The sequence below is a fragment of the Paramisgurnus dabryanus genome, chromosome 7 (assembly GCF_030506205.2).
Source record: "Paramisgurnus dabryanus chromosome 7, PD_genome_1.1, whole genome shotgun sequence".
NCBI lineage: Eukaryota > Metazoa > Chordata > Actinopteri > Cypriniformes > Cobitidae > Paramisgurnus > Paramisgurnus dabryanus.
Genome location: NC_133343.1, coordinates 27,744,692 through 28,260,952, shown reverse-complemented (window position 1 = coordinate 28,260,952; position 516,261 = coordinate 27,744,692). Strand labels below are relative to the sequence as shown.

The 516,261-nt window shown below is 37.5% G+C and overlaps 28 protein-coding genes and 1 long non-coding RNA gene across 59 annotated transcripts; 9 read left to right on the top strand and 20 right to left on the bottom strand.

Annotated features, from left to right (window-relative positions):
• The first annotated feature begins 12,288 nt into the window (after positions 1 to 12,288).
• LOC135757938 (uncharacterized) lies at positions 12,289 to 21,799 on the top strand. 6 transcript variants are annotated; one of them, XM_065272721.2, is made up of 12 exons: positions 12,289 to 12,589; positions 13,582 to 13,793; positions 15,947 to 16,112; positions 17,713 to 18,210; positions 18,465 to 18,494; positions 18,604 to 18,639; positions 19,481 to 19,548; positions 19,781 to 19,824; positions 20,230 to 20,301; positions 20,669 to 20,749; positions 20,864 to 20,944; positions 21,164 to 21,799. In XM_065272721.2, coding segments are annotated over exons 2-9 (1,050 nt in total). In that variant the 5' UTR covers positions 12,289 to 12,589; positions 13,582 to 13,586; the 3' UTR covers positions 20,231 to 20,301; positions 20,669 to 20,749; positions 20,864 to 20,944; positions 21,164 to 21,799. The 6 variants fall into 6 exon arrangements, with proteins under 6 accessions (XP_065128793.1, XP_065128790.1, XP_065128792.1 ...); XM_065272718.2 differs by having other exon boundaries at positions 20,018 to 20,301; XM_065272720.2 differs by having other exon boundaries at positions 20,230 to 20,749.
• Positions 21,800 to 24,520: 2,721 nt separating this feature from the next.
• Positions 24,521 to 35,835, bottom strand: LOC135757861 (uncharacterized). Of its 2 annotated transcripts, XM_065272606.2 has the most exons (20): positions 34,473 to 35,835; positions 33,486 to 33,811; positions 32,574 to 32,688; positions 32,167 to 32,244; positions 31,279 to 31,477; positions 30,949 to 31,118; positions 30,760 to 30,861; positions 30,271 to 30,503; positions 30,012 to 30,190; positions 29,830 to 29,920; positions 28,473 to 28,617; positions 28,072 to 28,271; positions 27,812 to 27,929; positions 27,642 to 27,733; positions 27,457 to 27,568; positions 27,184 to 27,270; positions 26,928 to 27,110; positions 26,684 to 26,836; positions 26,285 to 26,471; positions 24,521 to 25,475 (listed from the first exon to the last, which is right to left on the bottom strand). In XM_065272606.2, the coding sequence occupies exons 2-20, from the start codon at positions 33,585 to 33,587 to the stop codon at positions 25,448 to 25,450; spliced, it is 2,574 nt and encodes an 857-aa protein (XP_065128678.1). In that variant the 5' UTR covers positions 33,588 to 33,811; positions 34,473 to 35,835; the 3' UTR covers positions 24,521 to 25,447. The 2 variants fall into 2 exon arrangements, with proteins under 2 accessions (XP_065128678.1, XP_065128677.1); XM_065272605.2 differs by lacking the exon at positions 34,473 to 35,835 and having other exon boundaries at positions 33,486 to 33,953.
• Positions 35,836 to 40,265: 4,430 nt separating this feature from the next.
• On the bottom strand, positions 40,266 to 46,860 carry LOC135757846 (keratin, type II cytoskeletal 8). The gene is made up of 9 exons (XM_065272577.2): positions 46,344 to 46,860; positions 45,455 to 45,663; positions 45,290 to 45,350; positions 45,080 to 45,175; positions 43,944 to 44,108; positions 43,654 to 43,779; positions 42,526 to 42,746; positions 42,404 to 42,444; positions 40,266 to 42,310 (listed from the first exon to the last, which is right to left on the bottom strand). Exons 1-9 carry the CDS (start codon positions 46,719 to 46,721, stop codon positions 42,012 to 42,014), a joined length of 1,596 nt encoding a protein of 531 aa, XP_065128649.1. The 5' UTR covers positions 46,722 to 46,860; the 3' UTR covers positions 40,266 to 42,011.
• A 10,969-nt stretch (positions 46,861 to 57,829) lies between these two features.
• On the top strand, positions 57,830 to 62,797 carry krt18b (keratin 18b). Its single transcript, XM_065272572.2, has 7 exons — positions 57,830 to 58,355; positions 59,632 to 59,714; positions 61,061 to 61,217; positions 61,502 to 61,666; positions 61,759 to 61,884; positions 62,022 to 62,242; positions 62,321 to 62,797. Exons 1-7 carry the CDS (start codon positions 57,915 to 57,917, stop codon positions 62,352 to 62,354), a joined length of 1,227 nt encoding a protein of 408 aa, XP_065128644.1. The 5' UTR covers positions 57,830 to 57,914; the 3' UTR covers positions 62,355 to 62,797.
• Positions 62,798 to 67,698: 4,901 nt separating this feature from the next.
• Positions 67,699 to 73,128, top strand: LOC135757914 (fidgetin-like protein 2). Its single transcript, XM_065272684.1, has 3 exons — positions 67,699 to 67,810; positions 68,024 to 68,130; positions 69,645 to 73,128. The coding sequence occupies exon 3, from the start codon at positions 69,653 to 69,655 to the stop codon at positions 70,460 to 70,462; it is 810 nt and encodes a 269-aa protein (XP_065128756.1). The 5' UTR covers positions 67,699 to 67,810; positions 68,024 to 68,130; positions 69,645 to 69,652; the 3' UTR covers positions 70,463 to 73,128.
• A 4,252-nt stretch (positions 73,129 to 77,380) lies between these two features.
• scn8ab (sodium channel, voltage gated, type VIII, alpha subunit b) lies at positions 77,381 to 139,073 on the bottom strand. 4 transcript variants are annotated; one of them, XM_065272727.2, is made up of 27 exons: positions 138,939 to 139,073; positions 134,537 to 134,874; positions 128,336 to 128,453; positions 127,940 to 128,030; positions 126,582 to 126,710; positions 124,225 to 124,316; positions 119,107 to 119,328; positions 118,878 to 118,941; positions 118,443 to 118,584; positions 116,392 to 116,598; positions 115,890 to 116,165; positions 109,241 to 109,567; positions 107,532 to 107,664; positions 106,844 to 107,082; positions 103,761 to 103,934; positions 103,289 to 103,645; positions 102,688 to 103,164; positions 96,663 to 96,780; positions 96,368 to 96,522; positions 95,124 to 95,297; positions 90,253 to 90,375; positions 85,526 to 85,810; positions 85,342 to 85,395; positions 85,088 to 85,225; positions 83,236 to 83,340; positions 82,855 to 83,125; positions 77,381 to 82,700 (listed from the first exon to the last, which is right to left on the bottom strand). In XM_065272727.2, the coding sequence occupies exons 2-27, from the start codon at positions 134,816 to 134,818 to the stop codon at positions 81,544 to 81,546; spliced, it is 5,910 nt and encodes a 1,969-aa protein (XP_065128799.1). In that variant the 5' UTR covers positions 134,819 to 134,874; positions 138,939 to 139,073; the 3' UTR covers positions 77,381 to 81,543. The 4 variants fall into 4 exon arrangements, with proteins under 4 accessions (XP_065128799.1, XP_065128801.1, XP_065128798.1 ...); XM_065272729.2 differs by having other exon boundaries at positions 109,274 to 109,567; XM_065272726.2 differs by lacking the exon at positions 124,225 to 124,316 and adding an exon at positions 123,890 to 123,981.
• Positions 139,074 to 140,766: 1,693 nt separating this feature from the next.
• Positions 140,767 to 143,355, top strand: LOC135746264 (thiol S-methyltransferase TMT1A-like). Its single transcript, XM_065264883.2, has 3 exons — positions 140,767 to 141,326; positions 141,743 to 141,828; positions 143,073 to 143,355. Exons 1-3 carry the CDS (start codon positions 140,832 to 140,834, stop codon positions 143,218 to 143,220), a joined length of 729 nt encoding a protein of 242 aa, XP_065120955.2. The 5' UTR covers positions 140,767 to 140,831; the 3' UTR covers positions 143,221 to 143,355.
• A 3,716-nt stretch (positions 143,356 to 147,071) lies between these two features.
• On the top strand, positions 147,072 to 149,396 carry LOC135757872 (thiol S-methyltransferase TMT1A-like). Of its 2 annotated transcripts, none has more exons than XM_065272623.2 (3): positions 147,072 to 147,544; positions 148,000 to 148,085; positions 148,613 to 149,396. In XM_065272623.2, the coding sequence occupies exons 1-3, from the start codon at positions 147,125 to 147,127 to the stop codon at positions 148,758 to 148,760; spliced, it is 654 nt and encodes a 217-aa protein (XP_065128695.1). In that variant the 5' UTR covers positions 147,072 to 147,124; the 3' UTR covers positions 148,761 to 149,396. The 2 variants fall into 2 exon arrangements, with proteins under 2 accessions (XP_065128695.1, XP_065128694.1); XM_065272622.2 differs by having other exon boundaries at positions 147,072 to 147,619; positions 148,613 to 149,391.
• Positions 149,397 to 150,148: 752 nt separating this feature from the next.
• Positions 150,149 to 160,349, bottom strand: atf1 (activating transcription factor 1). Its single transcript, XM_065272757.2, has 8 exons — positions 156,567 to 160,349; positions 155,290 to 155,393; positions 154,752 to 154,871; positions 154,564 to 154,661; positions 152,061 to 152,194; positions 151,563 to 151,739; positions 151,331 to 151,475; positions 150,149 to 151,239 (listed from the first exon to the last, which is right to left on the bottom strand). Exons 2-8 carry the CDS (start codon positions 155,386 to 155,388, stop codon positions 151,095 to 151,097), a joined length of 918 nt encoding a protein of 305 aa, XP_065128829.1. The 5' UTR covers positions 155,389 to 155,393; positions 156,567 to 160,349; the 3' UTR covers positions 150,149 to 151,094.
• An 81-nt stretch (positions 160,350 to 160,430) lies between these two features.
• Positions 160,431 to 206,851, bottom strand: dip2bb (disco-interacting protein 2 homolog Bb). Of its 4 annotated transcripts, XM_065272753.1 has the most exons (40): positions 206,620 to 206,851; positions 191,427 to 191,498; positions 190,986 to 191,156; positions 189,858 to 189,983; positions 189,523 to 189,783; positions 187,972 to 188,112; positions 186,815 to 186,832; positions 185,637 to 185,756; positions 183,502 to 183,699; positions 183,320 to 183,411; positions 182,806 to 182,916; positions 182,603 to 182,726; positions 181,300 to 181,409; positions 181,053 to 181,155; positions 180,865 to 180,929; positions 179,898 to 179,991; positions 179,708 to 179,827; positions 179,481 to 179,595; positions 179,132 to 179,271; positions 177,370 to 177,506; positions 177,211 to 177,291; positions 176,231 to 176,358; positions 175,522 to 175,636; positions 172,888 to 173,089; positions 172,692 to 172,804; positions 172,119 to 172,142; positions 171,874 to 171,954; positions 171,603 to 171,726; positions 168,832 to 168,953; positions 168,621 to 168,732; positions 168,433 to 168,542; positions 168,146 to 168,276; positions 167,849 to 168,017; positions 167,287 to 167,457; positions 167,092 to 167,153; positions 164,166 to 164,223; positions 163,998 to 164,072; positions 163,709 to 163,883; positions 163,487 to 163,610; positions 160,431 to 161,972 (listed from the first exon to the last, which is right to left on the bottom strand). In XM_065272753.1, exons 1-40 carry the CDS (start codon positions 206,702 to 206,704, stop codon positions 161,720 to 161,722), a joined length of 4,833 nt encoding a protein of 1,610 aa, XP_065128825.1. In that variant the 5' UTR covers positions 206,705 to 206,851; the 3' UTR covers positions 160,431 to 161,719. The 4 variants fall into 4 exon arrangements, with proteins under 4 accessions (XP_065128825.1, XP_065128827.1, XP_065128826.1 ...); XM_065272755.1 differs by lacking the exon at positions 172,119 to 172,142; XM_065272754.1 differs by lacking the exon at positions 186,815 to 186,832.
• A 1,192-nt stretch (positions 206,852 to 208,043) lies between these two features.
• On the bottom strand, positions 208,044 to 220,554 carry atf7b (activating transcription factor 7b). 6 transcript variants are annotated; one of them, XM_065272613.2, is made up of 13 exons: positions 219,896 to 220,346; positions 219,668 to 219,756; positions 219,506 to 219,581; positions 217,815 to 217,911; positions 216,683 to 216,813; positions 216,358 to 216,516; positions 215,605 to 215,759; positions 214,674 to 214,767; positions 212,209 to 212,325; positions 211,962 to 212,054; positions 211,508 to 211,735; positions 209,772 to 209,874; positions 208,044 to 209,687 (listed from the first exon to the last, which is right to left on the bottom strand). In XM_065272613.2, exons 3-13 carry the CDS (start codon positions 219,551 to 219,553, stop codon positions 209,500 to 209,502), a joined length of 1,413 nt encoding a protein of 470 aa, XP_065128685.1. In that variant the 5' UTR covers positions 219,554 to 219,581; positions 219,668 to 219,756; positions 219,896 to 220,346; the 3' UTR covers positions 208,044 to 209,499. The 6 variants fall into 6 exon arrangements, with proteins under 6 accessions (XP_065128685.1, XP_065128683.1, XP_065128686.1 ...); XM_065272611.2 differs by lacking the exons at positions 219,668 to 219,756; positions 219,896 to 220,346 and adding an exon at positions 220,393 to 220,554; XM_065272614.2 differs by lacking the exons at positions 219,668 to 219,756; positions 219,896 to 220,346 and adding an exon at positions 220,354 to 220,402.
• A 1,011-nt stretch (positions 220,555 to 221,565) lies between these two features.
• On the bottom strand, positions 221,566 to 240,739 carry larp4ab (La ribonucleoprotein 4Ab). 3 transcript variants are annotated; one of them, XM_065272573.2, is made up of 17 exons: positions 240,300 to 240,739; positions 237,163 to 237,301; positions 236,306 to 236,419; positions 236,131 to 236,218; positions 235,545 to 235,681; positions 234,789 to 234,892; positions 233,823 to 233,933; positions 232,780 to 232,833; positions 230,308 to 230,511; positions 229,517 to 229,620; positions 228,220 to 228,261; positions 226,510 to 226,683; positions 226,022 to 226,070; positions 225,765 to 225,941; positions 225,482 to 225,618; positions 225,189 to 225,369; positions 221,566 to 225,103 (listed from the first exon to the last, which is right to left on the bottom strand). In XM_065272573.2, the coding sequence occupies exons 1-17, from the start codon at positions 240,399 to 240,401 to the stop codon at positions 224,732 to 224,734; spliced, it is 2,289 nt and encodes a 762-aa protein (XP_065128645.1). In that variant the 5' UTR covers positions 240,402 to 240,739; the 3' UTR covers positions 221,566 to 224,731. The 3 variants fall into 3 exon arrangements, with proteins under 3 accessions (XP_065128645.1, XP_065128647.1, XP_065128646.1); XM_065272575.2 differs by lacking the exon at positions 240,300 to 240,739 and adding an exon at positions 238,503 to 238,740; XM_065272574.2 differs by lacking the exon at positions 228,220 to 228,261 and having other exon boundaries at positions 240,300 to 240,738.
• A 5,663-nt stretch (positions 240,740 to 246,402) lies between these two features.
• On the bottom strand, positions 246,403 to 248,261 carry pfdn5 (prefoldin 5). Its single transcript, XM_065272692.2, has 6 exons — positions 248,142 to 248,261; positions 247,744 to 247,846; positions 247,590 to 247,621; positions 247,360 to 247,434; positions 247,175 to 247,280; positions 246,403 to 247,005 (listed from the first exon to the last, which is right to left on the bottom strand). Exons 1-6 carry the CDS (start codon positions 248,205 to 248,207, stop codon positions 246,926 to 246,928), a joined length of 462 nt encoding a protein of 153 aa, XP_065128764.1. The 5' UTR covers positions 248,208 to 248,261; the 3' UTR covers positions 246,403 to 246,925.
• Positions 248,262 to 249,439: 1,178 nt separating this feature from the next.
• espl1 (extra spindle pole bodies like 1, separase) lies at positions 249,440 to 267,892 on the bottom strand. 2 transcript variants are annotated; one of them, XM_065272693.2, is made up of 32 exons: positions 267,734 to 267,892; positions 265,934 to 266,036; positions 265,517 to 265,822; positions 264,718 to 265,425; positions 264,456 to 264,545; positions 262,411 to 262,522; positions 262,063 to 262,190; positions 260,945 to 261,138; positions 260,624 to 260,866; positions 260,387 to 260,531; positions 260,137 to 260,296; positions 259,762 to 259,898; positions 259,540 to 259,674; positions 259,038 to 259,148; positions 257,613 to 257,781; positions 257,364 to 257,492; positions 257,127 to 257,283; positions 256,819 to 256,928; positions 255,613 to 256,733; positions 255,134 to 255,518; positions 254,900 to 255,040; positions 253,539 to 253,749; positions 253,255 to 253,448; positions 252,998 to 253,125; positions 251,952 to 252,074; positions 251,718 to 251,861; positions 251,395 to 251,559; positions 250,696 to 250,800; positions 250,477 to 250,592; positions 250,314 to 250,397; positions 250,063 to 250,227; positions 249,440 to 249,978 (listed from the first exon to the last, which is right to left on the bottom strand). In XM_065272693.2, exons 2-32 carry the CDS (start codon positions 266,012 to 266,014, stop codon positions 249,777 to 249,779), a joined length of 6,399 nt encoding a protein of 2,132 aa, XP_065128765.1. In that variant the 5' UTR covers positions 266,015 to 266,036; positions 267,734 to 267,892; the 3' UTR covers positions 249,440 to 249,776. The 2 variants fall into 2 exon arrangements, with proteins under 2 accessions (XP_065128765.1, XP_065128766.1); XM_065272694.2 differs by having other exon boundaries at positions 265,934 to 266,033.
• A 239-nt stretch (positions 267,893 to 268,131) lies between these two features.
• On the bottom strand, positions 268,132 to 284,341 carry itgb7 (integrin, beta 7). Its single transcript, XM_065272633.2, has 16 exons — positions 283,632 to 284,341; positions 278,993 to 279,056; positions 278,805 to 278,884; positions 277,551 to 277,740; positions 277,131 to 277,301; positions 274,898 to 275,139; positions 273,965 to 274,120; positions 273,725 to 273,820; positions 272,454 to 272,543; positions 271,645 to 271,785; positions 271,360 to 271,550; positions 271,005 to 271,231; positions 269,862 to 270,069; positions 269,395 to 269,573; positions 269,084 to 269,244; positions 268,132 to 268,545 (listed from the first exon to the last, which is right to left on the bottom strand). The coding sequence occupies exons 1-16, from the start codon at positions 283,638 to 283,640 to the stop codon at positions 268,477 to 268,479; spliced, it is 2,274 nt and encodes a 757-aa protein (XP_065128705.1). The 5' UTR covers positions 283,641 to 284,341; the 3' UTR covers positions 268,132 to 268,476.
• Positions 284,342 to 284,479: 138 nt separating this feature from the next.
• pfkmb (phosphofructokinase, muscle b) lies at positions 284,480 to 302,115 on the bottom strand. Its single transcript, XM_065272632.2, has 22 exons — positions 301,903 to 302,115; positions 296,090 to 296,163; positions 295,677 to 295,754; positions 294,834 to 295,023; positions 294,435 to 294,600; positions 294,206 to 294,250; positions 293,884 to 293,992; positions 293,568 to 293,663; positions 293,375 to 293,467; positions 292,531 to 292,656; positions 292,261 to 292,325; positions 292,111 to 292,174; positions 290,621 to 290,767; positions 290,441 to 290,511; positions 290,102 to 290,189; positions 289,861 to 290,013; positions 288,028 to 288,192; positions 287,857 to 287,918; positions 287,600 to 287,711; positions 287,394 to 287,493; positions 287,139 to 287,244; positions 284,480 to 284,842 (listed from the first exon to the last, which is right to left on the bottom strand). The coding sequence occupies exons 1-22, from the start codon at positions 301,985 to 301,987 to the stop codon at positions 284,707 to 284,709; spliced, it is 2,331 nt and encodes a 776-aa protein (XP_065128704.1). The 5' UTR covers positions 301,988 to 302,115; the 3' UTR covers positions 284,480 to 284,706.
• A 6,532-nt stretch (positions 302,116 to 308,647) lies between these two features.
• Positions 308,648 to 324,713, bottom strand: LOC135757882 (uncharacterized). The gene is made up of 3 exons (XR_010536364.2): positions 324,636 to 324,713; positions 321,311 to 321,364; positions 308,648 to 309,024 (listed from the first exon to the last, which is right to left on the bottom strand). It is a non-coding gene; the product is annotated as an uncharacterized lncRNA (long non-coding RNA).
• Positions 324,417 to 338,001, top strand: c1ql4b (complement component 1, q subcomponent-like 4b). The gene is made up of 3 exons (XM_065272634.2): positions 324,417 to 324,887; positions 325,602 to 327,100; positions 335,469 to 338,001. Exons 2-3 carry the CDS (start codon positions 326,567 to 326,569, stop codon positions 335,646 to 335,648), a joined length of 714 nt encoding a protein of 237 aa, XP_065128706.1. The 5' UTR covers positions 324,417 to 324,887; positions 325,602 to 326,566; the 3' UTR covers positions 335,649 to 338,001.
• Positions 338,002 to 342,803: 4,802 nt separating this feature from the next.
• Positions 342,804 to 361,701, top strand: smarcc2 (SWI/SNF related BAF chromatin remodeling complex subunit C2). Of its 2 annotated transcripts, none has more exons than XM_065272631.2 (26): positions 342,804 to 342,936; positions 344,577 to 344,696; positions 344,815 to 344,900; positions 345,430 to 345,511; positions 345,619 to 345,711; positions 346,510 to 346,579; positions 346,713 to 346,782; positions 346,863 to 346,938; positions 347,141 to 347,385; positions 347,760 to 347,884; positions 347,970 to 348,026; positions 350,308 to 350,345; positions 350,563 to 350,693; positions 350,929 to 351,000; positions 351,086 to 351,199; positions 351,282 to 351,435; positions 351,743 to 351,859; positions 351,976 to 352,038; positions 353,658 to 353,916; positions 354,229 to 354,390; positions 354,490 to 354,557; positions 354,667 to 354,787; positions 354,863 to 355,023; positions 355,114 to 355,248; positions 357,236 to 357,539; positions 359,628 to 361,701. In XM_065272631.2, the coding sequence occupies exons 1-26, from the start codon at positions 342,826 to 342,828 to the stop codon at positions 359,690 to 359,692; spliced, it is 3,099 nt and encodes a 1,032-aa protein (XP_065128703.1). In that variant the 5' UTR covers positions 342,804 to 342,825; the 3' UTR covers positions 359,693 to 361,701. The 2 variants fall into 2 exon arrangements, with proteins under 2 accessions (XP_065128703.1, XP_065128702.1); XM_065272630.2 differs by having other exon boundaries at positions 354,860 to 355,023.
• Positions 361,702 to 364,064: 2,363 nt separating this feature from the next.
• myl6 (myosin, light chain 6, alkali, smooth muscle and non-muscle) lies at positions 364,065 to 369,376 on the bottom strand. Of its 2 annotated transcripts, XM_065272635.1 has the most exons (7): positions 369,249 to 369,376; positions 369,057 to 369,084; positions 368,198 to 368,341; positions 367,400 to 367,573; positions 365,284 to 365,361; positions 365,162 to 365,197; positions 364,065 to 364,475 (listed from the first exon to the last, which is right to left on the bottom strand). In XM_065272635.1, exons 1-6 carry the CDS (start codon positions 369,249 to 369,251, stop codon positions 365,169 to 365,171), a joined length of 456 nt encoding a protein of 151 aa, XP_065128707.1. In that variant the 5' UTR covers positions 369,252 to 369,376; the 3' UTR covers positions 364,065 to 364,475; positions 365,162 to 365,168. The 2 variants fall into 2 exon arrangements, with proteins under 2 accessions (XP_065128707.1, XP_065128708.1); XM_065272636.1 differs by lacking the exon at positions 365,162 to 365,197.
• A 1,693-nt stretch (positions 369,377 to 371,069) lies between these two features.
• On the bottom strand, positions 371,070 to 373,288 carry tsfm (Ts translation elongation factor, mitochondrial). The gene is made up of 6 exons (XM_065264648.2): positions 373,153 to 373,288; positions 372,823 to 372,972; positions 372,420 to 372,548; positions 372,223 to 372,339; positions 372,059 to 372,140; positions 371,070 to 371,707 (listed from the first exon to the last, which is right to left on the bottom strand). The coding sequence occupies exons 1-6, from the start codon at positions 373,198 to 373,200 to the stop codon at positions 371,316 to 371,318; spliced, it is 918 nt and encodes a 305-aa protein (XP_065120720.2). The 5' UTR covers positions 373,201 to 373,288; the 3' UTR covers positions 371,070 to 371,315.
• Positions 373,289 to 374,053: 765 nt separating this feature from the next.
• Positions 374,054 to 378,465, top strand: endou (endonuclease, polyU-specific). The gene is made up of 7 exons (XM_065272604.2): positions 374,054 to 374,541; positions 376,776 to 376,932; positions 377,017 to 377,222; positions 377,450 to 377,563; positions 377,672 to 377,778; positions 377,868 to 378,010; positions 378,234 to 378,465. Exons 1-7 carry the CDS (start codon positions 374,487 to 374,489, stop codon positions 378,346 to 378,348), a joined length of 897 nt encoding a protein of 298 aa, XP_065128676.1. The 5' UTR covers positions 374,054 to 374,486; the 3' UTR covers positions 378,349 to 378,465.
• A 129-nt stretch (positions 378,466 to 378,594) lies between these two features.
• Positions 378,595 to 382,494, bottom strand: sumf1 (sulfatase modifying factor 1). Of its 2 annotated transcripts, none has more exons than XM_065272602.2 (9): positions 382,217 to 382,494; positions 381,954 to 382,127; positions 381,795 to 381,869; positions 381,066 to 381,148; positions 380,588 to 380,710; positions 380,386 to 380,500; positions 379,830 to 379,943; positions 379,464 to 379,523; positions 378,595 to 378,913 (listed from the first exon to the last, which is right to left on the bottom strand). In XM_065272602.2, exons 1-9 carry the CDS (start codon positions 382,451 to 382,453, stop codon positions 378,812 to 378,814), a joined length of 1,083 nt encoding a protein of 360 aa, XP_065128674.1. In that variant the 5' UTR covers positions 382,454 to 382,494; the 3' UTR covers positions 378,595 to 378,811. The 2 variants fall into 2 exon arrangements, with proteins under 2 accessions (XP_065128674.1, XP_065128675.1); XM_065272603.2 differs by having other exon boundaries at positions 382,222 to 382,419.
• A 1,022-nt stretch (positions 382,495 to 383,516) lies between these two features.
• On the top strand, positions 383,517 to 437,525 carry itpr1a (inositol 1,4,5-trisphosphate receptor, type 1a). Of its 3 annotated transcripts, XM_065272745.2 has the most exons (60): positions 383,517 to 383,683; positions 385,095 to 385,203; positions 385,977 to 386,047; positions 400,304 to 400,419; positions 400,985 to 401,071; positions 401,207 to 401,365; positions 401,580 to 401,678; positions 402,174 to 402,257; positions 403,588 to 403,734; positions 403,877 to 403,972; positions 404,231 to 404,385; positions 404,472 to 404,571; positions 404,651 to 404,811; positions 407,486 to 407,627; positions 407,716 to 407,874; positions 408,034 to 408,206; positions 408,344 to 408,463; positions 408,674 to 408,868; positions 410,147 to 410,398; positions 410,477 to 410,618; positions 411,733 to 411,880; positions 411,964 to 412,154; positions 412,252 to 412,378; positions 412,450 to 412,504; positions 412,588 to 412,753; positions 413,636 to 413,803; positions 413,900 to 413,977; positions 414,066 to 414,203; positions 414,300 to 414,425; positions 414,505 to 414,705; positions 414,814 to 414,929; positions 416,164 to 416,299; positions 416,401 to 416,526; positions 417,160 to 417,288; positions 417,383 to 417,503; positions 418,382 to 418,566; positions 418,827 to 418,975; positions 419,551 to 419,662; positions 419,994 to 420,029; positions 422,095 to 422,142; positions 422,477 to 422,606; positions 422,682 to 422,854; positions 423,375 to 423,558; positions 423,806 to 424,059; positions 425,613 to 425,813; positions 425,952 to 426,062; positions 426,306 to 426,401; positions 427,629 to 427,757; positions 427,931 to 428,026; positions 428,260 to 428,452; positions 430,624 to 430,746; positions 430,840 to 431,015; positions 431,351 to 431,515; positions 431,618 to 431,807; positions 431,902 to 431,988; positions 433,104 to 433,216; positions 433,917 to 434,082; positions 434,332 to 434,492; positions 434,614 to 434,775; positions 436,298 to 437,525. In XM_065272745.2, the coding sequence occupies exons 2-60, from the start codon at positions 385,112 to 385,114 to the stop codon at positions 436,382 to 436,384; spliced, it is 8,103 nt and encodes a 2,700-aa protein (XP_065128817.1). In that variant the 5' UTR covers positions 383,517 to 383,683; positions 385,095 to 385,111; the 3' UTR covers positions 436,385 to 437,525. The 3 variants fall into 3 exon arrangements, with proteins under 3 accessions (XP_065128817.1, XP_065128818.1, XP_073671314.1); XM_065272746.2 differs by lacking the exon at positions 422,095 to 422,142 and having other exon boundaries at positions 436,298 to 437,524; XM_073815213.1 differs by lacking the exons at positions 419,994 to 420,029; positions 422,095 to 422,142 and having other exon boundaries at positions 436,298 to 437,524.
• A 6,310-nt stretch (positions 437,526 to 443,835) lies between these two features.
• pfkfb4b (6-phosphofructo-2-kinase/fructose-2,6-biphosphatase 4b) lies at positions 443,836 to 457,019 on the bottom strand. 2 transcript variants are annotated; one of them, XM_065272750.2, is made up of 14 exons: positions 456,846 to 457,019; positions 448,820 to 448,936; positions 448,648 to 448,744; positions 448,484 to 448,550; positions 447,500 to 447,574; positions 447,348 to 447,404; positions 447,038 to 447,159; positions 446,169 to 446,376; positions 445,914 to 446,060; positions 445,731 to 445,835; positions 445,521 to 445,650; positions 445,384 to 445,446; positions 445,057 to 445,121; positions 443,836 to 444,981 (listed from the first exon to the last, which is right to left on the bottom strand). In XM_065272750.2, exons 1-14 carry the CDS (start codon positions 456,895 to 456,897, stop codon positions 444,922 to 444,924), a joined length of 1,365 nt encoding a protein of 454 aa, XP_065128822.1. In that variant the 5' UTR covers positions 456,898 to 457,019; the 3' UTR covers positions 443,836 to 444,921. The 2 variants fall into 2 exon arrangements, with proteins under 2 accessions (XP_065128822.1, XP_065128821.1); XM_065272749.2 differs by lacking the exon at positions 456,846 to 457,019 and adding an exon at positions 451,693 to 451,867.
• Positions 457,020 to 461,055: 4,036 nt separating this feature from the next.
• Positions 461,056 to 490,900, bottom strand: LOC135757959 (multifunctional protein CAD-like). 3 transcript variants are annotated; one of them, XM_065272747.2, is made up of 39 exons: positions 490,166 to 490,900; positions 488,933 to 489,072; positions 488,676 to 488,805; positions 488,444 to 488,586; positions 488,186 to 488,327; positions 487,049 to 487,220; positions 483,395 to 483,580; positions 483,158 to 483,267; positions 482,931 to 483,052; positions 482,684 to 482,815; positions 482,202 to 482,435; positions 481,868 to 482,089; positions 480,756 to 480,944; positions 480,543 to 480,667; positions 480,341 to 480,456; positions 480,099 to 480,208; positions 479,703 to 479,953; positions 478,418 to 478,658; positions 478,228 to 478,326; positions 477,920 to 478,147; positions 477,547 to 477,729; positions 477,160 to 477,378; positions 475,641 to 475,808; positions 475,405 to 475,563; positions 475,225 to 475,329; positions 474,881 to 475,123; positions 474,629 to 474,710; positions 474,307 to 474,473; positions 474,038 to 474,202; positions 473,826 to 473,957; positions 473,425 to 473,626; positions 472,690 to 472,880; positions 471,799 to 471,939; positions 471,208 to 471,276; positions 469,561 to 470,922; positions 469,071 to 469,251; positions 463,474 to 463,632; positions 461,737 to 461,877; positions 461,056 to 461,514 (listed from the first exon to the last, which is right to left on the bottom strand). In XM_065272747.2, the coding sequence occupies exons 1-37, from the start codon at positions 490,245 to 490,247 to the stop codon at positions 463,514 to 463,516; spliced, it is 7,062 nt and encodes a 2,353-aa protein (XP_065128819.1). In that variant the 5' UTR covers positions 490,248 to 490,900; the 3' UTR covers positions 461,056 to 461,514; positions 461,737 to 461,877; positions 463,474 to 463,513. The 3 variants fall into 3 exon arrangements, with proteins under 3 accessions (XP_065128819.1, XP_073671315.1, XP_073671316.1); XM_073815214.1 differs by having other exon boundaries at positions 480,099 to 480,205; XM_073815215.1 differs by lacking the exons at positions 461,056 to 461,514; positions 461,737 to 461,877; positions 463,474 to 463,632 and having other exon boundaries at positions 467,849 to 469,251; positions 490,166 to 490,899.
• A 271-nt stretch (positions 490,901 to 491,171) lies between these two features.
• On the bottom strand, positions 491,172 to 494,701 carry efcab12 (EF-hand calcium binding domain 12). 2 transcript variants are annotated; one of them, XM_065272688.2, is made up of 7 exons: positions 493,543 to 494,701; positions 492,614 to 492,760; positions 492,351 to 492,504; positions 492,196 to 492,260; positions 491,915 to 492,116; positions 491,616 to 491,775; positions 491,174 to 491,492 (listed from the first exon to the last, which is right to left on the bottom strand). In XM_065272688.2, the coding sequence occupies exons 1-7, from the start codon at positions 494,002 to 494,004 to the stop codon at positions 491,273 to 491,275; spliced, it is 1,410 nt and encodes a 469-aa protein (XP_065128760.1). In that variant the 5' UTR covers positions 494,005 to 494,701; the 3' UTR covers positions 491,174 to 491,272. The 2 variants fall into 2 exon arrangements, with proteins under 2 accessions (XP_073671389.1, XP_065128760.1); XM_073815288.1 differs by lacking the exon at positions 492,614 to 492,760 and having other exon boundaries at positions 491,172 to 491,492.
• Positions 494,702 to 494,838: 137 nt separating this feature from the next.
• Positions 494,839 to 503,094, bottom strand: uroc1 (urocanate hydratase 1). The gene is made up of 20 exons (XM_065272662.2): positions 502,955 to 503,094; positions 502,747 to 502,886; positions 502,089 to 502,219; positions 501,909 to 502,002; positions 500,770 to 500,829; positions 500,016 to 500,144; positions 499,863 to 499,924; positions 499,596 to 499,662; positions 498,847 to 498,990; positions 498,672 to 498,760; positions 498,526 to 498,588; positions 498,266 to 498,445; positions 498,077 to 498,174; positions 497,745 to 497,817; positions 497,485 to 497,674; positions 496,517 to 496,615; positions 496,335 to 496,434; positions 496,157 to 496,238; positions 495,963 to 496,062; positions 494,839 to 495,881 (listed from the first exon to the last, which is right to left on the bottom strand). The coding sequence occupies exons 2-20, from the start codon at positions 502,870 to 502,872 to the stop codon at positions 495,741 to 495,743; spliced, it is 2,028 nt and encodes a 675-aa protein (XP_065128734.1). The 5' UTR covers positions 502,873 to 502,886; positions 502,955 to 503,094; the 3' UTR covers positions 494,839 to 495,740.
• Positions 503,095 to 505,003: 1,909 nt separating this feature from the next.
• Positions 505,004 to 509,479, bottom strand: sec61a1a (SEC61 translocon subunit alpha 1a). The gene is made up of 12 exons (XM_065272767.2): positions 509,318 to 509,479; positions 508,329 to 508,396; positions 508,165 to 508,230; positions 507,992 to 508,070; positions 507,784 to 507,915; positions 507,583 to 507,692; positions 507,329 to 507,482; positions 507,087 to 507,247; positions 506,766 to 506,963; positions 506,471 to 506,662; positions 506,289 to 506,365; positions 505,004 to 506,211 (listed from the first exon to the last, which is right to left on the bottom strand). Exons 1-12 carry the CDS (start codon positions 509,322 to 509,324, stop codon positions 506,025 to 506,027), a joined length of 1,431 nt encoding a protein of 476 aa, XP_065128839.1. The 5' UTR covers positions 509,325 to 509,479; the 3' UTR covers positions 505,004 to 506,024.
• Between the last annotated feature and the right edge of the window lie 6,782 nt (positions 509,480 to 516,261).

Below are 516,261 nucleotides of genomic sequence, written 5' to 3'. Positions count from 1 at the left end.
AGATGGGACACACCCATGAATTGTTGACTTAAAGTATTGCACAATACCTACATACTGTAGCCCCTAAAAATAATGCTTTGGAAGACTCACGCAACTACAGTATAGATTAACATAAACATGCATTTGATTAAACCCAGAATTGTAAAGTGTTTACAGTGCTATTTTATTTGAGCATGAACAGCGCAGATGTGCAGTTATCACAACAACAAAAAAACCGTAAGGCATGTGGCTCGGCCACCTGTCAATCATGAAAAGGGTGGAATCATTGGCAGATGAGCACCATATATGGAAATCACAAATATCTTAATACTATCACATGCTTTTAAGAACGTAATATCTTCAGATATTTTTTTAATGGCACACCCAATGTCTAGACCTGATAAAATGATCTACCTATCTTATCTTGTCAAGAGCATTTGGTTAATATGATTTTATCATTTTTGATGAAGGTAACGTGTTTAAAGGCTTTTGGATCTGAGCTCCTCCTTAAATAATTTTGAAGTCAAAAAGTTTTGTAATGGCAACCACATCAATCAATAACTATAAAAGTCATAAAGTATCATTCAATTGAATATTAGGATCAGAATATTAAGATCTTCTATATAGTGCAATGTTGCACAGCATGCGTTACGTGTCATCTACATCTAAGTACATTTGCCTGGGGGACATTACTATGGTATGTGTTTTTGCCTATCAGCAGGAATGCTTTAAAGTTTTTTTGTTTTTTTAAAGAAATAAAAGGGTCACAGGTAATATATGCATATATCAAAGAACATCTGATTTTAGTGAAAGTTTATGCAGGTCGTCTGCATTTTTGATACACACTGAGATATTTGAGATGTGAATTAGGTTCATGTAGCATGGCTTCAGTAACAGTACCTGCAAAGGCATGTCCAGGACTTGTAAATTGCCTAAAAAGAAAAAACTCAGGCTGCACTATAGATTTGCCCACTTTTTTATTAAAACACATTGAAATGGTGTAAAAATTCATTTGGTAATTAAAAATTGTACTACAAAAGTATTTCTTAGGTCTCAATAAGTACAACCAGCCTCAATAATTTCAGGATAAAACACATGAAGAAAATTTGCACTGGTCAGGGCAATGAAACCCGTCAGGTTTGTATTTCTCGAAATGCAAAATGGACTGCAGCCCACCCCCATGATGTGAAACTACACCATTCCAAGCCAAACAAGTTTGGCCTTTCTTGAATGGTCAGAATGCATCAAATGAAACTCCTTATCAATGTGTCTGCATATAAATGCTTTGTAATAAAAGATTTGTTATTTCAAAACAAAAAAAGTTCATGCTGTGTTAAAATTTTTAGTTAATTCAACTTAAAAATATTAGTTGCCAACATATTTTTTGAGTTAACTAATATTTTTAAGTTGAAATAACAAAATTAAAATAAGATTTCTTAGTTTGTGAAAGTCTAAGATTGTTTCCCAGGCATTTATGCAGCTCAGATTCATCAGGCCTACTTTAAATGATTAATGATCAAGCATTAGAGATGATATGTAGAACTTTATACTATATATTGCATGTGTGCACCATTATGGCAAAATGCATTGACAGCTACCCAATATTTCGTGTTTTTTTTGCCGTTTAAATAGAATTTTTATTGCAAAATATTAGTAATAGAAAAATGAAGGTGTTTCTGTCTGTACATGCCCCCTCTCCTACTTCATGACATGAGTATGTCTTTTGGCTTAGTGGATGGGTGTTGGCTTAAAGAACTGAGAGAACGTACTCTCTTGCATTACTCACTGTCAGAAAAAGCTGCCAACTAGTAGAAACTTTGTGAACCAACAGAGAATACCTTCAAAGAAAAAAAGTTACCGATATACTGTAAAGTAAACAACTAAAATCATATCTTTGTTAGCTTGCCAATTTACAGGAATGGTGTTGTGTGTGTCAGGGCACACCCGTATCTGCTTTTTGTAAAGTAATAAAAAACATGCATACATGTAGGATAGACCAGGTTCAACCGTTTTAATAAGGTAGATTAAAGCGTGCTGTATTTTCAAATATAATAATTTCATCTTATGCTTCTTTAATACTAAATAAAAAGCATTGTTTCTATTGTGACAACATGCCCCAGTATAGCATGAAATTACTTTTAACAATGAACCTAAAGCCTAATGTAGTGGCTTGGTTTATGAGCATTTATGACTTTTGAACATAATTTCATCAGACCGTTAAATTTAAAAAGTCTGGAATGATTAGGCAATGAGATTTGACCAAAGACTTTACATGACAAGGTTCACACTATTTTCACAATACGTGACTCCGTCTATAAAAATTTATGAGAAAGATGATAAAAAAGAGCATTTAAAAAGTGCAAGATTTGAGATTTTTGGTTGATTTCATATTATCACAGCTTCGGGGTAGAATGTAAAGTTAAAAATAAAAGAATGTCACAGAAGACCGTTTATTTATACAGAAATTCGCTGCTAGCAGCTCATCAGAAATTTCCACTTCACTGGAATACTATTACCATAGAAAGCATTTAAATACTTGTTCAACACGATATTGAACCGTTAATCATGTACTCTATAAAAAAAAAAGTTCCCCTTCAAGAACTATTTCCACAAAGCTATGTAAACCACCAAATTCACTGTAAATAAATAAAAACTAAAATGCATGACCATTTTTGGACAAAATCTAATGAACTGTAAAAGTTTATTAGCAGATGTGATTGACTGATAAGAGACACACAATGCTCCTGGTTTGGCAAACAGACAACAAGTGTTGAGTAAGGATAGGAGTTCCTAGGAGTTCCCAACATATTTTGTCTTATATGAACTACATCATTTCACAAGTGCCAGATGAAATAATTAATGCTAACCTTTGAAAACACATTATACATTTGCAAATCACAAACTAAATAGGATATTATGTTTCATTTGTGAATAATGATTTAATTATGCAATTCCTTTTTTTAAAGAAATGTATGCATTTTTATGCATGCATGTTTTAATTTTATATAAGGATGCCAAGCTCGGGAATTTTGAAAATATTACAAGTTGGAAGCTTTACTGTGCATTCACACCTGCTTGAACATTTTGAGTTTACTCGCTTCATTCGTGCATGAAATTCTAGTAATTCGAGAGATTCACCCGTAAATTTGCATCATGGGAGGGGCTTTAATAGCTCAAATTGAGTAAACATACCAGATTGTTCGTCCACCTCGCTTACTTTTTCCAAAAAATATCCTTTTAATTCCTGTAAAATTACAAAGATGTCTCGTGTAGCAAAAACGATTGTCCTCCATTATTGCTTTGTTTTTCTGCCTCCGTTCGCTTCCTGTAATCAAGTCTCTGCTAGAGCAAGCTCCTGATTGGTTGATGCTGTGTGAAAATCCGCAAAAGTTCAGATTTTTCAACTCGCGCCAATCCCGCAGCAACGCGCCATCCGCGCCGCAGGATGCCTATTCACGTCTTTGCATTGACTTAACATGTTAACCACTCGCGCTTGCTGCCTCTTCCGCGTCTGGTGTGAACGCACCACGAGAGATTAAAGAAAATTATTTGTGCATTTTGTATCAAAAATTTTATAAAAAATTACTTTTCTCAACATCTGACTTATTTTCATCCATCTGCCACAATTCCCACATACATTCCCATGTAATTTCCATGGAAGTTTCCAAAATACACAGATTTTTGTAACTCTACACTGTAAAAAATGCATGTCAAATTAACATATACTTATGTTACTTTAACTTAACAATTTAAATTAAACAATTGCAGCTTGTTTTATAAGTTATGTCAACTTATCACACGTCAAAACTTAAAATAGCAGATTGTTTTGGCTTGCAAACCATGTTGTTTTTACTTCATGCTGCATTTCTTTACAGTATAATTGTACACATTTATATTTGCATATTGAGATTTCTATCTGTAAACTTGCTGCAGTTCTATCACTGCTTCAAAAACCCACACTCAAAAAAATGCAGACCCAGAAACCCAGAAAGTGTTTATATTTGACCCAACAATGGGTTAAAACAACCCAGCATTTTGGGTTGAAACAACCCAGCATGGGTTAAAATACAACTCAGCGGGTTGGGCTCGTCCCCTTTTGACCTAATGCTGGGTTGAAAATAACCCAGCATTTTTTAGAGTGCATGACCCCAGGTTTGGAAACTCTGTTTTACACAGTACAGGAAACTTGCCAAACCCAAGAGTATGCAGGGATGAAGTCAAGAAAGTGCGGTTAGGTGGGTGGTCTTTATACAGTGATGAAGGTGGTGCTTTCTGTAACAGTAGCAGAGTCATATTTTCCCACATACAGTGCGCTACTTTCCTTTAGTCCGGTGGTTTACATAAGATTAACATCAGATGTTTCTTTTCCCCACGGAATTGTTTTTCTCCTTCAAAAGAAATTTTCCAAGGGGATAAGAATAGAAACAAGTGTTGGCAAAAAACAGACAGATCAAGCTTGTGTGCAAAGGATAAAATGTCTGAAGACATTCAGGTCTCAACAGTCAGTTTTCCTGTAACGCCATTGTTGATGTTTTTACAGTTTTGCTGTGCTTAGCAACCACTGAGTATATGACGTAGCCCCCTTGTCCGCAGTAACAGGGTGAGCTTTAATCCATTCCTGCTCCCACTTTAAGTACTAACGTCATACACTTCATTCACAATCAGTACAGAAAGACTGAAATCTGCATTGGATATGCTTCCGCTATGTCTCACTACATAAACATTTCTTTGTTTACTTTTGCACAAAAACACTTTTTAAACCAGGTACTATAGGCCTAAAGGTTCATATTTGGTTCTCCAAAAAACCTTTTAAGTCAAGGGTACTTTAAAGAGCAATTTAAATTCCGACTATTTTAAAGTAGCTTGGGTCTAGTTATGCAACCCCAGCTTGCGATTTCTTCAAGCCCCACCTTTTCTGTTAAGGGGGTCGGATTCATCTCACAACTATGCAAGACAAAAAAATCAGCATGTTGCTCACGTAAAGGCTTTTTCCGTGCCTTTTGCATTAGTGTGAAAAAGAAATACCTGGCAAGGATTTACAACCGAGTATTGCGGAACCACATAAAATTTCCATGGCAACATACAGTCACAATTCAAACAGAGACACACTCTCTCCCGTGGCAACACGTGCCAACCCTAACCGAGCGCTTTTACCATGGCAACCTGACAGCAGAACATACAGTAAAACCCTTTGCTTAACGCTTAATGCCTTTTAAACATCTGCAGTTTGTTATTTGCTTCCCTTGCACTTATATTTGTCCAAACAGTACACATGTTTCTTATAAGTTTGTAAAGTACTCCATTGTTCATGTCAAGGTATCTGGGTGTCAATTGCTATGTTAAAGGTTAAAACTTGACGGGTGATACAATGAGTCTTTCACTCAACACACAAACGCAAGAATTCTAAATATGGGTGCACGTAATCCTGTGCAGACTTCATGTGTCAAACATCAGATGCACTTTTACAGATGTTACTACTTCAAAACCTTTAAGCCTCAGAGTTTATCTTGCTTTCTTTCTTCCACCCCCTCCAATTTTAAGCTGTTACCTCTAATTTGTAATCTTTTAACAGGCACACTGCACTCTCAGAAAAAGTTGTCACTGGGAGGGTACCTTTAAAAAAGGTCCTCATACAGTACCATTTTGGTATACAGATATACCATTGAGGTATCAGTACTATATGTAGGCCTACCTCTAAGGCACCTTTAAGGTGCACCTTTTAGGTACAAAAGTGTGTTCCACCCTAGTTTTGTACCTTCTTGTACCTTTTTTCTTAGAGTTTGTTATTTGCTCCCAGTGAGTTTTTCCATCATTATAATTGAACGATTTCTATTAAAAAGTTCCATTAAAGGAACACTGCACTTTTTTGAAAATATAATTTTCCAGCTTCCCTAGAGTTAAACATTTAATTTTTACCGTTTTGGAATCCATTCAGCCGATCTCCGGGTCTGGCGGTACCACTTTTATAAATTTTTATAAATAAAATAAATAAAAATAAATAAATAAAGTTGTTGTAGCATAGCTTAGCATAATCCATTGAATCGGATTAGACCATTAGCATTGCGCAACGAAAGAGTTTCGATATTTTTCCTATTTAAAACTTGACTCTTCTGTAGTTACATTGTGTCCTAAGAATGATGCAATATTATTACGCAGTTGCAGCAGCCAAAAATAGTCCCCTTGGTTAATTACAATAGAAGGGGACCATTTTCAGGTGCTGCGTAATATCATTGTGCCTCCTGCAGCCATGTTACGACACCAAAGTCCTTGATTATTACGCCAGAATGAGAGTATAGTTCCTAACCATATCTGGCTAAAAAAATCTCAACTTTTAATTTTCCATCGTTCTTAGTACACGATGTAACTACAGAAGAGTCAAGCTTTAGGGCGCACTCACACTAACCAAACCAAACCGCGCTCAGGCGCGTTTTACCCCCAAAGCCTGGTTTGTTTGACTAGTGTGATCGCTCTGTTCCGCAGATTGGTTAATCACGCCGCGGCCGGGTTGCAGAGGTGGGCCGGAGCGCGGTTCACTTGGGCTCAGGCGCGGAAGGCTGTGGTGTGAGCGTGATTCAAAAGGTGAAGGTGAAGGCGCGACCACTCACCTTCATCTGCCGCCGTAAAAACCTTTTGATGCACGCAGCGGGGTTACATAAATGTCCGAGCTGCGCACGTGACAGATCAACTAAGCAATATGATGACATGTGAGATGGCTGTCTGTAATCGCGCACCAAACGACTCCGAATAAAAAACACAGACTTATCATTACGGTGGGTTCCAGTGTTAAGAGAGAGCTTTACTTCCTCCTTTTTTCAAAACAATCGCATCTTAATGACGAAAGCGCGCCCGGACTCGGATCGATTACAAGTACAGTGTGAGTGCGTGCACCTGGGGGAGTAGGGAGGGGTGACAATCGCGCTGAGGAATGATTTGGTTTGGATAATGTGAGTGCGCCCTTAAATAGGAAAAATATCAAACTCTTTGGTTACTTTTGAGCGCAATGCTAATGGTCTAATCAGATTTAATGAATTATGCTAAGCTATGCTAGAAGTGGTACCGCCAGACCCAGAGATCAACTGAATGGATTCCAAAACAATAAAAAACACATGTGTAACTCTAGGGGAGCTGTTTTCAAAAAAAAGTGGAGTGTTCCTTTAAGTTTGTTCACGTGTGTGCATACATGTACTATACTTGTGATATGCAAGTTTCCTCAATCTTCTTGACACATTGACACACAGTCTTTTACCTGCAGTAGAGACATAGGTTAGTTAATGCTTAATCCACAAGGGCCGTGAGGGTGTGGATCATGCCAAACTTAGGCGTTATCACTGTCTCTTTGTGAGTGTTGTACTTCACTCACACATATAGCGGGGCAGGGTGGAGTGTCGACCGGTTTTGCTGTTATAGTTTGCAGTTTTCAAATTTTCTGAATCTTTTGCTAAATCCTAAATCATGTTTATTTGTTCACAGAAAAACTTTGTCAAAAAAAATTGTAAATGCAAAGTCATTGGGGGGTTTAAACAAATTAACATGCTTCTGATAAAAAAAAAATATTATCTAATTATTAAAGTTATCAGCAATAATATGACACAAAAGAGTTAACATTCAGCTTGTTTCATTTAGCTGCAGTCGCAGATATTAAATCCTAAAGCATTTTCGTGCTTTCCAGGATATTTAAGTATAAGATTTATATAAGATTCAGTGTGGTCGCAACCCTCGAAACTATCGTTCTCATGTTGAAGAAATGTGTTTGGAAGGCTGGACACTCCCTCCACACACATCTCATACTGGTTACACACACCTTCATGAGATAGTGGAAGTTACATTGGCCAAAAGGCGTTGAACAAAGCCCACACTGTCTGAAAATAGAACAGATATTTACCACTTTACACATGCAGGCTAAGGGAACTGTCATTGAAAAATCGCCTTCAATGTTCAGCATGAGAACTTATGCCAACCGAGAGAACTCAAAAAAGTACAAGTCCGTGCATGAATCATTTCTTAAAGTGGGTGAAACAGTAGTCATGAAGTGCTCAGCGTTATCTGAAGTGTGTATGTGGAGAGTGAATTGATGTTATAGACGCAATTAAACTGAAAGATTTTGGCATGATTGTGTAACTCAACTGAAGATCAAAGCAATGATTGCAAAGCTGTAGAAACAAAAAAACTCCACAAGACACAGATTGTGTGCACAGATTATTCACTCTCATTCATAAAAAGACTTCAGTATGATAGTGGTAATGCAGACGGTATTCTGTGCGTGCTATGAAATATCTTGCATGGAGGTGCCTATACATTTATGCACACACAACCGCACACATTTTTGACAGCAGTGCGGCTGCAGTTTGTGTTGCAAACATACTGACCTCATAAACACCAGTATGTTCACAGAAACATCCCCTATACCCTTCACAAAAGAGTAAACACACATCAGCCATATTCCTGTTGAACCCATTTTAAATTGAAAGAGACGTTTTGTGTAACTGCACTCAAAATGCTCATTTCAATCTGAAAGCAATAACACTGATGCAATATGAGGTGAAGAAGTTTGCATGCTTTTAACCAAGACATTTTATCAAAGTGCCCCGCCCGGAATTTGGTTTTTGCAATGCAACATACAATTCTGGAAGTCAGCATCTGGAAATAAGTTTAAGCAATTAAAAAAGTAAACAAAGAAACTTGTATGTATTTTCTATAAGAAAAATAAGAAAATAAAAAAAAATGTTGAAGAAAAACACCACCGTTTTTCAATATTTTACTATGTTCTTACCTCAACCTAGCTTATTTCAATGCGTGCACTTAATCTTTGTACAGTGCGTCGTGAATGTGTTAGCATTTAGCCTAGCCCCATTCAATCCTTAGGATCCAAACAGGGATGAATTTAGAAGTCACCAAACACTTTTTCCCTATTTGAAGACTGTTACATGAGGAGTTACACGAGTAAGTATGGTGGCACAAAATAAAACTTTTTTTGGAGCCATAGGAATGAATGGGGCTAGGCTAAATGCTAACATATTCAAGAAGCGCTGTACAAAGATTAAAAGTGCACTCATTAAAAAATATATGGATGTATTAATTCATCTAAGTTGAGGTAAGAACATGGTAAAATATTGAAAACGGTGGTGTTTTCCTTTAAATCCAATAAAAAAAATGGGAAGATTTCCTTACTCTTTAAAACACACAAGACACTTTTTTGGGAAATTTTCTAATCATATACTGAAAAACGTCAATCATCATGTTTTGCAAAAACAGTTTTTGTTCTCAAAAAGGGGACATTTCAAAAATTAAAATCTGAAATGTGTGTTAATTTTGAATGCATATTTTAACTCAAATAGTTCAACTATTATCATAATATAATGAAATAAAGCAACATTTAAAAAAGAAGTGCCTGAGAACTTAATATTTCAAATGCGTGATGCATTTCTATAGCCATGCATATTTGTGGCTATAAGATATTTATAAAAACTAATTGCATCCACATTCACGAAATTTGCATGTGCATTTGAAAACTTCAGCTAAAACAGCGCTGAACCGGTGTTTTCAGCTGTTGTGTATTGTTGTTTTCTCTAGTTTCATTCCAGTATCGAGGAAAGTTTTTTTTATGAGCGATTGACTGTGAGAATTGGAGCGGAATAGCTGAAATAGCTACTTGTATTGTTAACCACAGCTTACGAATGAGACACACCTGTAAAAAATATCCATCAGCTTAGGCAAATAGAGAGAGAGAGAGAGAAAAAGAGAGGGGCATCGGGGGGGTAAAGTTTTAGTGGCACTGTTAAGGAATGCATGAAAACCAAACATTGCAAACCAGTTTCTCAAGACCCTCTAAACATGACAAACCTGGTGTGCGAGAGTAAAAAGCAGATATGTTTATATACATCGAGTTTCTCTGCTGGTTAAACTGGTCAAATGGTGGCTCTTTAGTCATTAATTCTTAAAGGTGGAAAGTCATTAAAAATATGCATTTCCACTGTGGCAAGGTTTTGATAGGACATTTGTGAAGCTGAAATTATGCTAAATCCAAAACTATTTTACAATTTGCTAATAGTTAAAATTATAGCTGTTTTCACAATAAATATTTGCGGTTAAAAAAATTGTCAATTTTAAAGGCAAAATAGTTTAAAATGAATCCAAATGGTTAACCCTGATGATCAGTAACATGATTAAAATAGACCCATACTATGCATTAACTACTCAAATGCATACATACATATACATACATACATATATATACATTTATATATATATACATATACATATACATATACATATATACACCAACCCAGTCTCACGGCAGTTCGTGATTTGGTCACGTAATTTAATCTATTTATTCGTGGGAGTGGCACGTTTATTTCGTTATTTTCGTAATTGCAGCACGTTTTTTAAACTAATGCATTTCAATTGGATGCATCTTTCGTGCAATAGCACGATTCTTTCTGCCAGTCGGGCTGCAGCGGAGAAACTGTTTAATCAACATTTATTCACGAGATCTTATCACGGTTAATATGTGTGCAATGCTGCTAGCCATTTTGGTGGCCTAACCATAATTTCTTTATGATTTTAAACAGTTTGCCAGTCTTTTATATACTGTCAAAGTTCGTCAGGGGCAGCGCAAATTGCGCAATCCAACGGACCACTGGGCTTGATGGGATATCGAGTTATGCATGTTTTAATAGAATAATAACGGCATTATAATGATTATTGATTTTTCAAAAGGCTATTTTTGGTCCCCCTTCAGCCAGTCGGTGTCTTCCATTGTCTTTCCGAAAATTAACCATGGTTTTTTTACTACAGTAAAACTATGGTTTTGCTTATAGTTAATTTTTCGTAAGGGTTACGCACAGCGCGTGGTGGGCTAGAGCCCCGCTTGGCCCGTGTTCTGGCTTACTGTAATATTTCACCGGTAATAAAACCGAAAAAAATATTATTAAAATAAAAAAATGAATGGATGGATGATTAACATCTAAATAAATGTTGATGGATAAAGCGTTATTAAAAATATCAATAAAGAGCAAAGCAACACAGCTTCGAAATAACCGATACAGACCGAAATAATAATTAATATTCAGTGCCGCCACTCCCACCAATGCACCACTCGCTGTGCGTAACCCTTACGAAAAATTAACTGTAAGCAAAACCATGGTTTTACTACACTAACCATTTTTTTTAACTGTAGTAGCAACCCGGGTAGCGTAAAACCATGGTTAATTTTCGGGAAGACACCGACTGGCTGAAGGGGGACCAAAAATAGCCTTTTGAAAAATCAATAATCATTATAATGCCGTTATTATTCTAGTATTATTAAAACATGCATAACTCGATATCCCATCAAGCCCAATGGTCCGTTGGATTGCGCAATTTGCGCAGCCCCTGACGAACTTTGACAGTATATAAAAGACTGGCAAACTGTCTGTATGTTTAAAATCATAAAGAAATTATGGTTAGGCCACCAAAATGGCTAGCAGCATTGCACATATATAAACCGTGATAAGATCTCGTGAATAAATGATTAAACCGTTTCTCTGCTGCAGCCCGACTGGCAGATCCAGTGGTGTATTGCAGGTACGCAGGTATACGGAGTATACCCACCTCTTGATGGCATGGGGTATACCCACTTCTACTGGGGGCATAAATTAAGAGTATACCCACTTCTACTGGGGGCATAAATTAAGAGTATACCCACTTATTCAGACAACAATACACCACTGAGATCGTGCTATTGCACGAAAGATGCATCCAATTGAAATGCATTAGTTTAAAAAACGTGCTGCAATTACGAAAATAACGAAATAAACGTGCCCCTGCCACGAATAAATAGTTCATATCACATAATCTGACAGCGATCAGCGGGTCATTAACGACAGTATATGTTATCATGTTTAAAATCATAAAGGAATTATGGTTAGGCCACCAAAATGGCTAGCAGCATTGCACATATATAAACCGTGATAAGATCTCGTGAATAAATGTTGATTAAACCGTTTCTCTGCTGCAGCCCGACTGGCAGAAAGAATCGTGCTATTGCACGAAAGATGCATCCAATTGAAATGCATTAGTTTAAAAAACGTGCTGCAATTACGAAAATAACGAAATAAACGTGCCCTTGCCACGAATAAATAGTTCATTTCACATAATCTGACAGCGATCAGCGGGTCATTAACGACAGTATATGTTATCACACTTTTAAGCAGTCTTACAATATTAGAGTCTAAAGTTATTATTTAGAGTCTAAATATATTTTTTTTATTTAAACTATTGTTACTGTATGTGAAAATGTAAAAGTAATATGTCAAGGACTTGATATTGATTTAATTTCAATTTAAAAAATCAATAAAAAAAAGTAAAAAAGAACCATACTTCGCATCTTATAGCAAAAAAGGTACATTTGATTTGTGTTTTTGTCACAGCAATACAGTACGTTTTGTTACAGTAAGTTAAGCTCCGAAATATATATATTTTTAAATTCTAGGGAGTTTCATCTGATGTCTTGCCCTGTTGAAATAATAAACATAATTTTGATTCATTTAATTAAAATTTTTACAATATCCGGATGACGTGTTGGATGACGAAGCTAGCGCCAATTACTTCCTCTCTGGAGTCGTTGATTAAGGTAGGCTAAAATTGTTACCTCATGAACAAGTACCCTATTCTATTTAATTCGATAAATTATATGCATGCAAAAGTGTAGTCAAGTATGTCATATTTTAACTCTTTGACATTGCTTTGGTGTTTCCATTTGTCTGATATACAACCCTTGTGCTAATCACTGCATGTCCTAGCATGTCACATGTTAGTGTACTAGTTCACAAACATTTTTTCAACTCTTCCTTTACGCTTTTCGTGTAATTTAATAATGTGATATTAACATCTGGCATGCAGTAGACACGAAATTGTCACACTATTCATTTATCAATATGACTATGTTCTATCTCTTATCTGGGCAACACACGCACGCACGCACGCACGCACGCACGCACGCACGCACACACACACACACACACACACACACACACACACACACACACACACACACACACACACACACACACACTGTTGTTGGCGTATGTGGTTAACGGGGACAATTCCATAGACCCAATGCATTTTATACTGTACAAACTGTATATTCTATTCCCCTTATCTACCCCTGTTCCTAAACCCAAGGATCACAAAAACCTGTTGCCAGTCTTTAATCTATTAAAAAGAACCATTACGTTTTAGCTGTTCAGTTTATGGGGACACTGTGTCCCCATAAACCATGTTTATAGCATAGTAAACATGTCATTATACACTATTCATGTCCCCATAAACCACATTTGCACACACACACACACACACACACACACACACACACACACACACACACACACACACACATAGTATTATTGTGTAAATGGCAGTTAAAAATCAGAGAAATGTTTACCCTGATCACAGTGTCATCACAAGCAAAGTTCAAAACAATTTGACCATTGAAATTAGGAAAGCACATAGCATCCCTTGCATAATGTGATTTTAAATCATATTGTGTGATATTAATTCAGAATGTTTCTATGGGTAGGCTATATTACACATAAATAACTTTCTCTTTTTCTTCCTTTTTCTTAGACAACATGGTTTCTAATACAAAGAAATGCCCCAACTGCCCCCAGGTCATGCCCTGTGCCACTAAGGTTTGTAAGGCCTGTGGGGCAGAGCAGCCCAAGAAGGCTCGCCTGATGAAGAGGCTGCAGGCCCTTGATAAGAAGAAGGGGGAGTGGGTTAGCAATCTTAAAAAAAACCACAATGAGGCAGCCATGCGGGATGAAGCCATCATTTTGGTATGTACAATTAACATTACCTTTTTTAATAGGGTCACCACATTTACCAGTCCTGATAGATCATAATATATTTTTCAAATGTTTTTATTTTTTAAAAGAGTGATTAAAACCAGATTTCTTGAAGGTTCTCTTTCACACAGTTAAAGCCTAGTGCAGGCGTGTTAAACTCAAACACATGGTGGTCCAAATTTAAAAACTGGGTCCAAGTTGCATGCAAGGTAAATCTTTATTGAAAAACTGACTTAAATTGAGCATGTGATTTCCCCTTTTAGTAGTATGTGATGAATTTAATGTAGTCATGGCATTCATGTAATATTAATAAGAAATTAAGGTCCTACTGTTAAAAGTGGAGTTTAATTTTAAACACAAATTCTTCAGAATAGAATAGAATACCTTTTGTTGTTATTATAGACCGTTTCAGCAGTAACAACATAAACAAACGGCTTTCGTGGAACACACGTAACTGCTTGTAAACTCTGCTTAGGATCAATAACAACAAAGTTATTTTATAGTAGTTTATTTCTGATAACAAGCAAAATAAACAAGTCGATTTCTTAGTTCATATTTCATAGCTAGAGCATTTGAAAAACAACACAGAGCTAACGTTGCTGTGTAAAATGTGAACTATTATGTAAACAATGTTAACTACAAACCGGCTGTCAAACCTCCCTTCCCATAGTGGTGATTCATGATCGCCATCTTCCCCTCATCTTTAGGAAACCGAAGCATTTGTTATTTTTGACGAGGTATTTGTTCCAGAGTTCAGTTTAGCCACTAATCAGACCATTAAACAAACAGAGACCGGAAGTAATGTTCCTACCAGAAGCGTAACTGCACGGGCATCCGATGAAACTATACACATGTACAACAAAATTGAAGCAACTCCTTTTCCAGTGTCAACATGTACATAAGAGAACTGTAACAACAAGGAATAAAATAAGTATTGCAAATTGGGGGGGGGGGGGGTAAGGTGCAGTTCTGAAAAGCTATATAATTTTAAAATTAAATAGAAAGATAAATATGGTTTGTATACTATTTGATTTTGATTGTATCAAAAGTATAAAGTATTAAATATTAAGTCCAAAATATTGAACAGTAATGAAATTGCACAGAATATCAGTGTTATCAAAAGTATTAAATGTTAAATATTGCACAGTAGGTGAGTAGAAGAAAGTCAGTGCCTGTGTGAGTTCAAATTGGTTATGGGTTTTGGGAACAGGCCAGCACATTTAACCATTAAGGTCACTGACTGTTAAAGGGACATTTTCCAGCTCCCCTAGAGTTAAACATTTCATTCTTACCGTTTTGGAATCCATTCAGCTGATCTCTGGGTCTGGCGCTACCACTTTTAGCATAGCTTAGCACAATCCATTGAATCTGATTAGACCATTAGCCTCAGGCAAAAAAATAACCAAAGAGTTTCAATATTTTTCCTATTTAAAACTAGACTCTTCTTTAGTTACATCGTGTACTAAGACCGAACCGAACACCCGAAAATATTCCCCTACCATTGAAAGTAACCAAGGGGACTATTTTTGGGGAGTGCGTAATATCACTACACCTCCTGCAGCCATGTTACATCAGCAAAGTTCTTGATTATTACGTCAGAAGGAGATTATAGTTCCTAGCCACATCTGCCTTGAAAATCACAACTTTTAATTTTCTGTCGGTCTTAATACAAGATGTAACTTCAGAAGAGTAAAGTTTTAAATAGGAAAAATATCCAAACTCTTTGGTTATTTTTTTGCCCGATGCTAATGGTCTAATCAGATTCAATGGATTATGCTAAGCTATGCTAAAAGTGGTAGCACCAGACCCGAAGATCAGCTGAATGGATTACAAAATGGGGAGCTGGAAAATGAGCATATTTTCAAAAAAAAGTGGAATGTCCCTTTAACTTTAAAGGCATATTAATGAACTAAGTACCCTTTGCCAAAAATCACTCTCCAGAACATTCTCATTCACGGTTCGATGCTGGTGAAATTCTGTCAATCTGATCAGAGGAACTTAGTATAATATGACATGTAATAATGGGCAGTTTTTTATTAATGTTTGGCCTTACAACAAATTTCAAGTCTTGCCTCAAACTGAATTTACACTCAGGTTTTTTGATAACATACTTTTTTATCCTTTACAAACAAATGTCTTTGCAGCTTGAGAAGCTTCATGCAATGGGCTACAAGCCACTACTCCTCCTTCAGAAGAAAGGCAATGGAAAGAAGCCTAAAATAGCTTCCCTCACCCCAAGATGCGAGCTGGACCCGCTGGCAACACAACACCTCAGCAAAATGGCAGCTTTTTATGAGTTGGTTTGTGCAGGTGAGATGTACAATATACAATTGATTGTTTTTTTTCAGCGCTTATCAAATATTTATAGTTTATACAACAAATTACAACCTTAGTACATTTCAACGTTGTGGAATGTTGGTTACATAGACGAGACAATTGTAAATTGTTATTGTATCAAGACAGTGTAGGGGTCTTCTCGGGTCCAAAGAAATGTACCCGACTTGAAATGACCCGAATCACTTTATACCCGAACCCGACGTGCATAAATAATTTTTTTTTAAAGAAAGACCCGCCCCGAGACAAACCCGAGAAAATAAGACCAGAGTGCGACCCGAACTAGTGGCAATTTTTTTAACCCGACTGGACCCGAATGTAAACGGCACTGACGTGTGTGCATTCTGCAGACCCACACGCAGCAGTCAGACAGAAAGAAACTCCGGTGGCTGCTCCATTTGTCTTACTTTGTTATCTGACGATGACACCAAGGTAACCGCTAAAATGTACATTTAAAATTGATTGACATGTCTGTCTTAATGAAAATTAACCTACCGCCAGCCACACAATTTCGCAAGCGCTCTTGGCAAACAGATGAGAGGTTTGAAAAGGACATTGACGCACACACGCAAGAGAGTTCGGGTCTTCTCAGGTCCGTTAAGCAAAAACAAATTCATTTTAAATTACCAGAGACCAGATGCTGCTATTATTGTACCCGAACCGTGTCCGAGGCACATGTGAAACTTTTAGACCCGAACCCGATTGGGTCTCGGGTCGGACCTCGGGTTTTCGGATCTAAGTGTACTTGGAAAACCTCTAATTCATACCTTTACCATAATCATGTAAACTTGCATCCTGTGTGAAAAATAGCCTGTAGCCCATTTTTTGCCTGTGTTTCAGAAATATGTAAATGCATACAAGCTAAGGCCTGGTTCACACGTCAATTAAGAGAAAACGCTTCCCTACCAATGACGAGAATTTCCGGCTTTCCGCAATACCGCTATTATCCACCAACTTCCAGAACTTATACAACCCGGAAGTAGCGCCTCACATGAAAGAGAAAGAACTCCGTGTATGTTTTAAGATCGCTCTGCATCTGATCTCTATCAAAAGTCCTTCACAAAAATGGAATTATCTCAGCTTTTTGCTCAAAATTGGAGACAACGCTGCAACCGGCGTTTCTGAAAATCCTCACCCTGGCAGGGGTTTTCAAAAATGTTCGGTTTCAGTGACATGATACTGCATTTCCGTGTAGACGAACGGCCGAGCCTCGTAAAAAAGTCACAGTTACAAAAATACCTGTGTCCGTGTGGACTAGGCATAAGAAATATAGTCTTAAAATTCTGAATGAATTCGGAATGTCAAATTGTCACGGTCATGTTCTATGTATTCCTAGAAGTTCTTGAGTAGTTCTATTGTTTCATTGGTCCTTGTGCTGATTGTTCCCCAGGTGTGTCTTGTTATCCCTGATAACACACTACAGATATGGCTGACACAGACAGAACTTCAAAATAAGAGTATGATACAGGGATACGTAGAGCATAACTGTGACACAAATAATCTGCCTTTTTGAATTTTTTAAATACATTATAGTTCAGCATCATTCCTACTTGTTGTTCTTATCAAATTTCAACAGGTTGGAAGGCGTGTGAGGACACTGTCCTCACCCTGACCCTCACCCCCTGTGACGAGCAGGGGACCTCAGGAGAGGCGAGGCCAGAAATTCTTGTGGAAGAGGCAGAGCCGGAAGGCCTCATGGAGGAGGCGGAGCTGGAAGGCCCCGCTGTGGAGTTGACAGGCCTTGTGGCGAAGGCGGAGCTGGAAGGTCCTGGTGTACAGGCAGAAGGCCTCGTGGAGAAGGCGGGGCTGGAAGGCCACGTGGAGAAGGCGGGGCTGAAAGGCCTCATGAAGGAGGTGGAGGTGAAAAGCCCCGGAATAGAGGATGAAGGCCTTATGGAGGAGGTGGGGCTGGAAGGGTCCACTATGAAGAATAAAGACCTTGTGGAGGAGGCGGAGCTGGAAGGCCCCGCTGTGGAGACGGCATGCCTTTTGGAGAAGGTGGCGCTAAAAATCCCTGCTGTGGAGGCTGAAGCCCTTGTGGAGGAGGCGGGTGAAGAAGATCTACCTAAAAAAGGTAACTCTTACAGTTAATGTTTAAAGCTCTGAAAGCAACACTCCATTCTGATTGGGTATTCATTTTTGTAGTATGACATAGGTTACACATGAGGGTTTGTGTGTGTGTGTGTGTGTGTGTGTGTGCGCGCGCGCGCGTGTGCGCGCGTGTGTGTGACTGTTTTAATGAGCATGTATAAAAAGATATACCTAAATAGTCCTGTATTGTTTGCCACTCCATACTTAGTTTGACATCTGACTTCTTCAAAACCACAGGGTCAACAGGGAAGAGAAAGCAGAAGTCAGGCATGTTTTGCTTTTGTCAGTTTTTTTTTAATAATATTGATATTTGTAATAAATGCTATGATGAGCAAGACCATTTTTGAATTATATGTCTGTTTTGTCTATCCCACAGAGGCAGAAATGGATAAAAGCAAAAAAAAAAAAAAAAGTAAGTTTAAATGACTTAAAGGCAGGGTATCTGATTTTGAAAAATGCTAACCGTAGCCTACTAGCACTGAAACCACAATCCCACCCTCCATTCAAATTGCCATCCAAAGCCATGCCTCCTCCAAAACACATAAACATGCACAGATCAGACATCCACATCTCATGTCTTATTCACCAGTGAGAAAACATTGCAGTATAAAGTGAATAACATTATAACCAACATAAACAACTGTTTTAAATCAGAATTAGTTAAAGCACATTTTTGGTTGTGTAGACGTAACTGTTAGTAGTATATCGTTACGCTAATTCTTAAAGCAACACAAACTACATAGGCAACACAAAGTTTCTGAATCCATGTAAATTCAATCATATCGCATATCTACCTTACCAAATAAACATTGCAAAGACCCTTTCAGACCCTTTGCCTCCCGTAGCTGTTTACAGACGGGAGGTGAGCGCATGTGAACACGCTGATGATATATGGTGTCTGCATGTACAGGGTGTGCAGTGGAATGCAAAACATGTTCATAGAATAGGGGCAAAAATTGCATGCATCCAATTATTGCGTTCGATCCGACTTCAATGATTTGTTTTAAATGTTTTGGTCCTATGCCTTTCACAGATGACATATATTTATAAAAATACATTTAAACAACTTACATAGTGATTGCTATCAGGATGTGAGGAGATGTTTAACCAGTATAAATAAAAATGTTTCTGGATCAAATCAGATATCCTGCCTTTGCATTCAGACATAATATTTGACCACTTTGATGTAAATGCTTGACCTGGATATGTTTATGATGTAGTTGTGTTCCTAATGTGAGTTTTAATGCCTTTAGATTGCGCCTACCACACAGGCCTAGATGTTTTCCCAATTAGGAGTGCTCTAAAAGAAAGAGTGAGAAAGGTAAGACATCCATAACAGAACACTATAATACTCTTTATTTGTTCTATTTATGTCAAACTAAAGTCAATATGTTAAGTTAAAATACCTGTCAATCACAGAAGTAAAGCTGGGAAATAGTCAAATAATGTAAATATTGAATACAGTATATAAAACAGCCCTCTAAAATACTAAAATACTTTTTCCAAAGCCTGATAAAAAAATATGTAAGCATGTATTGTTGTTCCTGTCATAGGGACAAAGAGAATTGCTGATCGACTGGGAGCCTTGTGCAGCATGGTATGTGTTCTACTATATAACAAATACAGAAATAAGATTGCTCTGACTCTCTATTTCACTCACACATGTTTTTAAGTCAATCGCTTTTACCTATACCTGTTTTGAAGAATGTGCAAATGTGTTTAAAGTTAACATTCCCAATCGAATAATTAAAATATCACATGTAACGTAATTGTCTCCCTTCTGTTTTCAGTGGGAAACAATGGACTCCTACTTGGGAGCCCAAGGAGTCATTTGTTTAAAATAATACATTTTGTAATATGTTGTTTTATTTTTTGTATTGTATATTGCATATTCAATAAATTTTTTTTATAGTAATTTTGTGATATTTCTATACAACGTAAAGTGTTGTTTACAAGCCCCGTGTTGAAGATGGTAGATGTTCAACATTTCTTGCCATTTCAGAACTGGATAATTCAAGAATGCCTAACTCAGTACAAAAACATGTTCTTCTTTTGATATGTGGTTTATCAAGAGGTTAGTAAATTATTCAACCAAACACAATGCGTGCACAAATGGAAGCAGGACTCTGTACATGCTGTAAGTCAGATGCAATTTATTGTACATTTAAAAAAACAATTCCTCACGAATGACAGTGTTAATAATTTAAAATGAATGTGCAGTATCCATAATGGTCATCACAAACACATGTTTCCATATGTAATATGCATGGCAGTTTACAACCTGCCAGTTTCCAATATTCATACAATAGAAGGTGATTATTTACAATATTTGTTATTTTTGGGAGATTGTGTGTGTGGGGGGGGGTTGATTTAGCAGAAACCTTATATTCTTAGTAGTTTAAATGACCTTACATTTGTCCCCTTTACTGATGTTTTACCAGTCACTGCTCCTGACAGGCTGATGTGGTCCCAGTCCTTTATTTGGCTGCAGTTCCATGAGTGGTCCCTGGTAAGGTAGATAAGTAAGTGTTATACTTTTTTGGACATCCTCATTTTTTTTACTTTACCAATTTCTGTACACCCACTAGAAAATGTCAGCTGAGCATAACATTTTTGTCCCCCCCCCCCCCCACCAGAAGGAAGCTGAAGAAGCCGGTGTTTGTCTTGCCCCACTTCCCTGTAGTATTCCCACTCCACTGTTTGGTCATTGATCCTTGGTAAGTACATCTTTCAATTTCATTTCACAAACACACAATATGCTTGTAAATGACTGTAGTAATTTAATTAGTAAGGGATAATGTGCAGACACTAGTCATTATATTGAAAATAACTCCCTACAAGGCGAACAGGTCTTGCTTCATCCTGAAAGGACTTATTTTCCAATAATGACCAGCATTTTGGGCATAAAACTCTGTTTTTGCAATTTTATTTTTTAGGCTCTCCTGTTATATTGTGGTGGTGAGAGTGTAGAACGACCCAAAAAGAAGACCCAAGACGATTAGAATGTTCCAGTGGACACTGGTGGTGGTGCTGCTACTGCTTTGACCTCATGTCGCTTTTACCACATGGCTGTCCAATCAAACAGCCTGTTAAGCCTTAACACAACCCCATTCCACAGACACACACACACACACACACACACACTCATTTTTTCAACCTCTCATCTGCTTGTCTCATCCCTGTAGTTTCCATTAAATTTATATTAAATCAATTTTTTTTTCAATAATTGTGATACTTTTGTCATTTTCATATAGATGACCACATTCAACAATTTACAAATTAATTAAAAGAAGCAAACAATGTCTGTAAATGAAATAAGTATGCATTATATTAATAAACATGGAATAGTTTTTACATTTAGTACATTGACAAAGTGTTTTATTGTTCAAGGTAGTTGTGCAGTTTGTGATCTGAGTTGATTTAATAGGTGTTGTTTTTTACAGTCAAATAGAGTATGTCCAGTACTCCGGGTGTGCTTCCAATGTGTGTGAAGTGGACACGTTTACTCTAACTGAATGTTTATGTATTGATAATCCATTGCATAAGTAACAATAAAAATGATTTCCTTCTTACAGTGACTCAATGCGTAATTTGTTAAAAACAATTTCATGATTCTTATACATTGTTATTTAACGCATATTAAATTATAAGGTTTTGGTAGTATCTAGTTTCATGCAGCATATTCATTGTTCTTTAGCCAAGCTGTACAGGGTCTTGCCTAGCAACAGGGGTCAGAACTACACATTTTTTATATAGTTTGTATAATTACACTGTTTTTATTGTTTGTCATTGTATGCTGTGGTTCATATAACATGTTTGCAGATGAGATGGACCAATAACAGATATAATCATTATAAACCATACCTTAAGTAATTGCCATAAAACATTTCAGAAAGATCAGATTCATTCTTTATTGTCCTCGTTAGAGGACATTTTTTTCAGAGACTGTACCAATCACATCAACACACAATACACTCTTATTACACCCAATAGATTATATGTTTAATGAATTCAGGGCTCCTATAGCTACAAGTTAAAAACTTTTTGCTGCTAGGCATGTTTTTTTATATGGTAGCAGTCGTACAGACTAAAGGCCTGAAGGAAAGAGATCTGACCAAGGATTCAAGCCCTTTTGAATGTGCCATTTTTTACACCTTTGGTGGGCTGAGATAACCTGGGATTCCTTCTATTTGGTTAAATAACATGTAATTTTATTGCCACACACACCAGGCATATCATATGCAGAGATACAGTACAATTTCATGAGCATGTCATGAACAATAATCACAACCATAAAACATAAAGATGTGCAATTTTGCCAAAATATATTCAGATGTATATGTTTTGCTAAAATATATCCAGTTTCATAGCTGACCTGCTTTGACAAGTCGAGGGCCCAGACATCCTCGGATCATAAGACAGCATGTGGTTAGTAATTTTCAGACAGACCAGTTCCTAAATAATTCTCCAACCATTGACAGAACATTTACAGGCTATAGGCTTTTAGAAATATGGTTTTGGTGGTTGAATAATCTGTCTCTTGTTGGTAAATAGGCCAAAATATACCACCTGTAATGTTGTTTCCTCAATCTACAATATGGGGTAAACTGTAACCCAGGGTTCCCCAAATCTTACCATGGAGGGCCAGAGCACTACAGAGTTTAGCTCCAACCCTGATCAAACACACCTGAGCAAGCTAACCAAAGTCTTCATGATCACTAGATAGCCTAATCACAGGTGGGGAAGTTTGATCAGGGTTGGAGCTAAACTCTGTGCTCCGGCGCTCCAGGGTAAGATTTGGGGAACCCTGCTGTAACCCGTATGCTAAAAGACAGTACATGTCAATTCATATGAATTAAGAATCTTCTATCTTCCTGCTTACTTCAGTGCATCATACTGCATACATAGCCCCATATTCTATATTCATGAACTAATTGTTCAATGCATCAATCTCATGCATGCCCTCATCACCTCTGGACTACTGCAACAGTAATCTCTATTGCAGTGTTTCCCAACCCTGCTCCTGAAGGACTCGTAACACTGCATATTTTCTTTGTCTCCCTAATCAAAAACATCTGATTCAACTTATCAGATTATTATTACAATGGTTATGAGCCGATGAGTCGAATCAGATGTGTTTGATTAGGGAGAAAAGAAAATATGTAGCTTTAGGGGTCCTTTAGGAGCAGGGTTGGGAAACACTGCTCTATGTCAGGGTTCCCCAAATCTTACCCTGGAGGGCCGGAGCACTAGAGTTTGGATTCAACCCTAATCAAACTAACCCACCTGTGATTTTCTAGTGATCATGAATAGGTCTGTTTGATCAGGGTTGGAGCTAAACTCTGTGGTGCTCCGGCCCTCCAGGGTAAGATTTGGGGAACCCTGCCATAGAGCAGTGTTTCCCATCCCTGCTCCTGAAGGACCCCTAACATTACATATTTCCTTTGTCTCCCTAATCAAACACATTTGATTCGACTCATCGGCTCATAACTATTGTAATAATAATTAAGATTTGGGGCACCCTGCTCTATGGTCTTAAAAAGCACTACAAATTAAATGTATTATTATTATTATTTTATGCCTGTAGTGCTGCTCTGTATTAGCATATACATTTGAAAACTACCATTCAGAGAGCATATTTTTACATGTTGGTCAACAAAAGTTCGGCAATCATACACAAATCATTAAAATGTTTATTTTTGATTGATTGTGATACCAAGAGGTGTGCTGTGGTGAAATAAACTTAATTATGCTTAATTGATGCACAAGAAATCTTCAAAAACTATCATTCAGAGAGTTGACATTTGTTGATTAAGAGAAGTTCTGAAATCATACAAACACCATTGAAACATCCATATTTTGATTGGGTTTATCTCAAACACCTCTTTTATCATAATAAATTTCACTGACCTTACCTGCTGTGGCAAGCTTAATTCACTGGATATACTTATAAACTATAATTCAGACACCCTTATTGGCCAGACAGGCAAAGGTAAGTGTTACAACCATTTTTTCATGAAATGTCAGCAAGTGGCATACAGGGAATAATGAACTTGTTAGTTAAAATTTAGACTTCCATCTGCTTGTGTGTTGCCACGAGGCGTAGTATAAGATTTAAAAGATTATTTAGAAATCTAGTTTTCCAAAGGTCTTATAGAGTCAGTGAATGTGTAAGGTGTGATTTTACCTAGCTCATATATAAACCTTACAAGTCCAGAAAAGTGGAACAACAGTGTAACCCTGACCAGGCTCATTTTTGCCCAGGCAACATGAAATGGGAGACCACACGTGGATAAAGATACAAAAAAGTGATTTGTTTATTTTATAGTAATTTATTACAGTAAATATGCAAGACGAAAAATGAGAAATAAGCAATAATCAGTATAAATGATATGGTATGAAATAAAAGTGTGGCGTAATCAGTCATATGACAAAAAGGCAAACAAAAAACAAAACAATGTGATACAGGAGAGAAGCCGTGTGTCTCAATTCGTTCCCTAGCTCCCGAGGTTGTGAATCAGTATATCATGTACACAGGTTCGGGCACTGGTAAGGACCCTAGCTCACTTCACATTGGGACACTGTTCAGTTATTTTTCTGTCACGTGGCTGCTTAAGCGCGTTGTAATCACTCACAGCTGATACTCATCAACAACCAGCAAAACCAACATCTCTCTGACTTAATTTTAAAAACAGTACATTGTGAAAAATGCTGTCATTATTCTCTTACATATATGTGCATAAAATTGGAGGCATATAATTACATTTTAAATGTAATAAATATATTTACAATTTTAAATAAATATTATTATTTTAAATATTGAGTAGATTGTGGTCCCTTACTGTGTAGCAATGTGTGTTTATATTTACAACTAAAACAAACGTTTGTCTTTATAAAAGTTCTGTAACATTTCATAAAACTTATTGAGTTGGATCACATGATGTTCGGTTGGCGAGCTTCAGAAAAGGTTACGTGATTTCCGGTTAGGGAACATAGGGACCATGGATGCTCACTGGTTGTTGCGTTGCATTGTGGGAATTTTTAAGGAAAGAATGTTCCAGTGCACTGAACGGATTTTGCAATTGAGACAGCCCTTAAAATGGCCGACTCCCTGATCAGTGCCCTGACTACTGAACAAGGGAGCTGATTGAGCCACACGGAAGAATCCCGGAATGACATCCATGAAGTCCTTTTACACTCCCCAGGCCGCAATCAAGCAATTACATACACCTGCCCGGTAGCTCCTCCCTGAGAGACAGAGACACAAACAGACCAAGGAGTATACATTAAGGCCTAATCCCATATCTCTGTCTTATCCCTTGCCCCTACCACGTGAACGTGCAAAACCAAGGGGTAGGGGTAAGACAGAGAAATGGGATTGGGCTAAAAATGTCCCTATTCAAAATCTGAAAAAACAAATGGAGTCTTAATGTTACATATTTTACAGACTATAAGCCGCGTTTTTGTCATAACTTGGCTGGTGCTGCGTCTTATAGTCATGTGCGCCTTGTAAGTCAGTATGAATTAATTTTGATGAATTAATTTATGAGGCAAGAGACATTATTACAGTCTACAGCCGTGAGAGTCCGCTACATGCTGATCCTGTATTTATCTAATCCAATAGATTCAGTAATGTGGAATGACGAGTATGCGAACTTCACGCTAGTTGGCTTGTTCGATTAATTTAGACTATTTAACCTTCCAGGTAAGTTCTGTATGCTATGGTTTATCATTTAAATAACTGATAATATTACTTTAACGTACAGACATCTATTCAGCCTGCTGTTTTGTCTGCTATTGTTTAATTGAATAACTTGCCTTTCCAGATTAAATGTCTGTTCTTCGGCTTGGATTTTGTGAAATAATTTTCTAAATAAAAGCGATATATAGTCCACTGTGACTTATATATGTTATTTCGTCTTAATGACGCATTTTTGAATGATGCAGCTTATACTCCAGTGGCTTATAGTCCGGAAAATATGATTATCTTTTCTCAATTTTACAGGTTACATAAATCAAGAGTATTCAAGAAAATGACACTTTCACATATTCATTACCTGCACTCCTCCTCTTCATTTTCACTGGTGTCTGGACTGCTGAAATCACTTTCATTCTCTTCCAGTTCTATAGCAGAGCCCTGAGGGCCTAAAACAGCCTTGTATTGTAAGAGCACCTCTTTCAACAGATCCGAAACTTCAGACAGTCGTCTTCTGCAGAGACAGGAAAGGCCCTTGTTTCGCTTGTCTGTAAGTGAAAAGTAAAAAACAAATCCAAAATACCATGACATATCCACTTGCTTTGTAATATTTGTTATAACTCAACAAAAATTAGATGGTCAGTATAATGTTTTTAAATAGCTTTCTAGTAAGAGATACGTCTCTTGTTAGATAAAGTATGGTGTCCTTATCACCATCACTTCGTTGTTTGATTGGTATGGTTACAAAGGTGAAACTTGCCTTCCTCTGAAGTTTTTCTTGTAAGAGTTGCCTGCAACCTCTGCAACCATGAGCAGTGCTGGGCCATCTCCTGAACAAGTATTGTCCTTTCCTCCTCCAGTCTCATTTTCAGCATGGCTTTGTTAAAAACTTTTAACTTGTCTTCGATTTGTGCTAAAAACAGAGGTAAAGAAAATGTATAAATAACAATTTTGACTTGAGTCTTTACAAAATAAATTTAGAGGCCTCAGGAAACTCCGCTTACCACTGCCATGAACCTCCCATGGCCATGTTGGGGATGGGTTGTCTCCTGATAGCGACTGCTCCACTTCATTTAAATCAATTGGCATGGCAGGCTCATGACTATTATAGGTCTCAATGTCTTTCACTAGCAGTCTCTTGCTCTCAGCAATTTTCCTCCGCAGCCGGTGACGGAACTTGCCACTATCTGTAAAGACATGATGCAGAAGGTAAAAATAGTGACCAAAAATACAGTGAGCAATTATCTATAGACAACCTACCATTTTGGCGGTACAGAGCCTGCTTCCGCTGCCTGAGGTTAAGGTAACGTCCCTCAATGGACTGCTCAAGGGAAGTACCTGTTGTGTCTGGAAACACAACACAAAAAAAATGTGTAAAGAAGAACGAGCTGGGAGGGGGTGGGTCCCAAAAAAAGGCTTACAGAGATAGTGGCATGCAGTATAGTAAGCAGTAGACAGCTAAAATATCATGATCTAAATGATCGCAGCCAAAGAGGAAGCACAAAGTGAAAGATGTTATTGGTTCAAACTTACCACCAGCTGCCCATTCCCTCACATCAGAAACCCACACTGCTTCATCGGTGCAAGCCAAGCTTTCTTTAAGCTCCGCTAGACTTGCAGTCTCCTCCTGAAGCCTCTGGCAAGTCTAATGTGACAGTTAAACAATACAGTTAACCAACCTACACAATAACCACAAAAACCATTTAGAGAGAACACACCTTCACATATCTTGCCGACAATGCCCGATGTAGTGTAGTGTTTTTTTTGTCGTTCCAGGCCATAGCATGGATGGTAAGCATATCCACACGTGCTGTTGAGAGTAAATGTTGAGTGAATGTCATGCAATAAGCAATAAAAAATTACATTAGAAGAGAAATACTACAATCACCTCCTTTCGACATGTATTTGGTTGTTAATGCACAGCGGGAGAGGTAGCTGTTCACCTGTTCAACTTCCTCCCCCGCAGTTGACCCTGCTCCTTCTTGGTTTTTGCCACTCCATGTAATCTAGAAGTAAAAAAAAAAAGGGATAATGTAATGTCTGCCGGTCATTATCGGATAAAGTGACGATGACGAACAGGCCCCTGAACCGCAGCAGAGGGACTTATTTTACGATGCTACAGTTAAACATAATAAACACTGAACATACCTCACACTTGGTGGAATGTGCTGTAGCATGCATGACACTTAAAAAAGGTCTGATTGATGTTAGCCCCTGGAGATCAGGAAGGATGTTTGCTGATTTGTGTAAATATGGCCAGTATTTACACATTACATCCATGGCGATAAACCTTGGCTTTGAACTCATCAACTCCTTGTGCAGATACATGGGGTAGGCAAAGATTTCACCTAGGGATATACAAATTGTATTAGAAATGCAAATATGCAAAAATGCATAGTAATGGGAAACTCAATCAAGCAGTGATATAAACTGACCTAAAAGTGATAATTGATATATATGATTATGGTATTTGCTTTTGTCCAAAGCGACATACAAATAACAACAATACAAAGTTACATTTAACAGCAAATGATTTATTTAAATCTCACCTCTAAACATGTTAAGTGCTTTAAGGAGGAAACCATGCCGACACACCGCAACCTCCATGCCCTCTTCGTCCAACTTGAAGGTCCTCCTAGAAGTCTCCTTCGCTGCTGTCCACGAAGAGCTCCCACATCTGCCTTGTCCAGGTAGCTGTGATGTAAATGAAACACACTATAAACATACTGTATATACTGGTGCTGGTCATATAATTAGTGAAATAAATAAATTTAATTCTAATTTCATTCAAAAAGCGAAACTTGTATATTCTATTTATTCACTACACACAAATAGATACATTTCAAATGTTTTTCTTTTAATTTTGATGATTATAACTGACAACTAAGTAAAATCCCAAAGTATATCAGAAAATGTTAATAGTACTTAAGACCAATACAAAGAAAGGATTTTTAGACATCTTGACCAACTGAAAAGTATGAACATAAAAAGTATGAGCATGTACAGCTCTTAATACTTAGTTGTGGCTCCTTTTGCCTGAATTACTGCAGCAATGCGGTGTGACATGGAGTCGATCAGTCTGTGGCACTGCTCAGGTGTTATGAAAGCCCAGGTTGCTCTGATTGTGGCCTTCAGCTTTTCGGCAATGTTGGGTCTGGCATATCACATATTCCTCTTCACAATATCTCATAGAATTCTATGGGTTTAAGGTCATTCAATTTTGGTCCTTAAACCAGGTACTGGTAGCCTTGGCACTGTGTGCAGGTGCCAAGTCCTGTTGGAAAATGAAATCTGCATCTCCATAAAGTTGGTCAGCAGCAGGAAGCATGAACTGCTCTAAAACTTCCTGGTATACGGCTGTGTTGACCTTGGACCTCAGAAAACACAGTGGACCAACATCAGCAGCCCAGTCGTTTTTGTCTTTAGCCCAGGTGAGACGATTCTGACGCTGTCTGTTGTTCAAGAGTGGCTTGACACAAAGACCAACTTTATGGAGATGCAGATTTCATTTCCCAACAGGACTTGGCACCTGCAAAAGCTACCAGTACCTGGTTTCAGGACGATGGTACCAGCAAACTCGCCTGACCTTTTGTGAAGAGGAATATGCAATATGCCACACCCAACAATGCAGAAGGCCACTATCAGAGCAACCAGGGCTCTCATTACACCTGAGCAGTGCCACAGACTGATCCACTCCATGCCACACCGCATTGCTGCAGTAATTCAAATACAAATTTCAGTTTTGAATGGAATTAGTAAAAGCAACTTTTTGATGAAATTCTAATTATATATGCCCAGCACCTGTACACCTTGTATTTTGAAGTTGAGGGCAGTTTTTCACCAATTCAAAGCAAAGCTGGGCTGTAAAAGCATATTAATTTAAATAACAAATAATTTGAAACCTGCCTGTTTCACAGCTTTATGCAAGGCATCAACAAATGCAGACACAGATTTGTCTTCTGCAATAAATGCCCCTTCAAAAAATGAAGAGTCAGAGCTAGGGAAGAAACGAAACAGAACATTTATCCATGCTGAATATTGAATATAAATAAATCCAGATCAATCTATACTGGAAGAAAAAATATCACCTTCCGTTTCGAAGAAACCGGTATAGCTTCCTGTTGCCATCCACAGAAATTGCCAGCATGTCTGGGGTGCAAGCGGGGCAGGTGAAAGGTGCACCGCAGGACAAGTTGTCTTCCTCAAAAGCACAATAGGAAAACTCCAGAAAGCTGCGCTGCAGCGTGTCCCCACATACTGGTCCTGACTGAAATACACGTTATAATAAATGTTACTTTGGACATGTCTACATATGGTAAACAATTCTATAATTTGGTGAACACTTACCCGCCCACCACACTTTGTACGATGTTCCAACAGCTTTGCAAAGGCTTGTCTGGACAGTGCCGGCGCAATGATTTTCAGTTCTCTTACACTGCTGAAAAGATTGAGGGTATACAGAGTAGAAGAGCTGGTGGAAGCTGGCCAGTATCCACTGTTCACGAGGTCCATGAACTCTGGAGCCCACTGCTGCTGGCATGTTTGGCATGCAAACAATGGCTGGTGCATGTCATAACGCCCTTGGGTTATAAAAAAAACATGGATACCTGAGCTTTTAGAAACAATCAGCTGGTACAATTTAAGACACTTGGGCTACATCTTGAGTAGAATCAAGATGAACACCAGCATAGTTCAAATAAGTATATTTTTGTTGGTTTATCATAATGACAAGATGTATTTTGCAATTTTAGAGTACTGTTATTTTCATTGCAAAGAAAAGCCATAAAAAGGGGGAAAACTGAATATTGAAAAAAGATCAGAGTTTAGAAATCTTACCATTGATGGAAATTAAAATGACTGCTTTGCCAGGTGACACAGTTATACTAGGGACTTCACAGGGACATTTCTGAGTCACTCTCACCGTTGGCAAAATACAAGCTAGCAAAGGAAAGATAAACACAAAATAAGCCTACTAGATTTATTAGAGATCTATCTTTATAAAGAAGAGTTTTTGCAATTACCTACCTTGGTCATGTGAGGTGTAACCTCCCTCCCCTCCTACAAAATATGTGGATGGGGGAATAGCTTTAAAAAAGCCCTCAAGGACTGACTCCCTATCGTGGAGTGGCCATCTCCTGTGATTACTGGTATCGCAGGTTTCACAGAACCACTGGTCTGGTAGGCACTCTCTGCATCTAGGAACGAAATCAATGAACCAATTTAGTCATTGAATCAACTCTTTGAAACAGCCCTGATTCCACCATAAACATGCAGTTTATTCAAAACATGAAGACATCAATTAGTGATGCACTCTAAAAACCTACAAAGTACAAAAGAACATTAATGAGATCTCACCTTACAACAGCAGGCTTGCTGCAATGGCTACAAAATGGTTGGCCAACATCCTGAGTTTGGATGAGGCATTTAAGGTGAAATGGCCTTGCCTCCTTCCATCTCTGTGCGGCTTGTTGCTGCCTGAAAGTCCATGATGATGCTGCCCTCTGGATTTCAGGGGATTCAGACATCATAGCAGAGAGGCTCTCCATGTTTTTTTCTGCAAATAAAAATATTAATTTAATTGACAAAGAACCATTTCTATGCAATTCTTTCAGTAACATAAATTTATGAACTTTTCCAAATTCAGCATACTTTGAAACATGGATAAGGGTAAATTTTATCAACGTGAAAATTGAAATGGAATTCCATTGGGACAAAAGTTAAACTACTATAAAAAAGTGGTTCAATAATAGGACTCAGCCACATTGTGTAAACAAGTCATGGCTTTGCTACTTTATGGGGTGGTTTCCCAGACAGGGATTAGACTAGTCCTAGACTAAAACAAATGTAAGAGCTGTCCAAACTCAAAACAACTTGCATTGACATATCTTAAAAATACATCAGTGCCCTTTGTTTTGCCTCAAAATGCACATAAGTAATGTTTTTAGTAAGACATGTTTGTTAAAACTAGTTATATTTCCCAATTAAACTCAGGTCTAGTCCTGGCTTAAGCTAATCCCTGTCCGAAAAACCGCCCCTATAAGCAGTTGATGTGGGTACAAATGAGCCTTCGCAAAGCCAGGCCTGAAAACCGCCACAGACCAATTGCGGCTTAGCAGCCCGGCACGAGAGGTCTTGCAAGCTTTCGACTTTTTACATTTTTTGCCAGGATTGTAAATGAATGGCAATCTAGTCTCCAATGATACAGGTGTTCCAGGATTTGTGTGAACCCTGCTTTTTTATTACCAAATTCCACTTGAGGATCAAGACTGGCTGCAGGAAGCTCTTCATTGACCAAGTAGTCCCTGATCTGGTTGTGTGGAACTACAAAAGCACACAAAGGAATAAAACCAAGTTAGACCACCAATGCATACTTTTTTGTTTAATATACATTTCTATAAATTTCAATTACGGGGAAATTACACTTAAAAAATACATAAGAACAAAACTTGGAAATAATACATGGAAATAATAGTTCAATGTGGATACAATACAATTATCAAATCAAATACTGCATAAACATATTTCAGATGGTTCAACCTCATTACAATGGGCTCATTATCTGTATACTAGTACATGTTACTTAAGTCTACCAGCAACACAACTTGATTTGTTAACAATGATGTGTAACCAAGTACTATTATTATTATTACCGGTAGCTGAGGCTTTGGGGCGCCCTCCACGCCTCCCCCTTGGCTTGCCAAGCCCTAAACACACCCTTTTTGGGATTGGCGGACGGGAAACTTGCCTCTGCTCCTTGGATTCTTTCTGGGGGTTGAAGTGAAAATCATGATTAGAGTGTTAATTTATTTTTAAAGGGATAGTTCACCCAAAAATGAAAATTCTGTCATCATTTACTCACTCTCATGTTGTTACAAACCTATATAAATTTCATTGTTCTGATGAACACAAAGGAAGATATTATGAGAAATGTTTGTAACCAAACCATTTGTGGACCCCATTCACTTCTATACTAGGAAAAAATAATACTATGGAAGTAAATGGGGTCCACAAAATGTTTGGTTATAGGCATTTCTCAAATTTATCTTCCTTTGTGTTCATCAGAACAACGGATTTTATACAGCTTTGTAACAACATATGAGTGAGTAAATGATGACAGAATTTTCATTTTTGGGCGAACTATCCCTTTAACAAAAGATACAATGGATATGAAAAAAAAACTCTTATTATACCTTTTACACATATATATTTTGAGGGGGAAATTTTTTAAAGAAAGAATCCTTGATCAATGCATTTAGTCTGCCTGGTCCAAGCAGTTTAAAAGTAAAAAACAACTCTTCACCCCTTTCATGAAAATGTTTGACTATTGAGAGCAGCTAGATACAATCACAGACTGAATGAGTCTGAGGTACCTGGGCTTATATAAAAGCCTTATATAATACTGCTTTCTGATAATCTACAGTACAGAGTGATTATTATAACCTAAATATTTCATCAACCATTAAGATACAATGAATAGTTGTTGTTTTTTGTACGTGGCGATACATAGAATAGGACCTGATGTAGGCACTCTACTTCACTGCATCCAAAAATTCAACACGTACCCTGGCTTCCGTCAGAACATGTTCTAAGCTCATTTCAAGAGCCATCCGTCTCCCCTCCATGTAACTGCCATCTTGACAGTCGGTGACACGTGTAGTGTTCATCACAAAAACGGAGAGAGGGGCAGACAGAAAAAAGACAGACACTAAGATGGACAGAGGGGCAGACAGAAAAAAGACGACAGACACTAAGATGGACAAAGGGGCAGACAGAGATAAGAGACAGGCCGAAAGACAAACAGTGCACAAATTCAGATAGGTTGGCGCTTAAAAGGGCCTTTGGGTGTGGTGATCTACTAGTGATAGCAGGTAAGTTAGGTTGGTAGAATCTAAAAAACAAAAACACAACACTTGATAAAATATTTTGACTTTCAACTTTTTCAACACAGTTACCAGAACCGTGTCCCATAGTGGAGTGGATAGAAGACGTTAGCAGATGGCCAAATATAAAGTATTCAGATACATATATAAGTATATTAGTATATTATATTGGTGTAACCAAACGTAACAACCAGACATTTTGATGCTGGGAAACAGTTTTAATAAACTTTCTGAGTTGCTAACACGTTGGAACCAATGGGGAATAACACCACTTCTGTTGCCTAAATGCGCGCGATGGCTATTTGATCAAGTGATGAATCCGCTGAAACCGAACGGACTATTTTCTTTAGCGGAAGCAATAAAATCGTATTTAAATCAATAAACTAAACTCCTTGTTTTAAATCAATATTTTGTGTCAAATTATTGATTTATGTGGTAAGTAGCCATGTAATAGGATAATGGAGAGAGATGCGGTTGTTACAGTGAATACAACCCAGATAGGATGATTTCAGACAACACCAAAACAATGTCACAAAAAGTTCAAATTGGCAAAAGGCAGTCATGACAATACCACAGCAACGTACTTGACTAATTTTTGCACTTTTTCATACATTTTCCTAGAATTATATAGGCTACTTGTTCATGAGATTGCCAATAACTTTAGCCTACCTTACTCAACGACTCCAGAGAGGAAGTAAGTAATTGGCGCGAGACGAGAGCTCCGTCATCCAACCCCTCATCCGGATATTGTAAAAAAAAAAAAAATTAAAAACGAAAATTAAATTAAATTAATCACAATATTTTTTTTATTATTTCAACAGGGCATCCGAAGAAACTCACTAAACGTACTGTATTGCTGGTGACAAAAACACAAATTAAAAGTTTTTTTTGCTATAAGGTGCGCACTGGTTCTTTTTTAATTTTTGTTGAAGTTTTAAAATGACAGAATTCAATATCAATTCCTTGACATATTACTTTACACTTCACATTTATAAACAATATACTTTAAATAAAAATAACAAAAAAGGGAAACTTAAAATAAAGAGCATCATAAACGTTTTTAAATTGTATTTAGCAGAGATAGGCCTACGTCACAGATCTGGGCTTTTCGTTTTTTAAAAACTTTGGACTAAGACTCTAAAATAAATTGTAAAGGCTGCTTAAAAATGTGATAACATATACTGTCGTTAATGACCTCGCTGATCGCTGTCAGATTCTGTGAAATAATGTCCGCATTACATTGTGGCTAATGGGCTTAGAATGAGCCCCGCTCGGCCCGTGTTCTGGCTTACTGTAATATTTCACCGGTAATAAAACCGAAAAAATATTATTAAAATAAAGAAATGAATGAATACAATGATTAACATCTAAGTAAATGTTGATAGATGAAGCGTTATAGTTTTAAAAATATCAAAAAACAGCAAAGCAACCCAGCTTCGAAATAATAACCGATACAGACAGAAATAATAATACATAATTAATATTCAGTGCCGCCACTGCCACCAATGCCCACGACGCGCTGTGCGTAACACCGACTGGCTGAAGGGTCACCAAAAATATCCTAATGAAAAATCAATAAACATTATAATGCCGATATTATTTCAGTATTATTAGGCACCTTTCAGGCATAACAAAACATGCATAACAAGAGAATTTAATTGCTCTAGATGTGCCCCCAACAACTCCGTCGGATTGCGCAATTTGCGCAGCCCCTGACGAACTTTGACAGTATATAAAACACTGGCAAACTGTCTGTATGTTTAAAATCATAAAGGAATTATGGTTAGCCCACCAAAATGGCTAGCAGCCAGCAGCACCGTGATAAGATCTCGTGAATAAATGTTGATTAAACAGTTTCTCCGCTGCAGCCCGACTGGCAGAAAGAATCGTGCTATTGCACGAAAGATGCATCCAATTGAAATGCATTAGTTTAAAAAACGTGCTGCAATTACGAAAATAACGAAATAAACGTGCCCCTGCCACGAATAAATAGATTAAATTACGTGACCAAATCACGAACTGCCGTGAGACTGGGTTGATATACACATACACATACATATACATATATACACATACACATACATATACATATATATATATATATATATATATATATATATATATATATATATATATATATATATATATATATATATATATATATATATAGGTCCATTGTGCTTACTGTGCAAGGAACTACTATACTTTCAGCATGAGCCAAAAGAAATCAAATACCTTCATGTCATTACAATAAAATATTACTCTACCTAATTTCTTTTGGAAAAAAGGTATGTGTTTTCGTTTAAGAGGAGGGCAAAGACCAAGATTTATGATTGTGTTTGCTATAAACTGAGCAACAGGTTCTGTCAAAATGTTGATGATTGCCCCCTGACACTGAATACCACACCTTCTTGCTTTCTCGCTCTCTATCTCTCTCTTTCACAAACACACATTCATACAAATACGGTTTCTATACTATTCTATGCACTATTATGTAACAATAGACAAATCTAATGTAAACATACAGTAAAGCAAATAAGTGGGTTTTACCCCAGTTTATTTTATTTTAACACTGTTCTGTTGTACCCGTGTTTGTTCTGGCCTGTGTTTTGTGTTTGTGTTTCACAGGTCCACAGAAGGGTGACATGAAAGAGTGAAACAGGTTTGGCTTGCTGTCCGCAGTGAAAAGTACCAAAATTCCTTCCAACATAATCTTTCCATACCTTTCCAGAAAATCTCTCAAAATGTTAATGTGGAATTCATGCATGATCATTTTTAGATTTCTGTCACCTACATGAATAACTCAATAACACAATGGTGCTAATAACTGTAGAACTACATTGACATCAATATAATAGGGAGATCTTTGCATTTAGACATTAAGCAGATGTGTTCTTTGCAATTTTATTTCCGCAATAAAATATTTTCCAACCAGACGATACAACGTTTTTTTAACCAATCAAGTATTGTTCCTTAACTATTAAATGTGACCCAGTACAGTATGTGAAACCCCATCTAAAGTTTTGTGTGTGTGGTTTATTGTTTTCTACATAAAATCATCCTATAAAATGTAAAGAACATTCTGTGAAAAAATTTGACTTGATATCTTTAAAACTGACCGATACTGACTTTAATACTGAGTATAAGGCCATGCAAAGACTAAAATGCAACCAGACCTGCACAGATTTAAAAAGATAAAAACCAAACCTCTGACCTATAAATAGTTTTACAAGTGACTAAAGTCACAAACAGAAAGAGTAGTAGCAAATTAACCCAATAAAGAGTAAAATTACACAAACACATAATTCACTGATGTTGCTACTGTATCACAGTAATTCGATGATGTCACAGTTATCATTTGTAATAAAAAATATATGTGAAGTACTTTGAATGCACAGACACTAATAGACAGGAGTAGACTAATGAAGGACAAATATTAACAAAATATTTTTTTAAATGCACTGCAAAACCGACTTTCTTACTTGGTATTTTTGTCTTTTTTTCAGTAAAAATATCAAAATATTCTTAAATTAAAGTGCATTCTTGATAAGCAAAATTATCTAAGACAAATGCTAGTTTATAGACCAAAAAATATCAAATTTAAGTGAATTTTTGCTTAAAACTTTTTCAAAACTTATTTGAAGATTTTTGTCTTACCCCATTGGCAGATTATTATTATTATTTTAGTTGTTTTAAGCACAAATTCACTTAAATGTGATATTTTTTGTCTAGAAATGAGACTTTTCAGTGGTTCTCAAACTTTTCAGCATGCAGTCCCCCTTGTGTATGGTGCATCCCTTCATGCCCCCACCCCCAAGAAGACATAACACATTCCATAACTTAAAATTTAAATTAAACCAAACATTTTAAATGATAAAATGTATTGCCGTTGGTCAGTATCCTTATTTTCTGAGATTTCATTACACAGAATGTATGATAAATTAATGTATTTTATAAAATGTCATAAAACTGGGGCCCCCTGGCACCATCTCAGGGCCTCCAGTTTGACTGATCTAGAAAATGCATCTTTATTTAAAAACAAAAAAACAAAAGTATTAAAAGAAGACAAAAACAATAAGCAAGAAAGTCATTTTTTTGCATTGTGAGGGAAGCTTCTCAAATATGTATTCTGTATTGTGATTGGTTAAGATTAAGTAAACATGTAACAAGAAAACAATGTGCATACACACATTATTCATGTTTCATGTTTGTACATTCAAATTGTGACAGTGTTTGTGCATTACTTTTCAAAATGTGCATTCCTTTTTTACATGTTTGTAGCATGCAGCTAAAGTGTAACTACTATGTTGCAATAATATATATTTGTGCATGCATAAGTGCAATCAATGCATGCATATACATAAAAAAATATCAAAGCATACAGTTTTTTTCCCCTATTGCTGTTTGCAAAATATCTGTTTATATAAAGTCATGGAAAACGGCCTGTGCAAAACTGAGGAAATCCTGTGACCAGCAAAAGTGCTTAAGGGAAAATTTTGGAGAATATCCAAATTTGAAACCCTCAAGTTTCTGCTGGTATCTGTAATTAAGTAGCAGCGTGTTTGGGCCTGCATAGAAGGAGAGATTCATTAAAAGAGAGAGTGAGAAAAAGGAGGTTTTTTAAACTAATGGCAAGCAACGATTTAAAAATTACATGGAAAAATCAATAACAGGGAGGAGTATAGGGTCAAACAAGGAAAAGCTGCATTATGTTAACAAGTTAAAATTGCACAAAGTCAAAGAAAATAATAGTGTATCGCTAGCTTGGTTTAGGGAGGGAGGTGATGAATCGTAAGGGACGAGTTATTTAGGTGTGTTTAAGGTGTGGTCACTGACTAAGCACCTGAGGCAAACAAGTGTCGACGCTTGTCATTAAAACCCTACATCAACCCAGCAATGTGAAGAATTTTTTACTGCGGTATTTCACTTTATCTTACGATACCTACCTGCAAACTCTCTTTTGTAAGCTACAACATTATTTTTACCTTAACTGTTGTAAAGCTTCACTTTCTTTGCGAATTACTACGCAATTACACAACAGCTGGAGTCAATGGGAGGAGGACACAGAAAGCTGAACATAATAGCTCTGTGCATGTTGTGGCAGGATCTTCTACAGGTGAAATTCCAGGGCACTTACCTATTGTAACTTGCCTACACCACTGTTTATCTCCACAATGACAGTTTTATAACAAGCTGCAGTTAGATATGGTTAACATACATGACATTGTCACATATATTGTAGTATAGGGTTATGAAACATAAAAATGATCAGTTAATAATTATGAAAAAATTGCAGAGCGAATTAGCAATAGATTAGCTTAATCCGCTCTGAGCAGGTAGATATGAAGTGTAGATAACTTTAGGACTGTAACCTTGTCAGGACATTGGACAATGTTTGCTATTGGGGGCGGAGACATTGTCATTAATGTAGTTATTACTATTACTATTTGGCATTATGTTACATCTGTTTACTTGGCAGGATATGTATCTTTGGCTTATTTATTTAGGAGATACTTGCAGACATGACACTCTTTTTAAGCCTATTGTCAATATTAATATATGCTTATAGAATATATATGTGTGTGTTTGCACGTGTGCAACAGCACATAATTTTCTTTGGTTTGGGTTAGGTTAGGTGAAGAAAGTTTTTTTTACCCAAAACTCCACAAAAATATTACATTATAATAAAAATCACATTTGATGGTACACTCTCAAAAAAAATTCAAAAGCTGTCACTTTCAAAAAGTACACTTTTGTAAATAACAGGTTCATTTTAGTACCTCATCTTTGTACAAATACAGTGACAGCTTTTGCAAAAAAAAAAAACAATTCTGTCATTTTAAAGTTTCCAAATGCCCTGAAAAGCTACAATAATAGCATTTTTATGTAAATTTGATATAAAAATGTTTTTTATATGTGGTTATGCAACAAGTTACGTTTCACCTGTGCTTGTTTTGTCTCCCTCTGCTGTTTTAAAATGACTGCGTTTAACAGTGAAAGGTCACATTAAAGCAAACAACTTATGGTTAAAAGAAAAGCAGGGCTTAAAAGGGAATGTTGGTTTTCTTATGTAATCAGGTGTAATTTGTAGATGGATGTAACCTCATTCATCAAGGAATGTCACTTCATTTATTTTCTAAACCATCTGCCAAAAGGAACATGTAAGGTGTGAAGTGACATTATATCCTGATAATGATAAATGGTGCATTCTAGATCAGTGTTTCACAAAAAATTGAACTGAAGATATTTGCACATTCGTATAGGTAAATTTAAGCCTAGCAGATATGAAATATCCGAAATGATTTGAATAAGACTTGGAGGTGCAAAGATGAACAGGTTTAACAAGGCAAATCTTTCCATGTACCCCTGGGGTTCACATACTTATTGGGAATCCCTGTTTGAGAGCACAGCTCATGAAGCTTCAAGGCTTAAAATTGGAAAAAATTCAAATGAAAGGAAATCCAGGGTTTTTAATTTGACTTTATTTGAATAACCGTGCAGTGAAGCAGTAATCTGAAAACAGCAAGAAAGAATGTCCTTAAATGTTATTATTGTGATCATGATATACAATAGCTGTCACTGGCATGGTACCCTTCAAAATTGAGGTCCTATATGTACCATTTAAAGGGATCGTTCCCCCAAAAATGAAAAGTCGGTCATCATTTACTCACTCTCACAAACCTGTATAAATGTTTTTGTTCTGATCAACACAAAGGAAGATATATTGAGAAATGTTTGTAACCAAACTGTTTGTAGACCGCATTTACTTCTTATTACCTACTATGAAAGTCAATGGGGTCCACGAATGGTTTGGTTACAAACATTCCTCAAAATATCTCCTTTCGTGTCCATCAGAACAAAGACATTTATATGTGTTTGTAACAATATGAGAGTGAGTAAATGATGACAGAATTTTCATTTTTGGGTGAACTCTCCTTTTAAGTACACATATGTACATTGTATGTATGTAAAATTCCTTGTTGCACTTATATTTTTTGGTTTAATCAACTTGGATTTATAATTCATTTGAAATTTCTTGCCTAGTGAGGAGTTGCTATAAATTATAAAAAATAAAGTTAAATTAGCTATAAGGGCACCTATTAAGCAAAATGTGTTGGCAGTGCACTCTTAGAAAGGATGTGTTAATTTTTTACACATCTTTTTATGTTAAGCTTTTAACACATTGTGTAATTTTAACCCATTATGTTTCATTTCGTGTTGATTTTGTGTTAAAATAAAACACAAGTTGTGTAAGAAGTAACACAAAATGTGTTGTTTCAATAATAACACAAAGATGGGTGGATTCTGGGACAACACATTTAGTGTGTTGTCCTAGAATCAACACTAATGTGTTGTTTTTAACACATCCGTTCTAAGAGTGTGTGTGTGAAAAAAATCCACCCACTCCTTGTTTTTTAATCCTCATTAAACCAAATCAGTGTCATTAGACATACCATTTTGACTCTCTTATCAATGTGAGGTCACATTGAAGAAGCCCCGCCCACTTACAGTCCTGCATTACCATAGTTTCCATCCTCAGCAAATTGTACTATGTCCACTAGATAATATTGTCTCAGACTGTATTAATCAGATCTATTTTAACTGAAAGCTATCACTGTCTGTTTGTAAGGAAGTGAGGAGATAGAGCTCATTTGCATTTAAAGGTACAGACATTAAAAAAGCTCGCTTTTGCTCCAAAGCAAATAGAGGCATTTTGTACATGCTATAATAAATGATCTGTGGGTATTTTGAGCTGAAACCTCACAGACACATTCTGGGAACACTTGAAACTTATATATTGTAAAAAGGCAATAATAGGTGCCCTTTAAGTTATTTCAATTATTTTTATAATTTATATAAATTCTGCAATAGTCAAGAAAGTTGATTAAAACTAAAAAAAATAAGTGCAATATGGATTTTTACAGTGTGGCTGTGGGGTACTAATATGCATTCTTTATGTACAAACGTGTACTTTTTGAAAGGCTACAGTGACAGCGTTTGAGAGCATAGACACTCTCCATCTATTTTTACATTATTATAAAGCATTTAATATAATTGTATGTTAGTGATAGGGCCAAGTAGGGCACAGGAAAATTTGTCCTGCACTCCTATCCGGCTTAAATGATAGATGGGTGCAACCCCACCCAAAAGGTGTTCTTCTGTTCGAATTTAAGCAAACCCCTGCACATTAATTCACCAGTTCATTAGTTATTCAGAAACCTTCTTGTCTTGTATGCTAGCAGACGTATTTGTTACTTCCACGTGTCCCTCAGAAGCTATGAGTTTCTTCTCACTGGTAACGATGGTGGTCTTTGTGCTTTTGGTAATGGTGGCACTGCTGCTGGTTAAACTGCTGGCAGCTTTAAAACTCTCACTTGTCAAAATGCCACCGTCACCCTTAGCAACTACGAGTTCCTGTTTAATCAGACCCACGTCCAGAACATCTTGCCCGGCACTTTGAGATGAGACTCTTGTAAGGCGTCTGCTATCAAGGTCATAGTTCAAAGCTAAGAAAAATCAGATCATTGTCACCATAACAGATTATCAGCAAAGATGCGTATAGAGAAAGAAAACTAGTAATGTGCTCTTAAAGTGCTTACAGTTCTGTTTAGAGATGGAGAAATTGTGGGACCTATACAATCTGTGAAGGAATAACGGTACATATCAGATTACTTTCACCAGTGCACAAATTTGCAAAAGTACACTGCTTAGCTTTACCAACCTGCTCTCTTCTCCTTCCAGGAGCTTCCTATAGGTGGCGATCTCAATGTCCAGGGCCAGTTTAATGTTCATTAATGACTGGTACTCGCGCACTTGACGGGCCATATCATGTTTGGCTCTCAGTAAAGCCGCCTCAAGCTCCTGGAGACGAAGCTTTGCATCTCTGACAGCTTTTTCGCCCCGCTCCTCTGCCTCGGTGACCTGAGTCTGATGTTTTAAATGCTTAACCAATGAAAGGATACCAAAGATTACACCATTGCCACACTGAACTATTTCTTGCAAGCTAAATTGAGATCAGTTTATATCTGGCAAATGCTATTTTTCAAAGCACCTTAAAGGGACACTCCGCGTTTTTTGCTGCCCAAGAGTTAAACATTTGATTTTTACCGTTTTGGAATCCATTCACCTGATCTCCGGATCTGGCGCTACCACTTTTAGCATAGCTTAGCATAATTCATTGAATCTGATTAGACCATTAGCATCACGCTTAAAAATGACGTAAGAGTTTTGATATTTTTCCTATCTTTTCCTAAAACTTGACTCTTCTGTAGTTACATCGTGTACTAAGACCAACTGAAAATTAAAAGTTGCGATTTTCTAGGCAGATATGGCAAGGAACTATACTCTCATTCTGGTGTAATAATCAAGGACTTTGCTGCTGTAACATGGCTGCTGGAGGCGCAATGATATAACGCAGTGCCCGAAAATAGTCCCCTGCTATTGAAAGTTACTAAGGGGACTATTTTCGGCTGACACGTTATATCATTGAGCTTGCTAAAAATGGTACAGTCAGACCCGGGGATTGGCTGAATGGATTCCAAAAAGGTAAAAATCAAATCTGTAAGTGTCCCTTTAAGAGTGCACTAAACATATGCATTTTCATTAGTATGTGTGTTCATTGGGTTTGAACCCTTGACCTTTGCGTAGCTAGTGCATGAACACCCATATATTCATTATTTACTTCATTCTTGTAAAATAAAAATACAGATAATTGTGCAAAAATCTCTAGCAGTGCTGTTTGCTGAGCATTTGATGCCAATTCATTTATTTGACATTTTCTATATACAGTTATACCTTAAACATTAAGCATAATTTAATATATCAGGGCCCCTATGAACAAAGTTCTTACCTGCCCTTTAATAGCTTCCAACTCGGATTGTATGCGTGCAATATTGCGCTTGTACTCTGCAATTTCAGCTTTTGAGCTTTTTAAGTCATCTCCATGTTTGGTGGCAGACATCTGCATTTCTTCATACTAAAATCATACAAGAAAGCATACGTAATTCATTTGAGCATCTTTAGAAAACCAAACTTATATGCAAAACTTTTACGATACACATGTATTGGACAAGCACAAACACGTCTTGTCACACGCATGTCAAGGCAAGAAAAAGAAAATAAAAACTTGAGTTTAAACACCTTGAGTTTGTACCAGCTCTCAGCCTCGGCTCGGTTACGGTTGGCAATCTCCTCATACTGAGCACGAACTTCAGCCACTATTGCATCCATGTCCAAATTTCTACTGTTGTCCATCTCCACAATAACTGATGTGTCCTTGATCTGATGCTGGAGCTCATGAATTTCCTACAGATACAACAAGGAAAGCACTTAGGTCCAAGTTTGTATATGCTTACCGCTTAAAATAATTATGTGACCTAAAACCAGTCAAAAGGGTCAATTTTTGGAAATACGTCATCTGAAAGTAAAAAAAAAAATCAAGCTTTCAATTGATTTTTTTGTCCATTATACAACTATATGAAAATCTGTAATCTTATCTGAGGGTGCAAAAAAATCTAAATGTTGAGAAAATCACCTTTAAAGTTGTCCAAATGAAGCCGTAACAACACATATTACTAATAATAAATAGATTTTTTACAGTGCTGGGCAAAGATTAATCGCAATTAATCGTGATTAATCGCATTCAAAATAAAAGTGATTTTTTTTTGCATAACAATGTGTGTGTGTACGGTTTTTTATTATTATGTATATTTAACCACACACACATACATATATTTATTTCATATTTATATATATATATATATAGCCTATATATATATATATATATATATATATATATATATATATATATATATATATATATATATATAATTACACACAGCAATATATATTTATATATATAAATATATATAATTGCACACAGCAAACACTCATATATTATGCAAAAACTTTTATTTTGTATGCGATTAATCACGATTAATCTTTGCCCAGCACTAATTTTTTAAAATATATTTATGATAGGAAATGTACAAATTTTCTCCATGGAACATGACCTTAAATGATTTTTGGCCTAACAAATTATGTTGACCCATACAATGTATATTTGGATATTGTTACAAATATACCCGTGTGACTTATGACTGGTTTTGTGGTCCATGCTCATATATTTTAAATGCTTAGTGAAAGATTTATTATTTTATTCTTAACGTATAAGCTTTCAAATGCTATGATGTATTACTATCAATAAATGCAACAAGGCCACAAAAGGAACTACAGTATGTACAAAAAATAAAAAGATTGAAGGGAGTAACCAGTACCTCGTCATAAATCTGTCTTAGAAAGTTGAGCTCATCTGTTAAGTTGTCCCATTTACATTCCAGCTCCACTTTATTCAGATATGCCTTATCAGCATCCTACGCACACACATACACGTACACACAATTACTATTATTATTATTATTATAGTCATAAAAAGATGTAATTAATAAAATTAGTTAAAAGTGTTTAAGAGCACTTTAAGTGTTAACCTTTTTAAGGAACACAAAGTCATTTTCACTGTCATTTCGTTTGTTGATTTCCTCTTCGTACCTAAGGAATACATCGATTTTATTTGTTTGGAAGTGCATGTGGAATGTACTCCACTCATGAAAATATGTACTAAAACGGTAGCCAGACACTCCTAGTTTTCTCACTTGCTCTTGAAGTTTTCAACCAGGCCGTTTACGTCACGTAAGCCAGACTCAAGGCGGCTCTTCTCGTGGCCCAGACCATCTAGGTGTCTGCGCAGACTTGCAATGTAGTTCTCATACATAGTGTCAACGTTGGACCGACTGCTGGTCTGTTCCTGCAGAAGGGACCATTTGGTCTCCAGCATTTTGTTCTGCTGTTCTAGGTAGCGCACCTGGGATCGGAATACAACAAATAAATTTGGGTACACATAATCTCTCAGGTAATAAAATGAATGCACTCATAAAATGCTGCCTAAAAATGCTGTTCGTGCCATGACACGTTGTGTCATTCTGGACTATGCAAAGGCCATAAATTGGTTTCCCACTTTGACGGTTTGTGGGAAAGTGGGAAGAAAATGTTCTTCTTTCATTGTGCTGTACTGAAAGGGTGGGTTCGTTTGTGTCGGCGTATGTGTTTCTACAGTATAAAGAAATGTTAGGGAGTTGTCCCTGATTTTAATAGCTCCCTATTGCCTACAAACAGTCCAAGGTGTGTTTGTGAACATTGCCCTTTCAGGAGAGTCAGTAAAGCAGGGGTCTTCGACATACAAAGGTAATCCAAGAAGTGCCATATCATTATATTCACATTGCATTATGTTCACTTATATTATATAAAATATACATTCAAGTCATTTATTTTATAAGAGTGTGTTCCCTAGGATCGAACCCATAACTTTTTTCACTGCTACCAGTTGAGCTAAAAAATTATCTAAAAAAAATATATAGTTATAATAAAACGAACACCAAATACTGGAGCCTAATAAATTGGACACATTGCTGGATAAACCAAGACCAAGCTCAAGGTCATCCAAAATGTAAAAGCTGACCAAGCAAAATAATAAAAGTCACTTACTTTGTCAATAAACGAAGCAAAGCGGTTGTTGAGGGTCTTGATCTGATCTTTCTCCTGCGTCCTGATGGCTTGGATGCTGGGATCAATCTCGAGGTTCAAAGGCGCAAGGAGACTTTTATTGACCGTTACGGCCGTGATCGGAGGATAGAGAGCCGGAGCAGAACCCCAGCCTTCTCTTGACCCCATCCCTACCGCATATCCAAACTCCAGACTGCCCCCACGTATTCCAGAAGCAGTTTTGTACCCAACAACCTTGTACCCCCCGACTACACCTGCCGCTCCACTGGAAATGGCACTACGAGAGGAGAAACTCTTGTTGCTTACACCTACTGAGGACTGGCTACTGTACGACCTCACGGTTTTCTTCATGCTGAGCATCTTTTTGCTTTTATATAAAGAGAACTTAGAGTCGAGGTGGGAAGCTGAAATACGAAGGGATGAAAAACGGTCTGTCGATCTCTTATATGAAGGACGGGGAGGGGTTCAACTTCAAGGTAGGTTTATTGATGGAGAAACTATGTTGAAGATACATTTAAGTGGTCAAAGGGTTACACACAGGGGCGAAAATCGAGATGTTATACATTAACTGATCCTCTGAGTACACATGTTTAGATGACCCCTGATATGAACTTCATTGATTCACATTCCCCCACTATCTACAAACCAAAAACAATTACCCTTTAAACCCATTAAAATACCCGATTTCTTCATCAAGCTTCCACGCTCTGCATTCATTGGTTAGTGTACAACAAGGTAAAAGTATGTTGTATTTTTTTGAAGGCAACCTTTTTACGGGCTAATTCCAACTCCCACAATGTTGTAAAGATAACAGCCTGAAACTTTTAACTGCTTAGTGCTGCACTTTGAAAAAAATAATGCCATAGAAGAACCATTTTTGGCTGTATTGTTCTATAAAGAACCTTAACTCGTTCCCCGCCATTGACAAGATATCTCGTCAATTAAGAAAAAACATTTGCACAAAAAAAATGTTCCTGATTAATTTTTATGTTAATCTGCAATACCGCACTTACACAATTTATTAAGCAAACCGTTATTTACTAATTTTAAACTCTGTGTATGTTTTGATAATCGTTTTTGAGAATCTGGGGGCTCATTTATAAAGCGTGCGTATGCACAGAACAGGGCTGGAAACGTGCGTACACCAGTTCCCACGCAAAGGTTGTGATCTATAAAAAACAAACTTGTTGGGAGACTCGGCTTACAGGGTGGGATCTGAGGATGATTCATGTACGCACACTTGCAGGTGATCTGTGTTTATTAAGGGACCATTGCTTTGTTTTATAAGACTTAATATTTTTTGGCGTATGCAATTTTTTGGCTTTTGTGCGTACGTAGACTTTTAGTAAGGATCCTACGCACAGCTTTATAAATGAGACCCCTGATCTCTAACAGAATTCCTTCACAAAAATGCAATTTTACTAAATTAACTTTTTGCAAAAAAAAATTTTTTTTAAAGAAAAATAATGCATTTTTAAACACATTTTAATACCAGGTAAACAGCCCCTGTCATCCAAAGTGACTTGAAAATGCATTCACACTTTCAAGTCACTTTCAAGTGTGTTCCCTGGAATTTGACCCCATGACCTTTGCAATACTCCACCAATTGAACTACAAGAACACTAATGTAATAATTTGAGTAATTAGGGAATTAGAAAAAACAACTACTTTGTTAATTATACAAGCAACCCAAGCCCTTAAAAGTGTACAGGTTTAAAGAGATCACAAGCACTGTGTGGTGTTTACATTCATCACGTACTGTAGGTGGGGCATGTTTATTTGGGCTGATTTATGGGATGGATGACAGTGTACTTAGACCGTAAAAAGTCATGCCATCTTTTCTTCCCTTTTTCATGAACATCTACTGGCACATTAAAGTTAACTTTTAGCTAACCAAGGTGATTACAGGCCGGTGTTGTTAAAAGACAATTGATTTAACAAGGAGTTTCGGTAGTTCAAGTGACACAACATGGTGCTAGCAAGGCCACAGTTTCGATTCCCATGAGAAACGGATTAAAAAAAATCGTTGAAGTTGCTTAAAATAATGCATTGTTGAAAGGCTAGATTAGACTAGGTAAAATGCCAGATTCCTGCAAAACCTTATAGGTTAACCCTAACCTAAAACAAACCTGTAGTAAAGATAAACAGAAATAAGATCTCCTTAAGATCACAGTTGTTATTATAATTCTTCAAAATCAAAATTTTCTTAACTGCAATTAAATGTAATAGAGGCTATTGCTAAAGTTAGCGATCCCTGGAAGTACACTAACACTAAACATTTTGCACGACTCCTTTTATCTGACACACCCATTGCAGATCTAGGTTTTTTCTGCTAATAAGCCAATGAGTTCAATCAGGTGTGTTTGATCAGGAGGACATCCAAAAGTTGTAGTGTTCCTCTGGTGTGCCTTTATGAACAGGGTTGGAAATCACATTGGTTAGGAAATAACTTTAAAATTAAAATTTAGTAAAAGATTTTTCATCAAATTCTTCCAAAACTAAATTGTCTGTATTATCCATGTTAATTTCATGTATTTGTCTTAACTCTGCATGTCAACGAATACCTTTGAGAACGTGATAGTTAAAGGGACACTTCACTCTTTTTTTTGAAAATATGCTAATTTTTCAGCTCCCCTAGAGTTAAACATTTGATTTTTACTGTTTTGGAATCCATTCAGCTGATCTCCGGGTCTGCATAGCTTAGCATAATCCATTGAATCTAATTAGACCATTAGCATTGCGCAAAAAAACACCAAAGAGTTAAGATATTTTTCTTATTTAAAACTTGACTCTTCTGTAGTTACATCTTGTACTAAGACCGACAGAAAATTGAAAGTTGTAATTTTCTAGGCAAATATAGGCGTAACAATAAAGGACTTTGCAGCCTTAACATGGCTGCAGAAGGCGCAATGATATTACGCAGTGCCTGAAAATAGTGCCCTGCTATTGAAAGTTACCATGGGGAATATTTTCGCAACTTTTAACTCTTTCCCCGCCATTGACGAGTTATCTCGTCAATCTGCAATACTGGATAGTAGGTGGATATTAGGTGGATAGTAGCGGTAACTTATTAAACCCAGAAGTATTGCCCTTGGGAAGTATTGTCCGTGTATGTTTTAAAGATCGCTCTGCATCTGATCTCTATCAAAAGTCCTTCACAAAAATGGAATTATCTCAGCTTTTTGCTCAAATTTGGTGTTTTTGATGAACCTACACATATTTGAGAGGTGATAAAAATAGAACACATGAAGGTAGGATGAAACAGATTTTTTAGTTTGAAAGCAGAGGGTTTGTTCTTTTATTTCATATATTGTATGTTTATATATTTAAAAAGAAGCATTTTCTGGAAGGCATTAAACTTTTGTGAAAATTATGAAAAATGCTAGCGGCGAACTACCTGTCGGTCTTAGAATACGAAGTAACTACAGAAGAGTCAAGTTTTAGTAAAAATATCGAAACTCTTTGGTATTTTTAGCGTGATGCTAATGGTCTAATCAGATTCAATGGATTGTGCTAAGCTATGCTAAAAGTGGTATCGCCAGATTCGAGAACAGCTGAATGGATTAAAAAAAAAAAAAAAAAAAAAAAAAAAAAAAAAAAAAAAGTAAAACTCTAGGGGAGTTGGAAAATTAGCATATTTTTTCCCTTTAAAGGAAAACAGTTTACCTAAAAAAAATATAGGTCTCAAAATGATGAAGCTCTAAAAAGCACATCCAGGATCCATCTTAAAAGTTATCCAAATTACTCAATAGCATTTAAATGTCTTTTTAAGCAAAGCGGTAATCGTGCATTGTAAAACAAATTACTTAAAAAGACAACTGAGAACTTATAAAATATTTATATATAAAATATATATGCATAGCTTAAGATCCTTAATAGGAGTGGGATTTTTTTCTATTACTATTTCCTTTGAATTCGTAATATGTATTTTAAACTTTTCAAAAAAATGGTCAAAGGGGCAGTACCCTTTAAAAATGTCCTAATACGTACAGATTTAGGTATACATTTGTAAACATGGTATTAATGTCCCTTTGAGGTAATAATATGCACTTTCTGGTACCAATATACCTGTGAGGTACAAATATGAACTTTTCGGTGCAGGCAGAGGTGTACATTTTAAAAGGGTATCGCCCCGTGACAGCTAGGGACCATTTATTTACTCTTTTTTTACAGTGTACATTTTAAACTAATCAATATTAGGCCTACCTAAAACAATTTTTCCTTTTTTTTTTGGCCAGAAAAAGGTCTTGTACTGATATGGTCATGTTTAGCCTGCAAATTAATTCAAATCATTACAGATTTAATGTAAACTAATAATAAAAGACACTGGAACAAATCTCGCAACTTCTAAGTGTTATTTTTAAGAAGCGACCCAGCATAGCGTCAAGGGGTGCAGAAGTCCTTCAGAAGCTGCATGCCTTAATATATGAAACTACACGACAAATCACCTCAGGGCGTTTCTATATCATGTCTATACTAATTAAAAAATCTTGAACTACATGTCACACACTTTCATTTTAGTCGGCATGTCACGCAAACAAGTCCAAACCAGCAGTGAACCGATGGTGACCTATTTTCGTTGGCTTGGGAATTCATTTTAAAGGTGAATCCTGCTTATTGTTGGCCAAGTGAGAGATAATCTTCAAACTGTGCTTGCTATGCACTCTTCATTCACATTGCCTGAAATAAGAGTATGGGTGTGTCACCCTGCAGGTATGCTCAGTACAGGTGATCAACGTTAAAACAGGTCTTTAAAAAGGAGATATGCACCGCATGCATGAAACTGGTTTCCCTCGAGGGGCTCCAGTGGGCATATTCATGACAACAAAGATTAAATTCAACTGGCTATGAGTGACAGCTTATGCAAGCACGCATAGCATATCTGTTTGCCTTTGGATAAACTAGTTCAAGGAAGGTGTAAGTATAGACAATGCAGAGTTGTGTGGTTTTTGAATAAGCTGAAAGCAGAAACAAATCGTAATACATGCCAGTTCATGCATGAAAAGAAATGTTTTTCTTACAAAACTGGGAAATCTAAAGAGACTGATACTAAAGGTTGGGTACATAAGGTTTGCTTCAAGTATCCAAAATAGTTCATCTAAGCATCTGAGATTATTGCTCTGTAAACATGTGCCCCATTTAAGCTAGCTTTTGGAAAATGTCTGCATCCTGTTGAAATTCCTTTTTTTTATCGCAGGATAAGATTTGGTATAACAACCCAAACGCTGTAGCCAAGAGTGAAAACTAAGGAAGAAAGCTGAGTAAACAAAATGTGGTGCCATAAACTTATCAAACCCTGGTGTGTTTTGTTCTGATTTTGTAATGTTGTTAGCGCCCTCTTGAGGTCGAGTCTGGAATTGCACCATATGTCTTCTATCAAAGCATGCCACAGACAAAATTACTTTTATTTGGTAAAAATGTCTAACTGAACATTATAATGCAGTATATTTTAATGCCGCATAACAATTATAATAATTATACAATAACATTGTAAATTAAACCAAAATATTTACACACTGTCCTGTTCTTCATTAAGACTGCCGTGTAAAGTTTTTTATGAGAACATCTGCATCTTTACTTTCTCATTTCTCACACGCTAGCTTACAAACAATGCTTGTTGGAAAAAGGAAAATAAAAGGAGAAATATGATTCCAGTTTTTGATTGTTGAAGGATTCAAATTTTCCTTCCTTGTTCTCTGCATTATTCTTTTATTCTCCTTTTCCCAAAGATTTTTTTTTTTAGATAATGGGCAGGCAGTGCAGAAAAGCACTGGGTGGAAATACGAGTCAAAACAGGCGAACACAAAAGAGTCGTAAAATGTTCAGCTGGATGTGGCTGCCAAGAACATTGAGCTTCACTAAAGGCCACAGAGCCAATTTTGACTGGAAAGGAGTGCAGTTAAAATGTGCTCTCACCCTCTCTTAAAAATGCTATCAAACTTTTGCTTTTCATTTAAAATGCATACAGGCTGCATTTGAAGCTATCGATTTAAATAAGCACAATTTTTCAAAATATAGCATTGCATTCATCTTAAAAAAGAAAGGAGAGAGAGAGGGATTTTGGAAATGCTGGATGGGGCTTCATGGGTAATGGGGTGGGGAGGGTGCAAATTCCTTCATTCTGGTGTGTGATTCACTATCCCATCACTTTCCTGTTCTTTGACACGGTTATCCTCCCTAACTCTGTTTTCTGTCTGCCAACTGTATGTGCTCATTTGCATTAGACTCTGTGACTTAGCTGTTCGACTACAATTGATTATTTGTTATGCCGATCTTATCACACAGAACCGATCTGCATCTAAACATGTGACCTCCACTATGATAAAAATTATTTCATTATGAAGTGAGAAGAGACTGTAAACAATATTGTTTTTAGGGTTTTGCATTAAGATATATCAACGACTATCAGCCCTAATTCATAAGCATTTAGATTGCATTGTCCTTTAACATTGTTGAAACATTGTAACTTTGTATAGCACTTCTCATATTATGGCTTCCCTAAGATTAATCGCTTCATTGTTTCGTAACTGTTGTAAGTCACTTAAGGAATAATTGACCACGAGCTGTTCAATTATTTGAAAATAATGAACACCCAAGGTGGTAATGCTGTATGACACAAGGGGAGTGAGTCAAATATTCCGCTTATACCATGGTTACTTACCATAGACATTTGCTCGGGTGGTTATTTTAAAGGGGACATTGAATTATATGTCAAATAATTATTTGGTGTCCACAGAGTATGTATGTGTAGTTTTTAGTTTAAAATAACCCATGTAATTTATTATAACATGTCAAAATTGCCACTTTGTAGGTGGTGTGAGCAAAAATGTGTCGTTTTTGGGTGTATCCTTTAATATGTGAATAAGCGGATCGCTGCATTAAATGGCAGTGCTGTGGTTGGATAGTGCAGATTAATGCTGCGTTCACACCAGCCGTGGTAGAAGTGATTTCAATGTTAAGTCAATGTGAAGACGCGCATCTGGAGGTTTTGCGGCGCGAATGAGGGATTTAGGAAAATGCGAGAAATGCGCAAGTTGAAAAATTTGAACTTGGGCGGAAAAACATGTGTTAACCAATTAGGAGCTTGCCCTAGAAGTGACGTGATTACAGGAAGTGAACGGAGTCGCAGAAGCCCCTCCCATGATGCGAATTTGCATGACTAGAATTTCACGCGCGAATAAAGCGAGTAAACTTAAAATGTTAAAGCGGCAAACTAGACGCTGTAGACGCGAATTTGACACCTCAAACGCGGCTGGTGTGAACCCACAGTAAGAGGCGGTATTATCTCCTTCTGACATCACAAGGGGAGCTAAATTTTAATGACCTATTTTTTCACATGCTTGCAGAGAACTACTCTGGGTTACTGGGTTGATCTTTTTCACATTTTCTAGGTTGATACAAGCACTGGGGACCCATTAACAGCACTTAACTCTTTCACCACCAGCGTTTTTAAAAAAAGTTGCCAGCCAGCGCCAGCGTTTTTCATGATTTTCACCAAAGTTTAATGCCTTCCAGAAAATGTTCTTCTTTAAATATATAAACATACAATATACCAAATGAAAGAACAGACCCTCTGCTTTCAAACAAAAAAAAACGTTTTATCCTACCTTTAGTGGTTCTTTTGCAATCAGCTTTTGAATATGGGTAGGTTTTTGCAAAAACACCATATTTTGAGCAAAAAGCAGAGATAATTCCATTTTTGTGACGGACTTTTCATAGAGATCCGATTCAGAGCGATCTTTAAAACAGACACGGACATGCAGCAGCTTGCCATAGGGCAATACTTCCGGTTTTAAAAAGTTGCGGAAGGGCGGTAATAATAGCGGTATTGCGGAAAGACGGAAAATCTCGTCATTGGCGGGGAAGCGTTTTCTCTTAATTGACGAGATATCTCGTCAATGGCGGGGAAAGAGTTAAACATGGAAAAAGATTTTCATTATATGTCCCCTTTAAGACATTTGACAGGTCAGGTGTGCGTTTATAGAAAAATAATGCATGATCATGGAACTGTGGATTTCTAAACAAATCAGAAAAGCATTCAATAGCCCCGTGTTATAATATGGATTAAAATGTCTGCAACATGCCTAAATGTAAATGTGTGTAGGTTACGTAACAGAGGTGCAGCTATGACATAAAATGCTATGATATCAACAACTCCCTATGCATTTTAAAAATTTTCAACAATTATAAAAGTATCTGTCAGGTGTGGGCCAATACAAACTTGAAATACAATTATTAAACCTGCTTGTTTAAATCACGTGGTTTTATAAATGTAATCAATATTACACTTTAACTATAATACCACCATGGTAATCGTGGTTAAGTGTATAAAGGGGACCATATTTATATCCAAATTGTTACTAACTTACATGAAAGGTAACTCAAAACCTAAATCCTATCGTCTGGATCTAGTTAAATGTAATGTATAGGAAATGGTGTCTGTGTGTCGCACTACCTGGATTAGGGCTGAAAGTTTAGACAACACCTTAAAAAGTTGTCACAGAAATAAATACAGGCTTAATTTGTGTGATATAAGGCGTGCAAGTGCTTTTTTTTTTTGACTAGCCACAAGACAGGAAATGAAAACGTTGCTTGGTAACCAACTGTCGAAATACATGACACACATTTAGTTGCCATGTGTATGATAGAAACAAACACTCAGAAGTGTTTCTTGAAGAGAGTCTTGAAATACTACAGCTTCAAGAATAAAGCTCCAGTTAGATAAAATGCAGGCGAGTTTCTCGAGCATAAAGCAGAGAGGTTTGATAAAGCCATACTTTCAGCCGCAGGGCTGTTTGTGATTTAAAAAAAACGCCATTCGTATTCAGAGCTCCCGGAAATCATGGGCTGATGACTCATCTGGTAACCAAAGCTCTCTGAAATCTATGGACAACACAAAGACCAAACAAAGACAACCTGCAGATCACACCCCGTCATTTTATGTCTGCCAGCTGGAATAGATTTTGATCCACTGAGGCCAAAAAATAAGAAAGTAGTCATGAAACTAAATAGAGATGTGTTGTTAAATACTGAAAAGTTTGGTTGAATATGTGACCGGTTTAAGTTTCATAATTTAATTATAAGATTATGAGCATCAAAGTTACATTAATTTCACATTCATTTCAATCTTATGCAGTTAATATATTAAAGATATCAAGGTTATATTGTAACAGAATCTCTTCTATGTATGATGATTATATGTAGAAAACTGTAAATAACAATCTGGTTTTCACATCCTGTAAGAACTGCTGAGAACAGTAGGAATTATATAAAAAAACATGCAAAATAAATCAGACGGTAAAAAAGAAAGAGGAAAAAAGAAGGATCAGCTTTCACAAAACGCTTTGTGCAAACTCCTCAGGTTTCCTTTAAAGTTGTGGGTGTATACAGCCTCTAGGTGTCCTGTTGTATAGATCAATGGTGTTTCACAACAACAACAACAACATTATCAGTTATGTATAATCTGCTGTGGTCAGATTACAAAAGATGCAGCATTAAGTAAAAGTTCACACTGTTCTCTATTCATTCAAGTCCAAATATTAGCGATGATATGGAGACTTCATTGCCAAAAAAAATGATGTAATAAGGTCGACGTGATACAGAGCCGTTTTCATAGGCCTGCATCTTTTAATCAACTTTTATCTGTTTTGTGTCCTAACGTTAACCTAGCAAATTGCATATTTGGACAGTTATGTAATTTTGAGCAGTATACCCTTACAAGGTCAAAAGCAAGTGAGACTATTTGTGGAATTGCGGTTTACAGAAAAAACATCTCAACATGAAACAAGAATGTGAAGATGTTAATATTGAATACACTCTCACAAAGAATAGCCAAAAATGGCCCGCAGCTGTCACTGGGCCGGTACCCTTTTAGAAAGTACACCTTTGCGCCTAAAGAGTTCATATTAGTATCTCAGAGGAACATGTCTTCACGTTTGTACCTAAATAGTACATGTTAGGGTGTTAGATGCTTTTTAATAATGAAAGTTGAAATCTCACCCATACTGTACACAGTCAGGAATAAATGTATAAAACTGGACATTTTCTGTAGCTGGGGTGGTACCCTAATGTTTAGTTTGGTAGCTTTACTGGTTTACTAAACATAATGAGGTTGTACCCTTTTGAGTACATTACTGTACCTAAAGGGTCTATTGTGTTTTGTGTATTGTGTTATAATTGATTCTTAAAGGGACACTCCACTTTTTTTGAAAATATGCTCATTTTCCAGCTCCCCTAGAGTTAAACATTTGATTTTTTACCGTTTTGGAATCTATTCACCCAATCTCCGGGTCTGGCGGTACCACTTTTAGCATAGCTTAGCATAATCCATTGAATCTGATTAGACCATTAGCATCACGCTAAAAAATAACCAAAGAGTTTCGATATTTTTCCTATTTAAACACTGCTCTTCTGTAGTTACATCATGTACTAAGACCAACAGAAATTAAAATTTGCGATTTTCTAGGCAGATATTGCTAGGAACTATACTTTCATTCTGGCGTAATAATCAAAGACTTTGCTGCCGTAACATGGCCGCAGCAGGCACAGTGATATTACGCAGCAGCCGAAAATAGTCCCCTGCTATTGAAAGTTACCAAGGGGACTATTTTCGGGCAGTGTGTAATATCATTGCACCTCCTGCAGCCATGTTACACCAGCATAGTCTTATTACGCTAGAATGAGAGCATAGTTCCAAGACATATCGGCCTAGATATGTCCATCGGTCTTAGTACACAATGAAACTACAGAAGAGTCAAGTTTTAAATAGGAAAAATATCGAAACGTGTTGGTTATTTTTAGCGCAATGCTAATGGTCTAATCAGATTCAATGGATTGTGCTAAGATATGCTAAAAGTGTTATCGCCAGACCCACAGATCAGCTGAATGGATTCCAAAACGGAAAAAAACAATGTTTAACTCTAGGGGAGCTGGAAAATGAGCATATTTTCAAAAAGGTGGAGTGTCCTTTTAAGGTACACAATAGGTCCTTAGGGTATAATATTGTCCCTAAAAGGTACAAAAGAATGTCTGGTACAGAAGTATGTCTAAAAGAATAAAAGTCACTTTCTTTTGGAAAAATTTACTCATAGATGTAACATATCCCTAGTGGGCTTGATCAAAGTCAAAAACTATTGTTTTCTATTGTTAACTTGTTTTCTCGTCAGCTGAGACTGTAATTCAATCTTTTTCTAAAACATTACGGGACTAAAAAGTATAAAACAAACCCGATCTCACTGCTATATCTTATTGCAGTATGTGGCCCTGGCCAGATGAACTCAGACGTTGGAAGCATGCGGAGGGTTGAGATCGGGCAGAGAGGGAGAAAGAGGATGTGGGAAGGGCGTTAAAAAACAGGGGGGAACAGATCATGTGGGCAGGGTCTTAGTTGGTCAGTGCGCGTGTTTGTGACTCAGATAGAGAAAAAGGAGGAACGGCAGGAGTTTGGTGGGGGTATAAAAGCCTCACAGTTCTCTTCCTGTGGCTCTTTAGTGTTGACGTCCCCTAGCGTGTGCTAAGTTTCTCGTTCAGTTAACACTTCCTTCCTCCATCATCATGAGCTACTACGCACCTCAGGCATCTCACATCTCCTTCACACGGTCAATGCCAGCATACCGTGCTGCCAGCACATATGGCGGGGCAGGGGGTCAAGGCACGAGGATCTCCTCTGCATCTTCCATGTCCCTCCGTTCTGCCCCTAGAAGTGGGGGCATTACTTCTTCCAGCGCCTACAAAGTGAGCTCTGCAGGCATGGGCGCCGGCTCCGGAGGGTCCCTGAGAGGGAGCGTAGGGTCCACGGGGCCAATGATGGGCGATGAGAAAGGCCAGATGCAGAATCTGAACGACCGTCTGGCCTCCTATCTGGATACGGTGCACAGGCTGGAAAAGGAGAACGCCAAACTGGAGCAGCAGATCAGGGAGGTCCTGGAGAAAGGAGGTCCAGAAGCCCGAGACTATAGCAAGTACAATGCCATCCTGGATGATTTGAGGAAGAAGGTGAGAGATACTGTCGGGTCATACATACTTTTCATGTGTTTTCTTTTGTGGGGGTTGAAGCTTGAGAAAGTTGAGAGACCAAAAAGTAAGTCACATTGATGCCAGATGTTTTGAATTATAGCCGTCTCGCAGAAATTGGAGATACACACAATTTTTGTAGAGAAGCAAAGAAAGAGTATATAAAGTATAGTCTGTATGTATTAACATATAGAGAGTTTATAATGTATTTTATACATCAAAGAAGTGTATAGTTTTTTGTCATTGAAGGCTTTAACTAAAGCATTATCAAGATGAATCTACTTAAAAAATAATATATTTATATTTTAACATTTAGTAGTGTCCATAAGAAATCTTCAGCATAAACCAAATGGGTTATCATATGTCTAAGTCTCAATGGAGGGTGTGGCACATGCCCTTTTCTTCTTCTCTTTTCTTTGTGCACGTTCCGTTTCTCTGTACCCATTCTTTACTATCAGGGAATTCCTCCAAGGCTGTAAAATCAATGTAACCATAGAGACGGATAACACAAATAAACCACTTGTAGTCATTTCTAAACTGTTAGAAGAGTTTGACGAACTACGGGCAGCTGAAACTTCCTACAAGGTCACAAACTACACAGACTACACAGTCAAAATGCAAAACAGATGTGGGATGAGGAACACATACGCACCCACACAATCACCCAGGCACTCACGAACGCACAAGAATGCAACTGCTGCAGAATTTAAACAACAGATGTGGTTGGGTCATTTTACCACATTTAGGGGCGGTTTCACAGACAGGGTTTAGATTAATCCAAGTTCTTCATGTAGGATGATTTTATGTAGGAAAAAAATTACTTTGTTGGGTTTCACAAGCAGGGTCACATGAAGAATATTAAGATAACATTAAGATATTATGACAGTTCTGGAAGGCAGATGAGCAGAAGCTCGTGATAATGCATCATAGCAGTTTCCTCCTGCAGGATGTGTCACATGACAAATTTGTAGGCGTGTTTTATCATTCCCTCTATTCAAAACTCTGCACAAATATATGATACAGAGACATGCACAAGCTCTTTCACATGCAAATGATCTTTCTTTGCTTTAAACTTTAATAATGAAATGTTACTTTATTAAATGCATGATTAAATATTACAAGACCAATGTGAACCCTATTCTAATAATGCTCTTCTTATCTTGCTGCTTCACACTATAAAGTTTTGATATGGATGTCAAAACCAGATTTTCCTCTATAGACACATTGTGGTGAAATATGTTTGCTGTTTTGCCTGTAGGTTTTTGATGCCACCGTGGACAATGCTAGTCTTGTTCTTCAGATTGACAACGCTCGACTGGCCGCAGATGACTTCAGAGTGAAGTCAGTATACATTCCATTGGTTACAACAAGAATCTTAAAAATGTCTCTAAACATACTGACCTCATTTTTGTATCCTAATTTTCTTTGAACAGAACTTACAAACGTATCTTATTGCATAGTATCTTTACAATCGGTAAAGCATAGTTAAAGATATATACACACTGGGATGGTACCCTTTAAATAAATGTCCTAATATGTATCATTTTGGTACAGAAATGTACCTTTGAGGAACCAGTATGTACCTCTAAGGCAGTAGTTGCCAAACTTTTTTATTTCGCAATTTACTAATCTCCGGGTCTGGCGCTACCACTTTTAGCATAGCTTAGCATACTCCATTGAATCGGATTAGACCATTAGCATTGTGCTAAAAAATAACCAAAGAGTTTCGATATTTTTCCTATTTAAAACTTGACTCTTCTGTAGTTACATTGTGAACTAAGACCGACAAAAAATTAAAAGTTGCGATTTTCTAGGCAGATATGGCTAAGACTATACTCTCATTCTGGCGTAATAACTAGAGGACTTTACTTCTGTAAAGGAGGCGCGATGATATTACGGGGCAGACGAAAATAGTCCCCTTAGTATCTTTTAACGGCAGGGGACTATTTTCAGGCAGTGCGTAATATCACAGCCTTAAAGTTATGCATAATAAAGGGCCTGGCCACTTGAGTGACGGGTGAAGTGCCACTACTGTCACTACCGTCGAGCTAGGCGTGCTTGGTTTCAGCAACCAGCCACTTCCGGTTCACCCACATGCCGCCTCTTTACCAATTTCCTGTTATCTGTGAGTTATCCACGGTGACGCAATACCAAGATGGCAACGGCAGGCCCCGCCAATTATTGGCTCAGAAAAGCCCTTTACAAACCTATGGGTAACGTCAAGGACACAGTTGCGACCACAGACTGTAAAAAAAGATGGACAACGCAATGTCACTTCCTTCCGTTGTAATGAACTGAAAAATGTCCGACCATGGGCGCTGGCATGTTACGTAAAAACGTCAGTTTGGAGCCAGGGCATGCACAGCAGGAATCGTCTGTGGAGCCAGAGCCACGGTATCATACTTCTGCCAAAATGCTTGCGCGCCCAATTTAACCATGCCGATCATACCGACATAAAGAAGCCAGTGGCTTCACTTTTCAAGATGTATGAGGCACACTCGGTTCCGACCCACAGTTTGAAAAACCCTACTCTAAGGTACTAATATGTACTTTTTAGGTACAAAAGTGTACTTTTGGAAAAGGTACCTTCCCAGTGACAACTTTTTTACAAGTGTAGTTGTGTTTTTTAGGTACAGTGTTGAGGATAGACAAAGGCGCATTATTGAAAAGCCATATGTGTGTTTCAGGTTTGACAATGAGATGTCCATCAGGTTGTCTGTTGAAGCAGATATTGCAGGTCTGAAAAAGGTCATTGATGACACAAATATGGGTCGTCTGAACGTGGAGAGTGAAATCGAGTCCTTGAAAGAAGAGCTTCTTTTCCTCAAGAAGAACCATGAGAATGTAAATAGCCCATTAGCTCTTTTGCACCCTTGCACAAAGTTTATTTATAACAGAATGTGTAAAAACAAATCACATTTTATATCTTATCTTTTATAAAAATGCAGCTGGATATAAGCCATCAGCATAGGCATGCACATAAGCCCAACACAACAACATTGGGTTCGTGGCAAGACTGTTTGTCTGACCAATGTCTTTTATCATGGACCAGCACTTAAGTTACCGAACAGTCTCAATGTCCAACCATCAATGCGTGTCTACATCTCATATTTCCTCTGTGTTTGCAGGAAGTTGGAGAGCTACGAAACCAGATCACCCAGTCAGGTGTTCAGGTTGATGTTGACGCACCTAAGGGCCAGGACATGGCTCAAGTGATGGAAGAAATGAGGGCCAACTACGAAAAACTTGCTCTTAAAAATGCAGAAGACCTTAAAATGTGGCATGAAAACCAGGTACAGAGATGACTTATAGGATAAAACCCAATTTCCACAAACCTCTGGCCACTAATCTTGCTTCATGGTCTCAAACTCATCTCTCTCCTCAGATCTCAGACGTTCAGGTGCAGGTAGCTCAGAACACAGAGGCGTTACAAAATGCCCAAATGGAGACGAACGATCTTCGCAGACAGATTCAGACTCTAGAGATAGAGCTCGCTTCCCAACAAAGCCTGGTACATGCACAGATACATAACTTTATGGGTTTAAATGTACAGTGCATCATTGCTTTAGTGTTAATAAGACTCATTTACATGTAAGTCATCTTTTGACGTGTACTTCTCACTCATTTTGTGTTCAATACTCTCTCTAGAAAGCATCACTTGAGGATACATTAAGGAACACTGAGCTACGCTCAAATATAGAGGTGGAAAAGTCCAATAACATCCTATTACAGCTTGAATCTGAGCTTACAAACCTGAGATCAAACATCACAGAGCAAGGGCAGGAATATGAAGCCCTGCTCAATATTAAGACAAGACTGGAAGCAGAGATCAACACATACAAGAGACTTCTTGATGGAGGAGACTTCGAGTAAGGTTATATAGTATATGTATCATAGTATAGATAATGTCGAGAAGTTTATGATTCTACTTTGTCTTTATTGTTCAGGCTCCAGGATGCACTAGAAGAAGACAGAGATTGAAATCACAAATGCCGACTTTGAAGAGAACAACATGCTGAACGTGGATCAAAACATAACACTTTGGCACTTGAGATTCAAATAGAAAGCATTCAAATGAAACCTGTGGCAAATCGCTTTAATCTTTTTCCATTTGAAAATCCACTTTGAATTGTCCTGACAATCTATTCAGCACAGATTTCTGGACACGTTTCATCTCTTTTAAAGTTTCTCTCATCAAAGACTGTTACACCCAACACACACCAAGCAATGTGCGAGTTACATAACAGCAACATTACGGCAGGTTTTTAAACATTATTGGTGTATTATAAAACTTAAGAATACGTATTATAATGCCACATCATTGTTCAATGATACAGTCTTGTTTAAAAGCACAAACATGAAAATGTCAAGAGAAATGTGAAAAATTTTGTGAGAAAAAGTAATAAAATGATTTCTACAGTGAATTTGAGGAGTGTTTTACAAAGGCGAGTTCTTTAAAGACATTTGCAAATCACTATAAAGAACATTACTGGTTATGGAAACTAGGGATGGGCATTCGATTAAATTTTTTTAGTCGATTGTCGGGTGAATTAACGATCGACTATCGATTAATCATTAATTTTTTATAATAAATAACAATTATTTAACTTATTATTCAAAAATGTTGAATACAAAAATACAGCTTGTTTTCCTCCATGAGACCTTTATTACAAGATCAACTTGTGGCAAACAGTTAAACTACATTTAGTTAGACAAACGGACCATATTATGCGCTTGAATATGCGGCGCTCTAAAGCAGCGGAACCTGCAGCTGCGAGCCACATTCTTAAACAGAGACCTCATTTGTTCAAAAAAATCATGACCTCTTCATGATTATTTTTTTGAAATCAAAACGGAAGGTCACAGAAAACAGAGTATGGTGTCAAATATTGCACCCTGGTGGTAAAATGTTGAATTGCTGCCACAAAGTGAAATTCATTTAATTGCTTCAAGACACACGCTACGCTAGGCAACGCAACCTGCATTAGATAAAAAAAAAGTATTCGATTAATCAATAACAAATTAACGTCATCGACTAAATTCTTAACGATCAATTATCGATCGTCGATTAATCATGCCCATCCCTACTGGAAACTATGCATTTAACAGACCTACACCCTGACTATTTTGCAGTCAAGCAAACATGTACACTTCACCAGACATTTAACACCACTTAACTAAAATATGACTTCTGTTTAAAATTACGCATTTCTATTATAAGCAATGTCCATATAGGGCCCTACACTGCATTAACATATATTTTTGTGTTACTTTAACTTAAAAAATGAAGTAAAAATTTCATGATTTTATCTTACTTGAAAATTACTTTTATAAGTTATGTCAACTTTTCGCAAGCCAAAACTTAAAATGGTAGGTTGAATTGACTTGAAAGAGATGTATGAGATGTGTTTCTCCATTACAAAATAATTGATTTTACTGCCCTACATCTAGTGCTCTTTAGGGGGCATGTACATCAAGGTGTTTACACCTGCGTCCGGCACATGTTTTCAATGGTTTCCAATGGAAGCGCAGCAGTTTCCGATAACGCCAGCAGCTGAAAAACTTTGGCAAGATCAGCTCGTCAATGTCACTTTTCACTCAACGTCCAATCACAGTGGAGGAGGGGTAGGAAAATACCACAACAGCTGCGTTTTAAGCACAGACTGTAAAAAATATAAACGTAGTGTCCATGACATCACCCATAGGTTTGTGAGGAGCTTTTTTGAAGGCCAATAGTAGGCGGTGCCTGCCATTGCCATCTTGGCGTCACCAGGCATCACTCGCAGATAACTGAAAATGGGTAAAGAGGCGGGACGTAAGTGAAGCTGAGGTGTCTGGTTGTTGAAACCACACCCGCCTAACTTGACTCTAGTGACATTAAGTGGCCACGCCCTTAATTATGCAGAAGTTTAAGGCTTAATATAATTTAAACGGATGAGTTACCATGGATAGCAATATTTTTGCTTTTTATTTCTTATTTCAAAGTATTATGACGTGAAATACTAGAAGTGCAGAGCGTACTGTACAAACTGCAATTCTGTTGTCATTGTTACCCAATTTAAATTAATCGTATGAGTTGCATTTTTTCCGCCACTTTTGATTGCCAGGATATAATCTGCCTAAGTGCAAAACGTATTAATACCCAGGGCTCTGATAACCTCAGTGAAGTATAAACAGATAACACAGAACTCTGTTTACCCAGGGTTCAGAATTACCCAGGGGCGAACCATTTCAGGTGTGAAAAGTCCCTAAAGGTTTTCGAACAGGTCATTGCATTATCCCATTTCTCTGTCTTACCCCTTCCCCTTACCCCTACCCCTTAGTTTTGCACGTTCACGTGAGAGTAAGGCCCAATTGGGATAGCCATTTCTCTCTTGTGAAAGTGCAAAACTAAAGGGGTAGGGGTAAGGGGAAGGGGTAAGACAGAGAAATGGGATTGGGCCTTAGTCTATATATAAACACACTAAATTCATAACGAATGGCTTTTAACTAGGTACAGTTTCAAAGAGACGGGATGAGGACATTTGTCAATGCCTTAAAGCCCCTCTAACCAAAAAAATGCACTTTTAAATGTGTGTGCAGAAACACCCTGTTATTATACAAATCCATCTTTTCATCTTTGTGTAATCTTCAAACCGCAACAGTCACACACAACTTGTTGGGTATCCCCTATCAATGAGATGTCACATTGATTCCGTCCCACCCATGACGGCTCACAGACTCTGCCTTAGTAACGCGTATTTAAATCTTCTGCCAGAGACACATGTTTTGATGTAGTCCAAAGCACATGGGTAAGCGCTCTGCCTTCTACTTTGCATACGGGGAGGGAAACAGAAGCTTTCTTTGCATTTAAAGAAACACACACAAAAAAATGCACGTTTTTCATTGCAGCCACAAATGGCCATGTTCAACATCATATAATAAAAGATCTGTGGTTTATTTTGAGCTAAAACTTTACAGACACATTCTGGGCATACCAGAGGCTATTTTTGTATTGCTGAAAAAACCTACGTTAGGGGACCTTTAATGTTAGCTGTCACAAAATGAACCTTCAGACAGCAAGGGTTAAGATCCAAGTGCTGTTTAATATAAAAAGAACCTAAGACTTACCCAGTTACCAAAATACAAAAATGGGTATGTATGTATGAATAGGATAACTAATTTAGCTAATGAGGCTAAAACATGCAAGTGAGAACATAAAAGTCTACATAAGGGACAAGCAGACGCATATTATACTAAAGGTATTTTACTAAAATAATCAATAAACACAACATACCTGAGCAAATCACAGCATCTTGTCGTATCAATCTTTGCAATCGCATACAGATGTTGCTTCTGTCAGCTTCTGTTGAACAGAAACTCTATTACTAGAAATTAAGGAAAAGAAACGGCAACACGGTCACAGACCTTGCATTTGTATTATTAGATAAAAAAAACCATTTATACAGTGGTTTTACTTTGGGCACATCCTTAATTTCTCCAAAGTAAAAATTATCATATTAAACTCACTTCTAAAGCCAAATGTGTTCCAAAAGAATTGTTAAGGAGCTACACACACTGCACTGAATCTGATTTAGCCAAGGGAGACGTCCAGGGTCAACAAACAAACAAACCCTAACTATAAATTATGCCTAAAATCTTACCCCTAACCATAACCCTGATTGTATGTCTAAAACCTTACCTTATCCCTTAAATCTGATTGGTTGGTTGACATGTTGTGCCAAGGTCAACAATGATGTCGGCCATATGCGTGTAAATGCATGTCCAAAAACATCAATATTGTAACATTGTTTTGGTGTGACTTTTTAAAACGATTTAAAACGCCAATTGATTACTTATTGATTATATGTTAGGCATTTTAGAGATGAGGAACAGATGGGTAGTGATGTTACGTTTGACACCGAAGCTTCGATGCTTGCTTCAGACTCGAAAAATCCTTGCAATGAACCACTGTTTCGGAGCTTGTATCGTTACGTCACTAGTCACGTGAAATACGACGTCTGAAGCAAACACACTGGTTCATTTCAACAGACTGCTTTGATAGCCCAATCCGGCGTTGACAGGTTTGAAACTTGGCGGCTTTATTTTTCACGCAAGTGAACCCAAACCATAGAAAAGCTTTCTAAACAATTTTTGTGTACTCCAGCATCATGTTTCATGCGAGAGAATATTCTCCAAAGCTTCTGAATTTGTTGAAAAAATAATGAAATCGCCCACAACACCAAATGTATAGCCTATTAGGCTATATTATAAAATTATAAAAAAATATATAAAAATATATTTTAATTAATATAAAATTACATTTCTGAATAAAAACCACAACATTTAATGAATACCCTCCTCCGCATTGTCCAAGCCCTGTCCAGTTGCCCTCTGCCACATTATAATTAAATACATTTTTAAATACATAAATGTCCAGTTAGTAAGTTGTAGAGTGCTGTATTCTACAGCTAAATATTCACACAAAAACACATCTCAGGCTCAATGTTTTATTTAGGGTTTGAAATATGAACACAGTGTCAAAGCTCTGACAGCCAAAATGGGGCGGGTACATTAGCCTACTCGCATTGTCAGCTTTGTTGCATTACATTTACTTCACCAGCAGATGGTGGTGTGCATTTTCTGTTTGAATGAAGCTTCGAGTAATGAACCATTTTCGACACAATTGTATCGGAAAGCAATAATGCTTCGAAACGCTTCATTTGGCCATCACTACAGATGGGACTTCTTTAGCATTGCTCAAGATCATTTATGAGGGAAAAAATCCTCCAAATTCCAGACCGCTTAATCGCTTCAGCAGCAGTGAGTGTATTATAGCCAACAGCACCCTCAGCTGTTGGCTTCACAGTAGCAGTAGGCGTTTTTGGCGCTGCGCAGACCAACTCGCGTATAACATCAAAGTATCGCGAGAGCTTTTGAATAGTCCCTTTCTCTCGCGGTGCCGTGATGTCATACCCTGATAAGTTGCGCAGCGTTAAGTTGAACAAGCCTTTAATCATTTTTTTATTTTTTATTATTATGTTGATTCTTTCAGAGACGTATTTAACAAAAATGCCACAAAAAAACGAAAAACAATAAATGTCCGATTCGGTTTTGCACTACACTCATTAATGTAAAACAAATGCGACCTCCATTTGCGTGGATGATTTACAGATCACTGGCCATTTGTTGACCTTTAGATAAACAGTGACAGAAAACCCTGTTATTTAACTGTAAAAACATACTAAAACATTCCCTCTCTCTCCTTAAATGTTTCAACAGAGTGGAAGGGGGAGGGTAGGACTCCGATGGGGGTGGGGCTGTTGTCACGGGGACAGAGGGAGGTAACGTGGAGTTGAAGCCGAGAAAAAAGACAAAAAGAGTGAGTGTGAAGGCATGGCAGTGTAAGCTTGGGATATACTTATAACTGTTATACGCAAATGACGATACTTAGAGAGGTAAAGCTATGTTTCTTATTGCATGCACATTTGAAAACACTGTGACGTATGTCTAAATTATATCTATTCACGACTGCCTTTCTGATCTGACTGGTGGTATGCACGTGCATGTGAAGAGACTTATTATTATATTGCATTATGTGTGTGCTCGTATGCATATGAGAAAGAAGTGTGACTCTATGCAAGGAGCAGTAATAACTTTTTGTATTTTAGGCATGAATGATGAACAATGGTAAAACAAATACTGCATACCAATAGCCCATATGCAGTCAACTCACAAAATCGACCCACTGAATCGGAATTGAAGTAAAAACAGCATGGTGAGTAAATGCATGTTAATGCAATAAGGTTTACATTCTGCATCAGGAAAAGTGTGTGCAACAGTAATCTGTCTTCTCATCACAGCATGTTCAACTATTATGATGAAAAGTATTTGTTTTATTTATAACAGATCTATAGATTTGCTTACAAAGTTTATTTGCAGTCCACAAACTTCTGCATGTCATGACTGATTGATTTTTAACTGTGCAGATCTCATACTAAAGCCTTTTTTTTGAGGTCTGGCCGTCCCGTATGTGTTTATGTGTGTGTGGAAAGGATGTGCTCTTTGTAAATAGATCCCAAGCTAAATTCTTGGCATTCCGGGTGCAGCCAAATTTATGGATGGGATCCTGGCTCTTCAATGGGAATTCTAGGATCAGTGTGAATTAGAAGGAAGCAAAGTAAAAAGATCAGCGGCACAAAACATAAACGCTAGAGAGATTAATGTATAAAACAGGCATGTGAATGTGTTCCTTGGATAAATATATATTTTTTAATGAACAAGAGCATGTTTAGAAGGGATTTGTTGGGATTATTGAGGAATATCATCTGTGGGAAAGGAAATTGACAAATTTGTCAGTGTTCTTCTTCTGGCCGCTTGAACTTCAATCTGTCAATTCTAATCTGACTTCATCTTCCAGAAAACACACACACATTTGTGCTGGTTTTAATCTCGCATTTAATTTGTTTCACACTTCTTAAAATGTGTGAGATTATGAAGCATTCTGAGAGTACATTCCCAGATTAGGATGCAAAGAATAGATCACATCTTGTCCAGAATACTAAACACTTCCATATGGTTCGGTTTTGGAACTTAATAGTTTTTGTGATGACATTAAAATGATGTATTCAAGCTACAATATATATTTAAAGGTGCATTTAGTAATTAAAAGTTTATCCAAAAAATTGTAAATTCAGCTTGAGCTTGTATTAACCACAATGCATATATGCAAAAAAGTGCAAAATCACGTACAGTCATACAAGATATATAAAGTACACAACATTAATGCTTATGTAAATGTACACGCAGATGCATTCATTTTACGGTGCATTACAACTATACTGTACATTTCATCTGTTAAAGGTGCAGTGTGTGACTTTTAGAAGGATGTCTTGACAGAAATGCAATGTAATATACATAACTATATTATCAGTGGTGTATAAAGACCTTACACAATGAACTGAATTGTTTTTATTACCTTAGAATGAGGCATTTTATATACATACGCCGCGGGTCTCCTTGCCACCACCATGTTTTTGGAGTAGACCTAAATGGACATTGTAGCTTCTCTTTGCATTTTGAAAATGAGGTTGGTTGCATTTTGCAATCTCACCACTAGATGCCACTAAAACCCACATTACACCTTTAACTGCATTCCTGACATCCAACAAGTATCCAACTGCCACATCAGCCAACATTACCCAAAATGAATGAGTGCACCTTTAACACAAATGGCTTACCATGTATAGTTTATGAAATGTGTGCGGTATATTTACCTTTTTACTTTCTCAGGTGTGGTAATGATGCAGTGGTCACCCGAGTGGGCGGAGCAGCACTACGATGTCTCCTCAACCACATCACCACCAGTTCACCCCAAGCCCCTCCCATTTCCACAGCCTAGTCGTCCCGGGTTCTCGGGCTACACCGACGATATCAGCGCCCTGAGTGCTTCTAGCTTGCTGAAGCGATACGCTGAGAGGTATTCCTTCAGTTCGGCCCTACCAGAGCATGGAAGTTTCCTGAGAAGTGAGCAGCATCAGGAGGCGTGGCCTGTGGGATACGGTGCAGAGGGTCCACCTGGTTTAGATGCATTAAAGGGGAATGGAAGTGATCTTACAGAACAACAGTACAGCGGTGGCCCATCACCTCAGGATTACCCTTCATCTTACAGTAGCCAACACCTGCTCCCCAAACCATCCTATCTCCCATCACCAGCGTTTGCCTTACCATCTGCCTACCTGCCACCTGCACCGGCCTATGCTTATCCACAGCAGTGCAGCCTTACGGCCGGTTATTCACACGGTACGCCGCCTTTGCTGCCCTCCGGCCTGCACACACCTACGCCTCTGAACGCCACCCTCCACAGTCCTTCGGATCCTCTGCGCAACCGGAAGTTCGGATTCGACCAATCCAAAACCGCCAGAGTGTCTCCTTACACGATCAGGGACAAGAGTGATCGGCAGAGCGCTGACGGAAACGAAAGCTGCGGGACGGACGCACCGAGCTTCCGCCCGGAAAGACTGTCGGCAGATATTGAGGGGAAGACTAGTAATGTACAGCCTTTAGAGACAAGGTCTTATGGAGGCCCAGGACAGTACACATATCCTTAAATCTACTTAAAGGAAAACACCACCGTTTTTCAATATTTAATTATGTTCTTACCTGAACTTACCTGATGAATTAATACATACCTGTATTTTTTCAATGCGTGCACTTTTATTCTTTGTACAGCATTTCTTGAATGTGTTAGCATTTAGCCTAGCCCCATTCATTCCTTTGGCTCCAAATAAAAGTTTTATTTTGTGCCACCATACTTACTCGTGCAACTACTTATGTAACAGTCTTTAAATAGGGAAAACATGGAAGTGTTTGGTGGCTTCTAAATTCAGTCCTGTTTGGATCCTAAGGAATGAATGGGGCTAGGCTAAAAGCTAACACATTTACGATGCGCTGTATGTATTAATTTGTCTAAGTTGAGGTAAAAACATAGTAAAATATTGAAAAACGGTGATGTTTCCCTTTAAAGCGATGTTCCAGGCAAGTATCAAAATTACCCCATGATGTACTCACCCTCAAGCAATCTGAAATACATATGTTTATCATCTTTCAGACACATTTTGAGTTATTTAAGTAAATGTCCTTGCTTTTCCAAGTTTATAGTTGGAGATAATTGGGATTAGGAACAACTTTTGACATTGAAGGCCAAAAAAGAGCATTCATCCTTTACAGAAGTAATCCACACGGCTCTAAGGGGTTAATATAAGTCTTTTGCAGTTAATCTATGCGATATTGTAAGAAAAATAAAAATTTTTTAACTTTATAAACTATAATGACTAGCTTCCGGTACCGATGCCAACTTGGACTTGGATTCACGAGAGGCGCTGCACAACAAACCCATGGCAAGCAACGCTCATCCCGCTAAAACTCTTGCATAAATCGTGTGACGCCAAGATGGTGCCGTTACCGGAAGCTAGTTATTATAGTTAATAAAGTTTGAAATCTGAATCTTCCTTACATTGATTACCTCAAAAAGACCTTTTTATTAACCCATCGTAGCCATTTGGGTTACCTAGGTGAAGGATTTTTGGGGGTTTGCAATCAGTTGTTGTTCCCTGATCCCTGTTTTCTACCATTAAAAAGCTTTAAAGAGCAAGGATAATTACTCAAATCACTCCAAATGTGCTTGTCTGACAGATGATGGACGTATGTATCCTGGATTGCTGGAGTATCCCTTTAAGTCAATTAATTATCCCCGTGTTTGAGCTGTCTCAAGTGAAAATAACTTGCACTGACATATCTTTAAATATGCCAATGCCATTGATTTGTCTTAAGATGCACACCTTTAATGTCTTTTCTATAGCATGTTTGTAAAAGCTGCTTAAACATCTTAATTTAACTAAGGCCTAGTCCTGGCTTTAGCTAAGCTTTGTCTGTGAAACCACACCTAGGTGTTTTAGTGTCACAATTAACAATATTTCAACATAGGGCTGGGCAGTATATCCAGTTTTGGTAATATATCTGTATTATTTCCCGGCGGGATACGAGATGAGACAATACCATCGGTATACTCTAATATGCACATGATAATATTTTCTGTGATTAGTAACCTGATTTAAATTTGAATCAGATTGTTAACACAGACACAGACTCTTTTGTATCATATTTTGACACTGTTGCATTCCTTATGACCTGAAATCAGGCTTTCTTTTTTATTTCATCCTTTTCCTCATACTCTATAATTATGCCGTGCAGTGAAGCACATTATGGTGACAAGCGCTAATCCACCGCTTCAATCAATGAAATCCAAACCAAAGACTGAAAGGGTGGAATGGAAAACGAAGATGAAAGAGAAATAAGGATTTATACTCAGTATCAAGAAAATATTTAGGTTGTTTTTTTTTTGGTGGGGTTCTCTTAAAAAAAAGATAACATTACTGAATGATCAGTATTTTAATACTACACATGAATGTTTTACGTATGAGTGTGATATAAGGTTTTACATGTATTATTAGTAAGTGTGTCGGTTGTGATTGTCAGTGTTTTTCAAAATGATTATTGATTATAAAGACTCGTTTTAGGAATAAGAGCTAAGATTAATCTGTACCCATTGAATGTAAATCTGATTTTCCTCAGGAATTGTGAATGAAGCCATACTTTTATATTATACAGATATTTGAGTTTGACAGAAGTTTGTGTATTTAGCTTAGATTCTTTATGTTCTCTAAATGTGACATTGGGTACGTTCTTATAAAGTCCTTAATGTCATATTCGTAAAACTCAGCCAGTAAACATTAATAACAAATAAAATGCATTTTTACAGAAGGCGTATATCCAACAGCTTTCACAGCACTGTTTAAACGAATATATGTGCTTTACTGTTCCCCTATTGTGACTTTTACTATGGAAACCCTCTGAGCTGTCCCAGCCCCCTAAAGCTGATCACTGGATGTGCTTTCCTCTAACCCTTTGACCTCCACCCATTCTGTTTTAAAGGAGGTATGTGAAAGAATAAAGATCTTTTGTTTTGGTGAGGTAAGCAGGGCATACACTGAAATGTACAAACGTAACCTAAAATGACAGTACGGTTAATATTAAAATGTAAACTGGTTTGTTTTTAACACTTGCAAATGCAATATATTGTAGTAGGGGGCAATGTAAAAAAAGTATTAAAATGATCTACCTCACTTTTACGATACTGTACGTTCAGAATATGCAATTGTGTGTTACATGCCTAAATGTCTACCTCAAGAAAAATACATGCAATAAAAATGTTATACCAATGCAAATTTTTTTGTGTTTGCGTGTTGACCAAAGCTTAGTATTCAATTTGGGACCCTGGGTATGAAATCCAGGCTACAGTCTTAAAGGAACACGAATTTCCCAGCTCCCCTTGCGTTAAACATTTGATTTTTACCTTTTTGGAATCCATTCAGCTGATCTCCGGGTCTAGCGGTACCACTTTTAGCATAGCTTAGCATAATCCATTGAATCTGATTAGACCATTAGCGTCATGCTAAAAAATGACCAAAGAGTTTGGATATTTTCCTATTTAAAATTTGACTCCTCTGTAGTTACATCGTGTACCAAGGCCGACAGAAAATTTAAAGTTGTGATTTTCTAGGCCGATATGGTTAGGAACTATACTCTCATTCCGGCGTAATAATCAAGAACTTTGCTGCCGTAACATGGCTGCAGGAGGCGCAATGATATTACGCACTGCCTGAAAATAGTCCCCTGCCATTGAAAGTTACTGAGGGGACTATTTTAGGCTGCTGCGTAATATCATTCTGCCTCCTGCAGCCATGTTACGGCAGCAAAGTCCTTGATTATTACGCCAGAATAAGAGTGTAGTTCCTAGCCATATCAGTCTAAAAAAAAATCGAAACTTTAAATTTTCTATCGGTCTTAGTACACAATGCAACTACAGAAGTTTTAAAGAAAAAATATCGAAACTGGTTATTTTTTTGTGCGATGCTAATGGTCTATCAGATACAATGGATTATGCTAAGCTATGCTAAAAGTGGTACCGCCAGACCCGGAGATCAGCTAAATGGATTCCAAAAAGGTAAAAATCAAATGTTTAAAGCAACACTATGTAGTTTCCATGTAAAAAAGCGCAACAGTGCCTGGTATCAGACACTCTTCTGCAGGCAGGGGGAGGGGCGGGGCTGTGTTTCCTACCCTCCACCGCCACTTTCAGAGTGTGCTTGTAGCAGGTAGGAGGCTGCTCAGGTTGCAGCAACAGTACAATTTGTCCAGTTAAAAGTTGTTCTATCACTGAAATAATTTTAGAGACATTATTTTAAGGTAAAAAAACTACATAGTGTTGCTTTAACTCAAGGGGAGCTGGAAAATAAGCATATTTTCAAAAAAAAAAGTGGAGTGTCCCCTTAATCTAATGTGAGGCTAGGAGTATCAAAAATTAATTTCACTTCAATTTCAGTTTGACTTGACCTTAGTATTAATGATAATCAAGTAAATCACCAAAAAATGTGTTTTCACAACCATTGTGAAACGTTTTCAGATGCAAGGGGAAAAGATTATTCCTAAAATGTTTGTAGTCCATTCCAAAACACATAGATTTAATTATTCTGCAGTCTAGTAGGACTGTATTAAATCCTTTAACAGGATTTCCTTGCATATGCTTTATTATTGTAGCTCCCTAAAGACCAGATAAACAGCTGGTCCTGCTAGGTCACCTTGTACCCTGTCCAGTTTGACATTCAAATATCACGTGCCTGAATTCCCAACAGCGATCACAACCTTATGGCTGTGCAGATGTGTCTTTGTTTAAGCTCTCTGATCTTCTTTTTCATGAAGAAATCAACTTTTACTGCTTTACATGTTTACACTATTTACAGTTATTATCCTTCAGATGCGACTATTTGTGCGTTTTCCTTCGGTGGCTAATATATATATATATATATATATTCCACTTGGGAAAAATCACAGAACTGTCTCTATGTTTGCCCATAACAGCTATTAAACTGTCCTTTTGAATCCCCTGAACCCTAACACTAACTAAACGCAAAACAGATGCTGACTTTTGACTCGCTTCTTTATTGTAACGCTCCCCCTTCCCAAGCTCCCTGCAGTCAAAGTGCAGCCGAGTGTGATAGATGTTCCCCCTCCACCCCTATTATGATGTCATAATAGCAGCATTTAGCCATAGTGTGTAGGACTGATTCATATTAATAGTATAGTATATAGTTTTGTACATTATTTATAATACTTATACAGCACCATGCTTTCAGCTACAGCACATTGTTCTCTTCTGTAATGTTTTATTTTTATGTCTTTGTTTATGTTTAATTATATGTAATCATGGCCGACTGTACAGGAACAGTTGCTTTACTTAATCTGCATCTTCACCACTAGGTGTCAGCATAATGACTACCATATTGTAATAAGCAAAATTGTGGCACTGTGAAAACCCAGCTAAAGTCATTTTTTGTGATTTACTGTTTTTTTACATTATGTAAAGAACGTTCTGTGAAAATTTGACCTTGATATCTTGACTGAGTATGGTCATGATCAAAAAACGAAGAAAAATGGTACAAAAGTTGTCACTCGTGTGGTACTTTTTCAAAAAGGTGCATATTAGAGGTACATATCCGTACCAAAGTGATACATATGAGGACCGTTTTAAAAGGTAGCTTCCTATTGACAACATTTGTAAAAAAAAAAAAAAAACTCCTAATCTGATAATTTGATTAATATTTTAACCTGGATTTTACTGCCAGGATCAAAAATGTGATCTATCTCAAGATGTCTGTGTTTAATAATGTTTTTCTTTTTATAACTGTGCTTCCCTTAGTCCACGAATCTTTATTTCACCACGAATCATATGCAAGGACATCTATACTTTTGTTTTTACTTTTATTCATTTATCTTAAAGGGGACATCATTAAAATCTGACTTTTTCCATGTTTAAGTGCTATAATTGGGTCCCCAGTGCTGTGAAAAGGATCAACCTAGTAACTTGGTTTTGGTAAAACATTCTCTGAAAGCATGTGAAAAATGGGTCATTAAAATTTGGCTCCCCTTGTGATGTCAGAAGGGGATAATACCACCCCTTAATCTGCACTATCCAACCACGGGACTGCCATTTAGTGCAGAGATCAGCTCATTTGCATTTAAAATGACACATCCAAAATGGCCCTTTTTTGCCCACACCTACAAAGTGGCAATTTTAACATGTTATAATGAATTATCTATATGGAATTTTGAGCTAAAACTTCACATACATACTCTGGGGACACCAAAGATTTATTTGACATCTTAAAAAATTCTTCTGAAATGTCCCCTTTAAATTGAACCCATGTCTAATGTTGCGTTATTAAGTTCTGTAAGACACTGTCATAAAAAAAATGGTCAAAAAAAGGACCCCAGACTGTCATGTGGGCATGCAGTACCCTTTAAAAAGGTCCTAATATGTACCATTTGGGTACACATTTGGTACCACTATGTACCTTTGAGATTCCTATTCCTGCACTTTTTAAAAGGGTATAGCCCCAGTGACAGCTAGATACCTTTTTTGTGACAGTGTACACCTGCAAATAAGTGGTGTAGTTAAAAGGTAGCAAATTGTTCCCTTAAAATGACATACAATTCAGATCACTAATGCATAGCAATAGCAAAACACAAATCACTTATTCAGTCTCTACATGATTTAATGGTGCAGTGTGTAAATTTTAGCGGCATCTAGTGGTGAGGTTGCGAATTGCAACCAACGGCTCAGTCCACTGCTCACCTCTCGCTTTTGAAACATATAGAGAAGCTACGGTAGCCGCCACCAAACAAACATGTCATCGGAGACAACTTAGTAAAGATAGTTTGTCCGTTAAGGGCTTCTGTAGAAACATGGTGGCACAAAATGCCGACTTCCATGTAAGGGGACCCTCTGTGTATGTAGATTAAAAAGTCTCATTCTACGGTAATAAACACATAAAAATTCATTATGAAAGGTCTTTATACACCCCTGATAATATAGTTTTGTATATTATCTTGCATTTCGGAAGTAAATATAAAGAGATCCTTCTAAAAATTACACACTGCACCTTTAAGGCATTGCTTTCCAATCTTGGTCCTCGAGTACCAGTCCCAGAAAGTTTTATTGTCTCCTTATTTAAAACACCGGATTTAACTCATCAACACAAAAAGGAAGATATTTTGAGGAATGTTCGTGATCAAACAGTTCCTGAGCCCCATTCACTTCCATAGTATTCTTTTCTCCTACTATGGAAGTGAATGAGGCTCACAAATGATTTGGTTACAACATTCCTCAAAATATCTTCCTTTGTGTTCTTCAGAACAAAGAAATTTATACAGGTTTGTAACAATATGAGAGTGAATAAATGATGACAGAATTTTCATTTTTGGGTGAACCATCCCTTTAAAATATTAATTAATCCGTATATTGTTCTATACACAAACCTTATATGCACATGCTCTTGCATCCACAAATGAAAGACATTCTGTTTGATATACTCAACAGAAGCAAGAAAAACAACACAAGCACTCAAGCATAACTGGAAGGCTGCTTTATTGTTTGGAAAAAGGTTTCGTGCTCAAATGAAGACAATCTTTCACTGATTCTCGCCAAGTCAAGTGGTTGTGCAACATACCCTCTCCTCTCCAACAACAGTGGCAGGAGATAAAGAACAACATTGTGAACCAAAAACCACTTGTAATATTGTCAGCAAATGAAGTAAATAGCATCTCAGTCATGCTACAAAAGAATAGACAGAAAAATCAGTATTTATAGAAAAATAAAAGAAGTGGCTGAAAATGAACAGAAGCTGAGCACAGAAGTCAAACTGTTTCTCTTACTACAACGCTCAACCTTTGAGAGATTCATCGAGTGACCGCTGCACTCCATTTTTTCGCCCCATGCTTTCGGACAATCTCAGATGATGAAGTCAGGCTGATGCCAGTTAAGTTTTTTTTTTCTTTTCAGTTTTTTGTCATTTTTTTTGTACGTTTTGTATTTTTTGTTTCTTTTTTGCTTTTTAATAGATGTCACAGACATTCTTTAGTTCAGTTCTTCTCCCAGTGCTCATTTGAAACAAGCTCCACTTGTTTAGGAGAATTTTATGCAACATCATCTACATTGTCAACAAACGAAATCCGTCAGCGAAAGGCACCTTAAACAAACATACAAAGACAAGAAAAGCATAAAATCGAAAGCCTAACCAAACCTAAGATCGCAAATTGCATTGCTGTGTATCTAAGAGATGAAGAACAAGCTAAGCTTACTGTAAGTCAAGCCGCATCACGCACGTTTAAAGTGACAAACAGTCACGCGTGTTCCCCCAACCCCGTCCCACACGTTTGCTCTTTTAGGCTCCGAAAAATCATGGCGTTTGCCGATAAGGCCGAAAGATGAAAACGGGGAAGTGCATGTGCCATCTGGTGCATATGTACGCAAGTTTGTGTTGGATGGATAGGGGTCCAGATGAAAAGACCTATTCACACAGAGGGGTAAATGAATTGCTGGTAGTGCATTCCCCTCCCGAAAACGGGCTATGTAAGCCATAGCGAGCAGCCATTACATCACCGTGCATTAAGAGCTGGACCTGGACGCGCACACACATTACCAAGCACTCATTCTCAAACCCAAACTACACACACACACGCAAGCACACATTGTGTGGGCCAGGCCAGAGTTTTGGTCGTTCACCGAACGTATTGCACAAAAGAAATAAAAATGACAGCCAGCAGTGCTACCCCTCCACACCAAGCAGAGGTCAACACGGACAACATATCATATATACATACATATATGTACATGTGCGCATACACATATGCACATATTTATGTATACATAGATACATATGTAGTATAGCTCTATATATGCATTGATTTCTGTATAGATATATATATATATACTTTTTGCTTTTAACATATTGGATTCCCCTCTTTAAAGTGAAAAGTGTCTCAAAAAAATCTACACCCTCTAACAAATATGTCAGTCTACAAGTGAGACCAGGGCAATGACTGAAGCCATTCTATTAAGGTTATTATAATTACTTTTCAGTATTCGATTATAATAAGTATTTCTGTATTTACAAAACTATGCATGCCGTTAAAATAAAATTATATATTACATTATTTATAGTCTCTTAAAAAGTTCATTCTTAACATTTCAGCATTTTGTGTCGCTTACAACATAGCCTATACTGTACAGTATATTTTTTTAAGTCATTTTTGTTTTTAAATGAATGTACAATCTGTTAATTTGTTTTGTTTTTTTGCGTTTATACAGTCAAGCCTGCATGGCTGCATAAATGAGAATGGTTTGAGCTTTGCCGAGCTTTCGTTTTGGTTCAAGTCAACGCCCTCGCATGCAGCAAACTGGATGAAGGGTTAAGGGTAAAGCGCTGACATCACTGAAAAACTGAAAATGTAAGAAGTTTGATGTAGGGGTTGCCCTGCTCACAGTAAAGTACGCTGCGGGACCAGTGCCTAATGGTGATTTGGCATCAGCGCGCTGGTCTACTAATGAAAAACAAATGCCGACCAGGGGTTAAATAACTGCACGTTTAAATCAAACGCCCTGTGCTTCTTACAAAAGTGGTGTTGTTGCTTCCAACTGGATTGCTCTTACCTATCATTTTTATTCCCGTGTTCAGCTCCGCACAGGTGGAAGCTGCTCCTGCCTTAGCACCGCCCCATTTTACAAACATTCTCCGGACCCGACGTGAAGGCCCTTATTGATGACATCACAGTCACAATGATACATCTGTGTTGCATCCTGAGAATAATGGGGAAACTCAACAAGCATCAGTCTGTCTGAAAGGGTTAAAGAGGAGGGGATCAGCTCACCCCCTTGAGACACTGCAGAAACGACCAGACACACACACACACACACACACACACACCAAATAATTAAAACAAACATCTTTGGCTTCTCTTTTAACAGCTGTGACTGCCCACCTGGCTCGCTGTCTATCTCAAGTCCTGTCTCCTGTGTCCTCGCTCTGGCTACAATCAGACCATTGCTGAAGATGTGATGGCTTTATAAACAGTAAAAAAAGTAACAAGCATAAGACACATTACAGCAAATATTGTGTAAAAATGAAATGAATACAAAATTATAACTCTATTTTTTTTCTAAAATAAAAACTGCCACTTTCTCATCTAACCCCTGATGAGGATCAAAAATGCCAACCAACTTGCTACACCCCTAATAATGCCAGAGCCATCCCAACACCACCCTCTTGCCCCTCCCTATAGAACCACCTACCATATAACCCGCGGAGCGGGCAGTGCTGTAGGTTAGGTAAGCGATATTGCTGCATACAAATAAAATAAGAAGCTTTAGGAATTACAGTGTTAATTTTCGTATCATTTCCTTCCGTCTCCATACACACATACACACGTTCCAACATTTCATTTTTCCCATTCATCATCTCCTGAGCAGCAAAAAAATGGGATGTCTTCTTTATCCGTTCTCTCCAATAATGTGCCACAATGCTAGTATTTGTTTCAATGTAAGCCACTGATTAGTTACAGGCATTTTGCACCATCCCAAATTCCGTCTTTTTCATAGTCTACTTGATAATAAGGATAGGTAGAGGAGAAGATCAATTAGGCCAATTCGGTCAGTATCAAATGATGCGATATCAAATTTCTGGTAGTAAATTTAGCCAGTGGACAGCCTAGAACATTATCAAGCCACTGTGGTGGTCTGTATTAGTGTTTCGTGGACTATGATTATTCATGCAAAATTTCTGATCAAAACATGCCATCATGCAAGTCATTTCTATGCATTGAACAAGCACAATAATTTATTATTCGTTTGGAGATGTGTATTGGGGGCCCCTGGTTATTGCCCCCGGTCCTATTGGTGTGAAAGCCCATGTAGAAAAAGCCTTTTGATGCAGGTATAACAAAGTTATCATTACACAGTTACTGAGGGTGGCATGGGCAAAATGTGACATTTTTTTCTCGTCTCCTGATTCTCCTTTTTTTGCCGCTCAAATAATGTAAAGACCATGTAAAAGATATTCAACGCTAACAAACGCAAAGAGGCCGTTGGAATTAGCCAGACTCTTGGATTTGTTCACACTCCGGCTCACTCTCACAACACTTTTTGAGTTCTTACACATGTTTATGAAATGAAAGGGTGCAGACTCCTTCACCATCATCCGCTTTAGGAAGCTGATTCTGTCATGGATAGCATTGTGTTCGTTTTCTGCATGGAAAATTCGCCGACGCTGTTCGTAAGCATGGGATCCGTAAGGGAGCGCCACCCCGTCCATCCTTGCTTGTCTCCCTTGGATGATCGCATTATCGCTCGGTGAGGAGTTCCATACTGAAGCGCGATATAGCCCTCTAAAATACACTTGATCAAGTATCTGTCTTTTTAAATTCGTATTTGATTTTGTTTAAATCAAGTCTTGATGCAACAGTGTCACACAGGAAGCTGATTATGTTTGGTTTAACTTTTAAGAGTCTTCAAGCTTTGAGGAACCCCACCGCATTTTTTTTCCGCATCGATACACCTGTGACGCTTGTAAACAATTTTTTGTCGAGTAACCTAAACATTGTTTTTTCCCTTTAATGAAATTAATCTGTACATCTGTATAGTTTGATTCAGGGTTTCCGTTCGCTTGAAATGACAGTTTTCGTTATTATATCGTCATGATCATTAATACCGTCCTCGAGTTCGAGTCCGCAGCAGTCTTTAACATTTGGATTCCCTGACGTCTTTTTGGTTTCTGCCTTTCTCTTTGCGTCCTTTTCCTTCGTTGTTGTCGTCCTGCTTTTCCTTCTCTGGCTTGGTGACGCTGTCGTACGACGGCAGGGATGCGGTGGAGGGCGTGCCTTCTTTCTTCTCCTGATTGGTTCCCCCATTCTCGAGTTTGTTGTTGGCAGACCTCCGTTTGCAGATGAAGCCTCGGTGCGCCAGGTGCGAGCGGTACGCTCTCTGGATGACAAGGGCCGACACCTCCTCCTGCTTGCGCCGCAGCGTGGTGGTGATGGGCTCGTACGACACTTTGGAGGGGTTGGCCGCCACGAAGCGCTCCTCCATTTGCTGCCGCATCATATCAAGATCGCCGCTGTCACCCAGCACGCGCTTGGTAAAGGCGAACAGAATGTCCAAGCAGTGAATGCGGTCGCCGCTCACCATGGGCAGGTCCATGGCAATCAACTCGATGATGTTTGGCTTTGGCACGCGGAGAGGATGTTCTAACGTATCCGCAAAATCTGGCAGCTTGGCAAAGGTGATGAACTGAGAAGCGTCCGGGTCGAACTTCTCCCAGATCTCGTAGAAGGACTCAAAGTCATCTTCGCACAGCGGATCAGCGCTCTCCTCCGTGGCGACGCTAAAGTTCTCCAAAATGATGGCGATGTACATGTTCACCACGATCAAGAAGGAAACAATGATGTACATTACAAAGAAGAAGATTCCCACCGAAGGATTTCCACAGTCACCTTTAACCGTAGTTCCCGGGTTCTCCTTGTTAGGGTCGCAGTCGGGGGGATAGTTCAAGATTGGAGCTAAGAGTCCATCCCATCCAGCTGATGTGGTGATCATGAATAGACAGATCATGCTGTTGCCAAAGGTTTCAAAGTTATACAAGTCGTCAATTCCCACTTCTCGCTTCACGTAAGCAAAGTTAGACATGCCAAAGATGGAGAAGATGAACATGACGAGGAAAAGCAACAGGCCAATGTTGAACAGTGCGGGGAGTGACATCATCAAAGCAAACAGTAATGTCCGGATGCCCTTGGCTCCTTTGATAAGACGCAGAATTCGGCCAATTCGAGCCAGTCGGATTACTCTGAACAACGTCGGAGACACAAAGTACTTCTCAATCAGGTCTGCCAGGAACATACCTGAAAAACAAAGCAAAGACAAACTACCAAATTGTCCCAGGACAATAAAATCTCAAAACAATGACTCCTTCTATCTCAGTTAAGTTAAAAGATTCGAGTTAACAACTTTAACTTAAAAATTCTGTAATTAAACCATTTTGGACGCAATACTCACCCACAATAGACAGAATGACGACAACGCAGTCAAAGATGTTCCAACCATTGGTGAAATAGTAATGTCGCAGCGCAAAGAGTTTCAGGACAAACTCCCCGGTAAAGGCCACTATGAATATGAAGTTTACCCAGTACAGGATGTTCTCTGTCTCAGTCGACTGATCGTCTGTTTCCACCATCATAGTTACCATGTTCAGACAGATGAGAATCATAATGGAAATGTCAAAGGCCTGCTGGGTGACAAAGTCAAATACCATCCCCTGGACTGGGTTCTGTAAGGAAAAAAAGTTAGACAGGGTGAGGATTAGAAGAACAGATTGACTTTGACTTTAGATGTCTTTAGAGGTGATGGCATGGCCAAGAGGCTCGTGTGTTAGCATACCATAGGTCTGGGAATGGGCTTCTGAGGTTTCTTGGAGCCTAGTTTCTTCATAGCATTGTAGTACTTTTTCTGCTCTTCTGTCATGAAGATATCCTGACCTCCAAAGTATAGGGACATAAAATATTGGTTACAACCTATTGATCTTCATGTAAGCTCTTAAAAAAAACACAACAAGTTTGTATTTGTTAACATTAGTAAATGCATTAGCTACATGAACTAACGATAATGGTAATTTCATGTAAATTTTAACATTTGCTTATATATATATATATATATATATATATTCAAATGTTGTAACTATTAACATGAATCAATAGACAATGGACTAACATGAACAAGTGTATTGGTATTAAAAGGACAATAAGTAGGATTTTCCCCCATCTAGTGGTGAAATTTTATTTTGCATTTAAACGAATAGTGCTCTCTAGCGCCTCGCTTTCCAAATGCTTCTTGTAACTACGGTAGGCGTTATATAATCTTCTTGTCCGTTTCAGCTGGTTCACGTGTTCTGAACGAAAACATGGTCCGGTAGGCTAATGCTTTTTCTCCCACTCTGCTATTGTAGTTTTTCAATATGGCGAAACAACATGGAAGCCTACTTGGACTTACCCATTCAATGTAAATTAAGAGAATAAATTCTAAGCTTACAAAGAAAAGTCGAATCATTGGCAGAGGTCATTTGGCAAGATGGGTATACTTTAAAGTCCCCATGAACCGGATGTTGCAATCGACTTCATTTCTGTGTTGTGACTTATTTCCCAGTGAAACAGAATATCACATGAGGGCTTGTGTTTTCCACTGTGGTTTGATTGGATATAGAAATATAGACGTTTCATGAAAAAATGGAACTGGCATCAGAATAAAAGTTTGAGGGGGCGGAGTTAATGGATGCTCCCGTCCAAGCCATCTAGCTGACATAAGATTGAAGTATAAGGGTACATGAATAAAAAATTATTGACTTGCACAGAAAAAAATGTATAATAAACACTGCAATATTACATGAAAAAATAAGAAGGTCAGTTTTGATTTCATCTGGACTTTTAACCAAAAAATTTAAAAACTGAACCCAAGCCCAAAAATCAATCTTTTAAATCACTAGCTTAAAAATGAGATCCCAAAGTAAAACGGTTGTCGTGTTTGAACTCTCTGGCCTATAAACATCATCTTGGACCTTGTTGGTTAAAATAAATCAGAGATACAGAAAATGAGTTTAGCAGCTTTAAAGGGGACATATCATGAAAATCTGACTTTTTTCCATGTTTAAGTGCTATAATTGGGTCCCCAACGGTTCTATCAACCTAGAAAATGTGAAAAAGATTTACTTAGTTTTGGTAAACCATTCTCTACACGCATGTAAAAAAATAGCTAATTAAAATGTGTCTCCCCTTGTGATTTCAGAAGGTGATAATACCGCCCCTTAATCTGCACTATCCAACCACGTCACTGCCATTTAGTGCAGAGATCAGCTCATTTGCATGTTAAAGGGCACACCCAAAACAGCACATTTTTGCACACACCTACAAAGTGGCAATTTTAACATGCTATAATAAATTATCTGTATGGTATTTTGAGCTAAAACTTCACATACGTGACCTGCAATTAATAAATATTATGATATAAAAAGACCTTTAAAGACACCAAAGTGACACTCCAAAATGCATAAATTTCAAATATATATTTTATAGAGAAACCATTACGGTGCATGTAAATAAACACACTGTAAATAAAAACCTGTCACCCACCTGTCTTATAAAGTCTTTAATTCTTTAATACAAAAATTTGTGGTAAAAGGTGAGAATGTGAAAGAGATACAGGACAAAGAGGAGAATGTCTGTGTCATATTGAAACTTATCTTTTTCTTCTGTTGATTAAAGTTGTCGATGATGACACCAATGAAGAGATTCAGAGTGAAGAAGGAGCCAAAGATAATGAAGATGACAAAATATATATACATATAGATGTTGTCCTCATAGATAGGCTGGTCCTCGACCTGTAAATAGCAATAAACAACAAGTGATTGAATATTTTTTACTTCTGCACATTGGCATTACATAAACTATATGAACATGTCGAAAAGGAACTGTTAAACTATAAAAACATTCATACCCTTCTAGAATCCACTGCAGCGTACATGATGTCCATCCACCCTTTGAATGTAGCCTAGGTCACACAGAGAAAATCAGAATTGCCTAAAGCTACAAATCCTCTTTACATGCTTGAGTACAATACTTTTATACGTTCAAACAACTCACAAATGGTGAAAGACGACACAAAAAAAAAAATCACGCACCACTTGCAGAAGCGCCAGGTAACCTGCACCCACGTTGTCGAAATTAATCTTCACGTTTTTCCAACGAACTTCGGAGTAATTTGCATTGATTAACGCAAAGCATTGTGTCTTGTTGTCGACGACGTCGACTTGAAAGTTCTCCCCTGAAGTCTCATTGAAGCAGTAGTAGTACTTCCCAGCGAACAGGTTGACTCCCATAATGCTGAAGATCAGCCAGAAGATCAAACACACCAATAGCACGTTCATAATGGAGGGAATGGCACCTACCAGAGCATTCACGACAACCTACAGATTGGGGAAACAGGCATTGATTGATGGTGTGTAATACTAGGCGACTTCTAACAGGAAAACTATTTTGTTGTTTAGATGTTAACATTTAATGTGCATATCTCCAAGCTCTTTTACAATCAGTTCAGTTCTAGACTTCAGAAGGTATCTGATCATTTTGTCACGACGGTGAACTTTTTTGTACTTTTAATCTCTGTACTTTTTGTATGTTCGTCATATGGCTATTGTTTGGTGATCATTTCTATGCAAGTTAAATTAGTATTATAATATGTATAGTATATGTAATATATTAAAGGGATAATTCACACAAAAATATAAATTCACTCATCATTTACTTATCTCATGTTGGTACAAACCTGTATAAGGGTCAGTGACAAAAACAAGATGTCAAGTTTGGCAAGATGAGAAATTCAAAAATCTTAAAAAAAAAAACTTGTTTTAAAAGCATGCATTGGGTTCATTTCAATGCACAGTGTATTTATGTTAATTTTATGCAATAAAAAAATTACATTTGCACCATTTTTATGAAAATAAAGACTGAAAATTTCAAATGGTGTAACCGCCACTGCGCCAAAGAATGAGAAATATTAAATACTTTATCCACCTTGATGGCATCATGTAAGCGTAATCATCAAAAAAAATTAATTATAATTAAAAAAAAATATTTTATTAGTTATTTCTAAATGTAAATTTTAATGCGTTTTTGTAATATTTGTCCTGACATGGTGAAAACAGCTCTGTTTTCTAAATAATCTTTGACAAATGATGTAAAAATGTATGTAAAAAAAATCATACTACACTAAACTAGATGATTATATTTTATTCCACATTTTTATTGAATATATTTATATTTTTATGAAAAAAAAATACACCAATTGACACAGACCAGTTACACCACATTGACATTTTTGCAATTATCCCCTAATTATACTGTCAAAATGAAATAAAACCAGGTATTTTATGGCTGGTTCACACGGCAGGATAATTAGGCAGATTTTAGCCCCGATTCACCCCTTCCGACAATCTTAAGGATGCTCCGATAATTGTAAAAAAAATAAGTCAGATATTCTTGCCGTGTGTGGTGTGTTTAGACTGCTCTCGTCTACTCGGAAGCACCTCGGGACCGCTCCAATCTCAAATCGGGGATATCCAACATGTTGGATTTTTTTTTGGCCCGATTTCTTCTCGTGTGTGGTGTCTCCCGGGGACTGTGACGTGTAGCCAATCAGAAAGCGAGGTGACGAGGAAGCGAGGATGTACCGTTGTCATGTCAACAAAATCACGGGTCACAACAACTCACCTCCATAACATGATGTAGCAAGTATAGTCCATGCTCGCGTTGTCTTGTCTCCACTTCTTTGACCATCGCCTTTTCTTTTGAGAACGTTTTTTTTGTCGGTTAAAAGCAAACTATCGCCACTGCATCCTCTTCGTCCGCCATGATTGTTTACTCTGAAATCACGTTTGATCTCGAGAGATTTTGCGAGATTTCCTGTCTGACCTGGGACTGCTCGGGAGTCAAATCGGTTCGTGTGTGATGTGTTGATTTTGCCATGTGGTGGCGCACCACTTACTGTACGACCAAAACTGTTAGACCCGCAATGTTTTATCGCCGTGTGTGGGGTCTCTCAGGGTTGGAAAATCGGCCGACGATTTTAAATTCGTCCCGTCTGAACCAGCCTTAAGACTTGGTCCTCAAAAAAGAGAACGTATGCAAGTAATCTGCAAATGTATTTTGAAATTTTAACCCTTTCACGTTTAATTGAAAGATACGGACACAAAATAATTAATGTCACTTCATTGACCCATAAATGTCTGTGTTCTGATGAACACAAAGGAATCTATTTTGAGGAATGTTTGTAACCAAACAGATCAGAGGCCCCATTGACTTCCATATTAGGAAAAAATTATACTATGGAAGTCAATGGGGCCTCTGATCGGTCTAATTACAAACATTCCTCAAAATATCTTCCTTTGTGTTCATCAGAACAAAGACATTTTTAAGTTTGTAACAACAAAAAAATTAGTAAATGATGACCTAATTTTCATTTTTGGGTGAACTATCCCTTTAAAGTGTGCAAAATAGAGGAAATTACTAGATTAAGAAAAGAGCATGGAGATAAATATATAAATACATATTATAAAGATGACAACACTAAGATGCTGTAGACTGGTATGGATTTATGCAAACTATTAAGGCAAAATTTTAGGTTTTGTATATTAATATACAAAATTTAAAAGTATCAATTAATAAATAAATACAACATCTAAGTGGCAATGATTATACAGACCAAATAAAATAATAAAGCACATTTACTATTAAATTTTGAACTGGAAGGGAACATAATGTAAAATGGTAACACATAAAATACCAATTGACAGATTTTGTAGATAATTGCTTTTTTGTTTGTAAGTTTAACACTGGATACCTCATGCACTGCTTTTCACGACTTTCTCAATGCCTTATTTCCTTATTGTTCCCCATTCACACCTCTTGTTAAAAATTTAAAGAATCAAAAATATTTTCATTTCTTTTTTTAGTCTACATACTGTAGATGAATGGACAGCAATTTCACAGTGGTCTATAAAGCTATGAGAAACAAGCAAAAGCAGAACAATGGCAGCTTCCAGAGAAAATCTATATCAGATTTGTAGACCATTCCCACTTTTGATGTGTCAGTAAACACTGTGTTTTTAAAAAATCTGACCAAAAACTGTCAACTACATAGGTACAAAAATCCATATCAGTACAATCCCACTAACTGTGGTTAAAATATAACATGAGACAGGGAGACAGTCTCATGCCCTCCCAATCCCCTCTCACTCAAAGTACACACAAAAGCGGTGATGTCAGCACACTGTCTGATTGATTGAGGTTCAGATATGGTAAGCAAGTTAGAGCGCATGCAGGGTTTGAGCAGAAGCCATGGCCATTAACCATGTAAACAATTTTACTAACTCATTAGTGGATTGGGTAACTCATTATTATTCCTTAATTTACAATCTAAGCAATTTTGCACAAATCATTGTCCTCAGTGAGGCAATTACAAATCTGAAAAATACTATTTATGCAATTGATGTAGTTTATTTAATTTTCAAAATAAAAATAACTTTACTTAGTTAGGTGAGCATGGCTTCTTGCTTACATTGTAAAGAACATGCATTCGACATGATGAGCACTGTTAAAGAGCAGGTGAAACAGATGAACACAAAGATTAAACTATGAGTTGCTTTTCATAGTTGTAAGAAATGTTGATGCAAATTTAATTGTGTTCTCATATAAAGTGATCAGCGTATTACACTATAAAAAAGGACAAACTCAGCCATTGAATTAAATTAACCAAGAAAATGTTAATATTTCAACCAAAAGTGGGTTAAAACAACCCAGCATAGGTTAAATTACAACCCAATGCATTAAGTTCGTCCCTTTTTGAACAAACCCAGACAGCAGACAACTTTGGGTCGGATCCGCACCAAGTCAGCAGCTCCGGTGCAGATCTGGCACGGAGTCGTCTGCTGTCTGGAAATGCTGGGTTGAAAATAACCCAGCATTTTTTTGGAGCGTATGGTCTACGGATGTATCAGTCACTAATTTTTGCTTGACAAAAACATCTGAAAAAGACACACAAAGCTCCAGACAAAAACAAATGCTGTCTCAAAGCCTGCCCAAGACTTCTTGTTATTTCATTAAAATCTTCAAACTTAAAGTAAAGCAAATGTTTTGCTCTATGAGCTCACATACTATTGGCTATAACAGAACTCAAGAAAATAAGTAATGCTCAAATGAACCAAAAAAGGCTATTGTAAATTATTCACATTATTTGGTACTATTGTGGAGTAGGTCAGTACGTAAGAATAAGTGGATAAATGTTGAGGTGCAGAAAAGATGCATGGTGAAAACAGATAATGGAAAGTGAGGTTTTGGCTAGAGAAAGAATACTTTAAAAATACTTTAAGAGAACCAGTGAAGGCATTAGACCCTTGAAAGATCACAAACAGGCCTTCAATTAATGTTGTTGCATGAATGGCACTGATCTCGGCCCATTTAACAACAAAAAAACATAAAACAAATTAATGGCTGTGATGAGGCAGCTTTACATAATAACCCCTCTCATCTTTTTCTAAAACCATAAGTTTCCCCATAAGTTGCTATAAGATTATTTGCCGTGTTAATATTTAGAAATCTAAACTGAAGAGAAATCGTAATAATTCAGCTGCATCATGACGCAATGTTGAAGTTTTCCATGCGTATATTTCTGTAACACATGCACTGGAAAAGTAAGCTTGGCCAATACAAAGTGATCTGTATTTCAAGAATCCTGACAGATTTGCTAATTCCTCTGTAGCTGTGGTTTTGCTTTCTGCACAATGGTGGTTTACAGCATGCAGTCGTGTTCTCACAGAGTGACTGGCATGCATGGGGCAGCCCTGGATCTTACCCTCATGCCCTCAAACCGGGACAAAGCTCTCAGAGGCCTGAGAGCCCTCAAAGTTCTCAGGGACTTTATGGGGCCCAAGTCTGAGTAGCCCAGCGCATTAGCTATAAGGCTGACTATAGACACCTATACAAAGAGAGAAAGAGCAAGGGAGGAAAAGAGAGATGGGCCAAAGTGTTAGAGTCAAAGAGGACGTCAGGGAGAGAGAGAGAAAGCCTATGTTGACACTGAGCTGGAGAGGCAGTAAACACATATATACATACATATACAAACGTACGCTTATGTATGTATGCACATATGTGTATTCAAAAACAGTGAGAGAGAAAGAAGGAAAGAGATTAAGGTTAAACATGGGGTTATCCAGTCAGATGTATAGGTATTTTTGGGCGACCCCCTTTTTTTTAATCTATATTTGTGATTCGATTTTGATATGGCAGGCAGAAGAGACTTGGAAAGCAGCTTACAGCAAACCTGGAAGGAAACTTGTGGTTGAGATAGTTGCAAAAAGAGAAATCCAAAAACAGAGGTGAAGGGACACATTTAGAGAAGAGGTGTGCACAGATGTACAAGCACATTCACTGTACTTTGTATACACAAAATACGCACAATATATACTGTACAAACACCAACCGCAAACTGTACGGTACACACAAGACCATTTGAAAGTCATTGGGGTAACAGGGCGGTTTGGGAGAGTAAGGAGGCAGAAAGAGAGAGGAACTCCTGTAAAAAAACAAGAGAGTCCTGACAGAGACCTTACCCTGGCCCCTTATTTCTTGGCCCTCTTATGGCACTCTGTGTCCACCAGCACTAAAGAGAGACAAGGTTACAGTGCCTGTCAGGGACAATAAACTATCGATCTGAAAAACGTTTCTTTAGGAATTTCAACCAAATGCATCAGTAAACATAGCTTTTGAATGAATCAGTATTTGAAGTATATAGATTAAATCATTTAAATTGTTTTAAAGAATTAAAAGGCAATTTTGTAACTTGTAGCATTTTTTTTTATTTTTCTTAAGTTTATTTATAATATTTATTTAGTTACTGAATTTATTTAACCAGGACAGTCACATTGATAATAATCCAATAAATTAAATCCTAATCAGCTATTGAAGCATGTTCAATAAAAATACATTTTATAATGTTTTTGAATGAAGCAAGAAATGGTAAATATAAATACAGTGTGGAGCATAATTAAAAAATTCAGATCGCCCTTTCTCTGTATCTGTTGATCTAGTATTATTTGTACAATATGTCACTAGATATAAAGTGTGGTAAATTACCTAGCAACATTTTAAAATTAAAAATGAATGGTAACACTTTATAATAAGGTTTTATTAGTAAACATTAGCAAATGCATTAACTAACATGAATAAAGTATAAAATAATATGTTTGTTAGCATTTATTAATTCTTGTTAATGTTACTTAATGTCAAAATAGTTACAATAGAGTGCATGGTTTAAACGTTTGATTTTAATAATATACTAGTAAATGCTTTAATTAACATGAACTAAGATCAAGTTCCTGTTAGCTAATGCATTAACTAATTGTTAACAAATAGACCAAATTAACATTTAACGTTTTTCCTTAATATCAGTCAATTAATATTTACTATTAGTTAAAGTTTCTTCCACCATGTTTTTTCATGACTACCTTCACCATCTTTGACCTTTCCAATAATCAGGCTGGTTTTGATTTTGTATCTATCCATATTTTTCAAAAACCTCTGTTTTGAATTGGCTAAACTCCTGGGATGTAAAGAATGAACAGCTACTGGTTATGAAATCAATAAAATTTCATAAAAAGCTTAAAATTTCACTATTACTAAACACCTTATATTACGGTTACTATTACTAGTCGATCAACTAGGAGATAAACAATAAAAAGAGCACTTTATCTACATATGTGACCTGATCCAGCAAAATGAGTCACAGTGACCCAAATTTCAAAATTGAGATTTTGGTATCAGTGGAAAGAGGAGATAATAAGCTTTCAAATGATATCCTAGTGAAAGTCATACCTTGAATGGTTTTAAAGATATAGACATTTGAATTAAGGTTGTCTGTCTTCTTTTTCCAACTGAAAACCTGAGAAAAACGCCTTTAAAGTTTTTTGCCCCTTTTTTGTAGATATCTTTCAAAATCCATTGCATTTTTAAAGGGATAAACAATTTATTTTACAGCTTAATTTGACCAAAGACATTAATATAAATGCTATTACAGTAAACCAAGAAACAAGCTTATAAATCAAACAGAATGATGTTTATTGAAAATGTGAAGTAAAGGTTTCTGTGATGGTTGGGGTTTGAGTTAGGGGAAGGGAATAGAACATGGAAACCAGAGTGTGTGTGTGTGTGTGTGTGTGTGTGTGTGTGTGTGTGTGTGTGTGTGTGTGTGTGTGTGTGTGTGTGTGTGTGTGTGTGTGTGTGTGTGTGTGTGTTCGCGTGTGTGCGCGTGCGTGTTCGCGCGTGCGTGTTCGCGCGTGCGTGTTCGCGTGTGTGCGCGCGTGTGAGAGAAAATGAGAGAGACAGAGAGACAAGCAAAAAGAAAACAAATAATGCTTGCCTATGCAATCATATCTTTGTGTAGGCTAGTTAACAATAACAGTGTAAACAATTCAAAAAGGAGTTAAATAGGAGAGTAGTGTGCTGCGAGACTGACAAGAGGATGGCTGGACCAATCAGGTGCCCCGGGGTTTCCCATTGACAAACGATCAGCGTTTATGAAGATTTCTGATTGGCTCTAAAACAACGTGTAACACCATATTTGGAGAGATAGTGACGTTTCAGGGGATCCCCGGAATGCTCGGAGGTGACGAGAGTATTTGAGAAAAGCAATTTCCAGCGGATTAAGTAAAACTGTTTCAACTTTAATAGTCATTTAAACACCTTTACTCAATTATTTGGACTACGAAACTTTGGGAGATTATGTTTTAATGTCTGTTCTTTGAAATTAGCTAAAAATATTTTTTTTGATAATTTCATTGTTTTTCCACATTATCGGCTCATATCTTAAAATAGAACGTTGCGACTTCCGACTCATTTCGCCAGATCGGGTCACATATGTGAAAGTTTGAATTTGCTAATATAAATAAAAAGAGGGGTAAAGTAAGTAATTTGACTACAAAAAGTAGAAATGTTGTCTCTCAATGTAATCATTGGATGTTTATCTTGGATTTTAATTCTGGTTTCTTATTAAATTTAGTTAATCAGAAAGGTAAAAAAAATCTAATTTAAATTAGGGGAGAGCAGAGACGAAAGTACAATTTTCAGAAAAATGTAATTTTATGAGATAATGTTTTAGACAGAGATATATTTTTATTGTGGTCAATAACTCACAAGTGTGGTCTATGAATATCAGGTAAAATTTTGAACAAATGTAAAACGACTTCATTATAATTTCACTTTGAACATAAGTAGCGCATTGTTACTTTTGACCCTGGGACGAAAGTAACACACAGGTACATGGGTCAAAAGTAACACAACAAAACAAGATAGATTTTTGTGTTACACTTGTTTTTAGTAAATATGTGTGACTGTGATTTTGTTTATATGTAACTGCTAACATATTTTGTCATTTATCTTTGCAAAAAATAATGAAATTACATTTTCACTTTAAATTTCAATTTTATCAAATGTTTTAAAAGCAACCTGACAGTACAAACTTGAATTGTTGAGAATAATTTTTTTTAACAGTTTAAACACTTTAAAATCAAATCAAATTAGAATAATATACATTTAAAAGACCAATTACGATATCTTTGTCTATTTCTGTTCTTCTGTAATGTCTGTTTTTCCAGTCAATTTCTATAAAATATATACAGATAGTTAAAACTACTTTGGCATTGCCTCACTCACTAAAACACGTTACACATGTGAGCAGAATAGGCCAACAATAAAGCTATCTACGAATTAAGATATTTTCTGGTTTTGTGACTAACATGAGAACAGACCATGAGGAATAAAAGAACATGTTTTACTTTGTAATAACAGATAACATCATTGATCAGCTAAAAATTAATGATTAACCAGTCCCTCCAGTTTTTATCGCAGAACATGGCGCAATATCAACAAAATGTTACGCAATTTTGTGATCCTGTATAACTTTATCACAAAAAAAAAAATCGCAAAATTAAAAAGGTCTCATGAATGTTTTTAAAAAAATGATCTAATATTCTGTCATGATACAGAGTAGACAACTTTTCTGAACATTTCTGGCTTATTATTTTACTAACACAGTTTAGAAAAAAAGCAGTTTTGGACTTGTGGCTATTATGCATTATTGTAGTTCAGTCATTTTTAAACTTTTAAAAAGCGGCCCTAAAAATAAAAAAACAAGATTACGCAACGACTCACATCTCTCAGTGTTGGCTATAGGATTTAATCATATTTCATATTAATCAAACATTTATAAAGTGGTTAATTATTTTAATAACATTTTCCTCCATCATCCAGGTGACCCAGTTTTTAAAACCACTGTGTGACAGCTGTCTATGTAACTCAAAAACAAACAGTGAATCTGTATCTTGAAGTTATGTGCATATTTTCATTTTGTTTCTCTGTTCTTATTATATCACGGACTGTACTTATTAATAAGTTTTTAAGTAATTAAATAATGATTTAATATTAGACAAGCATTGGTATCCTAATGGGGGGGGTCGCAATTTATTGTGCAATTAAAAAAAGTCCAAATAAATCGCGAAATCCTGGAGGGAATGATTAACAAAATGTTCACATATATCTACAGAGCAATCAGTCTATACTGTGTTAAAATTAAAATCATAGAGCAAATATCTTTCCAAAAGTGCATCATGTTACAAGATACTGCAAGGGATAATAACTGTAAAATTACAGATATGAATGCAAGTTACTTACGTCCACAATGAAGAAGTCCAGCCAACACCATGCATTGGTGAAGTATTTGACAAACCCATAGGCCACCCATTTCAGTAACATTTCCAGAATAAAGATGTATGTGAAGACCCTGTCTGCATATTCAAGAACAACCTGGATTGTTTTCCTTTGTTCAATGTACACGTCCTCAAATGCCTTTGTGACAAAAGAAAGGGATTTTTTTGGTTAATATCTGCATTTTATTGGGTACACAGCTCTTCCAAAGCTTTTACATCAATTCCAATGCATATTTAGTCATATTAACCATTATAATGCTTTGGGATTCTGGCATCTCTTGTCCTCATTCAAATGAATTATATATTAAACAGTAGGCAAGAAAATCTTCAAAACGTAATAAATAAATAAATAATTACTTTGAATGAGTTAATAATTTTAACAATTTGTCTTTGAACTAACATGTCTTTGTCTGCTACGTCACTTTCAATCTTTGACATCAAAGTGTGCCACTCTAACCCCACTTGTATTGGCTCACATTTCCACAACAGTGGGAATTTGATGACGCTCCCTAAAAGTAACTGAGTGAGGTGGCAACATCTTCTGCATGTGGGGCCTTTTTTAAAGCATTTGGCTATGGTCCCTAAAACCAGACAAGATATACTGCAGGCCCAAGACAGACTGCTGAAATGCTGGGCACAGTATAGTGCAACATTGTGATAGCCATTAGCTCCCTACATAGATCATATACCACACAGCAAGCAATGCTGCCTCAATCACATTAAAATTCACCTGCACCAAGTGTTCTAGTGTAAAAGTAATGCATTAAAACGTTGTATAACAAGAAAAAACTGTTCATTGTGAATATCTAAACTTGTTCTTAAATATTCTGGCTGTATTCGTTTTCTTTGTGTCTGCATACAGTATTTATATTAACTAGTATTTAGAAATGAGGCAAGATAGTTTTCCTGGGAAAAATTAAGGAAATATTTCTATTGCGGTTTGCTACATTGGTCAATTTTGCAATGCATATAGTGTTTATTCTCCTAATTTCAGTTTAGCAAGATTATAACAATTAAAAGTTTTAATGTTTTATTAATAGCAAGGCCTCCAGACAGTCTTTCTCTGTAATGTGCATTATGTGTATCTATATCTTTTAATTTACACACTTTGAAAATGTAGTATGAAATAATATCACATTTGACTTTTCTGGATTGTAGAGTACAGGCATGTATATTTGTGCGTGCGTGTGTACATGTGTGTAATCTCACCAGAGCTCCAGAGCTGAGCAGAATCATAAATATGATGAGTGTCTCAAACCAGTTGTGTTCAACAATGAGGTAGCAGGTTTTCCTTAAAAACCACCAGTACTTCCCCCAGCCCTCAGTGATGGGCACATCACAACACTTGTAACGTGCCACACAGGCTGAAAAACATTACGCATGATAAAAACATTACCACACTTGAATCTTAATTTGCAGTCCACTGGATCCTCATACAAAAATGTATGTATTGGATATAAAAAGTGTACATTTACATGCCAACAAACACCAATGGATTTCTCACCATCTGTCCAGCAAGCCTCTGGGTCCAAATATTCCTCCACTACTTCAACCACGGCCATTTCCTCTTCATCTGGCTTTATATCTATAGTACTTCCCTCTGAAGAGCTGGTGTCATCAAGCTGTATGGAAAAACATGGATGTATGAATATACATTTAGTTTGTATTCACACTTCTGTTGTATTCGGAAGGTCACAGTCACTGCTTAATAGTCTCTACGATCCCTAAAAAAAAAACTTCTGCCCACCAAAGAGAACAAATTTCTGTTGTAAGTCCACAGAAATTATTGACGCAAGATACATTGTAAATTAATATCATGAATAAGAGTCTTACTAGTACATTACATTATCTAGATGGCCGAATTTGTCCTAGCATTGACCTTCATCACTATTCTTCTGGGTGTCTAGCTTAATTAGCATTCACTCCATCCAAGCCACAAGTAACCTTGACTCTACATTCACTAAGTTAACAAGGTTGAAAACTATCATCTATATATGCAAATCAGACAGTGATGAATGAGTTATTGCTGGTCTTTATGCAAATAAGGCATTGTTTATTGATTTACTTTTTGTTGTAATATTATGGCGTCACACATGTGATCATGCCAGTATTTATTCCTGAAATTAGCTATAATTAAAAAAAAATTATGCAGGGAGAAAGATAACAAAACATATTACTGTAGGTAAAAAAATAATACGCATTACATTATGTATGTAGATAAAAACGCCTTTTTCTAAGATAACAAAAACATCTGTTTATTATGCAAGATCTTTACACACCCCTGAAAACATAGTAATGCATATTATATTCAGTTTCTGTCAATAGATCCTCCTTAATTTTACATATTGCACCTTTAACTACACTAGTTGACATGAACTACTATAACAATTAAAAATACTCCTAAAGCATAAATTAATCTTAGTTAATTTCACCATTTACTTATAAGTTTTTTTAAAATCAAAAGTTCTTACTGTTAGTAGTTAAATAGTTAATGCATTGAATAAACATGACCAAAAAATGAACCATTACATTGGTATTAAAGGCGCTCTAAGCGAATTGACGCATTTTAGACCATAACATTTTTTGTTACATACCGGAAACATCTCCTCACTATCTGCTTGCTGCCTGTCCGCTGATCAAATTGTAAAAAAACGCGATCTATGTAGACAGCCCAGGCTTCACAAACGGCAATATCAACATAGTGGCCAAACCTAGCACCACAAAACAAAACAAGGTATTCCAGCTAATAACCGACAAAAAGGATTTGGGGGTGGGGGTTGGGCGCGTTCATGAAAGCACGGAAGGGAGGGGGAGGAGTTATGCTGCGTTCCAGGCAACCTGTAACCCGTAACTCACGACTTCAAAACCACGACTCACGACTCTGAACTGGGAGTACATCGATCTAGTATGAGTTCACGGGTGGGAAGTCACGGGTTTGACTGCCGTTCCAGTGCACTTTCACCGGTAGAAGGTTGTAAAAACACGAGTTACAGGCTGCCTGGAACGCATAGGGTCGTGAGTCGTGGTTTTGAAGTCGTAACTCCCGGGTTTAAAAACCTGCCTGTAACGCAGCATTAGCTACGCTCCGTCTGTTTGAAAACAGTTCAAACGTCAACAAAAACTAACGTCTCGCAGATTCGCTTAGAACGCCTTTAACTACAGCATTTATTAAAGCCACATGATGTAGATTTTCACCACTAGAGGTTGCTGTTACAGAAAAACAATAACAAAGGCAAAGCTTAATGACATTATGAAGGTGAATGGAATGATGGAAGATGTTGTTTTCACCATCCAGAGACCAGTATGGAATTCGCTAATCATGTTCATGGACGAGGTAATGAATTCATGTTTTTATTACCTATACATTTAATCACATTATTTTATACCATCGTAATGAATTAGCTGCAAGGCACAACACAACAGCTACGTGTTAGACGCTGTATAACCGCCACTTCCGCATTTGTCCACTCGTGTTGCCATAGTTTCTACAACCGGAAACTGAGGATAGCACGGATATTAAAGGGGACATTTCACAAGACTATATTCTAGCTTAAAATAATATATAGATATTATTATAGCATGTTAAAATTGCCACTTTGTAGGTGTGAGCAAAAATGAGCCAGTTTTGGGTGTGTCCTTTAAAATGCAAATGGGCTGATCTCTGTACTAAATGGCAGTGCCGTGGTTGGATAGTGCAGATTAAGAGGACGGTAATATCCCCTTCTGACATCACAAGGGAATCCAAATTTCAACGAGCTATTTTTTCACATGCTTGCAGGGAATGGTTTACCATAACTAAGTTATTGGGTTGTTCTTTTTCACATTTTCCAGGTTGATACAAGCATTGGGGACCCAATTATAGCACTTGAACATGGAAAAAGGCAGATTTTTATAATATTTCCCCTTTAAATCACTAAACGGACAAGGTGAGACAACATTCGAGTTACAAATCCTTGAGAATTTTTGGGATAATGTTAAGTATACAACTGTGTTAAATATATCACACTGTGCAAGTGGTTTTTGGATATTTTATTACAAAAATCTAACATGTTGTTAGCCTTTAATACATACTGTATACTGCTTATTGTTAGTGAATGTTAGCTAGTGCATTAACACCTATGTTAATGAATGGAAGGGCTGTGATAAACAATAAGTATGTTTGAAATGAAATAAAAATATATTCCTAGAATAATTTAATTAAACTTTCATCATTCATATTAATGTTGACTGTTGATAAATAAAGTAAATAATTTGACAAGGAAACAACTTTAATCTAAGGTATTATCGCTGGTGCAAACTCCATCATTTGAATCTGACTACCATCAAACTACAATCATTTGAACCCGATTTCATTCACAAACACATACACAAATCTAGTCTATACTGGTTGGCCTGATCACAGCAGACTAGGATGACACAGCAGTTTTAAAAAACTTTATTTTCGTCAATACACACACAGTAGTCAAAAGCATCAAAGAACCCTCACTACCTCTGCAGTACTCACTGATTCACCCTGTCCAATCAAAGGGCCAGCATTGCTCTGATTGGCTAACAAGCACTGTAATGTCACTTACTGAATGTTCAGAACATAGTTCAGCAGTGCTGGATCTGATACGTCTAAACTGGGTCAAGGTGACCCAGTCTTTGCACAGAGACCAGGACATTGACAAGAAAGTCTGTATAAATCGATGTACTCAGGCGTATATATATAAATATCCAACTTTCAGATTCCTGTTAATTCACACTGTGGAATTCATTTAGTTTATTTCTATATTTAGTTTATTCTACATATGTCAGTTGAATTAAGCAGAAATACTGAAGATATATTTTACAGCCAACACAATCTCATGGGAATTCACACGTATTTTACAAGGTGATTAATTCGTAATAATTCGTACCTTAACATTCATATGTTTTTATACAATTTGTTTTCGCCCCTGTGAAATATATTTTATTTCTTTTATCAGTTTCTTATCACAAGACACAGAATAACTCTAATATAACTCTAGTGCACAAATTTTGGAGAGATGCCGTATCAAGTGTTTTTAGTTTAATTGCGTAATCTGTCCCTGAAACCTATCTTCAATATTTCAGTTTTCATAAATTCTTTACACATACACATGTGTGCAAACACACACACACACACACACATATACAAAAGAAAACATTACATCATCTAGTGAACTGCATCTATTCTTTGGCTGAGTGGCTCAGCACTCAGCAGTAACAGTAAGGCAATAAATCACAGGAATAGCACAACTCAACATTTTTATACTGCCTGCGAAGCCTTAATCCACCCATGCTGCTGTAATCTGCAGTCTGTAATCAACTTCTGACACTGTCTTTATCTACTCACACTATATAGACAAATACTGCCATAATCTGATCATACAATATTAGTTTAGTCAGCCACTAAAAGAAAAATGACACGGATGTACAGTCAATGCAATCTTGATATCTGCTAATCCTACTTGTGCATAATCAGCCTTCTTTTATTAATGAAACCCTTATCCTTAATCAAGAAACTCTAATAAACCCGCATGAAACACACATAATGTGGTATTCGTTCTTTTCACCATGCCAGGAAGAAAAACTCTGCCAGTATCCACACACACAAGCCAATTCCTTCCAAAGTAAATGATACTAAAAGCATTGTGGCCTCGAAATGATGACGATCCTTGTGAATTCTGTACAGTAAGCCGCAGTAAGCCATTTTCAATTCCTTAAAGAATACTGCATGTGTTACATACACTTTTTCATTGGCTTTACTTCAGCATGATATAAAGAATATAATTTTTTGTTTTCCTCATTTTGTTTTTGAAATGAGGATATGGGTAGAAAAATAAAGCAGTATTATTCAAGATAATAGTAATACAGTATCAACGTTCTTTTCAAACGGTATACTCTAACTTGAAGGGGTAGTTCACCCAAAATGAAAATTCTGTCATCATTTACTAACCCTCACATTGTTCCAAACATTTTATAAGTTCTTTGTTCTGCTGAACCCAGAGGTTTGTAATCAAGCAGAGAAGCAAACGCACCATTGACTTCCATAGTAGGATAATATACTATGGAAGTCAATGGTGCTCCAAAACAGTTTGGTCCAAATATCTTATTTTTTGTTCAGCAGAACAAAGACATGTATACAGGTGTCAACTTTTTTTGAAAATATATTACGCACTGCCCGAAAATAGTCCGAAAATAGTCCCCTTGGTTACTTTCAATAGCAGGGGACTATTTTCAGGCAGTGCGTAATATCACTACCGGGTGTGCCTCATAAGCTTTGAAAAGTGAAGCCTCTGGCTCTTTGATCTCCCCCTGGTGGCTGGCTGCAGTACAAGTCATAAACCGCGCCCTCTCCATTCAAACGAATGGGATTCTGCTCTAAATAAAAAATTATTTACACTTCCAATAAAAGTTTCCGATAGATGGTTTTGGTCCTTTCAAGTAGTTTTTATCACGCTGGTATATGTTCAAGTCTTCATTATTGTGGTAAGTTTCATTTTAGCTTGTAATTTGATGCAATAGAAACGGGGCGTGACGTTATGATTGGCGTGGTTAAATTGGTCGCGCGGGCGGAAGTTTGATACCGCGGCTCCGCCTCTGGCTCCACGGACGATTCCTTCTGCACATGCCTTGGCTCCAAACTGAAGTTTTTACGTAACATGGCGGCGACCGTGGTCGGACATTTTTGGCTTCAATTCATTACAATGGTGGGAGGCGGCTTCGCGTCGTCCATCTTTTTTTACAGTCTATGATCACTACGCCTGCTGCAGCCATGTTACAGCAGCAAAGTCCTTGACTATTATGCCAGTTTTAGAGTATAGTTCCTAGCCATATCAGCCTAAAAAATTGCAACTTTAAATTTTTCATCGGTCTTAGTACACGATGACGATGTAATTACACGATGACGATGTAACTACAGAAGAGTCCATTTTTAAATAGGAAAAATATCGAAACTCTTTGGTTATTTTTTAGCACAATGCTAATGGTCTAATCCGATTCAATGGATTGTGCTAAGCTATGCTAAAAGTGCTAGCGCCAGACCCGGAGATCAGCTGAATGGATTCCAAAATGGTAAGAATCCAATGTTTAACTCTAGGGAAGCTGGAAAATGAGCATATTTAAAAAAAAAAATGGAATGTCCCTTTAAAACAACTTGTGGGTAAATGATGACAGAATTTTTATTTTAGGTGAACTACCCCTTTAAATATAAAGATGTACATATTGCAATTTCACTTACTAGTCAAAAGGCATCTTTACACCACTGTCCTGCTGCCAAAGTTTCTTTATTTGATGCATTGCCTCATAAAACCTGTACTGAAATATGCTGACTATAATGCACCTAATATCCCCTAATATCAAAGAAAACACTGTTGCTGCTTTTTATCACAGTTTGCTTATTTTTATCAGTAATTAGCAATATTGTTCTCATACATCTATAGAAACCACTCGTACCTACGACTTTTCTTCTCCTCCGCACATTCGGTAGCCCCATAAACCTTGTAACTCATTCACCCCGTGCTTACCTCTTTGCTATTTTCCACATCCGACTCGCTGCTGAAGTCCTCCGTGTTAAGGTTCTCAAAGTCCGATTCTCCCACTGCGATGGGAACCCGCACCGTTAGGTTGGGGTTGTGTATGAAGGACATGGGTTCCTCGTCGATCATGTATTTTCCGACACTGCTGCCGATGCCACTTGTGGTGCCGTTACCGTTTTTGGGGTAGTTGAGATCACCACATTTGATTTCCACACCAGTGTGGTTACCCATGAGGTTGAGTTTCTTGTCATACATGTCATCGAGAGGTTTGTCTTCGTCCTCAAGAGGTTTCTTTTTCAGGATGTGGGCAACCAGAAGCCGTACGTGAATTTTGGCCCAAGCAATGCCTTTCTTAATGCGAATCACCGAGATCTGCAGGTTGTTCATCTCGCCGTCGTCATCTGTGGCTGCCAGATTATCAGCACTGAAGGAGCTGAGCAGCAAGGCCAAGAACAGGTTCAGCACCTGATCAAAAGAAAAATCGGTTATAGATCTTGGGCGCTCATTTCATATGGACTTGCAGTGAGTAGCATTTGGGTCAGTGAGTGGAAATAATAAACAGCAATATGAGAAAACAAGAAGAACTCACCACCAAATTTCCAATGACCATCACCATCATAAAGACTGTGAGACACATTGTTTGCCCTGCAACCTCCATGCAGTCCCACATGGTCTCAATCCACTCTCCGCACAGTACCCGGAACACGATGAGAAAAGAATGAAAGAAGTCATTCATGTGCCACCGGGGCAGCTCGCAGGATTCGGCGATCTTACACACGCAGTCTTTATAGCTTTTCCCAAATAGCTGCATGCCCACCACAGCGAAGATGAAGACGATGATGGCCAGCACCAGGGTCAGGTTTCCCAAAGCTCCCACTGAGTTACCAATGATCTTTATCAGCATGTTCAGAGTGGGCCATGATTTAGCCAACTTAAACACTCTCAGCTGTATAGGGAAAATTTGAAAATCAAAAACAGGATGTTATATAAAATTGTGTATATTCAAACTTACAAAAGGATGCAAGTGGAAATACCATAAAAAAAATGAATATATAACGCACCAATCTGAAAGATCTAAGCACAGACAGCCCCTCGACATCAGCCAGCCCCAGCTCCACCAAACTCAAGCTTACGATGAAGCTATCAAAGATATTCCAGCCCTCCTGGAAGTAGTAGTATGGATCCATGGCTATCAGCTTTGCAAACATCTCAGCTGTGAAAATACCCGTGAACACCTGAGGTAAAAAAAGACAAAAATTGCGAGGTTTAAAGTAAGGACTGTCCTTCATGTAATTTGTCCTTTATGCAAATATGCTAGAATAGCAGCTTTTCCATAGCTGTATTAAATTCTTTAACATAAAAATAATAAATTAAACACTTATATCTTAAACTTAATAAATATAATTCAAAATGTAAATAGTTAATTTACAACACCCTTACAATGTTAAGCATTTCCTCTTTGAATATATATATATATATATATATATATATATATATATATATATATGAATATATATATATATACACACACACAAACACATTTCGGCATTAGCAGATGCTTTTATCCAAAGATTAGGAAACAAAAGCTATGTGTCATAGGCAGTGCTTAATTTGTAAAACAATAGGTGCCGGAACGCAAAACGCATATTAACAGAGGGGTGCCGAGGCAGGTGCTGGTCCCGGAATGTGCAAAAAAACGGTGCTGAAAACAACATGCTACAGTATTTGCTCAAATACTCCCTGTACTGTACTACACTAATCTTCAAAACACACAAAGCCCACACTCAGCAATTAATTTCGCAACACGTATATAGGCTACTGAATATAGTTCACAACTACACACAAAGCTTTCTATAATATTAATAGATAAATCCTTGCTTACCTTAGTTGTCTAAAACTATACCCACTGCTTTACATGTTGTGCAGCCCAATCTACATTTGTCCATTACAAGCCAGCCAGCCAGGGATAACAGGACTGTTTAATATTAAGCTGAGCTTCGGTCCAATTAGCGCACTACCTGTCGCCAGATGTCCCAACTTCTCTGCTGCAAGCACTGTCCTCCTCTCCCTCCGAATCTGAACAGTGCCGGTAGCATGCTGCACCTGCTCGGTACCGCCGCCGTCCTCGTGTGTAGTTTTAATCCTGGTTCGCTTACTATCATCTTCTTCTTTTCTTTTAAAAAATGATAACAAATTTAACTGTCTTTTAGACATTTTCACGGCGCATGATTCCTTGACGTTTTAGCGGTTATACTAATTTTGTCAGCAGAGTTGCGTTGATGACGTAATTACGCAGTTTCACGTCCGCATCCCACTTAAGAAAAATATAAACGAATACGCGAAATGTCCTTAAAAATGTTAATGATATATCTATATAAATATATATATTATATTATATAATTTAATAATATTAATATAATATATTGTGTTTTGTTGTTTTTATACCACGTGATGTGGCGGAGCCATGCAAATAGGTACCGGAACACAGAGAGTCAAACCCAGAGAGGTCCCGGATCCTGTTCCGGCAGGATCCGGCACAAATTAAGCCCTGGTCATAGGGAGGCAATTGTAAAAAAATCTCTATTAATGTTATAAAAAATTTCCATGTTTTTAGATTTACCTTAACCTGTTTCTTAAAAATAGACTTTCTTCCACTGTTTATTACTATTACAATTATTATACAGATTTTAGTGTACTAATCCTTAAGAGTTATCTTAAAATATTAATGTAATGCCGCATGCACAAGCGCACACATGCACAGACATCTATCTCTCAATTGCTCTGTATTATAATCCTGAGTACTGCGGGGCCACTGAATCAGATATGAGAAGAAAGGGATGAAGTGAGGTGGAAGAAACTAGAGACTCCAAAGATGATGGAAAATTGTTTTAATGCAGGCTGCATTTTCAATGTAGGCCCATCAAATACTGTGCAGCAGACATCAGTACCGCACTGCCAGAGACATAACTGAAAATGGAAATTTGGGATGGAGTCCAGTGTTGTTACTCATTACAGAAATGAGGAGAAGGGATGAACTGAAATACCAAACCACTGAACATGAAACAAACAAGAAGTCAGATACACATATAGAGGGTTTTTTACTAAACTTATGTTAATGGTTCACTTAATTTATATGGATACGGGTGATTCTCATGAAATCCAGACTTAGAAGGTGTCCAGCATCAGAATTTTTTAACAGCCCTTGAAGCCAATTTTTTTGTGCACATATAAGATTAAAGTCTGAACTTACTATAACCATTATTTTTAGAGGATCTTAAAAATATTTGCTATAGAATTATTTACATTTTTTAGATTATAATTATCAAAAATTATCATTAACGCAACATGATATTAAATTAAATATATGCATTTACAAACTCATGTTTTGGTAATGAGAACTAAAAAGTTGTCTAGGTACTATGACAAACAAAATTTCAACTTTTATCTGGAGAGAAAAAATAAGAACTGCTTGCCTGGTAGCCATCTTGAGTGTCACAGTCAATTATGTCCCTTTTTTTAAATGTTTGTTCCTTGAGGGCTTAAACAATGATCTTGGACACATTTATATTCCTTTTTATTGTCTCTACATTTACCAATGATCACCAAATACCACATGTTTCTTTACTGTAAATGTTTATAGTATAACATGCACTGAAGCTTTATATTTTTTATATTTTTTAATTATAAATATTTCCTTGTCAAAGAACCCAAATCCAGTCATGGACACTTTGCGGTAATGAAAATTTTCCCCTTAAATGTGGAAAAAAAAAAATTTGGTTTGTATGATGTCATTTGAAATCATGTGCAAAATAGTATGTGAAGAGATGTTTGTAACTGTATGCTTTTTATTTTGATACTCTTTCTTTGCATTTACTTTTTTTATCAAAATGTTTCATGACACCTCAAAAAATCATAAAAGCCCTAAAATGATAAAGCATCTTGCATAGCAATATAAATAGCTTTCTAAATGCCATGGCTGTTTTTATAAAAAAAAAATTATGAGAATGTGTGACTGGTGTAAAATAAAATTAATAAGTAAATACCATTAGCTTTTATAGGAAAGTAACCTATAGGTGTCACTATAGTATCCAAATCTTATTCAGCAGCAACCTTCTATTATGTAATACATTATGGAAATTCTTACCAGGTTTCCCACTGTAAGCACAGCCTCAAACTCCTCTGACATGGGGTAATGCTCCATGGCCATGAAGACGGTGTTCAGCACAATACATATTGTGATGGCCAGATCCACGAATGGGTCCATCACTACCAAGTTTACTATCTCCTTAAATTTAACCCAGAATGGACAACACTCCCATATCAGGAACGTGTTGGCAAACTTATACCAACAAGGCGGACATTTTCTCTGAGACTCTTCAAGTTCTGTGGAGATTAAGGGAATAAAGACTTATGTTTTGAGCACAAACATATATAATAATAATAAGAATAATAATTATAACTCATTAGCAAGCATAAGAAATGTTAGATTTATAACGAATCACAGTGATTCTATTTTGATAGATAGCAGCACATCAATATCTCTATATTATCCTAACAATATACTACACTTACATGCATTGGGAATGGTTTTATCCAAAGCAACTGTTTTTTTATGATTTATTAAAAAGTAAGCCATAGATCTACACTGGTTTGTTTGTTGTTGAGCAATGTAATTATAAAATGTGCATTTATCTGTCTTTGGAAACAATGGATGCAGTTATTTTATGAAAATAAAAAAACTGTACTGTATAATAGCCAGTTCAATATTTAACCCCATGCCTAAACAATGAATAAGGGACATATAAAAAAAGTTGACTGATACTGGACCGTACCTTCCACCAGCGTGTTGGTAACAACAGTCATGGCGCTGTTGGCTCGCTCTTTCCGGCTAAAAGAAGTATTGAGCTGATCCACTGACACCATTAGAGAACCTGAGTGTTTTCTCTTCACCTCCACTTCTGTGGTCTAAAAGTGGACAAAGATGTCAGAAATTAGATTGTTCAAGAAACATATTAATCCATGCCAACAAACATGCACATGCACACAAAGACAAAAGCACCTGCCACACGCTGTCACCCGCAACACTTAGCCCTAAAGCTAGTTGACCTAACCATAATGCCTATGCAATATGCTTTGTAATTTCAACAAAGTGCTGTCCTGCAAGCACAGAAAGTCTAAGCAAGCTTAGCTATTAAAGTTAACTCTTTCCCCGCCATTGATGAGTTTTTCCGGCAATCCGTATTTGCGGTATTATCCACCAGGTGGTGCTCTTACCCAACTTATAAAACCTGAAAGTATCCCCTTAGGGCAAACAGTTCAAACTCTGTGTATGTTTTGATCATCGCTCTGAATCTGATCTCTATCAAAAGTCCTTTACAAAAACGCAATTATTATCTCAGCTTTTTGCTCAAAATTTTGTATTTTTGAAGAAACCTACCCATATTTGAGAAGTGATAAAAAGAGAACAAATAAAGGTGGGATAAAACAGTTTTTTGTTTAAAAGCAGAGGGTCTGTCACATGTATGTCTATATATTTAAAGAAGAACATTTTCTGGAAAATAGTGCGCAACTTTTTTTTAAATGCTGGCGGGGAAAGAGTTAATGTATTTACTGTATACTAATAACTGCAAGTCTAATTTCCTAGTTGTCCTTTACAATATCATGCAAGGACAGTCACACTACACAAGGCCCAGTTTTCACTGCCAAATGCTTTAGATATCAGTTTACTTGGTATTGTGGGCATCACTCTTTTATGCTTGTATAATATTAAGTCATTTGTCTGTTTCACGGTAACTAGAACAACTTAGATTTTTACAACGCTGTTAGATTTTACAGTGCAATTACTTGATGACAGGTGCATGTATAGTTAAAGGTCGGAAACTGCATGCAGGAAAGCTGGGTGGAAACTGGGCCAGAATTCATGCTTCCCACACAGGAGGTGAAGGCAAAGAGAGTATAAGGATGTCAATCCACCATGCTAACTAAAATGAGACAAAATGCTGTTATTGGAAAGGTTAGGATAGGTTTGCCTTGCATCACAGATTTTGGGGGAGCAGAGTGGTCCTAAAACTCTTAAATTATTAAGTAAATCAAAGTGGAAATTATTATGTGTGAATAAAAAAATATATTTTGATGTTGGTAAGTATGGTATTTGGTTAAGGTATGGGGTTAAGTGTGAGTATTACCTTATGTAATACAAAATATATCTTAAAGTTAGATTTAATAACCAATATGTGCATAAAGGGACCCATTGAAAGCTCTCCCAATTTATTATTATTATTATTAATTATTTTGATTGGCCATTCACAAAGGAGACTGCTGATCAAGACTTGCTTAAAATAATTAAATAAAGAATAAAAGTAGAGGAAAACAAATCATTAAGGGGTGGAGAAAGAACACACAGTCCAGAAATTTAGAACCAGGAAAGGAAAAATTCAAGATGGGATAATAAACTGGGGAGAAATAAAATCTAAACTGGAATCGTAATGGGCCACTCTTGTCATGCCTATACTCTGAACCTGCCCCCTGTGGACGTCCTTACACTGTCATCAGAAGCTGCCTTATCTATTTTCACCTCAGGCAGAAGGCGGCCAGGGCCTGGACCGATCAAAGACACCACTCCGTTGCAATCCACCGTGCTGTTTCTCTTGCAACCAGGGTGGGGTGCCAGCGGGTTGATGCGTGAGGAACCCTGGCTGTAGCCGCTGTAGCTGCTGCGCCTGTAGGGGACAAAAAGGGAACCGCGGCGATCTTCACTCTCCTCGACTGTGCTGTGCTCATCGTCCGCGAACTCGTTCTCTGAGCCCTTGAAGCTGAATATACTGCTCCGACGGGACATGAATGGCGAGCCAGGGATACTCAACAAGGACTGCAAAAGAAAAAGAAACACCCATGTATGTTTATGTGTTTATGTCTCTGCTCTTTTATTATCAATGGTGCGGGGGTGTGGCAATCTCAGCTCATTACAGATAATGAGGTAACAGGAGAAAGACAGTACCTCTCCAGTTAACTTCTAAAACAGTTAACACCAAATGAGAATATTTTTTGGTTTCAAAGCATTATGTAGACATTTATCTTTTGTTTGTCTAAAAGGTATTCGTTAAATTACGGTTAATTAGTTTCTGAAAGGACTTCACTGAGGTAGAGAGAACAGAACGTGCATCATGTTTATTTTCTTAACCCTTGTGGGTAGTTCAAATGTACTACCCTTTTGAGTTGTTTGTGTACAAAAAAGCCACTAAATTAAACAGCTGTAAAAATGTATCAGATTAATTAACTCAATGTACAAGCCAGAAATTAAAGGATTAGTCAATTTTCTTAAAAAAAAATTCCAGATTATTTTCTCACCACCATGTAATTGCGTAATGACGTCATGTGTTACATATATGAAACGCACTTTTGCGAACCATTTTAAACAATTAACTGACACAAAGACATTAATTTGTATCATTCGACATACAACAATGTCAGAATGGTCCTCTTTCTCCACACTTGAAAACACTGGGGCGTAGTTTCGATACGTCATCCATGACCTCTTGACTTGCTGACGTATTACATGAGGTCGTGCTGGCACGTCACAGGACCGGAGGAAGACGAGAAGTTGTGGTTTAAAAGTGCATATTTTAAATTTTTCTTGCCAATTGTTTCGCTAGATAAGACCCTTATGCCTCGTTTAAGTTTTAGAATCCTTTGAAACTGCAATTTTAAACTGCATTAAAACTGTTAAGTGTTGGGGTCCATTAAAGTCCATTAAAATGAGAAAAATCCTGGAATGTTTTCCTCAAAAAACTAGGGCCGGGACTAGATTAAAAAAATTAATCGAATTAATTAGAGGCTTTGTAATTAATTAATCGAAATTAATCACATATAAATATTTGACCTGAGAACATTGAGAAGTTACTTTTTCACATGGATTTTTAGTATACCATGAATAATGACTGAATACATAAGCTTAACCCTTGTATTGTGTTCGATTTTTGTGACGATTTTGATGGACCGGGTCAAATTGACCCGCATTGGATTCAATGCAATTCCTTAAATATCACATTATGAAAAACAAGAAGGAATTAGGTATGAACAAAACCATTTTAGTATCAGTCTTTGTCACACATTACAAACATTTAAAATTAAAAAGTATGATTTTAAAAAAATGCATTTAACCACAATTTTTAACATGTTTGTTTTAACAAATGTTGCACAAAAACTGTTGCAACATTTAACATTTTAAATTTTAATTCAACATGTTTTTTTTAACATACCTATGTTTAAGACATCCTAAATGAACTATTTAATATTGCTTTGAAATGAAATGAAGCTTTTCTTTTTCTAAATAGGCTCATATTTTGTTCTTGAGGCTCATTGTACAAATTCAAGAAATCACTGTTTACATGATCTGCATACATGAAGCATGTGCTTTCTGACTTCTTGCATTTTACACAAATGGTGCTTATTTTGGTGTCATGTTTTATGGGGCACAGCTAGCATCACCTGTATTCACCTCTGGATTTTCTGTGGGTCTGAATTCATCAGCTATACATAGTATTTCATTTACATTGAAAATAGAAATGATAGTTTACATTTACTTTTCTGTGTCTGAGGAAGTCTTTATCAGTACAAAAAAAGTGGGAAAAGCTCACTTTTCCCTTTCCAGGGTAGTAAAACACCAAAATATATGCAATAAATGTATTTAATTTGTGTCTGTACAGTTGCCTTGGAACAAACAAATATGGGTCAAATTGACCCGCGAACATCAAAATCGTACCAAAAATCATTATTTGTGCTAAAAAAAAACACTTCAAAACACATCAGTGTATCCTAACTTTGCATCCATGTTCATGGCCCTAAATGAGAAAAAGTGACAAAATTTCTGGAAGAAAACTTTAACTTAAGTAGTATTTCATATAAATTGTAAATAGAAATTATAGCTCACTTTTACCATCTGTGTCTGTAAAAGTATTTTCAGTACTCAAAATAGTGAGGAGAAGCATTTTTACCCCCATTTTAGGGTAGGTAAACACCAATATAACAACAAACACTAAAAATATATATTTAATTTAGGTCTATACAGTTGCTTTGGCGCCAAACAAAATGCGGGTCAAATTGACCCGCGAACCTCAAAATCGTTACAAAATTGTTTTGGTACACTTCAAAACATATCAGCATGTCTAAACTTTGCATGCATGTTCATGGCCATAAATGAGAAAAAGTCACAAAATTTCAAGAATAGAATCACAGGTTAACTGGTTTATCCGACAGCTTAAAAATCAAAACGGGTCAAATTGACCCGGAACATAATATGAGGGTTAAGCAACAAAATATTGTTTATTTTTGTTCAACCAAGTCGTTGTACCCGGAGTCGGGCTAACGTCCACGCTAGCTGCTATATGTTTTGCATTGAGATGATACTTGAGGCTCGATGTGCTGCGGGTGATATGTGAATTCCTTGTTGCATAGCTTACACACAACCATGCTCTTATCAACGCTTCCATCCGTTCGTTTTTTATAAAAGAATTTCCCATCCACGGGGCCAACCAGTGCGATCTCATCAGCTTCTTCGTTCATGTTCACTGTGGTTTGTTGTTGTCTGAAGTCATGAACGCTAGTTGGTGCTACAGTATATTCGGTCCGCCGAAACTCATCCAATGAGAAATGTTCCGCGGTGCAAAAATAAGTGCGATTAAAATGCGTAAAAAATGTTTAACGCGTTATTTTTTGTTTAATTAATTAATCTTAATTAACGTGTTAAAGTCCCGGCCCTACAAAAAACATAAATTCTTCTCGACTGAACAAAGAAAGACATCAACATTTTGGATGACATGGTGGTGAGTAAATTATCTGGATTTGTTTTAAGAAAATGGACCAATCCTTTAAGCTCTGTTTTTGCACAGGGCTACTAAAGTGTTAATAGTGCCACATGGTGATCAACAGTAAAATTGACAAATTTTACCTCTTAGCAAAAGTAAGAACCGCCAACAATCAAGAATGCATGATTATATGATGTCATGGCTTTGCACTCAAAAACTTTCATTATAATGGAAGTCAATGGGGCAAAAAAAGCCACAAACAACTAATTAGGGAGAAAAAAAATTTAATATGATGCTGCACAAAAAAACAAAAATGCATCAAAGCCAATGTTTTTACTAATCTTTGACATGCCCAAGACTCTGAAAAAGGATTTTAAAAAAATCCAGTCCTTAATCACTTTTTATATTGAAAATCTTTCATTTTGTGTATTTTTCCCCCAAATCAGTGACATCACTTATGAACTTGACAATTAAAGAGTTAAAATCATGGAATTTTTGTAATCATTTGGAAGTTTGATCAGTCCCGAGGGTGATTAACAGATGTATGCAAATACATTTGAAAAAAAAATCATTTGATGAATTTTTACAGCTGTTTAATTTAGTGGCTTTTTTGTACACGAACAACCCGGAAGGGTAGTAAATTTGCCCATGGAATATTGTTGAATTTTTGAAAAATATCAAAGCATTTTCTCAAAATATGTGTCAATATACGATTTGTCACCAAAAATCATTCAATTTGCTAAAACACAGAGAAAGTTGTGGCCAAATTAAGATAAAAAAGGCCAAAAATGGCCTTGACAACCCATAAGGGTTAATTTTACGAAAAGCACAACATTCTGTTTTTATTGGAAGTGAACACAATAGACACTTTAATGTTTTAAATGATGTATAATAAATCATATATGTATGTCAAAAATCAGCAAAGTAATCTAAGTCTCTTTGCGCAGTGATTGAAATAAAGAGTTTACAGAGTGTTCACCGCCGTCGACCCCAGAGAGTTAAATGCAGTACAATATATTTATAATATACTACACTAAAAGAAGCAGCACAGTCTTAATGCAGAATGACTGCTCATGGCAAAAATTCACTTTTCATCTAAAATACACAGTTGATCCAAGACGCAAGTTGAAACAACTAATATTGCAGAGTTGAGTCTGATTGCTGAAATCCACTGATAATGCAGAATGCTAGTTGCTAGCTCAGGCATTTTCTCTACGATGCCCTGCGAGACTTCTCAGTAATGTAGCGGTTCACTACTGCAGTTTATGTACAGCAGAGTGAAACCCAAATGCGTTCTCAGCAGGGACTGTTTTACTCACATCACTTAGTGAGGAGTACAGGGTTAATCTGGTAAACGGGTGGGACCACATTGCTGAATTGACTAAGGAGAATATTTTATATTATTATTTAAATACAAGTGACATTGGCTTTCTATGCAAACTAAAGGAAGCCAGTGGACAAATCCTGAGATTAATGCTGCATTTAATCCAGACAGATTAGAGGCAGTGTTTGCTTAATAAGGTGCTTGTATCCATTATCACAGTGGGGCTGTTATGAGCAGAATTTGCAGGGTGGGGTCTAAGACCAATGAGTATAAGTTCCTGTCTAAGCATACTATATTACTGCTCTCATCAGATGAAAGATTTATAGTGTGTGGTTAAATAATTCACGGGGCAGTAAAAGTATGGCCATTCCCTGCTATACGCCATGTCTCTCTACAACAACAACAACATACAGATGGCAGCATTTATCCGAAACAGGCATTTACTGCTTCCTTAGAATTACTACCTGTTAAAGGGATCGTTCACCCAAAAATGAAAATTCTTGAGATATTCCTGATGAAGATATTTTGAGGAATGTTTGTAACCAAACCGATCAGAGGCCCCATTCCGTAGGACTATTTTTTCCTGTTATGGGTCGTCAATAGGGCCTCTGATCGGTTTGGTTCCAAACATTCCTCAAAATATCTTCCTTCGTGTTTATCAGAACAAATACATTTATAAAGGTTTGTAACAACATAAGAGTGAGTAAATGATGACACCCATTTTTTGGTGAACTTATGGTACACACCAAATTCAAATTCAACGACTGGCATGAGTAAATTACACACAAAGTCAATGCAAAGTTGCAAACAGACGCAAACTTGCACAGGGCGATGTGAATGACGTGAATCGGGCGGTGCGGTTCCCGCAAAAATGCGCTATTCGCCTCAAACGTGTTTTCGCACAAGCTGAAAAGATTTGAATGACACAAAGTTAAATCCCGCGAGTAATCTAGAGCGAGCATAAATCTTTAAACCCTGATGTTGCATCAAAGAAAGGTGACAAGTGATCCAAATCGGTTACTTAAAGGCAGGGTGCATGATCTCTCCAGTGTTGATATTTGAAATAACCTAAACAAACACACCCCTACCCCAATAGAATCTGGACCTTCTTTTGATAGACCCGCCCCACACATATGCAACCCAGGCAACGATGTCGGTTAGTAGACACGCCCCGTACTGCTGAAGTGTGTTTTTGTACTCAGCCTGACTACCTTTTTCAAAAATCATGCACCCCGCCTTTAATATCTACTGCCCACATAGACAGCTGCCTTTAAAGGAAGCATTCTAAACCTCATGGAATTTAATAAGTCAGCTCACTAGGTTTTGGAACAGAGCTATAGTAATGAACGAGATGGAAAGAATTACAGCAATAGATAGATGGGCAACAGCACTTCCTCTTCTTCTGATCTTTGAGTGTAAGGCTAAAGCACTTTGTCTAATCACCCTGGTGAGATGGACGATGACTCAGCGGAAAGTGGTAGCGACTGCAAAGAGGGGAGAACAGTCATCTCGAGGAGGGCTGGGATGGGCTAAACTGGGCCATAAAGGAAGCACGAGAGGTTATTTGCTATTCTCACGTAACAGTGACTGCAGTTAAAGGAATAGTCTACTCATTTTCAATATTAAAATATGTTATTACCTTAACTAAGAAGAGTTGATACATCCCTCTATCATCTTAGTGCGTGCACGTAAGCGCTGGGGCGCGCTGGTACACTTCGATAGCATTTAGCTTAGCCCCATTCATTCAATGGTACCACTCAGAGATAAAGTTAGAAGTGACCAAACACATCAACGTTTTTCCTATTTAAGACGAGTAGTTATACGAGCAAGTTTGGTGGTACAAAATAAAACGTAGCGCTTTTCTAAGCGGATTTAAAAGAGGAACTATATTGTATGGCGGAACAGCACTTTTGTGAGTACTTCGACTCGGCACAGTAACACCCTCCCTCTCCCATTATGAGAGGGAGAAGGGGAGCGGATTTTTCAGGCGAGTTGAAGTACTCCCAAAAGTGCTGTTCCGCCATACAATATAGTTCCTCTTTTAAATCTAGCAATGCTCTCACCTGGTTAATGATAGAGGCCTTCCTCCCAAGCCTGTTGTCTCGGAAGCGAAAGCGGCTCCTCTTGCTTCCGTCATCAGATTCTGACTTTACTACTTTTTCACTGTCACCCTTCTCTTCCTGTTCTTTCCGCCACTTTTTCTTCCTATTCCTTCGCTCCTTGGCACTTTTGGAGCTCAGCTTGGACACCTCAGATGAACTGCGGGATAGATGCCCTCCCCCATCATCCTCTACCGCATCCTCGGATACAGTACCTGCTGAGGTTGCCATAGCCGCTGCCTTGCAATTCGAAAGAGGAGAGAAAGAGACAATTTAAGAAGGGTGAGAATATAAACCACTTAGAAAAATGCATGTGGGGACACAAAAACCAAACCTACATATACCTGTGTAAAAAACTCACAACAATGGGACCATTTGGCTACGTAGTGTATAAAAAAGCATGGAAACACAGCAAAAAAACTTCGCTATTACAACTCTGTTTTCATGTGTGTGCATGTGTGTGTACTTGTGCATCCTCCTGTTGTCTCTTCAGCTGCTCCAGCATGGCTTTAAACTCCGCCTCTTTCTGTTCGGCCTCCTCCATGGTGGCCTGGTTCTGCTCCTCATAAGCCATGGCTACCACAGCCAGGATCAGATTCACCAGGTAGAATGAACCCACAAAGATGACCAGCACAAAAAAGATCATGTATGTTTTCCCAGCAGCTCGCAGTGTCTAAGAAAAATGAAAGTTTTGGGAAACTTAAAGAAATTGTAAAATAATGGCATTTTGATACAACAAATATTTGGGATGCTAGTATGAGAAAAAAATTTTTTTTCGGGTGACCAAATCCTTTAAGATGTAAAAGCTATATTAAGCTCTATTCATTAAATTATCTGTTTCTTTTATTATTTCATTGGACCAGATTTGCTAAACAGCAAATTAGCGTGAGAGTGCAATAAAAAAAGTGGAGTGGAAATTTTTGCGGGTGTTTTACTGACAATGCACATGTTAACTATTCCCTGCCATTGACAAGTAATATCGTCAATTAAAAGAAAACGCTTCCCTGCCAATGACAAGTTTTTACGGAAATCGATATTTCCACTATTATCCACCAGGTGGCGCTCTTACCCAACTTATAAAACACTGAAGCACCCAATGATGCAAAACAACTGTGTATGTTTTGATCATCGCTCTGAATCTGATCACCAACAAAAGTCCTTAACGAAAATGTAATTATTTTAAATTTTTACTCAAAATTTTGTATTTTTGAAGAACCCTACCCATATTTGAGAGGTGATAAAAAGAGAACAATTAAAAATAGGATGAAACTGTTTTTTTGTTTTTGTTTAAAAGCAAAAGGTCTGTTCTTTTTTATTTTATATATTGTATTTTTATATATTTAAAGAAGAAAACTCTTGAACCCTGAAAATTTTCTGAAAATCATAAAAAAATTCCGAGCTGGGGTCTGAAAGAGTTTAAAAAAACACAGGTGCTAAAATGTCATTTTTTAAGGCAATCTAGAAGAGAAGTGCAAATTATCGTAGGGTTTAAGGCATGCTTAAATAATGGCGTTAAATAATGGTACTGGTACAAATAACAGTAAACTGACACAAACCCTACACTGTAAAAAACTAAAATTCATCAAGAAGTTAAAACAACTTGGTTTTGGAAGTCAATTCAACCTACTATTTTGAGTTTGACTTGTGATAAGTTAACATAACTTATAAAAACTAATTGTTTGACTTACTTTGTTAAGATAAAGGTGCAGTGTGTAAATTGTAGTGGCATCTAGTGGTGAGGTTGCGAATTGCAACCAAAGGATCAGTCCACTGCTCACCCCTCGCTTTTGAAACACATAGAGAAGCTACGGTAGCTGGCACTGGACAAACATGTCATCGCCAAGAACAACTTACTGTAGTAAAAAAGTTTGTCCGTTAAGAGCTTCTGTAAAAACATGGCGGCACAAAATGGCGACTTCCATGTAAGGGGACCTTCGGTGTATGTAGATAAAAACATCTCATTCTAAGGTAATAAATACATAATGGTTCATTATGAAAGATCTTTATACCCCCCTGATAATAAAGTTTTGTATATTATATTGCATTTCTGTCAAGAGATCCTTCTAAAAATTACACACTGCACCTTTAAAGTTACAAAAATATATCTTGATTTTACATAATTTTTTCAGTGTAGTAAATTGCATTGCGTGATTTATCTAGGGACAAAAAGGGAAACTCCTACAAATGCATAGGTATGCAATAAGGTCAGTAGCAAAAATCCACGCCTTTCAGCCCTAACTTTTCACTGTGTGTCTTCAGTAAATCCTGACAGTTGCTTTTTAATGTCAAAAGATGGTTTGCGCTGGTGCAAGCTGTTAGTAAATCTGGCCTTACGGAAACAAATTTACACATTTAATGTACAAACTTTTATGTAAAAATGTAAAAAAAACAGATTTGCTGCATAAGATAAAATCAAGGATGAAGAACGCTCCAGTTGAAATGTCAATACTTAAATTGAGATTGCATTAAACAGTACAACAATTTTGTTGCAGAAAATACAAATAAATAAGTGCGCACCAGTTGGTACAAATTTTCCCAGAAGTCTTGTGTCATGAGTCGGAAGAGAGCAAGGAAAGCCCAGCCGAAGGAGTCAAAGCTAGTGTAGCCATAGTTTGGGTTACGTCCGGCCTTCATGCAAGTGTAGCCCTCTGGACAGCGCCTACACACACACACACACACACATTTTTTTATAAAAACTTTTTTCTTCATCAGTTACAACATAAACAAATCTATGGTCATTGACTAAGTGTATAAAGTGTGGCATTATTTAGATTTTAGGGTTAAGAGTACATATGAAACCATTAATTCATGTTTCTTGATTATTATGGTAGCAAGTGATCAAAGTGGGCCTGTACAGTATGGACTGTCAGTGATGAACAATGAATTTACATATTTATATGTATGTGCAAACAAACACTTTGAGCACTGTTAGTGTGTACGTGTGCCCTTCACCCTGAGTCTGAGCTGTTTCCACATAGCAGAGCATCCAGCTGGCCTGGCAGGAAGTAGAAGTTTGCTGTAAAAAGAAGAGAGAAAATAATAGCTTTTCTTTTTTTCCTTATGCAAAGGATGGATTTCAGCTTGGGTTAACTGTACTTGGATTACTGGCGGTAACTAAATAGGGTCTTATTATATATAAAAGTGGTGTTACTATTGAATTTGCACAGCTTTGCTCACTTACTATCATTCATGATATATTCGTTGAAGTCAAAGCCCCTGCTGCCATTGGCCAGGTAGGCTTCGGTTTGGTTGATCGGCCAGATGACGCACTTATGCCGAAGATTACCCATGAACAGCTGCAGGCCGATGAGGGCGAATACACTCAGACAGAACACCGTCAGAATCATCACATCGGACAACTTCTTCACTGACTGGATCAGAGCGCCCACAATGGTTTTCAGCCCTGTGGGTGGGAAGTTTAGGAAATAAACACATCAAGGAATGTACAGTCTGCTACAAATGCTTTTATGTGACAATGCTCATACATGTACATGAATAGATGCAGTAAATACCCATCCCTTTCATTTTTCACATTATACATGTGTTGTAAATTTCTCCCAATTTCCTGATGATCTCATTTTAACTAACTAACTTTGACTAATAGATGTATTATGTATATGTAGAATATTTTTTGCATTAATTAACTTATCGAACATATAGGGCAACAGCATACACATGTGAATTTCTGCACACTTTCAGATCCCAAAGCAATCACACTGTCACATATTTGTTTTTCTTAGCTTTTCTCATACATACACATGTATCATAAGAAATACTCAGGGGGTTTCTTAGATAAAAACATGATATTACACCGAACAGACAGTTTAAAGAGTTTCCACCTCCTCATAGCAACTGCTCACAAACTGCCCCGTCTTAATAAGTGAAATTACAGTCAGTATGATTCATGTACAACATACTGATCAACATAATGTGAACATTAATGCAATTACATTCTATATTATGTCAGTTCATTATGCTATTTGAATGAAATAGAAATTTTGTTCATGTGTACGTTTAACAGCAAATGCATGAGTAATAAAATAAATGTTGTGCTAAATATGAAATGCTGGCTAAAAATAATGCTGATTTCTTGTCAGTAGGGACACAAATGTGCTGTTCTTACATATAGACATATAATACGCTGACATTATGATGTTAAAATAACCAGATTTTTTTTTTTCAGAATAAAAAGTGAGTGTGCTTATGTGCAAACTTGCTGTCATAAAGTAGGAATCTGGGTTCATTTGTGCTCCTGTATAGCAGTGCAAAAAGTAATGGGTTTGAACCAGGGCTGGTTCTAGGCATGGAGGGTTCTATCTTTCGGTCTTCAAAGACGTCATTCATATTTTATTTTACAACAATTTATACATTGACTAAAAGCAATCTAAGGCGGGCTATGTTTTTCAATGGCTCTGGTTTGAGGAAGGGCTGTAGACTGTCCTAACCAATCAACACCAGAAAATGTCAATATTTTTCTGTTTTTAGTGGCTGTAAGCAAAGTCACTCTAGATTCAAAGACTGCCTCTGACTGAAGCGACACAAGATTTTAAAGCAGATTTACTTGTGTGCAATGTGTAGCTTTTAGCCTGTTGTCCGATGAACCGGAAAAAAATCCACTTTCCACAGCTTCCGTTTTAGAAATAAATCTGTCTCTCTGCACTCAAATTCCCCAAAATCACGTCCTAGTCATTTAAATCCATTTAGCAGTTATTTAATGCTGGATTGTCAGTTCGCATCTTGTGGTCGGAAATACTGAGGGCTTTGGGGGAAAATGCAACCAGGATAAATAAATAAGCCCCCTAAATTCAAGACCCTTACAATTAAACAAAAATATTTTATGATTGTTAAAATTAAATATTATGATCAAAATTAAATGTAAAATGAATGAAGCATTACATTACATTTAGATCTGTTCACGTTGCATCAGGTTACTTTCTATGCATTATTTTTGCAGCATTGAGCATTACAACCAATCACAGTTGTGCATGGTGCAATTAAAGAATTTGGTTAAAGCGTGCCACGCCTTCAATGAGTTTATAAGCGTGCAGATCCATATAGATATTCATTGTACTGTAAAGTTAGATTTATTTGTATATAGCAGCAGAAGTGAGTCATTGACTGCTTCAGTGTTGTTTGGTCGCTTTCTTTATATTTATTTGCAGTTTTATTAATCGTTCTTTCAATGCATGAAACAGCAATATTATAATTCATAAACTTTCTTAGCTTGTTAGTATGCCATGCAAAAACATTGTTTTTAAATGTATTCTTTTCTAAGTTTGTGCAATTACACATATGTATTATATATATATAATATTGCCCACCCATCTGGATATCTGCCAGCCCACCCATCTATAGCTTGCAAGAACCGGCCCTGGTTTGAACCTGGGAAACACACATATTTATAAAATGTATAGCCTGTAATGCACTGTAAGTTGCATTGGATAAAAATGCATAAATGTAGAATTATATGTATAATAAATATGGATAATTAAAAATGGATAATAAATGGACAATTTTATCACTTAAAACTCATCTTGGAGCTAGGGCTGGCCAATATGGCCAAATTTTTTATCGCCGGTATACTTCTAAATTTTGGACGATATGGTATAAATCCGATAGTGTTATGAATGTTAAAAAAAAAGTTTGGATAAACTGCAAAGAAGGTCTACAACGAATGTCTGTACAAACTTCTGAACAAATGAATTTGCCAAGACTATGAATTCTCCTCCTATAAAACAATATAATTTTTTTAAATTGTATAAATAAATTTATGTTCCTCTTTTATTTCTATTTAGCCTTCAAACTAAATTAAATGTAAACTCACTGTCAGATGACTTTGCAATGGTTTGTCTTAAAAACACCACATATAAAAACTTGGGACTTGATATTAAATGTACTTGTTTCATCGTACGCCAGAAAATGGAAAAGTAAAAACGTCATTAGAAGTAGTTTATTACTTATGGTTATGGTTTGTTTAACAAAAGTGAAACGCAACACTAAAATATCAAAAAGCATTTTCATTTATTTTTGTGACTATTTTGATGTTTGTTTTATTGATCATGATTTACCTAAGACTCTTATTTTATCCCCCATTTAGATGTTCTGCAAAATGAACCCTTATTACTATTCCCTTTTATATAAGCAATAGATAGATCCACAATGTGTGAACTTTAGAAACATAATTAAAATGTTATCTAACCAACAGTAAAAATTTTGAAAGATTTCTAAAATTTAAAAGAAACAGTTCAGTTTTCCGTAAGCACTTTACTAGGGACGGGTTGTGACATTGAAGAGATAAGAGGAGAACTCTTTAAAATATAAACACCAGACACACATAATATTGAACACATATCAGCAAAATAGACATTGCTTTTAGAGAGCGGCGCCATACACGAACAGTATGCAGAGAGCCAACACAGAGAGAAGAAGAGAAAAGGACAGGCAGGGGGAGGAAGGTCATGCAGGTCATTTAAACGCCAAGGCTGAAGGCAGCAACATCATCATTGCTTTATCATTATGGTGTCAATGTCTATTTAACAAATCGTTAAGAGAATGTGTAACCCCATCTTTATTTCCCAGCTAATGTCTTTTGAGCTGAGAGAAACCAGATAACTGATAAAGTCTTTCTCTTATCTAAATACTCAAATGTTACACAGCAGAGTCTGAATGAATGATAAACTGAACAATACTAAATTAGCTTATTCTGTGTGTTTGCATGTTTTACAATGGTGGGTAAGTACTTAATCCTGATGTTTGGTATCTCTAACCGTAACACACATACTCACAAAGACCTCATCTTCTCGTCTCGTTCTGACGTGCCTAATATACTTTCCACTCCGAGTTCTTCAAAATAGCGTTTTTTTACAAAAACTGAAAAATATACCTATGTGTGTGTAAAGGATGCAGATTTTCGAAGAAAGCCACTTGTTTAAAAAAGGAAATATATATAAAAGGAATAAAAGAAAGACAAACTGAAAAAGCAGGAGTCCCCGAAAGCATCATGCAGCAGAAATGTATCAAACTAGGCTTGGCAGTCTCAGTGAATGCGCTATTCACAAACTCTTGCTCTGTGATACTTCACAACACTTCTTTTAAAGAAAACCTGATGAGATGGTCATCATCAAACAGATTGTGATACATGACAGCTTGAACTGTATGAAATGCACATATATGTTGCTACTGTACGCCTTGAGCAATGTTACTAAACTAAAACCCAACACAACAAAGACATCACATCTGTCCAATGCTGTGTTAAACTGATCTGTGAATAAAGAACAGCTGGAGAGAAGCAAACTTGAATTTTCATGTTTAACATAATTTTTGTTTTTAATGTAAGTTGGATATCATAAGATCTGCATTCTCTGTTTATCGTGTGCTGTACCAGAACACTGTACTGTAAATCTGCTTAGCATGAGAATGGAAAAGGAGGTAATTACTTTGGTAAACTGGTTTATATGGATGACTAGCTGGTGGAGCCCTGTTATGCCATCTCAGACCAGCAATAATCCAGCTGTTGTTTCAAACACTTGACCAATTTACCCTAAAATTATGTTTTTTTTGTCCATTAGGGCCTATGACTAGGGTGGTACCATCTCAGCCATTCCCTCAAGCACCATCTGAAAATCCAGGTCTCACACAGATCTCAATGCTTCCATCAAGTATTATAAATAAACCTTTCCTTCATATTCTACTAAGAGAGGCATTTGATTTGACATCAGTGTTTGACTGCAGACTGCAAAGCCTATCAAAAATGTATCGCTACCATTTTTGATTGTTTGGATATTTGAAAATAAATAGTACATAACATAAAAGTATTCTTCCCGCAGCATCCTCTTGAAAAAATACAGCAAGCCAAGAATTTTTTAAAAACTAAGAAAAACAAAAACAGTAGTAGTAATACTGGTCATAATAGTTTGCATCGGCATGGGAAGCAGCTCAGCCTTCGTGTTTAAACGCGTTCTCACCTGGTATGACAGAAATAGTTTTGAGAGCTCGTAGAACCCTGAAGGTTCTCAGGGCTGATACATTCCCGAGGTCCACAAACTCTGTAACATATCTGCAACAAGGGAGGATCACACACAGAACAAACACCGTGACACAACACACACGCACAGCACCACAGCACGTACAACACAACACTGCCAACAGCACCACCACTGAACTGGGAGGAAGACGTCACGCAAAAGCCCGTCTAACGGGAGAAGAAAGAAACGAACTGAGGAGGAAGGAAAAGACAGGAGCATGAATAGAGAGACAACGAACGGCGCCCTCTGTTGGCCCTGATGGATGCTGGACTTACCTGGGATCACGGCAACAGTTTTCAAAGCCCTCAGCACCCTGAATGTGCGCAGAGCTGACACATTGCCTAGGTTTACAAACTCTGTAATATACCTGTAGAATGGATCGCAACAAAATTACCAGAAAAAGAGAGAGAGAGACAGAGAGATGAGATGAAAAGATGAGAAACAGATAAGAAGAGACGGAGGATGGAAGAGCAGGGACGGAAGAAGGGGCTTATCCCTTAGAAATAAGAAAATATTATCTCTAAATAAATTGCAAGTATGGAAGGTTGTTGGTTCAAAACAGGTTATGCTCGATAAACGGGCTCTGTTATAAAACACACAGACTCTTATGCAGGTACACATTTGTACCTAAAAAGTGCATATTAGTATCTCAAAGGTACACATTGGTACCTCACAAGTACATATACCTAAATGATACATATAAGGACTTTTTAAAGGGTACCGTCATAGGGTTGATAGTTGATAGTGTTGATAGTTATTTCTGAGAGGGCTTATAATTGAAGCCTATGGGACAAGGCAGTCCTAAGGGTTGATTTGTGACAGGTGAACGGTCCCCTTCTGGTATTCTTGAACATATTACGCGAAAGATATGAGGTTTACGTAGTTATAATATACATTAGAAGATTGATAACTTTACACAAAGAATATTTGATCATACTTATCTCATTGCCCATTACCTTGACCCATATTAAAAAAAACATATCGGCCTAGAAAATCAAAACTTTTAATTTTCCGTCGGTCTTAGTACACAATGTAACTACAGAAGAGTCATGTTTTAAATAGTTTGAAAAATATCAAAACTCTTTGATCCTTTTTAAGTGCGATGCTAATGGTCTAATCAGATTCAATGGATTGCGCTAAGCTATGCTAAATGTGGTACCGCCAGACCCGGAGATCGGCTGAATGGATTCCAAAACAGTAAAAGTCAAATGTTTAACTCTAGGGGAGCTTGAAAATTAGTCTATTTTCAAAAAAAGTGGAGTGTCCCTTTAAATTGTAAACTGAAACATATATTTATTATTAAAAGTAATGATATATGAACAATATTACTGCAAAAAGACCCTTAACACATTTGCAATATGTTCAACTCACATAGATTTCCTAGTTTTGGAAAATAAACAAAACACACCCTCCAGATTTGCCATTTTCAAGGACAATGATGGTTTAGGTCCATTAATTGTCTATAACTTATGCAGGCCATTTCCTAGATATTTCTCACATAGATTGTTCATATAATAGTTTAACTTTTTAGAGAAAGGTTGCTTTTAAAATATGAAAGGGGAACTTTGGATCAAATAGAGATGCAAAAATAATGACTTCATACAGTTTCTCCTAACACTTCATCTTGGATTTTTACACAAGTGTCAGAGAGCAGCGTTTTGATTTGTTGGGTCTGCATACAGTCAAAAAAAAAAAAACTGGCACTGGGGTAGTACCCTCAAAGGTTGCAAAATAGCACTAAAAGTGGTTCTTGGCTCGTAATCATAGAGAAACCATTTTAAGTACCATATAGCACCGATGAAGTACCTGTGTAGCACCGGTGTAGAACCATATTGTGCTATGTAGAACCATACGTGGTGCTATATGACCCCTGTATGGTTCTTCATGGGTGCTATATAGCTCTAAAAATGGTTCCTCTATGAATACGAGCCAAGAACCACTTTTAGTGCTATTTAGCACAGTTTGTTTTTAGAGTGTAAGGACCGATTTTAAATGTAAGGGGTACAATGTAACTTTAAAAGGTACACAGCAGGTCCTTAAAATACAGTTATGTACCCAAAAAGGTACAACAGTGTATTATGTATTTTGTATACCTCCTGTAAATGTACAAAACGGAATCTGGGGTAAAATAGTTATTACTTCACCTTAAAAAAAAAAAGTATAAATACAGTATGTATAGGTAATGTAAAAATTGATTTGCAGATGAATTAAAGGTAAAGAAAGAGAGGAAAACAGTTATAGTAAAAAGGAACAAGAACAGATATCGTTGAGATATCTCAACTCCCAATCACGACCTGTAAAGACATCATGCAGAAAAAGCCTCACACACATTTCTCTGTGCAGGCTTGATATTAGGGTTCAAAGTCTATCCTATGTAGATGGTGCTGATTAATCTTTGAATTTTGAGGTTCACAGACCTCTACTAAGATATTGTGCAAATGTGTCCCTTAAGAATGCCAAACTCAAACAGATTAACTACTAAGACATATTTTGCTTTAATTGTAAACACTGCCCTTGAAGCTGATCTAAACTCCCCTGTACGTTCATGCTACACATCTTTAATTAATGTATGCAAAGACAGTATCATTTGAAAGGTCCTTTAACACTTAAAAGACAGTAGGTTTATACTTACGCCATAGAGATGACCATGAAATCCAGCCAGTTCCACGGGTCTCTGAGGAAGGTGAAGTCGTCTATACAGAAACCTCGAGCCACAATCTTTGTGAGTGACTCGAATGTGTAGATCCCAGTGAAGGTGTATCTGATAGAATGAGAGAAAATGAGTGCAAGTCAAGTGTGCAATTAAAAAATTTACTTTCAGAGCCCATCTTCCCCTGAACAGTTTGACTTTTATCTTTGCTACATGTACTCTCGACTTTTCTGTTTATGGATCTCCTTTTATCTACAACCAATTTCTAGCAAACTCATACTCTCATCTTGACAACATTGGCTGCGTTTACACCAATTAACATGCGATCACTGTGATCTGATTGGGAAGATTGGATCATAAACCATTCGGACACTGCAGATTTACACTTATCAACATCAAGTGGCTTCTGTATCTGGATATCTGATCTAAAATCTCTGTTTAACACACAATATTTTAATAAGTCTGCAGTGGAAAATGGCCTGGGATGCAAAGCCAACCAGAAGTGGTGGATTTTCAATCACAGAAGATTTTACAAATCTCGTAAAATGAGGAGACTGCAATCAAAATGGTATATAATATAAACGAGAGATGCAACTATATATAAAAAAATCACTGATACCAATTATTCAGAGCCGAGCTCCAATTCATTGCATTTTTTCTTTTCTCTTTTGATTGACAGGATATATATCGGCCATGACTATCGGCCGTTTCTAAACTATTGCTTTTATCGACTGATACGGATTTTTTTTGGCCGTTATATCAGTGCATCTCTAAAGTAAACATATGCGTCCAAAATTGCTGTCAGATGTGGTGAGAACATTTTGTATCCTTTACAAAGAATAAATGGATGTGCAAGTTTTAGGTGTATAATAAAAATAAACTTTCCACTAACAGTATATGCAATCTCGTTTTCTAGACAGCCTTTGGAGAAAGCAAGAGAATAATGATAGCGGGCAAGGTTTTGTTTGATGCTGACCTGTGAATGCAGATACGATGGCTGGATTGAGTACAAAATCAAATCACAATGAAATCCAATTACAATGCGTCCTCAACCACCTCTGCACAAGAACACACAGATCGGATAACATTCCGATCACAAGCGCATTTACGATTGCATGTGGATAATATCCAGACATGGGTCACATGTACAGTAAATGCTAAGTGTAAACGCAGCCATTGTGTCCTGATACTTGCCTAAATTAAACTTGGATTTATTTTGACCTTTTCTGACTTTCTGCTTGTATTTGCCTGATTATTATATAATCTCTGTACTTTTATATCATACATAACATAAATAGAATGGAATAAAATAATTGTAAAGAATAGAATAGAAAACTTACTCTACTTGTTTGGACCATTCTGGAGGATTGCTTAATGTCATGAACACGCAATTTGTCAAAATTGTACACATGATGATCATGCTGAAAACTGTAAGAAGTTGTTAAGGAAATTCTGAAAATGTTCACCCTGCAAGGTAATCTCTTGCATAATAGCATGTTATAAACAATTAGATATAAAAATAATGCAACATCATGATCTAGCTGAAAATGAAGAACAATAATATAATTTAATATCTTAAAAAGTGAAACAGAATAGCTGGTATCTATTTCATACTACTCTTTACATACTATTGCTTATCATGAACTGAAATGTCATGGACAGATAAACAAAGCACAAATCAGAAAGAAGTTTTAACAAAAACATCTAGCAATGTCTAAAGCATTGAAAAGGATATGAGTGTATCAAAATTTTAATTGCTATTCGCCTGAATAGGTTAAAAGGGCTAATGATATATAATGAGGGCGTGGCACTGAAACGGAAGATTGTTTTCCCTTTGTTAAGCACTATAAAGGTCTGAGGAAAAAAAGAAAGAGAGAAAGAGACTTTAGCCAAACATATCAGTCTTCAGTTGAGTCTTTCATTAATAAGAAAAAGAAAAATATTATATAACCATATGTGACCCCGGCTGTTAAATCCAGGATTAAGTCTCATAATCGAATGATTAGATTAGAAGCATCAAAGTTTGATTTCACCTACTGATTTAACTTGAATTTCAATATTTGGCATGCCCTTTCTCAGTTAATATTAAATATATATCAAAAATTATATTTTCACAAAATGTTCTTGATGATTTTAAGTAGAAAACACTCAAATGACTTTAGCTGGGTTTTCAGACGGGTTCACATTTGAGAAATAGCAATAATAAATGTACTTTACTTGAGCTTTGCACCCACATTAAACAAAACCTTGCAAAATAAAAAAAACACATTTTTAAATATACACACATACATACTTCGTGCTTAACACATGTGTAAAATAAAGGGGTACACGATTCACAACACGTACAGTATGTTACACTGAGGTCAAGGGGCCGTTTTCTTAATCAAGCCTTATGATTCAAACCCAGCGAGGAAATTATTTATGTGAACCAAGCTAAGACAACCGCAGTAAGCTCTGGCAAAGAGATAGAGCTCTTACAGGAACTCAGACGCTAATGCTAACCGCTAACACTGCGATCCGTCAGATGCAGAAGTGCTGACTCCAGATTGTGTGTGTGTGGGGGGGGGTGTGATAAAGGTGGGTCAAAAGCCCTGCACAGCTCCAATGATGGCATGCAATGTAAGAGACAAACAAAATTTCAGTCCTCATCATTAAACAAACACATACACAGCAGAGTCTATGTGTGTGTGTGTGTTTTAAGCAGCGAATTCACCCACTCAAGGAAACACCAGCGAGACACGCAGATGAACATCTTCCTGAAATCTAATTAGATTAAAAATAGACAGCTGTCTGAAGGAGGACATAATAAGCACCCTAACCTCAAAATACATCTACATCTATCTGTTTTCCACCTCCTCGTCTGTCTGTGCATCCGCTGTTATCATTTCAAGTCAAGTACTGTAACGTGCTTAACAAAATCATAAATGAAAAGCAGCGTATGTCAGTCAGAAAACACTGTGTCCTCTGATCTGAAGACAGCTGTCGTTTCGGGGCACAGACAGCAAAAGGCTGTCACACTAACAAAAGCTGTGAACAGCCCAGAAGACTCCATGTGTTACCGAATACCGAGCACTGGTTTCCCCTGAGTCTCTCTCTCGCTCACACACACATGCACACACACACTGCGACAGACTGTGGGCTTCCTCCACTGGCGGGAGCTCCCACACTGCACTGCTTGCTAAGGACGTAGCTGCGGCTCTTTCTCTTCTGCTCACTGTCCTAAATATCCAGCAGATCTTTCTGTTCTTCGCCAAGTCTTAATATTCTATGTATGCATTCGGCAGACACTTCAATCCAAAGCAACTATGACAATCATGAGATTACCTGTGACAAGAGCATGATGTCTAACAAGCATCTTACAATCCAGGAACACATTACAAAATAAAGAAGTGCATGTTCGTAGCATATCATATAGTTTCAAAAATGACCTTGACCCTTCATCCTTGTGGCTCCAGACCTCAATTCAGACAAATGTCTAATGGGTTAACTTCAGAAAGTCATGACTATATGAAAAATCTCACTTTCACAGGAGGTCATGTGGATGCACGGTAGTGAAATGAGGTTGTACAAAACATGTTACAGATACATCCAGAACTAATATCACACTTGCACATGCATACATTCCAGTCTGAAAGCGTAAGTGATATGCCGCAAAGCTACTGAAAATTTCATCATCTACAGAGAGGAGAGCCAGAGAGACATGAAGATGTGGACAAGAGCTGCGGGGGAGGAGGAGGGGGGGTTCAGTAGTGGTAAAATTGGATATAGCATCACTGTTGCACTTAACTCCGAGTACATCCGATCTACTCTACGTCATTCAATGCACTTACTGTAAGGCCTCAAATGAACACCCATTCTAAATGCTATCTGACACTTCTCCACATTTATTCACATCTATCTATCTATCTGTCTGTACATATACTGTACATTTACTGTGTCTATCCAGTCATATCAATATGTAAATACACAACAAACAAAAAGCTCGTTCATTATAAAAAGTACTCAAGTATGCAAAAGACAATACAGAAAATAACTAAAGGTAAGGTACATACAGGCAGTGTTGGGGGTAACGCATTACAAGTAACGTGCATTACGTAATAATATTACTTTTCTGAAGTAATGAGTAAAGTAATGCATAACTTTTTACATTTGCAAGTTACTTTTAGTTTAATTAATTGGATAAAAAATATGTACTGAATTAAACTAAACATAGTCACATTATGCATTCTATGCATACACACCTTTGAGGGAACATTTTGAGTCAAAAACTGATATGGCAGGCCAGAGCTCAACATTTTTGTGACGAAATATGCATTTTCTGAATGCAGAACTTTTCAGTAATAAAAAACACCTGCAAGGCCTAATGGTGCATTCCCACCAGCCGCGGTAGATGCAGCAAAAACGCGCTATTCACGCATAGTTGGACGCTAGAACATTTCAGTTCACTCGCTTCATTCGCACGTGAAAGCTGCACGTGAAATTATAGTCATTTAAGACATTTCCGCGGAAATTCGCATCATGAGAAGGGCTTCTGCGACTCCCCTGAGACTCCGCCACTCCGCTCGCTTACTGTAATCACGTCATTACTACAGCAAGGTCCTGATTGGTTAATGTGGCGCGAGAATCCGCCGAAGTTCATGTTTTTTCAACTCACACGTTCACCAGTGGCAACGCTCAATTCGCGCCACACTTACCGCGTGAACCACCCTGCAGGATGCCTAATCGCCTCTTTGCATTGACTTAACATGTAAATCACTCGCGCTTGCCGCGTCTGGTGTAAACGCAGCATAAAAGAGATCAAGCCTCAGCCAAGAAAAAGTAACGCAAAGTATCTAAAAAGTAACGTAAGGATTACTTTTCATGAAAAGTAACTAAGTAACACAATAAGTTACTTTTTTGGGAGTAACTTAATATTGTAATGCATTACTTTTAAAAGTAACTTGCCCCAACACTGCATATAGGAATATGTGACTCTCCCTGTGAAACCCAGACTAAAGTCCCATCGTCTTATTTTAAGATGGGAGCATCAAAGTTTAATTTCACTCACTGATTTCACATTGATTTCAATCTTTGACAGTCTTACACGGTCAATATTAAAGATATCAAGGTTATATTTTCACAGAATGTTCTTTACATTATGTGAGAGGATTTTATGTAGAAAACACAAAAAGCTGGGTTTCATAGGCAGTGTCACATATAAGAAATGACGGGAAGGATCAAAAAAACTGATAACAGATATAGACAAAAGCAACTTCACAGTAAAAAATGACTTTCTTACTTAGTATTGTTGTCTTGTTTTCAGTAGAAGTATCAAAACATTCTTAAATCAAGATGTATTTTCTTGATGAGCATGACATAAGAAAATAAGTCTCGTTTTTAGGCAAAACGTATCAAATTTAAGCGAATTTGTGCTTAAAACAAGCAAAACAATCTGCCAATGGAATAAGATTTTTTTTCTTGAATTTACTTAATACAAGAAAAATTCAGCAAAAATGTCTTATTCCATTGGCAGATTTTTTTTACTTGTTTTAAGCACAAATTTCACTTAAATTTGATATGTTTTGTCTAAAAAAAAATTCTAAGGTCATTTGCTCATCAAGAAAATACATCTTGATTTAAGAATTTTTTTATATTTCTACTGAAAACAAGACAAAAATACTAAGTAAGAAAGCAATTTTTTGCAGTGTTCACTGCAAAAAATGATTTTCAAGAAAAGAATTCTTGTATTTTTGTCTTGTTTTCAGTAAAAATATCTAAAAATTCTTAAATAAAAATGCTTTTTCTTGATGAAAAACAACCAAAGAAAATAAGTCTAGTTTTTAGACCATAAATATAAAAATTTAAGTGATTTTGTGAATAAAACAAGCAAAAAAAATCTATTTTTACTTGAATTTTTCTAGAATTAAGTGTTTAAGAAGAATTTCAAGATTTCTTTGCTTACCCCATTGGCAGATTTTTTTGCTTGTTTTATGCACAAAATTACTTAAATTTGATATTTTTGGTCTAAAAACTAGACTTTTTTTCTTAGGTCATTCTGCTCATCAATAAAATACGTCTTGATTTAAGAATTTTTAGATATTTGTCCTGAAAATAAGACATTTTTTTTCTTGAAAATCATTTTTTGCAGTGTTCAACTTCAACTGCATTCTCTAGACGTCACACACCCACCTGGGGCAAACAGAAAGCTGCATTTAAATTTTACATTTATGCATTTGGCAGACGCTTTTATCCAAAGCGACTTACATTGCATTACAACACACACATTTTTATTACTATGTGTGTTCTCTGGGTTCGAACCCATAACCTTTTGGGTAAAGCAATGCTCCACCACTGAGCTATACATATTTCACATAATAACTGAATGGGCATCTCGGACACATCCCATATCTCACAAACATACACATGCAAAGTCAAGTGGCATAAGGGCTTTCTGCAGGTTTATACGCCCATGACATTCTGAATGGCTCTTTCACCCCACTACTCAAGGGACCAGCAGAACTGCAACTATGCACTTCTTCACTTCCTCCTCCCTTTCATCTCTTTTATTCACTTTAACTCCTTTCCACGATGCAAGAGCACTACTGTAAGCTTATGCAGTTATTGCCCCCTCGCACAGTAGAGAGACAACACAAAAAGATGATGTGAAATATATGGAAACGGTCATTCCAGGGATGAGGGATGACAAAGGCAAGGTACGAAAAACATGTTTCCTCTGCTTTTCTCATTTCCCCTTATCATATGAAACATGCTACACTCTGTCCAGTTATGTAACACACACCACTAGTGAGTACCAAGGACATGCTGATGCGGCTCCTTTACTCATGCACACACACACACACACACACACTACATTGAGGTTGAAGGTCATTTCAGAAGCAAGTACAGAAACAGAAAAGATAGAGATACAGAGAGTGACAGGGTACGTTTTTGCTGTTACAGTACCATTAAAAAAGCACAAGCGTATACACACTAGAACAAAGCTCCAAAGCACATCATCTAAACTTTCGCTGTCACTTGATAATAATTAAGAATGATTTAAACATTCAAGTACACACAAAGAAGCATAACCGCAATGAATAGGAAAATATTGTGAATTATTTGGTCACGCAGGCACGCACGCACGTACAAAAATACATTTTTTTTTGTAATTTCACATTAAAAACTATAGCATTAGCTGTTAACTATCAAACTTTGCAGCGCAAACTCAATTTTGACGACTTCCAACACATAAAACATCTAATGCTGAAGATGTTATAATAGGAAAAACTCAGCAAATAAAAGCCCATAGGTGGAAAAAACTCTGTTACTAACCAAATCTATGACTTCTGAATGACTTCTGAATTACCGAATAACTATTCCACCTATCTAGAATTCCCACCAGCCAATCCGCTTGTTAAGTCTGACGTCACGCAGCACTTCCGGGTCCAACCGATCTCAAATATCATAGGGAAATAACAAGAAAATCACGCTAATATAAAATCGCATCATAATGCAAAACTGCCAAAAACACCAGATCCTAATTATTATCTCCATAACAAAATCTGAGATGACCAGACATGGACTCATGGACGTGGATTTTTACGGATTATTAATATATTCCTGTCAGTATTTCTGTGAGCCTGGAGACTGCTGTGTATACTGAAAGTTTATAAAATTTTCTTAAATGTGTAATATGAATAAATAGTGCGCATATAGGCTGTTTAAACAATATCCTCTATTGAAATGAATGGAGGCTTGGACCCGGAAACAGTATTCCTTACGTCAACATGACTTAACAAGCAGATATAACTCTCTCTGCACATCCCCAAACCTTTCCACCACTCCCTGTTCTCTGGTTCTCCCAGAAGCTGGAGAGCGAAGCGTTTGGAACACCCTAGAGACCATATTCCACCCATCCAATGGAGGATGAGTTTTACCAGGGATGATACGGGACTCACTTTCTTGTTCATATAGTAGGGGTCAATGTCCTCCAGGGGCACGGCCAACATTTTCGAAGGGACATCCCCATAAATGAAGGGAACGCCCTTCCCCGCTTCCAAGTCGGTGTTGGGCTTAGGTTTGTTGTCGTCATCGTCGTCACGGTGACTGCTGTCAGATCTTGGCTTAACAGGCTTCTTCTTTTTCTCCTCAGCAATTCGCTTTTCGATGTTGGCCAACGACTCCGGGGTGAATTTTTTGAAGCTATCGGGGCCTGGAGGTGCGAGCAGCTGCGCGGCCATATTGTCATCCTGCAGCAGAGTCCTCTTTATTTAGAAGCCATTCAGGACAGCCAGCTCTAGTAAGAGGAGGGGAGAGGCAGGCACCCAGACAGATGTACATAGGGAACAATGACAAAAGAAAAAGAACAGATGTTATAATTTTGTAAAGTTCACAAATTACTAAAAAAAAGACTTACGAACACAACAAACATAAAATTGTTCTTGATTTTTTATGTTAGCGTGTGTTGTTAGTTGATATTTTAGTGGGCCCTGTTATTCGTCATCCTCTTTTGCAGTTCTCTCTCTTGTTGTTTTCTTACTCTTACACACACACACATTCATTACATCCATTAAGAAGTAGATGACCAAGCAGAATAATACCAAATGCGCTGCAGCACTAAAGGCTCAACCTGTACGTGTGTGCCTGAGTAAGAGGGAGAAAGAGAGAGCGTACATTAGTGGGAAAGGTCATAAATGTATTACTGCCCTATCAACCCTCGAAGATGACCTGGATTATCTAACTAACATTCTAGCAACTAGCAGTCCACAATGTGGTCAAGCATATTCAATGAAGTCATTTTACAGATAAACAGATATATGTAATTGCACTAAACATACTAAAATCTCCATAGTTGATCCAGTTTGTGGATCATTTATTACAGAAATGTCCCATTTAAAGCCAGACTTATTTTTTCATTAGCTGGTTTAGACCATAAACATTATAAACCATTTTAAAAACACCAACTTTGGTGCCAAGTTATACATGTAGTTTCACTTGATTTCATATCTTATATGAGCACATTCACATGTAAAAGCCATGATGTGCATTTGTGTACCTGATAATTATCACGTTGTGGGGACCAATTGTCCACACAAAGGTAGGAATACCAGTATTTTTGTGACCTTGTGAAGAAACAAGCTTATAAATCAAACAGAATGATGTTTCTTGAAAATGTGAAGTAGCAGAAGGGTTTCTGTGATGGTTGGGGTTAGGGAATGGGGCAGGTAAGGGGAATAGAATATACAGTTTGTATGGTATAAAATGCATTACATCTATGAAATGTCCCCACAAAACATGGAAACCAGAATGTGTGTGTTCGTGCGTGTGAAATCCTGTTTCCTTCTGAATAATATGGAAGAAAACTACACACTCTTTGGTACAAACTGCAAAGATATAACGTGTTATGCCATCTCATTAAAAACAACTTTGGGCAGTGAATACAGAAAACAAACAATATACTGTGCCCTTATGTCAATTATGTTTGGAAAAGAAAAAGAACACAGAAAGTCTAAACTTGGGCCCACATACAGCTGCCATGAAAACATCATCAAACAAACTCTTTACTTCAAAAAAATCAGAAGTTTTTACACCGGCACTCTTTTCTTAGCATATCATTAAGATGATATTTTTTCACTAAGCTTTCAGCAACTTTGGCTTTGTCCATGAAGTACAATCTGATTTAAAATGATTTATGACGTGGTGCATAAAAACCCTGAATGACATCAGTACTGCTTGCTCAAACTCTTCAGTCTTTCAGGTGTGTGTCGCAGACTTAGTTCCAACCCTATAGGCTTATCGAAACTGGGCTATTACTTTTCCAGAATGTCATCCTGCAAGCCTGTCCCACATTTACACTCTTTAGTGACCAAACTTGATACACAATTGATCCTTTTCAGGGAAGCATTTTTTTTTAAAGCATATGGGCATAATGTCCAAAGACATTTCGAAAAAGCACACAATCTTTCCCTCATGTTCTTTTCTGATAAGTGCATCATCCCAATCACATGTCAACTAAGTGTTATATGACAAATCTGTTGTCTTCTTAAGCATAAGCAAATTCTGGATTTTTTTATGATGTCCAACGCTGAATCCCTGTTCTCTATATCCTTAATGACAACGTGTGTTAATTATTTATAACCAAAAAACTGATTCAGTTAAGTCAGCACGGGCCAGATCAATAGTAAAGTGCTCACGACCACGTGACATAATATGTAAGGCGACTGCTTGGCCGTTTAAATACAGAGGCATCAGCTAAAACGAAAATGAAATTTCCTTATCAAAGATGAACTGTTTGTGGGAATGAAACAGAAAATAAACAGTATGACGTGCCTTTTTTAGTTACACGAGGGTTTTGACCATCCCAAAAGCCTCCTTTCAGAGCTACAGTGGAAACGCCTCACCTCAAGGTGATACATAAACGACACGCTGTGTCAGAGAGACAGGCCCTGATAATCATATCCACAATGACCTTAAAACGCTTATGGTTTCCTATCAAATATTATGGAAATGACTTTTAAATGTACATTTTTGTTATTTTCAACTGCCTCGATGAAAGGTTGAGCATTAGCAAAGTAAAACAAAAATCTATCGGATAACATTCTGTGGTAAATGATCGATGCCAGTAGACAGGTATGCTACTTACATGCCTGAAAAGCAAAGTCATTGCTCACTCTCATGCCCGTTCAAATGTAAATCCCAGTTCCGTCGTGAAGATTCATACATATTCCCGTTTTTGCCAGGAAAAATATGTCGTTTGTTTTAGGAAGTGTCTAATAACCGGTAAAAGTCCACTGGCGTTGAGACACTGCCGTCCGTTACTTGACTCCTCAGTAGCGCTGTTCTTTTCAGTACCGCTTGGCGCGAGCAGACGCGTGTCCTCTAGTCTAGGTGATAAAAAATCCAGAAGCTGCCTCAACAAACCATCAAATATCCTGACTGTTATATCTTTCTCGTATTTGATTCTGTGTCTTTAAATGATAGTGAATGTATGCCTACTGGTAGGCTACTAATGTTCGGTCGCTGTACATTGGGGGGGGGGGGGGGGTTGAACTGTCACGAGGACCCTCCCCTCAGCCTGTCCCGTGTGCAGTAGAAAGGCCATAAAATTGCTTTAATAACCATCTCTTTTAAACCAAAACAAATAAAAGCAGAGCAGGCTTTCACGTTTAACTGCAAATTTGTCATTTATTTGCAATTTCCAATGTATGTTCTGTCCAGTAACAGACAGACAGGTAATAAACGTATTTATAAATGCAATTTAAAAATATTTTGTGATTCTATAATCACACTTATCTGGTTTGCTTTCTATTGATTCCCTATATGAATCCAATTCTTACGTATTTTTAACACTTTAGTTTCTTACAAGCTTGTGCATCTAATGCACTAAAAACTCTGGATACCGATCAGTATCCAAGTTTGTTTGTGATAATTATGACATCTGTATGTTCACGCGTGGGCCCCACGCTCTCTACTGAAATACTGCAGTGGAGCTGAGCTCGTGTGAAGGCACGAGCCAGCGAATCAACCTGTGAAATATAAGTCATTACTCCAAAATCTCAACCTCACCGACGACTCAGATAGCCGTGCCTGTAATGCTTTTCAATAGAGAGCTTCTATTCTGCAAGGTTTAATATGATTTTTATTTGAACACTTGGTAACATTTGGGACTCCTGTCCGCTTCAGCACCACACCCGTACAGGCTTACCGTCCTCCCTCTGGTTTAACCCGCAACACCGCACACGGTGAGACACATCATTTACGAGCAAAGGAGAACGGCAAATCCCGTTATAACGACGAAAACGTAAACGCACCCATTCTAGGGAGTCCAGCCCAAATAAGTATGGCGAGGGTGACTCGAAGGGAGGGGGAATGCAGGCGCAAGGGGACATAAAACTGCCACATTAGTGATTTTGACATGTTACGTTGCAACGCACTGTCACAAATTTCATCTGAATGCTTACTATACCGTCATGCGTCAGTCTGTGTTTTCGCGAGGTAAAGAAATCAATACAATAAAGTTTGCGGAGGTCCACTTGCCTGTCCCATCCTATGCGTATATTCTACATTTCGATACAGACACTCTCATGTTATGTTTTCGGCGCCAGGCCAACACCCTCATTTACCTCAGTCAGACTTTGCATACGATTCATTTGGCCAGCATTGTAACTGTTAGGCGTATAAATTGGTCTTTTCGTGCATTTTCTGCAGCAAGTCTATCCACATCTGCGAGCAGAAAAGATGCTGAGCGAGAGAGACCGCTCTGCGGCAGATGAGTCCAGGTACGAGGCACGCTCAGAATGGGTTATAAACACCTGACAAAAATAAAACGCTGGCGCTGTAGACAAGATAAAGTCTACTTACTTTTTCCGCATTAAGGGCGATCCATGTAGATACTGCGTGACTAAGGATGCTTAAAAGACCCAGGAGAAACTGCGGATGTCGCCATATTGTTGCCGCTATCTTCCTTCCCAGTGCGTACGGCTAGCCTGCATAATTGATGACTCTCAGCAAATTGTTAGGGAGCGTCTGCAAGTACCCTACTTCCGACTTCCGTACTGACCGAGGGAACGCTGCAACGTAAGCAAAACGGCGCTGAAAGGGAATATCAATCACAATGTTAGCTTAATTGACCACACAAAAATACCTAATCTTTAAACTTTTAGAAATAAATTGTCTTCAAATTGTCTCAGATTTAAATCTAACAATTAAATTTGGACTGTTAATTAATGACCAATTAATTGATTAATTCTACTATAGGTGGAATAAAAAAATATTTAATTTAATCAGTTCCAAAATTAGCTGACCATGTAACAATGAATAGCTGTAGTTATGCAAATTTTAATATGTAAAAAGTTCTTCAGATGCTAATATTTTATTTGTAGTTTTTTCATTCTACATAATCCTATAGGCTACACTTAAACAAAATATTGTCAGGTTGTTTTAACCCATGTTTGGGTAAAATATAGACAAACCTATCCATAATGCTGGGTTGTGCCATCCCATAGTTTTGTAAAATATGGACATTTTCAAGGTAAATTAATTTACCCAACTTTTGGTTGAACATATCCAGCAGGTTTTAGAGTAAAATGCTAGATTGTTTCAACCCATAAAAAGGGTAAAATATTGACAAACCCAATAACTACCAACTGAGAATTCGTCCATATTTTAACTAGTCATCATGGGTTGAAAAACCCAGCTTTATTCCAAGGTGTAACACACTGTGAAATTTCAATATTTCTACTTCAGCACACATTCATTTCATTTCAAATGACCTCTGATCAACTGTAATCGTTTCAACATACAAACATGTTACACGTAAACTTTCTTGGGGTTTTGCCTTATTTGAAATGTTTTCAACAAAAAATTTTTTAAACATTTTAAATTTTGAGGTCAAACACAGAATTACCAGTGATATTGAAAGCATATTGAGGAACTGGGGCCAAAAATAATAAAATAAAATGGTTAGAAAATTAGTTCAAGTTTCAATGAAATATTTGTTGTTTTGAGTAAAGTGGTCAGAATGGCTTGGTCATTGTATGTACTTGTCGGGTTGATTCACGTGGGGTGGCTGGTTGAGATGAAACAAATGGTAGGTGATCTAATCCTGTTAGACAGTGCAATAAGCCTTAGACTTTTACCCTACTGCCAACTCCTCCTTCTGGGCCACCTGAGCATCTTTTGTAGTCTTCACTGATGAGCATCAAGTGGATGAAGCTTTGCTGTGCAATGTGCCACAAGCCGCTGTGTTTGGGCACTGTCCTTGGTGCTGAAGTTCCACTTTGAATTTGATCCAAATGGGGCAGTGACGTCTTAACATGATCTTGCATGCCGGGCCCGATATAATTGAAATTACCAGAGCGCAATATTATTATTTTGCTCAAGGTGTAAAGATTTGTAGGTTCTAGATAGGTTTGCAAGTAATACAGGAGCTCAGAGCTTCTTAAGATATTACTGTAAACCTTATCCTATTAAGTAAGCTTTAGTGACCATGGAGGACTTTAGGAATTAGTGCCTTTTTTAAGACAGGCTGATAGTTAGACAGACAGAAGCATTCGCTTAAAGTCACCACATAGGATAAACTGTAATGGGGAAATTGGACCGGGCAATGATTCTTTATACACGGACGCCACCTGTAGGCATATTGTCCAAATTGTATGCACTCAGATGTAGGCATGGTAGTCACATGGTATTCGTAGCAACTCCCCTTTCGTTTATGAGAAGAAGCTGTCAGTGCTGCAGGTTTGTTGTTAAAAAATGACGTTTTTCATGCACGCCTGCGCTTTCTTCGTTAAAATTATTACCTTACCGCTTCACGTAGCAGAAACGGTCGGACTTTTGTCTTTCTACAAACGCGTGTTTCCTTTTATCGTGTCTAAATGTGCGGCTTCGTACAATGACAAAATGAACGACAAGAAAAGGGAATTATTTCGAAACTTGTCAAAATTTTACCCAACGAACGGGCCTCTGCGGATCTTGGAGGTGGGCTGTGGATCCGGGGCGAACTTTGAGTACTACCCGACTGGCTGCAAACTTACATGCATCGACCCGAACCCACATTTCCGAAGCTATCTGGAGAAAAGTATGGCGAAGAACGACCACCTCGTGTATGACAGCTTCGTTGTCGCTTCAGGCGAGAATCTACAAGGAGTGGAGGACAACTCGGTGGATGTTGTGGTGAGCACACTGGTTCTGTGCTCAGTTAAGGATGTTCACAAGGTTCTGGATGAGACGAAAAGAGTTCTCAGGCCCGTAAGTTGATCACAGACAGTAAATCAACATGTGTCCAGGGCCAGTAATCTGGTGTATTTCTATTAATAACATCAAAACATGAAAACACAGTTGTGTTACAACTCCCTGCCCTTATTAAAAACTGACATTCACTGACATTTCATTTTTTGACAGTCAGTCCAACGCATATTATTATATAACTGTCAATGCTCTTAAGCACAGATAGATAACGCAACAGATATAGCTGACATCTTACAAAGTACATATTTGATTTGATACATGTAATCCCATTAGAAACACATGTCATTATGCAAAGTATTACTGGTTTAAAGTGCTTTAAATACTGAAACACTAAGGAAAACCTATACTTAAACCACATACAATTGAGTCAAAGATGTATACGTTCTTCACAGAGTGTTATTTTTTATCTTCTTCAGGGTGGAGCATTTTTCTTTATGGAGCATGTGGTATCTGACCCCTCAAGCTGGATTTACTTTTTTCAGCATGTTCTACAGCCTTTATGGTAATATGGAAATACCTATAATAAACCTATTTATAAGATCACCCTTACATTAACCCTTACATAAAAATAAGGTGCTTTCTGTAGGGGATTTTCCAGTAGATTGGGACACTGTTCCAATTTTCCTGAATCAACCCTACTGTGGATATCAGAAATGTACCGTGTCAAGTTTTGGTAAATTTAGAGCCTGATGTTAGACTTTATAACATTGGTTGGTGAAAAGCTATATCTGCACTGTAAAAAGTGAAAGTTGGATCTTCTTAAACAAATTACTTCAATTTGTAAGACCCTTAGCAGTCCTAAAAGGGCTAAAAGGACACAAATTGTACCCACTGTACTGATTGTATCTTAAAACAGTTTGCATTATTCGAATCACAAGAATTTCAGCTTTCCAAAGATATGTGACATGTTTAGCTTTTTGTTTTTGGGTTGTTGTATTTGATGAAGTTTTCTATCAAATAATGCAGTGTCCATCTCACGGTAAAAAAAATGGTGCTATATAGCACCAAAAGTGGTTCTTTGCTCGTAATGATAGAAGAACCGTTTTTAGTGCCATATAGAACCGGTGAAACACCTGTGAAGCACCTGTGTAGAACCACATAGTGCCATGTAGAACCATATTTGGTGCTATAGTGGTGCTATATGGCCCCCATATGGTTATACACAGGTGCTTTACTGTTGCTAAATGTCACTAAAAACGGTTCTTCTATGATTACGAGCAAATAACCACTTTTGGTGCTATATAGCACTGTTTGTTTTTAGAGTGTACATTGGAATTTAAAAGAATTAAATAAGTTTTGTCCAGTGAAATTTTACACTTAAAGTGAGAAAAATTAAGGTGAAAAACTTTTAAAATTACTTAAATTGGTAACACCTAAAAAAATTAAGCTATTTTACTTCAAGTGAAAAAAAATCACTTTTTAGTTTACAATTTAAGTCATTTTAATTTAATCCATCTTTCACTTTTACAGTGTGTACAAATTATTCAAAAATACAGGACCAAGCTGGAAAAAGAGTGTTCGTTCTATATTTCATAAGCTATTTTTGATGCTTATCACTTATACAGTATTGAAGTTTGAGATGCATGCTGATAAGAAAGGAATAACTAACTAATAAAGGAATAAGAAATACTTAACAGAGAGAATGCAGAACTATCTTTTAGAGATAACACATGTTAATAATAATGCAGAGTGTGTGTACTGAAATTAAAAGCGCTATATCTTTATATTTAAATCTATGTTTGTTAGGTACTATTTTGGGGATGGTTGTGAGACAACTCGTGCCACTTGGAAGGATCTTGAGGCAGCTGGCTTTTCAGACCTGCAGCTACGCCACATTCATCCTCCTCTGTTTTTCTTGGTCAGACCTCACATTGTTGGTTATGCCATAAAATAATGAATGTGGATTTTGACAAAAGGGAAACTTCTCAAGTGTATATTCATTATCTAGGATTGTTTAATTAATCCAATGTTTTATTGTTTTGTTTTAGAAATATAATTTTGTATCAAAGAGTAAAACAGTTAATACCAAGACTGTGTTATGTGTTTTGTTATACCTGTATACTGTTTACACATTTAGATAGGTGCAAAGTTTCTTTCAAGGAGTCACGTGACTCAGCAGCGTATTTGCAATGACTCCAGGATTTAAAAAAAAAAATGCCATAAGCAACTTTCATAAATTGTAAGAACAAGTACAGAACAACAACAGTAAAACAATAATTAATGAATAATTAACATTAAAACAAAAGCCATAGGAAGATTTAAATGTTTTTTTCTTTTTTGTGCCTTTAGTAGACATATTCTAAAATAGACACTTTTCCAAAATTCATACACTAGAGACGGTTGAGTGGATGCAAAGTTTAAGTGCATATTGCATAGTATGTTATTTGGGACACAGCTTACCATTTGCCTACTTACACTATGCCCTAATAATATATACTGTTTTTGTGTTGGCAAAAGTACTTACTTTTGAGTGCAGAGCGAAAGAGTATGCTGACATGCAAACGCTAAACGGAAGTGACGACTGTGTCCTGGAAGACGCTGTGATCCTTAAGAGATACAAACAACAGAATACAACTCATCTTTGAGTATTTTAAGCATTTCGTCATTCATTATTTGTTGGAAAGCCTGTCCACGCCCTCTGCAGGTGGACGGCGATACTGCAGTTTGATATCGGTTAAGTGAGTGTTACTGTGTTTTGATGTCTGTTTAGAAAGGCAGCAGAATTTTAAGTTGTTCTCTTACATCATTTTGTATGGATTGTGAGGAAAAAGTGAGTATATGCTGATTTCACGCAACAGCTATCGTGAAATCGAAACGAGGCTCTTGTGGAAAGAAACCCAGAAGTAGCACATGAGAGTTGTGTATGCGGTGTAGGCGCTGTCCCAAATGGCCACTTCATGTGGACTTTTGGTCTCTTGGCCGTAAATTGTGCGTGCTTGCTTAGTCTAGGGGTCCGTAGGGTCTCCCATCTGTAATTTTTACGCTTCGAAGTGTGCTCATCAGCGCCCCCTTGATGCGGTCTTCTTCGAAGCCCGCACTGCAGCAGGCTTCGTGCTCTCTACCCAACCCGGAAGTCCTTGCAAAAGAGTAATCAGACCAATCAGACGATGGCAGGGAGGAGTTCACACTGACCGGTATCTTCTCTTCGTATTTTTGGTGTGAAGGTCGAGTCTGTCCCAAAATACGACTCTGGTTCACCCACGTGGACTTGCATCAAGGGTCCCTATAGTGGGCACTACATGATGTCATCAAAGTGTGGACTCTGAGGAGGACCACAAGTCCGGAGTGTGCCATTTGGGACAGGGCATTTGTCTTTACCATAGATATGTATAAAGGCTAGATGTGTAACAGCAGAGTCTTTAATGTCATCACCTGGCGGCCATCTTACCACAGGCAGCTTGCTCACTCGTAGCATTGAGTTTCAATGGTGCAGGTACTTTTAAATGAACATAACTTGCTCAATTTTCAAACGGTTTGGTCAGTGGTGTAGTCTACGTGATACGCAGGTATACGCCGTATACCCACTAGAAATGGTCAAGGATTTCCGTATACCCACTAAAAATAGCGCGAGGATGCGTAACAGCATGGTTTTGTGACATATTTTTAAACTTTTAGTCATAATATAGATGTGAAGCACTGATCATTAGCATGCTACACTTGCCACTTTAGCGGGTTGAAATACATATTAGGCTATATACTTCCTGCCGAACTGCGCGATCCGATCGGCGTATGAATTTCTATGAAATCAAATTACTATAGTGACGCGAAAGTAACTGGGGAGCAGACTGGTGTGGCGCCACAGGCGAGTGACAGCAAAGCACCGCGAGAGCGACTCCAGTTATCACATGGAGAAATCTGCTTTGAATCGCTCTCGCGGTACTTTGACATCACCAAGAGGTCTGCTTAGCGCCAAATGAAGTCGAACCTGCAGTGTAGCTGCTCACGCGACACTGAGAAGTGAACGAGTGAAGCAGTGCTGCAACATAAAATCCATAGAGCTTACAACGCACATGTGAGTACAACATTTAAATCTTCAGTCCAGTTTATTACTTTATCTGGAGGTAAGGCTCCAAATGCAATAAAATAAGCCCGTGATAATATCCTGATGGTTTTTAGCTGCCTTCAGTTCCTCTGCATGTTTGCTTGTGCTTCACAGTGTTAAACTTTCCTTCTCTGTGTTCATTTATATATCTACGTTCAAGATCATCTTGACAAGATGTATATGATCTTAAACTTCTGTGAGGAAATTCATGTCTGCGTTGATGTTCAGTTTAGACTTGCAAATTTTAGGCTACAGGATGGTCTTGTAATAATAATTAAGTATAAGCCTATTTTAATTTTTAGACAATGCTTATATTATATGCAAAAAATAAGCTTTAATATCAATGACTATGCAAATTATAGTTAATTCATGGTCATCTTAAATGTGTATTAATTAAAAACATATAGTTGTCAGATAATATCTATTGAAACAGTGAATATTTTTTTCTCCTTCAATGCATGTGTTTGCCACGGATTGAAGATTGTAAACAGTTTATTTAATTTTAATTAACAGTTAAGTAACTTTTGTTCCTGAGTTAGATGTTGATTAACACTAAACCAGTCTAAAAATCAGTCCAGTTTCCCAAGCTGTAAACCCATTGGCTCTAAAGTCTTTTTTTCTTATAATAAACTGACATGTTGAGAACACATTCAGTTTATGTGTTTATGAGTACACTTTCAGAATGCTCTAAGTTACATGAATATCTTTACTGTATGCATCTGTGAGTGTGGTGGTGCTTATGAGGTGTCGCGCTAGGACGAGTGAGCATAAGGGTGAGAGGGAAAAATCACAGTATACTCACTACAAAAATCTAGACTACACCACTGGGTTTGGTTTCTTACAAACGTCATTAACGTGGCCGTTAAGCTATGCTAAAAGTGCTAGCACCAGACCCGGAGATCAGTTTTCCAAAACGGATAAGAATACATTTTTAAGTCTAGGGGGCTGGAAAATTAGCTTATTTCCACAAAAGTGGAATGTCCCTTTAAACCCAGGAGGACACTTAAGAGGAATCACAGGAATGACATGGTGTGACTTTTTTGTCAAAACCAGAACTGACTTCCACCTGGAAATCATTCACTTTGATGGAGAGAAATAGGAGTCAGTAAAAACTAAGTTGGACTAGCTGCCCAACCTGTGCTTGTAAACCCAGGAATACCACACACACTTACTTCTAACAAACATGCAATCCACACATTAGATAAGTATTAAGTAAATAATTGTACAGTTTTAGAACAACTCATTTTTACATTAAAGAAACTTAAATTTTACTAATTGTTCAAAATATAGTTTCATTTAAAAATGAACTTAAATGTATATTGTCTCAAGTATGAAAAAAACTGTTTTAGAACCAGTCATATTTACATTGAATAATAATAAAAATACATTAAAAAATTAATAATAATAATATACCAACAATTAGCTTACTTTATTTGTTGATACAACCTGAAAATGCTGCCAGGCTTCTGAACGGCCTCTTTTCTTGGCTCTCAAAAGAGCTCACCCTCTATAGTTCACTCAAAATCTACCGAAGTGCATGACACTCAAAAACTGCGGGGTACGCGGCGCGCTACTTTTGAACCAGATTACGAAGCGAAAACTTGAGAGCGAAAACTAAGCTTCGGACGTCACTGATCACGTGGTTATGGCAAAACGATCAAGCTCCGGTCACTGTGAGATGTTTCGTTTTTTTATACAAGCTTCGGCAGTCACATCACTAGCAACTGTCAGTGTTGCAGCTGTTTGTTGTTAAAAAATGACGTTTTTCATGCACGCCTGCGCTTTCTTCATTAAAATGATTACCTTACCGCTTCACGTAGCAGAGACGGTCGGACTTTTGTCTTTCTACAAACGCGTGTTTCCTTATGTCATGTCTAAATGTGCGGATGCGTACAATGATAAAATGAACGACAAGAAAAGGGAATTATTTCGAAGCTTGTCCAAATTTTACCCAACGAACGGTCCTCTGCGGATCTTGGAGGTGGGCTGTGGATCCGGGGCGAACTTTGGGTACTACCCGACTGGCTGCAAACTTACATGCACCGACCCGAACCCACATTTCCGAAGCTATCTGGAGAAAAGTATGGCGAAGAACGACCACCTCGTGTATGACAGCTTCGTTGTCGCTTCAGGCGAGAATCTACAAGGGGTGGAGGACAACTCGGTGGATGTTGTGGTAAGCACACTGGTTCTGTGCTCAGTTAAGGATGTTCACAAGGTTCTGGAGGAGACGAAAAGAGTTCTCAGGCCCGTAAGTTGATCACAGACAGTAAATCAACATGTGTCCAGTCCAGTAATCTGGTGTATTTCTATTAATAACACCAAAACATGAAAACACAGTTGTGTGACAGCTCCCTCCCCTTATCAAAAACTGACATTCATTGACTTTTCATTGACTCCCCTTTTCAAAGACTTGTCAGTTATTACATAACTGTAGCTGACCGCAATTACATCTTTGTATTTGATTTGATAAATGTAATCCCATTAAAAACACATGTCATTATGCAAAGTATTACTGGTTTAAAGTGCTTTAAATACTGAAACATTAAGGAAAACCTATACTTAAACCACATACAATTGAGTCAAAGATGTATACGTGCTTCACAGAGTGTTATTTTTTATCTTCTTCAGGGTGGAGCATTTTTCTTTATGGAGCATGTGGTATCTGACCCCTCAAGCTGGATTTACTTTTTACAACATGTTCTACAGCCTTTATGGTAATATGGAAATACATATAATAACCCTATTTACAAGATCACCCTTACATTAACCCTTACATAAAATTAAGGTGCTTTCTGTAGAATTCAGGTAGATTGGGACACTGTTCCGATTTTCCTGAATCAAGCTCACTGTGGATTTTAGAAATGTACAGTGTCAAGTTTTGGTCAATTTAGAGCCTGACAAGATATTAGACATGAAGTTGGATCTACATATATACATACATACATATACATATACATACATACATACATACATACATACATACATATATATATTCAAATATACAGGACCAAGCTGGAAAAAGGGTTTCGTCCTAAATTTCATAAGATATTTTTGATGCTAATCACGTACACAATATTGAAGTTTGAGATGGATGCTGATAAATGAATAACTAATAACTAAACAAAGGCAGAGAGAGAATGCAGAACTATCTTTTAGAGATAACACATGTTAATAATAATGCAGAGTCTGTGTACTGAAATTAAAAGCGCTATATCTTTATAATTAAATTTATGTTTGTTAGGTACTATATGGGGTATTTTTGTGAGACAACTCGTGCCATTTGGAAGGATCTTGAGGAAGCTGGCTTTTCAGACCTGCAGCTACGCCACATTCATCCTCCTCTGTTTTTCATGATCAGACCTCACATTGTTGGTTATGCTGTAAAATAATGAAAATGAATCTCAAGTGTATATTCATTAACTAGGATTGTTAAAATAATCCAATGTTTTCTTGTTTTGTTTTAGAAATATAATTTTGTATCAAAGAGTTACACAGTTAATACCAAGACTGTGTTATGTGTCTTTTTATACCTTTATCTTGTTTAAACATTTAGATAGGTGCAAAGTCCCTTTCAAGGAGTGACTCAGCAACGTATTTGCAATGCCTCCGGGAAAAAAAAAATGCCATAAGCAACTTACATAAATTGTAAGAACCACAACAGTAAAACAATAAAATTAATTAACGTTAAAACAAAAGCCATGGGAATATTTATGTTTTTTTCTTGTTTGTGCCCTTTGTAGACATCACATTTGATGGATCCTCACGTGCAGAATGTTTTTATCATTGTGTTTTTTAGTTTATTTTTAATAATTTATTCACATAATCATTAGTTATCCATATGATTGTTTATTTGATTATTCAATATATATTTTTATTATTATCAATTTCATTATTTGATCATTTTTAACAATATAATATCGATATATTTATTTATTCATTCAATATATTTCTATATGTTATGTGTCTTATTAATTCCAAATTTTCTGCTAAGACGAAGTTTGAACATTGAGACATACTGTATGCAACTGAGATTGATTTAATAAACTCCCATTTACCATCATTAAACTTCGTCTCATGCTCTGTTTGTGCTCTTCTCTGGCGTAATCGATCAACCTCTTGACTGAGAGTAGACTGTTAAACGCTAATTTTAGTAACAGCTCCGCTGAGTAATTTTTATTTTCTGGCGGGATCTGGTGTCCGGGGTTGGTTCCTAAATATTTTGTCTGCCCTAGAGTCTTGATCTAACACAGTTGTCTATAAAGTACTCCAAGGCAATTTACATTAAATATTAGCCTGTGTAGGATGGATAGTATGCAAATTGGGACGCAGTGTGAGGTCATAGGTGAGGCTCGAGACGAATGAATTCCCGCGTCTCTGCACAAGATGGCGCACTCTGTCCGGATTTACATGTTTTCGTTCATTCTTTCAAGTGCACTTTAACAGTATTTGTCATGTAGACAGTCATAAATTAAGAACATATATATGGGTCGTTTGCTGACGTTAACAAATAATTATTTATGCCTAAATGTGTAGATAAGCCTAAGACGAGGTGCCATCTTGTGAGCAATTAACTAAGCATAGGTGTTTGGTAATAGTTTACTTTACTATTTAGTGCAGGAAGACGTTTTATCATCATAGCTGAGCTAACCGCTCCCATTAGGTCACATGACATCATCTTTTGAAGCACTTTCAATCTGTGTGTACATACTTTAGCTGCTTTTTGAAATCAGTCAAGTTGCGCATCGTTGAGACTGAAAGACATGAAAAAGAAACACGCTCAAAGGCTGAAAAAATATTTATTTAGTTTCACCTTACCAAAAACAAATGACATCTTTATTTAGTTCATTGTTTATTGATTTCCCCCTGCTTTGTGAGGTGCAGGTGTATTCTCCCTGATTGTCTTGTAACAGCTTTACTTATAAACAGCGGTAATACATGAACCTATTAACTAAAACCATCAAAACGTATCAACTGAAGCGTGTATATGGCTTACAGACCAGTTAGACGTATATTACAAAAGCTTTGACTAAAAATGACAAGTTAAATTCTGTTTTCTTAATTCAGAATAAAGCTTATTAAGTATTCCACTGTTAGCCATAGATTTAGTAATAAAGCAATCACCTTCAATTCTGTTCAGTCTCTGTATATGAAATTTTGCACTAAAATTCCATAAAATAAAACACGGAATGGGGACAGCAATACCAGAGCTACATAAATGGGGGCAATCATAGTGAATAATGCAAAGAACACAACTGCACAACAATCGCGTCACAATTTCATACACACAAGCGCATCAGATATAAGGTAAAAATACAAGTCCGTCAATTCTGCATTCCTACTACAAGCAAAAAAAAAAAAACTTTTCAATAAAATTAACATTCAAGATTCCCTGGAAACCAAATGGGACAAAGCAAGAACTCCCAGTGTAGACGTGCCAATCTTGCACAAGATACATACAGAAATATAAACATCTGCTGACTGCTAATAAAAAGATGTCATGGAAAAGTACATCCTTAGTTTGAAAAGCGTATTTGTCGTCGTCGTTTCTGGTCAATCGTTCTTAGGCTGTTAGTTAAAAATGAGTTATAAAAACAAACATTTGACAGGAAGTGGATTAAATGTATTCCCTGTGCCAAAAAGTCACTGTTTCTGTGTTTGTATAAGCATGTGGGCAGACAGGTCTGCTAGTAAAGTTCCTTTAGCGTGCTTGGGGCGGTGTCCCATTAGCCACTTTTAACACAGTACAGGTCCTTTAATGTCTTGAGCTCCTCGATAAGAGTCTTGTTCTGATTCTCCAGCACAGCCACGCGGTTCTCCAAACACTTCACATACTCCTTTTTCTTTCGGCGACACTCTCGGGCGGCCTCCCTGCACGATAGATTTGAATTAGTTAAAAAAGCGTGGTTACAAATACCAGTTTAATTATCTCGCTAACTCTCTTTCAAACCAATACATGCACCTGTTTTTTGCCAGGCGTATCTCTCTCTTCATTTGTGGGTCGTCACTCTTGCCCTGAGAGCTGATAACGGGTGATGTCATGACAACAGTCTGAGGCAGCGATGAGGAAGAGGAACGGATCTGATAAGCTATTTCTCCTCCCGCACCTGCAACGCAACATCACAGTAGGTGTCTGAACCCACACTTGTGCAATAACCCAAAAATAAGCTTTAGATACATAATTTTTTTTTTACCTTGCAGCACAACCTGGTTGCTGGGCAGTAAAATCTGTTGCCCGTCGGCAGTCTGGGCGTACTGTAGTATAGTTGGCTGGCTTGGGTTCGAGTTGGACATGGTGAGGGTCTGCAGGCCTTGCATCCCGTCCGATCCAGTACTAGCCAGCTGCAGAGAGCCATTGGAGGAAATCGCAACTGCGAAAAAAAGCAAAGTGTGAGTAATATCTAATGGTACAGCTGTATAAAGATATTATTACAATTATGCTGTAGTTCACGCTGTAAATTATGCATTATTGCAAAATAACCTTGAAATAAAAATAAGACAACATTTTAGAAGCATTCAATTAATCTTGCGAAATAAAGACTGTGTGGCTTTTTTGCCCTCAGTTGTGTTGTTAATCTTTTAACTTATGCAACCATTTGCTTCATTTCTGTTGCAAAATGTTAAGTTAGCACATTACTGCCTACAGAAGATGTTTTTATTCATTATGTGTATATTTATTTAGCACGTCTTACTATATTGGCCAGTGCTTGTTTGGTAGATCGGAGTTGAGAGTGAGACATTTGTTATGGTAGAGGAGGTGGCGTTTTCCTCATTTTCCTCATTCTGAGTTGCCACTTCCTCAGCTGATAGATCATTCAGAATCTTCCTGAAACATTAAAAGGAACAGAAAGTTTAATGCAATTGTCACTTACTAAAAGATGTTTTGTATTTTATCTATGTAAGCATATGTGTTTAAAATGAAGCACAACATTAAAGGGATAGGTCACTTTAAAATGAAAATTCTGTCATCATTTACTCATCCTCGTGTTGTTCTAAACCTGTATGAATTTCTTTTTTTTTCTGCTGAACACAAAAGAAGATATTTTGAGAAATGATGGTAAACACACAGCAGATGGTGACCATTGACTTCCATAGTAGGAATAAAAAAAATATGACGGAATTTAATGGGTACCGTCAACTGTGAGCTTACCATCATTTATCAAAATTATCAATCACAATACTTCCAAAATATTTTTTTCCTACTATGGAAGTCAATGGTCACTATCTGCTGTGTGTTAACCATCATTTCTCAAAATATCTTCTTTTGTGTTCAACAGAAAAAAAAATTCATACCGGTTTAACACAACATGAGGATGAGTAAATGATGACAGAATTTTTATTTTAAAGTGAACTATCCCTTTAAGGTTCTAGAGGTAAACATTGCATTCAATATCTTCATGATGCAATACTACACTACCCACAATCCTACAATGGGATCCACCAATCCACTTGTTAAAGGGATACTCCAGTCAAATATCAAAATTACCCCATGTAGTACTCACCCTCAAGCAATCCCAGATACACATGTCCATCATCTTTCAGACAAACACATCTGGAGTTATTTTAGTAAATGTCCTTGCTCTTCCAAGCTTTATGTAAGGGATAATGTAGAGGCAGACGGTAGTTATCGGGAAATAAGCCCCGACAGTGTGATCAGGACCCGACGCGAAGCGGAGGGTCTTGTATCACACTGAAGGGGCTTATTTCCCGATAACTACCGGCTGCCTCTACATTATCCCGCTTATTACACGACTACTTGCCACATAAGAAAAAAAACTGGACATGAATATGAATTTGAAACATTTTATTGGCATATTTGTTTTAAATTAACATTTTTATCCTTCCGCGAAACTTTGCACAGATGCATAAAATGATCGTAATACCTTATTAATATCCTCTGCTTCATACTTGTCTGTCTCCGGTTTTTTCTGTTTTAGCCAGTCTTTGAGAAGTTTTAATGTCTATCCAATGTTTAAATGTTTTGTTTTTTCCATACATGTTAAAATTAATGTTAAAATGTTGTGGTTGTCCAGTGTTTGTCACAAGATGGCACCAAACAGTAATCTTTATTGGCGCGGAGCAATTTAAATCGTACAAGTAGTACCGGCTATGCGTTATTACTTTGGAGCGGTTATTATTTGAAAAGAACGAACCTGCAAATGTCTCAACTGACCAATCAGAATTAAGCATTCCAAAGAGCCGTGTAATAAATTGGTAGAAAACATGGATCAGGAAATAACTTATGATTTTAAACCCTCCATCCTTCACAGAAGTAATCCAGACGGCTTTAATAAGGGATTAATAAAGGTCTTTTGCAGGTAATCGATGTGATTGTGTAAAAAAAATCCATACTTCAAACATTATAAACTATAATAACTAAGTAACAGAGCCACCTTGGACTCACGCAACTTACTTGAGAGTTTGAGCGTTCTTCGCCATAGGTTGCACAATGCCTCTCCTGAATCCGGTAAGTTCAAGATGGCGTTGTTACCAGAAAGTTATAGTTTATAAAATTTTAAAATATGGATTTTTCTTTCAATATTGCACCAATTACCCGCAGAAGACGATTATTAACCCTTTGAAGCCGCGTGGATTACTTCTGTCAAGAATGGATGCACTTTTTTGGGCTTCAGGGTCAGAAGTTGTTCCCTGATCCCCGTTTTCTCCCATTATAAGCTTGAAAAATTAAGGACATTTATTAAATAACTCCAAATGTGTTCGTCTGAAAGATGATGGACATGTGTATCTCAGATTGCTTGAGAGTGAGTAAATCATGGGCTAATTTTGATATTTGATTTTAAAGGGATAGTTCACCCAAAAATGAAAATTCTTTCATTGTTTGCTCACTCTCATGTTATTATAAACCCGCATAAATGTATTTGTTCTGATGAACACGAAGGAAGATATTTTGAGAAATGTTCATAACCAAACCATTCGTGGACCCCATTTACTTCCAACATATTATTTTTTCCTACTATGGAAGTGAATGGGGTCCACGAATGGTTTGGTTACAAACATTTCTCAAAATATCTTCCTTCGTGTTCATCAGAACAAAATTTTTTATATGGGTTTATAATAACATGAGAGTGAGTAAATGATGACAGAATTTTCATTTTTGGGTGAACTATCCCTTTAACAAGCGGATTGGAGCAATCAAGCATTTTCCCAATATAAAAATGCGTACTGCGGCTATACCTGTAGGATGGGCGGCGAACCAAAATATCTCTTGACTTCTGGTTAGAGGACCCACTGTCAGATGACTCTTGAGAATCATCACTGTCAGATCCCTGACCCTAATAGAAAACATTGTTAACACAGAGGAAAACAATGCTGTGGAATCTTGTGGTTCTAGGATGAAATGAAGAATGTAAAGTATGTGTTACCTGTGCTTGTGCTGGAGGAGACTGGATAACTGACGACTGAGCTGACTGAATCACACCTTGCACCTGGTATTGACCACTGGGCAGCTGGACCACAGCCACTTGCGAGCCACCCAGAGACATCTACGATGTTGAAGCAATGCACACAAAGCAATGTGAAATCAACTGCAAAATGTACAATTGTATACAATGCAACCATTTTCATGACTTGATTCCTTTTGCAAACACTTATTTGTGGCACATAATATTTGCATACAAGGTTATACGAAATGCACATAGCTTAAATTCTTTCATCATTTTCTCACTCTCATGCTATTACAAACCTGTATACATTTCTTTGTTTGGATCATGAGCACCATTAACTTCCATAGTAGAAAAAACAAAACTATGGAAGTGAATGGGTTTGATTACAAACATTCTCCAAAATATCTTCCTTCGTGTTCATCAGAACAAAGAAAAGAATACAGGTTTGTAACAACATGAGAGTGAGCGAACGATGACAGACTTTTCATTTTTGGGCAAACTATCCCTTTAACAGTACCTGTGCGATCTGTGATATTTGAGAGGCAGTAATAGTTGTTGGGATGGCAATAGGTTGGGACTCAGAGCCATTGGTGTTATTCTGCTGAACCTCCTCCATTGCCACTGCAAACACACAGATGAGCATTTAGATAAATAAACGTAATGCTTCCTATGACATGTAATCTCTAACAGTTAACTCTTAAATGTACTAGTTACTATCATAAAAAGAACACTATGGCTTTCATTTGTTCTTATACGTGAATAGGAAGATGTGTGGTAGGGTCAAGTCAGCCTACCAAGAAGATTTAGTCAATGTTTCCATATTCCTCAGTACTGAGTCAATCTGTTTCAAAACCTCAGCTCTACCACACACACACACACACACACACACATATGCGCGCGCGCACACACACACCATGTCGTCTTGAGAGCTGTTTTTTTTACAACTGTTGTGTAATTTTCTGTCTTTATTTACTATGCAGATCCCAGTTAAAGCATGTAAATAGTGCAATAAGCGGAAAAATTTCAATAGTGTAGAGGTAACTACAATGTAATAAAAATACATAAGCTTCATAAAAGTAGTGGAGTAAATCATAATCGGTGTGTTGTGGATGAAGGTGAATCGTGTTGTTAATAATGCCTCCAAACTAAAACCGGATGCTAAAAACCGCCCACCAGCCACTTCCATAAAAAAAATCATTATTAAGCCAATCTCCTTTTAAAAAAAATAAACCATAGTGAAAATGCAGGCTGGATTCACCTGTTGATTGGTCTTTGTATGTAATATTAGCCGTAAACATTACAGATGATAGCATAACAACATACGGCTATAGCAGCTAACTGGCTAATAAAACAAACTGTTCGGGAATTTATTTATGTAGTAACGTTATGTATAAAACATTTACAATGTGTTTACAACCGTCATTGTTTGCACTACGCATAAACCATATCAGAATAGGGGTGGATCGTGTTTTAGGGATGTTGTAAATATTTTGCGAAAACCCGAATGTTAAAGTCTCCATCCCCCGAGAGATCCTGGTCAAAAGCGCATCTGTGAATAAAGCAAACCGCTGCATTACTATCGACTGCTACTATTTGTTATGAAGCCCGTGGGCGACTTCATGTCGCGCTCTGCAGAACTTTCAAGCTAGTCACTGGCACGCAAGTGCCCGCGTCAATAGACGTCAGCGATACGGGGAGCCATTAAAACACCTTCCCGTAAGAACCGAGCGGACAGGCGCCATGACACCAGCGACGGCTCGACTGACGAGGATGAGTACAAAAGCAAAGCGTTACCTTTAATCCGTTCGTACTGCTCCTGGAAACAACGATGCGATGTTTATAGACGCCAGTATTCAACTTGTACGATGAAAAGTAAGTTAATTAATAATGCATGAAATAAACCTGGGCGGTTTCCATTCAAAAATGGCTTGAGGGTTTTTTTCTAAAGGCCGCGATAAGCGCCGCCCATTAGAAGGACGTGTTACGTAATCGTGTAATGAGCGCTGCGATTGGCCAATGAGATTTGAACGCAGAAGTCTGGGGAGATGAATGAAACCGAGGGATGTTTACAAGTGTCCTACGTGAAATGCAGTTGTAAAAACAGTTGAAAACGTTTTTTAGAGTTGCAAAATAAAAGCCTTTTATTGTTTTTTTTTTTCGTGTTTTAAAACAGTATAAAACAGTAACAGTAAACAATGTACAAAAACGAAACAGATGTGAACCAATAGGGAAATGTTTGCTTGCATATTCATTCAGTTTGAAACTTAAAATATTTTTTTTTTTTAAGTATGTAACTGCCATATCGCTATTATTAATAATATTATGAGCCAAAAACTACATTTTTTATCAACAAAATAATAATATGCATTGTCTAAACAATAAAGTCATGTTATGTACCTTATTTAAATTAAGTCCATAGCAAGTACATTTCCCTTCATACTGTATGTTGGTGTGCATGTCTCCCAAATACTTCAAAATGTGTCTGCAGCAGTTTGCATAGTAACATTTTGGGTCCAGCCCTAAGCTGGCATCTCATAATTTTATTACAGAATTGATGTTTTATTTTCTGTTTTCCACAATTAAGATGTTAATGACAATTAAAATGTTTTCTTTGATAAACAAAAATCATTACAAACATTAAAGTGAACATTTTATGAATTTCCTTTCTGTCCCGGAAAGCAATATTTCCCTGAATGTCCCGTGTAAAAGCTCATTCACTCACTCACTTGTGCTTTCACATTAACTCAGCCTTGCATGAGTAAAAAATACATTTCATGACAGTGTATCAGATTTGAGAGAAACTATTGTGGAAATGATCATGACCCATGCAACCTGTGTTCTCACAGTTATAAACTGTCTATCAGTATTTAACCTTGAATTACAAACACGCAAGCTTGCCACTATGCACTCTTAACTTATGCACGCATACCCCATTTTATACAATATTGAGGTTAGGCTAACATAATGAAATTATCAATTGTGTGAGTCTCTTCCAAGTCCCACCTTATCATATCATGCTTGTATCATAAGGACTGTACATACCATAGAGTTCTGCATGATCTCTGAAACTGAAGTTTAAATAGAAATGCATGATAGATGGAGCCGTACACAGACATCTACCAATCACATTTCTTATCAAGAGTAAAAGAACAAACAAAAATGGAGCAAGCTATTTACAAATTTAAATGTCAGAACCCAGAGATGTCAGCGACAGTAGTTTATATTCATGTTAATCCAAAAAATCTTGACAGAATACAACAACTAACATACAGTACAGTAGAATTGATCATCTGTACACAAGCAATTATTTACATTTATTTATGGTTTACAAGAAGTTAAGCGTCATTCCTGGTAAAAATGTTTATAGTACATGAGACAGCATCAGCACCTGTCTTTAAAGATCCTCTTGCCAAACATGTAAAATCTACCTTTGTACAGTCAGATGTTTACGAGGGGCTTGCTTGTACAGAGTCTTGCTATTTTACAGTTATTTTGCTTTATTGTACAGATGCCTGAATTTCATTTCTTTTTTTGCCATTCGAGGTTTCAATGGCTTGTCCTGATGTGTAGAAGCACCTTTATATGAGAGCAAAAATAGAGCTATACCTCAGTTTCTGTTTGGTTTGTGATGAGGTTTAAAGTTAAATCTAGAAGTTATTAAATTAAAATAACCCTATATATGAAGGGGTAAACTTGCTGAGGTTAGATTGGGTTATAGACCATTGTGTTTTTATGTGCCTGCACTTTTTTGTGTTAGTCATCAATGCTACTCAAAAATGAAAGTAAACATTACATACTGTAACAATGGCTACACATGCCCTTCTCCTTGACAGATATTAATGAATATCCACATTTATCTAATAAAGTGCATAAAGGATAAAGAAAACAACTAAGAATGTGTGTCCTCATACAGAACTTTCATGGGGATGTTGCAAAGTTTTTCCTCACTTTGAAGTCCTTCACTTGTACATTTTGGCCTTTTGTAGTATCGTTGCACATACAGTACTGTGCAAAAGTCTTAGGCCACCATGCTACCATTAGATTTGTTGTTTTTGCAATTGTGTATAGTGATCATATATAATTATTCTTTATTAGAATACAACCAAAAAACAGGAAATGTGTATGAAGTATTAAAGCGTAACTAAACCCCTGGTCAGAGCTGACTCCACCCACTGGCAATATTTGAAAAATGCAAGAAAAGTGGGCAGATCCCTACGAAGATAGAGGGGACGAACTAAGCTTGTACCAAGTGTGTGGTGAGATCGTAACAAGGGCGTGGTGATCTTGAACCTGCTTACGTCACGAGTCATTTTTTGGACCCAACATCCAATGGGAAAATTCAACTGCAGTAGCCACCGTTCAACCTGAAGAGGGCAGCACTCAGACGTTTTTACACCATATATTGCAGTATTGAAACACTTTATATCCAAATGTCAAAAAAATTACTAAAATCAATAAACAGCACTAATAAAACATAATCCTTACAGATCATTAACTAAAAAAAGTTGGTTTGGGGTTTAGTTACTCTTTAAAAACAGAAGTGTCAAGTATTTAGGGTAAACTCCCCTTCCACTTGAGCAATAGCAGGCAGCTGCAGGATCTCCTCCTTAACCTAAGTGAAATAAAGTCCTAATTTCTCATTCTATTCAAATGACTTTAGTCTCCTCAAAAAAGCTCAAGATGTGTTTCGTGCCAAGAGAGGTCACACAAAGGAGACATTTAGTTCTGAAAATTCTTTTGTGTACATATTTCCTGTATTATCTGTTTGTATCTTAATAAAAAGAGTGAAAAATAAATATGGATGGACATTAAAACTTTGCTACAACAATAAAGTTGGCGATGGTGGCCTAAGACTTTTGCACAGTACTGTATATACATGTAGCAATGCAGTTTTATTTAAAAAAAAAAAACCTTAAAACAATTAAATATGTAAGAGTGTAAAATTAAAGGGCCCATATCAAATACATTTTTATAGGCCTTTAAATAGGTCATGGTTTACATGTCTCCTATTAATAATACTTTTCTGGGTACAATAAAACAAGTTCAATTCACAAAACAAATAAACTAACAAACCATGAAACACCTGCCTGTGTACATTTCTGAAATAAAAAAAAGATAACAATTCAGTGTTGGGCACTATATTGCATGTGTTTTTAGTTTAAGGAAAACTGTACATCTTCAAAAAAATAAATAAATAAACAAAGTTCCAGTAGTAAGATTTAACACTTAAAGGTGCAATGTGTACATTTTAAAAGGATCTATTGACAGAAATGCAATATAATATACAAAACTATGTTTTCAGTGGTGTATAAAGACATAATGAACCATAATGAAGTCGCCATTTTGAACCGCCCTGTTTTGTCAATATGTTGTCTCAGACGACAGTGTTTTTGTCCTGTGGCGACTTCCGTAGCTTCTCTATGTGCTTGAAAAGGAACGGTGAGTGGTGGACTGAGTCATTGGTTGCAATTCACAACCTCGCCACTAGATGCGCTAAAATCAACACAGTGCACCTTTTTAGGGACACTCCACTTAAAAAAATATGCTCATTTTCCAGCTCCCCTAGAGTTAAACATTTGATTTTTGCAGTTTTTGGAATCCATTCAGCTGATCTCCGGGTCTGGCAGTACCACTTTTAGCATAGCTTAGCATAATCCATTGGATCTGATTAGACCATTAGCATTGCGCTAAAAAAATAACCAAAATATTCCCATGCTATTAAAAGTAACCAAGGGAACTATTTTCGGGCAGTGCGTAATATCACTACGCCTACTGCAGCCATGTTACAGCAACAAAGTCCTTGATTATTACGCCGGAATGAGAGTATAGTTCCTAGCCATATCTGCCTAGAAAATCTCAACTTTTAATCTCCCGTCGGTCTTAGTACACGATGTAACTACAGAAGAGTCAAGTTTTAAATAGGAAAAATATCCAAACTCTTTGGTTATTTTTTAGCGCGATGCTAATGGTCTAATCAGATTCAATGAATTGTGCTAAGCTATGCTAAAAGTGGTGCCGCCAGACCCGGAGATCAGCTGAATGGATTCCAAAACGGTAAAAAGTGAAGTGTCCCTTTAAAGCATTAGTGTTCCTGAATAATTTGAGTGTTATGAATAAATCTTTTTACAGTAACGTTTACATTTGAGCTAATCAGATCTGCATCCATATATCAGGTCCAGCTGCAGTCCACATTGCAAAATTGGTTAGCAATTTCCCCCGAAATAAAGTGTGGTTTGAGCCCAGTGGTCTTTCTGAAGGGTTGGATGTTGGTAGTAGTGTAATCTTGAATGCTTTGGGTATGCAGCTAAACTGTGTGTTTTAACCTGGGTATAGGCATTCTATTAACTAAATTATTACAGAGATGTCCTATTACCATACTGCTCTTGAGCAAGGCACTTAACCCCAGGTTTTTGTTTCTCCTTTTAATGGAGGACTTTCTCTGCAGCATGAATACCGTAAGCTGCTTTGGATAGAAGCGTCTGCTAAATGACCACGGTGGAGTTTTGATAACCCTATTATTTTTTAAACCCCACCTCTTACAATTTACAGCCCTGTAACACACAGCACCATAGTTAAGCTGGTGAGTTGCTCAGTTGCAGATCAGCTCTATGGATATTTAAAAAAAATTGAGGGTATAATCTTTTCTAAGCACCAGTCAAACAGAGCTAAAATAGGCCTGTTTAAAATAATAATAAAACTGCGGTGACGTAAACGATTCAAGTACATTTAAATTGTGATTGGCCGGACTGTGTTTATGGCATTTTGGGGAGTGTCCGGAGAAGGCCGGGGAGGTGTTCTGAGGGAAACTCGATAGTATCCCTCCTTTGAAGAACTCACATATTTGTATTTGGGTAAATTAACACCTTACCCCTGAACAAACAGGGCCAAGTATTTTCGAACTATATAACCATCCTTTCTTGTACCCCTCTGGTTTGCCATAGCCCAGCTCACATGTTGTATGCTACGTATATGGGGTCCAACTGATCAGCCAGGAAGGAGTCTCTCAAGTGCATTCTCTGTTTTTCTCCTCTGGAGTTTATAGGTATAACCCCTGGGTCAACAATTACCACCACCCCTACAATTAGATGGTGCTCCTCTAATACAACGTTGGTTACAAGTGGAACCAGGTCTAATGCATCCTGCTCTGAACCACAGAGTTCAGCAACCACCACCAGCAGGTTTGTCCAGGTGAAAACGGCACTAAAGAGGAAGAAAGAGGGGGAAATTGGGTGTGAATGCAAAATTAAGATAAACAAATGTCACATAACAGAAACTTGGGCAGGGTTTAGATTAAGCCAGGACTAGGCCTTAGTTATATCAAGACATTAAACATTAGATTTTTACTGTTTTGGAATCTATTCAGCCAATCTCCGGGACTGGTGGTACAGTTTTAGCATAGCTTAGCATAATCCATTGAATCTGATTACACCATTAGCATCGTGCTAAAAAAATAACCAAAGAGTTTCTTATTTTTCCTAATATTTTTCCTATTTTAAATGTGACTCTTCTGTAGTTACATCGTGTACTAAGACCGACAGAAAATTAAAAGTTGTGATTTTCTAGGCAGATATGGCTAGGAACTATACTCTCATTCCGGCGTAAAATAGTCCTCTCGGTAACTTTCAATAGCAGGGGACCTTTTTTCATCTTAGTACACAGTGTAACTACAGAAAAGTAAAAAAAAAAACTCTTATTTTTGAGTGTGATGCTAATGGTCTAATCAGATTCAATGGATTATGCTGAGCTATGCTAAAAGTGATACCACCAGACCCGGAGATCAGCTAAATGGATTCCAAAATGGTAAAAATCAAAGGTTTAACTCTAGGGGAGCTGGAAAATATTTTCACTAAAAGTGGAGTGTCCCTTTAAAATGCATCAAACATGCCTTTTAGCCTGGACTAGGGTTAAAGGGGTAGTTCACCCAAAAATCTAAATTACCCCTTGATTTACTCATGCCTCAAAATTTCCTTGATGTATATGATATTGTCTTTTTCAGACAAACACAATCAGAGTTATATTAGAAAATGTCCTGACTGTTTCAAGCTTTACAATGATAGTAAATAGTGCTACTGATTTGAAGCCCAAAAAAGTCTGTCCATCCCTTCATTCTGAGGGCAATCAATGTGATTTTGTAAGAAAAATGTAAATATTATGTAATGTAAATATATAAGTTTGTCACTCCCCCACTACATCTCACGTTGGAAACGCACTCTCTCATAAATGTGCATCGATCGTTACCGGAAGCCAGTTATTTTAGTCTGTAAAGTTTAAAATATTTACATTTTTCTTACAAAATCACATAAATTGCCCTCAGAAGGCCTTTATTAACCCCTTAAAGCCATGTGGATTATTTCTGTGAAGGATGGATGGACTGACTTTTTTTTGGGCTTCAAATCAGAAGCACCATTTACTACCATTATAAAGTTTGGAACTTCCAAGATATTTTCTAATATAACTCTGATTGTGTTTGTCTGACAAAAGATAATCATATACATTGAGGATGACTTGAGGGTGAGAAAATCATGGGGTAATTTTCATTTTTGGGTGAACTGTCCCTTTAAGCCCTGTCTAGAAACCACCCCATAGTGTTTTTATAAAAAAAATGTTTACAGACTGAAAGAAAACATCTTGCATTCTTATCATTTAGTATTTGTTTTATTAATAAATCTAATTACCAAATGCATCCAAAGGGAAACTTAAAGCACAGATTTTACCTCTCGCCGATGCTGCGGTGGGCACGTGACACACTGGTCTCAATGTCAATTGGATGATACCGCAAACCTCTCAATTCCAAAGTCTCGTCCAGGGAGCCCACAACAAACAGGGCATCATGGCGATCTAAACAAGAGTGTTAACACGCAATATTATTAAGCACAACCTAGAAGAACATGCAATCTAATAAGAATCTAAATCCTCATGAACTAGTTTATCATTACCTCCACTGGAATCTGTGAGTTCAGTTCTCTTGACAAAGCCCAGGTATCCAGTTTTGGCCCACAGCGTTTGTGGATCTCCGAAGCTCAGCTTAGTGTTAAAGTGATCGGCCTGAAGATTTTCCTCTCCGTATATAGTGTAGTACCCTGTTGCATTGTGGGGACTGTTCACCCAAATCTGTAAATGAAAGGAAAAGTGCATTACGATGACGAAAAACCTTTTTCAAAGCCAAATCGGTACCTGTAATCACGTAATTCTGAAGAAACATTATGATTATGTACACAAACGCACCTCTCCCAGGTGAGAATCCCCCAGTGGTCCTCTAGTTTCTGGATTGACTATGATCACCCGCACACCAGGAAGAATCTAAAAGAACAGACATCAAAGATATTTCTATTGATCAAATCACAATGATTAAAAATTATATGGTCAAGCCATTAAGCCATTACGGTTACTTACTGTTCCAGACTCCATAAGAGAAAGCGACTGCGGGGCTCCACGCTCCACTAACCTCACCCTACAACACACAAACAGAATCATTGATATTACATTATGAAAAGAGTCTTAAATAATGTTTTACTTCCTTTCACTCAAAATTGGAACGCTGATAATATTTTTATTATATGGATTTTGATAAAGACACCTAATATAAAGTGCAACCAAAATTTTTTAAAGGAACCGGTCACTCAGAAATGAAAATAACATGCAGAGGATTGAGTACACGAAAAAGGGCTCCACCCGGCTCCATGCCATTTAGTATGAGGATCATTGTCTCCCAAGTGTCTAGTGAGTAATTGGCATATGCGTCATGATGAAATGCAGTCAAGGGACATGCAAGAACCAGTGATCATCTTACCTAACGTCATGGAGCTGGCATGCGACCATTTCATGTGTCTACAATTCTCTACATGTGTTTACATACAAATGTGATGTATCAATCACTAAATACAATCACTAAAACTCACTCCAGAAAACATCCATTTTGCTGCTTTTCTGTGTTTTTTCTGCATCTATTAACGTTAAGCTGCTTTAAAACAATTAAACAAAATATTGAAATATATTAACCCAGTTGAGGAGTTATAGATTCCTTTTTGAAAATGGATGGGCTACAGAAATCCAGACTCAATTCAATATCCTACAAAGCTAGAAAGAGCCAGAATATTTTTATAAAATGTACAATAAGTCTCAGGTGTGCCTAGAACATGTCTGTGAAGTTTCAGCTCAAAATACCCCACAGATAATTTTTTATAGCCTGTTCTCATGTGTGTATCTTTAAATGCAAATGAGCCACTGCCCTCACTCCCTTACCAACAGACAGGGAGCGCGCCTGGTTATAAATAGATCTGATTCCTGTGAATACAGTCTGGGACAATAGTATCTTTAGCCGCATTACCGCAACAATGTGCTAACAAACACATTTAGAAAAGCTTTTGGGTAAAATTAACCAGTCAATGGCCATGGGCAGGGCTTTGTTTGTGTGAAGTAACATTAACAAAAGAATCAAAACAGCATGTCTAATGAGACTGCTTTGGTTTAATTGGGATTAAAAAAGAAGGAGAGGGTGTTTTTTCATTGTAGAGTTGTTGTGTAAACACAATGCCAACAAACATTTATGTCCAAACACCTTGTAAAAGTGGATTTTGCATAATATGTGCCACTTAAGGTATGGCATATAAGAAATGGTTCATCCAAAAATGAAAGTTGGCACATACTGTACTCACACTTAAAGGCGTTCTAAGCGAATCTGCGTGACGTTAGTTTATGTTGACGTTTTCAAACAGACGGAGCGTAGCTAACTCCTCCCCCTCCCTTCCGTGCTTTCATGAACGCGCCCAGCCCCCACCCCAAAATCCTTTTTGTCGTTTATTGGCTGGAACACTTTGTTTTGTTTTGTGATGCTAGGTTTGGCCACTATGTTGATATTGCCGTTTGTGAAGCCTGGGCTGTCTACAGAGATCGCGTTTATTTTACAGTTTGATCAGCGGACAGGCAACAAGCAGATAGTGAGGAGATGTTTGCTGTATGTAACAAAAAATTGTTTATGGTCTAAAACGCGTCAATTCGCTTAGAGCACTGTTAAGCCAACACAGGTGTACATGACTTTCTTCTTTCAGCCAAACACACTCAGATTTTTATTAAATAATATCTTGGCTATTTTTAGCTTTATAATAGCATTGGATAGTTCTCATTGTTGAAGGTCCAAAAAGCACATCCATTCATAAAAAACAACCCATACAGAAATTAAATGTCTTCTGAGAAAAAGCAATGAACTATCCCTTTAAAGGAAAACACCACAGTGTTACAATATTTTACTATCTCAACTTAGACAAATTAATACATACGTATCTTTATTCAATCTGTGCACTTAATCTTTGTACAGCACGTCGTGAATGTGTTGGCATTTAGCCTAGCACCATTCATTCCTTAGGATCCAAACAGGGATGAATTTAGAAGCCACCGAACCTTCCATGTTTTCCCTATTTAGTTACATGAGTAAGTATGGTGGCACAAATTAAAACGTTAGCGCGCCGTGACATAATCACTCCTGACTACTCCCCCTCTCGCTCACACTTCTGTCAATATTACTACACCCTAGGTCGAAACTAAGTGCTCTTATTTTGTGCCACTATACTTACTCGTCTCTGCATGCATGTAACAGTCTTTAAAAAGGAAAACATGGAGGTGTTTGGTGGCTTCTTTATTCATCCCTGTTTGGATCATAAGGAATGAATGGGGCTAGGCTAAATGCTAACACATTTATGACGTGGTTTACAAAGATTAAGTGCATGCATTGAAAAAAGATAGGTATGTATTAATTAGTCTAAGTTGAGGTAAGAACATGGTAAAATATTGAAAAACGGTGGTGTTTTCCTTTAAGGCAGGGTTTCTCAAACTGTGTTTTGCAAATCCCTAGTGGTTCGTGGGAGAACTGCAGAGGGTTCGTGAGTTGATAAAAATGTATTATAATTAAATCATAAAATGTAAATAAATAATTTTAAAATAAAAAAATCTAAATAAAACACTAAGAAAAATATATGATATTTTTATCTGCAAGTCATGTGACCACTTCAATCAGAAAACTAAGAACTTGTGCAAAATGGACCAATTGGTTTTATGTACCAATAAAAGAAAATTACCAGATAGACGTCTAATAACAGGTAATAATAACAATAACTATGTGAAATACTACTCATAGAAACTTGAAAAAAAAATGTTTTTTAAGTTAAACATGAAAATATGCTATTCAATTATTCATTTACTCCTGCTTTAAGGTAAGTAAATTATGAGCTCATTTTCCTTTAATTTAATGTAAACAAGACACATCCTAACTACTGCCATCAGACTATTGTACCTGTGCTTTATATATTTTAAATCTTTTTCTTACCTGTCATGTCGAAGGGACTTCATGTCTACATATACAGTTGAGGGGTCAGGTCCAGTGGTACCCTGTAAACCATACAGATAGATCAGGTGCACAGCTAGTAACTAAACATCACACGTGCACGCCCATACATATGGTCTTTTAACACCGTTCACAGATTGCTATTCACATACAAACGGTATCATTCAGATAATCTACCTGCAAGCAGATGGCTAGATTGACTCTCGACCCAAAAGCGGTGCTGACAGCCCGTGTAGAGAGTCCGATGTCTTTAAACAGTTTGGAGAATGAATGCGTGAGCGCCAACCGTGGCCGCTCCTCGGCGATCACAACACAGCTCCTCACACAAGACAGATTCACACCGCGTGCCTGCGGTCAGATACGTTCAAGAAAGCATGTAAGGAATACTGAATGGTTAAGCACATGAGTAAATCAGTCTGGTTACAGCACCCCTTGTGGTCAATTTTAAGAACACAGGCTATGAAAACATTAACCATGTATTAGCTTTATAACCTTTGACCAGTATGTGGCGTTGTAACCAAATTTATTTGGTCATTTTTATACAAAAAAATCTCTCAAAATTGTATATGCATGAATGTGAAATCCAGGCTAAAGTCTCATAATGTAATTATGAGATTAGCAGCATCATTCATTTTACTTTAATTTCAGTCACTATTAAAGATATCAAAGTTAAATATTTCACAGAATTTATTGCTGTTGTAAGAATCCAAATATATATATGCTATATGCATGTGAGTACCCTTAGCATCTCCGTCTGTCCACCCAAACCCTTGGTGCACAGCTCCATGACAGAATAAGAGCAGAAGGTGTCTCTGATACGGTACTGACTCAGTGTGCTCAGCCACAGGGTCAGTGAGCTCTCCAGCTCCATAGGAGGAATCAGGATGGACTGGTGACCCGAGTACACACTGCACAACACAGGCAAACACTAGCTTTAACACATACATATCCACTCAAATCACGTGACATGGCACAAAGCTGTGAGTCACTTTATGAGTCATTCTTATGTGACTGCTTGCGTGTATCCATCTGTTACCTCGCGAGGCACCAGAGCACAAATCCGAGTCCGCAGTACGGATCGAGGCAGATGGCGATCTGGCGTGAGGAGTAGAGCTCGCATTGCAGCTTTATAGAGCGACACAAAGCGCTCACCGCTGCGTGAGAGATCTGATAAACAACCAATCAGAGAGCAGAGTCTTACTGACAGCTCATTTCAGAGTGAAATTGAATTGAAAAACAAAGTAAAACATCCTGATTGGTCAGTTATGCGGTGACCAAGGTCTGTTTGTAACAAAAATAACTGAAATGCATCCAAAATCTCACCTTCACCCCTGTCAGCATTCCTGTGGTTGAGACACTGAAGTCCAGGTAGGCGATCACCTCTGCATTAGGGGGTTTGTAGATTGTTGGGGGTCGTTTGCGAGGCAGATCATCTGAAAACACAGTATGTACAGTATATTTTTATATACTACACCCAGATAACTGAGCATGTGTGAAGGAGCGTGTCGTACCTGTGTCTATTATGATGGGCCATGTTTTTATGTTGACACTGGCAGCTGCTTCTTTAGATCTGAGAATCCTTGTTAAAACCTGAGTAGTGAGAATGCAGGCAGCCTTACTGACCTGAAAATTGAATAAAGAAACTGCAAAGTTAGACTGAAAGCCATAAATGTACACGAATAAGGAACACCGTTTGACAAATAGACAAAAATGAAGACGTACGTCGATGATCATGCGGACGGTGGGCAGGGTGGCAGAGAGGTTCTGCGGGTGTGGAGGCCTCACGGTGACGGGAATACAGCCAGCGTACAAACAGCCGTAAAACGCTGCGATCAGGTCTATACCTGCACAAAGAGAATTGATATACAATGCATTCATCTGTTATTGTAGCTCAAATGGTAGAGCATTATTTTTGCAGTGCAAATGTTGTAGGTTTGACTACCAGGAACACACGTACTGAAAACAAGCTATGGCTTGAATGGACTGTAAGTTGCTTTGGATAAAAGTGTCTGCCAAATGAATTTAGGATTAATCACCTTTCATATCATACATGCCTTTATTCTTTAGTTTTCATAAAAAGAGGAATTATTTAGTACAGTACTGTTCAGTACAATTAAGTTCCTTTAGGGAAGTGGCACAACAAGGTGGCTATGTTTGAGCAGTTATTTCAGTCATGCAAGACTAAAGCTAAAAGTATAGTCACGTTTTTTAAGTATACGTGATGGTCTGTGAACAATGCGCGTGATGCAAATTTTGTCATGAAATTAGTATGCGCACACTGTACGCACAGCCAGAGTTTTGTAACCGCGCATACTTTTCACATGTAGGTCACACATGCGCGTATAGTACAATGTAGTATGTAACCCAGAAGATGCATTGCATTGTGTCGCAATGCGTATGCATCAAACGTCTTTATACACGTACGATTCAAATAAATGCAAATTTCGTCATTAAAATAGAATGCGTTAACTGTACACGCACAGCCGGATTTTTCGAACTGTCGTACTTTGTACTTGTAGGTTGCACATGCGCGTACAGGAGAATGTACTGTGTAGTTCAGGATATGCATTGCATGACATTGTGCATGCATCGAATTTCTTTGTACACGTACAAGTCAAATAAACTATGCTTTGCAAGGCTGTGCGTTCGACTGTGCACATATGTTCGCGTAAACATAAAAAATAGACAATACTCTAGGCTTAAAGTTAGAAGTATAGTGCCGTTTTTAAAGGATTACTCCACTTTCATAAAAATAAAATCCTGATAATTTACTCACCCCCATTTCATCCAAGTTGTTCATGTCTTTATTTGTTTAGTCGTGAAGAAATTACGTATTTTGAGGAAAAAAGTCCAGGATTTACCGTTTACAGTTTCAATGCAGTTTAAAATTGCAGTTTCAAAGGACTCTAAACAATCCCAAATGAAGCATAATGGTCTTATCTAGCAAAACGCTAGTCATTTTTGACAATAAAAATAAAAATAAGCACTTTTAAACCACAACTTCTCATCATGCACTAGCCGTGTGAAGCGCCAGCGCAACCTTACATAATTGTGTAATCACGTTCATTGCTTAAAAGGCTATTAAATTGAGAAAAATCCTGGAATGTTTTCCTCAAAAAAAAAGAAAAGAAATTCTTGTTGACTGAACAAAGAAAGACGTCAACATTTTGAATGACATGGGGTTCAGTGATGTGCGGGTTGATCTGAAATGAGCAGGTGCCTGCGGTCACACGCAGTTACGAGTCATACAAAAATAATATTCGTTTAAAATAAGGAAGCAAATTAACTATTTTAAACAATTACTACTTTTAAAAAATACGGGCCATGGAGCGGGTCGGTGCAATATTTATTTAAAGGGGGGGTTAAATGGTATTTCAAGCATTCTGACTTATTAACACAATTATAGAGTTGTTTCCTCATGCTAAACGTAGGAAAAGTGTCAAAAAAGCAGTTGGACGTGTTACAGAGTATTTCTGCACTGAATGCACTTTGCCATGGTTCATCCAAGTTTCGGAAAGTTTTTTCGATTACAGGTCCAACTGACGTTTCAGGGGTTTTTCTATACGTATCACTTCATTTCCCCCGGAAAACCCAGCCCACCCGTCAATCAGCGGGAGACGCTAGAACTTGCAAACATCTAATCACGCGAGACAGCTTTGTTTAATTTAAAAACTCAACAATGGCACGAAAGATGAAGTGTGTTTTTGGATGTAAGGAGAAGAAATCCAGCCTTATGAAACCAATGGATATAGTTTATTATCCGGGGTAGCAGCGGAGTTTTGCGTGTGTGTTTGATGCGCTGGATTTTCCAAACCGGGTCACAAGTTGCATGCGGTAAGTAAGACTTCTGTCTTATGTTGAAAATAGGCGCGTGCATATTATATAAATGACATGAACATGTAGTGAATCATAAGTTAAACAGTGTTGTATAGTGTTGCATGACTCGTACTCGCTCCACCCGCGGTAGTAACTCCTCCTTCTTCATTTTTTCGTATGTTATCGGAAAGATTTGGTAAAGCTAATTTTTCTTTTATAAATCTGATTAAACTAAAGACTCTACGCGTACTTTGTACGTATAGGTTGCGCATGCGAGTACAGGAGAATGTAGAATTTAGCCCAGAAGATGCTTTGCATTTTGAGGCATAACTTTTGTTTCTTAATCTCCAATTGTGCTAAAAACACCTTTTCTTAAAGTCGTTTTAGCTGCTGCCCATGCGCACAGATCTGCAAGCAGTCTTTATCGATTGATGATTGGTTCTTTTAACTAAAAGGCGAGACTTCAGTATCCAAAGCGACAATATTGAGCACTGCATTGTCCCCTATTCATAGTAATAGCAGTCCGCAATCTTATTATATGCAATATCTTTGGTGCAGTACAGTATAGTATAGTCTGAACTAGTCTAGCATAGTGTAGAAAATTGTAACATAGCACACAGAGGTCTGCCTTAAACCTTGTGTATGTTTCTACACAGGGCATTTTCTATGTGATTTACCTGGAGGATACAAAAGCACCACATTCTCTCCGATATTGATACCACTTCTCTCCATAAGAGCAGCAGCAATTTTCTCTGCTCTTTTATGAAGCTGAACGCATGTAGCTGTGCACACAGCCACTCCCTATAGGGAGAGAGAGAGAGAGAGAGAGAGAGAGCGAGAGAGAGAGAGAGAGAGAGAGAGATGACATGTATTAGTAGATTCAGAATCAGAAATGGTCACTGTAGGTCTGTAAATAAGTCTTTCCGAGCATTTTGGCGAGCATTATACCTTTGCATTTAACAGCACATAAAGTGTGTGGTCAGGGTCTGTTTGCGCTCTCCACTGTAAAGCCTCTGTAAGGTACTGATGCTAGGAAATAGAGATTCATCATAAGATCACGAGATCAATAACAAAACATCACAGCAGGAAAAGGTTTTGCTAACAAAGCAAAACATTACATCACCAACTGTGTCATGATAAAATGCAAGAGAATACACTAATGTGTGGCGATGACCTCATCAATGTGTGCTTACCATCATCGTAGGCCACATGCACAGCTGCATCCACACGCAAGCAATAAAACACCACAAAATGCATTTCAAACAAACAGCTTTATGATAGACTCATTGCTTTATTTAAAGGTGCAATGTGTAGATTTTAGCTGCATCTAGTGGTGAGGTTGTGAATTGCAACCAACGACTCAGCTCACTGCTCACCCCTCCCTTTCGTAGCAAATAGAGAAGCCACTACAAGACAAACATTGTCGTCGTCTGAGACAACATAGTGACAAGAAATGCCTTTTAGAGCAGTTTGTCCGTTTAGGGCAGGGGTGTCCAATACGTCGATCGCAAAGGCAATGCCGGTAGATCGCACATAAGTTAACTGCTACTCCACTCACGAAATTGGCATTATGGTCTTAAAATACTTGCATGTTTCACAATTACTCTGAGTTGCTGCTGTCTGGACACCCCTGGTTTAGAGCTACTGTAGAAACATATTATATTGCACGTATATTATATTGCAATTCTGTCAATAGATCCTCCTAAAAATTACACATTGCACCTTTAATGCATGTCTCTGTGACTCATTGCAAAGTCTAATCTTACCTTCCTGACCAGGTCTTGGTCCTCGATCAGCCCCAAGTCCCGGCCCGCAGCCTGTGCAATTCTTTTCCCGGCAACCAAATTGCCCACCATGATGGACGCAGGTCCAACACCGACTATAAACACATTTCAGTTTGAGAAGAAAAAAATCACATTCACTTGTACAGTTGGATAATGTGTGGGATTCGGTCATACACACCTGGTTGTTTTTGGCGTGGTTTGGGCATGTTAGTGACACATGTGTGAGGGCACATGAGGATGTTGCACGGGTGCAGCGCCCCCTCTAGGAAAAGCTGCTTAGTGTCGGAGATGTGAATGCCACCCAGGGGAGTTTTGGGTAGAGTGTTAGCAGGAACCAGAGCAAGGCAATACAGTCCCACCTGATGAATACTGTCAATTGCCTAAAGTCGAGAAACAATATACATTGATTTTACTTTATTTTTACAATATTACTCTCAGTTTACTCACTATATATGGTCTTACTCAATATTAAAGATATTATGATTATTTTTCACAAAATGTTCTTTACATTTTGAAGGATAATCTAAAACAGCAAATAACTAAAAAGGACTTAACATATTTTCCAGATGATAAGTCACACTTTTTTTATGGTACAACTTAAGGTGTTTTCACATATGTTTGTGCGCACCGTGGTGCGGCCTCGGACCGTGTTCACATATGTTGTTTTTACCGTACTCGTTTTAACGGTCAGCGCTGTCATTGGTCTCTGACAGCTCTTACCATCTCATGACCACCACCCATGTTTCCACGACAACCATCCTGACAGGAAGAGCGGCGCTAGCAAGATATGGAGATAAACGATGCACGATGCGACGTTTCTTTGCTTTAACTCGAAATTGCACAACTGTTCTATTAAAAGCCCTTCTCACGGAGCCAGCACTATTTTTGTGTGTGGAGGAAAGCTGTGCATTTATAAAATCATCAGCTCAAACGTCCAGGAGACAGTGAATCTCTGCAATGGACCAAGATTGCCTTGTTTGTTGTTAAACCACAATATAACACCCGGCTCACGTCACGACAGAAGCCCAGTGGATCAAACATGTGGAGAACTTCCTGTATTTCGTTTGGCCCGAGGTCGAGCAGCGTTCACACCACAGATGGGTCGCACCAGAGTTCGACGGCAGCCGCTCCGAGACCACCTGTTTAGAGCGGTACTCGGACCGACACGTCATTTGGGCCGACCTAAACAGTGTATGTGTGAAAACACCTTTATACGTCAAAATTATTTTACATGAACCAAGAGAAACCATTACCGTCTACAGCCGCGAGGGTCCGCTATATGCTGCTCCTGTATTTATGTAATTCAATAGATTCAGTGATGTGGAATGACTTCAGGACCTTTTTGAACTTGATTTGGCTTGTCGTGTTAATTTAGCCTATTCAGTCTCCTAGGTATGTTCAGTATGCAATTGTATATCGTGTAAATAAATGTTACTTTTATCATGTACAGACAACTATTCAGTAGGGGTGTGACGAGATCTCGTGCGATTACATGTGCTGGCCGTTTCTCAAATAAAAGACTGCATCCTTCGGAGGTCGCATTTTCAAACTGCATTTACTTCATCACTGTCTTATTAGAGACTATTAACAATTATAAAGTTTACTAATTATTTAGTTATTCGCAACTTGTTGTAATTATGCTCACGACTTGCGAATGTAATGCTCAGTTAATGATCTGAAATAAACCTTGATGACGTATGCAGCCTGCAAATGCGAGCTCCGGAGGATGCAGCTTTCTGTTTGACCCTTTTACAGTGCATGCATTATATTTGTCTTTTACTGCGTTTGCTTTTTTGTTTAGGTTTCCAATAATGTTCGTTTGTGAAGTCTGAGACGCGTTGTGTTTGTCTGTTGATCAGTGTCAGATGTGTCTCAGCAGATAAAGGCCCTCACTCAGAGTTTACATGATTTAATGTCTGCATGTTCTTGCTCAAAAAATGACAGTAGCTGTATCATTTCTAGTGTAAAAAAAAATGGACATATATTAAATATTAATATGGATTTAAACATTGTTTGACTAAAAATAAGCGTTTCTCTCCGTCTAAAGTGAAAGTGAAAGTGAAGACAGCATCCGCGAGACGAGTCCTCTATCGCCCCCAGCAGGCATTAGTTATAATGCATACATAATGCTTTTTATTTATAGGCCACAAAATGTTGTTTAATGTAACTTGGTTTTAATACTTTATTTGAACCAATTATTATTGCATCTTCGTTATTATGTAATTTTAAATGCTAATGCTCACTTGGGTCTATTTTTATTACCCCAAAATAACAAATTATTTCATTATCAGTTAGCAAAATAATTGTTAGGGCCAGTGCTTGATTAGTTTAAACATTTAAAAATAATGTGATTTCAGTTTCTTATTCATTTATTTTATCATTGAGGGTTTCTTAAAAAGTGTAAAAATATCGTCTCGTCTCGTGAACCCAATCTCATGTTTCGTCTCGTCTCGTGGATTAAGTGTCTCGTCACACCCCTACTATTCAGCCTGCTGTTCTGTGCTATTGTTTAGTTGAATAACTTGCCTTTCCAGATAAAATGTCAATTTTTGGGCTTGAATTTTGTAAAATAATTTTCTAAATAAACATGACTTATAGTCAATTTTTTTCTTCTTCAAAACGAATTTTTGACCGATGCGAATTATACTCCGGAGCGACGTATAGTCCGGAAAAAACGGTATCTGGAATTTTTCCATGTTAATTTTTTGCGTCACAAAAATTCTAATTCTCATTGCTCATAGTTAAAACAAGCGGCATAATCTTAAAAAAAAAATAATGCAAATACAAACATTCATAGTTGCAAAAGTTGTACCTGCAGGACTCGACTCATCCACTGAAAGCTATCTTCCTCGCTGGCATCAGGTCTCTGCTCTGCTACGATTACTATCCTCTCATCGAAAAACACAGTCACTGAGAAGACAGCGATCCTAGAAAATGCACACATTTCGGATTAAAGTACACAATAACACCAAATTATATATCAGAAAACGTAAAAGTCCCTGTAAAGTCAGATATTAAATGTTTTGAGTTTGTAACACCACAGAAAAATGTGATATTAACTACCCAGCCAAATTAAAAAATGCTAAATAAATAAAGTAAGTTATCAAAATCTTGGAAAAAATGAAGGATTCTCTGCTCTCAAACGCTGGGGGTGTGTCCATTGTCGGCACTGAAACCACTCCCACTCACGTGAAAGCTGCCAGTCTTTCTCAAATTTCAAATACCGCTACAACCTGAATGGGTGCTTGCAGTTATGTTAGGGGAAGGGTCATGCGTGGTGGCTCAAGCCACTGTTTTATGCCCTAAAAAATCCTCGACTAAGAAATTGTTACAAACTGTTTAACAAATCAACTCTGCGATTCAGTACTACATAGTTGACAGTCTTTGTGGTTTGTTTCAGCAATATATTTCTATCATTTATATGATCAAAGCAAATGTGTTCCTGTGATGCTCCACATTTCAGTGTAGTTTGGTACAGTATGATTTGAACTTCAGCCCTGAAATATTTGGGATACCCTCACCTGCCTCTGTACACAGTCTTGACCGGTTCCACCGCGAGCGCCGTTGCCACTAGATCATCAGCGTTGTGGCGACGACCACTAACCATTAGCAAGCCCTCATTCTTACCCACCACAAATATCAGACTTCCCTAAACAAGGAAGATGGAGGAACAATGACAAGGAATTGCAAACTACTAAAAATTATGCAAAATACCAGCACTGTCCCATTCTTAAAGGGTTATGGTATATGAATTTTTTTATGATCAAATTTTGATTTGGGAGTGAACTATCCCTTTAAGCACACTGTACGTTCTGGCCCTGATTTTTTGCATCCTAAGCAAATTTCGAGAGTTGTTAAAGCAGGTGACTTCTTTTTCAAGGGCGCTCGATGCGAAGTTCGTCACAACATGTATGTAGCATGTCATTTGTTTGGTTCGTCATTTCAAAATGTGTGTTCTGCGCATCAAGTGAACCTATGTGCATTACGTGTCTTGTCAAAATAAGTGCCTGCTGCAGACGCGTCTAAAGAGTTTATGATAAAAGTGACACTCGCTTTTTCCAGATACATAATCTCATTCATAATCAGAGTTTACTGTTAAGGGAGTGTCTTGCATGTATTTTGTGAACGTGGTTTTGACGCGTTACGCGTTACTGCAGCAGATACTTATTTTGACAAGACACGTGACGCACATGGTTCACACGATGCAACAAACACATATTTTGAAAACACAAGCAACACACATGACACTCCGAACACATATTTTGAATTTGTGCCCCTCGGAAGAGCAGTCACAAGCCGCCAATGGTAAAAAGATTTTTCGTAGCGGGACATGTTTACCAACTGCTGTTTATTTGCCTTTCCGATGAATCTTTGCCTCAGACAAAGTTCTGCCAGTGTCGAAAAATCTCACATTGATTATATCACGCAATCCGACAAGCAAAAATCAACCAAAAATCGGCCAAAAACATACAGTGTGCATCAGGTTTAATGTTACACTTACCGGTCCGACAAACCCCAGTAAACCGGATCGCACAAATGGGATTTCACCAATTGGAGCACCGCTAGCGTTGACTGGAATCACCTGTAACGTTTAAAACAATGCAACAATTACATGCGATTATTGTTTGTGCAATTCATAACATTGCTGTTATTCCCATACCTCAAAGGTGTTTTTGGTAACACCAGATAAGCCGTAGTACATGGTTCCGCCGGCACGAGAGTTCACAACGATCTCTCCAATCTCATCCGTCTTACACAACATGGGCGGCCCATCCGGTTTCACAATGCACATCAATGCTAACACACACGACACACATAGACGTTATGCATGAGCACATAATTTGTCAAAAATGAATTCATACAATTATAAAGTGGACTACAGCTGACTTTTTTTTATAGTGATACAGTACTTAAAAAAGCCAAACACATCAATGGTTTTACATGATAAAGGAATTGTTTACCCCCAAATTATAAAAGTCACATAACACACAGGGCTCTATCTTGCACCCAGCGCAATTGACTTTGTAAGTGACGCATGTATCATTTCGTATTTTGCAACAGCGCACAGCGGGTTTTTCCCTCCACAGACGCACGTCGACAAACTAGGGAATGAACTTGCGCTCCCTGGGCGTTTCAGCGCAAAAAAAGAGGCGTGTTCCGGTGCAAACCATCCCTGATGCTATTTTGCAGTTTCAAAAAACAATTGCGCCACTGACCAGAAAAAAAAAGTTTAAAGTCAGTGGCGCGTTGTTCATTATGCTATTTTAAGGGCGCATGCTTGACCATAATGTATAGCGTGCACAACGCGCACACACTTTGCTTATCTAATCTACACAGATGCAACAGTTATTTTTGCAAATCATAAATTTGTACACTAAAAAATATTAATACACGAGATAAGGGGAATCATAGTGATGAGCATTGTGGTGATAGTTTTTATTTATTGTGTGGCTGCGTTAAAAAATTCTCATGCAAATAACGATTAAAATATTTTCATAAGTTTGTTGTGTGGCTGTATTACGTTTATTTTATGTAAATAATAATTAAAATGTTTTCATAAGAAACCTTAATGTATGAACTTGATTTGTAAGAGTACTTTGGGGTTGGACCTTGCTTGCGTTTCTTGGGTCCGATTTCAAAGCCCCCAAACCCTTTCAGCTGTGAGGGTGGACGCAGCGATGTCCTCTGCTGGCATCTGTGTAGAGGCAGATCCACCTCCCGTTACACGGCGTGCCCGATTTATGCTGGCGCAACGATGGGGATGCCAGCTGATGAGATTGTGGCTATTTCCTCTCACGCCTGTTTAATCTACGCTGATTTGGGCGGGTTTCTCCTATCCCCATACAAAACAACTTCTCTGTCTTTGACGTGGGTCTCCTCGGCTGTGAATCGCTCCTGGCGTGCGCCTGGTAAATCCGTCATAATAATAGCAACCCGCCATGGAACTTGCGCCGTTGCGTTTAAAGGGAATGTTGGATAGCGTTCTGATTGGTTTATTTGACGTTACGCCCAAACCACACCTATGAATAATGAACCTACTTCAGACCAACCCCTTATTGATTTGCACCTGGCGCAAGAGTTATTTCTCACGCCGGGAAAATAGCAACAGCGCCCAAGATCCGCCCACAAACTCACTTGCGCGTTGCGCTTCGCACTTGCGTTTCAGATCGTTAAAATAGGGCCCACAGTGTTTCTGGCAATCTAAGTCATATACACCTAGCATCACATTAAGGTGAATACATTATGCGGTAACTTTAAATTTTTTTACTAGTTTCACATATGGCATGGCACTAAATGGTTACCTTGTTTATAGACTGCGATATTAACAAGGTACTTTAATGGTACATGTCCAAAAAACATGCTAATACAAGTTATCCTTTTTTGGTAGCATTGATGAACTTTATGAACCCATACACGCATACCTCCAGGCATGACATGTCCCACGTCCTGTACAGTAAGAGCAGAGTTCTTATCTTCAGTGTTGACTCTAATAACCCCATGACTCAGACCTGTCATTGATAAAACGGCTCTTGCTGGTAGAGGAGCACCAGGGACCCCAGGCCTGTAGAAAAGTCAATTAAATAATGTGTTAAGAATGAGCAGAGCAGTGCAAAAGATGTGGGTTTGACTCCCAGTGAACACACAGACTGATAAATGTATACCTTGAATGCACTGTAAGTCTCTTTGGATAAAGCGTCTGCATTAAATGTAAACGTGTCACTAACACGCTCCAGTAACCAAAACTTTACACAAAAACTTAAAATTCTTTACCTGCGTATGGCAACCGTCATGGCTTCAGGTGATGTAGCACACGGACAGATGACCTCCGGCTTTAGGCCATGAGCCTGGAATACGTTCAAAAATGCATCACATGATGAGACTGACCCTATATCAGAAAGAGATGGAGTAAAATCAGTGTACGAACAGCAGCATAAATGACTTTTAAATGAACAGCATTTCCCACAATGCACTGCAGGAAACCCGTAACCATGACTCACAGGGATTGGCTCCATCAGCGACGATCAGCATGCGCAGGGAGGCCAGACTGGTTTCTCGCTGATCTTTGTGAGCCATCATCGCCCAGTGCAAGTCACGGCACTTCACCAGAGCAACTCGCGCTACACCAACACAAACGTTTGTCAGGCTACTGTGTAATTGTGTAACGTGTGCATCTGTTTTGTGCCTTACCTTTGTGTATGTGAACTCGCTGAACCCAGGAGAGCGGACAGGCCTTCATTACTGCATATGGGACACTAATGGTGTGGATTCGGTTCATCACACTCTAAAAGACAAACACAGATGGGTGATTCTCATGAAACATTTTGATAAAAAATTAAATGCTATTAAAATAAGAATTATGCAGTTATAAACATCTCTTCATGTACTATTTTGTACATGATTTCAAATGACATCATACAAACCAATTTTGTTTTTTTTTCCACATTTAAAAGAAAAAAAAATCATTACAGCAACGTGTCCATGACTAGATTTGGGTTCTTTGACATGGAAATATTTATAATTAAAAAATCTTCAGTGCATGTTATACTATAAACATTTACAGTAAAGAAACATGTGGTATTTGGTGATCATTGGTAAATGTAGAAACAATAATAAGGAATATAAATGTGTCCAAGACCAATTTTCTCATCCTCCGCAACAATTTTCAATCATTGTTTAAGCCCTCAAGGAACTAAAGTTTTTAAAAAAAAATTGTTGGAAGGGACATAATTGACTGTGACACTCAAGATGGCTACCAGGTAAGCAGTTCTTATTTTTTCTCTCCAGATAAAAGTTGAAATGCTGACAACTTTTTAGTAAATGCATATATTTAATGTAATATCATGTTGCGGTAATGATAATTTTATGATAATCTAAAAAAATTTAACTAATTCTATAGGAAATATTTATTAAATTATCTAAAAATAATGGTTATAGTAAGTTCAGACCTTAATCTTATATGTGCTTTAAGGGCTTTTTAAAATTCTGATGCTGGACACCTTCTAAACCTGGATTTCTTAAGAATCACCCAGATGCTATTGGATAATAAAAATAAAGCTACCTGTGTAGCCTATATCTACTTTACCCTTTAAGTGTATTATAAACAGTTATCATGTCTGAAGTTTGACAGAATCTACATGCTTTCATCATCACTCACCGTGAGAACTCCATGCCACAAACCCATGTCTTTCTTAAAGTCCAAAACATTCACCAGTGTCTCGCCTGCGTGCAAATGCATGTTGTTACATCTCTAACTGTACTGTTAATAAAGCTGCATTGCTGGTTATTTGATTGACTGTAGCTTCAATAAATGGATGGTGTTTCCATAGCAACAGATTTACTCACCCTCACAGTAGTTACAGGCCTGAGTGAGTGCCTGGCAATGTGTTAACAAGGCAACCTTTGAAACCGCAACACCCATCACCGTGCCTTCCTTACTGGCCTTATACTGCACAAGAGAAACACAGATGCATTCAACAGTTACCGGTAAAAGACTGATCATAATCTATAGATGTCACTGTGTGCAATATAAAGATTGATACATGCTGGTTTACTGTAAAAGTACAGTAAAACATATCAATACATCATTTACCTCTATGTATGCTGTGTCCGTGTTGGCTGTCGGTATATGCGGCTGCCAGTCTTTTGACGGCTTGGTGAGGTATTTGGAGTCCGTCACCACCCACTTTAACCTGGGCCAGCCTATCAGAAAGTATTAGATACATCAAATAGTCAGTCCTTCCAGAAAAAGTTTTTTTGTGATTGTTGCGGGCAAAAATCCTTGATCTTGCGGCACGTTTTCTTAAAAAATGCGATGAAATATGCGGGATCTTTATGCAATGAAATTGCGGGAACTTGCAAAAACTGTTTGCAGCTTTTCAATGATGTTCACAGTACTTCATAACGTTCCCATGGCAACAGGGGACATGGCTGCACTTGTGTGAAGTAAATGCAACATTTTTCAACTTTCTGTTAAGATATATGCGATTTTTGCTACGAAAATGTGGGGATTATGAAATCATGCAATCCCTGCATATTTTGTGCACGGAAATCTGCAATTTATAATGCGAAAGTGCGATGTATTTGAAAAAATGCGGCCCCCGCATAAATAAGCTGACTTTGGCTGATTATGCGTTAAATCATGCGATCGCATAATCACGTTTTCTGGAGGGACTGTATAGTCACTAGGGATGCCACAATTCTCAATACATTATTGAACCATTCGGTTCGACCCCCACGGTCCAATACGCGCATGTGAATTGCGGTTTTTCGGTTTATCCATCCAAATCTGTCAGTTTTATATTCCCTGCACTTTTGTTAATGTGCGCGTCCGCGTGATCTGCATGCTTATAAACGCCACAGCGAGTTGATATCCAGTCCCTGTGCGCTAGCTGCGTTAACTCTGCTTGAACTCTGCTTGCAATGCTGGTGTCAGATTTCATTCTCGTGCACACACACACAACAGAAGTACGAAAATAAAAAGAAGCAACACGACTGTCTTTTAAATCTGAGGTGTGGATTAATTATTTGTGCGTGTAGATTACATACAACAACAATGTAAAGATGCAAATTCGCGTGGGGCAATGCAAATTACGCAAATTGGGCTTGTTATTGATGCAAACGCGCGTTATTTGCCTCAACCACGTCTTCCGCGCAAGTTGAAAAAGTTCAACTCAAGAAGAGAATGCACATGATGCTAAAATAAATCCCACCAGTAGTCTTGAGGAAATCATTTTTGGTTTCTACACAGACAGCATGATGTTGGATTTAACAGTAGTGCAGTAAGGTATAGCCTTCATTTACAATGTAAAGTTAGTGTACTAAGTGTATTGTTGCATCACTAATAGTCACATAACAAAGTGCCTGCATGCTTCTGTGATGGTTAAGAGTCTGACCTTTAAATTGCAATATTTCTCCAGTGGGTGTTTTCGGTAAACCCTTCAGACAGATCTCACTGGTCAGGGCGAGTCCCACACCACAGCTACCTAACAAAAAACCAACCTGACTGCTCCCGGCATCCTGTAATGGCACACAAAAATAAGTTTAAACACTAAATTCACTGATGTCACATTAAGGTTTGAGTCTCTGTAGTCTTTACCTTTCGTGATAGTGGAACTTCGATGGGTACGGGAATGACTTCAGCCAATAAACAGCCATAAAACGCAACCCAGAACATAGCAGGGTCACTATTAGGATACACCAGCGCCACCTAAGTGCAAATCACAACATTGTTTGCTTATAATTTCTAGCAATGAATATTCCTTCATTACAAAGAGAGGTTAATGTTACGACAGCAATGTCACACAGCAGTGGCGCCTTGTGACTGCTCTTCCAAGGGGCGCAAATTCAAAATATGTGTTCGGAGTGTCATGTGTGTGCTCGTGTTTTCAAAATATGTGTTTGGTGCATCACATGTTTTGTCAAAATAAGTGCCTGCTGCACATGCGTCAAAACCGTTTATGATAAAAGAGACGCTCGCGTTCACAAAATACACGCAAGACACTCCCTTAACAGTAAACTCTGATTACGCATGAAATATCCAGAAATTCTTATAGAAGTTCCTAAAAAAATGTTTTTCCAAAGTGGATCATCTGAGTTTCTGTTTTTCTTACCCGATCCCCTGGTTTGAGTATCTGCTCATTTTTGGTTCCCAGTTTGTTGAGGAGAGTGTAAGCCAACTTCACACTACGACTCCACAGTTTACCTGCCAATCAAACACCAATCAACCTCACAGTCAGTCAATCAATCACAAGACTCAGTCAAGTATCTTATATGTGATCTTGCTCAATCTTACCATATGTAAGAGTATAGAGCGGTTTCCCTGTGATATCCAGAGCAGTGAGGGCGGGGCTTTTGCCCTGTGTGGCGCCCCATCGAGCTAATGCCGCCTGAAGTGCAGGAGGCCAGTTACTGACTACACCCAATGGCTCCCCCTTCACAGGGATAATCTGTCGACCTTCTGGTTTAGGGGTGTTAGGATCTGCCCGAGGAACTGAGAGATAGTGAAAGACAAATTTGATTTAAAGGGACAAGTCAATCACCCAAAAATGAAACAAAACAAAAAATAAACATGTATGCTGTTATTTTTTATAAAATATTTTTCTATAAAGCTTTTGCTGTATGACAGTTCAGTTTTATATCAAAGAAAGTCAAAATATATGAGGAGTTTAGATGCAAAACCCTCTAACTGTAGGTTCACACCAGCCGCGGAAGAGGCGGCAAAAACGCGTGAACCGCGTCCAGTTTGCCGCTTGAACATTTTGAGTTTACTCGCTTAATCCGCGCTTGAACGCCGCGCGTGAAATTCTAGTCATTCGAGAAATTCACGCGGAAATCCGCGTCATGGGAGGGGCTTCTGTGACTCCGCGGAGACTACACCACTCCGCTTGCTTCCTGTAATCACGTCACTACTACAGCAAGCTCCTGATTGGTTAACGCGGCGCGGAATTCCGCCAAAGTTCAGATTTTTGAACTCGCGCGTTTCCCGCGGCAACGCTCAATTCCGCGCCGTGTTTGCATTGACTTAACATGTAAATCATCCGCGCTTGCCGCCTCTTCCGCGGCTGGTGTGAATCCACAGTAAGTGCGTTTAGCTTCGGTTATTTCACTTTAATAACAATGAAAATGTTATTAGTCAGTTATTAAAATGCCCTATTTTCACAAATCTCACTGTCATTCACCAAATTCATCTTCCATGCACTTAGATCAGTGGTTCTCAAACTGGGGGCCGGGGCCCCCAGGGGGGCTGCGAGATGGTGCCAGGGATGCCCCAGTTTTATGACATTTTATAAAATACATTCATTTATCATGAATTCTGTTTAATTTAACCTAAAAAAATAAGGCTACTAACCAACAGCACTACTTTGTATAATTGTATGTTTTGTTTAATTAAATGTTACATTTTAGAACAGTTTTTTGTCATAAATTTTCTTTGGGGGGCCGCGAAGGAATGCACTGTACACAAGGGGGGGCTGCACACGGAAAAAGTTTGAGAACCACTGACTTAGATGACATCATTGTGCCGTTTAACGGCGCATTCACATGGGGCATAAGCGTTGACGCTTCCCATTCACTTTTAATGGGTGACGTCAAGCGTTGGCGAACTGAATTGTGGATCCGTCGGCGCCGCGTCAGTGCCGTTGCTCGCAGCAGAAGTTGAACATTTCTCAACTTTTCAAGCGGCAACGCGTGCGTCAGCCAATCATATCGCCTTATGCAAATAACCTAGGCAGAGCCAGCCAATTACGTTTATGGAAGACCGGAGCTTGTGTTGCGGCCACAGTGATTGGCTGTTGGCCACGCTTCAGACAAGCCTTCCGTTAAGCGTTAACGCTTACGCCCCGTGTGAATATATCGTAATGGACTCTGCCAACAACGCAATATTTCTGAATGACATTACGCTGGATATTTGATAAACATATTATACGTGCCGAGAGCATTCAATCAATATCATTATCTCATTTTTGACGGTGGTGGCACATTTAGTAGCTTTTCATCTAAACTCCTCATATTTTCATTTTGGTCGAACGAAACCTTAAAGAAAAAAACAAGCTGATAGACATTAAAGGTCCTATGTCACAAGACTTTTTTAAGATGCAAAATAAAACTTTGGTGTCCCCAGAGTACATATGTGAAGTTTATTTTTTCTCTCTCTTTCTCTCTGCACTAAATGAAACTCCCGTGGTTGGATAGTGCAGATCAAGGGGTGGTATTATTATAATAAGATCCCCTTATGACATCATAAGGAAAGACAGATTTTAATGACCTAATTTTGGATGTGCTTGTAGAGAATGTTTTACCAAAATTAAGTTACTGGGTTGATCTTTTTTATGTTTTCTAGGTTGATAGATGCAATTAAACAAGTCAGATTTTCATGCTATGGGACCTTTGATGTTTTTAAAAATTGGAGAATGATTTTATCACTTGTACCTTCTACAATCTCCTCCTGGTCATCCATGAAGAACTCACTGAGTTCTGGCCGCTTTGGTCGTTTCAGTGTGTTAAGCAGCTGTTGGATCTTTGTGGAGACGCGACTGGACACAGGAACACCTACACCAGGATTAGGGTCCAGCAGGGTGGGTTGAGACACACGAGCAAACACATACACACACTCTCAACTCACCTGGGTATTTGCAAATCTTGACTAAAGCTCCGAAAAGTATTTTGACACTTAAGCCATATTTTTCATACTAAATCTAAATTTCATAGAGATAACAAACTATCAAATAAAGAGGCATCTGCAAAAAACAAGTTTCCATACAGTTTCCAGATCTCTTGACAGAAATGCAATATAATATACATGACTATATTATCAGTGGTGTATACATAATGAACTGTATTGTTTTATTACCTAAGAATGTGCCGTTTTTTCTGCATATACCGCAGGTCCCCTTACATGGAAGTCACCTCCATGTTTCTACAGTAGCCCTTAATAGACACACCATTCTACAGAGTGCGTTTCATCACTGCGTTTGATGAAAACGTCATGTTTGTCCTGTGGCAGCTACCGTAGCTTCTCTTTGCGATTCAAAATTGAGGTTGGTTGCAAATCGCAATCTCACAGCTAGAGGCTGCTAAAAACCAACATTACACCTTGTGGTGTGATTATGTATTTTTACAACAAACTTCATTTCGGGACATTTCTTGCTATACAAAAGTATGCCATGTTTTTAATATTAACCCAGTTTGTTTGATATTTTGTTATGTAGATTTTAGGTTAAGCTCTTTTACACACTTCAAGCTTAAGTGTCCAAATGCCTTTTGAGGCCAGTGTGTATATTTATCCTCACAGTGGTATTTTTCAGTCCTGTCCAAAGATATCACATGAAATGTTTTAGATTTCAAACTAAACCAAAAGAAATGTGTATAATAAGCTTTTGCACCACATATGATATTATCCTATAAATGAAATGTAGGGAGAACTATTAAAATTTTATGTTAAAAAAGTCTCAGGAATGAAAAAACCCACATGTGAGCAAAGATGTAAAGTGATTTATCATTAATATTTTTATCTTATTTTGTGTTAGTTTTACTATGGTTTGTGCTGTCTCTATATAACACACACAGTATACAATCACAAACACAGACTCAAAGTTAAGTCTTATCACCTCTGCCTACTCTTCTCACTGACAGAGAAAAGCAACATGACACAAGTGGATAAAAGGCAGAAAAGAAAAAAGAAACGGGATGCAGTTAATGAGATAGTCAAACATTTCCTAAAGACTCATTTTAAAGTCCTTAATAACCCTTTCCCCGCCACTGACGAGTTATCTCGTCATTTAAGAGAAAACGTTTCCCTGCCAGCATCAACTAATTCAAAAACAGTTAAAACTCTGTGCATGTTTTTATCATTGTTCTTAATCTGATCTATAACAAAAGTTATTACCAAAAATGCAATTATTTACAGATTTTTTTGGTTAAAATTTTTTATTTTTGAAGAAACTTTCCCATATTTGAGAGGTGATAAAAAAGAACAAATGAAGATAGGGTAAAACTTTTTTCCCATTTTTTTCATTAATTTAGCAAAAAAATGACTTTCTTACTCAGTATTTTTGTCTTGTTTTTAGTAGAAATATCTAAAAATTCTTAAATGAAGCTGCTTTTTCTTGATGAGCAAAATGACCAAAAAATTAGTCTAGTTTTTAGACAAAAAATATACAATTTAAGTGAATTTGTGCTTAAAACAAGTAAAAATATCTGCCAATGGGGTGAGAAAAAAAATCTTGAAATAAGATTAACACTTAATTCAAGCAAAATTTTCTCACCCCATTGGCAGAATAATTTTGCTTGTTTTAAGCACAAATTCACTTAAATTGTATATTTTTTATATAAAAACTAGACATATTTTTTTAGGTAATTTTGTTCATCAATAAAATACATCTTTATTTAAGGAATTTTTGATATTTCTACTAAAAACAAGACAAAAATTCTGAGTTAGAAAGTCATTTTTTGCAGTGTTTATTTATAGACGATAACTTTATGGAAGGCATTTTGTGAAAGTTCTGTGAAAATCAAAAAAAAAAATGCTGGCAGGCAACCTTTTTTCAAAACGCTGGCGGGGAAAGGGTTAAGATGTAAACACAAAATTCTGAGAGACGAGAAGTTATGAAGAGCACTTACAGTACAACTGACATACATTTGACAATGTATGTACATTTACTGTAACACACAAATATATTTTTGTCCCTCTTTTAATTTCTCAAAAATATTCTTGCTCTGAAAATCTGTATGTTTTTGGTTTGTACAACACACACACACTCAGTACCGTCTGCTGTCTCCATCATGCTGGACCGGCTCTGTCCTCGACTCATTCCTCGCACCACAGCGTTGGTAGGGAGATCCACACGAGAGCCTCTGGCCTGAGCTTGGGATGGCACGTCAGGGGGCCCGACTCCTCCTCCTGGGTCTGACGCAAATCAACAAACATTACTCTCTCACATTGATTTAACTTTAAAACATTACATTTAAAATGTTCATGTTAAACACTGTGCATTTGTGAAAAATCTATGCCTACCCAGCATATGCTAATATATATGCTAAAACCAAGAATATTTTAAAGAAAACATGAAAAAATTGCTTGTTTTGTAATTATTATACAGAACAGGTGGTGGTGGTTAAACCAAATAGTGTGTTTGTGACAACTGAACGCCTTATCTCATCTTAAATCCAAAGGTAAACAGATTTTCCTCGCGGAAGGTCTGCATTAGATAAAAATGAGCAAATAAAATATTTCAAATCAATATTTAATGTTCCTTACCTTACTTGATTACTATGAGGTAAATTGCTGTGTAATAAGCGGGATAATGTACAGGCAGCCGGTTGTTATCACAAAATAAGCCACTTCAGTGTGATGATCGCACATAATACATTATCCCTTACTTAAAATAGTTTATTTTGTAAATATAACCAATTGGCTGTATATTAGGTAACTGGTTATAACAGGTCTTGTTTTATACTAAAGTGAAGAAATGCCCAATATCTTTTAAAGATCTGAATAACTTCTACCTCTGAAACTACTTTCTTTTTTGCTGATATCAACAATACTATGTGGGCAAAGAAAAAATATATTACCAGAAATGCTACCCTTGTTTTCACAGCCTAATCCAATCCCAATAGATAAAATCAAACCCCACCCAACATTATTTTCTGATGTATACTCTATAAAAAAAAAACACTTTATTGTTGCCTTTACAAAATGCAATGTGTCTGCAAATGGCATTTCGTTTAAACAAAATCAATTAAAGGAAACCCTGCTATGTTAATGGCAGTCTACATATTGTCTAAAACTACTGTTAACATCTCCTGACTTTTTACACACACTCAAGATAAATCGTATGCAGGAAAAGCACACTCCCTTAATAAATACAGACTAGAATCAAGTGTATATTAAAGTATAATGGATGATCAGTCCAGCATAGTAAACATAACCACCACACAAACTGTCTTTATTTTATTTCAATCACCTGCTATGGACCAATCATTCATAAGCTTTAAATACACAATGACATGAGAGAGTGAGGGAGGGGCTAGTGGGTGTGGCCTGTGGAGGGGGTGGAGGAAATCTTCACAGTAATTCTTACACACAAAGGGTAAAGTGAAAGTTGTTAACACTTAATTTTTACCTTTTCCTATTCTTCTCACTGATGGTCAAAAGGCACAAATGAACAAAAAAGAAAAATTTGACATAAAGAACCAACTGTTTATAAAGTAAAAAGTAGAAAATAGTGCTAAAAATTAAACTTAATACCAAAATATAAAAGAACACGAATTTACTTGCAATACAAAAAGCGTGTGTGGTAATATGTGACACACTCACCAATACGTGTTGCAGCAAAGGCTTCAGCAAGAGCGGAGGGCTGTGAATGCGAGTGGGGCGGATGAGCGAATGCAGGTGGGGGCGGAGCCTGCTGAGACTGGGCGGCCTGGGCAGGGCGAGACTCTCCATGAGAGAGAGTTGAGGATGCAGAGGAGGAAGTGGAGGAGGCGTGAAGAGAACTATTAATCCAGGTGTCTGGAGAATGCTGTGGCCCGGCACTTTCACTGGACACCGCCTCATCATCGGAAGAAGAGGAGGAGTCTGAAAGTATGACAGTATGTAATTGTCCACTAGTACACAGTTTACATAGTGTTTATATATGTGTGGAGTGTTACCTGGCGGTGTGCAGTTGTCAATCGGTGACTGTACGTAAGCAGAACGACGTTTGGTTGGCATGGGCAGTGCCATCTTTTCCTCTTTATGCTTTGCCAGTGCTGCCTGAACCGCCTCTGTATGAATATCTGACAGAAGAGGATAAAACTGAATTTGTAAAACAAACTGTACATCATGGCTATATTGCTTCGAGGACCATATCTAAAAGACCTTTTCTGCATCTCTTTACTTAAATCAAGATGTAAGCAGATGCCTTAACAGCTGTTTTGTATCCAACGTGACAGGGGTATATTTAAAGATAAACATCCTGAGGTTAAACACTTTGCTCAAAAGCACAACAGTGATTGGAATCTTATTCTTTTTCCGGTTCATGGGATGCTACTGACTGATTCAAATCAGCGACCTTTGTATTATCAGCACAGCTCCTTAGCCACAAAACAGAGAATTTTGATTATATAACAAGGACATAAACATAAAAATGCAACGAACTCAACAAATCACTGAAGTAGTAAGTAGCTTAATGCAAAACTAATGACTGATTTCCGAACATACCCCTCATTCCCCATTGGTTCGTTAAACAAGTTGCCTTGTCCCATTGAATAAGCCAATGTTGCAATTTCTGGCTTGTTGGGAGAAAGAAGTCCCACAAAGATTATATTTAAATAAACCTAAAATGGCTTGATTGCACATGAAGATGAAATCGCAGAATGTATCATGTCATTGAAAAACCTGCATCGGGCCAAACAGCCTACAAAGGACCATCAATCCCCAAATGACTCAATTCACTCAGGCAACCATTTGGTCGACTATCACAGCAGATGACTAAATGGTTTATACAATGATGTGGTGAAAGAAAAAATATTGCCATGTGGTGAAAATCTCTAGGAACATTGTCGTCTGTAAAGCTCTACGTTCAAACCAAATGTGAATGAAGCGTTAAAGGATTAGTCCATTTTCAAAAAAAAAAATCCAGATAATTTACTCACCACCATGTCATCCAAAGTTTCTACCAGTTTGTTATCCCCGTACAATTTATCGCCCACCCCTTTTGATGTCTTACACAGTGGTAGACCAAGATGAGATAAATAAATAAAAAATTATCGTGTTTCATGTCATCATGCCATTTTTACCAGATCTGTAGCGTTCATCTCTAGTTCCACTGCTCCTGTGCCGTCGCCGTGTGCGTCGTTGGCGAGAGGAGGAGGAGGAAGAGGAGTTTGAAGGACCAGGGCCCGGTTCAGGCACAGGGGCAGAGCTTGGACCAGGAGACTGTTCATCGTATGCTGGAGGCGGAGCCAAATCTGCAGCCATAGCAAAAACAAAAACATTACCTCAAAATTTTCTATTTTTTCTTGCAACCATTAGATAAAGTGGGAGCGTTTGACACTCTACACATGACCAGTAGAGGGCATTGCAAATGGATTTTTGGACTAAAACCCTCAACCTCAAGGGAAAGAGCCTGAGAAGATGTTTCATAACCACATTAACATATGAGTCAACTGAGAAAACAAGCAGAGAATAACATGCAGAAAAGGAGTATAAATAAGCAGGACAACTTGTGTCGTTCTTACTTTGTGTTTGTGCCAAGTAGGGTGCTAAAAGTTTGGCCCTCTTCTTCTCGTAACCTTTTTGTGTGATGTCACCTTAAAAAAAGAAAGATAAAAGCATTAATAGCCATTTACGAACATGTATACACCCAGTTTATACCTTTAATCTACTTATTTTGGGGTAAGCATCCAAATGCTTTGGGACTACATTTATCATTTCTTTTTGTAAGCAGTTCTTTGTAAAATTATCACAGACTGTGGCACTAGAACAACACAAATACAAACATATCATCACATTTTACATTTCTCGACAAAGTCTAATGGAGTGACTAGTAAATGCTGCATCTGCTGGCTTGTGAGTGTGAAAGAGAGTATAATGTGTAATCTAGTGGGATTATATGAGATCCAAAGAGCTTTGGTGATGATACATGTGGAGGGTATGCATCACAAAGCTCATTTCAACACATCCCCGAAGGGTAAAGATTTTATGAGAGATAACACAGATATCTTTATACTAATCCCATTAAAATAAAATTGGCCTTTACACTTAAGCTTCATACTCACTGCAAAACGTACCGTGTTGACAGTAAACAGCACAAATGAAAGCGTAAGACAAAGCGTTCTGTCATTCCCAGCATTTAAAAAGAAAAAACACAGAAAGGAGAGAAGAGTCGACGGCCATAAGTAATGCATGAGGACCCAGCTGCACTATGGGATATTTTTAGCTTTAGTGGACTGCTCTATGATGTGTAAGTATATAGGAGTGTGTGTGTATGTGTAGATGTGCTCAAGTTCATTTTCTTTACGAGTCTTTAAGTGTCTGGAGAAAAGCAATAAGTGAGATAATAGGTCAGCTTTTAAGGGATGTGTAAATGCATTACTAACTCAATTGCAATCTAGAAGGTTGTGGCCCGAGGTGGTCCAGTTTACACTTAGGATTAGATGGATTTTGATTGGTTGTTGGGAGAATGATGATAATGTGATGTGAGCTACAAAAGACTGTGGATTGGACTGGACTCACATGACAACATCACATTATAGACACATCATTTGACTGAAATGCAGATTGAGAATTCAGTCAACTTTTTTATCTTGACTAGTGATGAGTTGCTGTGACATAAAAAAAAGTTGAAATAGCTAAAGCTATTATTAAGTTACAGAAACTCATCAATAGTCAAAAAAATAATAATTTTACAGTGTGTTTATTGAATCAATGCTTTAAAAAAATATTTTTAGCTGTTCCAGCTGTTCCTGCGGCCTAGTTGGTAAAGCACTGCATTAGGAACACAAAAGGTGGTGGGTGGGAGTCAGTTGAATGCATTGAATGCACTGTATGTCAGCTAAATGCAATGAAAAGGGTAATAACAACCAGCTATTTTTTTCTTTTGAATACAGCATATGTCCCTTGTACTTTTGTATACTTGTATACCATTAAGCACACACTGTAATTATGCACATATAGAAGTAAAACGACATGTGCACGCACAAAAACACAGTAGGGATGTTCTTGGCCATTAAGTGGACAGTTAAAAAAGGGGGGGGCACTCCTCCTTTAGATAAAAGATAAAACTGCATGGGTATTAGTGTTTTACAGTAATTATCAGGATGGTGAGCACTTTTGATAAAACAGTGCCTTTTAAGTCACCAGTCGAATTGAATTACTGATTATTTAGCAACTACATATTTGATTAGTAAGTAACGCTGCATGCATTATTGTGAGTAGTCTTACATGCTATATTTTTATAAAAATATTTAAATTATTAAATTATTCAAATATCCTAATTATTATATATGACCCCTATAGTAATTTCTGTTGTCATAAAAAATGCTGTCGCTGACTGGCAACTTTCATTTGTCACACTATGATTATTAACTACAAATGCTGAAAGATGATAAATAATAAAAGAATTGGCGAGCAACCAGTTAAACCACAGAAATATATGTGACCCTGGACCACAAACCATAAGTCATAAGTCGCATAGGTATATTTGTAGCAAAAGCCAAAAATGCATTGTATGGGTCAAAATGATAGATTTTTCTTTTATGCCAAAAATCATTAGTATATTATGTAAAGATCATGTTTCATGAAGCTATTTTGTAAATTTCCTACCGTAAATACAGTCACCTAAAGGATTATTAGGAACACCATACTAATACTGTGTTGGACCCCCTTGCGCCTTCAAAACTGCCTTAACCTCCTAAGACCCTGGTTTTGGTTGGTCTTTTTTTCAAATTCCACCACATCTCAAAGATGCTCTATTGGGTTGAGATCTGGTGACTGTTAAGGCCATTTTAGTACAGTGAACTCATTGTCATGTTCAAGAAACTAATTTGAAATGATTCAAGCTTTGTGACATGGTGCATTATCTTGCTGGAAGTAGCCATCAGAGGATGGGTACATGGTGGTCATAAAGGTATGGTCGTGGTCAGAAACAATGCTCAGGTAGGCCGTGGCATTTAAATGATGCCCAATTGGCACCAAGGGGCCTAAAATTTCTCAACAAAACATCCCCCAAGCCATTACACCTCCACCACCACCAGCCTGCACAGTGGTAACAAGGCATGATGGATCCATGTTCTCATTCTGATTACGCTAAATTCTGACTCTACCATCTGAATGTCTCAACAGAAATCGAGACTCATCAGACCAGGCAACATTTTTCCAGTCGTCAGCTGTCCAATTTTGGTGAGCTTGTGCAAATTCTAGCCTCTTTTTCCTATTTGTAGTGGAGATGAGTGGTTCCCTGCTGCTGTTGTAGCCCATCCACGTCAAGGTTGTGCGTGTTGTGGCTTCACAAATGCTTTGCTGCATACCTCAGTTGTAACGAGTGGTTATTTCAGTCAAATTTGCTCTTCTATCAGCTTTAATCAGTCAGCTAATTCTCTTCTGACCTCTAGCATCAACAAGGCATTTTCGCCCACAAGACTGCCGCATACTGGATGTTTTTTTCTTTTCACACCATTCTTAAACCCTATAAATGGTTGTGCGTGAAAATCTCAGTAACTGAGCAGATTGTTAAATACTCCAACAAGGATGCCACGGTCAAAATTGCTTAAATTACCCTTCTTCCCATTCTGACATTCAGTTTGGAGTGCACGAGATTGTCTTGACCAGGACCACACCCCTAAATGCATTGAAGCAACTGCCATGTGATTGGTTGATTAGATAATTGCATTAATGAGAAATTGAACAGGTGTTCCTAATAATCCTTTAGGTGAGTGTATATCAAAACTTAATTTTTTTTTTTTAGTGGATGCAGTTGCTAATGACTTCTTTTGGACAACGTTAGAGGCGATTTTCTCAATATTTAGATTTTTTTCACCCCCTAACTGTGGGTTCACACCAGCCGTGTTTGAGGCGTCAAATTCGCGTCTACCGTGTCTAGTTTGCCGCTTGAACACTTTGAGTTTACTAGTTTCATTGGCGCGTGAAAGTTGCGCATGAAATGATAGTCATCGAGACATTCATGCGGAAATTTGCGTCATGGGAGGGGCTTCTGCAACTCCGCTCACTTTCTGTAATCATGTCACTACTAGCAAGCTCCTGATTGGTTTAACACGGCGCTTTTTTCCGCACCATGCTAAATGCCTTATTCACACCGTGAGACGCGCGTCAATGCGTCTTTACTTTGACTTAACATTGAAATCACTCACGCTTGACGCCTCTACCACGGCTGGTCTGAACCCTGCATTGGAGTCCAGATTTTCAAATAGTTGTATCTCGGCCAAATATTGTCCTATCCTAACAAACCATACATCAGCTTATTTATTTAGCTTTTGGATTATGTATAAATCTCAATTTTTTTTAAATTTAGTGGTCCAGAGTCACATATATGATTCATAAAACAATAAATATTAACCTTAATTGTTTAATAAAGTGCTGTTATAGATTTCTATGGTTTTACAGTATGAAGCATTAACGCTAACACAACAGAGACTAAACCATGCAGTCCCCCAGTGTATTTCTGTATTAAACACCAGACACTCTGACTGTGGGAAATTCGACTTGAAGCGGGAATGTGTGTGTGTTCCTGTGCAAGTGGGTGAGTCTGGTACATATGTGTGTGTAATATACAGAAAGAAAAAAGGAAAGCCAAAGACAAAAATATCTAGCCGTTTTCTATATTTATTGTTTCCTTTTAAAAGCGTACTTCTGTCTGACCACACTATTTTCAAATACTCATATACACCCCCACCCCTAACTGGATCACTAACTATGAAACACTACAAAACACAAGAGCTCTCACAATAACTTTCACTCAAGACACAATACAGCGTTATCTCTCCATTGTGTGCTTTTTCTCACACACACACACACACACACACACACACACACACACACACACACACACACACACACACACACACACACACACACACACACGCACACGCACACGCACACGCACACACACCACACACGCACACACACACGCACGCACACATGCACACAGTCTTGGTTACCCACCACCAGATGGTGACTCAACATTAGGCAACACTGTATCGCACTGTACTGAAGTTTAATTTCATCCACCCCCCTTTACTGTTCTTTTGTACACATCCCAACTTCTGTCTTTCTTTGCGCACACACATTTCCTTTTTTCCCTCTGGATGATGTCATGTTCTCCAGTGTAAATCTTCGACACTATGACACGGTTTCCTGTTCTGCCGAGAGGATAAAAACAGGCCCGTGTGAGACACGAAACAGACAGAAAGTGTCAGTGAACATGACACAACAGTGAGTTCAATTAATTTTCATCTGTTCTTGTGTTTTTAGATCAGTGTTTCTCAACCGGGAGCCCGAGGAGCTTTGGTAAACCTCAACGGGGTCCTAAAGATGACTTAAAATCATTTAAAATAAGTTAAGCATCAATATTTGCTAAAACATCTAAAAATCAAGATATTTGTTAGCATTTGGTTATTTTATAACAAATATACGTCTTTCTAGTTTTATTAAGCTCTAAAATATTTAGTAAAAAATTGTGAGTAGGGGTTCAAATAGTCCTTTGCACTCTCATATTAAAGCTACAAAAGCTGTCACTTTGAGTGGTACCCTTTCAGAAAGTACACCTTTTTACCTAAAGGGTGCATATTAGTACCTCAGAGATGTATATTGGTATCTTATGGCGCTTTTCCATTGCATAGTACCCCACGGTTTAGTTTAGTTTAGTTTAGTTTGGGTCAAATCAGCTCACCTCACTTTGGCGTGGTTAGCTTTTCCATCGAGTTTAGTATCACTTCGTAGTGGGAGGGATTATAGGCGTGTCGTTATATTTGCGCTGCCTACTGCTGTGACATCATACAAGTGGGGGGGGGTCTTTGTACATTCCCATACATTTATTTATTTCTCACAAAATTAAAATTGGCCACCACAAATAGATATTTGTACATCGTGTTTATCACTACCTCTGTCTCACAAATGTGCTGCCACAAACTGCATGTCTGGAAAAAACTGTTATGGTGTCCCTGATTCTCAACCTGTGGATGTTTTTCATCGCTAAAAGGGAGTTTGGGAAACTTATAGCAGAGCACAGATGACAATAGGTTTGCTAGAGACAGCGCAAGCTAGCACTGAGATAAAGCTAATCTTTTACATTATAGCGATAACGCTGGTAGTGACGATTCTCTTAGACCAATCAGTGATCTATGGGGTTTTCAGTCACGTTTAGTATCAGCTCTGGTTGCTTGGAACCCCAATCGAGGTGGTACTAAAAAAAAGTATCGGGTACCACATACTGCACCTAATGGAAAAGCTTCTAAAAGTAAGCTGACCCGACCCAAACTAAACCAAACCGTGGGGTACTATGCAATGGAAAAGCGCTATTAGAGGTAGATAAATGGTACCTTTTTAAAGGGTACCGACCCAGTGACAGGTTTTGTCCCTTTTTTCTAAAAATGTACAATAAGGAGGCTTGATGTCAAAAAGGTTGAGCTCCACTGTTCTTGACTACACAACCTGTTTTGCAAACCTGCTTGTAGAAACAGTAATGTCAGAGTTACGAGGGTGTGTGCATGCAGGTGACAACAAGACTCAAATTACCGCCTCATACACCTGAGAACAAGCCTAGTCAGGTGTAGTCACTATGTAGTACAGTACATGGAAATGTATATACGGTGTGTTGTCGTGTTTAATTTATGACTAATCATGCATTACAGTATTTTTAGTTGTTGTTATAATATGTGACCCGTCACGGAAACCAGGGACTCAAGTCGGCAGCACAAGTTTCGAGAAAATGAGAAACAAAGTTTTTTTTTCGAAATTTGTGATTTTCGTTTTATTGCAGAATCTGTTAGTTGAGATCACGAAGAAGCCTCTCCATGTTTGAGATAGCAGTTTTTGTATATTTAAAAGCGTACATTTTGCGGTTAAAATAGGCTTGTTTTTCCGGAGATTCTAGCGTGCAGCGGGGGGCGTCATTGTCTGTGTGTATATTTACATACTGTATAAGCTTGTGTTTTCACCTCCGCCCCCAAAGGGAACAGCGTGACTACTAAATAAGGATAGTTCGCCCAAAAATGAAAATAATGTAATTAATGACTCACCCTTATGTCGTTCTAAACTCGGAAGACCTCCGTTCATCTTCGGAACACAGTTTAAGATGTTTTATCGTTAGATTTAGTCCGAGAGCTTTCCCCTTCATTGAAAATCTATGTATGGTTTCCATGTCCAGAAAGTTAATAAAAACATCATCAAAGTAGTCCATGTGACATCAGTGGGTCAGTAAGATTGTGTTGATGCATCGAAAATACAGTTTGGTCCAAAAATAGCAGAATTACGACTTTATTCAGCATTGTCTTCTCTTCCGGCTCGAGCGTGAAGTCACGTGACTGTAGTGACGCGCTGCCCTGTTCCTCAGACATGTTTGCTAAGTTTTTTTTTTTTTTTTCAAACTTATAGCCTGCGTCTCCCCAGACTGTAAAGCTCGGGCGCACAAAACAAAAGAAAAATAAAAGAAGCTGGGGCGGAACAAATAACAGTCAGCCACAGATATAGTTGTATTCTTCATATAATTGGCTACATGTTTTGTCTATCAATATTTTCCATGAAGTCATTGGCTGATGGAGGAACGAGCGAGCCATTGGTAACCTCTCTAAAGGATGTCACGTTTTCGACGGCGCTGTTTGGATGATCTATTATACTACTTCCCTATTTTAAATACAAACTTTGAAGGCGGGTTCATGTGTTTAACGGAGTGTAAGCTCATATACCCTTACATGTTACGATTTAAATAGTCTTCAGATTATATATTATATTGTATTACCAGACATTCATGCGAAATCTGATGTAAACAATCTATATTTCACGGATTATACGCATTTGTGGACAAATATGGTCATTGGATAATCTGAAACAGACTGGATTCGACTTGTGATCCCCACAAAGGTAAAAGAGTCATGTTTATTTTTGCGGGTTGTCATTTGGTCATAAAATACTACATATGATGCTAGAACATCTCAAAAAGGGTTTTACAGGGGGCATGGCTTAGCTAAATGAGATGTAAATGAGCCCTATTGTCTCCCCCAGCTGAAAAGAAGAGTCCCTTTCGTCTCCATTTTCTCGGTTGAGTATTTCTGAGTTCCTATATTCAAATGGCCACAACTTCTCCAAATCTTATCAGATTTCCATGTGTTACACATCGTTGGAAAGCTTAGAAACTGCACTTTCAGAATCTGTGAATAACTCAAAATGCCCAGATCCGACTTGTGTCCCTACTTTCCGTGACTGGTCACATATACTCTACTATTCATGTTTCAAGTTAAAACAACCTCAGTTAACCTACTCCCTGGAAACCACCTGTAACAACACCTTAGCAACCACTTAGCAATGCACTAACCACTCTCTGCACTAAAACGGGCAACCACCCACAACACCTAGCATCTTTCTAAGAGCAAACTCTCACAGAGGCCTAAGTTTTGTCATGCAGTGATTTAAAGGAAAACACCACAGTTTTTCAATATTTTACTATGTTCTTACCTCAACTTAGACAAATGAATACAAACCTATCTTTATTCAATTCGTGATATTAATCTTTGTACAGTGCGTCATGAATGTGTTAGCATTTAGCCTAGCCCCATTCATCCCTTAGGATCCAAACAGGCAAACATGTAGAAGCCACCAAACACTATGTTTTCACTATTTAAAGACTGTTACATGTTCAGTTACACGAGTAAGTATGGTGGCACAAAATAAAACGTGGCGATTTTTTAAGCAGATAAAAATGAGAACTATATTGTATGGCGGGAGAGCACTTGGTTTGCGGCACTTTGACCTTGGGCGCATTAATATTGAAGGAAGATTGAGCGAGATGTGGAGTAGTCAGGAGTGATTATGTTACCATGCACAGAGGTCGAAGTGCTGCAAACTAAGTTCTCGTCCGCCATATAATATAATTCTCAATATAATTCTTTTGTGCCACCATACTTACTTGTGTAACTACTCATGTAACAGTCTTTAAATCGGGAAAACATGGAAGTGTTTTTGTGGCTTCTAAATTCATCCCTGTTTGGATCCTAAGGGATGAATGGGGCTAGGCTAAATGCTAACACATTCACGACACGCTTTACAAAGATTAAGTAAACGCATTGAAAAAAAGATACGTATGTATTAATTTGTCTAAGTTGAGGTAAGAACACAGTAAAATATTGAAAAACGGTGGTGTTTTTCTTTAACAACTCCTGTTAATAAAGGTCATGTGTGATTTTATGTCATGTTGCTGGCTTGTAGTTGTTTTGGTGGCATATGGGCTTCTTAATGCTTTTAGCTATTTGTTATGAATGAGATCAGCCTAAGGGAATCTCTTCTGTTGTCATAGCAACAGTGACCCTAAATACAACCCACTTAAATCCATACCCACACATACCAGAACAACATGAAAACACACTATAATCAGATGTAAAAGATCTATGGGTATCTATATCACATAGTAATGCTGCTATTGTTTTCTTATACCTGTTGTCTAAGCCAGTTTTTTATCTTTATGATGCCAAGGAACCCCAAATATGATAAACTATATAATCGATAAAATATGATAAAATATATAGTTGGCTTTACTTAATTTAGGGATGCACCGATACCACTTTTTTGGAATACGAGTACGAGTACGAGTACTTGCATTTCAGTACTTGCCGATACCGAGTACTTAATAAAAAACATGATTTAAATTTACAGGTAACAGCTTTATTCATATAATTTAACAAAAAAACAAGGGACTAGTTTTCCAGTTTGTTATAACTCTGCCTCTTTGGACAACGCAAGAGGCATTAACCCCTTACACGCTGCTCAAACATAGACATTTCTCAGACCGTGGTATCGATCCCTGGTATCGGAGGACTTTTAACGAGTACGAGTACTTTAGAAAATGTGGTATCGAGGCCGATACCCGATACCAGTATCGGTATCGGTGCATCCCTATTAAACAATATTAACAGAACAACCAGCCTGATCTCATTAGAAATCATACATATTGTACAAGTTGGCTAATTTGTATCAATTCATACAAAGTGAATCGTGCAAAATCGTACAATTCTCATAAAAAAAAAAAAAACGAACCACTAACCCCCCACCTGACCCCAATGTTACAGGGGTCAAGGCAAATCGTACCAAAACGTACAAATGTGGTCGTATGAATTGATACGAATAAGCCAACTCGTAAACGAATTCTCGTGAGTTAGCGTTGGAAAAACATATATACCATGAAATATACTGTTACCATGAAATAAAATGACTCATTCCTTAAAATTGATTTTTAGTCATATCGCCCACCCCTACAGCCACCTATGTTGTTTTTTTCCCAAAAAAACTTTCGCGATGTATGATTTTTCATGATGTAAGCAAAGTCAACAGTGATTACAAGATGTTTGCTTTTATTTATTTAATGTCATTTATTTTTGAGCTATGACTTAAATAAATACACATCTATTAAATTTTCAATGAAAGCCAAAAATTGCCTTGTTTTAGCCTAGAAGTCTGGCCTGTGACTGGACGGCTATAAGACGTCTTTTAAACACAAAATTGCTTTCTGGGATTCCTTGATTTTCCCATTATTCTCCAAAAGATTAAAGGCGGGGTGTACAGTATGATCTCTGAAAGGCAATGTTGACATTTAAAATTACCTAAACAAACACGCCCCTAACCCAACAGTATCTGGACCTTCTTTTGATAGACCCACCCCACACATACGCAACCCAGGCAACGATGTTGGTTAGTAGACACGCCCCTTACTGCTGATTGGCTACAAGTGTGTTTTGGTACTCTGCCGGACTCCCTTTTCCAAAGTGTTTTTCAAAAATCATGCACCCCATCTTTAATGTATCTTGCACCCTACAGTAAGTCAGTATGTAGACTAACAACAATTTGGGACAAATAAAATGAAATCATATATCTTATATCATACAAATAAAAAATTAATTCCCTCAATGGAAAATGTTATTAGAGTAAGATATTCACAAGTCAAAGTGATAGCAGTTTATAAAAGCTGAGTTTGTGCATGTGGTTTGTCCGCTGTGAATAGGATGTGCGTTTCCACATGTCCATCACACAACAGTGAATAATTCAGTTAGTGAACCACACAGCAAGTAATATTAACTCTTTATACCTCCCTTATTTCTTTCTCTCCCTCTTCTAGGCTGTATTTCTTTAAAGCGTTTGTTTGGAACTATATTTTAGGAAATTATTTGTTGCACTCGCTTGCAGATAAAACACCTGTTAAAGGGACAATCATCATTTACTTCCCTTCAAGTTGTTCCAAACCTGTATAAATTACTTTGTTTTGCTTAACACAAACAGAAGCACCATGGACTTCCATAGTAGAAAAAATACTATGGAAGTCAATGTTGCTCAAAAACAAACATTGGTTTGGTTACAAACATTGCTTAAAATTACTTTAGAAAAGAAAATGTAAACAAGTTGTTGAGGATGAGTAAATGATGACAGAATTTTCATTTTTGGGTGAACTATCCCTTTAAATGAACCTACTTACATTACGCTAACATTAATGCATTTGGCATCTAAAGCAACTTACAGTATGTTCAATCTATACATTGCTTTTATCAATAAAAGAGACAGAGAGTACATGTTTAAAAACCCTGCTGTGAATCGTGGGTAAAATATTGCATTGCTTCTTGCCGCTCTGTGACCTAGATTGAAGTAATCTCTCTTTCTCTGTTTTGACTCTGTAACTCCTTTTCTTTACAACTTAAAAAACCAGCTTGTCCTCCTACACTACAGCCACACTGGGAGCATAAGCTACTGAGGTTACCTGAACACACACACACATACATACATACACAACCAAGCGAACATTACACACCAGGTCCAAGCCTATTTGATTCAAGTGTACGCCGACAATCTAAGGAAGTGGATTTCCACACACACCGCTCATTTGATCAGCTTAAGTGCATAAAAGCGTCTGAGTATGTGCTAGGAATTTCAGCAGGGATCACTACGGCTCGGCCCTGATGCCTTCAATGGTGTCCATTGTGTGTGAATCTGTCAGAACCTCCCATCTCCACCCCTAATGCTCTGTCATGGAGACACACACACACACACACACACACACACACATAAATACAGACAAACTCTTTCATTCATAACACACATACAAACAACAAATATGTGCTGAAAGTGCACTATCTGCAGGGCCTTTCCTCTTCGGGACAGGATGACTTTTAACATAGATAAAGAGAGGATGAAACAATAGGAGGACATTGATAACTGTAGTACATACCATGTGTGTGACATTTTAAGATAAAAAAGTGAATTTAAACTCTTCAACTTTTTTTACATTCTTCTAAGATAATTTTTAAAGAACGTCCAGGTCAAAGTTGATGACTTTTTTAAGGTGTCCTTATACTTATGCATCAAACCTATGCCATTGGCCGCTGCTTGTTTATGGCAATTACAGTGTAGGTCTTCGCCATAGCCCAATATTCCAAACCTGTAACTTGCATTTACAAAGACCACAACAGCTGTCATTGTTCCACTTTTTATCCAGAAACCCTCCCACAGAGCAGAGGTGAAGAGATTGAAACCGAACCCAGAGTTCCTATTGCTTTCATATTGCAACATCCAATACTCTGCTATTGTAAAGCACACTGCCAGTGACTAGCAACAGCAGAGAGGAATGATCTCATTCATTCCAATGGAAGCTTGGCATATTCCGCCGGCATGCACGACAGTGACCTTTGGTGACACAGAGTAGGCATGTCCAGTGACTTGATAAAGTTATGGAAAGATAAAGGTGCCAAAGAATGCACTTGTTGCACAATATGTGAAATTGTTCACTGTTATCTACATAGAAGATATGTGACCTTATTAAGTGCAAAAATTATCCATGTTTTACATGTCTATTTTCAACCCTAGGATTTTTCCTTAGAATGAAATGGGCTGTTATTACCTTATTTGGAAGGGTCATAAATAATAATGTGGAGCTCTGCTCTGATTGGCTGTTTCACAGCGAGGCTCATGTCAGTAGCTCACATTAGTAAACAGACCTTATATGTTCGAGCCTGTATCAGACGAAGGTACAGATTTTGAGGAACAACCAACTGTTAGGAGATTAGAAATGGATGTTTCTGAGTGGTTCGTTTATTTTTGTTTTTAGTATGGACCTCCAAAACCTTAAGGGCACGTTACAGTTGTGCGTAGGTCCTACAGCGTAGGTTCCACGTCGGTTTTCATTTATACTTTTGCGTTGACATGCAAACACTTGCGCAGACCGCTGGTGGGCAGTATCCACGCGTGTAACCACAGTAGCAGCGCGACTGTCAAAGAAGAAGAAGCTTGGCAAGTTAACCCACAAATGAAGAAGAAACAGCAACTTGTTGTGTATGATTTGAGAAGACCAGCAGTGATGGAAGTAGATAAACAGCGACTTTTGTTGCAGTTTGAGTTAATTCACTCCTCCCCATCTTTGTTTTCACCGTCGCAAACGGAAATACATGACGCAGTTTTTTAACCTGACGGGAGGGGTTCTGGTGGACCAATCACAACGCTTGCGGTCCGCTTAGAACTGACGCGCTGTTAAAAATTTTGCAAGGGGCACGTCAGGCTACGCAGAGCTACGCAAAGGCTACGGATAACCTACAGCGTAGCTACGGCGTAGAGCTTACGCAAGACTATAAAACAGGCTTAACTGTACCGTCAATAGTAGAACTTCAGCCTAAATGCTAGCATATAGCATTAACTAGCATTTAACACTAAGACAGCAGTCAAAATTTGTTTTAGCATTGTAACAACATTGTAATTAATTTAACATGTAATGGGGCGTACTGTAATGTCACAGTCAATGCTATGTTGAGATTGGCCTGTTTTGCAGTGGTCTTTTGAATGCACAAGATTTTTTTAAGAAAAAGGAAAAATAGTGTTTGAGGCTCACCATATGTTATTACCATGCACAGGTGCATTCTATGGCACCTTTAAATTCTTTGCAAATGATGAACGACTTTTGGGAGTGACTACCAAACATAGTTGCTGGTGTTGTGCATGTAGCCTAAAACATATATGCCAGTATGAAAGAAATCCAGATGCTCTATACAATAGACAAGTTTGAAATAACTTTAAAGAAATTCTAAGAAGCTTTAAAAAAATTGGCTAAATCTATGGACAGCTGTCCAACCCCGCCACCTACCCGCTTTGTGTGACATTTTCTTTGTGTACAGTCACCTATACTGAATGAGAAATAGGATATGGGTGCCATCTTAACAATTACACAAGCCCTATACATTACAAACGGTTTTTTAAATAAGTATATTTGAGCTGTATACTAAGGGGTGCATGAGGCATCTTCTGTCTAGGAGCCAAAATGTGAGGACCGTAGGTGGGGATTGTGAATTGTGCCAGAACTGCAATATGGGCACTGACAAACAGTCCTAGCTGATACGTAGCACATACATAATATGTACAGTATGAGCAGAACAGTGTGCAAGAGATACAAAGCATTTATGTGTTTGACTGCCTTAAAATCCAATAAATCATGTATGGCTTTTCCAGACACTCAACTTACAGTTCACTCAAGCTATACATTTTATCAGTATATATGTTTCATTGGGATCGAACTGGCAACCTTTGCACCGCTAATGCAATGCTCTATCAACTGAGCTTCAGGAAATCTAACACCAAACATCAAACAGCAATTGAAGGCAAACGCAAACCAGTCCAATATGTGAAATTTGCCTCTAGCTGCTATCTGATTAGTTGTGTGGGAGACCTACTGAGACCAGACTGCACTGATCTCAGATCAGATGTTGTGATTCAGAGCAGAGATGAATGAGGATCTCTCTTTACAATTAAATTCTGCTTAAGGTTTTGTTTAGCTCCTCTGAATCTTTCAAACACCTGCTGAAAGGCTTATGTAACACATAAAGATAACTAAAAAAAGTACACACACCAACATCTTAATAATGATACGCTATGTGTAAACTTTATATATATGTTATAATTTTTTTGTTTAGACTCATTGCACATATATAATTCATGGCAATGACATGAAAAAAATCATTTTCTTGTGCAGCCTTTCTGAGACCATTTTTTGGAAATTCTAAAACAAGACCATTTTTTTTTAGGGTGGTATACATCCCATAAAAGTTTGAGAAGGGCACTGACTGCTCCAGTTTTTTATACTGTAGATTGAGTAAGCAATTTTTGTGACCTTTAAATGTATGTGATCTCCCATAAGGTGTTTATGGAGAGCTATCTTGTCTATGTATAGCTTAATAAACAATAAACATGAACTATACTCATAATAATAACAGCAGTGTACTTCATAATAATATGACTAAAGCTATATCCCAACAACCACTAATTTCCTATTTTGCTTATCTTTTCTAGGAACAGATCTCATGAAAATCTAACGTTACCACTAATTTAGTCTGTGCAGTCTGACTGCAAGTATGCAGAGGATACATGTAAAATAAACATCGGCCTGTATAATAATGACAGGAATAAACCAAAGCCCACGTCCTGATTGCTTTTGCACAATGTAAGAATAAATAAGGATACAAATAAAAGCGCTGTCAGAGCCATTAAAGGCCAACGTGTGGATAAACGCGTCGCTAAACCGATGTGATGCAGAAAAGGAGGTCAGTGTGTTTCCGACATTGAAGCATCATCGCGATCACGACCTGACATCTTGATGCTTTTATTGAGCAGCGTTCAAAATCAGCATGTATTCAAACCATCTTATATCGGTAAGGATTATTGTGTTGTTGTCCAAAGGCTTACCCTCCGACAGCTCCAGGTCCAGCTCTGCGAGCTGCTCCCGGACTTCTTGTGGGAGAGCAGACACTTCCACGCCGCGTTCCGCCATTACGGCCCGATAAAGAAGGTTGCGGAATGGTTTACCGACAGCAAAAGCCCGCCACCTCCTCACAGTGAAAAACAAATGTTATTTGACATTAGACTGAGCTCCATCATCTCCGCCATGCCGAGAAAGAAATCCCGACCGATGGGTAGAGTCACGTGACAATGGGATGAGGAGTCTGAGCCGACGGTCTAAAACCGTGGCGATTTTGCACCCTCTGGCGTGGTGTGGGAGAATCTTTCTTTTAATGTAATCTACCAAAATATTATTTACAAGCATTATTAACTAAAGTTCCAGAATTATTCACATTTAAATGTATTATACGCAATTACGTGTATTATATTTGAAATATATATTAATACAAAACTATTTTAAAAAAATCTAATTGTAGTCAAATACTTTTTATACAAATGGGAAATGCAGTCAAATTATAGGTGATATTCCAGACAAGAGCACCCTTTGGTCTTGGCGATATTTACAGAAAATATCATAATTACTCGGTTCTCTGAAATACTTAATTCTGATTGGTCACTCACAAAACGTAGTCCGTTATTCCCCCAAACCGACATCAGCCGCTAGAACCGACAACATACCACTCATCCGGGCACCGCGAGTCATCATGACCGGTACTACTTTACTGGTTTAATGTATCCCTCCGCTATTTGTTCTCATTCCATGTTTAAATTTGTTACAAAGGAGCTAAAAAAATATTTAAAGGGCACATATTATGCACATTTTACAAGATCTATGTCTCATGTGTGCCTAGAATGTGTTTGTGACGTTTCAGCTCAAAATACCACACAATCATTTTTTATAACATGTCCAAAATGCCCTTACTTGTGTGGGAGGCAATGCTTTCATGTGTGTGTACCTTTAAATGCAAATGAGCTACTGCCCTCACTCCCTTACCAACAGACAGGGATCGCTTTCGGGTAAAAATAAATCCGATTCCTGTGAATACAGTATGAAACAATAGTATATTTAACCCCTTAAGTGCTAAATCTGCTAACAAACATATTAAGAAACGCTTTTGAGTAAAATGAACCAGTCAGTGGCAGTGGGCAGGGCTTTATCAGTGTGACATCACAATAACAAGAGAATCAAAACAGCATGTCTAATTAGACTGATTTGGTTTAAAAGGGATTAAAAAATAAGGAGGGGGTGGATTTTTTTTCATTGTAGGATTGTTGTGTTTAGACTCCTAACATACATTTATGTCCAAACACCTTGTGGATTTTGCATAGTTTGTTTACCTACCAACTTAAACTACTATACAATCTTCATTAAGAATATCACCTCTATGACATGGTAATATTTGCACAAACCAGCACAATCCATCTGAGACTAGAGTTCCATCAATGTTTAATTATATCTTAAGGACCATTTCAGTAAATCATACAATAAGCAATTGTTGTATGCTGACACTCATTTTATATTTACAGCTTTAGTTTAAGGGCTTGACTGACAGTACAGGATCAGTGAGTTATACACACACTCTATAAAGCAGTACGTCTACATCCAAATATGATAAATCCAGAAGCAGGGCAGGTTAATGACAGATACTGATATGATAGGCTGTATAAACAAATCAAATCAAACAGACCATTTCATCAAAACACATAAGAGGAATAAAATGCGTTCAAAATCAAATATAAAAGTTAAGATGAAAAACAGTCAATTTGATGAGTTCAGTATAAAATAGGTAGGGTTTACTATTTGATCAGGTGTTCCAGCAACAAAACAGGACCGCTGTTTTAATAACATACAATTTAATAAATATTGTGTCAGGTATGTGCATGAGATGAAATTCACTCAGGGATACCAAACCTGATGTTTTCAGACCTGACAAAAGAAAGATATTTTATTTGTACAACGCTTCACATTCATAGCCGGGTTAGTTAACTACTGTACATTCACAAAATGCAAGCACGAGAGTAATTACGCGTGAGGGTGTTTGTGTGCGCGTTCCCTGCTACGAGACCAGATACAATTAAACTTTGGGGTCTAACCTCTAATGTAAAAGGATTTCTGTATTTTGGTTCGATACAACTAGAACTCAGCAAAGCATATCATAATCATACTGACCTATAACACATCCACGTGGTTACGCTACCCGATACATCCATATTATATAGACTGCAAAATGCAGACAAACCGATAACGATATTTAAATATAAAAATATATTGCTCTTATTTTCTCTCCATTCATAAGCGTTCGCAAGTCCATTTTGTGGTGCCAGCCAGGTTACGCTAAAGTGAGAAAAAATTCACTGGAACAGCCACAGAAGCACGGACCTGAGAGAAATTACTTTACAACAATAAAATATACAAAGACAGATAGGGACCGGAGAGAGCGAGTATGTGTGAGATCACGATAGCCAGAGAGTGTGAAAAATAAAACGTATCTGCATAGTGTAGAAATTTTTCTTATGAGGCCAGAATCATGCAATGAATCCTTGTTTTAGAAAAACAATCGAGTAAGATGCAAAATGAAAAATATTTGCAAAATATCAACTGAATGCATTAGTGAGAGGATCTATACAAGTATATCTAAATGTGTATTTAAAGAGACTTCATTTCCTCCTAGTGTTGTGCCGTCGGAGATCTAAAGGGTCCAGGGAGAGTCTATGATAGGCTGTGGGTGAGCAGGGGGGTGTAGTAAGAGCGTGGCAACGTTGGTTCCCATTTGTCACATGAGAGGCATTCACAAATTCACTGCAAGTTTTGAGGGGGAAATTCACTCATTTGAAGGACTCATTGACACAGTATATTAAGTTCCTTTTGGCTGAATGACGTGCTCATCATCTGGATGTCGGCTGTGATTGGGAGGAAGCGTCTCCGCCGGCGTTGCTCCATTGGCCAGAACCCATTCCCGCTAAAACTGCAACGGCCTCGGCTGCACGCATGCTCAGACCGTTAACGGACACCGGAGCCGGTACCGAAACAGGCATCACGAGCGCCGATGCTGCATTTTCATCCACTCCTGCAGCTGAAGAGAGAAAAAAACATGGATCGTAGGTTTACAGCAAGTATTATTTGGGGCGTATACTAGGTTAATGGATGGACGGCTTACCAAGATAAGCTTTCTTCTGCATAGCAGTGACAGGACAGTCCTTATGGGCCAACAGCAGTTCTTTTAGACGTGTAACCTCGTTCCTCAACAAGGACACTTCATTCTGCCAAACACATACACACACAGTGTGTCATTTAAAGTCCTAAAGCATTTTTTTCAAAGAACCAGATGATTATACAGTACATACACTCACCTAAAGGATTATTAGGAACACCTGTTCAATTTTTTCATTAATGCAATTATGTAATCAACCAAATAACATGGCAATTGCTTCAATGCATTAAGGGGTGTGGTCCTGGTCAAGACAATCTCCTGAACTCCAAACTGAATGTCAGAATGGAAAAGAAAGGTCATTTTAGCAATTTTGAGCGTGGCATGGTTCTTGGTGCCGGACTGAGTATTTCACAATCTGCTCAGTTACTGGAATTTTCACACGCAACCATTTCTAGGGTTTACAAAGAATGGTGTGAACAGGGAAAAACATCCAGTATGCAGCAGTCCTGTGAGAGAAAATGCCTTGTTGATGCTAGAGGTCAGAGGAGAATGGGCCGACTGATTCAAGCTGATAGAAGAGCAACTTTGACTGAAATAACCACTCGTTACAACCAAGGTATGCAGCAAAGCATTTGTAAAGCCACAACACGTACAACCTTGAGGCGGATGGGCTGCAACAGCAGAAGACCCCACCGGGTACCACTCATCTCCGCTACAAATAGGAAAAAGAGGGTACAATTCGCACAAGCTCACCAAAATTGGACAGTTGAAGACTGGAAAAATGTTGCCTGGTCTAATGAGTCTCGATTTCTGTTGAGACATTCAGATGGTAGAGTCAGAATTTGGCATAAACAGAATAAGAACATGGATCCATCATGGATTGTTACCACTATGCAGGCTGGTGGTGGTGATGTAATGGTGTGGGGGATGTTTTCTTGGCACACTTTAGGCCCCTTAGTGCCAATTGGGCATCGTTTAAATGCCACGGCCTATCTGAGCATTGTTTCTGACCATGTCTATCCCTTAATGACCACCATATACCCATCCTCTGATGGCCACTTCTGGCTGGATAATGCACCATGTCACAAAGCTTTAATCATTTCAAATTGGTTTCTTTAACATGACAATGAGTTCACTGTACTATTCACAGTCCACAGTCACCAGATCTCAACCCAATAGAGCATCTTTGGGATGTGGTGGAACGGGAGCTTCGTGCCCTGGATGTGCATCCCACAAATCTGAATCAACTGCAAGATGCTATCCTATCAATATGGGCCAACATTTCTAAAGAATGCTTTCAACGCCTTGTTGAATCAATGGCAGGTAGAATTAAGGCAGTTCTGAAGGCGAAAGGGGGTCAAACACAGTATTAGTATGGTGTTCCTAATAATCCTTTAGGTGAGTGTATATTATACCACAGGGCTGTTGATTGCTTTATTCTGATTGGTTGAGAAATGTTCCATGGGTATGCATTATTTTTTGATAAACGCACACCTGACCTGTCAAATGTCTTAATATAACCACCAGAGCAATGTTTTAGCAATGTTTGTGGTATAAGCAAAATAATTGACTCTGGTCCTTTGAATTTTTTGAAAATAACGCACACGCGCAGTGTAACAGAATTATTTCCAAATTCTTTTAACAGCCCGTCGTCAATTATTCCTTATGTATATATCAAAGGGTATACTACAGTAAGATTGATCATAAAGAAAAGATGATTGTGGTCAAACAGTTGTGCTTACGGTAAGCGTGCTGTTAGACGTTGCCAACTCCTCAGCGCGTTTCTCTAGCGCACTGACCCACACTTTTCGTTTCTGTCGACAACGAGAGGCAGCAGCTCGATTCCGTTCAAGAAAACGCCGTCTGCGTTCATCCGGCTCTATATCTGCCCCCCGACGTCTGCGTCCACCTTTTGGTGGAGCAGGGGATACCTGCAGGTCATGGCACGGACTGTCAGATCCACTGAAGAACTACCAAGGAAAGTCAATATGTTGATGATCCATTAAACAGTACTTAATATGTTGTAGTACACATAAAAGGACCAATTTAAATTCTTTAATTTATTGGTTAATAAAGTGATGATGTCATTTAACCATCATGAATATCACATATGCATGAACCACAATGTAAAATGATTTAATTACTTAAAACAACATTTTGTGGATGTTATTTCTCATTACATATATTACTGAGCACCTGTTGAGCGGGTGATGGCGCCTCATTGTGTTCTGTTTTTTGTATTGGTCCTAATCCACTAGGACTCTGTTGAGATAATGCTGCCTTTAGCCTCTAGATGGAGACACACAAAACACCAAATTGTGGAAATGAATGCCCAAAATGTTTTAGTTTGTTTGTTGTTTTCTTACTCTCATTGCAAGGCATATACACTTTAAACACTGCATGTGCAAGTGTGGGTGTAAGTGTGAGCACTGAGCAGTCTCACCGTCTTGGCATCAGAATGTGTACTGTATCCAGACGGAGAGGAGGAGCCACTGCTGCTTCCACCAATAGGAGGCCCTGGAATCCCTGGGATATTGGGCACTGCGTTTGATCTGGCATGCTAGATATACACACAAATAACAACAAGCTTAGAATATTATACGAAGAAAGCATACACACATAAAACAGATGTTTAATTGTTTCAAAATATGTGCAAGGGTCGTATTGCTAGCAATACAAACACCATAAAACCAAATATTGAGAATGTATACAAGGTCCAAAACTGGGACCAATCATTTTCTAATTAAAATCTAAAAATGCCAGTGTCTGTAAAGCCTGCAACAGAGATTTCTGCCATCTCCTAAGATCATGAGAGATCACACCGTTTGACATAAATCTAATAAACTTGGATAGGATGTATTTGTAGACCAGGGTTGCCAGATCCACGTTACAAAACCAGCCCAATGACCATTCAAATTTAATCTAAAAGCATCCCAATGACTATTCACAGCTCAAATACCAACAACTTATGAACCAAAACCTTCCATCTCTAATACACAGAAAAATAATAACCTGCAAAAAGTAGCCCAATTCAGAACTCCACTGAAAGGCAGAGGACCTGCCAACACTGAGGTAGACTGTTCAAAGTTGGCATCTATTGTTCGCAGGCCATGACGCACTAGTAACAGTCATATATATCCACTTGTGTAAAGGGAGCTTGCATATAGGTTAGAAAAAGTAAGCCTGGCCTGTATTTACAGTGATACTGATCAAGACTATTGCAATGTAAAGCTTAACAATGTCTTTACAGAGTTTATGCAGTAAAACGTATTTAAATTGGTCACGATGAATCCTTTCAGGTTGCATTTTCGATGGCTACCCAGCAGTGTAGGTCATAGGATCATGGCAATTTCTTACACTAACAGAAAATAATTGCAAGACCGGAATAATGACCGTCTTTGAATCTCTCTTACTTTACAACAAACGACCACCATTTGGGAGCTACAATGAGATCATAGAAATCACCACAAATGTTTCCCAATGGCCATCTTTAAAAATCATGCGGTGTGAACCCGGCTTAAGCGGAAGGGAACAGTTACTATAAGTCATTAACTTTTTCCCCGCCAGCGTTTAAAAAAAAGTTGCCAGCCAGCGCCAGCATTTTTCATGATTTTCACAAAAGTTTTATGCCTTCCAGAAAATGTTCTTCTTTAAATATATAAACAAACAATGTGTCAAATGAAAGAACAAACCCTCTGCTTTCAAACAAAAAAAACTGTTTCATCCTACCTTTATAAGTTCTCTTTTTATCACCTCTCAAATATGGGTAAGTTTCTTCAAAAACACCTAATTTTGAGCAAAAAGCTGAGATTTTTTGATAGAGATCAGATGCAGAGCGATCTTTAAAAACATACACAGAGTTCTTTCTCTTTGAGCCACTACTTTTATAAGTTGCGAAAGTGTGCCACCTGGTGGATAATAGTGGTTTGCGGAAAGCCGAAAATTCTCGTTATTGGCATGGAAGCGTTTTCTCTTAATTGACGATTTATCTCGTCAATGGCGGGGAAAGAGTTAAGAGCCATACAGGTCTATGGGAGGTGCTAATATGTTTATGCAAGGGCCAAAATTAAAGGGGACACTTCACAAGACTTTTTAAAGATGTCAAATAAATCGTTGGTGTCTCCAGAGTATGTTTGTAAAGTTTTAGCTCAAAATATCATATGGATAAATTATTATAGCATGTTAAAATTGTCACTTTGTAGGTGTGTGCAAAAATGTGCTGATCTCTGCACTAAATGGCTGTGCCGTGATTGGATAGTGCAGGTTAAGGGGCGGTATTATCCCCTTCTGACAAGGGGAGACAAATTTCAATGACCTATTTTTTCACATGCTTGCAGAGAATGGTTTACCAAAACTAAGTTACTGGGTTGATCTAATTCACATTTCTAGGTTGATAAAAGCACTGGGGACCCAATTGTAGCACTTAAAACATGGAAAAAGTCACATTTTCATGATATGTCCCCTTTAACATTAAACAAATGCAGAAATTCTCGCTTGTTGGCTGTTTATTAGGTATTGCAACATAATTTTTATAACAATTGAAAATAAATAATGAATTCTTTGACCCAACTCAAGTAAATGTGTGATTTAAAGCAAAGACATACTAAATGACGTTTCACACGGGACGCGTCAAGAGGTGGAATCAACACGCGGCTGCCGCTTTTCTTGTATAATGGTGTTGCAGTGGTAGGGCAGACGTCACGCGTTTCGCTGCTTTCCGCATGTCTCCTATTGAAAGTGAACTAGACACTCATAACACCGCTACTTCCCGTGTGAAAGGCCCATAAGGGACATGCTATGACCTATATTTGTTCCAAAACGTATTTGAAGGTCAGTTAAAATATTTTTTGCCAGTAAATTTTCATTTGCAGGCTTTACAAAGGGTTAATCTGTGTGAGAAATGATTACCGATATGACTGAAGTCTGCCCTGGACTAGGCAGGAGGGGAACAGTCTGACCATTTGGAAGCTGCATCAGCATGGGAAAAGAGCCAGACGGGGAGCTGGAAAAAAAAGAATGATCGAGGTGCTATTTTAGGAAAATGTCGTACAGGATGAGAAAGGAGAGGTGTGAACAACACCAAAATGACTCATGCAATTAAAATGGTATAAACTCAGGAGTGTATCTGCTCCAAAACCGAGAATCAACACATCTCACCCAAAATTTTTACTTTTGTCATTATTTATGCACCCTTATGTTATTTCTTTCCTTCTTTTTTTCTTGAATCATTATGTCATTCCAGCATCTATGGCTATATTCATGGCAAGAACTGATTAATCCATACACAAGTTGATCCACACATGTTAATCCATACAGATTTTGAGAAAGGGGCAATTTGGTATCTCCAATTCACCTAACCTGCATGTTTTTGGCCTGTGGGAGATAACCGGAGTACATACTGACACGGGGAGAACATGCAAACTCCACACCTGACCTAGCCGGGGCTCGAACCGGGAACCTTCTTGCTTTGAGTCAACAGTGCTTCTCACTGACTTCCTTCATGTCGTTTCAAACCTATATGACTTCTGGGAAATGTATATGGGATCGTCTCTATTGACTTCCAGTGTATGGATTAAAAACAATCTTCAAAATACTGAATTTTGTCTTCTGCAGAAGGAAAAGTTATAATAGGATGACTTTTGGGGTTGTCATCAACATCCAGTGAGATGCTAAACATTTTATCCAGATAATTGAAAGCTAAATCCAAGTCTGTTTGTAAACATGCTTAGGAATTGATGAATAATTATTCCACAAAGAAACAAGAAGGTCAAACAAGTTTGGAACAACATAAGAATGGCAAAAAAATCTTGCAAATCATGCCCCTCTTGTATGTTCATACCCAAGTCTGTTTGATGGAGGGGTCCTAGTAATAACCGAGGTGGGGGAGGGTTGGGTTGGATTCATGGAATCGAATCCCTGGTGAAGTGGAAGCGAGCCTGGGCGCACTATGGTTGGTGTAGGGGTGGAACTAGCTGCAGTCCTTGGAGGAACATCCTGCAAAAATAGAAGTGGTTAAATAACATCATTATATGATGGTGTTTCTGGAGCTCAACTGGTAGAGCATTGCATTAGCAGTGCTAAAGCTCATGGGTTCAATTCCTAGGGAACCACACATATTGATGAAATGTATAGCTGCATAGGAAGTCGCTTCGGATTTAGAGCCAAACGCATAATTGGAAACGTATATATGTGAACCTGGATCACAAAACCAGTCACAAGGCGCACAGGTATATGTGTAACAATAGGCAACAATGCATAATATGGGTCAAAATAATCTATTTGTTTTTTATGCCAACAATCATTAGGATATTATGTACAGATCATGTTCCACAAAGATTTATGTAGTAAATTTTGTACCGTAAATATATCAAAAGTTTATTATGGACAAACTTTAAAGGTGATTTATTGCACCCTCAGATCCCACATTTTAAAATTGTAGTATCTCAGCCAAATACTATCCTATCCTTACAAATCATACATCTCAGTTTAAAAAAAGACCCTTATGTGGTTCAAGGTCACATAGAGCTAGTCTAGGAATTTAACCAGTGCTGTAACTGCTATTTAACCTAAAGTACAAGATGCTAAATCTCACCACGCCCTTCCTCATAGCAACAGGTTCCTTGGCCATGGCAACAGCATCTTTGCTGTTTGTCATGCTAGAGGCGGAGTCAGGACTGTCAGGGGGAGAGGAGTCGATCTCAAGAGGTGCTCCTCTGTCCTTATTCTCTGTAGGCGTCTGAAGAGTTGGATGCTTACGGGACAATGACATTGATCAACTCACAAAGAAATCACAATTTAATGAATAAACTACAGATTTTGTCAAACACAATATATGAATTAAAAAAAAATTCAAAAACACATCTGCTAAATTAAGATCCATCTTTCATAAAACATGCTTTCCTCAAATGAAATCTTACCGTGGTTTTAATCCTCCTCTCCTCATCATCGTGCGTTTTGCAAAGATCTTGTTGAAAGGAACCAGCCAGTTCACTAAATAAACCCACTTCCTCACAATTCTTAAGAAACCGGGTTGGAGTGGGTGTCTGATCTGCACACACACACACGCAAACACGTCAGCACCAAATAGAAATACTAAGTATACATTATTTTTAATAGAAATCTACTAATGTCAGTGAGCAGTCGCCTAAAGCAGTGGTTCTCAACCCCTTTCATCCATCTTTCCTTTTAGTTCAATTTTAAAGATCCGTTGACAAGCACCTTGAAATGGAATGAGCAAAACTGAAATAATTACTTTACATAAGAGGATATTTTAAATAGATTTTCTTAGCATTTTAAGCATACACTTTCAGAAATAAGGGTACAAAACTGTACCTTTTCTGTCACTGGGGCTATACACCCTTTCAAAAAGTACAGCTTTGCACCTAGGGATTTCATTTTAGTAACTCAGAGGTACATACTGGGACCAAAGAGAGCTTATAGTACCTCAAAAATACATATTAGTATCTCAAAGGTAAATATTGGCACTACATGTTTACATATCTGTACCTAATGATCCATATTACATACAATAAACTTTATAAAGGGTGCTGCCCCACTGACAGCTAAGGTACATATTTTGACTTTTTTCTAACAATGTTGGTCCTTAAGGTATGTTAATCTACCCAAAATTGTATTCTGTTTTGTATTCCTGTAAAGGAACCAAACAGAAACTTAGGGTACAGCCCCAGTGACAGAAAAAGTACAGTTTTGTACATTTATTTCTGACAGTGTATGATTTTTAAAAACACTTTTTTTTGTTTACACACAATTATTAGTGGAAAATTTATGCATTTTTATTTGACCTCGAAGCATATCAGATGCATCCCCCATAAACCCCAGGTTGACAACCACTGGCCTAAAGTATAAACACGGTATTACATGATATAATGTCAACATTTATTATTCAAAACTAAACAGAATCTGACTAATGCTTTACAATAGATAGCAAATAACAATGAGATGTTTTCAAGAAAATCATATGCAGCACAGCAATTTAAGCAAACAGAAACACATATATTATTCTATAAGTGGATATATCAGAAAACAAACCTGCTATGATAACCGTATCTGTTCTGGTTTGTCCAAACTTCAGTGTCATCTCATGCTTATGTTTATGCACTGCCAAATGATCCTCATTGGTGAACCTCTGATGTAAGAGAAACATTCACAGAGTCACATTAACCCGCTGATAGGTTTTCAGGCAATATGCGTCTCATTTTTGCTTCCCGATCTTAATTCAAATCGGACAGAGATGCAGTGGGTGATATCAAGCCATCTGTTGTTTTGATGATGGCTTATGTTATCCAGTTATGCAGTGCTATGGGAGCCTCTTACAGTTGCTCAGTGAAAGCAGGGATTAAACAGCTGGTATGTTTTCAGAATAAAACCCTTGGTCAAATGATCGACTTCGTTTACAAGAATACATTGTGCATGAGGGCTACAACCAATATAACCAAAATAGTCAATCAGCATACAGTTCTGATTATTGGTCAATACATAGATTTTTAAAGGGACACTCCACTTTTTTTTGAAAATATGCTTTTTCCAGCTCCCCTAGTGTTAAACGTTTGATTTGTACCGGTTTGGAATTTATTCAGCTGATCTCCGAGTCTGGCGCTAGCACTTTTAGCATAGCTTAGCACAATCCATAGAATCTGATTAGTCCATTAGCATCGCGCCTAAAAAAACCTGATATAGTTTCGATATTTTTCCTATTTGAAACTCAACTCTTCTGTAGTTAAATCATGTACCAAGACCGATGGAAAATTAAAAGTTGCCATTTTCTTGGCAGATATGGCTAGCAACTATACTATACATGGCTGCGGGAGGCGCAATGATATTACGCAGAAACCGAAAAAAAGTCTCCTTAGTATCTTTCAATAGCAGGGGACTCTTTTTGGGCACTATGTAATTTCATTGCGCCTCCTGCAGCCATGTTACGACAGCAAAGTCCTTGATTATTACGCCAGAATAAGAGTATAGTTCCTAGCCATATCGGCCTGAAAAATCGCAACTTTTAATTTTCCGTTGGTCGTAGTACACGATGTAACTACAGAAGTGTCAAGTTTTAAATAGGAAAAATATGAAACTCTTTGGTTATTTTTATGCGCGATGCTAATGGTCTAATAAGATTCAAAAGGTTGTGCTAAGCTATGCTAAATGTGGAGATCGGCTGAATGGATTCCAAAAAGGTAAGAATCAAATGTTTAACATTACGGGAGTTGGAAAAAGAGCATATTTTAAAAAAAAAAGTGGAGTGTCCCTTTAAATGTTTATATATGATCCATATAACCCATACCATATTTTGGACCAAAAGGTCAGAACGGCACAGGGTTTAGGGTTTATGAGTTTTATAGTGAATAAACTTAATGTTCATAAAACAGGGTGTCCGATGGCTGGCCAAAATATCTAATAAAATGTAACCATACAATATAAGATTAAATATATGTAATACACACTCATCTAACATAATATTTACTCAAAACTCCTAAAAATATGTGAAAATAGAAAACGTGCCCTATTCATTGACTGTCAGTAGATTTTTGAACTGGCACGAGACAGAAATATCCCTTAGAGGGGCAGCCAATGGCACTAATTTAAAAAAAAATGAACTATGTCAGCATATTTTTTGGCCTTGCAGTATCTGTTTAGCTTAAATAGATAAAAGATAGACTTTCTAAGTATAGTGCAGAAGAATGAAGAAACAGCAGAAAGTGACAGAATAGACTCGTGCCTCTTACCTGTCCGCAGCCCGGGGCAGTGCAGACAAAAGGTCGATCGTCTCCCATTTTAGATCAACTACTTCCTGTGTGACTTCTAAAGACCATTCAGAGAAAACAGTTATGATATATGAGGCCCAGACTTTTTAAGAGTTTGGTTTCTATTCGTTTCAAGTGACATACGTTCAATTCATCATCTGATCATTACACCTCAATGTGTCAAACGTCAACGCTTTCAGTCTTGACATTTGAATTGTTGTAGAGTGGCATTCCTATCACATTTGACAATACAATACTTTACTGCAGGAAAGATACACCGAACCACTGCATGATGGTTACATGATAAAACGCTTTCATTTGACTATTGTCTGTGATCTGCTCTATTTAAAGAACGTTTCCGCCAATACTTACACCTAACAGCTTTATTAACAGCTAGCTAGCATGCGTTTCCTCTTTAAACCATTCCAAAAACAACATAATCAATCCCAATGGATCACACGAAAGCAATAACAGTTTAAAACAGACGATCACACATCGCGGGGTGTATTGTAACTCCAAGAGTTATCGTTAAAACGCTTCTGGTGTGAGCTAACAGGCTAATGCTAACCACACATGAGCCAACGAGCTGTAACGCCCCATTTACAAGGAAAGCGATCCGCTCGAAGCGACAATACGACAACGTTCCCAATATAATAAGCGAACGGCGTACAAACGCGCGACGATGTCGTGGATTATAATGGGAGTGTTCTGATTGTTGCGTCGCGTGCCATGCGTTGTCACAACGCCTCTGCCACTCGCGCGACCTGTAAAGTTGGATTTGATATGGCTAATTGTAATGCATCAGATAATCCGAATATGTTGCGTGTCACCTGTTCGTCAGCCAAGGGTTTCAGTGTTTACAAACTCACCCCCGCTCCTCCCTCTCGCGCTCGTTCCCTCTCGTTCAGCGTTCCCACCTTTGGAACTCCTTCATCCAGTTTTCGCTCACGCAACGCTAATCTCGCGATGTGTTGAGGTAATACTCGAACTGGATTAAAGGCGTTGCGTAAGAGATTTGAAACCATGATGTAAAATCCGGTGCTCTACGTAGCGCTTCAGATGTATTCGACTTCGTGCGTCGCTGCGCAGACGGATGTGCGTATGATTTTAGAGTACCGCGAGAGTTGTGTTTACGAATCGCTCTCGCGGTACTGTGCGGTCACACGCCAATCTTTCTGCGCAACCCTTTTGGCTTACACCCGAAACGTCACATGACGCAAATACATAAGTATAGAACAGGAAAGGCAGTTTTAAGATTTTAAAGTGACGAAATTCTCCTATTTATCTATCCTCACGGTGTTACAAACCTGTATACATTTATTTGTTCTGATGAACATAGTTGAGGAATGTTTGGAACCAAACCGTTCTTGAGCCCCATTCACTTCAATAGTATTTTTTTCCTACTGTGAAAGTGAATGAGGCTCATAAATAGTTTGGTTACAAACATTCCTCAAAATAAATTTCTTCGTGTTCATCAGAACAATGAAATTAATACAAGTTTGGAACAACATGAGAGCGAATAAATTACAAAACTTTCACTGCAAAAAAATCTATAAACATGTTGTGAATTGTGGTCTTTCATCTGAGGAGCACAAACAATAGATTTTACACAGGTTTAACTTGAATGAGTAAAGAAAATGCATTCCAAGGAGAAAAGCACGTTGAATTTGGGTTGAACCATTACTATAAATTGTAGGAAAATAATTGTAGTCTTTTCTTGTATTTTAAATAAAATGTTATGCCAGTAGAATAGTTATTAAAAGCATAAAATGTGTTCATAATTCTCAAGATCAACCTTAAATTCATTTTTACAAGATTTTTAAATATTAAAATTAGAACCACCATCCAGTGAAACAGAATATCACAAAGGGAGCTTAGTTTTTTAAACCTGAAAGATTTAAAACATTATCCTATTAGTTACTTTATTGAATCTGTGTGTTCTTTACAGATTTTACTCCGTGTAAGCAGTTTTATTAGATCCAAAATTCAAATAGGAATCCTCTAGAATACTCATTTAAAAATTAAAAAACAAAACAAACATGTAGATTTAAAACATTTTTATATTTTCCTCCATTTCCTTTAGAATTTTTTCATTAAACATCTACTATGCTACAAACACTTCACTCAGCAGATGCTATATACTTATTCTCCTGGGACAGAGCCTACCATCCCTATAGGATTAAACAAACTGAATACTTTATTTTTTTTGGGCTAAAGTCCTGCTACTTATAACCGCACCATTTCAAGTTTTAAAAAGCTTACAGCCTACAAGTGATATAGGATTAGCAACAAAACAGAATACATTTCAACAGCCAGTAATGAATCAAATCCATTAATTCAGATAAAATACAAAAAATAAAACCAGGTCCACTGATTTCTCTAATTTTAGTGGCACAGTCTCTACACAATTTGCGCCCCAAGACAATATTGCCAAATATAGAAAATAGAAATCTGAAATAACATCCCAAACTATTAACAGACTTATGTTAGGACAAGGAAGCCACACTAATGAAAGATTAACAGAGAAACGGACAGCATTAAAACAAAATAAATAATGTTGCATTAATAATTCCCTTAAAATTATATCTTCAAACTGTCAAAAAAAAAAAAAAAGTAGGGAACCAAGAAATTAATCATTAGGACATTACCTTTTGAAGGTCTAAACAAATGAAGTTGTTTCATAAAACTAAAACACACATGCATACGCACACATTGAATTCACTAGTCATCAAAACCATGATATAACCACTCATGCATTAAACAGCGGCTCTGCAGAATAAAGAGAGGAGTGAGGAAGGAGTTACTGTACTTTTACAGCACTTCCTGAGATTGTCTCTCTGCTGATTTGACTTTGGTCTGGATCTGTGGACAACCTATCCATACATGTGAATGACAAGAGAGAGAACACTGAACGAAAAGGTGTCAATGATTCAATAAACATTTGAATATACATTTCATTATGTAAAACTTCAGGCTTCTAAACAGAATAGTTACTACTGAATTTAAAAATAAAGTCAATCAAGCTTTGGACAAAATTAACAGTGCCACAAATCACAGATTTCCTCCAAGGTTCCCACAACTATAAAAAAATAATAGAATAAAAGTTAAAATTATGAGCAATGTATGCAAACAGGTAATCAATCCTGAAATGTACAGGCTTAAACAAAACAAAATAATTTGAGACAAAAGAAACGGCACACTAACTCAGAACATAAAAAAAAATCAACATGATTGTTAGCATCTAAACAAAAAAAAAAAAAAAGAGAACTCAGGTCAAAAGCACCTAAACACAAACACCTGACTTAAACACATACGTCACTTAAGACTTTCACATCAAAAGGAAAGGAAGACAAACTGTGGCGCTTTAAAAATGTCACTCTTTTCACAAAAACACAGCTTGATCATCTTCCTCTGTTAAAGGTGGGGTGCATGACCTCTGAAATCACCTAGATCACAATAGAACCTGGACCTTCTTTTGATAGACCCACCCCACATATACGCAACGATCAGTTAAGTGGACATGCCCCTTACTACTGATTTACTACAAGTGTGTTTTGGTACTCAGCCCGACTCCCGTGTTTTTTAAAAATCATGCACCCTGCCTTTAATGATCCGGCCATCATAAACAGGACCGTCACAGATGACACCTTACGACACTTACACACAACACTACACACAACTCAAAACACCTCAAATACATTACCGATTTTTGTCCATTTCTTTGACCTGCTGTATATGGAGGTCTAGTACTATTAAATCCATTCATCATGTTTTCTGTTCTGATCACCAATTCATACACACAACAACGTGTCTTACAGTTTTGGACTGGGGTTAAAATTAAAGACAAATGATAATTTGATCATTTAAATCGAGTCATAATACAAATCGGATAGAGACCTTGTTTGGGTCTGAAATAGCCCCCCATCCTCATTCACTATTCCCTACATTAGTTCATTAATGTAGTCCACACTTGAATGAGTGAATGAAAACGATTGGGTTAATTCGAACCGTAAGTGCCGAAAGCGCTGCGGGAGCCATCGTGTCGAGACGTGGGAATTCATTTGGCACGTGCCTCACAGTAAAGGGGTAGCGGCTAGCTGTGTGATTGATTAAGTGCACTCGATAGTGTCCACTATCACTTCGGACACCACTACAAAACGGCCGTCTACTCAAATAGTGCACTATTATAAGGGTATAAGGAGCCATTTCTGACACGATTTGCAATGGGTAACAAATTACAAGGACTAAGCCCAGTTAAGAGAGATTTTCAGAAACAAATTTGTTCAAAGTGACAAATAAGCAGTCATTGATCATACTGTAACACACTGTCATTGATGAATCCATCAAAAAAACCTTAAAACCAATTCTGAGGAATAAGTGGCCCACAAATTCACCCGACTTTTTCACAAGTTCAAAAAAATTTGGACTGTAGCGGAAGTGCTTGCTTGGGTTTGTGCTTTATGTCAATTTGTGAGCATGATTGGACACAATATTCCTTTGATATCCTTTTAAATAGATAACCACTGAGCAAGGGTCAGTCATTGTCCCACCAGTTTTTTTAAAGTCACATCACCACTATACTATAAATGTACTTCTTGACAGATATGAGTACGGGTTCCCCACATGTATTACCTCCCACAAATCAAATCAGTAGCAATTTGTAAAATATAAATATGCACATCAAAAGCATGGCAAAGGATCTCCATACAAGATTTCCCCAAGCCCTATCTTAGGCATAAATGCAGGACATAATACGAACGTACACACACATATATTAACGCACAGGTGCGACGTATAGACTGGTGAAGAGCAGTGCCATGCTGTCTTTGTGTGAGTTGTTTCATATGGATGACACATTTTCATTTCTAGACAAAAATGTACAGGACTGTAGACTAGTGCCAGGACCTTAAACACAAAGTAAAATTAAAACTCATTCACAAGCCGATCAATCGGACAACGCAGGAAGCATGGCCTCAGTTTCTTCTTTCAAGTAAGAGGTCTGTCATCTTCCTTAATTTCATAGTTTTCTCGTATTTTAAAGGATCGAGTTCCCAGACGTCATGGTCATTTGGGGGGGAAGAGGGTTCTTCAACACCACAGTGAGACAGTCTAGTACTTAAATGTAGATTTATATATAGATTTATATACTCTTGCTATGTATTTATGCGTGTATACGAATATACACAATTGTGCATGTGTTGTGAGGCATTACTTTGGCGATCTGGGTGGGATGTTTTGTTCTTTTCCGCTGCGTCGGTTGTATCCCGACTGAGGAGAAGTGCGCCGACCTTGAGGGGGTCGCCTTTGTTGCTCTCTGAGCTTAAAACCTGACCCTCTGGGTCCGTTACCACGCTGATAGCCGTTCTGCTCTCTGGATGTCCGACCTTCGCTTCCTTTCTCTAACCTCTCGCTGGGGTTGGAGCGGGACGAGGCCGGACCTTCTGCTTTGTTGACACGGAGCTCACGTAGAGGTTGATTAGCGGTTGGAGAAGGGGTGGGGCTGGGTGGGGCTACAGGCACAGGGGGAGGATCTTTGGGTGGCCTCTGACAAACCTCCGCATAGCTCAGCTTCCGAGGCTCCTGGGAAAGACACAAACCTTATTAATCGAAAATAGTGTGGGAGTTGGCAACAACAGTGTTAAATTTGGAAGATAAAGGCGCTTACCTGTGCAGTTGTGCTTATGGGTACGACTGGGGCAGATACTGTGTTTGAAGTTGCTTGACTGTGTGAAGGTTTGGGGGTGGGAACAGGATGGATGGGGCTTGTGGCGTTAGATGCAGTGTTAGGAGGCGTATCAGACTTCTTCTGAACCTCTTTCTCTTGTATCTTCACTTGATGTGACACACTAGAGTGAAATACAGCATACAAGATTTTATTTATCTTGCATCTAATACATCATCTTAGCCTTGTAAACACTCAAGATCCATATTATTAACAAAAACAAAACACGCTTGTACCTTGTGGCAGGTGTGTCCGGTTTTGTGACGGGGAGTTTTGGTGCTCGAGAAGGTGGTGTAGGCGGCTGCGCAGTTAACTGCGTATCCACTTGACATGTCACAGAGTCTTGACTAACATCTGGCTTATTTGCATCCGACTAAAAACAAACAGACGGGCAGACATATGAAACTTGTACTTGAGAGTGAATCTCTAAATTCATGCATGAGCTTTACTTTTACTCATCAAAGTGCACTAACTAAGACCAGTTGTTTCATTCAGTACTAAGTAAGTATTAATTCATACCTTGTCCCGATTGATGCCCTTAACTACATCTGCCATGCAATTTTCCAACACGGATTCTGCTTGCAAGGCAACACCTGGTAAATGGTTTGGCACACCCCCTGGCAATGGTGGGAAGTTAGTGGCTGCAAGGTCAAACTTTGGGGGCGGAGCTTTCACCTCCATTTCAGAAGGTTGCCTCTGCAGGTGAAAAGATGATGAAATGAGAGGAAAGGTATAATCAAGCTCACAAATAAAAACAAACATGGTTCTGGACTTACCACTCGCTCATCTTCTCTTCTCCTCCTCATGCCACGATAGCTTCCTCTCCTGCACAGATCAGAAGCTGTTAAACACTACTATCATCGAAAGCACCATCACAAAATGTGCACGCTACGCGTGACCCTCAGATCTCATAATCTTAACGCTCATTGGGACAGGAGTGAAAGACTTTAAGGAGACAGAAATAAAGGGAGAGATTGAGAAAAAGGAGATGAGTAAAGAAGAGACAGAATCAAAGAGAGGAATTTCCTCAAGTCTTCCAATCACTCCTTGCTTCCCTCTATGCGCTCAAGTTTCTCATCACAGGGTCAATACAAACAAATGTGGTGATTTGACCTAACAAACATAAGGTCATTTAGAAAAATCAGTCCAGTGCAGTCCACTAATAAAATAAAAGGTATCTATCCATTATAATCAAAAGCTATAGCAAATACATATACTGCTACTTTGGTGACGCATGTCTGTGCTGTCTTTTGTACTGACAGACCTTGCACGGCCGCTGAGGTCTGAGTGGTGGTTCTCCCTTGGGGAAGTCGGAGGTTCGGAGAAGGGTGTGAGTGTGGAAGCAGTGGTGTCAGAGTTGGGTGTGCATGGGGGCTGAGGGCTGCCGGCACCGGATAAGGACTCTGTGTCAGCACGAGACTGTGGCTTCACGTAGTTCCTGCAGAGAATAAAAAAAAATTAAAATACAGATTGAGACCCATAGTCAGAGAAAAGCAGTTTAAACACGTGTGTTTTACACAAATACAAAGGATCTCTGGCTTGGAAATGTGTCGCTGACTAAATTTCAGCTGATAAATTGATTAGGCTTTGATATGAATCAACATGAGGCTGATGTAACACTTCCACCTTACAAATTAAAAAGGGTTTGTTTACCAAACCTAATATTGTTAGATAATCCAATCTCAATTTAACTTTAGTAATGACCGTTAGCTTTGGGCCACGCGTTTTTCAGACCAAGTAGTCATGGGTAATGAAATTGGAAGAACGTAGGTAAATACTTTACACATACTTCCAAAGACAGAAACATCTCATACAGAGAAGGGAATGATGCATGCAAACAAGACTTTCAAAGGAAAATTATGATAATGTCAAATTATAAGAATGGCTTTACCAATTTGGCAGGTGTATGTCATTGCTTTAAGACATAATAGAGTCATGCATTTAAAGCAGATGGGGCTTACATCATTTGCAACCACACAACCATATCCACCTTTTCCTGAAAACAGATCCCGATTGTGTAACAAAAACCTTTTTTTTTTTTTTGAGTACTTCCTTTATCACATTTCACGTATTACATGATAAAGCGTTGGTATGTTGGTTTTCTAGAAGTTTGTAAGTGAGAAGTGCCTAAATTGTGGGGGTGCAACGGTTCTCTGTAAAGAATCAAACAGTCCCGTCATCCTCTAACGATTCGGCACGCATTTACTTAGCAGTGCACCAGGTTTAATTCGACAACGCATTTCTAATATAGTTTGGTGAAAAAAATCAACGTATAAACCCCCTAATATATGGTTCTGAATACGCTCTGTGCGTGTTAATGTGAGAGTACCCAGCCAACCAACTCATAGTATGCAAATCTGTTGCCTTACAGTACCTCCTCACGTGTTGGTGTGTGTTTGTGTTGCGAACCGTTTAGAAGGGAAGCGAAGGACAAAAAGCAGCTAATAGGGGCACTGCCAGCTTCATTTTAGTCTACCGCAGCAGCGATGCTCAAGAAAACGTGGACAAAACTGTAAAATTCCCTTGTCGCGCGTGCAGTTTACCCAAGGCAATACATCTAATATGACATTTAATTTGATTTTCTTTCAATTTGACAGTAGCCTTTTTGTCCCTGCAAACACACACACGTACCAAAACCGTGACCCTTAAACAGTCACACACACCGAACTGGGAGTAATTTGAACCGTTGCACCCCTATTAAATTACTTAAAAAGATTAAGAAGTCAGTTTGTGATCATTCTTTATGGTTCATCATTCATTGCACATAAACATGGATTCAGAAGTTGTACAGGAAAAGGTGGCTTTGTCTTTGTGAAGATGCAATAAAGCACATCCCTAAAGAAATGAGTACTCGAAATTCAAACACGTATCACTGCAATGCAGCTCTGGCATTTGCAACATAACAGCACTAAGATGAAAGTACATGGGATGATTTTTCGGATAAAAAAAACTTAAAGTAGCAAAGCACGTCTACCTGAAGGCATTGATTACATTCTTTCTGGAATAGAGCGGAAGTCTAGAAAGTGAAAGTAAGAGTCAGTTAGGAGAATCACATTGTCTCCACTGACTCACTTCCTTTACCCAAATCAGCAAACCACTGAAGTCTCATCAACTTAAATGCTCACATTTACAACACAGTGGAGGAATATAAATGCTTTTGTCGATTTATTTGAAAGAAATGTTACTTTACAATTATTGGAAGCTCCTTTAACTCTGGGCCCTTTTAAACTGCAACTTAAAGGGACACCACTTTTTTGAAAATAAATAAATAAAATAAATGAATAAAATAAGCTCATTTTCCAGCTCCCCTAAAGTTAAACACTTAATTTTTACAATTTTTTAATCCATTCAGCTGATCTCCGGGTCTGGCGGTACCACTTTTAGCATAGCTTAGCATAATCCATAGAAGCTGATTAGACCATTAGCATCGTGCTCAAACATGACCAGAGTTTTGATATTTTTCCTATTTAAAAATGGACTCTTTTTTTAGTTACATCGTGTACTAAGACTTCGTGTAAATTTAAAGCAACACTATGTAGTTTTCATGTAAAAATGACTTACAGCTCCCCCATGTGGTTTAAAAGTGCAACAGTGCCTGGTATCAGACACTCTTCTGCAGGCAGGGGGAGGGGCGGGGCTGTGTTTCCTACCCTCCACCGCCACTTTCAGAGTGTGCTTGTAGCAGCTAGGAGGCTGCTCAGGTTGCAGCAACAGTACAATTTGTCCAGTTAAAAGTTGTTCTATCACTGAAATAATTTTAGAGACATTATTTAAAGATAAAAAACTACATAGTGTTGCTTTAAAGTTGCGATTTTCTAGGCTGAAGGACTTTGCTGCCATAACATGGCTGCAGCAGGCGCAATGATATTACACAGAGCACAAAAAACAGCTATTGAAAGTTAACAAGGGGACTTTTTCCAGGCTTTGTATAATATCATTGCACCTGCTGTAGCCATTGTACGATAGGAAAATATGTTCAATATATTCAAAAAAGTTGAGTGTCCCTTTAAAGCACATCCAAAAACCTTTTAAGGAAGTTGCGCGCCACCATATATTTGGAACATGTGCAAAGTCCCTCTGCCAGAGGACACCATTCATTAAAGGTTGTCTCTTTACTGAAGAGGCGGGGCTACAGCAGCCATTGCAATGTCCCCCATTAATACCAACAACAGTGACGCATCTTGTTTTATATAACTTTCATACATCAAAAGTTTGTTCATTACAACATCCAGCAGGCCAAGAAATGCAAAGAGAAAGCCGAGGGATCTTACCGGTTGCGGGGGTAGCTGCGTGTAAGACTGATTGGAGACGAGCCATTTTTGTAGGTTCCTGCTGTGCCAAACCCATTTACAAATGTGCTGTTGGGAAATGGAGCCTGCAAGATGCACAAAAAGCTAAGATTAGCCCACAGGTCAATATACTACTACAAATCTTAAATTCCCATTCCCAAACCTAAAGTAGTGCCATAACGGTCATCATGGTAACCATTTCCGAAGCAGCCCTGCCTTCCTGCTCCGACTCTTAATACTACATTGTACTGGACTAATTCCCCTAATAATCACACCACTGATTTCAAACTCAAGAGTTCCCACTGGGACACCATTAGCTTTATAATTTTGATCAAAAAACAAAAAATTGGTGAACTTGCTTCTAACTTAAATGAATGTGAACATTCAACAACTGACCCTCAGATCTCATAATCTTCACGCTCATTGGGAAAGGAGTCTCAGAGATTCTGGGTATGATAGAGAAGAACAGAAAGAGATGGAGGGAAGATAAAAAGAAGAAATCCCAAAATCATCTTATCACTCCTTGTCTCCCTCTATGCGCTTAGTGTATCATCACTGGGTCAAACGAACTAAACCTGCCTCTTTGCCCAAAATAACATCAATCATCAGTTCACTTAATTTCTTTTTATGGACTGTTTGGGAAAAATTTGGAGTCACCACATCCTTAGGTGTGCCCAATATAGAATAAGCAAGTTTTGAGAGTGGATGATCCATTAAAACTCTCCTACCTGCATAATGCACAAATGTATTCAATACAAAGCTGAGGTTCTCACCAGAGGGGTTTCAAAGTAAGGGGTTGGTGAGGGGGACCAGGTCTGAGGCAGCAGACTGTAGAGGGGGTACTGCTGAGGGGGCTGGTACACCTGCTGCAGGTACACTGGAGAGGAGTATTGGGATGGAGCAGTCGAGTACGCCCCCGAATCAACGGCCCCATAAGGGTTCTTGGCAAAGAACGTGTTGATGGCCTTGATGCGTGCCTACATCAAAAACATAGAAAATTAAAGAGGTACATATTAATTTAATTGGATTACTAAAGAAACTTTCATATTTAAGAATCATCAATTTGTAATTTGTGGAACTAATGTCAGAGTTTTGATATATTTGGTTTTGCAATTCTATTCAAAGTTGAAGCATTTATACACACACACACACACACACACACACACACACACACTTTTGAATAAATAACAGATGAATAGGACACACAACCTCATTATTATATTTAAAGGTCCACCACCATTGCAGGAAGGCACATCGTCACATGCATTAGAAATGGCTGACTATTTAAGGATGACGATGAATAGATGATTTATAAAACATGAGATTACATGATCACAAACCATCTACATAGATCTGTTCTAAAGGTGGCACAATGATCGTGTAGCCAAATCAATCATTGGTTAAGTGAAAAGTAGGGGTGTGACGGTCATTATATAACCGTGAGACCGACGGTTATAGTTGAACACCGTCATTAGAACCCTATAACCGCCAAAACGGTGTTATTAAATTTTTTTTTTTTTATTATCATAAAGAATTTTTAAAATACTAATTAAAAACAACTGTTAACAGTCTGTGTTACACGCCCCCTCACGTTCTCACGCAGTGAAAAATACAGAGCGGAGCAGACACTGACAACGCGCTGACATACAGGACAGACCACTTTTCGGTTACTTTTGAGATTTAACATAATAAACAAATTCTCACCTTTCAAATCATCTCTTCCTTCTAGTTAATTTATAGCATCAAATAAACACAAATGACCATGAGAAGGAATGTTGTTTTAACCGCGGAAAGGCGTCAGTACACTCCGCTTTTCAAGTTCAAATCCTCCCATGCTAATCTACTAACTCTCTTGAACGCACATTCACTGCTAGTTGTCTTGCTGTTAATTTTAAAGAGACGTAGAGCAAGTAGCTAATCAGTGTCTAGTTTATTCAAACGCCGGGTGAGCACTGTGCAGCGTGTCTGCGGAGAGCGTTTGCTGCGCGTGGCAATTGTGCTTTTACACCGGCTGCGTTTAATAACAATCTCAAGTTCACATTACTTTCTTTTACCTGCATTTATGAGCAAAACCTCTTCAATACGCTTTTAATCGACATTGTTTTCGTGCTGTTCCGGTCCGTGTAATGACAGATATAGACACAATTACAGACATAAAAAACCCAATGCACAAATCTGTTTCTCTGAAGATTATTAAAATAGATGATAGATAGAGGATTAATTTATGCTGGGCAGAGAGTGACAGCGCAGTCTTCTGGCAACAGTGTTTTTTAAATATTTCATTGCTTTCTGTTAAATTGTTCAAAGTTATTACTGTTTAAAACACACTTGGCATCACATTCATGATTTTATGGTAAAATGACACTTTCCCGTCAATCCACGAGCATTTAAACGAGCAAAACGCCCCCCACCGACGGTTATGTGCAAACCGTCACATTTGACTCACGTCATAACCGTCATCACCAATTCTGAAACCGGCACACCCCTAGTGAAAAGTGTATACAGCATCCATTGAGCAGTGCAAACTGAAATGGTGCAGCCAAACTTACTACACACCACAATGAACACATGCTCGCACAGACTCAACAGCTGCTGGCATAAATCATCAGTCTTATCAAACTAACAAGACACTGACTGACCACGTCAAACTCAAGGTGACATTGGTTGCACAAAGTGCAGGGCCAGGCACGTACACATACAGAATGCTTAAAGGGGCCATGGCACAAGACTTTAAGATGTTAAATAAATCTTTGGTGTCCCCAGAGCACATTTGTGAAGTTTTAGCTCAAAATACCATATAAATAATTTATTATAGCAAGTTAAAATTGCCACTTTGTAGGTGTTTGCAAAAATGTGCCGTTTTGGGTGTGTCCTTTAAAATGCAATTGAGCTGAAGAAATTCAAACACTGATCACAATGATGGTGGTTTGTTGCAATTAAATTGGCAGTGCTGTGGTTGGATAGTGCAGATTAAGGGGTGGTATTATTATAATAAGAGCTCCTAATGACATCATAAGGAGAGCCAAATTTCAACAACCTATTTTTCATGTGCTTGTAGAGTATGGTTTTCCAAAACTAAGTTACTGGGTTGATCTTTTTCCCATTTTCTGGGTTGATAGAAGCACTGGGGACCCAATCATAGCATTTAAACATGCAAAGTGTAAGATTTTCATGCCATGGCCCCTTTAAATAACAACCATCCTAGCCTAGCAACAAACAAGGCAGGATGTTAAATGTACACTTACCATAATAGGCTTGCCCTGAAATGTTTTGACTTCCTCGCGTAAATACCGGTGAGCCTGTTGGGTAAAAACGATGCATATTAACACAAAAGCAGATAATCACACCATTGATTGCAAACTCCTTCACAAAACTAAAAATTGGTGAACTAGCTTATGACTAAAATGAATGTGAACATTCAACAGCTGACCCTCAGATCTCATAATCTTCACGCTCATTGGGAAAGGAGTCTCAGAGATTCTGGGTATGATAGAAAGAGAAGAGTGAGATGGAGAGAAAAAAAAAAGAGAAGAATTCCCAAAATCATCTTATCACTCCTTGTCTCCCTCTATGCGCTCAGTGTATCATCACTGGGTCAATCCAACTAAACCTGCCTCTTTGCCCAAAATAACATCAATCATCAGTTCACTTATTTCCGTTTCTGGACTGTTATGGAAAAATTTGCCCATTATGCAGCTTCACATAGGACGTGGTGCGCACTGCGCTATGAACCCATTCGTTTCAATGGCGCAAGGGCTGTTTGTTGTTGCGTCGAGCAAAGGGTGAGCACAGGTCAAAGTTCAAAATAGTTTAACTTTTGTGCTGCACTCTGTGACGATTACCCCCGCGGCCAATAAAACTGGGCATTCCAACAAAACGGACGAAAAGCTTATAATCGGAATTGACATCGGAAGGAAAGCCGTGTCATGGAAACACGTAGCAATTCAAGTTGGCATGTCAGGTGCGTTTTAAGTCAAGTAGTTTGTAGGCAGCTTAAAGTTACGTGAAATGGAGACTGGCAACATCAGTCTCTGTATTCCTCATCCATTATTTAACCTAAATATAAACACTGAAGTAATTTATTGAAAACCCCGCCTACTTTGGTCTGGCCAGCAGAGCACAAATCGCTAGGCTGCGCTGAACCCAGCGGCGAGCGCAGCGCACACGCCTTTCTATGTGAAAGCCACATTATGTGTACCCAACAATACAGAAAACAACAGATTATACTAAAGGAATGGTTTAAAAGAAAATTGTAGATTTTTTAAAGAGACATTTGCATTCATCTTACCTGTTGTGCATCAGTGTCAGACTGGAATGTGATATACCAGTTGTTATTGTGTGCAAACTCCACACTGATAACTGGTGGACACTTTTCACTTTTAAAAAGGTCCTCCACCTCCTATCAGACAGACAGAAGTGCAAGTTAAACATCAACTGAAAAACTAGTAAATCTACTGAAAAACTTCAGTTATCGGTTATCCCTCAGATCTCATAACTCACGGTCATTAGGGCAAAATCCACTGTACTGAGAGAGAGAGAGACAGAACGACAGAGAGAGAGAGGCAAAGAGATAGACAAAGAGAGAGAGAGAGACAGAGAGGCAAACAGACAGAGACAGCAGCAATGGTTCTGGATCCTTCCAAGCGCGATACTGATCATCACTGGGATAACCGAAGCAAATGACTAAATCAATTCCTACAAAGGCTGAAATCCATTTCAGTTTGCAGTTTATCTTACGATAATTTGGAGACTCTGTGCCCAGATTATGGCTCTCTTAAAGGAACACAATTAACATGAAACCTACCATTTGGGTGTGTGTGCGCGCGCATCTAATATTTCTGGACAAATTGTGCAGCCCTAATCCTTAAAGGGGTCCCTGATTAAGATTTCCCTTTTTTTACTTCAGTTAATGTGTAATGTTGCTGTTTGAGCATAAACAACATCTGCAAAGTGACAATGCTCAAAGTTCAATGCAAAGGGAGATATTTACTTGAACAGAAATGGCTGGATGAACTACACTGAGCTTTTCCTGGGTTATGGACATCACAAACCACAAAATGTACAGAATAAAAAAAAATGTGAAAATAATTCAAACAAAGCATGATGTTGTTACCATGCACCCCCTAAACGCAATCAAACCTACAAAAACTGCCAGCTTATCACCACTTTATGATGTGAAATATATATATTTATATGCATGTGTGTGTGTGTGTGTGTGTGCATATAAAAAGAGGATAAAGGAGACAAGTCTCACCTTAACAGGCGTAGTCTCGGGTACTTCTCTGAGAATGATAATACATCGTTTGTGGTTGGGCCGTACCTTCTCGCCCTTCTCATCCACCTGCACCATGGGAGAAGCTAAACAAAACAGAAACAGCCATTTACATACAAGTACTGTGTTGCCATATCCTGGGAAAACCCAGACAACTTCCTGCAAATTTAGATTTGCTCTGCAAGTAGTCTGGCAGAGGCCATCCAAGCTCATTTCTAATGCCGAGGAATTGTGGAACCAAGCAGAAACATTGGGGCGGGCTTTAAACGATGACGACAGCGCAGCAGCAGCAACGGTAAAGCAGATTTTGTACATTACACAGATGGATGCCGCTGTAAAACATCACTCGTTCGAATCAGCTATTCCGTCTGTTTTAAGGGATTTAAACTTTTCCTTTTTGTCAAAACCCGAGCAAAGAACAACACTCGAAGCCTTCATGTTTAAAAAAAAAAAAAAAGTCTTACCGACTGGATTCTGCAAAAGTCTAATATACCAGCTTGCAACTTTGGTGGCTAAACGAATGGGTCTTATCAAGAGTGGCGAGCCCTCTGGTGGTGGTGCATACGTCATCCCCTTTATCGCTCTGATTGGTTTTAGTTCTATTCAATTGCACCCAGAGGCGAAATGATTTGTCTATGACGCTTTGCCAGACCATAACTCGGTTACTACTGAGAATGGTCTGGTTTTAACCAGGCTAGTGTTGCCCAGAGTGTTATCTTGTTTGGAGTTTTTTGTTACCTCGAAGCACTTCAGTTATCAGGTCCATATCAGTAGTCAACAGTTTGATCCCCTCCATGCTTGCAATGGTCCAGATAGGGACAAACTGATCACTGTCCATCTGAGACATTAGATAGAGGTCCTTAGAAAGATTCTCCCTAAAAATGACATTTAACACGTGTTAAACAGATGATAAGCATTTACGGTAATCAAACACAATGAAAAACACACTACACTTAAAACCGTTACAGTCTCAACTGCTGACTTGTCAAAAAGAAACTCCTATTTGCTTCATTGTGTAGCACCCACAGCACATTGTTATTGTTTACATCCAAACAAACAAAGACTTTATAACAATTACCATTAAATATATTTATTAGGCAGCAACTGTCATATAAAACATGAGGAACAGACACAATACAATACAACCTTGTCCCATATTGCTCCATTAAATTACAAATCTCATTAATTTAAGCACCAAGTAAACAAGCAATGCTTCATCATTCAGGTGATTATGAATTTCCATCTGTCCCTCATGTGCTTATATAGTCATTACATAACCCCGGGAAGCACATGTGCACGTCTCAATGAATGATGTGAGAGTTACCTGGAGAAGCAGAACTCCAGCTGTTTCCTAAGCAACTCCTTCAGGTTCTCCTCAGTCAACGGCTGCTCCTCAATCGCCTCACCTTCAACTGAAGATTTACACACACACCCAATGACAATCAAGTCACTAAACAAATATGATTAAATGTGACAGTGGGTGTGTGACACACTCAGACCTGGTTCATAGAGTGGGTAATCCAGTTCTGCAGACTCAATGCCGTTCAACATGTTGCTCTCTAAAGGAGAGGCCGAATCTAAGTCACCATAGCCGACGCCAAACTCCTTAAAACCTTGCAAGAGGAAGAGTAGAGAAAGTTTAGAGGTTGCCCTTTAAGATCATCCTTACAGCAAGTTTAAAGCGATAAATTCATCCCTCAGATCTCATAATCTCACGGTCATAAGGGCAGACCCACTCCACTGCGAGCAAAGAGGAGGAAGCAAGCAAAAGGCAGAACCAGAGAAGAACAGAGGAAGAGAATGGAGGAAATAGGATGGATGAGAAACAAGAATGAAAGATCTCAACAGTAAAAGTGGTTCTGGGTCCTTCCAAGCGCGATACTGATCATCATCGGGGGTACAAACTTGAGCTAACATCAGGCTTTGAAGTTACTTTAGGACACATATGCAATTGCATCTACAACTGTTTTACCATAACACAAGTTACCTTCACCAAGAATAGTGCATAAAAATGTAAATTAGCCCATATTTTGCTTACTTTCAGGCGCTCCTTGGTGTTTTTGACTTTATAATGAAACCAGACAGTGCCCCATTTTAAAGCTTAAAAAAAGCAGTAAAATGTGTGCAAATTTTTGTTATGGGTTGAACTATTTCCACAATGGCACATATTCCCTCTCTCTTTACATGCTATCTGTAAGTTTTATGTTAAATGATTGGGAAAATATAGTATTCAAGTTTTGAAGTGGATCAAAACCTTTCATAAAAGTTGTCTTAAGCCAATTCCCAATACCAGTTTTTGCCTTTGGACAACTTTGATGTACGTTTTCGATCAATTTCAAATGTTATATAAACATACCCTCCAAGTCCTCAGAGTTAGCATCCACTTGTGGCCATTGGCAAGTCTCTGTGACCGCTTCTGGAGCCTGGGTGCTAGGTGCAGATACTTCCTGCCACACTTTAGCATTGGGATTCAGACCGGCCCCCTTGGTGGTCACCTTGAAAACAAGGTTAAAATAAAACAACAAGGTTAACACATTGCCATCCTTTTTATATCTTCACACCAAGATGAAACCAAAGCAACGGAGAGCTGGCAACATCACCCAAGTCTAATTTTCGTAGTCTAAACTAGAAGCTTTGAGCTAATATGTCGTCTGAATGGACAGCCTGACATCTTTATCAAAATTTGCATGAAGTAATTGTTTGAACTGGAAACTTGTAGTTGGTTGTCAATGCAACAGGCAAAGGTTTAGAGGACACACATACAAAACCTATATGCAAAAATTGTGTGTGCCTAAAAACAATGTGGTCTTAAAAGTTAACCGGGCATGTCAAAACAATTTTAGTGCGAATAAACAGCATTTAATTGCATCAGAAGCGACGCTATCACTTTCACGTGACCGCGCCACGCAGCTGCAATGTGAATATTTGCATTTACTACAACCTTGGCGAAGGACATTTAAAGAGCAAGGTGGGGAAACACAAACAAACAAACGCTCAAACTAATCACATTTTATGTACAGTAAACCCAGAGAATTGCACTTTGAAAACCAAACCTGCACTTCCCCGCAAGATTCAACACAGAACCACCTTTCCTGTCAACTTTGTACAGCGCCTGATAAAGGGTTAAGTCTCATTCACAACATCTGCTACTTAACCACGAACACAATCTATGCACACAGGTCGGGGTTTAAGTAACTTAGTCGGCCTTTCACCCATTTAATCTGATTATTAATCCGCGTCCACTCTAATCAACCACAACGAGAGTTCAGGGCAAAGGACTACAAACCTGCATTTGAACGGTAGAAGGGTTAACAAGACTACGGCTTTATTGGATTTGAATGGGCTAAAGTTATTTTTGGACGAGTTGAAGTAAAATCAAAGCTATTTGGTTGTTCATCCAACTCTGTTGTTGACATCACATAAAACGTAAACTGTAACCTACTATAAAACTTCGCATGTTGTATGACTTAAAGACTGGCTAAACGGCTAGCATTTGTTGCGCGCACGTGGACCTTTCCGTGTCGACAGCCAACTCCGAACCAAATAACTTCAATCGAACGGTTTATCGCTTACTAAATACTTTAAAGATGTGAAACCAAACGCAACTGCATTAAAAACTGCATCGAAGTTTAACTCATTTTGGTCAATTAATCATTCTAGAACATTCGCGGTCGCTAAAGTGACCTCGTTACTCACCTCCACAAACAACAGCATGGTCTTTCGCCGACAACGTTATCACTTGCTAGACACCCTGTAGATAAATAAATCTTGCTCCCCCCGATAATGTGACAGTATGTTGCACGTGTCTTTGCTTACACCAAAAAAGTGCAAATTTACTGCAAAAGAGTTTCGCCGCCACTCATCTGCTACAATCCACTTTACTCTGCGTAAGCATTGAGACGACGCGTATGGAGTCTGATTGGCCACGAGTGTCTTTTCATTCGTCTCTTTTGTGATCACATGCGGCAGCATGCTTTGAATATCTCCCGCCCCTCGTTATGGGATTGGTGCGTTCTAAAATACGTCACAAAATGTCTCCACATCATTGGAGTAGACGTGTGTCTGTCAAATTTATGTTCGATATACCGGAACTGCAACCCCTGCCGTAAAGATCATTGCTGAGCACGTGGCGAGAGATGAGTCAGGCCTGACAAAATGAATGAGAAGTGTTAAAAAAAATGAAAAATTGTAAATAATTGCAGAGTTGCATTTATTTTGGAACATTACAGTGGAGATTAAGGCTGAAATCGGAATTGTGTGTTGCTGTAAATTGTAAGGCGTGATATCGATATGTCACGAGGGATCAAACAGTACTAGGAAATACACAGACTGGTGGTGAATAGATGTCAATGCATTTATTTACAGCAATTTGTGAGTGTGATAAGACAGCCATTGGCTTTTACATCGAGACCTGTCAGACACAAACACCCATATTAAACATTTTAAAATTGTGTTGTGAAATTTTGGTTGACACGGTCAATCTGACACATATAATATGGTACATAACATGGTATTTCTTAAAAGTACCATATTAATTCACATGGTACATTAGTAGGGGAATAATTGTACCATGGTACCACTCCAGTACTTTCTGAAGGAGAAATGAAAGGCTACTTGTGCTAAAGTTGCACTTCTTCATAGTAAAACAAATCTAGAAAGCAGTTCCTGCCACATGGCATCAAATTCCTCCTGGCATATTGAGATTCATGATGACCAAGCACCTCAGTCCTAACAACACAGCTGTCACTCATACGCATGGCTAAAGAATCAGCACAATGGACAAAACTGGACAGGCAGGCACTGACTGTGACAGCACTATGTAGGCCTACATGATAAACGTAACATACCAATCAATTTGAGCCATAGCCAGAAATGATAGAAATTCTTTTAAAAATAAATGAATACATTGATTTTCATTGCTGTCCTTTCTCTAGGTGGGACAAATGAGAACTGAATGAGTTACTGAACTGAAAAAAATATCTAAAAAATAGTGAACTGAAAGTAACTGTAACCCAAACAACCTGTCAGGTGGTCTTGAAGAAACAAAACTAACTTGCAAACGATTAACCTCAACGCCATAGAAACAGTGCTCTCATACTCATATTGAAGATCTCCGTTGACCAGGTTATAAACACGTGCTTGGTATCTTAGTTGCCTAGCAATGTAACGTTAGTCTCACCTATGTCACAGTCTAGCCAGACGTGGCTAATACTTAACTAAACGCCTAATTATCTGAACGAATTTAGTGAATTGATAACTTTGCAAATTAATTTGCAATCAGCTCGTAACGTTATATGGACACAAGTAGTTTGTGAGCAATTACAATTCGGTACATATTTTGATAGTTTCAATAAAAGTTGACTGTCATAATGATGTAGTCTAAACTAGTTTATTTTAAATGCCTCATTAGTAACTACCTGCGATCACACCGCGTTTAGGGGAGGGTTAACGTAAGTAGGTTGTGCCGATTCAGCACCACAGGCCCGAGCTTACCATGCCGCCTTGGTCCTCGCCGGTTTTCTTTGGATCTCGTACGGCTGATCCCAGCTCGACCTCCTCCTTCTGTTGCGGTTGACTACTACTCTCCGAAGTCATCGGCCGCCTTTCGCTCTTCACCGGCCCGCCACTCTACTCTCTACCCGATCCGCGACCAAGCGCCGTGCACCTCCTCACCCGCTCCGCCACTCCTCGCACGCACCGGCTGAATGCAACAAGCACTTGATCTAGCTAGTTAGGGTTGGTTTGTCCTATCTACTCGAACGAAACGATTGGAGCTATGCTAGCACCTAAACTAATCTATATTTAGTATTGGTTCACTTCATAACCTCATAAGCTTCAATGATAAAAACACAAACCGGGAGATCAGCGAGCGTTTCTGACAGACGGCAGAAATTCACATACCGCCAACGTCCCGACAGACAATGCGACCACCCCCTCCATCGCGCTCGCTCTTCCCTGGCAACAGTGTGCAACACGCGATGCGCCGCATAGCAACCAGCGGGCACTCGCGCCGCATAGCGACAGACGCTCATTGACACCAAAGCCGCTTTAAGGCAAGCCATGCATTACGCAGGGAAGGAGACCAGAGGCTGTTTTCTGAATGGAAGTCAATGGAGAATAGGCTTTACTAGACTGAATAAACTGCTTTTGTATGATTTAATAAATCGACAGCCTGTATGCTAAACTTTACACTAAACAAACTTTTGTTGGGAACTGTATTACTATTTTATAAAAGAATGCAGAGTAGTTATTGTTGGGAATGCCGTGGCAGGTAGGACTCATTCACGGCATTTGGGCTTTACCACCCACCTTATTACTTTTTAATCAGATATTGTTTAGGTGGGGTGGTAGTCTACTCTACTGTACTGTCTTAAGACAAAAAAGTTTACTTTTTTTGGTGTTCAGATATTAACACTTAAAACAAAACTTGAATTGTAATGACTATTATTTTAGTAAATGGAAGAAAATGTATTTATTTAGTCATAAATATTTTATTATTTTGTTTTAAAAATCTTCCTAAAGCTTTCAAGTTTCCACAAGTAAATTTCACTTGAATTTTACCAAAGTTCCCTGAATAGGGAAAGACTGATATCCCTTAAATCAGGTGCGTCATGCACTGTGCACCCTTTTTAAGAGGGCACAGTGTGCACAGCTTACAGAAATTTGTGCATACACATACATTAAAAGTCTTTTCCATAGCACTCCCACTTACATTTCTACAATCGGAGCCTCCCTTGTACGACAGATGTTTTACATCTGCCTTCATGTAAAACCTTCAAAATAAATGTGTTTCATATCAAATACTGAATAATGACATATTCATTTACATTTGAAATGGCATTTTTTGATAATTTAAGTTTAATGATTTTTTTAAGTTTAATTGTGCCATTAACCCTTTCCCTGTCATTGCCGAGTTAACTTGTCAATTAAGAGAAAACGCTGCCCTGCCAATGAGTTTTTACGGTAATTCATATTACCATTATTATCCACCAGGGGGCGCACCTACCCAACTTATAAAACCCGGAAAGATCCACTAAGTTGTGAATGTTTTGATTATTGCTCTGAATCTGATCTCTAAAAATAGATCTCCTTTACAAAAATGCAATTATCTCAGCTTTTTGCTCAAATTGTGGTATTTTTTAAGAAACCCACCCATATTTGAGAGGTGATAAAAAGAGAATAAATAAAGATAGGATGAAACTTTTTTTTAAAGCAAAGGGTCTGTTCTTTCATTTTATTAGTCAGTTATATATGACTAATAATGACTGATGCAAATTTTTATTAGAATAGTACCCATGCATTGTATTTGTACCGCCAATTTTTTTTTAACCGTGCATACTTTGTACGTATAGGTACAGGATTATAAATTATGTAGGCCAGGAGATATGTTGCAATTTGTCACAATGCACATGCGTTGAAGGTCTGTGTGCATGTTTGAGTCAAATAAACGATGCTTTGCAATGGTGTGGTGCAACCGAGCATGCACACAAAAAAATTAATTATACTCCAGGCTTTAATCCAGTAATACGTTCACTTATCAATAAATTATAATAACTGTACATTCTATTAATCTCTATTAAGCGTTTTATTGAAACATTTTCTACAATTTAAACCATAAAAACTGATTTAACTGTGATTATGCCAGGACTACACCAAACCATACCAGAAATTAGGATTTTAATTATAAGCTAGATGTTACATAGACTCACAGTTTAGATGCAATTTATTAGTTCTGTAGCTTCACTAGATCTCTCTTTGTCAGGAAAATGACTTTGTAACTCAAAGTCAAGTCAGATACAAAGATAGACGAGAGAAACAGCAGGCAGGAGACAAAGTCATGATAGAATAAAACAAGCAGAGTTTATTAAATAATCTTAGTTCTGTTTCAGTGCTCAGTCTTGACTTCATCTGACTAGCAACATATTCATTCGGAGTTATTATACCATGTATAGACAATAAGTAAATTAACTGCTTCACACCATTGTCCTGTATAAATCTTGAGGTTGAGACACTCCCTTATCCCTACGTACCTGTTGGGACAATACAGTAGCAACATAAAATGAAACAGCAGTAATTAAAATCTCGTAAAACTCATAAGTCTTAAGCGTGTTCATGAATACTGTTTTCAGACTGATGAAATAAAAAATCACTCACAAATTATAAGTTTCCCTACTGAAAAATCCAGCAAAGCCCAGCATAAGCTGGTAGCTGGTTTAAGGTGGCAGTAGCTGGTCTAAGCTGGTCCTCCCAGCCTGGCAAAGTGACCAAAACACAGCTAGACCAGCTTGCTAAACCAGCAATACTGCTAAAACCAAGCTGGGAGACCAGCTAAGACCAGCTAACCAGCTTATGCTGGTCTTAGCTGGATTTTTCAGTTGGGTAAAAAAACACCTGTTGCATCCGGTCTGGTCATAAAAATTCTGCCAACCGTCATTTACTCTTGGTGTCGGGCGATTGTGGTTTCCACATTAATGTGAGGGTTACATTAAGGTCTTAAAATCAAAAGATTCAACAAAAATCCCAGTAAAGTTTACAACACTTGAGTGCTGAAAGTGAATCACACAAACAAACCACAGTGTTGTAATAAAATATGAGAGTGTGTCATAGTATGACATCACGTGAGTGAAATCATATATTAGTCACATATCTTTATTCATCTCTTAAAGTTTAATTAATGTGCTGGCTAAAATTAACAATAACACTGTTGTGATACACCCATGTGTAATCACAATACTTATTTCTGTTGTTTTGTTCTTTATTTATTTATTTATTGTTATAATGGAATGAAGATCTCATACTTTTGATGGTCTGGGTGACTTTCACATTAAAGCTATGTTTTGAAACCAAACTTCAGCCAGTGGGGGAGGGGGGAGTAGCGCTTGCAAGTTACCATGGTGATGAGTTGTGTTTACTCCAGATGCTACTGAGCTGCGCAGAGGAAAGACCCAAAATCTGCTTCTCCTTGATTTGTTTCTCCTGATAATTATTCAGGTATGTGAGGTATTTGTAAAAACCGAACACTGGTAGACAGACATGTATAACAACAACATACAAGTACCGGTACATATATTTAACGTGTATAAATTTTATTCGTTTCTTAGAGTTAGTTTATAGCGATGGTGAGTCTGTGTTTTAAGTTTTTACACCAGTTGGTTGGAATGTAAATAAATAAAACGATTTAGAATATGGAAAACAAATACAGAAATTGTGGGTTCATGTGTATATATGTATATAAACTTTCTGTTTAACAAGCATTCAGTGATCATTTATGGGAAGTGATGTGCAGTTTGAAGAATACAGATTAACAGTATAACACTGTGACTCCTAGGCGAATTTGAGGGGCACAAGAATATTAAATCATGTTTATATTTTTTTATTTACATATGTGTATTAAAATAATGTCAGTTGACATTGTCAATCTCTATATACATTATCAATAGATATTTTATTAATATTTTTAAATGGGTTTTTATATCAGAGAAATACCGTGTAAATCTATTTAAAGAAATGAAACTGCATACAGCTTAATTTAGATCTCTTACCGCTCCATACGCTGAGCCGCTGTCAACTGAACACATTCTAAACGTATATTGTATTTAAATACACCCACGTAACAGATGTGTTCCATTCTATGACATCATGGAATTTAGAATACATGACGCAACAAACAACGTCCGCTCTCAGGGTATATAAGGCGCAGTTTGTACTGTGTTTGGTCATTTTATGGTAAGGCAGAAAAGGGTATAACTTCAAAAACGCTCTTGTGATTACAGGTCAGGTAGGAACGGAAATTGTTATGAAGCATTTAGTATAGACATTTTTTTAGATGCTAACCGCTTATGCCACTATGATAATTGACATTTTTTAAGAGAGATTAAGAGAGATTTTTAGCGTCATAAAACAGACAAAAAACCGACGTAACGGCCAATTTTTTTATACAAAAACAAGTACTGTAGGAATAAATGTATGCAGGAATTTAAATATGTAAATACTATAGAAAGTGAAATATTTTAAAGGGATAGTTCACCCCATAAAGAAAATTACCCCATATTTTACTTACCTTCAAACCATTTTAGGTGTTTGACCTCTTTTTTTAGCCAAATATGGTCCCAAAACTTATTTATGACTCATAGACCTGCATAGATAATTCTTTTTAAGACGAATGCTTTTTAGGTCTTTAAAGGTCCATTCTTCGATCCTGTGTTTTGATTGTGTTTACAGTGCGCAATATAACAGCTCATGTTTCACGTATAAAAAGCGGTATTTTTTACACAAATTACTTATCTGTATACCGCTGTTTTCACTGTTCTAAAAACAGGCTGATGTCTTCTTGTTCTATGAAGTCCCTCCTTCAGAAATACGTAACGAGTTCTGATTGTGTAGTTTGTTTAGTGTTATGCGATTCGATAGCAGCTTAGCTTGCCGTTAGCTTATGCTGCGTTCCAGGCAACCGGTAACCCGTGAATCATGACTTCAAAACCACGACTCACGACTCTGAACTGGGAGTACCTCGATCTAGTACAAGTTCACGGGTGGGAAGTCACGAGTTTTACTGCCGTTCCAGTGCACTTTCACAGGTAGAAGGTTGTAAAAAACACGGGTTACAGGCTGCCTGGAACGCATAGAGTCGTAATTCATGGGTTTAAAAACCTGCCTGGAATGCAGCATTAGCTGGCGACTGATGTATTCCTGTGGGCGGAGTTTAGTCAAAAAACTGTAGTACTACTGACGTCATTAAAGCAGGAAGTAGAGAGCTGTAGTCCAAACCAGCCGTTCGCTGTAGTCTTTGAAAGGTGAATTCTTTTAAAGAAAATATCTCGCCTAGCACTGAACTTTGAGCTTTATCATTTTACAGGTATTATTTACGCTATTATCGCAACATTACACATCAGAAAGTGTAATGTTATGGGATCAGAAAGAACATGACCTTTAACTTTCGATCGCTCCGGGGTGCGTGCCATTAGATAAGCTTGTTTTTCTAGCTGTGGCATAGCGGTCTGGGCGGGGCTACAGCGTCATGTGCACACAAAGTGAGCAGAGTGTGTTGTGCCCTGTGCAGTGCATGGATTAAGACACAGGGCAACATGAGCTTTGGTTCTCCCCAGGATCTTAAGATATAGAAGTAGGGCTTGCACTGTAAGGTGAGTGGGTTGGGAAACAAGAATAGCTCTACTTTTGAAACACCGAAGCATGTAACGGTAAACACATTGCTTTTAATAATATAATAAATTGACACCTGTAGTTAAAGATTACATGTGGTTTTTTGGTCCATTTATTATCACACACAGTAAAGGCCAATTTTGTAAAAACGAAAAGCATCATTAAACAAATATGAAGTAGGTCCTGTGATGTGGGTGAGTGGTCGGCCCACAGGGTGTTTTAATTATTATTTTATTATACTTGTTTCCTTCTGTGAGTTAAATATTTTAACATGAAATTCTTGTAAAGCTAAGAGCATCTGATGGTAAACGCCTTGTTTATAACATCACTGCTTTTGGTTGCATTTAATGTTTTTATTTTAATTATGGATTGATAAACTTTATTTTGTAAATGTCTTTTTCTTACATTTTCATGAATGAAACACAAATAAGTGATGCAAGTTTTGAAATGTCATTTTAATGTATTTTGTCCAACCCAGCACAGAACAAAAATTCTAAATAAACATTTACAGTAGTCACAAAGATCTGTCAATTTATCTGTTACGGACAACTGTGTCATTTCTTATTTGCATTGCTTTGAGTCTCATGAAGCTACCAAAAAAAAAAACTGCAATTTCACTTTTAGCCGGACGAGAACACGTTCTTTAGCCAATCATTTTAGCAATTTGTATTAACAAAGCTGTCTATATTCAAATGTTGCTACAGTGCCACAGAATGTTCTTCCTTTAAAACATAAATCCCAGACATGTGCGGCCTTATGTATAAGAACCACATGCCAGGCCAAGGTTTGTTTTTCATCGAAATGTGTGTATGAAAATGTGGAACAGAATAAGTTAATAAGTGTTCAATGCAGGGAACTGTCGGACATACTTCCAGGAGAATGAGACCTCTTAGTACTGTCTCAAGGATGCATACTGGAGTGATACAGAAGTTGAATCCTCAGAATCTTTCCTGATTTTTTTATGCCTTGGTGGTAACAGACTGTGATGCTTGTTGGCTGTGCAGTTGCTGGAGCTTCATGTTCATGACTTCTACCACAGCTTCACATGAGTAAAAAAAGAAGACAGCAGTTAATGAAAATTAAACATAGTAAAAATTTTATAAATAATACAATACGTATAGAGAGGTTGCTATAGCACAGTGATTAGATGCACAAAAGAGATGTCCAACTCTCATAATAAACGGGGTAAATAGGCATAAAAAAGTCACCTTGCTTCATGGCATGTTTTTCTTGAAGGGCAGGCTGAATTTTCTCAATTTGTTTTGTAAGGAAGTCAATTTTGCGTTTGAAGAACTCTTTACCATCCTCTACTTTCTAAAGAGGTAAAAGAAAAATGTTTTCACATTGTAACAAAAATAAAACTACCCATCTAATTTATAAGATCCTGCCTTACCTTCTCAACATAGTAACCTGTTCCAACATCCACTAAGACATGGTCTACATCATGCAGCTTTCCAGGTACATACATCTGCAATAAGGTAGTTAGGGGAACAACTAACAATGTTTTGAAGATTTAAGTTATATAATATAAATGCGCCTCGACTGATTCTGTTTGTACATTAATGGTGGAAAAATATTTTCTCAGGAAAATATCAAATTGATGAGGAACTGTTAAGAGGATACAGAACTGGTGAGGGGAACTAGTAGCTCTTTTCCTGAAAACAGATAAAAATAACATATATAGAAGTACAGTATATGTATATACAAGCATACAAAGAACAGATGCATAATTATGGGATCCTGAGGGCATTTCAAAGTAAAATCTTAAAAAGCTCACCTTCATTGCTCTTGTTAAGGACATTCAAACTGTCTTTGGCCTCCACATATTTTGTCTGAACTACTTTAAGCTGACCTATGGATGATGACAGAAACTCGGTTTCCTAGAAAAATCATGCAATATCTGATGTTAAAGGCATTGATGGATTTTATCTTACCCCGGGAGGTAAAGAACATGTACAAACTATTGCTCATTAAGAACAGAAAAATAAAAGTATGGTTATATTAATAGGGTTACATTAAGCACTAATGCACGTTAGTGCTACTACCAGCACACGCGCAGACAGACTGACAGAGCCGCTGTGCACGAGTAGTTAACTACTGATAATAGAAGAAATATCACAGCAAGTTGCAGTGTAATGTAAAATCTGTTATGGTTGTATTCATAGCACACATTACCTGGTCAAGTTGAGTTTTTAAGCTCTCTAATTGTGGAAGAGCTAATTCAGTGAGATTCACCGCCATGTTGACAACGGCCGAGGAATACTTCCGTGTCGAACGGAAATGAACCAACGGACTTTTAACAACATGCTTGTTCGACTCGGTGGCCTTTTCTTAATCCGAAGGCTGCAAATATACAATGTACAATTAACTAAGAATAGAAGTCAACTTTATAATTGTTAATATTCTGAAATAAGAAAGGACTTCTTGAGGCTACAGCCTTCGGGTTAAGAAATGGGTGACTTTACTTCATGCGATACAGCAAGAACCATGCGGATGACGTTAAAGTACCGCGAGATCGATTCGAGAAATCATACGGAGAGATCTGCATTCGACTCGCTCTCGCGGTACTTGGACGTCACCCTCGCGGCGCCAGACGAAGTCGAACACACCTATTAAATTGATTTTTTTGTTTAGATAGCTGTACCAAAATAACAACGAAAATGCGTTGCATTTCTTTAATCTGGGCTTTAGGTGACATGTTTATTAATAGTCTGATGGAAACTGAGGAAGAATCTTTATTACATAAAGTCTGACTAGAAAATTGAAAATCAAACTTTATAAAATTGTACTCTGTGGTTCTGAGTGCAAGTTTGAATGAGTGTTAAGATCATAAACTTAAAAATTAAACCCGTTATTTACCCCAAAATGAATTTTCATCATTTACCCTCATATTTGTCTAAACCTTTATGGGGCGGTTTCCCGGACAGGGATTAGACTAGTCCTAGACTTAAACACTTTTAAGAGCTCTCCAAACGGAAAATAACTTGCACTGACATATCTTAAAATACATCAGTGCCCTTTGTTTTACCTCAAAATGCACACAGGTAATGTTTTTAGTAAGGCATATTTGTTAAAACTAGTTATATTTCCTAATTAAACTAAGGCCTAGTCCTGGATTAAGCTAATCCTGGTCCGGGAAACCGCTCCTATGAGTTTCTTCTGTTGAACACAAATAAAGATATTTTGTTGACGTTACCCGTTGACTTCCATAGTAGGAAAAACATGGTTACCGTCATATATTAAAATATCTTCTGTATAGTAGTTTTGATCCAAAGCTACATTTTCCCCATGAAATGACTTGCATACATACAGTAGGTTTGCAATATACTTTTGAATATACCAATTCTGATATGTACTTCTTATATTTGTCATTTCTAATGCATTGCTTGTGATTGCTTTAAACAAGCAAAAAAAAAAACCTAATCACCACTACACAGTACGAAGCTGAAATAATTGCAATTGCCAGGAATGTGTCATTTTAAAGCAGCTTGTATTTTAATTTAAAAATGTAGAACATAAACACAATACAAAAATGTAATAAAACTTACACCTAAAAAAAAATTCAGTAGGTCACAAGAAAAACAAGAAACAATTGCTTTTGTGACAAATATGAAAGCACTTAACATTAAAAATAGCTAAACACTTTGGGATGATCTCCAAAGTTAGAAGTTGTCATAGATTTCACTCAAGTTGAGCTTATTCTTTAGAAATGTACACAGGCATTTTAAGGGCTTAATATTTAACTTTAAACAAGATAGACCAAAAATATTTCATTAAAATTGGCTGTGAATAAAATAGTATTAAAAAAAGCTAGCGAATGTACACAGGTAAACCATATGCAATCGGCGCAGCACCAATTATATGTTTGAGGTGTGTGGCGTTACGTGATTGGCCTAAATGCTGAAGAAGAGACGATCCAGGCCCAGCAGAGAGCCAGGATTGGAGAAGAGCTGATGTGAAGCGATCCAAATCTCGGTCCGTCACGTCCCACAGATTACCGAGCACTAATGGGCTGGTGCAGACAAAATGAATATTTAATGAGTGAGCAATTTATTTGATTTGAAAAAATAATTCAGCACATCTGTGTGTAAATTACCATCCCGCGGTCAGATAGCTGAGGATGATCCCTGTTCCTTCCTGCTGGCCAAGTACACTGAGAGCAGCGCTGCTGCAACCAAACAGCAAAGCCACTGCCCGCACAGAGCTTTTCAAAACCCTCTGAGCATCCAAAAACCGGGCTCCTGCTCCGTGTCCTATGTAACTGCACCATAAACGTATAGATACTTATTGTCAAGCTTCATTTTTACACAATAATAATGATAGCAGTTCTTCATTAGTTTCACTCACATATAGAGATCTTTGGTAGTCATGGCCTCTAGTAGTTTATCTGAATCAGGAGCGCTTCCACAAACCCCTTGCCATGCTCGCTCACTGGACAGGATAGATGGCAAACAGTAAACTCAAGATACACAATGGTGGGCATGTTCATTTTCTTATTTTTGCAACTTACCCGGTAAACCATTCTTTGAAGCGTTTCTCAGTATCAGCCAGGTTTCCATCAGGGTTCAGGACATAATAAACTTTCTTAGGGTTCACACCAGAAGACAACACACAGCTTGAATCCATCTATGAAAAGGCACATTCATAGTTTTTGCGGTGAATTTTATTAAATGAGAGAGTATTATCCCTTTATGTATTAAATACTGTGCTTGCAATGGTTAACAGATACCTCTTTAAGATGACTGTGCCCAAGTACAGAATGTAATGAGGGCATACGAGTGACAGAACGAGACTTCAGACAAGCAATGTTCTCCCATGGCAACCTTTGCAAGTACTGGAGCAAAAAATATATAGTTACATAACACAGAATCTGATTACTAGTGACTGGCAGGTAACAATGCTTATAACTAGTGATGCACCGATGTATCGGCCGCCGATATTTATCGGCCGATTTTTGATGAATTTGAATCCATCGGCATATCGGCAATAGCACGAGAAAGGCCGATACCGATTGTTTAGTAATTAACTGCATAAAGAAATCCATTATATGTAAAAAATGAGTTAATGTTGTTAATAAAATAAATGCTGTGCTGAATTGCAAAAACCACCTTTGAAGGTTGTCATGCTCTATTATTATATTTGTTTTAGCTTAATTTGTACCTCTCTTATTATGTTGATGAGTTGAATGTTAATAAGATCCAATCCATGTTCAGTAAAAATAATTTGATGCAGAAATAAAGTAGCTATAGACCAACTGTAAAGTATTGTATCCAAGTGTTTAATATCGGTATCGGCATCGGCCAGAAGTTGTCTGTTTAAATCGGTATTGGCCCAAAAATATCCTATCGGTGCATCCCTACTTATAACCATTATATATTTATAATTAATCCAGCAAAAAAGTACACAGATGTAAAACATGACACTATACCTTGTCTAAAATCAGAACTGTATGTCCCTGTGGCTCCTCCCTCCCTCTCAGTTCAGCCACAACACCCTGGAGAAGCTTCAAAAAGTCCATATCATGCAGACCAGCTCCTTCCACAAGAGACTGTAGGTCAGGCAGGGAGAGGAGTGGAGATGCCGAGAGAACCACCTTAACAGAGCAATAAAAAATGATTTATGAAAACAAAAAACTACTAGTAGCACTCAAAGTGATGAGTCCAATCAGGCATTTTTTTTTTATAAAGGGAAACATCTAAAACATTCTGGAAGGGTGGAGGTGCAAGAATTGAGAAACACCATATAAAGTACCTTAAGCGTGTCCTCTGTGATCTTGGTTCCTTTCAGTGTCTGTTGGAGGCGTTTAATCTGAACTTCAAGCTCAGGGTCAGAGGTCAAAGGAAGGAGTAAAGTTCGCCACACCCCTAAAACCTCTTCCATGTCCTCGAGCATTTTCTGATAAGCAAGATACCGTTAAAAAACTGCCAGCTTCAGTACATCCAACATTATTCCCATTTACGCCAATTTCTTTCTTTCATTTCTCACCTCCACGCGAGCATCCAAAGCCTTGCGTCCCTCCCACCACTGTGTTTTTTCAGCTACGGAGCTCACCTCCTTCTGCCCCTTCAGCACACCGTCCAATTCTTCCAACAGCATGGTAATAGAACGCTAAAGAATGACAAAGACTACCCATGTAAACACATGCAACAAATCAGATAATGCAGTAAATAAAGCTTTTAGTCACAGATAATAAAAGTGACACTCCCCTTTTTTTTGAAAATAGGCTAATTTTCCAGCTCCCCTAGAGTTAAATATTTGATAATTACCGTTTTTGAATCCATTCAGCTGATCTCCGGGTCTGGCAGTACCACTTTTAGCCTAGCTTAGCACAATCCATTGAATCTGATTAGACCATTAGCATCACACTAAAAAATAACCTAAGAATTTCTATATTTTTCCTATTTAAAACTTGACTCTTCTGTAGTTACATCATGTACTAAGACCGAAGGAAAATTAAAAGTTGTGATTTTCTAGGACGATATGGCTAGGAACTATACTCTCATTCTGGCGTAATAATCAAGGACTTTGCTGCTGTAACATGGCTGCAGGAGGCGCAATGATATTACGCAGCAGCCAAAAATATTCCCCATGGTAACTTTCAATAGCAGGGGACTATTTTCGGCACTGCGTAATATCATTGCGCCTACTGCAGCCATGTTACAGCAGCAAAGTCCTTGATTGGATTCCGAAACGGTAAGAATCAAATGTTTAACTCTAGGGGAGCAGGAAAATGAGCCTATTTTCTAAAAAATTTGAGTGTCCCTTTAATATTAACAAGATGCATCACTGGTATTTATATGAATGGGGGAGATATGTCTATCCTAGGGCAAATTGTTAACCGTCATAAAATGACATCCCTTTGACGTTATGCATGCGCAATATATGGCAGGTGTTGCTGTAACAAGACCTGGAGGCGTTGCAAACATGGCAGCCCAGTGAGGCAGAGACTCTTGATTTAATTCAACATTGTTGTCTTGCTGTATTATTGTGTCTCTAAGCAAAACACAGATTTATAGTCCGAACAAGTTTACCTCTCTGTCTGTAGTAGGGATCCTCACGGTAATTGGGGCGGAGTTTCGCTGCAGGCGGGTCAATAGGATAGTACCACCAATCTCATCAGGATCAACACCCGCAAGAGAGAGGAGGCACACTGTTATTCCTACGACAAAAAAGTCAAATGCAATTTTAATTAGTCATGTAAAACCCTAACATTCTTCATTACCACAACAAAAGGTACATTTAAAATAAGAAGCTGGAACAGATCTAAACCTGAACACAGAAGCGTTACCTGCTGGCAAATCTTTCAGTTGCTGCGTGAACTGCTGGCAGTGTGTATGTGGAAACTGTTTTGGGTTCGATGACGCGAACGAAAAAATGTTCTCCAGCAAAGATAGTTTTTGAGACCGAGTCACCCCTCCAGTTTCCTCTAGACTCAGAGCACCAAGACCTTCTGTGACATCATTACATGATTTTTTCAGCTTCCTATAGAAAAATAAAAAAAAATAAAAGATGGTAAGGGTCTCATATTTTCTTTGAAGACGAGTAATATTCTGAAATTCAGTGACCACTGACCTGAACTGGCCAGCCACGTGACGAGTCATGTGGTGGCGGGTGGAAACCCCCAGCGACTGTGCATGCAGCATTGCTGTGGTGAGAGGATCAGTTTGACCGAGTGACTGAGCGAGGAGTGAGCAGATTTGAGGATAAAAAGGAGGCGGGAAGTGATGGAGGAGGAGCCATGATGAGCGCAGGTAGAACTGGATGGCCTCCATCGACAGGTCAGCTAAATAGAAGTAAATGCAGATATTTACTTCAATATTAGCGTATGACTCACAAAATGTCTTCAAAAGATGAGTGACCTAGTTCATACAAAGATCATATATCCCCTTTACATTAGCTACAAAGAATTAAAGGATTAGTCCATTTACTTGAAAAAAAATCCAGATAATTTTCTCACCACCATGTCATCCAAAATGTTGATGTCTTTCTTTGTTCAGTCGAGAAGAAATTATGTTTTTTGAAGAAAACATTCCTGGACTTCTCTCATTTTAATGGACCCAAACACTTACACAGTTTTAATGCAGTTTAAAATTGCAATTTCAAAGGACTCTAAACGATCTTAAACGAGACATAAGGGTCTTATCTAGAGAAAATACAAAATATGCACTTTTAAAACACAACTTCTCGACTATCTCCGGTCATGTGACACGCCAGCGCAAACTCGCGTAATACGTCATCACGTCAAGAGGTCACGGATGACATATCGAAACTACGCCCCAGTGTTTACAAGTGTGGAGAAAGAGGACCGTTCCGACGTTGTTGTATGTAGAATGATACTAATTAATGTCTTTGTGTCAGTTTATGGTTTAAAATCGTCCGCAAATGTGCGTTTCTTATATGTAACACGTGACCTTTCTACGGCATTACGCAATTACATGAGGTCGCACTGACGTGTCACAGGACCGGAGGAAGCCGAGAAGTAGTGGTTTAAAAGTGCATTTTTTTTTTTCTTGCCAACAATGACAATCATTTTGCTAGATAAGACCCTTATGCCTCGTTTGGGATTGTTTAGAAACTGCAATTTTAAACTGCATTAAAACTGTAAAGTGTTGGGGTCCATTAAAATGAAAAAATCCTGGAATGTTTTCCACAAAAAACATGATTTCTTCTAGACTGAACAAAGAAAGACATCAACATTTTGGATTTTTCATTTTGGTGGTCAGTAAACTATCTGGATTTTTTTTTAAGAAATGGCCTAATCCTTTAAGTACTCTCAGCTTCATTTTGCACATTTTACCCACCCATATTTAAACCCACAAAGCAAACCCAACCCTAACCCAAAGTCCTATGATTCCATCTGGGCCTGTCTATATAACCAAAATCTTCCTTCATTGTTTTTTTGTATGCGTTATGTTTTTAAAGGACTTTGTTACCCCAGGCAGTATGTTCATGTGGTAGGGGTGTGTGAGCTCCAGGACCGTTCTGTCCAGCCCTCCTGAGCTCACTGAAACACTCTCGTCCTACATCTGCAGTCAGGTCTCTCCTCAGCACCTCACAATCAGCATCTGGGCTGCCTAGAACCACAAACACATGCACACACAAATTCAATTAGTCTAATATAATTCAAAGTCGCGCAATTACATCAGTTTTGTTTTACACACAAATACCTGTGTCTGAGACTTTGAGCTCCTCAAAGCTGATATTCAGTCGAACGTCTTCATCTTCCTCTTTAATCATCCTCAACTTTTCTGGCTCTCCTGTGACCTCTGAACCCTGATCCTTCTTCGACCTGCCCCTTCGTGGGCGTGTCTGTTGGGAGGCATCTTCGTCAGAAGACAGACAGCTGATGGAGGGAAGGGCTGTGCTTTTCTTAGTAGTCCGTGCTCGTCGAGGACGATCTGGCTCTACGGGAACTTTAGCGTCACTAGGGTTGGATTTTAGTGCTGGTTTAGGGGTGCGAGGGGTTTTGGAGTTAGAAGCGGTTCGTTTTTTCTCTGACTTATCCACTACGACAGGTGCAGTTTCAGTGTCGCTCTCATCACTAAACTCAACCTGACACAGAAGACATAAAATTAAATTATATACATTTTGTAAAAAAAGACTTATTTATAACAGGCATAAATAAGTAGAAACTAAGGTATCAAACCTTAAATCGAGAGCGTTTGGTCCGTTTAGGTGCAGCAGGCACGGCCACAGATTTTGCTTCTATAGGAGAAGAATCTTTGTAAACTTCGAATGAGCCCTTCGAGGAAACTTTCGCCTTTGCAGCTCCACGATTGTTGGCAGGCGTTAGGTTTACAGAAATCTCAGGCACCTCATTGTTAAAATCAAATGATCTCAGATCACCAATACTAGTGCTAGTGGAGCCAAATTTGGGCCGGGAAGTCCTTGGTGGTTTAGGCGTCTTGAAAACCACAGAGGATTTCGAGATGGTAATTTTGGGCACTGCATCTTCAGCTTTCTTGGAGCCTGCAGTGGTTTCTTTAGTTTGGCTTTTGGTTCTTTGCTTCAGTTCTGTTTTAGGTTTAAGTTGCGTTTTAATCTTTGATGGGTTCCAGCTCCACGCAGAAGAGAAGAGTTCTTCAGGAGTGCACTGTTTCTTCATGGCCAGCGCTAAACAGGAAGCCACGGCTTTAGCTCCTAGTAGGGCAGCTCTGATGGGCCCAAGTTCTGGTGTCATTGCTCCTAAAGGCTTCACAGCCTCCAATCCTGCCTCAATCTCCTCCCACAAGGCCGCAGCCTTACCTTTATCTCCCGTCCTGAGAAGCTGAAACACGGTGCCCAAATGCACCCTACCGAGGTACGCCTGGAGCACTGTCAAACCTTGCCTAGTTTGTTTTTTTGAAGACACAAAAGCACCCAGACTGCTTTGGAGCTTAGCCATGACACTATGGCAACGTTTCCTGGCAAAGTGGCGTAGTCGGCGGGAGAGCTCTTGGTCCGATTGGAGTTCTGCCTGTATCAGGGCCCAATGGATACTGACTCGAGCCACACCGAGCTCGGTGCAGCACGGACATGAGCAGGTCTCAGCATGGTTCAGGCAGGAAAGCCAACGCTGGCGTTTGCACTTTAAAGGGGGAGATGCTCCTTGGCTTCCTAATCTAGATATGGTTTCCACAGGCTCCTTGAGAAGGGCACGAGAGCTGAGGATTCCACTCAGGTCCTCTTCTTCCTCAAGAACGTCACCAGAAGAAGCAGGGGCAGCGGGTCGACCTTTGCGTGGTTTAATTTTCATCTCACTCTTCGCTTGTTGTCCCTGGCCAAAATCTACATGCAGGAGAAATAATGATTATAGCAGTAGCTCCAAAATGAGAGATGTGGAAAAAATTGCTGACTTTTACTTCACCATTACCCGTGCACAAATCCAGTAAGTTTCTAACTTGCTCTAGATCCAAACCACTTGCTTCAGTTGCTCCCTTCATCAACTCCAGCTCCGCTTTCAAAACCAAAAGCTCGGCACAGCTACAAACACAGATGACATGTCATTTTAAAATGTAAGTAAGTGCATACAGAATTAGTCTAGCATTCGATGCACATATTCAAGCTTCAAGTAAAGCACTGACAGGGCAGTGCTACTTTGTGTATCTGGTAAGTGGTGACTTGATGTCCAAAACAAGACATGTGAACAGTCAAACACATTTAAAGGGGTTATGCACTTACTGGCTGAGGTTCTGCAGTTTGGTGGCCAATTTGAGGGCCTCTAGACACTGAGCTTTAGCTTCATGAATGGCCCCGCTGCTGCTCCTTATTGCCACCATCCTCTCAGAACACACCAGAACTTCGCTCAACAACAGCCACTTAAACACAACGCTGTCACCTATGGAGAAAAAAGCACAAGCGCCATTGCAGCATTTACATGCAGTGTATATTGAGTGTTTTGTGGTAAACTGGTGGTACCTTGATCCACAAAGCGAGTGTCTGTGTTTGATCCGGGAGCTCCGTAAAACCCGCTTCCCAGCAACATCATCACTAAGCTGCACAATAGCTTCAGTCCTTCATACTGGGCTGTATCTGGAGTTTTCAAACCTGTAAAACACCATCCACTACATTATCACACAGAGACATCATTTGTGGCCAAGCAGGGTGGTTGGCTCTAATAAAAGTTTGAATGGATCTATGAAACGTGTGCATTAAATGTGATCCGACCATGTTCAATGATGCTCTGGCGCAGTTGCGTGTCTAAAGTCTGCGTGTCCAGGCTCAAGTAGTCACTGGCTGTCTGCAGTGCTCGTGCCCTGAGCAGGTACCAGCTCTTGGAATGATGCCGAGTGGACTCCTTAATTACTTGCATCAGGCAAAAAACGCCATGTTCCATCTGAAAGAGAGTGAGATGTATCTGTCCTTAAATAAATGCTAATAATTCAAAACTGACAGCATAAGTTAAAAGGAACACGCCCACATTTTGAGAATTTAGCGTATTCACCGTATCCCCCAGAGTTAGATAAGTCCATACATAACTTTCTCATCTCCGTGCATGCTGTAACTCTGTCTGACGCAGCCCCTGCTAGCTTAGCACGAAGACTGGAAGTGAATGGCGGCAGCTAGCAAACTGCTGCCAATAAGTGACAAAATAACACAAACATTTTCCTATTTATATGTTTTTATTTGTATAGTCACACCATGTACAAATAACAAGGTGATATAAGACACAGCCATCTTTTAACAGTATGCATACTGGGAACTATATTTGCAGAAGGCGAAGCACTGCTACTTGGGCGGAGTGATTTGCACACAGCACCCGAGAATCCCCCTGGTGAGGAGCAGAGAGTTCGCTCAGAGTTGTGCAAATCACTCCGCCCAAGTAGCAGTGCTTCGCCTTCTGAGAATATAGTTCCCAGTATGTATACTGTTAAAAGATGGCTGTGTCTCATTTGACCTTGTTATTTGTACACGATGTGACTATACAAATCACAACACATAAATAGGAAAATGTTCGCATTATTTTGCCACTTATTGGGAGCAGTTTGCTAGCTGGAGCCATTCACTTCCAGTCTTTGTGCTAAGCTAGCGGGGGCTGCGTCAGACAGAGTTACAGCACACACGGAGATGAGAAAGGTATGTATGGACTTATCTAACTCTGGGGGATACGGTGAATAAGCTAAATTCCCAAAATGTGGGCGTGTTCTTTAAATACGTTTACTAGATGGTCAGAGAAGTGGTCCAGGAATGAGTTTACATATGCAATTTAGAAAGACTAAAAAGTTAGCCTACTAAATATTAAAGGAATAGTTCACAGAAAAACATTTTTTTTTCCTATCGTAGGAAAAAAGAATAGTATGGAAGTGAATGGTGGCCCTATTCTGTTTGACTTTTCAAAATATCTTCATTTGTGTTTAGGGAAAAAAAATTATATAGGTTTGAAACAACTTAAAGGCAAATAATTAATGATTTTTTATTTTTGGGTGAACTATCCCTCGAAGACTTTTGGGGATCACACTGGATTATTTGTAGGTGACTTCAATTGGCATCAAACATTTTGCATTCGGATAAGAAAGAATGGTATGGACAGTGATTCAAATCTATTTGCATATATATGCATTTCCCACTTACATTTATGTGTGCAAGCATTACCTGTCCTAAAGCATAGCAGATCTGTGCTTTCTGCAGCATTACAGTCATTGATATTACAGACGAGCCCTCTGAGTCAGATGTCAAACTCTGTTCTGCTTTTTCTAACTCCTCCTGAAACATGCATAAAGGTACTGTAAGCCCCTAACCATCCAATGAACATGTACAGCACTGGTTCTCAAACTGTGGGGTGGATCCTTGGGGGACGTTGGATGGTGCCAAGGGTTTAGAGTCATAAATAATTTTATAGAATACATTCATCATAAATTCTGTGCAATTAAACCTCAGAAAAATAAGGATACTAACCAACACAACTAGTACATTGTATAATTTAATATGCATTGTTCAATTTAAATTCTAAGCTTGAGATTGTTTTGTGTCATGAATTTTTTTTGTGGGGGGGGGGGGGGGGGGCGCAAAGGGATAAACCCAAAACAAGGAGAACCAAAATTTGAGAACCACTGATGTTTTTCAAATATTGTTTTTCCAAGCATAAAAAGGTCACCTGGGCGAGCTGAGGGGACCCTAGATACAACAGGATCCTGGCAGTTTGGCAAAAGGCATTAACGCTGTTCTGAGCATCGCCAATGCTACGAAACAGAGCGGCAGCGAGCTGATATCCCTCCAGAGATTGCAGGTGCTGAAAAAGGTCCATTTATTAATGCAAGTTCAAATCTAGAGCCAAACAACGGGAGCGTTTTAAGGATGTTGATGTGTGTGGACCTACTTTGCCCATGAGTGTGTGGAGGGCAGCCATCAGTGTGATTGAAGACGCTGTGAGCTTAGGGTCTCTAACTGCTGGTGAGGACCCCTTGAGTAGACTTCTCCATAAAGACAAACTCTTCTCCAAAGGTTCGCTCAGCTCTGAACACAGAAACAAAAAAAAAAACTTACACACTCCTTAAATGTAAAGGACATTCTGTGAAAATATAACCTTGATATCTTGACTGAGTAAGGTCATGTCAAAGATTGAAATTAATGACAATAATGAAACTTTAATGCTCCTAATCTTATAACTAGATTATAAGACTTTAGCCTGGATTTCACAGGCAGGGTCACAATTAATCGAAATTATATCAATTGTATCGTAAGGGTTCCTTACTGCTGTCAGCCAGTAGACTGAAGCGTAGTCCATCATAGACTAGCTGACTCTCTTGTGATTTCTGTTTCTCCTCGTAATCCAGATCGTTGGTGGGAACAGGATCCACATTCACTTTACTTTCCTCTTGCACAGCACGCAATCGCTTCTCTGTGTCCACAGCCTGTGGTATTTAAGGAAAATGTATATTACCTTGGGTACCGATAGTCCACTTATTCAAAAGACCATGAAAATAAATGTATCAAGTATGTACCTCTTGCAAGTTTGATTCAAGAGTGCAGATGTAGAGCCACAGGAAGGCCTGTGCCTTTTCATCCTTTAACCTATCAGCATTCTCTGCCGTCTCTGGCTCTGCCTCCAACAACCGCAAAGCCTCCTGGGTAAAGTCAACCGCCGAGCTGATTGGCAAAAAGAAACATTTTGAAGTCCTCAAGAACACCAATTCAAGGAATACTAAAGCAGGAACAAGCATAAAAAAATAAATACCTACCACTCAGTCTGTTGGCTAAAGTCTTGGTAACACACAACCTGTGACATCTCACACAGGTAGGAAGCACGTCTCAATTTGTGTACGGTGTCTTCATGACAGATATCCAAGAGGTCACAGAGTGTGTTGTAGCGCTCCTGAGCAGTGTCTTCTGTCTGCTCCTTATACATGCGTAACTCCTCCTCTAACAAACTCATCAGCACCTCTTCATCCATCGACACTTCTGCCAAGCCATCCCTCAGAGTTCTGACAAAAGAGAGAGATTTGTTCAACATACTCATGTAAGCTCGATTAACCACCCACGGTACACCAAGTGCAAGTTACCTTAGGCGTGTGTCCTCATCTCCTGCTCGGGCTGCATCACATTTGGTTTTGACCCACAGCGACACAGGTTCTGAGAGATGATCCATAACCCGTGCCCCCAAAACTTGAATCCAGTGTACAATCCAGTCTAAAGCCGGCTCCAGTTGACCCACACGTCGGCTGCACTGGACGGTCAGCTTAAAGCACCGATTGATCTGAAAATCATGCATAATATGTCAAGTCTATAGGTTCATATTTCCGTTTACACACTTTTTTTCAGAAGAGTCCAAGTAATAAACAGAAGTAATAAAGGGTGTTATTGTAAAAACAATGTTACCCACTGCAACATGTTTAGGTACTTGGACTCTAACAGTACAGTTCACTTGGGGCGTAAGCGTAAACGGTTCTCATTTACTTTTAACTCATTCCCCACCAGCCATTTTTTTAAAAGTTGGCCACCAAATTTTTTTGTGATTTTCACAAAATGCCTTCAGGAAAATTTTCTTCTAAAAATATATAGACAAACAAACATATCAAATGAAAGATCAGGCACTCTGCTTTCAAACAAACAAACAAACAGGGAAAAAAAACTTTTCATACTAACTATATTTTTTTCTCTGCTTACAAACTCTTAAATATGGGTATTTTTCATTAAAAAGCTGAAATAATTCCATTTTTGTGAAGGAATTTTGTTAGAGATCAGAGTTAGACAATTATCAAAACATACAAAGAGTTTAAAATTAGTAAATAATGTTTTGGCTTTAGTTTTTTCATAAATTGGGTCCTTTTTTATGCAAATGTTTTCTGTTAATTGACCAGATAACTTGTCATTGGCAGGGAAATAGTTAATGGGTGACGTCATGTGTTGCCGAACTGAATAGTGGATTGTCAACATCGCGTCACTGCCGTTGCTTGTGGCAGAACTTGAACATTTCTCAACTTTTCAAGTGCCAAAACGTGCGTCAGCCAATCAGATCGCCTTATGCAAATAACCTAGTGTGAGCCAGCCAATTACGGTTATGGAAGACAATCCACTGTGATTGGCTGTTGGCCATGTTTCAGACAAGCCTTCCGTCAAGCGTTAACAATTCCGTCCCGTGTGAATGTACAGTAATTCAATAAGCAATTGGAGGTCTTACCCTATCCACAGGAAGTGAGGGTAGGCCGTCCTTTAACAGCTCCTGACACACAATCACAGCCAAACCAAATGCTCCATCATACAACTTCTTGTCAAACAGCTCATACACCACATCATTCATTACGCACACTTTAGGGAAGACAGAACAATATTAAAAAAAGTAGTTAAATTCTTTTCAATCATTAAAACATGCAAATCATTTAAAAGTAGTTAGCAACAACAGATAACATTAAAAAAATATGATCAAACTTATGCATGCTGCCTTAAATACAAAATACAATATGACTTTAAAGTCAAAGCTATTATATAATCCATTATACAAAAGTAAGCAAATTTGAAGCAGACATACCTGCATTAAGCAAAAACTTGTCATTGTTTAGCGTCCGCAATTCAGTAAGCATGCGTCCTGCCGTCGCATTGCAGTACAACAGCACTCTGTCCAAAGAATTGCCAGTAGACACCTGAGGACACACATTAATACACTGAAAGGATATCAACCACATGCTTAGTTTAAGCCAATGCGTTTAAAGGGGCCATGGCACAAGACTTTCTTAAGATGTCAAATAAATCTTTGGTGTCCCCAGAGCACATTTGTGAAGTTTTAGCTCAAAATACCATATAAATAATTTGTTATAGCATGTTAAAATTGCCACTTTGTAGGTGTGTGCAAAAATGTGCCGTTTTGGGTGTGTCCTTTAAAATTTAAATGAGTGGATGAAGTGTAAACACTGATCACAATGATGGTGGTTTGTGGCAACAAACTCAATTGTGCTGTGAATTATTTTCTCTCTCTCTTTCTCTGCACTAAATGGCAGTGCTGTGATTGGATAGTGCAGATTAACTTTTTCACCGCCAGCGTTTTTAAAAAAAGTTGCCAGCCAGCGCCAGCGTTTTTCATGATTTTCACCAAAGTTTAATGCCTTCCAGAAAATGTTCTTCTTTAAATATATAAACATACAATATACCAAATGAAAGAACAGACCCTCTGCTTTCAAACAAAAAAAAAACCGTTTCATCCTACCTTTAGTGGTTCTTTTGCAATTAGCTTTTGATTATGGGTAGGTTTTTGCAAAAACACCATATTTTGAGCAAAAAGCAGTGATAATTCCATTTTTATGACGGACTTTTCATAGAGATCCCATTCAGAGCGATCTTTAAAACAGACACGGACATGCAGCAGCTTGCCATAGGGCAATACTTCCGGTTTTAAAAAGTTGCGGAAGGGGGCCACCTGGTGGAAAATAGCGGTATTGCGGAAAGACGGAAAATCTCGTCATTGGCGAGGAAGCGTTTTCTCTTAATTGACGAGATATCTCGTCAATGGCGGGGAAAGAGTTAAGGGGCGGTATTATTATAATAAGAGCTCCTTATGATATCATAAGGAGAGCTAAATTTCAATGACCTATTTATTCATGTGCTTATAGAGAATGGTTTACCAAAACTAAGTTACTGGGTTGATCTTTTTCACATTTTCTAGGTTGATAGAAGCACTGGGGACCCAATCATAGCACTTAAAGGACAAGTTCGGTATTTTAGACTTAAAGCCCTGTTTTCAGATTGTTTATGGTGAAATAGAATGGTTTTGACTGAAATTTCGACATTTTCGGCTGTCCTGAGAATTTTCGCGTGTTTGTGTTTCAGCTCAGACCTCTACAATGGGTTTATAGGTGCACTGGAACAATCCTTCCTAAAATGCATTAAACTTTCGTTTACAAAGACGTGAAACTCACCGAGTGGTCAGGGGTGTTCACTGATATGCTCACACAAAAATCGCTGCAAAAGATGCTTTCCAACAGCTGTTTTAGCATTCGTTGTTAACTTGTGGACCTATTTTCCCAAACGCCTCACACCCGTACATTCTTCCGCTTAGAGCTTGAATAATAAACACTCCAGCCCAGGTGGTGGCGCTAATCCGCCTTTGCCAATTGCAAGAATAGAAACAAAGTTCCCGGCGCGGAGTAATACCGTACCTCACAGCACATATAATACATGTAAATGGAGTTGGTAAAAACTACGATAAAACCTGTTAGAATGCGTCTTTTGGAGCGATTTTTGTGTGAGCATACCAGTGAACACCCCTGACCACTCGGTGAGTTTCACGTCTTTGTAAACGAAAGTTTAATGCATTTTAGGAAGGATTGTTCCAGTGCACCTATAAACCCAATGTAGAGGTCTGAGCTGAAACACAAACACGCAAAAATTCTCAGGACAGCCGCAAATGTCGAAATTTCAGTCAAAACCATTCTATTTCACCATAAACAATCTGAAAACAGGGCTTTAAGTCTAAAATACCGAACTTGTCCTTTAAACATGGAAAAAGTCAGATTTTCATTCCATGGCCCCTTTAACATTCTACAACCTGGATATTCAACTTGTGACAATTAAATGCATTACCTGAGATGTGTGAAGGCTATCATACGTGCTAATGAAGCCCTGGTAGAAACTGAAACAAAGCGAGTACTGCACTTGCTGTGAAAATGAGTCCTGGAAGACAAAAACACAAAAAGGTCATGGGTTTGATTCCCAGAGGACACACAAAATGATAACACTTAAAGGGTTAAAAATAGTTATCTTTTCTATTAATTGGCATGCCAGCTTCTATGGCTATATTTAAAGGAATAGTTCACCCGAAAAATGAGTGCTTATACAGTATTACCTTTTGCTGTATGAACAGAAGTTCCTGGTATTCCTCCAAGAAGGAGAAACAAGCCAGCAATGTGACCACGTTCATCCCTTTACTCCGGCCACCCTCCACCGCCCAAATAACCAGCTGGCAAGCCTCTAACAGCACATGGCACTCTGTGTCGGACATGGCTTTGGGCAGCCCCCTTAGGATGCGTGCACATTCAGTAAACGCTTTACAGCAATCTCCTTCTGAACCCAAAGTACGATGCAGCTGCAATGCTCGATCTGCAAGACTCAGAGACGATCGCAGAGCCCCTTGACTTTTGATCCCCTCCAGGGCGCCTTGCAACAACCCAACAGCTTCTGCTGAAAACTGACTCTTACAGAGCAGCTTACAGACCTTAAACAAGACCTCACACTGCACAGCCAGCGAGAGGCACGTTTGCTCCAAGCACGGGACAAGGGAAATTTTTTGTAATTCAGAAGTTAAAAAACTTACATCACCGTGAGTCAAACTACACGATCGTTCGTATTCCCCTACCACCTCCTCTACAAACTGAGGGATTTTGGATGTAGATGAGGCAGAGCTGGGCTCCTGTTGTAGGAGCTTGAAGGTCAGAGCTTGTAGATGATAGTGAAGTCTGTCTCTTGGAGAGAGGGCGGAGCTACGCGCGCTAACCTGAAGACTGTTCCACAAGACGGCAAAACAGTTTCGCACCAGAACGTTGAAGTCGTCGGTCTGTCAACAAAACAAAAAACACAGATATATTAGGGGACCATAGAAAGCATTAAATGCATTACAAGGTGTTAGTAATAAAGCAGCAAACTACCTGTGCAGAAAAATGCTTCAGTCTTCTGTACATGAGATGCCCCAATCGACTAGCAAGGCCGTGAGCTTTAAGGGATGCAACTTTCTGTAGGATGTGGTATACTATTTTCTCCAGATATAATGGGTTGCTTTGCATTCCTGAATCTTCAACCAATTCAAACCCTTGAATAGCAAGTTCAGCCAACTCCACCAGTCGCTCCTGATGAGCAAAATCCAACGTTCCACTGCCCAGCTGCTGGTTGCACGCCCGGATGATACGATCGCACATTGTTCGGCCATATGGACCGAGGCCACCATCCACATGTTTCTAAAGTAAAACGTTGACAAAATTCAACAAAATAAATCTCCAACAATGCGCATTACATTTGAAATAAAACCCATCTGCTGTCGCTGACACATACAGTAATTATTTGTGTACCTTCAAGTTGTCGTAAAGAAGAATAGTGTCCTTCACAGAAGACAGCTGCTGGACATACTCCTCTGTCTTCAGGTACTTCATTTTGCTTTCACTGTTGCTTCTGCTAAACATGTTAAAGAGTTTATTTCAGACCTGGGATTTGCTAGACTGGGTTTAAAATAGGACAGGAGTAGGCCTCAAACTTTATTAGCTAAGCATGTATCAAATGACATTTTTTGTAGGCCAAAATGTGCTTTTTTTGGGTGTGTCCTTTAACATGCAAATAAGCTGATCTCTGCACGTAATGGCAGTGCCGTGCCTGTGGTTGGATAGTACAGATTAAGAGGTGGTATTATAATTATCCCCCTCTGACATCACAAGGGGAGCCAAATTTCAATGACCTATTTTTCCACATGCTTGCAGAGAATGGTTTACCAAAACTAAGTTACTATGTTGAGCTTTTCCACATTTTCTAGGTTGATAAAAGCACTGGGGACCCAATTATAGCACTTAAACATGGAAAAAGTCCTATTTTCATGATATGTCCCCTTTAACAGTTATGATCAGTCCTGAAGATAAGAATAGATGACATGGAGCGGTTTCCCAGATAGGGTTTAGATAAAACCAGGATTTTTAGCGCAATTAAGTACTTTTTTTTTTAAATATATTTTTTGGGCCATTTTTGCCTTTATTGGATAGTAATTAAGGAGACGACAGGAAAGTATAGGGTGAAGAGAGGGGTATGGGATTGGCAAAGGACCTCGAGCCGGGATTCGAACTCGGGTCCCCAGAAGTGCGTCTGCACCATGTGTCGGAGCACCGTCCACTACACCATCGGCTCCGACACAATTAAGTACTTTATACAATTATAACTTACAAAAACTTTACAATGTCACGGATATATGTTAAGATGTCAGTGCAAGGGATTTTTCGGTTAGGACAGCTCCAACAAGCATTTTAGTCTGGGACTACGTTAAGACCTGTCTGGGAACCTGCCCCATAGGGTTTAACTTTAGACTAGGTTAACTTTTAAAACTAGTCCAAGCAGTTTGAACCAAGATAGAGATGCACGAGAAATAGATACGAAATAGAATAAACAGGGTTAATTTAAACCATTTCAGGAATCATGGCATGGCAAAAGCTTTCATTGGAAAATCATTATTTTCTTAAACAATAAAAACCCATAACCTAGAAAGTATCCCTACTGAAAAATCCAGTTAAGACCAGAAGAAGCTGGTAGCTGGTTTAAGGTGGCAGTAGCTGGTTTAAAATCAGCCTTTCAAAGCTGATAAATCTTGTGGGTCAGCTGCCAGCTTAAAAAGTGACCAAAACACAGCTTGCTACACCAGCAAAACCAAGCTCACCAGCTTTTGGTGTTGGTCTTAGCTCAATTTTTAAGTAGGGATTGAACACTTAGCCAAACATGGTTTGATACTTCGCTAGGGTGGGTTGAGTGTCCAAATAATCCCAAATACTTTTTTAGGTCCAGTGAACACATACACACGTTATTTAAGTAATTCTGCCTTCTTTACGTTATATTGTTCACTTGGACACTGAATTGAAAATTAGCATGCTAGCTGGCTAAGTGAGCCTTCTCCACAGTCCTTCGTAGGTCATCAGTCGGCCACATACGTCAAAGCAACCGTTACATTTTAAGTAAAGAAATAACAGTAACTACACCTCACGAGGACTAATGTATATTTATATACTGAAGTAAGACAACCTAGATGGCGTATGCAGTTGACAAATTAAACCTCCGGCTGACGCAGATTTCTAAATAATGCGCAGATGATGTAAACAAACGTGTTAGCGACAACTTACCAAAATCAGCAAATGGCCAAAAAGATCTCCTCGAGTTGTATGAACCGTAGCATACACGTGTGGTTTAAATAAATTTCAATGTAAGATTAACTTAGTTAAAATCTCCACTTTCTCCTCATCGTAATTTTGTTGACAGAAGCAGAACACGAAGAAGTAGCGCACTTATTTTAAAAAAACGCAAAGGCTGTCGGGAAATTGCGGTGACGTAATCAAAATGCCCAGGAAATGGATTATGGGTATTGTAGTAATTTAACGACTGAGCGTTTCTTTTACTTTTTAGGTGATAATAAATATGTAGTTAAACAGTTAATACTTTGTAAATATAAAGAACAGGTTCTTTTATTTTCTATTTAAAGTAAAATGACATGACCTAAAGATGAAAGACAACACAATTTGTTTCCCAAATTTATTTTTGTCCATACCCAGAAAAATACAAAAATAACATTAAGCAATTAATTTTTATACAGCGTCTCCACCATAATTGTTATTTTAACTTCAGCATGCATATTATAAATATAAAATATATTATAATATTTTAAAAGTCATGTTCACCTTGTTTGGCTTTTTGTCATTTAGAAAATACATTTAATTTGTTTATATTCAGTTTGTCCAGTGTTAGACACAAGTATACAATAAAAGCTATACAAAAAAAAAAAAAAAAAAAAAGAGGAAATAACTCCCATGGATCCTCTGTTGCATTAAATTAAATAGTTTTCTCATAATGTTGCATGTGTGACCTGATCTCACTCGTCTGCTGTATGCAAAGGGTTAAGCACTGTTGTTGTGGCACCTTTGAAAAGGGGATTCTGGACCTGGAGAGAACAGACACAGCTGGTTGTTAAATTGAATCTGTAGGGCTGTCAAATGATTAATCACAATAATCGCATACAAAATAAAAGTTTGTGTTTGCATAATTTATATTTGTGTGTACTTTGTGTAATTATATATACATAAATGTTTGTGTATTTATATATAATAATTGCACGCAATACACACACGCACGCACGCACGCACACACACACACACACACACACACACACACACACACACACACACACACGCACACACACACACACACACACACACACACACACACATATGTCATGCAAACACAAGCTTTTATTTTGTATGTGATTTATCGTGATTATCGTTTGACAGCTCAAGTTCATACTCTTAAAGATAATTTTGTATGCATAGGTTAATCTCTGCTCCACATTGCTTACCCAAGTTAAGTATAATAAGTTTGTGAGAAGTTATAAAATTACGCAAACATTAATGAAACAGAACATTATAATTTTCGTTAAATAATGTAAAATGTCTCCATTGAGAGTGTCTGCAATTGTTTGTCACCTCATTCCATTGAGTCTGTTTCTGTGCTTTGACGAAGTTTTGATATTCTCTCATGTCATACAGCTCCAGCAGGCCACGGTAAATAACGATTATTATAATGCCAATAATAATGATCAACGACACAGAGATGCCGATTATTAATGTGGTCTTATCGATGGAACCTACAGACAAAAAAAAAACATTAACAGTTCAATTAGTTTTGGGTTGTTTCTGTCGTATATAAGTGACATTGATAACCCATTTTAATTCTGCAAAGACAATATATACACAATGCGCTTTAAAGGACATTTCAAATGAATGAGGGGACATACGGGGCAGGTCTCCATATTTAAGAAGAATTTTGCCTTCGGGCCCGAGTTCCACATCGTAGGAAATTGTGTCTTTATATAAGCAATCCAGCTCATGATCACCATCAAGACGAGTTATTTCACCATTCAAACAGGTCTTAGCACAATCCCCCTCACCTTCCACGTGACATTCCACACAATCTCTACCGATGAGACACAAATGGGTTAAAATAGCAACAGGCAAATACAAATATAAAATGCTGGTACACTGTCAGAAATAAAGAAACTAAAGCTGTAAAAAATTTGGTACCAATATGCACCTTTGAGGTACTAACAAGCACTCTATAGGTACAAAAAAATCCTTTTTGAAAGGGTAATGCCCCCGTGATAGCTTTTTTAACTATGTGTGTAGATGATTATGATCCTTATAGCAATGGGTTTAAAATATAGATACAAACACATAAATGCTCCATCACAATTATTATACTCACTTAAATTGTGCACAATGGTTCAAAATTGAAGAACAATGACTTCCCGTGAAACCTGTGTTACATTGGCATTGGTTGCACACGCACTTTCCCTGGCCACTGCATAGCCCCTTGTTATACTGACAATTTTCTGTGCTAGGAGGGCAACTGCATGCAGAGCCGGTGTAGTTTCCATGACATATACACGTGCCACAGTTACATGTTCCTTTTCCTATAAAAAACATTCAGTTACAAAGCAGAAACATTAAAGCGAAAACACTCAACATTCATAAACGCTAAAAAAAAACATAATTTTTATTTATTTAGTAGACGGTTTTATTCACAACGGCTTACGAATGAGAAGTGGGTCAGTGACAAAAAACGGTTTGATAAGATGAGAAATTCAATAAAAAAAGCATGCATCAGGTTTATTTCAATGCACATAGTGTATTTATGTTAATTTTATGCAATAAAAATCTACATTTGCACCATTTTTAAGACAGTTAAGACTGAATGGACCTGAACATGTCAAATGGTGTAACCGCCAATTGCGCCAAAGAATGAGAAATATTAAATATTTTATTCACCTTGATGGCATGTAAGCGTAATCATAAAAAAATAATAATTTAAAAATATAATTGTATTAGTTATTTCTAAATGTAAATTTTAATGCGTTTTTTGTAATATTTGTCCTGACATATGCCAAAAACAGCTCTGTTTTCAAAATAATCTTTGACAAATGATGTAAAAATTTATGTTAAAAAAAATGACACTAAACTAGATGATTTTATTTTATTCAACATTTTTTTTTATAAATATATTTATATTTTAATTTAAAGAAATACTAGTTACACCAATTGACACAGACCGGTTACACCACATTGACATTTTTGCAATTATCCCCCAAATATTCTTTCAAAATAAAATAAAACCAGAAATTTTAGACTTGATCCTCAAAAAAGAGAATGTATGCAAGTTATCTGCAAATGTATTTTGAAATTTTAACCCTTTTACATTTATTTAAACCATACGGACACAAAATAATTAACGTCACGTCATTGACCCAAATACAATTAATCTAAAGCACTATGCAAAAAGTATTACAATCCCAAATTAACACAACAAACTATGTGTACAAACATGGTTCTGCTACTTTACTGGACTTACCGTTGCAGATCATGCTGTTATAGCGTTCGCAACTACCATCATCACATTGGCAAAACTTCCCACTGTATCGCCCGTGACATACACACTTGCCACACTCGCAGCTGCCTTGTCCACTGCATACCAGCGAGTTATTGTCTTGGCGACACAACGTCAGCATGCTTTGGATGGAGTCCATATTGTTGTTCTGCATACACTCGCAGTGTTGACCCAAATAACCTTTGTCACAGCTAACAAACAAATAATAAAAAGCTATTATGCATATGTATTTAATAATGTTATTTTTGTTTACATTAAAGCAAATATACTGCACATTCTGTCAATGTAGTTCCCTGCTATAACCACTAGGGGGCTCTACCTGCACACCCCACACGAGAGAGTTCCGTTAGCATTACAGTGTTGAGAAGATTTCTCTGGTTCACCACAGCTGCATTGACACTGCGTATCCACCGTGACCTTCACCTCCTCACCGATCCCTTGGATTTTGATCCGAAACGTCTGAGGCTCCGGTAGGCACTCTGACACTTTCAAACGTACTACAAATGAAACCTGTAGAAAACCACACAAAAACCTTATTTAAGCATGCAGGCAGATGGATAATTTTGATGGTCCTGATGATGACACCACTGATGGTGGATCTCACCTTCTCATGCCTGATGCCTTTACATTCTCCTTTGTCCTTCCATTCACCCTCTGCCGGTTTCCCGTTACAGATGGACCTGTAGGACACATCCAGTTCTTTCGGTGCTCCCTCTGCCTCCAACACCAGGGTGGATGACAAGTTCTAATAAAAACAGGCATTTTAATATATACAATATTTATATATCAGTTTACAAATATGGGTGACTGTAGGAAGTAAAAACATCAACATCTGTCATAAAACTTTCTTAAGAATTTGTTTCCCCCTAATATTGCCATATATGGTCACTGGGGTCCAAAACATTGTAAAAGTCTCATTTTGATCATAGAGTTAGTAAAGCAAAACATCACATAAATATATCAATTTAACATAATTTGTTATATAAAACATTTATTTTAGAAAACAGATCAAACTGTATTTTACTGTAAATAATTTTATATACCAAAGCAACTTACAAAATAAAGCTACTAAGCTATAACTTACGATGCATTGTCTATAAAGTTACAACAATGGGTTAAATGACTTTGTGTCGTAACTGCAGACAAACAAAGATGCATATCAGTCTCAGTGTACTTGATTCCGGTATCAGTATCTTACATAAACACACACTGTCCCGCACACAGACATGGTTTCAGTTCATTAGGATATGACATAACCACTATTGTTTAAAGGAGAAGTGAGAAAGAGAATTGCGTGACACATGATGACTTATTCTCATGAGCGCTTGCTTGTTGTATCATTAGGTCAATTGGGAAGTAAGGCTAGTGCAGAAGCCCAAATCTTTGAAAAGGGTTAAAGGGTTCAATACTTACTCCGTAAGCTTCAGAGATGAGATCAACGACGTTACTAGAGTCAGTCTTCAATACACCAACCACAGACTGAGGAATCAATGCACTCAATGCCTGTAAATTCAATTCAATTTGATTTAGTTAGCGCTTCTTACAATTGTTTCATTGTTCCAAAGTAGCTTTACATGAATAAAAACATAAAAATCATAGGACAACCAAGTAGCAAAGTACAGCGGCTAAGATTAAACCGTACTAGTGAGCGGAGTAATAATGTAATGTATGTGTAGCGTAATGTACTGTAAGTTAATCTAACGTCAGCTGACCCCCAAGGGGTTAAAAAAGAAACCTCCTAGGAGAAAAACCTATGTAGGGAAAAAAGCTGATCCTATAGAGGATATACTATATATTGAATACTCAGGGTTCAATATACCGTAGTTAACTTCAAATATACCTTAGTTAACTTCAAATTCAAGGACCTTTCATGGACTTTCCAGGTCCAATACCCTCAAATTCAAGGACTAAATGTGGGGACACATTTCAAGTGAGAGCAAGATTACATTGTGTTACCTTTTAAGATACATTGTTACAGTTCCCTTTTGATAGAACTCACGCTGCATCACTGCGGTGACACTTTGGGGACGCCTCCAGGGGTTAGTGCGTCTGAATGTGTATATCAAATTCAACCAATGGAGAGGCTTTATGACAAAGATAGGGTAACGCGGGAGCCAGGAAGTATATCGCTATCTGAAATATTGCCAAAGACGACGTTACAGGGACGCAGGAAGTATGGCAAGGGAGACGCAGCGTCTCGTTCCCTTCTCAGGGAACAACAGTTACAAACGCAACCCGAGACTTTTCATGTGTTAAACACAACTATGCAAAAAAGCATTTTGGTATGGATCAACATTCGCATGCAGAAAATATATAAGCATTTAAAGCGAACAGTTTAGCACGTGTGCTTAAAAAGTCTAGAATTTTAGGATACTATCCTACACAGGGAATAATATGGATTTTTTTCCAGAAAACTTTTCCAGAAAGCTCTTTCAATGACCTGTATCTATGTATGTATATTTTCAAAAACCTCCCAGGGCATTGAATTTTTTTCACAGATTCACAAACTTTCAAGGATTTCAAGGACCTATGGGAACCCTGAATACTATATTATAAAAATGTTATAATAAAATAAAATAAAATAATAAATAAATAACTAAAATTGTAATGTTTGTGTGCGAAAGAGAAAGTGTTATATTATTATTACTATTATTATTTTTAGTAGTAGTAGTATTTGCTTTAACCTTATATGCTGGATAGATTTCCTCAGTTACAGCAAATATCAGCTGAATATTGTTATCCTGCAGAATTCTTGACAGATGACCTACTGATGGGTAATCCTGCAATAAAGTATAAAAAAACAAAGATATGCATCTATATTGATTTTTGTACGTACTAGATTTGTAGGTGATACCCTAAAGTTAAAGATTTCATTTTATTGATTATTACTAAAACATGTTCATCATTAAATGTGCCATACTCACATAAGATCTTCCATTATAGGAACCTTTGTCATTAAGGTGACATTTGCCGTCATGGGGTTGAAACACACCAGCCAGCCGTCCATCTCCTGCCATATGGAAAGTATCGTCAGAGGTGTAAACCAGAATTCGTGTCACATTCCCCCATTTGATCTTATCCTGTGGTGGGAAATACACAAAATATTAGGAAAAGCCACTTTGTGATGAGTTATTACTACATTTTTGAACCGGGAACATACAAAACAAACACCGAGACATCATCCATGAAGCCTTATTTTACAAACAGGTATTTTCTGCATAGAGAAAACACGAACAATCCTTGCCGTCGGTTTGTCCTTCATTTTTAAGTGCAGTTGCGGCCTTACGCCACTGTGGTCGAACGAATTTGTGGTCAGCACAGTGAGGCGCTGACCAAACTTTACAAGAAGAACTGCAATTGATGGAGTTTCAAATAAGAGTTATATTAGATGCTATATTAGTTTGATTTCATGTTGTAATGGTAAATCACTTTAAATTGTTTTCTCAATGAAGCTGTTCAACATCGCAATTCCATTCACACATTCAACATGACCAGTCATAAATCAAAAATGAATGATTCTTTTAAACGATTCGTCTTAATGAACGGTTGAAACCATTCATTCACCAAGCGAATCAATCAGAGCTCAGTGAATCAAGCGGAGTTCAATGAGTGAAACGCATGGAGGATGTGAAAGAGCTTTTCTCTGCATTTTATAAGACATATTAGTCATTATTATAAGACACAGCGCAAATAATGCAAATTATTGACAAATTGTTGGCAAGTTACAAGTTGGTTAGTTCATTATCTGTCATTTTGACTGACATGAGGTGATGCACAGTACACACGCATGTGTGCATCAGTATAACATCACCTTCACCTCATTCTGAGGCAGGAAATACCCTTTACATAATTCTTACCTCACATACGGCAGCTTGCATTATAGCATCCAATCCCGCTTCAGGGGAGTCCAGGTTGCCAGAGATGTTCTGTTTGCTAACCTCCTTTGTAAAATCTTTGTCATTGCTGGTCAATGGCAGGACATTTTGAAAACTGAAAGCTGGTTGGCAGGTATCTATGCGATTTGGGCAGGGGTTTGCACGCTTTGATTTAACCATACTGACATACGGCAACATCTCCTTATCGACGAATGAGCCGAACCCTGAGAGATAAAGAGGGAAAGGGGTAAGGAAGTGGAAATTGCAATTTGATAAAATATTTAATATTAATTTTTTTTATGTTTTTTAAGTTAATATCGATCCTAATTTTAAGTGTAAACCACTAGCCGTATAGAAAGATGACTGATGGGGTGTGACGAGATCTTGTGACATTACGTAAAATGTCAAGAGATTATTCTTGGAGGTGATATCAGCATAAAGTTAAATTTGTGGCAATTTTTTTTACAGTGCATGCAATATATTCTGCCTTTATTGCATGTGGTCTTTTTTGCATTTCCAATAATGTTTATTTGGGAACTCATATAAACTCTTATATGTGTTGTATTTGTCTGTTGATCAGTGAGCAGGGGCGGCTCGTGTCTGCTCTTCCGAGGGGTGCAAATTCAAAATATCTGTTCGGAGTGTCGTGTGTGTTGCTCGTGTTTTCAAAATATGTGTTTGTGTCGTCATGTGAACCATCTGCATCACGTGTCTTGTCAAAATAAGTGCCTGTTGCACATGCGTCAAAACTGTTTATGATAATAGAGACGCTCACGTTCACAAAAAACACGCAAAACACTCCCTTAAAGGAACAGTATGTAGGATTGTGGCCAAAACTGGTATTGCAATCACAAAACTTGTGGCTAAAACTGGTACTGCAATCACACAGCTGGTGGCCAATACACAAAATGACAACATAAACATCAGTTGAAGGCTGCAACTCCACTTTTTAAATGACAATATCCTGGCCAGACCACTGTTGTCAGTGATATAAGTATTTGGAATGAAAATGATTTTTTAATGTCTAGTGACATATCAGGGCCATTTTATGATTAATTGATATAAATTTCTTACACACTGTTCCTTTAACAGTAAACTCTGATTACACATGAGATTATGCGAGTATCTGGCAAACACGATCATCTCTTTTATCATAAACCCTTTAGAAACGTGTGCAGCAGGCACTTATTTTGACAAGACACATGATGCACACAGGTTCACTCAATGCGCCGAACACATATTTTGAAATAACGAACCACACACATGACTGGTAACATACATGTTGTGATGAACTTCGCATCGAGGGCCCTCGAAAAAAGAAGTCACCGGCCGCCACTGTCAGTGAGATGTGAAGTGTTTCAGCAGATTACCCCCTCACTCTAAGTTTAAATGAATTTTGTTTAAATGATTTTACAAAATTTGCATGTTCTTGCTCAAGAATTATGTTGCGTTTACACAAGCCGCGGTAGAGGCGGCAAAAATGCGCTATTCGCGCATAGTTGGACGCTTGAAAATTTGAGTTCACTCGCTTCATTTGTACACGAAATTCTAGTCATTCGAGAAATTCACGCGGAAATTCACGTCATGGGAGGGGCTTCTGCGACTCCGCTGAGTCTCCGCCAATCCGCTCGCTTCCTGTAATCATGTCACTACTACAGCAAGGTCCTGATTTGTTAACGCAGCGCGGAAATCCGCTGAAGTTCAGATTTTTTAACTGCGGCAACGCTCAATTCGCTCGGAAACGCCCGTTCCGCGCCATTCATGCCTAATCGCGTCTTTACATTGACTTAACATCTAAATTATACTATATTATTAGGGACAATCCTAGACTAGTTAAAACATTTCAAAATGATGTGATTTTAGTTTCCCATTCATATATTTGATCATTGAGGATTTCTTAAAAAGTATAAAAATCTTGTCTTGTTCTCGTGAACCTAATCTCTCGTGTCTTGTCTCGTGAAGCAAGTGTCTTGTCACAGCTTGAGGTGTTTTGAGCAAAGAGGTTTTATTAGATTTCCAAAAGATCAGACTGTAAAACCAGACCTATAAACTGGCTTTGTTGTGAGGGTTTTTGCACAGAATCCCAAATTCTTTGAAAATGTAAGAATTCATTTTCACTCGCAAAAGCAGTACAAAGTATTTACTAAAACAATTACTGCTTATAAAGTTGACTCACTTTGTAGCAAATGCACAATACCAAAAATCGCAGTCTTACCGATCCGAACAGTGCCTGTTATTTCCTTCAGCTTCCCGAGAATCTTCTGCCCCAAGGTTTTAATTTGCGCCAGATCATCTTTCATTGAATAGCTCAGATCCATCAGGTAGTACAGGTCTATAGGATAACCCTCAGCCCTTTGAAACTCAATATTTAAATTAGCCGGGACACCTGCACATCAAAAAAATCTGATTTAGGGAGTTCACTCTCATTATACTCAATATTAAGTAAATGTTGAGCTATTAATGCTATTCAGCTCAGCTGTAAGGGCCAGGATGTGTTTAATGATAGCTGGGTTAGAATCTTTTTAGACTTTGGATAAAATGCTTTATAATACAATGCATATGGCTTAAAGGTTTTCTTACATGAATGTCACATCATGCTAATAATATGATACTTGCACGTGCAAGCAAAACTCACCAACTCGGAGTTTAATGTTGACATTCTGAGGCTTGAGTTGAACCACATTATCAGGGTGATTGCTAAGGCTGCTGTTCTTTTTAGCGTGAATAGAAGCTTGGGGATTGATGACATTTTGACAATTCCTGGTCTTCAGAGAGTCAGGAGAATCGCAGCGTCGTTCATTAGCCTCGCCCGATTTCAAGAAGTCCTGCGGCAGAAGATTTATATTACATATTCATCAAGGATACGTTGGAAATATTACAGATCAGGGCTCCAGACTGCCACCAAATGGTCGCATTTTGCCACCAAAATTTGAGAGTGTGCCACTGAATTTTACATCCAGTCGCACATGTGCGACCAGTAAATTTGACCTTTTTTTGAATCTGAATTTAAAAACAGCACATTGTAATTTCTGCATCTATCATTAAAGTATGTATTAGTAATACAGTGGAAATTAGTAGAAATGTGAATATTTGGTTAGCATGTTGATTTACAGTGTGTGCCCCTAAATTTTCTGGTTGCGTCCCTAAAATTTTCAGTTGGGGGCCACCGTGCTCCTAGTGAAAAAAGTTAGTCTGGAGCCCTGCAGATTTTTTTAATTCTAAAAATGAATGGAAGTCAATAAATACATATCTGTTATTGCATTTCTTACTTATACTAAAAATCAATAATGATAGGAAAATATAAATAGGAAAATATAAATATAAAGTCTTCCATCTGAACACGCATTGGTAAAGAAGCAACAAGATAGCTTGCATAGTAAAACAAGTTAACCACTAGTACCACAGCAGGAAAAGGGCCTGCAAACGTGCTCGAAAAAGTAATGCCTGTGCAAACTTAAAGGCTTGTGTCGTATGATATTTATAATTTATGCCTTGTTTCTCAACATCCCTATTTGGTAAGTTTATCAAAAAGCTGCAATGTATGCAGATCACGGCAGAACTGAGCCTTGGGAGTTAAATTTGGCAAATTCAATTTTTATGTAAATATAACAATGAATTCAAATATGTTATTATTATGTATTATGGTGTTTCTGTAGCTCAATTGGTAAAGTAATGCAAAGCAAAGGTCATGAGTTTGACCTCATGTTACTGATGAGTGTTAGTTGTAAATAATTTGTCAATCATTAAATGGGGTATTACATGAAACATTTATGAAGAATAATACAACAATGTGAACCATAACCCTAAATATTACCGTAACCTCAAACAACTATAAACTTGGATCAAATAAAATGTCTGTTTTCTGCCTTATTTACATGACATGACCCACCAACTGTGTGCACCACGCACATCCAGGACTGCTTAAGCATTCAGAACATGAGGGCTGAGGTTGACACGTTGGTTCCTGACCTACATGCATAGATACAGCCAACATCAAAAATCAAAATGTTAAAGGAAATGACACAATTAGTTTATGCTGAAAGGCACGGCTGTGATTCAAGTGTTTAGTTGTATTACCTAGTATACACCTCTGTGCAAAACAGTGAAGGAGAATTGTTACTATCACAACAGTCCTCATAACCTGCAGAGAGAAAGAAAGAGTTAAAGCTTTATTATGTCCATCAGATCTTGATTCTCCTGTAAAATAATAAAATTTTTGTTTTATTAGAAAAATGACGGAGAACATAGTTCAAACCGGCCGTTCGCTGTAGGCTTTGACTTCTGTATAAAAAATAAATATCGCCTGGCACTGCTGGCAGTGAACTTTGAGCTTTATCATTTTGCAAGTATTAATAATGCTTTTACCGCAACATTACACACTAACTAAAGTTTGAAAAATGGGATCAGGAAGAACGTGAAGTTTAAAGAAAAAATTATTGCTGTTTTGGTCATGTGTTGACGTTGCCACGACTAGCGAGACATGACTAAGTCATATCTAGTGACTAATCGTATGTTGTAATCACTGAAAAAAAGTTGGTAAATTTTATAAATAAGTAGACGGTTCTTTTTGTCCTTTTTCCTCATTGACAGCTTGGTAACAAAACTTACAGTTAAATGTACAAAACTAAATAAATCAAAAATTATGATTGCCAGATGTGTATTGTAAATATTATGTTCCAGGTATTATCCACGTGAGAAAAGTGGCGTCTGCGCTTAATGTCCAATATAAATAGTGTGCCTGGTGCGTAACTCCAAGATAAAACATTATAATAGTAGCAAAGAGACTGCACTCAGAGACTGAATCAAGTACAAAAACTGTATTAAAGTACCGAATAATTCCAATAGGCCATGACAAACACAAGACAAACGTTTCGGGCTTAGCCCATCATCAGTGTCGCAACTTTGAAACACTTCATAAGGCGCTAATGCCTCTTATAGGTATTATCCGTGCATTATGGGATAATGTACAGGCAGCAGATTGTTATTGAGAATTAAGCCCATTCAGTATGATACAATATCACATCCTGATCACACTTTCGGGGCTTATTTTTGCGATCACAACATCTACCATCCGAATGTCTTAACAGAAATCGAGACTCTTCAGACCAGGCAAGATTTTTCCAGTCTTCAAATGTGCAATTTTGGTGAGCTCGTGCAAATTGTATTGGAGATGAGTGGTACCCGGTGGGGTCTTCTGCCCATCCGCCTCAAGGTTGTGCATGTTGTGGCTTCACAAATGCTTTGCTGCATACTTCGGTTGTAACGAGTGGTTATTTCAGTCAAAATTGCTCTTCTATCAGCTTGAATCAGTCGGCCCATTCTCCTCTGACCTCTAGCATCAAGAAGGCATTTTCGCCCACAGGACTGCCGCATACTGGATGTTTATCCTATTTCACACCATTCTTTGTAAACCCTAAAAATGGTTGTGCATGAAAATCCCAGTAATTGAGCAGATTGTGAAATACTCAGACCTGGCACCAACAACCATGCAACGCTTAAAATGGCTTAAATCACCTTTCTTTCCCATTCTGACATTCAGTTTGGAGTTTAGGAGATTGTCTTGACCAGGACCACACCCCTACATGCACTGAAGCAACTGCTATGGGATTGGTTGATTAGATCAGTGGTTCTCAAACTTTTTCTGAGTGCGGCCCCTCTTGTATACGGTGCATTCCTTCGCGGCCCCCCCAAAGAAAATTTATGACAAAAACAGTTCTAAAATGTAACATTTTAATTAAACAAAACATATTAAATTATACAAAGTAGTGATGTTGGTTAGTAGGTTTTTTTTTGTTTAATTACACAAAATTTATGATAAATTAATGTATTTTTTAAAATGTCATAAAACTGGGGCCCCCCTGGCACCGTCTCACCCCAGTTTGAGAACTGCTGGATTAGATAATAGACCTTTCTCACAGTAACCGGAAATACGTAATCGTCGTGTAAGCGGAGTTCCTGTCAAGCGTTAACACACTAGAAAAACATAAACCCGGGCAAGTTTAAAATGGATCAAAGAGTCTACAAAACTTCCTTAACGGATTTGCCAAATATTACATTTGCTGATGTGACACGACTAATAGAGGAAAACTTTTTCCATGAAGAATTTGTCCATAAATTTCTAGGTAAGTAGAGAGCGAGTATAACTGTTACTGAACTGTTAACTAAAACGACACATTATAATTCTCGCCGGATAGCCTGAATCCACTTCTGTATACCTTCACCATCAACAGGGAATTGATGGAACAGATACGGCTTTTTACATTGCCTTGACTGCGGAGGAAGTAGATTTCCGCGACGATTGCGTAGTTCCGGTCATAAATACGGAAGTTGTGAGAAAGGTCTATTGCATTAATGAGAAATTGAACATGTGTTCCTAGGGGTGGGCGGAATGACCAAAAATCTATCGTCGCAGCTCCTTGCGCTTGCCTAGACCTCTGCACGCGAGAGACCGACCGGCTGCTGCATGAGGAGAGAGAGCGCGCGAGAGAGAGACAAGAGTCTCGCTGCGTGACCCGCGGTGGATTCACTGGCACTTATTATAAAAATTACACAAATAACTTTTTCTTTTTATTATAAGTGAACTATTTTACATGTTTCTCCGTCACACTCAGTCTAACATGCTGTGAAGGGCAGAGTTAGCCACGCCCACTTATTTGCATTCCGCGGAATAGACGGAATAGAAAAATCTGTTACGTCTGACATTTTATTCCGCGGTAACGGAATATACCGTCATACCGCCCAGCCCTAGGTGTTCCTAATAATCCTTTAGGTGAGTGTACATTATCCCTTACTTATTGCACGGCTCATTGGAATGCTTGATCCTGATTGGCCAGTTGTGACATTTGCAGGTTTGTTATTCCCAAATAACAACCGCTTTAAACTAATAACACACGGTAACCCAGATGCTGCAAATCATTTTAACAGGTACAGTTTAATATTACACAAAAAATAAAATTGTATTAACATATATGACATATTTACATGAAATGATTTAACCAAATAATGTGTTTCTGACATTTGAATGTCTTGTCTTATCTTAAATCCGAAAGTAAACAGGTTTTCCTAATTCAAAATGTTCCTTACCTTACGTATGACGTAAACAGCCGTGTAATAAAAGCGGAGTAATGTACAGGCAGCCGGTTGTTATAGTGAAATAACACCTGATCACATCGTCACGGTTTATTTCTGCAATAACAACTGGCTCTATACGTTCACATCTACTTTGAAATACTGACATATACCGATCTATTTTGATAAACCAACTTCATTTTACAAGTGGTAAACTAGACTAGAAATGTATCGGTGCTTAAATTAACTGGGTTATTATTTAGGGGCCCGTTGGGTTGTAATGTTGTAATGTAATGCTGGGTTGTTTTAACCAATTGTTGGGTCAAATATAAACATATTCTTGGTTTATTTAACCCAACGGCTAGGTTTGTCCCTTTTTGACCGAACGACGGGTTAAAAATAACCAAATTTTACGTGATCTCTCTGTAAAAGTTTGACAAACCACGTCACTCTTTCTGACAGTCACATGAATAAAAAGCACCGAAGATAAATATAAAACAGCAGTAAACTTATCATTCGTGAGAACATACAACAAGCATTCAACAATGAGTCAGACTTCACAAGCCTAACGTCTGCAACTATCTGAAAATGAGGCCACAGTGGCAGACAGTCACACAAAACCACAATGTTTCACTCTTCCTCTTTGTAAATGTCGCTAAGCATTAAATCAATTCAGAGGAAAAAATTAAAATTTAATTGAGCTAATGCCAAAAAAACACCAGTTGGGTTTTCTCGTGTAAGATAACATCAAATTGGACATGAGATTCAACCCTCAACAAAATACATTTTTTCACAGAGAAATGCCACATTTTTAACTGTGGGTTGACACTCTTCCAGCAACGGAAACATCTAGAGATCAAAACAGACAGTGAGATCCTTTTACTGCACCTTTCAGTGTTTCAAAGTAACGAGAGGATGTACTGTATGAGGAACATCAGAAAGGAAATACATCTCAAATTTAAATAAATCAATAATTTTGTATACATTATTTCCTTGTGTAAAGTACTAGATAAAGTGTAAAGTGTAGAAAAAAAACGAAGAACATAAAAAAATGTATAACAAAAGAAATGTGTGTAACATAGTATCTTAACATGTTGTTTGTAATGAAATACAGAAGTTTTCAACAAAGTTCAAGCTAAAGATGCTTATCAATGTAGTTCTCTAGAAGAGTAAGTAAAAAGTTTGGTAAACTGTGACGTATTGTGCAGCTAAATTAGTTAGGTATGTGAAAAAGGTATAACAAAATAAATATTTATTTCATCTAATATGTTGTTTGCGTTAAAATATTGACGTCTTATATATAACGGTTTATCAATAAAAGATCGAAGAAGTTTATCAACGCACTTGTCTAAGAAGTTAAGTAAACGAAATTAACAGGAAGGGTGACCAATAAATACCATTAAACAGTTTATAAGAATAAATTATATGGACATATAAAACATAATGAAAAGATGATGTGATGTTTCACAAAACATGATGTTTTGTGTAACGTTATAGTTAGTCACTCCTCCCCACCACACCACTTCCAGTTATTAACACAAACTTCGTAATTATGTAGTTAAAAATTATGAGATTAAAACTGGCACATTATTCAACACGGTAAAATCGATTAAAATACTGCCAGTTTAAAATTTCCAATGTATCTTACCAGTAACATGAGAGATCGCTTGTTGATTGATGAGATGCTGAAGACTCATTGACGTCGTGTCAAAAGAATAGGACGTCATGTTGTCGTTATGTCGACGGGTGTGTCTTAAAATCTAGTGAGCTTCCTAACTAGACAACATCACTTGGAAGAAAAATCTGCGTGGGGCATGTTGGGCATTTACGCGAGGGTGGCATATGATTCCCAAAAAATGAATGTCTGTTTCAACGCATGACTTTGGGGCAGCACGCGTCTGCGACGTATTAATATGCAGCCTAGATAGACAGCTCTGTATGTTTTGAGTAACAAACCGTTTATCACCTCACTACGCCTGTTTGCAGTTCAAGAAATACAGGAAAATTATATATATAAATTTTACCGTATCACTACCTCGTGATTTTGCATGTTTGTGTCTTTTTGCTGACTATGGAATCAGTTTAAAATTATTTAAATATTTTATGTAATATTATATGTAAATAATATAATGTAATTTCATTAACTAATTTTGCTTAACTAAACTGTTGGAATATGAAGATAGTATTAACGTGTATAAAGCAATTCATTTTCATAAACATCACTTTTTTAAATATGCATGAAAACGTTTTAGGGAAGCATTTTATTTCCCCACCATGTGAATGTGATGAAACTTGCTTATGTCAAAACACCCAAACAAGAAATCACCATGTAGTCAGACAAACAAAAAAGATAAAGAGATAATGATTGGATGTAAACCTAGTATGAAGTGAAGGAGAAGAGCAGAGGCAATCCAGTCATTTCCTATTTCCATTTCCAGCCACACATTTTCTTCAGAATGTATTTAAAGCTTTTAGAATTAAAGATACAGATTCTGCTTAGTCTGGTAATTTTATTTATTAAGATTCAATCAGTAGTACAACTTAAACCAGACGTGATCGAAAAACTGAGAAATATGTTGGAGAATTAGTAAAAATCTTGAGAATGTAAAACGTTGTTTAACACTACTGACTGTAAGAGCTTATCAACTATATGTTTTACATTAAGATTACACAGGTCATAAATACAGAATCTCTATTCCACTGTTATATGTTGTGTGTTTCGTCTAGACTGCTCCTGTCTTCTTGATAATGTGCTCCATCGTTGCTGTCTCTGAGGTGTCCAAACTGATCTTGTATTTAGCCAGTATCTTGAGAAGGGGCCTAAGCCTCAACCACCACTGACTCTTTGGTATACGATGTCTGGAAAACAGAGATCAGAATTTCAACCCTTTCACATGAAACATAATCTTTACACTGCAAAAAATAACTTTCTTAATTAGTATTTTTGTCTTGTTTTCAGTACAAATATCTAAAAATTCTTGCATTAAGATGTATTTTCTTGATGAGCAAAAGTAACTAATAAAATAAGTCTAGTTTTTAGACAAATAAATATACAATTCAAGTCAATTTGTGCTTAGAACAAACAAAAAAATCTGCCAATGGGGTAAGAAAAATTTCCTTGTATTTTTCTTGCAATAAGAGTTCAAGATTTGTTTTCTTACCCCATTGGCAGATTTTTTTGCTAGTTTTAAGCACAAATTCGGTTCGATTTTATGTTTTTTTGTCTAAACACTAAAAGTATTTTCTTAGGTCATTTTAATCATCAAAAAATGCATCTTAATTAAAAAAAAAACTTTTTTTTCTTAACTAAATTTCTTAGATATTTGTACTGAAAGCATGACAAAAATACTACTGCTAGTAGTAACTGAACCAGAATTACCAATATTGATGTTAAAGTCCCTATAAAATCTAAACTGACCATTCTTATATTTTTTATGGGATATGGCAGTGTTCATTACAAAAAAAAATCTTTGCGCCGCCCGCGTTAACCAATCAGGAGCTTGCTCTAGTAGTGACGTGATTGCAGGAAGAGAGCGGAGTCGCAAAAGCCCCTCCCATGATGCGAATTACCGGGTGAATGTCTCGAATGACTAGAATTTCACGCACGGCTTTCACGTGCAAATGAAGCGAGTAAACTAAAAACGTTCAAGCGTCCATCTACACGTGAATAGCGCATTTTTGCTGCTTCTACCGCGTCTGGTGTGAATGCAAAGTTAGGCAGAGCATCCGTTAACCCCCGCCCCCTCCAACTGTCAGTCTGCTGCAAGGTCCATTTCTTTTATATTTAGTTTTTAAGTTGCCTTTAATTAACAGTGAGTTGAAAAGAGGACAGGAAAGTACAGGAAGGAGAGAGGCATATGGGATCGGCAAATAACCACGAGCCAGGAATCAAACTTGGGTTGCCAAATGTTGCCATTTCGAAGCGCTGCCTACTACACCATCGGCTCTGACACAAGGTCCATTTTAAACAAATGCCTAGTTCTATATCCATTCAATTCACAGTGGAATACACAAACCATGCCCACTATTATCACGACTTCCTGTTCACGGGTGAAATCAAGGCTAGCACCCTCGTATATTAAAGGTGCGCTCAACCCCTAGGACAATGAGACAAACAGACCCAGTTCCTGTTGCTGTGAAGGTCATCGCACCACTGATCTACTGGCTGTCCTTCAATGTGATGCCCAGCCGATGCGCGACCAACGACCACCGGCTGAACCAGTTTAATCCGCTTACCCGCTTCCTATCCCTACCGTGTCTATATATTATAAATATAAATATTAATTTCTCCCTAGGGTTTTTTGTCCTTTTTTTTCCCATTGGGTTTTCTCCTAGGGGGTTTTTTAGTCCAAGGGAGAGTCAGCCAACTTTGGCTTAACTTAGCACTTTACTGTATACGTTACATTATTAATACTCTCGCTTACACGGTTTATCCTTAGCCGCTATATTCTACTTCTTATACTATGTAATGATTTTCAGTGTTCTCCTCTACATCTACTCATGTAAAGCTGCTTTGCAACAATTGACATTTGTGAAAAGCACTATATAAATAAAATTGAATTGAATAATCTCATTGTGAGATTTTTATGGTCAAAGTTTGATTTCATTAAAATCACTTTAAATTCAATCTTTGACATGACCTTACTCAGTCAATATTAAAGGTGCAGTGTGTAGATTTTAGTGCCATCTAGCAGTGAGATTGTAAATTGCAACCAACAGCTCCTTCCACCGTTTACCGAAATACAGTAGTGACAAAACGCGCTCTGTTGAGCAGTTTGTGCGTTTAGGGCTACTGTACAAACATGGTGGAACAAAATGGTGACTTCTATGTAGGAGGACCCGCGGTGTATGTAGATAAAAACAGCTCATTCTAAGGTAATAAACACATAACAGTTCTTTATGTAAGGTCTTTATACACCACTGATAATATAGTTATGGATATTATATTACATTTCTGTCATTAGATCCTTCTAAAAGTTACACACTGCACCTTTAAAGATATATTGGTTATATTTCACAAAATGTCCTTTATGTAAGATGATTTTATGTATAAAACAGTAAATCACAAAAACTTGAGCTGGGTTATAAACAGACTAGGTCACAAATAAATGAATAATAACTGATGCATGACACATGATCTGAATGAATAACTTACTCAAAGTCAGTATCCGGTTTAAGTTCAGAGAGAGGCTGGAAGAGCATGGATCTCTTCTTCAGTCCCACAACACAGGCAGAGTCCGGTGTATTAGCAAAGATGCGGCCTGCTCATATGATAGTGAAGGACATTTGTGCACCGACAGAAAGATGAATAATGTTATTTGCTTACACAATTTCAGTCAGGATTATGAAGCCACATCATAGCACAGTACAGAGGAAAACTCTTCAGCTATTGAAATGAATTTTCACTCACCATGTCTGTAGCACTCCTTGAGTTTATCCGTCAACCACAACACTGATTTAGCGCCCATCTTTGTGCCAAAGTTCCTGTCAAATGGTGTTGGAGTTCCACCCTGAGAAAGCAAAGTTAGTGATTTTGCCCTGAGCAATAACTCTCTAAGTATCCTAATCTATATCACAACAAGTCTACAATGTTATAAACACTGAATAATGTCAGACCTGCTGCATGTGACCAAGCACATTTTTGCGGCAATCAAAAACCCCTTTGCCTTCTTCTGAGTACAAGTTGAAGATGAATTCTGTGGTGTAGTTTGCGTTGCATTTCTCGTTCCTGTGGGACAACAGTTTAAAATCAAATATAAAAAACAAATAACACCAAAGTCAATTGCTAAGATTACTGCAGACATTAACATAATGAGAGAGAAACTGTGATCTAGAGATCTAGAGAAATCTAAAGAATGGACAGAAAGACCAACCTGAGGATGAGGCCTCTCTTCACTGTTGTCTTCATCTTTGCCAGTAAGTGCTCCACGTTTGTCTATCTCCCAAACAGAAATTGACCAGTTATAAAAACTAATATAATCACATCTAAACATCCAAATATGCACCTATGGATTTAGACATACTGTACATTAATACTGTCTCACCTCCAGGTCATGGATGCCAAATGGATCTTCAAATATATAGGCAGCATCTGCCCCTGCAGACAGCCCTGCCATAGTTGCCAGATATCCACAATATCCCCCCATAGTTTCAATGATGAACACTCTGCGCTTTGTTCCTGCGGCTGATTGCTTTATCCTGTCACATGTCTTAAAAACACACAGAAAAGTGGGACAAACATGAGATAACAGTGGGGTAACAAAGTTTGCGATGGCAAATGACTATGTTTCAATTTCACAAAGTCCCCCTATGATGAAAATCAATTTTATTGTTGTTTACACTGTTTGTCTATGGGATGTTTTTAATATGCTTTAGGACATACCATGTCCAAATTCATCATTCAACACCATTGCTTAGTATTTTCTCTGTGAAATAGCAGTTTGAAAGCGCCTACGTCACAAACATACAACCAATCACGCCAAAACAGTTAAACGAGTGGATCATGCTGCGTTCAGACCAGCCGCGGTAGAGGCGTCAAGCGTGAATGATTTCAATGTTAAGTCAATATAATGACGCGTTGACGTGCGTCTGGAGGTCTCGCGGCGTGAATGAGGTGTTTAGCATGGAGTGGAAGACGCGATTCCGCCTCATTTGCTCGTCTAGTTCGTGCGAATGGCGTGAATTGAGCGTTGACGCAGGAAACGCGCAAGTTCAAGATTTTAACTTTGGCGTAAAAACGCACGCCGTTAACCAATCAGGAACTTGCTCTAGTAGTGATTACAGGAAGCGAGCAGAGTCGCAGAAGCCCCTTCCATGACGCGAATGTCCACGTTAATCTCTTGGTGACTAGAATTTCATGCGTGAATGAAGCGAGTAAACTCAAAATTTCAAGCGGCAAACTAGACGAGGTAGACGCGAATTTGACGCCTCATGTGGCTGGTGTGACCCACGGTTAGGCAGTTCAAGCCATAGATATATATTTTGCATAGACTTGGCACTGCAAAGATGTGCTGCTTACACGTGCAGTTTGAATCCTTTAACCTTGTTACCTTCAGCGTAGAAGAAAATACTTAACGTGCTGAAAATGTGCAACTGTGTGGAACTGCCGAAAGCAGCATATATATATATTAGGGTAGGCATCGATGCATCATGTTCCCATTGAAAAGACTTGTCTAAAAATCGCTTCTGAATCGTAAGGCTCCGATTCAGTGTTTCATGCACAGCTTGTAGGAAGTCCTTATCAATCTAAAATTACTATGAGTTTGACTCGTTTATAATGAGTATTTAAAAAAGCAACACTCGTCAAACACAATCAATCAAAATATTCTCTTTTATCATGAAAATACTTGAAACAATCTGAAGAACAGCGATATAAATATTCCTGTAGACATTCCCTGGAATAGTGTTTGTAATGATACTTCTGTGGCACAAATGGAGTTTCTGCACGAACGCGCCCCCTGGCTTTTGAATGTGGCGGCATTTCACCGTAATTTATTCAAATTCATTCATTGAGAAAACGCGCATTTGCCTGATTAATTGTCACAACCCTAATATATATATATTAGTCTACAGAGAGAGACTATTAATATCTATGGTCCAAGATGGGGTGATTAAGTAGAATTGGGGACTAATTCGCACATTAATAGATCTGTGTATACTAAATGAGTCAAGTGTGTAAAGTTAAATTCAAGCTATTTTAAGTCATGAAGAAATTATTATTACAGGAAACAATTGCAAGATCATTAAAAAAATTATCAACAACAGGGGGACTTTAAGTATTTAGATGCAAATTGAGTATTTGATATGAAAATTCACAAGTTGTCAATTATTATTTACAATAATGCTTGTCTGTGAGTGGTTCAGGTGCAGTTTCTTACTGATGTGATAGTATTAAGGGCAGTATCAGCTCCAATACTAAAGTCTGATCCGGGGACATTATTAGACACAGTAGCTGGAATAACAACCAGAGGAATGCACAACTCCTCATACTTTTCTCTGCCAGCCACTATTTCTAAACCTCCAACAAAGGCCTAAGCAAGAGAGAAAGGTTTCAGGTTAGCAAATGAATTAATTGTAATGTTCATTTGCTATTGCCTTCTGTATCTTTAAGTTCCTCACCTCGAACCCTCCTATGATCACCAAGGCATGAATGTTAAACTTGGCTATGTTCTGACTGATCTCTTCGATCATAGTATTTGGCAATGTCCTTTAATTTCAATGAGATAGAAAAAGAAAACGGGTGAGATACATCACTGAGATAAATGCAAGTAGCAGCAGCAGCACAGGATTTGGAAAAAATATTTTTAGATATTTTTTTAATTGTATATTCAAAATAAAAACATATTAATATGAAGATTAATAGAAAAGTGATGACTAATAACTAAAACTTTTAAAGCATTATTAATGAATTATTTAGTTATATAGTCTTATATATGAATTAAATCAGCTCTGTGTTACCTCTTGGTTCCTAAATTAGAACCACCTTTGCCTGTCCATCCTCCCACATAGGACCATCCCATTGGTTCAACCTGGCAAGGGTGGGAAAACAGAGAGAAAAAGCACTCTCTTCAAACTTTCAGTGTTTCCTTATGTGGACTCATGGTTTGCTCATGTATAGTACAATGTGAAATACGTTACATTCCCTTGCGCAAGACCCTCGAATCCGTCATGTACGGCCAGCATGTTATGTCCTTGGAGGATTCCGATTCTGGCAGCCGAACGAACGGCGGCATTCATTCCTGCACACGGTGCTCCAACATTCATTATAGCTATGTTTATATTACTCTAAAGGAAGAGAGGAAAGAAATCACATGATGATCATTTTTTAAAACAGTATGACTGTTACTGTTGCTTTGGTTTTTAATCTAAAAATACAATCTACACTCACCTAAAGGATTATTAGGAACACCTGTTCAATTTCTCATTAATGCAATTATCTAATCAACCAATCAAATGGCAGTTGCTTTAATGCATTTAGGGGTGTGGTCCTGGTCAAGACAATCTCCTGAACTCCAAAACTGAGTGTCAGAATGGGAAAGAAAGGTTATTTAAGCAATTTTGAGCGGGGCATGGTTGTTGGGTCCAGACAGGCCGGTCTGAGTATTTCACAATCTGCTCAGTTACTGGGATTTTCACGCACAACCATTTCTAGGGTTTACAAAGAATGGTGTGAAAAGATAAAAACATCCAGTATGTGGCAGTCCTTTGGGCGAAAATGCCTTGTTGATGCTAGAGGTCAGAGGAGAATGGGCCGACTGATTTAAGCTGATAGAAGAGCAACTTTGACTGAAATAACCACTCGTTACAACCAAGGTATGCAGCAAAGCATTTGTGAAGCCACAACACGCTACAACCTTGAGGCGAATGGGCTACAACAGCAGAAGACCCCACCGGGTACCACTCATCTCCACTACAAATAGGAAAAGATGCTACAATTTGCACGAGCTCACCAAAATTGGACAGACTGGAAAAATGTTGCCCGGTCTGATGAGTCTCGATTTCTGTTGAGACATTTCGAATGGTAGAGTCAGAATTTGGCTTAAACAGAATGAGAACATGGATCCATCATGCCTTGTTACCACTGTGCCTGCTGGTGGTGGTGTAATGGTGTGGGGGATGTTTTCTTGGCACACTTTAGGCCCCTTAGTCCCAATTGGGCATCGTTTAAATGCCACGGCCTACCTGAGCATCGTTTCTGACCATGTCCATCCTCTGATGGCTACTTCCAACAAGATAATGCACCATGTCACAAAGCTCAAATCATTTCAAATTGGTTTCTTGAACATGACAATGAGTTCCCTGTACTAAAATGGCCCCCACAGTTACCAGATCTCAGCCAAATAGAGCATCTTTGGGATGTGGTGAAACAGGAGCTTCGTGCCCTGGATGTGCATCCCACAAATCTCCATCAACTGCAAGATGCTATCGTATCAATACGGGCCAACATTTCTAAAGAATGCTTTCAGCACCTTGTTGAATCAATGGCACCTAGAATTAAGGCAGTTCTGAAGGCGAAAGGGGGTCAAACACAGTATTAGTATGGTGTTCCTAATAATCCTTTAGGTGAATGTATAACAACTTCATCCATGCTAAGGACTTAGTTGATTTAAAGTGAAGATGTTACACACCTTTATGTCTGGGGCGGTCACATGGGCCAGGAGTTTATATGTGTTCCAGTTGTTCTCGAAACTCCTGCAATAAAGCGACAGCAAATCAATCCCAGACTTACTTTGCTTGACCTGTACTGAAAGCAAGAAGGAGACGGATAAACAACTCACTTTCCCCTGAGCTTAATGGCATCCTCATACCTGCCTTCTGCCATAGCTACGGTCACATCTTTAGTCTAAAAACCAAGAAAGGTTATATAATGCAGTTTTGCTTCGGACACATAATAAAAAAATATACACTTACCTTATATACATACATTTAATTACAAACAAACACATTTGCGTTGACAAAAAGCAACAAATACATTAAAAGAAAACCATAACACAACCCTACAGAGTTCAGAAATATTGGCAAGAAAGATACTAAGGTTGCCACCTCACCACTTGCACACACTCCATGAGGGGCAGTCGGACAGCGTGGTTTCCAGACAGACTGACAACACAAGCAGGAGTGTCAGGTGTTGCCTCTAACAATGCCATCACAGCCTCGACTCCCATCCTACTCCCCTGAGAACCAGAAACAACTTATTTTAGTCCACTACCAGAGCAAATCATTTTTGACAACATAAAAACAGCTTTAACTTTTCACAGACGATTCAAATTATGAAATACAGTACAAAGAGCTATGGTGGTCAGTGGTCTCCCCCTTTATGTTAGCCAACATCTATCATCTCAAAAAAATCACTAAGATGATACCCTTTAAAAAGTTCCTTCTGTATATGTATCACCTGGGAGGTACTAGTATGTGTCTGTGAGTTACTTATATGCACTCAATAGGTACAAAAGTGTAATTTTTGAAAGTGTACTGCCCCAGTGACAGCTTTTATTCATATAATATGATATCACATGACCTGCTGAATATTAGCTGACTTTATGCTTTATCTTTACCAAGATTAGTGCTAACAAACACATTTCAAAAAGCTTTTAGGTAAAATTAACCAGTCAGTCAATGGCCGTAGGTGGGGCTTTATCAGTGTGACATCACATTAACAAGAGAATCAAAACAGTATGTCTATTGAGACTGCTTGGGTTTAATGGGGATTAAAAATGAAAAAGAGGGTTGATTTTTTTTATTGTAAGGTTGTCGTGTTCACACACTGCCAACACTATGTGCAAGCAGCTTGTAAAAGTGCATATATATGTTTGCATAATATGTGTCTTTTAACATTAACAAATACAACTGTAAAGTGTTATTTGAAATGCATAACATAAACTAAGACTTTACCAGGATTCTGTCGAAGGCTGAAGGTGTTCCTCCTCTTTGCACATGCCCCAAAACAGTCGCCCGTGTGTCAAAGCCAAGCTTCTTAGTGACCATCTAAAAATACACACAGACACACAAACATGGGCCATGTCAAGAACCAGATAAAAATCTTTAACCACATTTATGTTTTCACATGCTGCCTTGTCGCTCTTACGTTCTTGATCAAATCGCAGGTGATGGGTTTGCCGTGACGATCTAAAGCTCCTTCTGCCACAATGATGACGTTCAAACGATTGCCAATGCTTCTTTGCTGGACAATAAATAGTAAATTCACAAATGCAAAGATACAGTGTGATGTTAGCCAGATTATAATAGTGATGATAACTTTAATGATGAGCAAACTTGAAATAGATCTGTTCAGTTATGACGTCAATTTGTAAGCCGAACCAAAAGGTTTTTTGCCAGGGGGTTTTAGCAGTGCATACTGAACAGAGCTTTATAAAGTTAAATCAAATGTGTATAGGTCATACATATGTAAGTCTCCTGCAAAGATGGTCTTCCCAGCCTTCATCTGGAGGCATCTCAGGAATAAAAACCCAGTCGGCACCACTTGCCAGAGCAGTAACTAAAGCCAAGTACCTACATATTGAAACCAAAACATACACACACTCTTGGTTAGTGTCAGCATTTGCATTGTGAATAATAACCATAACAGAAAGCATTGTTGTGTTTGTATAATAATCTGTAATCTAAATAAATAACTTAATTACATATTATGTATGTGGAACAGACGTGATATATCTATGCATACTTCCTGTACATCAGTTGGCAAAACACTACACTGCAACATACCCACAATGCCTCCCCATCACTTCCAGAATAAATGCTCTTTGATGACTGCAGAGATGGGAAAAGAATGACAAAATTGAGTCAATGTGTTATCAGATTGGTAACAGACCTGTACACATTCAATAAATTATGAATTAAAAGACAAACATTGTTCATATTTGACCCAGTTTGTGAAAACTGACTGAAATCAAACTTAAGCCTGGATTTCATAGACGAGGTCACATGTGTGTACCTCTGAGCTGTTGTTGTGATAGCATCAACAACTTCCATGATCCTGTGGAGGGCGGAATCTGTGCCGATGGTCATGTCTGTGCCGCAGAAATCATTGTCTATGGACCCAACCATCCCAACAATGTTCAAATGAGCTGAACGCCTGGCCTCCTCTGCTGTTATTTTACCTACGAACATTTGCAGACATTTGCACTGATCATGTACTGTGATATCATTCCAGGTATCTTATTTCAGTATCATGGTATACAGTATAATAAAACACCATGGTGGCAATGTAGTTCCTGTAAGGAAATAGTGCCAGAGCAAATAAACCTGATCTGATGTCGATCATTTAATATAAAAAGCTAAGCTATGTGATTCTCGGAAATGTGGTTTTGTATGTTGGGTGGTGTCGTCCTACCTCCTTTTAGCAGGATTTGGAGTTGTTCACTCCACTCATTGCGAAAGGCATTGGCACCTGTCAGGCTGCCGTCTCCACCAATTACACACAGATTAGTGATGCCCAGCTTTACAAGGTTGCACACTGCTTTAGCTCTGCCCTCCTTGGTGCGAAAGTCCTGACAGCGGGCACTGCCAATCACTGTGCCACCCTGCCCATATAAAGAGAAAGCATTTGGCAGATCCTTGTATCCATTGCAACAAAACAATACATTTTTATCAATATATAGAACAGTTGACATTATGCTCTACCAAATGAGCTACGGGCACACTTACTTACCCAACAGTGTGGTTGACATTAGCGTGGTATTTCAGTAAGATTACATAATGTGCAATGGCGCAAAAAAGCCCACATATTACATTTTGTAGTACACTAGTGTCACTTATATTCCAGTTAAAATAACACTTTAGCCCTATCATCAGGATTCCTGCCAATTTCCCATAAAAAAATGTAAATTAAAACACTGTACAGTATTGCACTTGCAACGCGTTTATAGTGAAGCACTGGAAAGTTTGCAAGCAGAAGTTACTTGTGCATGAGTGTGTTTAAAAGTGTAAGTGAGCATGTAAATGATATTACCTTATGTCTTAAAAGCAGAGGTCTTTGAACTCTGGCATTTTGGGCGACATCACCATGCAACATGAACGGTAACAGCCGTACAGTACACAATATGCTTGCTGCAGTGCAGACACCACTTTAGCCACAGTATTGCTGTTATGTGTGTGCAAAGTTGTACAAAAGTCAATGTATGTTGAAAGTGAGGTGTGATGGTGTGTATGAATTTTTTGTTAATATGTTCATTACCAGCTGTAACATCATGGACACGCTCTCCCAGGTTGCTAGTCGAATGTTATCTCCTCCATCAACCAGACCCTGATAACCCTAGACACACATGGATGTTACAAAAATGGATTAAACTTCTTTAAAATACGAAATTAATTCATAATTGAGTAAGACACGAATGATCAAGTGGTTTTTCGAGTGTAAAGCACAAACAAATTCGATTTTTTACATTTGATTAAATACACTTTTATCTAAGGCAACTTACAGTACATTCATATTATCACTATGTGTGGTACCTGGGCATCGAAGCCTTAACATTCCCACGGCTAACACAAAGCTTTATGAATTGAGCTACAGGAACATTTTACGCATCCATTGAGTATCCATATATAAGTTAAATATTTTATTTGTGTGTATTTGGAAAATGTACAAACCTCATGTACGAAATAGACTTTAGCACCGGTATACATTCCAACTCTGACTGTGGCTCGGACAGCAGCATTCATACCTGACACATAAAAAATCTATCGTAATTATTAAAGTTGATCAATAGTGTTAATAAGTGTTATTTTATTTCAAAATCATACTGTAGTTTCAACACAGTCCCATTTGCAATTTGTACATATTTTACGAGATGGCTAATTCGTGCGATTGGTATGTTTGTGTACAATCTCATTTTGTCCCAGTGACGTGGCCTTTAGGGCCGGGGATCAGGGGTGGGGTATCATTAATGTTTTTTTATCAATCATTTCTAATGAATTAATATAAATTAGTCACCTTGTAAAATACATACGAATTTAATTTCATGTTAAATTTCATTTATGTATCAGTATTGGGGAAAGTTACTTTTAAAAGTAGTTCATTACAATATTAAGTTACTTCCCAAAAACGTAACTAATTGTGTAACTTAGTTACTTTTCATGAAAAGTAATACTTGCATTACTTTTAAGTTACTTTTGCGTTACTTTTTTTACTTGGCTAAAGCTTGATCTCTTTCAGGCCTTGCGGGTTTTTTATGACTAAGAATTTCTGCATTCCGAAATTGCATATTTCCATCGCAAAAAAGTCGAGCTCTTGCCTGCCATCTCTCCATTTCTGAGACAAACTGTTCCCGCACAGGTGCGCACGCATAGAGTTTGCGTAATTATACGTGCCGTTTTGAACGACTATTATGTACTATAGGTGGTGACATCACTGCCTGCGAGAAAACTGATAATTATTCAAGTCCCATGTAAACGTTGTCTGCATAGCCAGGTTATTGATTTGCATGTAAACGCATGAAAACAGTTTTCTGTTATAAGCAGATTTTTGATAGTTATCCGCTTATTCTGTGCATGTAAACGTACTCACTGATCAGTAGGAATTGCATCTTTTTTTATTTATTACAAACTGACAAACCATTTAATTAAATTTAATGACTGCTTGTGGAACATGTTCAGCTAACCCTTGTTAGCAAGAAGTGTGTGGTTATGGTCTAAATAAAAACGTGTTATCTTGTCATCCACACATACTATTGCCTATACACACACACCGTGGTTAAGTCCCACTGAAAAGGGCAATCTAACTGGCTTGAGTTTCATTTAAAATTGAACCAGAGAAGAGAACCGGCAAAGCCTCATTGCCTTGCTCTACAGAGCAGCCACATTTCCCCAAAGGTCACCAGCTAAATATAACGCTCCACAGAAAGAGAGAGCGAGTGAGAGAGGGACTGATGGTTAAGGTTTTCCTAGGACTAGTTGACATTACACAGTTATTTGACTTGTTCTCCAGTTGGTATCAGATAAGGTTAAAGGTGAGATATCTTTCCAACTGCTAAAGGTTGGCTAAAAGGTCAGCATAAAAGCTCTATGACCCTGCATGACCTCACTGATATACGACACCTTTGCCTTATTCAACATGGCCGCCAGTTGGCAAGAGTTCAATAACGTAATTAAGGATTCTAGAGCTCATCCTGCACAACCACTTAATATTATCATCTATCAGGTTGTGCCGGAATCCAGTAGCACACACATTTTACTTTATAGCTTGCATTCTAATGCTGGGGGAAAATGATGGTATGACCCAGCATCTTTTGATGGATTTGGACAGCAATTCACAAAAACAGTTAGAGAGAGAGAAAACAGCATATCTCCGTGTTTTTTGGTAGAAAAATGACCAATATTGTGATGTCTCTCACAGCACCTCAAAATACCTTTTTTTTTATTAAAACCAAAGCTGTTAACCCAAAACTAAAAAGTGGATGGTAAGGAGTGGAGGTTAAGACATAACAACTTTATTTTGTTCCTTAAATATAACGATCGTGTGACTTCAGACTTGGATTATAGCAAAGTCCCTTTAGGGAAAGTCTCCGGACTCGGAGGCCATGTCTGCAACACCTTCGGGCAGCTATTTCAGTCACACAACATCACATCTGATGAACTTGAATGTGAAAATACAGATATCTCTTAAAGGTGCATTGTGTATCGTTTAGAAGGGTATTTTGAAAGAAATTCAATATAATACATAATATATTACATAATATATACTATATTATCAGTGGTGTATAAAGACCTTAAATATGGCGCTTTTCCATTGAATAATTCCCCACTTTTTAGGTCGGGTCAGCTCACCTCACTTTGGCTTGGTTAGCTTTTCCATTGAATTTAGTAACACTTCGGAGTGGGAGGGATTATAGGCGTGTCGTTATATTTGTGCTGCCTACTGTTGGGACATCATACAAGTTAGAGCGTTGTTGGAATGCTATACATCCCCATACATTTATTTATTTATTTGTCCGCCACAAAATTAAAATTGACCATCACAAATAGATATTTGCACATCACCTTTATCACTTCCTCTGTCTCACGTGAAAGTTTCTGTACAAACACCCGTGGCGTCATTCGACGCGCTCCGCTGAGCCTCATTTAAGTTGCGTTTAAGCATATGCGGAATTTCGCGTTTCAAATAAAAAAACTGGTATGGTGTTCCTGATTGTCAACCTGTGAATGTTTTCATCGCTAAAAAGGGAGATTGAGAACTTCAACTTATAGCAGAGAACAGATGACAACAGGTTTACTTGAGACGCGCAAGCTAGCATGAAGGTAAAGCTAATCTTTTACATTATAGCGATGACGCTGGTAGTGACGATTCTCTCAGACCAATCAGTGAACCACAATGTTTTTACGTCACGTTTTGGTATCAGCTCGGGTCGCTTGAAACCCCAACCGAGGTTGTACAAAAAATGTATCGGGTACTACTGTACGTACTGCATCCAGTGGAAAAGCCCCCAAAGGTAAGGTAAGCTGACCCCACCCCAACCATAGGGTACAATGCAATGGAAAAGATTTAATAATGAAAGGTATTGTTTTTATTACATTAGAATGAGCCGTTTTTATCTACATACACCGCGGGTACCATTAAGTCATCGCCATTTTTCTACAGTAACCCTACACCAAATTGTTCTATAGAGATTGTATTGTTTATCTATACTCACTTTTAAGTTGTTCCAAACCTGTATAAATTTCTTTTTCTGCTGAATACAAAGGAGGTTTTAGAGCACCATTGACTTCAATAAGAAGAAAAAATACAATTCAAGTCAATGGTGCTCCAAAACTGTTTGGTTGGTAATTGATGACGGAATTAAAATTTTTAGGTGAATTATCCCTTTAATATATTTAAAATGCAGGTGTATGGAGGACTTTGTCTGCAAAAAAAAAAAAACATCTTGGAAATTCTACCTAACATCTGCTTTGTGTTTCATAGAATAAAAACACTTATTACACGGCTCTCTGGAATGCTTGATTCTGATTGGTCAGTTGAGACTTTGCAGGTTCGTTCTTTTCAAATAATAACCGCTCCAAAGTAATAATGCATAGCCGGTACTTCTTGTACGATTAAAATCGCTCCGCGCCAATAAAGATTACCGTTTGGCGCCATCTTGAGACAAACACTGGACAACCACAATTAAGAATGGATTTGACATTAATTTTAACATGTACGGAAAAAACAAAACATTTAAACAGTGGATAGAAGAACAAACAACGACAAGACACAGAGAGCTTACTGAGACTGAACTTGACAAAATAGAGCATGACAGCTAAGAAGCCAACACACAAAAAAATACAGAATGGGCATTAAAACTTCTCAAAGACTGGCTAAAAGAGAAAAAAATGGAGACAGACAAGTATGAAGCAGAGGATCTTAATAAGGTATTACGATCATTTTATGCATCTGTGCAAAGTTTCGCGGAAGGATAAAAATGTTAATTTAAAACAAATATGCCAATAAAATGTTTCAAATTCATATTCATGTCCAGTTTTTTTCTTATGTGGCAAGTAGGCGTGTAATAAGCGGGATAATGTAGAGGCAGCCGGTAGTTTTCGGGAAATAAGCCCCTTCAGTGTGATACAAGACCCTCCGCTCCGCGTCCGGTCCTGATCACACTGTCTGGGCTTATTTCCCGATAACTACCGGCTGCCTCTACATTATCCCTTACATACTGTACGTTCACACCGCCGCTGGCGAGAGCATCAAAGTGGCCGGATATCATTCATTTTCAATGAGAGACAGCGGCATCGGCACGGCGCATCTTGCCGGTGTGAATGTCGAGAAAAGTGGATTGCACGTCAACTTTATGGTAATGAGCTATGACCTGGTTCGGCAGCAACCAATTGGAAGGTGGAAACTAATAAAAGTCCTCAGCTTGAGAGGATTCCAGAAAATGCATTCAATGGTCTTTTTCTATAGCATCGTTAGCAGGGCAACTAGAGCATTTTTTGATGCTCTCGACGGTGGCGGTGTGAACCAAGCGTGCGGCACAAGCCCTAAAAAGTGAAGCCAAAACGTCTCGATTGCCCCCCAGTGACTGGTCCCAGTATAGGTCATAAACCCCGCCTCCATAATGTTATTCAATGGAACTTGAGACCAACTAAACAATTTAATTACACTTCAATTATCTTTTTTCCGAAGCTGGTTTCTGTCATTTACTGTAGTTTTTATCACGCTGATGTAAATTCAAGTGTTTGTTTTTAAAATAAGTTTGGTTTTAGTTATGGATGCACCAATAGGATTTTTTGGGCCGATACCGATTTAAACAGACAACTTCTGCCCGATACCGATATTAAACACTTGTATACAATACTATACAGTTGGTCTATTAGCTAGTTTATTTCTGCATCAAATTATTTTTACTGAATTAATTAACATTCAACTGACCAACATAATAAGAGAGACACAAAATAAGCTAAAACAAATATAATAAGACAACATGACAACGTTCAAAGGTGGTTTTTGCTATTCAGCATTTCTTTTATTAACAACATTTATTAATTTTTTTACATATAATGGAATATAAACATTAAATTATTTTAATTGAACAACAGACATTCAATTCATTGCCTTTATGTGGTTAATTAATAAACAATCGGTATCGGCCTTTTTTTGTGCTATTGCCGATTTGCAGATGGTTTCAAAATCATCAAAAATCGGCCAATAAATATCGGCGGCCGATACATCGGTGCATCACTAGTTTTAGTTAGTTATTTAATGCCATAAAAACGGTGGTGTCACGTCATGATTGACAGCTGTGATATGCGCATTCTGCGAGAGCGAGGGTGGGGCCTTGATTTCGCGGCTTTACTTCCTGCTACTACTGAAATCGCTACTGTGCAGACTCAAGACCCAAGATGTCAGCGCCGTATCGGGACACTGGCAGCTTCACTTTTCAACAATGGAAAAGAGCGAAATGGCGTCGCCCATCGTTTTTTACAGTCTATGGTGTCAAAGGGCCGATACAGGTTTGAACATAAGGGGGAGTGAACTGATAACTGTAATGATGCCTAAACACTGTGTACAGAAACATATAAGAGCAGTGAGGTCTTAGGTAGTTATTAAACATAAGTTCGGGAGGAGTACACACAATCTTCTATTTATTACCAGGTTATAAAAGATGGTGATGTAGGAATAAGGCAAATCACAGCAAAAGTCTCTTCCCTTCTATAGTGGACAGCAATCGCAAACTGTTTACTATGCACACTAAAGACTATATTGGCACACAAACTTGTAAAAAATAGTTAAACGTATTGTTAGATATAGTGTAGTTACTTTAAACATTCAACCGACTTTAGAGTATTTTAAGTTTCTCTCAATAAAGAACCATGAACAGTGACTAATATACACTACAATGTGTACTGCACATACAATATAAACAATAGTGTACACCGTGACATAAAAATGGTCACAGCTACAGTAAAAATACAGACTTCCTCACCCTGTGCATCTCCTCCAGAGGTAAGTACAGCGATGGCCTTTCCGACCCCCATTTTTGTGGGGTCCACAGAAGTTGGCTGCTGCATACTGTCGAGATGGCCTGTGGACGACGAGACAATTAAAAGTAAACTACTGTTCTGTCTCTGTAGCTCTCTATCAGACCACTCTATACCAGACTGATTGGGAAAGGCAGAGGTCTGTGAGTGGTAGGCGTATAAACATCCCTCACCCTGCTATACGGTGTCATACACACCCCCACATAGCGTGTGCACCCCCTTGATAACTAAATATAAATCAAACTTATGATTACAACACACATACGCATGTTGTGCCCATAGTGATCCCTGTGCTTAAACAACAAAGGGATGGAAGAACACAAAACGCATACACAGACATATAAACCCCACACACGGGTGAATACATGCATCAATAGCATACTTGACCTTTATGCTATCTTTTCCCATAGGACATACTTTTGTAGATGGGTGGCAAAAATAGCCACACAAACACGCACACACACACAAGCACACACACACAAACACAAACTTACAGTCGCTGCGTATGCTGAAAGAGCTGCAGATGTCACTGAAGGCTCCATCAAAATACTTTTTGGACGTACACTTTTCGCCTATAACACAAGCACAAATTTTTTGTTTATGTTCTAACCTCAAAATAATCAACAAATGCTCTGGCTTATGTGGCGTTTTATTATATTATATTTATTATCTTATTTTTAATAGGCAATGTATGTTAAGTCTAGCAAATACAGTTATTTGTAACTGCTTAAAGTGTGACACGCACACACAAGTTTGATCCGAAAAAGTACATTAACTTATTATCAGCCTCACCATCAACCCCCACTGCTTAAGGTTTTATTTAGTTCAACATTGCAGCTTATTTACAACAAAAAAATTATTAAATATATACAGTGGTTTGATAAAATGTGTTGGCCCCCTTCCTGCTTTTTTATTATTTTGCATGTTAGTCACACTTTAATGTTTCAGATCACCAAACTAATTTAAATATTAAAAGATAACACAAGTAAGCACCACATGCAGTTTTTAAAGCAACACTATGTAGTTTTTTTTACCTTTAAAGAATGTCTCTAAAATTATTTCAGTGATAGAACAACTTTTAACTGGACAAATTGTACTGTTGCTGCAACCTGAGCAGCCTCCTAGCTGCTACAAGCACACTCTGAAAGTGGCGGTGGAGGGTAGGAAACACAGCCCCGCCCCTCCCCCTGCCTGCAGAAGAGTGTCTGATACCAGGCACTGTTGCGCTTTTCAACCACATGGGGGAACTGTAAGTCATTTTTACATGGAAACTACATAGTGTTGCTTTAAATGAAGGCTTTTATTATGAAGGAGAAACAAAATCCAAACACACATGGCTCTGTGTGAAAAAGTGCTTGCCCCCCTACTAGAGGTCCCAGAGAAAATTAAACGCAAGTCCCACACAAACCAGTGGCAATTATTTTTACCCGGATGTAAACGGCATTGACGTGTGTTCAGTCTGCAGCCCTGCATGCGCCAGTCAGAAAGAAACCCCTGTGGCCTCGCAACCAATTTGGCCTGAGTTCCAAGACGAAACCGTTGCTGAGCAAAAATAACATAAAGGCTATTCTCAGTTTTGCCAGAAAACATCTTATTGATCCCCAAGACTTTTGGGGAAATACTCTGTGGATGACAAGACAAAAGTGTGTGTATCTCATTACGTCTGACGTAAAAGTAACACAGCATTTCAGAAAAGAACATCATACCAACAGTAAAATATGGTGGGGGTATAGTGTGATGGTCTGGGGCTGTTTTGCTGACTCAGGACCTGAAGACTTGCTGTGATAAATGGAAACATGAATTCTGCTGTCTACCAAAAAATCGTAAAAGAGAATGTCCGGCCATCTGTTGTGAACACAAGCTAAAGTGAACTTGGGTTCTTCAGCAGGACAATGATCCAAAACACACCAGCAAGTCCACCTCTGAATGGCTGAAGAAAACAAAATGAAGACTTTGGAGTGGCCTAGTCAAAGTCCTGACCTCATTGCTATTGAGATGCTGTGGCGTGACCTTAAAAAAGGTGATTCAGGCCTTAAGGAAGGCGATTAAGGAAGGGGGCCAACACTTTTTCACACCACTGTATTTCTATTTAGGGACATTAAATTTAGTGAGATACATTCCTAAAGCTGTTCTATAAACTAAATAAATCTCAAATTATCACATTTATAGTACAACTACTGTAAATGGCATTGATGTGGAAGAACAATGTTTAGGAAGCACTTCCATTTTATGAGTACCCATCCCCTATGAACAATGCTTGCTTGTTTCCAGGAAATTAAAATGAAGTGTCTTTTTGTGTACCTCCTTGGCCAACAAAACTAGTATTTTACACACCCTTAAATTTCAAAATAATAGTACATACAGACACATACTACGGTATCCAAGATAATTACCACAAACAATTATGAAGCCACTCTTTATACATGCACATACCTGTATAAGAAAACAATGATCAACAACAGTGCTGATCTTCTTGTCAGATCAACACAGCCAATCCATTGAATTCAATATGAATCCAGTGGAACAGCAGTACAAACAGTTGCAGAAAACACACACATAACAAACTTTCACTAGCATCCCAAAAGCATATGCACACACCTGACACACCCGCACAGTTGTCCCAGAGTGCCTCCATTCCTCCCAGTCAAATGAAGCAGCTTTGTGGCCATGACAAAGTCTTATCAGTATTACTAGAACAGAACAGACTGGTAAATTCTGTAATATGGACCTATGCATCTTAAAAATGCTAAAGGTGCTACATAAGGTTCTTCACAACAAATAATTTTTGCGTCATTTTAACCCAGCAGTGTGTTCTGTCCAATAGTGTCCCAGCCCTGGGTTAAAAACAACTCAGCATTTTTAGCAACTTTTTTAAAGTTAAACTTTGTGAGATTTTTTAATTTTCAAAACTTTAAACAGAAATTATGGCTTTTAATATTAAGATAAGTGCTGTCAATACAGTATACTTTTGTGTAGACATCCCATTTGAGTTTTTATTTAGACATAAATTTGTCTTTAGATCTTTCTCAAAGTTTTCCCATGATTGGCCCAACACAATAAAATTCATAATTGTGATAGACGTGGTTAAAAAGTGCATTGATGTAAGTATAGTTTTAATTTTTTTGTAATGATAAAGGGCTACTTTATATTTTAGCATTTCTTGGGATGAATTGCTTTGTTGTTGTTTTTGTACCGTATCTGTTGTCTTTTTAAGTGTTTTCATAGGTAGCAGTACCATTACTTACCATTGGGTGGAAACAGACATCACATCTCTCAGAGATATAATGAGGTTCCAAACATCCCATTGAAAAAAACCCTAGAAAATGTTATGTCATCTTTCATTTGCTCAATATGTAATTTAGCAATTTTATAGGAATGTTTCAGTAAGCCTATATTTGTAACATTTTACTATCTTGGTAACACTTTATAATGTTGAATTTAACATAATGCATTATCTTAATACTTTTACAACATTTATTAATCCTAATTCGTGTTATTTTCAGTATTTACCAATAGATTATTTCTTATTTTTCCAGATGTTATACATATTCATCATTTATGTTGGCTATTTGATTCATCCTCTATTAATACATTTCTATTTAGCCTTTTCATCATCTCTCTTTTCTCCCATTTATCTTCTCAATAAATATTTTTATTTGTCCTCATCTTTTATCCACCTGCATTTTAGTGACTTGCCCTCTAACTTTCTATTTTTCCCTGATCTGGCTATCATTCCCTGTTTTAATTGTATTCTAAATGCAATGCTAAGCCTACACACCCTTGACATTTAAAGCACACACACTTTGTGTTGCATATCAAATTAATCTGTGTTTGTGTATGTGTGGGTGACCATGTAGGGAAAGAATTTAGGGATTTTCTATTTCTTTGTGTTTTAGTAAAAATGTATGCATCAGTCAATTATTTTTTTTAAAGGCAAGCGCCTTATTATCATTCTTTATTGGTCCAGGACCCAAAAAAGGTTTTGTGTTTACCTGGGACCCACAATTACAAAACTTTATGTTGTATTTACTATATACATTACATTTTAAGCTTTTTATAATGCAATTAAAGAGCTCAGATTCAAAACCTTCACAGGAACAGATGTAAAGACTGATGCGCATACACATTCATACTAAATCCCCTATATGGACATGTGCTAAGTTGAATGCTAACACACACACATTGTTTATCCATTTATTTGTTTCCCAGTTTGACACCTAACAACTGTGTGGTAACAAGCCAAATCTATTCAATTATAGTAACAAATCCCTGCACTGCTCCATTTTTCTCCTTTCCATCGTTTCATTCTTTTTATCTTGCCACTAACAAGCGTACATTTAGCCCATACCCAAGAACATTTCTGCGGTTTCATTGTGGTGGTGGTGGCTGTTAAATTTTGCAAACTTCTTGTGTTGGTTTGTACTTTTTTTGGTACTTGTTGCTTGTTCAAACTCAGATGACCCCATCTATAGCTGGTAATAGCACTTTGCATGGTTTTATCTATTTGTGTGTATACTGCAAGGTTGAAGTAACAGAATAACAAAATGCATTTAAAACATGATGGTTATTTTGAATCCTACTTAATAAAAGATAAAGATTTGATTTTGGAATGGGCACATGTGTATGCTGCAAATTGCTTGTGAACGTTCATTTCAGCATTAAAAGAAATTCAAGAGGAATCTGAAGGTCAAGTTAATCAGGTTAATGTTAGCTTAGGTTATATTGTCATTTTGTCCTGGCTTGGCCTGCATGCCTGTTAGTACAGATTGTATGTTAACCCCATGTTGTCTCTCTCCACCCCAGTATGCATTAACTGCATTCAGTCAATAGACCCACATTTGAGAGTATACAGTACTTTAAATGCCACGGCCATACAGACACAGTTTCACAAGCTCTTTTTAAATAATACATATATTAGTAAAGGCCTCATTCAGTTATGTTACTCAGCCCAATATGACTTTATACCTTAAAGAGAACCCATTTCATTGCTAAAAAATATAATATATGGTTAAAAAAAACACATTATTTTCCACATACCGTACATTTTTGTAACGAAAGATTTATAATGTCGGTCTTGTCTACATCACCAATCCCTGGAAGTAAACTGTTGCCTACAATCCGTGTGTTTGTTGTAGTCCAAGAAAAGAGATATAGGTGGGAGACGATATCACGTCATCGTTTACTTTGGGGTTTGTACATTTTGCATATCATTAACATGTACTAATACACACTTACACAACAAAGGAAATGTAAAAACGTGAATCAGATAATTGGTGTTCTTTAAATATTTTGCACAGTCTGTAGATTTCATTTCACTGCAATAAGTATACTTATATAACTGTGCCTGTGACAAATAAAATCTTTAATGTTGACAGAATTTGTATTTTTTTGGGGTGAACTACAAGCTTTTGTTGGCTGTTCTAGTATTGTGCACACATAATGTCACATTATCTCCATTTTAGAAGCTGATTCAGGAAAGGAACTGTTCTTGCGTATTAACCAAATTGCAACTCATTCCTAATAGAAAGCAGTTTTTAATATGTATAAAGTCTTTACTTAAACAAGTGGTGCGTGTGGACACAGATATACTAGATAGATATAGTTTATGATATTTCCGGTATATATTTGTTGTTGAGACTGATAAAAGATGAGTGAGATTAAGTGCAAGTGAGTTGTGGAAGGCTTTTACTTTTGAATGATCTGTTTATGAGTTCAGCAACTGAATCATAAATCCTAACCATCCTTTGGGTCTTATTGGCTCTACCCGTCTCTCTCACTTTATTTTTCTTCCTCTCTTGTAGACTATTAGTTTTCTTTTTAGACTCAATTTATGTCTCAGACTAAAAAAAGAATGCTTTCTTAGTGATAGTTCACACTGTATCAGGTAAAATGGCATGCAAACTGAATAGTGTATATACAGTACACTTTTATAATAATTGTTTATTTATAATTGTTTTAATAATTACTAAATAATTAGATGTTTCTGTAGCTCAGTGGTAGCACATTGTGTAGAAGGTTGTGGGTATACCATTCATGAGGAGCTCAAATGCAAAAGCCACTAAGCGCCACCTCTGTCAAAAATGAGATAATGATATTGACCGAATGTTCTATTTATTATATTTTCATTAAATACCTTCACTTTAAATCTGCTTAATCCCTGCCTCAGGCCATTCAGAAATACCACTTTGTTGGCAGAATCCGCTAAATGCCTTGCAAAACGACCGTGAATCACAAACACAACCCAAATGTGACAGTCACATGGATCACAGTGCCCCCTATGTGTGGTTTCGTTTATTAATTTTTTAATTTTGACTTTCATCAATTGCAGTGTTTCAGTTGCATCTTTAGCGATTTTGCAATTCACTGATTTTGCAATAACACTAAAGTGTAAATGTGTCTGTGTGTGTTTTTGTCTGGCCCATAGTCTGCTGGTTCAGCAAAGCTATGAATGATTAAGTATATGCTATTAAAGTTAGCCTTGATTAACCCTGAGTCTATGATATTACTGTAAGGAGAGTGTCTGTAACCACTCATGTCTAAAATCTGCATATTCTGAAACACATTACATCTTAAAACTCTGACTTTTAATTAATTATTAGGATTTATTTAACAAAGTTTATTGTATACATCTCAATAAAGAAACATGTCACATTTGTTTACAGAGTAGGAGTAAACAATAATGAAACTACAAATACTGACGCTACATTATCCCAAATAGCCGTAAAGCATGGATAAACATTGCTCATCACATAAATGTTATGATGGCTGTCAAATTAGTGTACAGTATATAAGTAAGTAAAACTGATATATCTTTAGTCAATGTTTGAGTCCAACAGACAGATAACATTAATAATATTGGATCCGCATAACTAAATCCACATTCCTTTATTTATACAGGCTGTGCGTATGGCAATGGGAATATGTGTATTATTGTAAATGTAAACACTGTGTACATGTGTGTTTGTCTGTGTTTTTGTGTATGTGTGTGTGTAATTGCCGTGACGGGACAAGATGTTGGAAGTTCGTTAGTGCGTGGCAGCGGAGCGCTTGAACGCACCACAGCAGGTCTGCAGAGAGGGATCACACAGAGACAAAGAAAGGAATAAAAAAGAGAGAAGCATCAAACAACAGAAAAAATATCAGAGAGAATGTCTGTGTTTTTACAATGAAATATGTTGCTGTTACTGTTTGCATCAGTGTGTTTCCTAAACCAATAGTGTCACAATAATGCCTTAAATTTACTTAAGGGGAGAACGTGCAGCAAAGTAATCTGATCACAAAAAGACTACATCTTTCTAGCTCACAAACAAAGACACGCGGAGTTGGGTAACGGACCCCCCCCCCCCCTTCAACATTTTAGGTGTCTGACTTATCTGACAAACCCAGTTTAGATGATAGAGTGCTGCGTTAAAAAAGGTGTGCAGAGCAAGTGGCCTGGAGGAGTGCGTCGCAAACCACTAGGTTCCATGATACCATTTATTTGCATTACATGTAGAAAATTGTGACCCCGTCCAGCTAAAGTGATTAGATAATTTAAAGGACATTCTGTAAAAAAATATAACCTTAATATATTTAATATTGACAGACTGTAAAATCATTGATTACGATCATGAGACTTTAGCCTGGATTTAACATACATTGTCAAAAATAAAGGTACAAAGCTGTCACTGGGGCAGTACCCTTTAAAAAAGGTACTATGTACCATTTAGGTACAAATATATATCTTTGAACTCCCAATATGTACCTTTGAAGTACTTATATGCCCTTTTTGGGTACAAAGGTGTACCTTTTTGAAAGGGTACTGTCCCAGTGACAACTTTTGTACCATTATTTTGTGTAGAAGGTTGCGTTTGTACAACAACACAAATGTTTGTTGCATCTGTCTTAACCAAAGACTGGAATATATTAACTATAAGTGATTTCTTAGGGAAAGCGGAATATGCCAAGAAAAGTTGGTTGATCAGCATGGGCTTTCTACTAAAGCTTAAACAAGGAAACCTTGCTGGTTAAGCTAGTTTAGAGGGCCTGGTAGGGACATCAGTATCCCATGCTGGGTAGAAACATCTAAAATGCAACACAGTATGCTGGTCTTTCAAAGAAATAGATCTTTGAAATAGAGAACATACGGTAGGTGTAATTATTATATTTCTGTTTAAAGATTATATTTCTGAAGCAATTTATAAATGTTATAGACAAATGCTAAATGTGATGCTGAATAGATTGATGTGTCCTGATGGTATTCTTAAAGAACAAAGTTAAATATTTTGACGTGTTTCTGTCTTTGTACCCTCTTTATGTCTTATTCTATTGCTTCTCTTTTCTCCCCTCATCTTATTTCCTTCTCTTCTGTCTCTATCTCTTTTTATGTTTTGTTCAATGGTGTTTTTGAGATGGATGACAGAGGGCTAGAAAGATGGGGTGGGGGTTAGAGGTGGAAGAAGAAACGGAGAGAAAGAAAGAGAGAAACAGAGTGACAGTCAGTGACGGTGGGTACAAACCGTGACCTTAAGAGCAGAAGCAGGGGAGCATGACGGAGAGAGAGAGAGAGAGAGAGAGAGAGAGAGAGAGAGAGAGAGAGAGAGAGAGAGAGAGAGAGAGAGAGAGAGAGAGACTTTATATCTCTTTCTCTAAAGCACTTCTCAAAACAAACATTTTCCCTTGTGTTGCCAGAAAAGGCCACTTCCTTCCACAAAATCAGCATCAGAAGAGTTCAAACAGCTGCTGCCAAATTAACTGATTTAGATAAAGGACATGAACCAACACGCACTGACTTTACAATTAAAATAAAAGCATGCATTTTCGTCTTTTTGAGAACAGTGGCTAACATAGATCAGCATTATCCTCAAAAATATGGGCTGCAATTGTTAAATGTTAAATACATTTTCTTGCGCTTCTTACTTTACTTGTTTATAAGTAGTCTGACTACCCCCCAACCAAGTTGGTGCACACCAAACAAGCGAGACCGCCGAAAGGCGGGTCTTGGTCCACTTCCAAACACACTCAGGTGCGGTTTGAAGGAAAGCAACATGGACCAAAGACATCTAAACCAGTGGTTCTCAATTCCAGTCCTCGGGCCCTCTCTCCCCGAACATTTAGATGTCTCCATATATAAAAACACCTGATTCAGTTCATCAATTTGTTAGTGTGTTAATTAAGGAGCCTAATGAGTGAAATCAGGTGTTTCAAATAGACCCTTTTACTGTTTGTACACAATGATGATGTGGCAGCGTATGCGCGCGCATCTTGGCAACGGAAGTATGGCAAGAATCAGCAGTGAAGCAACACAAACAGAGAAAGACTTTTCAACTTTTTCAAACAAAATCCGTGTACTTTAGTGAGTGGATAGAAGACGTTAGCAGATGCCAAAATATAAAGTGGCCAAATACATACATACGTATATTAGTATATTATATTAGTGCAACCAAACGCAACAACCAGACATTTTGATGCTGGGAAACCTTTTTGATAAACTTTCTGAGTTGCTAACACGTTAGAACCACTGGGGAATAACACCACTTCTGTTGCCTAAATGCATGCGCAGGCTATTTGATCACGTGCATGGTAAAAGGGTCTATAAGGAGACATCTACAACATTCTGAGAGGGGGCAAGAACTGGAGTTGAGAACCACTGATCTAAACGAACCAAAAGGAAACAATAACAAGATGCAACCCCAAAAACCATAAACCATTTATTATATATTTGTTTGCACATATAACAGAGGAATTCTTGGCATTGTTTGACTATTTTAAACATTTATAAGCTCTTTGCGAGTTTTCCCCTGGTAAAAATACCCTCATACTGTATTTACAGACTACAATGTGTTTAGCTTAGCACACAGCGTTGTTTTAGAATCTTAGTTGATTGGCAAAATAGATGTAATAAAAGCTATAACCAGTCAGGTTGTGACCTCAAGCCTCTAGGTTTGATTCGTGTTACATGTGTAAACTTTAAGAGAAGTGTAAATACACCTTTAGGGGCTGTTTACACTTGGTATTAAGATGTGTTTTCATCGATCGGATCACAAGTGGACGAGAGAGACACATTACGTTTACACCTGGTATTTAAATCCGTCTCTTTTGTCCACTTTCGACCGTTTCTGTCCTGAATACTGTGAAGGGGTGGTCTGTGAGACAGTGGGCGAGTCTCTCTGCTGTCATTCAAACGCGAGCTGGAGTAATTATTTGTTTATATGGACGCAAACTAATATTATGTCGGAGTCCACTGCTTGTTTAGCAAGTAAACATGCTGCACAGAGTTTTGTGCGTGTGTATGTTAGAGCTTTCTCTGAATTTTCAGCGCAATTGATGAAATAGGATCGTGCAACTTTTACACGCTTTCAAAACAAAACTACGGAGATCAGCCGCTTTAGATGTATCAATGAAAGGCTTAAAATAGCGCTCTTCACGTGTGTTCACGTCAGAAGTAAAAAAAAAGACGTAAAACTTGTGTTTAATACCTCAGATTAGATAAATGGGCGGAGAGAAGGCGGTCGCGTGTGGCTGTTCGAACACTTTCAACCACATATGCGTTCAGCAACTCCAAAGCGATCCGATCGAAAGTGGTTTCGACTACCTCTGGATGTGGTTGAAAGTGGTCGAAAGTGGATGAACTCAAAACGTTTTGAACACTGTTTACACCTGGCTTTAACGTCGTCCACTTGTGATCCGATCGATGAAAACGCATGTTAATGCCAAGTGTAAACAGCCTCTTAGAGGCAGATCACACAGTATGCGTTTATGGCAGTAGGGGTGCCTTTATTGAATGGTTTTTAAGGACAGCAAGTGTTATGCGTGTTGTTAAAATGCGAACACCTCTCGTTTTTGCCGTTTGGGCAAAAAAAAGTCAACTCTCGAGTGAAAATACAGCCGATGTTATTTGCATTTTTCCATTGTCCAATCGAATAAGGGGAGAGGCAGGCCTTTCGTTGTGGAGTCTGCACTTACTAACTGTCTCCTGCATGTTTGAGCACCCTCTTTTAAAAGTTTCTGCTATGACCGTTAATAGAAAACCAAAGTTTCAAGAGTGCTTCAATATTTGATTGACAGGACAGCTGCCTCGGTGGTTGCCTGACAATATAAAAAAACGCAGGGCACTGCTCATTTCTGAAGTCAATCAAATAAGTGCTGTCCGCCTCGCGTTTTCAAGTGTTTAAAACGTGTTTGGTGTGATCGGCCACTTAGTATGTCAGCATTTTTGAAACAGAATGCAGTTTTAAATTTTCCTGTATTTCCAAACAGGAAAATTTTAAGAGATTTTGCCACATAAAATTCACTTAATGTGTGAATTGTATTGCATTGTTGTATTTCAGCTAAGCCTTGGCCACACACGTGAAGATTTTAAGCCAGATTTGCGATTAAAAGGGGGCGTGTTTTACTGCAAAAACTCCAGTGTTTGGTGCGATTATTTTACTGCTCACGATCGAGTTGAAGCCTTGCCGATTCCAAAACGTAAATATCAAACTTGATCGGGCTGCCTTTCGACATGACAGCTGCGATAACCAATGAGAGCGTACAAGCTTGAAATGGATGTTGCGTACTCTTATAGCTAAAACAAGACAAAAACATGATATGAAAGAGTATTGAGAAAGAATATCGATTTGTACAACAACTGCAACAGTACAATTGTTTTTTTTAATGTAAGAAGAATGCAAGAACTACCACAACATTTGTTTTTCTCAAGTCACGTTTGATCTCACGTTTCTGTGAGATCTCGCGTCACTTTGAAATCATTACTACAGTACAGTCATGTGAGGTTTCGTGGTCTGTCAAATCATCCAGAGGGTGCGTATGCGTTTGACACTGTCCCTATGTCTGTGGTCTCCCATGGATTTAAAAATCGTTTAAGATGTAAAAATCGTCCAGTGTCCAGGCCTAAAGGGGGTCGCACACCGGACGAGAAGCGCAGCGCTGCGTCTAGCACAACTAGGAGGAATCATACATCGGAAGTTCACATTTAATAGCGTGAGCTTAGTCAGACAGCATCTACTTCAAAATGCAAAACGTTAGTTGCCCATGTTAAACGCTGACGATCTGGGACAAATATGATGTTTTTTAATGATAAACTGTGAGTGGCGCGACAGGGATTTGAGCAGTGGCCAGAATCACAGCGGACAGACGCTGCCAGTGTGCTTACATTCATAGAAAATAATGTATCGTTTTTAGATTCATGGCGCGACGTGGCCCTTGTCGTCCAGTGTGCGACCTACTTAAGGACAACTTGTGCTATACATTTTCACAGAACTAACTTTTTCAAAAGCTTTTGCAATTTTTGCAATAATGACAAGCTCATTAGTTGATTTATATAAAGTCAGCTCCTGGCAATTTAGTTCCCTATCATAACCACAGATGTAGTTAATCACATATGGACATTCACAATTTTTTGCATGAACTGTATAAATATTTTTTTGGAAAGTGCTGTCCAATTCTTTAACAACAACTTTCCTTATGCAAAAGATTTTGACTGGAAAATGTGCTTGTGCTGTGAATTTCTGTGAAATAAATGCCACTTTGTTTGATATTTTGTAATCTAATTGAATAGCATTCATAAATATTTAAATATAGAATTAGTGTCCAAATATATTTTATTCATTTTGGGGCAACATTATGTATATAATACTTAAGTTTGAAGTGTTATATTGAATAAATATCAAATTAATTAAATTTCAATTGGAAAACACTTACATCTACTCTATGAGAAACTGAATCTGTTAAATCACACCCTGGGGATTTATTTTTAAAAACCTGACTCATGTTGACTTCACTGTGTTTATGATTGGTTCATTCCTGTCTTCATTCATTATTTTTAATGTCTGTATAGTGCAACAACTTATACTTTATGCCCTCACAAAATAACAAGTTTTCAGCATAGAGAACTGTCATGCACACAGACGCACGCATACAATCTTCTGTGATATTTCGTCCTGTCATTGTGGACAAGGGCAGGACCACGTGTTGAAATGTCCGTTGTATTATTTTCAAGCGGTGATTTCTGTCAATACCATCAGACGGCGTAAGATATCCTGTCAACAGCATCACATTCTCATATGCACACAAACACGCATACGGTATGACAGTTCCTGCGGTTAAATAGACGGATCCTGCATACATTCGCATTCAAAAGGGTGATGCTCATGACACAAAAATCTCCTTTCTTTCTCTCTCACCGTCTATCTCTTTTTATTCCTTTCACCCTGATCCTTCTTTCAGTCAGCAGAGACCATCTATGCAGCAGAGCGTTTCGGCTCTCTATCAGTTATCTCTACACGCGTTTCTACGCTTCCAACCGGCACTGCAGTTTTCCATTAGGGGGAAGAATGTACAAAATTAGTGGACAACTAGGAAAGTTTGTCTAGACAAACTTTGAAGTTGGCTTTACAATGCATTTGAAGGTTAAATAGGTCTTATGTAATTTCTTTACAGATTTATACAAATTTGTAGACCTTGGTGACTGATTTTAAATACTCTATCAAGTGCAACTCACAATGCACCATCCAGTGGTGAAAGACTCAGGGATTAAAAACCTTAAAATCTTAAAGGGGAATATGCAGCTGAAAATCTAAATTACCCCATGATTTACTTACCCTCAAGCAATCCGAGAAACACATGTCCAGCACATTTTGAGTTATTTTGTCATTGCTCTTCCAATCTTTATAATGGTAGCAAACATGGATCAGGGAACAACTTCTCACTTAAAACCCCAAAAGAGTGCGTTCACCCTTTACAGAGGTAATCCACACGGCTCCAGTGGGTTTATAAAGGTCTTTAGTGTATTATCAATGTGATTTTGTAAGAAAAATATCCAGATTTCAAACTTTATAAACTGTAATAACTAGCTTCCGGTAACAGCGCCATCTTGGAGTCAAAGTTGTTCCATGATCACTGTTTTCCCAATTATAAGCTTTTACTAAAATAATTTCAAATGTGCACTCAAAAAACTTTTTTGCCCATTTAACTTAATCCTTTCAAGTTGAGATTTCAAAAAAAATCTTTTTAACAATGTGAACGTTAATTCAACAAAATAGTGTGTCTTGTCAGCTTAACATAAAAATTCTTTGTTTAGCCAACATAACATTGTTGATTATGAACAAACAAACGGACGAACGGACAAACGGTTTGAAAGAGCACAGATAATTGATTTTATTAAATAATCTTTACCTTACTTTTTATCTAGTCTGAGAAGATATCAGAAGATTGATTTGAAAGACACAAAGACATTATGAAAGATTTAGCCCCATTAGTGGTTTCCAGTTGCTAGATGTTGATACAATGAGTCCAATTCCTCCATTTTCAACAGTAAGGTTAGGTATATTTAGATGGAAATAAGACAAAGGATTAAATGGACAGGTGCTAGGGAATAAAACAGGGCAGTTATATATAGTAAGATGAATAAAACTGCAATTATCTGAGGTTAGTCTGCGTTTGGTTTTGTTGATGTTACTGTGGTGTGTTGTAAGCACTAATGAGACAGACAACGTTGGTTAATAATGATTTGGGCGGGAGGTGACAGAGGAAAGGTGGGAGTGGGAGGAAGAGAAAAAAAGTGAGCCAGAGGTGTGCAGTTACAGTTGTTTTGGTTATCTTTAAATCCCCCTAAATTATGTGTATTATTAGCCATAAAGACCCACATACACATTTACATAACTAACCTGTATCATACACTTCAGAAATGTTCTTAAGCTACACTGTCAGTAAATAATCTGGTTAAATAATATACTTTCAGGATGGTTCATTATATATGGTTTGCAAGTAAAAGTATAATTTTCTTTACAATGCATGAGGAAAGAAAAGTACAAGGAAAAAACTGAAAGGATGTTTTTGTTTGTTATGTGGTTTAACTAATGTTTACAGCATTACTTTAGTGTTGAGTGTTTTACCCTGATGGTGTTTTATCTGTGTGCATAATACTGTATATGTGCTGTTAAGGGATCCCAAGTCATTGGGAATTTTTAAAAAATCACGGTGCTTCACAATGCCATAAAACTGTTTTTGAATGAATGGTTCCATAAAGAACTTGGGCCCTATTTTTACAATATAAGCATATGTTCTAAAGTGCATGGCACTAAGTGTTAAAGGGTGTGTCCAAATCCACTTTTGCTAATTTAACAATAAGAAAAATGGTTTGTGCGCCTATCAGTCTAAACACAGTCTTGCACAGTCTAAAATGGTTGAGTCTAATCTTCCATCCCCTTTAAAAGCCAGTTGTGCTCGCCCCATGCCGATTACCAATTTAGATGGCGGAATTTGTAAACTGAAAAACTAAGTAGAGGAAGAAGACCACCAGTTTAAGATTGATGTAAAAAAAATTGTCACGTTCTTCCTGATCCCATTTTTCAAACTTTAGTTAGTGTGTAATGTCGCTGTTAGAGCATAAATAATACCTGAAAAATAATAAGGCTCAAAGTTCACTGCCAGGCGATATATTTTCTTTAGCAGAATTCCCCTTTCAAAGCTTACATCGAACGGCCCGTTTAGATTACAGCCCTCTACTTCCCAGTTGAATGACTTCAAAATAAGATTTTTTGACACAAAAAAACTCCGTCAGGAATACGTCAGTCGCCAGATTTGTCAACAAGAAAGACATCAGCCTGTTTTTAGGACAGTGAAAACAGCGCTACAAGTAAATTGTGTGAAAAATTCCGATTTTTTTTTACACGTGAAACATGAACACACGTTATATTGTGCACCTTTAAAGCAAAACGTTCAATTACTTACCAGGCTACAGGTCCTCAGTTATGTCCAAAAGACTTAAAAATCCTTTAATTGTTGAACTTAAAAACGTTTGCGCTCTTTAAATAACAAACACAGTATTGCGCCAAAATAATACAGTAAATGCGGCGTGCTTAAACTAGCAAAAAACACTTGCGCCGCGCATTGCACTTCATTGCGTCGTGTCTATGATAGGGCCCCTTGTTTCTATAAAGAACTTTTTTAGTGAAAAAATGTAAGCAAAAAATGGTTCCTCTATGGCATCGCTGTAAAAAAACTTTAAGCACCTTTATGTTTAGGAGTGTAAATGCTGTGTTTTTGTGTTAGAGAATATATCTTTTAGGTTTTTTGACTAATAGAATTCATTTTTATGTGTAATAATCCAAAAAAAGATGAAGTCTTTGAAGATAAATATTTTATTCTTTAAAAGGCTTGTGCATGTTGCACATGCAGTGTGTTTGCGGCTGAAGGAAGTTAAGGGCAAAGAATCAGTGTCTGTAGTCTTGGTAATTCTTGTCTGTCCTGCTGGATGTTCCCTCATTTTCTTTCCTCTCCTGCTGTCTTTCTATCCCTTGTCATGCTTTTGAGATTCCACTTTTGTCTTTGTAGTTGTTTCACTCCTACAGTAGTAACATTCTGTGCCATCATTTCTCTCAATACGCACGCACACACACATACACGTGTAGATATTCTATCTAAAATTAAATGTGTTGCAGACTTTTTACCATAAAGCTGTTTATTATCACTTAAATAACCTAACCCTACCTTTGAATAGATTGATTTCCAAGGGGAGGTTTTGGGAGGAGCATGTTTATTTAACCCATACGGACAACAAGCCAAATGTTTACCTTTATCTCATTTGGGGACTGTCTAAAAACTACACTGTATAAAGTGAAAAGTTTAATCAACTTAAAAAAATACTTCAGTTGGTAACACCTAAATAATGTATGTTTTAACTTATATGTTTAAGTGAAAAATACTTTAAAGGGATAATTCTCCCAAAAATGAAAATTCTCTCATCATTTTCTCACGTTATGTTGTTACAAACTTGAAAAAAAAAATAGTTTGTTCTGATGAACACAAAGGAAAATATTTTGAGCAACAAACCGTTCATGAGCCCCATTCACTTCCAAAGTATGCTCTTTTCCTACTATGGAATTGAATGGGGCTTATGATCCTTTTGGTATATTCCTTCATGTTCATCAGAACAAAGAAAGTTTTAACAACATGTGAGTGAGTAAATGATTACAGAATTTTAATTTTGGGTGAAATATCCCTTTAAAAGTAAAATGTACACTGTGAAATTGTTTGCTGTAAATATGCAGCTGTTGCCAGTAATTAACTGTAGACTTAAATTTAAAAGATTAACACTAGTTAATGTTTAATGTTCATTTAACTTTGAACAAACTGTTGCCAGTAAATAACATAAATTTAAATCTATAGTAAGTTACTGCAAACAGCTGGCAGTAATACTGTAATTGCTAATTGTAAGGTTTTATTTTAAAGTAAAAAAATGTAGATATTACCAATTGAAGTTGATCCAAATGTGTACTTTTTACAGTGTAGTCAAATATATATAAACAGAAGTTTACTAAAGAAATCTTCAAACTATTTCATTAGTTTTTTTCCTTGAATATACCAAACAAGAAATTATTTGAATGCCATAGTTTTCTCAAGAGTTAAATCAGTTTATTTAACCTTCGCATTTTAAAAGAATATAAAACATAGGACCTCTGGCCTTCTTAATGTACCAGACATCTTCATGCTGAGAAGGACACGGATGGAATGGACAGGTTTGGAACAAGAGAAGAGGTCAGTAAAACAGACATGATGCAGGAAATGATGGGGGAGAAGAGAGAGAGATAGTAAGGGTTAGAAAGACTGAAAGGATAAGGAGAGAGAGAGAGAGAGGGGAGAGCAGATGACAAATTGAGATGAATAGATGTAGTCCGGTGCAACGGTGGGAAGCTGTAGCTTATTAATAGAGAGAATTAGAAAAGCAGGCTGAGTCAATCTACGGCATGTCACCATGTATCAGCAAGCAATCAGAGACACACAAACACTCTCTCTCTGTCTCTCTATCGCTCACACACACACAACCATACACACACAACAAATCCAGCCTCTATTTTGCCCTTTCTTCTGCTTTCCTTCAAAAACCTATACATACACTGCATGTTGGGTAGACTCAGCTAGCTTTTGTCAGAAAGACTGTATTGCTGTCTTGCTGTTTTCTTTTCCAAAACCAAAATGATGTTATCTTAACATTCTACATACACTTATTCTGCTTTCAGAGAAATCTATAAAAATTAAGTAATTTTTTTTACATAAATTACATGATTTCAAGTTGTACACGCATTATGTTACAAAACATAAAATGCAACACACATTTGCATTCACATTGAACACATTTCAGGTACAAGCTGAGGTTTTAAATCAGAATTTGCAAAAATGTTTTTTTAATCGCCTTGAAAACCTATTAATCATTAATTAAATCGATTTGCTATCTACCCAAAGTTTTGCACCCCTGTTGTACGCGCCCTACTATTGGTGCATGTTGTCACTTAAGGTCAACATGTTCAATTAATTATAGCCAAGTTTTTTTCAGGTAATAATGGTGGAAATATTCAAAGGCTTTTTTGTCACCAAGATCTGGCAAGGTTTGTCGCCATACAAATTTTAAAAAGAAACTGATTTTAAAAAATGTTTATTATAAGTAGTGTGGCAAAAGCTCTGGTCTTTCCTATATTGACGGTTTTAGCAGTAGAAACAAACGGTTTTCGTGGAATAAACGTAACTTCAGGCAAACTCCGCAAAGAATCAATAACAAGTCCTTTAATAGTAGTTTATTTCTGATAACAAGCAAAAAAACACTGTAAAAAATTAGCTGTATTATGCAGCTGGTTGCCAGTAACTTACTGTAGAAGATAAAGACTGAAAATGGTTCATGTTCATTTAACTTTGAACAAACTGTTCCCAGTAAATAACATACATGTAAAATCTACAGTAAGTTACTGGCAGTTAGTTGCCAGTAATACCCAGTAATACTGTAATTTCTACAGAGTTTTTTACAGTGTAAAAAACAAGTAGATTACCGTAGTTTATATTTTATAGCTAAAGCGTAAAAAACTACACGGAGGTAACGTTACTGTGTAAAATGTGTACTATAATGTATACAATGCTAACTACGAACCGGCTGCCAAACCGTGGTTTGTGATCCATGATCGCGGTCTCCCTTCAACTTTAGGAAACCAAAACATTTGTTATGTTCAAGGTATTTGTTCCAGTGTTCAGTTTAGACACTAGTCAGACCATTAAACAAACAGGACGGGAAATAAAGTTCCGACCAGAGGTGTAACCGCGGCAACGCACGTGTATCCAATAAAATCGTCTATACGTACAGTAATACACAGACATGAACATAAATCCCTTCAGCCCAAGCTTTATTGAACTATTTGAAGAAAACTATAAATATTACAAAAATGAGAGGTGGAAATCACTATAATACTTGTAGTCTCTTATCTCTCTTATTTTATAAATATAAATAATCATCTGTGCTATCCCCATTATTATTAAATTGTGCATCATAAAGTTCTTAACAGAAGATTGAAAGCAGCATCTTCATTTAATCAATGTCATCGCTCCTACCTCGCTCCTTTGACACTCTGCCATCCCTCCTTCACTGCAAATCCACCTTATTATCTAGAAATAAGAGTAAAACCAGGGCAAAGTGTTTAACTTTTTATCTTACATTAGGATTACATTAACATACTGTCAGAACAAATGGTCAAAAATGGTCCCAATCTGTAACTGGGTAGGTACCCTTTCAAAAAAGACCACATTTGCACCTCAAGAGTTAATATTAGAGCCTTTGAGACACATATTGGTATTAAATGTATAGTCTGTACCTAAATAGTACATAATATAAGTACCTTTTAGTATACTGCCACAATGACAGCTTGGGGTAATTTTAAACAAAAGTGTAATACACAATAATTTGTAATTGTTGTACAGCTTTGTTAAATAGATTTGGTTTATTAACCAATAGAAATACTTAATTAAACTTAATCTCATGATGATAAAAAATCTACTTCTTTTTACCAACCATTTATTTATGGATTTATTTACAGCATCTTTTTTAAAGTTTGTTATGCTAATGTGACTTCGCATGCATCAAGCAATTGCCTGTGAGAGAAGTTGACAGGGTGCATCATGGGAGCTGCTTTATTGATCAAGAGGCAAAATGGCGGAAGGTCCTCCCTGGACCAGACTTAATAAAGTTTAAGAAGCAAGGAACATAGAAAGACATTTACAAAAATACAAGATTAAAACAAATAAGCGATGTATTGAAACCTATAAAGGGAAGCTGTACAGTTTACAGTGACAGCACTTATCAGAGGTCTCTTTAGTGTTCCAAGGCTTTAGTGTGGCCTTCTACTTTTGTACCTTCTGTATTTGAGGGAGACCATTATTAGAAGTATACGTGAGTGCCATTTGTCTGTCAAGACTCAAAGGGTTTCTTTTTTTGTGCAATAACACTTTACTCATCCATCTTGTGCACTGCCATCATTGTCTGTATTGTTGTGTATCGATGTGTGGACAAGCTTGCTGGAACTGTTTTATCTGAAATATGTATGTGAAGCCCACATTTCTGTAATCAATGAACTAGTTCACCCAAAATAGAAAATCTTGCTTTTACCCCCATGTCCAATTGCATATGGTTATCTTTCTTCCATAGCACACAAATGTGAGAGGTTTTGAAGAATGCACAAACTGCTGTTTTCCGAGGCCATGACGAATTTGGATTTAAAATCTTTTTCAACAGTATTATTGTTTTTATTTTACATAGCAATCAAAGTCATGAATGAAATTGACAATGACCAAGAGACTATGGTGGTCAGTGTTTCCACACTGTAAAAAAATATATCATATCAGGTTACTTTAACTTAACATATTAAGTTTAAGCTTTTTAATTTAAAGTGCACTTATTTTATTGCTAAAAAACAATGTTATTTTGTGCATTTGATATAATACAATGTGTTTGCGTGGTTTATGGTTAATAAACACATTATTTTCCACATAACGTACATTTTTGTAGCTCCAGATTTCACTCTCTTCCTAAAACGCACGGACTTGAAAAGCTCTGTGTCCCTGATTGGCCAGCTAATCTGTACGTTGTTATTGTCCTAAATAGCTCTGACGTCAGCCAGAAATGTGACGCTCCTTACCATGTTTAAAAGATTCGGTCACAATGCAATGCTAACAGGAGTTAACTTGCAGGCTGTGAGTCTGAAGCGGAAGGAATTATGATAATATCGGTCTTTCCTACATCTCCAATCCCAGGAAGTAAACTGTTGCCAACAATCCGTGTGTTTGTTGTAGTCCAAGAAAAGAGATATAGGTTGGAGACGATAACTTGCCTCATCGTTTACTTTGGGGTATGTACCTTTTGCATATCGTTAACATGTACTAATACACACGTATACACCAAAGGAAATGTACAATCGTGAATCGGACGATAGGTACTCTTTAAGTTTTATAAGTTATGTCAACTTATTAAGTCAAAACTAAAAATAGTATGTTGAACTGACTTGCATAACCCAGTTGCAAATTGCTTTGTGTTCCTGCTAGCTCTGTGATACTGCATTAGCAGCGCTAAAGTACAAACAAACTGACAAAAATACCTATACCTTGTAATGCACTGTAAGTTGCTTTGGATAAAAGTCTCTGCCAAATGCATAATTGTTAATGTAAATGTTTAAACAGCGTGCATTTTTTTACAGTGCAAATACGGGGAAACAGACACTTTAAGCAAAATTAATCTTTAGAGATAACAGCGTGAGAGACAAAACTGAAAAAGTGTGATGAAAAGGGAAGGAGAGGCAAGTGCTTTAGTAAAATAGAAATTAATAGCGCAGGGAGTTGGTGATAGAGATATAAATGATGATGAAAGTGGAATGATAGGGAAAGGGAGTAAGGTGAGAGCTAAAGTGTGTGGAGGAGGTTGTCAGTAGCAATGTGTCTATCACTGCTAATGAGCTCTGAAGGCTAAAGAAACAGAGACACTGGCAACAGACCTAAAAACACAGCTAAACTGTCTTTCACCCAACACACTGTCATTCCTCTGTCTCTTGGTTTTTCACACCAATTTCTCCACTCTTGACATTGTCACAGACTAATGCAAAAAGTATTTCAGCCAAATAATTAACACATACCAATGGTACTGTACATGAAGTATGTAAAACTGCTTAAACTAGCCAGTGTAACAGATTGTTATGAATGTATTTTCACTAGAGCAAGCAAGTGTATGATTCACAACATCGAATTCGCGAGGGACATGCAGCGAAAGCCAGAGGAATGAAAAAGAAGAAAAAAAAAGAATATTTTTTTCATAATCAATTTTTCTATACGATTACACATTAAAATTCCTGAGCATATGTGGGCCTAAGGGAACACAATCAATTTGCAAAATGTCAATACGATGTGTGCCTTACTTGTAATTATTAATGCTAAATTTCTCCATAATAAACCCATTATGTTGAAAATACACAAAGGTAGCTGAAGTCGTATACTTTAATATCTGCTTATCCTATGTATGCCTCACTGCTGCTTGTAATGACATCATACCAGCACAACCTTTCTTATTTTTTTATAAGTACTAATTGGGTAGACAGCAACCCTATTAGGATGCGCATCTCCAACAAGTCGCCTCCTCTGGAAATCGATTTCTTGATCTGCGGAGACCGGCGCGAGCGGGCGCGTGATTATACACAGGGCGGGAGGAGCGCGAGACACACATCCCGCAGGTGGAAGCGTCTTTTCCTCACAGAAGTCGAACAAGTGAGAAACTGTTGCTTCTTGGCAATATGATATCGTGCTTTACTTTCAAATGGACGCTTTCCTTCTCATTTTGTCGTTTAAATGAAAAATAATCGAAAGTTACAGATGCTAAGAGTAAATTTATAAGTCTCACCTTAAAGAGTTTCCTCAAGAATTGTAGGGTAGAAGTAAGCGTCTGTAAGGTGAACTGCATTGAAGAAGCGGGAAAGGCTGCAAACAGAGAAGACGGACAAAGACGAGGCTTAAACTGACAGACAGCACATAAAGCAGAGTGACCGTTAAAATAAAAAGCCGGAAGGCGCGAGAACTGGATGACATATTAAGAGCGTTTGGCGCGTGAGAGACAAGCTGGAAATCTGGTGTCATTTCCATATTCTCTGGGAAGGTAAGGTTTGTCTTTTTATTTAGATATATTTATATATTATTTACTACATTAGAAATATTTTGCAAACTTTAAACAATGTTTTATTGATTTAAAATGTTACAATTGATTTAGGAAAAGTAGTTTACATAGGCTAGTTACAAGGGTAATTTCTGAGACACTTTTTAGTTAATATGACTGACAAAATCTGTCACAATTGACTTGAATTCATCTTGCATAGTTTAAAAATGAAGGTTCTGTAAAGCATTCCCTCTCAGCAATGCCACAGGTGAATTAGTCAAAGGTTCATAAAAGAACCATTTCTTTGCCTTTTCATAATCTTAAAAAGGTTTTTTCACAACATAAATAATTTAATGCAACAAAAAAATTCTGTGCTTGTAAAAGATAGACTATACCTTTATTTTTTAAGAGCAAGTGTAGTGATATTTAAGTGGTGATATTTTACTAATGTTTAAATAAACCTGTAAACAAATTTGATTTTTATTTAGAAAATGTGTGATCATTGTGGTTTTGTAAGTAATAATGTAAAGTATGCATAAAGCCTGATGACATAATAAAATAAAAAAAAGAGTTTTGTAACATACAATTATGTAGTGAATCGTTTGCTACAAAATTATTTGCATTTAATTTTAAATTAATTTTAGCATGCAGCTATCTAATAAGTAATGAGTTGTAAGATTGTCTCATTTGCTTATTTATCTATTTTCTTTTTTTTAGTGAGAGAAGTTTGATGAAGACCAGCAGGAATTGTTACGAACCAGATTTAAAATTATATCTCACCATCCATTTATTACTGGGCAAACGGACATTTAATACCGGAGAGCTTAATCTTGGACACTTGGTGGTTTAAGAGATTTCATAGTGTCACGAAAAATACAAAATAATATATTGCGTGGAACAATAACGGATTTTCTTGATCAATTTAAACCAGGAAAACTGAGCCCAACCAAGCAGAGTTTGTCTGAGTGCTGCAGTGAATATGGACTCTTCTGGGAATTCTCCAGAATCACAACAGTTCTTGAACTTCCCATGGAAAAATAACACAGAGCCACACAGCTGTCAGTCCACAAATCTATAAGGAGAAATTACTGCCACACAACTCCCGAGACAGAAATACGCCTTCCCATCATCTGATAGAATCTCCATCCAAGGACCAAAATTTGGAGACACCAAATCCCCAATGTTGCTCATATCAGACAAGCTATATTCATTTATATGACCATTTAAACCCGCTGGATCACCAAGAATTGCAGTTTATATGGAGTGATAACTCAGTCCAGTGTGTGCTACGCAGAATTGAGGGTTATTCTGCTGGCACATTTTGATGAAGTCAATACAAATAAAAAGAGAAAATAGGAGACATTAAAACTTCACTGAGAATAAACACAATCATTCTTCAATCCCCAATAAACAGTAATAATTGTTGCAATTTGGATATTTAATTATTTTTGTTGAAAGAGGATATTTCACATCGAACAAACATCTCTGTGGCTTATACTACAGACACAAACCACATTTTGTTGTATTCTCCAAGCAAGCTTTCTATCTCATCTTAGTCCTCTATCCCAGAATTCATTCTGGCCGGGCCTGTTTCTTCAAAAGGAGAGGAGGACTTCCTCTCTATTGCTACCTCACGGCTCAGCCGCAGGAAGCGCGTTATTGGGGCTGCAGTGGGTGTGGCCATGGTGTTAGTGCTACTGGTTGCAATTCCTCTTTTGGTCCACAGCACCAAGTTGGGTGGGTCAGGGGGCGGAGGCACGCATTATGAAATGCTTGGAAGTTGTAAGATGGTCTGTGACTCCCTGACACCCACCAATGAATTAACACCTGTTTCCCCTCCCCCTCATGACATACCTGGACGCAGAGGGGGAGGCAAGTCAGGCTTTCGTGGCAGCCAAGGGCCACCAGGCCCACGTGGGCCCCCTGGAGAACCAGGAAAACCAGGTCCTCCTGGACCTCCAGGTCCAGGCCCGGGAGGATACATCCCATCATTCTACAGCCCCAAAATAGCCTTCTATGCTGGTCTGCGCAAGCAACATGAAGGAAATGAGATACTAAAGTTTGACGATGTGGTCACAAATGTAGGGAACTACTATGAGCAGACCACAGGAAAGTTTACCTGCCCTCTTCCTGGGATCTACTTCTTCACCTATCATGTGCTTATGAAAGGAGGGGATGGAACTAGTATGTGGGCAGACTTGAAGAAAAACGGACAGGTAAGATATCTGTGCATGTGAGTTAGAGTTTGCTAACTAAGTTTTTGGATGTTACATAGAGTAGCTTGGAAGTGAATGAATTATATTAAATATGATTGACATGACTGAAATATTAAACAAAGATTAGATTTACTGAGGTAGGATTAAGGAATGCGTTTAAAATTCAAATAGGTTCCTGTAAGACGGCTCCTAAATTATTCAGTAGTCATTTTCTCAGCCTATCACTTGAGGCCTTGCCATAAAAAAAAGAAATGTGTGGGGAACAAAATATGTAAAACCATTTAAATGTAGAAAACTTGGTTTATGCAGTTTTGTCAGAATCTATAAAAATATGTTTAAATGTGATTTAAGTGTGTCTTGTTTTAAACATATTTATGTTTGTTCAACAAAAAACACTTTATATTAATTTTCATGTCGGAAGTGTGATAGGCTAAATCCAATTAAAGCACATACAAATAGGCATAGACACACAACACATTTTTTGTATGTTTCTCAAGTGGAACGAAATGCAACAGCTGGAAGCAGTTCTCACAGGACCTGTGAATGAAGAATAAATGAAAAAGTAACGAGAGAAAAAACCTCTCCATCTGGTGAAACATGACATGGATCTGGGATTCAGGCGCTCTCAACTCAAGCGCTCAGTTTTGAGTTTTAGTAGTGGAACAGAAATCGGGGATTATCTAAAGAGATATGAAAAAATTTCCCTTATAGTATGTTTTTGCATACAGTATATCCGTCTCTCGCGCACACACACGGTTCCCCGGAGCTTACAGCTCTTTGACAGATTTATCTGACAGGAAATAATGAAACCCCTTTAATCAGTCTGTAGTATTGTACTGACAGCTTCCCTTCATTACTCTACCATTAAAATAACAGAACACCTGCCAATGATGCCCATGTCTTTTCTTTATATGATGGATTTGCAGATTTGTGATCTAAAGAGTTTCCCTGGACGAGAATAAGTGAAGCTGTAAATTTTGATGGCAAATATGACCCAGTGTGAAAACACAGCTAAAGTCATTTTCTGGGATTTATTAGTAAGACCATGTCAGACATCGAAATCAATGAATTAAATCAAACTTTGATGCTCCCAATCTCATAATGAGACTTTAGATGTTTCTCAATATCAAGGATACTTCCTTGGCAGGACTCGTCTTTCCAAATCACTTCCTTCAGAAGCTAGGCGAGGCTCCTCTTTAGCATTCGGAGAACACGTAAAGGGAACAGGCTAGCAAGTGCAAGTCATTGCATCATTACGTCAGAGAAAGGGTGTGCTTTTGGGGCTGCGCACATAGGATTGTGGGTGATTTGAAAGCGCGAAGAGGGCGAATGATACACAAAATAATACAGGATATTACTAAATATTTCTGTTCATTTGATTTTTCACTGCTTGAATCATTGGTGTAAATGTTAACAATGCAGTGGCGGCCAGTAACAACTTTTTTCAAGGGCGCTCGTTGCGAAGTTCGTCACAACATGTATGTAGCCCATCATGTGTGTGGCTCCTTATATCAAAATATCTGTTCTGCACGTCAAGTGATCAATCACGTGTTTTGTCAAAATAAGTGCCTGCTGCAGATGTGTCTAAAGGGTTTATGATAAAAGAGACACTCGCATTTGGCAGATACTCGCATAATCTCATGCGAAATCGGAGTTTAGTGTCAAGTTAAGCCCGATTTATAGTCATGCGTAAGTTCTACGGCGTAGGCTATCCATAGCCTGTGCGTAGCCTGTCATGTGCCTCGCAAAATTTTTTACAGTGCGTCAGATCTACGCGGACCGCAAGCGCTGTGATTGGTCCAACAGAACCCCTCCAGTCAGGTAAAAAAAATGCGTCATAGGTATTTCCGTTTGCGACGGTGAAAACAAAGATGAATCATCATTGCTCATCTTCTTAAATCATACACAAGTTGCTGTTTCTTCTTCGTTTGTGGGTTAACTTGTTAAGCTTCTTCTTCTTTGACGGTCGTGCTGCTACTGTGGTTACACGCGTGGATACACGTGTGTTTGCACGTCGATGCGGACGACGACGCAAAAGTATAAATGAAACCCGACACGGAATCTACGCCGACGCGGCTATGCCTAGAATCTACGCACAACAATAACAAGCCCTTTAGTGTCTTTTGAGTATTATTTTGTGAACGTCAGCGTCTCTTTTATCATAAACGGTTTTGACGCGTGTGCAGCAGGCCCTTATTTTGACAAAACATGTGATGCAAATGGTTCACATGACGCATTAAACACATATTTTGAAAACGTAAGCAACACACATGACACTACAAACACTTATTTTGAATTTGAGCCCCTCGGATGAGCACTCACGAGCCGCTACTGTACAGTAACACTAGATAAAAAACAAATATCAATGGATTAATGTTTTAAACTGTTGCATCCACTGTGCAATAAAAATGTGTTGGATTTGGATAAATTGGCAGTAATATCAAGGACAAGATGTGTCTCATTGGTCACACCAATTAATAAATTGTATGAATTCTGATAAACTGATAAAACATTAGTCAGTCTGTCCAATGAGAAGCTAAATCTCTACCCCTACTCATACACAAAAATGTTTTAGTGCCGATTATACAATAGCTTAAGTGCTGTGGATCAGAACCAGACTGCTCGGATATTCAACACAGCCTCCATTAAGTGGAGGACGAGATACGGAAAGTAAAAAGATGAGGAGCGTAGGAGCGCAGTGTATGGCATGCTGTATTGCATATATTGTCATTCCAGTGATCTTCTCGCTTGCTAAATCATTCATGTTTTTAAGATGAGATTCCCTCTTTTCCACCTGTGGCACACAAACACACACCGAGCCACTCTCTGCCAAATGTCTATCTCAACCCTCATTAATTATCTCCCCCCTTAGCTAAATTATTTAACCCATCTCAAGGTCCTCTCAAAGCATTTTCACAAACATAAGCAGATCATCCTCTTTCAAAGGATTTTTTGGTCTTTATAGTTTAGTTTTTTCTAGATATAGGCTAAAACCATATGTAAATCCTGCTATCTTGGTTAATTTAAAAAAATACTTATTTTATTATTTCATCATTTCAGTTTTTTTGTTATTATTTTAAACAAAAGTGAGAATAAGAGCTACAGGGAAAGAACTGAACATAAGTGGGTGCAATACTAGACAGTAACATGGTGTAGGATGATAGAGAGATGAACAGAGGAGAGGAAGATGGATGGCTAATCAGAGGAAAGCCGACAGAGAGGTCGAGGGAAAGTGTTACTGCGAGGCCAGAGACACAGACAGCATCAGATCAGCGAAAGTAAGATAGATGAGCAAAAAAAGTGAGAAGGTGTGAGCAAAAGTGTGTGTGAGACTGAGAAAGAGCTACTGACTGTATCGCAGGTCAAATAATGTTCAGCTGATAGTATGTACGCATTTATTATTTACAGTACATTAATGCATTTGGTTGACATTTCAAGTAACTCATGGTTTAAATTTGAACAATTCAGTATTTCCCGGGAATTGAACAAATGACTTAGTGAACCATACCAGTTGAGCTGTAGGAACATGTATACAGTATTATGAATAATAGACTTGAGCTATAAATCTGCAAACTGTGCTCTATCACTGTAAAAAAAAGTTACCTGGTTGCCTTAAAATTTCGACACGACAAAAAACTAATATTTTTAAGTTTAATTAACTTACATACATTTTAAGTTTTATTTGTTACTGGGGCGATACCCTTTCAAAAAAGAGTGCATATTAGTACCCCATGTAAGGACTTTTTAATGCGTACTGCTACAGTGGCTACAGTGTAATACTGAGAAATATTTATTTTTACAAGGTTCTGAATATTTTTTGTAAAATGTCACTTATTAATACAGCTGGCATGAAGCTTATATGGCTTTTAATGGCAGGAATCTTGCATGCGGATGAACAAGAAATGAAAACAGCATCATAAGGGCTCCAGGAGGAACCTCAACACTACGCAAATTGATGTCACTCAAGCAAAATACCCGGCCAATTTGTTTCTCATTAAAAACTGAATTAATGAATTCAATCACTGATTCTTGGCTATGTTAACACATCTGTTGTCATCCTGCTGTACGACTACCATTTTACTCTCTGTCCATTTTTAACTCACCAGCCCCCTCTCTCTGCGCTCCATCATCTTGTTAGAGCAACACAACATTAATTATAATGTGATATAGACAACTTGTTAGAACATCCTGTCAATTATACCACACTAATGAGTTTACATCCTCCAATTAATTCATTAATATAGTTAATCTTGTCATCCCACACTACCTTGATAGGCTGTTTGCATGTGTTTGCATGTGTCTCTGCCTTTGGTTTTTTAGTTTAACTATGATTTCCTGTACTTTTAATGCCCTTTGAATATCGATACAAACTCTGAGATTACCGTCAATGTGTTTTTATGAACAGGCCCATTCTGAGGAGTACAATCAAAACACACATATATGAACCTGTTGCACAAAAGGCACTTAGATTCTCAAGTACAGGTTTTAAATAAGGACACATAATGAAAAACACACCAGAGTCCTTTAGCCTTGAAGAAGCACTGGAAAAATAAGGAAGAAAGAGGTGGAGTTGCTGCATGGAAATCTTTGTGAATTATGGCTGGACTGTTGTACTTATTTCCTTATGCTTATATTATTTTTTCCGGCATATTGTATAATTATAAATTGTTTTTGTTGACAGGACTAACATTTTATTTTTTACAGAAAATAAGTTTTGTGTTTTTGAAAGTTACATATTAATACAACATATTAACAGTGAGACCAGGCTGCTAATTCATATGAATTCGTACACTGTAAAAAAAAATCAGTAGAAATTGCAGCTGGGTTGCCGGTAATTTATCGTAGATTTAAATGTATGTTATTTACTGTCAACATTTTGTTCAAAGTTGAATGAACATTTAACATTTACAAGTCTTTGTCTTTACAGAGTAAAACTAAAAAAACAGCATTAAGCAAAACGTTCTGGGAAACGAAATCTGAAGCAAAAAACAGAAAAAGGTTGATGATGATTTCTGGTTCCCAGAATGCTTTGCATGAGGCTGTTATTGTATAGTTTTAGTCTGAAAAGATAAAGACTTGTTAATATTTAAAATGTATTTAACTTTGAACAAACTCTTGCCAGTAAATAACATAAATTTAAATCTACGGTAAATTACCGGCAACCCAGCTGCAATAACATTGTAATTTCTACGGATTTTTTTACAGTGTACGAAGTGACTCGTTTTACGATTATCATAAAAACAAAAACCCCTCCAGTGGCGAAGCAAATCATACAAAACTGTACGGATATAGGCGTACAAATTAATACAAATTAGCCACCTCGTAAAATACATACAATTTGCCATTAGTTAGGATTGCTGGTTTCCTTCCACAGTCCAAAGACTTGCAGGTTAGGTGAAGTGGAGATACCAAATTGTCCTTTCTCAATGTATGTATAGATTAACTTATGTGTAGATTAACCAGTTCTTGACATGAATATAGCCATAAATGCTACAATAGTGTTACGAAATAAACTTAAATTAAATTTTTACAGCTTCACTTGACATTTTGCAACAAAGTTCGGGCAAAATAATCAAAATAAACCCCTCTCAATATTGACTGCACCCCTGTCAACAATAATTCCATGTTTATCTCTTCATATATATGTTCAGTAGGTAGATATACATATACGTTCTTATTTACTTTGACTGACTGACGGACAGATAGATAGATGTTCTTGTGATTTATTCTGCTTTGACAAATTGCTGAACAAAGTCACAGCTTAAAATAAATAAATGCAGTCTTTCGGGGAAAACAAATAATACAAACATTTGTAGTCCATGCCATGTGTAATTTATTTTATTGGCTTTCATAAAAGTCTAATAAAATAAAGAACAGTGGCACTTCACACTATAGTGGCAGTATTTGTCTATGCGTATGTATTACATTTACCTTCAGACATTTTTTTAGCTTGTGTTATTCAGCTCTTGAATTTGTTTAAATATAATGCTTCCAATGTGATCATGTTTCTCTGCCAGAAACGATCTGTATGGTTTTGTGTAAAAATATCTGCCATTTAATCTGATCTAATATGGCCGTTCAAATCACCAGGGAAAAGCACAGCGCACATTCAATAAAATACAACATCCATGTCCTCGTTTAGACATTTGTGACCATGTAGCCTATCTCTCTCTATTTCCCACATACCCAGTTAATACTCGCTGACTCCATTTAACCGCTGGTCGGTTCGAGGCTCCGTTTATTGTGATACAGTGAAGTTATTGAGGAGTGGGCCCCATTAGGAGCAACAGCCGAGCTGCTGTGCTGGGCAATTACTGAGCAAGCGAGGACCCGACACAGCCCTAGACCTCCCGCGGGAGCTGCCACCTCACGCCGTTAATCAATCCGATTTAGACTGGACAGGGACACGCGCCAACACGAGACGCGTGGTGGAGACGCGCGTGACCTGCATTTTATTGCAATTCCAGGAGAAAAAGATGGATAGATGGTGCAAGGGAAGAACAGATACGGGTGAAGAGGTGGTGGCAAAAGAAAGATGAGGGGAAGGCAGGGATAATTAATGAGGGGAGATGTGAGAAGAATTAGGAAGCACACAACAAAATGTCGATCAAGTGGAGAGGAGATGTAAATACGTGGTTACTTATTTGGAAAATGATTTTTTACATCGATAACCTATACGGTAGCAGATATTAATTACATATGTGATAATCCCACTGTGCAAAGTGACGTTGAAACAACATCTTTTGCATGTCTTTTTTGCACGTCCAATTTTGGTTTCCTAAAGGTGCATTCTGTGACGCCAGACTACGCCTTTTTTCAACGTCTACCGAACATCCAGTATTGATGTTCACTGAACCTATGTAAAAGGGTTAATTGTATTCCAAATGTGGTTGTTGTGGATGTCTTTCCTACATCAAATTTAAACTCCCACTTTTGCACATCGTTTTTCCATGTCCAATTTTGGTCCTCTGAAGGTAAGCACCGTGACGCCATTGTGGCATCATTGTGGATGTCTTTTCTACATGAAACTGAAATCAATTTTTTTATACCGCATCTAGGCTCTGTGCACAAATGTCCATTTTTGGCACATGTCTTAGACGTCAAAAATAAAGTTACCTAGTCAGTCGTTCCTCGTTAGAAGTTCAAATAGCGGACCTAGTTTGCACGTCATGTAGACGTCCAGAATTGGTCTTGGACCGATGGACACACGTCCATCAGACGTCTAATGTTTAGTGGGTAGTGGAAGCATTAATGAATATTTTATATTGGACTGAAAACATTTTTATACTAGTGACTGGTTTAATAGCGTTAGTTATCTTTTCTTAACGGTCCCTCCAGAAAAACGTGATTATGCGATCGCATGATTCAATGCATCAGCCAAAATCTGCATATTTATGAGGCTGTCGCATTTTTTTAAAATATGCCGCAGTTTTGGCACGTAAATTGCAGATTTCCGTGTGCAAAATATGCGGGGCTTGCATTATTTCATAATCCTCGCATTTTCATAGCAAAAAGTAACATATATTAGCAAAAAGCTGAAAAATGTTGCATTTACGTCACACAAGCACAGTATGTACCCTGTTGCCATGAGAACGTTATGAAGTGACGTAATTATGCGACGTGAACATCAACGAAAAGCTTTTTTTCTCAATTTTTCCAAGTTACCGCAATTTCATCACATAAAATTGCATAAATGTCCATCACATATCCATTGCATGTTCCATCGCATTTTTTAAGAAAATGTGCCGCAAGATCAAGGATTTTTGCCTGCAACAATCACAAAAAACTCTGCATTTTTCTGGAAGGACTGTCTTTATTAATTTAAAAATTAATGCATTATCAGTACAAGACAACTTAGGTTTTGAAGTTTCACAAAGTATTGAGTGTTTAACATGAATCCTCTAAAAAATATATATGCAGGTAAAGAAATGTATACGTTTACTTGGATATAAAAAGTCTGTCTCCATTAGGATAGCCAAGTAGCAATGTGTGTATGTTTATATGTATGCATGTGTACAGGTATGCAAGTGGTGTACAACTATAGTGGCCTCTTCAATAAATTATAAGCAACACATAAGCACAGATCAATAATCCTGATTCTCTTGGACCTTGGTTTGTCTCTTATCTTTCCGTCTATACTATGCCATGGGGTATTAAGAAAGGAAATCAGGCACAAAGCTAGAGACTGTTTGTGTTTGTGCCTGCGAAATTTGGGGATGTAAAGGTATCTAAAATGAGCATATTCAGTATTTTATAAGGAGTTATGATTTTAGACATAAATAGGGATATACTGAATTGAATACAAATTGATTTGCTCTTACAATAAAACATAACTATTTTCCTTTTCATCTCTTTGTCCCTTTAATAGGTGAGGGCTAGTGCGATCGCCCAGGACGCGGATCAGAATTATGACTACGCCTCTAATAGTGTGATCCTGCATTTAGATGTGGGAGATGAAGTGTGTGTGCAGCTGGATGGTGGAAAAGTGCACGGAGGAAACACCAACAAATACAGCACGTTCAGCGGCTTTCTTATCTACCCCGACTAATACATACATGCTAAAAAAGTCACAACACTTTTCACATCACATTTGCAGATAATGTTGTTCACCTGCTGTGAAGTTATACAGCAGTGATCAAGGTTAAATACAAAAACATTAACATTTACTATGACTATACTGTATAGGAAACAGTTAAGGTTATACAATAACAAAGGGGAAAACTGTAGAAGTGATAAACTTTCACTTTCAATGTTACAGTTTCCCCCCCTTTGCTATTTTATTGTTAACCCTTATGTGTTATTCGGGATGTTACGGGATATCATCCACTAGGGTTTTTTTTAGTCTTAATTTGGCCACAACTCTCTCTGTGTTTAGCAAATGGAATGGGTTTTGGTGAAAAATCTTATCTTGACACATATTTTGAGGAAATGCTTTTCAAAAACTCAAAAATGCACCGTGGGCATATTTACTACCCTTTTGTGTTGTTCGTGGATGAAAACATCCACTTAATTAAATGGCTGTAAAAATATATTAGTTTCAGTATCAGAGTAGATTTTTTACAGAAAATCTTTTTTCATGCATACGCACACACACACACATACACACACAATAATATGCGTTTATTATGGAGTTATGCTATATAATTAAGCTCCATTTCTGCACAAGCCTACAAAAGGGTTAATGGTGCCACATGGTGATCAACAGTAAAAATGCAAAAGGAAAAACCACCAAAAATCAAGAATGCATGATAAAAAAGTATGGCTCTGCAATCAAAAATTAATGTTTTAATGGAAGTCAATGAGGCAAAAACAAAATAAAATCTGATGTTGCACAAAAACAAAAAAATGTATCAAAGCCAATGTTTTTACAAATTTTTGACATGCCCAAGACTGTGAAAAAGTAAAAAATCCAGTCCAAAATTACTTTTTATATTAAAAATCTGTCATTTTGTGTGTTTTTCCCAAATCAATGATATCACCTATGAACTTGGTTAAAATCATGGAGTTTTTGGAGATTTATGCAAAAAAAGAAAAAATATATGAATCTGATACATTTTTACAGCCGTTTGATTTAAGTGGATGTTTTTATCCACGAACAACATGAAAAGGTAGTAAATTTGAGCAATCCACAATGGTTAATATATAACCTTAACTTTTACTACAGTATTAAAGTCAACATGGAATGGGATTGTATGTCGATATCTATAGTAGAAATATTGTGAAAATTAATATGATTGGGTGGGAAAATATGGGTGAATTTATCTGGTTATTTTGGTAACAAGTTATATTTCAAAGAAAACTTTTTTGAAGTAATGTCAACTAATGAATCGTCCTCTTAAAACCAGAAATCTGTATTGTGGAAATAAAGTAAATTTTCTTTCATGTTGATGTCAATGACATTGTAGGCCATAAATGACATCAATTAATCTTCTCCATGTAATCAAAGTTTATTTGCTACTTTATGACCTCACAGGGGCAGTTTTTCGGAAAGGGTTTAGGTTAATCCAGGACTAGGCCTTAGTTATATTAGGACATTTAAGTAGTTTTACAAGCATATCTTACAATACTGGTGTGCATTTTGAGACAAAACAATAACACTTATATATGTTAAGATATATCAGTGCGATGCAGCTCAAACATGCATTTTAGTCTGGGACTAGAATAAGCCCTGTCTGGCAAACCGCCCGGTAGTAATTAAAGGCCCATCACTGCTGCACAGAAAGTTTATGATGCTGATATTGTTACTGAAATTCCCACAATGTCAGGCATCCTTAAATGCATACTGTTATATTTACAAAGTCCATGTGAATACCTCATCCAGAATTGATGTTATCTCCTAATAAACTAAAAAAAAAGGCTATACTGATAAGATATATATCTTGTCATGCTTAACTAGATGAACATTCTCTCTCTGAAGTATGTATGTATGTTTGTGTGTAATTTGTATAATAGGGACTTGATGAACAAATGTTGTATGCAATTTCATGGCATGGAAACTGTGTTTTTAACTTCTGTGTCTAACACTATGTTAATACTGAATGAACTTTGAAATAATTTGTTGTAGATGTTTTAAAGTGACTTGATTGTAATCTGAAAACATCAAGTCTCTGTGCGTTTGTGTGTGTGTGTCTGCGTGTGTGCATGTAATTGCAATGTAATTTATGTGTTATATCACAATATAGGAGATTTGCTTCTAAATATTTAACCTGCAGTAACTTGATTGCTGTTGTAAATCTTTGCAGTGTAATTAATCATTATTATAGATTTTATTCTGGCATGTTAAAGAGTACATGCTGTAATTAAAAAAAATAAATAAACACTTCAATGTCTATGTGAGAAAAACCTACATATAAAATTGGCAACTAATTGCCTTTCATTTTTAATTAAAGCAGGACAGTTGATTATCTTGAGCTTTATTTCTCTTTAGTGCGTGTGGCTGCATGGCCTGAAGGCATGAAAACCACTTACAACCAAGCACACCACTTGCTTACAAACATAATCAATACATGCCTCTCACAATTTAAAATAAAGGGTACACAACCTCAATGCAAAGACTTCAACGTGTATAAGGTACAAGTTAACAAGTTAAAATAAATGTACACCAGCCATTACCAGCTAAATGTGTTGTTAACAGAAACCCACTCGCTTTGCTTCACACACAAACACACCACTAATTAGTCAGGAAACAATTGATAGTGTTGATTACTATTCATTGTTTTACTCTCTCTCTCTCACACACACAGACACAGACACACACACATTTCCCTTGGTAATGAGGGGAGATAGCTTGGCATCCTTTGAAAGACAGTAGTAAAAGGTCAAAGAGACTTTGGCTAGACAATAACACAAACACAAACAGTCTCTGAAATTATAACTCTGACAGAAACAAGGTTAGAAAGGAGAAAGTTTCACATTGTGTCAATCTGCACTGACAATATGATATGTTAAATTTGTGGTGTAAGTTACACAAGGCCTTACAATTACAGATGTCATTTGAGAAAGCGTTGTACAGTATGATCCATTTCATACAACACACATAACTTTAATTTTATTGCAAATTTTCTATCCATCAAATTAAATATTTCTTATTTAAGTTCAACAATTAAGGCCTATGGTTTTAATTGATCTACAAAACACATTCTTAAACAAAAATAGCCCTCAGAGACGCCTGCAAAATATTGATGTAATTTTGTTTAACCCTTGTGTTATGTTGAGATTCACCGTCGGAGAAAAGGTTTAAAACTGTACCTTTTCTTTCACTGGGGTGGTACCCTCAAACAGGGGCGCTGCTAAGGATTTTGGGCCCCATAAAAAGAATCTTGACGGGGCCCCCAACACAGCTGAGACTTTTTTCATATTAATTTACATAAAATCATGCATTTTTATGGTATTTTGACTACCAATGGGGTGAGAAAATTTTACTTGAATTAAGTGTTTAAGAAAAAAGAAATCTTATTTCACAATTTTTTTTCACCCCATTGGCAGATCATTTTGCTTGTTTTGAGCACAATTTCACTTAAATTGTATATTAATTTGTCTTAAAACTAGACTCATTTACTTAGGTCATTTTGCTCATCAAGAAAAAGCATCTTAATTTAAGAATTTTTAGATATTTCTACTGAAAAAAAGACAATAATACTAAGTAAGAAAGTAATTTTTTGCAGTGTTGAACGTTTAACTAAAACTGTGTATTGTTATTTTTTCCAGCGTTTTCTTGACCTAACATGGGGAGAAAATTGAGTTCCCTAATCATGCACTTTTAACACTAGAACGGCCACCAGCAGTCATTTTAACCATAACATTTAAACTTATGCATTAAACTTATTTTCAAGAAAAAAAATTCTTAGTATTTTTTTTCTTGTTTTCAGTAAAATATCAAAAAATTAAATTAAGATGTTTTTTCTTGAGCAAAATGACCCAAGAAAATAAGTCTAGTTTTTACACCAAAAATATTACATTTAAGGGATTTTTTGCATAAAACAAGCAAAAAAAATCTGCTAATGGGGTGAGCAAATTTTTCTTGAATTTAGTGTTTAAGAAAAATGTTCAAGATTTTTTTACTTACCCCATTGGCAGATTTTTTTGCTTGTTTTATGCACAAAATCACTTAAATTTAATATTTTTGGTCTAAAAACTAGATTAATTTTCTTGGGTCGTTTTGCTCATCATGAAAAAGCATCTTTATGCAACACTTAAGCAACACTATGTAGTTTCCATGTAAAAATGACTTGCAGCTCCCCCATGAGGTTGAAAAGCGCAACAGTGCCTGGTATCAGACACTCTTCTGCAGGCAGGGGGAGGGGCGGGGCTGTGTTTCCTACCCTCCACCGCCACTTTTAGAGTGTGCTTGTAGCAGCTAGGAGGCTGCTCAGGTTGCAGCAACAGTACAATTTGTCCAGTTTAAAGTTGTTCTATCACTGAAATAATTTTAGAGATATTATTTAAAGGTAAAAAAACTACATAGTGTTGCTTTAAGAAATGTTAGATATTTTTACTGAAAACAAGACAAAACTACTAAGAATTTTTTTCTTGAAAATCATTTTTTGCAGTGTGGTAATTATCTTTAACACTAGAACAAACAAGGCATCATTTTGACCGTTTTGAAATTTACATAGTCAATAACTTTGTCTAAATAAATCATAAAGCCTTGCTGCTCCCTGACTTCTCCTAAAACTACATGCATTTTAATTAAAACTAGTTTAAATATTTATTGTGTGAATAAAAACAGAAATATAATCATTTCTATCTATAACGTACATTTTGCGCTGTTTAAATTGAGTTTTGCCAAGTTGATATTCTGCCGGCGCTATAAGTGAAGTCAAGCTGTGTTGCCTGGATTATACAATTTGGGCGGACTGAACCATTTTATGATAATTGAGAGGGGGGAAAGGGGCCCACGGACGTTTGTGTTTCCTAAACAAAATCTTTTTTTTTTGATACCAAGAAACAAATAGAATAATTTAAAGTTAATAATTTTTACTATTAAATATTTTTTTAGCACCACAATTTTGGGGGCTTCTCTGGCCCCCTCTTACTCGTGGGCCCCGAGAATCGTCATTGTTTACCCCTCCTTTACAGCGCCCCTGCCCTAAAAGTTTCAGTTTTAGTTAAACGTTGTACCTTTTGGGGTACAATATTATACCTTAAGGACCTATTGTGTACCTTTTAAGGACCAATTTTGTACCAGATAAATATTAGTGGTACAAAACATTTAACTGTACCTTAAAAGGTACAAAATATGTGCTTAAGGTATAATATTGTACCGCAAAATGTACAACATTTAATGTGTTATATACCCATAAAGGTACAAAACTGAACCTTTGAGGGTACCACCCCAGTGACAGAGAAGGTACAGTTTTAAACCTTTTTTTTTTCTGACAGTAACTGCATTTACTTCGTGATTGCATAAAGACAGGGCTGTTCGTCTTTCAGTGTTGTCAACTACAAGAACATACAATAGCCGCCAGATATTACTGAAGCCTTAACCTGCTGTTTTATTATAAAGAAGATGTACTGTTTGACATACAGTACACTAAGGTGGAATTATCGATTGCATTAATTTTACCTAGCATTATTATAATTGGGAAACATGAATTAATTGCATTCACTCATGCTTATAGTTTTCTCAGTCACTAAAAAGTAAATTGTTATGTCAGTGAACATGTCAGTTATGGCAAGTCCGCGTGTCATTGTTTTTTACAAGCAAGACAGTCAAAATATTTAGACATGTTGTCAATATAACAAGAGTTAACAATTATAGGTGTCATTATTTTGTGATGAAAACTTTATGGCTACAGTTTTTTTTAAGAATGATGATTGTAAATGAACATGGCTGCACTTTTTCAATTTCAACAGTATGAAGTTACTCATTCGTGTATGTGAAATACTGATTGCAAGACAGAATTCACATTTACTTGAAAAAAGTTACACACATTATGGTATTGAATAAATCATACCGTATTTTACAGTATAAATACAAAATAGCAAAACTAGAAAGGTTCACTGTAATGTAAAAATGTCAAATCTCAAATTCAAAAGTTTGTTCCTGATGGACATCCTGATGTCCCAGGGTGTCAGGCAGATTCTCATCCACATCAAAATAGATATCTATGCTCACAGTCGCAACATACCAAATTATCACTTAAAAAGTCTTATAGTAATTATGGATTCTTGAATTATGACAAAAAGGTCAACATCTGCATGATTGTATCAAAGCATTTTCAATTTGTCCAAAACAATGAGAATTTGCTTATATGTTGTGCACAACGTTTGATGTGGAGGTTGAAAAATTAATTTCTGATCTGAGAAATGCTCCAAAGTGACTACAGGAATACTTTTTACAGCAGAAATTAGGACATTAGAAGCATTAAAGTTTGTAAGAAGTTTCATTATTATGAAAAGCTGTGATGATTCAGGCTACTCCCTATTTTAAAATATCCAACAGCGTTTAGTTTACCTCACAGTCAGGAATCTATTTACATTGTTTCAAAGCAGCTTTACAGAAAATATTTACGTTAGAAAATATTATTGTTAGTATACATTTTATTTTTTTAAATTAGCAAATTAATGTGTTTTTATAAATGTATATTAATATATTTATTTATTAATATTATTAATTCATATATATTATAGAAATTATAGGTTATTATAAGTATTATATATATATTATAAAAAACTGGCAAAATAATTTTTTCCGTATGGTTTGTCGATATTTTAAACACAATTGCCCCATCTATTGGAAAGTAATAGATATTGCCATTTTCTACAAAACAGAACTTGGCTCTGAAAAGTTCAAGATCTGTGTCAAAAAAGCAAAAAACTGCAGTAATCATAGCTAGGCGCTACCTAGCCTGGCAAAAATATGATTGATCGCTTTTTGGCCAATCTATTTTAACAGCATTGTGGTGGATCAAGATCAGTTAAAATCTGTGAGAGGGTGAGGCTGCTTTAAACAACGTGCTAAAGAACCATAAGGTCTTCCAAAAACTAGGTCTACAGTCTGAATTTAATTTGGTGATTAGACTTTTCTAGATGGGGAGGAGGCATGTTACTGTCCGTCTTTGTCCGCCATTTTGGCTCTAGTTTCACCTTCTCCCTATTGAAGCAAATGCTCCGAATTTGAGCCAGAATGGATGTAGCTTCATAACCATCATATTTCGACTTGTCTAGCACTAACAAATGAGCGCCAGGGGGCGGTGGGTGGTGAAACTTTCGAGCAGACAAAGATGGCGGTACGGAAGAAAGACGGCGGCCCGAATGTAAAATATTTCGAGGCGTCTGATACCGTCTCGCAGTTCGACAATGTCCGGGTCTGGCTGGGCAAGAATTATAAAAAGGTACCATTCGATTTTTTGTAACCAGCAGGTTAGAGTCATTGAGGTATTTGTGCTGTAAGGGCTCGATGCGGGTAGAGAGGGGAGGGAAGAAAAGGAGATGGAGAGAAATCCAGCTGTTTAAACCACAGTCTGACGCGCCTCGAACAATAGAAGATGCTGGACGCGCGTCTTGAGAAAACCCGTAAGATACACCTAAAAAATTCGGATTTACCTTCAGTATTTGATGCCGTTCACACCTTTATAGTCATTACGCCGTGTCTCGTGGGTTTTTACAAATGGCCTTGAAGAATGGTTTTGTCTTTTATCCAGGGAAAAGCTAGCTCTCCTGACGAGGCTGCGGCATTGGCAGCTCGCGTGCAGCTCAAGTGCGCGCATCCAGATGTGCAACTCCATGCTTGTCGCGCGCGTTATATATGTAGCAGCGTGTTACAGAAGGTGTTAAATGTGTAGCCTGGTTCGGTTGCAACGATTTAACCTTTAAAATGACTTTGTTCATGTTACAATGCAAGGACGTGCCGGGTCAGTAAAAACTCTTATCCGTTTTCGTTAATAAAACACTAAATCATACGGTATTGTGTATGCATGAAATTGTCAATTGTTTTTTAGTTGGTTACTTTATTTTAAATCAGATAAACGTTATAATACAATGAACTGATTTCTGTCAGTTTAATTGTAGAACATAACACCATAAAATGGCCCAAATAATAATATATATTTCCCTAAATAATGACATGACCAGGGTTTGAAATTAACTTTTTCACTCACCAGCCAATTTGGCTACTAAATAATTAAGTTGGCCATTTAGAACTTCAACTAGCCAAAAGAAGTAAGAAAATAAAAATTAACCGTGTTAATAACGATTTACTATGTCACTGTGTCATCTTTATTTATAAACATTTATTAAAATTTTATTATTATTTATTATGAAATCTGAATTGCATATTTTTCAAACAAAATCCTGTCATCCCCTCCTTTCCTATTTCATTCTTGTCCTTTTTACCAAAACGTTGTTAGGTTAGCAAATCAACACAGTACAATAAACATTAAATGAAGCATTAAATAAATCCCATTACGTATATATTTATATACTAAATAGATGTTCTATTTATTTTGTCTTTTTTACTGGACTTTGTTCTTGTCTGTACTACATGAAGCAGAATAATTCAAGTGTTTTTCATACTGTTTTAACCAGTTTTTAAAAAATAAGTCAGAGATCTCCTTTTGCGTGTTGCTTATAAAATATTAGTGGTGACGTCTTGTTTATTTTGCACATTACCGGTCATCAAGTGTCCAAATGTATAGTGAGCCAGTGTCCTTACCAGTGCCCGACCAATAATGCTGCATTTAGTATACCATGAAGACTCACAATTTGAGTATTTGTGCTAAAACTGTGCTTTACCAAGAAATAAACGATTGAAGATAATTTATAAAAAGTAACCTGCCAAATTGGCTAGTGATTTAACAACGTTAACCCACCACAACAACTGATTTTTAACTGCCTTTGGCAGGTTGGCGGCTGTTGATTTCAAACCCTGGATATGAATAAAAACTCCTAATTGGTACAATTATCAGTGTTTCCTTGAAAATTAAATGATGATGTCTCCGTTACAACTCTAAAATCTCTCTGTGCCTGTTTCCAGTATATTCAGGCAGAGCCCCCCACCAATAAGTCTTTGTCAAGCCTGGTGGTTCAACTGCTTCAGTTTCAAGAGGAAGTGTTCGGCCGGCATGTCAGCAACCCACCCCTTACAAAACTACCGGTAATCACACAGGCCTTCTTTTATACGAGCATTGAAAAAGTAATCCATAAGAAAAACACAATGTCATATCATCAAAGCACCACTGTATATGTGTTATGTCCTCTCCTTTCCACCTTAGATGAAGTGTTTTCTGGATTTCAAATCTGGAGGATCTTTGTGTCATATTCTAGCTGCTGCCTATAAGTTCAAGAGTGATCAAGGATGGTAATATCTCTCTTTCTTTCCTTTTACTGTACACATGTTGTCTTCAGACTTTCAAAATCATTCATATTTAGTTTCCAATTGTAACACATTACACAATATTAACCAATAAACCCAAAACAAAAATTAAGAACAGTAATAAAACTGTGTATTTTATTAAATATCAATTAGATTTTTTTTAGTAGTCATCATTTTTATACTTTTTTTAATTGCTGATATGACTGTGTGTGGGACATTATTTAATGATATTAAATTAGACATAGACCTGCATAGAACAGCTGCAACTTGTTAAAGTAGCTTTATTCGTGGCATTTGATGTTATGACACACTGTGAAATTGAGAGACTCGTGTTTCACCTTCGTTGTAATGTGAATTAGTCCTTATGCTCCTGAATACATTTTGCATGGCATTCACTTTTAGTGTATTTGAAAAGTGCTGCTTCTTCTGAATACTGGTAAAGGATTGTCCATGTCTAATGTGTTAATCCTCAATAGCTGTTCATGTGTTGATTTTACATTGTGGTCTCTCTCAGGAGGAGATTTGACTTCCAGAACCCTTCAAGGATGGACCGCAATGTTGAAATGTTTCTAACTATAGAAAAATCGTTAGTACAGGTGTGCACAAAATGAACACACACACACACACACACACACACTCAGCCATAGTATGAAGGAAAGGTATGAAACATTGAATAATGCGGATGTCCTCTTTCTCTGTGTAGAATAACTGTTTGTCTCGACCGGTGATTTACCTGAGTTCAGACATAGAGCCAAAGCTACTGGGAAAACTGAAGGACATTATCAAAAGACACCAGGTATCTTCACAACATAAAATTTGGAGAAGAAAAGACATTTTATTTAAATTGCCTTAAACAATTATAGCTATTAGTTCTTGGTGCAAATGGCTTTTTATTTCGGCTGGGCGATATAGGTAAAAAATAGTGCTGGGCAAAGATTAATCGCGATTAATCGCATACAAAATAAAAGTGCTTTTTTTTGTATAATATATGTGCGTGTACTGTGTCTAATTATTGTGTATATTTAATCACACACACATTCATATATTCATTTCAGAATTGTTTTACTTATATATAATTTTTTTAAATTTATTTTTAATATAGAATATATAAAAATATAAATAAATATATATAAACATGTAAATGTTTCTTAAATACATACATGAATGTGTGTGTGTGTATTTATTTATACATAATAATTACACACAGCACATACTAATATATTATGCCAAAAATCACTTTTATTTTGTATGCGATTAATCGCAATTAATCTTTGCCCAGCACTAGTAAAAAAATATATTTTTTTGTATGACAGTATCTACACTGAATATGTGCTCTCAAATAATTTCAAATAGATGAACAATTGGCCATTATTAAAACATATTGAAATACAGACTGGCTTTGCTTTTGAAAAAAAGTAGAAAAATGGCCACAATAAAAGCATGTCGCAGATGTGCACTGGGTGTTGTATTTAATATTGATATTGATGAACAAAATCATTGCAAACACAATATTCAGTATATCACCCAACCCTACATATAATTTGATTTTATCTAGTTTATATAGATTAATGTGTATGTGTGTGTGTGTGTGTAGGGGTCTGTGACTGAAGATAAACCGTCCAGTTCTCATGTAGTGGTGCCTATTCCTGCTAGTCTGGAGGACGGTATGTTTTGTTGTTTATTGTTTACATCGAACAGATATATTATTTGTACACATATGCTTTCCCTTTTAATCATTTTAACAGTTGCATTAAGTGATACAAGACATATTGTGATGCGTATGTGTGTGCTTTTCAGAGGAGTGGGTCCGCCCTGTTATGAAAAGAGACAAACAGATGCTGCTGCACTGGGGTTACTGGCCGGACAGGTGAGTGTGCGCGCACACATAAGCACATACATCAGGTTTGTATATGCATTATGTATTAATACACTGTGTTTGTGATGCAGTTACGATACATGGATTTCAGCCAATGAGGTGGAAGCTGCAGTGGAGGATCCGCCCACAGCTGAGAAACCCAGGAAGGTTAGGAACCCCCTCCCTTACCTTTCTCCATCTGTCTCACGTTCTTTACCACTCTTTTGCTTTGTCTCTTTTGTTTGCCTCGCACATGCTCTATTCGCTCTCTTTTATGTTTACTTACACAGATGCTGTTCTACACATTTTTATTACATTCATTTGTCATAGTTCATCTCCTGACTACAGATGGGTGCCTGTGTTTTTGTAGGTTCATGCAAAATGGATTCTCGACCTGGATCAGTTTAACGAGTGGATGAATGAAGAAGACTATGAGGTGGGAGAGGGAGGACCGAGGAGGAAGAGGATTTCAGCAAAGACCCTCACGGATGAAGTGAGCACTCCGGATGAAAGGAGGGACAAAAAGCCAAGCAGTGCCAAAAAGAGGAAACGCTCCCCTTCTCCTTCTCCAACCCCTCCCCTGCAGGAAAACAAGAAGAAAAACACAAAAAAGGGGTATTTTTATTTCCTTTATACATGAATTGTTACATTTTCTTGATAAAAATTGCTAATACAAGAATGTTAGACAAAAACGATACAATATAAATTTAATTAAAATAAAATAAAATAAATTTATAACACAACATTTATTTTGTTCTACATACTAATCAGACTATCAAATAATGCTATAACAATATATAAGAAATATATACATTCAACAGCCCTGTAGTATAATATAACATTTACAACACAAAAGGCACCATTTCCTGAAAATGACGCTTATTCAAAATAAAAGATCTAGTAAGTTATAACAGATGCAAGTGGTCTATACACGTGTTATTCTTTTGGGTCTTCTTTACTGACCCTGAAACTGTGTTTGTGTTCTCCAGGCCCACTACTCCCTACACTAAGTCCAAACGAGGGCAGAGAGAGGAAGAACCAGAAGATCTGACAAAAGACCTAGATGAACCTTCGCCTGTACCTGCAGTGGAGGAAGCCACACTACCTAAAACAGGTACATGCACACACACCTGACCGTTTTTATCTACCAATTCAGGCAAGATTGTGTGTAATCATGACATTTTTATTTGTGTATGTAGTGACTAAAAAGGACTCAGATTCAACTCCGGTCAAAGGAGGGACAATGACGGATCTGGGTATGTATCTATGGGTTAGTGTGTGTCTACAGCTAGAAGTATAGTCCTGTTTTTACAAATACGCGAGAGTCTGCATACTCTGTACGAGTAGGTCGCCCATGCGCGTACAGGCGAATGTAGTGTAGCCCAGCCCCCAACCCTGTATCACAAAATTATGTACCTATAGTCACGTACATTTTTGTGACTATTTTCCGTGACACTGTCACGTTTTCCACATTTAAACGTGACCCTATCACACATTTCTGTATACGTGTCACTGTCACGTATTGGTTAATCAACTGCTTTTTCCGATTTTCAAACTGTTGTCACTTCGGTTTAGGGGTTAGATTTGGTGTTTGCGTTAGGATGTCACTTTAACTCTTTCACCGCCATTGACGAGATATCTCGTCAATTAAGAGAAAACGCTTCTCTGCCAATGACGAGATTTTCCGTCTTTCCGCAATACCGCTATTATCCCGCAATTTTTTAAACCCGGAAGTATTGCCCTATGGCAAGCAGCTGCATGTCCGTGTCTGTTTTAAAGATCGCTCTGAATGGGATCTCTATGAAAAGTCCGTCACAAAAATGGAATTATCTCTGCTTTTTGCTCAAAATGTGGTGTTTTTGCAGAAACCTACCCATATTCAAAAGCTGATTACAAAAGAACCACTGAAGGTAGGATGAAACATTTTTTTTGTTTTGTTTGAAAGCAGAGGGTCTGTTCTTTCATTTGGTATATTGTATGTTTATATATTTAAAGAAGAACATTTTCTGGAAGGCATTAAACTTTGGTGAAAATCATGAAAAACGGTGGCGCTGGCTGGCAACTTTTTTTAAAAACGCTGGCGGTGAAAGAGTTAAGTATTGATTATACTATTTTTATTTTTTATATTTTCTGATTTTTAAACCATTGTCGCCTGGCGTTAAGGTTAGAGTTGGGTTTGGGTAAGGACAGTGACAAGTAAACGGAAATGCGTGATACGGTCACGTTTAAACGCGGAAAACGTGACAGTGTCAAGGAAAAGAGTCAAGAATTTACATGACTATAGGTACGTAATTTCATGATACTGGGTTGGTAGCCCAGGAGATGCATTGCATTTTGTTGCAATGCGCATGCGACGAACATCTGTCAAATAAACAATGCTTTGCAAGGCTGTGCGTTCGACTGTTTGTGTACATTCGTGTACATCTAAAAACATGATTATATTCCGAGCTTAACAGACCTAATGCTCCGACTAAAATAACGTTGAAATGTTCAATTTCTGTGATAATACCGGCTCCAAAAATAATGTTTGTGCTATTGAGTAATCATGATTAACAACATGTAGGGTTAAGGTTTGGTTTAGGGTTACGCTGGATTTCCACCAACTGCGAAGCGGCTGCAGATCGGCCCTGCTGTGTTACGGCTCCGCACTCCGCCGTCCGCCAATACTCGCCAGTTCCGAATTTGTTGCAGAACGACTGCATGCTGAAGTGACGAGGACCCATGGGGTCTCGCAAATTCACGTTATGATCGCGCAAAATCTACTTCTGTCTCCGCCCATTATGACGTTAAATTATGACTCCGGATGGCCAGAGCTGTGACGGATTCGGAACGCAGTCAGTGGAAATACACACATTGACTTGAATGGAAACCAATTGACTCCGCCGCCGTTCCGCAGCGGATCCGCAGCCGTTCCGCAGTCGGTGGAAATCTAGCGTTAGCTGCATATAATTATGCATAATAAAAAGGGATAGTTCACAAAAAAAAGGAAAATTCTGTCATAATTTTCTGACCTGAATAAACCTGTATGTATGTTTTTATTCTGATGAACAAGAAGGAAAATATTTTGAGGAATGTGATCATGAGCCCCATTTACTTCTACAGTAGGAAGAAATACTATGGAAGATAATGGGGCTCATGAACAGTTTGGTTACAATTTTTTTTCCATCAGAACAAAGAAATTTTTACAGGTTTGTAAAAACATGAGAGTGAGAAATAATGACAGAATTTTAATTTTTGGGTGAACTATCCCTTTAACTGTTACTACAGTAATTACATGTAATGTGTAACAAAGACACCGAAAAATAGAGTGTTACCCTAGATTGTAAATAGCTCCTCCCCAAAAGTACACCATTGGTCTATTGAGTTCAAGGTTTGTACATATAGTAATGTATGCATGTAGCACGCATGTAAATTTTGTCATTGGAGGAATACTTGAACAACAAAGACATGGATTAAAAATAACATATAATTCACTTTTATGCAACACTTTTAACTCAACCAAGTTAAATTTGTCCTTTTCTTTGCAATCACACCTAGATGAGCAAGAGGATGAATCAATGGAAACCGTAGGAAAGGTATGGCTGCAATTATATGAACTACATTTCAAATCTTTCTAGGAAATTCACTTACACATTTGTGCATCTATCTTTCTTCCGAAAGTCTGAGGCCAATTGTGGAAAATGCTTTAATCTTTTTTTATTAACTTAATAATATTTTTTTATTATAGGATATGTTATCAGCATAACAACATGAGAGTAAAGTTGAATTGTGTGTTTATGTGTGTTTTAATAGGAGGAAGAAGAGGGTTCCCCCAGTGTGAAGGGAGAGCCGGTAAAGGGTTCGGACCTCCATGAGGATAATGTCACTGAACAGACCCATCATATCATTATACCGAGTTATGCTGCTTGGTTCGATTACAACAGGTAGATTACACACGTAACTAATGTCAGAATAGATCCATACAACAGCTAGGGCATATTTTTCATGTATCCACCTAGTTTCCTGGCAGACTGTGCCTTAAAGTCCTGTGTTCCCTAAACTACACAAATCCAGCCAATCATAGCATAGCTTGCCAGTTGTATGCACTTTTTTAATGTGCTAGGGTTTATTGCAAATTTAAATATAATTTTCCTAATAATGTCTCTTTCTGTGTTGTAGCGTTCATGCTATAGAGCGCAGAGCACTGCCTGAGTTTTTTAACGGGAAGAACAAATCCAAAACTCCTGAAATGTAAGTTAACTTTACCATCTCTCTTAGTGATCACTATGTGCTGCCTCTATGCTGTCCATGTCTTCACTCTGCTGCTATTTTACAGTTATCTGGCTTACCGTAACTTTATGATCGACACGTATCGGCTGAACCCACAAGAGTATTTGACCTCCACAGCTTGCCGTAGGAACCTTGCCGGAGATGTTTGTGCCATTATGAGGTCTGGAGAATATTATTTTGTGAACACTCTGTTATATTTGTCACATGGTTCTCTGATTTTAATGATTTGTTTGTGTGAACAGGGTTCATGCGTTTTTGGAACAGTGGGGATTGATTAACTATCAGGTGGATTCAGAGAGTCGTCCGACTCCTATGGGACCTCCACCCACATCGCACTTTCATGTGCTGGCTGACACTCCTTCAAGTCTTGTACCACTACAGCCTAAAGCATCACAGGTACAGAGACAGTCATACACAACATAGTGTGCCATCCGCCTTTATAGAAAGCGTTTTTGGGCATCATAGGCAAACCAAATGTTTGGAGATATCATAATGTCTATATTACCCAAAAATGTTATATAGGTTAGAAACTCATCATGTTTCTAACATAACAAAAAAACAACTTAGAATAATGTTTAAAAGAGAAGACTGCTGGCATGTATCTATAAAGGGGCTAGTTTAAAAAATTAAACATTATGTTATAGAGTTCATTCGTTTCGTTTGGTTGCGTATCCAAACATTTTTTTTTTTGTGCTTCCTCCAGACTTCAACTTCACAACAGATGCTGTCATTCCCAGAAAAAGTGAAGGACAAACCGACTGACCTGCAAAACTTTGGACTGAGGACAGACATGTACAGTAAAAAGTCAGGCGCATCTAAAGTAAGAGCACCCACATGTATGAGAGTGTGTGACATTTCGAAATATGCTGTATGGAGATGATGTTGGGAATGTTGAGGTGCGAGAGAGATTGAGGATCTGATTCTGTCATTCCTCAGAATAAAAATGCAGCCAGTGCCACTCGTGAATGGACGGACCAGGAGACCCTATTGCTGCTAGAGGTATACAGCATTTTTTTTATATATATATAACATTATCAACTTAATATTTTGTGTGGAAGATAAAATTGAAAAATGAACAATACCAATTTTACACTAAGGTAAAGAATATATTAGTATTTATTATGTCCTCCTTTACTAACTAACTAGCATAGGATGGACTTCACAAGTTTGTGCAAAACCTTTTTTATGTTATTATAATTAGGGCTGTCAAAAGTTTTTGCATTATATATATTTGTGTGCACTGTGTGTTATTTTGTATAAATAAATACACACACATGTATATATGTATTTAAAAAACTTTTTATGTGTGTATTTATATATACAATAATTACACACAATAAACACACAAATATATTATGCAAATACAAACTTTTATTTTGTATGCGATTAATCGCGATTAATCTTTTGACAGCCCTAATTATAATATTTCCAAAGTGTGCTTCAGTAAATGGGAATGTTGCAAAATATTTGATATAGTCAGTATAATAAATGCACATATTTGATAAGTGACCTGGAAATTGTACAGAATTATCAATATGTGACCCTGGACCACAAAACCACAGTTATAAGGGTAATTTTGTGAAATTGAGATTTATACATCATCTGAAGGTATCGTTTCTTAAGAAAGGACAATATTTGGCCGAGATACTTTTATTTCAAAATCTGGAATCTTGAGGGTTCAAAAAAAAAACTGAAATATTGAGAAAGTCCTTAGAAACTGCGTCCAGAAAGTTTGATATACACTCACCTAAAGGATTATTAGGGAACACCTGTTCAATTTCTCATTAATGCAATGGTGTAATGGTGTGGGGGATGTTTTCTTGGCACACTTTAGGCCACTTATTGGGCATCGTTTAAATGACACTGCCTACCTGAGCATTGTTTTTGACCATGTCCATCTCTTTATGACCACCATGTAACCATCCTCTGATGGCTATACTTCCAGCAGGATAATGCAACATGTCACAAAGCTCGAATCATTTCAAATTGGTTTCTTGAACATGACAATGAGTTCACTGTACTAAAATGCCCCCACAGTCACCAGATCTCAACCCAATAGAGCATCTTTGGGATGTGGTGGAATGGGAGCTTCGTGCCCTGGATGTGCATCCCACAAATCTATATCAACTGCAAGATGCTATTCTATCAATATGGGCCAACATTTCTAAAGAATGCTTTCAGCACCTTGTTGAATCAATGCCACGTAGGCATTTCTGAAGGCGAAAGGGGGTCAAACACAGTATTAGTATGGTGTTCCTAATAATCCTTTAAGTGAGTGTATCTACAGTAGGGAATTTACTAAATATCTTCATGGTTCATGATCCTTTACATAAAATCTTTATTATTTCTGGCATAAAAGAAAAATAATTTTGACCCATGCAATGTATTTTTGCTCCTTAAGGCTGGATTTGTGGTCCAGGATCACATTTATTTTAATCTTTGACATGGTCTTACTCACTCAATATAACAGATATTAAGGTTATAATTTCAAAGAATGTTCTTTACAGTATGTTAGATGATTTTATGTAGAAATCCTTTTACATTTACAATTTTTTATAATTCACTTTTTATAACTTTAAAAAAGATTTTTTTTTCACCTGTAATCTCCTGGTTCACAGGGTCTCGAGATGTGTAAGGATGACTGGAATAAAGTATCTGAGCATGTAGGCAGCCGTACACAGGACGAGTGCATCCTTCATTTCCTACGTCTACCGATTGAAGACCCCTACCTGGAGGATAGCTCCGCCTCCATGGGCCCACTAGCCTATCAGCCGATCCCATTCAGTCAAGCTGGAAATCCTGTCATGAGCACGGTGGCATTTCTGGCTTCTGTGGTTGACCCTCGAGTGGCCTCCGCCGCAGCTAAATCTGCCCTTGGTGAGAAGTTAAGCGATTATAGGAATGGTTCATCCAAAAATAAAGCTTTTGTTATCTACTCATTCGATATAATTTCTTTCAGCCTATGAACAGAAAGTGACGTATTCCATGAAATTTTAGCATATATTTTCCTTGCAATTTTCATGAATAAAAAATACCACAAAACCATATCTGTTAAAGTAGCACATAATGGCTTATTTGTTATTTTCTAATGATGCATAATTATTATATGTGACCCAGTCAAATTGATCATTTCTGGACAGTCGGGTCAGCAAGGTAGTGTGAACATCACATTTTCCTCTTGTTTCTCAGAGGAGTTTTCTCGTATGAAGGAGGAGGTGCCAGCCGCGTTGGTGGAGGCTCATGTGCGTCGGGTGGAGGAGGCAGCCAGAAACAGTGGCAGGCCGGACCCTCTCTACGGCCTGGAGGGGAGCGGCATCGCTGGCACGGGCCTTGAGGATTCGGACAAACCCGGTAATACATCCATACAAGCGTTGTCACTTTGATGGACAAGTACTTAAATAAAAAAAACGTCTACTAAATAATTAAATGTAAAAAAAAAAAATGTTTCAGCTGAGGAGAGCAGTGAGGAGACCAAGAGCAGCGATGGCCAATTCAGTCAGGAAAAGAGGGACAATAAGGTAACTGTAAAAAAAAAAACACAACTTTAACTATTTCATCTTAAAGTAATAAATTTTTTACATATCCATAATCTTGATGTGCACTATTCCTGTTTTTATTCCATTTAAGGAGAGCAAAGACGGAGCCAGTGAAGAAGAGGAGAAACAAGGAGAGAACGGCAAGAAAGAGGAAGAAAGAGCAAGAGAAGCAGAACCAGAGAGAGAAACGGAGAAGACGGATACAGAAATGGGTGTGTACTGTATATACAACACAAAGTTCAAACCGTACAATCCGATATCGTACCAATTACTTGAACTCATAGCAGATGGCGAGAAGGAGAAAGAGCGGAAAGAGGCGACGGAGGAGGGTCAGAGGGATGCAGAGAGCGAGATAGAGAAAAAAGCGAAGGTGGAGAGGGACGTAGGAGAAGGAAACCTGGCCACCGCTGCCGCTTCTGCACTTGCTGCTGCAGCTGTAAAAGCAAAAGTGAGTGACTGAATGAGTGACATCACAGTGGCAAACTGATGTTTTACAAACAACACTGAACGCCGTCTCCTTCGATTTCCTTTATTTTAGCACTTGGCTGCAGTCGAAGAGAGGAAGATCAAATCTCTGGTGGCTCTGCTGGTAGAAACTCAGATGAAGAAACTGGAGATCAAACTTAGACACTTTGAAGAGTTGGAGACCATCATGGACCGAGAGAGAGAGGCGGTAAGGCATCATGGGTTATGCCGTTGTGGTTATTGGGTAAAGCTTTTACATATTAGAGGGCCTTAGATATGTTACTTAAAGGGGACATTTCACAAGACTTTTTAAAGGGGTAAAATAAATATTTGGTGTCTCCAGAGTACATAATGTGACGTTTTAGCCTAAAAACCCATATAGATCATTTATTATAGCATGTTAAAATTGTTAAAATGTGCCGTTTTGGGTTTGTCCTTTTAAATGCAAATGAGCTGATCTCTGCACTAAATGGCAGTGTCATGGTTGGATAGTGCAAAATAAGGTGCTGTATTATCCCCTTCTGACATCACAAGGGGAGCCAAATTTCAATGACCTATTTTTTCACATGCTTGCAGAGAATGGTTTACCAAAACTAAGTTACTGGGTTGATCTTTTTCACATTTTCTAGGTTGATAGTAGCACTGGGGACCAAATTATAGCACTTAACTCTTTCCCCGTCATTGGCGAGATATCTCGTCAATTAAGAGAAAACGCTTCCCCGCCAATGATGAGATTTTCAGTCTTTCCGCAATACCGCTGTAATTTCGCAACTTTTTAAACCCGGAAGTATTGCCCTATGGCAAGCTGCTGCATGTCCGTGTCTGTTTTAAAGATCGCTCTGAATGGGATCTCTATCAAAAGTCCGTCACAAAAATGGAATTATCTCTGCTTTTTGCTCAAAATATGGTGTTTTTGCAAAAACCTACCCATATTCAAAAGCTGATTGCAAAAGAACCACTAAAGGTAGGATGAAACGGTTTTTTTTTGTTTGAAAGCAGAGGGTCTCTTCTTTCATTTGGTATATTGTATGTTTATATATTTAAAGAAGAACATTTTCTGGAAGGCATTAAACTTTGGTGAAAATCATGAAAAACGCTGGCGCTGGCTGGCAACTTTTTTTAAAAACGCTGGCGGTGAAAGAGTTAAACATGGAAAAAGTCAATTTTCATGATTCGTCCCATTTAAATAACTTACCCTAATTTTTAAAACCTGATTTTGTTTTTCATTAAACATATGTAAAACATGTGTAAGAGTTCAGACAGTTGTGCACAATATAAGTATTATAATAAGAATAAAAACTTTGTTATACTCCAATCTTTTAATTTCTCATGAATCTGTTTAACTTGAATTGCATTTAGGCATTTAGTATATGCTTTTATCCCAAGCAACTTACAAAAGTGAGAAAAAACATAGCGATTTGTCTTACAGGGTTCCCATGGGTCTATGAAATCCTTGAAAGTTTGTGAATCTGGGGAAAAAATTCAAGGCCCTGGGAAGTTTCTGAAAATATACAAAAATAGATACAGGTCATTGAAAGTGCTTGAATCTTTTCAATGCAAGAAGTTTTCTGGAAAAAAATCCATATTATTCCCTGTGTAGTGTTAGATAATATCATAAAATTCTAGTCTTTTTAAGCACACGTGCTAAACTGTTTGCTTTAAATGCTTGTATCTTCTGTATGCGAATGTTGATTCATACCGAAATTCATGTTTGACACATGAAAACATCTCGGGTTACGTATGTAACTGTTGTTCCCTGAGAAGGGAATGAGACGATGTGTCTCCCCTGCCATACTTCCTGCGTCCTGTAACGCCGTCTTTGGCAATATTTCAGATAGCGATATACTTCTTGGTTCCCACGTCACCCTGTCTTTGTCATTAAACCTCACCATTGGTTGAATTTGATATACACATTCATATGCACTTACCCCTGGAGGCGTCCCCAAAGTGTCACCGCAGTGACGCAGCGCGAGTTCCCTCGAAAGGGAACTGTAACAATGTATCTTAAAAGCCCCCACATTTAGTCCTTGAATTTCAGGGTGTTGGACCTGGAAAGTCCTTGAAAGGTCCTTGAATTTTAAGTAACTAAGGTGTGGGAACCCTACTGTAGGAAGTAACAGTACGAGAGTTTAGGCATTTAGTAGAGTTACTTTCAGCATATACTGTATAAGCCTATATGATTTTTATGTTTATAGTTGGAGTATCAGAGGCAGCAGCTTCTCGCTGATCGTCAGTCCTTTCATATGGAGCAGCTAAAGTATGCGGAGATGAGAGCCCGACAGCAACACTTCCAGCAGATCCAACACCAGCATCACAGTAACCAATCTGGCAACCAGCCAGCGGCTCCATCTGTAACCCACCAGCCTGTCCCGAACGCCTCTGCTCCACCCGCAACACCAAGCCCCGCCTCAGCGACAGCCGCTATTACTCACGAAGCTCCGTCTGCAGTGGCTTCTCACAGTTCACCCCCCACCAACGCACAGGCAGGAGCAGCACACGGTAAAGGCACATTACATCATGAAATACAAGATTTTGTCAATTACAATTAGTCACAGAAGGCCAAGAATTGTATTAAAGGAGCAATTTACCCATAGAAAATTGAATCTTTATTGAAATTGTGTCATATTTTTGTCGAAATGTAACATACATTTAGAATTTGGTGCCTATTTGACCGAGAAAAGGGGTGTTTGTAGTCTCACTCCCACAACAAAGATATTGGACTTCCTTCTTTCAGTGAGGCAAAATGATGATTTTTGTATCATTGAAAGAAGGAAGTGCAACACTGAAATCTGTATTTCTCCTGTCTCTGCGCCAACTGAAGAAATGATGCATTACCATTCAAAAACATGACTGGGGTTCTAACATAGACTGTAAAAAAAAAAGATGGACGACGCAACGTCAGCTCTAACCATTGTAAAGAATTGATGAATTATCAAACTTCCACCCAAACGCTCGCGCGACCAATTCAACCACGCCAATCATAACGTCACGCCCCGTTTCTATTGCATCAAATTACAAGCTAAAATGAAACTTACCACAATAATGAACACTTGAACATATATCAGCATGATAACAACTACTTTAAAGGAGCAAAACCATCTTTCGGAAACTTTCATTGGAAGTGTAAATATTTTTTTGATTTAGAGCAGATTCTCATTCGTTTGAATGGAGAGGGCGGGGTTTATGACTTGTACGGCAGCCAGCCACCAGGGGGAGATCAAAGAGCCAGAGGCTTCACTTTTCAAGGCTTATCAGGCACACCCGGGTTCTAACTATACTAAGCTTAATGCAAATGGGTGAAGTGTCCCTTTAAGGCTAAGAAATAAATACACGCGGCCCACGTAGAAGCAAACGCTTTTCTGCATTGATTTTAAGGGAACATAGTCAAATTAAAGAAATAGTTCAGACAAATATCCCAGGTGTAGACTTCCTTTTTTTAGTTCAGTGTTTCAAACCTCTAATGGTTCGCGAGAGAATTGCAGGGAGTTGATGAAAAAATCTATTTATTACAATATAATCATGAAATGTAAATAAATAAATAAAAATTTGTACAAAAATCTTAATAAAACACTTAATAACAAAATATATATATTATTTGTTTAATCTGCTTGTCATGTGACCATTACACAACACTACAATATATCAGAAAACTGAGAACTGATGAAAATGGACAGATACATTTTATTACAGATTTTCTGGTAAAAAATTATTTTAGATTTTTTTTCAAGGTCCAATAATAGGTAATAATAATCTAAATACTGCTGATAAGAACTTTAAAATTGAAAAACAAAATGTTTTATAGTTAAACATGCAAATGGGCTTTTAAATTATTGAAATATTTACTTATAATCTCAGGGGTTACTTTAACTCTATCGCCGCCAGCAGGTTTTTTTTTTAAGTTGACAGCCAGCGCTAGCTTTTTCCATGATTTTCACAAAAGTTTAATGCCTTCCAGAAAATTTTCTTTTTTTATATATATAAACATACAAAATATCAAATTTTTGTATGTTTTTTAAAAAAAAAAAAAAAACTTATTCTATGGGTAGGTTTAATCAAAAACACCAAATTTTGAGCAAAAAGCTAAGATAATTCCATTTCTGTGAAGACCTTTTGATAGAGATCAGATTCAGAGCGACCATCAAAACATATATGGACATGCAGCTGCTTGCCCTAGGGCAAAACTTTCAGGTTTTATAATGCAAGAGCAGTATTGCGGAAAGCCGGAAATACTCGTCATTGGCAGGGAAGCGTTTTCTCTTAATTGACAAGATAACTCGTCAATGGCGGGGAAAGAGTTACGTAAATAATTTATGTCAAGGGGGTTCATCTGACAAAAATTTTTGAATACTCCTGCCTTACAAAAACTTTTTTTCTTATATGCTTGTTGTTAGGAAAATTAAAATGTATTATTAAAATGTGAAATCAATTAATGCATTTGATTCTTATTGTCAGATTGACTTCAATTATTTTCTACACCCTTACAGTCCATATAATATTTTTAAAATAATACAAATGTATTATGTCTCTATTTGTTTTTCGATTTGGACTGACAGCTAAAATTTGTATTCTGTTTGTATTTTCTTTTAGATTCCAGTACTCCATTATCAGGGGATCCTCTCTATCCAAACGCCCCCGTTGCCCCAACACAGTAAAGAAAGGGAGCGTGAGATTTGGAAAAAGTGGAACCTTTAAGATAGAAGAAAAAGAAATGAAGGGAGCGATATCTTTTGTTTTTGTCACTTTCATCATTTTTGGAAAAAAAATACATACATTTCGCCAGCATTCAGAAAACGACAGGATTTGAAAAAAATTGATAAAGCCAAACACTGACCTTGAAACCCTGAAACTAAAAGATAAAAAAATGACCTTCGGTTTGGACATTTGATTAACGCCCAACAAAAGCACTCCTGACCCTCAGCCTGCATCCAAGTACCACAAACTAAGTATAGCCTTGAAAACACTATATATCAATTTCCAGTAATGTCATCAGACCTACAGCCAAACTACAGGATCCAGAATCCATCACCTGTACTGGGATCCAGCGAAGGTACTTGTGATCTGCAATCCAAACGCACCTTGATCTAGGTACTAAGACGGAAAAGTAAACCGAGAAATTGCACTTTTTGAATGTTTCTCTAATCTTTTACTTATTGGAGGGTTGAAGCATCAAGTCAAATTAGCCTTGACTTAATGTTTTCTTTTATCAACGTTCTTTTTATCACTAAAGATTTGTATTTGTTTTCATAGAAGCACTCAGTTTGAAAAGTCCGAAGAGAAACTTGACTTTGTAATTGTTACTGTACGTGCGTGCGTGCGTGCGTGAATGTTGGTTTTGCTCATGGGAAAATGTGAAAGCTTCAGTGGTTTGGCCTGTTTTTTGTATGTACTATTAGATTTTAGCATGAAAAAAGTCAGCAAATAAGTATTTGTTAACAACGTACTGTAAACCTGGAAATCATGTCAACAATAATTGATGTTTGCATGTTGTTTTTTGGGTATGTGTGCAGATGCACACATCACCCGCCACAAAATATCGTAGTGTTGCTTTACATTTATTTTTTTACAGGTGAAAGTAGTGTTGTTCTCCATCTCATTGCTATGCTTATGAGAATACATAATAGTGGGAGCGCATTAATAATCGACAGATAAAGAATAATGCTGGGAATCATTAACAGGACAACATAAGCACGATTTTAAACAGGATTATGTGTCTTGTGTTAAAAAAAAACAGCTAATCTTTTTTTTAATACCATTCCTATCATTTCAGTGAGATCACATATTTCAATAACCAGTATTCATAGTTAGAGAATATGTTGTGTATGTATGAGTGTTTCTGTGTCAGGCCAAACCCAGAGAAAGTATTCGCCAAATGAAGGAAAATCTTTTTAATGGCAACTACCTGATTAGTCGAGAAGGGATTTTAAAGTTACATTTGCAGCTGTGGTAAATGTGTCTCATATGTCTTCATATTGTAACCGTCCTATTTTTGTATTTTTATATGTTTCTTTACACTATTATGAATGCTGTTATCTTAAACATGACTCTGTAATGTTTCTTTCTCTTTCTTATATGTTGATGTGAAGGTCACTCGCTTTATACAGAGAGGCTGGACTTTTGTGTGTGTGTGTGTGTGGTGTGCATGCACTCGATGGTTCGCCACACATTACTTTGAATTGACATTCATTCACCATGTTTCCATACTACAAATGTCAGTAGCGATGGAATTAGTAAGCTATTATCAGTTTTGACGCATAAACACTCCTGCTGTGATATTACTTGCGGTTTACATCATCACACATGTGAATGCACAAGTATGCACCAACATGCAGTATTACTGACAAAGGATTCACAGATTTGCACGCATCTAACCAGTGTTGAAAATGTCGACCAGTTTGCTCGGCTCTTCGGTCCGTCTTTTACATTATAGTCGTAAGGTAGCTGTCGTTTTTTATTTTTTACATTTTGTTTATACTTCTTTTTAATGGTGACTCAGACGCTGGTAACCATTGTGTGTGAATGTTAGACGACATTCGATTTGTATTTTGTGGAGAGGTAGCAGGCGCAGACAAGTACCTGTTTACTCAAATGTTTGACTAAGAATGGATCGGTTTTGGTTTAAAAAATACTGAAGGTTCTGCACAATAAAAGACATCATCAGTGAAATGAGTTTGTTATTTTAATGTGTAGTTCACCCAATTTTTTTAATTCTGTCATTTAATCATCCTCTTGTCTTTTAAAACTGGTATTTGTATCCTTGTAACACAAAATAAGATATTTTGATAAATGTTTCGGTTGTTTTAAGTCCATAAAAAAGTAAGAAGCTAATGTTTTTGTGTAGAAGAAAGTCAGTCATACAATTTTGAAATAACAAAAATTAGTAAAAAAAATTTATTATAATATAGCATACACATTACACTATTTTTTATAGTCGTCATCCACTTTTTTGTTAGCCTTTCTCTGTTTTACATGGTAAAATTGAAATATTTTGAGCAATAAGATGAAGTCATTATTTCTTTTTTTTGTGTGAACTTTCTTTTTAAGGCTCAGTGTAGGAACCTTTACACTGCAGTCTATGATAGGAACCCAAAATCAATCACAGCAATGACACTATACACAGTGTTTTAGTGTACTATTTATCCACTAGTTGGCAGTGTATACACCTTTAAGGGTGGTTTCACGGACAGGGTATAGCCTAGTCCCAGACTAAAGCCTGGGATACACTGCAGGATTTTTGCACTCCTGTAAATGTCACACCGTGCGACATGTATCATTTAAAGGGACACTTTACTTAATATGCTTATTTTCCAGCTCTCCTAGAGTTAAACAATTGATTTTTACGGTTTTGGAATCCATTCAGCCGGTCTCCGGGTCTGCAGTATCACTTTTAGCATAGCTTAGCATAATCCATTGAATCTGATTAGACCATTAGCATCGTGCTCAAAAATAACCAGCTTCGATATTTTTCCTATTAAAAACTGGACTCTTCTGTAGTTACATCTAGGGATGTAACGATTAATTGTGTGTCCCATTAAAAATGCCTGTCGGAAATCGATTCTGAATCGCACGGCTGCGTGCGGTTATGTGTTTCATGCACGTTACTAAGACTGACGGAAAATTAAAAGTTGCTATTTTCTAGGCAGATATGGATAGGATCTATACTCTCATTCTGGCGTAATAATCAAGGACATTGCTGCCGTAACATGGCTGCAGGAGGCGCAATAATATTACACAGTGCACGAAAATAGTCCCCTGCTATTTAAAGTAATCAAGGGGACTACTTTCAGGCGCTCTGCTGCAGCCATGGTATGACAGCAAAGTCCTTAATTATTACGCCAGAATGAGAGTATAGTTCCTAGCCATATCTGCCTAGAAAATCGCAACTTTTAATTTTCTGTCGGTCTTAGTACACGATGTAACTACAGAAGAGTCAAGTTTTAAATAGGGAAAATATCGAAACTCTTTGGTTATTTTTGAGTGCGATGCTAATCTAATCAGACTCAATAGATTATGCTAAGCTATGCTAAATGTGGGACCGCCAGTCCCAGATATCGACTGAAGGGATTCAAAAACATTTCCCTTTAAACTTGAGTATGACACCTATTGAGTCGGAGGCTTCAACAGCTGCGACTGAGGTAAGGGCAACGTCACCGGCATGCGCTAGTGGTAAACAAATACTGGTAAGCAGGTTGTAGCAGTAAACACAAAGCTGAATTTCTTACACTGTCAGAAAACTATGATATGGCTAACTTTGGACGCAAGACCGGGAAAATGCCGTCTTTGAACCTCTCTCACTATACGACATGGGACCACCGATAAAGAGCTACAATCACAGAAATCTTCACGATTGTTTCACATTGGTACTCTTTCGTCTGGGACAGCCAAAAATCGTGCAGTGTATCCTGGGCTTTTGATGCATGTTTGAGCTGCCTTCATTTTAAAACACTGCCGTATCTCAACATATTAGTGCCATTGTTTTGACTAAAGATGCACACCAGAATTGTTATTTGAAAGGATTGTTTGTAAAATTTGTACTTGAATTTCCTAATATAACTAAGGCCTAGTCCTGGATTAATCTAAAACCCTGTCTGGGAAATGCCCCATAAACAGACAGTATGGGGATTGTACAATTCCTTTATCTAACAACAACCGTGAAAGGTAAAAATATCAATTCAGTGTAATATCTCTAATGTACACACACACACACACAAAGAGCAGTTTCCTAATATAACTTGGATTATTCTAAACCTTGTCCGGGAAGCCGCCCATATAAATTTATGATTCTTCTTAAAGGTATCTCTTTATATAAACACAGCATATGTTCCTCTAACACCTTCACATACTCCTAATTTGGACTTGTCTTGTGAGACATTGTATTGTGATAGATTTATTTGGAGCCAGTTTTACTTTAATAAACAATAGAGATGGTCTGACAAACAATTCCATACAAGGCTTTGGCAACCCATCCTACACATACGAACAATCCCAAAACTCTGTCTGACATAAAGAGAGACCACTAAAAGTGAAGACGTTTCTGAGTATTTATTATGTTAATAAACATCAAATGAATTACAAACACATTCTGGGCATTTTGACAATAATAGGGTAACCAAAATCAAGCCAATCTAAAAGTCTTTCATAGTTTTAAGACAAAGAAGGGGTGGGATACTGACAATGGAAATACATCTGGTGGAATGTAATAATGAATGGAAAGTATTCGAGCAAAGCTAAGGACATCAATGGAAGTTTCTGGAATGAAATGAGCAATATTTCTCCTGAAACATGATAAAAGGCACTTAAGGAAAAAAATAAGGGACAAACCATTTTAAACAGCAAATGTGGAAATGCAAAATTACATAAATGGGAGTCTGACAGACAAAATAAAAAAAAACAGACGTGTTTGAAATCTTCACCCGCTCATGACCATCCTCACCAGTTCTGCAGAAGAAGAAACAAAGGGAATGTGTGAGAAAACGATCAAACAAACTTCAAAAAACAACCCATCATATCAGTTGCCATGGAAACCATGAAGTTCTAGATCATTGGAGACTCCGAAACAGTCAACTACTGCACGTAACAGCGCTAAAACAGCTCACTGTGTGTGTAGCTGTAACTGCAGTGTAACAACATCCCTGCTAATACTGGACAAACAAACGGAGGAGAAACGATTGATTTGACAGAGGGGGAAAAAGAAAGATCATTCAGTCCTAACAGAAGGTAGATTGAAGTTAGCTCCTTATAAAGACATTGAGAAGCACTAAACACATATACACACATACGGTACATACACAAAGAGAGAGGGGGAGTGAAAGCAAAGTCAAGGCTGGTCACTAAAAGCAACAGTACACATAAACTTATCATTGTCATTAACGGATATTCAAAAAACACAGAGGGATCTCTAAAAATAAAATAAAATAAAAAAATACTGAAATAAAGGGAAGTAACTGCTTTTTGGGTGTTAGCATCGGTACAGTATCACCATGGCAACAGTGGGAGTCAGGGGACCCCTATGCACATGCAGAGATGCTACATGCCAGGCTTAAGCCAGGGGACACAGCAGAGAGGAAGCTGTTGGAGAGAAGTTTAAAGTAGTAAAAAGCAACAGCTATGCGGGGCTGACGTACCCTCTTCTTAGCCCGCCATAATTTGACGCACAAGAACTGTCGAAAGGAAAAGCAATTGGGTTAAATACAAAATACTGGAACTGAACCGTTCATTAACAGACTTAAAAGGATTCTGATTGTACCTTCATAATTGATGCAGCCATTGGCGTCCTCATGTCCTGCCAAAAGAGTCTCTACCTCTTCCTCAGTCATCTTCTCACCTATCATCAAATAAAGATATGGATGTGTCACAATAAGAAGTTTCAGCCCACACAAGGTCATTCTGAACAGTTTTCTAAAGCTTTGTTGTCACAGTACATTAATAGTAAAGATTGCTTTATAGGAGCTGTCAACTGTCAAAAAGTATTATTCTAACGTACCAATATATGCACTGAATATTTAATTTTTTTCATAAAATGCTATTTATAAATGTAAAGTTAAAAGATACAATAAAGTCCTTTTAGGGCAACTCAGTCCTCTTAGTAGACATCTCAGTAACACCCCAGGTTACCTAAAGAATACAGCTCCAATTTAAAGGGGTGGTATTTTGAGATAAAAAAAAAAATGTGAAACAAGTATTTGGTTTCCCCATAGTGCGTATGTGAAGTTTTAGCACAAAATATCCTACAGAGAATTTATTATAGCATGTTAAAATTGAAACTTTGTAGGTGCGAGCAAAAAAGCCGTTTTTGGGTGTGTCCTTTAAAATGCAAATGAGCTGCTGAAATGCAAGATGATGGTTTGTTGAAATTGAAACTCAATTGTGCCGTCAATTATTTCTCTCTCTCTCTCTCTCTGCACTAAATGGCAGTGCCATCATTGGATAGTGCAGATTAAGGGGCGGTATTATTGTAATAATAAAAAAATTGTAAAAATATGCTAATTTTCCAGCTTCCCTAGAGTTAAAGGAATAGTCTACTCATTTTCAATATTAAAATATGTTATTACCTTAACTAAGAAGAGTTGATACATCACTCTATCATCTAAGGGCGCACTCACATTATCCAAACCAAACCGCGCTCGGGCGCATTTGACCCCCAAAGCCTGGTTTGTTTGACTAGTGTGATCGCTTCGTTCCGCGCCCGGGCGCAGATTGTTTATTCGCGCCGCGGCCAGGTTGCAGAGGTGGGCCGGAGCGCGGTTCACTTGGGCTCAGGCGCGGAAGGCTGTGGTGTGAGCGCAATCGCGCCTGAGCGCGATTCAAAAGGTGAAGACGTCAGTTGCGCGACCACTCACCTTCATCTGCCTCCGTAAAAACCTTTTGATGCGCGCAGCGGGGTTACGTGAATGTCCGAGCTGCGCACGTGACAGATGAACTAAGCAATATGATGACATGTGAGAGGGCTGTCTGTAATCGCGTACCAAACGACTCCGAATAAAAAAACACAGACTTTATCATTACGGTGGGTTCCAGTGTTAAGAGAGCGCTTTACTTCCTGCTTTTTCAAAACAATCGCATCTTAATGACGAAAGCGCGCCCGGACTCGGATCGATAAGAAGTACAGTGTGAGTGCGTGCACCTGGGGGAGTAGGGAGGGGTGGCAATCGCGCCCAGGCATGGTTTGGTTTGGTTGGGATAATGTGAGTGCGCCCTAAGTGCGTGCACGTAAGCGCTGGGGCGCGCTGCGACACTTCGATAGCATTTAGCTTAGCCCCATTCATTCAATGGTACCACTCAGAGATAAAGTTAGAAGTGACCAAACACATCAACGTTTTTCCTATTTAAGACGAGTAGTTATACGAGCAAGTTTGGTGGTACAAAATTAAACGTAGCGCTTTTCTAAGCGGATTTAAAAGAGGAACTATATTGTATGGCGGAACAGCACTTTTGGGAGTACTTCAACTCGCCTGAAAAATCCGCTCCCCTTCTCCCTCTCATAATGGGAGAGGGAGGGTGTTACTGCGCCGAGTCGAAGAACTTTGCTGCCGTAACATGGCTGCAGGAGGCGCAATGCTATTACACAACGCCCGAAAATAGTCCCCTGCTATTGAAAGTTACCAAGGGGACTATTTTCGGCTGCTGCGTAATATCAATATTTTTTTTGAGCGCGATGCTAATGGTCTAATCAGATTCAATGGATTGTGCTAAGCTATGCTAAAAGTGGTAAAGCTAAACCTGAAGATCAGCTGAAAGGATTTCAAACTGTAAGAATCAAATATTTAACTCTAGGGGAGCTGGAAAATTAGAATATTTTCAAAAAAAGTGGAGTGTCCCTTTAAATCATATGTCATATGTATATCCAATGTCTGACTATTTACCAAGTGTAGTAAGAACGTGTCTCAGCTCAGCGCCCATCACGGTTCCGTTTCCCTCTTTGTCAAACACCCGCAGTCCCTCTACAAAATCCTCAAAGGAACCCTGATCCTTGTTCTTAGCGATGGCCTGCAGCATAGGCAGGAACTGCTCAAAATCCAGCATCTTCATATTCATATCTGAGCGAAAGAAACAAACAGTGAGTGTTACACACCAGCATCTTTACACATTAAGAATTCAGACAGATAAGAGACTACTACAAATAAAAAGGAACTAGGGCTGCATGATATAAAAAAACAATATATATGTAAAAACTTGCTTAAATGTGTTTTGTCAGGCTGAATCATGAACCAATAAATGATAAGGTAACATTTATGTTTATTATTTTTGAAAAGTGTAAGCAATAAGGTACGAGAGGCTATGCTGTATCATGGAAAAAAGTTACGACTGAAGGGCGTTGTTAGGTATGACACAAACCCCTTCAGCTCTAACTTTTTCACAATACAGCACTAGCCACAAGTACCTTACTGCTTTTATTAAACTGTCACCTCACATTACAAATAGTAAAGCAAAACAATATGCATCAATGCAACTTTCGAGAATTAAAATCTTTAAAAGCTTTCCTTCCCCTGGAAAAAATAGTCCCTGGCCGACTTTGAACAGCAACAGAACATTTCACAAGGTGACAAACAGAATTGTTAGTGCAGCGGTCATAACTTTTTTGTAGTAAATAAAACAGCTATTCACCAATCAGAATCGAGGACTGGAACTAAATGTTTTATAAATGAAAATAAAGCTTTTACCATCATTACTGGGGTTGCCAAGTACTTTGAGGACCTCAGCATTGACAGGGTTCTGCCCCAGGGCCCTCATCACATCTCCACACTGACTGTACATGATCTTCCCATCTCCTGTTCGGTCAAACAGGAGGAAGGCCTCTTTAAACTCTGTATTTAAGAAAAATGTGTAAAAGCATTAAGCAGGTGACATCATGAAACCACACTGATCTAAAAAACAAGAAGGTATGGATCTAAAAAGGTACTTCCCACAAAGCACAAGACATCATTTAGACAATGTTTTGAATGAAGGCCATGACTTGATTTAGCAAAAAAAAAACAACGTCCAAGTGATGTCTTGTGCTTGGTGGGTTGGTTGATGCTAGAGGCTTCTCCAGATCACTATCATAACTGTTGATGCTTGGCAGTCACAGGAATGTGCTATGCACGCGCACTGCTGTTAACCATATATGGAGAGAAGAAACAGTGCCAGAACAGTTTTCCTAATAAACAGGGAGGACATTTCACAATGACCAAACACGGCACTGGATGACATCTCGCTTAGAAGGCTATTGAAAAAACAATTGTCATATTAGTCTGCACAACTGTCAGTCTAATGATTAGGCCTGTATGCGTTTGTTTTACATTAACCGCGTTAACAACAAAATAGCGCAACTACCTAACCACAATGACCAAGTGCACTATTTCTAATGTGCATGAGGCAAGAATCGCTCTCGCGGTGCTTTGATGTCATACACCTAGGTCTGCGCAGCATTAAATCGAACACACCTATATAGACTATAATAAATACATATCGGGTTGGCCAACCTAAAAAACGCGTTTAAGATGCAATCGTAGAATCCATAGGGTCATAATATTCACTCACCACAGATCTGGTCCTCTGTGAAGTCAGACTGTCCATGCCAGGATACAGAGAACACAAAGCATATAGAATCAGCTTAATCTGACATTCCAGTAACGTTAAAGCATGTAGAAAATAAATCAGACGTTTAACTGGCATATAACATTGTATAACCTAACACGAAACCAGAATAGACGGGTGAGGCAGCGTACTTACCATGTCTGCAGTGCTTAAAGATGAAGCAGAGGGAGAGTCTGCACGACCGCGATGTGAATTACAGTACGGGCACGCGCACTATAACGGTGCTACATTGACAATTACGTCATGACAACTCGATTCAAGCTAAACTGGCCAATCACATAGTACCGATGTGTCACTATTACACGCGCACCCGAAACATATTTCTTCCCACTTCCCAACGACATCTTGCGGCTAAAGGGCCGGTCACACTACTAGACTTTTCGTTCCAATTGACTTCTATCATAAGCATGCGAATGAGTCAGACCGGAAATGCAAGCTCGTCTCGTTTCTCATTTGGAAGGCTGCAGCCTCCGGAGGTCGCATTTGCAGGCTGTATACGTCATAAAGACTGTGTTATTTCAGATTATTAACAATTATAAAGTTGGCTATTATTTTCTTAGTTAATCGTAAATTGTTATAATATGCTTATGACTTGTGAATGTAATGCTCATTTAACTTAAATAAACCAGGCTTGATGACGTATGCAGCCTGCATATGTGACCTCCAGAGGCTGCAGCCTTCCGATTGAGAAACGGATGATATTCCTTATTCATTTTGCGAATTCGTATTACATGGAACGTTGTGACCAGTACAAAACCGGTATCTCACTGACCTTTCCATCTACTCAAAAGCACAAATGGACGAAGTCAAAGATCATAATAGGTGGTGGATTCGAGTTCATGCGGCACTTTACAGACAGGTCGACGAGTCGCTTGAAGTCGAGGAAGGAGTTGAAGACTGAGCCATCAAGTTGGACACCCGCTGCTTGCCGTAGTGACATGTGCGCCGTGTTTCCTTTTTTTAATCGTGAATGAAGTGAATAAGATGGGGAATTTGTCAAAAAATAAATATGCCTATATTATTAACATACCATTAGTTTTGTCTTTCCCTTTTTTATTTTTTTGTAGTTTTTAGTTAAACATGTTTTTAACCAAACCGTTCGTGGACAGCCATTTACTTCCATGGTGTTCTTTCTTCTGCTATGGAAGTAAATGGGGTCCACGATCTGTTTGGTTACAAACATTTCTCAAAATATCTTCCTTTGTGTTCATCAGAACAAAGAAATTTATACAGGTTTGTAACGACATGAGAGTGAGTAAATGTTTTAACCAAAACCGTTCGTGGGCCCCATTTACTTCCATGGTGTTCTTTCTTCTGCTATGGAAGTAAATGGGGTCCATAAACTTTTTGGTTACAAACATTTCTCAAAATATCTTTCTTTGTGTTCATCAGAACAAAGAAATTTGTACAGCTTTGTAACAACACGAGAGTGTAGAGAGTTAATGATGACAGAATTTTTAATTTTGGGTGAACTATCCCTTTAAAGGCCCAAGTCCTTATTCAATCACTAGATGGCAGTAAAGATTCAGTATTGGGTAATGGCAACTTATCGACATGCAGTGAAAATCCTTTTCAAGAAACTTGGTAAATACAAATATCAGTGAATTAATAAAAAATAAAGCAATAATTGAAATAAAAGTTTAACAAAATTGTCCAACAGCTCAACAAGCCACTGGCAGACCTGAAAATACTTTATTGTTGTGGTTAAAGAGAGCACATGGCTGTAACACAGAGACAGGATTTATTTCTCAAAGTATCTGTCAGATATGCATTAATACAAGCTATTAGAGTAAATAATCTGTTATGTGGTTCTGTTGTAATAAATTAGTTTGCAATGTTATAAACATTTGTAGTCAAGTCAAAAAAAATGAACTGTTTTTCTGAGTATTTCAAATCATACACTTTTTTAATTGTGGTGGCAGAAATTCATTTTCACAACTTGAGATATTTTTGTTATATATCAGTAACACTGTTCCAATGTTTTAGCCCGTTGGACAACTCCTGATCTCTGAAATATTTTGACTGTGTAAGATATATCCTTAGTTAAAATGTCAAACAATTATCATTATAACACGCTTTCATTTCAGCAAATGAAAAAACTAATTTCATAGAGGTTTATTTTTTAAGAAAACATGTACTTCATGTTTAAGAGCATTTTACAACACAAAAGTCTTTATTTTCTCATTCAGACAACTCTTCTCACTATTCCTCCTGACCGATGCTCTCTCCACACTTGAAGCGTATGAAGTCTTGCACACGTGCATCATGTAGAGTCAGGTACTGTGCTACCGTATATTTGGAATCAGGGAGGAAGGTCTGGGGCAAGAGTCTCGTCTCAGAGTCCCCACATGGTATATCGTCCACGGTGCCAAGGGTAACCGGTGCTTCACCCACTATATGTTGCCCTAACTTTCTTCCAAAAGTTTCCGTCCCCTCCATCGGTCCACCTTGGAACACAACGAGCGCTCCATAGCGTCCCATCTCCATGCCAACCTGCCCAGGTACCGCCCCATGAACATATGAACCAAAGTGCCAGTCAGAGGGAATGCCAAGTGACACAGCTCGCCTCATGCCAATGTTCTCACCCAATCGCCCTGAAAGATAAAAGATTATGGATTATATGGATGGATTAGTTTTGGTGGATAGGGGCTTAAAAATTTGGGGCACTATCCAATGCCATTAAAAACCTGAAAAGAGCCAGGATATTATTTAAAATTACTCCAACTGTGTTTGGCTGAAAAAACAAAGTCATAAACACCTAGCATGGCTTGAGGGTGAGTAACACATGAGAGAATTTTCATTTTAGGGTGAACTATTCCTTTAACTGCTATCATGTAAAATGTTTCACAGCATTACATTATTCAGGGCTATCTTATAACTGGGGTTTATTGCAGTGTAATATGTAATGTGTTACACATACACAATGTATATTAATGTATTCTCACCTATAGTCAAGGCCAGCTGATCTGCCAGTGAAGGTCCATCAGGCAAATGAATCTTAGCTATGTCTTCAGAAGACAGCACACTCTGAATCACAAATCACAGTATTTTATTACAGATGTGGAAGAAATGCATGCATCCTTGACAAAGCAAATGTACCTGCATGTACCTTAATATACCCAGTCTGTCTTTGGCCGCTGTGATGTGCCATTACGGACACGGCAACATCTTTCACCAACTGCTGAAACTTCTCATTCCTGGCTACGAAATCTGTCTCGCAGTTCACCTTAATACACATTTGTAGTTCATAATGAATGATTTCAGAGACTACACACACATCATCTGGTTAAACTTTTAAACATGTACCTCAACCATAACAGCCGATTTGTCAGCCATCATAATACCAATCAATCCCTCTTTGGCTTTGCGGCCCTCTAGTTTACTTGCTTTGCTCCATCCCTCTTTTTGTGCTTGTTCATGTAGCCAGCTTTCCGCCTGAAACATCATGTTTCACAAAAACATTTATCACCATGTCTGTGAAAACTATAGGCTGAGGTCTCAATATATTTATGAGATGAGGAGCAACAAAGTTTGATGTCAAATATTGATTTCACTATAATTTTAATCTTTAACATGACATTACTCAATCAACATTAAAGATATCAAGGGGTATATGTTCTTTACATCATATAGGATGATTTTTTTTGTAGAAAACAGTTAATCACAAATACAAATACTTTAGGTGGGTAAAAGTATCACTTAATCGCACCTGTGTAATATCATTGTTAAACTTCTCCAGTGCCTTTTTGCAGTTGATGAAGGTGTAGCCCGTAGATTTGCGTAATTTCAGAAGAAGAGCTTTATCTGCCCCTAAACTGCGGCAGCTGGTGTACAGGGATTGATGCTGCGCGAGACATACCTGTGAATAATATAACACGACACTTGATTTAATGATGCTAGAACATGAAAACACAGTCAAAGTTGTTTGCATAGAGTCATGAAGTTCACATCGTAATATAATCAAACCGTCGTATATGCCAATTGAAAAAAACGCATTAAAACGTTGAATAAGTTAAATAATAAATGAGTTAATGCCCACCTTGCCCAGTTCACTTCTGACGGATCGAAATAGAGAATATAAAGCCATTTTTTTAATCTGTATCAAACGTAGGTTTGCCTTATGACAGCAGCAACTGGAATGTCATTGAAACACGCTTTCTACGGAAAGCGAGAAGGTCACGCGGAATAGAAATCATGCAAGCGTCACGTGTATCGCCCTCTTCTGTTCAGGAGTTATACAATACCTGCACAAGACTGAACAGATATCCACTACAAATACAAACAAGCAAAAAAATAAATGTATTTACATTACAATTTTCACAATTTTGCATTATATAAAATGACAGATAAAAATATAGGAGAATAAGAAAAACAGTATAGAGGAAATTATAAATACAAAAAATGATAAAATACATTATTGCTAATTTTAACATCAAATAAAATCTCAAACAGATATTTTTCTTTCTCTTTTGATATATTATATTATATATTGTGAAATTACGAAAGTTATTTTTAGTTTGAACTTTCATGGTTATTATAATGAAAAACGTATGTCTGTATGTTTGTCTTGTGTTTGGTTGCATGAAAAACTCAATCCTTAAAATAGAAGCCTTTGAATTACAGTTTAATCGAATATTCAATATAATTCTTATGCATATTTGAATAGGGTAATAACATTAGTAGCTTGAACAATTACAGTCTACCAACAAAGAATGTAATATGACAAATAATATTGATCATATTGATTTTTCTAAATTATCCCTCAGCCATACAAATGCTAAACTGACAGACTATAAAGTGTCAGACTGGTTAACAGACCAAAATCCACTAAGAATGTGGCCTCTCTAAACATGTGACAGTTGTGTGAATGTTAACACCTGGGCTTTGGGACTATTTTTTCATACACCACATGGCATGGAAGCAAGCTAGGGAACACTTTCTTGCCAGGAATCTGTTCTTGCCAAATAGAGACAGAATATGATTTTAAGAAGTTATTTATAAATACTGAACAGCATACCATGGTTTATAATCTTTATGTTATATTCTGAATTGTATTGAATATTATTTCAATAGACATCTACAGTTACTGGAACTTGAAACTTGACTTCACAGCTGCTCTCACAGATCCTGGACTAAGAAACTAACGGTGACAAAGAGGAACAGAGATTTCATCATTTTTAAAAACTTCCCCTATCTTGACACTCCCATAATTACCTACAGCAAAACTTTTAAGAAGACTCATCTAGGATTTTAAACTGAAAAGGAGTTATTATTGTAACTCTGGGAGGAGGTCCTAAGACTACAGTAATTGGTTCAAGGAGGTATAAAAACCAAACTGAATGTTAATCTGAAACTTCTGCACCTGGATTATCAATGATGCAAGTCATCCTCATCCTCGCCATCACCCTGATCTCTCAGGGCTACAGTCGTATGTTCAAATCTGCATTTTTTTTTCATGATTGTACATAGCTATAACTAAAACAAAATATACAATCTTAAAGATGCCTGAAATGTTCTTTGTCTAGCTGTATGGTTCCTTAAAGAACCATTTAACATAACCTTACTGTTACACACAATATAATTTGTAGTAGAGAAGTTATAAAAATATTTAAATGTAGGACAAAAATATTAATTTAATGACTGAAAGGTTCTTTGGGAAACTAAATATTTTTTTAGTAACTTTTTGTTTTGTTAAACTTTAAGATTCTTTAAACATTTCATATGTGTAGTGTAGGTTAAAAGCTATTTGACTACTGCATAGTGCACTGTCAGAAAAAATAAGTATGGATTTATGTACAAATATGTATACAATTGGTACCACCTGTGAGGTGCACTCTTGTACCAATATGCACCTCTGAGGTACAAATATGAAATCTACTTTTTAAAAGTAATTGCTCCAGTGACAGCTATGGACCAATTTTTCCACAGTTTGGAATATGTATATGTAACTGATTTGGGGTCTGTATCAGTAAGTTACCTGGTTGCCTTAAAATTTTGAGTTAATTCAACTTAAAAATGTTAGTTAACTCTAAAAATGTTAATATTTTATGTTGAAATAATTCATTTTTCTAGGGCAACCATGTTAGTTGAACCAACTTTTTATTTTTTATAGAAATTGTTACTGTTAATGTGCCGTCTAGCCAAACTGGTCTGAATTTTGCTGGTTCAGTCCGTAAGTGCAGTTATGTTTAAAATATGCAAAAAATATGAAGTATCAAATAAATCATGTACAAACAACACAAATTTAACCAATTGCAAAGTGCAAACAAACAAAGATTGTCATTCATTTATATACAGTTAAGTCAATTTCTAGTGTTGAGTCACGTGGGATGAATCATATTTTATATAAAAGAAAGAATTTGACCCTGAGTCCTGTTTATTTTAGATCTCAAAGCAAGTGTTAAAAGAACTCAGCTGTGTTTACCTATAAAGTTTCACACACTTACTCTTGTATCTCAGAATTCATTTATAGCACCGAACAAAAAAATTTTAGACTGTATTGTCAGACATACAACAAGCAAAACATTAACACAAGATAAACATAAATACATGAACTTAAATGCTTAATTTGTATAAATCATATATAAATAATATGACTTACAGTATACATACTTTAGACGTCTAATTATTTATACTTTAATTTAACTATGAGAATTATGTTGTGTCTAAAAGCATTCAAAATAAATCAAAACTAAATATTTTAAATATTTAATAAAATAAATATTTTATTTTAACATCTTCAAAATAGCCACTCTGCAAATTCTTGATATTTTATCAAGCAGCTTTTTGAATATTTTTGAAATAATATTAAAAGAATTTCCAACTTTTATGGGCTCTCATTTGGCGGCTTTTTTCATTATTTTAACATTTCAGATAATTGTTTCAAAACATAAGTGAATGTGTTCCTTGGGCATTGAACCCATGGACGTTGTGCTGCTAATGTAATGCTTCACCATGCTGCATTAATTATGTTGATGGCCATTTCTAGAATTTCATTACAGAAACAAAGAGTCAAAAAATTGTCCCAAGCTGTCACTGGGGCAGTACCCTTAAAAAAAAGGTACCCTGTGCACATATGGTACTACAGTAATATGCACTCTTTGGTACCAACAGTGTAGGGGGATATGCATTACAAGTAACTTGCATTACGTTATAATATTACTTTTCTGAAGTAACGAGTAAAGTAACACATTTCTTTATAAATGTACACATTAATATTTGAGTTACTTTTTTTAAAAAAAGTAATGGAACTTACTTTTCAGTTTAATTAATTTGATTAAACATTTTTTTTACTGAATTAAAACTGAGCTTATACCACGGGCCTGTTGAATGCTTTATTCTGATTGGCTGAGAAATGTTCCATGGGTATTCATTATGTTTCTGTAAACCACACACCTAACCTGTCAAATGTCCTAAAAATAGGCACCAAAGCAATGCTTGGGGTAACCACGGTATAAGAGGAATAATTAACTCGGGTCCCGCTGTGTTGGGTGTGCATTATTTTCTTATAATTTAGCGGCCCGTCGTCAATGAAATCTTAGTTCTAAGAGCTCTTTTTCTCTTACTTCAGTCTTTCATTATATCTTTTTTATCTTGTCTTTGTCATTTATGCTCTCAATGCACTAATGCTTAGTGTATCCATATGCCTCCTCGCCTCTCCAGAAATAACCAGCGTCACTGATGCTGAGATTAAATCTCTATCCGAGACGCTCTACACATTGGACTTTAACAGGGCAACAGCATCAGAGCTTGTTATTGACCCTCAGGTGGATATCTTGAACTCTGAGACTGGCTCTCAGCTTGACCTCTCATCAGGCCCGTAAGACACAGATCTGATATTCATAAGCACTGCATATAACAAATGCACACACTTCTTATCTTGTTAAGCCTTCTCTCTTTCTAGATTGTTTCAGTATGTGAACGAAGATACGTTGTTCTCCAAGCCCACATATTCAGCTCTCCTGAAACTGCTTGATAACTATAAGCGAGTGACGGGAGAGGTTGAGGATGTCCCTTCTCAGGAGACAGAGGAGCAGGACGCATTCCTCGAAGAGACCATGTTGAACACCGCGCTGGGCCAGGAGCTCTACAATTTCCTTTATTCAAAAGGTATGAGATGGAAAATGTACAAAATGTGGTGGTCATTGGAATGATGTCATGGGAGAATAATTGTTGGTTCTCCAAAGAACCTTTTAGGTCAAAGGTTCCTAAAGAAACTTTTTTTTCACCTTTTTATAGTCTGACACAAGAAACTTTAGTGAAACCAAAAGATATAAATTATAAATGTATTCTGTCAAATGTATATTTAGTCATTACTTTATTGTGTCATGGGCAAGGTGCGTACTCATCAGAGAGCGAGTTCATCCAGGATCTGAAGATGATGTGGTTCGGCCTTTACTCCCGATCTAACGGCCAGCTGGACTCGAGCGCATTTGAGCATATCTTTGTAGGTCAGTCTGTGTTGGTGATCAAATGCGACCTGCTGCATTATGCATCTCTTTGCCTTACATGTATTGTGCATTTGTGTGTTATCATTTGTAACACATTCTCTGCAACAGGAGAAATTAAGAGTGGTAAGGTGTCTGGTTTTCACAACTGGCTGCAGTTCTATATGAATGAAAAACAAGGACTTTTGGAATACTACAGCCATAATTTTAATGGCCCTGTAAGTATTTAAATGCATACATATTATACAATTTTAAGATGCAGTGTGTGGTTTTGGTCCAAAGATATGCAAATTTCATTCTTTCACAGTGGACCACATATCCGGACGTGTTGGGAATGCAGTTTAAATGGGACGGGTATTTTAAAGAAGTTGGATCTGCGTTCATTGGCTCAAGTCCTGAATTTGATCTGGCTATGTACACTCTCTGCTACATCACCCGTCCTGGCAAGAAGTAAGTTGGTTTTGCTTTTTAGTACGACTGTTCCATATATACATCTTTAAAACATTAAATCTATCAGGTAATGTATTTTTATATATCAGGTTTAATAATCCATAATAATGATCATTTCTTAAATGTATGTATTATTTTTATTATCCAAAGTTCATACTTATCTATTACAATACGACATCTGATAATTTTATCAAACATCTGAAATGTTTGACTGCATTCTCAGGTGTTATTTGAGTTTGGGAGGACAGACTCAATCCATTCAGACCTACACGTGGGACAAGAGCACTTACGGGGATGGAAAGAAGTACATTGGGTCTGCTTACCCTGCCACCCCCTAAATCTCTGTTACCTTAAATGAACAAAGCAACCGTCAAAAAACCTCATCTATCTGTAATATTCCTTTGTCATTTGATGTTGACATTGGACTGAAAAAATAAATAAAAAAGCAGAAAATAGCCCTCACTCCCTTGAATTTTAATTGTAGCTGCTTAATACAGACATACAAAACAGTCGATTTGATGTTGAGCAATGATTTGTAAATTCAATATAGTAAGTTTTTTCGCAAATTCTGAAAAAGTAATATTTAAAAACATTTCATCTATATGATGCACTATGCATGAACAAACACACACGCACGCACGCACGCACGCACACACACACACACACACACACACTTCAGGAATAAAATGAATATAACCAAAATTTCTTTACAAAAATACATTTATTAATCTATAAGTCATATTTCTTCAGAAGCCAAATCACCTTTTCAATGTACGATAGTATAAAATAGGATTTTTGAGTTTATGGATCAGGGTCAGAGGCGCAACGGAAACCCAGGTTAGAGGCAGAGCTGTCAGGGGTGTTCTGACTACGGGCCGCACACCTGTACCTGTAGCAGTATGACTAAAGAAAAAGATATTCAAGAGTTATTAACAAGCTTTATAATCATATGTGACCCTGGGCCACAAAACCATTCTTAAGTTGCACGGGTATATTTATAGCAATAGCCAAAAATACATTTTATGGGTCAAAATTATCGATTTTTCTTTTATGCCAAAAATCATTACGATTTTTAAGAAAAGATCATGTGCCATGAAGATATTTAGTACATTTCCTACCGAATATATATATATATATATATATATATATATATAAATTATTTATAATTAGTAACATGTATTGCTAAGGACTTGAAAGGTGATTTTTTCAATGTTTTGTTTTTTAAATAGTTGTCCTATCCTAACAAACCATACATAAACGAAAAGTTTCTATTTGTTCAACTTTCAGTTGAGATATTAAAAAATTGACCCTTATGACTTTAGTTGTGGTCCAGGATCACATATTATAATTTGTGTTTGACTTTTAGTATATTTGTGCAGATCTGCTTTCCTTCCACTACAAACACTTCAGCTCAGTATCTGTGCACATCTTAGTGTGTATCTGTTTGCTTTACCTTATGGCACATATAAGAGCCTCCTTTCTTGACTCTGTCTGTCCCTGATTCTGGTCCTTTCTGTAGGTAAATTGAAAAACATGGAATAAGGACCAAACATAAGCATAGTTTTACTATGGGTACATGCATTACGGGTATAAACGAATTTAAGGAAATACTTATACAATATAAATAGAATTGGACATGCTTGAATTTAAAAGTGTAATCTACCCACATCATTTGGAGAAAATTGATAAAAAAATCTTATTTTACAAAAAACTTTGTGCACCACAAGTTATATATATTTTTTGATGATGCAGTTTTGGGCCCACCGGTGGATCTGTGAGTTTTAAAATATGGATGCTAATAAACCCAAATAAGTCTTACAGGGTTGTATTTTTCCTCTGTGGTGTGATGAACATTCCACCAGTCTGCTGTCCACTCCCATGCATTCCCAACCATGTCATACAGACCAAAGCCATTGGCAGGAAATGACATCACCTGTCAAAAACACAGACTGAATTATATTATGATCAAGGAAAAATGAAAATTGCCTTAACATGTGACAATATACAGAACGCAATATACAGAACAGTGGGGTTCACAAGTCTTCTTTTGAATTTTTCAAATTTGCATTATTTTGCAAATTATATTATCACTCAACTCATACATAACAGGGCAGTTTCCCAGACAGGGTTTAGATTAATCCAGGACTAGTTATTTTAGGACATTTAAGGTTTTTACAAACACACTGATGTACATTTTGAGACAAAAAAATGGCACTAATATGATGTATAAATATGTCAGTGCAAGATGTTTTTAAATTAAGGCAGCTCAAACATGCATTTTAGTCTGGGCCAGTGTGAACATAAACTTTTAATCCACATTTTACATTTCACTCTTAGTTATTCTAATTTAATTGTTAATTTTACTTTTCGTTTACCGGTGATGTTTTGATATAGCCATCCTCTGCTGTGTTGTGATTAGGAAAATCTCCCTGCCACAGGTTAGCATAGTGCTGCCCCTTAGGCATCAGTTTATTTCCCCATGGATACATCCTAGTGAGAAAAATGTAAAAAAATTCTGAGAATATATATATTAAAATGAACAGAAAGTCTGAGATTTATTCCAAAACACAGACACACCTATCCTGCAATCCTCCTCTACAGGCTAACTCCCACTCGGCTTCAGTGGGAAGTCTGCGCTCGGCCCAGCGACAGTAAGACTGAGCGTCAGCCCAGGACACATGCAGCACAGGGTGATTCATTCTAGGTACAAAACAGAATTTGCACTCAATAATATGACATGAAGTGTTTGTGACATGCATATGTTGTGTGACTCAGATTCAAATAAGAATCATGTTGCATGGGAACGGTCCAGTGCAATTCATTTAAAGGAAATTAACTTTATTGTCCACCAGCAATAGATTTTATGGTTTGGGATATCTGTTCCTCTCAATAGTTTTGTGTGCATACGTGTTCCTAAACAACAGCATTTATGGTCTGGTAGATATGCCTTTGCAATAAAATAGCCCCCACCCCAGATTAAGTTAATTTCCTGTTCTGATTACAGATTATATACTTTATAAAAATGAGGTTTAATATATTTTGAAATAATTTTCACCTGTGTTTTATTGTTGAATCTTGCCCTTCTGGATGTATCCAGTCTGCCCCTTTAACTGGTGACCACCAAGGAGCAGCAGCCACCTATGATGAATATACATGGACATCCTGTTAAAGTGTAAACGTATAAACTGTTGGATAAGCACAGCAAAGTCAACCATCTATTCTTGGCTCTATTTGGAGATTATGATCTCGAGCTGTTCATGCATGCACAAATCCACAAGCTCATTATTTTACCATATTTGAAGTTTTATTACCTGCTTTCAATGTTCATCTTACCTGCTTATCTTTCCAAGAAACTCTGTTCTCTAGTCCCACACAAATTCTCATAAAGTGATCATAAATTTTACACTGAATTATCATTGGGTACTAACAAATAACAAAGATATGAACTTTTACCATCATCAGGATTTCAGCTTATAATTATAAATATGTAACAGTGTTTAGGTACTATAATTGGTCCCCATGCCTTTTAGCTTTATTTCCAGTTCGCTTACTCTTATAAATAGTTCATACCATCTAGTGTTACACTATAATTAGTAAAGGAACAAAAAGCTAGTCTCTCGATTAAATAAGTAAACAAAAAACTCATGTATAAAAATATTGTGTGGTCAGTGATTTGTCAACTTCAATTTTCTAAAAGAAGGATGAAAGAAAGAAAAGGATGCTTGGGTGACATAACAAAATTAAAGCATACCGTGTACATGTCTCTATAGTGCATGTTTCTTACCGCATGGGACACGGTGCTCTTCACCTCCTCACTCAGCAGTCCCTCAAAAACAAATGAGTCTCCAAAACGCTCAGCCTACAGACACAGACAGTGAGTGTGCAATGTCCATGTGTGTTTATTATTGGTCTTATGTCCCTGTAGTAGGTAGTTTCAATGTACCTCTGTGATGTACCCTGTCTGGTTGACGAAGTACTGGAACTGCTGGTTTGTGACCTCATGCTCTTCAATGTAAAAAGAGTCCAGCCACACTCTCCTCTGAGGTCCTTCTCCATCCTGTGGTATTCCTGGATCATCTGTACCCATCATAAACCAACCTCCCTGCAGGAGAACCAACTACATACACACGAAATAAATATACTTAAGTTACTCATGAATTTTATTTAGACTCGTGAACTTTATTTATTTCTGCAAAACAAATGTACCTTACTACGTATATCACGTTCTGGCGTGTGAAGTCTTTTGTTTGCTTTTTCGGTGTATATGTTTGCACCATCGTGATGTTTTAGTGTGTTTTCTTCACTTATGTCAACAGTCTCATCCCTTTTCAGTCCCTGACAGCCACAGTCCTGCGACTCCGAGGACGGCGTGTCGCCTATATCACAAGATGCTGCCGAAATGCAGAGAAATAAAACCACAAACGTGTTTAATGTTGATGCCATAGCCAGTATTAAATTTGCTCATCGTGCACCATACTTCCGGAACGGATCAAGTCATGTGATCAGTCAGCTGACATGTTGCGGCAAGAACCGATAAGTGGATGACATCAAAGTACCGCGAGAACAATTCGAATAAGTGGATTTTGAATAGTTATCGCGGTACTTTGCTGTCACCCACTCGTTAGTCTGCGCAGCTTTTTAATTTTTTTTCTTTTTCTTTGATTTGTGCTTTTCTGACTGTTTCTTTAGGAGGAATTGTGCCAGTTGGGTCTGTAATATCCGGAGATAGATGGCCAGGACGCTGCACTTTTCGGTTCATGGAAACGTTAGAAGCCAAGTTACTGATTAGATACATGAAGAAGAGTGGAATCTATTTCACGTATTTAGGAGCTACCCACTGTACCGGCAATGTTTTGCTGCCTGGCTTAACTGGTGCACTGCAGATTTAGCTGAAAGTGTCCAGATGGAGTTTAAACGGGTGTCTAGCAGTCATGCATTATTGCACCTATGACTGTAATTACGGTATTTACCATTAGGGGTCAACCAACACATTTTGTCATGTGTATCCAGTTGTAGCATCTTCATTAATACAAGGTGATGGCTAAATAAGTTACCTAAGCATTTATAGTTTCTTTAATGATAGCAACAACAGCAAAACCCACAAAATACTTTAGTATTTACTATAGTAAACTGTATTACCCCACAGTAAGTGTAAATTATATTACTATATTTACAGTTAATAAAACATAATACTGTAGTATACATTAGCAAAGTAAAAATACTTTTTTTTTTATTATTATTTAACAAAATATCTCCCAATTATTTGTCAGTGTAACTGACTTTTAGTTTTTGTAAAAAAAAAAAAAAAAAAACGAGAACAATTGTTAAATGCTTAAATGGTACTTAAGTAATTTAAAAACTTTATAACTTTTTTAAATATATAACTTGCCAACGGTACCAGCAAGACGACAAGTGAAGAAATTCTGGGTTTTGTAGTTCTTGAATTGCAGCAGAATGTTAAATTCAACAGTGTCGTTGCAGCCCTGACACACAATTTCCCAGAAACCCTTCGTAGTCTGTTCACAGAGTCACTCGGCAAGCCGAAAAGAGACGAACGGGGGCGATGGACCGCTGCTGGACTCTGAAGAGTCAGAAACATAACTTTGTCAAACAGAGAACGCAACGTTGGAGAAAATAGAGCGGATACTTTTGCTCCAACTTCACGTGAGAGAGGTGAGATCTATTCCTCATAAATACATCACTTGGAGTTTTGAATGTATGTTTCATTAAATATTTATCTTATCTGAGAGAGAGATAGAGAGAGAGCGCGCGCGCATCGTGCGACCATCCAGAACCCGCCCCTACGTTAGAAAACTGTTATGAGAAATTTGGTTGTAAAACAAGACAAACTCAGCAAGGGATGCGTTCATTTAAGTAGTTGCATAGTCTTGATGTATTCTTTATGCAGCGAATCGCGATATCTACAGATGCCATGATTGTTTAACGTTTATAATGGGTCCGTTAGTTGGGTTTTTACGTTTTGAGGACGCACGTCATAAATGTACTTTGCTTTGATTTTATTCATTTTATCACGATCGCGTTATTTCTGTTTTATGACCTTTTGATGTTTAGTCTGAATCTGATGTTTAAAAGCTATTTTCTTTTTGACTGTTTGCATACTTTTAGCACCTGATTAAACAGGTATTTTTTGACAATATATTGTTGATATTTTGTAAAACTGAGGAAGCGGTAACTGTAAAAGCTTCATGTGCAGGTAACGTTAGTTTGGTAGAAAATTAGTCACATGCAAATCTCTCTCTCTCTCTCTCTCTCTCTCACTCTCTCTCTCTCTCTCTCTCTCTCTCTCTCTCTCTCTCTCTCACTCTCTCTCTCTCTCTCTTTTTGTAAGTCTCTCTTTCTTTCTCCCTCTCTTTATCTCTCTGTGCATATTGACAGTTCGGCTGCTATTCATTTGTTAATCAAATCTGGTTAACAGGAAGACTTTGTGGTTGTGATAATGATGATACAGTTTTAAGTTTAACAGTGTTAAACAGGTTATGTGCAACAGTTACAGAGAAAAAGTATCTGTGATCACTGTTTATTCCAGGTATACAGTATTTTTCGTCAAATATAGTAGGTATCTGCCTTCGAGGTTCTTTGTTAAGTGTTTTTTCCACTTCCTTAACTCCAGCATTTACTTTGAACTTTGCGACTTATATTGACAATAAATCAACACTTCAGTCAATCTGTTGGCTTGTCTGTCAATTCGTCTTAACATACTGGTTGCTTTATTTAAGTCTTTCATTACAAAACATTTCTTTAACAAAATATTTTTGTTTTGTTCTGAAAGAAATGATGTATAAGTATATAATATATATATATATATATATATATATATATATATATATATATATATATATATATATATATATATATATATATATATATATATATATAATTATGTTATGTATATAATTATATTTCTTCCACATACACTTTTTTAGTCATTGCCATGGAGATGGCCAATTGTGGTTTTTAGCCAGTGATGTTTTTTTTTTAAGACATTACATTTTAATTGAAGTTCAGTCACATATACTTTTTGTTTTCGCTTGACGTCTGATTTTTTACCCTCTGACCTCTGCAGGTGGTGGTGTGGTTGCCATGGTGGATAAAATGTCAAGTTTCCTGCACATTGGGGACGTATGCTCCCTTTATGCAGAAGGCTCGACCAGTGGCTTCATAAGCACACTAGGGTGAGTTTATTGTCCCGGTTTATTTTCCCGGGCCCTATGACAGTGCACAGTGTTATATATAACAGAGAATCACATGTTAAAATGTGTCCTGTGTCACTGAATGTGGTTTAATGGCTTAAAGGGATAGGGTCCACGAACGGTTTGGTTACAAACATTTCTCAAAATATCTTCCTTTGTGTTCATCAGAACAACAAAATTTATACAGGTTTGTAACAACATGAGAGTGAGAAAAACATTTTTGAGTGAACTATCCCTTTAATGTGCATCAGGGTCACTGCTAGAACTCATAGGACCCAGGGCATTATTTGGGCGACCCAAGGGTGGCCAATGTGTAGTTACAATAAATAATTAATAGCTTAACCGGCAGCTCATTTGTTAAATTAAAGGTCTTACAGATTTAAAATGGCTTACCTATCTTTAATGTTTTCATTAATACTTCAACATTTATCTCTTACTTTCTGCTGACTAATCTTTTAAAAGTCAAGCCTGCATATAGTTTCCTGTGGGTTAATGATCAAATTTATGTGTAGATAAGAGTGTAATTCATCTTACCCCTTGTCAGTAGTTTAACTCTGTGTATGTTTGTCCATGTTTGTGGCAAAGTGGTTGTGGAATTTGGATTATGTCCAGTTAGCTGCTGCTATGGGCCAAAAAGGCTAAATTTGGTTGCACACATACAAATGCACAAATTATTTACACACACACAAACCAAAACCACAAACACACATACAGGCAGACCTACACACACTAACACTCTTGTTTCTTCCATTCAGGTTGGTTGATGACCGATGTGTTGTCCAACCAGACGCAGGGGACCTGAACAACCCACCCAAAAAGTTCAGGGGTGAGAAGTCACTGTGTGTGTTGTGGTGATTTATTTTTAGTTTAAACAGGAAGTTAAGTTACTTATGCAGAACTGTGTAGTCAAAGGTCATATGTACCCAGGAGAAAAGCTTTGTCATTTTTTATGGAAATCACTTTATTTAGCAACTCCTTAGAAATATTTTGCCCACACTGTAAAAAAATTCCGTAGAAATTGCAGCTGGGTTGCCGGTAATTTACCGTAGATTTAAATTTATGTTTTTTACTGGCAATATTTTGTTCAAAGTTAAATGAACATTAAACTATTACAAGTCTTTGTCTTTACAGAGTAAAACTAAAAAACAGCATCAAGCAAAACATTCTGGGAAACAAAATCTGAAGCAAAAAACTGAAAAAGGTTGATGATGATTTCTGGTTCCCAGAATGCTTTGCATGAGACTGTTATTGTATAGTTTTATTCTGTAAAGATAAAGACTTGTTAATATTTAAATTTTATTTATCTTTGAACAAACTCTTGCCAGTAAATAACATAAATGTAAATCTACGGTAAATTACCGGCAACCCAGCTGCAATAACATTGTAATTTCTACGGATTTTTTTACAGTGCATTTATTGTAAAGCTAGATGGTATTACTGTCAAATAACTGTTTACACTTATAATGCATAGTGTAGATTGATCTTACTTTTGTGGAGGTTAACTTGGCTGTGGAAAATGTTACCAACACAAAGGGCGCAGATCCATTTAGTTAAGAGACCTGATGAATGATAACACTTTAAACGATTGCAACGATTGTTCAGTCAGGGGCGTCATGCACCAATTATTTTTAAGGGAGCACATTGTGCACAGAAATTGGTGCATAAACAGACAAGAAATATTATAGCGTTCACACTCTTTTCCTTGGCACTTCCACTTACATTTCTAACAATCTTCTGAGCCCCCCTGCCTTTATGTGAAAGGAACCAAAATAAAAGTCTTTTTTATGACCAAGTCCAACTTTTATGTGAAATACGTATATCAATTAATGAATTCAGAGTAATGACACGCCGAAGGTATATCTAAAATAGCATTTATGTTTATTTATATTCTGTTTAATGACTTCTTTAATGCTGCCCAATTGTGCCACGGAAGTGTTTCTGACCACGTTTTAATTCTTAATATAACAAAATGCACGCGACCACGCGTAAATGCTGATGACGTCTGCGACTGCTTGTTGTGTCTGCAGCGCCTGCTAGTAGAAAAAAAGTAACATGATCAAAAACCTTATCAAAACGTCATGAGGATGCAGCACAGAACTGATAATATGCTGCATATTAAACAGATAATATGACAAGTAACAGATTAACAGGCAGTTCTCCAAAAACTGAGGGGGCACGTGCCCCAGTTTGAATGGGCATGATGCCTCTGTGTGTAGTTGAGGTTAACTGGCCTCTAATCTCTCTACATCACTTATAATGCATCTGCTGGTGACACTGAGAAGCTGGGTCAAGATTAGGAGAGTGTTTGTGTTAGTATGTAAGTGTGTTCATACATCAAGTGCAGCTTTTGTCACTGCACCAATTCTTTCAGCCACTGAAAGTTGTTCAACTCAAAATCACAAATGTAATTTACTAACCCTGTTCTTTTTCTCTATAATGAATTAAAAGACTGATAATTTAAGCCCCAAATAAGAAAAATACAATTAAAAAGAACGCTTTCCATGCTGTATGACTTTTCTAAGATTCTGATTGGCTGAGAAATGTTCCATGGGCGTTGATAATTTTTCTGTAAATCCCACACCTAACTCTGTCAAATGTTTTAAAAATGGGCACCAGAGCAATGTTTGTGGTAACCATGAAATAAGCAGAATAATTGACTCCGGTCCTTTGAATTATTTGATAATTATGCACACACACACACGGTGTAACAGCACTCGCCGCATTACCACCTTGGGTGTGCATTATTTTCTTATAATTCAACGGCCCGTCTTCAATTATTTCTTATATAATCTTCCCCTTGTCTGTAGCCCTTTAAATCCTATTTGCGCATGCACATATTTATAAGTAGCATAACAAAATGTGTCACATAAGGTCTAATATTATTGACACCAAACCCATAACTCATTTCTGTTGTTATTCTGCAAGCAGGTTATTCTGCAAGCAGGTTATTCTGCAAAGCAAAAAACAAGGATAACCCGGATATGACGCCATTGAAAACATTTGGGATAACATGTTCATGTGAACAAAACTGTGCTAGTGATTTTTGGATTTGCTTTGACATTTATGCCTCTGGTGTGTGCTTTGGATAAGCCACTTACAGTGCATTACACAGTTTTTTTCGTACGTATATTACTTGCAAGATACATTTCACATAGGTTTATTCGTATGTGTGTTCCTAAGGATCAGACCTAATTTGAGAATTGAGCTACAGGAATGCTTGATTATCACGCAGATTAACCCCACAATGCATAAAGCGAAAGTTTCTGTCCTCCTGCTGTTCTTATGGGTCGTTTCTGAGGGAAGTGACAAACGATCAATACTGTTGTATTGGTTTGAAAAATTGTCTTATTTTTGGGTGAACTTTTCCTTTAAAGCTGCAGTTGACAACTTTGGAGGATTGAGATGATTTTGAATGTTTACATTTTTCATGCCCCTCCCACACTACCAACGAGCAACCTCCCATCAAGCTCGTACTCGTCAGTGCGTGTGCAAGCATACTTGGATTACAGTACAGATGTGGCCTTTAAAAACGCGCGTTTTCTCCCGCGGCATTCGCCAAATCGTCTCGCGGAGTCACGCAGAATTCTGCAAGTGTTTTCGGGGGGGCTACTTTCCCTTTTCCCTTAATGTGTTTCGCTTCACAGAAAATCCACCAGGTGGCGCATAAAAAACCTACATTTTTATATGCGTTGTCATTGCGGTTGTTTCCAGAAGTTAATAAGGGCATTGCTGAATATTTAACATTTCTATTAAAACAGCAAAGTAACTTCAACCCCTTTTTGCCAGCATAACAGCGCATACATATATTAAGATGACTGTACGTGCAATGGGCATTTATACTAAGTGAAACATTATTTGTGTTGTCGAATTTTGACACCGTTTCATTGTTTGTTCATAATATTAATAATTATGTCAGTTTTTCTAAAAGTATTAATATTTTAAAGAGATTCATGTGGTATAAAGATACATGTTTTAAAGTTAAAAATGTTGTAAAAATATATCAGTATTATTGTTCTTAATATATTAAGAACAATAATATGACACATGTATATTGCGCTAAATTGCTTTACATGGAAAGAGGAATTCTTCTCAACCACCACCAATAAAGTTTAAAAAATATTCTTTAAAAACGTCGTTTAAACCCACGCAGAGCGAACAAGAAAACATGGGCCTATGCTTACATTCTGTACAGTGGGCATATGATATCTTTATTTAGTTTTACATATTTAAAACTTTAATAATACCTTTCTTGCGCATATAGGCAGTCAGTGTTATGATTTTTTTTAATCCTTTCAGCCGTTATTCATAACAGTAAAAATGCAAACAAATTATTTCTAAAAGTGGCAAGATTTTAAAAAGATAAAGGTGGTATAAAGAAAGACATGAGAAAAGTAGAGGTATGCAAAAGAGCACAGTTTAGTTATTGTTAATTAAAGCGGTTTTATACACCTTTGTTTGAATTGACAAGCATTTTATTCGCCACTTTCAACACATTTTGTGATTGATTTACTGACTTATTACAGAAAATTGTTGTCAGAAGCAAAGCTATTGTACAAAGCATCTTTATATGAATGTTTTAAAGTTAAAAATGTTGTAAAAAATATATTAGTATTCTTTTATATTAAGAATAACAATACGATACATTTATATTGCGCTAAAATGCAATATACATTATTCTGCAATATAAATTATTCTCAACCACCACCAATAAAGTTTAAACATTATTCTTTAGAAAAAAAACGGCGTTTAAACCCGTGTTGCGTGGAGCGAACAAGAAAACATATGCTTACATGCTCATTCGGCATATGATATCTTTTTTATTTAGTTTTACAGTTTTAAAAGTGGCAAAAAAGTTCTTAAAATCTAATGAATACTGGGTTTGTAAAATGTATATAACTGCAGATGCGTGCGTGGGATCCGGGCAGGTATCCTTTTCCTCCAGACCTTGACGCATGGTCGCGGGAAAGCGAGAAATATATTTTTTTTTAAGTAAAAATATTTTGCACAATTGATATATTACTTATGAATATTTTAGGAAATTATTTTTGACACACGTAGGTTATTACGTGTATTTTGGATTTAAATTTCATTACTGTCTGTGCCTATCCGTGGCCTCATCCGAGCGCACTTTCTTTGCCTTGCGTCTTTTGAAGACATATACGCAGCACCATGACCCAGAAAAGACTCACACACCTTTCCCTGATGCATGCCCACACAGAAATACTGAACTCCCTGGACATTCGTCCCCTAGCTCATGAGAGACTTTGGAATCTCTATTATACAACCGGCGCAATGCGCGACGCGAGTTTTTTTCTGCGCGAGTAAAGAGCGCATTGATAATATGCGTATTAACGGAATGACAACGCGGGTTTGTTTATTACATACATGGATGGGCAGCAGCACAAAAACGCTTTTTAATATGAAAAATTAAAGGATTAAAATGTAACAGATTATTATTGAGTCTCTTGGACATAAATGATGACCAATTATGAGACGTTAGAAGGCTTAAAGAGCCGCTTCGTCTGTAGCTAAGTAAATAAATGCTTTGCTTTAAACAAATGCATCTACTTTAAAATGTTTTTTTTTAAATGCTACCCAACGGATTTATTGTATATAATGACTCTGCACCTGTAGATATGGTGAGATGAGAAAACATTTTAAGTAATGCTTTAAAAAAAAAAAACATTTCGCTGTCCAAGTGCTCTCCACACGTTTGTAAATTCTTTATCTTTTGTTTGTAACACATAAAGTATTTTTACAGTACAAACCTTATATAAAGCCTATTCTAAAAATGTAATTATACAACATGTATTTCTTTATAAAAGTATACAATATCAGAACTAAACCCATCATTATTTTTGTTCAAATTATGAATTATTTATAAGTTTAAAAAAGACAGTAATAGTACTATTTAGTAAAAAAAAGATCTATATAAAAATATACTAGGTATGTTAATGTGAGAATATTTTACATCTGTTAATCGACGTGTGATTCTAACTTAAAAACGAAAGTAAAATATGTTCGTCCGCATGGACATTGAAAATTGTGAAGTTTAATTAATATTATATGTTGTTATAATATTATATGTTGTATGTAAATTGTAACGAAAGTAATTCCCCCTGGTATAAGTATTTTTGCTTCTGATTAATAGCGCATATTCATCTGAGAACTGATGATGTCTGTGTGTTTCAGACCCTGGCTGTGTGCCCTGAAGTGTATATGACAATAAAGTAGTAAATCTCAATGTATTTATTTTTATTATTGTATTTTAAATAGGCCTATAGGCTCATAGGTTTTTTGGTTAAATAAAATTCACAGCACCCCCTGTTCAAAATGACTTCCAGCGGCCCTGCCTTGACGGTTTGTGTGTTCGACTTTAAATGGTGCGGCGCTGACTGGTCGGCTGACTGACATCAGAGTACCGCGAGAGCAAAGGTAAAGTCGGACCATTTGTAACATTTCAACTTGCTCTCGCGGTACTTTGATGTCTTCGTTGCCGAACTGTCTGCGCAGCGCCACATAGAAACGCCCTTTGACTCTTTAAGTCAAAGTACCAGCAACATGAGAAGTGGTGGCACGCAAAAGAAAGTGAAGTCACGCAGTACGCTAAAATATAAAGCGTCTGTACTGCGAGCACTGGTATAGTTATTTACATCGTGCGTTGCTCTTTCACCATTGTGCACCCGCGCACTCGCTCTGTAGTTTGTAGCTCGCGCTCCGGCTTCGATAAACAATGTCCGTTTCTCAATACCAAGTAGGGGAGAGTGGGGCAAAGTGAGCCAGTGGGTAAATTGACCCACCCCCTTTATCTAGGCAACCATACAGATTTGTAGCCGTGTGACCACAAATACAGGTAGCAACCATAATTTATATTTGGCTATGTTAAAGAGAAGGACAAATTAAAGAGTTATGATTAAAGTATGTATTTTTTTAACAAAAAAACAGTTTTTATCCTATCAAAGTCAAATTTATACATACCAGGCATAAAGGCTGTTATGTTAAAGTAGATTTATCCAGGTCTAAATATTCATACCATAAATATTGGTGATAGGCTAATATTTAAAACCATGTGAATGATTTAGCTAAAGATTAGCCTGAATTACTAAGCTAGGCAGTTTCCCAGAACGGTGCCTGTGGGGCAAAGTGAACCAGATGGGGTATTCTGAACCAGGGGTTCAACCCCACCATGAGGCACTGTAACCATTGAATATGTTTCATTAAAAAAAAAATTCTGTGTAGTTTCGCACAACTGATTTGTTCATTTTTAAACATTTTAGAAAACATATCATGCTAAGACATTACAATATTAATAAATTTTTATGCATTTGGCGTTTTGCAGGTCCACACTGAAAAAACAAACATTACACTCAGAAACGTCCATTGACAATCTCCAAACAATAAGTTGTTCCATCAAAATCTGTATTTTCATCTGATACAGACTCAAACATGAGTTGATGACATCCGAGTACCGCGAGAGCGATTTAAAACCAACCTCCTCCGCTTTATTTCTCGCGGTACTCTGATGTCATCTGCTTTTCGGTTCTTGTGGCGCTGCGTAAAGTTGACCACACCTAAAAAATGTACTGCTAAACTCGACAGAAATGCTCTGTATACCAGCACCTCCTTTATTAATTTGTATAGCAGGAAAAGTTCTATTTTACTTCTCAGCGTGATAAATAGCTTACAAGGTTTGGTGTGTGAGCGTGTGAACTGACAGAAATGCGTGTGTCTCATGGTGGGACTTGAGAGCCTAGGTTATATCAACATATGTCAAATTAAGTTACCTGATATCCACTTTTATAAGTTATAAACATTCATTTAAAATAACATACAGCGTATGTATAAGGCCTATTTGCTTAAATTGCATTTTAACAAAGAAACTGCAAGGGTTGGAATTAAAACCCAACACGCTGGTGAAAACTGGATAAACCGGTTTTCTTTGATGAGGTGATCGATTAGTATTGGGGGTTGGCAAAGAATTGGCAGACCTAGGGGTGGGTGGTTTTTAATTTCTTGACTCTGTGTCACTGATAGCTGCTAAAACAAGCAGCTAAACCATGTACAATTAATTACATTTTGGAATTAACTTCCTTCATGTCTTTTTATTTATACACTGTAAAAAATATTTTCTGAATTTTTAAGTAAAGTTAGCATTAAATATGTTTTACAAACAATTGGTTTACAAACTCTGGGATGTTTGTGATTATCATCATTCAGAAAAGTGGTGCTTGTGTTTTACGTGATTCAATCAGGAAGATTACATTAGTTTCTTTTCAGTGTAGAACAGTTTGTAATCAAAATGCAAAAATATAGTATATTTATAAACATCGCTGAAACAAAGAGTGAATTAAAATTAAAAAAGTAATAAAGTTAAAGCTGGTGATAATTTTGTTTATATTTAATAGCATTTTCGGAGTGAAAAATGTTTAGATTTTGTTAAGTAGCCTAAATCCTACTCCAATTTATTTCAGTGTAGGTTTCTCATTTTTATCAGCTTTCTTTTGCTTTTCAAAGGGCCGTCTACCTTTGCTACCGCCAGTGCTTTAATGTGGGCCGGTAGGCGCCAGTACTCAGTACCGCCACTTCCAAATATAGCGAGCGTACCACCACCTCTCCCTGCGCCCAGAACGTACTTCTAGCGTACCAGAACGCTCATTTGCACATCTGTTTAAATCAGAGGCTTAATTTAATCCTTTGGCTGCGCTGCCGCTTTTCAAAGCGCCCTTCACAATGCAAGCTACCTAATTCGTCCCACCGAGAGCAGAGACTACATTACCCATACACCTTTGAGTTTTACAAGTTAAAAGCGCATGCGTAGCTTTTGCTGCTGTCAATAGGCTTGTTCGACTTCATGCGGCGCCCCGAGAATCGACAGCCGGAAGACGTCACAGTATCGCGAGAGCGAGGCGAAATATGATTTCTTGAATCATTCTCGCGGTACTCTGACGTCATCCGGCTGTCGGTTCTTGCGGCGCCGCATGAAGTCGAACAAGCATAGTGTTAACAACGTGGTTTGGAGAGGTGTGTGAAACGCGCAACCATAGCTTCTCTGTTAAAATGAAAATACAATGAATACTTAATATGCCCTCCTGGTTTTAGACTCTGAGGAGTAAAAGAACAAGGTCAGAATCAGAGGACTCTCGCTGTCTGACATCCCACCAAGCCAGAATGATATCGCTGCAGGTCAGATGCAAGCTTTTTCCAATACCCTTTTGTAGGTACGTGACAATCTCTGCTGTCGCGGCTGTCAGCTTGGTTCCCCTCGACGCAACTTCGGATTTCCTCAGACGATGTGCAGTGTAAAAACATTATTGAAATTGTAGTATACATACTTGCTAAACTACAAGTGAACGAAATTTCAATGAATTTGAACGACGGGCACAGGAGTTTTATCACCCGCAAAATGGAAAACAATGGGACAAAATAAAGTGATGACTTTCGATTTTCATATGGCCAATATTTTGTTATTCTTGAACCCATAGACATGGTCTTGGTGTCCAGAGAGTATCTTTGCCCGACAGCGACAATATGTTATTAAAAAATAAATTACATCATTATGGATAGTAAAGTAAGTAAAGTAAAGTAAAGTTTAATTTATAAAGCACATTTACACACAGCGCAAAACTAAATAAATGATAAATGAGTGCTTGCAGAATATATATATATTTGAGAATGCTTATCAGTACTTTTTTGTTTCTTAATCTTATTCTCCTTTAGAAATGGGCAATTTTCAGCAATAGCACATTATATTCAACATTTTAAGCTCATAAAAAAGTTTTTTCGCTTATTTAAATGACTTTTTTATGTTTTTATGCACGTTTAGTTTTGGTGCAATTTCATCAAAAGCTTGTAATTAGGAAATACACACAACATGCTTAACGTATATTTTCTATATGTTAAAAATGTTGTAAAAATTGCGTATTCTTATATAATAAGAATAACAATATGATATATTTTTATTGCGCTCAAAATGATTTAGAAATGGAAAAAGGAATTCTTCTCAACTACCACCAAAAAAGTTTTAAAATTCTTCTTTAGAAAAACGGCATTTAAACCCACGTGCACCGAACAAGAAAACGTATGCTTACATACAGTCCGTGTATGATATCTTTTTTATTTAGTTTTACATATTTTTATTTATATGCATTTAATAAAAGTCTACCGTAAGGTCATAATGTACACACTGTTAAAAATGATTCAGTGGCTTTGTAAATATCTCTAAAATAAATGATTAAAGTAACTTAATAAAATCTCTTAATGCAGTTATGCGATTTTTTTAGTTGGAAAATAAATTACTAAAAATAGAACAGATATTTTGTGTAAAATGTACATATATTATTTGATGTATTAATAATATAAGTATTACATTTACAGATTATTTTAGTCAATATATTTAAAAAGGTCAGAGTAATGTATTTAAGTTTTTAAAACTGTAATAATTGCATATTTCAATTTATTATTATTTCTATTTGACATAAAACGCCTAACTTGAAGTATGATTTACTTATTTTCACATTGATATTATTTGAGTAAATGTAGGCAAAAAATAAATTAATAATAAGTAGAAAAAATGTCAATTTTAAACAATCACATAGCCAACGGTTTTTAATCAGCAACAAAGAAACTGCGCATTTTGCCGATGACATACACCTCAGAAACTCCTCGAATTTATGAATATTTACACTCACAATATGATTTTATTTCCTTAGTACAAAAGTATAACATATTATACAAATTCTCAGTGAAATGTATTAAACACCAATGCATACTTTTTTATCGTGTTTCATACCATGTAAAGGGAAACATGATAATATAAAAAGTAGCCTACTGTTCAGTAATGCAGAAAAGCGCAACACAACCATTTTAAAGCTATTTAAAAGTTCAGATGCAAAAATGAACTAAATGTAAAATTAGATAAACTAGTTAATGATATTGCGTAAATGCGCTCGGTCTCTTCAAAGGTCTTCGCGAATTATTTTGTTATAAGACTCGATTATCATACATCACGTCTCTTCTACTGTAAGTACACGGAAAAAATAAGACAAATGATGCGCGTTTGAGTCGGATTTTTATGAAGAATATGTGAATGTTTATGTAACTGGCAAAAGAAAACTTCGCCAACAAAATGTTTGCCAAAAAGCATGCATTTGTATGACATCAAAGTCTATCGCCTAAACATCAATAATCCGTGTCATGTTACTTCAATATCATACAGTATACGCTCAGCATGAAGTCGAGCACACACATTGTCGTCAGTATGGCCTACATGAAACACGCCTGCCCTCTACAGGTTTTTATATTTCCTGCGTCCCCCACCGAACCCCCCATCTGCGGGATCTCGCAGAATTTCGGAAGTCTCCGCGGCATTCTGCTCTCAGAGACGCGCATTTTTAAAGGCCACATCTGTACATAACACTCAGAAATACAATCAATGGCTGATAAAGCACAATTTCCTGTCAAGAAGAAATGTGGCAAGCTCTGCATCCAGCTTAAATCCTTTAAAATCTCATCGATCTCTCTACCTTTCAAATGCCGGTCCAATATTGATCCTAGTTTTATTACGGGCACGGTCGCTTTCTATCTTTGTTTCCTAGCTTGTTCTCTTTTCCTTGGTTGTTCTTCTAGCTCTGGTTGTTAACCGAGGAATCGAAAGTTTGTTAGTGAATGTTTTCTCCGCCATCACGCTGTGTTCAATACAACACACCTGTGAACTTCAGGCGGATGCATGTGATATTGTAACGCGCGAGGGGGTAGGGTGGATCTGTGGCGCGTGCAGGAACTGTGATTGACAGGCAGATTTTACACAGCCCTGCGCTTATTGGACCAGATGAACCAGGAGCGGTGGATTTTTGCCAAACAAATAACAGGCTCTAGGTGGAGGTAGAAGCGTGTTTTTTTTCTTAAAAGTCTATTTTATGTTGTTCTTTCGGAGCATTGTGTTGGTTTCAGTGAATATGATCAAAAAAATCTTGCCAACTGCAGCTTTAAAGGACAAGTTCGGTATTTTATACTTAAAGCCCTGTTTTGCAGATTGTTTATGATGAAATAGAACGGTTTTGACTGAAATTTGGAAATATGATGCTGGCCCGAGAATTTTCGGGTGTTTGATGTATCAGCCCCCAACTCTACAATGGCTGTATAGGTGCACTGGAACAATCCTTCCTAAAATGCATTAAACTTTCGTTTACAAAGACGTGAAACTCACCGAGTGGTCAGGGGTGTTCACTTATATGCTCACACAAAAATCGCTGCAAAAGATGCAATCCAACAGGTTTTATCGTAGTTTTGTCCAACTCCATTTACTTGTATTAGATGTGCTGTGAGGTACGGTATTAGGGTGCGTCTCATTTCTCTGTCTTACCCCTTCCCTTTACCCCTTCCCCTCGGTTTTGCGCGTTCATGTGAGGCGAAGTGGTGTCTCAATTCTCAGTTTGATCAAGGGCTAGGGCCAAGGCGTAGGGATACATAGCCCTTGAAACGAAGTGTGATAAGGACCACACTTGAAAGAGAGGGGTAAACGTTAACGTAGGAATATCTCAGGAGAGCCGACATCAAGACATTTTATTGATGAACGTCGAACTGTCAAGGAGTCGCACAAATGAAAGTAACGTTATTTTCTGCAGTTTAATTGAGATTATATTGTGACACTCATGTTTTATGATACTTTTAATAAAATGTTCAAGCGGTTTTAATTGTACTGTTTTTGTTTTGAATCGCTAGTTAAGGCGCTAGCTAGCAGCTAAGTTATGCGCTATTTGTTGAGCTCCGCTCAGGCAATCGATACCACAACCTGAGACAACGGAATCTTCTATGTTTGTCAACGCTTGTCTGTTTACGTAGCAGCCAGTTAGCGGCAAGGGAAGGTGACGCAAACGGTAATCGAGTGGTGTCTCATTTTTAGACGAACGATCTGTCTTACCCCTTTCCCCTTTACTCGGTTTCGAGGGGCAAGGGGAAGACGAAGACAAAGGGGAAAGGGGTAAGACAGAGAAATGAGATTGGCGCTTACTCTGCCGCCGGGAACTTTGTTTGTATTCTTGCAATTGGCAAAGGCGGATTATCGCCACCAACTGGGCTGGAGTGTTTATTATTCAAGCTCTCAACGGAAGAATGTACGGGTGTGAGGCGTTCGGAAAAATAGGTCCACAAGTTTACAACGAATGGTAAAACACCTGTTGGAAAGCGTCTTTGCAGCAATTTTTGTGTGAGCATATAAGTGACCACTCGGTGAGTTTCACGTCTTTGTAAACGAAAGTTTAATGCATTTTAGGAAGGATTGTTCCAGTGCACCTATACAGCCATTGTAGAGGTGGGAGGTGATAGAACAAACACCCCAAAATTCTCGGCCCAGCATCATGTGTCCAAATTTCAGTCAAAACCGATGTATTTCATCATAAACAATCTAAAAACAGGGCTTTAAGTGTAAAATACTGAACTTGTCCTTTAAGTTAATCTATTACTATGTTTCAGGTGCATTTATCTCTGCAATGTGATCCTGCTATAAATAAACTCAGTGTTATTCTGCAAAGTGTGTTTGTGTGTGTAATAAATAGAGAGAGAGAGAGAGAGAGAAATAATAGCCTGATGTTCTTCGAGCCCCACTAGAGAGGAATGCCTACTATTTCCCTCAAATATAAACACACTCCAAAACAAAATGGAGGCATGTCCATTTTCTTTTACAACCATTGTTCTATATGTGTACATGTTATTCGTCCCACCATTTTACCGAAGACTTAATATTTTTTTGCATGGATGAATGAATATTAAAACGATGAACATCCAATAGGGAACTGAAAGTTTGTTTCCTTATTAGTGGCGCAAGCATTTTTAACCAAAGCCTAACTGTCATCTTTAACTTATTCTTCATGTGACATCAGATGGCTTATAAAGAAGGTTACGTGATTGCTTTTCTAATTGATTTTAGTTACGATGTTCACTTAGTCAGTGGACTAAAAATAGAAAGAATCCAATGAAGTTAAGGAGTAACCAATAAACCAGGCTCTTTTGACCTGGGCCAAATGGCAACCACCTAGCATAACATATATAGTGCTTAAAACCTAGAATATATTAGTTGCATATCAAAGCAGATTTTGTTTTAGCAAACTCCATTGATTTTCTTCGGAAATTGAAAAAAAATTGGTCCATTAGGTCATCAGATGAGTGCATGTGTTTATGTGTCTATCTACGTACATTCCTCCGTTGACCCCAACCCAAAAGGTCTTTGGTGTTTTATCAGCTTAATCTCCAGAAACTAGAAACAGAGAACAGACAGTTTCTCTCTCTTTTGCTCTCTTTCCCTCCCTCCCTCTCTCTCTTTCACTGACTCCCCCTCTCTCCTTATTTGGTAAGACTGGAGTTATGCGGGAATGAAGAAGTGCATTTTCAATTTTCTCCCTGTACTGTAGCTCTTATCAGTGTGTTTGTGCATTTGCTATCTTTTCTCTAATTTTGGGTAGTGGATACATTTTAATTTGTGCTCATATAAAGTTTTTTTGGACTTAATATCAGATAATAATCATTTTCAGTAACCATTCCAGTATCAGTTACATAAACAAACAACCCCACTAGTCTCGGAAATGTAATTCTTTGCCTTTTTTAAAGCCTTTAACTTTATAAGGGCAACTTTTTTCAGCATCTAAAACTAATACTTTTCTGCTATACCCAAAATTATTTTGCCCGTATAAATTATTTGGAATATGTGGTGCATTTTGGTCACTTTTTGAAGCTTCCCCTGTAGTTGTAAAGGCATGGAGCCAAAATTGACAAGTGTCATGGGTTCAGTGGCGCGACACAATTCAGTTGAGTTTACATACTGATTTCCATAATAATTTTACATTTATGCATTTTGCAGACTTCACATTCCGGCTATATATTTTATGTTTGTTCCCCAGGAATCCCAAAAGTTAGCTACTTTATCTGTACATTTTCCTATCATTAATAATCACCTTGTCATCCTCATCATTTAAGAGTTTTTGTCTAAAACACTTCAATTGTGTTTGTATGGTTGCACGAGTAATGAGTGTTGTTTGTGTTGTTTATTTGTGCTTGGATGAAATGCGATTTTATCTCTCTCTTTCTGTAGACTGTCTGTTCAGACTATGTCCGATGAACAGATATTCGGCACAGAAACAGTTCTGGAAAGCTGCCAAACCTGGAGGAACCAGCACCACAGATACAGTTCTCCTCAACAAACTCCATGTGAGTTGGATTTACGTGTTTGTGTTTAACCGAACCTGCCTGTACGTCTATGAATGAAAACTGGTTGAAGCCAGGGCTGGACACAAACAAATGCCTTATATATACACAAAACAAAGAAATGTTACCGAAGACTTGCTCGTAAATTAAATTGATTCTGGAGAATGCTCTGCAGATCTGAACAGCGTTAAATATGTGTCGTCGAGTACGAACACCACAGCTGGAAAAAAGTTTTTGAAAGAACGTTCATCACCTTTTGTTTATTAACCTCTCTTTAGCGGCACTTAGCTTTCTGCAGACTAAAAATGGCCACATGAAGTCATTACAAGATCTGTTTAGAGCTGTGGTTTAGGTTATGACTTTGTGTTCATGTGAGATACTTCTGCTTGCAACAAATATTGATTGCCTTCCCCTATCTCTCATTATTATGTCCTGTCATCATCATGAATCTAATAATAAATAGCACCCTTTTTCAAACCAAACTATGCAGGCATCCCACTAGGTGTTGAGACAAAGCCTTTTCTCACATGATGTCATTTCATTTTGCTAAATATATTTTTTTCTTTAGCATGCTGCTGATTTAGAGAAGAAACAAAATGACTCTGAAAATAAAAAGCTTCTGGGAACAGTTATTCAGTACGGCAATGTCATCCAGGTAAAACAAACCGAAACGTAAACAAATGTTACTGTTATTCTTTTATTTCTGTCTGTAGATACTTTATGGTTGATTATTTGCACACCTATAAAAAAAGAAATTAAAAATTGTGTGTGTGGGTGAACATCTCTACAGCTTCTTCATCTAAAGAGCAATAAATATCTGACGGTGAATAAGCGCTTGCCGGCTCTCCTGGAGAAAAATGCTATGCGTGTGACACTGGATGCTGCTGGAAATGAAGGTTCCTGGTTTTACATTCAGCCCTTCTACAAGCTCCGCTCTATAGGAGACAATGTGAGTACATCTTACACCGACATCATGGAGATAATAAGTATGATGCAGTTCTGGATGTGAATTTAATTATATAATGCTAAGGTATTGTGAGTTTATACTGTACTGAACAAAGTCGTTATGAAAAAATACGACTTATAGTCCGGAAAATATGGTATATGGAGACAGAAGTCGCCCACTGGTTATGTTTAGTGATGTTTTGTGTTAATTATTTCAGGTGGTCATCGGAGATAAGGTTGTATTAAATCCTGTCAATGCTGGACAGCCGCTTCATGCCAGTAGCCATCAGCTTGTAGATAATCCAGGGTGCAATGAGGTAAAAGCCTGCACACACAAACATATACATGAGTCAGGGTTTAGGAATTGTTTTGTGTGTCTAAGATTTATTACTGATATACTGAACTGATAAAATTATGTTTTCATGCATAAATCAGGTTAATCATTTATAATATGTGACCCTGGACCACAAAACCATGTTCCATGAAAATATTTTGTAAATTTCCTACCGCAAATATATCAAAACGTTATTTTTGTGAGTGAGTGCAGTTTCTAAGGACTTGGAAAATTTTAAAGCGATTTCTTTTTTCAATATTTAGATTTTTTGCACCACCGGATTCCAGATTTTCAAATAGTTTTATTAATTTAACTAATTTATTCAACTTTCAGGTGATGTACAAGTCTCAATTTCAAAAAATTGATCCTTGAGATTTTGTGGCTCAGGGTGATATATGAGATTCACTACACATACGATTTAAATAATAAAAAAATAATAATACACATACAAAATTAAATTGTGAAACTATCCAAACAGGTAAATTCAGTGAACTGCACCACAAGTTGGAAAATTGTTCTCTTCATGAAATGGAGTGACAACCAGGAGGTTGTCTTGAAAGGTGTAAGTTATACACACATATCCTACAAACATAAAAAAAAACATAATTTAAGGTCACAATGAAACAGAAGTAGCGATTGTCTTATTTTCACCAACATATTTTTCAAGTAAAACGGCTTCTAAAAATGAAAAAAATGGTAGGGCGGGACTTGAACTTGAATACGTCCGTTGGGAATTGATTGGATTGTTGGAAGTTGCGCCAGGTTGGCCATGTTGCTAATTGCTAATCACTGCAATCTTTTCCTGGGCCCACTCTCGTGCTATTCCTTATCTCCGGAAGTAAAGAGAGATCATTTCGAGGAGGGAAGGAGATTAGCATTTTTGATTAAAGCTGCAGTCCGGCATTTTTCTTTTTTGTCGCCATCTCTGTTCGAAATCTGCAATTGCAGCTTTTCGCAGAATTACCAACTTTACATGGGCTGTACATCGGCACGAAACAGTACGGATGAACACAATTTAATGAGGAGAATCTGTCAATCACAGCGTCGATTTAAAGACTAAATACTGCGTATTTATCCCAGTGGGAAACTTTACAGATCAATGGAAGATCGACTGGAGGAAGATAATATTCCTGAAGTAAGTCATTTATTTTCATTTATATTTGCTGTCATGTAATATTCTTAATACACGTCAATTGTGTAAGTTACCCGTGTCCGTGGATGTATTGTTTATAAATGAGGATACGTTACTTGCATGGCCTGTATTTCTCTACATGTCGTGTATTACATTCGCTATTATGTTATCTTGATAGTAACTGCACTACAGGATATTTTAAGTGTGTGCTGTAATATGATTCCATACATTGCGCTGTTGTTTGCACGTGACGCGATGCCAGTCAGTTTATACACATTTACATCTTTTCATATAACTAAGCACTACAGATGTTCACCAAGTGCTGTGAGAAAGGCTATAAATATCCACCTCCTTCATCCTCACACGCAATATAACCTACTAGCCGGGTCTCCTTTTTTTGTGTGCACGCAATGACGCAAAGACATGCTCGAATTTCCCGTGAAAATCACCACCAGTACCACTGGAATTAAAGTCTTTATTACAAGCCTACCGTGTTGAATGCTAAGGCAAGCAGATAGTTTTGAACACTGTCTGGTTATGTATTTCCCCCCAAAAAATGTTATGGCTATTTTCAAACCTAAAAAAGTGCCGGACTGCAGCTTTAAATATTATGAGGGCACATGAATTTTTAACCTCACAGATAAGTCATTTGTACACAATATTTCAAAAACGTTTTTATTTTAATTTCATTGTGACTTTAAACTTCAAAACTATTAGTTGACCCGTCCCTACTGTAAACCAATATTGTATGTGTCATCAGGGTGATGTGGTGAGGCTCTTTCACGCCGAGCAGGAGAAATTTCTGACGTGCGACGAACACAGAAAAAAACAGTACGTCTTCCTGCGCACCACCGGACGGCAGTCCGCGACATCTGCCACCAGCAGCAAAGCACTATGGGAGGTGGAGGTCAGTTCAGGACTGTGTTTTTATAATTTTGTGAAGTTTACCAGATGTTTATTTGTAATGGAAAGGATGACTGATAATTGTTTTTCGAGCATGTGATTATATCGGTTTGGGAAACTCAGCAGGTGCTTAATGTTTTTTGCAGGTTGTTCAGCATGATCCCTGCAGAGGTGGGGCGGGCTACTGGAACAGTCTCTTCAGGTTTAAACACCTGGCGACCGGCCATTACCTTGCCGCAGAGGTTAGACTGACATGGCGCGCTGAATAAGACTTCACAGACATGCACAAACACAAAAGTGGCATAAATCAAACATAGTTATGTTTATATAGAGAGCTTGATAGAGCGGAGGACACGTTTTGGGATGTTCGCCACATTTTCCCCACAGGAGTTCCCTTTATCTTATTAGAAAACACATAGGACATGCTGTCAATTTAAATAACAGAACCAAATGAGCTATGATGTTATCTGTTTATCCATTGTTCCTCTTTCGCCTCACAGCTGGACTCCGAGCAGGAAGTGATGCGGGCACGTCCCCGTAACCCTCAAGATAAGGTTATGTACACGCTGGTTTCTGTTCCTGATGGCAATGATATCTCGTCTATCTTTGAGCTGGACCCCACTACTCTGAGAGGGGGAGACTCGCTTGTGCCGAGGTAAAGAGAGATTATCGCTTCTTTGCCGCATGTGACTTCTTCTAATAAAGTAAACTTTTATTAAACGTGCGGATTGTGCTTATCAGAAACTCGTACGTTCGACTCCGGCATCTTTGCACAAATACATGGGTCCATAGCACCAACCAGCCAATAGACAAAGACGAAGAGAAACCAGTCATGCTAAGAGTGAGTTTTTGTCTTTGTGCGACTGTGATTGGGCTACAACAAATTTGTCCACTAATAAATGTGTCCCTCTGTGTATCAGATAGGAACATCTCCTCTGAAAGAGGATAAAGAGGCGTTTGCCATAGTGCCAGTGTCTCCAGCAGAGGTCAGAGATCTGGATTTTGCCAACGATGCCAGTAAAGTATTAGCTTCAATTGCCGCTAAACTTGAGAAGGGCACCATAACCCAAAATGAGAGGAGGTAGAGCTTCCATCAATCCATTTTTTCATGCATCTGTCTATTTTCTATCTATACTTTCTTTTATCCATTATTTATATTTTTTCTATCCATCCATCTTTTCATCTGTCCTTTTTCCATCCATCCATTAATTCTAGGGGTGCAACGGATCACAAAACTCACGGTTCGGATCACATTACGGATTTTGAGGCACGGATCGGATCATTTTTCGGATCAGCAAAAAAAAGTATGGGAAAATTCTAATAACAAATCAAGAAATTACAAACATTTATAAAAAGAACAAGGTTGCACATTAAGTAAGGTCTAAAATCATAAGTTACAGAAATCAAATGAATAATAACACTGCATTTATTGTATTAATTAAATGTAATTATTATTTTTTTAAAGCTTCAGAAGTGATTTTCTCTTTGTCTTGGGTTCTTTGATTAACATTAATGACACAGACTTAAGTAGGTCAATTGAGCTTACTGTCTCTTTAAGACCAAATATGCACAGACTGCATCTCTCTGTTTGTGCACTACCGAGTCCCCTTAAACGAGCGCACAGACACAGACAGAGGGCGAATTACAGACGGCGCAGCATTACAGTCGTCCCACATAAAAACGTTACGTTGTTTTTCATTGCTCTATTAGCCAAATGTATTTTAATACACTACAGTATGAGAGAGAGTAGCGCAACTCTCTGAAATTTAAACATCAAGAGTTCTGATCTTTGAAGGATGATGTCTGACTCGAGCTGGACCGGACGCATTCAACCGCACGTGTGCGTTTGTGCGTAAAGTAAACTGATCACTTTAGCGCCGTTTTGCAGTTAAACTGTTTAAAATCACTTGAATGTTAACATTTGCAAACCTTTATAACACTTACAAATGATAAACTTTCCCTATTTAAATTTGCGTATTAATCCGCGAATCACATGCGAGCCGAACCGTGGGTCGTGATCCGTACGGATCACGGATCAACTGCGATCCGTTGCACCACTAATTAATTCATATGTCATTTTTCCATCCATCATTTTTTTCATCTTTCCATTTTCTATCTAACCATTTATCCTCCCTTTCATTCATAATTTGTTTATCCATTTGTCCTTTTCCTTCCATTTTTCTATCCATCATTCATCTATCTGTTTTTATTTTTTCACCCATCCTTTTTCAGCAGTCTGTTTTTAGTCTGTTTCTCAATCTTTTCTTTAATGCATTTGCCTTTTTCATCCATCCTTTCATCATTTGTATTTTCCCATCTATCCTTTCTTCCTTTTATCTATTTTTCAATTCTTCCATCAACCATGTATCCTTTCATCAATCTTTCCTTTTCCATCTGTCTATACTTTCTTTCATCCATTTTTCATCCATCTATCCATCCTTCAGTCCATCCTTTCTTCTTTCCATCCATTCATCCTTCCTTTCATTCTTTCCTCCATCTATTTTCCATCATTTTTCATTCATCCATCCTTCCATGTTCCATTTATCCTTTCATCCATCTTTTCTTTTTTCATTTTTCCATTTATGTTTCCATCCATCCTTTCATCCATTTATATTTTTTCCCATCTATCTATCCATCCATCCTTTCTTTTATCCTTTCATCTTTTTTCATTCTTCCATCATCCATGTATCCTTTCATCAATCTTTCTTTTTCCATCTGTCCATCCTTTCTTTCATCCATTTTTCATCCATCTATCCATCCTTCAGTCCATCTTTTCTTCTTTCCATCCATTCATCATTCCTTTCATTCTTTCCTCCATCTATTTTCCATCATTTATCATTCATCTGTTCTTCGTTTTATCTTTATTTCAACCATCTTTCCATGTTCCATCTATCTATTCCATGTATGTTCCATCTATCCTTTTATCCATCAGTTTTTTCTTTCTTCCTTCCTTTTTATCTATTTGTCCATCCATCCCGTCCTTTTACCATCTGTCTTTTTTCTATCCATCCATCTTTACATCTGTCCTTTTTCCATCCATCCAAGTGTAATTTTTGCAACCATCCTTTCATCCATCTGTTTTTTTATCCATCCCTCTGTCCTTTCAATCAGTCTGTTTTTTAATATCCATCCATCCATCCTAACTTTTATCTATTTTTAATCTGTCTATCATCCATCTATTCTTTTAAATTAATTTTTCCTTCTTCCATTTTTCATCCACCCTTTAGTCTTTCTTTTGTTCCTTGTATCCATTAATCCTTTCTTTCCTCCATCTATTTATCTATCCATCTGTCCTTTTTCCATCCATCCTTCCGTCCTTTCATCATTTTTATATGCATCTATTAATCCATCTGTTTCATCTATCTGTTCATCTTTTTCTATCAATTCATTCATCCTTCCTTCATCTATCTTTTAATCCATCGGCCCACCCATTCTTCCATGTTCCATCTATTGTTTAATCCAAAAAAAATTTAATCTGTTTGTCCATCTATACATCCATCTCTCCTTTTATTCTTTTTTCATTTTCCATCTATCTATTCAACCATCTGTCATTTTTTCATCCATCCTTCCTTCCTTCTTTTCTTTCATCCTTTCAAGCATCTATCTATTTTTCCATCCATTTGTCCATTTAACCATCTGTTCTTTCACATCAATCATCTATCCATCAGACTTTTCTTCGTTCCCTTAATCCTGCCTTCCTCTCTTTCCTTCTTTCCACGCACACACAAACACACCATGTTTCTGTTCACACACAGGTCAGTGACAAAATTGCTGGAGGATCTGGTATATTTTGTGGTGGACATTCCCAGCAGTGCTCAAGACGTGCTGGAGATCACAGTCAACAAGCCAAACAGAGAGCGACAGAAACTCATGAGAGAGCAGAACATACTTAAACAGGCATATATGGTTTTCCTCATCTAAGATGATCAGATTCTAGTCCCAAAATCTACAGTTTATCATTTTCCTCTTTGTTGTAACTGCACAGATATTCAAGCTGTTGCAGGCCCCATTCACTGACGGTGGGGATGGTCCTATGCTACGATTGGAGGAGCTTGCCGACCAACGTCACGCCCCCTTCCGCCACATTTGTCGCCTTTGCTATAGAGTCCTGCGTCATTCACAGCAGGACTATCGCAAAAATCAGGTAACGCTATGAAATTCCAATTTAAACTAAAATACACCAATGCATCTACAAAAATAAAGCCTGAATTATATTACATAACTAATAAAATCTAAGATTTTACAATACCTGTCAACTTTGTAAATGGCTACACAAGAAAACTCTCTTACTCTTTTTCTATAGGAGTACATAGCAAAACAGTTTCGCTTTATGCAGAAGCAGATCGGATATGATGTGCTTGCTGAAGACACCATCACAGCCCTTCTGCACAACAACAGAAAGCTTCTGGAGAAACACATCACAGCAGCTGAGATAGATACATTTGTCAGCTTGGTACGCAAGAACAGAGAGCCAAGGTCTGTGTTTATATGTTTGTGTGTGTGTTTTGTAAATAGATACCAGATTTATCTCCATAAAAGGTCTTCATATATTAAAATGTTTCATGTAATTTGTCATGTTAATGATAGACTGATCAAGTTGTATGTTTTTCTAGATTCCTGGACTACTTATCAGATCTGTGTGTGTCCATGAATAAGTCCATCCCGGTTACCCAAGAGCTCATCTGTAATGCTGTGCTGGATCCAGCCAATGCAGACATCCTTATTGACACCAAGTACAGCCCCTACCTTCTGTTATTCATTGCACATTTTATTCAGTTGGTGTACATAGTATAATACTATGTTAGATAAGGCCAGCGAATGTGATCTTAATTGAGAGTTAGGAGATATTAAATATTGTTAGTTTAACATAAAAGAATATAGAAGTCAGTGGAAAGCCCTTGTAATGAAAGAAATGCCAATGCGTGTCTGTGTTTGTGTGTCAGGCTGGTGCTGTCGCGATTCGAAGTGGCAGGAGCGGTGCTCGGTGAGACCGCTGAGGAAGAAGAGGAAGATGAAGAGGAGGTCTGGCTGTTCTGGAAAGACAGCAGAGGAGAGGTGAAGAGCAAAAGCATTAGAGAACTGGCACAAGATGCCAAAGAAGGACAAAAAGAAGACCATGAAGTTATTAATTATTACAGGTATGCACGCACATACACCTATGTTTTATACTAAAGTTCCAAAATTTAGGCTCACTTGACTAAAATAATTGTTTAGCTGTTTGATTTAAAGTCCAACGTTAAGAAGCTGGTTGATAAAATGCCAAGAGTACATTTATAGTCGGAGCCAAGTGAACAGTGCTCCGACATATGGTGCAGACGCACTTCCGGTGACCCGAGTTTAAATCCTGACTCGAGGTCCTTTGTCGATCCCATACCCCTCTCTACACCCTGTACTGTCCTATTGTCTCCTTAAAGGGGGGTTCAATGGTATTTTATGCGTTCTGACTTATTAATTAAGTTTAAGAGTTGGTTTTCTCATGCTAAACAAATGCAAAGTGTCAAAAAAGCAGTTGGACGTGTTAAAAAGTGTTTCTGTGCCAAATGCACTTTGCCAGGGTTCATACAAGTTTTTTTTTAATACGGGTCCAGCTGTTTTAGGGGTAAGCCATACGTATCACTTTTTTTATGGACGCTTCCCCTGGAAAAGTACGCCCACACATCAATCAGCGGGAGAGTGAAAACTGAGGACGCTTAGTTACAGGCATCACTTTACATGACATCTTTATTTTATAACAAGACTCAACAATGGCATGAAAGAAGAAGTGTGTTTTTGGATGTAAGGAGAAAAAATCCAGCATTATGGAAACAATAGATATAGTTTGTTTATTCGGATTAGCAGCAAAGTTTAGCGTGTGTTTGTTTAGCACTGGATTTCATCGAAAAGTCCCAGCCGGGTCATGAGTTGCTTGCAGTAAGTAAGACTTCTGTGTTATTTTGGAAATAGGCCCGTAAGTTCATATTATATAAACGACATGAACATGTAGTGAATCATCAGTTATCCAGTCAGTGTTGTATAAAGTTGACTCGTAACTCGCTCCTCCTGCAGTTCGTAACTCCTCCTTCCTGATTTTTTCATATGTTATCAGAAAAGAATCGGTGGAGCTAATCTGTCTTTTATAAATCTGATAAAACTAAAGACTCTTTGGAGATATGAAGGATGTAATACTACTGCAAATACTACTTTAGATTAACATCAGATATGCAGAAACAGTGTGTGTTGTGGACGCTTTAAATACAGTCTATCAAAAATGGCCCAAAAATAACTTATGTAACTTATGTAAATTAATATCTTCAGCCTGGATTTCATAGCCACGTCACAAATAAAGAGGTAACCCTAAGCTTTTGAACTTTAGTGTGCATGTGCATACACACAGATATATTCTGAACAGTACTGGAATACTAATATCTTTTTGTCAGGTATCAGCTGAATTTATTTGCACGGATGTGTCTGGATCGACAGTATTTGGCCATTAACAAGATTTCGGCACAGCTGGATGTGGATTTAATCCTGCGCTGCATGTCAGACGAAGATTTGCCCTTTGACCTCAGAGCTTCTTTCTGCCGTATGATGCTGCACATGCATGTAGACCGTGACCCTCAGGAACAGGTGACACCTGTCAAATATGCTCGACTGTGGTCTGAAATCCCTTCACAAATTGCCATTGATGAGTAAGTCATTCACTTGGTTGTCAACTTATGTGGGGTTTTTTGTGAGTGACAGGTGATCGGATTTCTGTATTTTCCTAGTTACGATAATGATGGAACATCACGTGATGAGGTGAAGGAGCGCTTCTCGCAGACGATGGAGTTCGTGGAGAATTACCTGCGGGATGTTGTGTGCCAGAGTTTCCCGTTCTCTGACAAGGAGAAAAATAAGCTTACTTTTGAGGTGTGTTACTCATTTTTTTTTACTGTAAAACATGACAAATATTTGTGGAGTTTGGTTCCGAAATGCAATAAATCCATTTTTGGCTAATTTCGGTAAAAACGTGTTTTCTATACCAAGAAAGTGACAAGATGAAAACCACTAAATTCTGCTACAAATTTTCACATAGCATATTTAGGTTGTAAAACCATAAAAAAATTGAAATCCATAATTAGATTTTCAAAGATTTATTTTAAAATCGAATTATTTTTTCCACAAAATGCAATAAATCCATGACAAGTTTTTTTTTCAAAATGCTATAAATCTATTGAATCAATATATAAATGTGCATTCATCTTTACCATGTTATATTCATTTAGTTGACTAGTGGTATACACTGATAAAAAAACATTAATGACATAAATCAAAATACTTAATTTGTCATATTAAGAACATTGTCATTTCATCAGTTATACTTGGCAGGTCGTCGCTTAACTTTTTTTACACCGATTAGCTGTAAAATATTTTGGTCCTGCTCGATTTTTGTTGGCTTCGAGTAAAATAATAAAAAGTTTTTCATAAGATCCTCTGGGGTCAATGTGTTAGCATGACAGAAGCTTGATGCTGTCCTGTGAACAAGCTACAGCCGGCATTTTCCGTCTCCTGAGTACCTCTTGCGTAAAATTTTGATGGCTTATGTTTCTTCCCCGTCACAGAAAACCACCACAGGTTTATCAATGCCATCAAAGTATTATTTTGTTTTTGTTTGTTGGTTGATAACAAAGTACAAGATGAGGAAAACTAGGAATTTGTGTGTTTTTAACGCCCCGCCATTGCTGTATACAATGCGTGTAATGTTGCGCTGTGATTTGTTGAGCGGATTTATTGCATTCTGCAGAAAAGGAGGACTGCCGTTTATTGCGTTTTGGGAAAAAAGGGTGAAAAGATGCCAAAATAACACAGCGGATATTGGATTTTGCGTAAAATTAAGAATTTACTTTTTAATACTGACCTGATACAATACTGATTTTGGCGGTAACTCATTTTTTTAAATGCTGTTTATCGCGTTTTGGAACCAAACTCTTCATTTGTTTTGCGGTGTATTTATTAACACACTTTTTTACTGTTTGTGCTATAGGTGGTGAACCTGGCAAGAAACCTTATCTATTTTGGTTTTTATAACTTCAGCGACCTGCTAAGGTTGACAAAAATCCTTCTGGCCATCCTGGACTGTGTCCATATCAGCACCCCCTTCCCCATTAAGCTGGATAGAGATCCTGGCAAAGGTCAGATTTTTTTTTCCAGTTATGGGTAAGTCATGCATGACACATGGTCAGATAAAATAAACAAAAGCTTTTTTCGTCTATAGGCAGTAATGTAATGAGGTCCATCCACGGGGTAGGAGAGCTGATGACTCAGGTGGTGTTGAGGGGCGGTGGGTTTTTGCCATCTACGACTCACAACCCTCCTAACAGAGATGAAGTTAAGACCCAAACTGAACCTCAGAAACAAGACATACTGGTGATGGACACCAAACTCAAGATCATTGAGATCCTGCAGGTGTCAAAAGACATTGTAGTCTATAACTAAAACACGATGTTATGAAGAAGTCAATATTTTTATTATAGCCATATTCTCTCCCTTGTCATGTATGTAGTTTATTTTGAATGTACGCCTGGACTACAGGATCTCTTGTCTGCTATGCATCTTTAAGACAGAGTTTGATGAGAGCACATCTCAAACAGATCCGACTATAAACCAAGACACCCCCGCCAGTGTTCAAGGTAATGCGAGTTGTTACTGTACTATATCAAGTCATGTACAGTGCTTTGTGAATGACCTCTGTCTTTGTAAGGCGCACTGGACTTTGAGCACATCGAGGAGCAGGCAGAAGGGATTTTTGGAGGAAGGTAAGTACTAAAGTTGTGTGATGAACTTTCATTATGTTCATTAGTGCATTTGTGTACATGTTTGTATGTGTGTGTGTTTGTAGTGAGGAGAAGACTCCTTTGGACCTTGATGATCACGGAGGCCGGACGTTTTTGAGAGTCCTTCTGCACCTGACCATGCACGATTATCCTCCATTGGTATCACGAGCCCTACATCTCCTCTTTCGACACTTCAGCCAAAGACAGGAGGTCTTACAGGCCTTCAAGCAGGTATTTATACCTTTTTTTATACTAATGTAAGCACATAGTCAATTCAATTGTGTTTATATAGAATTGCATTGTCGCATTGTTTCAAAGCAGCTTTACATGAATAAAACACAGGAACCTGGAAAAATTTTAAAGGGGCCATGTCACAAGACTTTTTTATGTCAAATAAATCTATGGTGTCCCCAGAGCACATTTGTGGAGTTTTAGCTCAAAATACCATATAAATAATTTATTATAGCATGTTAAAATTGCCACTTTATAGGTGTAAACAAAAATGTGCCGTTTTGGGTGTGTTCTTTAAAATGCAAATGAGCTGATGAAGTGCAAACACTGATCACAATGATGGTGGTTTGTTGAAATTTAAACTGTGAATTATTTTCTCTCTTTCTCTTTCTCTCCGCACTAAATGGCAGTGCTGTGGTTGGATAGTGCAGATTAAGGGGTGGTATTATTATAATAATAAGAGCTCCTTATGACATCATAAGGAGAGCCAAATTTCAACCCCTTTTTTATGTGCTTGTAGAGAATGGTTTACCAAAACTAAGTTAATGGGTTGATATTTTTCAAATTTTCTAGGTTGATAGAAGCACTGGGGACCCAATCATAGCACTTAAACATGGAAAAAGTCAGTTTTCATGCAGGGCCCCTTCATTTAGAATACAGTATATACAGTACTGTGCAAACGTTTTAGGGCACGCTCACATTATCCCAATCAAACCACGCCGAGCGCGTTTGACCCTCAAAGCCTGGGTGTGGTTTGGGTAATCGCGCCCTGCCTGACTTGCAGACGTTGGCACGGCCGAGCTCTTCTTCTCATTTTTTTATGAAAATATTTTTCAAATCTACTTTTGGAAAGAAAGCAAATGTTCCGTTTGATTCACTCAGGTTCAGCTCCTGGTGACGAGTCAGGACGTGGAAAATTATAAGCAGATCAAATCAGATCTTGACCAGCTGAGGTCTATAGTAGAGAAATCAGAGCTGTGGGTGTATAAAAGACAGGGGTCCGACTCAGGATTGGATGCTGGCGAGGTCACCAATGAAGCTCACCACAAGGTCAGGACATGTTCCTTGAAGAGCCATGTTAGTATTTCACCAAATTAATATTAGAAGTAACATTATGATCGTAAACATGCTTTTGTGCTCTGACAGGGTGACAAAAACTCCAGTAGATCAGACAAACCCAAAGCAGAGAGCACCAGCAGCACAAACTACAGAGTTGTGAAGGAGGTGCAGTCTGTGTTTTCATGAACAATTTGGATCTTCTGTGTAGTCATGTATGCGTTTGCGTGTTGAACATCTGTGTGTGTATGTCTAGATCTTGCTAAGGCTCAGTAAACTGTGTGTCTTGGAGGGAATCTCAGGGAAGAAGAACAAGAAACAACAGCAGCGACTCCTCAGGAACATGGGAGCGCACAGTGTCGTTTTGGAACTGCTGCAGATCCCGTACGAGAAGGTACGCGTAAGTCTTCGTATGTTTAGATCAAATCCTTTTGCTAAATTGCTTCTTGGTTGTTTTATACTGTTAGGTGTGTTTGTGTACATTTTAAAGGGGGAAGATGTTCAGATGCAGGAGATAATGACTTTAGCCCATCAGTTCCTGCAGAACTTCTGTGCCGGAAACCAGCAGAACCAAACTCTGCTCCACAAACACATTAACCTGTTCCTCAACCCTGGGGTAAGATGGCACACAGATGAAAACACACAAGTGTATGGGGTTAAACTGCTCACTTGATCTTTTCTTTCTCTGTATGTAGATTCTGGAGGCAGTGACCATGCAGCACATCTTTATGAATAATTTCCAGCTGTGCAGTGAGATTAATGAACGTGTAGTGCAACACTTTGTGCACTGCATCGAGACGCACGGACGCAGCGTCCACTACCTCAAGTTCCTGCAGACCATCGTAAAGGCCGAGAATAAGTTCATCAAGAAATGTCAAGACATTGTCATGGCTGAGGTCTGTGGGGCAAACACAGATATTGATATGAAACTTAAATTAAGCACTTATGGTGTATTTGACTAGACAGCTGTTTTGTCAGTGAAATGTTTTTGTGTGTTTGTGCAGCTTGTGACGGCAGGCGAGGATGTGCTTGTGTTTTATAATGATCGAGCATCTTTTCAGTCATTGGTTGTAATGATGCGCCTTGAGAGGGAACGGCTTGATGAAAACAGTGCACTCAGGTATATAGATGTTTTTTTGTTGTTTTATATACCCTATTGTGTTATAAACTTTTTTTTATGGTCAATCAGACCAGTACTTTCTAACATTTTATATGTGCAAGAAAACATTTATTAAAGGAATAGTTCACCTAAATATAAAAAATTTCTTCATTATTGTACATTATTGCAAAAAATGACTTTCTTGCTTAGTATTTCTGTCTTGTTTTCAGTACAAATATAAAAAAATCTTAAATAAAGATGCATTTTCTTGATGAGCAAAATTACCTAGATTACAAAAAGTCTAGTTTTTAGACAAAAAATATACATTTTAAAGGGACACTCCACTTTTTTTGAAATTAGGCTTATTTTCCAGCTCCCCTAGAGTGAAACATTAGATTTTTATCGTTTTGAAATCCATTCAGCCGATCTCCGGGTCTGGCAATACCACTTTTAGCATAGCTTAGCATAATCCATTGAATCCGATTAGACCATTAGCATCGCACTCAAAAATGACAGAAAGAGTTTCCTGTACTTGATTCTAATGACTCATAATAATCAAGGACTTGCTGATGTACCATGGCTGCAGCAAGCGCAATGATATTATGCAGTGCCCAAAAATAGACCCCTGCTATTGAAAGTAACTAAAGGGACTATTTTCGGACTCTGCGTAATATAATCAGCAAAGTCCTTGATTATTATGCTGGAATGAAGTATAGTTCCTAGCCATATCCGCCTAGAAAATTGCAATTTTTTATTTTCCGTTGGTCTTAGTAACTAAAAAGAGTCAAGTTTCAAGGAAACTTATGAAACTCTTTGGTTATTTTTGCTCTTGATGCTAATGGTCTAATCAGATTCAATGGATTATGCTAAGCTATGCTAAAAGTGGTACCGCCAGACCCGGAGATCAGCTGAATGGATTCCAAAAAGGTAAAGATCAATTGTTTAACTCTAGAGGAGCTGGAAAAAAAGATTTTCAAAAAAAAGTGGATTGTCCCTTTAAGTGAATTTGTGCTAAAAAAAAATGGTCCAGTAGGGTAAGCTTATTTTTCTTAAATTTTTCTTGAATTAAGTGTTTTTTTACCCCATTGGCAGATTTATTTATTTTTGCTTGTTTTAAGCACAAATTAACTGACATTTTTGTCTAAAAACTAGACTTATTTTTTAGGTCCTTTTGATCATTAAAAAATATCTAAATGTAAGATTTTTTTCTGAATTCAAGACAAAAATACTAAGCAAGAAACCCCGACACTTGCAGGTATCACATCCACTTGGTGGAGCTGCTGGCTGTTTGCACTGAAGGAAAAAACGTCTACACTGAGATCAAGTGTAACTCTCTGCTTCCTCTCGATGATATTGTACGTGTGGTCACGCATGAAGACTGCATCCCTGAGGTGTGTGTATTTGGCTTTATGAATGTTTTAGTTGTCAATGTGTTGCATTAGCTCATTAAATCACCCCATATCTCTAAAGACCAGTGTGTCTGTGTCTTCAGGTGAAGGTGGCCTATGTGAACTTTCTGAACCATTGCTATGTGGATACAGAGGTTGAAATGAAGGAAATCTACACCAGCAATCATATGTGGAAACTCTTTGATGATTTCCTGGTCGACATCTGCAGAGTGAGTCATGATACACATATACACAATATAATCTTCATAACAAATTCCTTTTTAGGGACCTCATTATGCAAAATCATAAATGTAAATGTGGACATAAATGTGTGTTGGCAGTGTGTGAACACAACCTCCATACAATGGAAATATCCACTTACTCTTTTTTAATCCCCATTAAACCAATGCAGTCTCATAAGACATGCTGTTTTGATTCTCTTGTTAATGTGACATCACACTGATAAAGCCCCGCCCACAGCACCTGACTGACAGTCCTGCATTACCATAGCTTCAGCCCTCAGCGAGTTGTATGTTATCCACCATATCTCAAAAGTGAGATACTGTTGTCTCAGACTCTATTCACAGGAATTAGATGTATTTTAACCGAAGTGCCCACTGTCTTTTTTGGTAAGGGAGTGTGAAGCAGTAGCTCATTTGCATTTAAAGGTACAGACACGAAAACAGAGCGTTTTTTTCCATTGAATAAATTATCTGTGGGCAGACACATTCTGGTCATACCTGAGACTTATTTTAAATATTTTAACAATGGGCATAATAGCCATAGGTGCCCTATAATAGGTGTCATATTATAATAGGTGAAAGATCTTATTGACATATAACAGCCCCCTTGGCTTTTTGTAGGTTTGCAATAACACAAGCGACCGTAAGCACGCAGACACTGTCCTGGAGCGCTACGTTACGGAAACCATTATGAGCATCGTCACAACCTTCTTCAGCTCACCATTCTCAGATCAGAGCACAAGCTTGCAGGTGACCATCACATCCATCATTACAGCTCAAGCGCATCACTTTGACTGTGTGTGTGAGATCTCTCTCTCTCTCTCTTTCTCTCTTTCTGTCTCAGACCCGTCAGCCAGTGTTTGTGCAGCTGCTACAGGGAGTGTTTCGTGTGTATCACTGCAACTGGCTGTTCCCGAGTCAGAAGGGAAACGTGGAGGCCTGCATCAAAGTACTGAGCGACGTGGGTAAGATTCCTCCTGACTACAGTCGAACATGTCCCCCATTTAGAGTTTACTTTTTTAAAGGGATAGTTCGGCCAATAATGATATTAAACCCATGATTTACTCACCCCCAAGCTGTCCGAGTTGCATATGTCCATTGTTTTTCAGACAAACACATTTTCGGATATTTTAGAAAATGTTTTAGATCTTTCAGTTGATTAAATGTAATGTTACGGGGTCCACGACCTTCAAGTCCAAAAAAAGTGCGTCCATCCTTCACAAATTAAATCCAAACGGCTCCAGGATGATAAACAAAGGTCTTCTGAGGGTAATCCGCGCAGTGTTGTTGTAGAAATATCCATATTTAAAACTTTATTAACGAAAATAAATACCTTCCGGTAGCGGCGCCATCTTAGACTCCTCTGTATTCTTAACTCTGTGTCATGCAAATTTTTCACTCAAATTGAATATTTTCAGCTTGCATTGACTTTGTATGTAATCTACACACCAAATGCGTGCATCGCGTTACTTGCTCTAGATAACTCGCGGGACTTAACTCCATGTCATGCAAATTTTTCGCTCGAGTAGAATAAAGCGTCTGATCGCGTCTTTGCATTGACTTTTTATGTAATTTATTTGCGTAAACTCACGTTTGGTCTCTAATGTCATCACCTGGTGGCCATATTACCTCAGACAGCTCGCTCACTTGTGGCGTTGAGTTTTAATGGTGAAGGTACTTTTAGATTACCCAATTTGACTCAATTTTCTACAAATTTTCAAATGGTTTGGTTACAGTACGACTTGCTTTTATATATAGCCAAAAAGCAACATTGAATGTCATTGTTTGGTTTGAATATTCCATATAACCATTAATCTGTGTGTGATTTTTGTCTATTGGATAGCTAAAGGCAGGGCTATAGCTATTCCGGTGGATCTTGACTGTCAGGTGAATAATTTGTTCATGAAGTCCAACAACATAGTGCAAAAAACAGCCCTCAGTTGGAGACTTACAGTCCGCAATGCTACACGAAGAGATTCTGTTGTGAGCACCTCCAGAGACTATCGAAACATCATCGAAAGACTCCAGGTGAGCGAGAGATACCTGTAGTACCTTTGTCAAAAACTTGATGCCTAACTTAGGTATAGTTGCTGCATAGGTGATGTAGAGTGATAGTAGGCAGTAGTGCTATAATTCTCTTCCATTCAGATCTGAGCTACTTTGTCTGTCTTGCCAAAAACAATCCGTTTCTTTAGCAATTCTGATTTGATTTCAATTGTTTTGCCTCAGTGCCTTACTTTGTTAGTGTGTATGGTATGTGTGTGTATTTGTGCATGAATCTGCTGTAGGATATAGTTTCTGCTCTGGAGGAACGCTTAAGGCCTTTGGTGCAGGCTGAGCTGTCTGTACTGGTGGATGTTCTCCATCGTCCAGAACTGCTGTTCCCCGAGCACACCGAAGCTCATCGCAAATGTGAGAGCGGAGGATTCATCTGCAAGTATGTGCTTGATACAAAATTGCTACATCACTGCTAAATTACATTAGATTTTAAGGGGGACATCTTAAAGGGAAAGACCACCATTTTCAATATTTTACTATGTTCTTACCTCAACTTAGACGAATTAATACATATCTATCTTTTTTCAATGCATGCACTTAATCTTTGTACAGCGCATTGTGAATGTGTTAGCATTTAGCCTAGCCCCATTCATTCCTTAGGATCCAAACAGGGATGAATTTAGAAGCCACCAAACACTTCCATGTTTTCCCTATTTAAAGACTGTTACATGAGTAGTTACACAAGTAAGTATTGTGGCACAAAATTAAACTAGCAATTTTTATACAGATAAAAATGAGAACTATATTGTATTGTGGAAGAGCACTTAGTTTGCAGCACTTCGACCTCGGGTGCAGTAAATTTGACGGGACTTTGAGCAAGAGGGTAATTCAAATCATGAATCAACATGAAGATGCATTAAGAAATAAAACAGCAGATATATTTGATATAATTCAACATAGTCATGCCTAGTTGTGTGAATTATATGAGTACGCTCTTATCTTCCCTTTATGCAGGTTGATCAAGCATACCAAGCAACTGCTGGAAGAGAATGAAGAGAGGCTTTGTATTAAAGTCCTACAGACACTGAGAGAGATGATGACCAAAAACAGAGGATACGGGGAGAAGGTATTTAACATCACAATAAATACATATCATATCTATTTTGATAACAACATAATTGTACCATACGAAATCAGATGTAAGAAATAGACAGGTGAATATAGTATATGATGCATACAGTGTACTGTATGGATCTGTGGACAACATTCAAAGTCTGGTTGAATAGTTGAATAGTTTTTGTCAACAAACTTAGATGCAAACTATCTTCTGTTGTCTGCATGTTTGATCTTAATTATAATTGCAAGTGCTGATAAAGCATGAGCTTTCATGTCACTACTGGCTTCATTTGACAAGTGTTGGCTTTTATTAACCCCGCCCCTTCACTCCTCTTTTTCAGCTCATGGGATTTGATGATGAGATGGATGTCACGGAGGTTGTCCTCTTTTTGTCATTCATCCCATTTATCCCTTATTCATTGCTCTTCTTTTATTTCTTACATCTTATCTTATTTCTTTTTCATCTTTAAGTCTCAGAGATTTGTTTATTTTATGTTATGGAATTTAATGGTTTTATTTAGCATTGTGTAATTCCAGAGTCATTTTTATTTAAGCTATTGGGTTTTGTTAATTAGCCTCAGATGCAAATGCCGCTAAACGCCACCTCCATCAAAAATGAGATAATGAAATTGACCGAATGCTCATTTAATACGTTTATCAAAAACTTAAGCTTAAAATACCGGCCTCAGGCCATTTAAAAAAACCTGTAAGTTAGGCGGAATCTCAGGGTTCCCATGGGTCATGGAATTTCTGGAATATCATGAAATTTTGAAAGGTCTTTTCCAGACATTGAAAGTCAGGGATTTTTTTGTCCAAGTCATTGAATATTAGGGATTTTTGTTTGTTGCTTTAAATTTTAGTTTTCATTTAGGAAAATGTAATTCGCTTGTTAACTTGTAATGAAAGGAATACCGTTTCCAGGTCCAAGCCTTCGCTGACTACAATTCAAACAGCTGTTGGCACGGTTTTTGAGAAACGCTTTGGAAAAGGGAGTCGGGACAAGTACCAAAACACACTTGTAGCCAATCAGCAGTAAGGGGCGTGTCTGCTAACCAACATTGTTGCGTATTTGTGGGGCTGGTCTATCTATTGGGGTAGGGGCGTGTTTGTTTAGTGATTTCAAATATCAACATTGACTTTCAGAGATTGTGCACCCTGTAGCCTTTAAGCTACATTTTTATAAACGCGCGGTGTGCATTATATTATCCAGTCTCATGGCATCCCAGACTTAGGTCATGGAAATTCAGCATTTTAGTCGGGGAAAAGTCAGGGAATTTGACATTGGACTTCAAGTGGGAACCTTGGAATTTGTTAAATGCCATGACACGTTTTCAGCAAAGTCCTATAAGTGTACAAAAAAAAAATTGGATGAATTACAGCGCATGTACGTCAAGGTGCAAGAGCTTTTAGACTGGTTAAATTAGGTTTACCAAATATATTAGGATATTGGCCAAATTAGCTTTTACCTTTGACTGGATACTTTTTCAGAAACGTTTGCAGGTACTTGCAAAATAGGGCTTTTTAATTACTAATAAGCTTTTCGTTGCCATTTAAGTGAAATTACTAAACCAAAACATAAGAGCCTTAATAAAAAAAATGCTAATTTACAGGAAGCACTTAGAGGGTTTTGCATCTGAGCTCTTCATATGTAAAAATAATGCCATAAAAATCTAAATTAGTCCGTTAGGCCCAACAAATAGTAGACAAACATTTTTGCCAATGCTGGCTACTTTAAAAATGCTAAAAGTATAAATATAACATACTATTAATTTATTTTGAATTGTTGTAGTCATAATATAATTCCCATTTTCATTTGTATTGTACCGAGCCCCTAAGGAGACATTGGAGTAAAAAAAATCTAAAGTTGAGTTTCATGTGCTCACGTGAAACTTTTTATGTGCTCACACGAAACCTTCATGTGCAGAATTTAGTTTCACGTGCCCACGTGAAACCATTGCGTGCACACGTGAAACTATTGCGTGCGCACGTGAAACTATCACGTGCGCATAAGATAGTTTCATGTGCGCACACAAAACTAAATTTTATTTTCATGTCCCCTTAGGGGCTCCGTAGTATTGTTCTATATTAGTTTAAAAGATTTCAATTATAGTGTCAATTATAGCCTATAGTGGTCCTAAACCTTTGACCGGTAGCTAAATACAAGCCATAGGTTTGCCGGGAATATTAACAAAAGTCTTTTCTGTACTGAATCTGTCCTTCTGCTGTTTTCATTTTCTTTGTAAGTCTTATGCAAGTTATAATCTGCTTTCATAGCCTTACTAACAAAGTAATGCATGCACACCACTACTGATGAACTGTCACAGTATAAATCTGTGTAGTCATGATCACTGAATCATAAGCATGCTGCTAGTTAAGAGTTGAAGATGATGCATGATCATGCTTTACTAACTCTGTGTTAGTGTTCTGTTGTCAATCACTCAGGTGGTGGATGTCAGTCTGCCACCCAAACAGCTGGAGGATCGAAGGAGGGTAGGTCACTCTGGTTTCACCTTACTAACGTCACCCAACTTGTCTCTTTTACTACACATCACGATAATTTCGCCTTAGTGCAAGCATGCCTGCAAAACAATAATCCTCTCCCAAATGTCTTTATCTCAGTGAGAAGCAGTTGAAAATTTATGGTATAAAGGGTTGACAATGAGATTATTGAAGTGCTGCCAACGTACTACGATGATCTGTATGTTTCTATGCATATGCTAAATGGATTTTTACTGTAATTTTCCAAAAGCATCTCTACAAAAAGTGCCTTATGGGTCTCCTAGTGACCACAGGTGCAAAAAAATATACATCTCATTTATCACAGGGGGAAGCGCTGCGGCAGCTGCTTGTCAATCGTTACTATGGCTTCAGAAGTGGTGGACGGAGAGAGAGTCTGACTTCCTTCAGTAACTCCGCCCTGACCAATGTAGTAGGACCAATAAAAACTCAGCCTGGTGGGTTCAATTTCCACTATACTTCGTTTCCAATGTGGTTTCTGTGTGACTAAACATCTGTTTGTGTGGCTTCAGGGGGTTTGAGCAGGGCTGAAATGTCATTGATGGAGGTACAGTGCCATCTGGATCGCGAGGGGGCGTCCGACCTGGTCATCGATCTCATCATGAATGCCACCAGTGACCGTGTCTTTCACGAGAGCATCCTATTGGCCATTGCACTGCTGGAGGGCGGGAATACCACAATACAGGTCACTAAAACCACGTCCATCAGATAAAATGTGATTATAGGGAAAACATACTGATAATACTATATGTATTCTTTCGAATGTACTGTAAGCATCTGCCAAATGTTACTTAAAGGGATAGTTTACCCAAAAATGAAAATTCTGTCATCATTTACTCTCATCTTGCTAAAAACAAGTATAAAATTATTTTTCAGATAAACACAAAGTAAGATATTTTAAGACATGTTTGTAACCAAACCGATCAAAGGCCCCATTGACTTCCATAGTATTCTTTTTCCTTACTATGGGGTCTCTGATCAATTTGGTTAGAAACATTCCTCAAAATATTTTCCTTTGTGTTCCTCAGAACAAAGAAATGTATACAGGTTGAAACAACAAAAGGGTAAATGATGACAGAATTTTCATTTTTGGGTGAACCATCCCTTTAATGTATAATTGTTCGTATTTGTTTGTCCTTACTGATAAAGTAAAATTAGTATTTTTATTGCATATATTTATATATTTGTATTTCATATCATTGCAGCATTCCTTCTTCAAACGTTTAACAGAGGACAAAAATTCAGAAAAGTTTTTTAGAGTTTTTTATGATCGAATGAAAGCAGCTCAGCTGGAGATTAAAGCCACAGTGACCGTCAACACCAGTGACTTGGGCAACAAGCGTCGTGATGATGACGCCCCAGACAAAGATACCCCACAACGCCGAAAAGGTCCATCTCCCCATACTTTATTGTCTCTTTTCTGATAATAACATCTATGATCATATGTGGGTCAGTGTTCCTGTGGCTCAGTTGACAGAGTCTTGTGCTAGCAGTGGTGAAAAAACTCATTTTGATGATTTTCATACATTAATAGATCTAGACACAAAAATAGGCACCCATATAGGATGTTATAAACTTGTCTGCAAGTCATATAAGACTATGATAAGAACTGTCGAAATGGTTTATTCCTCTTCAGGTAAAGACTCAGGTGTGGTGGTGACAGACGATGCTCGCGAGCAGCTGTTGGAGGCGTCTGCTGTGACCAAAAAGGCTTTTGGTTCATATCGACGAGATGCTGATCCTGAAGAGGCTTATGGCACTGCTGATGGAGACAAAGGGGGCGGGGATAAAGGAACAGAGCAAGGGGAGATGAGCCCTGTTATTCTTATCATGCAACCAATCTTGCGCTTCCTACAACTACTGTGTGAGAATCACAATCGAGATTTGCAGGTGTGTGTGTGGTCAGGTAACAAGTGTTTAAAGTGTAGGGACTTTTAGAAGGATCTCTTGATAGAAATGCAATATAATATACATAACTATATTATCAGTGGTGTGACCTTACAAAATGAACTGTATTGTTTTTGTTAATGTTTTTATCTACATACAACACAGGCATGTCCCAATACATGAAAGTCGCCCTTTTCACGCCACCATGTTTCTAACCCTAATGGACAAACTGCCTTAAGCCGCCTTTCCACTGCACACGACATACGGAAACGACAGTCGGAGTTCGCCCCCTAGTGGCAGTCGTAATGAAGTTTCAGTTTAATTGTATATGGGAGAGAAGCTCATTCCAGCGCAAGAGGCTTCATTCTAATATGTTTACCATGGTGAAATAAATAAATGAACGCAAATGAATGAAACAATAAACAGCTATGCATATATGACAAAGATTGCCAATATTTTTTGGAGAGAACATATGAAGACAAGATTAAAATAATAACGTACACAAATTAAATTAATAATGTATTACTTATCAGTAATCAAAAGGGTTTTTTAAGGATTCAAGTATTACTAATAAAGTTAAACCAAAAGGATTAATCGTTTTCACCTCACACACAGTTTGTGATTGGAATACAATGAAATACATAACTTCCGGTCGGCATATCGCATGAGGTTTAGTTGCACAAGTTCACATTTTTTTTACGAATCCAACGCTTAAAAAACATGCGATATTTACGCATCCGCAGATGGTCAGCACCTCACGCAACCCCTATGCGACTCTCCATAGGAAATGAATGACTTCCGGCTTATCGGCTGTCGTTTGTCATGTGCAGCGGAAAGGCGGCTTTAGAGCGAGTTTGGTCACTATGTTGTCTAAGACGATGACATGTTTGTCTTGTGGCCGCTACCGTAGTTTCCCTATGTGTTTCGAAAAAAGGAAGGGTGAGATGTGGACTGAGCCGTTGGTTGCAATTCACAATCTCACCGCTAGATGCCACTAGAATATACACAGTGGACCTTTAATTCGTTCTCCGCCATTGACGAATTATTTCGTCAGTTAAAAGAAAACATTTGCATGAAAAAACGTGTTACTGATGAGTTTTTATGGTAATTGTAATACTGCTATTATCCACTAGGTGGACTTACCCAATTTATAAAAAATTGAAGCAAAAAATATTTATTACATTTTCACTCTGTGTGATCTCTAACAAAATTCCTTCACAAAAATGCCATTATTTCAGCTTTTTCCTGAATAAGAATTTATAAGCAAAGAAAAAATACAGATTGGATGAAACGCCCCCACCCCCTCGTTTTGTTTGTTTGTTTGAAAGGATAGGGTCTGTTCTTTTATTTGATTTTTGTATGTTTATAAATTTTTAGAACAAATTTTCCTTGAAGGCATTTTGTGAAACTTTTGTGAACATCACACAAAATGCTGGCGGGCAACTTTAAAAAAAAAAAAGGTTGCGGGGAATGAGTTAAATTAAATGAAAAATATTTTTTGGGGGAGTCATAATACTGTATGTATGCATGCCAGTAACTTTGTTTCTTTCCTGCAGAGCTTCCTACGTTGTCAGAATAATAAAAACAACTATAACCTGGTGTGTGAGACCCTTCAGTTTTTGGATTGTATCTGTGGAAGCACAACAGGAGGTCTTGGGCTGTTAGGCCTTTATATCAACCAGCATAATGTGGCTCTTATTAATCAAACTGTAGAGAGTCTCACCGAATACTGTCAGGGACCCTGTCATGATAACCAGGCATGTAACTGAACATCATTACCATAATCATCCCATCTCTTTCTTTTCAACACATAACTTTTACTATAATCATCAACATACCCACTTCCCATACTGAATGCAATTTAAATGTAATTGTGTTTATGTGTCACTGTGCAGAATTGCATTGCCACTCATGAATCCAATGGGATAGACATCATTATTGCTTTGATTTTGAATGATATTAACCCACTGGGGAGGAAAAGAATGGACCTGGTCTTGGAACTAAAGGTACATGGCTTTCTCAAATAACAAATAAACTGCTGCTGTTTCAATGAAGATGTGATTAATGTGTGTCTTGTGTAACACACATTATTACAACCACATTCATCTAAAGTGAGAGCCAGATACAGAAATCTTTGAAATACATTTTTGATGCATTTTAGATGTGACATTGACCTAAATTGTTGCTTTAGTGTTTCTAAGGTCTTCATAAGCAGGTGTGTGTAACACATTATTTGTCTTTAACTTCAGAATAATGCATCTAAGCTGCTGCTGGCCATCATGGAGAGTCGTCATGATAGTGAGAACGCAGAAAGAATCCTGTACAACATGAGACCAAAAGAGCTGGTGAGACATCGGACCTAAAATTTCTGTCGCCATCAGTTAATCTTTTTGTTTTATTATGTTCATAATGTTTTGAAGCTATTTGATTTTGATTTAATGTGACTTGGACAACAAAACCAGTTAAAGGTCACATGGGTATATTTGTAGCAATAGTCAAAAATATTGTATGGGTCAAAATGATTGATTTTTATGCCAAAAATAATTAGGATATTAAGTAAAATAATTTTCCATTAATATATTTTCTATCGTAAATATATAAAAAAAATTATCATTAGCAATATGTGTTGCTAAGCTTTTCATTTGGACAACTTTAAAGGCAATTTTCTCGAAATTTTGATTTATTTATTTTTTGCACCCTCATATTTTCAAATAGTTTTTATCTCTACCAAATATTGTACTATCCTAACAAACCATACATCAATGAAATGCTTATCTATTCACCTTTTTGATGTTTTAATCTCAATTTCAAAAAAATATCTTAATTACCTTTATGGTTTAGTGGTCCAGGGTCACAAATAATAACAGAAATGTCCGTTTATTACAAGTTTATTCCATTTAACCATTTGCTTGAGGCTGTATTACGTCTGTTTTTCTTTTTTTTAAAGCTACATAGTCAAAAAACACTATAAATAATTTATGTTCTTTGTAATCATTTGTACAAATGCAATCTTAAAGGCGGGGTGCATGATCTCTGAAAGCCAATGTTGGCATTTGAAATCACCTAAACAAACACGTCCCTTCCCCAATAGAATCTGGACCTTTATTTGCGTACCCCACAGGTACGCAACCCAGGCAACGATGTCGGTTAGTAGACGCCTCTTACTGCTGATTGGCTACAAGTGTGTTTTGGTTCTCGGCCCGACTCGCTTTTCCAAAGTGTTTTTCGAAAATCATGCACTTTAAAGGGCCACTTTTAAATTGACAGTTTTAAAACAAAAACATTTTGTTTAAACATTTATTTGTTCGGATGAACACAAAGGAAGATATATTGAGGAATGTTTGTAACCACATCGTTCTGAGCCCCATTCACTTCCATACTATTCTTTTTCCCTACTATGGAAGTGAATGGGGCTCACAAACGGTTTGGTTACAAACATTCCTTAAAATATCTTCCTTCGTGTTCATCAGAGCTTATACATTTATACAGGTTTGTAGCAATATGAGAGTGGGTAAATAATGACAGAATTTTTGGGTGAACTATCCCTTTAAGTGTGTGTGTTCATATATTAGGTTGAAGTGATGAAAATGGCCTACCAGCAGGGGGAGACAGAGTTTGAGGATGACGAACAGGAGAATGGAGAAGACCACGCCGCCTCACCCCGCAATGTTGGACATAACATCTATATACTTGCACATCAAGTACGTACATGTCTACCTGTGTAAAAACGGACCGCATCATAGATATACCATACATATTTATTGTTTTAAAATCAAAATATCTATAATTACTACAGACAGAGTGACCCAAACTGTGACTTTAATTTTTTCGAATAACATTATTGTCATTATTTACCTGACCTTTGTCCTTAAAGCTGTCTCGTCACAATAAAGAGTTGCAAATACTACTGAAACCAAGTGGAGAGGACCAGGCCCTGGAGTATTACACAAAACATACAGCACAAATAGAGGTAACACAAAGAGACTTCATGTCACTCATTTGACAAATTCATGTCATTTCTTTATAATTTTAATGGTTTATTCGATTTGAATATATCAAAATACAACCAAGATTAGTCACTGAAAACTCATTATCCTAATTAAATAAATATATATACTATATAAAGGTTATTAGCTATCTAAGATGCATACAGTTTAACAACTTAAATCATGTTTAATGTCCCTGTATATGTCTACTGTATAGATAGTCCGTCAGGATCGCACTATGGAGCAGATTGTGTTTCCTGTACCAAACATTTGCTCATTTCTGACCAATGAGTCTAAGCTGCGTGTGTATTACGGCACAGAGAGAGACGAGCAGGGCAGCAAGATCAATGATTTCTTCCTGCACGCAGACGATCTCTTCAATGAGATGAGATGGCAGAAGAAACTGAGAGGTATGTGTGTAAGGTCTGCTTCATCTTCTTGGGGACTTAATGTTCTTGAAGGCTATCGTCTCACAGTTGCTAAGAAAAATATGTTAGAAAATTGCACAAGTCAGCACAAGATACTTTAGTAAATTTAGCAACTTCACTAATTGTCATTGCCGATGTATCTGCCGATATATCGGCAATGACAATTAGTGAAGTTACTAAATCAGTTCCTTAAGTTAGTTGTTACTTAAAGCCACACAGATGTAAAATCAGCTTCTGCCAGACAGTTAAATGACAAAATTATTGTTAACGTTTTAACATGACGTTGCATTGTGTACAAAAACACTCAGTAAAGTCTTTTTCAAACAGTAGACACCGTGAGCTGCCTGTTTTACAGCATGTTATAAACACCATAATAAAGATATAGAGATGCACTGATACTTTTGGATACTTTTTCCATTACCAATCTGATTTCTAACATGATTTCTGAGAATCTGCAAATCCTGATCTAATTCTAGTGCTGTATTTTGTATTTCTGATGAATTAGTAATTGCATATACAGTACTGTGCAAAAGACTTAGGCCACCACCACCAGACTTGTTGTTTTAGAAGTTTTAATGCCCATACATATTTATTTTTCAATCTATTTTATTAAGATACAAACAGAAAATACAGGAAATATGTAAAATAAAAATTCAGGACTAAATGTCTTCTTTAAGCATCGTCAGTGTTTAGTGTGACCTCTCTTGGCACTTTTAACATCTTGAGCGTTTTTGACCAGAATGAAGTAACAGAGAAATTTCTTAACCTCTTGAGCTCTGGCCACGCCCTAGGACCCACTGGTGGGTCCGCAGGGAGGTCATACAATTATTTTGTAAAAATCTATAAACTGTAAAGCACATATGGTCATATATGGTATTTTTTGAAAGAGTAGAACCTCTGCTTTATTGCAAGTCCCATGATATTTGCTTTAATTTTACATAAAAGAAAATAAATTCGTTCTTTCGCAACCCCCCTCCCCCTTCCGAAAATCATATGAATAATGTTCATATTTCATATTTATAGCACACAAACTCACCAAACATATACAAATCACACATCAAATGAAAACTCACTCTCAGGAATGTCACTGTGTACTTTATTTCACCGATCTTATACATTACAGTGACATAACCAATAATAATTTTCAAAAGAATCACGAAAACTGAAATGACTTATGTAAACAAGCAAAGTATGCATCATATTTCTGCGAGTCTAAAGCCTCCTTTCGATTAAAGCTAAATAACTTTTGCTTAGAAGATGCTATCAACAAAATTCTTTTTTCTCCTGTTTATTGCCACCTAGTGGAATCAAAAGAGATTGTCTTAAGCGACATAGACCAAACATGTCCTAAATTACAGATTCTTAAAAAAAATCTGAGTTTTTGTCAGTGTTTATCACAGTATTGAAAACAAATAAAATACAAAATATGCAATATTTTACCCATGTTTTAAAATTCAGAGAGTTTTCTGTCAAATGAGACCATTTGTATCAATTTATTTCAAAGTATGCGAGTAGGGCTCTCTTTTAAATTCTGGTATGCCTAATTCTGTAAAAAATTCAAAATATGATGCAGGGCTGAAGAGGTTAAAAATTTTAAATTAGGTTTTAATTTTATTAAGGTTTAAGAGATCCTGCAGCTGCCTGCTAGTGCTGAAGTGGAAGGGGAGTTTACCCTAAAAACTTGACACATCAGTTTACATTTTTATACAGTTTTTAATACTACATACATATTTCCTGTATTTTCTGGATGTATTCTATTAAAGAGACTGAATAAACAATTATATATGATCACTATAACATTGCAAAAACAGCAAATCTTATTCTGGCATTGTGGCCTAAGCCTTTTGCACAGGTCTGTACATGCGCAACCGATGCCCGATTCAGCAAAATGATCCAGATCGGCCCCAATACCGATCCCAGGTGCATCCCTAAAACAAGTATTAACTCTTTGGCATGAAATCTACTACTGATATATATTTTGTTGCCTTTATGGTTATAGATGTGATGTGAAGTGATAACTGGTTAGTTACTAGTCTATTGTTGTTTCCTGTATTAGCTTTTTGTGTAGTCTAAAAGTCCTAATAGTTTAATTTAAGGAAAAAATGACAATTTCTGACTTTACTTCAGTATGATCTCCATCTTTCCGTTTTTAGCCCAGCCAGTTCTGTACTGGTGTAGCAGGAACATGTCGTTCTGGAGTAATGTGTCATTTAACCTGGCTGTTCTCATTAACCTGTTGGTGGCGTTCTTTTACCCTCTGGATGCGATGAGCGATAGTGAGTTCCCCTCAAAATTCAGCACTTCTCACTACAATATCCCTGTATACTACAGTATATACTTAAACATTCCTCACCTGTGGTGTGTTTCAGGTCCACTGGATCCCTCTCTTTCTCTGTTGCTGTGGGTGTGTTTGTTGGGTTCACTTGGTTTCGTGTTGATGTCACCGAGGCCAAACGCAGTGAGAGTTCTGGTCATCTCCACTGTTTTGCAGCTCGGCTTCTCAGTTGGGCTGCAGCATATGCTCACACTCCTGGGAGCTTTTAATGTAGGAATACACGCATGTTTATGCTAATACAGTTCAAATGTTTAAGGTTGCTTACTTATTCATTTTTCACATTTTTTTCACATTTTAGTATAATAGTAAAATTATTAGAACTATGAAAGGACAAAAATGTAACTAATGGGCTAAAAAATGTATATATTAGTAGACACATTAAATCAAATGAATATGTTGGCAAAATATTCATAAAAATTTTACAGTCAGGGTCACATATTTTTGAAAGGTAGTGTATGTTTTAAAAACAAGTATTTTAGAGATGCATGTTACACGCATTGTGTCATTCTTTCATGACTCTTAGTCCCTGTTTTGCTTCTGTGCAGGTGTGTAATAAGATAGTGTTCATGCTGAGCTTTGTGGGTAACCGTGGGACGTTCACCCGTGGTTACCGGGTGATGGTGATGGACCGAGAGTTTCTATTTCATCTGCTGTATCTTCTCATCTGCACTCTAGGCCTTTTTGGACACGTCTTCTTTTACAGTCTTCTGGTCCGTCTGAACAATTTAACAATGCTACATTAATGTATGTCTAAACAGAACATACAGATGTCTATACTGGTTACTAACATTTAAATGTGTGTTTGTGTGTAGTTGTTTGACCTTGTGAACAGGGAAGAAACTCTGTTGAACGTAATCAAGAGTGTTACACGAAATGGCCGGTCCATCGTGCTGACAGCTGTCCTGGGTCTGATCCTGGTCTACCTTTTCTCTATAGTGGGATATATGTTCTTTAAAGATGACTTTATCCTGGAAGTAAACCGTATTTACAACAATACTCTGGGTAATACACACATACATACATACATATTTACACACAGACCAAAGCAAAACAAAGTAATGTTTATGATTTTATGTTGTGTTTGTATGTATGGTAGAGGAGGGAGTTAATCTGGCTTCGAGTTTCCTGTCTGAAGGGGTCTGCAGTGCGAATAATGAGTCCTGTCTTTCTGTGGATGCTGAGGGTATGAATATAAATGAGGAGCTCAGATGCAAAAACTGCTAAATGCCACCATATTATATGTTCATCAAATACCTTTGCTTCAAATCTGGCCTCAGGCAATTTGCAAATAAAGTTTGTTGGCAGAATTCGCTAAACGATTTGTCAGCAAAGTCCTCTCAATGCACTAGAGATGAAGTGAATCACATTCAAACTTGTGTCCCTTGTGAGTAATTGGACCTGAATACAACATGAATGTTGCAGCCACATGGATCATAGCATCCCTTATGTGTGGTTCAGTATCTACATTTTTACATCATTCAACTTTCATCATTTGCAATGGTTCCTGTTGCATCTTTAGTGATTTTGTACCAGTTTACTGTCTTGGAAATTTTTTTATTTTTTCCTAAAAAAGCTTGCATGCACTTAGAGGGTTTTGTAGCGAAAGACAAACAAACAAATTGTAAAAGGGCCATGGAATGAAAATCTGACTTTTTCCATGTTTAAGTGCTATGATTGGGTCCCCAGTGCTTCTATCAACCTAGAAAATGTGAAAAAGATCAACCCAGTAACTTAGTTTTGGTAAACTATTCTTTACAAGCACATGAAAAAATAGGTCGTTGAAATTTGTCTTTCAGTGTTTGCACTTCATTTGCATTTTAAAGGACACACCCAAAACAGCACATTTTTGTTTACACCTTCAAAGTGGCAATTTTAACATGCTATAATAAATAATGTATATGGTATTTTGAGCTAAAACTTCACATATTTGCTCTGGGGACACCAAAGATTTATTTGACATCTTAAAAAGTCTTGTGACATGGCCTCTTTAAACACTAACGAAATGACTTAAAGTGACATTTGTGAAAACAAGGCATTTCATTTGCGGACTATTAACCTTTTTATTGCCATCAAAGTGAAATTACTGAACCTAAACAAAAAGAGCTTGATTAAAAAATGCTTTTAAGAAAACATGTCAGACGCGCATAGAGGGTGTTGCATTTGAACTATAATAATATTAACCCTTTATAGTGATCTGTACACTTACTATACAGTCCTATACGTGTTACATAAATTAGTAGAAGGTACAATAAGTAATTTATTCATTAAATCTATAACAATGTGTCTTTGTGTGTTTAGATGATGTGGAGCGAGCTTGTGATTCTCTGTGGATGTGTATGATAACTGTATTAAGTCATGGTCTCAGGAGCGGTGGTGGAGTTGGAGATGTTCTGCGTAAGCCCTCCAAAGAGGTACCGACACATCTGCTTTTATCATTTAAAGCTAGATTAGTGATGTTTGCCAGTTTGACTGTTAGTTTCAAATTTCTAACGAAAAGGGGGGTTTCCCAGACAAAGCTTATCCTAGTCCCACACTTAAATGCATGTTTGAGCTGCCTCAATTTAAAAAACAGCTTACACTGACATATCTAAACATTATATCAGTGCCATTGTTTTGTCTCAAGATGCACATCAATGTTGTTTTTTGTAAGGTACGTAAAAACTACTTAATATAACTAAGGCCTAGTCCTGGTTTAATCTAAGCCCTGTACAGGAAACTGCACCTCAAAGTATTAAAGCATGATTTGCTTTGATGAGATTATTTATTGATAAAGAAGATATATGACTTTTCTAAGCAAATTGACAGACGTTGGTCATATCTAGGTACCACAATATCATTTTACATTTACACATCTGGCAGATTTTTATATCATAAGCAACGTAGAGAGCATTCAAGCTATACATTTAGTCAGTATGTGTCTTCCTTGGGATGCTAAGCAATGCTCTACCAAGTGAGCTACATGAAGATATAAACTAAGGGGTTGGTGTCTTTTGACTTGGGGGTCCATTCAGCCTAGCAACCCCCTAGTAACCACCCAAAACACCCTAACATTGTATCATTGATTTAAGCATTATAAATAGCAACCTTACAAAAGCCAACGTATCTGTGCAGGAGCGTCTGTTTGCCGCACGTGTCGTGTATGACCTGCTGTTCTTCTTCTTGGTGATCATCATCGTGTTGAATCTGATCTTTGGTGTCATCATTGACACGTTCGCTGACCTCAGAAGTGAAAAGCAGAGGAAGGAAGAGATCCTGAAGACCACATGCTTTATCTGCGGTGAGAAGTCTATACTGGCAACTTGCTTTCTTAATTTGCCAAAAAGGTTTAACACATCTACTGCTTTTATTCAGAGTGACTTACATTTGATCAGTTCACTGTGTTCTCTGGAGAAAAAAACCATGGGAACACAGGGAATTCATATTGGCACCAAAAGATTTTTATATGTGCTTATATATATACCTTTATATGTGCTTATGCATCAGAACTATACAGTATATTTTCAGTCACTCGTTGCTGTTTCTGCAGGTCTGGAGAGAGATAAATTTGATAACAAAACAGTGACATTTGAGGAGCACATTAAGGAAGAGCACAACCTGTGGCACTACCTGTTTTTCATTGTTCTGGTGAGGGTTAAGGACTCCACTGAATACACAGGCCCTGAGAGCTATGTTGCTCAGATGATCAAGGTGAGAACATCCACAGCAAGGGCTTTTAACTTTAGATTTAGGTTTATTAAAAGTGTTTTTGCAACAAATTTTGTATGCTTTTTGGCCGTTTGTTCACCTGAAAAATTTTACCCCTTCAAAGGAGCATAACCTGGACTGGTTTCCACGTATGAGAGCCATGTCATTGGTCAGCAGTGATGGCGAAGGTGAACAGAATGAACTGCGCAGTCTGCAGGAGAAACTGGAGTCGACGATGAGACTGGTCTCCAATCTGACCAATCAGCTCACGGAGCTCAAAGAACAGGTGTTTGTTTATTCATGTGTTATTGAGTGACAGAACAAGAGCATAAGAAGACAGTACTGGTTTGACTTGTTCTGAAAAAGCATATAAGACAACTGACTAACCCTGCCCGAGTATGTTGCCCTTTCGGTTAAAAAAATGCATTTTCATGCATTTTTGACATTTTAAACAAATGATGAAGTGAATGTTTGAAAGTATAGAGGTGGGATTTAAAGAAACTTACCGTGGCAAGGTTTTACTAAAGCAAGGACTAAGCCTTAGTTATAGGGGTGGCGTCAAACTATGGCTCTAGTGGTGCACGTGTCACTGATATACACGCAAGTTTTGTTTTAGCTTGCTTAGAGGTTCAGAAAACTTTACATTAGCATTATGTGCAAGAAGTGCTTGCTTTATTTGCCGACGCAGTCCCTTGCGTGCCTCGAGAGACCTTATGCGACACATCAATGGAACTGGCATATTTTAGGATCCGTCACTGAAAGTAATTATGTTGGCTTGACAAATTAACCTACCAACCGATTAACAAAGCCTATATCTCTGCATCAGGACATCATAGAGACATGGGGGTTGGGTCATGTTCACTGACCCAATCATGTTAGCTAAATCATGCTGCCTTCATGCTAAATCATGTTAAATTATGCTAGCTTTATTCTAAAACATCCTTACAGCCAGCTAGGCTACTAAACCAGACTTCCTTAAAAAAATCTAACTTCTGTTAAACTGTTTCAATTGTTCAGGCCAGGCTTTGTCAAGCCAACATAAAGTTTGTATATACTTACTTACGCATACTTTCCTAAATCATTGTATTTTTGAAATTGATTTGTTTAAATATACTTTTTTTGTTTATAATCTACAATATTTTTTGAAGAAAAAATGAGTGATGTTTCTAATTTTTGTTACTGTAAGACAGGCAATGTTTTTTTTTCTTTTTTTGGGAAATGTATGGCACTTTGAGAAAAAAACCCGGCTCTATGAATCAGAATCTGTGAATCTTTTCTGTAGGTCTTCCTTGTGATTGGTAGAGCTACGCTTAAGCTCATGGTTCTAAGGTACACGCACAATGTAAAGATTTCTGAAAGTAGCATCAATAAATCTGTTATAGATTCAATCGAGTTCTTAGTGTATTTATACATTAATGCAGATTTATGGTATGGTCTTAAAACCACACTGAAACTCTGCGTGTGGTTATATCTTATATAAGGGATAATGTAACTTTTATAAAACAGTTCCAATCCTTGATTCTGATTGGTCAATAGGTGTGCTTTATTCACGATAAAACACAGCTATGACGCTTCACCCAACGGTTCTGTTTAACACTGCGCCCTTAGCAACCATACGTTTCGGTTTGTTGTAGTAAACTTTTCTATCTAGTCAAGTGTATTTAGACAGTTCGAGTGTGTTTTAGTCTGGGAACTGTGTGAAACTGAGAATTAATGTTGTATTTTTAAGCAACATGGTATTCAAAAACGATTTATTTGCCAAATGGCAGTTTTTTTTCCTTAAAAAACTCATTTGTGTTGCTCTCTAGATGACTGAACAGAGGAAACACAAGCAGCGGATTGGTCTGCTGGGAAACCCGGCCCACCTTAACATCAATCCACAACAGCCAGCATGAAGGACGGGCCCATAAGGACAGTCTGACAGGAGAGCACCAAGCATGTGTGTGTCCATTTACATTGCAAGCTGATACCATCACAGCCCTAAAAATGGGGTGCTTGCTTGTATCATCTTAGCTTGTCATGAGGCACACAGCAGAAAGTGTAACACCAATGTGCTCTGATGCAGGGCTCCAGACTAACTTTTTTACTAGGAGCACAGTGGCCCCCAACTGAAAATTTTAGGGGCGCAACCAAAATATTTAGGGGCACACACCGTAAATCAGCATGCTAACCAAATTATCACATTTCTACAAATTTCCACTGTATAACTAATACGTACTTTGATGATAGATGCAGAAAGTACAATGTGCTGTTTCAAATTGTCACATCAGAAAAAAAGGTCAAATTTACTGGTCGCACATGTGCGACTGAATGTAAAATTCAGTGGCACACTCTCAAATTTTGGTGGCAAAATGCCACCATTTGGTGGCAGTCTGGAGCCCTGTGATGATGTTGACTTTGGCCAGTAACCATCTGTCTGTTTGACCAATGGCAGACAGAGCGCGTTCTGTTTGGAAAGAAAATTACACTTTACCTTTTTTTGCATCAGTTTGGACTGTCACTTAAAGACAATTGAGCCTCTTTTCTGTTTGGGGTGCTATATGCGACTCTGCCTGTGAAAACCAAGCTAAAGTCATTTTTTGGGTGATTTACTGTTTTCTACATAAAATCATCCTATATAAAGGATATTCTGTGAAAAGATAACTTTGATATATCTAATATTGATCTTGAAATCAGCAAATAATTTTGATTATGAGTCTTCAGTCTGGATCTCTCAGACAGGGTGACATATTAATTAGATTTTAAGGCACTGACATATCACTTTAAGATAACATTGCACTGTGTACGAGTATTGTAGGATATCTTCACGTGAGCATACTTCTGAAGGTTTGTCAAAAATATCCTTGTAATTCACATTCCTATCATAATGGACTTTTTGAGGATTTTATATCGTGTGAAATTTATATATTTTTGTGTGTATATTTATTTTCATATGCAGATGTCTTTATTTCAAGACTTTCTATTATTGGCATCAATGCAGAATAACATGTTGGCCGTGTCAAGCCAACATAATAATAAAACCTACCTACACATAAAAAAGGTTGATGTTTATATGTTATTTAACTTTATTACACGGCTCTCTGGAATGCTTGATTCTGATTGGTCAGTTGAGACATTTGCAGGTTCGTTCTTTTCGAATAATAACCGCTCCAAAATAATAACGCATAGCCGGTACTACTTTTACGAGTAAGATCGCTCCGCGGCAATAAAGATTACTGTTTGTTTGGCGCCATCTTGTGACAAACACTGGACAACCACGACAAGACACAGAGAGCTTACTGAGACTGAACTTGACAAAATAGAGCATGACAGCTAAAAAGCCAACACACAAAAAAATACAGAATGGGCATTAAAACTTCTCAAAGACTGGCTAAAAGAGAAAAAAATGGAGACAGACAAGTATGAAGCAGAGGATCTTAATAAGGTATTACGATCATTTTATGCATCTGTGCAAAGTTTCGCGGAAGGATAAAAATTTTAATTTAAAACAAATATGCCAATAAAATGTTTAAAATTCATATTCATGTCCAGTTTTTTTTCTTATGTGACAAGTAGCCGTGTAATAAGCGGTGTTGTATCTTACATTCAAGAACAGAGACGTCATTTCGTTTATAACTTATCTTTATATAAGTAAGAGCAACACAACACAGACCCGCACAGCTCGTGCAGTCTTTTACATACACACTGTATACTTCTTTCCTAGTGCATGACATACTCATACATACACCACCACTGACCTCTACTGGTCATTCTTAGTTATAACACCTAACATATAACATCCTTCCCCCCTTAACATGAAAACAACCACTGAAATAATTTCCAACATATAAATATATAGAAATGTATTATAAACAACATTAACATAACTTTATGACACAGCTCAACACCTTATGTTGAAACGTTTTCATGTGTTCATCTGTTTTTGTGTTATGATTTCACAAAGTCTTTGAGATATTCCGGTGCTTTTCTTTCTCTTACTGAACGTCTTACACATCCCGTTTGTGAACTCACAGGCTGCTTTGTCTGTCCAGTATCAACCAACTCTGGTATCGTAACTATTGGTTCTGGGTCTATGGCATCAGAATGTACAGTTTCTACCAGCTCTTGCGGTTGAACCAGAATATCAGCTTGGGAAACAATTTCAGAACTTGAAACCTCTTCCTGTTGCCGACTGAACAACTGGTCGACATGACGACGTACCACTTGAGAATTTTCCAAACTCACTCTGTATGATACAGGTCCTGTGATCTCTGTAATTTCTCCCTGCACCCATTTTGGTCCATAACCAAAATTCCTGGTATACACGGCGTCTCCCACTTCAAAACATCTGGACTTAGCATGTTTATCATGATGCTCTTTCTGACTCTGTTGTTTTGTTTCAATTTTGTTGTTGAGATCAGGATGTATTCTGTCGAGTGTGCATCTCAACTTTCTGCCCATCATCAATTCTGCAGGTGATAAACCTGTTGTAGACTGAGGTGTTATTCGATAACTGAACAAGGCCCGATGTAACTTGGTCTCAATGGTTTCCCCTGAGCATTTTTTTAAAAGGTCCTTCAGAGTCTGTACAGCTCGCTCAGCCAAGCCATTTGATGACGGATGATACGGAGCAGCAGTCACATGTGTTATTCCGTTCCTGGACATGAATTCTTTACATGCCTCACTCATGAAACACTGAGCATTGTCTGACACCATGACTTCAGGAATGCCGTGCACACTGAAACTATTCCTCAGACACTCGAGAGTGACAGCTGTCGTTGCTGAATTCAGGGGGTATGCATCTATCCACTTAGAATGTGCATCTATTAAGATGAGAAACATTTTACCCATAAAGGGGCCAGCATAATCCATATGCACCCGTCTCCAGGGTTTCCTAGGCCACTCCCACGGATGAAGTGGTGCACATACAGGAGCTTTTCTCTGTTCCTGGCATATTTTGCAGCTTCGGACTTTAGATTCTATGTCCGCATCCAGGTTAGGCCACCACAGGTAGCTCCTCGCCAGGCCCTTCATCCTCGACATCCCTGGATGACACTGATGTAGTTGGTCTAACATCACTGCACGTCCTTTCTCAGGAATGATAAGGCGTGCTCCCCACAGTACACACCCATCTTGCACACTAAGCTCCTGCTGTCTTTTCTTATAAGGTGCAAAATCAGGTAAATCACTGTGATCAGGCCACCCTTTCAAAACATACTCACGAACTCTAGACAGTACAGGATCTCTGGCAGTCCAATACTTGATATTTTCTGATGTCGTGATTGAGCTCACCTCTTTTTCCAGCATGAAAACTTGCTCCTGCTTACTCAGTTTCTCATGGTTTTCTGGAAGGGGAAATCGGCTGAGAGCATCCGCATTTCCGTTGTCTTTTCCAGCTCTGTATGTAATCACATATTCATAAGCACCTAACAGCACGGCCCATCTCATTATGCGTTGCGAAGCCATTTGTGGCACCGATCTGAGCTCATTTAAGAGACTGATTAGAGGCTTATGATCTGTACAAATTACAAATTTGTGTCCATACAAGTACTTATGGAACCTTTTTACTCCAAACACTACAGCAAGTCCCTCTTTATCGAGCTGCGAGTAGTTTTTTTCAGCCTTTGAAAGTGTTCGTGAAACAAACCCTATGGGTCGTTCTGTTCCATCTGGCATCCGGTGTGCCAACACCGCTCCTATTCCAAACGGTGAAGCGTCACAGGCAAGTATCAGTTCTTTTTGTGCATCAAAGTGTACCAGAACTTGATTTGACTGCAGTAACTCTTTAGATTGCTGAAAAGCTGTCTCTTGTTCCGCTTTCCAACACCAGGGGACATCTTTCTTTAACAGTTGGTGCAGAGGTGCTAAAAGTGTTGAGAGATTTGGCAGAAAACGGTTATAATAATTCAACAGTCCCAGGTAAGCTTTAAGCTCTGTTACTGAAGTTGGTGTTGGTGCCTCTTTAACTGCCTGAACTTTTTCAGGGACAGGATGAATCCCTGTGGCATCCACTCTATGTCCAAGAAATGTGACTTCCTTTTCCATAAAGTTGCACTTTCCCCGTTTTAACCTCAGACCGGCCTCCTCCAGCCGATACAACACTTGGTCTAGCGTCCTCAAATGCTCCAAATCGTCCTTCCCAGTAAGCAAAATATCGTCCAGGTATACCACAACTTTAGGAATGTCTTTTAGTATGGCTTCCATGGTCCTCTGGAAGATTGCTGGGCTTGAGCTGACACCAAAAGGTAATCTGGTGTAGGTAAACAGACCTTTGTGAGTATTTACTGTCACATACTGTTTTGACTCTTCATCCAAAACAATTTGCTGATATGCATGACTCATATCTAATTTGCTAAATTTGTCTCCTCCCGACAAAACTGCAAACATATCCTCCACTCTTGGAATGGGATACTGTTCCAGTGAAGACTCTCTGTTTATGGTCACTTTATAATCTCCACACAATCTCACTGAACCATCTGGTTTTAATACTGGCACTACTGGAGCTGCCCAGTCTGAAAATTTCACAGGCACTATTATGTTTTCCTTTATTAGGCGATCCAACTCGACTTCAACCTTTTCTTTCATTGCAAACGGCAACGACCTTGGCTTGAAAAAACGGGGTTTTGCCTCACTGGAAACATGAATCTTTGCCTTGGTTCCTTTTAGTGTTCCCAGTTCCTCTTTGAAAACTGTTTCATGTGCCTTCAGAATGTCTTGTAACCTCTCAGAACTATTTTCTATTTGGTTGATGTTCTCCCAGCTGAGTTTTAACTCTGTGAGCCATGCGCGTCCCAGCAGATTCGGTCCTGCTCCAGCCACCACGATTGCCGTTAGTTCTTTGGTAATACCTTTGTATTTTACTTTGACTTTTGTGGTACCCAGAATGTTCACTGGCTGTCCTGTGTAAGTTTTGAGGTTGACCTTGCTTATAATCAGAGGTAGTTTCTTTTTAGCATTCAATTTGGCATGTTCTGCTTGTGATAAAACTGTCACACTGCAACCTGTGTCAATCTCAAATTTCACTAAGCATTCATTTACGGACAACATTTGTGTTATAGGGGATACATGGGGTATATCTGACTCCATACTGTACATGGTGAATACTTCCTCTCCAGGCTCCTCTTCTTCTTGGTCTTGGAGATAATTTGCTCTTTTTTGCAATTTTCCTCTCCCCCATTTTGAATTTTTCTTACCCTTATCAACTTTAGAGTCACGAATTTTCATCCTACACACTCTTTTCAAATGTCCGATCTTGCCACAATTGTAACATTTTTCCCTTGCAAACTTACATTCCTTTGGTCCGTGGTTATTTCCACCACAACGGTAGCATGTTCCTGTACCACCTGACGTGCACTTTTCTCTTGCATCCATCTTGAAAACAGTGGTACTGTGCACGTGTCCTCTCTCTCTGTTCAAATCCGCCATATCCTTATTAGCCGCTTCAATAGCCTGTGCTTTTCGCAAAGCCGTCTCAAACGTCAGACCATCCTCCGCTAACAATCTCCGCTGTATGCTATCATCATTGACTCCGCACACTAACCGGTCTCTCAGCATGACAGTGAGCGTGTCGCCAAAGTTACAGTCCTGTGCTAGCTTCCTAAGCTCAGCCACATAATCCGCTATACTTTCATCCAAGCGCCTGTTCCGTGAATTAAATTTCCATCTCTGGACTATTTCACTAGGTCTCGGATTAAAGTGCTTAGTCAATAAACTCACCAGTTCATCATACGTCTTTGATCCTGGTTTCTCAGGACTCAGCAGATTCCTCATGATCGTGTATGTCTGTGCTCCGACACAACTCAGCAATATGGCACGTTTTTTTCCTGGATCTTCCACATCATTTGCCACGAAGAAATGATTCAAAATCTCACAATATTCCTCCCACGACTGCGACTTACTATCAAACTGGGCCACGGCTCCCACCATGCCAGCCATTTTATCGTCCAGTCCTCTCACGTGGTAGCCGACAGCTAACAGCAAATATGGGGTTCCACTCCAAAATCCTGCCAATTCTCACACAGGAACGAATGACAGTCCCAACTTCATCCTCGTCGCCATATGTTGTATCTTACATTCAAGAACAGAGACGTCATTTCGTTTATAACTTATCTTTATATAAGTAAGAGCAACACAACACAGACCCGCACAGCTCGTGCAGTCTTTTACATACACACTGTATACTTCTTTCCTAGTGCATGACATACTCATACATACACCACCACTGACCTCTACTGGTCATTCTTAGTTATAACACCTAACATATAACAAGCGGGATAATGTAGAGTCAGCCGGTAGTTATCGGGAAATAAGCCCCTTCAGTGTGATACAAGACCCTCCGCTTCGCGTCGGGTCCCGATCACACTGTCGGGGCTTATTACACGTCTCGTTAGATTGCTTGATTCTGACTGGCCAATCGCGCCATTTTATAGATTTATTTCCAGTCAGATAACGACCGCTCTAGCGACACACTGTAACCCGGATGCTGCAAATCATTTTGACAGGTAAAGTTAAATATTACCCAAAAATGAAATATAATTATGTCTTTTAATAACATGAATGACATATTTACAAATAATTTAACCAAATATAGTGTGCTCGTGACAGTTGAACGTCTTATCTTAAAACTGATAGTACGGGTTTTGCTCGCGGAAGGTCTGCATTCGTTAAAAATGAACAAATAAAATATTAAATAAATATTTAATGTTCATTATGAGTTAAAAAGCCGTGTAATAAGCGGGACAGTGGAAGCATGTTGTTGTTGCGAAATAAGCCCCTTTATTGTTAAAACAAGACACTCTTAGCGTCGGGTCTTTTTTCTGTCATACAACCTGCTGCCCGCTTATAACCTCATATATGTAAGCATAAGCAATAAGGTAGGAGAGGCTGGCTGTATCGCGTTTCAGCCGTTACTTATTCACGATACAGCACTTGCATCAAGTACCTTATTGCTTTTATAAAGCGGTTACCACACAATATTAGAGTAAAAAAAATATTAGTGCAACTTTCATGAAGTTAAATCAATAAAAAGCATTCCTTCCGCTAGAAAAAAAATAGTCCCTGACCATGAACAAAAATGTGTCCCAATGTGTAATATGCATGAAAGCTCAAATAAAAACAACAAACCAAAACGTATGGTTACTAAGGGTGTTTCTAAGGGCGCAGAGATAAACAGAACCGTTGGGTGAAGCGTCATAGCTGTGTTTTATCGTGAATAAAGCACACCTATTGACCAATCAGAATCAAGGATTGGAACTTTATAAAAGTTACATTATCCCTTACATAAGATATAACCACACGCAGAGTTTCAGTGTGGTTTTAAGACCATACCATAAATCTGCATTAATGTATAAATACACTAAGAACTCGATTGAATCTATAACAGATTTATTGATGCTACTTTCAGAAATCTTTACATTGTGCGTGTACCTTAGAACCATGAGCTTAAGCGTAGCTCTACCAATCACAAGGAAGACCTACAGAAAAGATTCACAGATTCTGATTCATAGAGCCGGGGTTTTTTCTCAAAGTGCCATACATTTCCCAAAAAAAGAAAAAAAAACATTGCCTGTCTTACAGTAACAAAAATTAGAAACATCACTCATTTTTTCTTCAAAAAATATTGTAGATTATAAACAAAAAAAGTATATTTAAACAAATCAATTTCAAAAATACAATGATTTAGGAAAGTATGCGTAAGTATGCTTAGTGTGCAAAAAAGCCTGCTATTTTAACAAGGCTTCAAAATTGTAAACATAGTATTTGGCTTTTGCAGGAAACATATTAGAGGTATTTTTTATGTTTCTTGTGTCATCCTAAAATTATTAATCTGTTTTTTGTTTCGTTTTTGGAGCCACTTCGCTCTTTCATCACATGCTTTTCATGAAATGCAATATTTAGGTTGTTCAGTTAGTAAAGTCAAAGTACACTGCAGCCATTTTAAACCAGTTATATGCATTACATGCAAGACGATTGGGTTTCTATTAGCGTTAAATGTAAGCTAAACCTTGAACAACCACCTGTGTGAATGACATGTTAAAGTTTGCCACTATATATCACAATGCGCAATCAAAACGTGGGAAAGATAAACACTTGCTATAATCACTGAATGGATGAGAACCTTACGAGAAAATAAAGTGATTCCAGAAAAAAAGAAATAAACGTAGTAAAAAAAATACAAAAAAGGAAATTGTATCCCTTTCATGTCTGCTTTGTGCAAACCTACATGCATGAACACACACTCGCACCCCAACATTAGGGTTAGTAATCAATAATAACTGGATTCCAGTTACCTATCTGGCAAAAGAGAGAGACTATACAAATCTCATCTTTAAGACTCATAACTGATTTTCTGCCTGATGTTCCTGAACACAGAAACCAATGAGAGGAGTGACAGAAAGGATGAAGCAGCATGACGGGAGTATTGCTGATGTACAGGATGTTATGATGTCACAGGTCAGTGGTGGGGGGGCACGGTGACGAGGGCTTCTTCAGGCATACGGGAGATGTCCACATTCTAAAAGTTAAAAAGGATGGTTAGCACTGTACATCAACATTTGTTATGAATTGACTTATGTTTTGGGGTTCGTACCTCAGGTTTGTCCCTGTGAGTGTTCACTGCCTCCACATTGAGAGAAATTGACTCCACTTTACATCCTAAAGCAAGAGAGAATGTAGGTGTCATTCTGATGCATTGTTTAACTGTAAACGCCCTTTTTGGGGTGTGTGCACAACAAAAGTGAATTTAAATATTTGCGTGAATAGATTACACACAAAGTCAATGCAAAATTGCAAACATTTCATAATAATTATAGTGAGATAAAAACAGATATGTGTGAACTCTAGCAACTATAACCTACCCCATGCTCATATGTTAGTAAAGGTTAAACGTTTATTTTGGTATCTAAGATTTTCTCACCATAAGCCACAGGGGTAAGCTTCAGGACCGTGTGCAGGGGACATTTCAGGTATGGCAGCTCATCTGAAATATCACAAAGGGTTAATGTCAGAGAAATGTGCATCAATCATTGGTCCCACTAAAGTTATATTACACACCTGCACTCTTATCAAGGAAGTAAGCAAGCAGACAACGCATAACAGCCTGGTGACAAATAACCAAAACGTTCTCCTGTCGCTCCAGCTCCATAATGACAGGCTCCAATCTCTGGACCAGATCCTCATAGGACTACAAAGAAAGAAAGGATACTACATCATTTTCTGCAGATGTTTTTGGGGTGCATACTGCATTAAAGTATTTCAGCATACCTCTCCTTTAGGGTAACGATAGCGATATTTGTCCTGGTCCCTCAGGGCGAACTCCAAAGGAAAATGATCTTGGATTTCCTCGTACATCATCTCCTCACACACGCCCTGCGCATGCAGAGGTTCAAAGTGTCACTCGCACACATTAGAGATGCGGTAACAGAGTGAATATCATTACATACTTACAGCATCAATTTCATTGAGGGCTTTCCATTGTTCATAGGGGACACCCAGTGCCTCAGCGGTCTGAATGGTTCTCTTCATCTGACTGGTCCAAACTTTGAGATCCTTTATATTCTGATCTTGAATAAACCGGCCCAGACACTCAGAAAACTGCAAGAGGGAAGAAGACAGAAAAGAGTAAACCACAAGGAAATTACTTGGGATACTCCTGTCTTCCACATGATGTTTGACACATTAACTTGGACACGTGACACACACCTCTTTTCCACAGGGTGATAGGCCCGAGTCCCCTCCGATGCGACCTTTGACATTAAGTTCACTCTCTCCGTGGCGACAGAGGTAGATGGAGCGTGGTGTGATGTGAATATTCATCAGATAATAAACAATTCTGCTTTGAACGTGGTCAATGACGCGGTTCACTAAATAGCGTTGGCCCACGTCCATTATTTTAATATATGACAAGTCTCTGGAAGACAAAATGCACAATGTTAAGGAACCAACATGATGCCACGTTTACTCTGTGAGAAACACACTCTCATTTTTAAAGGAAAACATCACCGTTTTTCAATATTTTACTATGTTCTTACCTCAAATTAGATGAATTAATACATACCCCTGTTTGGAGCCATTAGAATTAATGGGGCTAGGCTAAATGCTAACTAACACATTCACAAAGGCGCTACACAAAGATTAAAAGTTCACGCATTGAAAAAGATAGGTATGTATTAATGGTGAAAACGGTGGCGTTTTCCTTTAAGCGCTTAAAGGGATAGTTCACTACCATAGTAGGAAAAACAAATACGATGGAATTCAATGGGTACCGTCAACTGTGTGCTTACAATCAATTATCAAAATATGTTCTTCATCATCATTTATCACAATACTTCCATAATATTTGTTTTCCTACTATGGAAGTCAATGGTTACCATCAGCTGTGTGCTTACCATCATTTATACTTTGTGTTCATCAGAAAAAAGAAATTTGTACAGGTTTAGAACAACATGAGGATGAGAAAATGATGATAGAATTTTCATATTTGGGTGAACTATCCCTTTAAGATTTTGTCCTTTATATTACAAAGATTTTAAATGCGAGTAGACAAACTGCACTTTTTTTAGATTACCGACCTGTCCAAGATTTCATCCAGTGGTTGGTAACTGTTCTCATAGCATTTGATCCTCTTCATAAAGTCCTGGACGGCTTCTTCAGTGTTGCAGTCAATGTAGTCTGGACTCCCCAGCTTCACCTGCTGCTCTCCGAAATACAAAAAAAGATAAATGAATGCTGGAAATATTCAAATACACAACTATTAATGTCGTGAGGAAAACCTGCATTAAGATATATAGAATATATTGAAACGATTATAAAATCTTCATGAAATCACCAGGTTATATATTTGAATCATGCCACACCACATCATTTCCATCACTACCTTACCACAATGTTTTCAGCAATAACCTTGGGGTCTTCACACACAGACTCCACAAAAAACACCTAAGGATGAATATAAACCATAAACCAAAATAAACGGTTATCCTTTTACAGAATAAGACCAGAGGCTTGTAAACGACACACAAAATGTGTTTTACCTTATAGCCATTTTGTTCTGCAAATCTCGTAATCGTGTTCCTCCTCTCTCTGGTTGTGTTTGTGGCATCAAACACCTGTGAATTAAAGACACTTGATATAAAACACAGAAATGGTAAAAATGCAGAAAAATATGTAATATGTTAAATGCTTTCAAAAGAATATGATGCACCAACGCATCAACGTATAATCTGTATCGGCAGATAAAAGTAATTTTTCCCACTTTCGAACATCTGCTGATTGTTTAAGAATAGCTGATGATCAGGGCGGATCAATCAAAAGAGGTGGAAAAGCACCAGAGGAAAACTAGCTGTATCTATCAGCATCGGCAGATGCCATTCTAAGTAATCGAATTTCGGTTTCGGCACAGAAATTTTGTATCTGTGCATCCCTAATAAATATATTACTGTCCACATTTATGAATGGAAGCATTATGTTTATTCTGAGTGCTAAGTTTCACATTTTAAGCATGTGTGACCTTCAAATTCGAATGGATTTTGATTGTTTGTCTATGTTTTATCATTCACCATCTTAAAAAAGATATAACGCAAAACAGTACGACAACTTTGTTAAAGATGCTATGTGTAGATTTTAGCGGCATCTAGTGGTGAGATTGCGAATTGCAACCAACATCTTAGTCAACAGCTCACCCCTCCCTTTCGAAACACATAGAAAAGCTATGGTAGCCGCCATAGGACAAATGTTGTCATCTGAGACAACGTAGTGACGAAACGTGTTCCGTAAACCACTTTGTCCATTTAGGGCTACTGTAGAAACAAGACAGGGACTTCCATGTAATAGGACCTACGGTGTATGTAGATAAAAATGACCTCTTATGTTTTTATTACTTTAGAATGAGCTGTTATGCAAGATCTTTATACACCACTAAAATATAGTTATGTCTATATTTCTGTCAATAGATCCTCCTGAAAGTTACACAGTGCACCTTTAAATTAAAATTGAAACATTTGCAAAACTATACTTACTGCAACCTGTCCACCCTCAACACTGAGGTACTGCCGGACATCATTAAGTGCTGTCAAAGCACACTGCCTGAAAAAAATCAAACGAGAACACACAAAATCACGAAAACGGCACTAAAACAAGCATTCGGGACAAAAAACAAGTCATTTAAACAAACTCATCTTACCTTCTTATCTTTAGCCCTTCTTCATTATCTGGGCGAAAGAACTCAAAGCTCTTATACGTTTTCGTACATTCTCTCCGATACTGTCCCACGTTGAATTCTGCCAAATTACACAGATACATTAGTTGTTTGTCATTTAAATGTTTGAGTTTATATGCATGCATTATTACAGTACCGTGTGTTGGAACACCAATCCAGTTGAGGTAGCGTGTGAGTTTTTTAGAGATGTACGTTTTTCCTCTGGCAGGCAAACCCACAGTCACAATGAGGGTGGGACAGTTGGTCATGCAAACTGTTAGGAGACAGACGGACAGAAAGCAAGAACGAGAGAGGTTTAATAATAATCAGTCTACAGGTAGATGTGTTGTGTGTTCACAGCATCAAATGCAAAAAGAGAGCTGCACAGTAAATATAGCATTGTATTTTTGTCGGTCTGAAATATCTTAAAGTTGAGGTCTCTGCAGCTTCTGTGGAAATTTTAATCTGTACATGATTTGAATTTGGTGAAGGAATGGTTCCCCCCAAAATGCTAATTCCTTCACTCACCCTTTTTGTCACTCCATACCAATATGACTTTTTAAGAGGAAGCAATAAATGCAAAGAAATGCATCAAAAGCAAGAATGTTTAACAAAATGTTTATTGTTTGGACAAGATCTTTTATGGGTAAACTATCTCTTTAAATAATATACATTAAGAGGCACAGTATAAACCCATGCAAAAAAATTCAGAAAGTCTATATTCCTGTATATTATTTAATTCATTAACCCCTTACACTCTGCGAACCCGCCGGCGTGTCCAAAACTGCATCATCAAAAAAAAATTTGATTCAGGAATGCCTAATTCTGCAAAAAATCTTTTTATACTGCAGAGGAGCAAAATGTGTGCTAATTCTTTAAAAATAAAGTATTATTCTTGGACAACAGCTAATGAAAACAGTACTGTACTCATTTAAGCATAAATTAAATTAAACTCTAATTTATAATTCTAATCTAATGACTTAGAGACTTCAGTCTCAACAAAAGAGTTCAAGATGTGCTTAGTGCAAAGAGAAGTCACACTAAATACCGAATTTTACCAAAAGAAGAAAAGTGTGTTTTTTTACATTTTGTGTAAATATTTCTTGTATTTTCTGTTCTAAAAGGGATAATTCACCCAAAAAATTTAATTTCTGTCATTATGTTCTCACCCTGAAGTACAGACATGTATACATTTCTTTGTTCTGCTGAACACAAAAGAAAATATTTTGGGCAGGGGTTTGTAACCAAAGCATTTGTGAGCACCACTGACTTCCATAGTTTTTGTTTTTCTTACTATGGAAGTCAATAGTGCTCCTGTTTTCTGCTTGCTTTCAAAAATCTTCCTTTGTGTACAGCAGAACAAAGAAATTTATATAGGCTTGAAACGACGTAAGGTTGAGTAAATTATAACAGAATTTAAATTTTTGTATGGTGATGGTGGCAGACTAAGACTTTTGCACAATACTGTATATTGGTCATAGTGCACCAGACACATTGGATACTCTGCTGACTAATCAAGTAATGGCCCGCTGAGACTGTTCAACTACCACAGTTTATTCAGCCTACAGTTCATATCAAATCTAATATATTAAATTGGGTAAGTGAATTCTCTGAGGTTTAAATAGCCTATCAGGAAAGGTCCTGTTCACGCGCACCAGGTCTTTGTAGGCTATAAACTTCCTTTTGCAACGTTTTGGTTTCAAAAGGGACTTCAACTGTTGCACAGTTACTTTTTGCTTGTTTAAAGCAACACCATAAGGAGTTGTAAAGGCTAAACCTGAACATAGTCTAGAAAAGCACAATCATTAATAACCATCCACAATGTACACATTTAAAGACTAAATACAGCCACAATAGATTGTAAGTCTACTATAAATATGCATGTAATGTAAAACATACAGTATTTAAGATAAACCACGCGATACTCATATATTATATTCCTTTGTGTTGAGCATAAACAGGTTTGGTATAACTTAAGGGTGACTAAATGATGAAAGAATTTTCATTTTTGGGTGAACTACCCCTTTACAGTAGATGCAGAAACAGATCCGCTGCTGTTCACTCGCAACACGCATGGGGCACGAATGTTGATGCGGCATTGACCAATCAGAATCTTTGGGCTGCAGGGTCAACCAATAGAATACCGACGAGGAAACACAAGATCCCCTGCTGTATGTGCCGCCGGTACAAACAAGCTCGTACTGTAATGTTCCCTAACGTTGCAAAGCCTGTTGATATCAGTATGCGACTTATGATTTGTGAAGTAAGTTAAATAAGCAGATACAAATAAATAATGAGTTGTAATATTAAAGCGCTTTGCGCGTGTGTTGACGCACTGGACACGTGCACACAAATACAGTAACACTCGGTGTTTACGCTTTCCGGTTTTAGCATCAGAAACACAGGTTGGGAAGGGGACTCTTCGTGAATATCACATAGCTAAGATGCGACATTAAAGCCAGTTTGTCGTGTTGTATGTAACCGGTGTGCTCGAGATATAGAATAACTTATTGGTGTGTTTGAGCAAGTTTAAGTTAGATACATCCGGATTGCATCAGTCGGTGCATCGCCTTTATTATCCCACGCCTGGGATTCAGTATCCAAAAGCTCTACTAGGTACTAGAGTAAAATTATACGTCTTAAAAGCACGATTAGCGAAAAATCAAACAATGCTAGCTCAAATTGTGACAATTCCCTCACATACAAATTGTGACAATTGCCTCACATACAATACACGATGCAAAATGCGTTACTTCCGCGCCCGAACAATTTAACTTAGTTATCTCACACAATCAGAAGATACGTATGAATCGTGTAATCTATACCAAGAATTAATAAACGCACAAAGATGACAGCACATAGAGCGTACACATATGACAACATCTAAATTACGCGCGAAAATAAATGTATAGTAAGCGCTAAGTCTATTTCACCTAAAACAAAACCCATTATGTGTTGCAGACAAACACATCGTCTGTGCTCTCTAGAAAATAAAGCTGCGCGGTAGAACGCAGACGCGTGCAATCGTACCTCTCTTTTGAGATATGTGTTTTTCCGGTAGTCCATTCTTGTACGGCATCCATATTTTCCGCAGTGGGTTTTGTGTGAGCTCTCTGGGAATCGCCATTATAATATCTTCGTTGGAGCTCATCATTATCATGACCCGATCCCTGAACGGCAGCGACCACTGAGCGGACTAAACCGGTGGGCGCTATGTCATATCGAATGAGCGACTGTACCGTATACCCACTAAACATCGCGCATAACAAAACAACAACACCACTCCCCACCTTATTTACAATGAACAACACACGACTTAAACAAATGTTTATTTTATTGGAAATATTCGATGCTTTAGCATTAGACAGAAATGGAAATACAGAATGCATGGCACAGTAGCACATTGTGATTAATAATATTATTCCACAATTATTCTACAATGCAAGCACATCATGCAGTCGATTAATTTACATATGCAAAAGAAATTAGACTATATGAACATGTTGTCCATTAAAGTGTTTTATTACCAGTTTAAAAAAAATGTTGCTCGGCTGACTGGCAACGCAAACGTCATGGGCTCGATTCCCAGGAAACACAAATACTGATTAAAAGAAAGGTATAAATTGAGTGCAATGTATTTCGCTTTGGATAAAAGCGTCTGGTAAATGCGTAAATGTAGTGTTTAGTCAGAAGGCCAATACGTCTAAATGTTAAGCAGTTTACACGACACACCATCATGCTATTCAGTATCATGTATTTGAAATCTACCGTAAAACAACTAAATGATGCGGCCAAACTAGAAAAAATGAAAGCATATACACAAGAAGTTTCTAAGTTTGAGAAAAACAGAGGCCCGCCTGTTATTCACATGTAGAACACATGGGTCGCGAATGTTGATTTGTCTTTGTCCAATCAAAGCCCCTCGACAGCAGGGGGCCAACCAATAGAATGCAGGATTGTCCGCACTGCGAGGCGTGTGCTGTGAGAGGCACACATATGTAAATATCGTGCGGGATGTGGACGTTCTGTTCTTTTTCACCAATGTCGTAAATTTAACTGTGGCTTTCAAAAACATGCACGGAAAGTCAACATGTTCAGGTTAACCATAATTTCAGAGTGCCAATAAAGAGTAATTCTTTCTTCTGTGGTCTTAAACCAATTCCTCTCTTTATCAGCTTATATAAGATTAAAAGGCGTGCTATAGACATGCTATGGTATAGTATATACCAGTATATATAGCCTGTGAATTTCTTTTGATTTGAGTTTGGTTTTACTCACTTATTTCACTTTAATTTCGGTGACATGGTCTTACTCAGTCAACATGCAAAGATATCAAGGTTGATGATTTTATGGTGGATGATTTTATCCAGAAAATAGTAAATAAAAAATAGTTAGCGGGGAAATTCACAGGCATAGTATATAATAAAGACATGTCAGTAAAATGTATATATCCTGCCCAATGCAAACGGGTGTGGGTTAAACATTATATACATTACATTCACAATATATACATTCATATTCTTAACTAATATAAAGTAGCTAATACATATATGATATACTTTATTATATAGGATATACTTTATTATAAACTGATATAGCATAATAAGGTATTAACTTATATAGTATAATAAGGTAAATATAGTCAAGCTTGTTCATGTTGTTATGTGCTTTTGTGTGTTCCTTGCAGATGGTTCGGGATGGAGAACAGTAGGAAAATATTGCCATCTTGTGGCTGATCGACGTATTATCCCTGTTTATGTTTTGGAGTGTGAGGTTAGTCCAGTCAGCAGGTCAGGAGTACTAATCTTCTTAGCCAGATGAGGCAACAAGCTGCTCAGGTAATTACCAAGTTTAATTCTTTCTGGGAACTTGGGGTTATTATAGACTATTTCATACAACTAAATGGTAAACAGGTTTTAGGTGACTGCACATACAGTATAAGACAGACGAAGAGTACAAAAGAGAAAAATAAAGAGAAAAGCAGGTATATAGCTCCTGCAGTAAACATCATGCAGCGTGAACTCTGCCCTTTTGGCAGGCAATCTTGAACCAGACCGTTTATACATTACAAACCTTACTATGTTAACATGTTGTATAAGAGTTTTATGTTTAATAATAACCCTGAAATTACATGAAAGAGTTTAAAAAGTGGAAAATAACTGGGCTGATACACATTAAAAGGCATTATAGGGATCTGTTATGATTAATCTATTACGTTTTTTTTTTTTTTTTTTGGATGTACGTATTTAAATATTTTAAATTAAGTGTGCAGTAAACTCTGTTGCCATGAAACTCCTGCTGGCACCATTCATTTCATATTCGTTTCTGGCTGTCCTTAAGGTGGCGTAAACAGAAGTTGGTCATGTGACGTTCAGACCTCTATATACCCCCCAGACAGACTTTAGACCAGTGGTCACCATCAGTGGCAGCCAGTGACTTCTCTTTTGAGGTGCGCAAATTCAAAATATGTGTTTGTTGTGTCACGTGAAGCATATCATGCGTCCTGTCAAAATACATGCCTGTTGCACATGTGTAAAAATAGTTTATGATAAAAGAGACGATCACGTTCACAAAATACTCAAATGACACTAAAACTAAACTTTGATTACACATGAGATTAGTGTCTGGCAAACGTGAGCGTCTCTTTTATCATAAACCTCTTCGAAGCGTCTTCAGCAGAATCGAATTTTGACATGACAAGTGATGCGCATAAGTTTACATGACGTGCCAAACACATATTTTGACATGACGAGCCACACACATGATGGGCTAAATACATGTTATGACGAGCTTCGCATCGTGCTCCCCTGAAAAAGAAGTCACCGCCACTGGTCACCAATCTTGTTCCTGGAGATCTACTGTAATGAAAAGTTCACCTCCAACCCCAGTCAAACACACCTGAACCTGCTAATCAAGCTTTTCACGGTTACCTAAAAATTTAGAGGCAGGTTTGCTGGAGCAGGGTTGGATCTTAGGCAGTGGTCACCAACCCTGTTCCTGGAGATCTACCCTCTTGCATACTTTACATCCAACCCTGCCTCAGCACACCTGCAACTCATTTTTTGGTAGTCGTAAAAAGCTTGCTTAGCAGGTTCAGGTGTGTTGGATTAGGGTTGGAGGTTAACTTTCCAGGAAATTAGATCTCCAGAAACAGGGCTGGTCACCACTGCTTTAGATCACCTTGTGGGTCGCACAGTGGGATAAGGTGGGAGGTGAAAAGTTACTTGGCTGTTGTGGTAAATAAAAAAATAGTCAAATTAATGACTAGCAATGACAAAGGTTTTGATTTCTTACTATAAGAAAAACATACATGATGATATATAAAATATAACATATTCGTTCTTTAAATATGAAATTTGAAAAAGTAAAAAATTAATAAGAAAATAATTGTTTTGAAAATTATGGAATGAGTATACTTGGAAAATTGTGATGTATTGTGATTTGTTTTTATTGCTTTGTTTTAAGCTTGTGTTAAATATAATAATCATTATTAGTCTTAGGTTAAATTGTTTACAAATATGCTTTATTTTAGAAAATGTGTCTATTAAAGTCGCTACAGACGATATTATAACAAACTTAATGACTGTTCCAGAGTTCATTTAAGAAAAAAATTCTTATTATAATTCTCATGATATTCTTAAACATGAGTTATTTCAACTGTCCAATATAAGTGTTTATTTTGTTTAAAAAAATATTTTTATTTTTTAAAACCACAAAAAAAGACATCATAGTTCTTTAAACACATTAAAATAGATGAGAGTTTTTGTATGTGTAGTTAAAATCACATTAGGAAACAGCAAATGTTCCTGCACAAATAATATATAAAAACAACATACACAGCACCAAAACATACACCCTTCTGCATATAAACCCATATATTCAAAAGCAGACACAAAACAGACATGGCAGAGCCAGATCTGAATCCTTAAATGTGATTGGAGGAACGGATCTGAACTTTCACACAGATAACCGAAGAAGAGGGAGTAATCGAGAGATGGAGAGCGTGCCACACATGCGCAAGAAATAAGCAGTGTAAGGCGGAGGAAGATGTGAAAAAACAGGACGAACTACTGTATGTGGACATGTAGCACAAACAAAACAATATTCATGAAAAGAGAGAATGTATGAGTAAGATGTTCACCCAGACAGCTTAACTAAAGAACAGATGAACAAAAAAAGATTTATACCCATGGGTCAAAAGAGACAGCCGGAGTAAGCAGAGAGACATTTATTTGCCCTTATGCATAGGCCAGGAATAGTTTGCCAGGGTGTGTTACCATAGTAACCGCCCTGCCAATAATGTCCATTGCTGACACACCCCTCACATCAGATCTGCTCTACAACCCCTTTCCTCTTAATTATAGCACATTAAACACAATCTTGTATGCAGAAATGTGTCAGATTCACAGTATACCAAAGTAACAACATATTTTGGGTTAGTAATTGTGCAGCTGGAACAACGAGGCATAAGAAAATCCCAACACTAAAGAGAAAGTTAAATAGATTCTCCAAAATGCTCACAATGAGATTGTCTGCACCTACCCCCCCCCCCCCCAACGGCAACCTGTTATGCCAGCTGTCTTATACCATAATAAGACTAGCATCATCTTTCTTTTATTATAACTAAATACATTACTAAACCCACTATGTGCTATTGCCAATCCTAAACGGCAACTTAGCTGTTTATTCACGTCAGTAAATTCATTAACAAATGACACTTTTTTTCTCTCTAGAAAGGGAATAAAGTTTGCTTCATAAGTGGCGTTTTTGCTATAGCAAAATCAACAAATTGACAAGAAATCAGTAAACAGATGATGTTTTTCTTTATTTTAAATTTTACCTGATGAAATTATCAACCATTAAAATAAAAAATATGTAAGTAAGTTAGGCTACTGTTGTGGGAGAACAGAAGAATAGATAACGAAAGGTCAAGTTCACCAGCCCGAGCAACACTACACGTGTAAAAAAACAACAATGCAAACTAGCAGTTGTCCATTCGTTTATAATATAGATATATTTGTGTACATAATTGGTATGGTTTTGTTTACTTAACACGTTTATCGCGCTCACACCGTTCATCGCTCCGACCTGTAATATAGTCGTGATATATGATAAGAAACACATTTAACGGACCTCAGAAATAGGCGGCTCAGTGCTGCCACATGAAAGACACATTATCTTACCTGTACTGTACTGATTTTGTCCGTCTCGGGAACAGCTTGAATTTCTCATCATCCGGGTTTCAATACAGTACAGCTCGCGGTGAACGTGCTCAGGCACGCGCTTGGTTGAGGAGCGTGTAGGCTACTTTTCCCAACGAACCAGCAGCATTCACGTTGAGAAGAGCATCGGGAACACGCGCTATGCTTTATATAGATTTACTTTAAGATTACAATGCGTCCCGATTTAAGAGTGAGATTGAGGACCGCCTACGATGACACTCAAACTCATTATGTAATGTACGACATGTTGCTTTTATATGTATATGGGGGAATTAACATGACTATTTTATCTCTCCATTTACATTTTATATGAATTGAACAGATGAAAGAGACTTACAGTGCATAACGATACATTTCAGTTTATGTGTGTTTCCAGGGATCGAACCCTTTGACCTTTGCGTCTAACACAATGCTTTAAAGGTGCAGTGTGTAATTTTTAGAAGGATCTCTTGACATAAATGCAAAATATTATACAAAACTATATTATCAGTGGTGTATAAAGACCTTTCACAATGCACCGTTATGTTTTTATTACCTTAGAATGAGACGTTTTTATCTACATACACCGAGGGTCCCCTTACGTGGAAGTCGCCATTTTGTGCCGCCATGTTTCTACAGAAGCCCTTAACGGACAAACTTTTTTTACTAAGTTGTCTCCGACGATGACATGTTTGTCTGGTGGTGGCTGATGTAGCTCCTCTATGCATTTTAAAAGCGAGGGGTGAGCAGTGGACTGAGCCGTTGCTTGCAATGCGGAACCTCACCACTAGATACCGCTAAAATTTACAAACTGCACCTTTAACTAACTGAGCAAAAGTCGGCTACTTATATTTCTCAGACGCATGCATTCAAATGCACTTAAAAAAAAACAGTGATTATTTTTACATCCCCATAGTAAATGCACATACAAATGCAATGATTTTTTTGATAAAAGAGCCATTCCACCCAATCAGTATCATGTGTGTTCCCAGGACATATCAAATCATGGAAAAATCCAAGAAAACTAACAAAAATCCATTTATTATGCAAAGTGTCCTGCATATTAGCAAATGTAAACTATATAATAAAAATTAGGCTAGAACACTGAAATTTTTATTTTTTTATTTGTCCCTACTCTCCATATACCTTTAAAGGGGACAGAGAATGAAAAACAATTTTTACCTTGTCTTTGTTGAATAATGGTAGTCTACCTTATTCACAAACATACAAAAAGTGCTAGACATGATAAACATCTCAGTCTCATAGAAATTCCTCTTTTAGAAATGTCAGCCCGAAAACGGCCCAATCTGAAAAACTGATGCTTATGACATCACAGGCATATCCCTGCCCCTCCACTTTAAAATAATTGGCTACATTTTTTAAATGGCAGCAAAGTCAGTCAATCAGTAATGAGATTGCAAGTTAAGCCAGTAGGGGGAGCCAAATTGGTGCAAAACCACTTGTTTAAAATCCCCCACCCTAATAGAGCTATCTGAGAGAGGTTTTTAGGAAGCTTCTTAGGCATTACAGACCCAAACAAAAACATATTTGTCTACATGTCACATCACAGAACAAGGATATATACCCCGTTCAATCATTCTATGTCACCTTTAAATATAAAGCATAAAATTCGTATATCTTTATTTTTTCCATTATATCCCATCTTTAAATATTTTTTATCATAAAAAACATACTATTTTTGATAAAAACATTTTATTTGAGTGGGATGGCTTAAACACATTCCATTGATACAGTATCTTTAAAAAAGTCATCTCAAATTATGACCCCAAGGCCAGAATGGGATATGCCTTTATGTCATCATCTTTTATTGGGTGTAGAAATTTACAAGGCATTCATTCATTAGTCACTAACATGCAAAAATGATGTTGTCATCGAATACGCAGGTCATCAAATCACAAACATTTTGTTGTACTCATGCAAATAAACAAAAAGTCACTGTATTGATAAACTTTTCAAAACTGTTAATTAAAAAAAACAGTGACAGATTTTATTTACAGAGAATCAAAACATTATTCAATTGGCAATATATTTCTACCTGAGCTGTTTTTGTTATATAAATGAGTACATAAACATATTCTCTATAAACTCTATATAAAAGATAGTTAAAGTATCATGACTATTTCATTTGAGTAAATTCTTCTGATATTAATGCTGTGCCACAGTGATGGAGGGAAAGATGATTTTACTGGTAATTTCCAGAACTAGATTCTCCCTGCATGTCAGCTGCAAAAAACAAAAACATGTGAACGAGGACAATGATAACTCTCTTTAAAAAAAACTGTATTTAGCAATTTGGATGTTTGTGAGTGTATGTGGTGAGAAGAGTTACCGTTAACATGAAAACTTTGAAAACGCTTTACTGCACCCGAGGAGAAATCTTTAACCTACAGAAAACAACAATTACTCATATATCATTAACATATATTTGAAATATATTGCATTCCTGTTTGAAAGGGTACTGGTGGTCAATATACAGTAGCTACTCACCGGTGCAAAGCTTGCACTTTTTTTTAAAACAGTTGGATTTAGCGGGACTTTGGGTGCGGTGAAGGCCGGAGGAGGTGGCACCCCTGGTATACTGTTGGACATGGTGGATGAAACTGAGTTTTGCATCCTTCCACTTTGTAATTTTAGCTTTATCATGGCTGCTCTAGCATGAAGAGGAATAGGTGGGAGGGGTCCCTTTCTCTTGGCGAGTGACATGGAGTCTTCATCAGAGGAGAGAGTCTGTGAAGAGTCACACGCCTGACTGGGCATTGTGTGAGAAACTGCAGGATTGATCCACGGGAGCGTTTCCTCTGAATCAACATGGTGTGGAGGTTCAGATTCACCACTGAAAGGTTGCCTATGACAAAGCGGATAAAAGTACATATAACTTTGGAAAAACACAAGCAAATAAATGTAGAATTCAACACTTTTCTAATAAAAAGAATAATAAGGTTTATAATAACATTATTATTATTATTATTAATTTATTATTATTATTATTATTAACAACAATTAATTAATTAATATGATATTATTAATAATAAGGTTAAATAATAAAAAATATAGAGATCCATTATGAAAAATATGTCCCAAAAAACAATTGTTTTCAGTTGGTATCACTAATATACATCTTGTAAAACAAACCCTTTGCAATCTACATGTAATCTAAATTTTTCATTTGTTTTTTATTAGGTCTTTACTGCCTGTACTAATATGCGTTTAATGTTATGCATGCTTTGCAACAATGCAATATTGTGAAAAGTGCTATAAAAATAAACCTGGATTTAAAATGTAAGGATTTACTCACAAAATCATATTATTAGCCACAGATTTACAGAACAAATATCTAAACACTATTTACTATCACCTAACATACACCTAAATTCACAGAGCCAAATCCCAGGACTCTTGGGGGTGGTTTTCCAGACAGGGATTAGACTAGTCCTTGACTAAAATAAATGTAAGAGCTGTCCAAACTGAAACAACTTGCATTGCATATCTTAAAATACATCAATGCCTTTTGTTTTGCCTTAAGTAATGTTTTTAAGGCATTTTGTTAAAACTAGATATATTTCCTTATTTAACTAAGGCCTAGTCCTGGTTTAAGCTAATCCCTGTCTGGGAAACCACCCCTTGATGTACACATTTAAGCTTGACTGTCTTTCTCTAAATGTCACGTATTCCTGTAATGTATGTCTGTATTGCTTCTCACCTCTTAAACTCTTTGAAGTCACCAAGAGAGTTTTCAAGTTTCTCTTTCAATCCAGAAACCGAGTAACTGCGTACAAGTACCGGGTGCGCTACAGTAAAAGTGAGACATAGGAGGTAGTCTTGGGCTCATAGTTTTAATGCGAGCTGCAAAATGTGATTTATGTCATAAAAAAAGACCTTTACTGTCGCTGATCTGCTTCTGCACAGCAATATAAAACTGCTTGGCATCCTCCTCTTTAGCAAAGTTCAGCCCTGCCTGACACTCCTGCATATAAACACACATGCAGGGTTGTTTTCCTTGTGGAACTTTCCATTGACTTAAAAATCCTGGGTTATTTTTAACTGGGTTAAATTAACCCACAAAACAACTCAGCATTTTGGATTGAAAGTTTGAAACAACCCAGCATAGGTTAAATTACAAACAAGCGGGCAGGGTTTGTCCATTTTTGGGTTGAGCAGCATTTTTTTTTTTTTTTTTTGAGTGTGCTAGCTGATAAAAATTTTCAACATGCCATAATAATACCACAACCTAAACACCTGAATTATTTTATATTTTATACATTATTTAAAAATGTTATTTATCATTACCCACGCAGATCTACACACAGGCAAAAAATTATACAAATACTTACATTACCAAATCTGTAAACACACACACATAATATGTAAACACACATATGCACATACATGTAGCTCCAGAATCGTGTGCAGATTTTTTTTAAACATTTATTTAACCACGAAAACCACTCTAAGATTAAAAATCTCTTTTAAAGGAGTGTCCTGATGTTATATAGAGATATCAGCGAGTTGAAATTGGAGTTTAAAAGTAATGCGTGTCACTTACATCCCCAGAGAAAGTATGGAAAAAGGGACAAGCCTCTGAGTACACAAACGGTGTATACAGCTCTTGTTCCCATAGCAGCTTGGCTTTCTGGAAAAAGAGCGAACATACTATTAGGTTCCATTAGGTCTCAGGTACACTCACAAACCAAGACAACCAGTATAGATTTTGCAATACATAATTCTGCCCGAATGCAGAAAAAAAGTATTTTTTGTAAATAATGTTCAATATTTATTGCGCATATTTGTTAAATAATTTTGTTTTGTGCTTTATTCGATCAAACTTGAGGACGTGAGTATATGTTTGACCCACCTTAAGACAGTAGAGTCTTATAAATGCTGAATGTTTGGTTTTATCTTGCAGCAGACATGCAACTCCAGAACTGTGAATTTTCCACTTTCTTTCTTTTGGGGGGTCTGCGATTACCAGCTGAACAATACCGCATGCTAATACCTGTAATACACACACACAATGTCACATCCATAATGTTTTTTCCTCATAAATACGCAAACAAAAATGAAAATAAAATAAATATAGTTTTCATTAAAGAGCATTCCTTCTCCATTTTTTTATGTATATTGATTCTGGTTTGTGCCTTTGAATTCACAGAAATCCAAGTATGTTGTCTCCCAAAAACGTGTCTGCTTTTTAAATAACAGATGGGTGATTCTCACGAAATCCAGATTTAGAAGTTGTACAACATTAGAATTTTTTAAAAGCCCTTGAAGCCAATTTTTTGCACATATAAGATTAAGGTCTGAACTTACTATAACCATTATTTTTAGAGGATTTAAAAAAAAACATTTAAAAACATTTTTTAGATTATCATTATCAAAAATTATCATTACCGCAACATGATATTACATTAAATATATGCATTTAAAAACTCATGTTTTCGGTAATGAGAAGTAAAAAGTTGTCTAGGTACTATGACAAACAAAATTTCAACTTTTATGTGGAGAGAAAAAATAAGAACTGCTTACCTGGTAGCCATCTCGAGTGTCACAGTCAATTATGTCCCTTCCAAAAATTTTTTTTTTTATGTTAGTTCCTTTAGGGCTTAAATAATGATTGGAAATTGTTGCGGAGGATGAGAAAATTGGTCTTGGACACATTTATATTCCTTATTATTGTCTCTACATTTACCAATGATTATCAAATACCACATGTTTCTTTACTGTAAATGTTTATAGTATAACATGCACTGAAGCTTTTGATTTTTTTGATTTTTAATTCTTAATATTTCCATGTCAAAGAACCCAAATCCAGTCATGGACACGTTGCGGTAATGACAATTTTCCCCTTAAATGTGGAAAAAAAACAAAATGGGTTTGTTTGATCTCATTTGAAATCATGTGCAAAAAAGTACATGAAGAGATGTTTGTAACTGTTTGGCTCTTATTTTGATACTCTTACTTTACATTAATTTTTTTTATCAAAATGTTTCATGACACCTCATAAGTCTAATTTCGTGAGAATTACCCAGATGCATATTTCTAAAACAGAAAACAGGAGTACAGACTAAAATGTTTTTGATCATCATTTTTTTAATCATCATGGGTTTAACGGAACAGATGATTCAATATATTGGTAATAAATTAATTCTCTAAGAATTTATATTTAAAGTTTTGACAACAAATGTCACATCCATAACGCTGGAATTGCTCATAAAAAATATTACTAATATTGGCACAAATAGAGTACATACATTACATAATTGCGTACATAGCATTATAGATTTTTAGAGACGTGTATACTTTGCCCCCTAATTTTGCCTGTAAAAGCAGCCGAGGAGGAAGAGAGCATATTTTATTCATTATGCAACAACTAAACACTACCCACAAACAAATGCTGTATACAAAGCAGTCAGACCCTTCTATAACCAAATGTCCACTCATTTTACTAATTATACATTTTATTATGTTATCATTTATTATTTACATGGAACATACTGTTTATACTATGAGAACTGCAAATATGCTTATTTTAAAGCACAACTAAGTGAAATCAAGGTTAGTTAGAGATCAGAAAAAGATAAAGTAGACTTACATTGCATTCCTGATTCAGTAAATTAAAGAGAAGGCCGTTCTCACGAATTGACAGATGTGGACTTATAATTCGAGACATCTCTCTGTCCTCTGTCTTTGACAGCTGTCTGGTGTTGTGCTACTAAAAGTGTGCTGTTCCATCGTATTATTTTCCAGGTATCTACAGAGTGATATAAAACTGACATGTTCACACCCATCACACAAGCATAACCAAATTGCACTGTGCTTGACACTTCCTAATGCAAATATGCTGGTTTTGAAATAACAACAGTCCTCTATTCCTACAACATGCACTCTCAAGTTGCATAGGTTTTGCACACATTATTTTATACAGAAGATAAAATACTTAGAGAGAAAATGTAAAATTTTCCCCTGCCATTTAAAGTTACCAAGGGGACTACTTTTGGGCACTGCGTAATATCACTACACCTGCTGCTGCCATGTTACGTCAGCAAAGTGCTTGATTATTACGCCAGTTTAGTTCCTAGCCATATCTGCCTAGAAAATTACAACTTTTAATTTTCCGTCTGTCTTAGTACACGATGTAACTACAGAAGAGTCAAGTTTTAAATAGTAAAGATATTGAAACTCTTTGGTTATTTTTTAGCTTGATGTTAATGATCTAATCAGATTCAATGGATTATGCTAAGCTATGCTAAAAGTGATACCGCCAGACTCGGAGCTAGGCAATGAGCAAGTTTAAAAAAAAAGTGGACTGTCCCTCTAGGGGTGGGGAACCCTGGTCCTGGAGGGCCACTGTTTTGCAGAGTTTAGTTCCAACCCTAATTAAACACACCTGAAAAATCTAATTCAAGTCTTCAGGATTACTTGGAAATGAAATTCAGGTGTATTTGATTAGTGTTGGAACTAAACTCTGCAGGACAGTGGCCCTCCAGGACCCCCCACTCCTGCTCTAAGGTGTCCTTGTTACAGTGTAATTATACGTTTTATCCAAAGTGGTTTACAATGCATCACAAGGTATGCATTTTTTCAGTATGGATTGAACCCCACAACCTTTTTCTAATACTACGCAATACAGGAACACATTAAAATCCAAGGTTTTCACAATTTTATCCAGACAAAATAAAATAAATATGAAAAGAAAAATGTCTGCACACAGATATTATAGTTCCAAAATTTTATTGAGCTAATTCATCATTTTGACCTCTAGGCCCTACATCACAAAAAACTAAATCTGATAAGTTTTCTTAAAATTTGTACCAACCAGATTTAGTAGTAAGTAGTAAGCAATCAAGACAAATGGAAACGTATGCTATTTAAACATTGAATGAACACTACAAGAAAATCTCTTCTGGTGAAATGCTTGATGTAATGTAGTTACAGAAAAGTGTTAAGTCAGTGAAGACTAAACAATCTTTGCACAACACCAGGCTGTAGCAACAGAAAAACCTACACTCTAAAAATGGCTGGGTTATTTTTTATCCATAATGGGTAAAATATTGGACATAACATGTGCTGGGTTAAAAATGACCCCATGCTGGATCAAAAATGACCCAATGTTGGGTTGTTGTTATGCAGCCATGGGGTATAATAACCCAGCAGTTTGGTAAAATAACCCAGCAGTGGGTAAATTTTTAACCCAGCTCATGTTCGGTCCAATATTTACTCATTATGGGTCAAAAATAACCTAGCCATTTTTAGAGTGTGCTGTAGAACCAAACAGCTTAACTGAAAATGAAGTAAATAAAGATTTGTAAAAAATTAACACAATTATTTATATGGAATAAAAATATTAAAGAAATATATACAGTAAATGATATATAACACAGGTGAATATGTCCCCTCTGCACTCTCAGAAAAAAGGTACAAAAGTTGTCACTGGGATGATACTTTTTAAAAAGGCCATAATATGTACCATTTGATACCATAGACCGTTAAAAAATATGGACGTAGTGTCCGTGACACCACCAATTGGTTTGTGAAGATTGTTTTTGAAGCTTAAAGTAGGCGTTGCCTGCCGTCGCCATATTGTCCGCGCGTCACAGCGAATCACTCGCGAAAAACCGAAAATGGGTAAAGAGGCGGGACATGGGTGAAGCTGAGGTGAAACCACACCCGCCTAGCGCGAGTCTAGTGACAGCAGTGGCTGTTCAACCGTGATCCAAGCGGCCACGCCCTTAATTATGCAGAACTTTAAAGCTAAATATAATTTAAACGGATGACTTACAAAAACATTCACCCCCCTCACAGTTGTCATCCTCTGGATGTAAAATAGTCCATTATAACATCGTGTAGGAAACTGGCATCACCAGGATTGCTCAGATTTAGGCGATCATGTTTATCTTTAAAGTGAGCAGCTAGCTACTAACTTTGTTAAAAAACTTTGCGTGAAATAGTGTTACACCGCAGCCGGTCCGGGTAAAACATTAAAGGGGCAGTCTTTTTACCTTATAAATCGCTATTTTCTGCACTAAACGAGACATTTTCAGAAATTTTCTGTAGACAAGATGTTATAGAATAATAATTAAAAAAAGACTTTTATATATAATATATAATATAACAACTAATATATATATATATTTGTTTTACAACTGACTTAACACTTACAGTAAGGTTTTATTTGTTAGCATAGCATGATATTAGATTTAAACACTTAATACATTTTTAAATCAATCACTTTGTCTCTGCACAATGAACATTATCAAATATTATTAATGTTGTAAAATATATTGTTCATTGTTAGTTCATATTAGCTAAGGCATTACCAAATGTTAAGGAATAAACTATTGTAGTAAAGTGTTACTAAATTTTGTTTTACCATTTCCTTCACAATGTCTACTTATTTCTATGGCTAACAGATTTTGTAACATTTGTATTTTTTACAGTCTTACCATTGCTTGTAAGCTGGATTGGGTAAAATGGATCATCTTTAAAGGAACCAGGCAAGTACATGATGTACAGTTACAAGTCATGTATTTTTTCGACTGCAATATTAAATGCTTTCACGTCACATGTAAAAGTACACAGGAATGTGCTGATCACTTTTTATTTGTAGATTACCTGAGTGTCCTTGCACTTTTCAGGAGTTAAGGTAGATGTGGAGGCACAACGGGTGATACCAGACACACCCAAGCACATTATGTTCGGTAAGTTTGTACTTTACCACTACAGCTTCTTTAAATACCCATGTATACACTCATTCACAATTCCCACACACAACACTGTAACACGACCATACACAACATGTACACAATTGTCTGCCATGTAGAAATATACAAACAGAAATATTCAGACTTTGGTTATAAGAAATTTAATTTAATAATTGTATTTATTTAGCAGAGGTGTCCCTGGACTTTATTGACAAAAGATTTTGTTTTCAGAATAAAAAGTTGTGTCCAAATCAGTAACAATTGTACTTTCTGTTCAGGACATTCAATCATGACATGATCCATGTGGATGCTGTCCATTGAGGAAAGAGTTTGTTCAGCGGTAAGTGAATCTTCTGTATTTTAATGTAATTAGGTGTGGAACAGTAGAATAAGAGCAAAAGGTTTCAGAATAGGAGTAAATTCAAGGCTGAGTTTAATTTTTTAAGAATCTTTTTCTATCTTATATTTGTTGACTTAATGTTTATGATATTTCTAACAGGTTCCTGATTAGAATTAATTCCAAAAATGGGAAAAAGTGCACATATGTTTATTATTGTTTAAAATCTTGTTTTAAATATGTTTTGTTTCAATTAAATGTTTATTTAAATACAATTTTGATACAAACATTGCTTGGATTGCCTTTTAATTCATTATGTTTTAATGTAGCATTTTTACCATATTAATAACTATAGATTTAAACCTAAATATCTAGCTATTATATATAATATTATTGTATTAACTGTAATAAGTAATAAATAGTATTTATGGGTCAATATAGACATTACAGTAAATTACTGTAAAAATAGACTACTGTAATAAAATATTGTAAAATTACACTACAGTACTGCTTTGTAACTATACAGTACTAGTTTGTGTACTGTAAAATGGTATTACAGTACAGTACTATTAATACAGTAAACCCAAAATACAGTAACTTACTGGCAACCGTGCTGCCAGTACCGTACTGTAAAAAAATACAGGGAAATCGTTAACAGTGTAGCTATTATATATAATATTATTGTATTAACTGTAATAAGTAATAAATAATATTTATGGGTCAATATAGACATTACAGTAAAGTACTGCTTTGTAACTATACAGTACTAGTTTGTGTACTGTTAAATGGTATTACAGTACAGTAAAACCAAAATACAGTAACTTACTGGCAACCGTGCTGCCAGGACCGTACTGTAAAAATACAGGGAAATCGTTAACAGTGTAGCTATTATATATAATATTATTGTATTAACTGTAATAAGTAATAAATAGTATTTATGGGTCAATATAGACATTACAGTAAAGTACCGCTTTGTAACTATACAGTACTAGTTTGTGTACTGTAAAATGGTATTACAGTACAGTACTGTAAAACCAAAATACAGTAACTTACTGGCAACCGTGCTGCCAGTACCGTACTGTAAAAATACAGGGAAATCGTTAACAGTGTATATAGACCAAAGATGTAAACATATTATTTCCTACTGTAAAGTTTTGCATTTTTAACATGGGAGTCTATGGGAATTGACTCCCTTTTGGAGCCAGCCTCAAGCGGGCAGTCGATGAATAGCAGTTTAGGTAACTTCCGTATTGGCTTCATTAGAAAGATCGGAAGGTTGCCCCTGGTTTGATACAGATATGTACCTTTGAGGAACCAGTATGTACTATTTACATATTCCTTTTTGATAAGGTACCGCCTCAGTGACAACTTTTGTACCTTCTTTTACCTTTTTCTGAGAGTGTGGGAGCCAGGCCGAATCAGTAAAGCATACTGTACTATCGGTTACCTCTTGAATATCATGCAAACAGATTGATTTAAGAAACTCGGATCCTTAGACCCTTTAATTCATTCCCCGCCAGCCATTTTTTTAAAGTTGCCTGCCAGCATTTTTTTTTTTTACAAATATTTCTTCTAAAAATATATAAACATACAAATATATCAAATGAAAGAACAGACCCTCTGCTTTCAAACAAACAATCAACGAACAAACAAAACGGGAAAACGTTTCATCCCATATTTTTTCCTTGTTTATAAACTCTTGAATATGGGTATTTTTTTTCTTAAAAAAAAATAGCAAAAAGATGAAACCATTGATGGAATTTTGTTAAAGATCTGATTCAGAACGATTATCAAAACATACACAGAGTTTAAAATTAGTATTAGTAAACAATTGTTTTGCTTCAGTTTTTTTATAAATTGGGAAGTGTGCCATCTAGTGGCTAATCGCGTTATTACAAATTAACACAAAACCTCACCAGGAACACTTTTTAATGCAAATGTTTTCTCTTAATTGACGAGATTACTCGTCAATGGTGAGGAAAGAGTTAAATACAAATTCTTAAATTTAATTTTCATTCAAACACTCCAAGATAGGTGCTTATCTAATCTAAGTTTCCAATGTCTTTATCTGGTGCAGATTTCTGGCAAGAAACATGTGCATATCAGCATGCTGTGATGTGAGCCTTGTGTGATGTGGACTACATAGGTTACCTGAGGCACTGAAAATGCAATCAGGTGCACAGCACACAGCAGAGAGACAAAGATACTTCCTTGCAAACACAGACAGGATTGGCAAGCTGTCCTCATGTGCTCTCCACCAGCTGAGGGGGTCTTCTTCTGTTTTTGTTTCTGGGATTTTGTGGTATATTTCCAATTCCTTCCCGAGCCTCTGCTGTGAATAAAAAACTTAAAATGTATAGTTCCAATCCTAGATGCTGATTGGTCAACAGAATTATTTACTTATTCATTAAAGCAATTAAGCACTCGAGAGAGACTGTGCCATACTAAAAACATTATCTCATAGGCATTACCATTTTGTTACAGATATGTACCGTTGAGGTACCAATATGCAACATTTAGGTACAAAAGTGTACTTTTTAAGAAGTACCACCCCAACTTTTGTATCTTTTTTAAAGTGTAGCAGTTAGCAGTAGTTATGCATGCATTTAATATAAACTTTAAATGCATTTAATAGACTTACCGTTACATCTGCAGAGAGTGTAATATTGTCTACTGCTGTTTGTAAAATTTTTCCTCTTTTCTCGGTCACAACCTCGTCCCTCATGTCTGACCTGGGCTGTTGAGGTTGAGGCTGTTTGACTGTGACATCTACTGTCGAGACTGCACAAGGCACATTTGGAACCTGCTGGTGCAACTGTTCTTCCACCTCTTGCACATTACACACATAGGTTTTTTTAAACCTTGGATCCAAAAATGTGGCACAATTCAAAGTCGCCTGTAGTTCTTCTCCATCGTATCGGCTTTGTAATTCACATCTCACGTGATCCTTGATGCGAGAACTTAACTGGCTGTCCGAGTCACGTGTTGCTAAAATTGATTCAGCCTTGCAAAGCAGTGGAAGGACCGATGATGCAAGATGATGGTGTCCACTTGGTGCATCGGTGAAGTCCATCAAAGAACCAAGGACATTTTTCAACACCTCCAATGTAGCGACGTCAGTTTCTTTAAGCACAAGATAATGCTTATTTTTGTTATGAGCTAACACGGCACAAATGGCGGCTTGCTGTTTTAAAAAGCAATCAATCATGTTGTATGTTGACACCCAAGATGTAGGTACATCGTGTATCAGTTTATGTAATGGTAGACCAAGTTCAACCTGTTTTGACTTTAGCTCACTCGTCAGTTTGGGAGATCTTGCAAAAGCACAGACAGTTGTCCTAAGATGAGACAAGGTTGCACTTACAAAATCAATATTGAGGCCCTCATGTATCGCCAAGTCAAGATTGTGCCCAAAGCAAGGAATCCAGTTATGGTCAAAGAAAGCCTTTGTGTTGTTTGAAGTGTATTGAGTTGTAATTCCCGCTATGTGGTGCATGTTGATACCCCACTCATCTTCCAACATCTCATTAAATGCCTCCCTCATGCTTTCTGATCTGTGGTCACTATAAAGTTCAGCACATCCCAGGCACCATGACCGAATCTGCCAATTCTTGGTTATGAACTGAACCGTTACAGTCATGTAGGATTGAATCCTGCTGTTGGTCCAAAGGTCTGTGGTACAAGCGTAATATCCAGTCCCTTCAAGCTCCGCCTTTATCACCTCTCGAGTGGTTGTGTACAGTTTTGGCAATTCCTCATTCATGAAAAAGTCGGCGTTGGGCAACTCATATCTATCATTGAGTTTCTTTAGCATGTGCTTGAACGCAGATCTTTCCACTGTATTTATTGGTATTTGGTCAATGCAAAGAAACTCAGCGATGGCCTTGTTTATGTCTGCTGCTTCTGCTACTGTCTTGGTGCTTTCAAAAAGACTGTCAGAGGTGGGATGCAATCCGCTGGTAACAAATGTAGCTGTCTGGCTGTGAGCACCATTGAGAGAAACCTGGCACAAAGGATAAAAACAGCTATTTAAAGTTTTAGGGTAAGGATATGCATTAAATTTGGAGTATTTAATACAATTTATTAATTCCAATGTGCCATAAATTATCTTTATTTTAGGCTGTTTACATGGGAATAAAAAAAGAATTAATCAGAGGCAGGCAGGGATATAAAGAACAAATCCCCTCCAGCAAATCGCACCCTGATTGTACACATTACAGTAATACAGTACAGTTTAAAATACCATAGCACACTCAATATTATATTACCCAACACTTGTATGCATTACCTCCGGTGCTACGGCAGGGGCTGCTGACCATAACTTAACATCCTGACCATAACCTGGTGGTACAAGCACCTGCAGAGAAAAAAACAACAACGAAATTTGACCCCTGGTCTAGTGGTTATACATGCATGTAAGCATGAGAAAATGAAGAGTAACTTCCAGTGGCGGCTCGCGACTGCTCATCCGAGGGGCGCTAATTCAAAATAAGTGTTAGTGTGTCATGTGTGTTGCTTGCGTTTTCAAAATAAGTGTTTGTTGCGTCATGTGAACCATGTGCATCACGTGTATTGTCAAAATAAATGCCAGCTGCACACGCGTCAAAACCATTTATGATAAAAGTAAACTCTGATTACGCATGCGAGTCTCTGGCAAACGCGAGCGTCTACCCTTTAGACGCGTCTACAGCAGGCACTTATTTTGACAAGACACGTGATGCACACAAGATCTCTCGCCGTGCACAACACATATTTTGAAAAAGGGAACCACACACATGACGGGCTACATACATGTTTTGACGAACTTCGCATCGAGCGCCCTCGAAGAAAGAAGTCACAGGCCGCCACTATTAACTTCTAAAAATAATCAATATCACACCTGTCCGTCAATGTAGGCAACCTCTCCTCTGAGTACAACCATCATGACTTTACCCTTCACATTCATGCCTTCAAATGGAGTCCACTTAGACTTTGTAAATTGCATTTGCTTTGGAATTGTCCACTCGTGCTCCAAATCCACCTAAAAGAATTCAAGCAATACCTCAAAATAATCTAAAACCAATATGTTTGATTATATATTTTACTGCATGTAAACCCAATTACGGTAACATGTCAAAGTTATTCGTGTTAAAACCAGCACTGATAAAGAAGGATGAGGAAACAATAAAGACATAGGGTCCTATCATACACTCGACGCAGTCTTCATTTTCACGTCTAGCTTCACGTTGTTTAAATAGCCAATGCATTTGCGCCCAACGAGGTGAAAACGAGGTGCGTTCAGGCGCATTGTTGGCGCGTTATTATTTTGAGGCAACTAAAATGGGGACAGTTTACAGGATTTTAAAAGCTGAGATCAGCTGGCAGAAGAGCTGCTTTATTTTTTTACTTAATAATTTTTAATAATATTTTTTAATTAATACTGTCCCAGTGCTGAAACGGCTCTCCATATGTTTGTAAATCTCCTGTTTGTTACAAATAACAACGCTTACAAACTCCAACATGTAAATTGGGATTCTGCCTTGGTGCGAGCTCAACTGCCTTTTTAAAGGGGATGGGAGATGAGACTCTCATTGGTTTATTGCATGTTACGCCCAAAACACACCCATTACTCATAACAAGAATTGGAACAACCCTTTGAGACCCCTTTATTCCCATCGTTAAACTAGCAAAAGTGGATTCGGACATGCCTTAAGTGCACTTGCACCGTGCTCTTTGTACCATGCGCATAGTCATAGATCGTCAAAATAGGGCCCTATAAGTGTCGAGATACCTCTATGTAAGTGTCCTCTTGAGCAGGGAGACCAAATATTTTTCTGGGGTTCTCATAGAGCCTCCTGATGACATCATCAATGGTAAGACGTCCCTCATTAACTGCCGTTAGCAAAAGAGGTAACATGGTTTCCAAGCCTGGGTAACCTGGGGGTGGTTTCTCCGAGTTCTTCTCCTCCACTGAATGAGGAGCTACAAATCCACAACAGAAACACAGAATAAGGGGCAGTTCACATATCGCGTCTTTTGCACGCTCAAGTTCATTATTTCAAATGTAGGCGCGTGGCATGGAGTTTGCCATGATTAGATAGGAATTCACATGCAAAACACTCAAATAAACGTTGGGGTCCTGCTGGCGGGACAGTGACATTTAGCAGGATATAAATGTTTTTAGGCACCATCTCTTCATAAATTGATCAATTATTCTCTCTACATAATTTATTTTATAAAACACTGTTGAAATGTCTATTCTAGTGCTTAGACCTTTCCAACGATATATAGTTTGTAGTGATAGATTAAAATTTACATCAACAATATTGATGCAAACTTAGGTGTCCCGTATTCTGGATGGCGACGCTTATCAGTTTAAAAACATCTCAACTTTTAAGAATGCCGCATGTGCACCGCAGGTCATGTGACAAGACGCGTTTTAGGCGCGACATGTGAACGGCCCCTTAGAGATCAAAAACATCAACTTCTGGTAGAACACAAAAATAAAAGGTGAACCTATTATTACCATGATCTGTAGCGAAACAGTCAATGATATCTAGATTCCCCCACAATGACTCCATGTCCTCTCTTGTTCCCAGCATGGGTCGTACTTGCGCTCTGCCACCTCCGATAGTAGCTACGTTATCTTCACACAAGAATAGATGATGAGGAGCCACTTCACACGTCACCTGGATCCCCTTTTGTTTAGCAGCGCGGATGATCATAATCTGAGGAAACAAGGAAGTTTTTAACCATGCTTTTACCAACATGCATCATACATTTGAGTTACTTATCAGTTCCTCAATATTATGACAGCTGTGTTCTAGTATTATATCACAAACTTACATTATGAATTTACAAATTGAAATTTAAACTAAAATCCAAATTTGGCCAAGTCACATGTACCATGCTATTTTTTTACTGTACCTCTTCTTTCTTAGCAACATGGCAGATATGAACAGGTCTCTGATACAGCTGTGCTACCATCAAGATAGCTGCCACTGTCTGTTTCTCAGCATGTGCCACAATGGGCATGTGTTTTGGCCACTTCTCGAAGTGCTGCATTGAAGACAAACATGGTTTGGTAGTAACTGTCCTATCCATAGATGTAAAGTTTCAATTAAGTAACTGTTCCTTACCTCCATCCAAAATCTCACATTGTCCATTTTCAAAGTAGAGTATGTGTCATTCAAGTACATCTTCAGGCCAGCTGTTGAGCTTGCGATGGATGGAAGTATTGTAGCGTTGTCCGTTGATGCCCCCACGAAAAGAGCATAATCACAGCGGCACCCTACCATGGCAAGCTAGTACAAACATATGACAGCACAAAATAAACACACTCGTAAAGGAAATACTCCTTGCCCTAATTGTTATTCTAATACCAAATGGTGATTTGTGTTCATGTTACCTTCTGTGCCATACCAAGGGTCTCTGGGTCAGTGATGGCTGGGTTGGTGTTGGGCATGGCACACACCATAGTGATTCCTCCAGCCAAGGCAGCAGCTGTGCCAGACGAGAAGTCTTCTTTATGAGTGCCTCCAGGCTCCCGCAAGTGCACGTGGACATCGATCAGACCTTTAATGGCACCAATATTAATATTATATGTATATGTATACTTTGATTCATATTCAATAAGTTTGACTGTAACATATACATTTGAGGACATGTGATGCACAACTAGTCAACACATACCCAACTAGCTGATTGATAAGTGATGGGGCGGTACTCACCAGGCAAACGTATGATACTGTGTGATGTCATGCAGTCGACATGCATCTTTACTGGAGGAGCGTGACCAGTATGATTTAGTGCCTGCCAAACAAATATAAATGTAATATTCATCAAGTTAATCAATACAACAGAGCTTTGGAATTTATATATCCATCATGTTGTTTGTATCAATGCATGCATAAGTGGGGAATCGCATTTTTCATGGCGTTAGCAGTCTTCATTAGCAAAAATGTGAAAGCATGACTGGTTACCTGAACAAAAAGCTTAGCACACTTGATGTCTGTAATGATAGGTACGGTGTAGTCAATGGCCACTTGATGTGTATGATACCCTATGATTATAAAAGAGGGCCGGTGTCTTGAACCAGACTTCCTCATGGGCACATTGATGACTAAGTCGAAATGATTTTCTTGCAAATAGTCCACTATGTATTTTTGCTTGTCTTCATCACAGAAGTCAACCTCTTCTTCAAAAGGCCAGTCCACTGCCATCACCTTTCAAAAGAAGAATGGTGAAAATGGTTGGTCACAACACACGCAAGAACCAGTGATGTTTTCATGATGTTTCATCATGGTTTGAGCAAGCTCAAGTGTACCTTGACTCCACTTTCAGTGTAGAATTTAGCAGTGCTCTGATTTGCATACAGTTTATAACCCAAATTCTCCAAGGTCTGGACCGTGGACAGCAGCTCATTCTTATCCTGAAAAGAAAAAAAGCTTTTAATAAAACCCATGTTAGTTTCATTAAACAGTGTAGTAATATCCCATTCCTATACCTGGTAGGTATTGATGGAAAGAAAAATGCCATTTTTAGGGACTTTAAAGCCATTGCTCAGCATGGCCTTTAGATAAGCCTCATATAAAGTTTCTCCAAAACAGACCACCTCTCCGAGAAGCACTTCTGCATCAGGCAAATGGGTAAAGAACCAAGGAACCTAAAGGTCAAGATCAGAACCTTAAGAGAGTTGAATCATCTAAAGGGATGCTTATAATAGTTCAAGAGGCTCATTACCTGAACTCCAACTATTTTATTTCCCGTCAGCAGTCCTACAGCTTTAACTTCCTTTCCCATTATGACTCTTGTTGCTAGGGCTACAAGATCAATGGCAAGTGTTTTGGACACAAGGGGGAAGGAGCGCGAGACTTGCGTGATACATTTGATAACCTTCAACTGATTATCCTGATGACAAGGAGAAAGATTTTAATATCAGCTGCAAGTATGTGACCCTGTCAGTGAAATCCAGGCTGAAGTTTCATAATCTAAACTGCAAAAAATATTTTTTTTACTTTGTATTTGTGTCTTGTTTTCAGTACAAATATCAAAATATTCTAAAAATCAAGGTGCATTTTTTTGGTGAGCCAAATGACCTAAGAAATTAAGTCTAGTTTTTAAACATAAAATATCAAATTAAAGTGAATTTGTGCCTTAAAAAAAGCAAAAAAAATCTGCCAATTGGGTAAGAAAAAAATTCTTGAAATAAGTTAACTTTTTTTCTGAAACAATTTAAGAAAAAAATCAAGATTTTTTTACTCCAATGGCAGATTTTTTTTTACTTGTTTTACTTAAGTTTTCTTTAAAAAATGCGATGGAATATGCAGGATATTTATGCAATTTTATGCAAACTTGCAAGAATTGCGTGAACTTGCAAAAACTGCGGTTGCGTAATTACATCACATCATAACGTTCCCATCGCAACAGGGGACATGGCTGCGCTTGTGTGAAGTAAATTCAACATTTTTCAACTTTCTGCTAAGATATATGTGACTTTTTGCTATGAAAATGTGGGGATTATGAAATCATGCAAGCCCCGCATATTTTGCGTACAAAAATCTGCAATTTTTGCGGCAAAAGTGCGGCGTATTCGAAAAAATGCAGCCCCCGAAAAAATTTGCGGACTTTGGGTGATTATGCATTGAATCATGCGATTGCATAATCGCATTTTTCTGGAGGGACTGAAAAACTAGACTTATTTTTTAAGGTCATTTTGCACTCTCGATTTAGGAATTTGTACCAAAAACACACCTGGAAAGTCATTTTTTGCAGTTATGAGAATTTTTTTTCAGTAAAAATATCTACAATTTTTTAAATTAAGATGAATTTTTTTGATGAGCAAAATGACTTAGCAAAATAAGTCTAATTTCTTGCCAAAAAATATACAATTTAAGCAAATTTGTGCTTAAAACAAGCAAATAAATCTGCCAATGGAATAAGAAAATCATTCTTGAAAATTTTCTTATTCCATTGGCAGATTTTTTTCTTGCTTTAAGCACTGATTTATTTAAAGTTTATATTTTTTGTCTAAAAACTTGACTTATTTTCCCATGTCATTTTGCTCATCAAGAAAGTCATTTTTTGCAGTGTACATTGATTTCAATCTTTGACATGGTCTTACACACTCAATATTAAAGATTTGAAGGATTTTTTTCCACAGAAAGTTCTTTACATTATGTAGAAAACAGAAAATGACTTAATATGGGTTTTTACAGACTGGGTCACATATTGTAATGCATCCTAACTCAGCTGAACGCACCTTGGCCACAAGCTGCAGGTTGAAGGGCCCTGTAATCTGAAGGGCCTGAGCAATAGCGTGTATGATCGTTTTAATGCCTTCAATCATTTCCTGATTGATGTCCTGAGGAGGAGTTACCAGTGTGGCGTCTTCAAAATGTCCCTCTGTGTTCTCTATATGTTCACACAATGCTACAGCAATGACCACTCCATCACAGGCCACTGCATTAACATCAATTACCTGTCAGTCAAACATAACAAGAATACAAATTACAACAGGTTTACAAAAACTTACAATCAAACACTCACATAAGTATTGCAAGCAGTGGCAGCTGGCCCCTCTCTTAATATTGGTGCATTTCTAGTTGCAAACATTTTTTTTTATTATGTAATCAAATCACCCCCCAACCTTGGCATCTTGAATGAATTTAGTGATGACAAGTGGATGCTCCTTGGACATAGCCTTAGCATTGTACAGGAACTGTTCCAGGTCACTCCTGGAGTAGACAACCTTTGTCTCAGCACCACTAAAGCTGCAAGACGACATCACCAGGCAGGGATAACCCACCGTCTCACAGAAATGGACTGCAGACTATAGAGAAAAGTTTTGGGTCATTCAAACCTTCCACCAATGAAATACAAAAGATCAAGTTTTTCTTTTGTTTGTTGGCACTCCCAAAGAGACAGATATCATGTCCTTCCTGGGCTTAATCATAAGTGACAAATGACACACTACAATGATAAACCAGTTCATCAGTTAACTACCAATGATTGTTACATACCTCGGTATCAGTCACAGCTTTCCATTGAGGCTGGTTGATTCCTATGGCGTCCATCATCATTGAGAATTTTAAGGGGTTCTCTGCAGAGTCGATAAACAGGGGCGAGGTGCCCAGTACCACACACTGTTGTTGATGCAAAGACATGGCGATGTTGTTGGGCAGCTGTCCACCACCCATGGACAGAATAACTCCCTCTGGTTTTTCCATCTGATATATATCCATTACCACCTGTGAAGTCAGACAGACAGCTTAAATGAGGAATAATGCATAGGATTTGAATCAAACCCCACTGATCCAAATCTCCTTACCTCAAAGGAGACTTCATCAAAATAGACTCTATCACACATATCATAATCCATGCTGACCGTTTCTGGGTTACAGCTCACCATGATTGTTTTGTATCCCAACTGTAAAAAAGCAACATATAAGAAATTGACATTGCGAATCACAAAATTTAGCGTTAAAACATATTACTTGTGTCTCTGCTAAACATCTCACCTTCCTCAGCTCCATAATACATCCAACAGCACACCAATCAAACGGCACGCTGCTTCTAAAGCACGAAAACCCAGACCCGATCACAATGACATGGGGCGGCCCAAACACCACGTCACTTTCTGAGCCATGATAGGTCAGGTACAGGTAGCCAGTGTGAGCGGGGCACTCGGCAGCCATTGTGTCTTTGACTACAGGAAGTATTTTCCAATCATGTCTCATCTTCCTAACTGCCAACTCAGTGCTACGGGAGGAAATAAACAGAAAATGCATTTAGTTACACTGCTGGATACAGAAAACAGTCCAGTGTTTGGAATAAACTGCCATTCTCTTTTTGGATAACCAGCTGGCACTGTAAGTTTAGCTATCTGTTTGTTGAGAACATTTTTTAATGTTGCTATTAGAGGTCCACTTAGATCACCCGAGGTCCGACACGAGACCAGACCGGGTTCGGGTTTCAAAGTTTCACGTGTCGGGTATAATATTATTGGCCTCGCGTAATTTAAAATGAATGTGTTTTTGCTGAACGGACCCGAGACGACCCAAACTATTTTGCACGTGTACATCAAGTCCTTTTCCAACCCCTCGTCTGTTTGTCAAGAGTGCTTGCGGCATCGTGCGGCTGGCGCTAGGTTAATTTTCTTTGAGACAGACCTGTCAATCAATTTTAAATGCACATTTTTGGGGTTACCTTGGTGTCGTCTTCAGATACCATAGGAAAATAAATAGATCAGTGGGACAAATTGGATGCAAGGCCAACGGGGCTGTCTGTCTGACTGGTCTGCGTGCGGGGCTGCAGACTGCACACACATTGGTGCCATATACATTCATGTCCAGTCAAGTTCAAACAAATTGCCACTGGGTCAGACTGTGGTCTAATTTTCTCAGGTTTTTCTCAGGAGGGGTCTTTCTTTAAAAAAATTACTTATGCACGTCAGGTTCGCGTAAACAACGATTCATTTTGGATTTTTGGGGAACCGAGAAGACCTCTACTTAATAGATAAGGATATAACTGCAGATCTCCAAATGGGGGTGGAAAAGTCCAAAATGGGGCAGGACACAAGGGACCACCACTGACAGACATTACACACATAAACACCCACACAACCCTAGCCCTACCCATCCCCTTTTTGGAGCTACTGCCCACTTTTGGATTTCAAATCCACACTTGGTCATGCTAGTGATGCCAAAAATGCACACCAATATTAAAACATGACAGTAATGTTATTGTTTCATAATTTGCTCTGTAATGTGGTGTTGTGTACAGCGCCAAAGTTTGCTTTAGTACCTTTGCACAGCCCAGGCAATATGTTTGTCAGAGAAGCCTAGCTGTTTGGCTTTCCTCATCACCTCAGGTGGAATGGCACTCTTATCCTGATTAAATGTTTCCAGAAGCCTCTGGTGGTCCACAATGTTTTTAATCTTGTGTAGAAACCAGTGGTCTATTTTGGTCAGGTCATAGAGCTGCTCAATTGTGTAGCCTGCATGCAGGGCAGCTGCTAGAACAAAGATGCGCTCGTCTGTTGGCGTCCGCAGCTCCTTAAAAATGAGAATTCTGTCATTATTTACCTTTATTTTTTTTTGGTGTTAAACTTAAAGTTACGCATCTAAAGATGCCATGTTTGATTTGAATAAGCATAAATTCTGTCTAGAGGGATTATACATAAATGGTTTTAGTACAAACCTCCTCAGATACTGACTTGATGGTGTGGTCAAAACCTACAAAGTTTACATTTGCCATCCTCAAAGCCTTTTGGAAAGCCTCTTCAAAACTGCGTCCAACGGCCATCACTTCTTAAATGAATGAGAAGATTAAATAATGTCAAATTAACAAAGTAGACATACACCATGTGCCTAGATGAGACTGTGTTGGATGCTTAAACGTTGTTGGTCAGATATTTTAGTGAAAAGCATAAGAAGTCTCACCATCACTTTTTAAAGAACTGCCAGTTTTTGACTTTCTCAAATCCCAACAGGGAACCTTCACCACACAGTAATCCAGACTTGGCTCAAAGTTGGCTGCTGTGGAGTTCATCGGATTTCTGGAAAAGTGTAACTTTTAAACATCTCTCAAAAAAAAAAACAGTAGTCAAGTGTAGAAATGCTAATCGCTAATTTTAGGACTCACTTCAGCACATGCAGAGGAATTCCCAAAGCAAGCTTGGCTGCCATGTACGCTAATGGATAACCTGTGGCCTTGCTGACAAATGCAGAGCTTCGGGAAAATTGAGCATTTACCTCAGTTATGTAGTACTGCCAGCAAGACAAAAAGTACAAATATGATTGACCATCACTTCCTGAATGTCATTATTACTAGAAGACTTAGATGCTATTTTATTACCTGCTCAGATTCTGGATTTAGGGCAAAATGAACGTTGCACTGTCCCACAACGTTCAAATATCGAGCAACTTTGATGGCCGTGTTTCTCAGCATATTGTATTCATAGTCATTTAGCGTCTGACTGGGGACTACCATTACGGACTTCCTTTTGTGGATTCCTAGAGGTTCCAGATTCTCAATGTTACATACCTAAATAAAAGAAAAGTAGCAATTTTTACATTTTATATTTACATTTCTTGCTTTTCATCAATTAAGCAATAAAAATAATGTCTACAACTGTTAAACATTATTATTAATATCATAAAGGCAGGGGCTATTTACACTTTTTACACTAAGTGACAATATCAGCATGTTCTTAGTGATATGCTATTTAAAAAATGTATTATTAAACTATTAAATGGATGCTGCCTTATTGGGAGTATAAAAACCCTCCCTCCCCCATAACCCTACCCAATAAATACATATAATATATAAACTAGTGCTGGGCATAGATTAATCTAGATTAATCTCATACAAAATAAAAGTAATTTTTTGCATAATATATGAGTTTGTACTGTGTGTAAATATTATGTTTATTTAAACACACACCCATACATATATATTTATACACATTTAAGAAATTTTTTATTTATATATAATTTTTATTTATATACAATATATATATATATATATATATATATATATATATATATATATATATATATATATATATATATATATATATATATATATATATATATATATATATATATATATATATAATGTTTCTTAAATACATACATGAATGTGTGTGTATTTATATATACATAATAATTACACATACCACAAACTCATTTATTATTCAAAAAATTACTTTTATTTTGTATGAGATTAATCTAGATTAATCTATGCCCAGCACTAATATAAAGACTTATTAGCTACTTTATTTCCACTTTTTAATATTTTCTTTTTCTATACTTTAGTGGTCCAACCACACATTGGTTGTCAACAACTGATGCTATTTGCACTTAGTGTACTAATAAGTGATACATCCGAGGAATTTACCATAAATTTAGTTATGTACATGCTACTATCTTAAAACATTTTAAGAGGAGAAAATAAATGTTTCATGCCATAAAACAGTTGTCGTAGGCATCCCGCACCACCTCACACTCAATTTTCTTCCATCCATAAAGAGATTTTTCTACCAAGACTTGCGATGTGTTGGCAAAGACCTTGGTGACCAAGGTAATCATCATCTCTTTATCACTAGCAAAGCCTGAACCCAGTCCACCCAGTGCAGACGTAGAACGGACCCACACTGGATATCCGAGTTTTTCAGCAGCAGCCACCGCCTATAGGTCACAGTCACACACAATGTTGGACCAATTCAAATGTGAATCCAAAAATCTAACAGTATAATTTCGGGCAAAAAGAATCTGTTGATATTAGGATGTGTAAGCTAACCTGTTCTACAGACAAGGCAGCCTCAGTGGGGACAACATGTTCTTTGATTCTTCCCAAATTGTCCCCCAAGGTCTTCCTGTCTCTGGTTGTCTCTATGGAGGCCACTGGGGTTCCAAGTACACGCACATTGTACTTTTCTAAGACTCCCTGTTTAGTGAGCTCCACTGCACAGTTCAGGGCCATTTGTCCTCCATGTGTGAGCAACAAACCATCTGGTCGCTCGTTCTTTATCACCTGTTTGAAGAATGGCATGATCAATTTCTAGCCTTAGGTAAATTTAAACTTACAATTTGGTGTTGATAAACTAATACAAACAAACAGAAACAATATGAAAGTGAAAAGCTGAGCTAAAAATATGCATTACCTGTATTTTACTCACTTTGTAAAGTTGAGAATAGAATATAATCAACAAAGAAGCCCTAATAAGTTAAGATAGCGATAGCAAGTTGGATGCTAATATGGATAACAAATCTTTCCCTGACCTGCGTGACATATTCTGGAGTGATTGGGAGAAAGTAGACTTTGTCTGCCTGGTCCTTTGAGGTTTGTGCTGTGGCAAAATTGGGGTTAATTAGAACGGCTTGGATTTTCTCTTCCTTTAGAGCTCTTATAGCCTTGGAGGAGATAAAAAAGGGGAATATATTGGTTAATTTCTTTACATAAAAAACACCATTCAAACCACTGCATAAATTGTACTTCACATGCACTATTTCCTGATTTTACAATCACCTGAGATCCTGTATATCCCAATAGTCCTCCTGAACCAAGAATTAAAACTTTATGAGGCCGCACAATCTCTTCAGGCTTAGGGGATCCGGTGAATGTGAGATGCTCAGTTAGTCTTTGCTTAACTGTAAAGAGTTAATTGTTATTTATGTCGAAATTATTAAAGAATAAAAGTAAGATTTTAGTTGTATTTTTTATGGCAAAGCGTGTGCCATAATGAAACATCTCACTTGAATTTCCAGCTTTGCCCATTTTAAAATCTCTGACTGTGTCTATAAAGACATCAAATAGGCTGACCAGGTCTGAAGGCCCAGCCATGTGTTCAGGATGAAACTGGACACTGAAAATTTCCAGAATACAGATGTAAATTATCTTATATTGGACATTTTGTATCTGAAATACATCTGAACCCCCATTGATATGATGTTTTTGTTTGTTAACAAGAAAAATAAATGGGAAAAGCTAACCTGAAGAGTGGTTTGTGGTTATGAACAATGCCTTCATTGGTTTGATCATTGGCGTTAGTAAAGAGCACATCCCAATCTTTCCGGAGAGTTTTGGGATCCACGGCAAATACATGGTTTTGAGAGGTGATAAAACAGCGATTGGTACCTTTAAGGATGCAAGGCTGGTTTTGACCACGGTTACCACACCTGAAACATAAGGCTAGTGAATTAAAGGGACACTCCACTTTTTTTAATATTCTTATTTTCCAGCTCCCCCAGAGTTAAATATTTGATTTTTACCGTTTTGGAATCCATTCAGCCGATCTCCGGTTCTGGCTGTACCACTTTTAGCATAGCTTAGCACAATCCATTTAATCTGATTAGCCAATTAGCATCGCGCTCAAAAATAACTAATAGTTTCTATATTTTTTCTATTTAAATTCTAGTTACATCGTGTACTAAGACAGAAGTAAAATTAAAAGTTGCGTAATATCACTGTGCCTGCTGCAGCCATCTTACGGCAGCAAAGTCCTTGATTATTACGCCAGAATGAAAGTATAGTTCCTAGCCATATCTGCCTAGAAAATTGCAACTTTTAATTTTCCGTCGGTCTTAGTACACGATGTAACTACAGAAGAGTCAAGTTTTAAATAGGAAAAATATCAAAACTCTTTGGGAGTTTTTTTAGTGCAATGCTAAATGGTCTAATCAGATTCAATGGATTATGATGAGCTATGCTAAAAGTGGTACCGCCAGACCCGGAGATCGGCTGAATGGATTCCAAAACGGTAAAAATCAAACATTTAACTCTAGGGGAGCTGGAAAATGAGTATATTTTCAAAAAAAGTGGAGTGTCCCTTTAAGAATCTGCTTCTCTTATAATGTTCAGAGTTCACAATTATAAGACCAAAATGCAAATATAGCTGCAAAGCAGCGATGCCGGGGTCAAGCCAAAAAGGGCACAGAATGAAGTATCAATAATGACTGTCTTGATTTTAAATCTAAGTTTTCAGTAGATTAAGGAAAAAAAGTTGCAATTTTTCAAATCTTCTTTATCTTGGTGGTGCTGCACTAAAACAATAGATGGTGCCGCGGGTCATGATTGTGATGGCACCCACCAAATTTTATATACATATGATTAAGCAATGTTGAGATATAGCCTCAAATGACTTGACCACTGGGGGCACTGCACCAAAACAATAGATGGTGCCTCAGGTCATAATTGTGATGACACCCACCAAATATGGTGTACACACAATAAAGCGATCTGGAGATAAAGCCTCAAAACTCTTAACCACTAGGGGGCACTGAAAAGTTTACAAGGGCTTTCAAAAAAATGCTGATGAAATAGGTGGCTCTGTGACAAATTATTCCATGCACCCTCAGTTCATGACATTTACAAGTTGTGAAACATTCACCTATTCATACACTGTCAGCCATGCGAGAGCCATCCAGCTCATCAGGAGCAGTTCGGGTTCTCAATGATACCTCAACACTTGGTCAGGTGGAGCTGGGGTTTGAACCACCAACCTTCCGATTTGCAGACAACCTACACTAACCACTGAACCACTGGAAATACGCACATTAATATGCAAAACTTTTGCAAAAATATAGCCTCAAATCCATTCCGGCGTGCTCGCCATAATATTTGTTGATGCGCTATACAATAACTGATTGGTCTATCAAAATCTTTTTATGACTTTTTGTCTAGAGTCTAGATTGTGTGTACCAAATCCAAGCCAATCAAATGAACGCTGTAGGAGCAGTTTAAAAAAAATTGGTATGCTTTGTAATTGAAAATAGCCATCCGAAAACATTTTGGTATCGTTTGACTCGGCATGCCTCAAGGAATCTAACAATAGCAATTTCATGATTTTAGACTCAATTTTGCAGCATAAAAACAAAAACAGTCACTTTTCAAATCTCGTGACCACTAGGTGGCCTTGTGACAAACCGCTCCATGTGCACGCACCCTCATGTCATGACTGCCATCAAAACTACTTTGGCAAAGATACAGCCTCAAATCCGTTTGTTCGCGCTCTACGTAAAATGTTATGACGCGGTATACGGAAACGGATCGGCGAATAGACACGAATTCCATAACTTTTTGCCATGAGTGTCTCTAGATGCTAAACACCCATTCTTTACGCAAATTGGACAAAAGCTCTAGGACGAGTTCGAAAAAGTAGGTTTTACAAACAATTCAAAATATCAAAATAATTAGCATAACGGAAATGACGTCATATGGTGCAATCGAATTGGCATGAGCCAAGGAATCAGATGAAACAAGAATTGCGTTTCTATGACGTATGGGTCAGCAGTTATAACCAAAAATGCAAGTGAAAATTTGGACTGTTGGTGGCGCTATAGGGTTTGACAAAGACACTCCAAATTTGGTGTGGGGACTATTTGGAATGTCCTCTTTGAGTGTGCCAAATTTCATAACTTTCCGACAAAAAAAGTTAAAAATCAAAATGGCCGACCCCCAAAATGGCCGACTGAAAACCATTTGATATCGTTTGACTCGGCATGCCTCAAGGAATCTAACAATAGCACTTGTATAATTTTAGACTCAAGTTTGCAGTAGTTATAAGCAAAAATAGCCATTTTTCAAATCTCGTGAACACTAGGTGGCGCTGTGATGACTGCCATCAAAACTACCAAGTTTCGTGTGAATACGTTTAACTTTGGCGAAGATACAGCCTCAAATCCGTTTTTACGCACTCTACGTAAAATTCGTTGACGCGGTATACGGAAACGGATTGGCGAATCGACACGAATTCCATAACTTTTTGCCATGAGTGTCTCTAGATGCTACACACCCATTTTTTACGCAAATTGGACAAAAGCTCTAGGACGAGTTCGAAAAAGTAGGTTTTACAAACAATTCAAAATATCAAAATAAATAGCATAACCGAAATGACATCATATGGTGCAATCGAATCGGCATGAACCAAGGAATCAGAAGAAACAAGAATTGCGTTTCTATGACGTACGGGTCAGCAGTTATAACCAAAAATGTAAGTGAAAATTTGGACTGTTGGTGGCGCTATTGGGTTTGACATAGACACTCCAAATTTGGTGTGTTGACTATTTGGAATGTTCTCTTTGAGTGTGCCAAATTTCATAACTTTCCTACGTACGGTTCTATGGGCTGCCATAGACGCAATGGCGGAAGAAGAAGAATAATAGATAATAATAATAATAAGAAAACTAACAATCCCAATAGGGGTCTCGCCCATTCTGGGCTTGACCCCTAAAAAGAAGTGATTGTGAAAAGGCATATTTTCATTAAAGAAAAACGATGGCATGGGAAAGCCAAGACACCAACATTTTGTTCCTCTTTAAGCAAAGATTACAGAAATTAATAAGATGCCAGAGTGCTATTACTATAAATTTGGAAGACGTGTTATGACAGTGTTCTTGGACTACAGTATATACAGATAAGCACAGATGTACATAGCAAATGTTTTTAGGTACCAAAGCCTTAAAAAAGACGAAGTGAATAGTATTCTGCTAGTCATATGGTTCGAGTGTGCCTTTCATACAAACATTTTAATAAAATAGCCAGACTACACAGATATTTGTTAGAAAAACACATGATGATAAAAGTCTATTACTTAGCCAAATTTAAGATTTGTTATAAATTGGTGTAAGGAAAAATAAAATGCTTACTTCATTTTATATGTCTTGGCACCAATGACTAGAGACAGCAGCTGATGACCCAGGCCAATTCCAAAGATGGGTTTAGGGTTCTCTACACATGCCACCTTCCGTATGATCTCTATAGTCTCCTTACAATACTCAGGATTGCCAGGGCCATTACTTATGAGTAGCCCATCAAAGTCTAGAAAAACACATATTGACCTTTAATGGGACACTCTTCTGTAGTTACATCGTGTACTAAGACTGACGGAAAATTAAAAGTTACGATTTTCTTGCCCGATATGGCTAGGAACTGTACTCTTATTCTGGTGTAATAATCAAGGACTTTGTTGCCATAGAAAATCGCGAATTTTAATTTTCCGTCGGTTTTAGTAGACAATGTAACTACAGAAGAGTGAACGTTTAGGAAAAATATCAAAACTCTTTGGTCATTTTTGAGCGTGATGCTAAATAGTCTAATCAGATTCAATTGATTATGCTAAGCTATGCTAGAAGTGGTACCGCCAGACCCAGAGATCGGCTAAATCGGATTCCAAAAGGGTAAAGATCAAGGGGTGGTTTTCTGGACAGGGATTATCTTAAACCAAGACTAGGCCTCGGTTTTATTATGAAATATAACTAGTTTGAACAAACATGCCTTACTAAAAACATTACTTTTGTGCATTTTAAGCCAAATCAAAGGGCATTGATGTATTTAAAGATGATTATGTCAGTGCAAGCTGTTTTCAGTTTGGACAGCTCTTACATTTATTTTAGTCTAGGACTAGTCCAATCCCCGTCCGGGAAACCCCCCGCAAATGTTTAACTATAGGGGAGCTGAAAAATTTGCATATTTAAAAAAAAAGTGGAGTGTGTGTCCCTTAAAGGTATTGCGGAGGATTTTCGTTTTCCGGGTGGATCATCAAGACTATTGGTCCTCCTTGTTGTTAATCAGGAGTGTTGCGTAATTGCATTTTTTTTTTAAAGTGGAGAAGGCGGTTCTTTTCTAAAATTCGAGAAAATCCTCTGCTACACCTTTAAGATCTCAATTCATTTTCACAACATGCACTCATTTTCCATTCTTAAAATGCATTATTATAAAATGCACAGTTTTTCAAATACAGCCCATATTTTTTCAGCGATCCATAATTCATTTCCATGGCTCACCATTGCGGTCCAGAGGACAATCCCAGGGAACCACAGTGACCTGGGCACCTCTCTGGCACAGACAGCGGATCTGGTTGTACTTGATGCCACAGTCTATGACAGTGATTTTCACAGAGCCCACTGTATTAAAAACTCTCGGCTTCTATTGAAGTGTGTTTATTAAACAGAAAAGAGAAAACAAGATTCTTGATGTTTAATGAACAGGTATAAAACTACTAATATTTAAGAATCTGATATTGGAAAAAACAAAGAACCTACCTCTAAAGAAACTTCTCTGACAAGATTTCTGCTGCCAGGATTATCAAATGAAATATCTGTGGCAGAAGCTCCTTCCATAACAAGTTTCCCCAACATGGTTCCCCTTTCTCTGATCTTTTTGGTCAAATGTCGAGTATCAACCCCTGATTTCAGAAAATCTTGGATTTTAGATTACGCCTGAATTTGTGGCGAAACTTACTAAATTACTTTATAATAAAAAATACTGTCTTACCCTCCAGTCCAGGAACGCCTTGTTCTCTGAGCAATTGATCTAAAGTCTTGGCTGTGCGTCTCCGACTTGGTTTTACAGAGACTTCCCCAACAATGACAGCAGAAGCGTGGATTTTGTTAGATTCAAAAAACTAAAGGACCAAAGAGAAGAGCAGTGTTTACAAGAGGTTTGCCATCATAACTGAGTGACCACAATTAAGAAACAGCATGTGTTAGAAGAACAATGTAATATTAAACAAGCTTTGATAGAGAAAACACCTTGCTTAGTCCAAACTCTCCATCCTCATCTTCCGGAACGCCATAGTTGCCAATAAGCGGATATGTCAGAATTAGAATTTGGGACTTGTATGTGGGATCAGTGAGAACTTCTGGATAACCTACCATTCCTGTCTGGAAAACTGTGGAAACAATGTTCAAAGCCAGTTAATCTCACATAGTCACGCCTTTAAATAATGGACATAAGGTCTGATCTGGAAAGCAGCTTATTCTGTTCAACACATTCGAAACTGCTCCATGCCATGGGAACCACCATGTGAATAAACGGAACGTGCTTGCAAACTTGTCTCCAAACAAAACTTTTGACCAACACATAAATGTGCCAGACAAAATTTCTGGAGTAACATGCATGTATTATAAATGTATTATCTTTTACTTTTTTTAATATTGTGTATTACTACATTTTGTCATTTTGCTTTACTTTGCTATGCTTTACTATATGGTTAGATGCATTTCACTGACACTTTAAGTTAAATGTGCTATGCACGATGACATTAGAGTTTAATCTTATGTGCTGTGATTATTATCTTAAGAACCCAATAAAGTGACTTATTACACGGCTCTCTGGAATGCTTGATTCTGATTGGTCAGTTGAGACATTTGCAGGTTCGTTCTTTTCAAATAATAACCGCTCCAAAATAATAACGCATAGCCGGAACTACTTGCACGAGTAAAATCGCTCCGCGCCAATAAAGATCAATAAAGATTACTGTTTGTTTGGCGCCATCTTGTGACAAACACTCGACAACCACGACAAGACACAGACAGCTTACTGAGACTGAACTTGACAAAATAGAGCATGACAGCTACGAAGCCACACAAAAAAATACAGAATAGGCATTAAAACTTCTCAAAGACTGGTTAAAGAGAAAAAAATGGAGACAGACAAGTATGAAGCAGAGGATCTTAATAAGGTATTACGATCATTGTATGCATCTGTGCAAAGTTTCGCGGAAGGATAAAAATGTTAATTTAAAACAAATATGCCAATAAAATGTTTCAAATTCATATTCATGTCCAGTTTTTTTTCTTCTGTGGCAAGTAGCCGTGTAATAAGCGGGATAATGTAGAGGCAGCCGGTAGTTATTGGGAAATAAGCCCCTTCAGTGTGATACAAGACCCTCCGCTTCGCGTCGGGTCCTGATCACACTGTCGGGGCTTATTTCCCAATAACTACCGGCTGCCTCTACATTATCCCTTACTTAACTAACTTACCAATTTCTCCAGACACTGAGGCCGCAGCCCCAAACAGACGGCCTTGATATGCTGTCCCATCTTCCAATAGTAATGTTGCCATCTGCCCTGATAAGCTTAGCACTTTTTCAAAGACAAAATTAAATGAAGTATTTACAGTTCTCAGTTATGTCAGAGAGACTGAGGTTAGGGAAACTTATTGGTCAATGTAAAAAAGTCCACTGAATGAGATGTTATAGTTGGTAAGGTTAAGCAATGAGGCGCGGAAGCTCGGTGTCTCGATGAAGCTGAAAAATAAAGCAATCAAAATGGTTCTCCTGAGGGATTCCTATCCCGCAGGTATTGACGTCAGTTGTCACTCGTAACCGCTTCCTGTGTCCAAAATAGCACTCTTCCTTAACTAGTGCATTATTTGACGTGACAGTCATTTGTTGTGGTGTCCGAAATCATAGTGGAAATTATCGAGTGCATTTATTTAATCCTACGTTGCACTTCAATAACGCCGAGTGTGTACACACTACGAGCCGCGTGCTGAATAAATTCCCGCGTCTCTGCAGACGACGCGGCGGAGCGCTTCAGACGCACTGTTTTGTTTAATTAATTCCTCCAAGTGCACTAAGTTACTTAAGTAATGTACGGAGTAGTGAACAAGCGTGTATATATAGAGGACGATTTAGGACCTGCCCAATTCTCTTGTTTTACTTTCAGTTTTGTTTTCAACGCCATTTCTCATATGGAGTAGCATGTTGGTGAATTTCTCTCAACGTATATGACAGAATAACGTTTTACTTTAACGTTTCACAGACAATTTTATTTTAATTGCAAATTGATTATAACTAATAAACGTTTTTTTTTTTTTCGCTTAAAGAAATGTGTATTTTATTATCATCAACCATGATGGATCTCAGGCTGAACTTTTTTTAGTGACTTTACTATACTGCTATTACAAAAGTATTACACTAAAATATTTTTTTCTGAAAACAATCAAGCTCAATAGCAGATTAAAGTGGACAAAGCAATGATGTTCAACTTAATATGTCAAAAAACTTTGAAAGCATGCTTAACACTGTGAAAAGGGTCTTTATGTAATCTTTATTATAACCAACAGTCATAATAGCCAGCAGAAAGTTAGAGAGTGTATTTCTTGCATGCTTCTATGTCTCCAGATGTTGAGTATCCTAAATGATTTATAGGCCAGCTTCCAGAACTTGGTGCAGAAGAATGTTCAATGCACTGAAACAAAACCGATGCAGGAGACCAAGGCATCAGGGGCAGGAACAAGCGCACATGATCTTCCCTTCCAGGCCAGAAAGCATTAGGGTCTGCCCAGCCAATTGATTTCTTATTTCTATCATATATTTGCACAAACAAACACAAAATTAAATCTCTTGAGCAGAATAACCATAAATATCTAAAAGCATTGTCTTTGTCTTGAGTAAAAGAAAAAGTATTTTGTCATAGAGTGACTTACACTTCTTTATAGCTCTTATGTGGTACATATTCCACTTGATGTGCTTTGGGTGTGCTGAGGGATGCCAGGCGCTGTTCTCGTCTACTACGACCTGTGAAGTTACCTTTTCCTCCCAAGTTTGAGCTCCTAGAAATGCTCATGTCACCAGGGTGCAACATGGCTTAGACAAAGAGACAATGTCAGGTTTCTTCTTTATTTTATAAAGGTTTTATCTGCTTGTATGCAGGTGTGGTATTAATTTTTTTATGTATGTATCGAGGGATGGGAGGTTCACATTGGTCTACAGATAAAAGAGATACCTCTCTGTAGAGTGGCTTGGCTCACATTAAGCCCACGTTGTTGGCATTGCTCCAGTGCTTTTGCGTATTGTTTAAAACAAAGTCCCCTGAAACGGTTCACTTCTCTTCCCATTGGGCCACTTAGAGAAGAAGGGCAAGAGGTTTTGGTAGATGCCAGAACTCTTCGCATGATTGCTAACACCTCCGCATCTTTCATGCCCTCCTATAAACATCAGCATTCAAACTTTACAAAAACATTTGAGAAAGGGTCTTTTTTGGTTGTAATTTTTGTGTTCCTGTACCTGATCCTGATCTCCTCTGTCAAGCATGATTCCATCTTTTTGTGGATTATGTTTAAACTCAAGCACTGTCATCAAGTGAAATAAGATAAATACGCATACATTAAATATTCTATAACATCACATATTGTTGTCATGTTCATAAACACAATACATACTAGGGTTTGATCTTTGTCCGTCTCTTTCCTGATACTTTCTGCTCCAGGCCTGAATACCAGCAGCCAGGTCATCTACAGCTACCGAGGTTCCATCCTGACTATTTAAGGAGAATATGAGTTCATCCAACCTCTCAGGGGGTATGAAGAAGCCTTCCTACAAAAAACAGACAGGCAAGACATGCACATAAATGCTTTATGTATCTAATGATTTATGTTGATGTGAAATCTAAATAAATTAGATTAGAAAAATTTCATAAGCACACCTTCTCAAACAACGTACAGAGGTCTGCACGTTTTATTTGACCAGTCCCATGCCAGTCTAACAGTTTGGCGAGTTTGCAGGTATGCTTGTGCATGCACAGATACTGGTTTACTTCTTCAATCTCATGTTTGAGCATGCTCGGTGATGACTGTAATAAAAAGACAGACTTTTATAGGCAATATGGATGATCAGAGTGTCTATCAAGAGCGCCTTATTTAAATATGATGCACTCACATTGCGAAGGAGAGCTCATATAGTGTAAACTCTTAAATGAGTAATGTTATTGTGTTTTATAATGTGGCTATTTAAAATACACTTGGTGGCTTTTACAAGGTGGCTAATTTATTTCATTAATTATGTTTTATTAGTTCCCATTTGCCAGATTACATACCGCCAGAAGAACCCAACACATTGCCAGTGGAGACCAACAGAAACCATTAAAGTTTATACATTAAAACCAATACAATTCCCATTAGAATAACAATTACAATTTCTGTGATACTATTGTTAGGCCTATTTGACACCTGGTTTTCAAACACACTGGAACCCTTACTAAAATTCATCATGGTTTTACTACAAATTAAAAACATGGTTACAACTAATTAACCATGGCTTTGGGTCAATAACCTTGTAGTTTAACAAGTTTGTTTTGTATAGTAAAACCATAGTTTTACAAATAGTATTTAAAAAACATGGTAACTATATATATATATATATATATATATATATATATATATATATATATATATATATATATATATATATATATATATATATATATATATATATATATAAGCCTAGCTATACTGTATATAAGCCTATATAAAATAAAAACCATTTAATTTTGTTATGGAAATTTAAATGAATTAAAGCATATAGGCTACTTATTAAAGGTTACAGTAAATAAATAATGTATTAAGATATTCGTACAGTAGCAGCGTCTGGTGTATACATGCTTGTTTCAGGAGGGGATATCCTAGCTCGTCCCTCTCTCTCCATGACCCGAAACTCCAGATCCGTGAGGTTAGGTTTATTATGAAGCCACCTGCGCAGGTCACCCATCCCGTCCAACACTTCTCGCAATGCTTTTCGATCTCTGATCCACTCGGGAAGATCTACAAGTTTGTTTTCAGGATAACACGTCAACACCTGGAGATCAGCAGAGTTTGTTGCAGGTGTATGGGGTAAAGCGCTGAATTGTCTCGGTTGTGCGCGAGTTTTAGGAACGGTACTCAATCTATCCATCATGTGACTCCTGAAAACAATATTCTTGCATTTCTGCGGTCCTAATGAATCACATGCCATTTTAAATGAATATGTCTCGGTTAGATCGCGCTTTTTAAAGCGCTTGAATTCCTCTTCCAGCGCAGGGTCTCCAGATAAGCACTCCATTACTGAACTTGGCTCAAAAATATGCGAATAAAATTCAGTTTATTTGTATTTTAAATTATTTTATGTATTTCTTCCCATAAGATCAAACATTTCTGAAGATCATTGTAGCTGGGGATCAAAGTAGCCTAAATGGGAGGCGTGTTTACGCACGTGTATCCATGACACCCATTCTTCTTACTGAAAAGTTCGAACTCTCTCTCTCTCTCTCGAAAGCAGTCATACATTTATCCAATTATTCTTAATTTTATTCAGTGAAATAACAGCACATTTAACAAACTGGAGATTATACGGTCACACAAATATAACAAATTCACTGCAAAAAATGTTTTCTTGTACAAATACAAATTTTTCACAGACAAAGCTTAAGGTTAGTCCTTGAATAAAACACATGTTTGAGCGGTCTCAACTGAAAATAACTTGCACTAACAGATCTTAAAATATGCCAGTGACATTGATTTGTCTCAAGTTTATGAAAGATGCTTAAACATCTTAATCTAACTAAGGCTGGCTTTGTCTAAACTTTGACTGTGAAACCAGACCATTGTTTTCTGAAATAAATATCAAAGTTAGGCAAGTTTATGCTTAAAACAAGAGCAAATATCTGCCATTGGGGTAAGAAACATTAACTGAAGTAACAATTCAATTAATATATTTCTTAAAGGAACACGCCCACATTTTGGGAATTTAGCTTATTCAATGTATCCCCCAGAGTTGGATAAGTCCATACATACCTTTCTCATCTCCATGCGTGCTGTAACTCTGTCTGACGCAGCCCCAGCTAGCTTAGCTTAGCACAAAGACTGGAAGTTAATGGCTCCTGCTAGCAAACTGCTCGCGTTATTTTGTCACTTATTGGGAGCAGTTTGCTAGCTGGAGCCATTAACTTCCAGTCTTTGTGCTAAGCTAAGCTAGCGGGGGCTACGTCAGATAGAGTTACAGCACGCATGGAGATGAGAAAGGTATGCATGGACTTATCTAACTCTGGGGGATACAGTGAATAAGCTAAAATCCCAAAATGTGGGCGTGTTCCTTTAACACACTGGCACACATTTTTTTCCTATCTTCCTGTCATAACTCCTATGATTTTTAAAGATTTAAAGGGATAGTTCACCCAAAATGAAAATTCTGTCATCATTTACTCACCCTCAAGTTGTAACAAACATGTATACATTTCTTTGTTCTACTAAACATTAAATATATTTGTAATCCAGCAGGAAGCATGAGCACCATTGACTTCCATAGTAGGATAAAATACTATGGAAGTCAATGGTGCTTCAAAACTGTTTGGTTACAAACATTGCTCAGAATATCTTTCCTTGTGTTTTTGCAGAACAATTTATACAGGTTTGTAACGAGGATAAGTAAATGATTGAGAATTTTTATTTTTGAGTGAACTATCCCTTTAATATCTTAGGTAATTTTGCTTCTGATACTGAAAATGTTAGATATTGGTACTGGAAAACAAGACAAAAATAGCACATTTTAGATTTTAAATTTGAACCAATTTTCAGGCTGAATTTGAAAAACCCTTGACCAAAAACACAATATGTATTACATCTATGCACCATATGTTGTGTGTCTAAGTAGAAATGAATATAATAGTCTATAAAAGCATTCCATGATAGATGTATAGATTTTAAATGTATCTCACAATCCTGATTTTTGATATAACTTTTATCAAATTATTCACTTGTACTTCAATGCATAATCTTTGATATAACATTTTAGATTTGAATTTAGCTCTGTAGTGCACGGTCCAGAATGTGTTCATCCTGTACTTTGTAGGGCATGGTGACTCTTAGCTGACTCTGATCCTCCATGGTACGCTGAATTGTCTCATAAGCATTAGAATTGCCAGACCAACATCTCCGTGCCACCTAATAAAACACACATGATGTCACGATATAGAAAAAGGACACAGAAACACACATTCACACACTAACATATAGGCTACTCACCCCATTAGAGACATCCCAGTTCAGCATTAGTCGAGCTCTCTGCCCTGCTTCTTCAGAACCGTCCAGAACCAACCCAAAACCTCCATTTATCACCTCCCCCCTAAGTGATAATAAATCTTTTTTAAACTTTCCTAAAAAATGTATTTGAAATGATTGATTTGTTTTTATCAATAACCAATCAAATCCCTCCTTACCATCCAACCCCCCCTCCATTATGCAAGGAAACCCATGTGGCACCACGAAACGCATCACCTATGCAGTTCTGCACTGCCATGTCTAAAACAAAAGCCCATATATAAATACACAAAGTACACAAGTAAAGGGGGTTTGTGTAAGCGTGTATATTGAGATTATTTGTGTGTCTGTGAGTACCAGCACAAAATGCAGAGCCATCATAAACATTAGAGGTCTCTCTGAATGGGCTGTCTGTTCCACTGACATCATGGTGATCTCTGCTGATCACTACTGGGGCCTGAGGGGATAAAGCACACCATTACACTTGTATATAAAGATATCTATAAGAATGATTCATAATTCAACGTAAATATCTTTACCGAGACTCTTCCCTTAGCAATGGCTTGGTTTATTGCCAAGGCAATGGATACTCTTCCTCTCTGGTCCGAATAGAGAATGCGGGCCTGAGAACCCACAACCTGAACACAAAACGTAATTTAGTAATTCAAACATAATCTAAAGATTCACAATAGATTTTAAGACAGCTAAACATCCTGTAGCTCAATTGGTAGATCATTGTGTTAGCAGCACAAAGGTTATGGGTTCAATTCTGGGGAACATACATACTGTATACATTGAATGCACTGTAAGTCGCTTTGGATAAATGTGTCTGCCAAATGCATAAATGTAAGTTAGGGCAATGGGCCTTTAAAGGTGCAGTGTGTAAATGTTAGGAGGAACTATTGACAGAAATGCAATATACCGTAATGTACCATTTTGCGCAGCCATGTCTCAACAGTAACCCTAAACAGACAAACTGCTCTCAGACGACGGCATGTTTGTCCTGTGGCGGCTACCGTACCTTTTTTACCACTGCGTACGAAACCGCATACTTCCATAATATATAGACGAAGTAATGCTTTTCGCCTACTATATAGTACGGAAAAAGGCTGTTTCGGACGCAGCGTATGTGTTTCATAAAGGATGGGTGAGTGGTGGAATTAGTCGTTGGTTGCAATTCGCAATATCACCTCTAGATGCCGCTAAAATCTACATAGTGCACCTTTAAATCAAGATTCGTAGATTCTATTTATATCATAATCCCAAAAAGTGTTTTTCTGTGATGTTTAGGTTGTATTGGTCAAATGTCTAGCAATCCACCAAATGTGAACGTTACACAACTATTTACTATTATGTACAAGCATATCATATGTTGATAAGATAAAAAAAAATGTATGCACATGCAAGTTAATGGAACACAAAGTCTACTGCGACTACTCCTTATCAAGCAAAGCATGTATTTTTATTTATGGACACACTACTGCATCATTGTGTCTCTATCCCATACCATCTTGTGCTTCCCAGCCTCATGAATCCAGCGGATATTGTCGGTGTATTGCTGTCGAACACGTTCGTTTACCGTAGTGCTTATCTCTTCTAATACAGCAGCGGCGATTGCGTCAGTCTTAGCCAGGTCAGCAGGGTCACCAGAGGTACAGACCCAGCGGAACGGCCCAAAACCAAGTGAAAAAATATCTCTACAGAAAGAGACAAAGATCAAAACCTGCATGTTTGCGTATGTGTGTTGGCCTGCGGGTTATCACTTACCCCATTATGTGTTGGACGTATGAGGGATACTTAAACTCAGTAGCTCCTCCTCCTTTCTTCTCCACCTCCGCACCTTAGAGAAAACAACACATTTTTGTATTTTTATGCATGCATTTGGCAGACGCTTTCATGCAAAGCAACTGACAGGTACACATTTTAAATCAGTATGTGAGTCCCCTGGGATTAAACCTATAACTTTTTAGCTGTAGCTATTGGCTATTCAGCCACCTTTTTAGAAATAATTGACTGTTTCATATATGTTTTGACATATATGAGCCAATTTGCGGTTTGTTTTGTGTATGTGTGTTTACGTCAGGGTTTTTTTCACTTGCCTGCTCTTTGAGCCTCTAACAGAAAAGCATTGCCATAATCCCAGAAGAACATCCCTACATCTGAGAGTTTATTGATAGCGTCCACCTGCCTACGAAGACTACATAAGGGAATACAAATAGTGTTTAATGCAATGAAATGCCACTTTAAGTTGTGATACTTTAGCTTTCATAAAGTATTTTGTTGTGCACCTCTCATGTACTAAGTTTTTGAAGTGCTGGGGATCTGCGTTCATAATTTGATTGGCTTGTTTGAAGGTTAGTTGCACTGGGTAATATCCTCCACTGAAAGGGTTATGAAGTGATGTCTGATCGGAACCCAAATCCACCAATAAATCTCCCGTTCGCACGTATTCCTCGTACAGCCTTTCCCTGAAACAATGCACCTTTATAGTAAACAAAAGATAACTTACAAGTGAAAGCAAGTATAGGGTGTGTGGTACAGGACTTACCAAAGATCCACAATGTTACCATGGTAACCTAAACTCAAAGCAGTCTTTGCCTTTTTGGCCTTCCTATGAGATTAAAGATAAAAAAATTTAATATATGTCTCTTTGTCTTTATGCTTTGTTCAGTGCATGTTTTTGCGATGCTTTACCTGATGCATTGGATGCAGTGGTTTAGGTCACTAGTAACCTCCATCAGCCAGCCTTGCTCATGTCTTTTCTTTAAAGGAGCTTCATCAACCTACAGATTGTACAGATGTAATCTTGCACTTAATATACCTAAGATGATCGAAGAATAGTGAGCATTAAGACAAATCATCGTCTCACTTCAGCAATGACTCCGATGCAGCCAGCAATGACGGCAGCCTTCGCTTGTGCTCCGCTCATGCCACCCAAACCCGAGGTCACGAAGACACGCCCCCTCAAGTCACCGGAACCCAGGTATCTCCGACCGGCATTTAGCACTGTTAACTAAACAGACAGATTGATACTCATTTAGATGTTTTTTTCTTCAAGTAAACAGCATTTAATTTAACTGAAGAACTATGAACCATTTAAAAGTTTGGTTTCTTAAAGGGATAGTTCACCCAAAAATTTTAATTCTGTCATCATTTCCTCACCCTCACAGTTAACATAAATTTCTTTGTTTTGCTGTACATAAAGGAAGATACTTGTAATCGAGCAGAAAACAGGGGCACCATCGACTGCCATAGTAGGAAAGAAAAATACAATGCAAGTCAATGGTGCTTAAGAACGGTTTGGCTACAAGCATGGCTTAAAATACTTCCCTTTGTTTTCAGCAAAACAAAGAAATGCATACAGGTTTGGAGCAACTTCCGGGTGAGTAGCCTAAATGATGACAAAATTTTCCCACTATCCCTTAAAATGTTTTTCATAAATTATAACCTTTTGATCTACAGTGAAGGTTTAGTGTGAACACATTAATTTCTTTCATTGCAAAAATTGTGTTTTAAAAAAACTTGAATTGGACAAAAAGTTAAAGAAAAATCTGTAAATATTTCTAAATTTAACAATAAGTAAGTGACCCTAAACTTTTGAAAATAATAGTTTTTCACCATGGTGCCATGGACGATGCCCTGAGGGCCGATGTAACAGTAACTTCCAGCGGTCATCTGCCCATACCTGACCATACAAAGAGAGAGCCAACCTTAAAATATACAGTACTAATATACACACCTACAGTTTGTACAGACGCCTAATGACAATAAATTGTATTGTATTGTATTTACCTAAATAATATCAAAACTTTTATAATAATATTTAATAATATCGTTTGTAAATCTGTTGTTGCATTGTGAAATTATCAAAGAGAGATGTCTTACATGGTAATGCCCAGAGCAAACATCTTCTCATATTCCTCTCTGGAAGAATAGTTTGGAATAACCTGAATTCGAATGGAATGAGATGTGGTAAATTGCTTTATAAGTAAAAAAAAGAAGTCAAATAAACAAATGTAAAATGTGTGGGTAAATTACCATGCCATTAGTTATTACACAGCGTGGTGAAGAGGGGAGACTGGGAAACAGACCCTGGGGATGCCCGCTGTACATAACAAGGGTCTGCTCTTCAGTCATGGTGCTCAGATAGTGAAATACCAGCCAGAACTATGTATACAAACACAAACTTTAATTTAAAATACAATATTGTATACAAAAAGCACATTTGATTTATAGTAACGTAAATTATTAGGATTCTCAGGGTGATTAAGTCCATTCAAACTCATTCATATCCCATTTTCCATAGTATAATGCACCGATAGGATTTTTGGGGGCCGATACCGATATTAACACTTGTATACAATCCTATACAGTTGGTCTATTAACTAGTTTATTTCTGAATCAAATTATTTTTACTGAACATGGATTGGATCTAATTAACATTCAAATGACCAACATAATAAGAGAGGTACAAATTAAGCTAAAACAAATATAATAAGACAACATGACAACGTTCAAAGGTGGTTTTTGCTATTCAGCATTTATTTTATTAACAACATTAACTCATTTTTTAAAAATATATAATGGATTTCTTTATGCAGTTAATTAATAAACAATCGTTATCGGCCTTTCTCGTGCTATTGCCGATATGCCGATGGTTTCAAATTCATCAAAAATCTGCCGATACATCGGTGCATCACTAGTATATTCAACAACCATCTGGAGTAGACATTGTCCAATGTAAAACAAATAACATGCTTATCATTTCTAAAAATCACTTTCACACATTTACCTGAGCCCAGTTGCTGAATACCTGTCCGTTTCCTCCATACGTCACCAGCTCTTGTGGAAACTGAGAACAGAAATATTACATTTGAAACAGTATTAATTGTATTAATTGTAATTGGCCTAGTTAAGTAAAAAAAATTTTTTTTTAAAAAATCACTTAAATGTCGATCTTAATTAAATCTAAAATGTTTTTGGACATTGCTCTGTGTGTTAGGGATAGAAAACTGACATCTGCTGGTTTGTGGAAAAATTTTGAAAATTATACTTAAAGAAAAAAATAGTGCAATAACCAAATATATCTAATAGAGGTCCATAGGGACTCATTTCATTGTCTTATATATATATATATATATATATATATATATATGTATATATATATATATATATATATATATATATATAGTGAAAATATATTTAAACATTTTGAAATACATAAATAAATTGTTTGTGAGTATGATATGGAAAGTTTGTTCCACTTTTTATTTATGCTCCAGGACCAGACCTTGGTTAATATGTAGAAATTTTCAGATTTATAATGGATTTTTTTGACAAACAAAATAAAAAATTTCATTTTCCCATTTATTCAAAACTTTTTTTTATTTATTTCCATTCATTTTCAATGTGGGATCATTTTGACCCAAACCCCTTAAAGGAACAGTATTTAAGAAATGTATATCAATTAATCATAAAATGGCCCTGATATGTCACTAGACATTAAGAATTAATTTTCATTTCAAATATTTATATCACTGACATCAGTGGCCTGGCAAGGATATTGTCATTTAAAAAGTGGAGTTGCAGCCCTCAACTGATGTTTATGTTGTCATTTTGCATATTAGCAATGGCCACTAGTTGTGTGATTGCAGCACCAGTTTTAGCCACAAGGTTTGTGATTCCAATACCAGTTTTGGCCACAATCCTACAACCTGTTCCTTTAAACAGTAATTTATTTTACACACCTTTACACTAACAAAATCAATCCCAGTTTTTTGATAGATTTTGATAGATTATTTAAGAAAATAACAGACTTTCATGCCCCTGAGATGAAGGTAACACTTTTAAAAAATGAAGGAAAAGTCCAGTGGGGTCCCCTTGGACCCCAAACACTGATTAAGGGTTAAACTAAATCAAACGTATACATACCTGCGCTACAGCAGGATCCAGATTGTTCATGATCATAAGCATAATGGCAGCTGCTTGCTTTGTTTTACATGGGTACTGATCAATGGGATAGGCTCTAAAACACACACAAACAGTCATATGTCAGAACTGTTTAATGCATAACGGTGTTTATGCAAGTATATGTGATTATTTATATTATACCTCATGCGGAGTGCAGGACAAAAGCGATACATGTATATGTGTCCATACTGTCTGAGCTCCTGTGCAAACTCTGCAGCCAGAGTCGCATGAAGAGCATGGGGAAAATATCTCAAAGCATTCTTCAAAGCCAGCTACAGAGATAGAGATCCAAAACATGGATGAGTTTGGCTAATAATAAAGAGCGGTGAACTGGTGAGATTGGACATTGAATGGTCATGATGCAATCAGGGGACAAAATATTTTGGTCTGTTTACCGCCTCTTTCACTAAACATTCCTGTCCTGCTCTCTTCTAAAGTCTCTTATCTTCTATAATAATTGACAGGGCTCACAGTGTATTTAAAATGATTATGCCATTTTTTTTTTTTTTTAATAAAGCATGTTAGCCATTGGTGAACACTGAACAGACCAAAATAATTGTGAACAGATTAACAAATACATATAACAATACATATATAATTATTTCAAATTTTTGGGGTGTATACACGCTTACAAAGAAATTAAGTTGATCTGTCTATATTTCTAAAACAAAAGTAAATGTTTTAAAAGGGGTTCTCCACAGTGATGCCTTAACAAAAATTGTCAAAGGTTCTTCACAAAACACTTAAACACTGTTCCAGCATTATAATAATATTATTCATAGCAGATGTGATGACCCACCCGTTCTTCTGTTGCGGTGAGGTTTGGAGTACGCACAGGTGCGTGAGGTACGCTGGGGTCCCTGCCATGGTTTGGTGGAAGAGGATCAAGGGGAAGTCCTGCACAGATCTCCTTAAGACTGGACATCACACCTCTGTATTCTTTGGAAAAAGTAAGGAATGAAAGCAAAGGAAATAAAACCCAAAAGCTGAGACTTACAGATACTTACAATTTGTCTCTAAATGTATCAATTAAAGTCGTACGTTCCTGTGTTCTGCTGCAATCACCATTGGTTTCATGTGACTGCTGGTCTACTGACCCTCTAACCTCCTCCCCATCACCTCATTGGTCAGTTTTCTTGTTTCTTCATGTAGGCCCATCCAATAAAATCAGTAAATATATCTGTCAGGTAATCATTGAACAAGCAAGACATGATGTGGCAAGTACCACATTAAACAAATTTGATTAAAAAACACACAATCATTCATATAATTCATAAATCTGTAACAAAGGAATAAAAAAAATCTAAAAATCTTTATTATGAAGGGTCAAGAAGTTAGAACATGGTGAGTTTAAAGGGATAATTCGCCCAAATGAAATGCTTTCATCATTTACTCACCCTCGTGTTGTTTTAAAGTTGTATGAGTTTCTATATTCTGCTGAACACAAAATAAGTTATCTGATAAATGATGGCAAGCACACAGTTGACGGTACCCATTAACACAAACAATGTTTTAATACTTAACACATGCTTGTTTACGAGTATGAATAAAAAGGGTTCACTGAAATATAATAGAAATAGTTAAAGGTCCACTGTGTAGATTTGTAGTGGCATCTAGTGGTAAGACATCTAGTGGTGTGAATTGCAACTAACGGCTAAGTTCACGGCACACCCCTCCCTTTCAATGCAACGATAGCCGACACAGGACAGGACAAAGGATGTTTTATGTAGATTTAACATACGCAGTATTTTTCTCACTACGTTTACACACTCTAAAATTGGTTATTTTTCACCCATAATGGGTAAATATTGAACAGAACACATGCTGGGTTAAAAATTACCCAATTTTGGGTTGATGTTATGCAACCATGAAATATAATAACCCAGCAGTTGGGTTAAAAAAACCAACAACATTGGCTCAATTTTTACCCAGTGGTGTGTTTTGTCCAATATTTATTCTGTCAAAAATAACCCAGCCATTTTTAAAGTGAATGATATGTATATTTTATCTAACTTTATCTACTAACGAAATATTTCTTTACCTGTATGACGAAGATTTGAACGGTTCTGGCTAGAGGTGATACAGCCACGGCCAAATCTCGCGAGATGTTGGCGCTCATTTCGCGGTATTTGGCCGTAACTGTATCCCTTCTTACCACAATCATGTGATACTCCTCTCTGACCGCGCAGACTCGACCTAGAAGTTGTAATACTGTCACCCGCAGCACAAATTGTGCATTGCACCCAAAACTGTACGGTTTGGTGTAATATGATTTCAGATTTGGGGGGGAGCTTGTTGACATGGAGGGCTTCTTTTTGTTTGTACTTATTTATAACACAAATTCTAAAGACATTTAGCAGGAGCACAGATTTTCTGGTCATTCGTTAATAAGATATTAAATTGCAAACTGCTTCATTAGTAGCAATAATCTCTTCCTAACCACAGTTCATTTGGCCATGCTTTCAACTCACGTTATCAAATCAAACATGATGACATCATGAACAGTCAACAAAGACCCAATTGTCTACTTTCAGGTTGCCTGTTAGAAAAATTAATCTTTTGAGTGAATAATTCTTTTTTTAATTATTTAAGGGAAATTAGGACTTCAAAATTATTTAAAATTATTCATTTTTTTTATTTACGACCTTAATTAATCTTAATTCTGCTGTTTATTATTTTTTATATATTTTTTCATTTTCCCCTTTCTTTCTCTTTTTGTCCTTTACTCTCTCTGGTTCATAAATATCAAAACTAATAAAAAGCAAAAAAATAATAATACTACATTTATAATAATACTAATATATATATATATATATATATATATATATATATATATATATATACCCAAGTTTAACATTTGGAATTTAAATCCGTTAGAAGTTTCCAGCTTTCCCTAATGAATGACAAAATACAAAATTTTTCCAAAAACAAGAATGAACAATCAAACTTTGAAATGTGACAGGGTCCAATATCCGAGCTTTGTTATACACCTTCAAATAAAGAAGTTTGCTTTAGAATCTGGTTGAGTCAGGAACCATTCAAGGTAACACAATCACTTCTCCCAAAAATGAGTTTTATTGAGAATCATCAGTCTTCGCTGAATATATTTGTTCGGAACATTTCTTTTTACATAGTCCAAAAAAGAAAAGAAAGACTTTTATTTTACATGGTTGCGCACTGCATTAAATGTCATATATACAGACACCCAATGACACAGTAAAAGAGCCTTATTTTGAGTAATTGGGGTGTAGGTGTAACCAATTCAAATATTTCTGTTTGCTCTCACTAAAGACCAAGCCCTTTCAAAAACAGAAATCCTTGCTGGCTATGTGGTAAGATGTATTCTGTACAAAAGGATTCTAGGGTTAAACGTATTCACATCAAAATAAAACACGCCTAGGGTCTGACGGCACATTGGGCATTGCATTTCTTCTGCTGTGATCCTGCCTTGTATAAGCTCGACACATCATTCTGCTGACATGAAACCAAACACCTCTGATTGCTTCTCAAATATTCAAAAATGACTTAAAAACAACAACTTTTATGATTGAATTTTGTCAGCCATTATGGACACACAAAAAAAAAAAACAAGCGTCAGATTCACAAACAAGTCTAACAAAGAGAGACTTTACAGTAGAAAGGGTTTTGTGGGTCGAGACATAATTGGCAGTGTCGAGTAATCATCACCCAACATTAGCAATACTTTCCGGAAAACCCTTTCACCAGGCTTAACTAGAAACAGGCATGAATGAGGGTAAATGAGGGGATTCAGCGACACTTGGAAAAAGAGAAAGGACAAACCATGGAGAAGGAATTCTTAAATATTCCTAGCCAGAGCTCACAGAGTCTACCTTTACGTCCCATCACTGACTTTTAGAAAAGTTTGTCACTTCTGTCTTTTCGGAGAACATACCCAACCTAAACCAGCTACTTAGAACCCTGTTCTCCCAAGACAGCACTGGTGACAGACCATTTTGAATGCCTAAATTGCACCTTAATAAAAGACAACAACAACAATCATAAAAATAATAAAAAGGTGTGTCAGCAAGTTTGTGTGAGAATTTCGAATGTCTATGTTTAGAAGAGTAGCGCTCCCATGCTGCCGACTTCACTCTGTTCCTTTACAAATATTTCAAAGTACTGGTAGATGATGGTGACGGCCAATAGGATTCCTGTTCCAGAGCCAATGGCACCCAAGAAGTCAGCCATGACCGAAAGGCCTCCAATACACAGCCCACCAAATGCAGCCGCTGTGGGGATGTACCTAAATAAACAAGCCTTGAGGTTAATTAAAATTCGGACAGTTAAGTACTTAAATGTCAAGGTTATGTTGTAATTCACCTGTTAAGCTCATGAACCATAGAGGTCTCTCTGTGACCCCTCATCACCATCTGCTGTTCTTTCAGCTGCTTTGCAACCTGAAAAAATGCAAACATTACAATCACATCCAATACGCAAAAACATACTGCTGTCTCACCCTCTTTAGGGTTAACCTAGTCACAAAAACTCAATTAGAAACTTACATCTTTGGCAGATGATCCAGAAACTTCAATCCAAGTCTTGGAAAAGAAGGCACAGGATCCCAGCATGAACACAATGTAGATAACAGCATGGACTGGATCATCAAGCATTGTACCAAATGTTTCTGGAGGAGACAGATAGTAACAGAGCCCACCTACGGGGTAGGCACGTGATGGGCCACCAGATGTGGCATCCTATAAAACAAAAATACATTTAATAATCATGTTGAATGTCTGATCTGCTTTCTATATACCGTGTCTTATAAGAAGGGTTTATTTATTTAAATCTGTCACTTACAGACCAAGTCCCAAGGAGGTTGACCAGGAAGTTCCCGCTGAATCGGGTGGAGAGCATTTGGGAGATAACGTAAAGGTTGGAAACCAGTGCTGACTGCAGGATGATGGGAATGTTGGAGGTGTAGAACAGCTTGATAGGATATGTATTGTATTGTCCACGATAGCGTGCAGACTTGATGGGCAGGTCAACTCTGAAGCCCTGTTATTGAGTAAGCAAGAAAAAGAAACTATTTTAATACAATAAGTGTATGCACTTCACTGATTACTGTGCATGTTACATTTGTTAAGGTTAAAGATCATAAGACTTGATTTAAAAACGTACCTGAAAATATATAACCACAGCGAAGACGAAGACCGTAGCAATGAGGTTCATGAGGTTGGGCAGATTTTGTCTGTAGAAGGCCTCTCTCAGGGCTCGCACTTTATCGGTACGAGTGGCCAGAAGGTGGAAAAGAGCAATAATGGCTCCCTCAAATTCAGTACCTGTATGTACAGAGACAGAAAGATTCAGTCAAAACCACCAACACAACAGTTTAAAAGAAGATTGTTTTCTTGAACACGTACCTCTTCCTGTGTTGACAGTGGTTGGGCTGAAAGCTTTCCATACGATTGTCTCACAGATGTTGGTGGCAATGAATAGAGAGATACCGGAGCCCAATCCATAACCCTTCTGAAGCAACTCATCCAGTAGCAAAACAATCAGACCCGCCACAAACAACTACAGGGAATGCACAGACAACTTTAGTCACATACTTATTTATATGTACAATAATAAAAAAAATACTAATACTACTTAATATCAAGATATCCTCGCTCACCTGAATGATGATTAGCAGACAGATGCCAGCACCCATCTCTGAAGGGTCTCCATACATTCCAGTCATGACGTACACAATCGCCTGACCAATGGTGATGATCATACCAAACACTGTAATGTAAACACATTCATTTCATGCATATGATACAACATGTAACAGGTGTATAAATATACACACACACACACACATCAGTAGACATACATTTCTGAGCTCCATTGAAGAGCGCTCTGTCTTTAGGTGTGTCTCCAACCTCAATGATTTTAGCTCCAGCAAGCAGCTGCATGATCAGACCAGATGTCACGATGGGAGAGATACCCAACTCCATCAGAGTACCTGAAACGCGAACAATTTTAAGCTTCAGTCCTTGTAATATTAAAGTTAATGCTCATAGTGGTCTGACATGGCTTACCTCTGTTGGAGGCCATGATCACTCTCATCCAGTAGAAAGGATCTGCCGAGTCTGAAGACATGATCCCAAACAGAGGGATCTAAAAAAAAAAAAGGGAAATAAGTACCTCTTAATCAGAACCTCAAATTAATCTTTTAGTAAAGTTTTAACAAACACAACAGCATTAAACCCACCTGACAGCAAACAAGGAAGATGAACAACGTGATGGCCGTCCATAGTACCTTTTCTCTAAACTGGATCTGAAACACAAGCATAAGAGAATTGGTTTAAGAGAAAATAACTTGATGTGAGTCGCTAGATGAATCTACTTAGAAATACACTGGGCGCAGTCACTTACCTTTCTTTCTGGTTTCTGAATTTCAGGTAAAACTGCACAAAATGGTTTAATAACCTCCAAAAACTTGACTGGAAATGGAAGAACAGGAAATGATTAGATCATAAGTAATACAAACATTGATTATCTCATGTATCTCAATAGTCAATCAATCTACATAAACAGCGTCTATTTAACCTAAAGCAAAACGTTAAATATGTTGTAACTATATTTATACTCAAGTATATAATATTAAAGTAAATAAAGTAAAAGAAAAATCTAGTAATTCCCAAATCCAATGTTGTGATACTTGGGACACCAGCAGGAAGATGCTGGCCATCCTAAAGCGTCGTCATCATTACAGTAACTACTCAACTAAGATTCAAATCTCCGTTTTATTAAAAAATCTTTATCACACATCTTAAAGGACAACAGACCCAATAGTATACCGACTTCGTCATGCTTATATCATAGGTATCCAAGAATTTGGCAAGTTTGTAAAGTACAATTTAGCTCAAACAGCTAGTATCCAGCTATCGACCTTGCTTTGCTAGCCACTATATTATGTTTGACAATTTTTCGTAGATCGGTCAATACAAAACTGTAAAAACCAGCAGTAAATGTTAAACGTATTAATATATATAACGTTACCTGGCATACTTGTGAGTTTTTTTAAATAATAAAATAACAAACAAACGTTAAAAGCAGGTAAAACATGCTAACGCTAGCTGCTCGCATCCATTCAGTAACGTTAACTATCCGAAATGCGTAAACCACAATTGATACATATTACAAGTGAAGACATATTTTACAAGAAGTAACTGTTAAATGGCAGATGTAACTAAATCTAAACGTACATCATCAGTCTGATCTCAGTTTTACATCAAAGAGAACTGTCCGGCTAACGTGCTAATAATGCTAACACAACTCGAGTGCAATATAACAGAAACACTACAGATTAATTAACTGTATGAAACGAATTACAAACAAAAACTTTAAAACGCTTTACTTACTCCCCATGGTGACGGTCGGTCCACCGAAATCACGGTCGCTATTTGAAGTCCAGGAGCTGTTAACGTAAAGTCCAGCTCCACCGCCAGGGAGAGAGAGAGAAAGAGAGAGAGAGGGATGAAGGGAGGAGAATCGCTTTAGAGACACGTCAACACTACACCGACTGTACAACACGTCAGAACAGCCGCGGTTGATCTTCTGTTTCAAGTCTTGTGATTTAATCAGGCTGTAGGCCAATAGGCTTCGACCAAAACATCTCTTATGACACACAACGTATTCTCCACGTCGATGTATTTGTTAGTTTACTGTTAAATACAAAGTAAATACGATTATTTACTTATTAATCTTAATTTGAAACATAGTTAACTACTACTTTAGTTATTTTGTGTGTTTGTTTTTATTCAGTGGAAATATATTGCACAGCATTACCTTAAGTTAAAATTCAGCAAAGCGTTCTAGTTGGAAAATGTACATTGTAACAAATTGTACAAAGTATGCTTATTAAATAAAGCTTAATGTAAAAACGTCGGCTTCAGAGACGCTAAACAATAAATTATAGATAAGCTACTTCCGGTTAAAATGTATGACTGTGATTGTATGTTTCCAGAGCAAGTGAAATGATGTCTTGTGTCATTTCATTGCTTTGTAATATGGAGAGAAATATTAGTATGCGTATGTAAACAAAGCATGCACATTCAAGAAAGCCAATATTGATTGAAGAAACATGTAACTTTTTCAGGAATTACACATGTATGCAAAGTGTAAGACATATTTTTATTTCTTTTAAACTATTCAAGTGTGTAAATATGTTACTTTTGTATTTATTGATTTTTTTCACTTACATTTACATTAGTTCATGTGAACTATACCGTTTTTTACCAGTAGGTGTCACTGAATCTTCTTAAAACAGTCCATCAACGTGCTGTTGTTCACACGATATGTAACCAATAGAGGGCCCCCACATGCTTTGTTCAAACTTTTAAAAAATTTTGAATCTACTTCTGTCTTGACTTGCATAAATAACTGTGTAGTGTGTGGTTTTTTTTTTTAAGTGAATCCGTTTGCACAGTGTACATTCACTTATGGATATGTTGCTGGATATATGCAGGGCTTTTATCGATTTTCTTGTCTTTATGGACATGCAGACATTTGTTTGTGTGTGAATCATTAGTGCTAGTGTTTTAATGTGAAATTAATAAGAATGCAAAATGCAACGTTACATGCCAAAGGCCTATATTAGTTTTGATAAAAGTATACATAGTTCAGCACGATAACACCTTTGAGTTGTGCCGATTTTGGCAAGCAAACGTTGAAAAGTCTTCAACCAGACTGTAATAGCTGCACTTACATAACTGAATTTGCCCTTAGAGGAGAACATCGAAACAACACTTTGCCAATTTGATATCTTGTTTCATAATAGATTGTAGATTTGAGACATTGCCAGTTCTGACAATGTCAGACTTTGTTCAGCCATAACGCCTTAAAATATCAAGGGTGTCTGACACACATAGCCTATCTGCGTTGATGTATTATTTAAAGAGCACCTATTGTCCGATTCACCTTTTTACATTTCCTTTGGTGTGTGAGTGTGTATTAGTATGTGTTAACGATTTTCAAAAGGTACAAACCCCAAAGTAAACGATGATGCGAGTTATCGTCTCTAACGTAAATCTCTTTTCTTGTACTACAACAAACACACGGATTGTAGGCAACAGTTTACTTCCTTGGATTGGTGATGTAGTAAAGACCGACATTATCATAATTCCTCCCGCTTCGGACTCACAGCCTGTAAGTTAACCTCTGTTAGCATTGCAATGTGACACAATCTTACAAACATGGTAAGGAGCGCCACATTTCCGGCTGATGTCAGAGATATTCAGGCCAATCACAACGTACAGATAAGCTGGTCAATCAGGGACACAGTGCCTTTCAGGAGGAGAGTAAAATCTGGAGCTACAAACATTACGGTACGTGGAATATAATGTGTTTATTAACCATAAACCACGCAAACACATTGTTTTATACAGAATACACAAAATAACCATTTCGGCATTAAACAGAAGTAAAGTCGGCATTAAATGGAAGTAGCGATTGTCTTGTGTTCCCCGTGGTGATGTATATCCGAGTGAAACCGGCGTTTTTGATTAAAGATTATGAGGGCACATGAATAAAAAAAAAAACGAGATAAGTTCACAGATAAGTCATTTGTACAAAAATACCACTATATTCCAAAACAAATTACAGTTTTTCATTTTAATTTCATTTGGACTTTAAAGCTCCCGTTCTTTCTGTGTTTTTGATTGTGTTTACAGTGCGCAATATAACGTGTTCATTTTTCACGTGTAAAAAAACGCTGTATTTTCCACACAATGTACTTATCTCTATATCCTCAAAACGAGCTAATGTCTTCCTTGTTCTATGAAGTTTTGATTTGATAGCAGCTTAGCTTCCCGTTAGCTTAGCTTGCCTTTCCTGTGGGCGGAGTTTAGTCAAAAAACTGTTCTAGTGACATCATAATAAAAGGCTGTAGTCCAAACTGGTCGTTCGCTATAGGCTTTGAAAGGCGAATTCTGTTAAAGAAAACAAGCGTTTATCATTTTACAGGTATTTTTTATGCTATTAGCAACTTTACACATTAACTAGCGTTTAATAAATGGGATCAGAAAGAAAGTGACCTTTAAGGGTAATTTGAATATAAACGTCTATCTATAAATTTATACTCACTGTTTATACATAACACTAATCGAGCTTGACTTTTGTATGGTGACCTAAAAATACAGAAATCTATTGCTTTAACCCATATAAGGCTACCTCTTAGAGATTCATTCTCTGCATTCATACCAATAGCAATAATAAAGTATCATATGTCAACCACAGGATTATAAGAAATCAATGAAACTGATGATCAAAAAGGAGATACAATATACATATATTAACCATTACCTCTTTAGAAAATGTAGTAAGAATTGTTTTTATTTGGGGGAGAGCCACGGTTGACCATTACACGTCATATGCCCACACAACAATGTTATTTTTAGAACAAGAATTTCTGGTTTTGATTTCAACATAGCCTACTTCAAGAGGAGTGTTGCTCGAGATTGTGATGTAATTGGCATTGTCATTGTCAAAAGGGTATGAACAATAAAGATAACACATGTGTCATTTGAGAATTACTCATAAGGGTCTGTAATAGGATCCAACCACACACACCTACACTTTGAATATAACTAAGCAACACCAAAGATGTTTTTGAAAACGCTCACTACCATGTAATATTTACGCTTCTAAAGTGAAGAATTGTAATGTTTAGTTGGCAATAAACAGCTACGCTGTGTTCATATCATACTGAGAATCAAACAGGAACGTTCACATTCATTCTTAGGGGAAACACCAGCAAGAGTAAACAGTCTTGGATTACCAGATTATTCCAGATTAAGGGCCACCACCGCCTCTCACTGATCCCTGATCTCTGTTTCATAAAAACACATCATGACACAGTGAGGTCTCTATGAGTGTCATATGGACTGCTTTGCCGTGAATGTTCATAAGCATCCAGTTTGAATTGTCATTATGAGTGTTTATTTGAACTGCATTTTAAGAGTAAAAAGTCAATGACATACCTTATAAAATAAGCACCATATAAAGATCTAAGGAAAATTTTTATATTTTGTTGCATTTTGGATAAATAGTGCATTCTTTTGTTTTTGCTGTACTGGAATGAATTTTTTGTAGTTCAAAAAATATTCAGGTTACAAAATGTCTATATTATTGCAAGTATATTATTAATGCACTATATTATTGGCTATATAATGGCTCTAATTATTACATAATTTAAGCATTTTATCTAAATCCTGCATATATATTATGTATGGGTGTTTGAAATGTAATACTGATTTCAAAACAGCAATACTGTATGTTGTTATATTGCAACCAAATTATAAAATGTACAAGTGTGTATCTATGACGCATGTAATCGTATTGCAATTCTAACTATTACATTATACCAAAACAATAAATCCAAATATCAGTATGAATGCGTTCTTCCTCCTCTATTGTATTAAGTTATTCATTTAGTAATATGTTCAGTGATCTTTGTTTAGTAGGACAGAATGTTCATCATCAGGTTTAATAACTTTCCAAACCCCACCCCCATGTTGCATTCGTTACTCTTGTACTAATCATTTTATCTTAAGGTCTTTATATTCTTTATTGAGCTTTCCCATTAGTGGAATGAATGTAGGCAATAAACAGCTGCGGTGCTGTTTAATCATTTACACATCATACCACAATCTCAACAAATGAATGTGTGCATGTGTCCAACCATATGCATAAAGCGCATACTTACACTCCTAGTGCATATAAGGAGATAGTTAAAAATATAATCTGATACAGCACACAAAGAATGGGGGTGGGTAGGATATGAGTATAGCTTTAAAGCGCTTCACTATTGCTGTGGTCCTGTTCATCAAAAGAGACTGGACTAGTTAATAAAATAATGTCAGATAAGGAATATATTATGTAATTGCGATAAACAGATAACAGGTCTTGCAAGAATGACCATGAGAACAATCACCTAACTTCACGTACATCTTATAATTCATCATGATGACATCATATAGGGTTTTATGATGTCAAGAACAATAAAAATGTAAAATATCATCTGCGTATGTCATTCTAAACTGATATGATATGACGCTTTGAACGGAAAACAAACATTTGTTAAGAGTTCTTGTCATATAACAGTGTTTATAGTGACTTGACCTTAAAAAGGACAAAATAATAAACATATAAAACATCATTAACAGTAACCTGCATGGTATCCAATTCATCTCAAGAAATTAGATGGGTTTGTGTGAAGAACATAACTAATCCTTTAAGTGCACACTGAAAGGAAAAGCTAAGTTGACATGAACTTTAAAAATGAAGGTGCTTTATGATATCATAGAAAATGTTTTTGTCTGTGTGGTTCCATAAAGAACCTTTAACATATAATCTCTTACTTTGTAGTGAAAAAGGGTTCATTATAAAAAGGTAAGAAATGGTTCTTCTATGACATCACTGCGAAGAACCTTTATTTTTTAGCAGCCGGTGTCTTTTCTTCCGAAGGGCGCAAATTCAAAATATGTGTTATGTGTGTCTATCAATGAGATTGTGAATTGCAACCAACGGCTTATTCCTCAGCTCACCCCTTCCTTTAACAACGCATAGAGAAGCTACGGTAGTCACTTCAAGACAAACATGTCATCATCTGAGACAATGTAGTGACAAAAGAATAGAAGTTATATAGAAGTTTGTCTGTCTAGAAACATGGCGATAAAAATTATAAAAACCAACACAGTTTATTTTGTAAGGTCTTTATACACCACTGATAATATTGTTATGTATATTATATTGCATTTCTGTCAAAAGATCCTTCAAAAAGTTACACAATGCACCTTTAACTTTATGATATTTAAAGCATTCATAAGAGCCAGAATTAGATGTTACGTCTCAAGGGCAAATGAAGCAATCAAATAGCATTAAAAAATACTTGACCACATACACTACTTGTTTGGGTGACTTCCTTATCCAGCATTACATGCACGTTTTTCTTTTGAGTCTATAGGGTTTGTTCTACTTGAAACATTTTCACAATTCGATTCCAAACCAAACAGCTGACCTGATTCCACAATTGTTTTCCACAATACTGTTCCCAAGTAATCCAGAGCTTTATTTGAGAACATGAGCATTAGAACAGCTGAGACAGCCGCAGACTGCACCAAGGACATGAGAGGACAACCATATATTGAACAATACGAAATGCACTGCCTGCATACCATTCCACACATATACATTATGCACTAAAAGAACATCCTTGCTTAAGAGAGGTCATGTAAGGAAACACATAGACACACAGTCTAAGTATGCAAATAGACTTCAAATGCAAAACCCAGTCAAACCCCCCCCCCACGCTCCTATGCAAATACACTCACAAAAAAGGCTTAGTGAGTGCTTGCGGAAAGCTTTTGCAAATCCGAAATATGCCTACTGGCCTCAGCCAAAGCATCAGTAGATGACAGGGATCATACCACTGTAGTCCAAATCTACTGCTTTGAAGAGCTAATGAAATGGAAGTGTTACCTTACAAAACCTCTAGGAGGGTTTTTGTTTATTAAAAATATATCTATACATCTGAATTTTATCTACTAACCATTTATGACCTGCATGTTGTTTACAATAAGCTACACATTGCTATTTACACAATAACTGGGCTAACTTTGGTGCATACACTGTAAAAATGATTTGTTGGTTCAACTTGAACTTGAAACGTTACCAAGTTGCCTTAAAATTTTGAGCTCATTCAACTTAAAAACATTAGTTTATTCAAAAAAATTGTCTCAACTAATATTTTTTAAAGGAAAACACCACCGTTTTTAAATATTTTACTATGTTCTTACCCCAACTTAGACAAATTAATACATCCCTATCTTTTTTCAATGTGTGCACTTAATCTTTGTACAGCACGTCGTAAATGTGTTAGGATTTAGGTTAGCCCCATTCATTCCTTAGGATCTAACCTAGGGTGGCCATTCGTGCCAGTTTGCCGGACACATCCCAAACATGTTTTCGGTTCAAGTCGCGTTGCTCGACCGCATACTTCATCGAGGTTCTCGCGTTTCAGTTAAAATACATTAAAAAATTAATTTATTTATTTTAAGACATAGAATCATTGTAGTTTCATTCTTACCTTGAAATTTAATGGTTGCTTTTCTGAAATTGAACCCGAAATAATAAACCTTGATGACGTATGCGGTCGACCAACGCGACTTCCAGAGAACGCACCCGAAAACATGTTCGGGGATGAATTTAGAAAACACCAAACACTATGTAAGAACAACACAAAACTGTGGTGTTTTCCTTTATTTGAATGAACTTAACATTTCAAGGCAACCAACTTAAAGAGCAA

Coding starts and splice junctions, on each gene's coding strand:
- LOC135757938 (XM_065272718.2), top strand. CDS start 13,587: ATGGTTTCTAATACAAAGAAATGCCCCAACTGCCCCCAGGTCATGCCC. Junction 13,794..15,946: donor GGGATGAAGCCATCATTTTG/GTATGTACAATT, acceptor ATGTCTTTGCAG/CTTGAGAAGCTTCATGCAAT. Junction 19,549..19,780: donor TAAAAGAAAGAGTGAGAAAG/GTAAGACATCCA, acceptor TTCCTGTCATAG/GGACAAAGAGAATTGCTGAT.
- LOC135757861 (XM_065272606.2), bottom strand. CDS start 33,587: ATGAACACTACACGTGTCACCGACTGTCAAGATGGCAGTTACATGGAG. Junction 31,119..31,278: donor AGCAAGCCTGCTGTTGTAAG/GTGAGATCTCAT, acceptor TTTCGTTCCTAG/ATGCAGAGAGTGCCTACCAG. Junction 29,921..30,011: donor CGGTTTCTTCGAAACGGAAG/GTGATATTTTTT, acceptor TTTCTTCCCTAG/CTCTGACTCTTCATTTTTTG.
- LOC135757846 (XM_065272577.2), bottom strand. CDS start 46,721: ATGCTCAGCATGAAGAAAACCGTGAGGTCGTACAGTAGCCAGTCCTCA. Junction 45,664..46,343: donor TTGCTTCGTTTATTGACAAA/GTAAGTGACTTT, acceptor TTCCGATCCCAG/GTGCGCTACCTAGAACAGCA. Junction 45,351..45,454: donor GTTGAAAACTTCAAGAGCAA/GTGAGAAAACTA, acceptor TGTATTCCTTAG/GTACGAAGAGGAAATCAACA.
- krt18b (XM_065272572.2), top strand. CDS start 57,915: ATGAGCTACTACGCACCTCAGGCATCTCACATCTCCTTCACACGGTCA. Junction 61,667..61,758: donor AAATGTGGCATGAAAACCAG/GTACAGAGATGA, acceptor CTCTCTCCTCAG/ATCTCAGACGTTCAGGTGCA. Junction 61,885..62,021: donor TCGCTTCCCAACAAAGCCTG/GTACATGCACAG, acceptor TACTCTCTCTAG/AAAGCATCACTTGAGGATAC.
- LOC135757914 (XM_065272684.1), top strand. CDS start 69,653: ATGATGCAGTGGTCACCCGAGTGGGCGGAGCAGCACTACGATGTCTCC.
- scn8ab (XM_065272727.2), bottom strand. CDS start 134,818: ATGGCCGCGCAGCTGCTCGCACCTCCAGGCCCCGATAGCTTCAAAAAA. Junction 119,329..124,224: donor AACTGTTGCCGTGATCCCAG/GTAAGTCCAGCA, acceptor TCCCACCCACAG/GGCTGAAAACCATTGTGGGC. Junction 116,166..116,391: donor GACAACAGGAGGATGCACAA/GTACACACACAT, acceptor TCGAATTGCAAG/GCAGCGGCTATGGCAACCTC.
- LOC135746264 (XM_065264883.2), top strand. CDS start 140,832: ATGACGTTTTTCATGCACGCCTGCGCTTTCTTCGTTAAAATTATTACC. Junction 141,327..141,742: donor CGAAAAGAGTTCTCAGGCCC/GTAAGTTGATCA, acceptor TATCTTCTTCAG/GGTGGAGCATTTTTCTTTAT. Junction 141,829..143,072: donor CATGTTCTACAGCCTTTATG/GTAATATGGAAA, acceptor TATGTTTGTTAG/GTACTATTTTGGGGATGGTT.
- LOC135757872 (XM_065272622.2), top strand. CDS start 147,125: ATGACGTTTTTCATGCACGCCTGCGCTTTCTTCATTAAAATGATTACC. Junction 147,620..147,999: donor CGAAAAGAGTTCTCAGGCCC/GTAAGTTGATCA, acceptor TATCTTCTTCAG/GGTGGAGCATTTTTCTTTAT. Junction 148,086..148,612: donor CATGTTCTACAGCCTTTATG/GTAATATGGAAA, acceptor TATGTTTGTTAG/GTACTATATGGGGTATTTTT.
- atf1 (XM_065272757.2), bottom strand. CDS start 155,388: ATGGAGGAGGTTCAGCAGAATAACACCAATGGCTCTGAGTCCCAACCT. Junction 154,662..154,751: donor CTCCTCCAGCACAAGCACAG/GTAACACATACT, acceptor GTTTTCTATTAG/GGTCAGGGATCTGACAGTGA. Junction 151,476..151,562: donor CAACCAGGTTGTGCTGCAAG/GTAAAAAAAAAA, acceptor GTTGCGTTGCAG/GTGCGGGAGGAGAAATAGCT.
- dip2bb (XM_065272753.1), bottom strand. CDS start 206,704: ATGGCGGAACGCGGCGTGGAAGTGTCTGCTCTCCCACAAGAAGTCCGG. Junction 182,727..182,805: donor AAGTTCCACTATCACGAAAG/GTAAAGACTACA, acceptor GTGCCATTACAG/GATGCCGGGAGCAGTCAGGT. Junction 168,277..168,432: donor GAATGCTGACAGGGGTGAAG/GTGAGATTTTGG, acceptor GTTGTTTATCAG/ATCTCTCACGCAGCGGTGAG.
- atf7b (XM_065272611.2), bottom strand. CDS start 219,553: ATGGGAGACGATCGACCTTTTGTCTGCACTGCCCCGGGCTGCGGACAG. Junction 212,326..214,673: donor GGCAGACTTCAGTCATATCG/GTAATCATTTCT, acceptor GTGTATATCTAG/CATGCCAGATCAAACGCAGT. Junction 209,688..209,771: donor GCAGAAGAAAGCTTATCTTG/GTAAGCCGTCCA, acceptor TTCTCTCTTCAG/CTGCAGGAGTGGATGAAAAT.
- larp4ab (XM_065272573.2), bottom strand. CDS start 240,401: ATGACTTCGGAGAGTAGTAGTCAACCGCAACAGAAGGAGGAGGTCGAG. Junction 234,893..235,544: donor GATAACTGAAGTGCTTCGAG/GTAACAAAAAAC, acceptor TGTTTTGTTTAG/CTTCTCCCATGGTGCAGGTG. Junction 232,834..233,822: donor CTGACACTGATGCACAACAG/GTAAGATGAATG, acceptor TTTACCCAACAG/GCTCACCGGTATTTACGCGA.
- pfdn5 (XM_065272692.2), bottom strand. CDS start 248,207: ATGGCGGTGAATCTCACTGAATTAGCTCTTCCACAATTAGAGAGCTTA. Junction 247,281..247,359: donor CAGGTTACTATGTTGAGAAG/GTAAGGCAGGAT, acceptor TTACCTCTTTAG/AAAGTAGAGGATGGTAAAGA. Junction 247,006..247,174: donor AAAACATGCCATGAAGCAAG/GTGACTTTTTTA, acceptor ACTCATGTGAAG/CTGTGGTAGAAGTCATGAAC.
- espl1 (XM_065272693.2), bottom strand. CDS start 266,014: ATGAAGTACCTGAAGACAGAGGAGTATGTCCAGCAGCTGTCTTCTGTG. Junction 259,149..259,539: donor GGTCCCCTCAGCTCGCCCAG/GTGACCTTTTTA, acceptor TGCATGTTTCAG/GAGGAGTTAGAAAAAGCAGA. Junction 250,801..251,394: donor CAGTTCTGATTTTAGACAAG/GTATAGTGTCAT, acceptor TTTTTGCTCCAG/TACTTGCAAAGGTTGCCATG.
- itgb7 (XM_065272633.2), bottom strand. Junction 277,302..277,550: donor CAACATTAAACTCCGAGTTG/GTGAGTTTTGCT, acceptor TTTGATGTGCAG/GTGTCCCGGCTAATTTAAAT. Junction 271,551..271,644: donor AAGGCATCAGGCATGAGAAG/GTGAGATCCACC, acceptor GGTTTTCTACAG/GTTTCATTTGTAGTACGTTT.
- pfkmb (XM_065272632.2), bottom strand. CDS start 301,987: ATGCAGCAGCCAACTTCTGTGGACCCCACAAAAATGGGGGTCGGAAAG. Junction 292,657..293,374: donor CAGCCTTCGACAGAATCCTG/GTAAAGTCTTAG, acceptor TCTGGTTCTCAG/GGGAGTAGGATGGGAGTCGA. Junction 287,245..287,393: donor CAAGGAGTGCTACAGACATG/GTGAGTGAAAAT, acceptor TCATATGAGCAG/GCCGCATCTTTGCTAATACA.
- c1ql4b (XM_065272634.2), top strand. CDS start 326,567: ATGGTGTTAGTGCTACTGGTTGCAATTCCTCTTTTGGTCCACAGCACC. Junction 327,101..335,468: donor ACTTGAAGAAAAACGGACAG/GTAAGATATCTG, acceptor TCCCTTTAATAG/GTGAGGGCTAGTGCGATCGC.
- smarcc2 (XM_065272630.2), top strand. CDS start 342,826: ATGGCGGTACGGAAGAAAGACGGCGGCCCGAATGTAAAATATTTCGAG. Junction 350,346..350,562: donor CAATGGAAACCGTAGGAAAG/GTATGGCTGCAA, acceptor GTGTTTTAATAG/GAGGAAGAAGAGGGTTCCCC. Junction 354,558..354,666: donor AGGAAAAGAGGGACAATAAG/GTAACTGTAAAA, acceptor ATTCCATTTAAG/GAGAGCAAAGACGGAGCCAG.
- myl6 (XM_065272635.1), bottom strand. Junction 368,342..369,056: donor CACAGAGGACCAGATCTGTG/GTGAGTGAATAT, acceptor TCTTAAATACAG/AGTTTAAAGAGGCCTTCCTC. Junction 367,574..368,197: donor TGGCAACCCCAGTAATGATG/GTAAAAGCTTTA, acceptor TCTTTCGCTCAG/ATATGAATATGAAGATGCTG.
- tsfm (XM_065264648.2), bottom strand. CDS start 373,200: ATGGCTTTATATTCTCTATTTCGATCCGTCAGAAGTGAACTGGGCAAG. Junction 372,340..372,419: donor AATCGGCTGTTATGGTTGAG/GTACATGTTTAA, acceptor ATGTGTATTAAG/GTGAACTGCGAGACAGATTT. Junction 372,141..372,222: donor GACAGACTGGGTATATTAAG/GTACATGCAGGT, acceptor TTTGTGATTCAG/AGTGTGCTGTCTTCTGAAGA.
- endou (XM_065272604.2), top strand. CDS start 374,487: ATGATGCAAGTCATCCTCATCCTCGCCATCACCCTGATCTCTCAGGGC. Junction 377,779..377,867: donor GCCATAATTTTAATGGCCCT/GTAAGTATTTAA, acceptor ATTCTTTCACAG/TGGACCACATATCCGGACGT. Junction 378,011..378,233: donor ATCACCCGTCCTGGCAAGAA/GTAAGTTGGTTT, acceptor CTGCATTCTCAG/GTGTTATTTGAGTTTGGGAG.
- sumf1 (XM_065272602.2), bottom strand. CDS start 382,453: ATGGCATCAACATTAAACACGTTTGTGGTTTTATTTCTCTGCATTTCG. Junction 379,944..380,385: donor GCTATATCAAAACATCACCG/GTAAACGAAAAG, acceptor TGTTTTTGACAG/GTGATGTCATTTCCTGCCAA. Junction 379,524..379,829: donor CAGAGGAAAAATACAACCCT/GTAAGACTTATT, acceptor ATTTACCTACAG/AAAGGACCAGAATCAGGGAC.
- itpr1a (XM_065272745.2), top strand. CDS start 385,112: ATGGTGGATAAAATGTCAAGTTTCCTGCACATTGGGGACGTATGCTCC. Junction 414,204..414,299: donor TGCAGATCCCGTACGAGAAG/GTACGCGTAAGT, acceptor TACATTTTAAAG/GGGGAAGATGTTCAGATGCA. Junction 414,930..416,163: donor GATGAAAACAGTGCACTCAG/GTATATAGATGT, acceptor CGACACTTGCAG/GTATCACATCCACTTGGTGG.
- pfkfb4b (XM_065272749.2), bottom strand. CDS start 451,822: ATGATAATGATGAGCTCCAACGAAGATATTATAATGGCGATTCCCAGA. Junction 448,551..448,647: donor GAAGGGCTAAAGATAAGAAG/GTAAGATGAGTT, acceptor GATTTTTTTCAG/GCAGTGTGCTTTGACAGCAC. Junction 446,377..447,037: donor CTGGATGAAATCTTGGACAG/GTCGGTAATCTA, acceptor TTTGTCTTCCAG/AGACTTGTCATATATTAAAA.
- LOC135757959 (XM_065272747.2), bottom strand. CDS start 490,247: ATGGCAACATTACTATTGGAAGATGGGACAGCATATCAAGGCCGTCTG. Junction 488,587..488,675: donor AGGCGTTCCTGGACTGGAGG/GTAAGACAGTAT, acceptor TTCTGAAATCAG/GGGTTGATACTCGACATTTG. Junction 480,945..481,867: donor CCTACGACAACTGTTTTATG/GCATGAAACATT, acceptor TCTTTTATTTAG/GTATGTAACATTGAGAATCT.
- efcab12 (XM_065272688.2), bottom strand. CDS start 494,004: ATGGAGTGCTTATCTGGAGACCCTGCGCTGGAAGAGGAATTCAAGCGC. Junction 492,505..492,613: donor TCTGTACGTTGTTTGAGAAG/GTGTGCTTATGA, acceptor TGTTTTTTGTAG/GAAGGCTTCTTCATACCCCC. Junction 491,493..491,615: donor CATAAGAGCTATAAAGAAGT/GTAAGTCACTCT, acceptor AATATATGATAG/AAATAAGAAATCAATTGGCT.
- uroc1 (XM_065272662.2), bottom strand. CDS start 502,872: ATGTCCAGTCTTAAGGAGATCTGTGCAGGACTTCCCCTTGATCCTCTT. Junction 500,830..501,908: donor TGGATCCTGCTGTAGCGCAG/GTATGTATACGT, acceptor TTCTGTTCTCAG/TTTCCACAAGAGCTGGTGAC. Junction 496,435..496,516: donor TTGCTAAGGGAAGAGTCTCG/GTAAAGATATTT, acceptor TTATCCCCTCAG/GCCCCAGTAGTGATCAGCAG.
- sec61a1a (XM_065272767.2), bottom strand. Junction 508,231..508,328: donor TTCAGAAACCAGAAAGAAAG/GTAAGTGACTGC, acceptor CTTGTGTTTCAG/ATCCAGTTTAGAGAAAAGGT. Junction 507,483..507,582: donor GTCTGCTAATCATCATTCAG/GTGAGCGAGGAT, acceptor CATTCCCTGTAG/TTGTTTGTGGCGGGTCTGAT.